Genomic DNA, 557,977 nt, shown 5'->3' with positions numbered 1-557,977 from the left:
CACTTCCTCTTTTCTGAGGGACGGGGGTGGCTGCCTGTAATGTCATCAGCTTCTTTGTTTGATACTTCTCCTTTTTTCTCTGGGCTTCCTCATCTCTCTGATTGTAAGTGGTTTGAGCTATTTCCAACATCTATTCCAGCCCATGGCCGATGCACCCCTCAGGCTTCTGGATTTTTTTCTTTTGGCGAATATCGGACGCTGCCTGAGCTACAAAGGCAGCCTTTATGGCAATATCATCTGGGTTCTCCTCAAAGGTAGGGTTCTAATTTCTCCAATTGCACACATCAGCACTTGAAAAAGGCACATGTTGGACTGTATAAGTGCAAGGTGGTGCTTCCCCACCCTGTCCTGGGGGGCTGATGGATCATACACTCTGCGTAGAGGCATCATTGCAGTCCCACCCTTTTTCTGTGCCTTATGGGACTTATGGAGGGACGCCCTGGTTGCTGCTTCTATCCATTTCTCCTGCCATTTCTTCCCTTGTGTTGGGGAACCTCCTGCTGCTGCCAACAAATGGGAACTAACATCCACTTCTTTCGCATAGGGTTGTACATACTGTTGCAATCTCAATGTCTGATAATGTGTCCACATTTTTCCTTTCTTTGCTAACTCAATTAGTCCCTTCATAAACTCCTCATCATCCTCTTCCTCTTCGCTCTCTAATTCATCAACCTTGGAGGGTTCAGGCTGAGGGCCGGCTCCTCCCTGGTCCTGGGGCCCTGGGCCTGGGGGATTCGCTAGAGGGGCAGCTGGTGGAGCATAGGGTGGCGGCGGTTTAATGACTTCCCCCTCTTCTCCTTTCGGGTCTGGTATCACCGGGGGGGGGCCTTTCTGACTTCCCTGCCGGTCGGACTGCACAAATTGTATTTTGTGGGGCGTCGCCTCGGCAGCCTTTCAGCCACGGTGGATTATTTTCTACATTGATTTTCCAGGTAGAAATATAGGGGATCTGGTCTGGGTGACGTCCAAGATATTTTGATATAGTGGGTTGATTAGTTGCAAATTAAAACTGCCCTCCGATGGCCAATTAGTTCCTTGGGTGGGCCAATCAACCTCACATAATGTCCTCATCCTCTCTCTTCTCAATTTGAACCCCCAATCATCATGCTTCGTAGCTGCTTTCCAATTATTCAAGAAACATTGCAAAGGGGTACATTTGTTGCCCCCGGACCCCATTTTTCAGATACTCCGCTCCTAACCGGGCTTAAGATCCTTTCACACACCAACCACTACAGGCTGTGACTTAGCGAACTCGCGTTGCTAAGAAATGCACAGCCCTGCAATCGCTCGGCCAAGGGGACGCTAAGCCCCGGCCCACACTTGACAATTCAACCACTGGAGTATCTGACATGCAACATACAAAACACACCCCAATATAATTCCAACATGCAACACACAAAACACACCAAAATAATTTTCCCTCTGTTTCCCCTTTCCCCAACCTTACTGGCGGCACTCTACTGCCACCTCTGTTTCCCCTTTTCCCTTTTCCCTGTCTGGCGGGGCGGCACCTTATTGCCACGGCCAGTTCCTTTGTTCCTTTTCTGGCGGCACTCTACTGCTCACAGCCAGACCCTTTCCTGGCGGCACTTTACTGCTCACTGCCAGGCGAAGCTGTCCAGGCTTCGTCCCTTGCCCTTCCCTTAGGGCTTACCTGCTCCGCTGCGGACCTCTCCTTCGGCCGTCCTCTTTTCTCCCTCGACCAGGGGTGTCTCCACTCCGGAGCGGTGTGGCCGGCTCCCCCCACGAACAGGCAGGGGTGCGCACTTGGAGCCGCGAACGCCGGTCCGGGGCTGTTCACCCGGTCGAGTCTGGCCCCTCGGCTGTGGGGTGGGGACCTATCCCGCAACGAGCCCCCAAAATGAAGCCTTAGATTAGCAGTCCAGCGGTCCGCCAACCCCGTTGCTAGAGGGGAAAAACTATTCCAGAGACTTCCTGGTCAGAGAAAAGAGATTTATTGAGATCTGCGCAGAGGCAGCCAGTGGAGTCCTCTCCAAAGACTGGCTACAACGATACAAGTAAACAAGCATTTTTATACCTGAGAGCATGTCCATCTCCCCAATTCCCTCCAATCAGCTGGCAAGGTTAAGCTTATTTCCTTATATGGCATATGGCTATCTGACCAGCTAAGCCCCCCTCCTTCCCTTGTTCGTGTGTTCTTCTCTTGAGTTACTGCAATAGGAAGCTGCAATAGGAAGCTGCAATAGGAAGCGGCCCCCTCGCTCTGTCTGACCACATACGGTAAATAGATGCGGTTTCTGCTTAGCTGGCAAGCACAGGAAATGGGTCTGGCTGCTGTTTGCTAGCAACTGCAAAGCAAGATTAAGAGAGGATTTACTGAATTTATTTCAGGAATTTACTTCAGGTACAGGGTCCAGGGATTACTGATAGCAACCCAACCCCTACACCTCTCCCTTCATTTGTTGTGGGGGAGGAAGGGAAAGGAGAATGTTAGCCACTTTGAGACTCCTTTCGGTAGTGATAAAGCAGGATAACAAATCCAAACTCTTCTTCTTCTTCTTTCCATCTCTGGGCTAGTAACATCCATGCGGCTGTTGTTCCATACATAAAAAGTCTTTTCTGCTCCTTTGGAATGTCGGTACCTGTAATTCCTAATAAAAATGCTTTTGGTTTTTTAACAAAGGTTATTTTAAACATTTTTTTCATTTCATTATATATCATCTCCCAGAAAGCTTTTATTACCTTACAAGTCCGCCACATATGATAATAGGTACCTTCTTTTTCTTTACATTTCCAGCAGATATTTGTACTTGTCTTATACGTTTTTGCCAACTTACTAGGAGTCAAATACCGCTGGTGGGTTCTGTACATCTTACAATCATTTTTCCAAACACAAATATTTCTGATCACAGGTCAAGCAATTGGCAGTTAAATCTTATGCACGTCTCTTCAGAAGTAAGTCCCATTGAGTTCAATAGGGCTTACTCTCAGGTAAGTAGTTTAATTCTCCCCGCACCTTCTCCTATCACTGAAAACAAAAAAAGACAGAGAAGAAGAAGCATCCAGTGTGGATGTTTGCTAGACAAAATCTCTGGTGGCTCCTATGAAAAAGTCATAGGAGAAGAATGTCTACCTTTGCCTTCAAGGACCAACAGAGACAGTTAGTGTCCCATTCAGCACTGTGTGTGGTAAGGATGGAGGATAAATTCAGCCCAAAGCTTCCTCATTTATGCTTCCCAAAACAATACAGTAAACAAAGCCATCCTTTGACATTTGCACTCCTCCGAATTCTGCGGTGCAATTCTCTAGCCGAGCGATGTGTACAAAAATGCACATACTAGGGCAAAATGTGCACACAGATGCATACAATGGTGACAATAGCACACAACATGTGTTGTATTAGGGAAAACTGCTTTGCAAAAACGTGAGTTTTCGGGGAAATTGCATACAAAAGTGTGTGTATATCATGGGAAATTCGCACTAAAATGCTGGTGAATGGTCATGTGAATTTTTAAAAAAACATAAACTGCTATGGAAATGGAGGAAATGGAGAACCCAACATCTGGGTCCTCACTCCTGTGAGTCAAGTGTCTCATGCAAGATCATGAGCCCCCATAAAGCACTTTTTTCAGGCAGAACACCCCAAAACATGTGCTTTTGGGCACCATGCCTGAAAAAAGTGCAGCCTGAAATTGCACGAGATTGCAGCAGCCATTTTGGCCTCTGGCATCTTGTGAGAGAGAGAGAAAAGAATGCCACTTTTTTATGTGAGTTTACTGGGACTTACTCCTTGGTAAGTGGGTACAGGATTGCAGCCTTAGTATTATTACTTGTATCCTAGGCCTCAGAGATACATGGGATTCCTTCCACCCAAGACATCACCCACCTTGGTACTGGCTGGGTCAAAATCTGCAAAACTGCAGAGATGGCACTACATCATTTACCTTCAGACCTTTCTCCAGGCCTCTGTTCATTCTTAAATCTTGGTTCAAGTCAGAACATCCAGTACTGAAACTTTTATGCAACATCGTCTTATAAAGATTCTTTTTATTCCAGCCAGACACTAGATCCCAGGAGAAACTAGAGAGATTCCTATTTTCAGCGTGGCTTACAATTACTTTCCATCATGTTGGGTTCACAACAAAAATGTACCTAGTGTCAACTGGGGTTATTTTGGCAGGAAATGACCTTCCCATCTGGATTTTGGACACAGGTTGCACGCTAGAATCCATTTCTGGTTTGCAGTTCTCCCATGTTTGCATCAGAATGACACGTATTATGCTGTTTCAAATGTAGAACTAGCATGCTTCTCTCAAGTTTGGAATGTGCATAACATGCAAATGTTCGCCAAGGCAATTCCAGTTTAGGAGCTTGTGTCCGTCGCAGATCCCAGCCAACTGCTTCTGCTGGTTGTCCAGCCAAGTGCCAGACCACCAAGGAGCATGTTTTCTGGAAGTTGCCCTGAATGTAGGTGGCCATTTTCCCTCTGAGTCAGCATGGAGTCCCAAGCCTAGAATTGTGTTGGGAGGTCACAACTTCAGAAGGTGGCAGTCTTCAAAGGAACCAAAAAGCATTGCATACATCACTTGTGGCCAGTTGCAGTTCTTCAGGATTAGGGTAGCTGACCCTGGGGTCCTGACCATAATCCAGCTTTAGTGTCTATGCTCTGGCTCAGTAATTTACGACAACACCGTTGTTCCACATATATGAAGTATTTAGCATCTTCAGTCTTCATTGACTGCTTTTAGAGCTGTCTGCAAATGACCTATCAAAAATTTTCCAACTTCTTAATGGGCAGGAAAAAATATGAGGAAACATTTCACCAACTTTCTCCTGGAGAAGGAAAAGTTCTCCAACAGTTTCTCAAAGTTGAGGATTCCAGCATAGCTTCCTTCTTTTTTTCACCTAGGTTGTACTGTTTTCCCCTTGCTGCTGCTGGAACTGTGTTGGCAACCGAGCCACCATTTTGTTTCATCCACAATGCCGCAACCTAGTGTCATTTTGGGCAATGTGGAAATTTGAAGTGCATTTTGGAGTTGGAGAAACATCCAAAGTATTTTGATGGAGGAACTGTTTTGAGGCTACTGAAATTTCTCAGGAGTGGGGGTACTTATCAAAAGGAAGCACCGTATTTTTTGCTCTATAAGACTCACTTTTTCCCTCCTAAAAAGTAAGGGGAAATGTGTGTGCGTCTTATGCGAATGCAGGCTGCACAGCTATCCCAGAAGCCAGAACAGCAAGAGGGATCGCTGCTTTCGTTGCGCAGCGATCCCTCTTGTTGTTCTGGCTTCTGAGATTCAGAATATTTTTTTCTTGTTTTCCTCCTCCAAAAACTAGGTGCGTCTTATGGTCTAGTGCGTCTTATAGAGCGAAAAATACGGTACTTCTTCACAGCCTGCACAATTAATCTACGGATGTCCCCCTGCCAAAGGATTTGGTGATGGCAGCTTGTTCAGATGGACTTAAAGGGGGATTAGACAAATTCACAGAGGAGAAGTCTATCAATAGTTATTATTTGTGACAGCTCTATGCAACCTCAAGGTTCAGAAATAGTTTGCCAATGAATAATATTTACTGGGGAGCAACTCGGGAGGATATTGTTGCCCTTATGTCCTGCTTGTGGGCTTCCCATAGGCATCTGATTGGACAGTGTGGAAAACAGGATGTTCAGTGAGATTGAGGGTGGGGAGCCTATGGCCTTCCAGATGCTGTTGGACACCAATTCCCATCAGCTCCAGCCAATATGGGCAATAGTCAGGGATGATGGAACTTGTAGTCTTGCATCACCAGAAAGGTCTCATATGCAAAGTGCATTGAACACTTTTAAAAGTGCCATCTGAACGCTAAATAAAATATGCTGTTAACTGTTGATTGAGAAAATAGTACAGATGTCTATTTTAATGCAGCGTATGCTTATTTGCAGCAGCTCCATGCAGAAATAACAACACAGGTGAAGTGGCCCTTTTGATGTCAGAGTTATTTCTAATTCACATTCAAATGACTTCACTCTGTTTGTAGAGAGCATTACAGGAGGAAATGGAGAAATTCTCACTCTATCCCTTTGCAATTTCTGCCCCCCCCCCCAAAAGAAAAAGAAAAAAACCCACATTCTTTTTTTAAAAAAAACCACCCAACTAATGTTCCCGATATTTAGTTTAATTTAAACCCAGACCATCATTATGCAGCTCGGCATCCAAACCTATTCATCTCTGGTTCAAACCTTCAATTAAGTGGAATGATCCAAAACTCTGGGCACTAAAATGGCACTGTGTGTTTATAAACGAAATCTGTGACTAGAAAAATGTTGAAGTTTGGAGAATTTCTGGTAAGAGTCCACTCAATGACATCATTCAAGGGAAGCAGTGATTGGCTGGTGAAGGGTAAAAATAGTGCTTATATCCCACTAGGATGGCCGAGAACAAACAGACGAACTGTTAAATCTCTGTCCCCTCACTCCTTTGAGACTAGCCTGTAAACTCTCAGGACTGCAAGCTGGTAAGTGACTAGCAACCGTAATTTTCTCTCCTCTTTAGACCACGGATTTCTGGATTTCTGACTCTAGCTTTGAGGTAACCTATGTTTCGTTTTGTAGGTGCAAATTTCTCTTACTTAAATCATTTTCTTGCTAGCCAGAAATTGCTTAAACAGAATAAGACCTGGGATGTTTTACATTTTACAAGCTAGTAGTATTTTGTAGCTCTTTGGCTTCAAAGTTGCTTGGCTGAACTTTATTTTACATCATTACTAGTGGGTGGAGGGAGGGCAGGAAGTCCAAAATTATTAACAACCACAATAGCAAAAGTTTTCTCTAGCTCTATGTAATGAGCCTGTGCTAATACTTAGCATTTATTTAGCATTTTGTGCACGTTCAGAGTATTCTCCATTCATTTACTCAGCAATCCATACATTACTGAGTAAGTCACTGTCATTCTCTCTGCCGTCTGTAGACAAGCCTGAGCCTAGCAGGTCACTGTCATGCTTAAAGCTACTTGGGTTCCTCAAACATCACATCAGCCACGACCTCATTAGGAGGCCATAAGCAACACACTGTGAGAACTCATCTGCTGTATGAAGTAAAATAAATGATGAGGGACTTCCTGGATCAACCTTTATATCAACCTTCCCTAACCAGGTGCCCTCCCCACCCAATGTTTTAGACGACAGCTCCTATCATCCCCTTCTGGTTGGGGCTGATGGAAGTTGTAGTCTAACAACAGGTGAAAGGCACCAAGTTGTGAAGATTTTATGCTGAGAAAACCAAACTAGGAATGTGGGTGCCATCAATTACTTTAGACCGTTTATTGAGGGGCCTTGGTCTATTTTAATGAAGTGAATGCATATAAAGCTGTAACCATTGTGATTTATTCCAGAATATTCAAAACTCGTTTACCCAGCCCCCGTACTATGATTTCAATCCTTACTGGCAAGGAACTTACCTAACATGGGTGGCTAACTCCCAAATTCAAGGCCTGAAGTTTTCTGGCTCCCCAAGACTCCACCAATTTTTATTGTAGTGGCAAAGGGAGGGGGACGCAGAACTGGGGTAGGCAGTCATCAGTCATCAAATTGATTATTTGAGCGGAGAGGAGGCGTTAATTCACCCTGATCAGTTGAGGAAGAGGAGGAGCTGTGTTCAAGAGAGCATGTGGGTAGCCACACCCATTATTGGCAATGTCTGCCACTGACATGCGGGACATGGGTGGCGCTGTGGGTTAAACCACAGAGCCTAGGACTTGCCGATCAGAAGGTCGGCGGTTCGAATCCCTGCGACGGGGTGAGCTCCTGTTGCTCGGTCCCTGCTCCTGCCAACCTAGCAGTTCAAAAGCACATCAAAGTGCAAGTAGATAAATAGGTACCACTCCGGCGGGAAGGTAAACAGTGTTTCCGTGCGCTGCTCTGTTTCGCCAGAAGCGGCTTAGTCATGCTGGCCACATGACTCAGAAGCTGTATGCCGGCTCCCTCAACAATAAAGCGAGATGAGCGCCACAACCCCAGAGTCGGCCACGACTGGACCTAATGGTCAGGGGTCCCTTTACCTTTACCACTGACATGAGATCTCCAATAATTGGTCAAGGATGACCTTTGGGTCAAAAAATAGCCGCTCCTGCTACCTTATATCAACAGTGAAGTTGTTAAGGAATGGATTGGCATATCAGTCTGTTAACAGGGCTGGATGACTGGAATGAGATAAAGATATCTACTTCTCTCAACCTTCCCCACAGCTGGCCCATGGAATCGGTCCAGAGTTGGTGTTTTGAGGTTTGAGGAGCACCAGCCTCATTCAATTAACTTTGTATTACTTCCTATCCCACTGAGATCCATGGAGCTGTTCCAGGACAGCTGTTCCTCACAATATCACTGCCAAATTCTCAAAAATAATGGGTAGTTGGAGGCAGTGAAATAAGAGATGCCTATTATATCACGTGAGGCTATGATGGTCTACATTACATGATAGGATGATGATAACATAATAGCTGCCTATACTATTACATGTGATTATGATAGGATCAAGAGTTGCTTTTGAGTATAGGACATGTTTGGCAGCCATATTTCAGAAAAAAACCCTTTTTTAAATTCCATCTTGACAGCAAATGTGAGGTCAAGTACAACATTTTTGGTGTCTCTGTTTTGCTTAAGTTTCCTCTGCTGCAAAGAAATAGCAACTTCACGGTGCAAAACAGCCATTCTCACCGCATGTATAAAGACTGGTGGTCTATTGGCAATGCTGAAATGTGATGAAGCGTGTTGGTCACACTGAAACATGACCAAGGGAGAGAGGAGGAGGGGCACCAGATGAAGGGAACAGATCATATATCAATGAAATAGCAGCAGCCCATTTCAAACCTGGCACAAGCAGGCAGCAACCTCAACCAAGGGTCTACCATTGTTGAGGCTGATGGCCTAAGTTCTCTTTACCAGCAGGGTGGCTGCCTCTGAGACTGCTCAAAGTGCCTCAGAGTAACCAGAACTGGTAGCTTTCTTAGCACTGCCCAGAGCACAGCATCCTCCATCTATCTGAAGGCAGCAGGCTAGCTTAGTGGGTTCATGGCAAATCGTGCATGGCCTACATAACATCTTCTGAGGCTCTCCTTCATGTGCCTCCTCCTCGAGAGGTCCAGAGGGTGGCAACACAAAATAGGCTTTCTCTGCAGTGGCTCCCCATCTGTGGAATGCTCCCGCAGGGAAGTTCGCCTGGTGCCTTCATTATACACCTTTAGGCGCCAGGCAAAAATGTACCTTTTTAACCAGGCCTTTGGTTTGGTTGACCTGATTGACATCCTGTACCCTTTTAAAATGTTGCTTTGGGGGGAGGGAGGGGTTTATTGGGTTATTGTTTTTACTTTGATTTTATATATTGTGATCTTTTCTGTGAACCACCCTGAGACCCGGGTATAGGGCGGTATATAAATTCAATTAACAACAACAACAGGGATGCGGGTGGCGCTGTGGGTTAAACCACAGAGCCTAGGACTTGCCGATCAGAAGGTCGGCGGTTCGAATCCCCGCAACGGGGTGAGCTCCCGTTGCTCAGTCCCAGCTCCTGCCCACCTAGCAGTTCGAAAGCACGTCAAAGTGCAAGTAGATAAATAGGTACCACTCCAGCGGGAAGGTAAATGGTGTTTCCGTGCGCTGCTCTGGTTTGCCAGAAGCGGCTTAGTCATGCTGGCCACATGACCCAGAAGCTGTACGCCGGCTCCCTCGGCCAATAAAGCGAGATGAGCACCGCAACCCCAGAGTCGGCCACGACTGGACCTAATGGTCAGGGGTCCCTTTACCTTTACCTCACCTTCTTGGTCTTTGGCTCTCAGTCAAGAGGCTCTGTAAGTTTGCCAAGAAACGGGCCTGTAGGTTCTGTTCAAAACTTAGGAAATTGCTTTATACAGAGTCAGATCATTGGTCCACCTAGCTCTATTCTGTCTACACTGACCAGGATTTCTCAATGGACACATGGAGGTCATTGGTGGGCCCAGTGGACACAGCCTTGTTTCCTTTTCCATGTGTTTACTCAACACACATTTATTGTGTGAATAGGACAGTGAAAATAACACCTGTCATGTATAAATGCCTGGTTTCCCAACCTAGAAGTGTATTTTCTTTTTTTATTTCCAGAAATCAGAAAAATGAAGGCAGCCCTAATCTTCCTCTGCATTTTGGGAATAGCTTGTGCCTTCTCGGTGAGTAAAATCAGCAATTATTTACGTAGCACAGGATGCATTGTGAGCATCTACTTCAATGACACTTATCGCAACTGTTTCTGAAGGGTACTGACCCTTCCATTCTGTGTTTTTGCATCTAGCAATTGGATTCCCTGCCAGCTGGCCCTGCCTGCTGGTGGACCATTGAAATGCTACAAGAAAACTCTGTGTATATTGGCAATATGCCTGTCTCTTGCTCAGGTCACACAGCCATATGCAAACAGAATGGGTGTGTGTGTGGATAAGTTGGCAGGAGGTCCCCAGTGGGGACTGGTCATGGATTGATGTCCGAGTTGCCTAGCCACAGCCACAACCACAAAAGTCATGGTTGAGGAGAAAGACATACCAATATCATTCATGAGACAAAATCAAACAGCTGCCGCTTAGCATCCAAGGAAGATGTGTACAAGGAGCCTTCCCATTCTGTTCCAGCTCCATCTCTTCTCCTTGACTTCTGAAATATACTTGGAGTCACAAGTGGATTTCATGCTCTTTATCCAGCTCATAGTAGTGAGGAATGGAAGTTCCCCCGAAATGTCTCCTTTATATACATTATTTACACAATGGGCCCCACGTGATTGGCTAATTCTGGGATTCTCCTGTAGGCCAATCAGGTTGCAGATTCACTTCCACCTGGAGTTGGATTGGGTGGCTCCTGCGGACCAATCAGACTGCTGCATTCTGGATCCTATTGTTCTAGGACCAATCAGACTGCTGCATTCTGAATCCTATTGTTCTAGGACCAATCAGACTGCTGCATTTTGGATCCTATTCAACTCAGTACATCTCTCTCTCTCTCTCCCTCTCTCTCTCTCTCTCTCTCTCTCTGAGAGAATAAATGGGTGATGGATGAATAGGATGCACTTGTGTGTCAATCTGAATAGATGGATGGGAGCTGCTGCTTTGCACCCCTGTGACAAATAACCCCCAAGGGAATGTGGCCCTTGGGTGGGTGGGTGAAGTTGTATCCCACCTAGAGCTTTGATTATTTGCAGCTAACTCACAGAAATGAAAATATCGCCTCCTTTAGGAATGCAAGATAATTCCATCGGAAATGGAAATGTGACCAGAAATTGCTGCAATTCACATGTTCATCTGAGGTTAGGAACCGAAATCACAAAACAGAATATAAGCGAAATTGGCCCTGTCTTTTTCAGTCTGCAAATGTTTCTGATGTTTCCCTGCCACCGAAATGCATTGAAATTAATTACATAACTGATTTGATTGCTTTTGGCCACAGCAAATAGCAAGGTGAATAATGTAGGTTGCAGAAGAAGCTGAACTGCAGCAAAATGGAAGCAACGCTGGTGGCAACAACAACAACAACACAGGATGGGGTGGAAATCTCTGGCTTCTTATATCCCTGCACATAGTACATTGTACAGTTTGTTGTTGTTTAGTCGTTGTTTAGTCGTTTAGTCGTGTCCGACTCTTCGTGACCCCATGGACCAGAGCACGCCAGGCACTCCTGTCCTCCACTGCCTCCCGCAGTTTGATCAAACTCATGCTGGTAGCTTCGAGAACACTGTCCAGCCATCTCATCCTCTGTCGTCCCCTTCTCCTTGTGCCCTCCATCTTTCCCAACATCAGGGTCTTTTCCAGGGAGTCTTCTCTTCTCATGAAGTGGCCAAAGTACTGGAGCCTCAGCTTCAGGATCTGTCCTTCCAAGGGCTGATTTCCTTCAAAATGGATAGGTTTGATCTTCTTGCAGTCCATGGGACTCTCAAGAGTCTCCACCAGCACCATAATTCAAAAGCATCAATTCTTCGGCGATCAGCCTTCTTTATGGTCCAGCTCTCACTTCCATACATCACTACTGGGAAAACCATAGCTTTAACTATACGGACCTTTGTTGGCAAGGTGATGTCTCTACTTTTTAAGATGCTGTCTAGGTTTGTCATTGCTTTTCTCCCAAGAAGCAGGCGTCTTTTAATTTCGTGACTGCTGTCACCATCTGCAGTGATCATGGAGCCCAAGAAAGTAAAATCTCTTACTGCCTCCATTTCTTCCCCTTCTATTTGTACAGTTTAGAATGATATATTTCTTTCTCTTATCACACTGCTGCTCTTTTCTATATCCCATCCAACTCCATCCTACAGATATAAAGAGAGGTCCATCACACTACAGATAATGAAAGAAAGAAAGGATAACTGTTTTGGTTCTTTGCTCAGCAGAAATAGCTTTGATCTATGAAGGCCAATCCTGCATACATCACTAGGTGTCACTCTAGTCTTGTTGTTTGGTGTGTGTGTCTTTGGTGGTGGGGTGAAGCTAAAGCAGAAGCAAACAGCACTTTAGTGCAACGTATGGACAAAATACAATTACTACAACACAACCCCAGATCAGAAGCCTGAAAGTGGGGAAGGAATAAAGAACACTTTCCTTTCTATTGTGGATATGTGTTTCACCTAGGAATCACTAAGGCCTGCACCCAAACCCAGCTAAGCAAGCAGGAAAAAAAGGAAAATCACCACCGCCTTAAGTAATCTCTTCTTTTCTTGCAGGTAAAAAACTTCAGAAGAAGATTCAAAGCAGAGGATTCTGAAGAAAATGCAGTATGTTGTCAACTAAATTAAATTCTCGGTTCAGAATGAAATGTGTCGATGCTTTCCTTAAATTCAACAGCTGAAATTCTTCTATCTTTTTTTCTGACAGGTATTCAAGAACAGATATAGGTATTTTCTTTATAGGTACCCCTACCTCTACCCACCTGTAAAGAGATATCAGGTAAATGCAATTCCTTTTTAAAATGCCAAACCCGAATCTTTAAAAATGTAAGAACCGTTACTGAGACACAAAATAAAGGCAAATACAGACGCTGAGTTAGAGGCCCTTTTGAGCCTAATTAATTATTATATGATGGCTCTAGTGTTTTGCCTCTGTGTAGTAGCAAGTGGTGTCCATTGGGGTTGGTGTGGCGGAATGTTAGGAGGCCAACAGTAGGAGAAGTCAGAGCCAATAAGAGGTACAGACAGGAAATTATCGTTTTGCTGTCGTTCTCCCTTCTGAGTTCTATAATGGCAATCCCGAAATTAAGGAGAAAGAAGCCACAGCTACTGCCACCTTCTGGATTGGATGTAGGTAAGCAGGCAGACAAGTAAGAGTTGGCTAAGGGCAGAATGAGGTTGCTTGAACAGTGCACCATTCCATACCATTCAACATTTGTCATAATAATAATAATAATAATAATAATAATAATAATAATAATTTTATTATATATACCCCACCCATCTGATTGGATTGCCCCAACGATTCTGGGCTGCTTCCAACACATATGAAAACATAATAAAACATGAAACGTTAAAATCTTCCCTATACAGGGCTAACTTCAGATGTCTTCTAAAGGTTGTATAATTGCTTATCTCCTTGGTTCGGGGGTCACATAACTCCAGTGCTTTTTCTTCTAAAAAAATGTTTAGGAGTACAGTCATACCTCGGGTTACGAACGCTGCAGGTTGCGTGTTTTCAGGTTGCGGACCATGCCAAACCCAGAAGTACCAGAACGGGTTACTTCCAGGTTTCGGCGCTCACGCATGTGCAGAAATACAAAATGACATCACACACATGCGCAGAATCGCGTCACGCACATGCGCAGACGCGGCGCTTCAGGCTGCAAACACTGTGGGTTGCGAACGTGCCTCCCGCATGGATCATGTTCGCAACCAGAGGTATGACTGTACTCTCATTTTGACTCAAGAAAATCACCATTTTATAGTTCAAATCGGGGAAAATAAATACAGTAAATGGACAAAAGTACAAAGACTCACAAAATGTTTAGGGGTATGCGTACCCTCAGGGAAAAATGCACTGCATAACTGTATACCCTCCAACATTTCTCTGATGAAAATAAGGGTGGACATTCCAGGACCAAATCTGAAACCAGGCAGTGGCGTAGAGTGGGGGGTGCAGGGGGGGCCGGCCGCACCGGGCGCAACATCTGGGGGTTAGGGGGCAGAAATCCACGGGTTAGGGGGCACAAATCCACGGGTTAGGGGGTGCAAATTACTTGCCTTGCCCCGGGTGCTGACAACCCACGCTACGCCACTGAAACCAGGACTGTCCCTGGAAAATAAGGTCTGCCATTCACCCTAATAGACCCATCTCCATCTATGTGTAGCCCTCAGAAATGACATACAAGTCACAGAACCATGAAACCCACAACCCCATGTGAAATCCCTTTTGTAATTTCAGGTCCTTGCCACATACACCGCAAAAAAGGTGTGTGTCTGGGGGTGTGTGTTTAGAATTTTGGAATTTTAAGCTGGTCCCGTGAGATCAGTGCTGATGGCCCAGGGAGGCAGTGCATGAGATAACTTGCCTCATGGCTCTGAATACAAGTCACAATATTTCTTATAATAACAACTTCCACTGTAAAGATAAGAAAAGGAAACAAAACCTTTGCCTGCAGCTATTCACACGGCAATTTCATATGTAGGAGTCTTGATCATTGTCTCTTAAATAGGGATTGAAGGATCTGACAATTTTGGTTCTCTTCAGCATCTCATTTCCCCCCAATTTTGTTCAGTTCTCCACATTTCTTTAGCATTTGGGGGGGAGTTGTGTGTGGAAAAAATCCTCAGGAAATTTCCTTAAGAATTTTCCTAATAAACAGATTTTTGTATGTTGTTTTGACCAATGTACACATTTTTTGCAAGCCATTTCTCGTAAGGTAACACATTTTTTGCATGTTATTTTCACAACTGGATTTAATTTATGCATACTTTCACCTAAGTAATATGCATTTTTGTAGACATTAATTTGTTGCAAAATTTGGATTACTGTGGATGTCAAAGGATGGCTGTGTTTCAGGTCTCATATTGTTTAAGTAAGTTCAGGTTCCCTTTGAAACGCAAACAGAATTGACATTGTCCCTCCACCCCTACTCTTGCATGTAAGAGAGAGATTCCAGCTGGGGCAGGGGGATGCTAATTACATGTTTTCAAGGATAGCTCATGCAAGAAGCCTAAAAATGGTCCTGCTTCTGGGAATGTTGTGCCGGCAGAATAGTGGTTTGGCATGTCTCTCGAGTACAGAGATATTTTTGTGCTTCGCTGTGTAGAAGATGAATCCTGTTCATATTTTTCTTGTTTGCCTCCTAAAAAAAAACAGGCATGGCTTTTAGGTTAAGGCCAATATAGACATACAACCCAAACATCTTGGGTGTCTAAGTACACTGTTCAGACCCTTAACGCTTGTAATAGGATAACATTTCCTAATCTAAAACTCAGGATGCTTCTGCAACATTCCAGTTTTTTATATGGGTGATAGGAAGAAACTGACATCCCCCCTTGAGAGCATTGCCAAAGTGTAGAGTGCTATGTGAGCTGAGAAGTGTGGTCCAGCCCATGCAGCTCTATGGCTGAAGTTCAGTGGGCCTGTCGCCGTATAAAAAGCCTGAATGAAAGTCTCTCTGGGAATCAAATATATGATTCTATGATAAGCTGCTCTGAGCTCTTTGGCTGAAGGTCAGATGCTGAGTAGCATCCATTTTTCATAATCCTTGCTCCTTTTTTAAAGTTTGGACACATAATAGTAATAATAAGTGTGTGTGTGTAAAAATATTCTACAACCTTTTAAATAATAATAATAATAATAATAATAATAATAATAATAATAATTTTATTTATACCCCGCCCTTCCCAGTTCAGAAAACCGGGCTCAGGGCGGCTAACAACAAATTTAAAAAAACAGTAATTGATTCAACAAAAAACAGCATAAAACACAGTATAAAACGTGAATAATAATAAATTCAGAATTCAAAAATCAATTTAGGGGGAAATGTGTCTATGGGAAGGTTGGGGTTATTGTTTTACTGTTCTTAATAATTACTTGTTTTTATCCTGTGTTTTATTCTGTGAACCGCCCTGAGATCTTATGATGAAGGGCTGTCTATACAGTGGTACCTCTGGTTACAAACTTAATTCGTTCCAGAGGTGCGTTTATAACCTGAAACCATTCTTAACCTGAGGTACCACTTTAGCTAATGGGGCCTCCCACTGCGGCCGCCACACGATTTCTGTTCTCATCCTGGGGCAAAGTTCTTAACCCGAGGTACTACTTCCGGTTTAGCGGAGTCTGTAACCCGAAGGGTTTGTAACCCGAGGTACCACTGTAAATCTAATTTTAAAAAAAGAAATAACTTTCACAGTATCAGCAGGACACAGAACAAACCAGAGACCTTCTGGTTTTAAACTTTGAATGTGGAGCCCCATATATATATATATATATATATATATATATATGCATAACAAGCATGTGGACTACCAAGCTCCTTCTGCACTATACATGCACCGTATTTTTCGCTCTATAAAACGCACCAGACCATAAGACGCACCTAGTTTTTGAAGGAGGAAAACAAGAAAAAATAATATTCTGAATCTCAGAAGCCAGAACAGCAAGAGGGATCTGGCTTCTGGGATAGCTGCGCAGCCTGTATTCGCTCCATAAGATGCACACGCATTTCCCCTTACTTTTTGGGAGGGAAAAAGTGAGTCTTACAGAGCAAAAAATACAGTAATTCCCAGATTGGTTTAACAATCAATCCCTTTTCCCAAAGACATATGAGAATAGTAGTTCTGTGAGGGGAAAGGGGTGCATGTGTGTCTCCCGACAATTCTCACCACCCTTAACAAATTACAGTTCCCAAGATTCTTTGGGGGAAGACGTGACTATTTAAAGTGGGGTGATACTGCTTTAAATGTATAGTGCAGATGGGATTGTTGCTGTTTGGGGTGTGTGTGTGTGTTTGAAGTTGACCGTTTACATGTGTACAATTCAGCATTCTGTTTTGTGATAGAAATACGGGAAATGCCTCACAATTGTATCTCTTTTTAGTTTAACAGTGACTCATCCGAAGAAGGCTATGGTGGTGATAGTTCAGAAGAGGAGGAGGAAGAAGAAGAAGAAGGGGTAAGAGACATGTTTGGCATTGGTCACAACAAACCAAGGAGCGTAAGAAAACAACCAGGATTGTTTTTATAGACTGTACTCTGCGAGCGTCCATGGTGACGATTACTAACTGCCCACAAGTTTCCATTCTGGTTCCTCGCAATATTTTTCAAGTCTCAAGTCATCTAAACAAGAGCTAACCCTTAAAGACACAGTGAGAGATTGTGAGAGCCAAAGGTTTAGAGACAGATGTGACTTTTGTCCATTTATACCAATGCAGCTGTTATGGTCCTCAGGTGAACCATTCAATAATATTTTGTTCTTCAGTACTTGGGCAGGTCAGCTTTAATTCACCCTCAGGTATTCTTTTATAAGGATAATCACATAACTAAAGAATTATGATTTAAAGAAACACCTTGTGATATATATACGATCGAGATATCATCCAAAACCAATTGGGAGTGCATTTTGTGATATCGGTTTCATAATTTTTGACCTGGCAATATATTGCAAATCATGATGTGTGTGAGGACTGGACGATATATCATCCAAAGCAGGTTTGAAGTCCATATCGTGACATTGGTTTCATAATTTTTGACCTGGCAATATATCATGAATCATGGTGTGTGGGTGTGGGTGGATGTTATGCAAAAATCACAATGTGGGAAAAACCATGAAGCCAGCCAATAGCTCCATCCTTATTTCAGACATTGTGATATACAGTTGTACCTTGGCTGACGAATGCCTTGCAACTCGAACGTTTTGGCTCCTGAATGCCGCAAACCGGAGTGAGTGTTCCGGTTTGCGAACGTTCTTTGGAACCTGAATGTCTGACACGGTTTCCATGGCTTCCGATTTACTGCAGGAAGGTCGTGCAGCCAATCAGAAGCCACGCCTTGGTTGCCAAACATTTTGGAAGTCAAATTGACTTCCTGAATGGATTCCATTCGGCTTCCGAGGTACGACTGTATTGGTATATTAGATGTTTAGTTGGTGATATATTGCGATGTTGAAAACCAGATATCACTTCCTACATCAAGAAAATAGTTATGTTATGGAGGAAGGTTCAGCCTAGCCTTTCCTCTGCTTCTCCGCCTGCTCCCTCAACTGTACAAAGTCCACTCAATCCACAACCTGGTAGAATCTGGGAAGGGCTTTCCCACTACTCCTCAGCCCCACTGTAATCAATAGGACAGGCATAGGCAAACTCGGCCCTCCAGATGTTTTGGGACTACAACTCCCATCATCCCTAGCCAACAGGACCAGTGGTCAAGGATGATGGGAGTTGTAGTCCCAAAACATCTGGAAGGCCAAGTTTGCCTATGCCTGCAGTAGGACTTAGGTCTCCTTAAGCCAGTGGACTTGAGTCTTATTTCCTTTGGATTGTCCCCAAAGAGCCATCCACAACAAGACCCACCTCAGTCAAACAGAAAGCAAGCCCATTGACACAAAAAGGGACAATGTGTCCACAAAGAGCAACGGTCCCTGACACAGGCCCTGGCGTATTTGCAGTGTTGGCTGTTATGCATCTTCTCCATGTTTGTATTTACCTCAGGACCGTGTTAGCTCCCCGAGAGCTGATATAATCTCCTAGGTAAATATGTATCTTGGTATACATGTTATTTGGGGAACACATATTTTACCTGAACAGCCTGGAATAGCTTCTTCATTTCAGTACCGTTATGGTCTCTTGGGTCAATATGTGCTTAGACACAAGAGTATTTATAAAAAATGATTTTTTTTGGCCTGACTTGGATGTCAAAAGCTACAAGAGTGTCCTATTGTACTTTTGGGGCAGATGTTTTCTCCCATGTAAATGAAGTTCCTGCATGAGAATCAGAACTCTACACACATTTGTCTCAAGCCCTGAGCCTTCTGGGTCCACTCTGTTAAGGTGTTGTTTCTATGAACAGTTATTGGGGGGGGGTCTAAGTTAAATGTAGGCTTCACCATCTCACCCAACCTTTTACTATTTCTCTGGTTACTAGAGAAAGCCTTCTTGGCTTTCCCCAAAAAGGCTCTTTCGTAGGTTCTCTGTGGCTTCAACAATGGGGATTTACTTCTGAGTAAGGTTCTCTTTGTCACCATGATAATTAGCCAGCTTTCCTGAGGTGCAGGCCCTGAGATTTAGGGGCAGAATCTGGAAACTAGAGGATGAGACTCAATGGATCACAGTGGAGCCTGGTAGGGTAGGGGCAGAGCAGAGCAGTGCCTGGTGACTGAGGACAAAGGATGGCACCTGGTGGATCAGAAGAAGTGCCAGATTGGGCTTCCAAGTGAAGCAACCTGGTGGCAAGAGTTATAAGAAACAATTATTTTAGGGAGACAAACACCTTGTTTTGCAACCTAACTTCTTGCTGCGTGAACGGAAGGAGCTTCTGGTCATAGAAGGAGAGTTGGACGGGTCCCTAATAAAAAGTTAACCTCCTGTCTTTAATTGGGCAACCCTCCTTTCTCTCTTAAAGCACTTGGCTTCACCTAAAGAATTCTGGGAATTGTAGTTTCTCCCACCAGAGAGCTACAATTCCCAGCACCTTTAACTACAGTTCCCAAGTTTTTTGGGGAAAGGAGTTATCTCTCTTGGCTGTTGGTGGTGCAAAGTCACAAGCAGTCTCTACACACGTACAAGGGTTTGTGTGAAAGAGTGTACACTTGTTGATTTGGACAGGTCAGCTGTTGTGTACACATTCACACAAACTGTACACCCAGTGAAATTTACATGTGAATGACTCCACAAGCATGCAGCTCAACTATCTGTGTACACAGGTATAGACTGTACACTTATTGAATATATTGTGTGAACACCATAAAATGTACCAAAGTGCCTTTAGAAATATGTATTTTAGGATAAAAAATATGTTTATAAATGTGTACAGTGATATAAAGGATACATGTATCTCTTGTGAGAAAATACATTCAGAAATATATATTTAAATACAATTTTTCACACAGATTCATGCAAAACCAGGATGGGATGGACATTCTGATTCTTCTCTTGAAGAAGATGGTTAAAACACTAAAACTTCTCTCATATATATATATATATATATATATAATGTTGTGTTTAATACTTGCTGTAAAATGCCTTGAGTATAGTCTTTAAAATGGAAAGGTGGGGACTGTCTTTCCAAAGAAGCAAACAAACAAATAATCCTCACAGTTGGCAAACACTAATTACAACAGAATAGGGCTTTAGAGGTAAAGATTTATTTATTACCAGCTCTGCTAGGCTGTAATTTGCACACATGAGAGGCAATTATCCTGTGTCAATGCTTTTTGGGGGAGCAGGAGCAGGAGGCCTGAACATCAGGGCCAATGTTTGCACTGTACCCTCTGTCCATAATATATTTTGTTGGGAAGCAATTAGTAATTAGAATGGTATGGAGAAAAGTACTCTAAAACACAATTTACTAAATGTATGTGGAATATACACACACACACACACACACACACACACATATATATATATATATATATATATATATATATATATATATTCAAAGAGGTGGGGAGTGTAAATTAGGGATTTTAAAAGGAACAAAGTGGGGAGGGGAAATTGAAGACATGTGGGGCTGCAAGTGGGAAATAGTAAGTAGTTAGCACAGTCATAGAATCATAGAATTGTAGAGCTGAAAAAGACAACGAGGGTCTCCTCTAGTCCAACCCCCTGCAATGCAGGGATCTTTTGAATTAGGTTGCAAAATCGTACCGATCCTGGTAAGACTTACCTTACAAGCAGCCCTTCAGGGGTGGATGGAAATGGACTAAATGAAAACATTATATTTCCTGATAATTTTTTATTGCGATCTTAAGAAACTTTAAGTCATTTGAAAATATGTTCAAAGGAACAATGGGAACAAAAATCACATAGAAGCCTCCAGTTGACTGTAGTAGCTGACAGCTGCTACAGGGATCTGGGGTGCTTCATTGCATCCCTTCCTCCAGAGCTGTTGCTCACTTATTTACCTATCCTGGCAGCACTTCCTTGTCCCTCCACTCTTCTGCCAGGTGCTGACAAGGATGTAAGTGGTAGAAATGCAATACTGCAGTTGAAAGAGGGCTCTTGGGATTCCAAGCTGCCATGACAGACAGCTGGAGGCTTCTATTCACATGCCTCAGTATGTAGAAAAGCAGAATGTCACTTGCGAATATTCAGAAAGCACCACTGTATTTCTCGGATCCATCTCAATGGTTTTGCTACTGGCTATGTCCAGCCTCGACAAAAGCAGAACCTCAGGAACATTTAAACAAACAAGAACACTATAATTGCTTTTTATAGAGGTTGTAATGCTCTCAGACTGCTATCCAAATAGCCAGCCACACCATGCAATTTTGCAAGTTCTCGCAACAGAGAAGAAAATAACGTAGGTTTTTACTGGCACTGGACGACATCTTATTTTAAGTGTTTTAACTGCCTGATCCTAAGAACTGCTGCCCCGGCACAGAAGTGCTGCCCCGGCTTGCTCTGACCAACAGCAATGCCAGAGCAATGCTGCAAAACATGATGTTATGCCAGTTTGCGGTGAGGTTGTGCCAGCATTGGGGGCACTGGTGCCAGTGCAAATGTTTGATCCAGGACCTGAGGTTCACTTTCCCAGTTTGCCCTTCAAATATCAGGTAGTTGCCTTGATGACAGCTGTAGCAGAAAGTGCCCTAATCCCCCATCTCTCAGTCAAACTAATTTAAATCTTAAAATGTGTGTGCATCCAGCCCAATCGCCTTCTAAATGCGGCCCACGGATGGTCCGGGAATCAGCGTGTTTTTACATGGGTAGAATGTGTGCTTTCATTTAAAATGCATCTCCGGGTTATTTGTGGGGCCTGCCTGGTGTTTTTACATGAGTAGAATGTGCGCTTTTATTTAAAATGCATCTCTGGGTTATTTGTGGGGCATAGGAATTCGTTCATTTCCCCCCAAAAAATACAGTCCCCCCCCCACAACTTCTGAGGGACCGTGGACCGGCCCCCTCCTGAAAAAGTTTGCTGTCCCCTGCTCTAGAATAAATACCAGATGCTAGTTGTGATTCCACAATGCAACATGTGTGCATTTGGATCATCATTCCAATATTAGCCTGGAAACATTTTTTTCAAGCTTCGTCTGTTGTTTTTTTTATAAAATATGGTAAGCAGTGTTTCTATTTCATTTGGTCTGGCATGTGGATCTATCTATCAGCCGTCTCGTTGTCTGTCTGGTGAAATCTGCACACATGTTAAAAACGTTGTGAAAATGCTTTTTTTAAAAAAAATATCATTTTGAAAAATGCTTTGAATTCGTTATAGCTCACAACCGCCATCTTGTGTCAGAATTATATATTGCACTTTACAACACATTCAAAACGTTTTATTTGCAGCTGTATAGCTGAGTCCTCTGTCTCAATCTCTCTTACACACACCATGGACTCTGTTGAGCTGGGACGATTTCAAAGTGGGAGGTAGACAGGTGCTATAATTTATGTCACTGTCTGATGACAATGAAGGCTTTTGAGCATCACAAAGGTCTTCTTCATATAGTGCATAAAGAGCTGTTTAATGTCTTCTCTATGCACCAGTCATAATCTGATGTAATAATAATAATAATAATAATAATAATAATAATAATAATAATTTATTTATACCCTGCCCATCTGGCTGGGTTTCCCCAGCCACTCTGGGCGGCTTCCAACAAAACACTAAAATACAATAACCTATTAAACATTAAAAGCTTCCCTAAACAGGGAAGCTAAACAGATATATGGTTATTGCAAACATAAGAAATGGAAGGAGAGGGGGAGTTGCCCATTCTATAAACGCAGAAGGGCAGTGTTTACTGCATCTACTGAAGTTGAAATTAATCCTGAGATTCCTGGTTTTTGATACATCTCCAGGGACAGTCAAATGAAGAAAACAATGAAGGTGGAAAGGAGAATGAAGAGGCGACAGAGGCTCCTAATGCAGCAGTGACTGCAGATAAAAAGGGCACTAGCAAAGCCACACCTCCTAAGCAGGTAAGATTGGTGGCCCTTTAATACCCCTGCAATAAATGGAAAGCTGTACAGGTTGCTACTACCAGCCTGTTGCCCCAAACCATCCCATATAATGGGGTGCTTTCTTCTCAATAGCATTAAGGCAAGTTCCCCTCCCATTGCAAATAGTGGGGTGGAGGGGAGTTGATTCAGATCAGGACTGCTGTGGGGGGCAAAGGGTTGAAGTTTCCTACCCTCTCCCATGCCATGGTCCTCATCCAACTCAGACAGGGGCATATCTGTCATGGCAGCAGCAAATCTGGTCCTCTACGGACGCAGCAGGGCTTCTACCACATCCTATGGTCCTTCAGCAGGTGGAATGTGGACATGGGTTTGCACCCTAAAACAGTTAACATAAATAGAGTGCAATGGCAAGTGCCGCCCCCTAGACTTCTCCATCTGGCCTAATGGATTTTTTCCAAGCCACGCCTTCTCCTTAGCCACACCCCTCACCCCTCTTGCTTTACCCCTCTTGCTTGGGTGTTTCTTTTTCAGGACAGGTCCTCTTTTTCAGGGGTAATATTTCTGTCCCAGTGGATATTTTTAAATTTGCCAAAATGTCTCTGGGCTATACTTTCTGGATGAGACGTAGACATAATGGGTGGTTGAAGACTTGCTTACCTCTTCTCATCTCCTTCCACCCTCAGCAATATATCACAGCTTCTTATAGCCTACATATAGTAGAAGTATTTAAATGAGAGTCCTCTTTTTTTTGCTGTTCAAGATATGGCAACCCTGGTTCTGATTGCCTGGAATGTGTCCCTTGAACTCTAATAATGGCTCTTGCTTGCTCGCAAGGAGGATAGAGAGAGGTGTGTGTAGAAGCTAACCTCCTGTATAAGAGTAAAATTCATATTCATTTCTCCACCCACTGTAGCTTCTGGCCTCTGGAAGGCTGCCCAGAACATGTGACATTAGCCACAGTCCATATCTATCCTGTAGCTTCTTGAGGAATGCTGCTGCTTTCTGCGTTTTCCTCCAAATCACCTTCCATCCAATATGAAAATGGTAGTTGCACTCACTTGGCAGTGAAGCCAAGAGTACATTTGAGAAGGCTGTGGCACATGCACAGATGACAGTGTATGTGCACACGACAGCTTCATCAATAGATGTCTGGGAGGGGTTGCAGGTACGGGGAAACCAAACAGGTAAAGGGCACCAGGTGAAGGCATCCTCAGCCCCTCTCTAGTGTGTACAGCAATGGGGCAAATGCAACATGAAACACAGTGGTGCGAAAACAACCTCGCTGCATTTTAAGCCGCTAATCCCGGCATAGGCAAACTCGGCCCTCCAGATGTTTTGGGACTACAACTCCCATCATCCCTAGCTAACAGGACCAGTGGTCAGGGATGATGGAAATTGTAGTCTCAAAACATCTGGAGGGCCGAGTTTACCTATGCCTGCACTAATCAGAGTTAGAAACTCAGATATATATGCTAGGCTCCAAATGGCTCCTTAAACCAGGGTTACAGTCACCAAAACGGAATGCCTAGCTACCATTTTGGAGGCAGATAGTTCGAAAGTCGTATTTTTCAGTACGACTTTTTGGTTCCTGTAATTCATTCCGATTGTACAATACAGATGGAATATAGCAGATAGAATTCTACAGGGTGTGTTGCTAGTGTGTGAAAGCAGTCAAGATGCAAGAATTCCCCAGGCATGCACCTCCATATGAAGGAGACGTCAGGCACCATCCTGCCCAGGCATCTTCACTTGGTTGCAAGTGCCCAATAGTAAAAGGTAAAAGGACCCCTGACCATTAGGTCCAGTCGTGACCGACTCTGGGGTTGCAGCGCTCATCTCGCTTTACTGGCCGAGGGAGCCGGCGTACAGCTTCCAGGTCATGTGGCCAGCATGACTAAGCCACTTCTGGCGAACCAGAGCAGCGCACGGAAATGCCGTTTATCTTCCCGCTGGAGTGGTACCTATTTATCTACTTGCACTTTGACGTGCTTTTGAACTCCTAGGTTGGCAGGAGTGGGGACCGAGCAACGGGAGCTCACCCTGTTGCGGGTATTCGAACCGCCGACCTTCTGATCAGCAAGCCCTAGGCTCTGTGGTTTAACCCACAGCGCCACCCGCGTCCCTTAAGTGGCCAATAGCCAGGTGCAAAATGCGCCTGGTGAATTTTGAACGCTGCTGCTAATATATACACGGTCAAAGTTGTATCATGTAGAGGGTTAGACAACTCCTGTTCACTGCTATTTGGGATCACATGCGGACATGGTATGTTGATTAGTGGGAAAAGTTGTTATACTATGTTCCTAGCTTTCATATTTTGGATTGATTGCCTTGGATCACCCTACCTCCTTTCTAACTCTGGGTTTTCTCCCCCTTCCTGCCTCCCCCAATATTTTTGTGTCCATGCAGGGCCCTATAAAGAAAGAGCCCCTGGAGAAACCTGGAAATGGAGGAGCAGCTAAAAAGGGTGAAAAGGACAAAGCTCCCGAAAAAGGAGGGAAGGGAGAGGAAGACAGTGACGAAGAAGAAAACGAAGAGGAGGAAGAGGAAGAAGCAGAAACAGTGGACGAGAACGGAAGCGGCGTCAACGGCACAAGCACCAACAGCACCGCGGAAGAGAACGGAAATGGTGGCAATGGAGAAGAGGAAGAGGAAGAAGGGGAAGAAAACAAAGCGACCACTGCCATTCCCACCACCCTGCTCCCCACAGTCCTCCCCACCACGGAGTATCAGGACCAATACGAAACCACCACGGAGGACCAGTGGCACTATGACACGCCCTCTGAAGAGCCGTGGCCGTACGATACCACCACCACCGGTTATGAGAATGGCTATGAGGTTCAAACAGAATACTACGCGAGTGAGAATGGGCAGCCCCGAGGGGATACTTTCAGAGCCTATGAGGACGAGTATAGCTACTACAAAGGCCATGGGTACGACGTCTATGGCCAAGAATACTACTACAACCAATGAAGAAAAGAAGCCGTCTCTTGGCCTGCTTAATGTTTTGCATGGCAGTTCTTTGCAAATGCCTACTCAGGAAGATGTATCACAATATAACATGGTGCCTTTTAAGTGAGAGTGGAGGTTGCTGTCAGTTTTTATTGCTAACTATGAAAATGTATTCTTTTTGTCTCGTTTTTTTTTTTAAAATAACTGTTTTTGTTGCGCTTTTGACCAGTATTCATGTACCCGTTGTGGACTTTTTATAGGGTTTGCAGTTTTGTTTTTAGAACGGTTCGGAAGTGTGTCAAATGGAGTTATTGTCAAACTGAAGTGTGTCGTATGCTGTACATGCTCTGCCCCTGTGTTTCTGTTAAAGTCAAGATGAGTTTTGAAACATTCTGCAGGCTGGATTTGCTCTAAGTAAAGATAAAGAATGATGAAATTGCCAGGCCATTTTCATTTCTTTCCACATTGCCTTTGGGAAGCGCAGAGCAGTTTTCATGGGGCACCCGGAGGTCATCCTATCCAGCCAGGCTGAAATCTGCTTAGCTTGAACAGTGTAAAACCCAGTACTCAAATTACAGGTGAAGACATAGGATGAGAGAAAGGTAGGGGACTCTGTTATGAAATATACATATCCCATCTACTGAATCCCCTAACTTTAGCCAGACTATGTCCCCAATAGCCTTCTGAAAATAGGAACTATGGGACTTATAATAAAAGGTAACTGAGCCTCCACTACCCCTTATAATTCAAGTACTGGTGTCAACATTATGTGGCACAACCATAAAACATTCACATCCAGATCCTGACTAGGAATGAAAGGACCTGTAAGGTTCAATTCTCCCAGAGTTTCATCTTCCAACCTTAAATACAGTTCTCCACACATCTTGCAGCAATTTGCAATTTTTTTGGGGGGGGGGGAATCCTGATGGAAATTAATCAGAATTTCAGTGCAAATTTCTCCTAATAAACACATTTTTATATGCACTTTTGACTAATGTACACATTTTTGCAAGCAGTTTCCCACAGCAATGCATTTTTCTTGTGTCATCTTCACTAATAGCATCATTTTCATGCACACATTCCCCAAATATATGCATTTTTGTAAACACATTTGGTTGGAGAACAACATTGCAAAATTCAGAGAAGTGCGAATTCTGAAGAAATGCTGTGTTTTGGTTCACATACAGTGTTTCAGAAGGTGCAAATTTGATAATCAGGCTTTAAATGCACACCTGATTGGATTTCTCCTCCACTCCTAATCCTGACAAATATATGGGACCAGAAACCTCTCTTGACACACTTTTTCATGTTTGGACGCAGATAACACTGCAGATAAGTTTTCAAGTTGCAGCCACCAAAACAATGTAGAACTTCCACATTCCCTTGTGCATTTCTAGTCATGTATGTGTAAAAATGTAAACTAGCTTTGATGACTGCTTCCTCTTCCACATTATAACTTCCCTTCAACCGAGTAACAGCACACAAGTCTCACCATCATGCATGCAGTGTTTTCTACCTGACTAACATTACGTATGAGCCGATGCTCACACACCATAATACTTTAGCAGTAAGCAGACAGAGAAGGAATGGGGAACCGGTTGCCTACTAGATGCTATTGGACTCCCATCAGTCCCGGACAGCATGTTCAGTGGTCAGGAATGATGGGAATTGTAGTTCAGCATCATCTGGAGGACCACAGGTTCCCCTTCTCTGAAGAGGAAAGGAAACTCTATCAACAACTACACTCTGGTTATTAGCCCATCTAGGAGAAGGAAAACTCTGAACCTAAACCTCCACTGCCCCATGGGATATCTTCAGGAGAAGAAAAGGCTAAGGAGAAAACACCCACAAATCTGGTGTGGAGTCCCTAAGATAATAATAATGATGATGATGATGATGATGATTTTATTTATTTATTTATACATACCCCAGCCTTCCCAGTTTAAAAACCAGGCTCAGGGGGGCTAATGATTAAAATGTGACTTAGAAACAGCATAAAACAGCATAAAATACAGCATCAATATCAATAAAATTCAAAAATTCAGGGGTCATTTTGAGGAAGAAGAAAAAAACCCAGTCAGTAGACATCAAATGAACACCAGGACTAACTGGCCAAGTTGGTCCTACTAGGGCCAGCAAGGAGACCAGGGAAGAATTTAAATGTGGGGTCCCAGAAAGGGTTTCTTCATAGAAGAGGAAAGGGAAAAGAGAATAGAGGATCAGGCTAATTCAAATTGAAGGTCAGGCGGAATAGCTCTGTCTTACAGGCCCTGCAGAAGGAAATCAAGTCCTGCAGGGGCCTAGTCTCGTGAGACAGAGCATTCCACCAGCTCGGAGCCGTCACCGAAAAAGCCCTGGCCCTGGTGGAGGATAGTCTGGCTTCCTTAGGGCCCGGGACCTTTAAGCTATTATTATTCATGGACCTTAGGGTCCTCTGCAGGACATACCAGGAGAGGCGGTCCCATAAGTACGAGGGTCCTAGGCCGCATAGGGCTTTAAAGATGGTTGGATGGCACCTCCTTCCAGCAAATCCTGCAGCCAAGTTGGTGCCAAACATATCGCTCTGCTTTCCTTTGGACCCACATGAGGGAGGTCCTGTTGTCCAGCCAGCCCAGGACCTCCATACACCTGCTGGGGTTTTCTAACATAGATTAATCCAGAGGAGGTTACTTGAAATTTACTCATCAATCACAACCACAGTATTTCACTCCATAGCTGTTGCCATAGCAATGATTTACGCCAATAAAACAACTGTGCATTATGGCCGTTATTTTAATAAAAGCAGCAGACTGGAAAACCAGAACCTATTAATAAATCTAAATGGGGATTATGAGCAATTAGCTCCCTATTTTATCTACCATTTGCCCATGCTCTGCATTTATTTTAATACCACAGCAAATATTTAAGCTTTCACGGGTACTGACTTGGCACGGTAATGGTCTGGCAATCAAGTTGTGTTTGCTATTTTATTCCCTGCCTCCTCTTTCTTCACCCTGTGAGCTGCCTTACCCTTTAACTTACCTCAGCCCACAGGTATATTTCCTTACCATGCTTCAAATTTGTTTGATGCATCTGGCTAAGGAGACTTGCTGCCTACAGATACTCAAGCAAAATAGACCAATTACTCCCTAAACTTTCCACAGCAACTATTTTTTTTTTTAATACTTAATAGAAGCTGCAATTACAACCAATTAGGCAAAAATGCATTCCCGGTACTCAAAAAAGCAGAACATAATTGCTCTGACTCACTCGATGTAGCCCTCCTTTTTAACTTTATCGCTTTCAGTTCAACACCCATGATGGTAAATAAGATGGAAAGGAACCTACACTGAGTTTGGAACTGTGCCATACAACAGGGACATACACATCCCTCCAGATACTGCTGTACTTTTAACTCCCATCAGCCCCAGCCAGCAGTGGATGATGGGAGTTGAGGTCCAGCAACATCATCTACAAGGCTGCAGATCTCCCATCCTGGCATCACATAGAACAGCTTCCAATAAAAATGGTGGCTCAGTGCCAGGTTCCTCCATCCCCTCTGTAATATCAACTTATCCCATGTGCTGATGTTGCGACAATGTGTCTACTCTGCCCCTGGCCAGAGGCAGTTGGTGTGAAGTAGGAGTTCAGATATGGCAGCTTACATCATAATTATGCAAGGAAAGTTGAACTAGCTGTTATGCAGGGTAGCTAGCCATCGGATGCCAGGTGTGGCATGCGTGTCCTGCAGCTGGGGGCGGGGCGAGCCGCCCATGTGGGTGGGGCAAGCTGCCTATGGGGGCGCACTGCATTGTATACCGGCCAGTGCAGTATAGTGGTTAAGAGTGGTAGACTCGTAATCTGGTGAACTGGGTTCGCGTCTCCGCTCCTCCACATGCAGCTGCTGGGTGACCTTGGGCTAGTCACCCTTCTCTGAAGTCTCTCAGCCCCACTCACCTCACAGAGTGTGGGGGAGGAAGGGAAAGGAGAATGTTGGCTGCTTTGAGACTCCTTTGGGTAGTGATAAAGCGGGATATCAAATCCAAACTCTTCTTCTTCTTCTCTGCCTCCCCCTCAGTTGTAGGGCGACTGAGGGAGAGGCGGAGCGCAGACACAAGTCCCACGCTGCCGTTTCAGGCAGCACGAAGCCTGCAGTCGCCCAAGCCACCACGTCACTCCCAGGAGAGACACGTGGCTCGGGCATGCTGCAGGCCCCACGGTAAGTGCCGGGCCCCACAGTGTGGCACCCAGTGCCAGCCGTGTTTCGTTCCATTCGTTGACTGAACTAAAATGTTTTGTGAGCCCAATTTTATTATTATTATTATTTAAAACTCATATTTTTGTCATTTTGTCATCCTCCTCAGTGATGACACCTGCACCCCCTTCCTCCTCCACTGATACAGGGGAGAGTGGAATTGCCCCACAGGAAGTTCTTTTAAACTAGGGTTGGCTTGGGATGGGGGAAGAATTCCATTCAGTTCACACTTTAAGACAAACCTGTTTAATTCTCACTTTCTGAAATACTTTCTCCAAACCAGAGGGCAGCCATCCTTCGAACTCTGGGTATCTCCAAATTTTGAAATGCAGTTCTTCAGCCAAGCAACAAGTACAAGAATGCATATGATAAGGTAAAGTGTGCCTATAAATGCATATATTGGTGTAAATGGCATACCAAAATATATATATATATGGGGAAATTGCTTTGAGAAATGTGTATATTAAGAAAAATGGCATTCAAAGGTGTGTATATGAGAATGAGGTGTATATATGCAATAAAATGTTCATGAAAACTCTTTTCTGATGTGAAAATATGGAGAAGTACAGTAAATTTAAGATTGAAGAAAAAAATAAGAAAATGAGAGAAATCAAACCATAATGTTCACCCATAGAAGTGGCTAATCTTTTGGGTTTCAAGGGCCAACCATTGGTCAACCCTCCAGGGGTCTCATGCCAGTAATGGTCTCAAGTGGCTGTGGTCATCCCACACTCACTCATGAGCATGCACACAGAACGCAGGTGGCACTGTGGTCTGAACCACTGAGCCTCTTGGGCTTGCCAGTCAGAGGGTTGGAGGTTTGAATCCCCATGACAGGGTGAGCTCCTGCTGCTCTGTCCCAACTCATGCCAACCTAGCAGTTCGAAAGCATACCAGTGCAAATAGATAAATAGGCACTGCTGTGAAGGGAAGGTAAAAGGCGTTTCTGTGCGCTCTGGTTTCTGTCACGGTGTTCTGTTGCGCCAGAAGTGGTTTAGTCATGCTGGCCACATGACCCAGAAAGCTGTCTGTGAACAAGCGCCGGCTCCCTCGGCCTGAAAGCGAGATGATCGCTGCACCCCATAGTCGCCTTTGACTGGACCTAACCATCCAGGGGTCCTTTACCTTTACCTTTACCTGCACACAGGATGCTCACATACAAAGGACACACAGAAGCATATGCACAGGAACATAGGCCTCACCTCCTCAGCTAATCTGCGGAGAGGGGTTATTGCTCCTCTCTGTTCATCAAATGAGCCACCTGTCTCCCTTAAGTTTTAGTTTTTCTTTTTTGCTGCTGCTGTCAAAATCAGTGGGGTCTCGAAGGGTGGCTAGATCAGGCCTCTTGAGACCACCCCTGTTTCATAAGTATAGTTCTACCCATATTACAGTGGTGCCTTGGGTTAAGAACTTAATTCGTTCTGGAGGTCTATTCTTAACCTGAAACTGTTCTTAACCTGAGGTACCACTTTAGCTAATGGGGCCTCCCACTGCTGCTGCCATGCAATTTCTGTTCTCATCCTGAAGCAAAGTTCTTAACCCAAGGTACTATTTCTGGGTTAGTGGAGTCTGTAACCTGAAGCATCTGTAACCTGAGGTACCACTGTATTAACTGAAGAAGTTAGAAGCCCTCATCATGAAATGTCAGTCACTATCAGGCACCTTCGGCCGCACAATAGATATTTATAACCTGCATTTTGTTTATCCACCTCGATGGAACATGAGATGGCTGGCTTCCACCACAAAGACTTTTTTAGATTAAAACCGACCCTCCTCCAGTTATCTGTGGGCAAGGGCTAAAAGCAGCCAGAGCTGATTGGCCATTACTATTATAATAAACTTTAAACTTCAGCAAGGTGGGCAAAAGGCTGCCAACATCGGCTGAAGGTACCCTGTCTTCTTCAGGAAACGTGAGCTATTTCCTTACTATTCTATAACAATGTCCTGCTTCCTCTTGGATCAGCTAAACCTAACACTCTGCCTTCCATTCTCTAGCGCTGCAAAGCTTGAATGCTGACAAATGGAAATTGGATCTCCATCAAAGTCTAATCCCATTTCCTTCAGCCGATATATGTTAGTTAGTTTCAGATGGAAGTTTTCAACCTTTGTATTAAAGAATACTTAGTTTTGTGCATAGTGCATGCCAGGTAAAGATAAGATCTGTACAAATATGGGTAGGGGAGTATTATGTTACTATTTAGATGGCAAGCAAAATTCGCCCCATTTGCTCACATCTGTCAGCCATATATACAATATTTCTTCACAGTGGTCAAATGCTCAATCTAGATTAATATTCAGCTGCTCCTTCCTCTGCTGGGCAATATTTTTCTAGTCTTCGACTCAGGCACCTCCAGTTCCTTCGTTTCTTTCGATGCAAGAAACCCAAGGGGGATTCTCCAATTATTGTTGTATATTATAATCAACAATATTTCTCCTCCAGTACAACATTGCAGCATTATCTTCAATATTATGAAGCGTTCAATTCTTATTCTTTATTTCACACCCAAGTCCGTATCCTGTCAACCATGCATGTCAGTTTAAATGATTGCATTTTTGATCACCTCTTTTTCCAATCTTTTCCCAGAAAAGTTACATTTGCTCAGATATTTGGTAGGTAAACTGATTTGATTTTCTGAATGTGGTCTTTTCTTTTTGTCTAGGGTTGGATCTGCTTGCCACAGGTTTTCTAATTGCTTCCCTTGTTGTTGCTGTTGTTTCTGTACAATGGCATGTATTTTTCTGCACTTTTATATTTTTACTATCCTGATACTTCAAGTAGAAGTGGCCAAATGGACAAATAGACAGGGCTCCTGTACCTTTAATAGTAGCGTAGAAATTTCCTCTTCTACGCCACTATTAAAAGTGCAAGAGCCCTCTTCCCACTGGCCACCTTACCTTCAAAACCTACAATGACAGAGAGACTGCAGCAAACACATTTTTAACAAATAAAGCAAAAGTAAATTAATGTGTTATGCAAAATGTGGTTTAACATGTGGAGGTTTAAGAAGGTGGATTAAATGGTGTTGGGGTCCTCCCTTCTACATAATTGACCTCAGGTATGTTGCATTTCAACATTTGCCAACCTGCTGCCCCTCAGAGGTTTTGGACTGCAAAACACCAGGTTGGCAAAGGCTGTTGTATATCTTCACTGAAGAATTCGAGGATTGGAGGTGCAATGTGCTCAATTTAAGCTAGATGCTTCGAGGCAAACTCTGCTTGTTTGAGGGATAGCGGGAGGAGAGACACGTCAGCATAACTTTTGCCATTGCTGACAGGTGCAAATAGCTCTTGTTTTATTTAATATAATCTGTTATCCACAACTGCCCTAATCCAATGGCTTGGATGTGCATGCAAAGGCTTTGAAATTTACATTAGGTTGGATCCAAACAACCAAGTTTTACTCAGAGTAGACATGTTGAAGTTAATGGACCTAACTTAGTCAGGTTTCAATTAATTTCAGTGGGCTTGAGTAAACCTTAGTTGCGTACCGTCTTCAGTTTAGATGGATCCTACTGAAATCTATAGAAGAATTTAATTATGACTTAAGTCTCACTGAGTAAAATTAACTAAGGGCCTAACTAGATGTCACATTAGTTCTGTATCTGTGCCCTTAAGTGCACACTTGCTGTTGTTGTTCAACACAAATTGCCAGTGCAGGGTCCCAATTCCCATCAGGACCTTAGCTTGGGGAACGTGGGGGAGGGGGGCTGTAATTTTTTGGTCTCTGTTAATTGTCCTAATTTGTACCACCATTACCTAGTACCTGCAGTAGATATGGGGAGGAGGAGGGGAAAGCTCCTATTGAAGCAAATTGCATCGGAAGAAGAGATTGGAAGGATCTGTCAGTTTTGCTTCTGTGTTTCTTATTTTTCCTCTATAAAATTCAGTTCTCCACTATTTCTGCTTTTTTTAAAAAAAAAAATCCTCGTGCAAACGCATCAGCATTTTAGTGCAACTTTGTCCTGATAAACACGGTTTTATATGCAGTTTTGCCTAATGCAAACCTTTTTTTTTTTTTTGCTGCAAAGCAATTCCCCCTAATTTAATGTATTTTTGTACATTATTTCCACCAACAGCTTCATTTTTATGCACACTTTTCCCCAATATATGCTCTACTGGCTGAGTTGACTATGTATCTAGGTTTAAATCCCCACTCAAGCCTGATAGGCTGGGTGTCCTTGGGCCAGACATTTATTATCAGCCTAGCCTACCTCACAAGACTGTTGTAAGAGTAAAAGCTGGAGGGGGTCAATGTATACCACACTGAAGGAACAATGGGCTATAAATGTCATGAATTAATTAAAAAACAAGGATAGGATTGGCCTCCACATTTTGCAAATCAATGCTCCATTCATTCAAATTCAGAAATATGATTGTACTCTTTAATCGTTGATTCTCAGAACGATGAGTGATTTGCTTTCAGGAGCAAGGAGGGGGTATTCTGGATTGTGATCTTAGGCATTAAAGGTGAAATAAAAACATTTCTCAGTTATATTGCTCTGTCCTTAGGAAGCTCTGAAGATGAAGGCTGCTCTTTTGTATTTGACTCTCTGTGGCTTAACCTGGGCTCAGTCGGTGAGTATTCCAAACTTCAGGCTGAAATGATATACAGATTCTCCTGAGAGTAACTTTTGGGGAAGAGCGACATCTGGAGGACAGATGTTTTTAGAAAGTTTCAATAGAGGAACGCATACCTATGAAAAGACACGACGAAAACATACTGTGCAACTTTCAGAGAAGTGCGACATCTGGTGAAAAACTATGGCTAGGACTCCACATTTTGGAATTCAGTGTTGATTCTAATGTTCGGGCAGATTCACATGACAGGGTGTAGTTCATAATGTTCCTCTTTCCCCATATGCCTTTGTATGAAATGCCTCTACATGAATTCAAGTCAAGGAGTGACATTTATTTGCATGGAGAGGCACCATTTCTGCTTTGAGTTAGTAGGAATGGAGCAAAGAGAGCAACGAGATAACAGAATTGTATAGAGACAACTGAAACCATGAGTCATTCCTTCCAACTGCTTCCTTCTTGTAATTTCCTGCCCTTTAGCAGGTTTCTGGAGCCCCACCTCGGTTTCCTGTGCATCAATGAAGCTATTATCCCCAGTAGCAAGTGCTCTTCTGTCATCTGTAAAGTTGTCTCCCTCCCCCTCAAGTTCTAGTTTAAAGCTCTCCTGATCAGGCTCACAAGATTCTTAGCAAACACATCCTTGCCAACAGCTGTGAGGAGCAGCCTATCTCTCTGCCAGATGTCCTTCCTCAAGGAAGCGGAAACTATGATCCAAGAAGCCAAACTCTTCCTGCGTAGCCAGTGGTTTACCTCCAGTATTTTCCTCTCTCCTCCTGGGGGGTGACCTTCAACAGGAAGGAGTGATGAAAAGACCACCTGTGCCCCAAGGCTCTTCAGCTTCCTGCCCAGAGTCTCATAGTCCCTTGCTATACAGTACGTTGAAGGCTGTGTGTTCCAGTGCTGTCACACTGAAGGGATTATTCCTTACAAACACAGAACCAACATTATAGATATGCAGGATGAAGTGATAGGATAGAGACGGATGGGGTAAGATGATCCCTCAAGGAATCATGAATGCTCAGGGTTCCCAGTTGTGTGGAGGGTCCCAACATGCAAAGATGTTTACATCTTTACACCTTCCCACTCACTGCTCAAAGACCTGAGGCTGCAGTCAGTGGAGATGGAGAACATGGAGGTGGGGCCAGCATATGTGGCCTCCCTCACCTTTTCTGAGACCATGCTCAGGTGAGTGTCAGAAAAAGACCAGGAGTTTGCTGCTATAGAGCTAAAACAAAGTTAGATTCTTACCCAGCCTCCCTCTGAAAACCTGTAGACAACCCTTTAGCAGAATACACCAACAATTCAGAAGAGATTTACCTGACATTGTTTATTTTCCTCCCATCTTTCTCCAGGAGCTTCAACCCCATTACAAGAAAGCGAAGCAGAAGTGCCGGGGAGATCACCAGGTAAATGAAATTAAATTTATTATGGTCCCAGACCAGATTCACATACCATACTAAGTGAACGTAAAACACAATAGAATTAAGTTTGAATTAACAATCGAATATGACAATAAACAATACGAATATGACAGCCATTAGAAATGTGGTTTAGGTCTTAGTCTCTAAAATATTTTCTACAGTTTGCATCTGAGGCCTTGGCCTTTGTGATAGCACAGCTTGTTGCCTGAATTTCATGGCAGCCGCACAAAATTTGGCCACCCTTAGCATGATATCTGGATCCTTATCCTCTATCAGTGATTTTAAGCATTGAGGTTCAGACCCACTTGGAATTTTCTGTATAACAGGGGTGATAAAGACCGAGCGTATATACACCAGGCAAATGAGTCAGGTATTTTGATGACAACGTGGCTTCCTTCAGCTTCTGTTAGCAGAAGAAGGCAGGAAAGTGTCGTTTGTTCCACAGAAACATGAGATGAATAGTGTGCTTCAATATACGGATGCTGCACGGAGGCATAATCAATAGGATACTCTTCTGTTTTAATGCACTTTGCTTTCTAATGCTAATTTCCACTGCTGGAACAGGAATGGGAACTTTCTTTTCTCATCCTGAGGCCTTGTGTCTTTAGAACCAGCTCTGTAGCATGGCCAAGGGTGGCACAAAATATTATGCCGCCTGAGGCAAGACAGGCCAACCACTGCCTCCTCCGCTGCCACTGCTGCCAACTCTCTTCCCAGAGGTTCCTTAAGGCCCTTCTTAGGATCTACAACTTGCTCTGAGGAACATAGGGTCCTTCCTCAGAGTGAGGCACTGAGTATTACCGGTAATCTCCTCAGAGTATTGTGAAAGAACTATGTCAATCAACATTTGATTATCTCCTTCTACCGGTCCACAATAGAAAGTGTCCTTTCATACCGCATCACAGTATGGTACGCTGGTTTGACATCAACTGATAGGAAGTGTCTACAGAGGGTGGCGAAAACAGCACAAGATATTATGGGCTGTCCCGTGAATCCACTGGATGAAATAGCGGAAGAACGTTGCCTCAGGAGAGTGAGGAAAATTCTCAGGGATCATTCACACCCTGGCCGGCACTTTCTTGATCTCCTGCCCTCAGGCAGGAGATATAGAAGCACGATTAGTCACACCAACAGGGTAAAGAACAGCTTCTATCTTCTGCTGAATGAAAAGATAACAACAGGGCAACTGACTTTTGGGTTTGGTGGGTGTGGGTGTCAGTAAATGAGGGGAATTAAGACTAAGAGAGCTGAGTGGGGGGGTGCTCGTGTAATCTCACTGTATACAAATTATACAAGTGACAATAAAGTATTTCAGTTGAGGATGAGGTGTCCCTGAAGAGTATCTGCATTTTCAGATGCAGTGGTCAGGGTGACAGGGCCACTGATTCACCGCGTCTCTACCTCCTAGAGGCAAGGGGCCCATCTTGGTTAAAGGGTGGAACCAACCCTAGGCATGATCCAGATTACCACATCATTGGTAGGAAGCAATGTCAGCTCATCCTTTTCTGACAAGCCTTTGCTGATGTGGAGAAGGGCTGCTGGGAGGTTTAATTCCCCCCCCCCCATTTTCATTTGTTTGGATGCAATATTTGAATTGCTGTAGCATTGCCATTTTGTAAATTAATGACAAGCTTTTTGTAAGTGTTAGAAATGAAGGGTATTACACAGTTCAGATAAATTCCACTTTGTTACAGCAATTTTTGTACTTCCACATTATTCTTTAAAGAAAATGTGAGGGGAGAAAATCTAGAACTTCTGGGGACAAATACATGTTCCACAACTGTATTGCCCAAATTCTGAATGCCAGCAACAATGTTTAAGTTGAGTGGAAAGTCCTTTAAAATTACTACCTAGAGATACTCCCACATTTAAGGATAAGCAAACAGGAGTCCTGTGTCATCTTAAAGAATCATAGATATGTTGTGGTGTAAGCTTTAATGGACAGGAAAAAAATGGCTTTGATACAATGCCTAGTTGTTAAGGCAGGGTTTCGTAAACTTGAGTTCATTGATCCCTTGAAGAGCTTATAAAGGTGTTGTTATCCCCAACCCAGATTCTTAAGAATATAAATGAAATAAAGGCAAGAAATATCAATGTATAATCAACATTTATTAACCATTTATCACAATTATTAAGAACCATAACATGTAAAAAATGAGAAATACTATTGAAATGTGAAATCATCTTACAGTCTCCTCATTTGCAAGTGCACTAATTATATTTTTGTGCTATACCTCTTAAACTTATTTTGCACCTCTTTGAACCCCCCTTTTGATCCCTAAGTCTTTACCCACCTCCTGCACAGTCCCCGTGACCCCAAAATCGACGGCTTTGGAAAAGCTTGCTTGCATCTTTCTGGCTTGACTAACAGACTAAAGAGACTGGCCTTCTGGAATATGGAAGGAAGATTAAGCATGCCCTCTGGTGGGGATTGTAATAATTTCCACAGAGGTAGCTGTGTTAATCCTGCGGCTCTTTAAAGTCAAACAGATGTATTATGTGGCATAAGATTTCATGCGGTAGAAATGTGAGCAGAGAGGTCAGAGGGAAATGACTAATAATAATAATGCAGACTGTGCATGAAGTTTAAAAGTACTGTAAAAATAATTATACTGACCATTCAGAAGGCAGTGTTGATTATCACACAAACATCCTGGTGTCCATTGGGTGTTGCTGCTGCTGCTGCTGTTGTTTTCCTATTTCAAGAAGCAGGCATAGCTGAAATGAACAGAAGCGTGGTATTTCCAAGAGTACTGTTAATGCCTTCTTTTCTGCCCCCAGATAATGCTCAAAGGTCGTCACTCCAAGCACGGGTTTTACATATTTAATTACGTGTACTCGTCTGCAGTGACCAACAATCAAACACAGATTCAGGTAGAATAACGTTTTGGCTCATACACCTTTTTAGTTGTCTGCATTTGTTGCAGTATCGCCACACGGTATACAAGGAGCACATCAATTTCACCCACAAACTCTCTTGCAGCTGCTATTTCATTCTCATTTGCAGCACCAAGAAACAGCATCCCAGCAGCTGTTTCCATTTTTTTTTATTTTGAAAAAGGCTCATGGGGAAAGAGGAGATACACCTTTCGACCCCTTGCCTTCAGAATGACAAGCATTTATGCAGCCTGAAGCACAAGTGCTTGGGTTATTAAGCTTGGAAATGTCCCCTGGCCTGTAAACGTATCAAAATCTGCACACTCATCTGTCCTGATGCAATGCCACCAAAGTGACTTTACTCCTCAGCTTTTGCCGAGTAAGTAAACTGTTCTTGAGCAAGATCTGCAGAAACATGGTGCGGTGCTCGTGTCAGAGGAGTGTTTTGCTTTTCCATAAACAGGTGGGATGGGACACGGGTGGTGCTATGGGTTAAACCACAGAGCCTAGGACTTTCCGATCAGAAGGACGGTGGTTTGAATCCCTGCGACAGGGTGAGTTCCCGTTGTTCGGTCCCTGCTCCACCTAGCAGTTCAAAAGCATGAAGTCCAAGTAGATAAATAGGTACCACTCTGGCGGGAAGGTAAACGGCGTTTCCATGTGCTGCTCTGGTTCAGCAGAAGCAGCTTAGTCATGCTGGCCACATGACCCAGAAGCTGTACGCCGGCGCCCTCGGCCAGTAAAGCGAGATGAGTGCCGCAACCCCAGAGTCGTCCATGATTGGATTTAATGGTCAGGGGTCCCTTTTGTTGCTGTTTAGTCGTTTAGTCATGTCCGACTCTTCATGACCCCATGGACCAGAGCATGTCCTTACCTTTACCTTTAAGCAGCTGGGAGCAGAATTAAATGATGGTCCAACACAGATAAGCATGGCCAGCCCAAGATATTTTGGCACTTGAGGAGAACCACAAAATGGTGCCCTCGCAGCAAGGGAAAGAGTGAGTGAAGATTTGCATCAGGAACAAGTGGGGATAATGACCGACATAGGGAAGAAGGGTGGGAAGAGACCAGCAGCACCTCTTCTGCTTGCCAAGAGGCTACTATAGAGGTGGCTTGTGGGGAGAGCTGTCAAAAAGATGACAGATCTAGCCTCCAAGGAGTTTGCAGCAGCTTTCGCTGCTGGAGCAACAGCAGTCAATGCATTCCTTGGAGGCTGGATCTGCTGCCTTTGTAGTTCCTGCTGCCTGAGGCGAACTCCTCACTTTGCCTCATAAGTGGACTGGCTCTGCAGGTCCTGCTGATTTATCCAGCAATGCCCCATCCCAATGGCCAATATTCTTCTGTAAGTAATTCTCATTAAAAAAAACTACCCCACAAATTTAACAGCCTTGCCGAAATGAGCTCCCTGCTTCCCCAAGAACAGTAACTGACATTAAAGGGTAATTAACAGGCAATCCAAGAGGCAATTAACAAGCTATTTATCAGCATTCCCACTGCCACATTCAGCAGAAAATGATAAGAAGGGCCAAAGCTACGAACAGGAAGCATTTAAATTACAAAAAAAAACAAAAAACCACACACAGTGGCCCTGAAATGTTTCATTGGCATTTTGCCAGTTTGCACTGGGCAGGATGGTTCTAAAACTGTTTAAAATCAAAGTAATTCCCACAAATCAGGTCTAAAGAAAACACTGAAAAGGACAACATAGAAAACAGAGAGTGCAACAGTCTGCCAGTGACATGGTCTGGATTCTCTGTAAAAAATAAAAAAGTGAACAAAACATGGAAATTCCAGACTGAATTGTTATTGAAATAGCAAAGGTTGTGGCTCACCTACTCAATGGATAAACACATTAGCCATAAACAAATCAAACGATGAATAAGTTTTACCTTGCTTGTTAAATTAAATACACTCACCTGTCAAGCTCACCATTGTTTTCTTTTGGAATTTAGAAAGAAGAAGAAGAAAACAGAAATAACATTTCCATTATCACTCACGGGTCTGACAGAAAAAATGTACCAAGGAAGGCCGCTGACAATTTCACTGATACAACACCAGAAGCAAGAGAAGAGCAGAAGCACTTTGATGCAACTGGAAATGGCAGGAAGACCGAGGGCAGAAGAACTACTGGAAGCAGCCAAAATTTATATAGACATTATGGAAACACCACAAATCAGGATCTCCACCAGCATCACTTGGAGATAATTGTAAACAAGGAAGGAAATGAAATTGCTATAGGAGATAACACCATTGAGATAGATGGGAGTGGGGACATAGGCTTTCCAGGCCAAGTTGACACCCATCATGGCGTCATTATTGGCAATGAATATCATGACCGAGTCAAAGACCATCAAGACACAAGAGGCACTGATAAACCTCAGGGAAAAGATAAAGATGGCAAATCTGGGTTATCTAGTAATACCAAGTCATCAAAAGATCCCTACATCAAAATAGAGATGAAGGAGAATGATGCCAGTGCAGTCTGGGAAAACAATCCTTTCCATGATATTCCCAAGAAAATTAAAGACCCACCAAGCAAAGATTATTCAAAAGTCCATTTGAAAGTCATAACTGATGCCACCAATAGGAAGCCAGGAAAAGAAGAAGGTGGTCATGTTCATTTGTTAGACAAAAGCAGAAGGGATAACAGTACCACCAAACTATACACAAGTCTCAAAGTAAAAGCCAACATGTCTCGAGAACGTCTAGGGGAAATTGAACTCATGAGAACCAGAGGCAACTACACTAACATGGTAGACACCAGTGAAATTAAAGTGGCTAATGAAAATGGTGCTGGCAATGCTACAGTGCATTCAAAAGGCAAAGATGGGTATACTGTGACAGTTAGGAAGCTGAATGGACAGAAGGATGGATATGGAGTTACTAAACCACGTAAAAAGGGTGATGTAAAAGATGGTGTCACTAGTGGCAGCCATGTGGAAATAGTTGGTGTTACCAACCTACAGAAGAAAGATGAAACCAAAAAGGATGTCACTAATGAGAGGTCCAAGAGCCATCTGGAAGCAGCTGGTGTTACCAACCTGTGGAAAAAAGATGGAACCAAAGAGGATGTCACTAATGAGAGGCCCAACAGCCATCTGGACGCAGCTGGTATTACCAAACTACAAAAAAAAGTTGGTGGTGAAATTGGTACCAAAGAAAGGCTTATCAGTCACGTGGGGGAGCTTGGTGATACCAAGGCAGAGAAAACAAAGCAAAGTAAAGTTATATTGAGCAGGAAACTAAATGGTCATGTGGATGGATCTGGTACTACTAAGTCACATTCAAAAGGTGAACTTACTCTCCTTTCTGGCAAACAAATTTCTGATTCCGGTACAACACAGCACGGTCGAAAAAGTCCCGGTGAAGTTGGTATTATTCATAAAAGGCCTAGTATTGGTGAAGGTGGCAGTTATGAAAAAACAAACAAAAATGCTAATGAGAGCACATTGGGTGACCCAAAGATGACTGAAAGTGGCAAAACAGGATTTGGCGTCACATTTCAAAAAGTCAACAAGGACACTCCAGAAAGAGCTATCAGTTACAATAAAGCTACTGGAGATCTCAAGAGGAGTGATATAGATTCTTCCAACAAAAAGGAGGAGCTCAGTGGTCAAAAATCGATCCAGTTCAAAAGTGCCCTGTCTGAATCTCGTGGGTCTCTCGGCAGTATCCGAGACATCCTTAATATTCCAAAGAATGAGAAGCTTAAAAGTCAGGGGCCCTCGTTGGCCACTGTGAAGAGCAATAAGAAGGTTATGAAGCCAAGCAAAAAGGCATCTAGGGTTAATACTGGAGCGCATGGCAGCAGTGCAGCTAAGCATTACCATGGGTATTCGGGTGTCCTGAGGAGAAAGAGCAGTCAACGTGGTAAGAAGCGTCCATCTGTCCGTAGAAATGACAGCAGCCAATCATCGGAGAGTGAGGAAAACAGCCGCCAGTCGTATGAAGACTATCAGAATGACAGACCCGACAGTCATCAATCACCTGAGAGTACTGAAGAAGACCGATCTGATGAAAGTCATGACCACAGCCAAGGAACCAACTCACAAGAAGATTCCCAGGAGCGGAAAAGTACTGATTGATTTGCTTGCATTTGTTCAGAAGGGAAGAAAAGAGAGCCTCACATGCACTAGGCTAGGTCATACATAGGCCATAATTATGTGGCATTGCTCTGGTGCGCAGAATAAAGCTGAAATCCTATACCCACTTACTTGGAAGCACGATTCATTGAACTCAATGGGATTTACTTTGGAGTAGGCATATATCAGAGCATTGCACTTCAAGAGCCGTTATTAGGGCTGAGTCGAAATAACTCACAAGTGTTTTCAGCTGTACCTCCCTTGCTCAATTTTTTTTGGGGGGGGGGGTAATGGCAAAATGGAGAGCTTATTTGTGTAAATTGGCTTTGCTAGCTTTTATTCTTAGTGATGTCATTATATTGCACAAATCTGCTTGCCACATGACATCCTGAGGTGATCCCATAACCCATCCTTCCTCCACCTGGCGCCCTCCAGCTAATTTGGACTACAATTCCCATCAGCCTTAGCAATCACGGCTGGAAAATTGCAGCTCAGGGGAGGCTGCTGTAACCTGTTCACCTGTTAGGTCAATTCAGGAAGGAAGAAGCAGCACCTAGGTAAAGCACTGCAGCAGCTTGTTAGCATCTCTCTGTACAATGGAAGAGTGTGCCTTTGGGAGTAAAGTCAAATTATTGGAGAGTTACAGTGCCCACTGTAGCTGTAGAGACTGATATGGGAGAGACATGTTTTGTTGCAGCTGGGGCAGCTAAGAAAAAGTATTTCCACTATAATGTCCAAAAATCAGCAATAGATTATACATAGCACAACTCTTGTCATTATAATGTTTTCTAAAGTCTGAAGGCAGGGAAATCTATGGCCCTCCAGATGATGCATAACTACAACTCCATTACCTGTGACCGTTGGCCATGCTGGTTGGGCCGATGGAAATTGGAGTCCATCCAACAACATTTGGAAGGCCATAGGTTCCTTATCCTTGCATTAAAAGCAACTTTGACATTTACGTCTTTCACAATACCTTTGATGTTGTAATCTGAAATTATTAGCTAGAGGACTGAATAGTTGTTTTACTGTATTGATTTTATTTGAGTAAAATATGCTGCAAAACAGTAGAGAGATCTCTCTAACATGTAGGACTTAATAATTACTGATGCTATGATTATGCCGCATGCCAATAAAGTATTGGAAAAGTCCAGCTTTTGTCAGCTTTATTTCAAAAAGGGAAATGTAAATTTAACTCTTTGGCAACTGATCACAATTCTCCCATCGACTTCAATGCAATAATTAAGCATGTGTTCCACCACCCAGTTCAATGGGAATAAAAAATCTACTGTCCAGTTGGATTGTGTAATTAGTCTCCTATACTCTGTATTCAGGCTTTTTTTTTTTTAAGAACACTGGGAAACTAATCCTATTAGGAAAATCTTAGATTCCTTTTGTGCGTTGCTCATGGAATCATCGTTGGAAAAGTTTGCACAGCAGTCAGACAACATGCAAAAGGGTATGCAGTACACTCATGAACTTCCTGCAAGCACATTCTTTCAACCCAACTGCTAAATGTAATTATTGGGAGACAAGTGGCTCTTATGCTCACAACTATCCATGAGTTAGATCTGGACTAAGTTATTGCATGTCTTCTTCTTTGGCGATCACTCGTAGCCGAGTAAGATTGTCTTTCATAAACACAGTTTTAACAATGAGTCCGTAAGTGATTGTGGAGGCCAATTCTGGATCCACACAACCTTCCACAGTGGAGACATTGGTTTCTGGGTGGGAGTTGATCATTGTGTGGATTTGCCAAGCATGCCTTCCTCTTAGCACGTTTCTCCCTTGCGTCCTGAGTTTGAGTGTCTTCAAAATCCATGACACCTTTGGTAAAGGCTGTTCTCCAACTGAAGCGCTCACAGGCAAGTGTTTCCCAATTGTCGGTGTTTATACCACATTTTTAAAAATTTGCCTTGAGACAGTCTTTAAAACTCTTTTGCTGACCACCGGCATTGCGCTTTCCATTTTTAAGTTCGGAATAGAGTAGTTGCTTTGGGACAAATTATGCCGAGCTCGCTAGAATAACGGGAAGAATAAGAGATCAAGATGAACAGAAATTTCATGACAATTGGGTTAAATATTGGATGTATATTGGAACCAAATTATAAAAGACACTGGCGGGACTGGAATAACTCTAACAGTAACGGGTTATTATCTAGAAGAGATAAAATACGTGCCTACAGAGTTTATCTGATACTTACCAAAGGAGTGGAGGGAAGTCCAAGGCTCGGCAGAGCCTAAAACTGTACTTATGATTTATGGAGTGGATATATTATGTGTAATCTATATATTGGATTTTGTATACGTCTATATGTATATATGTATAATATCAATAAAAATTTAACATGCAAAAAAAAAAAAAGAGTAGTTGCTTTGGAAGACGATCACCAGGCATCCGCACAACATAACCAGTCCAATGAAGTTGATGTTGAAGAATCATTGCTTCAAAAACTGGTGATCTTTGCTTCTTCCAGTACACTGGTTTGCTCGCCTGTCTTCCCAAGTGATGCGTAAAATTTTTCGGAGACACCGTTGATGGAATCTTTCGAGGAGTTGGTGTTTATAAGTGGTCCATGTTTCACAAGCGTGGGTCCCACTGAAACCAGCGCGAAAAGTAAACTTAAGTCCCACACATCTCCATGAGAACTGTGTGTGACTAAAGTCCTCTTCAGGTTCTCATAATGAGGCTTAAATAAGGACACAAGGTGACAACATGATCACATGTAGCTCCACCACCCCTTCGCCATCACCCTCCTCAAGTTCAAGGGCAATTGCAGCTGCTTGCACTGGGGGAAGCTTCTTGAGCTTCTGGAGGCTCCTACCCAATTTGGAATGATGAGTTTCTAGGGTTCTAGAATGCATGGGAACCTTCACAACCACAGGAGGCTTTCCCACTGCTGATAATTCTCCTTGAACATGCAGAGGGTAACAATGGGGTTAGAGACCACACACTCAAGCTTGCTCTCCCCTTCTTCACGTGTTCTTGTACGCAGTGCCCCAGCAAAGCAACTGCCTTACACTGAATCAGACCGTTGCCTCTTATTGTCTGCTGTCACAGGGAAGCGGTGTTTTAGCGAGGAAGCTTTTCCAGCCCCACCTCAAGATGCAAGGCATTGAACCTGGGACCTTCTGAGGGCCAGCCCTTGTGGGACCTCCAGTGAGAAAGATAGCTAAATGGGACATCGGCAAAGTGAGCCAAAGGGCACAGTCCCAGGAGAACGCAGGCAGGTATTCATGAACACATGCATAAATAGCAGTAAAGCTTTGAGTGGGAGAAATGAACACACGGCTGCAACTCAAATTCCCACTAGAGGGCAAACCTGTCCTGATTTCAAAATCTTTTTAAGCTTACTGGAAGTGGATACTAGTAAACATTTTAAATCTTCCAGGAGGCAGTCAGTTGTAGTCAATAGATCCTGGTATCATTTTTTCCCCTTGGAAAATTGTTGTGTTTTTTTTTTTTTACATTTATTGATGTATTATATCTTCCTGTAACTTAAAACCCCATTTTTCAATCCAACAGCATTCTTAAAGTAGCTTATAATATAATAAAATAAAACCATAAAAACAAAACCTGATTACTAGATTGTAGGTGGAGTGCACACCTGGTGTGTGTGTGTGTATCAGGCATGGCAACTCTATGGGCCGAGGTGTCTTCGCCCCCTTCAATATCTGCTGGGGGGGCTGGGCCCCCTCAATGTTGGGGTGGGGGGTAGAGTAGGCCTAGCATGGAACCGAGCACTGTGTGGCTTCAATGGCCAGCTCCTCCGGAATGCGAGAGAGGAGGAGCCACTAGTTATCGAAGCTGCGCCATGCTGGGCTCCACAATTGGCTTCCTTCCAACGCTGTGCCATTGCGCTCATGACACGTGTCATGTGCATGACGTCAGTGGCGTAGCGTGGGGGGTGCAGGGGGGCGGGCCGCACCAGGCGCAACATCTGGGGTTAGGGCAAATCCATGGGTTAGGGGGCGCAAATCCACGGGTTAGGGGGCGCAAATCCACGGGTTAGGGGGCGCAAATTACTTGCCTTGCCCCGGGTGCTGACAACCCACGCTACGCCACTGCATGACGTTACACATGCATGTTGTGTGCACACGATGTGCGAAGTGCGCACGATGACACACACACACAGCATGCTGGGCCCCCTCAATCTTGGGCACAAGTCGGCACCTCTGGTGTATATGCACATGTAGGCACCAAGCATCAAGGGCAAATTGCATGCACTCTGCCTTAATTTGAGCACTTTTCAAAGGCAGGAAGCTGGAAACAGAGATACAGAGTGATGATTGAGTTCTGTTTGAATCCACAGCTGCAGCCATGGGAGAAGCGAGACCCTCTTGGGGTGTCAATGCTGTGAACCACCATTGTTGTATATGTGTGTAAATAAAGGCACCACAGCACCTGGAACCCCTGGAATCTCACACTGCTTGGAAATTGGGGTGGCACAAAACAATATTTTACAAACACAAATGAATTCAGCAAAGGAAATTTGAAGATTGAAGGCTAATGCATGTGCAACATAAAATTTACTTCACAGCACTCATCCTTCCCATTAAACTGCCTAGATCAGGCTTCCTCAACCTCAGCCCTCCAGATGTTTTGAGACTACAATTCCCATCATCCCTGACCACTGGTCCTGCTAGCTAGGGATCATGGGAGTTGTAGGCCAAACACATCTGGAGGGCCAAGATTGAAGAAGCCTGGCCTAGATGCATCTTTTGGTGTGGATGGGGGCTTTGTTTACACTACCTGCCTCTGCAAATGCTTTGCTTCAGACAGAAAGACAGACCTGAAATAACCAACGATAACCTTGTTACAAAAACCAAACTGTCTGTGACAGGTTTTGTAGACTTGGCTGTTTCCTAGAACTTAACTGAAAACAACCTCTTGAAGACCACCTGATGTTAAAATAAGCACTTCTTCAGGTCCTTGGAATTGATTGTATTTTTGTAGACTTGTAAAAACTAAATATACATACTGTATATCCTCAGGTTGAATAATGACATCCGGTCTGAATTGCTTTGGGGGGAAGTTTATTAGGTTAAGGAAGGGCTGATGGCGCTGAAGAATTTTTGTCTGCAGAAGGACACTGACAGACCTTCTGTGGGTGAGGTGGGAGTTAGCATTTGTCAGCTTGACAGCAGGGTGTAGAGTTCGAAACTGAGCCCAATTAAAAGGACAAGAACTACAACAACAACACGGTGACTAGTATGTCTAAACAAATATTGCCAGCATGGACTTGGCCAGGGTCCCACCCAAACAAGCTTAGTGTGCTTTCACATGTGATTATCTCACTTTCATTTTTTATTGATTGGTTTGAGTTTACCAACATTCCAATTTTTCCACAATGAGGTGTGTCCAAAACGGCGGACAGCAAACATTCAAAACACCAAAATAAAAATATACAATTCAGAGCATGTCAGTAAATTCAAAGATGGCAAAAAACCAACAATTTAACAAACCAAATGAATGCAATAGTCATAGCTGGAAGGGACCACAAGGGCCATCTAGTCCAACCCCTTGCATGCATGAATTGTGGCTAAATCAGAGTTTTGGGTGCTGCTATCTTGAAAAACGAACGAGGTACAGTAAATAGAATGGCTTTCCTAGTGGAACAAGCAAGACAGGAATCCTAAGCCCACACTGAATCCTCAGGACAGAACTAGATAGAAGATCAACAAGCTAGTACCAGCTATTTTACTGGGGCTGGAGAGACCTGGCCGGACCCAAGGCCAGGCCTGAAGTTGGACAGCAGAAACAGACCCCAACCCCAGAGCACTCCCAACTCAATATTACAAAAAAACAACAACAACAAAATGCCAATCTAGGTTTAAGTACATAAATACAAAGCAAAACAAGAGTTAACTGACGATAAAATTTCTGGTACAGTGGTACCTCGGGTTAAGAACTTAATTCATTCTGCAGGTCCGTTCTTAACCTGAAACTGTTCATAACCTGAGGTACCACTTTAGCTAATGGGGCCTCCCGCTGCTGCCGGAGCACAATTTCTGTTCTCATCCTGAAGCAAAGTTCTTAACCCGAGGTACTATTTCTGGGTTAGCGGAGTCTGTAACCTGAAGTGTTTGTAACCCGAGGTTCCACTGTATTAGTCTTCCTGCACTCCAAGGAGCCTGGTTTAAATACAGTTCAGAGGTGAGGGGTCCTCTCACCAGTGTCCCGAGAATGGTATAGAAGCAAGTCATGTACAACCTGCCAGATAAACTTCTAGGACAGGAGATTTCCAATTTCACATACAATGTACAGGGTCTGCCGAAAGCACAAACAACCTTTATAAGCCTCCCCGGCTATGGTTAAGAAAGTGAAAGCAATTTGGAGGCCGACATCCTGTCTTTGTTTTGAATTCATGGGAAAGAATGTGAAAAATAAAAGAGCAAGTTTGTTTCCATAAACAGCCAACAAGCCCAGCAAGCAGGATTTAAATAAACCTGGCTGTGAAACCTATTTGCAATGCCAGGACTCAGGCCTGGAACCAGATAAAGATAAGAGTGCCTTGAATACAAACACACTGTGGTTCATTGTGCTCTGAGGAACCACATCTACCCCCCCCCCCTCACATTTAGGTTGACAGACCACAGGGGCTGAACTGAAGTCTCCAGGTTTGCCTGCCCTCTCCCCCAGATGGCAGGTGAATCTCCAGGTGAGAGACAGCACCTTCACTACAAAAGCTCCCTAAGCAGGGAGAAGGAATGATCTACTAATTTCAGCAGGACCTGGGAACACCTTATTTAGCAAAGGTTTCTATCTCAGTGTCAAACCAGTGTTATATTTGCTTGTTTGTTAGACTTTGTGAGGGGGGGGTTATCTGAATGACATACTTTCAGCAACTAAGGTTAATGTTTTAATGTGTCATGCTAAATGACATCTCTGGGGCTTGCCCCTTTGACATCCCCAGAGGTCACCCCTAGGCCTCAGGTTAGGGTCCTGAGGGTCTGATAAATCTCCTGACCTGACGATTTAAAGGCAATTTCATAAGTGACAGGGAAAAACCCCCAAATCTCTGACTTTTTGCTATCTGGAAATCACAGCTATACTGAAAGGAGAGGTGCAGATGCAGTTTTCAAACATGCAAAAACATGCTCCACCTGGTACGCAGGCTGAGACCCTACCCGCCTGCGGACTGTCTTGGCAGAGTGGTGCATGCTCTAGTTATCTCCAGCTTGGACTACTGCAATCCACTCTACGTGGGGCTACCTTTGAAGGTGACCCGGAAACTACAACAAATCCAGAATGCGGCAGCTAGACTGGTGACTGGGAGTGGCCACCAAGACCATATAACACTGGTCTTGAAAGACCTACACTGGCTCCCAGTACGTTTCCGTGCACAATTCAAAGTGTTGGTGCTGACCTTTAAAGCCCTAAACAGCCTCGGTCCAGTATACCTGAAGGAGCATCTCCACCCCCATCGTTCAGCCTGGACACTGAGGTCCAGCGCCGAGGGCCTTCTGGCGTTTCCCTCATTGCGAGAAGTGAGGTTACAGAGAACCAGACAGAGGGCCTTCTCGGTAGTGGCACCCGCCCTGTGGAACGCCCTCCCTTCAGATGTGAAGGAAATAAGTAGCTATCTTATCTTTAAAAGACATCTGAAGGCAGCCCTGTTTAGGGATGTTTTTAATATTTAATGCTGTATTGTTTTTAACACTCTATTGGAAGCCATCCAGAGTGGCTGGGGAAACTCAAGCCAGATGGGGCGGGGTATAAATTATAATTATATCCCGGAAATCCTGGAAAGCAGTTGGCGATCAGTGTAAATAATGCTGAATTAGATGGGCCAATGGATTGATTTAGTTTAGGTCAGTTTCCTAGCTTCCACATCTCCCTTTCAACTGTTGTAGAAATATGGTACTCACTGTGGAAATGCTAACACCGTGCCTTTTTCTGCAGCTTTCTGCAGCCTTCGAGTTAGGAGGGACTCTTACCGAAAACAAAACAAAAACAAAACAGATACATGGTTTTCAAACAAGGCTTTCTGATTTATCAGTTTGCCTGCTATTTTGAACGATGGCTAATGCACAATCAGCTGACAGGCTTCACTTAGGGTTAGGTCAGTGGTTCCCAACCTTTTTTTGGCCATGGCCCACCTAGGTAAAGGTAAAGGAACCCCTGACCATTAGGTCCAGTCATGGCCGACTCTGGGGTTGCGGTGCTCATCTCGCTTTATTGGCCGAGGGAGCCGGTGTACAGCTTCCAGGTCATGTGGCCAGCATGACTAAGCCGCTTCTGGCGAACCAGAGCAGCGCACGGAAACGCTGTTTACCTTCCCGCCGGAGCGGTACCTATTTATCTACTTGCACTTTGACGTGCTTTTGAACTGCTAGGTTGGCAGGAGCAGGGACCGAGCAACGGGAGCTCACCCCGTCGCGGGGATTCGAACCACCAACCTTCTGATCGGGAAGTCCTAGGCTCTGTGGTTTAACCCACAGTGCCACCCGCGTCCCTCCACGTCCCCATGCCCCACCTAAGCATCTCTAAATCTTGAATCCCCCCCCCCCCGTGACATATAATTCTTATTATTCAAAAAATTAACTCCTATTCACGTGGAGGAAGCCCCAAAGGCCATTCACTGTTAATAACTCATCCTCAAATTGCCCCACTTAAAAATCAAATTGCCTCCCTGTGAGACATGTGCCCCATGTTAGGAACCACTGCCCATTCAAATAGCTGGTCATCTATGTTCTCCAACAAAATAATTGACTGGCTTCTCAGTGTTTAGTGGGTTAGTTGCCTTTAGTTGCCCATGAAACCAATGGAACTTAAGCTAAATCATGACTGCCTTTGGACCTCAGGGCAAATGGATCCAACCCAAATGGATCCAACCCAGTTATTTCTCATCACAGTTCCCCATTCACAGCTCTGATTTGTCTTGCAATGGTGCTTGTCGTGAAGCCAGGCTATTGGAGAGTCTTTATCCATTTCCCCTAAATAAATAAGAAGTATTCCACCACCACCTTAGGACTGGTGATAACTTTTCAGAAACCTGTTACTTTGTTCATTTATTTATTCCATAAAATCTATATACCACTTAATTAAAACAACAACAACCACCTCAAAGTGGTTTACCAAAAGATAAGACAATAAAATCAAGAAAAGTTTAAAACATACAAAAAGTTAAAATACTAAAAGAGATTAAAATTCACACATGACATGACATATTTAGGACACATAGCCCACAGTTTCAGCTATGTAACTTTTATTCCCCATAAAAGGGATGGAAAAGAAATTCATTATAGCTTGCATTTAAAGATGAACCTCCTAATTTGCAATTTCTGAAACAATGCGTGAACCAAAATAGTCATCCTTCAAAATTCATACTTCTCTGAATTTTGCAATGCAGTTATCCAGTCAAGCAATGTGTACGTAAAGGCATATGCACTAAGCAAAATATGCACAAAATGCATATTTTAGTGAAACAGCATAAAACTGCATTATATTGAGGGAAAGTGCTTTGCAGAATGGGAATAGTAAACAAAACTGCAAACACTTTTTTTAGGAGAAACTCGTACTAAAATGCTGGTGGTTTTTTTTTTTAAAAAAAAAAAGCATTACAAACTGACTTGGAAATGTGGAAAACTAAACCTGAGGTTGCACCCAAACAGGTTCTGTTCAAAGTAGACCAATTGAAATTACGGGCCTAAGTTAGTCATGTCCATTAATGTCAATGGGTCTACACTGAATAGCACTAGCATTGGATACAACCCTTAAGATTGGGAAAATCGCCCATTCCTATGCTACAACAAAAACGATGGATATTTATGGATTGTTTAATTAGCCCAACCATGACCCCTCTCTTTATAAACCAGGAAATTCCCTCTGGGTTCTTGAACGACATCCTGTCTCCTCTTAGCTAGATTACTCAGAAACCCAATGAGAGCCACCTTGACAGCCAAACACCTACTCACATCATGGTCAGTAATTATAACTAAGGAATATTATAACTGGATGCCATGAAAATCTTGCTGACATGATTATCTTAAGAAGGACAAATAGGATCTCACCTAATGTTCTAAAAATAAGACACCATTGTAATTATTTTTCACCATTCAACATTGCCTTGAGGTCTTCCTAAGGTGCAGCTTGTTTAACGAAAAACACACAGGTCAAGTAGGATGGCAACACCTTTTGTCAGACCATAAAGTCTTGGTTTCGAAAATGCTAGAAAGGCAATGCTAGAAGCCAAAGGTCCCCGTTATACAGAATTCTTCTTCAGGTTCAAAACGTGCTCAAAGCAGCTTTCAATACGTGTTTCTTTATGCAATACCCAAATCACTTCCAGCGTTCACAATCACCAGTTAAAGTAAGGCATGCAAGCTTAGATAGCATTTAGAAAGGGACTGGACAACATTTTTGGAGCACACGTGCTACCAATTACTTTCTGGGCTCAATTCAAAGTGCTGGTTTTAACCTACAAAGCCATATGTGGTTCAGGATAAGCAATGCCTCAAGGACCACGTCTCCCCACATGAACCGTCCCTGACCCCGTGGCCTTCGCCAGAAGCCCCTTCCTGTGAAGAGGGACTGGTTGTTAAACCACTCTGTAAACTGTAGATCTGTGAGGTGAATAAGGGCCTCCTAACTACTTTCAGAGGAGTACGACAAGGCTGTATATTGTCTCCCTGCTTATTTAACTTATATGCAGAATTCATCATGCGAAAGGCTGGGCTGGATGAATCCCTAGCCGGAGTTAAGATTGCCGGAAGAAATATCAACAACCTCAGATATGCAGATGACACAACTTTGATGGCAGAAAGTGAGGAGGAATTAAAGAACCTTTTAATGAGGGTGAAAGAGGAGAGCGCAAAATATGGTCTGAAGCTCAACATCAAAAAAACGAAGATCATGGCCACTGGTCCCATCACCTCCTGGCAAATAGAAGGGGCAGAAATAGAGGCAGTGAGAGATTTTACTTTCTTGGGCTCCATGATCACTGCAGATGGTGACAGCAGCCACGAAATTAAAAGACGCCTGCTTCTTGGGAGAAAAGCAATGACCAACCTAGACAGCATCTTAAAAAGCAGAGACATCACCTTGCTAACAAAGGTCCATATAGTAAAAGCTATGGTTTTCCCAGTAGTGATGTATGGAAGTGAGAGCTGGACCATAAAGAAGGCTGATCACCGAAGAATTGATGTTTTTGAATTATGGTGCTGGAGGAGACTCTTGAGAGTCCCATGGACTGCAAGAAGATCAAACCTCTCCATTCTTCAGGAAATCAGCCCTGAGTGCTCACTGGAAGGACAGGTCGTGAAGCTGAGGCTCCAATACTTTGGCCACCTCATGAGAAGAGAAGACTCCCTGGAAAAGACCCTGATGTTGGGAAAGATGGAGGGCACAAGGAGAAGGGGACAACAGAGGACGAGATGGTTGGATAGTGTTCTCGAAGCTACCAGCATGAGTTTGACCAAACTGCAGGAGGCAGTGGAAGACAGGAGTGCCTGGCATGCTCTGGTCCATGGGGTCACGAAGAGTCGGGCAAGACTAAATGACTAAACAACAACTACTACTACTTTCAGAACCCTTAACAGCTCTCAGATTCCACAGGGGAGAGCCATGACTGTTTAAATTGGCATTGTGGTGCTTGTGTACAGTGAATGTCCCTCAAAACAGCCAAGCAGGGTTGACAATCAGCTTGGTCCACCATTTGCTTCTAATTCCTTCTTTTTTCTTCAGAAATCCTGGCCCGCGTCCTCCCCCTGTCCACAGGCTTCTTGTCTTAAGGGGCCCAGTCCCAGGATGAAGTCTAAAGACTGGAGTGACCAAGGCCCCACGTCACAGGCTTCTTCCGCTCCTGGCCCCATTCCAAGCCATCCTGCCCATGTTACTCCCCACATGTTGTTGTTACTTGTGGGCATTCCAAACCAGAAGTCTGTAGGTTTGTTTTCATACCAGAGACTCAGCTTTGCTATACCGTCCAGCCTTGTGTACGTCCAATGTTTAGGCAAGGCCCACGACGAGCCAGACTGTATGAAAACACAAGTTTACAGACTTGTTTGAAAAAACCCAACTGTAGGCAGCAATTTACTGGAAGAGAAGGCTCTCTTTAAACTTACTGAAAAGAGACACTATACAAAAGCCCCAGCAAAAGCCTGTAATGAGCTTTGGCAAAGACAAGGGGATGCTGCCCAGGACAGTGGCTGTGTGGCAATGACCGGATCAAATTTCTCTCAGTTTGTCTTGGGTCAGATCTCCAGACCACATCCTCCCTAGGGGGTTTCGCTTCCTCTTTCTTTCTTCTCCATCCCAAATTGTTGGCAAATTAAAAAATTTCCATGATGCTGCTGCTGTATATTTCTGTTTCCCTCCCCCTTCTATTTTTTTTAATCATTAAAAGGACTTGAGTGGGGGGGGGGGAAGCAGGGTCCCAATAATGCTAATCATTTTGAGGGGAAGCAAAACAGTATTTAAGAACCTGCTAGATTAGGCCAAAAAAGGGACGCGGGTGGCGCTTTGAGTTAAACCACAGAGCCTAGGACTTGCCGATCAGAAGGTTGGTGGTTCGAATCCCCGCAACGGGGTGAGCTCCCGTTGCTCGGTCCCTGCTCCTGCCAACCTAGCAGTTCGAAAGCACGTCAAAGTGCAAGTAGATAAATAGGTAGCGCTCCGGCGGGAAGGTAAACAGCGTTTCCGTGCACTGCTCTGGTTCGCCAGAAGCAGCTCAGTCATGCTGGCCACGTGACCCGGAAGCTGTAGGCCGGCTCCCTCGGCCAATAAAGCGAGATGAGTGCCTCAACCCCAGAGTCGGCCATGACTGGACCTAATGGTCAGGGGTCCCTTGACCTTGACCTTAGATTAGGCCAATGGCCCATCTAGTCTAGCATCCTGTTCTCATAGTGGCCAGCCTTTGGGAAACCCACAAGCAAGACCTGAGCTCAACAGCACTCTCTCCTTATGTGCTATCCAACAACTGGTATCCAGAAGCATTACAACCTTAGGTAAAGCATAGGTTTCATGGCTAGTACCCACTGATAGCCTTACCCTCCATGAATTCGACCAATCCTCTTTTAAAGCCGCCCAAGTTTGATATTCAGGCCCCTCCCTTCCCCCAATCAAAAGGAAGGAAGTCGTGTATAATCAGAAAAAATAAGAATTAAAGGGTGGGAGCATACTCCTAATGAGGCTTACCATCAAATAGCTTAATCGCCTAGGTCAGGGGTTGTGAATTTTTGGCCCTCCAGATGTTGCTGAACTCTGAGTCTCATCAACTCCAGCCAGCTTGGCCATTGGTCAGGAATAACAGGAGGCAGGCACTGTAACCTTCCAACAGTTTGACTTCACTCCCAAAGGTGCACTCCTCCATTGTCTCCCAAGACAGGTGGATGCCAACCAAGCAAGTCCAGCAATACATAGAGAGGGTCAGGTTCCCTATGGGTTTCAGAGGATGCTCTGTATTTCAGTTTGTGAATTGTTAAGGAAAGTGAATTAAACGCAAACTGAATCAGGTATCTCGCCCATTCCTACCTGTGTCTGGGCTGAACCACTTAGTATTGCAGGTGGACGCACACATGATTGGCCTAGAAAACTGCCTTCTTCCACATAAAACTATTTGTCTGTCTTGCTCAGGAATGTCTACTCCAATGTTCTTCAACCTTGGGTCCTTAGAGGTTGTGGACTACAACTCGCAGCAGCCTTAGCCTGCTTAGCCAACCTTTGGGAACGGTCGAAGTCAAAGTCAAACATCTGGAGGAGGGGACCCAAGTTTGAGGAACATTGGTCTATCTGTTCTAGGTGGCAGGCACTCTCTAGCATTTCAGACAGAAGTATTTCCCAGCCATACCTGGAGATGCCCCTTGGAACTGGAATGATGGAAAGAGGAGAGATCAACAGTAAGTGGAGTCAGAGCCAATGACAGGCAAAGCCAGGACATTCTAGGGGTTCCCCTCCCAATTATTTATTTAAAAACTAAATAAACCAAAGAAATAGAGGGATCCCTCCACTGACGCGGGGGTTATTTTCTAGGCTCCCCTACACGTAAGTGAAATTGTGTAAAGTGAGGAGCACCTTCTAAAAAGCCTTTAAATGCCTATTCCATTCTGCTCTCCAGCTCTCTCTCTCTCTCTCTCTCTCTCTCTCTCTCTCTAATCCAGACCAAAATATTGAGAGTTGAAACTCTGGGGCCAAATGGAGGGTGCAGTGAAAAAGGGCTGCAGCAGCTGCTGCGCTGCCCTGCACATCAGCTGTGTGGCAGGGAGGCTGAGCAGTCGAAACAAAGCCCTACTGCACCTCAGGTCTCTTTGGGGCTTGCTCTGCCCTCACTGATGTCCTCTTTGGGCTTCAAGGAGGGTCTTCTCACAAGCCACAGGGACTCACCAGCTCTCTCCCATTTCCTGGTATGCATGCTGGGCCAAGGGGTAACCCGTGAAACGCAGTCCAGGACCAGCCCAGAATCCAAAGGTTTCACTGGGAGTCAGTCCGACAGGGCTGAGGCAGGAAACCAGGCAAGGACAGGTACAGGATCTCAGGCAAGATCTAGCATACAGCAATGTTGCTCTCGCAACCGGGGCAGGGTCTGACAGCCTTTTATCTCTGTCGGGGTAGCGGCCGGTCCTGATCCCCCGGTGACTCACCTCCCTGTTTCGTTGGAAGGCGAGCACTCTTCCTGCAAGTACTCAGGTCTCTCCTTCTCTCAGACCTCAGTCTCTGCAGCTCGGGAGACATCGGTGGGTAACTAGACCCAGGGGCCGCCTCAGCTTCCCCTGACCAAACCGGTAGTGGAGCAGCTGTAAGTGACGGCTCAGCTGAAGGCAACGAGGTAATCCCCACATCTGGAGCCAGGGCAGGCTCAGGCCCCTGACTCAGCCCAGCTGGTGTTTATTGCAGGGGAACCTGTGCAGACTGGGACTCTTCAGGATCAGGCCCTAGACTTGGTTCAGATGATGCCTGAGGCAAAGGATCTGGTGCAGGCTGAGTCTCCTCTGGTTCTGAGTCCGAGCCCAAGTCCCAGGCCATCACAGTATGGTTCTATTTATTTATCTGGAAGATTTATCTCCCGGCACCACACATATATGCAGATGTGCACAAGTGGTGTGTGTGTGTTTGTGCTTGTACTCAGAATATTACAGCAGTTTGATCGGGTTGAAAGCACCATAAGGTTGGACATTATCATTGAATTTGTTCCAAAGCATTGCCCATTTTCCTATAAATCAACACTGAGAGTGAAGAGCAGAGAGTTGACATGCCATGCTGGACTGGATTTAAGTAAATAAGAAGGCAGGCAGGTGAGAGCTGACTTAGTGCCAACTGAGGTTGGTGGGGCAGTGCCCCATTAGCCTTGGTGGGACCAGTTTCTGGGCCATGCCAAGGGCTGAACATTGGCTGTTCTGCATGCAAATAGCAGAGCTGGTTCATGGGCAGCTGTCTGAGGCGATCGGGAGCCGGCAACCATGAGCCATTCTTCTTCTTTTTTCCAAGGTTGGGCAAATGTCAGCAATGTCCCCTGCTCTAAATTTAGGGCAAAGAAAACAACAGGTTTTCCATTTAAGTCATGGTCCCTACTGTTCCAATTCTGGCCCTGAGTAAGAGATGCCCATGTGCTCAGTTCTGAGGTAGGCTTGTGCTATTCTGACAGTTTCCATAGAAAAGGCTTAGCGAACCCAATTTATGATGTATTGTCTATTTTTTAAAAAGAAGAAGTTAAAAGTAGTTTCTTAAGACTCGGCTGAACTATTTTTGCTTCGTCTAAACAAAAATAGAACGGGAGGCGAACGCATTAATAAGGTTAGTGTGAGTGAGAGTTTTGGCGATGCGCTGTGCCATTTGCATGGCATCGCATGAAACAAAGCATATAATAAAGTGGGCACACCTGGAAATGTTGTCTCATTTGTGGTGTCGCAACAGTCATGCCACTCTTAGTTCTTGGGAGGAAACAGGATTGTGCCAGGTAAGTACACAGATGTGAGACAACGTGGAAAGCAAACACGGAAGGTTGCTCAGGAAGTGGTACTGGGAATTCTGGAGGTGTTAACTTCCCCCGAGACAGAAAGTCAATCCAGCTCAGCTCATCACAGCTCAGATCTGTTGCGCAGGCGGAAAACAACTTAGAGCCCGCAGCCCAAAAATGGTGGAGAGAGCTCACTTCACTTGTGAGTTGGCTGAGAATGTAACCTGGAATTGTGAGTGGACCTAGGAGGACAGCTTATCCCAACCTAGGCTGGCTCTCTAGACACATCAAAGAAGGGTTTCAGTTGAACGTGTTGCAAACTTTGTATGAAAAGTCGGGTAAGCAAAAACGGAACTCCACAGCGCCATCTGGTGTCACAGTGTTAGAATGCACAAACAATGAATATAAAGTGCTTTTTCTTTGCCAATGTAGCCGAGTCCCTAGAGTTTCCCCAGAGGTTTTGGACCACATCCCCCTTAACTGGGACTGGTTCTCTAGTCCTGGTATCGACATTATTGAGCCAAATGAGCCAGTGATCTGGCTAAGTATAAGACAGCTTCCTATGAAGCATTTATTAACTAAATTTAGCATAAGAAAGAAAGAAAGAAAGAAAGAAAGAAAGAAAGGGAAGGGGTACATGAAGTAACCTTATAAAACTATGAGCATTGTAGATTTTTTCTCTCCTACTCTCATAACATTAGAATTAAGGGTCAAAGAAACCAATTGTCAGTAAATTCAGGGTAGTCAAAAGAAAGTTTGTTATTTATTTTATCTATTTTTTAATTAAATTTGTATGCCGCCTTTCACCAGTAGATCTCAGGGTGGTTCACAGCATAAAGATACAAGATAAAAACACAAACTACATAATAAAAACAAAACAAAACACCTAAAGGTGTATAAAGAAGACGCCAATCATTATGGAGGGTATGCCTATCAACAGTGAATAGCTGGGAGCTAAATAGGACCCCCAAGTTTAGAGGCACTATACCAGGGGCCCTCAAACTTTTTCAGCAGGGGGCCGGTCCAATGTCCCTCAGACCTTGTGGGGGGCAAACTATATTTGGGGGGGGGAATGAACGAGGGACGATGAGCGGTGCGTGAAAGGGCTCAGGAGAGGTGCTGGCACCAACAAAGCCCTGTCCCCTTCCCTCTCTAGGGGGGGCGGGGAGAAGCCAGGAGGGGGGAGGGAGGAGGCGCCGCCACCGTGTGAGGGAGAGGGAAAGAACATGCATGCTGGTGATCCACGCGCTGGTGATTCCCGGACCGTCCACAGGCAGGATTTAGAAGGCAATTGGGCCTGATTCGGCCCACGGACCTTAGTTTGCCAACCCATGCACTATACCTCTGATTACCAATTGCTTTGTGGAGGGGGTCACAGTTTGTGGGAAGGCAGTTGTCATAATGCCTTGCTTGTGTCTTTATTGGAAGCCTCTGATTCAAATGTATAACTTGCTGCTGAAATGGAATACACAGGATGAAATGGTTAAGTCAGCTATGATTAAATGGGCACAAGATCTTGGACACAACATTATGTTTGCTGACTGGGAACAGTTATGGACCACAGGTATGAAATTTACGGCATGTAATGCCTTAAGAGAGAATATTATGAAAATGATATACAGGTGGTACATGACCCCAGTCAAGCTTGTAAAAATATATCATTTGCCCGATAATAAATGTTGGAAATGTAAGGAGGTTGAAGGTACATTCTTTCACCTTTGGTGGACGTGCCCAAAGATTAAGGCTTTCTGGGAAATGATTTATAATGAAATGAAAAAGGTATTTAAATATACCTTCTTGAAAAAACCAGAGGCTTTTCTCTTGGGCATAGTCGGCCATTTGGTGCCAAAGAAGGACAGAACTTTTTTTATGTATGCTACAAAGGCAGCAAGAATACTTATAGCAAAGCACTGGAAGACGCAAGATCTACCCACTCTGGAAGAATGGCAGATGAAGTTGATTGAATGTATGGGACTGGCAGAAATGACCGGCAGAATCCGCGACCAGGGAGAAGAATCAGCAGAAGAAGATTGGAAGAAATTTAAGGACTATTTACAGAAATACTACAAAATTAATGAACTCTGAAAAGATGTTGGATTGAACTTTTGTGGTCTCTAGCTGTTATGATAAAGATAATAGGGATTAAAATTGTTTAAGTCATTAAATTTAAAAAGTTGAGCGGAAAATAAGGTGTTATTTTAAAAAGAATGTTAAGAGATTAGGATTTGCTGGATTAACAAGTTGAACTAGAAAACAAGAAGGGGAGGTATGAGGAAGTCAAAGAAACATGTTATTGAAAAATTGTTACTGAAATTGACTTGTTTTTAATATTTTTCTTTTTCTTTTTGTGTTTGTATAAAATTGGAAAATCTAATAAATATTTATATATATAAAAAAGGAAGCCTCTGAATCATTGGGAAAGTTACTGGGCAAGACAAACCTTTGGTCTAATCCAGGAGAGAGCTCTCCTTACATTTTCACGTTCCACCTGAAAGCAATGGATTGTGCGTGTGCCCATCCAGCCATAGCCTTTCCCTCCAAGCTATTGTTGCCTCACTGCCTCCTAGTCACCCATTTTAACCCGGAGCGTGTTTAACGGACAGCTTCCTGTCAATGAACAGCTCTCCTTTGTTTTGCACGTTCACCTCCACCTCCTGCTCCCACACACACCAAGCAGGAGTGAACGGATGCTATTTTGTGTGCCTGGGTAATCATTAAATCCTACCCACGCCCAGATGGTGAAAGTGTTGGGGGGGAGGTGAGACAAGGACTCATTATGAGCCATGCAACACGAAGCATTAAATATCTAGGCAGGAATTGGGTATAGCAGTATTACTAATTTGGGCAAGAGCAAAGTAAAGGTAATATTTTACTTTTAGATTCAGGCGGAAATGTTTGGATGTGAGTTTGATAGTGTAAGAGCAGAGACTGCAAACAGTTTGCCTGGTTCTTAATCATTCTACCAAAATAATAATAATAATAATCCCCTACAAGGTATAGAAAACTATTTCCTTGCAATTTCATTCATTGGGAAAAGAAAAAAACAAATCAAAATATACATTCCATACTTTTAGTGTTGTGTCTTTGCTCTTGATTTTGTATGTAGAAAAACAAACGTAGCCATCTAAAGGGGAGCAAACCAGAAGGGGCAGAAGGTGGCAGATGGGCACATTTAGTTTATTAAATTTATTAAGTATTTCCCACAACTGAAGCAACTGAAGAAAGAAATAACACTACAAAAAATACTATGTATAATCAAATATTAACTGAAAACAAAGTGATTCATTGGAATAATGCAATATGGTGTCCAAACAAAAATAATCTAAAAACATAAAATATCCATCCCCGGTGAATATCAGACATCTACCAAAGGATAGACCACTAGCACTGACCAAATGCTTCTCTGGGAAGAGCATTTCGTTGGGTACAACAGAAAAGGCTAGTTCTCTATTTGCCACCTTCTTCCTTGTTTCCTGTTCTGCATTGCTGTTGTTTTAGTCAATGGTAAGGACGTAAACTAAACAATATCAGCTCTGGGGACATGATATCTGTCTCTCTGTGCTGAATCCAAGGCTATGGCTCTGGGAACCCCCTTAGAATCCTAATTTGGGGGCAAGATCTGTTTGAGCGTCACTGCTCTCAGCCTTTATGCTCAGCCTATGTGTTTGTGGAAATAAATCCATCTATCACAAAGGCACCACGGTCTCCAGTGAACGCTAAGGAAGTCAACCTTGGGGGTACGTTCTGAAACCCCTGAAATATTTCACCGAGGTTTTGTTTTACTGGAAAGAGTAAAACCACCATGAAATTGGATTCAGAACTCAGACAGAAACAAATCTCTTATGCAGTAAAAACCATCACTGGTCTCTCCCCTACAAACAGACGTACAATGTTCCCATTGTTATAAATCCCTCCCTTTCCACACCATTCCATCCCTTTGAAGCATTTATGCTCCTTGTCTTTATATGCTTTAATTGCACTGATGACATGTTCAAATGGTGCTCCACAGACAGGGCTTAATACAGCTTGCAGATATTGAGATATATCTCAAGTGAGTCGTGGCCGCAGGGTTCTTTTAACTTGTCAGGTTTCCCACAGAAAGAGTAAATAGGGATTAAATTGGGACTGGAATGGGAGGGGGAGCTGGCATTTTTTAATGCCAATGGAATTCTGTACAGCTTTCATACGTGCACAAATGAGGGTATCCATCACACAATAAACACTCATCTGCCAACACACACACATCCATTTAACAGAGTAAGAATAGCACTGCTGAATCAAGCCAGGGGCCCATCTAGTCCAGTGTCCTGTTCTCACAGTAGCCACCCAGATGGGAACTCTACAAGCAGGACTGAAGCCCAACAGCACTCTCCCCTCCTGCTGTTTCCAGCAACTGGTACATTTAGGGACGCGGGTGGCGCTGTGGTCTAAACCACTGGGCCTCTTGGGCTTGCTGATCAGAAGGTTGGTGGTTCGAATCCCCTTGACTGAGTGAGCTCCCATTGCTCTGTCCCAGCTCCTACCAACTGTGCTGCCAAATACATTGGTACCTCAGGTTACATACGCTTCAGGTTACATACGCTTCAGGTTACCCACTCCACTAACCCAGAAATAGTGCTTCAGGTTAAGAACAGAAATCGGGCTCCGGTGACGCGGCGGCAGCAGGAGGCCCCATTAGCTAAAGTGGTGCTTCAGGTTAAGAACAGTTTCAGGTTAAGAACGGACCTCCGGAACAAATTAAGTACGTAACCAGAGGTACCACTGTACAGCAGTTCTTTCCAAGGATATCAGGAGAAAAGGAATGAGGAGGTAGAAGGGGAACCAAAACGGTTTTATTAACAAATAAACAGCAGGAATGCAAAGCATAAAATAAAACATATCTGACAGGGGCTACCCAATCGCCCCTTCAGCTGCCTGGAGCCCAGGTAGAGCAGCAGGAGAAAGACCCCGACCGTCGGTCTCCCAGCATCAGGTCCTTTGATCTGGGTAGAAGCTTTCCCGGGCCCCTCTCACCTATGGCTTTTATAGCCTGCCTTGATGTAATCAAGTGCACCTGGCATTACTCATAATTAGCCCAGGACCCTGAGATGGAATTAATACAGAGTGGCTGAGTCTCCCACTACCTGCAGCCGGGCATCTAGCCACCACTTGCAACACAGAAGAACCCAAGAAACTCCCGACAGGTGTGTGAAACACAAGAATCCAGCAGACCTCCAACTGGGGATGTTAGAGGGAAAGGGACATGCCACCTAACTCCTCGAAATACAATTGTCTTCCGCATTTCCACTACACCATCCTAGCAGTTCGAAAGCATGCCAGTGCAAGTAGATAAATAGGTACTGCTGCGGTGGAAAGGTAAACGGCGTTTCCGTGCACTCTGGCATTCGTAATGGTCCTCCGTGCACCAGTAGCGGTTTAGTCATGCTGGCCACATGACCCGGAAAACTGTCTGTGGACAAACTCCGGCTCTCTCGGCCTGAAAACAAGATGAGCGCCACAACCCTATAGTCTGGACTTTGACTGGACTTAATCCGTCCAGGGGTCCTTTACTTTTTACATTTAGTTCTTTTTTAAAACATGCATCGAATTCTGTGAGGGCAAGGCCAGCCTAGCCAGAGATCCACTCCGTATCACTCAAAGTCTTTATCTTTATTGAGTACATCTCTCTGTGTTCCTTGTGCAGCACAAGACCCTCTGATTTCATCAGGACTTGCTCCTTAGGCAGCACCTTCAGAGAGGCTGTCTCTACAGCACCAGCAATTTGCTTCTCAGCTAGGCCTGTTGCCTTTGATTGGTTTAATTGGCAGATTAATCAACTGAAGCCTTAGTGGATTAATTGTAGGGACTAATTTCCGTAGTCCTTTATTTTCTGCAGACCATATTTGATGCTTGCATGTCAGGGAATTAAACGTAAAATACTAAAGATGGCCTTTGCATATTGAATTACAGTGCATCACTGACACACATTAGCCAGCTTCATTGATTTCTCTCTCTCTCTTTCTGTCTCTTTCTCTCTCTGTCTCTCTCTCTCTCTCTCACACACACACACACAAACCATTCTTTTCATTTCCTTCAATCCAGTTTAATGAAAATATTCACAAACTTAATTGTTTCTCCAAATAGACATGGGAAGAATGATAATCTAGTGATATATTTGAAGCTGTTGCAGTGAAGAACGAACCAATCTGTCAATTCAAAGTTGTCTCAATTTCTCATCTTAATTTCTATTCTCCCCATTTTAGCATTAGTGTGTGATTACAGTGGTACCTCGGTTTTCGAACGTCTCTGTTGTCGAACATTTTGGAACTCAAATACTGTAAACCCAGAAATAAGTGCCTCGGTTTCTAAATGCACCTCGGAAGCTGAACCAGAAACGTGGCTTCCATTTCGAGTTTTCTGTTTTGAGGCTTCCATTTTGAGTTTTCGGTTTTTGAACGTTTTGGAACTCAAACAGTGTTCCAAGGCATTACATTCAAAAACTGAGGTACCACTTTACTTAAGCTCACCTTAAAATTGGTATGAATTTTTGCACACTTTTATCTAACATAGATATTTTTGCATGAGATTGCCCCTACCATAATGGTACATTATTTTGTACATTATTTTAATAAATACATGCATTTTTTGCCCTCACTTTCCTCTAACATATGCATGTTTGTATGCATTTCCGGGTTGGAGAATTGCATTGCAAAATCTGAAGAAGTACAGATTTCAAAGGACAGCAGTGTTTTGGTTCTCATATTGGTTTGTGAAATCAACTTTGCTAGATTGGCTGACATTTTAACGCCAAACACATATCTTACAGAAGGGTTACATTTGGCAAAAATGTGGGGCAATGCAATCCTTGTAAGCCATTTAAGCTCGACAAACTGCTAGTTTATTTGATGGCTGTGGTTTGTGGATTGCAGAGCAAGAATGGAATGTATTAATAAATCAGCTATGAACTAACTAGAGGAAAGAGGATGACATACTTAATCAACCCCACCTGATGGGAAAGAGTCCCAGCGGGAAAACTTCACAGTTTTGTGCAACACCAGCTGATGCTTAGTCACTGTGGTCTAGTTTCCTTTGTTCAGCCTATAGAAGATGGAAAAAATAACAGCTGGGAACAAAGGGGGGTAAAGGCATTAAAGCAAAACTCAGCAACTTGAGTCAAAAGAGAAGAGAACAATGGAGAGGGCAAGATCCAAATATATGCTCAGCCAAGTGAAATCAAAAGTGAAAGAAATCTGTAGGTGAACAACACAAAAGAATCCCAAAGATTGGAAGCTATACAACCTCTGGGCAGCACTACCACAAGGACGCAGGTGGTGCTGTGGTTTAAACCACTGAGCCTCTTGGGCTTGATGATCAGAAGGTTGGTGGTTCGAATCCCCGCGACGGGGTGAGCTCCTGTTGCTCTGTCCCAGCTCCTGCCAACCTAGCAGTTTAAAAGCACACCAGTGCAAGTAGATAAATAGGTACCACTGTGGCGGGAAGGTAAACAGTGTTTCTGTGCGCTCTGGTTTCCGTCATGGTGTTCCGTTGCACCAGAAGCGGCTTGGTCATGCTGGCCACATGGCCTGGAAAGCTGACTGTAGACAAATGCCGGCTCCCTCGGCCTGAAAGCAAGATGAGTGCCGCAACCCCATAACCATCCCGGGGTCCTTTACCTTTACCCTTTTACCACAAGCCATGGGAAGGTCAGGTGCTCTGGTCTACACATGTGGCAAAAGTGGCTGCACTTAGGCCTAGTTTAGAAGCTGCAGCAGTTGCTGCAGAATGTGGCAGCCAGACTACTGATGGGGACACATGTGACACCCTAGTTAAAACGTCTGCATGGCTTCCCATCTACTACCAAGCCAGGTTCAAGGTTCCTTGTATTAATTTACCCAGCCCTGAACAATCCCTTAGGAATCACCTCAACCTTTATGGTCCAGCTTGATCAGTGCGATCATCAGAGCTTGTAGGGCAGCAGCTGAAGAAGGAACAAAAAGGGTTTTCTTGTGTGAGTTTCTTGTGGCTGATTAGCTGCTCTCTCTGTGCAAAGGTCAGAGGGGGCAGGGCTTCTGTTGAAGTAGGTGATTAGCTGTGGGAGGAGCTTATCAGAGCTTGTAGGGCAGCAGCTGAAGAAGGAGCAAAAAGGGTTTTCTTGTGTGAGTTTCTTGTGGCTGATTAGCTGCTCTCTCTGTGCAAAGGTCAGAGGGGGCAGGGCTTCTGTTGAAGTAGGTGATTAGCTGTGGGAGGAGCTTATCAGAGCTTGTAGGGCAGCAGCTGAAGAAGGAGCAAAAAGGGTTTTCGTGTGTGAGTTTCTTGTGGCTGATTAGCTGCTCTCTCTGTGCAAAGGTCAGAGGGGGCAGGGCTTCTGTTGAAGTAGGTGATTAGCTGTGGGAGGAGCTTATCAGAGCTTGTAGGGCAGCAGCTGAAGAAGGAACAAAAAGGGTTTTCGTGTGTGAGTTTCTTGTGGCTGATTAGCTGCTCTCTCTGTGCAAAGGTCAGAGGGGGCAGGGCTTCTGTTGAGGTAGGTGATTAGCTGTGGGAGGAGCTTATCAGAGCTTGTAGGGCAGTTTGATCCATCTTTTAGATTTAGGGGAGCTAGTCTTAAACGTTTGTTGGGGGAGACCTAGGTTTTTTTGGGGGGGGATTTATTTGTCCTGTCTTCACGCTTTTTATGATGGAGGACCGCTGTAGTCAGCCCCAATGACACGTTCTCAAGATGGAGGGTGAGGGAACAGTTGCAGTCGCCTGTGGTTCCTGCGCAATGTTTGCCATCTTGCCAAAGGTTGCAGGCAGCTTTACCTGCAGCAATTGCATGTTGATTGCCCTCTTAAAAGACAAAGTCCAGCAATTGGAGGAACGTGTAGCTACGCTCCAAAGAATTAGAGAGCTGGAGCTCTTCTTGGAAGCAACAGAGCACACCGTCTCCACCAAGGAGGAGACAGGGGACTCCCCTGAGAAGGAGGCTAGTTCACCAACACAGGAGCCAGATATATGGAGAAATGTGACTCAAAGAAGTAGGAGGCCCAGGGTTCGCTCTGATTGTTTAGAAATACACAGTCACTTTGAGGTCCTCTCCCCTAGCATGGAAGACGAAGAGCAGACTCCATTTGAGGATCTCTCCCTCATTACAGTCGATCAGGTATATGAAGATGAGCAGCAAAGTCAGCCCTCAGGGAATGTGCAGGTGACCTTGGAACGGACAGCTCACAGAAGAACCCCGACCAGACCTAAGAGGAGGCGTGTAGTGGTGATAGGGGATTCCCTACTGAGGGGAACAGAAGCAGTGATCTGTGAGCCTGACAAGATGTCTCGGGAAGTGTGCTGTCTCCCCGGGGCTAAGATCCAAGATGTAACTGAACGACTGCAAGGAATCATAAAACCCACTGACAAATACCCCTTCCTCTTGGTTCATGTGGGAACCAATGACACTGCAAGCAATAGCCTCCAGAAGATCAAAAGAGATTACGAGGCTCTGGGCAGGAAATTGAAGCAATTAAATGCACAAATTGTCATCTCATCTGTCCTCCCAGTTGAACAACGTGGCCCAGGGAGAGAGGGAAAAATAGTGGAAGTGAACAACTGGCTTCGCAAATGGTGTAAACAGGAACAGTTTGGATTCTTAGATCACGGAATGCAGTTTCTTGAAGATGGACTTCTGGCAAGCGATGGGCTGCACCTCACAACGGTTGGGAGGAATGTTTTTGCAAAAAATCTCAGAAACCTCATCAGGAGGGCTTTAAACTGACTAATGTGGGGGAGGGAGACAGTGCTCCTGAAGGTAGGAGTCTATCAATTGATGAAGATGATCATCCAAATGTCATAGACCGAATGGAGCAAACAGCACGCAGACCTAGTGGTGGGAGGAAAAAATCCTTAAATAAGAGACACGGGGGAATGATTAATGGACTTCAATGTCTGTACACTAATGCGCAAAGCATGGGAAATAAACAAGATGAGCTTGAGCTCTTGGTACAGCAAACTAAATATGACATAATAGGCATCACTGAAACCTGGTGGGATAAGTCCCACGATTGGAATGTAATAATGGAGGGATACAATCTATTTCAAAGAAACAGACCAGACAAGAAAGGAGGAGGAGTGGCGTTATATGTCAGGGATGTGTATACCTGTGAAGAGATCCAAGATTTAGAACCTCAAAGCCAAAGTGAGAGCATTTGGGTCAAAATTAAGGGAGAGAAGAATAACAGTGACCTCATTGTGGGAGTTTACTATAGATCCCCAAGCCAAACGGAGGACATAGATGATGCCTTCCTGGAACAGATGGCCAAGCATGCAAAAGGAAGGGAGATAGTAGTAATGGGAGACTTCAATTACCCGGATATTTGTTGGATGTCAAACTCAGCCAAGAGCATAAGGTCAAACAGATTCCTCACTGGCCTTGCAGACAACTTCATTGTCCAGAAAGTGGGAGAAGCAACAAGAGGAACAGCCATTTTAGATCTGGTCCTAACCAATGTTGATGACCTGGTTAGTGGGGTAGAAGTGGAAGGATCATTAGGCGCGAGTGATCATGCTCTTCTGAAGTTTACTATACAGCGGAGAGGAGCAGCCAAGCATACAAGGACTCAATTTCTTGATTTTAAGAAAGCCGACTTCATAAAACTTAGGGAAGTGCTGGGTGAGATCCCATGGACAGTAATACTAAAAGGAAAGGGAGTTCATGATGGCTGGGAGTTTGTTAAGAGGGAGATAGTAAAAGCACAACTTCAGGCAATACCAATGAGACAGAAACATGGAAGGTGCCTAAAGAAGCCAGGGTGGCTATCTAAAGAACTTTTAACTGAGTTAAGATTAAAAAAGGATGTGTACAAAAAATGGAAAAGGGGGGAAACCACCAAAGAGGAATTCAAACAAATAGCCAGCACGTGTAGACACAAAGTCAGAAAAGCTAAAGCACAGAATGAACTCAGGCTTGCTAGAGAGGTTAAAAGCAACAAAAAAGGCTTTTATGGGTATGTTCATAGCAAAAGGAAGAACAAATAAACAGTGGGGTCACTCAGAGGAGAAGATGGTGAAATGCATTGAGGGCTGAACTTCTCAATGCCTTCTTTGCCTCAGTCTTCTCCGATAAAGAAAACAATGCCCGACCTGAAGAATTTGGAGCAAATGATTCAGCAGAGGAAACACAGCCCAGAATAACTAAGGAGATAGTACAAGAATACTTGGCTAGTCTAGATGTATTCAAGTCTCCAGGGCCAGATGAACTGCATCCAAGAGTATTAAAAGAACTGGCAGATGTGATTTCAGAACCACTGGCAGTCATCTTTGAGAATTCCTGGAGAACAGGCGAAGTCCCGGCAGACTGGAGGAGGGCAAATGTTGTCCCTATTTTCAAAAAGGGGAAAAGAGAGGACCCAAATAATTACCGCCCAGTCAGTCTGACATCAATACCAGGGAAGATTCTGGAGCAGATCATTAAGCAAACAGTCTGTGAGCACCTAGAAAGGAATGCTGTGATCACCAATAGTCAGCATGGATTTCTGAAAAATAAGTCATGTCAGACTAACCTGATCTCATTTTTTGACAGAATTACAAGGCTGGTAGATGAAGGGAATGCAGTGGATGTAGCCTACCTTGATTTCAGCAAGGCATTTGACAAGGTGCCCCATGATATTCTTGTAAAGAAGCTGGTAAAATGTGGTCTTGACTATGCTACCACTCAGTGGATTTGTAACTGGCTGACTGACCGAACCCAAAGGGTGCTCATCAATGGTTCCTCTTCATCCTGGAGAAGAGTGACTAGTGGGGTGCCACAGGGTTCTGTCTTGGGCCCGGTCTTATTCAACATCTTTATCAACGTCTTGGATGATGGACTCAAGGGCATCCTGATCAAATTTGCAGATGACACCAAACTGGGAGGGGTGGCTAACACCCCAGAGGACAGGATCACACTTCAAAACGACCTTGACAGATTAGAGAACTGGGCCAAAACAAACAAGATGAATTTTAACAGGGAGAAATGTAAAGTATTGCACTTGGGCAAAAAAAATGAGAGGCACAAATACAAGATGGGTGACACCTGGCTTGAGAGCAGTACATGTGAAAAGGATCTAGGAGTCTTGGTTGACCACAAACTTGACATGAGCCAACAGTGTGACGCGGCAACTAAAAAAGCCAATGCAATTCTGGGCTGCATCAATAGGAGTATAGCATCTAGATCAAGGGAAGTAATAGTGCCACTGTATTCTGCTCTGGTCAGACCTCACCTGGAGTACTGTGTCCAGTTCTGGGCACCACAGTTCAAGAAGGACACTGACAAACTGGAACGTGTCCAGAGGAGGGCAACCAAAATGGTCAAAGGCCTGGAAACGATGCCTTATGAGGAACGGCTAAGGGAGCTGGGCATGTTTAGCCTGCAGAAGAGGAGGTTAAGGGGTGATATGATAGCCATGTTCAAATATATAAAAGGATGTCACATAGAGGAGGGAGAAAGGTTGTTTTCTGCTGCTCCAGAGAAGCGGACACGGAGCAATGGATCCAAACTACAAGAAAGAAGATTCCACCTAAACATTAGGAAGAACTTCCTGACAGTAAGAGCTGTTCGACAGTGGAATTTGCTGCCAAGGAGTGTGGTGGAGTCTCCTTCTTTGGAGGTCTTTAAGCAGAGGCTTGACAACCATATGTCAGGAGTGCTCTGATGGTGTTTCCTGCTTGGCAGGGGGTTGGACTCGATGGCCCTTGTGGTCTCTTCCAACTCTATGATTCTATGATTCTATGATTCTATCTGCCTCAGTGTTGTTGGTCGTCCCCCGAGGTGGTGTGGCTTATCTGAAAACGAGAAACTACACCTTTAATATCATCAGCCCAGTCTTGTGGAATGCTCTGCCAATAAAGATTCAGCAAGCACCTTCTGTTTTAACCTTCACCTGTTGGTGTTGACCTTTAAAACCCAAAGGTGCAGCAAAACAATTTGTTGGAATGGTTTGTGCCATTTCAGACTTTGGGTGGGGTATGTGCTATTTTTTAATGGCCCCCCACACGAAAAGGAGAGGAAAGCACCCTAATATTTAACACCAAGGGCAATCAAGTGTGGATCACTTTATACAGTGAGGGGCTCGTCTTTGGCATTAGCAGCACAGCTATCTCTCTCCCCCCACCTAATGCTTATTTTATTTTTCGTTTTTTGTTGCCCCTACAAGTGGCAATGGCAACAAGTGTGTTAGCAACCTCGTCAACCTTTTGCATATGCCGCAATGCCCTGGAACTTAGCATCGTCCCACAGCATGGGGTGGGAGGGTAGGATGACACCTCCCCATCCAAAATATTGTGCAAAACATTCAGGTAAAATTCTACAAAGTGGTCTTCATTTTCCAAGGGGATTTTTTTTTTAATGTCTCCTGGAAAATTTCAACTTAGCTCTAAAATAAATGGCTGCAATGAGGCAGTAGAACTGTTTATATTTCATTTCCCCCCTAAGGAGCTCGAGTTGTTGTGTGGAATGTTTCCCCTCACACACTTCATTTTATCATCTGCCTTGTGAGGTGGGTTAGACTCAGAGACAGTAACTAGCCTGAAGTCACGCAGTGAAGTTCGTGGCTGTGTGGGAAGTTGAGTGTGGGTCTCTCTCATCCTGGTCCAAACCTCTGTCTAACCACTATACCACCCTCGCTTTAAGAGTGTGTAAGACATGTTTGCCCAAGGCAACAGCCTAGTTGAAAACATGCAGTACACTTCAACTTTTCTGTGCTTCAATTTGAGGTTTTATATTTATGACTTATCCTTTATATTTAATGACTTACCCATACTGCTCCCTTCTTTCTTTCTGTTTCTGTTTGGAAAATGGCAGCCAAAATGATCAAGGAGATGGAGCAACTCCTCTGTGAGGAACGGTAGTAGCATTTGACACTTAGAACCATAGAATTGTAGAGTTGGAAGGGACCCCAAAATTCATCCACTCCAACCCCCTGCAGTGCAGGTATTGCTGTTAGAATTCCTGCTCCATGACTGCAGTCATGGGATTGTTGTCTATCACATGACGGTGTATGTTTTGACCCCGCAGACTGGGAAGTGATGGAGACAGGATGTTTGTGTTACTGTGTTCCGAGAAGTGGGACTATTGTCCTTTGTTCTTTCTCTTTGCTGTCTGATGCTAGAGAGAGAGGGAGCCATGTTGCAGTGCTCTGTGTGTGTTTATATGTAAATAAAGTAGATTAGCCAAAATGCTGAGTTGCTGAGGTCTGTCATGCAAGCTGCGCGAACTCTGCGGATCCCTAAGTGTGCCAATGTCTGTGGGCATCGGTAGTTGTGATGTTCGGGCTGAAGAAAGCTTTTGAAGCTCCCGAACGATCGACCAGGAGGGAGGGAACATGCCAGTCAAGAGTAGGACGAGCTCCTGACAGTTACAACATCCATAACAGATGGCTATCCAACCTCTGCTTTAAAACCTCCAAGGTTTACTTGTGCTGTGATGCAAGGGGGGAAGTAGCTTAAGCTATAACAGAGAGCTATTAGGGCAGCATTTCACACCTGCAATAACAGGTGTCAACTTTGGTAATCTTTTGTAGTATGGCACCCCCTGCAAGGCCAAAATTTGCCGTCATCCTCCCCATGGATCTTCTCAATTTGGCTCCCCCTTGACCCAACACCCTGTGATAGCAATAGTTTAAATGTTCTTTTGGAACTTAGAAAGCTTCCCCATTGAATCAGTCCATGTAGCTCAGTATTGTCCAGACTGACTGGCAGAAGCCCTCTGGAGTTTCAGATGGGAACATTCCCAGTCCAACTGAACCTGGGACATTCTGCATCCAAAGCAGATGCTCTGCGACTGAGTTACAGCCCTTCCTCTAACATGCTTTCCTGATTCGGATGTTTCAAAGCAGCATGCACAGTATACGCCTTCTATCTTAGAGAGATCTGCCCTTAGACTAGAAGGACATGTAATTTCATCTGCTTGTATCCATTTCTGGCTGACCTCTCTTCTGTTCCTCTTCCTCTCTGTACTGGTTGTCCTTGCTTCTCCCAACTTTTTGTTGTCTGCAAAAATTTAGTCTGCAGCTATTCTGCCACTGATTTCCTAAGGTTCAATACATCTCTCTCTCTCTCTCTCTCTCTCTCTCTCTCTCTCACACACACACACACACACACACACACACACACACACAGCAAGCTCTGCTTTTGGATTTCCTTTTCAATATAGAAAATTAAATAAGCTGGGTATATTGTGTAACCAAGAGCTAGAGGACATCTTCAGAAGAAACATGCTTCTTGACTTAAGTATTTCAAAATACAGATGAGAGAATCTCAGGTTTGGTTGTGTACACATTACCACCTCCACAAACGCCTCACAAACATGTACAGTGGTACCTCGGGTTACAGATGCTTCAGGTTACAGACTCCGCTAACCCAGAAATAGTACCTTGGGTTAAGAACTTTGCTTCAGGATGAGAACAGAAATCGCGCAGCAGCAGCAGGAGGCCCCATTAGCTAAAGTGGTACCTCAGGTTAAGAACAGTTTCAGGTTAAGAACGGACCTCCAGAATGAATTAAGTTCTTAACCCAAGGTACAACTGTACTTCCGGAAGAGGCAAGGGAGGAATAGGAAAGCGCGGCCCTGCAAAAAGTGCAACTTTTGGTTCCGTGCTCTTTTGCTTCCCTGGTGAGTGCGGCACTGGCTTCTGGAACATCCGGGATTGGCATCAGAAGCTGGAATGACTTCTGTCAATCCAGGATGTCCCAGTCAAAATAGAGCAGTTGCACTGTTTGCAACACTAGTCACCCATCCCCACAGCTGCTATATAGAAACAGATACATAGTCCATTCAATCCTGCATTTAACATAATCAACGTGCCATTTGAGCATCAGTGAGGTGAAGGCCTGCCCCAGAGTAAGCGGTGGCACCTTAAGCAGTGGAATGAAGCTCCCTTTTAAAATGGCATAATATTAGTGCCAGGTATATACTGTATTGCATGTATAAGACGACCCCTATTTTGGGGGGCTCAAATTTAAGAAAATGGGGGGAGATGACACACAGTTGCTGAGCTTTTTAAAGGGGGAGTTACCCCGGGTTGTTGAGCTTTTTGGGAGGGGGGATTGCCGAAATCACTCTCCCACGCGTGTCGCTAAATCCGCCTCCCATCTGTCCCATCACCCGCCCAACTGCCAGAGCATCATCCAATCAACACCACCCATTGACGCAGCAACCAATAACATGCACAATAGCCACGGACAGGCTCAGCAGCAGCCAATCAAACGTCCACCCTATGCACTACCCATGTATAAGATGATGCCCACTTTTTAGCATGGTTTTTAAAGAGAAAAACCTCGTCTTATACACGGAAAAGTACAGTATATTAAAAAAAAATTCTAAAGAGCCTCTGTGTGCAGTTAGTTGAGCATGTTATAACTATTAACAGGCCCTGGGGTTTCCTGAGTAGAACATCTTGCATGATGGACATCTTTATTGATGTACTCTACTCTAGCAATTTTAGACCCCAGACAGACTGTTTTTATTTTTCTTACTGCCCTGGTGGGACATTAAAAACTATCACTGGAGGTGGAGGGAAGGGTGGAGGTTCTCCTTTCCCGCACAGGCCCCGTTCCAATAAAATACGATCTGTTGACTTGATTACTGGCAGAGGATTCTGTACACATTTACTGAGTTCACTTCACTCCACTCGTCTAGCAGACAAGCTCACGTTGATTTGCCAACTTGTCTGTCTACTAAGTCAAGAGGCTGAGCTGTAAAGGATAAACTGCATGTAGAGACACTTAGAAGAAGAAACATCTGACCGTCCACATGTACAGGGAACGGACTGTTTACTTCTTCTTATATGTTTATTCAGTAGTAAACCAATGTCATTCCAGTCCAGGTTGTAGCTGGTAGCAGGAGACTACCGGGATGGCAGTCATAACAGTCTCTCCCTGTGTGGAGTCTTGACAGAAGTTCAAAGATGTTCCTTCAGTGTTGATCCCCCAACATAGGGCTCGATCCAGGTTTCAGAGGCTCCTCAAAATTATATTCTGGTAGGTTCTGTCCTATGTCAGGGACCCCTCTCCAATGCGGGCATGTCCAGGCACCCAACAGAAGCAGACAGGAGGCTGAGAGCCACCATTTTAATTTCCCACAATGGCCTGGAGCAACATTACATCAGGGCGTCAGGGGAAGTTAAAACAGCAGCTCTAGAGCTATTCCCTCATGAGTAACCTTCTTTGGACGGAAAGCAAGTGTCACATGCTAGTGGTGAATGGGGTCAGAAGAAAGTTGGAAGAGCAAAGGGTATTCTTTTTTACCTTTTGTACAGAAGTCTAAGGTCTCCATACACATGCACACGCCTATATCTCCATCTTTCATCCAGCAAGAGGTATTATCACAGCTCAAAGGACACATTTCACCCGTGCAAAAGCACAATCTAGGTGTGGTGCATGTTGGGGAGGGATGGGGCCTTGGGGTGGGGCATAGCCTAGGGAGAATTCTGAGGGCCAGATAAAAGCCTGGAGGGCCACATTTGAGTTCAAGAGGACTTACTCACAGGTCAAAGAAAACAGGATGACAGCCTTAACTGTGCCTTAAAATATTCTACATTACAGTGAAAGTAAGAACAAGATAAATGGAATGAATCCAAGCAGGCTTTTAGCCTGTAGTTTATTCTGTGAACCACCCTGAGATCTGACAATGCAGGGTGGTATATAAATCTAATAAATGAAATAATTATATTTGAGCTTTAACAAAGCTGTCCTCTTTTTTTGAGAGAGAGAGGCAACGTATCCTTAAGAACATCAACCAAGTTCTAGGAATTCATTGCAGGACAAAAACAATTTCATTTAACGTCTCATTTAATCATTACAAAATCATCTTTAAAATTTGAATGGGAGTTTAAACAAGTGAAGGAACATATGTTGATTTGGGCCCAATATATATTTAGTTGCTTATTAAATTTATATCCCACCCTTCCTTCCAAAGGGGCCCAAGGAAATGGAAATCTATAACATATGCCTGTATGGAAAGACCAACTGAAAAACTGGAAATTGCTGTCCAGTTAATATGGATATAGGAGGAAATGGCTATGAAGTCCACAAAGAGGGTTGCAATGAGGTCTCAAAAACTAACCAATCTATTATGGCACAGGCTTTCATGGACTACAGACTGCTTCATTAGATGCATGAAATGTTTGGCACACACACACAGTGGGAATGGGAGGATTTTAAACAGTAAGGGTAAAAACAAACCGAAATGAAGAATAGTACACCATAGACATCCTGGTTTAACAATGCCTGGATATCTGAGTTATCAACACAATTGTATTATATGAATAGTCGCTGATATCAAAGTAATTAATGCAGTCTGTACCCTCTTGAATTTAATTCCCTTTGGACTTTGCTGTTTATATAATTCCCCTATTCTACCATAACAGTATTAGTTTTTTTGGCATCGGGTAAAGATTTTTTTTTAGTTCATTCAATGGCTGGCTTTCTCTGACTTAGCATTAGGGTCTCCTGTTGCAACGTTCTGTTGTTACTGTATTGACCTTTGTGGAAACTTTACCATTTCAGACATTTGTAAACCACTTTGGAAACTCCTATACTATACCTCAAATCGCTTTAAGGAGATAAATGACTGCCAAATATGTTTAAAAGTTATGGCTTCATATCGTTACTATTGTTTAGTAGAGGATTTTTATCCTGCCTTTCCATTATGCTCAAGGAAAATTATAATTGAACCAACATATTAATACAATAATAAACAATAAAACAAAGAAGAGGCAGCAGAACAGCGTTTAAAAATACTTAAGAATAGCCCAGTTGGAAGAGGCCAATGGACAACCTATGCCAGCACTCTGTTCTTGAGGCATCTGATCAAGACTTGTATTTTAAAATGAGCTTATATATATATATATATATATATATATATATATATATATATATATATATTTGCAGATGCTTGTGTGTTTTTAATGCCAGGCAGAAGACCAGCTGTCTAAAAGACTTTTGGCAGATGTTTATCCTCCTGGACAAGGGCCCCCTGATTTATAGCAGGAGCCAAAATTCTCAAAGTTGTAAAAAGGGAATTACAGGCTGAGAGCAAAGGTTACTAGGTTACTGACCCTACAGAATACAATCAAGCTGCAAAAGCACTAATTAAGAGTTGGTAAATAGTAGGATTCATTGTTTAACAAAATATAATACCATGTGTCTCCCATTAGAGACTTGAGCCACAGGTTAAAGGGCAAGAGCTAATGGGAAAAGCAGCTGGCCAGGAAAGGGGGTGTAAACTGAAGAAGTTTTACTTTGAAAAGGCCTTTGCTTCTAAAAATCTATATATGTTATGTATGAAATATATTGGCTTAAATGTAATTATGCAAAGGATTTAGAAAGTAAGAAATGTTAGATTCTTATGTTAGATTCTTATTTCATAGAATCATAGAATCATAGAGTTGGAAGAGACCACAAGGGCCATCGAGTCCAACCCCCTGCCAAGCAGGAAACACCATCAGAGCACTCCTGACATATGGTTGTCAAGCCTCTGCTTAAAGACCTCCAAAGAAGGAGATCTTTCATTGATGGTGTGTGAGAATGTGAACCCAAGATCTCTGACCTCTGTTTAAGATAAAAATTTAAAACCATTAGCCATCTGTTTTGGAGGGCAATAGGGCAAGGAGGGCAAGAGGTGATCTGGTAATTAAGGTGCCTTGTTGAGGCAAATGTAAGATATATGGCTACTTGTTTGCCATTTATAGATAGAAGGAAATATAGCTCTTTGTCTCCCATAAAAGGTAATAGGAAATGGGTGTATCTTTTATGATTGGTTCTAGCAAACAGCCAATAGAAATTTCAACCAGGCTGATTGGACAGAGGCAGCCAAAGGAGGAGCAAGGGGGCTGGGCTGAGGAAATATAAGTGCTGACCATCAGGGCTGGAGTGGGCAGAGCTTTGGTAACCATATACCACTGTGTCTCTCATTTATTTGTCTGACAAATAAATTATTATTTTAATTTCTCTATTGCTGCGTTGAATATTTCATTCCAGCTAAGCGTTAACCACAAGCAGGGTGCTACATTCTCACTGCGGTAATCTAAATGTCACCTGCAAAGCTCACAAGCAGAGCTTGTGTGCAAAAATACTCTACCCACCTGCGATTCCCAGTAACTGTTATTCAGAAGGATGTAGCCAGTGGAGGAAGAATATAGCCATTGTAACTAGTAGCCACTGACAGCCATTATCCTCTGTGAATAGGTCTAATCTCATTAAAGCCATCCAAGTTGATACCCTTCTCTGTCTCTTATGGGAATGAATCCCACAGTTTAACTATATGGGCTGTGAAGAAGTACTTTATTTTAACTGTCCTGAGTCTTCATTCAGCTTCACCTGATGGCTATGAGTTCAAGCCTTATAAGACAGACAGACAGACAGACAGACAGACAGACACACACACACACACACACACACACACACAGAGTGAGAGAGAGCGAGAGAGAGAGAGAAATCCAGTTTCTTCACAACATGCATACTTCTAAATGCCTCTACCATAGCCTCCAACATTTATCCAATGAAAATGTCCTATTCCATAATAATAATTTTTCTATTTATACCCCACCCACCTGATTGAGTTGCCCCAGCCACTCCGGGCGGCTTCCAACATATATAAAAACATATTAAAGTATTAAACATGTTTTAAAAACCTTCCCTATACAGATGGCTCGTGGGTCAGATAACTCCATACCCTCCAATATTTCTCCAGTGAAAATATGGAGATATTCAGGAAAAGTGGGACATTCGGGATCAAATCAGAAACTGGGATGGCTTCTGAAAATCTGGGACTGTCCCTGGAAAATTGGGATACAGTGGTACCTCAGGTTAAGTACTTAATTCGTTCTGGAGGTCCGTTCTTAACCTGAAACTGTTCTTAACCTGAAGCACCATTTTAGCTAATGGGGCCTCCTGCTGCTGCCGCACTGCCAGAGCACGATTTCTGTTCTCATCCTGAAGCAAAGTTCTTAACCCGAGGTACTATTTCTGGGTTAGTGGAGTCTGGAACCTGAAGCGTATGTAACCCGAGGTACCACTGTACTTGGAGGGTCTGCTCCATCATGTTGGCTCTTGCTCACTTTTTGCCCCAAATGTTGTAATGTTTCTTCCCAGGGGAGTTGTTCCATCCCCTTGATCATCTGGTTGCCCTTTTCTGAAACTGATCTTAACACTGACCATTTTCCAGTCCATGGGTACAGAGACTGATCTTAGAGTCAAGTTGTTAGGATATCAGCAATTCACATTTATCTTCTTTAATAACTTTTGGGAAGATGCCAACTGGACCTGGCCATTTGTCACTTTTTAAAAAAAAAATCAATGAGGCCTAGAACTTCATCTCTTGTCACCACTACTATTTGCCTCAGGCCCTCGGGCTCTCTTCCTATTAATGTTAGTTTGGGCACAGGGATCGGCTAACATCAGGGAGATTTTTTAGAAACTCAAGCTGTTGTGTCAAGCTTCAAGGCTTCAAGGTTGTTTGAAGGCTGCCTTTTTTTCCTGGTAACCTACCTTAAGAACATCAACCAGAGTGGATTTTAGAAAAGGAGCTTTATAAATCATTGTTCAGCTAATGCAATGTTATCTGAAATGCTCTATTCAACAATGTAAGAGTCATGCTGGATCAGATTAAAGGCCTGCACAGCATCCTGTTCTCACAGTGGACAACCAGATGCCTAGAGGAAGCCTACATTGAGTGCAACACCACTTCCCTCACTTGTGATTCCAGCAACTGGTACTGAATACCAGTGTGTTGCCTCCAACAATGGAGGTAGATTATAGCCATCACCTCACCACCACCCCAGCCACAAAGTACCCCCTATAGTCCACACTGATCTCTTGCCTTCATCCATGACAATGGATATGGAATCACGGGTTGCAAATAGGCAATGTGGTCTGAGAGGAGATAGAGTAAAGTTTAATGTCTGAGTAGCCACTGTGATAGGAATTTTGAGGTCTTAGATATATTGTGATGTTCATAAGTGTACCAACCAAGCACGTGCATAGAACAGCACAGGAAGACCGACCTGGAACCATTTTGATTCCTAAACTGAGCAAATGTTTTCTCTGCAAGGTCAAAGTGGGAAACCTCCCCATTGTCTCTTTCCTCACAAATCCTGTCTTAAGGGCATATTTAAGATATGAATAGGGTGTGAGCCTGTGACCTGGTCCAGGAACTAATTATTTATCATTACAAAAGACTGGCCAGGCTCCCCAGGCAATCCAGTCAAGTAACCTGCCAGACAGGAGATAAACAATGACAAGAGAAAAACAACATTCAAATTTCTGTTTTAGACCGCCTTTTCTGTGATGTAGGTATGATATATCTGAGGGGTGGTCTTAGGTTACACCCCTTCTGTGATGTATGTATGATGTTTCTGGGGGGTAGTCTTGATCTAAAGGGTGGCAATTTCAAAAGTCTTTATAAGGCCTTGTGCGCTATTGTTTCCTGCAGGTGAGGGGAGCACCCTGTTGCAAAAGATCAATAAAGATCTAGCTTACTAGCTGCTTTGCTTCTCAATATTCTCTGTTTGGCCTCTGTTATTTTCTCCTACCAATAGGGAACCTATGTAAGGACTCTATATGGGCTCTTGGATACCCCAAAGGGAAAAGGGCAATTTTTGTTTACAACACCACAATTTGTTTTCTTGGGGCTCTGTTTTTTAAAATACAATTTTAATACTTTATTGATTATGGCAAGCTATGATTTGCCAGATGCAACTCAGCAGCTATCACTATGGAAAGCTTGCATAGTATCTTCAGTCACAAGACTTCTCTCAATCTCTCCTTTATTTCCATTAGCAATAAATTTACTTGTGACGTCCACATAACGTCTAGTGTTTAACTGAAAGACTTTGGAACATATGAGTCAAAGCCACTTACAAATTAAGCTAGTTACATGCTGCACTTCACCAGCTGGAGTCTGGAAAAACACGATTTCTCTTATTAAGCTTTTTATTTGCTGCCTCCCAAAGCGAAACCATGCAAGAAACCACGAAACCCATGACTGCTCCGGTGCTTTCAGAGGAGCATAATAAAAAAGAGTCTTAAAAAATATATATCTCCAGGATTTCTGGAGAAAGAACACCATTGGTGTGGTCTACAGAGATGTTTTCTAGAAAATAATTTGCTGACAAACAAGTTGGATGCTTAGAAAGGTTGCAGTCTTCAAAGGTACATCGATTTAGATACTTTAGGGCAAGGCAATATAATCTTCCCAATACAGTGGTACCTCGGGTTACAGATGCTTCAGGTTACAGACGCTTCAGGTTACAGACTCCGCTAACCCAGAAATATTACCTCGGGTTAAGTACTTTGCTTCAGGATGAGAACAGAAATTGTGCTCCCACGGCGCAGCGGCAGCGGAAGGCCCCATTAGCTAAAGTGGTGCTTCAGGTTAAGAACAGTTTCAGGTTAAGAACGGACCTCCAGAACGAATTAAGTACTTAACCCAAGGTACCACTGTATATGCAATTTATGGATACTCATTAAAAGTCACAGATCCAAGAAAAAGAATTTCTGAACATCCTCAGATTCTCCATGTTGTGCAAGACCTAATAGTATTTATTTATTCTTACCTGTCCTTCACAATCAGGTTCTAGTAGAATATCACGTGGTTGTACTGCACTCCTGTGCGTGAACATTAACTCTAAAATATAGCAAAAGTTAATTGTAACCAGCAACTACTTCAGGTATCCTATTAGACCTTGGTTGTTAAGAAAGCTCTATTGGCTGAGGCCCAAATATCACACTAGACAGGGACAGGCCATTTGGTCCTCAGTTCAAACCCCAGCATCCATCTTGCATATCTCTTTGCACAATACTTTGACATGTGTCACAGGCAGCTGATCCTACATTGCCCCTTCCTGCAATTATGCAACTGGCTTTCATTCACCCAACTGCTTTGCTTTTGTCCTAGGGTTTTGTCTTGGGGGGGGGGGATTTCCGGTATGTGTTAAAAGTCTGTATGGCAACATATGATGACTTTTGCAAAAAAAATAGCCCAACAACTCTGACCAAAAAAATAATAATCAACAAGCTTCACTTTTTAAAATATGGCAACTCTGTTTTCTCCCCGTTGCTTGAGCTGACCCAAATCCATAAGCAAAGCAGACTGGTGTGCAATGATTCGAGGATAAAATGCTAGCAAGTTTTTGCTCTGCAGCAGATAGATAAAAGATGGCAGTGTCTTCCCTTTTCCCTTAATCCAAGCCCTCTGCTTCCATTGTCTATTGAAGGAAGGTTTTGTGCTTTTCCTTTCAGTGAACCAGCCAGCACGGGGCTAGTGAAAATCCACATGGCTCCATTGATGTTGGCAGAATGAGGCTGCTACACGCAATAGGGTGATCTCGCTGGCATTTATGGGACTCTGAGATTGCTGAGATAAGGTTAATTAGAGCAGATATGTTTAAGGTTCTGCTTGCTGATCAGATTGGACTGTTCCAACCCAATCCGGGCTATATGTGGGAAGGACTATTTTTCCATTCTTCTTCCCCCTAAACCTGGATCAATGAGAGATCTAAGAAAAGACAAACCAACTGTATCCAGATCAGGTGAGCCAAAGGGGCAGAAAAAAGGGGGGTCTTAGTTGAGAAAGATGTATACTTTCTACAAACTCAGATCAGGTTGAAGAACATATGATACACAGCAATCCTGCAAAGAAGTTAAATCCTTAACTTCTTAGGTCAGTGAACACAAAGTCTTCCTTGCAATCTAAAGCAAACAGGGTTCCCATTATGCAGGTCTCTTTCGGTTTTATTTTAAACAATAGGCATACAGATCCTCATCGAGATTAACTGGCAGAAAACATTTTAAATTCTGAAGAGCTAATCAGTCCCAGGCACGCTCTGTTTTCTCCCTTCCTCCGGTCTCTGACCTCTCTCTCAGCCCTGTGGCATCTCTAGCTGTGTTTTGAATACAGCTGCAGAGAAGTAGGGCCCCGGGTGAGGGTGCAGGTCCTACCTTGCTGTTAGCCAGCTGTTAGCTGCCCACCATGGTTGCTGTCATTGATGCCACATTAAGGCAGCGTCCCCTCAGAATGTGTGGTCTGCAACAGTCATCCCCTTAGAAACACTTTAAATAGAGGGTATCTCCAAGTTTACATACCCTCCAAGTGTCCTGATTTTCCAGGGACAGTCCTGGAATTACAGAAGCCATCCTGGTTTTTTATTTGATCCTGGAATATTCCAATTTTCCTTTTTCCTCCCTACTGCATCTCGCAGAACAATTAAACGTGATGTGTCTATGTGTATGTGCATTTGGCCAATGTGAGACCAGGATGCCAAACTAGATGAGCCTTTGACCCCATCCAGCAAAGCTCATAACTTGAAGCCTAGGGAGGGCTGACTGGCCCTCTCCTTGATGCTTTTTTAAGCCTTGGGAAGATGATATTATTATTATTATTATTATTATTATTATTATTATTATTATTATTATTAATTCCACCAGTCATTTAACCCCTTGAGTTTTTAGGTGTTTGAACGCTTTTAGGTTCTCTTTCTGTGTCCCATTTTAATTTAGCTTTAATAAGTTTCACTGTTTTGTAGTATTTTTTGCATATGACTTAAGATGCAAGCTATCTTGGGTGTCGCTTTTGAGATATACTCAAGAAATAATATTGCATCCTTACAGTACCCATGCACCTGATAAATATATGCAAATAAATGCAATAATGATTAACACCAACATGAGAACGTACATCCCAGATCTGGAAATCAGACCCCAACCTTGCTCTAGTACTAAACATTTGAGAATCAGCTTGCATACACTGAATAACCAAGGCTGGCAGATGTTGTGTAGGGTCATAGGGTTGTTAAGTAGGGTTGTATGAGGGGAGGCCATGTGTGCTGTCTTGTGCTCCTTGGAGGAAAACATGAGAAATCAATACAATAAATAAAAATTAAGCCATGTTTGGAGCAGCGTTCAAATAAAGAGGTCCAGTGTACGGTGGGATTGAGTTCATGATGATGGAGAAGGATTATGTTGACAGACCTCATCTTAAAGGTGCTTAAGTTGAAGGTGGTTTAGTAGTGGTGCATACAGAAACACAAGCTGCAGACACAGGTGAGGAACATTTCACAATGTTGCACAGACGTCTGCTTGTTCTCTGTTTACATGTGGTTAGTCTGGGCCTTGAAAGCTTGGAGGTCATCCAGGTTGACCACCCAAGGCCTCTAGCCCATCCAGGGATTCAGATTACAGCCCTGTCTGCTTCTCATCTCGCTTTCCACCCAGTTAATACATTGCACCATCAGCTGGTCTCGAGTATGGTTTAATAAACCACACCAGCATTGACAGAGACAGCAGCTACCAGCTGAGACTTGTGGCATGCTTCCATTATAAGCTTGTGGACTTTAAAAACCCTGATAGCTCTTAATAGTTTCTTGGCAGCCAATAAATCCACAAGGAACCTCAGGGCTTGCGAAGTACAGTGCTAAACCAGTTATTGACTCTGATGGAACTAATTAGTGTAGTAAGGAAGAAATAGAGATTTGGGAGAGGCATTTTTAATTATGGGTGTGTTTGGGTCCTCAAAAGTGATTTTGTGGTATGGATTAATTGCATTCTTCATTATCTCGATGTTTTGCTATTTGTGGCCAATTGAAACAAGGTTGCATTCATTTTTTATTAGTTGCTGAGTGAAAGTGTGCAACTTGTCCGCCAGCTACATTTTTGGCATTCACTGTTACACGCAAAATATGCTACACAATTGCTATTAAATGTGCAATTGGCTATATCATCTTCTAGCTGGTGTGACGCCTTCAATGCAGTCATTGTGACGGAATATGCAGCAGCTGCCTAGCTGGCAAAATCTAGATCTTAACTATATGGAGTCAAGGAGGTGGGGAGAGAATCGCGATGGTGCCAAGAACTTGGGCTATATAAATCAAAAGCAGGGCACCGACCTTGGCATTTGATTCAATAGCAGGGTGTAGCAACTTGGGAGCCAGAATGCCAAGATGTCTTGGACAATGGTTTTAGAAGGGAAATTCTCATTGGATGCGCGATTCTAGTGTTTCAATCCAAAAAGATGGCAAGGAATGTGTTTACAAAAATGAAATCTGGGCTGCGGTTTGGGTGGAGGGAGGGAGAGGCTACTCATTCCTCTTAGACCTAGAGGATTAAAAAACAACAAAGACATTTGCGGTTTTTTATTAGACCAACTTGGAAGCAGCCAAGTCACATGGAATCTTTTGATCTAATTCACACAATGGGTTTACATAAGAATCAGACCAAAGGCCCATCAATCATCCTGTTTTCACAGTGGCAAGCCTGATGCCCCTTGGGAAGTCTGCTAACACCACCCAAGGCCAACAGCCATCTCTTGCTGTTGTTCCCCAGCAACTCACACTCACAGAGGCACGGTATTCATAGAAGGCGAACCCTGTGGCAAATAGAAAATGTAGACCCACGCTTTTGGAACCCAGTACTAAGAATTTGTCAAGAATGTATAACTTGCTGTTGAAATGGAATACACAGAATGAGACGGTTAAATCAGCTATGATTAAATGGGCACAAGACATTGGTCATGACATTATGTTTGCTGACTGGGAACAGTTATGGACCACCGGTATAAAGTTCACGGCATGTAATGCCTTAAGAGAGAACATTATGAAAATGATATATAGGTGGTACATGACCCCAGTCAAGCTGGCAAAAATTTATCATACGCCCAATAACAAATGTTGGAAATGTAAGGAAACTGAAGGTACCTTTTACCACCTTTGGTGGACGTGTCCTAGGATTAAGGTCTTCTGGGAAATGATTTATAATGAAATGAAAAAGGTGCTTAAATGCACTTTTGTGAAGAAACCAGAAGCTTTTCTCCTGGGCATGGTAGGTCAATTGGTGTCAAGGAAAGATAGGACGTTTTTTATGTATGCTACAACAGCAGCAAGAGTCCTTTTAGCAAAGTATTGGAAGACACAAGAACTACCCACACTGGAAGAATGGCAGACCAAGGTGATCGACTACATGGGACTGGCGGAGATGACTGGCAGAATCCATGACCAAGGGAAAGAGACGGTGGAAGAAGACTGGAAGAAATTTAAAGTTTATCTTAAGAATTGTTGTAAAATTAATGAATGTTAAAATGTCTTGGGTAATGCAAAATAGAATTGCAGTGACAAACAATTGGACATGAGAAAAAAGATTTAAAGAAAGTGCTATAAGAAATTGAAATTAGGGGTTGCTGGAATGATTTAAAACAGGGATGCAGAAAGGGGAGGTATGGGGAAGTCGCTGAAAGAAGGTTTTAGGAAAGAAAGGTCAAGAAATTATATGTGTTTATATGTTTGTTTGTTTATGTATTGTGTTGTATTGTCTTTTAATATGTGTTGAAAAACCAATAAAAAATTTATATAAAAAAAGAAAATGTAGACCCACACACTCCAGTTCCTGACACCATGAATCCAGCAAGAGCCAATAATTAGGCTCGTTAGTAGTGTGGTGGTTGCATAGTTGGCCATTAAAACAAAGCTGTTTGGTCCACAAAGCTCTTTGCCACAAGATGTCGATTTGTCAGTGTGTTCACCTGTGATTGCAGGAGCTTGCAAGAGATGATCCTTGGAGTCCCTTCCAACTCTAGATTTCTAAGATTCTATTGTTCTAAGGCAGCTGCTGTATTTATTAGTCATTTGCATTAGATCGTTGCTAGGCATTGCACACCTTCCTTTCTGTGCTGGACGAGGGCTCTGAGATAGTCTAAGGTAGGTTTAGTACACAAATCTGGAGCCCAGCCTGAAAACTTATGACATTCCTGCCTGAAGAACCTAATACTGGGTACAGTCAGTGAATCCACATAAGTAGTCGGGACTCAGTGACAGAGCTTCATGCTCCGGCACTGGGGGGGGAGAACAGGCAGGGGAGGGGCTGACACGCATCCTGGGGGGGCACCCAGTGTGGGTGGGGTGGCAGCCGCGATGGCACCCCACCAGGATTGTGCTGCCAGGTGCGGTGTGCTCCCCCGCACGCTTCTTCCTCCGCCAGTGTCGGGACTTGCTTCCAGAATAATTACTCTTCACTTCTCCTTTCCTTCAAAAACCCACCTTCTCTTAAAAGCCAACAGCTTAGAACTTTGAAAGATGCTGGATTGAACTTATGTGGTCTCTAGCTGTTATGATAAAAAGAACTGGGATTAGTATTGTTTAAGTTATAAAATTTAAAAAGTTGATTGGAAAAAAAGGTGTTAGTTAAAAGGAATGTTAAGAGATTAGGATTTGCTGGATTAACAATTTGAACTAGAAAACAAGAAGGGGAGGTGTGAGGAAGTCAAAGAAACATGTTATTGAAAAATTGATATTGAAATTGATTTGTTTTTAATATTTTTCTTTTTCTTTTTCTTTTTGTGTTTGTATAAAATTGGAAAATTGAATAAATATTTATAAAAAAAAAAAGCCAACAGCTTAATTCCTCAAAACTCATCATGATCTGAAACAAGTCTTAGGTACCTCTCACTTCATTGACTCACATTTCTGCCCTGGCTCTCTGCACTATATTTTTCTGGAAAAAGAGGTTCTGGAACTCACCACAAACACCCCCCTTGTTCTCTTGTATAGTGGTACCTTGGTTTTCAAACAGAACGCATTCCGGGAGTCCTTTTGACTCCCAGAACTGTTCAAAAACCAAAGCGTGGCTTCTGATTGGCAGCAGGAGTATCCTGCAGCCAATTGGAAGCCACACCAGATGTTCGGATTCCGGTAATCATTCGAAAACTGGAACACCCACTTCCAGGTTTCAATTGTTTGGGAGCCGATTTGTTTGGGAGCCAAGACATTCGGCTTCCAAGGTATGACTGTAATGGCAATGGCACTCATCTGAGAGGTGCTGGAACTGAGTTCTGGTGAGTCCCAGCTGGAAAAAAAATCCTTGAATAATAATACTAAAGTGTTTCTGAATAAATGAAGTTAGTGGTACAAGCATCACAAATTACTCATGATCAGAATCTGAGTTACCCAGTTCATGTCAAGCCAAAGATTGCAGTACAAAAGTCTATGCATGTTGTGATGCCCTGTTTAATCTCCCTAAAATTACATTTATAGATTGTGGAAGAAACCAATTTCTTCCAGTGAACCAACTGTCATTAGAGGCTGTGGCACTCCTCCCCAGACCACGGACTTAAACAGGAAGTGAAAGAGACGTCTGCTGGGCTTTTCCGCACACCCCCTTCTTCATCTACTGCTACAAATCTAACTTTACAAATTATTTGAAATGCATAAACCATGGCTCAGAATAACCTCAATATATATATATATATATATTTGCTTCCAGTTACTCACAGAATTATAGCTCATAGCAGGAAGAAAGCGATGCTAATTACATTCCACCAAAGAGACATATTTCTTAACAACAATTTCCTAAGCAAGCTTAAAACACACAGAGAGAGAATGATTCCACAGTGTGCAAATACAGTAACTCTGTTTTAGAAACCCGGCAGCCTTCGATTTAGGGCACAACAGACATTTTCTGCATAATGGTAATAACCTGAGCACTCATTTGGGGAGGAGGAAAGGCATCCACAACAACATTGTACGCCTCCCAAATTTCCCCCTTTGTCAATGCATGTGTTCCCTTCCTGGGAAACAACATAAGAGGAGCCTGGTGAATCAAGGCAGTGTCCCACCTAGTCCAGCATCTAGTTCTCACAGTGGCCAACCAGATGCTAGTAAGAAACCCTTCAGCAGAACCTGAGCACAACAGCACTCTCCCCTCCTGTGACTTCCAGCAACTAGTATTCAGAAGCATTACCGCCTCGCCTACCATGGAGTTACAGCATAGCCATTGTGGTGCATGGTCTAGGTATCTCCCACTTGGACTTTGGCAATGTGCTCTACGTGGAGCTACCTTTCAAGGTGACCCAGAAACTACAACTAATCCAGAATGCAGCAGCTAGATTGGTAACTGGGAGTTTTCAATGTTTGATGTCGTATTGTGTTTTAATTTGTTGGAAGCTGTCCAGAGTGACTGGGGGAACCCAGTCAGATTGTGGGAGGCATGTAAATAAAAATTTTTGAGGATGAGGATGATGTGTCTTTTCTTGGTTTCATAGCTCAGTGAGGATTTGAACCTTGGTTTACCCAATCCCAGTCCAACATTCGGAAATCTCCAGGTTTTTATATATTCCAATCCCATCAGCCTCATGATGGCCAATGATCAAGCAACATCTTGAGGGTAGCAGATTCCCCTTCCCTGCCCCAACAACTACACTGTAATCAATTTATTTTATATGTTGGAAACCAACGCTGAAGTTTCTGTCATGATGATGAGTAGTCTATAAAACAGAAGAAGAAGAAGAAGAAGAAGAAGAAGAAGAAGAAGAAGAAGAAGAAGAAGAAGAAGAAGAAGAAGAAGAACCCACCTCCAAAATTGTGTGAGGCTGCAAGTGCTTCCAATGGCTCAATGTCTTGAGCCAACTCTCAACTTAGAAAGCCAAGTGTTTTGACTTCTGCCGGGGTTGATAGCAGAGAGCACGACCTTCATAAATGTGCACATGTGGGAAAACAAAGTCCAAGAACAATGAAGCCTTGTGTTACATCATACTTAGGTCTGGGGCTTCATTTTTCTTGTTTTTATTGCAACAATTTACTGTCACAATGAGCACCCCCGCCTCCTCTCCCCAGAGCAAGAAGCCAACACAGACACATCGAATAAATAAAAAGAAGCTAACCGTGTAATTGTATTCGAGACATGTAGGGTTTTTTAATTGCCATTGCCCTTACCGAAAGTCCTGCCTTTGAGGCAGGAGTGGGCAGGCAAGATTAGGGTATGTTTACAAGGGCCTGCACGCAGACATACACACAGGAACCACAGTTTGCATCTGGGAAGCGGTTCCATGCACTTTCTTATCATGGGGGCTAGGAAGCAGACGCTGCAAACAGAAACCGAGGCAAGCCATTGTCATGTGGCTCCTAATCAGTGCCTCACCCACTGGTGGTTTTGCTTGTCTGCTCAGTTTGTGGGCATCTTGGCTTGGCACAGGTAGAAATCGCTTAACCACAATTAGCAGCAGGAAGAGACTGCATGCTTGACTCTGAATTACAGTGGTACCTCGGGTTACAGACGCTTCAGGTTACAGATGCTTCAGGTCACAGACTCCGCTAACCCAGAAACAGTACTTCAGGTTAAGAACTTTGCTTCAGGATGAGAACAGAAATTCCATGGCAGCAGCGTGGCAGCAACAGGAGGCCCCATTAGCTAAAGTGGTACCTCAGGTTAAGAACAGTTTCAGGTTAAGAACGGACCTCCAGAACGAATTAAGTTCTTTTGAAACTGTATCTGGTTTAAAAGGCTGCAGATTTCAAAAGCAGAGTGTGTTCTGGAGGAATGCATCCATTTCTATATTATTATTCTATATTGTTATTACAGTGGTACCTCGCAAGACGAATGCCTCGGAAGACGAAAAACTCGCAAGACGAAAGAGTTTTTCGTTTTTTGAGTTGCTTCGCAAGACGAATTTCCCTATGGGCTTGCTTCGCAAGGCGAAAACGTCTTGCAAGTTTGTTTCCTTTTTCTTAAAACCGCTTGAAGGGGTGCAGTTGCGACTTGACCGTGCTTCGCAAGACGAAAAATTCGCAAGATGAAAAAACTCGCAGAACGAATTAATTTCATCTTGCAAGGCACCACTGTATTGTTGTTCTATGTTGTTGTGCACAGGTATCTTAACTGAGACAGCCTATGAGCACACTTGTCTATGCACACTGTGTAGGCTTTTACAGGAGCTGGAGTCTTGGTTGTGCAGGTCAACTCATGTAGAGATCTGTGCCGTCAGCTGGCATGGTGCAAAGTGAAGCATCACAGCTCCTTCCTCCTCACAAAAATGTGTTACAAAAAAGAATAAAAATAAAATCACAGCAGAGACATATTAGCAACTCTGGCAGAGCAAGGAAATACAGTGGTACCTCGGGTTAAGTACTTAATTCATTCCGGAGGTCCGTTCTTAACCTGAAACTGTTCTTAAGCTGAAGCACCACTTTAGCTAATGGGGCCTCCTGCTGCCGCCATGTCGCCAGAGCATGATTTCTGTTCTCATCCTGAAGCAAAGTTCTTTACCTGAGGTACTATTTCTGGGTTAGTGGAGTCTGTAACCTGAAGCGTATGTAACCTGAGTTACCACTGTACTGGTGTGGTGAAAGGTACATTCTGAGGTTGCTAGAGACAAGAAAAGCACCTCCTTCAAATATTGATTAATAATTACGAATGACCTCACAGCACAAGCATTGCTTGGAGAAATGTCTGTCACACAATGCGGCGTAAAGTGATACAGAACGAACATGCGAAGGGCACTTTCCAGACATAGCTGGGAGGCATTTATCCAAATGTTCCAGTGTAGCCCAGCCTCAGCCTAGGAAAAGACAACAAGCAAGGCTCACCTCAGGGTTGGAAAGCATGGACACACCATGACGTGTTGTTGGGGTTTATTTTCACTTTACTTTTTGAAGGGTGACAGAAGATTCTTTTTAAAAGTTTGTGAAAGTAACCGAGCGATGGCCGAACCCTGAGGCACAAAATGACAAGGATGTCCGTAAAAAATACCTACAGCTTATCCCATAAAAAGGAACCCGCAGCTATAGCTAGAACTGGGCGCTGACACTGCTCACAGGGCTGGCAACCAAAATGGCAGCCCTGTATTTACGCTCTGCTCTTCCTGAATGTGCATGTAAGGAAGCACATGATATAGTGCCCAACCCTCCTCTCCAACAGCAACCAACAGTGTGGCAGAGAAATGCAGAACACGATGGCATTACTTTACATCTAGTTCCAGCCTGCATCAATAACCAAAATATCACGAATACTAGTCTTTCATTTTGTTCTATTGTTATTTTTTAAAAAATTATACGCCACCAACATTTTAATACATCCCAGCTGGGTGGCCAAAACAGTCTGCCGTGGTGTAAAAGCAGGTTCCTATATACAAACAGGCAAATGAAAGAGCCATTTTTGGTTGGTGATTCATGAGTGGTTAACAGCGGCAACAAGAAGTCATGTGGCATTTTAGAGACTAATAGAAAAAAATGTTGCTTTACTTCAACACAGCTTTCATGAACCCATTCCCAGGAGAGCTACATTCTGCCTCCAGGCCCGAGATGTTCCACATGCTTTAAGGTGCTATTTTTGTTGCAGCAGAACAACACAACTATCCGTTAGAAAGTTTCCTTCATTATGGTTTATTGAGAGATATGTAAGCGTGTTTTTCGGACTGCAATGCTAGGCTTGCTTACCAAGGAGTAAGCTCCATTGAACTCGGTCAGGCTTGCTTTATAGGATTGCATTGAAAGTCCCCCAAAAGTTAGCTGGGTCATGTCCAATGAATTGGATCAATGCATTATGAAAGCAGTCTCTTATATGCTTGGACAATAAGGATGTCCTTTTTTATTATTATTGTAAAATCTACTGAAAAAATGTTTTCAATGCCCTGTAACCATAAGTTCCGGTGAGTTTTTGAGACGCAATGTTTACCTTGTGGCCATGGGTCAGTAAGGCTGTCCCAATGAAATCATAGGTTTATTTCTGGGAGGTGTTCAGACTTCCTTTGTATTGTGGTGAGATGCCACTGATGATGTTTCCACTCACAGATAAATTCCAAGAAGACACCCAGGAACGTATTTCCACTAGACTGCTGGAAAGACATCAGGAATGTTCTGTGTCTTCCTCCTCTTGCTGTGGTTATAATGAGTAGATGAAAACATGAAAAACAGTTGGGCAGGATAAGAAGCTTGAATTTCGCATGAGCCCCATAGCTCAGAAATATTTGCACAAGTGAAAAAAAACTCTGACTTTGGGAGCCAACCTTAAGTGGGCCAAGATCCACATGTCCTCCTTTACAGAGGCCCCCATTTGTACTCTTCCTGAGAGAGATCGAACTGGCAAATTCATCAATCCCTATACAGTGGTACTTCTGGTTACATATTTAATTCGTTCTGGAGGTCCATTCTTAACCTGAAACTGTTCTTAACCTGAAGCACCACTTTAGCTAATGGGGCCTCCCACTGCTGCCGCACCACCGGAGCACGATTTCTGTTCTCATCCTGAGGCAAAGTTCTTAACCCGAGGTAATATTTCTGGGTTAGCAGAGTCTGTAACCTGAAGCGTATGTAACCCAAGGCACCACTGTATGCAACACCAAGCTATGTGACAAGCATCTAGTTTTCTATGTGCAGAAAGGTGCTGTTTTTATTATACATATATGCACACTCATACACACACTCTCACACACATTCATGCCTGCATATATACATACAGGAGAGCATTCAGTTCTGCAGCCTCCCACTTGAAGTCTTAATAAACAGAAGGAGTTTAACATGTCATGAACTATTTGTCAATATAGTTTTAAGCGGAGCCGGCCTAAGACATTTCGACACCTGAGGCAAACCGTAAAATGGCACCCGCCTCCCTGCCAGGGTAGAAGGGGTCAGTGAAGACCTACATCAGGAACAAGCGGGGAGTAAATAGCTACATTTAGATCTGCTGCCCCTGTGGACCTGATGCCTGAGGCAGCTGCCTCACCTTGCCTTGCCTGCGGGCCAGCCCTGGATTTAAGAACCAAGCAGTTTCTCAGTAGAATGAAAGCACTGTCTGCCACAGGACACTTTCTTTCTCTAGAATGTAATAATTCTCACAACCTCCTATAGCTGCCATATGCCCCCACCCCAGTTTGAGAACCCAGTCTTCATCTTTCGAGATTGCACAACACGTCATAAGATGTCCACCTGAAGGCCATTTAAAACCACTTTCCACAATAACTGTTTCCATTGAGTATTGCTGTTGTTGGATTTTCCACAGAGAAATAAAAGTCACTTGACTAAAATGGGCTAAATGGCACTCAGTCATCAGGCCATACGAGGAACTTCCGTAATTCACAGACTTGTGTGTGCAATTATATATTATGCTTTCCAGTGTACTTAGGACCTCAACACTTCAGGGATGGGCCTATCTATCTCTATTGCTTCTCAAAATCCTGTCCACCAACTACCTCAAGATGCCTTATCAGGGTTTGGTTGGTGGATGGAGGGGACAGCAAATGTATTTCCTGTGCGGGGGGCAGATTCACATGCCCATCCACTGGATATACAATATCCAAGAATTAAATTGCTTTTAAAAAGTAATTTGTTTTTTAAGAAGAATTGGCTGTGATTTTTTTCAGATACCTCACGACAACAATATCAACCTAGGTCAAGCCAGTATCTATCTATTTTGGTATATTCATGATTGTTGTCACCTTTCCTGCCTACTCCTCTCCTGATACCTGTTTTGCATGCAGAAAGTGTCAGGTTCAATCCCCAGCATCTCCAGGTTAAGACTAGGATTGTCCCCCATGTGAAAACCAGCTAGTCAATGTAAGCAACACTGAACTTGCAAAGTATTTTTTCAGGCTCAAAAGCTGCTGCACCAGAGGGGCACTGGTGGAGGAGGGAGTTAACCCTTTCTCCATGTTGTTCCGCTAGTAGAGGGGGGCAGGAGCACAAGTGGAAAGCCAAAAGTTTCCTTCTCCCAATACCATGATGACCCTGGTTCAATCTGGGTTCTTTGCATCTGTTTTTCTCTTTTTAAAAAAAACTGATGTTGAGTGATCTCCCTCAGCACACAGGTGGGAAGGAGCATATCCAAACCTGTATTGGGGAGTTTCCTCTATCTGCAAAATGAAAACAAGGGAATTGCAGAGAGCATTGGAACCTAACATGACAGATAGCCTATTGTAGCCAATGCATCAACATACTGCAGACGCCAAGTAGGTTGCGTACCACGCATTCATAGGATTTTGCAGTTTTGTTTAGACTTCAGGAATCACTATTCCAAGCGCAGCTATTCCTCTACAGAGCTGGACTGAGATTTTGTTGTTGTTGTTGTTGTTTAGTCGTTTAGTCATGTCCGACTCTTCATGACCCCATGGACCAGAGCACGCCAGGCACTCCTGTCTTCCACTGCCTCCCACAGTTTGGTCAAACTCATGTTCGTAGCTTCGAGAACACTGTCCAACCATCTCATCCCCTGTCGTCCCCTTCTCCTTGTGCCCTCCATCTTTCCCAACATCAGGGTCTTCTCCAGGGAGTCTTCTCTTCTCATGAGGTGGCCAAAGTATTGGAGCCTCAGCTTCAGGATCTGTCCTTCCAGTGAGCACTCAGGGCTGATTTCCTTCAGAATGGATCGGTTTGATCTTCTTGCAGTCCATGGGACTCTCAAGAGTCTCCTCCAGCACCATAATTCAAAATGGACTAAGATAATAGGTGCTGTAGAGGAATAATCACATGCGGGAGAGAGCGGCCCCTGTTACCCTCCCTAAATGGTGCCCCAGACCTCTCCACGTCTCTTGGTTTAGAAATCCAAAGCTTCCCTTTCCTCTCTGTAATGTGTACCTTAAAGCTTAATTTCCTTCTCCACATGTGGGGCCAGCCACAATTTGCCATTGCTCCTGCCAAACTTTCTGCCACGTGTTCAACCAATAATCTTCCTATATGTCTAACATCAAATTATATGCAGGATGTTCTCTCTCCATCTGTTGCCCATTATCGTCATAGTTAACATCTTGTAAACAACTTGTGCGCTGGTATTTTGAAGTTCAGGAGTCCAGAAACGTTCCTTTCTGGCAACATTCTTACTATCTACACAGCGCCTGTTCTGTTTTGGGAGGACAGAGGGTGTGGGGGACTCCCTGGTCCTGAATGGGGTAACTGTGCCCCTGAAGGACCAGGTGCACAGCCTGGGAGTCATTCTGGACTCACAGTTGTCCATGGAGGTGCAGGTCAATTCTGTGTCCAGGGCAGCTGTCTACCAGCTCCATCTGGTACGCAGGCTGAGACCCTACCTGCCTGCGCACTGTCTCACCAGAGTGGTGCATGCTCTGGTTATCTCCCACTTGGAGTGGGGCATTCATTTGGGGAGGAGGAAAGGCACCCACAACAACATTGTGCACCTCCCAAATTCCCCCCTTTGCCAACTCACATGTTCCCTTCCTGGAAAACAACATAAGTGGAGGCTGCTGAATCAGGGCAGTGTCCCACCTAGTCCAGCATCCAGTTCTCACAGTGGCCAACAAGATGGTAGTAAGAAACCCTTCAGCAGAACCTGAGCACAACAGCACTCTCCCCTCCTGTGACTTCCAGCAACTGTGTCAGGTGTCCAGGTTCCCAGCTTGATAATGCAGTGAGTGTAGGTAATTAAAAAGGAGAATTTATTGCAAAAACAAACAGCTAGCTCCGGATGGCTCTAATGCAGCCGCCGGCATAATCACTCAAGATGACCCTTCTGAAGACTTCTTCCAGGTTCTACAGAATATATTGAACTGTCTCCCCTTGGGTCTCTTGTTCTGCTTCCTATCTAAGCAGCCCTCCCATTCACCAACTCTTCGTACTTATTGGATTAGCTCCAGCCTCTTCCTGCTCTGACAGACTGTCTCCGTGTCTGTTCATGCCTGTTTGAGCTTCCTGAGAGCTTTGGCTGTGTTCCAGCCCGCTCTCAGTTGTTCCCTTGGCAACTGGCATTCCAATCTCTGGAGGAGTCACCATTGACTGCTGTGTTCTTTGCTCAGCCTGTGTCAAATGTAAGTCTCTGACCTGCCGCAGGCTGCAAAGTTCCACTAGGATCTGGCTCATTCCTGACAAATTGATATCCAGAGCATTACCGCCTCACCTACCATGGAGGTATAGCATAGCCATTGTGGTGCATGCTCTAGTATCTCCCGCTTGGACTACTGCAATGTGATCTACATGGGGCTGCCTTTCCAGGTGACCCAGAAACTACAACTAATCCAGAATGTGGAAGCTGGCCTCGGCCTAGTATACCCGAAGGAGCGTCTCCACCCCCATTGTTCAGCCTGGACACTGAGGTCCAGCACCGAGGGCCTTCTGGCGGTTCCCTCACTGCGAGAAGTGAGGTTACAGGGAACCAGGCAGAGGGCCTTCTCGGTAGTGGCTCTCGCCCTGTGGAACGCCCTCCCATCAGATGTCAAAGAAATAAACAACTATCTGACTTTTAGAAGACATCTGAAGGCAGCCCTGTTTAGGGAAGTTTTTAATGACTGATATTTTATTGCTTTATTATTAATAATAATAATATTCTTTTGGGAGCCACCCAGAGTTGCTGGGGAAACTCAGCCAGATGGGCGGGGTATGAATGAATGAATGAATGAATGAATGAATTATTGTGGCACCATATTACAATTTCAGTGAGGGGTGTTTGGGGAGTGAATTAGAATTTCCATACAAAATTTTATGGGCTGGAGCCAGAAGTAGTCATGATTAAACCCATGGTTTTGTTAATCCTTTTTTGTAAAATGGTGTGTGTTTTTTCTGCGCTAGTATACCATAAATGTTTAAAGCTATTTCCTGTGTTTTGTCTCTTTGTCACACTGTAGCATGACCAGGGCTGGCACACCCATGAGGCAAGGTGAGTCAGCCACCTCAGGTGCCAGGAGCCACAGGGGGCAGCAGATTCGGCATCCAAGAAATATATTACCTGCCACTGCTGCCGGGACCAATTATGTAGGTGACCAGCTGAGGAACCAGGTTTGAGAGGGTTACGTTTATGGTTAGTACCTTCTCAATTATCCATTCAGTGGAGTTCATACACTTCTTCTTCACTTGGAAAGTTGACAGCATCAGCCTCCCTGGCCAGCATTTTGTTGGTTGTTGTTATTTGGAGGAACTTTTACAATATTTCATACGGCAGGGATGAATCATGCATTTGTAAATTGAGTATTATCAAGTAGGCTGCATAGTACGAGAGCAATTAAAAAATGAGCTATCTAATCAAAAGTTGAACAAATGCAAGTAAAGTCGCTTCTCATTCAGATGTTAGCAATGCATATTTAGCCCTTTTCCATTTCAAACCTTCATTAATACACATACGTTTTTCATTCCTATGTGAATTGGATCTGTTTCACTTAACAGGTTTAGGGATGGGGAGTGGCTTGGGAAGAAACCTGAGGGCCAGGGAGAGAGGCTTGGAGGGCCACATTTGGGCCCCCAGGCCTGAGACTCCCCACCCTTGTCCACGGTGTTCTGGATTATATGCCCCTGAAGAACTTCATCTTTAACATTTGCTGGTTGATGAAGAAATTCTAAACCCCATTTCAAGAAGGTAGTCAAATCCCAATGCTATAGCTGACAATCCTGACTCAGCAATTTGATGGACTGAGACTTGTTTCTGTAACAGGGATCCTTGGCTCTGCTTCTTTCCCAGCATGCCTTGCAGGCCACATTTTCTCCATCCTGTTCTATGTGCAGTTACAGGAGACCAGAGAACGGTCCCTTCCTACCTGAGAACAGTCTGTTCTCGTCTGTCCTCCTTAAAGTGAAAGTGAGAACATGTAATTCAATTGATAAACATGTTTCTTATTCCAGGCTTTCAATATTATTATTATTATTAGATGGGCCATTTGGGTGAGAGGATTTTAAAGGCTGCTTCTCTTTCTCATCTATCCACCCACTCACCCCCCCCCCAAAAAATCTCCATCACCTCCCCACTGCCAGCTAGATAGATTGCCAGCAATAGTGAAGGTTCTTCGTTTGCTTTTCACGTAAACTTCTATTTACTCCACACAGCCTGCTTTGCTTTGGAAAGCTGTGACCACAGAGACCTTATTTACATGTTGGCTGCCAAGTGGCATTTGAAACCCAAATTTTAATTTTCATTTCAAACTGGACTTTATTTTCGTTGCTTTCCTAGAAACTCAGCGACCACGTGTCTTTCAAATCCACCGATGTCTTCCCAACCCTGATTTTGAAGAAACTGGTTCTTCTACCAAACACATGTTCCCAGGCCCCCTCTTATTTTATCTTGTTTATGTCTGCCTAAACAAGGTAACCTCAATAAGGGGGTGGGAGAACTGTTGCAAAAGCAGGGCTGTCAATAAGAGCCCTCTGGTGGCTAGCTAGTCACTCTGCAGCTTCAAAATAAGGTACCAGTGAAATAAATGTCAAGAGGTCATGAAGAATCTTCGGACTGCATGACGCCTTAACCTAAAGTCTGCCGGTTGCATTGCAAATGGCACGGATGCACTGCAGTAGTTTGACACCATTGTGCCTTATGCCATTTCTTTTTTCTCACTCTTCACTAGAGGCAGGTGGACAAATTCAATTAAAAGCACATTTAAGGAGCAACCCACCAAATTCGCACTTTCGAAAACAAAACACAAAGCAAAACGCAGCCACAGTATGAAATTCACACATCTTTGAATTTTGCAATGCAGCTCTCCAGCTGAATAATGGGTACAGAAATGCAATATAACTGGAGTAAAGTGTATATAGGAATGCATTGGTGCAAAAAAAAAGCATGACATTCAGATATTTTGCTTTGCAAAAAAAATGTGTTTATTGCAGAAGCTACATACAAAATGTGTAAAATTCAATATATTCACCTTCTTCTTCTTCTTCTTCTTCTTCTTCTTCTTCTTCTTCTTCTTCTTCTTCTTCTTCTTCTTCTTCACATTTCATGTGCATTGCATGAAAAGGACCCCTAAAGATACTTGGGAGAATTTTTTATATATTTGGGAGTGGGGATTACCATGATATATATGAGGTGGTATATAAACTTTGCCACCTCTTCAAGCAGCAGCAGCAGCCTCCCTATTAGTTTATTAGTTTAGTAAAGTTTATATATTGCTTGATAAACAGAAGGATTTGCGCATCAAGGCCCCGTGACTACCCTGTTCCCTAAGGTGCGAATAACTAGACAACACACAGCATATTGGTTTTCGGGATCAAATAAGCCCACAATATTATTGGTTACAGATGTGGAGTTTGGCCATAGGCATTGTGGTAAGCAACAGCGCCTGTCACTCCTGCCCATCCACTGGGAATGTTTCTAAGGGCGAAGACAGCGGGGGAGCGGAGCACACTATGACCTACGTCAAATTGGGACATCCCCAAAGTGGAGGAGTGGCATGGCCCTAGCCCTCGCCTGGCCATCGGACAGGAGCCATTCCTCCCAGAGCCTTTTAAGAGGATACCCTTACCCAGTGAGAGCCAATGTGGTGTAGTGGTTAAGAGCGGTAGACTCGTAATCTGGTGAACCAGGTTCGCGTCTCCGCTCCTCCACATGCAGCTGCTGGGTGACCTTGGGCCAGTCACACTTCTCTGAAGTCTCTCAGCCCCACTCACCTCACAGAGTGTTTGTTGTGGGGGAGGAAGGGAAAGGAGAATGTTAGCTGCTTTGAGACTCCTTCGGGTAGTGATAAAGTGGGATATCAAATCCAAACTCCTCTTCTTCTTCTTCCATGGAGGTGTAGGCTACAACCTCCCCTCCAACCAAGACTTACCCAATGCCTATCCGCCTTACAAAGTTGTGACAATTGCTATGAGGTAGGCGAAAACCCAAATGGCGGTGCCAGTTAGCCAAGTGGGGAAAATTCCTGCACTTCCCCTGAAAATTAGGCTAATGACATTGTTCATAGCAAGATTGTACCATCCATGAAAAACCCTAATCTGAAGGAGAGAGGATGGGAGAACCAGCAAAGCAAAACAGAAAGACCCCGCAGGCCAGGCATTTAAACTTTTCCTGGACGTGATGCCAAGGGCCGCAATTGGTCCTGCGCCCAGTGGAATGCCCCCTAAGTACTGTCACCATTGGCCCATTTGGCAGCAGGAAGACAATCTGGCCTGTGATAGGCTGGTTTACTAGGGAAGCCCTCCCACAAAGCTGCCCGTCTATCCTGCCTTTTCCAAGTGATGGATCACTAGTAGTTACATAAAGTTATGGATCCCAAAGGAAGAACAGGAATAATGAGGACCAGTTGAATGTATATGAGCATTCTGGCAGATGAGGAAAGAAGGATCTGCTACCTTATAAGCCTGTACTAGTGATAGAGGTCAACCACATTGTAGGACAGGGGGCAAATATTGCAAAAGCTGGCGTTTCGCTTTCTTTCTTCCCCTTTCCAAGCTCCCTAAATATAAAATCTGTAAGAATTTGTTTCCATACAGATTAATTCTGAGCTGCCTCGTCATTTATGTTTCAGAGATGCTATTTGCACCCCACTGTTCCCTGTGGTTTGTGTGCAGCGCATATTCCCCCCACCCTCAGCTTCTAATGATTTGTTTTGAGATGAAGACGTTCCATGAAAAAAAAAACCTACCTCCCAATTTTATTTCTCCTTCCAACAAATGCCATGAAAAGTTCTTTGACCCTAAAGCCCTCTGGCTCAGGACTGAATGCTGGGCGTTGATCTGAAATGTCTGTTAATGGGATTGTACATAAGTAACGCTTTAACCATAGAGTAGTTTCTTGTTTGCTTTGAAAGCCACAAACCCCAGAAGGAAATGTAGGAGAACGGTGGGAGGACAGTGACAAGAAACCTCATGACCTCATCCTTTCCGCCTCGTGGGGATTGGTCGGCTCGTGTCTGGAAGAAGAGTTTAAATTCCAGAGGTCTGCAGACAGAAAAGCAACAGAACAGGAGGAGAACGATCACGCACCATCTGAGTGAATGATCCAAGGATTGCCTTGAGCTTCTCCATACAAACCAGCAGACCTCTGCCTCAGACTACACTTCGGACCCAGACAACGCAAGGTACCTGAGCCTTTTCCTTTTGCTTTACCTATTTTATTCAGTCTTCTTATATTTCCAGAAAGCTGAAAGCAGTGCAGCAGTACTTGATGGAGGCTTTAAGCTCCTCCAGCTTCAGTGGAAGAGAAAGAAAGACTTTTAGTGCACAGCTTTAAAAATAATTTACAACGCCTCTTTTGCCTGCACTAGGGAGAATGTTTAGGGATTCGGGGAGGAAGCGGTTTATGAAAGAGAGAGTATTGCTGAACAGAACCTGCCACTTAAAAACACAGATTTGTGAGTTGTACCCTTGCCAACTCCCAATGCCACACGCTTTTGGCACAAGATGTAGTTTTCATTCCAGCATCCCTGATGCTAAATTTATAATATTTGAAGTCTAGGGGTTTACACGCAGATAGTCAGTGTGAGTCAAAGGTTCGAGTGCTGGACTAGGAGTGTGCAGGATTCGAATCCTCGCTCAACCATGAAGTTCAATGGGTGACTTAGGACCAGTCACTGTTTGTTAGCCTAACCTACCTCACAGGGTTGTTGCGAGAATAACATGGGGGAAGAGGAGGATGAAAATATAACAAATAAGCTTGTCAGAAATTCAGATTCTGTGCTTTGGAAACTAGGGCTGCCAGCCAGCTGCTTTATGTTGGGGGGCAGGGTGGTCCTATGCCTTTTAACAGCCACCTAATGCACAGAACTAGGAGCTGAATATTCAGCCTACCATGCAGCTGTTAAAAGACAGAAGAGCCCTGTCAAGGAAAAACAGTTGGCAACCATAACTAACAATCTGTTTCCTTAGTCCCATATATGCAGGATGTGATTACTTGGTAATAGGGAAAATCACTCTGTATATGCTCAGTTATTATTTCATATGCATTGGGATCAGAGGCCTGGAGGGTCTGGGCTTGACTTTAACTCTGTCCAAGGAAGTTCTTTAACTTCTTGTACCATCAACTCACATGCAATTTCCAGTTAATTATCACTGTGCACCTAGCTAAAAGCCATCATATTACTCTTGCATTTAATCTCTGAAAAAGCACTCCTACTTTGCTCTGCAAGGGTTTTGCTCAAATACAGTTTGGTGCAATGTTCTCCCATCGATTTTCTCTCTTAGCACAAGTGCTCATTAACCTTGTGAGAGGAAGGGCAATGCATAGTGAAGTGTGCCAGCTTTCCCATCAGCCTGGTTGCTAATACCTAGCCTTCCGTCGTGATTCATCAATTTCTGATGTCCCCTGAGCCCTGATTCATCAGTTTTTCCCCCTGCAGTGCCACACTGAGCAATGCGATCCTTCCTGATTTGGAAATTTCAGCTTGTTCTTTCCAAATGCCTTTGAAGGAAGGATCAATTACAAAACCAACTTAGAATTAAAATTCTGCTTCAGGTTCCTATCCATATTAATGTGCAGCAGGGTCAGAGAAAGAGAGAAAATCTGTTGGCTGATGAGTTGGGACCCCCCATGGAAATTCTCTCTTCTAGAATTTTCCCTTTGGCTACGAGGCAGTGTTTTCCTCTTACATTTTTATCCTCCAACAATACTACGGCGCTCTGATGTCTGTGGAAATTTATAGAACTGGTGCATTAATCTGCATGGAGCGAATATCAGTAAATTCTATTGGATTGTAATATTCTTGAGCAAGACAGAGGTTTTTAAAATAAAATAGTGTATGTCCTTTTGCAGTCTGTAAGCTTTAAATCTCACAGAGTGCCTTGTGGGCTACTCTGGAATAAGTTAACTGAGAATTAGAATCATAGACTCACAGAATTGTAGAGTTGGAAGGGACCACAAGGATCATCTAGTCCAACCCCCTACAATCTGGAAATACTTTGCCCAACATGGCACTTGAACCCACAACTCTGAGATTAAGAGTCTCATACTCTACTGACTGAACTATGCTGAGGATGGTAGATCCATAGAAGTGGAAGTTACCAAGAGCCTACAGATTTAATCCCACATCTGACACTATTCAATAGCTATATGCAATCCAAACTGCAGTGTTCCACAGTTGCAAACAGTATTGAAAGGTTCTTCCAAAACAGCTCTTGATGCCTCGGGCAAATGAGTCAAGCCACATGTAAAAGGCAGGGTAGCAGAAGATGTAGTAACAATACAAATCTTTGTCAATATTGTGCTTGCTCTTGGTGTTTATTTCATTCATCGACTCCGGCTGCAATACTAAGCACAGATACTAGGGAGTAAATTCCATTGAATTTGAGTTCTGAGAATATGAATATAGGATCGCCCTGTTGGTTATTATATTATTTGTGAGCACTGTCAGCTCCTTGGTAGAATCTCAAAAAATTACCCTTTGTCAGGCAAATTTGCTAGATCTCAGAACCAGAAAGTGGGGGTTTGTTCCATTTTCTCTAACAATCAACTCCAAGAAACAGCAGCATCTAGGAAGTAAGTTTTGCGGTCTCCAGGGATGTTTGGTTTTTGGTTTGCAGGGAAGGCTTGGCAAAGACGCCCTTCCTAAGTAGTCCCTCTCCTCTGCATCACTGTTGCTCCTGCCCATTTGTTTAGTCCTGCCCCTTTGGACCCATTCTACATCACTGCCCAGAGGGACAGAGGAAGGATGCTCCTTGACTTTGCTCTCATCTCATGGCCCTTGCTTATAGACAATACAAGTAAACTGGTAGCAACAGCAAGAAGAAGTAGGGCCAGGAGGTTCTATGGCACTCTTCTGCAACCTGGTGCCCTCCAGATGTTTTGGACTACAAATCCCATCATCCCAGGCCATTGGACATGCTGGCAGGGGCTGATGGAAAGTGTAGTCCAAACGTTCTGGAGGCCCTCTGGTTAAGGAAGGCTGCGCTAGGGGTTGCTGGAGGGGCCTCTGCTGGGATATGGGCCTCAGCAGATGCCCAGTCATTACAACTCCCAATGTTGACTCGCAGCAATGGGCGTAGCCAGGATTTTTGTGGGGGGGGGGGCAGGACTTTTGCTTGGGGCGCAGAACCAACGTGATTGGTCCGTTAGTTAAGTATTTCTATTGTTTTACTTGATCTAGGGGGTGGGCCTTGCCCAAGTCCATGTTTGCAGCACCACATATACAGTAGATAGAGATTTTTCCCACTGCAGTCATGGCCTGGGATCAGACCATATCAAGAGCATCTTATCTGCAGAGGTCTTACGTTCAGTTCTTTCATCTCTCAGCCCAAACAAAGTGCTGAATTGAGAAGTCAATCTAATTCCCTTTTGTCTGATGTTGGGCAGCAGAAGGTCTCTTCTGTTGCTCGGATTAGCTTTGTCAAGTGATAGCATAAATACAGGGAAACCAATGGGAACTGATTCTGATTTGATACGGTATTTTCCTGGAATAATATTTGGAGGGGAAATATCATATCAGGGTGCAAAACCTAGAAGAAAGTTCTACAGGCAGAATGCTAGCCTCTTTGTTTATATAGCTTTCTGTGGTTACACACACAAAAACACGCAGACTGTGTGTGTGTGTGTGTGTGTGTGTGTGTGCGTGTGTGTGTGTAAAAATGTATTCTTCCATGAGAAAGGGAAATGTGAAAAAGCTGATTCACACATGCAAACTTACAGATGGGGGAGAAATTTAATTCAGTCCACATTTAAAGGTGAATCTACTTGATTCCCACTTTCCAAAACAATATGCAAAGTGAAACACGGAAATCCTTGGAAATTCTCCAGATTTTGCAGTGCAATTCTCTAGCCAAGTAATGCGTGCAAAGAAAACAAAATGCATATGCTTTCAATAAAGTTTGTAATATATTTTTTAAAAGATGCATATTAAAATAATATACAAATACATGAGCGAAAATATAGATAACGGGGAAATGTGTTTTGTAAAAATGAGTATATTGGGCAGAATTGTATTTTAGGCAAACATTCTATCTCCCTCTTGAAGTCTGAGATGGTACTATCCAAGAAGACTTATACCGTGTACTATTTCTGTGCATTTGGACTGGTCCTAAGAGAGAAGTGTTTGTTTTGTTTTTGAACAGTCAACTGCAAATCCATCATGATGAAGATTGCTGTGCTGTGCATGTGTCTCTTCGCCATCGCCTTGGCAGCTCCTGTAAGTACAATACAAATACAACAAATAAGCCATGAGAAGCACGTATTTCTGTAATGCAGAATAAGTGAATCGATACTGACTCTCTATTCCCCCGCATTTCTTTTCAAAGGTTGGCAAACACCATGGTGATTCAAAGAGTTCTGAAGATTATCATGTAAGTTCTTTCCCCCCATCATTTTAGCAGTCCATTCATTTTACTGTTGGATTTATTATATCAGCTCAGGATTAATTCCACGATTCTGAGATCCACACACCTATTACATAAGGCTGAGTCTCTTTTTCATGAATTCATGTGCCCCCTTTGAGAAGACAAGCGAAAACAATGACCTGCTTCCAAGTGGAGCATCTTCCATCCCCATAGCTGCTGTCCTACCCTCTCTTCCTGGGTAGTAAGCCCCACTGAACACAGCGAGAATTACTTCTGTTCTGAGTAAAGATGCAGAAGATTGAACAGTTAGTCACTTTTGTTGACTTTCCCGCACCTTCCTCAGAGCCTTAGCTGCGTTCATACCATATACAGTGGAACCTCGGGTTACATACGCTTCAGGTTACAGACTCCACTAACCTCAGGTTAAGAACTTTACCTCAGGAAATAGTACCTTGGTTAAGAACTTTACCTCAGGATGAGAACAGAAATCGTGCTTCTGCGGCGCGGCAGCAGCAGGAGGCCCCACTAGCTAAAGTGGTGCTTCAGGTTAAGAACAGTTTCAGGTTAAGAACAGACCTCCGGAACGAATTAAGTACTTAACCTGAGATACCACTGTATTTAAAGCACCCCCCAAAGGATCCTGGGAAGTGTAGTTTGTTAAGGATGCTGAGCATTGTACCTTTGTGAGGGGAAACCACAGTTCGGGGAGAGGAAGTGCTTTCAATGTATGGTGTATACAAGTTGAGGTAATCAGAACTGCGCACAGCCCTGATATGGCCAATACTGATTTCAAGATGGCACTAGCTGAATTATTTTCAATCATCCCTAACACTTCTGCAGTAGGATCTGAATTCTGCTAACTATTCCACCTTGTTCTCGCAGTTCTGGGGTGGGTATCCATTGACCAGGCCCTGGTTCCCCTTCTGCGTTAGCCAGTCTCTGTGATGTTGCACGTTGAATGCCAACGTTGTTGTTTTTTGTATTGTTAAAGGTTGCCAAGCATCATCATAAACACCACGCTCATGGGCATCACCACCATCACTCACATAGCCAGGAGCACAGCCAGGAGCATGTGAACAGCCACGAGTCTCAAGAGCATCAGGAGTCCTCCCAGCCGGTACGAAGCCTTTCTTCTCCATCAAGTTAAAGCTATCTCTAAAGAATCAAGATGTGGTTGTACCCAACTAAGTTCCACTCACATTGAAATCAATGGACCAAAATTTGGCCCGCCCATTAATTTCAATGGGTCCATTCTGAGTACGACCAACATATGATATAACCTATACTGTACCGAGCGGGATGCGGGTGGCGCTGTGGTCTAAACCACAGAGCCTAGGGCTTGCCGATCAGAAGGTCAGTGGTTCGAATCCCTGCTCCTGTTGTTTGGTCCCAGCTCCTGCCCACCTTGCAGGTCAAAAGCACATCAAGTGCAAGTAGATAAATAGGTACCACTCCAGCGGGAAGGTAAACGGCGTTTCCGTGTGCTGCTCTGGTTCGCCAGAAGCGACTTAGTCATGCTGGCCACATGACCCAGAAGCTGTCTGCGGACAAATGCTGGCTCCCTCGGACTATAGAGTGAGATGAGCGCACAACCCCAGAGTTGTCCGTGCCTGGACCTAACGGTCAGGGGTACCTTTACCTTTATACTGTACTGTAATGCCAAGAGGGGACAGTGGGGTTGAATCTAGAACCAGTACTCTTCTAATCATGTAGGTAGGCAACCATTCAGATAATTTGCTCTTGTTCTTGGTCCAAGAGAATTTCAGCAGAGATAATTTTCCACAGACCTTGCTGGATAAAATCCCAATCTAGCCGCAATTCTGTGCATACCTGCCTGGAAATAGGTTCAACTGAACTTAGTGGGACTTTATTCCAAGTAAAGATGCATAGGATCAATGTGGAAATCCCACTGGGCGTTAGTCATGACTAACTTTTAGCTTGCCTCGGACCCCATATTGGTTCCTAGATTTAATTTTTGGTCACTTTTCTATTCATTTTGTGTTTCTGGTTTGTCTTTTTTTTTTTACTTTCCAATTGAATCCAAACCCAAACACCTATCAATTGCTTGACCAGAAAGAGATCATAAGGAAATTCTTGCCGCCTCCATCCTCTTCTCAACAGAAGCCAACCAGATAGTTCTGGGAAGCCTCCAGGCAGTGCTTAAAGGCAATAGCTCTCCCTCTGTGCTTGTCCTCTGGCATTCTGAGCTTCCCTGCCTCTAAATCCATAGGTTCCAGTTAGCTGTCAAGGATAAGAGTCCTTTATAGACCTACCCTTCTTGCATTTGTCTAATCTTCTAAAGCTGTCTGAGCCACTGGTCATCACTGCATTGTGTAGCAGCAAATCCCATTAGTCAGTCATGCAATGCGCAGAGACGTTTTGTCTGTCCTAAAACTACTCATTTGACTTTTTTTTAATTCAGTGGGATCATGGTGTTTGTGTGTGTGTGTGTGTGTGTGTGTGTGTGTGTAAAACAAGCCTTCACAAAATAACTGTTTCATTTCCAGGCCTCTCTGTCTTCTGAAGAAAGCGATGAGATCACTGAGCAACAGGTAAATTTTCCTCCAACCATGTGCATCTTAGGTACGAAACCCCTGTGTCAGTGCTCCCACTAGGATTGTACAACAGGGATTAGGAGCCTATGGCTCTCCCCAGCATTGTTGGACTTCAACCCCTATCAAGCCAGCATGACCAATTGTCAGGGCTGATGGGAGCCACAGTCCAACCAAATTTTGGAAGGCTGCAGGCTCCCCATCCCTGCCGTAGAATATTGTTTCATCCATGTGCCTTTCACTTCCAACAGTAGAATATTGTTTCTTACATCCATGTGCCCTTCACTTCCATCCATCGCAGATCACTGTTTCCCCCAGTGCAGGAACCATAGGAGGGAGTTTACATGGCCTGGGGCAGGGGGCAGGAACCTGTATATTAGGAAACAGAGATGGAGTTTGTATTAGTGTTGCTAGACAAGGGCTGGAAAAGCCATCTGCAGAGGACACTCAGCAGACAGCATGGGTGCCTAACTAATTCTCCCCTCCACATACCACATGTTGTTGTTTAGTCGTTTAGTTGTGTCCGACTCTTCATGACCCCATGGACCAGAGCACGCCAGGCACTCCTGTCTTCTACTGCCTCCCGCAGTTTGGTCAAACTCATGCTGGTAGCTTCGAGAACACTGTCCAACCATCTCGTCCTCTGTTGTCCCCTTCTCCTTGTACCCTCAATCTTTCCCAACATCAGGGTCTTTTCCAGGGAGTCTTCTCTTCTCATGAGGTGGCCAAAGTATTGGAGCCTCTGCTTCATGATCTGTCCTTCCAGTGAGCACTCAGGGCTGATTTCCTTAAGAATGGAGAGGTTTGATCGTCTTGCAGTCCATGGGACTCTCAAGAGTCTCCTCCAGCACCATAATTCAAAAGCATCAATTCTTCGGCAATCAGCCTTCTTTATGGTCCAGCTCTCACTTCCATATATCACTACATACCTCCCAATATTTTCACCTCTTTCCCTCCCCCTAGGCTTGTGTTTGTGTTGTGCAGTCATCAGGCGCACCCAGGCCTATAAACATGTTTTGAGTGTTACATCTTCATCCTGTAATACTGAGTTGCTTCTCTTTCCTTGCAGACCCTTCTGGTGCCTCAAAGCGAGAGCAAGGAAGATGACGACGACCACAGTGATGTGGACGATGATGACCATGACGATTCGGATGAGTCGGATGAGTCACACGAAAACGGCGTCACAGATTCCCCTACCGAGGCTCCCTTTTCCTTGCCTGTCACTCCTGAGGTCTTTACTGGCAGAGGAGACGTACCTTACGGAATCAAGGCAAAAGTTGACCTGGTACATTATGAGGATTCCGTAAAGGCACACAAAAGATCTGGAAAGGTAAATGCTACAGGTGTACTGTAAGTAAAAAGAGCTAGGCAGCTGACCTCTTTAGAAATATATAATCCACCTGCCATTGTTACGGTTCACACATTTTTGCCAGCAGAATTCTTACTCTATGGCCGTCATGGTTTAATTCCCCTGGGGCAGCAATGCTATGGTACGTCTGGGTATTCTTTTCTAGAACCCTAAGCAACTCATTCTCCTTCCATTCATCTTCCCTAACCGCATAAGAGGAAGCAAATGTTCAGTTTTAAAAGTCCATCTGTCTCACAGAAGCTTCTGCGAGCCAGAGATATTCAAAACACTGGATATTTGAAAAGCATCGCTTGTGGTTGCTGTGAGGGTGCCAGTTGAAACAGGAAGCAAGATGTTGCAAAGAAGGCTTGGAAGGAAAAGTAGTAATGATCTTTTAGGAAACTCCCTGCCTAAAATAAAAATAATAAAAATCTGGTGGATAGACTTCACAAAAGTCCTAGCAATCCCAGCAAAGAAAAGCAAAATCTCTGGGATTCCCAGTCTTAAAATTTAGTTAACCAAGACATGTTTGTTTTGTTTGGAAGCATGAAAACTCCAGAAGAAAAAGAATTTTTGACGGATTCCCCAATAAAGAGTTCAATTAAAAATAAAACGTAAGGTCACTATAAAGTTTTCTGACCTACCTAGCCCTGTTCTATGCCACTATAACTATCTGGGCATAATAAATTTAGGTGTTGTAGTCTGGTGAAGGTAGTTTGGATTGTTGATTGTGTCTATTTATTTATTTTTAAACACTGATTTTATTTTATAATGTAGTTTATTCTTTATTAGGAAGCCACCCTGGGTACTCCGGGGTAGAAGCAACAAACTGAACTGCTAAGAATGTTCTGCTAGAGATTCCTAGGTGTGTGTTCTCCTAGGGAAGAGGAGCAATTTGTTCAATTTTCACAGCAGATTTTCTGGTGCAGTTTTGGCACACAAAATGTGCGCATACAATATGTATTATAACATAAAACCTGCACACAGAAATGCATATATATTTCAAATGAGAGGACTGAAAAGCACATATTTTATCTTCTTAAAAGTGTGGGGAGGGGGGTTACATAAAAAGCACATACAAAAATATGTACAATTTATATGTGGACCTTTCATGCATTCTTTCAAAAAATGAGAACTGAAAGGGACAGACCTTTGCCTGAGCACCAGAGGCACTGATAACTGTATACACATCATACATCAAATGCATACAGCCCCTTCCACAAAGAATCATGGGAACTTTAATTTATCCCTCACAGAGCTACCAATATTCTTTGCGACTCAGTCGTGGAGGTGATTGAGATTTATTGTCTTCTGTTAGAGGACAAGGATTCAGAGTTCACACTAAGGGTGGCCAAATTTTGCGTAGCTGCCATAAAACTCAGGGAACAAGCTGTGCAACTACAAAGACTAAGACCTCAGATGCAAACTCTAGATAATATTTTAGAGATTACGACCTAAACCACCTTTCCAACGGCTGCCATATTCGTATTGTTTATTATTATATTTGATTGTTAATCCAAATTTAATTCTATGCTTGTCTAGTATGGTATGTAAAACTCGTCTGGGACCATAATAAAATTTGTGTGTGTGTATATATATATATATATATATATATATATATATATATATATATATAATATTCCTTGCGGAGGGGTGCTTTAAAGGCGTGGTGAGTATGCAGCCAGAAACAGGGTGAAATTAGGCTGCATTGTCCATTCCTACAGCTTCCTAAAGAAAGAGGATGACTGCCAAACCTGTTTAAGGCTGCACACATACCTGAGAGTAAAGTCCCTGTGAATGTCATGGGGTTTACTTCCAAGTAGGCATAGCATTGTAGCCAATGTTTGTCCTACTCAGAGTCGTCCCATTGAAATTAATAGACATGGCTAACTTGGGTTCGTTCAGTGGGTCTGCTATGAGTAAAACGTAGTTGGAGACGACAGTTGTTCTGTTAGTCAACACTGTAGCTATCCCTCCTGTTTCTGGGTGGCCATTTATTGTCTTCCATTTGTGGGCCTTGCAGTTTGATTCGCGTGATGTTTCGGATGACGTGGACAGCACCCCAGACGTGGAGAGCCGCGAATCCCATTCCGCCAAGTCACATTCTCTCGAAAGCCACGACACAAGCCTTGAAAGTGATGACGCAAGTCACCTGAGAGACAGCCAAGAGGTCCACGATAAAAGCACGGAGAACGACAGCCGCCAGAAACTTGAGAGCGCTGAGGAACCCCATGATGACAGTGACCACGATGACAGCCATGTATCCATGGAAAACCATGACAGCAGAGAGTATAAGAAGGCCCTCAGTGGGGTACTCCAAGAGGTACATCATGACCATGATGCTGACAGTGTCAGCAACCAAACTTTCGAAAGCGCTGAGGATCACCGCAGTGCTGAGGATCACCGCAGCGCTGAGGACCACCACCACAGTGCTGAGGATCACCACCACAGCACTGAAGATCATGACCTCAGCACTGAAGATCACCACCACAGCACTGAGGATCATCACCACAGCGCTGAGGACCACCACAGCATTGAGGACAATGAGGTCACCCTCTAAGTGGATAAACAGGCAGGCTCCTGTCTCCACACCTATCTAAGAGCACTCCCCAGATTTTTCGCATGTGTGGGTGCAGCTAGGATTGGAGCCCAAATTCATAACAGGTGGCTTTTTCTGGGAATTTTTTTTTAATTTGTTTTGCTGAGTGTGTGAAGGAGAGAAGTGTGAGAAAGGCAATGCAATTTCTACTTGAATGTTTGCTCCCAATTCTATGCATATCACACGTTTGATTTCAGCAATCACAGCAGTTATCGGCAGCAGTATTAACCAGGCAAATGCAGAGCCTGATCCAACACATGTTTACTTGGAAGTAAGTCCCACTGATTTTGGTGCATGCTTACTGCTAGGTAAATATGCTGAGGATGTCAACCTTAAATGTACAGTACTAGCTGTCCTGTCCATTATAGAACTGTAAGCCCTTCTTGCTGCATATTTTTCCTGCTCTGTCTCATAGGGGGTTGTGATGGAGGAGAGAGAGAGAAAGAGAGAGAGAGAGAAATCTAGCTTTACAATCAGAGTGAATGTTGCATCTCATGATACTGTAGTACCAAAGGATTTACTGTTGCAATGTATATTTTGTTGACAATTGTGAATTAAATAAAAAGACAAAACCTTATATGCCTAGGACTCAGCATGTGTTCTTATCATAGGAATACCTTGGTTTTCGAACAGCTTAGTTCTCGAACATTTTGGCTCCCGAACGCCGCAAACCTGGAAGTGACTGTTCCGGTTTGTGAACTATTTTTGGAAGTCAAATGTCCGACGGGGCTTCCACAGCTTCTGATTGGCCGCGCTTTGGTTTCCAAACGTTTTGGAAGTTGAACGGACTTCCGGAACGGATTCCGTTCGACTTCCAAGATATGACTGTATAGGAAGTTGCCTTCTGCCATTGGTTCATCTAGCTCAGTATTGTGTACACTGAGTGTAGATGCTTTCCGGATATCAGACTGAGGTCTCTCCCAGCCCTACCTAGAGATACCAGGGATTGAACCTGAGATCTTCTGCCAGCAAAGCAGATACTCTGACGCTGAGCTATATGCTAAGAGACCAGTGTGGTCTTCTCACCAGACCTCCTGTGTTGGTTCCATCTTTTAAAATTACTTGCAGAACTCTTCTGTACTGCCAACATTAAGTATGTACAAAAACAAGGTATGATGGGAAAGGATAGTGTGTAAATAGAAACATGGAAAATGCATAAATTAAAGCAAAAAACAGTAACGGATCTTCAGTCCCACACCATAACAGAAGCTGCATCTACACTGACTTTTTTACCGTTATTAGAACGATATTAAATATATCTTTCTTAAACATCACAGGGCATACTGTTAAAACAAAAATGTTCCTTACCTGTTTCCTCCGTAACAACGCAGTTTCCCTGGTTGCTCTGCAGCGCCGTCTGGTGTCACATTTTAATAACGTATTATTAATGCTACAGGCAAAACATAGTATGTCCAAATACATTGTGATAACCATTCCTTAACTCTTCCTTAAAGTTATAAACCATGAATGTAGATCCACCCATAGCCTAGTTTTAAAGAAAACACGTTTTGAAATCAACAATTAAATCTCCAAAGACCATTCAGTACACTAATTTCTACTCTAATTGCTTCAGGCAAACAAACATTATTTTCTTACTTTGGCTATGTCATTCATCCAAGGGGGCAAGGGGGCATACATGCATGGATTTCCATTCTGCCCATCATCATAGCAACAACCCTGTAAGGAAGACAAGAGTGAGCAACAGACCTAAGGTCACCAAGTGAGCTTCTCAGCTGAGCTTGGAAATCAAGAGTCTAAAAAACAACAACGAGGGTCTAAAAGGCTATAGACGAATGGCTAACCTGGCTTGGACAGTTCATATTCAATTTATATACTTCTGATATGAACTAAGCATGGACTCTAGAATGCACATAAACACATGAAGCTTCTGTAACTCTGTTGACCAACTCATTTTGGTATGAGGAAATTGGTTATGGATAAATCATTGGTTTAAAGTAGTGTTTGGCTGAAGTTCACACACATACTTTCACCAGGACATTCATGTAGTTGCGAAAGAGGGGCAATTTCTCCAACTTTCAAGTGGAAGGTGAATTCTTTTAACTTTTGAGAGTGGGGACTTACCACTATCACCATTGCATCAATACCCCACCCTTTATCCAAAAAAGGCTTTCAGAGCAGCTTACAAAGCTCAGTATTAAGACGGCCCTCAGGCTTACATTCTAAAAAGGCACAAGGAAAAAAGAAATGGAAGGGAGGAGGACAAGGCAACCTCAGTTGCACGTTCTTAAGTCACAGTTCTAACAGCCAAGTTAAGAGCAGCAACTCCTCACCAATGCCAGTGGTCATTCTGGGTGTCTTGCCAGTGTGGTGTAGTGGTTAAGAGCGGTAGACTCGTAATCTGGTGAACCGGGTTCGCGTCTCCGCTCCTCCACATGCAGCTGCTGGGTGACCTTGGGCCAGTCACACTTCTTTGAAGTCTCTCAGCCCCACTCACCTTACAGAGTGTTTGTTGTGGGGGAGGAAGGGAAAGGAGGATGTTAGCCGCTTTGAGACTCCTTTGGGTAGTGATAAAGTGGGATATCAAATCCAAACTCTTCTTCTTCGATAAAGAGTGGTTCCCACTTGAAAGGTTCCACCCGCCTCCAGAGCAGATCCAGGAGCAACATCCAAGCCCAAGAGGACAGGACAGCTCTTGTCTCACACAACTGACTTGAGGTGGCTTGGAGTGAGCGCAGCACTGCAATTGTCAGCCAGCCTTGTGTCCTGTGCAATGGGGAAATGTCACTTTGCGGCACCATTCCCCTTCGGCTATTGTACAGGGAACAATGTGGTGCTGATTGCAGCTCCACAGCAGTTGTTACCCACCAAACGAAATGAAATCCACCTTCTGCCTCTCAAAATGCCTCTGCAATTCAGCAGCCCTGTGCCAGCCCTGTAGCCTGTGAAATTACAGAACAAAAATCGCTCAAATACTCCAGCTAATTGAACTAATGTCAAACCTGGGAATGCAGCAAGCCCCACCTAGTGGGGAAAGCCAGGAATGGGCTTGAAAGTGATATTCTGCGCTGTTGACTTCAAACTTGTATACAGGTGACTCCCCACTTACGCAGGGGTTATGTTCTGGGCATGAAATCCTGTAAAGCGGGGAGCAGCCTTTAAACGCCCTCTCTGCTGCTTTCTCTTCAATCCATACCAAACGTACTGTATCCAAAAATATCCACAACTAGAATATCTCTATATATATGGTGTGTGTTGCTTTGTCGATTTTGTGGTAAAATGCTCCCTGGCCCATTTTGCAAGTACAATCTGTACTCCTTAAGCTCATCTGAGAGCTAAGCCGACGGGGGAACAAGTTTGGCAAATCAGTCTCTATATTTAGATACATGTGAGGGAGAGACTTAATATAGATGTGAGAGCTTTTTAAAGATTCCTTTACTTCCCCCTCCCTGCCACTGAGTTAAAAATTAAAGTGCGTAAACCCAGATGTTCTTCTGATCAGTTTTCCACCTGCATCAGATGGGGAAATGAGAAGGGACTGTGGCTCAGTGGCCAACTTCAGAAGATGGCTTTTCAGGGCTACAGCAGTGGAGGAAGTGTTTAAATTCAACCTCTCACCTCCTGTAGGCCTAATAATCATTACACACACTACCCAAACTGATGCTATGTCTTTATTTTTTAAAAACCCTGCACTATAGGAACATTGGTCAGTGCAGTTCAGTGCTGTCTATTCTGACTGGCAGAGAATCTCCAGGATTTCAGATGGGGTCTGTCCCAGGTCCAGCCCTACCTAGAGATGATGGGGATTGGAACTAGGACTTTCTGCAGCATGAAAAGCAGATGCTCTACCATGGAGCTATGGACCCTTGCCCTCAGCTAAATGGCCTTCCAAACATTAAAGTCAAAGACACTTTTTTTGCCTTCAGCATCTCACCTAGTATGGAACTCTGTCATTATGCCTCGATCTATATTATATTATGGGACGAAGGTGGCGCTGTGGGTTAAACCACAGAGCCTAGGACTTACCGATCAGAAGGTTGGCGGTTCGAACCCCATAGTCATCGTCATCATCATAATCTCATCATCATTTTATTTGTATACCTTTGACTGGACTTAATCATCCAGGGGTTCTTTACCTTTTACCTTTACCTAGGTATAATAGAGGGACATGGGTGGTGCTGTGGTCTAAACCACAGAGCCTAGGACTTGCCAATTGGAAGGTCGGTGGTTCGAATCCCCGCGGCGGGGTGAGCTCCTGTCTTTCTGTCCCAGCTCCTGCCAACCTAGCAGTTTGAAAGCACGTCAAAGTGCAAGTAGATAAATAGGTACCGCTCTGGCAGGAAGGTAAACGGCATTTCCGTGCGCTGCTCTGGTTCTCCAGAAGCGACTTAGTCATGCTGGCCACATGACCTGGAAGCTGTACACTGGCTCCCTCGGCCAGTAAAGCAAGATGAGCGCCGCAACCCCAGAGTCGGTCACGACTGGACCTAATGGTCAGGGGTCCCTTTACCTTTATATTATATTAGCAGGGAGTGCCTGGCACTGCCCGGGAATTTGTAGAAACCAAAAGCACTTTGTGACTTTTTACATGGATAGTGTAATATCTCAAGAGGCAGCCTCACCTATGGCCAAAAAAGATAGGCGAAGTCAGACCAAAGGCACATTTCAGTCTGCCATCTTGATTTAAAATGGCGGTGGGTTTCCAAATGTTTAAAACGACCACACACACCAACTCAGGAACCCCCATGCTGAGCTTGGCGAGAGGTGGCCAAACCTATGGACAGCAGATGGGCAGATGGACAAACCACTTTTCAATATATATATATTAGATGAGCCATTGTACCAAGTTATATGAGAGCTATAGAGACAACAGGATCAATTGAATCTTTCACTCAGCCATGATGCTTACAAGCGGACCTTAAGACTATTGCCATCTCTCAGTCCCTCCTACCTTACAGGGTTGTTGTGAAAAAATGAGGAAAGAAAAGACTATTGTATGCCACAATGAGATGCCCTGAAGAAGTGTGGGGTTTTTTTTTTTTAATGTAATCAGTACACTGTGAATACATTGCACTACACTGTACAGCCCTCTTATTTCATCCTCCATATGGGATCCAAAATCCGTCCTCCCTTTTCTGCACCGAAACCAAATGCCAATGAATGATTACCTTGTCCTTTTAATGAACCACTCATGCGCACAGAAAGAAGCACACCAAACATATCTTCATCCATGAGAAATCTAAGAGCAATTAATCTCTGAAGAGAGAACTGTTTTTCCTCTTCCACACAGTTTGCAAAAGACAACATGCCCCTCACAATCTCCTACATGGGCTGAATGAAATACTCTGTGCCCCTTAAATCCTCCCACCCGAGACGAAAAAACGAGCACTGAACACAAATGCTTGATCATGATAAGGAACACTTCAACCAGTAGCTTTTGTCTGTTCTGAAAGTCATTGAATGGGGAGGGGGAGAGATGTGGTGATAAGAAAGCTAATGGTCTCCCCCCCTTTCGACTTCATGGGTGACAACTGGTGGGTTGATTTCTTGGGAAGGGTTTAAATGCCAGGGGGCTGTAGCCATCCAGCAGCAGAAGAAGAAAGGAAGAGACTGAGTAAGCCAAGATTGCTCCAAGCTCCACTCTCAGATGTAAGTAAATTTTGGAATGACTGCTCTTAGACGAATCTGTCAGTTTTGGTTTCTCTAAATTTCTCATTTTCCACATCCATTTATAGATATATATTTTCAAAAGTCCTCATGAGAATTCTTCAGCATTTTAGAGTGAATTCCTTCTAATACAGTGGTACCTCTGGTTACAAACTTATTTCGTTCCGGAGGTCCGTTCTTAACCTGAAACCGTTCTTAACCTGAGGTACCACTTTAGCTAATGGGGCCTCCCGCTGCTGCCGCCGTGCAATTTCTGTTCTCATCCTGAGGTAAAGTTCTTAACCTGAGGTACTACTTGCGGGTTAGTGGTGTCTGTAACCCGAAGTGTTTGTAACCTGAGGTGTTTGTAACCCGAGGTACCACTATATACATATTTATATGTCATTTCCCATACATTTTTGCACAGCAATTTTCTCTAACGCAATGCGTTTTTGGAGGCCATTTCCACCAATATCTGTGTTTCTATATGCACACTTTACCAGAGTATATGCATTTTTGTACACATTACTCGTTTGAAGAACTGCATTACAAAATTCAGGGAAAAATGTGGTTTTTCTCAGGATAGATGAGTTTCAGTTCATGTATTGTTTTGGGAAATGCAAATGACGTAAGTTTTCCTTTAAAGGCAAATTGAATTGAATTTCTCTGACATCCTTAGTCTACACAAAAACAAGCATTTCTTTTGTCCTGCTATTATTTCAGATTAATCGAGTTTTGTAGGTTGTTGAAGTGCTACTTACCCACACATCACCTGCAGCAAAACTGATTTACCAGGGGTAATAAAGGAACAAATGTAAATGCCATAGTGGGCAATGCTGTCACACTCACCTGCTTTCAAGGTACCACTCTCAAGAAGCCACCTTGTTCCTCTTTGCTTCAGTCTATCCACTGTTCCCTTGCGTTGATGATGGTTTGGCACTGATGAGCAGTATGCAGTGGGAATGTAGACCACAAAGTAAAAGCGCGTGATCGTGTTGCCACTTAGAAAAGTTCTAGCAAGTTTGCAATCAGCTCTTCAGCTTTTCTTCTTTTATACATGTAACCTATCAACTGACCATTAGAACATCTTCTTCAGCGGATCTTTCACAATGAAGACTGCTGTGATCTGCTGGTGCCTTTTCAGCATTGCCTTGGCTTTGCCAGTAAGTACATTTGCAAAAAAGCAAAAAGCCAAGAATTGTAAATCTGTCTTAATGGCTTGACAGCAGGAGATCCAGCCCCATCACCTCTTTTTTCTACTTTCTCTCCTTCCAAGATTCACCATGAAAAAGATGGCCGTGTTGAGAGGGACCAGGAAATAAAGAAGGTACGTAATGCATCCCCTCATTTGCCTCCTGTGGAAAATAAAGCACAGGCCAGGTGTATGATCACCCTAATCCAGTAGATCCAGCTCAGCAACACTAAGGCAAAGCATTAATAACAATATTAACATCTGAATAGCATTTTTGGGAGTTCAAAGTGCTTCACATACACTTTGTAGTTGTAATCCGTAAAACAACCCTATGAAGAAAATCAGTGTTATTAGATGTGGTGGGAACTGATGCCCACAGACAATAGCCTAAGGCAGCATAGGGAGGTGTTGATGGAGATGTTGTTCAAATCAGGGACTTCCTGATTCATAGCTCGATCTCTTAGACACTATGCTGCACCAGCACACTGTAGTTTTTACTGCTTCTAAAGGAGCCTTTGGCACGCCAGAAAGACTCACATCCCTATGCTACTTCTTGGCAAACCTTTCATTACAGCCTCCATCTTTGATAATCCACTGATCTACAGAATCAGTCCATAAGAACTCAGTGGCACGTAGAGCCCATACAGTGAGGGACACAGGAGTGGCACTCAGGCTCACACATGCCCACCACATGTGCAGAATACTCAACACACGCTAGTACCAGCCCTTTAGATCCATCCCTGTTGTGTGTCACACATAGGCAAATAACACACTGCACCCTGTGTAAAATTTAGCTTTGCCCCTTTGTTCTGTGTGAGGAGACTGTGTAAAGCAGCCATGTTGCAGCTTAAGGAAAGGTGTTTCTTACTTCTTGGTAGACACAATTTCCACATTTTGTGAGTGGCAGTTCCTGTTCTGTTGATTTTGTGAGCAGTTCCACAATCCAAGAAAAAGTTACTGGTAGAACAAAGTAATGCAGCCAGCACTACCTCAGTGGAAACTGCCATTGCTGTGAGGATATTAATCTATTCAAAAGGAACTATGTAAATTAAGAATATCCCATACCCGCTCACGTTCCATGCTGACAAGGTTTCATTTTTTTATTATTACTGGTATTGATTTTATCACATAAGGATTACATTTTAGAAGTATTTTGGAGGTCAGTCTTCTCATTGAAAACCCAGAACTTTAGGCACTTAAGAGGCTGGTGCGAAACATGTCCCATCCACTGATGGAAAACTGAACTTGTGTGTATGTAAACATCACCAAACAATCCACAGGTTTTAGTTATGCTCACTGATAACATGAAGATTACTCACTTCAGGCATATTGTAAGTGTCAAATGGAGTACTCATATTAGTACCTTTTCTGTGTTTTAAGAGTGCTGAGGTTAATTCTGATCACCACGGCAAAGAAGCTGAGGCAGCCAAAGAAAAAACTGAAAAGGTATGTAAAGCTTCCTTCGTGCTGAACAAATATGGGAAAGACAACGTCATATTGTGAGATTTATTTTTATTTGCACATTAATATTTGGTATTTGATTTCAGGAACATTGGTTTCTAGAAGGAAGCGATAAAACTAAGGAAGGAAAGGTAAAACCCTAAAAGGACCCTGTTGCACACATTCTGGTCTCCTTAACAAAGGAACTGCTTTAACAGGTTTTGCTCTACTAGATTCTAAACCTCACAAGCACAGGATCACAGTTTTGGAAGGGATCCACAGGTATAATACAGACTGACACATGCACCCCATCCCCAAACACATTGAGTAGTTATGGGAAAGACAATGTCAGTGTGTGTGTGTGTGTGTGTGTGTGTGTGTGTGTGTCTATATATATCACATTTATATTTGATATTTGTTTTCAGGACCATTCATCTCCAGCAGATAGCGATAAAACCAAGGAAGAAAAGGTAGGAAATCCTGTTGCACACACCCCAGTCTCCAAACACACTGAACAGTTATGGGAAAGATGACATCATAATTTGAGACACAATTTCCCACACACACACACACTACTTGTGTTTGGTATTTATTTTCAGGAGCATTCTTCTGAATCTGAAAGCGACAAAGCCAAGAAAGAAAAGGTAAGAAACCAAAAAGAATTACTCTTTCACAACAGTTGGGAAGAAAAAAGTTAAAAAGAAGTTCGCAAGTGCAAAACTCGCATTGGTCCCTTTCTCTGTGTTTTAAGCCGGCCGAGATTCATAACGATAACCAGGACATAGACACTCAAGCGACGGAAGAGGTATGTAAAATTTCCTCCCCGCTGAACTGAGAAGGGAAAGACAACATCATATAGAAAGGGAGTGAAATGCTTTTCCATGCACTAACATTTGATATTTGTTTGCAGGACGATGTTTCTTCAGATGAAAGTGAAAAGATTGATAAACAAGAGGTAAAAAGGACTTTGCACTAACCAGTTTGTAACTGTATTTTTTTCCAAAAGGCTTTAGCAGGCCCAGTTATACATCCCTGTCTTTGGATCCCTGGTTGTGCAGGTGTGAGGAGGGCCTGAAGTTCAGAGACAGCAGTTTGCCTAAGGTCACAGTCATGGGGAGTCTAGGGCAGAAGGAGGAACCAAAGCAGAGAATTCCTGATTTGTAACTAATGCGTTAACAGCTTTAGTTTCTACTGCAAATAAAGGAGCATATTTTATTTGACACGACAGGAAGTGTCATTCAGTTCTATCCTACTTCTCTGGCAAATTGCTCTTTAAAAACACATGCCCTCAAGATCAGCCATCCATTGATTTGTTATTGAATCATGCCTTAAGGAACTCCCAGTACCAGTTCCCCATGACGGGAGGGGGGGCTGTGTGGCACTGGGGCTGAGATGTGCCTAGTACAAGTGAAAAATGTTACTAATAATAATAATAATAATAATAATTTTATTTATAACCCGCCCTTCCCGGTTCAAAAACCCGGCTCAGGGCAGCTAACAACAAATTTAAATCACTTAATTATATAAGCAGCATAAGATACAGTATAAAAACATGAATAACAATAAAATTCAAAGTTCAGAAATCAATTTAGGGGAAATCCACCTAATAAGCATTAGATAATCACCAGGGCCAGCTGGCTGAATTGGTCCTACTTGGGCCAGCAAGGAGGCCGGGGAAGAATTAGCTGTGGGGTCTCAGAGCGGGTGATCTTCATAAAAGGGGAGGGGGAGGGGAGGGGGAGGGAAATAAAAGATCAGGCTGAATTCAAATTTAAGGCCAGGCAGAATAGCTCTGTCTTACAGGCCCGACGGAAAGAGGTTAAATCCTGAAGGGCCCTAGTCTCATGGGACAGAGCATTCCACCAGGTCGGAGCCATCACTGAAAAGGCCCTGGCCCTGGTGGAGGATAGTCTGATTTCCTTAGCGCCCTTCAGGATTTGGGTTGTGCATACAAATAACACGTAACAGCTTACATAAAAATTTGTTTGTGCTCCACAACCTATGCAGAGTCTATATATTCAAGCCTGTGTAAAACAGCCCTCTGTGTAGTGACTTAAAGAAATACCTCCCTTATTTCTTAGTGCTGCTATTGCCACACCCAGTGTGCAAAAAGTGTGCAAAAATTCCTGCTTTGTTGATTTGGAGAGCAGGTCTGCAATTCAATGATAAGTTCCTGATAGAATGGAGTGGTATAAAACACAATATTCAGTGGAGCCTGTCTTTCCCATGATGACATTAAATCACTCAAAAAGGAATTATGTAATGCAATTAATTAATTACTTGCTGTGCCTCCAGACCTCCTTCTGTTAACCGAGTCCCATCTTTGAACACTGGTGTTGAGTCTGTCTCATAAGAATTCTGTCTTGGGAGGGTTTGGGAAGTCAATCTTCCCACACAGAACTTTATGCACTAAGTAGGTTAGTCCATGATGCATCCACTTCACCAATAAACCCGGAGAAGTCAGCTATGATTATTGGTAATATTGAGGCTTCCAACTTCAGGGATAACTCCCATCTGAAAAGCATGATGTCTGCAGCAAGTGTCAAATGGAATACTCATGTTGGTACTTTTTCTGTGATTTAAGGATACTGAGGTTAAGTCTGTTGAGCAGGACAAAGGAGTTGAAGCGGAAAAAGAAAAAAGTGAAAAGGTATGTAAATCTTGCTTCCCACTGAGCTGCTGCTATCATCATCATCATCATCATCATTATCATATTTATTGAATTTATATACTGCCCTATAGCCAGAAGTCTCAGGGTGGTTCACAGAACAAAATCAAAATATAAAACCACAAAATATATAATCAAAATAAATACACACACACCCCAGTATAGGGAGGGCAGCATCACATTGTGAGATTTGATTTTTTGTTTTCAGGATCATCCTTGTCTAGCTACAAGCGATAGCTCCAAGGTTAAAAAAAAATGGTGGGTGGTTGTTGTTTTGAAAAATAGTTTTGGAGGTCATCATGAAAATTGAGAACTTCAGGCACTAAGGCGCTGGTGCAAAACACATCCATTCCACTGATGGAAAACTGAACCGGTGCGTGTATGTAAACTGTACCGTAAAATAAACATGATTCAGTTATGATCGTGGATCATATGAAAACTTCTCACTTCAGAGAAGTTCCTATCTGACAGTCATGAGGCATGAAGTAAATGCCAAATGAAATACTGATATTGATACTTTTTCTTTGCTTTAAGCATGATGATCTCCAGGAGAAAGAAGCTAAAGCAGACAAAGAAAAAGGGGAACCTGAAAAGGTATGCAAAGCTTCCTTTCTGCTGAATAGATCTGGGAAAGACAACATCCTATTGTGAGATGTGGTTTATGTACAGTGGTACCTTGGTTCTCAAACTTAATCTGTTCCGGAAGTCCGTTCCAAAACCAAAGCGTTCCAAAACCAAGGCACGCTTTCCCATAGCGAGTAATGCAAAATGGATTAATCCGTTCCAGACTTTTTTTAAAAAAACAACAACCCAAAACAGCAATTTAACATGAATTTTCCTATCTAACAAGACCATTGATCCATAAAATGAAAGCAATAAACAATGTACTGCAGTCACACAACCAATCAGTAGCTGAACTGGGTTCCACACAGTCACACACCAAAAAAAAAGCCACAAAATCCAAAATAAATAGCAAAAATAGACAGACCTCAGCATAACGATCCAAACCGAAGTGTGGCACTCAAATTGGAAGCGTAACACTCAAAAAGGAGCACATTCGACTTCCGAAAAAAGTTTGCAAACCAGAACACTTACTTCCAGGTTTGCAGAGTTTGGGTTCCAAGTTGTTTGAGAACCAAGGTACAACTGTGGTGTCCTTAGGGCATATGGCTTCATATACACATGTATACAACCTGAGCGTAAGATGGAAGGGCTCACAGCATGAACACCCCAACAGATCTTCCTTCCCCAGTTGGTTGGCAGGGAAGTCCCAAGACACCATTTTAGGTCCAGCACAGATCAGCCATATTTCTGTCTCTCTGAAAGATGACATCATATTGTGAGATGCATTTTCCCCACACACACTAGTGTTTGATTTTTATTTTCAGGAGCATTCTTCTAAAGCTGAAAGCGACAAACCCAAGGAAGAAAAGGTAAGGAACCAAAAGAGTTATTATTTCACAAAGGAACTGCTTTAACAGGTTTCTTCTACTCAATGCTAAACTCACAAATACAGGGTCACAGGTTAAGAACAGACCCACAGCTATCATTCAGAGTGTCTCCCCCAAATCCATAAGACACTGAACTAATATGGAAAAGAAAACATCATATTGTTTTTCACATACTTTACTAGTTTTTGATATTTGTTTCCAGGACCATCCTTCTAATGTTGGGAGCGGGAAAACCAAGGAAGATAAGGCAAGAAAACGAAAAGGATTCTATTTCACGACAACTGGGACATTCCTCCTCTAAGCGGTTTATAACTGCAATATTTCGGAAAGGTTTCACGGGCTCAGTTACAGATCCTCCTTTCATTGTTAATGTTCTGATAGAGCCCATTTGATTGTTCAGCTTTGGGTTTTAAAGACGTGGATCAGATATAATGCCATACCATTGCTTGGTACTTCATACATGAGTCTTGAGTCGATGTGCTTCTTTCCTCTACATCTCCCTGTACTCTCTCAAGCTCCAAGCTCTCTGCACTTCATAATTAGTCCAAAGCATGCCAACGATAGCTACTGCAACCTATATTTTGCCCAGTTTCCATTTGCATTCAGGATCTCAGGAGCTAATGGGAGAGAAAGGCATATGGTTTGGTCCCCAAGCAGCCAACTATGAATTGGTGTTTGGTATGGGCCACCCCAGCCTTTGAAATTAGCAAACTGAACAGGCCTATTATCAATAAAACAGGCGTTCCAGCCACCAAATCATTTATGTTTCCACCAAAAGGCTTTTTACTAAAACACAGCAGTGTGTTGTGAACAGAGCCGGATTTACGTATAAGCTAAATAAGCTATAGCTTAGGGTCCCACTCTTTTGGGGGGTCCCCCCCAAAATTTCACTATTAATATACTTCTTAATTGTATTTCAGTTCAACAATTACTTTGATAAAATACATATTTTGTTATGTGCAAATGGCTTTAGATACCTATTAGGTCCATAAATTACCATATAGCATATATTCAACACAAAAAACAGTGACAATTTCTTGTTGACAAAGGACAGCAGGACAAATAAAGGGCCCCAATGCATTCAGTAGCTTAGGGCTTCATCAAACCTAAATCTGTCCCTGGTTGTGAATGAAATATTAGGGCATGGCAGTTTCATTTTTAAGTATTGCTGATATTTGTTCTTTTTTCTCTGGTTGAAGGATTCTGAAGATAAGCCTCCTTCCAAGAGCACTCGGTCGCTGAAAACACCGGTGTGTGAAACCTCCCCTCCACTGAAACAGAGACATTTCCCCCTTTCCCTCTCATTCACACAAGTACTGGAAATGCAGGTGGTAGACTCAGGATGGTCAAAACGAAGTTATGTGCACTGCACAGAACAAGCATATGAAATGAGCTATATCAGGTGGGTCGCTGGCTTAGAACAGGGGTGGAAAACCTGTGTCCAGCCATGTGCTGTTGGGAGCTGAGTTCCTACGCAGCACAGCCAAAATGGTCAGTACTCAGGCTTGATAGGAGTTGAAGGGCAACAATATCTGGTAGGCCAGCGCCGAGGACCTTCTGGCGGTTCCCTCACTGCGAGAAGTGAAGTTAAGAGAAGTGTTAAAGTGAAGCTTTAACAGGTTTATTATACTAGATTCTAAACCTCACAAACACAGGATCGCAGGTTTGGAAGGCACCCACAGGTAGAATCCAGACTGACCCCCCCATCCCCTAACACATTGAGTAGTTGTGGGAAAGACAATGTCAGTGTGTGTGTGTGTGTGTGTGTGTGTGTGTGTGTGTGTCTATATATCACATTTATATTTGATATTTGTTTTCAGGACTATTCATCTCCAGCAGAAAGCGATAAAACCAAGGAAGAAAAGGTAGGAGATGCTGTTGTGCACACCCCAGTCTCTAAAAAGTGAAAAAGTATGCAAATCTTGGTCTCCGCTGCTATTATTATTATTATTATTATTATTATTATTATTATTGAATTTATATACTGCCCTATACCCGGAAGTCTCAGGGTGGTTCACAGAACAAAATCAAAATATAAAACCACAAAATATATAATCAAAATAAAACACACACACACCCAATCAAAATAAAACACACACACCCCAATATAAGGAGGACAGCATCACATTGTGAGATTTGATTTTTTGTTTTCAGGATCATCCTTGTCTAGCTACAAGCGATAGCACCAAGGTTAAAAAAAAGGGGTGGGTGGTTGTTGTTTTGAAAAATAGTTTTGGAGGTCAGCAGGAAAATCGAGAACTTCAGGCACTAAGGCACTGGTGCAAAACACATCCAGTCCACTGATGGAAAACTGAACCGGTGCGTGTATGTAAACTGCACGGTAAAATAAACAGGATTCAGCTATGATCAAGGATCATATGAAGACTTCTCACTTCAGAGAAGTTTCTATCTGACAGTCATGAGTCATGAAGTAAGTGCCAAATGAAATACTGATATTGATACTTTTTCTTTGCTTTAAGCATGATGATCTCCAGGAGAAAGAAGCTAAAGCAGACAAAGAAAAGGGGAAAACTGAAAAGGTATGCAAAGCTTCCTTTCTGCTGAATAGATCTGGGAAAGACAACATCCTATTGTGAGATGTGGTTTATTTACAGTGGTACCTTGGTTCTCAAACTTAATCCGTTCCGGAAGTCCGTTCCAAAACCAAAGCGTTCCAAAACCAAGGTACGCTTTCCCATAGCGAGTAATGCAAAATGGATTAATCCGTTCCAGACTTTTTTTAAAAAAACAACAACCCAAAACAGCAATTTAACATGAATTTTCCTGTCTAACAAGACCGTTGATCCATAAAATGAAAGCAATAAACAATGTACTGCAGTCACACAACCAATCAGTAGCTGAACTGGGTTCCACACAGTCACACACCAAAAAAAAAAAGCCACAAAAACGCAAAATAAGTAGCAAAAACAGACAGACCTCAGCGTAACACTCTATTTTTTATTTTTTTTATGATAAATTTTTATTGATATTATACATATAGACATATAGACATATACAAAATCCAATACATAAGTTACACATAATATATCCACTCCATAAATCATAAGTACAGTTATTTTAGGCTCTGCCGAGCCTTGGACTTCCCTCCACTCCTTTGGTAAGTATCAAATAGACTCTATAGTCACGTATTTTATCTCTTTTACATAGTAGCCCTTTACTGTTAGAGTTATTCCAGTCCCGCCAGTGTCTTTTAAAATTTGGTTCCAATATACATCCAGTATTTAACCCAATTGTCATGAAATTTCTGCTCATCTTGGTCTCTTATTCTTCCTGTTATTCTAGCGAGCTCGGCATAGTTTGTCAATTTAACCTGCCAGTCACTTATATTAGGTATAGCCTCCGTTTTCCAATTTTGTGCTAACATGATTCTTGCGGCTGTTGTGGCATATAGGAATAGTACCTTATCTTCTTTTTTAATTTCTTTACCCATCATTCCTAGCAGAAAAGCTTCGGGTTTTTTGGGAAAAGTGTATTTAAAAATTTTTTTAAGTTCGTTGTAGATCGATTCCCAAAAGCCTTTCACTTTGCTGCATAACCACCACATATGGTAGAAATCACCATCTACCTCTCCACATTTCCAACATCTTTTATTCTTTAACCTATAGATCTTAGCCAGTTTCACTGGCGTGTGGTACCACCTATATATCATTTTCCACATGTTTTCCCTTAATGCCGTACACGCCGTGAACTTCATGTTGATATTCCATAATTCCAGCCACCTCTCGAAATCGATGTTATAACCAATGTCTATTGCCCATTTAGTCATGACCTCCTTCACCTCCTCATCTTTTGTGTACCACTCCAATAAAATATCATATATTCTAGACAGTATTTTATTCTAACCTTCAACAACTTCCACATTGAATTTAGATTTTTTATCTTCAAATCCTAATTTCTTTTTATCTTCTTTTAACAAATCATTTACCTGCTGGTATTGCAACCACCCAGTAAATAAGTTTTTAATCTCTTCAGACGGTCTGAGTTTTATGCCTTGATCCGTTTTCCTTGTAAGTTCTTCATAAGTGGCATTCTTCCCTTCCATATTAGTTTTTTTGACCGTTAACACCTCTATTGGTGAAATCCACCAGGGTGTCTTCCTTTCCAATAAATTTTTATTTCTTTCCCATACTTGGAATATTGGTCCTCTAAAAATATGATTTAGAAAGCCTCTATGTATTTTCACCTTTTCATACCACAGGTACGAGTGCCACCCGTACCTGTTATCGAAGCCTTCCAAATCCAAGATGTCTCTATTTTCTAGCCTTATCCAATCTTTCAACCACAATAGACACGCCACCTCATAGTATAAGCTTAAGTCCGCTAGGGAGAAACCCCCTCTTTCTTTTCTATCTACCAATATTTTCATTTTTATTCGTGGTCTTTTTCCCTGCCAGATGTATCTCGCCAAGGCTCTTTGCCATTCTTTACACTGCTTTAGACCTTTAAGTACCGGGATGGTTTGAAATAAAAATAACATTCTAGGCAGAACATTCATTTTAATAACCGCTATCCTCCCCAGAAAAGATAATCTCATTCTCTCCAAAATTTCTAAGTCTTTCTTAATGTTCTTCCAGGTGACCTCATAGTTATCCTTATACAAGTTAATATTTTTAGCCGTAATCCACACTCCGAGGTACTTCACCTTCTTTGCTGTCATAATTCCCGTCTTTTGTTCTAAATCTGCAATATCTTCTTTAGTTAAGTTTTTGGTCAGCATTTTAGTCTTATTCTTATTAACCTTAAGGCCTGACACAGCACCAAACTCTTCAAATTTTTGTAGGGCTTCTTTTACACTATGCTTTGGATTTTCTAATGTTAGTACAATGTCATCTGCAAAAGCTTTAATTTTATATTCCTTAGTTCCTACCTTAACTCCATTAACCTCTGCTGTTTCCCTCAGCCTCTTAGTAAGTACTTCCAATACTGAAATAAATAATAGAGGAGACAAGGGACAACCTTGTCTGGTCCCTTTAGATATATCAAAAAATTCTGATGTGGTATTGTTAATTACAAGTTTTGCCTTTTGCTCATGGTAAATAGCCTCTATACCTTTTCTAAATCTTTCTCCCATCCCCATCCTTTTCAAGTTTTCCATCAGAAAGTGCCATTATCGAATGTGGACGCCTTAGAGGTGAAGAATTATAGGCCGATTTCATTATTAAATAACGACTATAAACTATTTGCGGATATAATGGCAGAAAGATTAAAAAGAGTATTAAACAACAGAATTCATAAAGATCAAACAGGCTTCCTACCAGGGAGACAATTAAAGGATAATGTAAGAAATGTGATAGATATCATTGAATACTTGGAAACTGGGACATTCCTCCTCTAAGCGGTTTATAACTGAAATATTTCAGAATGGTTTCAGTGGCTCAGTTACAGATGTACTCTCTCAAGCTCCAAGCTCTCGGCACTTCATAATTAGTCCAAAGCAGGCCAATGACAACTACTGCAACCTATATTGTGGGTTAAACCAGATAGCCTAGGACTTGCCGATTGGAAGGTCGGCGGTTCAATTCCATGTGAAGGGGATGATCTCCTGTTGCTCGGTCCCAGCTCCTGCCAACCTAGCAGTTCGAAAGCACGTCAAAGTGCAAGTAGATAAATAGGTACCGCTCCGGCGGGAAGGTAAATGGCATTTCCGTGCGCTGTTCTGGTTTGCCAGAAGCGACTTAGTCATGCTGGCCACATGACCCAGAAGCTGTACGCCGGCTCCCTTGGCCAATAAAGCGAGATGAGTGTCGCAACCCCAGAGTCGGTCGCGACTGGACCTAATGGTCAGGGGTCCCTTTACCTTTACCTTATGGGCCACTTCAGCCTTTGAAATTAGCAAACTGAACAGGCCTATAATCAATAAAACAGGTGTTCCAGCCACCAAATCGTTTCTGTATCCACTAAAAAGCTTTTTTTATATAATATTTTTATTCATTTTCCAATACAAATTTATACAGTTCATACATCTTAATTATATCCCCTTTCTCTTTTTTGACTTCCCTCAACTTGGCTGAAACTCCTTCATATTTTAACTTCTTACACATTTCTGAAATCATACTTCTATTATTGTTATATATTAAACCTTATTTTTAATAATATTCTAACGTTTCTTCTCACAGAGCTTCGTTAAAACTTACAAACGTTATCTGATTATCACTTAATTTTTGCATATATTCTGTAATTTTTTCCCAATCTTCTGTGAATCTCTGATCTCGTCGATTTCGGATCCTTCCAGTCAATCTATCAAGTTCTGCGTAATCCATCATTTTCGTTCTCCATTCTCCTAACGTAGTTAGCTCCTCTTGTTTCCACTTCTGGGCCATCAATATTCTTGCGTTTCCACCAAAAAGCTTTTTACTAAAACAGCTGTGTGTTGTGAACAGTGACAGATTTACGTATAAGCTAAACAAGCTATAGCCTAAATCCGTCCCTGGTTGTGAATGAAATATTAGGGCATGGCAGTTTCATTTTTAAGTATTGCTGATATTCTTATTTTTTTTCTGTGTTTGAAGGATTCTGAAGATAAGCCTACTTCCAAGAGCACTCGGGCGCTGAAAACACCGGTGTGTGAAACCTCCCCTCCACTGAAACAGAGACATTTCCCCCTTTCCCTCTCATTCACACAAGTACTGGAAATGCAGGTGGTAGACTCAGGATGGTCAAAACGAAGTTATGTGCACTGCACAGAACAAGCATATGAAATGAGCTATATCAGGTGGGTCGCTGGCTTAGAACAGGGGTGGAGAACCTGTGTCCAGCCACATGCTGTTGGCAGCTGAGTTCCTATCCAGCACAGCCAAAATGGCCAGCAGCCAGGCATGATGGGAGTTGAAGGGCAACAATATCTAGTAGGCCAGCGCTGAGGGCCTTCTGGCGGTTCCCTCACTGCAAGAAGCGAAGTTATAGGGAAACAGGCAGAGGGCCTTCTCGGTAGTGGCGCCCACCCTGTGGAACGCCCTCCCACCAGATGTAAAGGAAATAATCAACTGCCTGACTTTTAGAAGACATCTGAAGGCAGCCCAGTTTGGGGAAGTTTTTAATGACTGATGTTTTAATGTTTTTTTAATATTTTGTCAGAAGCCGCCCAGAGTGGCTGGGGAAACCCAGCCAGATGGGCATGGTATAAATAAATTATTATTATTATTATTATTATTATTATTATTATTATTAAGGCCACAGGTTCCCTACCACTGGCTTAGAAATTGTTAAAGGAGGATAAATCAATGGTGTGTCAGCCATGACAGCTAAATGGCAGCTCTATATTGTGCCAGTTGCTAATGGGTAAACAATCAAGGTGAGCTCTTGCCTTTGAGCCCTGTATGTTGGCCTCCTGGAAGCATCCAAATGGCCAATTTAAGGCTGCATCTACATTGATCTTCTAAACGTTAAACGTTATTAAATGTAACGTTTTATACCGCTTAATGGCAGTTTTCCATCGCCGGTGTCTCACTGCTCTGCAGTACCCTCTGGTGTCACATTTTAATAGCACACTTTTAATGTTATAAAAGGGATGCGGGTGGCGCTGTGGGTTAAACCACAGAGCCTAGGACTTGCCGATCAGAAGGTCGGCAGTTCAAATCCCCGTGACGGGGTGAGCTCCCGTTGCTCGGTCGAAAGCACGTCAAAGTCCAAGTAGATAAATAGGTAGCGCTCCAGTGGGAAGGTAAACGGTGTTTCCGTGCGCTGCTCTGGTTCGCCAGAAGTGGCTTAGTCATGCTGGCCACATGACCCAGAAGCTGTAGGCCAGCTCCCTCAGCCAATAAAGCGAGATGAGCACCACAACCCCAGAGTTGGCCATGACTGGACCTATTGCTCAGGGGCCCCTTTACCTTTACCTTTAACATTAGAAACGACGAGTGTAGAACCGCCCTAAGACTATTGATCCAACTCAGAAGGGCTCAAGGAATTATGAATTATGAATTCTAACTTGATAACAAAACAAATATTATTTGCAACAATCACTTGACCAACAATCTAAGGAATTATGGCTAGACTTTTCCTTGCTATGGATACGATTTTATTGTTGATGTGGGCCATATGTGACAGCTAATAACACTGCAACCCTGACCCCACTTGCTTGAGAGTAAGCCCCATTGAATTCAATAGGACTTACTTCTGAGTGAACATGGTTAGGATTGTGCTGTTTGTTGCTACACTGCATACGGAACAAGAAGTGTGGAATCTTTCACCACCTAAGCAGTGATGCAGAAAACTAAGAGCAATCAGTCCAAACAGGGGCCCATAAATAATGTTCCAATGAGAATATCGTGCTTTCAACAGGAGGTACATGACTTTCCGCATTCTTGATTTTCAGAAGTCATTTGCTTTGGACGTGAGAGAAGAGAACCAGGAGGTGAGATGGCAGAATTCAATAAAGTCAAACGTTTGTGTTTTCTTGTTTAATTATTACAGTAGCAGCTTTCATTATGCTTTCATCAGTTTTAGGTGGGATACCCCTTTCAATATTACCATTTATGTTTCTTGTAAAAAAAAAATCTTTGCATTTTTTGAAGTAAAATAGTTCCTGAGTTGTAAGCATGTTCCCCCCTAGAGCAGGAATAGGAACCTGATGTCCTCCAGATGTTGTTGGATAAATCATGACCCTCTGTTGCTTTTATTAAGTTCCACTCTTATGTGGCGGAGAGAACATTATGAATGGGAAAGTTTCATTCTGAATACAGTTTCTGGTTCTTTTTTTAGGCTCAGGATGCTGAAAACCATCCTGCTGTCAGACAACTGCAAGCTCTATTAGAAGATTTTCAGGTATGTAAAGTATCTTTGCTGTTGAATTCTCCAGAGAAATATAGCGGGAAAGTATCCACAAGGTTCAGGGTCAGGAATTATGACTCCTAACATGATAACAAAAAATATAATAAAATTGGAGCAATAACTTGACCATTAATATGAGGAAATATAGCCAGATTTTTCCTTGCTATAGGTAAAGGTAAAGGTACCCCTACCCGTACGGGCCAGTCTTGCCAGACTCTAGGGTTGTGCGCTCATCTCACTCTATAGGCCGGGAGCCAGCGCTGTCCGCAGACACTTCCGGGTCACGTGGCCAGCGTGACAAGCTGCATCTGGCGAGCCAGCGCAGCACACAGAATGCCGTTTACCGTCCCGCTGGTAAGCGGTCCCTATTTATCTACTTGCACCCGGGGGTGCTTTCGAACTGCTAGGTTGGCAGGCTTCCTTGCTATAGGTAGGATTTAATTGCTGGTGTGGCCCATATGTGACAACTACGAAGGCTCCAATCCTGACACCATTAACCTGGGATTAAGTTACACTGCATTCAGTAGAGCTTACTTCTGAGTGGGCAATCTTAGAATTGTGCTGTTTGTTACTATACTACATTCTGAACTAGAAGTGTAGACACTCCTGCCCTCTCGCACCACCTAAGCACTGATGCAGAAATCTAAAGGTTGTTGTTGTTTAGTCGTTTAGTCATGTCCGACTCTTCATGACCCCATGGACCAGAGCACGCCTGGCACTCCTGTCTTCCACTGCCTCCTGCAGTTTGGTCAAACTCATGCTGGTAGCTTCGAGAACACTGTCCAACCATCTCGTCCTCTGTCGTCCCCTTCTCCTTGTGCCCTCCATCTTTCCCAACATCAGGGTCTTTTCCAGGGAGTCTTCTCTTCTCATGAGGTGGCCAAAGTATTGGAGCCTCAGCTTCAGGATCTGTCCTTCCAGTGAGCACTCAGGGCTGATTTCCTTCAGAATGGATAGGTTTCAGTCCAAATGGAGCCCTTTTCACATAAATCATTTTCAATCAGACCATTGTGCCGTTGTCAGGAGAAATAAGACTTTCCACGCTACAGGTTTTCTCTGTATTTTTGGTTCTTCTTATGTGCTCAGGATGCTGCAAACCGTCCTGCTGTCAAACAACCGCAAGCTCCAACGAAACATTCTCAGGTATGTAAAGTTTCTTTGCTGTTGAACTCTCCGGAGAAATATAGCAAGGAAGTATCCACAAGGTTCAGGGTCGTCACTGGTAGAATTATGACTTCTGACATGAAAACCAGGGCCAGATTTAGACAAAGAGGGGCCCTAGGCTAGTCTACTTGTGATGCCCCTCCCAATCCCCTACCCTCACGACTAGAAGAAAATGGAAGAGTGCTATAAACAAAATTGATTGAAGCCAAGGATGTGAAGGGTATTTCTCCTCTAAAGGACATAAGATACTATTGTTAAATACCATGGTGGTTTTTAAAAATGCATAAATGTTAAAATTAACACTGAAAAACTTTTGCAGTAGCTGAACTTTGTAAACCTTTTATGGAATAAGCATTATTTTTTAGGAAAATGAAGTTGTAATGTTATTCTTAAAAATAAAAAAAATCATTGAGTTTACATATTATATTGCCTGGGAAGTGTAAATACCATATTTTTCCATGTATAACACGTGTATAAGATGACCCCTTCTTTTAAACTTCAAAAATTTAGGAAAAAATATAGTCTTATACACGGAAAAATACAGTAATATGATCATGGTTACCTGACAGTGTGGCACTTTTAGAATCTACTTTATGTTTTCATTAAAAAGTCAGTTTTAAATTACATATTAAGAAGTAAACTACAACCATCAAATACAGTAAGACTGAAAATGTTTTTTTCTAGCCTTCCTCATAGCAAAATTATCCAAAACTTCATCAAAATTTGTTTGTCTAAGTTTGTCACTTTCAATGTACAAAATGCTCAGTGCAGACAACCTCTCTTGAGACATCGTGGCCCTTAATTCATTTTTAATTCTTTTGCATCTTGAAAAACTCCTCTCTCCTGAGCAGTTAGTGACCATAAAGCTAAGAAATAGCCGCAAGATTGTTTCCACATTAGCAAAGGCCAGGTGAATTTTTTCCTTGTATATAATTTGAGAAAGGTCTGTATGAGACAGAGAGTGCTCTGCTGTAAGCCCATGTCTTTGTCTCACGTACAGGTGAAAGTGCAAGAGTTCATCAAGAAGTTTCAGGTCAGTATCTTCTGGGTATGCTTCCATTAACAGTTCAACACCTTGCTCAATTTCTTGCTTAGATGCTGTCAGATTAGCAAGAATGGAAAACAATTGTGCAACATCACTGTACACAGTACTTCTTCTTTTTAAATTGGCTTCAAGCACATCTAATATAGGAATTAAGAATTTTATCCTAAACTTATCTCTTGAAGAAAGTGCATCTAAGGCATCAGGTGCACTTTTTTTTGCCATTTCCTCACTCTTTGTCTCCTTGTTTTGTAGTTAACATTTGGCAAGGTGGCCTTTGCTTGTTTCTCAAGCTCATCAAAATCTTCTCTAATTTTCCTTATAAAATCCAGAATTGAACTGTACAAATTTGCACAAGAACTCATTAGCAGGTCTGATTTCTGAAGAGCTTTGCTGACCTTGTGAAAATGACCTAGCACACGGGCCCAAAAATGCAGCATAAGCACAAATTCCATTTCTTCCATCTTCTGCAAAAGATTATTAGCTTGAAGCCTGGTCTCCCCCTTCCCTTTAACGTCAGAGTACAAATGACTGAGGGCATTAGTGATAGCACTGTAACGTTCCAAAACAGCTTCTGTGGATTTTGCGTGTGCGTCCCACCTAGTGTCTGACAAATATTTAGGCACTTTAGACTCAGGTCTGCCCATCTCTTTGTGGAGGATGAAAAGAAGGTGTAAATTTCATTGATAATGGCAAAACAGTTCACTGCATCAAGGCAGCAATCCACAGCTGAACGGTAAAAATGTGACTTTCCACACTCTTTTGATTTTCAGAACTCACCTGCTTTTGACTTGACAGAGGTGGACCAAGAGGTAGGGTGGCAACATTTAATAAAGTTGGAACTTCCCCCTTTCATAGTTAATTATAAGCAGCTTCCATTATGTTTTGATTGTTTTTAGGTAAGACCCTCTTCCAATAAATTATTTATGTTTCTTCTAAGGGTGGCGCTGTGGGTTAAACCACAGAGCCTAGGATTTGCCAATCAGAAGCTTGGCGGTTCGAATCCCCACGACGGGGTGAGCTCCCGTTGCTCGGTCCCTGCTCCTGCCAACCTAGCAGTTCGAAAGCATGTCAAAGTGCAAGTAGATAAATAGGTACCACTCCGGCAGGAAGGTAAACGGCATTTCCATGGCTGCTTAGTCACCAGAAGCGGCTTAGTCATGCTGGCCACATGATCTGGAAGCTGTACGCCGGCTCCCTCAGCCAATAAAGCGAGATGAGCACCACAACCCTAGAGTCAGTCACGACTGGAGCTAATGGCCAGGGGTCCCTTTACCTTTACGTTTCTTCTGATGGTTTTTTTTAATCACATTTTTGAATTTTAAATGTTTGGTCAGGAGTTGCCAGAATGTTTTCATCTATGGCAGGGATAAGAACCTGTTGCCCTCATGCTTTGGTTGGACTACAATTCCCATCATCCTTCACCACTGGGCCTGATGGGAGTTGAAATCTAACAACTTCTGGAGAGCCACAGGTTCCCCATTCCTTATAGAGTCCAGAATACAGTGGTACCTAGGGTTACATACGCTTCAGGTTACATACGCTTCAGGTTACAGACTCCACTAACCCAGAAATAGTGCTTCAGGTTAAGAACTTTGCTACAGGATGAGAACAGAAATCATGCTCCGGCGGCACGGTGACAGCAGGAGGCCCCATTAGCTAAAGTGGTGCTTCAGGTTAAGAACAGTTTCAGGTTAAGTATGGACCTCTGGAACGAATTAAGTACTTAACCTGAGGTACCATTGTAGTTAATACGCCAGTCTTATGGGACAGTTCACACTTTACATGAGGACAAGTATAAGATAAGACACGTAACGAGTGGGACAGCTCTCTGGTGCTTTTATGAAGGTGCCCATTTGTGTGGTGGGGAGAGCATTACAAATGGAAAACTTTCATTTTGAATATGGATTTTTGTTCCCTCTTTTTCTTCGGCTCAGGATGCTGAAAGTCAACCTGTTTTCAAACAACTGCAATCCCCTGCAGAAGCTTCTCAGGTATGTAAAGTTTCTTTGCCAGTGAACTATCTGGAGAAACGCAGAAGGAAAGTAACCACAAGGTCTTCAGGGTCATCAATGGTGGAGTTATGACTTCTAACATGATAGCAAACAAACAAACAAATATTTGAAGCAATAGCTATGGCAAGACTTTTCCTTGCTGGGATCTTATGACTTGCTGATGTGGGCCATATCTAAGCAGTGATGCAGAAATCTAAGAGAAATAAGAGCAAATGGGGGCCCTTTTCACATAAATCTTTTTTAATCAGAAAATTGTGCACTTGTCAGGAGAAATATGACTTTCCACACTCTTCATTTTCAGAACTCACCTGCTTCGGACTTGACAGAGGTTGACCAAGAGGTATGATGGCAGCATTTAATAAACTTGGAATTTTCCCCTTTCGTAGTTAATTAGAAGCAGCTTCCATTATGCTTTGATAGTCTTTAGGCAAGACACTACTTTCAGTATTTTCATTTACATTTCTTCCAGTACCTTATTAAATAAATATTTTTTGCAGTAAAATAGTTGTAGGAATGTTTCCATCTAGAGCCAGGATGGGGAATCTGTGGCCCTCCTGCTGCTGTTGGACTACAATTCCCATCATCCTTGACCATTGACCTTGCTGTTGGGCCTGATGGGAATTGGAATCCAACAACTTCTGGAAGGCTACAGGTTCCCCCTTATCAAGAATTTACAACATCAGTCTTATAGGATTGTGCTGTTCGTTACTACACTACACACTGAACTAGATGTATGGACACATTTGTCATCTAAGCAGTGATGCAATCAATCAAAATAGGGGCCCTTTCCACATAAATCATTTTTAATCAGAAAATTGTGCTTTTGCGAGGAGAAACTGACTTTCTGCACTCCCGGTTTTCAGAATTCACCTGCTTCGGACACCAGAGAGGATGACCAAGAGGTAAAATGGCAGCATTTAATAAAGTTGAAACTTTCCCTTTCCTTATATATTAGCAGCTTTAATTATGCTTTCATCGGTTTTAGGTTGGATACCCTGTTAAATACTGCCATTTATGTTTCTTCTAATGATGTCCTTTATCACATTTTTTGAAGTAAAAAGGTTCCTAACTGAGTTGTAAGCAGGGGTTTTTTCCAGCCAGAATTCACTGGCACAGAGTTCTCTGGTGGCCACGATTGCCCTTGTAAGATAACAAGGGAAGCATTCATGGTGAATTCCGGCACCCCTTTTTCTAGAAAAATGGCACTGGTTGTAAGAATGGTTCCCCACAGAGCAGGGACAGGAACCTGTGCTCTCACAGCTGTGGTTAGATAAACCATGATCCCCTGTTGCTTTTATTAAGTTCTGCACTGATGTGGTGGAAAAAATACAGGTTTTGGTTCTTTTTCGATGCCCAGGATGCTGAAAACCATCCTGCTGTCAAACAACTGCAAGCTCCAGCAGAAGATTATCAGGTATGTAAAGTTTCTTTGCTGTTGAACTCCCTGGAGAAATATAGCAAGAAAGTATCCACAAGGTTCAGGGCCATCATTGGTAGAATTATGACTTCTAACATGATACAAAGCATTTATATATTGGGAGCAATAACATGACCAGCGATATGAGGAAATATGGCAATACCTTTCTTTGCTATGGATAGGAGTTATTTGCTGATGTGATAGCTAAAAAGGCTGTAGTCCTGACCCCATTGACCTGGGAGTAAGCCATACAAATAATTTTTAACAAGACAATTGTGCTGTTAAAATCCACTCTCTTGATTTTCTGAACTCATCTGCTTTGGACTTGACAGAGGTTGACAAAGAGGTAATACGGCAACATTTAATAAAGTTGGGACTTTCCCTTTTCGTATTTAAATATAAGGCGCTCGCATTATGCTTAGATTGGTTTTAGGCAAGACACTGCTTTCAGTATTATCATTTACATTTTTCCAAACACTTCTTCTCCTTCCATTTTTTGAAGTAAAATAGTAGTAGGAGTGGTTCCATCTAGATCAGGGATGGGGAGTATGACAAGGCCGCCTGAAACATAGTGCAAACAAATTGGTTAAGTTGGAAAAACCCAACTACAGTTGTACCTTAGTTGACTAACACCTGGAGAGTCGAATGTTTTGGCTCCCAAACACCGCAAACCCGGAAGTGACTGTTCTGGTTTGTGAACTATTTTTGGAAGTCAAACATTTGATGGGGCTTCCAATTGGCTGCAGGAGCTTCCGGCAGCCAATCAGAAGGTGCACATTGGTTTTCGAACATTTTGGAAATTGAATGGATTTCCAGAATGGATTCTGTTTGACTTCCTTTGCACTATGTTTCAGGCGGCCTTGTCATAGACATAGCTTTTGACATTATCCATTTTGCTTTTTCAGAGTGCTCCTTCTTCGGATGAAGCTATAGAGAAGATTGAACCACAAGTAAGCTTTCTTATAGAGAATTGTACAGTGAGTGTGTGATGCTAGGAATAACTTATGAAATTCACACTTCTCTGGATTTTGTGACCCCAGTCAACTAAGGTGTATAAAAATGCATATACAGTGTACTTAAAAATGCATATATTCAGTGCTTTTTTCTAAAAAAAAAATGTTTAGGGGTACTCTCATTTTCCTACTCATATTGAAATATTGCCCCTCAATGAGGCCAAACTTAGATTCACAAAATGTTTAGGGGTATGCGTACCCCTGCATCCCCCTATGCAAAATCTACTAATGAACTCCAGTCCTTCCCTGATGGTTTGAAATTAGTTTGCAACTGTGATTACAACGAAAAGCGATTCACACTAACTATAGTGTCCTTGGAACTCTAAACCACCTTTAACCCTCTTTCCTGACAAGAGAAAGGGAGTTGCTTTAAAAGGGGCAGCACCAAAGTTCTGCATCTGGCAGAACTCTACAGATATAACAGTAATATACTGGGTTGTTGTTGTTTTGTTACAGGTATCCTTTTTAACAGAAGAAAACAATAACGTTGCTGAGCAACAGGTAAAAATTACAACATAGAAATCTAACTCTGCTTCAGTTAGTTCATTATATGCATCACTTTGGCATTGGCTGTGAGAATGCCAATAGTCAGTACGGCTAAAGTTTAGCCCTCTGCTGGTTTTAGCTTTTTGAGATAAAGTATTATTACCTATAGAAGCACAAATTTAGGTATCCTAAGATTTTAAATGACTGCTTTAAGCATACACACACACACAGGGTAGCTCAGTGATAACTGCTATAACAAATAAGGCAAATTTAGAAATTCTAGGCAATAGAATATTCTTAGCTTACTTTCCTCCAGAGGTGCACCTTAATGATCACAACTACAGGTAAATTTTAGCCCATCAGGCTTCAACTGGTGGGTCACGGCTTCTAAGTCGTCACGCTCTTCATGTTAACTGTTTAATTTATTAGCAGTAAATGCATTCTAGTAGTTCAACCTTTGGTTTTAGGAGAGATGCTCATTTCTTGCCTTGTGTGCCATCACAGCAGTTTTTATTGATTGCATGATTGTATGTGTAAGTCACTATTTGAGGATTTCATAGAATAATAGAATTCTATAAATTCTTTAACTTTTCACGGTCAGAATTTTTTTGGGGGGGGGGGAGTGCGGTTTATATTCAGGCCAATACCGTAATTTTATTACATTTTTGACAGGTCTTTGATGAAAGTGAACCATCAGCAGATGTCCTCGGGGATTTCCAGGACAGTGAGGAAGCTGAAGTTTGAAGTGTAGAAGTCTAATATGAAACCTGTGCCTCTAAAATAACTACAATCATCAGAGGTCCTTGAAACTGCCTAGCATTGACAATGAAATTTCTGCTTTCAAAGCAAGGAAGATTAACGTTAAAATGTGGACACAAATCAGTAATATTCTTTTTCTCAGCTAGGCAGATGGGAAACATGTTTTCATGTCAACATTTATTTTCAAGAATGAGTTTGATTTCAGTTAGTAAAGATCCAAATACAACAGGCTTTGTTATATAAACAAATTGAAGCCTTTAGTTCTCATTTCCACTAAAGCAATGCAAGCCTTTCTGTGTAGCTCATTCTCATTTTCATCATGAAAAGTAAAAGAAAAACCCAGAGGGTCTTCTATGTGATTCACGTTTAATGATTTTAACACTTGAAATAAATGTTGTCTAAATGAGCAGTGTTGTCTATTTTCCAAAGTACATCAAAACACACTCAGGCATGTTGATCTGTTTAAAAACACAAAAAGCACCAACCAGCAGACCAACAACCATCTATTGAAACTGGGGACCAAAGAATGTGAGACTTGGCACTAACAGAAAACATCGCACATAAGAAACATGAAAGGAAGTTAGTTAAATTGGACCCTTTTTAGTAACAGTCTCTCCCCTGGGAGGTTGTGGACTCTCCTTTGAAGGATTTTAAGCAGAGGTTGGATGGCCATCTGCTATGGATGCTTTAGCTGAGATCCCCGCATTGCAGGGGATTGGACTTGATATAGAAAAAATAGGGGTGGTTGTCTTTGCTGCCCAACTCCCCAAGGGAGTCCCCTAAGTCCATGATCGGTCAGAGATGAATGGATGGAGGCAGGATGCAGGGAAAGCAAGACAGGTCTTTTTTTTCTGTTGTGACAGTTTCCTCCCTCCCTAGGAAGGAGGCAAGAGAGACCCAGAACCAGAAGAAACATCTCTTTTAAGGGTTTGTATTTTGGTGTGGAGAAGAAGAAGGACATGCCCTGTACTGTACAGTCAGAAAATATATCACACGTATATCACTGTGGCTCAGGCGGGCCAAGATGTGATATTCCTGAGGATTTAACAAGCTTTACATAGTTCCAGACACAGTTTACACAAAACATTAGCATTTGATAAGATAATCAGGATGCCTATCAGACATCCCTCAATGCAGAGCACCTGAGCAAACAATGACAATTCATACAAAGGAGCTTCACAGATATAAGAGAGGAATACCCTTCAGGAACTTCCCCAATTGCTATCTGCCTACCTGTTCTCAGGCAAGGGGGATTAAGGAGGCAGAGGAAATATTGAGAGCGTGGTTCCCAACATGGGGTACACACCCCACAGAGGAGCAATTCGATTTTTAAGGGGGCAATTCAAGAATGAATTACAGTCATACCTCGGGTTGAATGTGCTTCGGGATGAGCGTGTTCGAGTTGCGCTCCGCGACAACCCGAAAGCAACGGAGCGCGTTACTTCCGGGTTTCGCTGCTTGCGCTTGTGCAGACGCTCAAAATGATGTCACACACATGTGCAGAAGTGCTGAAACGTGACCCGCGCATGCATAGACGCACGGACATGGGTTACGTTTGCTTCTAAATGCAAACGGGGCTCCAGAATGGATCCCGTTCGCATCTAGAAGTACCACTGTATTAACAGTTAATGGCCTTTTAGGCTTCCTCCACATAAATAGGAGTTCACTTTTTGAATAATAAAAATTATATGCCACAGAGGGGGACATCAGGATTTTAGAGATGCTTAGGTGGGACACAACCAAAGAAAGGTTGGGAACCACTGATTTAGAGTCTTTAGGGAGAGCCAAGATGTCTTTTGAATTGCTCTCCTGTACTGTTTCAGACATGTAGTTTATATACCTATGTGTGTGTGTGTGTTCACCTTGTGCAATTATGAAAACTTAATCTATATCTGAGACCTTAGAATTCCTTTAACAGACTAGAGCAGGGATGTCCAACAGGTGTATCACGATCTACCGGTTGATTGCGGGGCGTCCCTGGTCGACCGTGTGATCCTGATCGGTCACCCCAAAAAACAAAACAAAAACTCAACAACTTACTCTCCCAAAAAAATCTCAACAACTTTGGTCAATACAATGGGTAGATCACTGCTGCCAGTTTTTGTTTTTTTTAGTGGGAGTAGATCGCAGTCTCTTGGATGTTGGACATCCCTGGACTAGAGGAACCCCGGGGGATCCCTTTCCAAGTCTACCATCCTAATCGGAGGCGAGGATGGGGCTGTGTCAGCAGCTCAAGCTGCAAAAAAAAAGACCAAAACAAAACCCTATTAGATTCGGAAGGAGCCGCAGGAGCTCCTGGCTGTCCGGGGAACGCAGCTCTTCCCCTCCCCGCAGCTTCCCGGCCAAGAAACACACGCAGCCCGGCCTGCCCGCTTCCCCCTGCGAGGCGGCGCGCTGTGGGCGGGGATGGGGGGCTGGAAGGCGGGCGGTGGAGAAGGCGAAGGCGCTCCCTTCCCGCGCCGTTACTCGGCCGGCCTGAGAGAAAATTTCTGAGGCGGAGGCGGCGGCCTTCGTCCAGGGTCGGGGGGCCATGGCGGGACTTTGCCCTCCCGGCGGCCTGGAGCACCTGGAGCTGGGGCGGCTGCGGGACCCGCCGGGCAGCGGCGGCGGAGTCGTCGTCGGCGCTTCTTCTCCTTCTCCTCCTCCTTCGTCTTGCTCGCCGTCGCCGCCGCTCTCGTCTTGCTCGAGGCAGGCCTGGAGCCGGGACAACCCGGGCTTCGAGCCCGAGGAGGAGGCGGGCGAAGCGGCCAGGGCGGCTGGCGGGAGCGCGGCGGTGGCGGCGGGGCCCGTGCTGCAGATGGGCGTGGTGGAGTGGGGCCGAGGAGGGGCGCCTTCGCCCTCGGAGCCCGACGCCCGACGCCCGGGAGGGCCCGCCGAGAGCGGGAGGCAGCGGAGGCGCAGGCGGCGCGGAGAAGAGGAGGAGGGCGGAGGGGAAGGCGAAGGCCAGCGGCCTTGCTCTGCCGGAGGCGCCCCGACGCCGACGCCGCGTTTCCCTCACGAGGAGACGGGCGAGGAGGTCGCCGAGCAGCCGCCGCCTCGCCGGCTCGCCTGGGCCAAAGGGATGGCGCACCGCCTGCGAGGTGAGTGGCCGCCCGGCCGGGCCCTTCCTTCGCCCTTCCCGGCTCGCATCTCTCCTGCCTCACCTTATTACTTTTATGTTTCTCGCGAGTCAAATAATCCATTCAGCTCCTCTGCAATCTCCTTGCACACCTTTAGCACACCTTTGATTCCCTTGTTGGCCAAAGGCTCTACCACAGGCATGCAGGCATGTCCAAAGTCCGTTTTGGGGGCCCCTTCGGCAGTTTATGGGGTAAAATCCTTTAAAAACCCCAACAACTTCAATCCTAAATAAAGCACAACAACTTCAACCCTTAAAGAAAGCTCAATAATTTCAATTCTGAAAACAGCGCAACAACTTTGGTTGGCCCTCACGGCCCTTCCCTTCATCAAATCTGGCCCTCCTTGAAAAAAGTTTGGACACCACTGCCCTACCACCTCATTGTCTCCTCTCCTGCTACTAATGCTTTTTTATTAAGAGCCCAGGAAGCTACTTTCTATCCAGTCAGACCTTTCCTTCATCCATCTAGCTAATCTATCTCAAAAAGTTGTAACGCATTGGGCCAAACTAGTTATAATGGGGAAAACCAAGCAAAGCAGTTCACTTTTGTCTGCTTCTGTTTGCATCTGATGTGGGAATACACTGTGTGTATTGTTTTCCAACAAAGTTTTTCACCATTTCATGCAAACCAGTAGGTAATACGTATTTGACTAGAAAAGCACATGGGTTTGGGATGAAAAAGATTTCTCGCCCTGTGCTGAAGACTAGACCAGGCTACTTTAAAAGAAAATATTGAAGTTGTTCAAGTTCCTAAGAGAAAATCCAAAGCTAACAGTAAAGATGTTATATGGGAGCCTCCTCGAAAACTGTAGACACTTTACTTTGGACTCCAAGCTGGCAAACGTACATGCAGAATTGCAGTGGCATAGACTGCATGATTTCCAAATCCTCAGGAATCAGTATCCCTTTAAAAACCACATGCAATATGGTTTATACAATATTGTTAAGTTGTTGTATACAGTATTGTTAAGTTGTTGCTGTTTTGACCAGGGGACTTTTTGGAGGGGGGAAACAGCAGAAAAGCAATGTGTTTGATTATATATATAAAAAAACCTGCACCCTGCCAAGTTTTGCGAATTGCAGCTCCGTCAGAGTACATTTCAAGCTTTCTGTTGCCTAGTCAACCAGTATTTGCTCATTTGTTCCAGTTCAGGATAACCATCTAGCTACAAATTCCAGAAGGAGAGCCATCTTAGCCCATAGCAGCAAAAAAGCAAACAGTGCTGTGACAGATATTTGCTGGTTTGTTGTGACATGAGCTTTGCATAAGCAATTTTTTTCATGTTTCACTCGCTCCCATTTTTGTTTGGGTTAATGTATTCTTTACATAGTCCTCTGTGGACTGGGCGCTTTACAGAGTATGAAAGGGGAAAGGGCCTTGTTCAGAGGAACTTACAAACTAAAATTTGACATTGAGCCACTGGAAGGTAGAGTCAGGGGTAGACAGGTAAACAAGACTTGGTTACAAGCTTAATTATAGCAAGTTGTGGGACATTCAGGTTAAGCTTTTTTTGTGTTGAGTGTTTTCCTGCAAAATATTCCCAACCACTTTGTATAATTTCATCCCCTCCCAAAAAAAGCCCCGGCATTGAGTAGTTTTCTATTACCTTCTTGTGACTAAGTAATATGTTGGCTAATCTTTTTTACAGTCACATACTGAAGCACTTCTTCTTGGTGAAGAGAATGTATAGTATTTACTGACACTTTGTTTTTAGGTCATGTTTTGGCATATGTACTAAATCTGAGAGGTGTTTCTGGCAGCACATGGTGCTAAATTCTTACTTCATTGTTCTTTTTTTTTTTTTTTAACCTTCCATTGTTGCTAAGGTATTGATCTCAAAATCTGTGCCATTCAAAACATCCCAATATTTTAAGTGAATGCAAAATACTTACAGGAGATCCAGCAGTAGTTGCTTAAAAGGATAATGTTACCTAAAACACACAGCAATCAGTTATGTGTATTGTTTAAGTCTCAACAGATCCACCAATTCAGATGTTTTGGAGAAACAGAATAGAGCGTCCTCAGCATATTCATGGCTCCTTGCCCCAGAACGTTAAAGCCCAAAATGTTAAAGCAATATATGGTAGATCTGGTAGTTTGTGTAGGAGGGAAATGGTTGCCAGAGCTTATATATCAAATTAAAATCAAATGCACACTTTGACCTGATTGTATAGGCACAGTTAAACATGTAAGTATGTTACATTTGTTACGGTTTTCTGTTAATGCTTCTTTTTCAAGGTCTGTGGGGTACTAGCCTAATGGAAGAAACCACAACCAGAGAGAGATACCTGAAAAGTGTTTTACGAGAACTGATCACGTACTTGATTTTTCTCCTGGTCTTGTCTTTCTGTAAGTAGACTCTTGCTATCACTTTAACATGATAACTAGTAATGACCACTAGTTATGCTTAACAGGTAATTCAATATAGTTCTACTGGGTTGTTGTTTTAAAAGCATTCCTCTTTCAAGACCACAGACTGGCATTGCTCCTAAAATTAGTTAATCAGCTTTAATGGTTATACATTTTCTCTGATTCAGTGTGTCTCTACATGGTTAATAGTCCTAGAAAAGAAATAGCACATGTGCTAACCCGTCTTGACAATTCATGAATGTCCATCTTTTATGGTCAAAGAGAGCCTTACATTATGCTAACAAAATTCAATTGCAGATGATATTATGATTTTGCAAAAGCAACACTGCCACTCACAAAATTGAAGTTCTGTATTTGGTTCAGTTCCTTACCTGTGCTAAGGTGGTTTTTTTTGGGGGGGGGGGTTAAGGAATAATTTTGAGTGTCAAGAACAATATTTCATAATCCTCTCTTCACTAGTGGAAATCAACAAACAGAGCATATGAGTAAAGTGAAGAAGATGCTACTGACAAGTTATTAGTCTCTTCCCTTTCGGAGCACGGCTGGTGCAAGCTCATTTGTGCTTATGCCAGTAGCGTTGCTTCCTAAAGAAACATAAAATATTCTGAGAGCATTCTGCTGTTCTGCAGTGCAGGCTTTCTGTGAAGTTTATTGCTGTTAGAGGCTATCCATATCAGCAGCTTAGGCAGCTGATTAACCAGATGTAAATTTGTATGAAATGCATTGCTGTCCAAAGCGGTTTCATGGAAATTGCGAAGTTGCCATCATTTTCCCTTTTTAAAAAGATATATATGCAAGAAACATTTTTGGATAGTATGGACCATTTTGTTTGAATTATTAGAGCAATTTTTAGATTTGCTTGTGGTTTAGATATTTGGAGGAATCAAATATGTATTCTTTCAGCCAGCAGTTAGGTGCTCAAAACTTGGTTGTGACATGATCTAAAGTAGGTTACATAAGCAGCAGCGCCACCATTTTCTTTCTTTTGTTTAAATGTTTTAAAGGACAGGAGAAAGAGGAGAGTACTAGAAAGAGAAGGACAAAGATGGACTTGCGCAGAAAAATAGTCAAAGGTAGATTCCATGATGAGGGTTGAGTTCAAAGGTGGGTCAAAAAGGGTGAAAGCTACTGTTAAGATATACAGTATTTGAGGTCTTTCTGTAATGGGGCCACTGATGCTACAGCACATATATTTGGTTCCAACAAGATTGTGGGCATTCCCTCCCCCCTATTCATGAATCAGTACAGGATCAGACCCAGACCCCCATTGGAGTCTGCTACGTAAATCATAGACTGTTTGAATTAAAAGTTTATTTACCTACTGTGATCATAACACAGCCTAAAAAAATATTGTTTGATGCTTGTATGGGTTGTATGTTGTTGTTTTTTTAAAAAATACATTTTGACTCCCCCCCCCTTCCAACTTGCGTTTGCAGTGTCATATGGGATGGTGAGTTCGAATATGTACTACTACACAAGGGTGATGTCACAGCTCTTTCTAGACACACCAGTGTCAAAAATGGAGAAGACCAATTTTAAAACGTTATCTACAATGGAAGACTTCTGGAAGGTACTGTGGCATTTGGTTTTTGAGCAGGAATATGTTCAAATAATATGTACATGGTGTGTTATCAGAAAAAATATTAAGGCAATTTTAGTCTATTGCAGTGTTGAAAAGTATGTATGATTTGGCAGGAGTTAATGGTACGATTTAATCCAGTCTTTCAAAGAAGCCAGTTAATAAAACTACTACTACCTCACCTTCTTATTTCTTGTGGTGCAATGATGACTTAATTGGAAAAAGATTTAGGTAGGTAGCCATGTTGGTCTGATGCAGTAAAAAAGTAAAAAAATAAATTGTCCAGTAGCACCTTAGAGACCAACTAAGTTTGTTCCAGGTATAAACTTTCGTGTGCATGCACACTTCTTCAGATACACTGAAACAGAAGTCACCAGACCCTTACATATAGTGGGAGGGTGGGGTGGGGTTAGTTAGGATAAAACCAACTTCTCTCCAGTACAGTGGTACCTCGGGTTAAGTACTTAATTCGTTCCGGAGGTCCATACTTAACCTGAAACTGTTCTTAACCTGAAGCACCACTTTAGCTAATGGGGTCTCCTGCTGCTGCTGCACCGCCGGAGCACGATTTCTGTTCTCATCCTGAAGCAAAGTTCTTAACCTGAAGCACTATTTCTGGGTTAGTGGAGTCTGTAACCTGAAGCGTATGTAACCCGAGGTACCACTGTATACAAAAGTTTCTCTTTGGATTGCCTGGAAACAGTTCCTGCCATCAACAGGATTAGTTTTCTATAGTATGAACAGATATACACAGAGGATTATGCTGTAATAGTAGAAATTGTTACACCATGCCTATTCTAAAACATTATTCAGTGATAAAATTGTATCTTTAAAAAAAAACAACCTGCAGAATCTTAGCAAGAGTTAATTTCCCTGAAACTGCATTCTGTTTCAGTTCACTGAGGGTCCTTTGCTAGATGGCCTGTACTGGGAGATGTGGTACAACAACAGAACCGTGGCAGAGAACAGGAGTTTTATCTACCATGAGAACCTGCTTTTGGGAGTGCCTCGCATTCGACAGCTGAAAGTGAGGAATGGCACGTGTTCAATACCTGAAGATTTAAAAGATGAAATTAAAGACTGTTACGATGTTTACTCCGTGAGTAATGAGGACACTGCACCGTTCGGGCCTCGCAATGGAACCGCGTATGTATTTTTCTCACATAAATATAGCCAACTCTAGCAATCTGGAGCACATTTGGGGGGAATGCAGAAGGCTGTAGGGGGAATCCATCTCAAATGGGGTCTGTTCTTTTGGTGGAGGGACTTGGTTAGATTTCATTCAATCTGTGCTGTAGTCCGTATAAAAGCACTATTTTACTTGAGATCCCGTAACCACTCATTTGTTTCTGCTAACATATAAAGAGCCTGTGTAAATTTGAAAAAAACAACCACCTGTCTTCTTGAATAGTTCAGATGCATCCATGTCTGTCACAACGGTTTAATTTTGATGGAGAGAGAGAAGGCTGAGAGGGAATTTCCTTCATCTCTGTTAGAATTGTTAACTCTAAGAGTTTACAGTTAGGTTTTCCTGCAAAGTAGTAGATATGCATGAAAAGAATTTCTTCAATGTGTCTCTTCTGGTTGCATTTCAGTTGGATTTATACCAGTGAAAAAGATCTGAATGGAAGCAGCCATTGGGGGTTGCTTGCAACTTACAGCGGAGCTGGCTATTACCAGGATCTGTCCAGAAGCAGAGAGGAGACATCTGCGTTAATTCTTGGCCTTAAGAACAGCTTGTGGCTTGATAGAGGCACACGGGCAACATTTATAGATTTTTCAGTGTACAATGCAAACATCAATCTCTTCTGCATTATCAGGTAAGTCTGGAATTGTTGGATGATGGAACACAGCCTTTATGAAGCAGATGGCAGTGTCTGCTTTCACTGTGTAGATTTAGAGCAGGCTTCCTCAACCTCGGCCCTCCAGATGTTTTGAGACTACAATTCCATCATCCCTGACCACCGGTCCTGCTAGCTAGGGATCATGGGAGCTGTAAGCCAAAAACATCTGGAGGGCCAAGGTTGAGTAAGCTTGATTTAGAGCATCTGTGCGTATTTATTCAGAAGTAATTACCATTGAAATCAATGAAAACTAGAGCCAAACTATATATGCAGTAGTGAATGGCACTTCTGACCTCTCAACAGGTGAATTCGCCGCTGCTCTTTGGGACGGGGAGAGGCCGAAAAGTAGCATAGTGCAAACACACTGCCAGGAACACTGAAAAGTTAATTGTGCCTTGAATTTTATTAAGGGGACATAAAATGAAATGTTATCAGTCATTTTTTAAAAGAAGTTACTTTGACATTTGAAGAACAGTTAAGTCCAGTGAGTTCAAATGCTTCCAGCTTTTTTCACAGGCAAATTGAAGAGGTGCATTTGAGCAACCCTCCCTTATTAAAGTGAGATCTGAGTTCACATCTTTCACCTCCCTCACAGCTGTGTGTATATGTTGTAATTTTATATACAGTAGATATACAGATCCATATGCACAAGAATAAAGAGCATCCGTGTAAAATGAGAGCCTAGACCTTCATTTTAAATTACATTAAAAAGTCATTTACAGAGAGTTTTTTCAATAATTAAAACTCATGAAAACATTAGGACTTCTGTACAATTTCTTATTGGTAACATCCTTGTTAACTTTTAAATGGCACTAACACTCCTTTTAGTTTGTTTGTAAATAATTTCCTGTACAGCATTCTTGTGGGCGGTGAAGAAAAATTCTTTTTAAAAAATACTAAAAGAGTAGAATAAATGATGTTACTCTGCTTTTGCATTAAGTTGTATTTAAATAAAAGGGTATTTTACTGTAGTGTTTTAATGTTTCTTGCTCTGGGATGGGTGAACAGCGAAGAGTGTGTTGTAAATTTTAATAAATAAAAGCATGATCCAGGTGGCGCTGTGGTCTAAACCACTGAGCCTCTTGGGCTTGCCAATCAGAAGGTTGGTGGTTTGAATCCCTGCGACGAAGTGAGCTTCCATTGCTCTGTCCTAGCTCCTGCCAACCTAACAGTTCGAAAGCACACCAGTGGGAGGAGATAAATAGATACTCCTGTGGTGGGAAGGTAAACGGCATTTCCGTGCGCTCTGGTTTCTGTCACGGTGTTTCGTTGCGACACAAGTGATTTAGTCATGTTGGCCCCATGACCCAGAAAGCTGTCTGGACAAATGCCCTCGGCCTGAAAGCGAGGTGAGCACCACAACCCCACAGTCGCCTTTGACTGGACTGAACCATCCAGGGGTCCTTTACCTGTATATATTTTGCTTGCTTGCATATTAGTTTGTTTCCAAGCCTTGTCTTTCAAACATTTATTTATTATAAAATTAATTTCCGTTCAGTATAAAAATACTTCCAGGTGGATTCCTGAGCAATAAAACAACTATTTGCTACTAATAACAAGGTGAATTAATTACACATGTATTTATTTTTGAAATGCAGGTTATTGGTGGAGTTCCCACCAACAGGAGGCCTCCTTACATCTTGGCAATTCCAGCCTGTAAAGTTGATCCACTACATTTCCACTTTTGACTTCTTCCTGGCTGCCTGCGAAATTGTCTTTTGTCTTTTTGTTCTTTATTACGTGGTGGAAGAAATCCTGGAAATTCACATACACAGACTCTTTTATTTCAGGAGTCTTTGGAATTGTCTTGATGTTCTCATTATCGTGGTAAGTGAGATCTAAGGACTACAAATCTTTCAGTAGTGTCACTGCTGTCTTTTGAGAGAAGTGCTTGTGGATTGATGTGAAGAGTAAGCTGACACACTAGTTCTAATGGGCACAAACCTTGGGTAATTTATCTCGTGAGTTCCCTGTGCATGAGGAGGCAGTGTGCCTATCTGCTCTTCCAGTGCACTGGTTCTGTAGCTGCCCTCAGCTGCCTCTTGCTGGGAAAGAAAACCTCTAGGTGAGCTGTCATGATGGTTGAGTTATCAGTTATCCCATAGAAATGGGAGAAGGAGAGATATTGCAAGACTTGGCAGTTCTGTGTCTCACAAGATTTCTGGACAAGAGTTACAGGTTCTTCTTATGCTCTTTTAAGATGCATGTTCCATATTATTTATGTACTCTTTTTCTGCACTCAGCTATCGGTGGCAGCTATAGGAATTAATATATATCGAACATCTGCTGTGGATAGGTTGCTGAAGGAACTGCTGGAAAATCAAAATAACTTCCCAAATTTTGAACCCTTAGCATACTGGCAAACACAGTTCAACAATATTGCAGCTGTCACCATGTTTTTCGTCTGGATTAAGGTAATTCATGCTTAACTGATACTCAGGTGAATGAAGACATTTCATCCCATATATTAATATCTTTTTAAAGGAATTTGTATTTATTATTTCGATAAATCAATTTACATCCAAATCTGTCCATGGTTTTCCTTTAAATATGTGTTGTGCCCTACCCTGCCATAAGACTCATAGCAGGAAAGAGAACATTCCAAACCAAGGGCAAAATCCATCAAATCCAAAGTTTCTTTTGAAACTCTTCATATTTTAAGAGCTAATGTTGATCCAAGAAAGCTGTTGCTAGGCAGGAAGAGAAAACTCACTTGGCTAGACCACCTGCTTTTTGCCTTCAAAGAATGATTAAAATATATGAAAATTAGATTTAAATGTAAATCTCGTTTCCAAGTGACTTCTTACAACACTGTTTTCTGCTACTCGTGTCATCAAGACTCGTGTCTTGTTGCAGAAATCCACTATGTTGAATACCGCAGACTTCTTACAGCGGCTAGATTAAATGTCCTTGACTCTGCGATATTGTGGGGAAGGTACAGGGGAGTACCATACGCCCAGAGAACCTGTCATTGTGCCATGGGTGTGGTTGAGTCCACCGAACACATTCTCTTGACTTGCCCTTCCTATGCAGAGCTTAGACAAAATTTTATAGACCCACACCTATGTCAATTTAGCTTCCTACCCGGAGAAAACCAGGTTTTACACTTGCTGAATAATGTCACTAGAGCTATACCTTCCTTGGTGGCCAAATTTCTTTTTTTAGCTTTTAAGCGTTGCAAGACTATAATTGACTGTATTGATATGGGGCTATCTGTTTAGCCCATTTTAGTGTTGGCTAAGTTCTAAAATCTTCCTGGATGTTTTAACTGTGTATTGACAAATGTACTTTTTTCTGACTGACGGTCGAATAAAAGGTTGATGATGATGACTCGTGTCTTGTGCTACCTAGCAGAGAGTTCCTTTGAACTTTGTTTTACCAGTACTAGCACACCACACTCTGAAATAGTTCAGCTGTAAGGGCCAGATATCATTTTTCATAATTTTGGAACCAATACACTCTAATCCGCTGTGGTTTGTGAGTGTCTGCCAAACCAGGACCTGAATCCACGATTTAAAGGTTCAGCAAACAAGGCTTTGGTATAGCCTCTGCACCACTCCAGTTTGCAAAGTTTGACTTGCTTCTATTGTTTAGAATAGAATCCAGGGAATCACAGAGAAGGCAGGAGAAGAAGAAAACCACAAAAACCGTGGCTTCCATGTGTTTGCCTGGAGCACACATTGTGAATTAGAGTCCGTCTGTGATTAGTACAAACCGTGGCTTGGCAGTATGTCTGAACAAGCCTACAGAATTGTTTAATGTTCCTCCTTTTGTGGTTTACAGTATTTAGCAGCCTAATTCTTCTCCCTGTTTCCTACTCTCACTCAATTACCCAGCTCATGAAATATTTTTCTGTTCTTTGACAGCTCTTTAAATTTATCAGCTTCAACCGAACAATGAGCCAGTTATCTACCACGATGTCGCGATGTGCGAAAGATGTTCTTGGGTTTGCCATTATGTTTTTCATCATTTTCATAGCCTATGCTCAGCTAGCTTACCTTGTGTTTGGTGCACAAGTTGACGATTTCAGTACCTTCCAGGACAGTGTGTAAGTACAACAATAGAATCTTTAAAAGGCTGCCAGTGGCTTAGCAAATGTCCTCATTGGACGCAGAAGATCGCGTCAAATTCATTTTTAAAATTCTGTCCATTTTAGTGAAGTTCTTGTGGATTTTCAAAATTCTAGCATCAAATAAATTTCTCTGACCTTATGCAAAAGTTAGAACCATAGAATTGTAGAGTTGGAAGGGACCTGGGGGTCATGTAGTCCAACCCTCTGCAATGCAGGAATATGCAGCTGCTCCATATGGGGATCAGACCTGCAATCTTGGCATTATCGGCGCCATGCTGTAACCAACTGAACTTTTAGAATCCATAAAATACTTTAATATTTGCAGATATATTTGCATTGCGGCTGGACTTGTTTAGGTAGTTGCTACCAGCCACCTGCCTTCGTGCTGAAAAGAAGGTTGTAGACCACTGCCAGAATACAAAGGGGGTGGGATCAGTTTTGTGAGACTTACTCAACTATTGGCTAAAACTGCGTTGTTCTCTTTAAAGTTTTACTCAGTTCCGCATCCTGTTGGGAGATTTTGACTTTACAGAGATTGAAGAAGCTAACAGAGTTTTGGGACCAGTTTATTTCACTACATTTGTGTTCTTTATGTTCTTCATTCTTTTGGTATGTAACCATTTTATTCATAGCCATTTTTGTATTATTGTTGTCATCCTCCCAAGTTGAATTTTATTTGTTTTGTTTTATTATCTTTCCTGGGCTTCAGTACGACTAATACTCAAAAGGTGTGTGCAGTGTGCAGTTTCTGAGTTGTGTATGTCCACTTGATAATATAATCAATAATCAATAATAATAATAATAATAATAATAATAATAATAATAATAATACTTTATTATTTATACCCCGCACATCTGGCTGGGTTTCCCCAGCCACTCTGGGCGGCTTCCAACAGAATATTAAAATACAAAAACCTATTAAACATTAAAAGCTTCCCTGAACAGGGCTGCTTTCAGATGTCTTCTAAAAGACTGTTAGTTGTTTTTCTCTTCGACATCTGGTGGGAGGGCATTCCACAGGGCGGGTGCCATTACCGAGAAGGCCCTCTGCCTGGTTCCCTGTAACCTCACTTCTCGCAGTGAGGGAACCGCCAGAAGGCCCTCGGTACTGGACCTCAGTGTCTGGGCAGAATGATGGGGGTGGGGAAAAGTCACAGTTGTACAGTTTGACAGTATGTGCATGGGTGCAGTGCAGGCACAAGTATCCAGCCCCAATCTGTTATGAGCTTATTCAGTTTCTGGAATTTGAGACTGAGGCTGCTTTGTGTTCCATCCTTACATTGTGAGATACACTTCGTAGAGATGGCAGCCTCTCTCTATTGTCCATGCCCTTCTTGCATTTTTCAGCTGAGGTGGGTCAAGAGGCATTCATTCTTCCCAAGCTCAGTTTGAACTCTAAATAAACCTAAAACTAAAATCAGTTCATATCCTTATGGAAATGAGTTATGGCCATGAATGCAACTGCCTGTTGTTGTTGTTGTTGTTGTTGTTGTTGTTGTTGCCCCTTGTTGTTGTTGTTATATCCTCTATATTTATACACCATGCTTCATCCAAGGATCAAGGGGCCATTTACAGTACCCATCTAGTGCTCTCGTCAGAGGGGTGATGCTGAAAGGGGGAGGGAGAGCACCAAACCTGGCCTAATTTTATTTTTCTTTTGCATTTGGGTTATATATTATATCCTATTAAGGCATGTTCACCCTTTTTTGAGAGGACAAGATAATGAGCAACTAGTTCTGGTGGAGCTGTTGCAAATTACCCTCATTGTTCTAGGTCCCCCTGCCTCTCACTTGGACAGAGCTTGTCTTTCTCCTTGAAAGTTACAAAACTTAACCTTAGCATATGCTCAGTAACTATATTTTAATGAAGTCAAAGGCTTTGGGTTTGTTTGTTTTTCAAGCTCCATTTTAAAATGCTTTGTCTTAAACAGAACATGTTTTTGGCCATCATCAATGATACATACTCTGAAGTCAAATCGGATATGGCGCAGCAGAAATCTGAAATGGAACTGTCGGATCTTATAAGAAAGGTAAAAGCCTTTTACAGATATTTGTGCTGCCTTGACCTTACGGCACAAGCAAGGGGCTCAGAGCCCCTTCAGAATGGTTAGCAAATGAATTCACAATTCCTGATTGGCAAATTAATTTGCCAGTTCATTTTATTTTTATTATTACTTTTATTAATCATATTTAAACATGGAGCTTCAGCTGGTATTTTAAGAAGGTACCTGAATGCAGCTCCCAGGACATGTCAGGGATAAGGAACTTGTAGGCATTCAGCAGTTGGAACTCGCAACTCCCATCAGCTCCAACCTGTATAGCCATCAAGGATGATGGAAGCTGTCCATCATCTGGAGGGTCCAAGGTTTCCATCCCTGGCAAGGAGAGCTGACAGTCTCTTCCCCATCCAGTGTATCACTCTCTCCTTTACAGTCCTCCACAGGTGGGAGGGCAAGTTTCTGAAGTGGGGAAGCCCTCCCTGTGTGTTAGAACCCTGGAAAGTCATTATCTTCATGTGAGTAAACAGAACAGCTGAAGAAGATTGTCACTGATCTCTTTAGCAGTAGACTAGAAAGGAGCAATGTACAGGTCGCAGGTCAGTTAGAAAGCATTTTGCCACACAAAACGTTCCCAAGTCAATCCCCAGACGTGGATGTAGGAAGCTCAGTGCATTCATACCAAAGGTAATGTGAGAGGAAAGCATCCATAAAAATACACAGTTCTAGCATATGCTGCTAAGTTTTATAGCTTTGACTATATACAGACTGTATTTCCTATTTCAGGGTTACACTAAAGCCATGGTGAAATTAAAACTTAAAAAAACACCAGTTGATGACATTTCGGAGAGTCTGCGACAAAGCGGAGGCAAATTGAACTTTGATGAACTGCGGCAAGACCTGAAGGGGTAAGTTTGACTGTCCTCCTCTGTAATACAGTCGTACCTCTACTTACGTACCCCTCTGGATACGTAAACTTCAGCTTCCGAACATGGCAAACCCGGAAGTGTATACTTCTGGGTTTCGCCTCATGCGCAGAAGCGCTCTATCACGCTGCACATGCACAGATGCGGCGCCTCCAGATATGGACTTTTGAGGTTGCGGACAGACCCCCGGAACAAATTAAGTTCGTATCCGGAGGGCCCACTGTACTTTCCCAGCAAAAGGCTCTTGGTGACCATAGTTCAAGAACAATGGTGATGAGTAGCCTTTTCAATTAATTTCACCAACCTTTTGTTGTGAGATGGGTGGATTTTGATCTTTTTCTAATGGATAGTTTTGTATGGAATGCCAATTTTAGACATAGTAGCGATAGCAAATGACATCATGGATCCAAGGAGCAGTTATATAACTGTATTTGCTGATTTGTGCCTGTTCATGCATAATGTTTAACTTCTCCTACCCTTTGGCAACCTTTTGTTGAAGCTTGTGTGTGTGTGTTTTATTTCCAGAAGGGGACACACTGATGCCGAGATTGAAGCCATCTTTACAAAGTATGACCAAGATGGAGATCAGGAATTGACTGAGCTGGAGCATCAGCAAATGAGAGATGATTTGGAAAAAGAGAGGGTGAGTTATGGTTTAAATACCACGGGACGACTTCTTGAAATGAACAAATGCTGTTTTTAGCTGTATTCGCTATTAGAAGTCTGGATTATATGATCCAAGCTACTGCTTTTGCTTTCAGCGAAGCAGTTTTATCTTATTTTTGCTTGCTCCATTTGTACTGTATTCTGCTTGTGCAGGTCTTGAAACAGTGCAAGGCAGAGCAGAACAGTGCCTTATGTTTGGCCTTGCTGAGCCACAAATGCCATCTTTAGTTTCAGAATAAAGAAGGTAAAAATGGCAAGACACAAAGTACAAGTGGAATAATGCTGCAGGAAGCTGTCTCAAATAATCACTTAGGCAGAATTTTGGATTTCAGTTTGTGGCAAGCATGGTTCCCTGGTTGTAACAAGCTCGGGAGGAAAGAGAGCTTTGTGTATTTCTGATATTGTGCCTGCCCTACGAACCTTATAGCCTTTGTTATTTTCACCAAGGAGGACTTAGAGTTAGACAGAAGCTCTCTGAATCGTCCGCTGAGTGGCCGTAGCTTCCCACGAAGCCTGGATGACTCTGAAGAGGACGACGATGATGACAGCGGACACAGCTCCCGGAGGAGAGGCAGCAGCTCGAGCGGGGTTTCGTATGAAGAATTTCAAGTGTTAGTATTAGGAATTTTGGGGGTTTTAAAACAATGTCATTGTCGAACACAGTTCTGGATACTCCTTTTGAAATGCATCCTAGGAAACAACCTCAATCTGAGCCAGGCCACTGGTCGCCCATCGGGTTCAGTCTTGTCTACACTGATTGGCAGCAGCCTCCAGGATTTCAGGCAGGGGATATTCCCAGCCCTACACAGAGATGCTGGGAACTGAATCCTGGGACCTTTGAATGCAAAACAGATGCTTTAACATTGAACTGTGGTCCTCCATCACTTACAAGCAGAGCCCTACAACATGTTGCTTGTATCCCGCGTGTGGGTGTGTGACAGAGAGACTTGAATCTGTTACTTGGGGGTGGGCATTAGCATCAAAGGCAAGTAAAAGCTAAAGGGACCCCTGACCATTAGGTCCAGTCATGGCTGACTCTGGGGTTGTGGCGCACATATCGCTTTACTGGCCAAGGGAGCTGGCGTACAGTTTCCAGGTCATGTGGCCAGCATGACTAAGCCGCTTCTGGCGAACCAGAGTAGCGCACAGAAATGCCGTTTACCTTCCCGCTGGAGCGGTACCTATTTATCTACTTGCACTTTGACGTGCTTTCGAACTGCTAGGTTGGCAGGAGCAGGGACCGAGGAACGGGAGCTCACCCCGTCGGGGGGATTCGAATCAAATAACCATGTATTTATGCTTCATTGCAGATTTATTTATCAAGGTGCTTCACATGCATTAAACTGCTGAAATCCATATAACAGCCCTGCAAGGTTGGCTACTATTATTATCAGGGAGGTTGAATGGGAGTGGCATTCCCAAGGCCACTTCATAGGTCCATGTCAGAGGCAGAATTCAAAGTGAGGCTTCCCTGATTCAGATGCTGCTTCAGTACTGACCACTTTGCTTGGCCGCGGCTCCTCTCCCTGTTCTTGTACTACTTTTTCATTGGAGATGCAAGAGACTGATCTATGCAAAAGTACATGATAATAGACCACTAGGGCAGAGGGGCCTTCTCCTAACAAGTATTACATGAATTGCTTGATCATTAAATCCCTAGTCAAAATAAAATACACATTATTTAAATAAAAAACATATATTATAAAAGAATATGTTTGGCTCTAGGTTGGTGCGGCGAGTGGATCGCATGGAGCATTCCATAGGCAGCATTGTTTCTAAGATTGACGCTGTCATCGTGAAGCTGGAAGCCATGGAGAGAGCAAAACTGAAAAGGAAAGAGGTGCTGGGGAGGCTGCTTGATGGGGTCACAGAGGTAACTCACATGTGCTGGAAAAATGCAAACAGTTCTTGCAAATTTGCTGTTTCATTCTATTCCTGTTTTCTTAAGACAAAGTATTGTTTCTTTTAGCTGTGTTAGTAATTTTTAACCATTTAACCCACATAAGTGTTTCTTCCCAATTTAAGAATTCATACACTGCAGTGTATATTTTTTTGCAATCTTTGTATGATCAGACACTATGATATTTGTGCCTAGGATGACAGGCTGGGCCGTGATAATGAAGTCCACAGGGATCAGATGGAGAGACTTGTACGAGAAGAGCTGGAGCGATGGGAATCGGATGATACGGCATCCCAAGTGAGCCACAGACTGGGAACTCCAATGGGGCTCAACGGCCAGTCCCGGGCTAGGAGTTCCCGCCCTTCTTCCTCACAGTCCACAGAAGGCATTGATGCCGGAGGAGGTGGGAACAGTGGGAACAATGTCCACGTCTAGTAGACTTTTTCCTTTGCCTACAAAATTATGAGTATTGCGCACAGTTAGTGATTTGGCTAAGTCACAGGAAGCTCTAAGATATGCAGAGGCAGATTCAGTAAGCAGAGAAACAGCCGAGCTGTTGATGCTTTTTTAAATATAAAATTGGGAGACTAAAAAGTGATTTAAAAAGAAAAGTTAATTTGGGGTTGTCTCTAATGTAGCACTCAGTTAAAATCACCTAGCGATATACTTTTGTTGGCAAAAGGCTGTTTCACAGAGTGATGTAAAAGTAGGTTGCAGGTAACTTTGCCGCACGATAGATTGTACAGTAGGTTGCGCACCAAGTTTCCACCAGCACAGCTGCTGTATTGGATTTCTCTGTTGTGAAATAGCAAAACCTTGCACTACCAGACACAGAACTGATTTAGCTTTGGACTTGGTTCCAGCTACTTAAGAATCTACAGAAATGGCACAAATTTCTCTGCTTTCCATAGAAAATGAGTAAGCTCATATAGTGAACTATCAGCTAATAACTAAGGCTGCAATCCTATACACACTTACCTGAAAGTCAGCACAATTTAACACATTAGTAAATATGTATAGGATTGCACTGTTAGTAGTTTTACATGTTTTCATACAGATGCATTGAGGCTCCCCCCCCCACCCCCGCCCGGACTCTGTTCCCTTCAAAAATGTAATTAGCCCTCTAGAGTGGGGGACGACGACCCCTAAACTATCAAGTTTCAATTTGCTATATAAAGTATAAAACACACCAATTTTTATAGCAAATCTTATCTGTATGTTATTAAAGATAGCAGGATTCTGGAAATCCTGTACTCTTAATAGTATTTTAAAGAAACTGTCCAAATCAAAGGATAAATAGCTGTTGCCTGCTTTCAAGAGAAATAGGTATTACAGTAGTTTATCCTACTTGCCAAAAAAGTAACCTCTGCATTTCATTCACCAGAGAGAAATGAAATCACACAATGACCAGAATTATGTGGCTGGGATGGTACGCTCTTTTTTTCCTTTTCTTTTTCTACATGGAATGGCACAGGAATTTCCTGTTATTCAAACAAGCAGTTCTCAAATGGCAAGTGAAGGCAAAGTCACCTCTGGTTCTTAAAATGCTGCTATCTTCACACAGTGTGCCTCTAAACATGGGTGATTTAATAGCAGTGCTTTTCTTCTAGAAAAAAAGGTGCTGGTACTCGCCATGAAGTTGTTACAGTAAGTGCCACATTTTTAACCAGTGCTTTTCTTCTAAGAAAATAAGGTGTCAGTACTGCATGCCTTTGAGTACCCCCAGAAAAAGTACTGTTTAATAACACCCTGTTTAATAGCTCTGCTTCAAGCTATAAGCAGAATAGCAGCTCTGTTTCCAGACCTCTGAAATTCAAATGACATTCTTTTAGCCTGGTAGGCAGTGTCCCCAGCCCCAAACGTTGAGAGGGTGAAGCAATTTCAATTAGAGCTGCATCATGAGGGTGAAAGGGTTAACTACATCCTCCCACACCTCTGGGTTGCATCCCAGATAATAAGTGTTCCCCCCATCTTGTTTCCAGAGTTTTGGGATGGGGTAAGAAACTGATTAATGAAATTTGGGAAGGGAAGGGCTAAAATGATAAAGAGTTGATTCCTAGAGAGGAGTATTAACCATAGAGAAGGAAATGGCTGGATGAATCTATGCAGGTCATAACTGGCAAAAATGGGGGGAGTGAACAGCTAGATGGCAGGTCACCTACACCTGAGGAAATTGCCCCAAAGCTGAAGGAGGGATACTTGCAGGGGGAGGATGTTTTGCTCAGAACATAATGCAGAAAGTATGTCTATCCTACAGTAAAATTCCACTGTGGAAGCAGCTTTTGTGACGTGCCAGACTGGCAGCTCATGCCTTTCAATTGAACAGTATTAGCAATTTCGCCTTGCATTAATTGAAAATTAAAGGGACCACAAGAGGGACTCAGAGTTCTTTTCACTGAATTTTTTGGTAGGAAATTTACAACATTCTATTCTTAGGCAGTGATTGTGGTTGGGTTGTGGCTTAAATTAGACATGAAATTTAAAAAAAACAACAACCATGAAAGGTCATTTAGTGATGTAGCAAGAGCACAAAAGGGAGCAAGTCAGAGCCTTTTAGATTTCTGAAAGATTTTATGTGGTGCATTTCCAAAACAACAACCTGTGTGACAGTATGACTCATAGGGACACATTGAGTTGGCTTTGTTGCTGGGGGCTTCAAGAGGGTCTTCAAGAGGGTGCTTCAGTCCACAGGGATTTCTCACAGTAGTGCTAATGGCATCCCAGATCTTTCGTGCCATGCTGTCGCAGATGCCAGGCCGCAGAGTGGGAAGCTGCCATTGCAACACGTGCCTTGGCGTGCTTGTTTCAAAAGTTGTGTCTTCCTGTTTGTATTTACAGCCATCACAATCATTATATCTTACATTTGCAGCGTTGCTATAAAAACCAAAATGTTTGCATTCATAATCATATTTGTTTATATATATATATTAATATATATGTTTATATATATTGTTGTAACATGTTGTTACTTAATAACAAACTTCATTTTGAAGTGCAATAAGATTTCATGGGTTATCCATGCATACTGACAACGTACATACATTTAGTGTATGACAGCGAAGCTACCTGTTTTTGTATCCCTTTTGTTTCACACAATGGAAGCGTGAGTTACCCCCTGTTTTTAGGTTAATGTCTTAATAGCAAAGGTGTGTTGGAAAGTTATTAGTTATCCAAGTCTTCCATAGTGGTCAAAGATGTATTGGTTTAATAGTGACCACCTCCCCACTTTAAATAAAGACTTTATATGGTTTGCAGTAGTTTGTGTGTGTTATTAGGTGGGGGGAAACAGGCTGGGTTTCAATTTAGTTCTGTGGGCCGGTTGTAGGAATAGGTGGTCTCTTGACCCAGTTCAACTCAATCCATGGATCTTGAACTAAAGCAAACGTCTCTGTTTGCGTAAGGAACAGATTTATATCCCACCATGTGAGCTCCCACCTCTGGTTTGATTTTGTATGGGTAAGACATTGACCACCTTAACCACTGTTTGGAAGGACAAGGCCAATCTAAATGTGACATTGTAGATGATAAATACATATAGTTTTATACGTAGATGGCACTGGTGGGGGAGGTCACAGGCCAGGTTAGGACCATGGGGGGGCACTTTGCCACACCCACGGTCCCATTCGGAATCCCCGGCTATTTGCTAATTGCTAATGGGAGGAATGTTCCAATTGGCACAATGGCCACTTTCCTTCCACTCTCTCTCTCTTGAAAGAAAGAAAAGAAAGAAAGAAAAGTTTTATAAATCAGCTGTATACTTTACATATATTACATGTTTACCATAAAAATACACTGTAGTGTTCAGTAGGCATGTGTGCCCTGCTCGATTAAGTATACTTCTTAATAAATCTCAATTTCAGATACGCAATAGAGAGGAAAATGATTGTCATGCATATAAGAGCCACGTAATTCTTCACCATGCCCAAGAAAGTCATGTCAATGCCTTGCATCTTCAGATATTCTTCTCCAGTGCATCTAGAAAATACAGGTTAAAGGCAGACATTTTGTTAGAAATGCATTATCCCTAATTTTACCTAGTTTTCTTGTTTTGCTCTCAATGCTGTTTCTTAATATAAGTCAGAAGAATGACAACAAAAGATGGAATACAAAGAAGACACTGCTATTAGTTGATCAAGAATGACACAGACACTCCACACACACACACATACACACACCACACACCCTACTAAGACTGTAATGCAGTGAAGCCTTCCTCTCCACTCCACCGCAGCCCCCGGTTAATTCTAATGTCCAAGAAACCAGCTCTGAATAACTGTTTTTTTAGCTTACTGTATAGCGCAACTGTTTGCAACATGCCAAGTACTTACATGGTAAATGGACTAGGAGCGATGCAGGTTACGTTGACCCCTTGTTCAAGTTCTGAGCAAAACTTAAGCCCGGTAAATTCATTTACTTGCAAAGCCTTTAAAGACAAACAAAACTGAATTACTTGCTTGTTTACGCTGCTGTTACCTGAGAAGGTTTCCATATTTTCATATCTCTGGGAAGAGGCAAAACGACAAGAAGAATTTCAGTCTTGTTAAGGATATGAAAACATTACACATTATATTTACTTCTCCAGGATTGGTGGAGATCCCAAAAGTAGCTGAGATTTCTCAGTTTGGCTGTCAATCACTGTGCGCATTAAGAGGCAACCTGTCTGAACAGCCTCACATGCTTTCAAGCACTATTTTTTGCCACAAGTTAATATACCAAGGATCTATTGGTGCTTTTAAGAACATAACTGGAAAATGTTGCATAAGAAATCCTGCAATTCACACACACCCTTTGTAGCAGAAATACCTATTTCACCTAAAGTTTTATATGCATTTAATTTCATTTATTAGATTTATTGAAGTTCTCCAAGTGATTTACAGCAAAAAAAGGAAGATATACAGTATATATTACCATGGGGGGAAGTGGGGGGAATCAAATAATAATATTTCGTATAAAATCCTTTTATAAAAAAGCCATGCTCAAAGAATAAAGCAATACTCAGACCCACTAATTAACAAATGAACAAAAATGAACAAAATCTCAATCCCCCCCAGTCCAAAAATCATTCACATCAAACTAACAATGTGGGCGGGGGAGAGGGATATTTGATTCTAATTAATGTACGCCAATACATAAGAGAGTTAACAGGCAGCACTGTGCAGTTCACAGCCTATATCACTAGATGTCACTGTGAGATCACTTTTCCACACTTTCGTTTTGTCTTGTGATCTCAAGTCACAGGTCCAAAATGGGTGGGGTGTTTTTTGTTTTCACCGCTCATCATGTAGTGGTGTCCAATTCACATAATTCACCCTCTCATTTAAAAGAAAAGGACGTGGAAAGTGTGCTTGTGCCCAGTTCACACATTCAGTATCCAGTGTACGGCAAATGCTTAATATCTGGGGTCTTCTTTGTAGTAAATGAGAAAGGGGGCAGGCCTGCACTTCCACCATCAGAAACAGCCTTCGTCCATTCCCAAACCAGGTATAACAGAGCCATCATCCAGGCAGTTGCTTGATGAAACGAGAAGTGACTCTTAATATTTCTCCAAGAGCAGAAATCACTGGAGGTACATCAATGCCATTGTTGTTGTTTTAAAAAAAAAACCCACCTGCCACGTTAATCCAGATTGGTCCCACACAATGGCATTTTAATGCCTACATTTAAAATTAGCGAAAGTAACATGCGGCGTTTAATTAAAATGTGTTTGCCAAATGAGCAAACACGTTTTTATTAAACACCTGCACATATGGTGCAGCCTTAAGAGACCTTATCATACCGTATTTTATGTAAACTGCTTAGAAGTTTGGGTGTTTAAGAAGTATTTAAAATTAAAAAAAAACCAGAGTCAATGTTGAGGGGAAAGATAGCATTCTCTGGTCAGTTATATGAATTTGCAGCCAGGTGGCGAGTTCTGAACTTCCAGAACCATTTCTAAAGAAGAAAGGGGGAATGGCTAATACCTACATTCAGGCCATAGCGCGGGATACTGAAATACTTCAGCCACAGCAACCAAGGTGAAATGGTTGTGATGTTCACCAGCAAGCCAGAGAAAACCTACAAATGGTAATAGTAGTTTTAAAAGACAGGGGAAAGTCAAACTGACAGAAAAAAATTCACCCAGAGCTCTTAAAGGATTTCAGCCATTTCCAGAATTAATTCTCATCGCCGTGAAATATACATAAGTGGTTTTGTGGATTTACCGAGACGTTAGTCCTCTGGAGCACCCATCATCAGTAAGCATGTACTTTTTGAAGTTCAGCAAACTGTGTATGTGTTTTTTATTCACCACCCCCATTTCAGGGGTGCATCGTAAGTTAGTTTAATGGCAGTAAACAGTTTTCCTGAGGGAATGAATGGCTATTCGTTTTCTATGGGATAAAGAGTCTTAGATAGGGCACCATCTGCAATTCCCATTATGTCTGTAAACATGGCATGAAGGCTGGCAACATCAACCCCACTGTGTGGGAATCCCTTGCAGACGACCACAAAGCCTGGAGACAGACAGACAGACAGGTTGCACATCCATAGCAGTGGCCAGAACAGGAATGACCACTGGGAGGATAGCAGAGATAAGAAACCCTGTGGTGCATCTGCAGCAGCACAGCTGGATGCCTTCATCTGCCACAGCTGCAAAAAACCATGTCTCTCATACCTGTCTCAACAGCCACAGCAAGTGCTCTAACTTTTCACAGTTTGACTTCACCCCAAACGGGCACTATCTAGGAGTCTTACAGCCATTGAAGGCAAACTTAAAAAGGTAAAGGTAAAAGACTCCTGACAGTTAAGTCCAGTCACGAACAACTGGGGTTGCGGCACTCATCTCGCTTTACTGGCCGAGAGAGCCGACATTTGTCCGCAGACAGTTTTTCCGGGTCATGTGGCCAGCATGACTAAGCCGCTTCTGGCGAAACCAGAGCAGCACACAGAAATGCCGTTTACCTTCCTGCCGGAGCAGTACCTATTTATCTACTTGCACTTTGACGTGCTTTCGAACTGCTAGGTTGGCAAGAGCTGGAACCGAGCAACAGGAGCTCACTCCGTCGCAGGGATCTGAACCACCAACCTTCTGATCGGCAAGCCCTAGGCTCAGTGGTTTAGACCACAGCACCACCCGCGTCCCTGAAGGCAAACTTGCTCCCCTATGAATCATCCCGTTCATGTGATAGAACTTTGGGCGGTGGCTGAAATGTGGCAATGTGGCCTTTTTGCATAATATCTGTCTAAACATTCCCACCCCCACCCACCAAAGGAGGAGGGGAAAGAGAAGAATCAACCAAAACTCACAATCATAAAAACAAAGCAAATATTTATGATGAGGTTTGCAACCGACGTGACGTTTTGCCCTGTTGCTATTGCCAGAGACATGGAACTGGCTGCGTAGGCAACTAATATAACAGTAATCATCATGGTAAAGAAGGCTACCACAGTTGGCTTGAAACCTGAAACAAATTAAAAATGTTAACACAGTGGTACCTTGGTAGTCGAACGGCTTGGCTCCCAAACAAATTGGCTCCCAAACACTGCAAATCCGGAAATGAGTGTTCCAATTTGCAAACGTTTTTTGGAAGCCGAATGTCCAATGTGGATTCCGCAGTTTCTGATTGAGTGCAGGAAGCTCCTGCAACCAATCAGAAGCCACGCCTTGGTTTTCAAAGTGTTTCAGGAGTCAAACAGACTCCCAGAATGGATTAAATTTGAGAACCAAGGTACCACTGTAGATGTACATACTCGGCATCAAAATTTTGCAATGCAGGCTTCCCCATGAGCAAAACTGTACACATATGCAGCTTTGCACTAGCATGTCAGCCTTAATATCAGAGCTGGTTTTATTTGTCAATGAAGAGCATTGTTGACTGTGATGCTTTTGGTCCTTACATGTATTGTAAACAGAACACAGAATACAATGTTCTATGATCTTGTTACCTGAAAAGCCAAGAATTTGCCTTTTTTGCAGCAGCTGCACTTTGGGTCAACATTTTCATCCAGCTCTCCACCACAACCCCAAGACTGATAGCCTGATCAATCACTGTCCACTCAGATCACATCTATGTATATGTGACATTTGTATTTGGAGTCCAGTGTGCATCACTTTCATAAATGCATAAGAGCAATACTCAGTCCCCTAGCTCAGGAGAACTTTTTGGAGCTTTTTGCTATCCCTTTCTGCTTTAACCACCCTAATTCTGGGGTGAGTGGGTCTTAATGAAATCCACAAGCCCATACACAGTGCTTGAGGGGGCTGCCTAGATATAGGAGTTAGCAGGTCTCTCCTACCCCACCTCAAGCATTGGGTATGTGTTTTATATTATTGCTAATTTAGAATCAACCTATTATATATTTTACATCAAAAGTGAGATTTGGTCGACAAAAGGAAAACAATAACTTTACTATTTATTTCCAGAGGAACATACATGTTACGGCAAAACAACCAATGCATTTGTGGCACCTTAAAGACTAACTAAATTTTTTTTATGGCATAAACATTTCTAGTATCAAGTCCACTTCCCCAGTTGCTGGTACGGGAGGGTGTGTCTGAATACACACATGGTTTTAAGTGGCGAAATAAGCATATTGTGCTTTCCAACAACAGTGATATGCAACAAGCAATCTGCCTGCCAGCATCTAATATCTAAATTAAGGAAAAAAGAAACATGACTTTTGTAGTATACTTGCCTATCAAGAAATAATTTAAGGAAGTGAGGATGATGCCAGGTAAAGTCCTCATGGGCACCATATCAGCTAATATCTTTGAGAAGAAATATGCAGAAACTCTATAGTAGCCACTTATATATTCATGTCTGCAACACAAAATACACACATTCAGGACTTGCACAACCAACAAATGGATTCATAAATGGCAGCAGTTTTCAATCCAGTTTTCAAACTAGTACCAGACATTTCCCAGAAGCTTATTTAAAACAGTTATGTCCTGCTTTATAGACTTGTGAGGGTGTCAAAAGTGCTTTATGAAAGATTTACACAATATAATCACATTCAGCTTTACTGTCAAGAACAGAAAGAGCATGGTGTCCAGATGGTGCCAGGATTATTTCAGGCAACATGTCCTGTCCTTGGTCTTCCCTGTGGCACAATGGATCAGTGTGTCTGGCTGTTAACCAGGAGGTTGATGGTTCTAGCCCACCAAGGGCAAGATTCTATCATTGCAGGGGATTGGACTAGATGATCCTCGGGATCCCTTCCAACTCTACAGCTCTATGATTATATGAGGTAACTACTCTGCAACATGCAAAGCACATATTCTGCCACTTAGCTAGGGCCCCTGAAGCTTTAATGAAAGTGTGCTTGCTCTACCCAGGTCCACAATGCATCCAGCATGCAACTGCTGAGCTAGTATTCGCTGAAATGGAATATGGGCTCAACATTCACATATTCCTTAGGTGCCAAAACTGATGCTATAGAGCAGGGCTGGATGTGGTGGCCCTCAAGGCTCCTTTTTCTGGCCCTTAATACTTTCTCCAGGTCACACACCCTCTTCTCAGGCAATATCTGGTTCTTCCTGGCTGAAATGTGTCTTTGAATTGTGATGATGCCTCTTGCTTGTCTGGTTGGAGGACAGAGAAAGGTGTGTAGAAACTAGTCTATGTTTACAATAGTCAAATTCTTGCTCCTCCCACTTTTGCCCAGGCCCTACTCACCATGGACATGTGACACTTGCATGGTTGCCCAGAAGAGAATGTGGTCCTTGGATTGGAAAAAGCTTCTCACCCTTATTTTAAAGAATTCTTTCTCCCTAAACCCGGAGCCCATACAGACAGCCAAACTTTAATTCAGACTGAGCGCTCTCAGCCAGGACAGCTTGGCCATCTGTATCTCCTTACCAAATGAAGAGAAGGCTTTTATCATAACCAGGGGCTGATATGTGTGGCAAAATGGCCGTGAGCATGGGCTCCATAGGTGGAACTGACTGATGAGTTACTCAACCAAAGAACAGGTAAGCAAATAAGGCTACTAGCAGAAGAGTAAGCTTGGTTTTCCAATACACACAGTTTTACCTACATAAATATCCTTTTTTCTGTGATAAAAAGTTCAACAGTCGTAATACTATTCAAACACTGATTGGTCGTCAAGAAGAACAAAGCACCAACTCTACAAGGGAACCCAAAAAAGACAGAATTAGAGATACCAAGGCACAGATTAATTTCTGCATCAATCTACAATTTTTTTAAAAAAAATTGTGCAAAAAGCCTTACGTATTTTTGTGTGGATTTCTTCTAAAATATGCATCTCTGCAAGCAATTTCCTGATATAATTTAGTTTTGTACGTTATTTCTTCTAATATATTATTGTGCACACTGTTTAGTCGGAGCAAAACTGAACTGCAGCTTTAGAACTGCACTGCAAAATTTGGAGAAGTGCAAATTTTGAAAGACAACCGTCCTTCAGTTGGCTTTCTGGTTTAGGTGCAGATTAGGTAGTTTCACAAGAAAATGCATAAAAAAACAAATTTCTCCCTCATCCTTAGATGGGAGAAACAAATTCTTTGAATTGGGTGACTCAGCTTTGCTAAAGATTTGTGAACTCTAGGAAGCCCTTCTCAGATAGAATCAGACAACACCAGACTTTTTCTAAAAGGGAAAAAAGCCTTGGGTAGAGCTTGGGGAAATTACCTTCCCCTGTCCCATGGTTAAATAAAACTTTAAGCAAATATACTGGAGACTGCTGCATAAAATATGTCCTAAAGTAATTTGTTACCTAAACTTTTCTGCACATAAATACTAGCTGAAGATGATGCTACATTGCATTCTCTTTTTTTGAAGCGTTTACTCACCTATTTTGAATGCCAGTGGCATCATTTTTAACTCCAGCGAATACGGATCCTACTATTAGTCCCAGAAAAGTGGCAATACATATCTAGTGCGGGGAAAGAATATTTCATATTGAAAACATGCTGTCTTGGGCAGGGAGGAGTGAGGAGCAGAAGGAAACTTTTGAAAAATAGTGGACTTCGTGAAAGTATAATAACTGTTATCTATTAAGTTGCTCTCCTGCTGTGATGATGAGCACTGCACTTTGTTAGGGAAGGATGTGTGTTGATATACCACACTGGTCATGCCTGGCAATACTAGTCCTAGAACATAGGGTTGTATCCAACTAAGTATCCAGCTGAGCAGATCCACAGAAATCAGACCCAAGTTAATAATTCCCATTCGTTTCAATCAGTCTTTTCTAAGGACCGGTAAATGGTGGATACAAATCATACTTTGGCATAGGAGAAACCACAAAAGAAGTAACCATATCACTGTAGGTAACTTATAAAAATGGGCTTTGGACCTTCACTGTAACATAGAACAGGGTTCCCAGACTGTGGTCTGTAGACCACCAGTGGCCCACATTTCATTCACATGGCCCACAGCATGTCTATGGATTTGGGATTGAAAACAAGAGAAAGCACATCCACTGCATTAAATATTAATACTGGTTCTTTAACTGAATTTTATTCTTTCTTTTATTTCTTGAATTCTATGCAATCCCCCCCCTTTTCTAAAATAATATTTGCTTTAAAATGCTATTAGAAATAATAACAACTTGAATGACTCAACTTGAATTTGAAAAGAAAACATTCTACTAAATGTTTACAAGGTAAAATCCAACAGAGATGTGTTTAAACTCTGCCAGTTTTTGGAACAAACCAGGTATTGTTACACACATTTATAAAGGTAAAGGACCCCTGACAGTTAAGTCCAGTCGCAGACGCCTCTGGGGTTGCGGCACTCATTTCGCTTTACAGGCTGAGGGAGCTGGCGTTTGTCCGCAGGCAGTTTTTCCAGGTCATGTGGCCAGCATGACTAAGCCACTTCTGGCACAACGGAACACCAAAACCAGAGCAGCGAGCGGAAACGCCATTGACCTTCCCACCGGAGCGGTACCTATTTATCTACTTGCACTTTTTTGGCGTGCTTTCAGACTGCTAGGTTGGCAGGAGCTGGGACCAAGCAACAGGAGCTCAACCCGTCACGGGGATTCGAACTGCCAACCTTCTGATCGGCAAACCCAAGAAGCTCAGTGGTTTGGACCACAGCGCCACCCATGTCCCTTTAAACACATTTATACAGAGCAATAAAATTGCCCAGCCAATTTACACACATACACATGCACACATATATTTATTTGTATCTCTCTCTATATGAAATATACAGAGAGAATGAGGGAGAGGACAATGATCAAACTGATTAAAAACTATGCTTTGCTTTCTTAAGAACAAGCAAAAGTGATGAAAATCTCAGCCAAGATGACGGTAACAGCCTGTTCAGTCGTGTTTAAGCAGGAGGGATTGCCTGAGCCTTAACACTAAAAGTGCACTTGATACATGGTACCGTAGTGCTAAGGACTTGTTGAAAGGACCAAATGTCAGGGATAATTCTACTGCTAAGCCAGTTGAAGTGGGAAACAAAGATCATATCAAGACCAATTTAAGAAGATTACCAAAAAAGAAAAAAAAAGGCTTAATGAAATGTGGAGTCTTTTTAAGAATGCATTCAAAATCCATCCCTAATGAGGTTAGGGAGATAGAAATGATTGTGAGAAAAAAGTCAGGCCCATTAACCCTGGAAGATTATAGGTTCTTAAAATCCTAATTCTTGTCACAAGGTCAAGCTTTTACAAAGCAATTAATAGAGATCCCCATAATATCAACATACACACACAAAGCTTTTAACTTCACGGCCTCTGAACAGATGATTAGCAATCACTACATATCTTTGAAAACTGCTGCAGAATTCTTGACAAATTTGCAGCAGAAGTGGAGGTCATAGCGAAAGGAATGGACACATTGTGTGAGAGGGAAACTCAAAGAGCCCTTCGGATAGAATACCTGCTGGAACAGCAATACATTGTTGTTTGCTGTTTTCTACGGCTCTCTTCAGACATTATGACCCAGTGTTCAGAAAATCAATGAGGAGGACAGTAGGGACGACAATGTTAGCTCTGCCCATGCCTGTCCCTCATCGTTTCTGTCACATTCAACTTGTGGATGTTTCTAGTACAGGCGTGTGCTTGAAATGTGCTTCCCAGGGGAAGACGAGGACACATACAGTTCAGGTATGATGGAGTGGTTGGACGCAGAGGAGCGGCGGGAGCCACCAGCTGGGGAACCCCCAAGGGAAGAAGGCTCGGAGCCTGGGCATTGGTGGTGGGACAACAATGAGTGGTCAGAGGGAGAAAAGGGAGCTGACTGGGAGGAGGAGTCGGAGTCAGAAGCCGAAGAGGTAACAGGGTTTAGTGAGCAGGAAGGGGCTGTGGCAGAGAGCAGTCCAGAACCAGAGGCAGAAGCAGAGGATGGAGGCCAAGAGACAGAGATGAGGCAGGCTGCTGAAGAAGCTAGGGAGTCTCCCCCTCCGCTCTGACCAGCTCCCTTCCCCACTGGTCTCCCAGAACCCAAAGAGGTATGGAGAGGGCGGAGCAAAGACAGCCAAGACAAAGGAGTCTCAGAGTGCTTGGGAAGGAGCCAAGGGAGAAGGAGACTTAGGAGACTGCCTGCTTGGGGCAAGATCTGCTGGGAAGTATTGCTGTGCTCACTAGGCCTGAGCTATTTTGTTTCTTTGAATAGTTCACTTCACTGACACCATGCAAGTTATGTCTGTCCTGCTCCCAACACCCACCCACAGTATATCAAACGTAACGATTCCTATAGCTCTTTGTTATTTAAATTAAATTCATTTTTAAATAGCCCACATAGCTTCCTAGTAACATTGATCTCCCCCGCCAAAAAAAAAGGTTAATTTGGGATACCTGGGCAGTGGAATTTTGTGGATTTCCAATCAGATTTTTGAATGTGCGTTTGGACACCCATTTGAGCTGATGAAGAAAGGGTGTGGTGTACGGAATTCCTTTATAAGCTGTCGTCTTCTTTTTATCGTCCGAAGACAGTGCATCGAGGTCTGCCATCATTTGTTTGTAGTAAGCACTTCTGGTAAAGCGTATGGCTAATCCTAATGCAATGCTGTCAGTGTCTTCCATGTCATTGTCTTCATCAATGGCTGTTTTGGATGATAATGAAAACTGAGGTTACTCCTTTGCAAATGAGCAACAGGTGCAAATTAAATCACAGTTTGTGTACTCTGAACTATCTTAGGTTGTGTACAGACTGACCATCTTGCAACAGATCCAAGGCTACTTCTGGGTGAACACTGAAATGCTACGTTTCACAATCTACAGCTAGCAAAAATACTGCTGGTAGTTCTATGCCCACAGATCTTTCTATGGGCATAATTGTTTCCCCAGTCCCCCTGTTGCTAGCAGAGCTGCTCTACACAGGTGGAGAAGCAACTCTGCCCCAAACTCTGCCCCAAAGCACTCCAGCCAGAGGATCTGGACAGTTAGGAATATTCTCTAAGGCTGCATACATACCATACTTTTAAGGCACATTTAACATACATGACTTCCCCCAAAGAATCCTGGGAACTTCAGTTTGCTAAGGGAGATGAGAATCATAGCTCTGTGAGAGGTAAACTGTATGACCCACAATTTGTTGGGGGAAGTGATGTGCTTAAAATGTAATATAAATGAACAGTGTGCATGCAGCCCAATATTGTCTTAGGGTTGTGATTGATTAGACCAGAAGCTACTTAAATCTGGTCTAGTAACTCTGCCAATTCTATGGGTGGGGATGGGTGGGATTTTGACAAAAAAGTAGAACCTCCTATCACATTTTAGGGCCAAATGGATAAGTACTTTTAAAAAACACAGAAAGAAGTGGTTTGGTGCTGATACACACAGATTCATCAAGGTAACTGTGAAGACTTTCAGAATACATACGTATAGTAATGATGGTCATTTTACTCATTCCAACAGCAGTTGAATCTTCATTAATGATGTCCAGGAAAAAATCAGCAGGGTTGTTATAGGGTTCGCACAAATAACCTGTGAATAAAAGATGGTTTATTTTTACATAGCCGGCAGCTGAGGCAGCTTTAATGAAAACACATTTACAGGTACATTTACGAACATTACAGGTACAATTACGAACTGTCACTTTCGGTTCTCTCAGTTTCTCATGTTTTCAGTCTTAAATTCAGTTCTCCACATTCTGCACTCTTCCATTGTCTCCCAAGACAGATGGATGCCAACAAAGCTAATGACCCATACTTAGGGGCCACTGCGGTCCCACTAGCCGGACATAATGAACTGCAACCGCTGCCCACCCCTGGACTGGGTAAGCAGCCATTATGGCCCCTGCTTGGCTAATTCAACATGGGACCCTCCATTAGATTTTAACTCTTGCTGGATCCAGGAATTTGAAAAGACTCATGCTCAATTCTGGGTCTAAATTTAACATACCACATGAAAACTCACCAAGACCTTTGAAGTATGGAAGAGCATTTTCACACGGGCCATGATAAAGAAGTCTTCCAGCAGCAAGTAGCGTCAGGCTGTCAAACAATTTGTAAATAGAGTACCGGGGCTGATGGATTGAGAAAATTATTGTTCTCCCTTGTACCGCCATCCTGAATGCAACACAGGAAAGACCGTCAGCTACTGTAATTACCTGTTGTTTTAATGTTCCAAACCATTCACAACACAAATGGACATAATTTTAGATAACAACACTGGGCTCTTGCATTAAGCAGCACTGTAAGCAAAATTCTTACCAAAACTGATAGTGTTCTAACTCAACCCCTCTTCATTTACCCATATCCACTTAGCATGTCACACAACTCACAACATAACCATAACATAAGTGCTGTCTTGTGGGATCGCACCAGAGTTGAGGCATGGGGGAAACTATTGCATAAGAAAGTGAATATAAAAGCTGTGACGAAAAACCAAAAAAAGGAATGCTGTCTTTAAAAACAATTGCCTTGTTGAAAAACAAACCAAGCCAAGGAACATCAGACTGTCAATATTCCAGCCATGGCACAGGTTTTCACCCACCCACCCCCATCTGTCTGTCTCTTGCTTCAATCTAGAGAGTACATCATTAGCCATAAGGTGCAGTCTCCAAGAGTCTAGCACAATTTACTTTTTTAAGAGAAGCAGGACGGCATTGGCTGTGCTGGCATCCAGTCCAGTTGTCGGCTCATCTAAGAACAATACTGTAGGGTGTGTAATGAGCTCTAGTCCAATGCTGGTTCTTTTCCTCTCTCCCCCGGAAACTCCACGAATAAAATGGGTGCCAATCTAGGTACAGGAAGTGAAGTTTCAAAATGAGGATCCTCAAAACTATGAAAATGTTTCAGTTAGCACACAGGAAAAATCTCTGGACCTCTCTCCCCCCACCCCCACTCCATAAGATGTCATCTCCCCTATCTTTCAGGTACCTCTCTTACAACCAGCAGCGGTTTTAGGGCAGCTCCTCTCTTGGGGCTCTGAGCTGAGGGGGTGCAAAATATGCCACAACTATGACATAGTGCGCTTGAGAGTATGTGCAGAACAGAAGGCAAGAGGGAGGTGGCGTGAAAATAAGAGATGTTCAAGGGGGGTGTCAAATTTTGTCCTTACTCAGAGCACCATTTTACCAAAGTCCACCCCTGCTTATAACACTTCCATTTCCCAAGCCAAAGGTCTCTCTGGAACTCAACCCATAACCCATAACCCTTTCTTTCTTTCTTTCTTTCTTTCTTTCTTTCTTTCTTTATCTCTCTCCCCACTGCTGTTCAAACTTTGGTCAGAGGGAGGGTAGAGAAACTAGTTGCTGTTATAGACCAGCCAACCTTGGTATTATGTGTTTGATTTCAATGTAACCCACCCTGGGTCTTTTATCTTTGTACTCTATGCTACCTTCCAGCAAAACCTAAGGTTTTCTATACACACTCATCCTCTCTATCTTCCATCCATCCATCCAGGCAGGCAAGCCAGAGGCATGAATATAGTTCAAGACACATTCTAGCACTTGAGGAGGGCATGGTGCAGGACTGGTGAGAGTGTGTGGTCCAAAGAGGAGGTGTGACCTGGGAGGGCCAAAAAGACCAGACAGAGCGGTCTGCAGGGCTGCATTTGGTCACCAGGGCTGTGGCTTCCCATCTCCACAATGGGACAATGCCAGAGTGGTGAGGCTTCTCTCCCCAGCCCAGGGCTTCTCAGCTTACTCCAGTGGCATAGAAGGGAGATGTGCTGCAGTAGCTCCCGTGCTACCAGCATCCCATAAGAAAGGGGCTGAGATAGTTTCATGATCAAGTAGCAAACAATGGGCACTTAGACTCCCTGCAGAGGTAGGCAGGGAGAATCATAGAATTGTAGAGTTGGGTCCCAAAAGTCATCTAGTCCAGCCCCCTGCAATGCAGGAATCTCTATTAAAGCCTCTGTGGCAGATGGCCAGAGGGGCTGCATAATCTGCCAGTATTTATAACACGAATTCTGACATTAACAATTAATGTTTGGCAGTATTAAATGCCACTACACAGATACCTTGGAGTCTGCAACTTTAGACAAATCCAGTTCCTTGAGAACAGTTTCAACTCTCTCTTGCTTTTCCTTTTTACTCATAGACAATGGTAGCCGAAGGGCCGCTGAGAACTCTAAATTTTCTCTGACTGTCAATGTTCCCATCACTATGTCATCCTTATTGATTAAAAAAAAATGTATTCAGTTGAACATTATACTAGGTTTTATCACTACTGCACAATTGTTAGTACAGTGGTACCTCGGTTTACGAACTTAAACCAAATCCGTTCTTAAAATGAGGCGCACTTTCGCTAATGAGGCCTCCCACCACCGGTGCCCTTCCAGCATTCGGCTTCCGTTCGTAGACCGAGGTAAAGTTCACAAAGCGGAACACTACTTCCGGTTTTGCAGAGTTCGTAAACTGAATAGTTTGTTAACAGGGCTGTTCGTAAAACGAGGTACCACTATATGCATTAACATAGTAAAGAAAGTGCTACTGTGCTGTGTCAAGAGAAGAGGCTGCTATTTTTTGTTTTATGTATTGATTGATCGCTAAAGGGCACTGAAGGTCAGTTGACATTACCAGAGCTGGCTGAAGTTGCCTGCTCAGAAGATGATTATTTAATGAGCATTGATGACAGGTGGCTAACAGCTATGGCCCTCTCCATATTTCCAGGTACAAGCTAGAATGAAATCAGTTGGGAAACAGCCAGTGCAAGAGAAAACTATAGCTTTGCAGCCTCCACTATATGCCAGGGGCAGCTGAGCCTGCCGCATGGTGGCTCGCCCCCATGCCCACTCACGATTCTCTGATTGAGCAAGTGGGTGGGATCCATTTCCCAGGTGACAAGCACAGCCCGTAGGCTTTCTTTGCTGCCTAGGAAATTGTCCCCAGGGCCTCCCTGTTGGATCTCAGCAGGCGGGGTGGGTAGGGAATGCTGGCACACAATAGTGCCCACCATAGAAGGTGAGGGGATTTACATGATTAACAGTAATCATGCACAGAAAAGGAGACACTGATAGCACTGGCATCCTGTTATCGCACTGGCAGACAATCAACACATAAAGTATCATAAAAATCCTTTGTCTAAACAGAATAAAAACTATCACACATGTACCACGACAAAAGATCCACTACAGACTTTATTTACCTGTACTACATATCCGGAAATGCATTTAAAATTTGAAGGCAAAGGGAAGCCATTGATCAAAATGTCTCCTGTCAGGCCTTTAGGATTTTTCCTTGTAGCTAAAATGTCCAGGAGCCTATAAGGAAAACCAAAAGGACTCAAGAAAAGTTACTTGTGCCAACATCTGAAGATCATACTGTTGCAAACTTAAGACGAGCCCTGCTGGATCACACCAAAAACATGTCTAGCCAGGTACACTAACTCTAGGAGGCCAAGGTGTCTTCTGCCCCCTCAATACTTGTTGGGAGGGAGTCGGCCCCCCTTAATGTTGAGGGGGCGGAGGAGGCTGACTGTGGAGCTGAGAGCAGCACAGCTTCAGTGGCCAGCTCCTCCAGAGTGCTCAGCATCCTCCGGACAATGTGATGTCGCACATGTGATGTCACACATGCGAGTCATGCATCAGGCCCCCTCAGTCTTGGGGACAATTTGGTGCCTCTTCACATGCTAGCCCACCAGATTTGCTCAAGCAAGACATGAGCACAACCACACTCCCTACTCATGTCCCCCTGCAACTGATATTCAAAGTCCTGCCATCTCTATTATTAGTCTAGCATTATCTTTTTATGAATTTGCTTAATCCCCCTTTAAAGCTATCCAAGTTGGGTTACCATCAATGCATCCTGTGGCTGAAAATTCCAGAGTTGAACTATGTGCTGCGTGCAGCAGATCTTCCTTTTGTCTGCCCTGCATTTTCCAATATCCAGCCATGTTGGATAACCCAAGTTACGGTATTATAAGAGGAGGAAAAAACACTTCTTTTTACCCATTTTCTGCACACCATACTGAATCTTTTTACCTTGCACTTTTCTGGTTTTGATTGGTGCCATTTTGTTCTGATCAAATATGCACTCAAATATGCACGTTCATTGCAGCACCTCACTTACTGGTTGTGAATGTAAAAAAAAACCTGTAACAATGTTACATTTAATATTATCAGAAAATAGATCTTTACCCATAGGTTAACACTTACGAAGATTTGCCGCAGCCTGTAGGTCCTAAGATTGCGTTGAGACCAGGTTTCATGACACCACTGTAAACGAAAAGCAATTTGTCAGTAGTCAGTTGTTTAATGTGTAAAACCATTCCAATAAAATTACACCTTTGGTAAAATTGTTCACTTTTGCACAAAAATAAACTAGTTCTTTCTTCATAGTTTGAAAACGAGTACTTTCTTCATAATTTGAAAACTAAGCATCTTTCCCCCCCACCCCTTTAAATATCAGTGTACAAGACGCAGAACATGTTCTACAACAGGAAGTATCCTGCAACTTTCATCAGCCTTAGCCAGCATGACCAACTGTCAGGGATGATGGGAGTTGTAATTTAGCAACATCTGGTAGGCTACAGGTTCCTTACTCCTTTCCTACAAGATTATGGGTTATATGCCGTAAATATTCATCTTACATTTGGGTTTAGTTTCTCTATATGGGTTAGATCCAGATTGTCCCTCTTCTTAATGGATGGGATCCTTTTGTTCATGGAGGAACCTAAGAGGTTCCTACCCAGGGATGATGGGCGTTGTAGTCCAAAAGCAGCTGCAGACCCGAGTTTGGGAAACCCTCTAGGCAGTGCTTTTTTTCCTGGGGGTATGCAGGGGTACACATATCCTAAACATTTTGTGAATCTAAGTTTGGCCCAATTGAGGGGCAGTATTTCAATATGAGCAGCAAAATGAGAGTACCCCTAAACATTTTTTAAGAAGAAGAAAAAAAGCACTGCCTCTAGGTGAAACAAGCTTGGCCTCTGTAACACAGAGAGATGGGTTCAGGAGGGCATCTCTTGACAATGAGTATTCCAGCTGCAGAGTAGAACGCACGTAAAACAATACCAGGAGCAGGAAAGGACTGGTAAGGAACATAGAATGCTGCCTCATACCACATGATACTGTGGATCCATTTGCTCAGTACAGTGATACCTCGGGTTAAGAACTTAATTCGTTCTGGAGGTCCATTCTTAACCTGAAACTGTTCTTAACCTGAAGCACCACTTTAGCTAATGGGGCCTCCCGCTACCACCGCACCACCAGAGCACGATTTCTGTTCTCATCCTGAAGCAAAGTTCTTAACCCAAGGTAATATTTCTGGGTTAGCGGAGTCTGTAACCTGAAGTATCTGTAACCTGAAGCGTCTGTAACCCGAGGTACCACTGTATTGTCTATGTCAACTGGTATTAGTAGCTCACTAGGGTTTCAGGTGGGGAATCTTTCCCAACCTAGCTGGAGATGCCAGGGATTGAATCTGAAACCTTCTGCATGCAAAGCAGCTGCTCTACCAATGAGCTGCAGCAACTTCCCCTCCAGTGAAGCCACTCCACACCTTGCTCTCCGTACATGGAACAAGCAGGAATTGCACCCCAAAATAAGTAAGCAATGGTAATTAAGCATACCTGACATCCGTCAAGATATCTTTTTTAACCACTTTTCGAAAGCCGTAGTGGCCAGTCTTCAAATGCACTCTGTAGCTGATGTGATGAAAGGTCATTGTGCTTCCTTCAGCAAACCCGGGTCCTAGAAAATTGATTTTCTTCTTCCGTAGGAAACCTGCATCTTCGTCATCACATATGCTTACATGCTTTTCAATTTGTCTGATTTTTGATGCAAATGCTGGTGGTGGCAATAAACAAATGAATGATCAGAAAAGTCACTGTAGGCTTGTAACAAACGAGGAACCAGTAGCAACAGGTAGCAAAAGTATATCGTGAGCCCAATTCTAATCTAACACCACCAGCAATACAATTTTTACGAAGGCAATTTAAAGGAAACAGAATGAGGGCAGGGCATCCAAGTTTTCTAAATTAATTTTCTGTTACACTCTCTCTATTTGCGTGGGCCGTGGGGATTTCCAAGGGCACTGGTTATCAGGGTTTGGCTTCCTTTGATAGAGAGGGCTTATGGTGTTTCTGTAATATTTGTTTAACTTAAGAAACACTGCCCCAGCAGATCCTCAGAGAGGCGTTCCATCATCTTATGCGTTTCAGCCTTCTGGTAGCTGTCTGCCTCTCTATCTTGGCCTATGTTCACACCATACATTTAAAGCACCTGACTTTCCCCAAATAATCCTGGCAACTGCAGGTTGTTAAGCATGCTGGGAACTGTAGCTATGTGAGGTGGTAAACTACAGCTCCCATAATTATTTGGGGGCAGTCATGTGCTTTAAATGTATGGTGTATATGCAGACTCTGTCTCAAAAATGAAGTTGTCTCTTACAAACAACTTAAGATCCAGCTGTGCTTGGGGAGTGGGTGGGAGTGTGTCAATGTCCCTGAGCTCTGTTGGATTTCTCCATTCAGAATATTCTAGGGAATCTTCCAGTTATTTATAAGTGTCCAACTGATGCACAAGTGTACACACAAACATCATGCCAAACCAGAAGTGAATTTAATAATTGCAAAAACAGCTCTAGAAGAGCCCAGAAATGGAAAAAAGGAGTGAAAACAGCGCCTATCTATCCCGGGAGCCTTGTAAGAGGAATCCTAGGAGGCCTTGCGCTGACCATTGAGGCCTGTGGAGTTTGAGAAGGTTTGTAGGGAACAACTGTGGTGGAGTTTGGCATTGGGTAAGCACTGCCAGCTTTTTAAAGGGTTTTTTAAGGGTTTACAGAGGTTTCAAGGGTGTGTTTGCAGGTTTTTCCAATGGTGCTTCAAATATAGACAGTTTCACTGATGCGTACAGTGCCTCGAAACATAACCCCTGTGTAAATTAGTTTTGTATTTGGGAAAATATAGTTCTTCCTACAGGCACAGAATTCTTTGCTATTATCATTGCTCTGTGGACTATGGCTGCATAGATATCATGAGCACCTGCTGAATCTTGTCGGCAATTTCTGCCCTCTGTACAATCCTTTAATTTTATTCTTTTAAATTCTTTAGGGAGCTATGTACTTCCCACTTCACAACGCCCACACAGGAATGCACATTTACCCAGATCTTTAAAACAATGGCTAAAGGAAATAACTAGGTTGCCCATTTATCCCACAGCAAAGCTGGCACCAGTGTGCAAAACACCCATTTCCATTTTGCAACTGTGTTCCCCTCATGCATTTAGCAGAGAGAGAATGACAGAGATTTGGAGTAACAAATGCAACTTAAATTGTTTGTGTTTTGTTAGCCAACTTATGTACTCTGAAATAGAAACATTTTGACAAAATAAACAACCCGAGCCAGTTGTAGCTACTAAAAATGCAAAGTAAGAACCGAAAAAGACCTGTGCAACCAGTCACCACAGAGCACCTACTAAAGGCACACCCTTGACAGCATCACCCAAGGTGCACAATTATTTGGGGCGTAGTTATGAGAAAATACATACGTATATAATTGTCTCTCCCTCTGAGGTGAGCATCTATGCACACTGTGTATGTGTTTTTAGGAAACATTTTACATGCAAATGATCTTATTGCACACTGCCACTATAGTTTTAATGCATCGGCAGTTTATAAATGGTCTTGTTTTTATTTTTATTTTCCAGCACCAAGGGGGGGGGTGGAGAGCAGGCGGGGGTGGGGCTGGCCGCCCATAGGGGTGTGGCGCGCGTCCTGGGGGTGTGGCACGCCACCTGCAGGGGCATGGCACCCAGTGTGGGCGGGGGGGGGGCAGCTGCAATGGCACCCTGCCAGGATCGTGCTGCCAGGAGCGGTGCACTCCTCTTCCTCCACCAGTGACCCCAAGTTCTGAATTCAGGGTGCATGTAGCATCCCAAAACCAAAACATCTGAATGTTTTATTCAGTGCTTTTAGTCCTTTAAAAAATGTTTATGGGTACTCTCATTTTCCTACTCATACTGCCCCTCAATGAGGCCAAACAAAACATTCACAAAATGTTTAGGGGTATGTGTCACCACCAGAAAAAAAGCACGGGTTTTTTGGTTTTTTATGTGTTGGAAAGCTGCCTAGAGTGGCTGGGGCAACCCAGCGGGATGGGCAGGGTATAATCATCATCATCATCATCAGGCCTAGAGGAATTTCAGAGCTACTGAACCTGCCTTGCCCCACCGTCCAGTCTCTGCTTCTCAATTTGTATTGTATTATTTTATGTACTGTGGCTTGCCATTGTTTTATTGATTGTAGTTTAGAAACTATTGTACTTGTTAAGTGGATTTCTGTTACTTTTTATACGCTGATATTTAATGTTATTCTTTACTATTCTAATGAATGTTGGATGTTACTTTATTTGATGTAGGTTGCGTATTTTAAAGTTATGTTTTATTGTCACATTTTTGTATTGCATTAGATTGTTACAAGGCGTACGTTCTTTGGTTCTTCAGCTTGTAAACCGCCTAGGATATTGTAAGATAGAAAGACGGTATACAAAATAAAAGTGGTGGTGGTGATGATGATGATGAACGAGATTTGGAAATTCAACCCATTTTGAAGAGCGCCCTTTTGCTGTTTTCCTGAGGGATTCCACCGTACCCCAATCCCACCCCTCATGAAGATTCACTTTTTCCCCTCAAAACCACGGGATTACTAGAGGGCAGCCTGCCCTCAACTCACACACTTCCCCTCTTTTTCAAAACCTTTTCCAGCCACACCCTCCGTCCCTTTTGGTTTCGTTTTGTTACCCATTCATGAAGGCGCCGGGGCGGGCGAAGTGCCGCGCATGCGCTAGCAGCAGTCCCTCCACTCCGACGGGCCGAAGCGGGCCCAGGTGAGCGCCTCGGCAGGTGAAGGCGGCAGAAAGAGAGAGCGCGCGCGCTGAGGTCCCGCTCCGGCTTCTTCTCCCTTCCCCATCTCACCGCAAGCCAGGAAATAACGGCTCCGCCGGGGACGTTCCATCGCGGCCCATTCGCCCTCCCTCCACCGCGCGGCGGCGGTGGCGGCGTGTGTGGCCCGAGCGCGGGAGGCGGCAAAATGGGGGGGGGGCACAAAAATAGACATAATGGACGGGGCTAAGCTAGGATTTATGTTAGGTGGGGGGGCAGAATCTCAATTTTTTTTAATTGATTTACTTGATTGGGAGGGAGCCCCTCCCCCTTTACTACACTAGTGGGAGGGGGGGGGCTCCTGTCTCTGGGTTATATGGGCTGCCCCCGCCCCCATGGGACAAGGTGAGGCGACAAGGTCAGCAGGATCTTTTATTTTCTGCATTTACATCCCCACCATTTTTCTCCATGCAGCTCCAAGGGGACTTGCCTAGTTGTCCTGCCCCTCATTTAATCCTCACAACAACCCTGTGAGGCAGGTTAGGCTGAGAGGTAGTTGCTGGCCCAAGGTCAGTGTCATGGCCGAGTGGGGAATCGAACCTTCGTCTCCCAGGTCCAAGTCCAATGTACCACCACTGGCTCTCCCTCCTTTGTTTCTGGTTTCGATCTTCACTCACCCCTTCTTCTCCCCTGAAGTGGGAACCAGTGCAGGGGGTGAGTATTCTGTGGTTTGCCTCAGGTGCCAAAATGGCTTGTGCCAGCCCTGCCCCCCCATGCATTGTTCTTTTTCACAATTAACACCATTACAGTGGTGTACCTCAGTACATACGCTTCAGGTTACAGACTCCGCTAACCCAGAAATAGTCCCTCGAGTTAAGAACTTTGCTTCAGGCTGAGAACAGAAATCGTGCTCTGGCGGCACGGCAGCAGCAGGAGGCCCCATTAGCTAAAGTGGTGCTTCAGGTTAAGAACAGTTTCAGGTTAAGTACGAACGAATTAAGTATTTAACCCGAGGTACCACTGTACTTAACCCGAAGTACCGCTGTAGTTATTATTTATTGAGTTTGTTTATTTTATCCGGAAGGAGGAAAGATCAAAAGAATATGATATCCAGCAGTGTGGATTAGGTATGTTACTGCAGTGTTAATTAAAATGTGTTCCATTTGCTCTTACGGTACATAAAGAGAGAGTTTAGCTACAGGGAACCAGGCAGAGGGGCTTATCGGTAGTGGCACCCACCCTGTGGAACGCCCTCTCATCAGATGTCAAAGAGATAAAACAACTACAGTAGTACCTCTGGATACGAACGTGATCCGTTCCAGAGCCCCATTCACATCCAGAAGCAAACGTAACTAGCGACTGTACGTCTGCGCCCACACGTGTTGCTTTTCGCCGCGTCTGTGCATGCGCGTGGCGTCATTTTGAGCGTCTCCGCATGCACGAGCGGCAAAACCCACAAGTAATGCGCTCCGTTACTTCCAGGTTGCCGCAGAGCACAACTCAAACGCGCTCAGCATGAAGCATGTTCAACCCGAGGTATGACTACCTGACATTTAGAATACATCTGAAGGCAGCCCTGTTTAGAGAAGTTTTTAACGTGTGACATTTTAATGTATTTTTATCTTTATTGGAAGCTGCCCAGAGTGGTTGGGGAAACCCAGCCAGATGGGCAGGGTACAAATAATAAATTTGTTTGTTTGTTTGTTTGTTTGTTTGTTTATTATTATTATTATTATTATTATTATTATTATTATTATTATTATTATTATTTCTAGATCTCTATCTATGCTAAACCAAGGACAAAATCAGTCAGCACCTAGAAGCCAACACTACAGCAAGACCTCCAATGATGCTTATATGGTGTTGACTGCTCTTTAAATGGTACTTTAAAATGTGGTAAACCCAACCTGGTGCTTTTTGGTAGTACTCTTGCTCATTTTGATGAGTGGGAAACCCTGAACTTCCACCGAAGTGGCCAGAGCTTGCAGCATCACTGTTTTAGGGAGCAGCAGTTTGCACTCATCCACTGGTCCTCAACTGGTGAGTCAGGACCAGCTACTGGGTCATACATAGCCTGATCCAAGGTGGGTCGCAACAGGAGCACTTACCACTATATATGGTTTAAGATTAAAAAATGGGTCCTCAAAGGCATGTATGTGTAAAAGGTGGGTCCTGTGTCTGAAAATGCTGAAGCCAAAACACATTCACTGCATCTGATATTATTTGTTTGTTTATTTTCAAGGTACCTACAGAAACAAAATGCTGTACAAGTGTAAGATGACGGTCTGCCCTTGTTCCCTAAGGCCCACACGTATCATTAAGAATATCAGCACACAGCGGAGATGGAAGTAGATTGAGGGTGAGTTGAAGTGATAAAGCTGTAAGCCATTCAGGGTCCAACTCAGCTCATGAGGTTCTGCCGCCTAACCTAAACTCAGAATGGGGCAAAGAGGCTACATAACAGAAAGGAAATATTTAACATTTTTTAAAAAAATCATTAACCATAATACTGGGTTATCTGTAACCGATTGCACTTCAAGAAACACGATCCTTTTCATAAAGTGTATAATAAGCAGTTATTGTTCAACTATTTAGTTACAATTCATATGCAAAACTTTCCCATTCATAGGATGCCCTAAATAAAAGCATTTCTAAATTAAATTTGAGATACGCTAATTCCTTGACTAGCTCCTATTTGGGGCAGGGGGGGGAGAGAAAGAAGATATTTCACAAACTACATGCAATGAAATAATAGCTTGAATTCTGATTTAAATGAAAGTGGGCAAACTGATTCCAAACACTGGATGAGAAGCCATGGCGGGGGGGGGGGGGGCGTAACCTGCAGTGAAGAAAATAATCCTTTCTCCCAGCTCTCTGCCCCTCTTAATCTCTACACACATTCACCCTATCTTCCAAAGCTGCTTTTCTTAAAAATAAAATGAAGCAAACCTTGTTGAGATCCTAGTATATGCTGCTTTGCATATCTGATACACTGGCTTAACGGGTTTTCACATGACACTCTAGCTCACGTTCAGTAAACACATGAAGTCCTCCACCCCGAAGTCAATGTTTTGTGCAGTGTCTGAAAAGGAAGGTCTCTCTCTCTGTGTTTGTGTGTGTGTGTGTCTGTGTCCATGTGCAACAGTATGCATGACAGCCTCTACTTTCCAAACACCATGCTAACTGCATGGACACCAGGGGGACAGGGCCAGAAAGGGGATTTGGGGGGTGAAATTTCAGTCATGTTCTTTCCTCCTTCCATTCATGCACCGAACATAAGGGAAGGTTCATGGGTGTAATGCTAATCTGTGTGACATGCTCCAAACACACCAAAAGTGCTATCAAAGCAGTAGCAGAAGTTGTATTCCAAAGCCCTGTGAATGAAAAGGGCTTCATTTTAAAAACCCAAGTTTCTTCCCAAGTTGAATCTGTTTGCCTTTACACACTTCAAAATGTGAGGGCAAACCTCTCAAAAACTATTCTGAGTTCTAATAAATATTCATCCTTCCAAACTTAAAACACTTTATACCCTATTGGTTTCTGTTGGAGAATTAAACACATGATGAACTCTCTTCCACTGAAATTTACAGAGCTTACAAGTGGTCAGTCTTGATTGGATCATGTTAGTTGCAAATAACTGTTCAGGCATTTGCCTGCTTGCAGTTGGAGGTGCCACTAAATAAGTATAGCAATATTGAAAGAGAATATTTTGGTGTGCTACAAATGCAGACGTTTGGCAATGTTTTTCTCCATTATGTGTTCTAAGAAAGAAATAAGACTGCCAGTAGAAGAGAATAGTCATGCCTTTAGCTCTGCTACTTATGACACCTCCAGGGCAGCCTGGATCATAGATCTGTTTTCCAAGCTGTTGCTTTTTAAGAGAACTTTTTCATGAAACGCAGCTTCATGTATGAAATCGTAAGGAAAGTTACGGTCATGCAAGCAAGTGCAACATGGTTCTGCCACAGGCCCCATGCAGTTGGTTCAATGCCTTGGCTTTTGAGATACTGTTCTCCAGTGCACCTACAAAGAAGTAAAAGTAGACATTTTGAGAATTAGTCCTAGAATTGCAACGTATTATAAGTGTTCCCCTCCCCTCCAGAAGTAGCCAGCGACTTTGCAGCTTAGCACAGAAAAAGCACATAGCCCTTTGCCAATGGTAAAATAAGGTAAAGGGGCCCCTGACCATTAGGTCCAGTCATGACCGACTCCGGGGTTGTAGCGCTCATCTCACTTTATTGGTCGAGGGAGCTGGCGTACAGCTTCCGGGTCATGTGGCCAGCATGACTAAGCCGCTTCTGGTGAACCAGAGCAGCGCATGGAAACACCGTTTACCTTCCCGCCGGAGCGGTACCTATTTATCTACTTGCACTTGATGTGCTTTCGAACTGCTAGGTTTGCAGGAGCAGGGACTGAGCAACGGGAGCTCACCCCGTCGCGGGGATTCGAACTGCCAACCTTCTGATCGACAAGTCCTAGGCTCTGTGGTTTAACCCACAGCGCCACCCTAGAAGGTCCCAGTTTCAGTCCTGGGCATCTACTATAGTGGAGCAGGAAAAGATTCCCTATCTTAAACTGAAGAGCCACTGCCATCAGTGTAGACAGCACTGAGCTACATGGACCACTGCTCTGATTCATTAGGATAGCTAAGCTTTTTGGCCTAAGGGTGCACCTATCCTTAGTCAACGCTCTGGGGACCACATGGCAACAGTAGGTTGGGCTAAGAATGAAGGTAGACACCACACAGAATACAACCTCCATCCTCATCTGGTCAGCTGAAGAGGAGGGATACTGACCCCTCTGCACTCCACGGCTGATCGGTCTGATACCCAAGGAATAGGCAATTTGCCTTCCCATCAGGGTACAATGGTACCTCGGATTAAGTACTTAATTCATTCCGGAGGTCCGTTCTTAATCTGAAACTGTTCTTAACCTGAAGCACCACTTTAGCTAATGGTGCCTCCTGCTGCTGCCATGCTGCTGGAGCACGATTTCTGTTCTCATCCTGAAGCAAAGTTCTTAACCTGAGGTACTATTTCTGGGTTAGCGGAGTCTGTAATCTGAAGCGTATGTAACCTGAAGCGTATGTAACCCAAAGTACCACTGTACTGGGTTTGGCAGATTTAAAAACTTCTCCACCTAACCCCAGTGATGTATAATTTTAACTTCTTTTTTGACATTACTGCAAAATTAGTAGGATCATTTGGGGGAAGGGATCTGCTTGGGCAGTGGTGGTGAGACCACATCAGCCCCACCCACCCCCCAGGTATAAATCAACTTCCTATGTTCCATTGGGCCACCCAGCATGACCGAGATTAAATTCAGCACAGAAAAGCTTACAGACTATGCATGGATTTTCCATATGCCTATGAGTGGGCAGTAAGCATGATCCTGGTTTCATGGTTATGAATTAACTTGCAATTAAGACAGCTGTTTTTTGTATGTACTTAATGAAATAAGATGTATACAGTGTAGTGAAATGTCCCTCTGACCTGATTTGGCTCAGGGGTTTCCAGAATTCCTCATTTAAAGGGATTAGGCTAAAACCATTCATAGTACCACTGCTTTAATAAATAGTGTAGTGTCAAAACAGTAACATAGCAATTTCTTTCTAATGCCTTTCTTCCTCTAGGAGGCATCCAAAACAGTGACCATTTTTTGAGGGGACAGGGAAGCAAATGAAACCCAGGGCTCACCTAGGTCCATTCACATTGCATTAAACTATGATTCAGTATGTCTGAATGCAGTCGTCATATTAATGTGAACAGCACTCTTGTGGGGGTTTGTAGATGCCTCCCGCTAATTGGGTTAGATCTAGTTAGAATGAAAATATATTTTACTTACATCTGTAATTTGCTGAGATCTGTACAGTTAGAATTGCTCCAATTTTCATTCATGCTCACATTGCAGAAATTGAGATCAGCAAGTTCATTAACCTGCAGTGCCTTTGAAAGCAAGAAGAAAAAATGATATAAAGGCATAGTAGCAGCAAGAGAGTTGTTGCAGTGTAGTTTCATGTAAAAATGTTGTAGTGTGCAGACTACTCTTTTCTAGCTAGTATAGGATAGAAAATGAGCTGCGAGTTTGTTTTGCTGATTTAGTCCTCACTTCAGCTATGACATTTGTTGGGTGATATCAGACAAGCCACTGTCATTCAACATTCCCTCTTCCATTTGCAATATGGGATTAATATTGTTGTAAGGAACACAAAGGTTGTATGTGAAATGCTCTGAGCATTTGGGGAGAGTGTCATATATATTTGCACGTTTATTCTTATTTACAACCATATAATGGGGGTAAGGTTTATTTGAAATTGGTGGCTCCCAGACTGTAGACTTTTTTGTGGTGGTGAGTATAAAGGAAGCTATTCTTCAGCCCAGATTACTACAGCTGGAACAGCTCAATCGGTAGATCATGGGGCTCTTAATCCCAGGGTCGTGGGTTCAAACCCCACATTGGGCAAAAGATTCTTGCATTGCAGAGGGTTGGAGCAGATGACCCTTACAGTCCCTTTCAACTCTCTTGATTCTATGATTCTAAGTGACTTAGTATGCAAATGTTCCAGCAATCCATGAAGTGCTTCAGCCCAGGTCGACTTTAGGGGCAGCTGTTAACCGAGGCATTGCAGACGGCTTCAGGATTACGTTGAAAGTGATATGTCCTTTTGCTTTCAGTGGATCTTACAACACAATTCTATGCATGTTTATTCAGGAGTATGACCTAGATTCAGTGGATAGACTCTCCAGCAAGTATGCTTACGGCTGTAACCTTAGTCACAACTCACTTTAGCTGGATTGGGGGCAAAGCCTATAAAACTCAAAAAGCAACAAATATATATGTCTAATTATGGGGCAGAATTTCCAAGGGCTTGAGCTGATTAGTTTGTCTTTCACCATTATAGGTAGAATAGTTACTTTTTGGGAGGAAATGATTCTTCGCATGAAGCACTTACTGTCATCCCATATCGAGGTATACTGAAGTATTGGAGCCAGGCAAGCCAAGGCAGTATACTGGTGAGATTTACCAACAACCCAGAGAAAATCTGCAGACAAAACCATAATTAAAAATTTAATCCAATGATGCTTTGTAGTCAACGATCTGGATTTACATAATAAAGAATAAGCCGTTTTGTTACAAGGAGTGAGATGCAACATAACCAGACAATGGAAAGAAATTGGTACAAAACTGTTTGGGAATCAGCCCTTCTTGAAAGATTTAACAAATAAACTGCGGTTGACACACGGACAGATCAAGAAAGATGGCTTTACTCCAGTGTGGTTTAATTTCATAACATATGCAAGTACAGTGGTACCTCGGTTTACGAACTTAATCCGTTCTGGAAGTCCATTCTTAAACCGAAAGTTCTTAAACTGAGGCGCGCTTTCCCTAATGAGGCCTTGTATTCCATTCTTGGACCGAGGTAAAGTTCGCGAACCGGGACACTACTTCCGGTTTTGCGGAGTTCGTAAACCAAATGGTTCGTAAACAGGACTGTTCTTAAACCGAGGTATCACTGTATTCCAGGAAACGAATCATCCCAGCCCCCATCAGCATTTGGTTCAATCTGATTGATCTAAATTTAAACATAAGTATTAGCTTCACTTTGAAACCCCTTCCCACGTCCATCAATTTACCAATACTTTATATTGCTTCATAAGAGGAAAAATGACCATTTCTCATACTTAATCTAAGCACAACCACAAGGGCGTTTAGTTATGTGATGTTGAATGTTATCTGTTAACTCTGTTCTATCTTGTTTCCCCGTTGTTTTTGTTTAAACCAATTCAGGAACCAGGAACTTACACACTGACCACTAATAATGAACCCTATGTTGTAGATCGTACTGCAAATTTATTATGCTAATTTTGCGGTAGACAAATGACATGAGAATACTTGGTCTATTTATTTGTATTGTTTACTATTCCTGTGGTCCTTGTTTATAAAACTCAATAAAAAGTGATTCCGGCAATAAAGTTTTAGTTATTAAAAAAAGGGGGCACCCACCTGATTCAGTTTCCTAGCTGCTGCAATGCCAGCAACTTCCTAGCAACCATTTAAGGATACTCACAATCATAAAAACAAAGGCGATGGTCATGAGTAGATTTGCTACAGCCACAACACTCTGTCCTGCGGCAATTGCTAGCGCCATAGAAGTCGCTGTGTAAGATACCATCATCAGAGTAAACATCATGATAAAGAAGGCCTCTGCTGTTGGCTTTAGACCTTAGAGATCGAAAAGAAAAAGCGTGTTGTTGACGAAGAATATACAGTCAAATATTGTACCATGTTACTAGTTTATTACACATCATAAACCTTGCATACACTTTATTTTCATGATGTTGCATCCTTATATTTAATAACGTCTGCATGGGCGAAATGCTTTCTACTCCTTGTGCAGCTTTACAACAAATAATATGAGGATGCTCATATTATTTTAGTTTTAGGTGGAAAGCTGAAAGAGCGTGACTTGCCAATGGCCCATTCAGACATTACTTGGCCTTTGGAACAAGCCTGGGCGATATATCGCCCTGGACCGATATAAGGGGCAGACAGCTTCACTCAGCGGTATATTGCGGGTGAAACCACTGCCTCCAGAATCCCTCTGCAACCAGCGCCTAGCGCACCAAGAGAGCAACAAGCTGCCGATGGGCACTGGAAGCAGAGCGGCCGCGGTTTCACCAGCGATAAACCGCTGGGTGAAACCACCATCCCACTCTGCCCTCGTACATCTCAGGTTTGCGGAAGTATGGAAAAAGTAGGAGAGTGGGAGAAACGAAAAGGACTGAATTCAAAACAAAGCTCCAAAACACTTCAGTGAGGACAAAGCATGGCAGCGGTCATGAAATAATGCCTATCTGATTTGGGTGCCAGAGAGTGCTATTTTTCTTGAAAAAGAGGTGCCGGAACTCACCATGAACTCCTCCCTTGTTCTCTTATAATGGCAATAGCGCCCACCTGAGAGGTGCGAGTTCTGGCAAGTTCCAGCTGGAAAAAAGCCCTGGTGACAGAGGGATGGAATATCCTAGTGCGTAGGGTTGACGGGCTGGAAAGCTGAACAGGAGCATTTGCACACGACAAAATTTTGTTGCAGGATCCACTTGGCAAGCTCTGTTGTATAGCTTCAAGGACACCATACTTACCTAACATGAAATACACAATGCTGGTGAAGATAATGCTTGGTAAAGTCCTCATGGGTATTAAATCAGCCATTAGCTTTGAGAAGAAATATGCAGAAATTCTGTAGTATCCGCTGATGTACTCATGTCTATGAATATAAACAGTACAAAAGTACTCAAATAATTTCACACAATAAACAACCAAGATACATTGTATGCAGTTTGGCAAAACTTTGATGTTGCCATAATAAAATCATCCAAAAAATAAAAAAGTACATCTGTTCAGTCTTATTTATCAGTCTTTCAAGAAAATGTTATGCTAGGATTAAATCGTTTTTTTAAAAAAAATTACCATAAAAATATACATTGGGGTCATGCAGACCAGAGATGTAAAACAGTTACTTCCTCTTCTCAGGGGAGGCTGGAAATTGTAGTTTGGGTTAGACTGTAAGACTGTCTCCTTCCCTTTAGAACTTCTTGGGTGTTAAGATCAGCATAGGGTAGAAGTCTTGGTAGTTCGCTACCCTCAGAATTTGGGGGGGGGAGCGGCCTGGAAGAGGGTGGACCCTATGCTGTAATAATAATTTTATTATTTGTACCCCACCCACCAGCCAGGGTTGCTCCAGCCACTCTGCGACTTCCAACAGATATAAAAACATAGTAAGACATCAAACATTAAAAAACCCTATACTCTAAAATTACCTCTCCACAGAGGTGTGTCTGGGACCTTTCTTTCTCATGCTGAAGATGCACCCTCTTTTCCTGGCCTTATATATTAGGACCCACCCTATTCCTGTGACTCTTTAATATGTTTTGAACTCGTTTTAATAATTACGTTTTTAAATTGCAACCTGCCTTGGGACCTTATGGTGAAGGGTGGGTAAGAAAGATGATTCTTGAAATAAATAAATAAAATAAACAAATAAATAAGGTAAATAATAATAATAATAATATACAGTGTTGCCTGTTCAGCAGTGTTCTACTTACATAAATATCTTCTTCTCCACAACAAAAAGTTCAATAGCAGAAATGCTGCTGAAACACTGGTTGGTGGTCATAAAGAACATAGCACCAATTCTATGGGGGGGAAATACGGGTTGTCACTGTAAAGCCTTTGAAAAAATATTTGATATTCACAAAAAGGATCCTCTTTCCTCCCAGAAACCCACTTTCTTAGCAAGCTCATCCTTGGACGACCCCATGTTCTCATCTTCACCACTGCCTCACCCACCGGGAAAAGAGCTGTAACCTCCATTTCTGGTAGAAAACAGGCATTTACAGTGTATGCCCTTGGGTAGCTGCCAATTTATGTTAAAGATACTATCCCCTTGGGAGGTAAGTTGAGGCAGAATGGGAGGGGCCAGTACCCTGCAAATAAATAATAATAATAATAATAATAATAATAATAATAATAATAATTTATACCCCGCCCATCTGGCTGAGTTTCTCCAGCCACTCTGGGCGGCTTCCAATGGAATATTAAAATACAATAACCTATTAAACATTAAAAGCTTCCCTAAACAGGGCTGCATTCAGATGTCTTCTAAAAATCTGGTAGTTGTTTTTCTCTTTGACATCTGGTGGAAGTCAGAAATTTAAAGGAGGAGCTGCCATCGCCTGCTTTTACAAGACGGAGCGCTAAGATACTGGCTGGTTAGCAGTCCTATCCAGTTAAAGAATAAAAGAGATGTATAAAGTCCAAGCAGAAGCTAGTATTTGTTTTACAGGCTGTGTTTTCCAATTGACAAGAGCTAAATTTCAAGCTTCAAAATGGGAGGCATCAATGCTTCTGCATGCTTCCAGTTGCAGGAAACCACAGGAGGGGAGAATGGGCTCTTGGGCTCAGATCCTGCTTGCTGGATTCCCACAGGCAAACTGTGATGCTGGTATGAGATGGGCCATGGGCCTGATCCAGCCTGATCTTCGTATCTTCTTAGAAGAAGAGTTTGGATTTGATATCCCGCCTTTCACTCCCTTTAGGGAGTCTCAAAGCGGCTAACATCCTCCTTTCCCTTCCTCCCCCACAACAAACACTCTGTGAGGTGAGTGGGGCTGAGAGACTTCAGAGAAGTATGACTAGCCCAAGGTCACCCAGCAGCTGCATGTGGAGGAGCGGAGACACGAACCCGGTTCACCAGATTACGAGTCTACTGCTCTTATCCACTACACCACACTGGCTTAAGAAGTCTGAAGATTTCTCTAGAATCAAAAACTGCCGCCATTTTCTCCTCACACAACCCCCAGATTGCTCACCTGTTCTGCAAACCAGTAGTGTCATTCGTTACCCCAAAGAATATGGCACCTACGACTGCTGCCAGGAAAATGGTAACACAGATCTGAAACATAAACGAAATATACAGCAGTGTTATATCACATACAGTCGAGTGCAAAAATCACTAGCTGTCAACTACAAAATTGAAGACAAATACAAATCAAATTCCTTCTGAAAATTGGACTTGTCGTTAGCAACGAAACACCCTCCAGCAGCTAAAAACCACCACAAGCACCATATTAAGTTATCATGGTTTCATATAGAACTTTGGAATTTAGCAGGTTAAACCTGCTGCAGCCTGAGAAACTGCATACCAGACACGTGCCTTTTTCTTTAAGGAGGCATTTGAAATCAGCTCAAGCTGTTTATATTTTGCAATTGACTTTTATTTTTCGGATTATGGCTGTTTTACTGAGGTCTCATCTGCTGCTATGTATTTTGTGGGTGCACGATTGTTTTGGTGTTTTTTTTTTTTTGTATTCTTTTTTTTTACAGTGCAATAGAATTCTATTCATATCTACTCGGAAGTAAGTTCCTGGAATGCAAAGGGGCTTCCTCCCAAGCCTGGGACATAGAATTGCAGCCCCAGTGTGTTTTTATTATTTGGTTTCTTAGCATGATCTACATTTGAAATAAAATAATATTGATATCATTAATAAAATAATATTAATGATAAAATAAGTAGCATAACTGGCAGTGGCCTGTGATGATGTATGCAGCAAACTTTGAAGAAGGGTGTTGATTCAAGGCAGCCCAAATAGGTTCAGAATAGGGTTTCCCAAACTTGAGTCTCCAGCCTTTTTTTGGACTACAATTCCCTTCATCCTTGACCACTGGCCCTGCTAGCTAGGGATGATGGGAGTTGTAGTCCAAGTTTGGGAAACCCTGGTTGAGAAGGGTTTTTTATTATTAAAGTGGTACCTCTGATTACGAACTTAATTAGTTCTGGAGGTCTGTTCTTAACCTAAAACCATTCTTAACCTGAGGTACCACTTTAGCTAATGGGGCCTCCCGCTGCCGCCACACCGCTACTGCACGATTTCTGTTCTCATCCTGAGATAAAGTTCTTAACCCGAGGTACTATTTCCGGGCTAGCAGAGTCTATAACCCGAAGTGTTTGCAACCCAAGGTGTTTGTAATAAGGTTACCAGATTTTTTTCAATGAATCCGGGGAAACTTTTCAACTTCAGTAGGAATGAGAGGATTTTATCAGGGGACTGATTTATAAATCCGAGAACTGTCCCCGGGAAATGGGGATGTCTGGTAACCTTAGTTTGTAACACAAGGTACTCCTGTATTATAAAGTGTGATATATGGTAAACATTTTTTCTCTTTTTAGCTGATGAAGTATCTATTGGTATACTAATGTACTTGGAGCACACAAGGCTATATCAGCGGTGGCGGGGACTGCTGAAGGCAAGGATAAGTGTTTGAATGACTGAATGACTACATGAAGGCTTCTCTAACCCGCCATCCTGATGTTGTTGGACTACAACTCCCATCATTCCTGGCCATTGGTCATGCTGGCTAGGGCTGATGGGAGATTGGAGGTGCACCAGATTGATGAAGGATGCTTTAAAGTGTTGGCCATTGTGGGTAGGGCACCGTTTGGACTCAGAATGTATTGGGCTGGTACTGCCAGAATGGTTAAGACCGCATATCTTATGAATGATTAAAACCGCGGCCAATGTGATGGTATCAGGCAGTTTGGCAAGAGCAGCCCTCAAACGTAACAGAGGGCCCTCCATACATGGTACCGTGATGTTAAGAACCTGCCGAAAGGACCAAATGTCAGGGATAATCCAAGCACTAAGCCAATTGTAGTAGAAAACAAAGATCATAGCAAGGCCCAATTGAGAAGATTAAAAAAGAACTGTAGGGCATTTGGAGACCGCATTTCAAATCCATTCCTAATGAGGTTAGGGAGATCAAAACGATTGGAGGGGCTGGGGAGTCAGGACCGTTAACCCTGGAAGATTAAAAAGCTCTAAAAGGGCATTATTCTTGTCACAAGGTCAAGCTTTTACAAAGCAATTAAGAGAGATCTCCATAATATCAACATACACATGGAATCAAAGGCCATAATTCTAGGATTCTGAGGAGATTTTTGGCTTGTGGACAGCAAAAGTTTAAGAAGGAATCAAATGGATCTAATTAGATGTTTTATAGAGCCCCAACGTCTAAGGGCCAAATAGGTTTGCTGAACTTCTGAAGTGCAAAGGTGGGAGAAACTTAAGCCTTCTCGTGGCCTTCCTCTTCTTCCCTGTGCTCCCCTCCCCAAGATAATCTTCCTCTTTCAGGACACCCAGATGCATATTTGTTGGGGCTCAGAATAAATGCAGCTGGGGGAAAGACAGGCCTAAAGCTGATTTGGCATAAGCAACATTCCCTTGTTCACCACTTCAAATCATATCCCGCCTCAGCCACTCTTTTGACCAGGAGAGAGGAACCTTTTTATTTTCTTCTTTTTTATGCATAGCTTTATACAGTGGTACCTCGGGTTAAGTACTTAATTCGTTCTGGAGGTCCGTTCTTAACCTGAAACTGTTCTTAACCTGAAGCACCACTTTAGCTAATGGGGCCTCCCGCTGCTGCCGTGCCGCCGGAGCACGATTTCTGTTCTTATCCTGAAGCAAAGTTCTTATCCTGAAGCACTATTTCTGGGTTAGCGGAGTCTGTAACCTGAAGCGTATGTAACCCGAGGTACCACTGTATAAACAATGAAGGGAAAAGAGAAGTGGCAGTAAAGCATGTCAATTCATCGTACCAGTTTAAAAGGTCGGGCCTATGTGGTTAAAACCAAGTGGGGAACTTTTTTTTCAGCCTGAGGGATGCTTTCTCTTCAGAGCACCCTTCCAGGGTGGAGTGATGGGCGAGAGCTACAGTCAGCTGAGTCAACTGCAGGTGCAGAGATCACATGCTCTTTGCTTCCAGCCCCATCTTAGCCTGGGCCAGGCACAGCTGTGAACATTACCTCAGGCGTTCTCCACCTAGGTTCAGCTGTAACTCTCCCTGGCATTCCCTCAGACGTTCCTCACCTGTGTTTAGCTGTCATTCTCTTCAAGCTGCTATGTGCACGCAGCCGAACAATGCCCTTCTTCTTCCCTCCTTGCCTGCCTACGGGCTGAGGTGACAGTAGTGGTGGGGAGGGGGGCATTTGGGCAACCTTTCTTGCTTTGATCAATTCTTCCACCGGTCCCATATTCATTCCACCGAGTCCCTGCTGCTGCTTTCTGCAAGGTCCCTCCCAACTCCTGCAGTCTTCGTCCTCCCTGTCACTTTCCCCCGAGCAAGCCTCTTCCAGGTGATCCTCACCCTCAGAGCCAGTCTCCTCTTCCCCTAAGGCAGCGGTTCTCAACCTGTGGGTCCCTAGATGTTGTTGGACTACAACTCCCATCATCCCTGAGCTCTGGCCTTGCTAGCTAGGGGTGATGGGAGTTGTAGTTCAACAACATCTGGGGACCCACAGGTTGAGAACCACTGCCCTAAGGCATCCTCGTATCCCCTGCTTTTGCCAACGCCCTCTTTCCCTGCCCTCTGTGTAGGCGCCAATCATGGGACACAGCATGTATTTTTGGCCCAATACGCAGGTCTCTTCAGTGAAATGCATGTTGCTTCCCAATATGGAGCTGGAGACCAGGATAGCTACTACAGTGGTACCTCAGGTTACATACGCTTCAGGTTACATACGCTTCAGGTTACAGACTCCGCTAACCCAGAAATAGTGCTTCAGGTTAAGAACTTTGCTTCAGGATGAGAACAGAAATCGTGCTCCGGCGGCACAGCAGCAGTGGGAGGCCCCATTAGCTAAAGTGGTGCTTCAGGTTAAGAACAATTTCAGGTTAAGAACGGACCTCCAGAACGAATTAAGTACTTAACCTGAGGTACCACTGTATTTAGTAATTAATTTATTATTATTATTCTAAAGTCTATGAACAGAAAACCTTGTGGCAAGGTGGAAGGAGACAGAAAACAAGAAACTTAAGAGAGAGACTTCTGGTTATTCAAAACAACACAGACAAAGGTAAAACAAGATAGGGCCTTCTCTGTGTTTGCCCCCCAGACTTCGGCATGCTCTTCCCCCAGAGGTATGGATGACACCTACACAGGGCTTTTTTCCACCGGAACTCAATTCTGGCTCCACTCAGGTAGGCCCCATTGCCATTATAAGAGAACAAGTGAGGCATTTGTGGTGAGTTCTGCCGCCTCTTTTTCTAGAAAAATAGCACTGCGCCTACACTACTGTTGTTTCAGCGGCAATTCAAAACATACCCGTTCCCCTAGGAATTTTAGTGGCTTGTGTGAATGTCATGGAACCTCTTGTTTCTGCTGCTGGTTTTTACTGGTTTAGATGCTGGTTATTTTAACCGCTTCATTTTATTGGTTCTGTTTTTTAATTCCATTGCAATATTTAATGGAAAGAGAGGGAAACAAATTTCATAAATAAAGAAATGGTTTAGGTGAGCATCTTCCAAAATAGTCATGCAAACTACCATCCCCAAAACAAATGTGGGTGGTCATCATGGCTCCGGGTGAAATATTCCAGCATCTATGGAAAAACACTGGTGCATTCTGGTATCCATTTGTTATTTCTGCCATTCTCTACACCTCGAAGCCCCCAACAGCTTAAGGTTATTTCTTGTGCAATCAACATGTGCACAGCAGTAACTCACTAGCTGCACAGGTCAATGCAAGTATTGTATCACTGGGGTGTAGATTAATGAAGAAAGCATTTTAAATGACCAGTATTACCTGTGCTATGGAGGCTTGAGGGTTGCCTAGCAGATTTTTGAACGTGCGTTTAGAGACCCACTTGAGCTGGTGAAAGAAGGGAGTGGAGTAGGTGATTTCTCGGAAAGAGATCTCCCTCTGGCTCCCCAAAGACAGCCTCTCTAATTCTGCTTTGGTTTCTTGGTAGAAAGTGGAACTGGAATACTTCTCTGCCAATTTCTCCGCCAGTGTCTGATCACGACTGATGTGTTCGTCAATGTTATCTTTGGAGACATGGAGAAATACATTTAACATGGTCTTCTGGATCTATGGGAGTTGAGCTAGAGCACAAAACACAAAATGTAGCATAACATAATGGCCGAGTACTTTATATGACTCAGATAGTGCTGTGGTCTAAACCACAGAGCCTAGGGCTTGCTGATCAGAAGGTCAGCAGTTTGAATTCCCGCAACAGGGTGAGCTCCCGTTGTTCGGTCCCAGCTCCTGCCAACCTAGCAGTTCGAAAGTACAAGTAGATAAATAGGTACCGCTCCGGCGGAAAGGTAAACGGCGTTTCTGTGCACTGCTCTGGTTCACCAGAAGCAGCTTAGTCATTCTGGCCACATGACCCGGAAGCTGTACGCCAGCTCCCTCAGCCAGTAAAGCAAGATGAGTGCCCCAACCCCAGAGTCGTCTGCGACTGGACCTAATGGTCAGGGGTCCCTTTACCTTTACCTTTACCTTTACTTTATATGACATAAAAAGAAGAAGAAGAAGAGTTTGGATTTGATATCCCGCTTTATCACTACCCGAAGGAGTCTCAAAGCGGCTAACATTCTCCTTTCCCTTCCTCCCCCACAACAAACACTCTGTGAGGTGAGTGGGGCTGAGAGACTTCAGAGAAGTGTGACTAGCCCAAGGTCACCCAGCAGCTGCATGTGGAGGAGCAGGGAATCGAACCCGGTTCACCAGATTACAAGTCCACTCTTAACAACTACACCACACTGGCTCTCTTTATGTGCTTTCTTCGGCAAAGTCACCATCAGCTCCTACCTGAGACTCGTCAGAAGCCTGCAGAGAGCCCTCCGATTGTGCTCCCATATATGTGGGTGTACTGTACTTTACAAGGATAGATTTAAACTGCACCGGGGGGGCTTTTGTGGACTAGAGTTCATACCATCCAAAGAGGCGCTTTGCTCTTCGCTTTCAGTTTGGTCCACTGTTTGAATGAAACGGACACAGGAAGAGCCTCAATTGCCCACCTAGTCCAACATCCTGTTCTCAGCAGATACCCGTGCGAAACCCACAAGTAGGACTCAAGCACAAGAGCACTCTTCCCTCCTGCAGTTTCCAGCAACTGGCATTCAGAAACATTACTGTGGAAGCAGAGCATGGCCATCATGCCTAGTAGCTGTTGATAAGTAGATCTTCCATGAATTTGTCTGCTAATGCAGCCTAAGACTTGAATAGCTTCTTCTTTTTGCAGCCATGTTGCATTGGTGGCCCATGGTCATTTTGTGGTCAGCTAAGACACCTAGATACTTTTCACATGTACTTGATCTCTCAGGTGACATTCCGAAGTTGGGATATGGTGACAGAGGAGAAGACCCTGTCCCATGTTCAGACTGACCCTAAAACTGTGGTGGCCAAACTCGGCCCTCCAGATGTTTTGGGACTACAACTCCCATCATCCCTAGCTAACAGAACCAGTGGTCAGGGATGATGGGAATTGTAGTCCGAGGGCCGAGTTTGGCCACCACTGCCCTAAAGGAATGACCAGAGTTGTATGATAGGAGCCAGTCCTCCAGGTATCCTGGTCCTAAGCCATTCAATTTCAATCCCAACCCTCTTTGTGCCAGGATGAGGTGGTTTTGGATTGAGTGGAGGCCTTTGGTGTCTTCCAACCACAAAGTAACACCAGAGTCACTCTACAAGGGCAGTTTCCCCTTTCCAAGCATGTGAGTGGGCAGAAGAACTATTAGCAGGTCCACATCACCAGCAGCAGCATACAGAAAGCACCAAAATGAGGCAGGGACCAGCTAAGCAGGCCCAGGATGTGCTACCTCCCCAGCCAACCCAACTGCCATCATTTGACAGCATCAGGTCCAATTGCTGCACCAACTCCAGGCTCGCACAGGGATTTATGCCCCTGCTAGTGTGAGTGACAGGGGTCTGGATGCAGTGGTAGCTTGGCAACACTTCACTGCTGCCTGGACAGGGTTTGAGCTTCCTTGTCAGGCTGGTTTGAAACCAGCTCTTTGTTGCTCTGATCTATAAATAATAACAGTTATTTATAGAATCATGGAACTGCAGAGCTGGAAGCGACCACGAGGGTCTAGTCCAACGCCCTGTGATGCAGGAATCTTTCATCCAGTGTGGGGCTCTAACCCAGGACCCTGAGATTAAGGGTCTTATGCTCTGTCGGATTGTAGGTGCTAAGACTTCACCGTGTGTCAGTACCAGTGGGGGGTAGGTGGTACGTTGAATGCACACGGATGCACAGCTGAATGCCTTAATCTGCACAACAGATGGGTATGATCTCTGAATAGATTGTTGTGCTGGCACCGGCACTATACAAACCAGTGGTCTCTGTATGGTATCGTACAGGCGCGATTTCTCTATGGCAAAGCAAATCAGCGCAGAATGCATCTCTTCATACAGCACACCAGGCAGTAACTCTAACAAAGAAACTGTGTTTTGCATACCTATTTCAATTTCACCAGTCTTGTTTGAAGCCACAGCCGTCGAGTCTCCATTAATGACATCCAGAAAGAAGTCAGCAGGGTTGTTGTACGGTTCACACTCATAACCTACAAAGAAATAAAATGCTTGCAGGTCTTTCAATAAGCAGGTGGTGAAAATGTATTGCAAAGTACTTGGGATCGTGTATTCAAAATCTTCAGATCTGTTCCACCGCACCCCGCCCCCAAAAATGTCTCCAGATTATCAAACAGACTGCAGCTGTCCATGCTTTGGTAACTTCAAGACTAGGCTATTGTAATAAATACATCAACCCGCTCCCCTGTGGCAAAGCCAAATTGAGCTGACTTTAACAAAACAACAACAGGGAGATATGCTCACATATAGCAGTCCCCACTATGTTCAGTAGAGAGTCTTCTGAAACCTTACCACTGGATTTGAAAAATTCTATGGCGTTCTGAGCTGGTCCATGATAAAGCATCCTTCCTGCTGCCAGCAAGGTCAATTTATCAAACAGTCGGAATATGGAGTAGCGAGGTTGGTGGATGGAAAAGATGATTGTTTTCCCTTGCCTGGCCATCCTGAACAGAGTAGGCAGTAAGAAAGGTGTCAAGCGGCTTAAGGTTTTGTAAAACATAGTGTTACTCATTCAAAATCAGCAAGCTAAAAAAACCCCTGCAATTCATCTTAGGTCGAAATTCTCAACATACAGCTGTTCAAAGTGAAGAGACCACCTCTCTCTGTGCTGCCCCACCTCTTCTCTTCCCCATAGCCCAGTAGCTATGACTACTTGCATAATGGGCACTGAAATGATGTTCTAGCTACCTGAGAAGCTGATTTCACTCCCCCATTTGGCCCAGCAGATAGCTTCTGCCTTTTTTCCAGCTCTGCTCAGTGTTCGAAACTCCCATTGTTCTAGGCACATTTTGTGACAGGGAATTTCATGAGCACGAGCGGTTTTTGAGCTCTGGGTGCAGTACTGAGCCTAAGATTTCAGATTAAAACTGCAGAGTGGAAAGAAAAGAAGACCTTTTCCTGCCTCCCCACTTCCAGCCACTCTTTGAAGACTGGAGAAGAGGCCCTCTTAAGAATATTAGGGGGGTTAGCAGGGGAAGGACTTGTTGTTGTTGTTGTTGTTTAGTCGTTTAGTCGTGTCCGACTCTTCGTGACCCCATGGACCAGAGCATGCCAGGCACTTCTGTCTTCCACTGCCTCCCGCAGTTTGGTCAGACTCATGTTTGTAGCTTCGAAGACACTATCCAACCATCTCGTCCTCTGTCGTCCCCTTCTCCTTGTGCCCTCCATCCTTCCCAACATCAGGGTCTTTTCCAGGGAGTCTTCTCTTCTCATGAGGTGGCCAAAGTATTGGAGCCTCAGCTTCACGATCTGTCCTTCCAGTGAGCACTCAGGGCTGATTTCCTTAAGAATGGATAGGTTTGATCTTCTTGCAGTCCATGGGACTCTCAAGAGTCTCCTCCAGCACCATAATTCAAAAGCATCAATTCTTCGACGATCAGCCTTCTTTATGGTCCAGCTCTCACTTCCATACATCACTACTGGGAAAACCATAGCTTTTACTATACGGACCTTTGTTGGCAAGGTGATGTCTCTACTTTTTAAGATGCTGTCTAGGTTGGTCATTGCTTTCCTCCCAAGAAGCAGGCGTCTCTTAATTTCGTGGCTGCTGTCACCATCTGCAGTGAACATGGAGCCCAAGAAAGTAAAATCTCTCACTGCCTCCATTTCTTCTCCTTCTATTTGCCAGGAGGTGATGGGACCAGTGGCCATGATCTTCGTTTTTTTGATGTTGAGCTTCAGACCATATTTTGCGCTCTCCTCTTTTACCCTCAATAAAAGGTTCTTTAATTCCTCCTCACTTTCTGCCATCAAGGTTGTGTCATCTGCATATCTGAGGTTGTTGATATTTCTTCCAGCAATCTTAATTCCGGCTAGGGATTCATCCAGCCCAGCCTTTCGCATGATGAATTCTGCATATAAGTTAAATAACCAGGGAGACAATATACAGCCTTGTCGTACTCCTTTCCCAATTTTGAACCAATCAGTTGTTCCATATCCAGTTCTAACTGTAGCTTCTTGTCCCACATAGAGATTTCTCAGGAGACAGATGAGGTGATCAGGCACTCCCATTTCTTTAAGAACTTGCCATAGTTTGCTGTGGTCGACACAGTCAAAGGCTTTTGCATAGTCAATGAAGCAGAAGTAGATGTCTTTCTGGAACTCTCTGGCTTTCTCCATAATCCAGCGCATGTTTGCAATTTGGTCTCTGGTTCCTCTGCCTCTTCTAAATCCAGCTTGCACTTCTGGAAGTTCTTGGTCCACATACTGCTTGAGCCTTCCTTGTAGAATTTTAAGCATAACCTTGCTAGCTTTTCACATGGGGAAGGACTAGACCATGTGAAAAATGGACATAATATTTTAGCTGCAGTTCATTCATTTTCAGCTTTGTATTCTTGTTATTAAAAAAGCGCACCTAGACATTCCGTTGTTGCACCCATAACCTAGGTTAAGGTGCCATTTAGCTCCTAGCTTTCATATCTCAGTTTCTAACACTGGCTCTGCTGTGTGGCAAGCTAAACCAGGGATTAGGCTGTCAGAAACGGCTTGGGAGTGGGGTTAGGGTTTTTTATATTGTTAGGTTACTAGTACTTCTTGAAGTGTGCCTGCTTCTGCACTTCCATAATACCTGCTCAACTGCATACCTGTGAAGGAAGAAATTATGAATGCATTGCACACCTCCAGGAAAAGGAGGCTTGTTAAAAGCTGGCTACAATTCCCCAATGTCCGGTGAGCCACAGAAAAAAAAGGGACCTAGTCCACGAGGCCTAGTCCACTCTTTCAGCAGCTACATAGTTTGCATTTATTATCACAGTACTTTCCCCATTTGTCTTGTTATGAGGCTGGGAGCATCGTAAGCCCCATCAAAGAACTATAACACTAAAAAAAAAAAAAATTCAAGTGCTGTTACTGTATCCAAGATTCATTCTCTGAAAAACACTAAACCTATTTAACAAAACCTCGTTTATTTAGTGTACGGTATATGACTTTTCCCCAAAGTACAGTACTTCTGGAAAGCACAGATGGGTTCCCCTAGCTCAACAAAACCCTGTAAGTTGGGGCAGGCTCAGAGGGAGTGACTGACCCAAACTCACCATGTAAGTCTAACCAGTTTGGGTCTCAATTATCTAGGGGGAATGACTCCTTCCATATAAAACTTTCCGGATCTTCCGATGATGCCCTGCTCAGGATTCCATCTCACGGGTAAGCTAGGTTCGGCCCTCGTTTTTCTAATTGTACCTTCCAAGAGAAGTTCTTGCCACTTTCCGCAGTAAACTATTTGTGCCTTCTGGCCTTTTAAAGCTGAAGTTGACTACCACATCCTCTGTTTTCTGGCTGTTTTGCTATATTGTTTTTACTTTTTTGACTGGTTTTAGAGAAGTATTGGTTTACTGTTATGTTTTAATATTTTGGACTATTGTATTTTAATATTTTGTTGGAAGCCGCCCAGAGTGGCTGCAGAAACCCAGTCAGATGGACAGGGTATTAATAATAATTATTATTATTATTATTATTATTATTATTATTATTATTATTACATTTGGAAATCCCTGCAATACATTGTATGTACAGTGGCATATAAATAATTTTAAATAAATTGTGGTGTCTGGTATATACTGCAGTGAAGTGCAGAATTTAATAGTCTAGTAAGACTGATGGCTGGTTGAAAGACGAAAGCAAGGTTTATTACTTATGGCAAACAAAGCCACATGTCAGCTCAAGCTTACATGTGGCCAACATGGAATCAAGAAGTTAACAATAACTGATTTGGAGAAGCAGGAAAGAAGTAAAGCATGAGAAACAACCTACATATCAACAAGCAGTTCGTCAAGAAGGAATCAGGAAGGGAAGAATAGGTTGCCTTTCCGTCTACTTCCCCCACCCCCCCACCCCGGTTCAGGTAACTTATTGCAAGCATTGTTGTTTCCTAGCATAAATAATATGGCTAAGTAAATCTCTGGACAGAGGTGGTCTCTCCATCCCAATTACAGCCCTAACAACTAAATCCCAGTGGCTCACACAAGAATCATACTTTGGGCACCACAGTTCGTTGCATCGATGCTGAAGAAAGCGCTATTGTTTCATACCATGCACGGCCAAAGACACACAGTACCTTTTCTAGCAATTACCTTTTCAGGAGTAGCAGGACAGCATTGGCTGTGCTGGCATCCAGTCCAGTGGTTGGCTCATCTAAGAACAAGATTGCAGGATCAGTAATCAGCTCCATGCCAATATTGGTCCGTTTCCTTTCTCCACCAGATATGCCACGAATGAACTGGGTTCCAACCTAATGCAAAACAAGAACTTGAACGATATTGTGTACGTCGATGGTTTCATATAAATAAACGTTTAAAATAATAAAGATTAATATTTCATTAGAAGAATTTCATTTATAATGAAAGAGAAGGGGAAAAGAAAGTGAGAATGGGGAAAAAACGCTTACATTACCGTACATTAATATACAAATGTGTATATTCTTATTATCCTAATGCACATATAATTGTCAATAATCTAATATCTTCTGTGTAAACTCATTTCAAATATCATTGTATTCAAAGATAGTCTGCGTCTATAAGCTGTCCATATTTTGCAAATGTTGCCATGTTGTCAAGCCATTGATTAAGAGGAATCGTATCTCTATTCTTCCAATCCATCAGTATCAATCTCTTGGCCACCATTAGGTCATGTAGAATCCATTTTCACTGTCCTGTTGTCAATTTCAATGCAATGAGTATATTGTTCAAAAGAATATTCACCTCTGAAAATCTTAATCTTTTTCTGTAGTGTCTTGTTTAATTAGTTTTTCTCCCAGAATTTAGTAAGTGTGGGACATAGTTTTGGAGAGGCAATGATGATATTGTCTGGCTGTTTTGGAAGTGCTTAAAAAAGAGCCTGCAGGATCAGGCCAATAGCCCATCTAGTCCAGTACCCTGTTCACAAACACTGAACCATTACCTTTGAATCCGCCACTTTCGTCAAGCCCAACTCCTTGAGGATCTGGTTGATCCTATCCTCCTTTTCCTGCTCCCTCACAGTCTTCGGTAATCGGAGGGCAGCTGAGAACTGGAAGTTCTCCCTCACGGTCAAGGTCCCCATGACCACATCATCCTGGACAAATCCAAAGGAAACAGATAGATACGCAACTCAAATCAGGAGCTCCAGTTCACAAACCAAAATGACAAATCACGTACGCAGCTCCAGGCAAACCTTCTCTATTCCATGCTCTGCAACATTTGCATAAAGCAAACTGGGACTATGCATCGCACTGACCAATCCTGATTTTGACACTGGATTTTGTAAAGGGTAAAATAAACAGAGTCAGAGACTATCGGTGGCTTACCTGCACAACATACCCAGAGATACATTTAAAATTGGCAGGTTGAGGGGCTCCATTGATTAGAACGTCTCCACTCAAGCCATGGGGATCTTTCCTTGCGGCTAAAATATCCAGTAGTCTAGAAGAAAAAGGCAGAATTACATCACACAGGACTCCCCCCACCCACCCACCCACTGTTTTTCTTTTGTTTGTTTGTTAAAACACACTGGGAGTCAAACTTGATTTGATTGTGCACAATTTTAATGGAAATAAGTCATCCCAACCCTTTCCAAAAGCAACTATGTGGATAAGAGGAAAGCTTCTCTCCAATGCAAAAGAGTAGCTGGGGAGGATTTTCATCAGGCCCAAGGGATGGAGGGAAAGGAGTTACACACACACACACCCCGGTTCTGATCTGATTCCGCTTTTCCCTGGCGTGGCTGCTATTTAAGATTTTTATTTTAAAAAGCACAGATCACCAAATTCGTAGAACCATAGAATTGTAGACTTAGAAGAGACTACGAGGGTCATCTAGTCCAGCCTGGTGTATCGCAGGAATCTTTCGCCCAACATGAGGCTCAGTCCCACAAACTTGAGATTAAGAGCCTGATGCTCTGCCAACGGTGTTGGCTCCTGAAACCTATCATTTTACTTTCCAAGAAAAAACTAATTTCTATTCATTTAATCAACATATATTTTGAATTCCCAAGCCACGTTACAACTTTTTAGCACCCCTCGTTTGGGGAAATTGAAAGCTGAAAATTTCAACACACCCTATTACCCGATGGGATGATCTCCCCTCCCTCCAGTGCTGTTCTGGGCGGTCTCCCAGTCCTCCATAATGAATTGTGTGTGTGTGTGTGTGTGTGTGTGTGTGTGTGTGTGTACAGGAGGCATACGGAGAAGAAAGCAATCCCCATTATTTTAGCCGGAGTCCTTCTGCCGCTTTCTGCTAGCAGAAAAGGGTAGATGAATCCAGCCCTGTGTGTTGGACATAACTTGCACTTTGTTTACAGAGATGTCTTGACTCAGTTTATAGAATGCTCTGCTCCTCTGTCTGGCTCTGTCAATACCATAATAGCATATTCAGCATCATTTAGCTAGTCCCACTGAGAAACATAACTGAGGATATGCTCACAACATTATACCAGAATTGTAGGAACAGACTGATCCTCCAGCAAAATTATTTCAGACCAGACTATGAACCCCTTCTGGGCTTCAATATATGAAGCCATGTTTTCTGCCTGAAGGGCTTTCTTTTAGTCAAGAGTATGAATTAGAGCCAAGTTAACATGTAGCTGCTTTTGCTCACTGCCACGAGACTTACGAAGACTTGCCACAGCCGGTTGGCCCCAGGATTGCGTTCAGTCCAGGCCGCATTATCCCACTGCAACACAAAACCAGCACATTTCTTGTGAGTTGTTTCGCCTTCGGTACATTGCATCTATTGGTCAGACTTAATCAAGCTGCAGATTGATTCAAAGCCTGGCTTTGAAAAGGCTGAAGGCCTTAAAAAGTGCATCCATACAATATTCTCAAAAATGCCCCTGCGAGTGAACATTGCAGCAGCAATGCTAGACAAGCTGTCCTTCAAGATAGCATACATACATACTTTATTATTATTACAGTTGTATTGCACCATTACTTGAAGGAGCTCAATTTGGTATAATTAAGTTCTCTCCCTCCAGCTGTGCCTCCAGTCTTTTCAAGGCTTCCTCTGCCCTCACTGAAGTACTCTTCGGGCTCCACAAGGACTCTCCAGCACTCTGCTGCCAATTCCAAGTCTGAATTGATTGATTTATTCCCAGCACTGCATCCATATGTGCTCATGCACGAGTTGATCACACGCATGTTGTGGAGGAGGGGTGCCTAGAGTTAATCCAGCACTGATCGCAGATCCATGGGGCATCCCTGAAACTTACAAATCAACCCTATGGGTCCCTAGGGTTAATAACGACTGCTTTCATAACACATTATTTCAGTTTATCTAAGGGCAAGCTACCAAATATTCCGTAGGGTGTGGCCCCCTGTTACCTTTCACACAGGGAACAATATAATTCGGTTAATTATTCATAGTCATATTACTGTCTGTTCTCGTGTAGCATTGAACTCCATAGTCAATTACGCACCATTTGCAACCACAGCCGTGTTTGCTTGATCAATTTTTGTTCCTGATATAGGTCAATAACCGAGCACTGGCAGATTTCCACAGTGGTGGCTGCCATTTTAGATCCAGCAATTCCCACAGAAGGGACGTGGGTGGCGCTGTGGGTTAAAGCCTCAGCGCCTAGGACTTGCCGATCGAAAGGTCGGCGGTTCGAATCCCCACGGCGGGGTGCGCTCCCGTCACTCGGTCCCAGCGCCTGCCAACCTAGCAGTTCGAAAGCACCCTCGGGTGCAAGTAGATAAATAGGGACCGCTTACTAGCGGGAAGGTAAACGGCGTTCCGTGTGCTGCGCTGGCTCGCCAGATGCAGCTTGTCACGCTGGCCACGTGACCTGGAAGTGTCTGCGGACAGCGCTGGCTCCCGGCCTATAGAGTGAGATGAGCGCACAACCCTAGAGTCTGGCAAGACTGGCCCGTACGGGCAGGGGTACCTTTACCTTTACTTTTTAATTCCCACAGAAAGTTCGCCATGCCATCTTAGGCAGAAGATCTGTTAGCACCGCCATCACGTAGCTGCCAGAAGGCCACCATTCCTCCACCTATGCTTTTTAAGGCAAAAATTGTCCACTGAAAGGGCTTTGGATAGTGCAATGAACTCTGAAACCAACCCTTTCACCTCTTCCTCACCTATATCACCCTAGTTCCCAGTGGATTTCGCATGGTCTGGTCTTCACCAACAGTTAGGCCAGCAGATAAGGAACTTAGTTGTGGCTGGTTTATCAGAATATTTGGCACCGATCCTACATGAACTCACTCAGTGACCTTAGGCACTGCCCTTGATCTGTATTATGGGGATAATAATACTGGCCTACATAACAGGGCTGTTGTAAGGATTACTAAGATAATGTATTAGAAACACAGGGGACACACTCAAAGTATACACACACATACATATGGAAAGTGAGTGCACATTCTGGCTGAGAAATACGTACTTGATGTCTCTCAGAATGTCCTTCTCAACTGTTTTTCGGCAACCTATGAAGCCAGACTTTGTCTTCACTCTGTACCAGATGTTGTGAAAAGTGACTGTGCTGGCTTTTATCTGCTTCTTGCCTGGGATGCCGTTTGTACTGGTCTCGGACATGGGGATGCCAACTTGTGGGTTCTGAGCCATCTTTCCGGAGGTGCTTTATCCCTGTGAACCACAAAATGAACACAGACAATATAAGCAACAAAATTAAGGTGGCTCCAAGCTGCCCCTCACTAACAGACTTTTAAATTCTTTATTCAGGAGAATGTTGTTCTGCTTCTGTTGTTTTACTGGAAATAATGAATCCTAAAGAGAAGCTATATTTGCTGCATGGTAACAGAATACAGCAGGCTTCCTCAACCTCAGCCCTCCAGATGTTTTGAGACTACAATTCCCATCATCCCTGACCACTGGTCCTGCTAGCTAGGGATCATGGGAGTTGTAGCCAAAAACGTCTGGAGGGCCGAGGTTTAGGAAGCCTGGAATACAGTATTAGGCACTCCCACTCCTCTTTCTGCTTTTTTAAGAAAAATAACTTTTGCTGCTATTCTATGTGGGTTCTTTGACTATATAAAGTTCAATAAGAGTTTTGCTATTTATCTAAAATTAATAAAGAAAACGATAACGGGAATATGTTTTCACTTTTATCTATTTTTATCTGCAAATTTTAGAAAATAAAAGAAGGGGAGATACTGGTTTTACTTATAAATATTCCTTGAATAGAGGAATATTTATGGGCAAAAACAGGGTTTAGGGATGCATATTCATTTTAATTACTGATATCCTATCAATCCAGGATATACAGAGAGATTTCCAACATTCCAAATATTTCTCAGTTTTTAAATATATAATAGCTCTTGGTTGATTTTGAGAATTTCTATTGAATCATTTGTGCCATATCCCTAGACATTTTACTGATTTGGTTCCTCTGTCTTTGATATTTGTGTTAGTTTGCATGGATGTGTGTGCTATCCTAGAGGTTTATCCCATCCATTCTGACTTGCTATAGCTTTTGTAACCAGAGATTTTGTCATATTGAGGCAGTGAATGTTATTTCTCCATAGGAATTCTAGGAAAGAAATAACACCGTTTGCAGGGAGGTTATATGGCAGCGAGCATTCATCCCAATTTGCTTGCACAAAGCTTATATGAGTTTTTGCAAGTCAGTGCATATCCCACACTTCTTAGTGTATTTCCCCATCACTCTCCTCCTTGCAAAAAGGTCATTTTTAAAACATGGATTTGTTTCATCAGGGCACTTAAATCCATTTTAGTTGCAGAAGCATAGATTTCCAGTATGAACGCAATCGAATCCCACAAAATAGTGATAATCAGTCCCATTAAGTTCATTGAGAGATGTTAGTCATCAATCCTACCCTGCTGCTTTCATTGACTAATGTTTGCTGGATAGTGCCAATACTGAGAAAATACGCTGTACCCTAGTATTATTCATTTATTGTAGTGAAGGCACTGAAGCGCTTTATGTAAGCTATGAAATATAGACACTGCCTGCAAGTTTGCTGCCTAAAGGAGACTGAAATTAGGGTGAATGAAATAAATGCGTATGGAAATGGGAGTGGCGGATCAGTGAGAAAATGCCCAGTTATTTCAATACACTCTATGTAGGGCTACTCATGAAGATGACAAGCAAAACACAGCTATCCAACCAAAACAATTTTTCGAAATTTGCACTTGTCCAAATTTGCTATGCAGCGCTCCAACCAAACATTTTTTTAAGGGAAAAGTGAGTATTATTAGGAGAAAGTGTGCATAACAATGATGAAATGTGTACGTTAGTGAAAACTGCTGTTAAAGGAGAAATTTGCACTAAAATGCAGGTGAATTTCCATAAGGATTTTTCCGATCACAAATTGTTGCAAAATGTGGAGAACTGAATTTAATAACGGGACAAAAATACGGAACTCAGAGAACCGAGATTGACAGTCCCTTCTATCCTTCAGTCATCAGCAGCTGCCCATTTGTTTTTAGTCTGAATTCAAGGCTTAGTCAATGACATATAAAGCCCTGAAAACCTTGGGAAATGATGGTTCCACAGAAAAGACCTTCACTGTCGCCACTATAAGTCAACAGCAGAACCTCAACAGAGGATATCAGAGACCAGAATCAGCATATTGGAGAAGGCACTGCTTTGGTTGCCCTGGGACAAAACCGTAAAAGACTGCAGCCTACATAACTAAGGACCACATACTTCGTTGCATTAATCGTAATGCAAGTATCCAGAACACTGATGTGCGCATGTAGCCCATCATATTTCAATAGCATATAGCACTTCTCCCTTTAAAAATATACAGAAGCAGCAGGCAGAACAGGTCCTGCTCTCAGCTATTTTAAATGGCCTATTAAAAACTGCTACACCTGCCCAAACTACAGATACATTTTGGGTGTAATATTAGGGATGTGAGGAGCAATGCTAAACGGAGTTTTCTCAAATAATACTAAGAATGCTTTTCAGGCTGAAATCTTGTGCACACTTTCCCAGGAGAAAGCCCCGTTGAAAACAGTGGGACTTTCATGTGCATAGGATATAAGGAAGCTGTTCTCAAATGGTGCAGCAGGACCAAACAAAGAAACATTTAAACATTTCAGTGTAGCGCAGTTCAAAAATAATCGTTTTATGCTTTCTGGGTGTCCCACGATCATATTAGAAAGTAATTGTGTTCTATGTTATGAATCAAGAACTGCTAAGAGCTGTTTGTTTTTGTTTCCCCGTGTATTTCTTATCAATAAAAAAATTTGGTGTGGCGAGCAAATTTTTATTCTGAAAGCATGACCCAGAAAAAAAAGTTCAAGAACCACTGGGTGAGCCCAAAGGCCCATCCAATCTATTATTGTCTTCTCACAGCACCCAAACAGTTTCCTTTGGGAAACCTACAAGCAGCTCATGAGCACTGCTGTTGGTTTTGTGTGTGTTACTTTTGAATGTTGTTTACAGGGAATTGAAAACAGAAGGGTCGTTTTCAAATTCAATATACATTTAAAGTCCCTGAAATGTTTATGTTTGAATTACCAACTTTTTAAAAAAATGCAAAAGCTCATTTAAATGACACTCCCTGTAGCTAGTTAAATCTACACTTTAGTGTCCACATTACTTAAGCAACAAGAAATATATATAAATATTAAGAAAGCAGCCTGCGTGTCCAAGAAAATTAAAGTTGTTTCCTTTGCAATATACCAGATATAATTTAGCCAAAAAATTCTTAAACTAATTCAGGGGAGCAGGGGGAATAATATCTCTTATGCTGCTTAGCTGCCCTCCCATTGATTTTATTTTTAAGATATGTTATATAAGTGCTGGTCGTCTCCCAGGGAAGTTGCTTAATTCTTTCTGACTTTAAAGAAATTGGAATCAGTCCATTAAAAAGAAAAATACTAATGCTTCCTATTCTTAAAAGGATAGGTAAATCCTGTCGATTTCTGTTTCTCTGATTTCCCCACTCTTTGTCATATTTCTCATGTGAAAAGTCCTCACCAAAAAATAATCAGCGTTTTAGTGTCCATTTCTCTTAAAGTAAATTTTAAAGCAATTTTGCCTACAATGCACATTTTGCAAGGAATTTACAGCAACATAATCCATCTCTCTTTGCCGTTGTCAGCAGCATATGCATTTCTATGCACATTTTACCCTACATGTAATATGTTCTTTGTTGGTTGAACAAGTGCACCATAAAATTCACAGTACTGCAGATTTTGAAGGACGGCTGTTGTTTGGCTCACATATTTTTTTGAAGAACTGTGAATCAACAATTCAAGAGTTACTGTTACGATTCTATTTGTTAGTCCCCTAACAGAGGGGCATTTGCATTCAAGATTTTAAAAATCCAAAATCCATCTAATGCTCATATTAGTTCTGAATGGGTTTCAATCACCAAGACTTCTGTTTCTGCCCAGATTACACTCATTTGCACCCAATTATATATTCCCGTCATTCTGAGTAACGTAGTGGATCCCTCCTGTGTTAGCCACTTTCCACCTTAGAGGCTGGTTTTAAGTCTCGGTTTCCTTTTAACCTCAATCTGTGAATCCCATTCTCAGATTAAACGCTACCTTTGAGTCGGAATAATCGGCAAAGGCAATAGGCAACAGGTCCAAATCGCCCCAATTTCTACCTTGCTATCAGCTTGAAGCAGCTGTGAAACACACCAGTTTTATTTCAGTCGTGTAACTATAGCGCATAGTTAATATTCTCCCTTCTTCACCCATGGTGTGCTTGAGGGGGAAAAGCCCCACATTTAAAATAAAATTTAAAAAAGCAAGAAAGCTGGAGAACAGTTCTCAGAAGTCAACATTGGACTTACCTTTTGTGCGTAAGAGGCAGCAGCAGATAAGGATATTAAAAGCTAGAGCAGGTTGAAGAAACGCTGTCCGGTGAAGCTTCAATTCTAGTCTTTTGAACAGCTTGCAAGAAGGCAAAGTCTTCCCCCTGACTGGGGCACCCAAGGGACCACTTTCTGTGGCATAAAGCGCTAATCCACAAAGCCAGCTAGGTTCTCCCACTTCCTCTCTCTCTCTCTCTCCCGGGCAAGTCCTATTGTAAGGCCTTGTAAAGGAGGCCGCTCACCCCTCCCCTTTCCAGCTACAATTAAGGGAGGGGTGAAAGGTCTGCTTAGGGAAGGGCGAGCCCAGAGGCACACTTTCTCTTGTCTGAGAGCTGACAGTGCCGCAGGAGTAGCCCAGGATGCATGGAAGAACTTACTGGTATTCAATCACACACCCAATTTCATCCTGTTGCTAAGCCAGGAGGACCCCAGCAGGACATGGCCTGAAGGTCCTCAGGCTGGAAGGCAGCAACTGTGAAGGGGAAATTAAGGCTGAATGTATAACCATCCTCCTTGAGGATGCTTATGCAGACTTCTTTCCCTGCATCTCTGTGCCCAGATCCCATGTGATTGGGCTAGAGCCCAAAAGAAGCAGGTGAGAATAAGCAATGCTTTGAACAGTGAGCTGGTGTTCCCCAGATACTACAAAGGAGCTTTTGCAAGATAGAGTTTGTAGTTTGAGAGACAAGAGAGAAGAGTGACATGCTCTCTCAAAAACAACAGACCCCAGCATTCCTCCATGCATGTGCATAAGCAGGAGAAGGACCTAGCAAGGTGTCCCAGAGCAGGTAAGAGGACCAGGACCATATGAATAAGGAATTTTGAAATCCCAAGGAGTCTGTGCCAATTATAGGATTGACAGAACCCGGAGCGTATGGAAGTAAATGAACTAGGCCTCTGGCCTCCAGAATGCGCAAAACAACCTGGGCTCCTCAAAATGTTTTGGACTACAACTCTCGGCCAGCATGGATGATGGGAATTGTAGTCCCACATCAGAGGCAATTTTCTCCTAATGTCACAGATTTGTGCAAGCAATTTCTCCCGGCATCATGCTTTTTTGCATGTTAGCTTCACTATCATCATTTTAATGCACATTTACGCCCTGACATACGCCGTTCTGCAAACATTGGTTGGAGAACTAGATTGCAAAATTCAGAGAAGTGTGAATTTTGAAGAATGAATGCATTTTGGTTCTCATATTGTTTTGAACATAATCAAATCCCCTCCTCAGTTATGAGTACTTCATGGAATAGTTATTCCGGTTTCATTTATGTGTCACAAAGAGGCACGGTTTTCTGTAAAAGAACTGAAGATATTCTTCTCCCTGTTAATAAAGCAGCGTTCTTTTCTGCTAGATATGCATGACGGCCACTTGTATAACCATAACTATACAGCCATGTAATAAAAATGGATTGTGCCCATCAATAGCTAGTTATATAAGTTTGACCTTTTGCATCAGGCATTTATGATGATTTGAACGTTGTGTAACAGCTTTTTCCCTCGAAAGGCATGACTGAGCTATGAAAACTATTCTGAGTGCCAACTAATTGGCATTATATGAAATGCTAATTTCATATAATGCCTAAGATTTGAAGCCAAGATACTGCTCTTAAAAGTCGGCCAGCCTAACATAGGAGGTATAGAATCATATCAGGGTACACTATTTAGTATAAAGTTCTTTTAAGAGATTAGTGACTCCTTACAGTGCAATACTATACAGTGGAACCTCGGGTTATGTACCATCTTCCTTACGAATGCTTTGGGTAACGGGCTCCGCTAACCCGGAAGTAGATGCTCCTTGTTGTGAACTTTGCCCCAGGATGTGAGTGGAAATCGTGTGGCAGCAGCGGGAGACCCTATTAGCGAAAGCGCTCCTCTTGTTAAGAATGGTTTTGGGTTAAGACCTCCGGAACGAATTAAGTTCATAACCAGAGGTACCACTGTATTACACATGTCTACTCAGAAGTAAACTCCAATGTTGGAACTGGTCCCAGGACTGCAGCTTTAATCCATTACACTCACTGGGGGCAAAATCCTGAGTATCTTATGAAAGTGAACATTGGGTGTTAGCAATGAGTAAGAAAAACAATATGAGAGTCGTGAGGAAGATGGAGTGCCTATGTACCTGCTAGCCTGAGGCATGCCGAAGCCACTTCTGATTTAGATTACCACAATGTGTTCTGTGTGGGGCTGCCCTTGAAGAGTGTTCGGAAGCTGCAGCTGGTCTAAAATGTTTTATAGACTTAGGGCTTATCCACACTTCCTTTCCTCAACTCTTTCCAAGCACAGTCCACACTTTAAAGCTCCATGTCCGAGAGCCCCTTCTCCTTTTCACTCCGGAGCTTTCCCCCACAAAAATCCACTCTCTAAAGCTCAGTCAGAGCAAATGGCAATCTGCAGAAACCCCGAATTGCTGCTTGCTACAATTGAGCGCTAAATAGGGGCTGGGGGTGGGAAAGCTCGGAGGCAAAAAACACAGACACGGAATTTTTATACAGGAGCCTATGCCTGGAAAGGGACACGGGTGGCGCTGTGGGTTAAACCACAGAGCCTAGGACTTGCCGATCAGAAGGTCGATGGTTCAAATCCACACAATGGGGTGAGCTCCCGTTGCTCAGTTGCTGCTCCTGCCAACCTAGCAGTTTGAAAGCACGTCAAAGTGCAAGTAGATAAATAGGTACCGCTCCGGCGGGAAGGTAAACGGCGTTTCCGTGTGCTGTTCTGGTTCGCCAGAATCAGCTTAGTTATGCTGGCCACATGACCCAAAACCTGTACGCCGGCTCCCTCAGCCAATAAAGCAAGATGAGCGCCGCAACCCCAGAGTCGGCCACGACTGGACCTAATGTTCAGGGGTCCCTTTACCTTTACCTATGCCTGAAAAGAGCAGGGCAATAGGTTAAGTGATAAGGGTAAGCCCTTAGGTTGGCAGGACAATGAGACTTGTATCCAAAACATCTGGAAGGCATCAGGCAGGGGAAGATTGCTCTAGGGAATAAAGCCTCTTGATCACAGTGAGACATAGAATCAGAAGGGTCACAAGGGTCATCTAGTCCAACCCCCTGCAATGCAGAGATCTTTTGCCCCATGTTAGGCTGAAACCCATGACTCTCATGCTCTACCAGCTGAGCTATCCCAGACTTGCTTCCAAATATACACACAGAAGCTCAGGCTGGAAGTTTTTCTCACCACTGATGTGACAGCGGTCAGAAACAGTGTCCAGGTGGAAATCACTAAAATGCCCCAATCGGCTACCTTCATCATTCACACCATGAGCTCCAGTGGGGACTAGCCATCAAGGTCCACCATGTCTGTGAGAGGAATACCTACAGCAGATGCAGCTACAACATGTTGAGTTGCAGAAGGTAACAGGGAAGATTTGCAGGAAGCTATGAGGATGTGGGTGGCGCTGTGGGTTAAACCACAGAGCCTAGGACTTACTGATCAGAAGGTCGGTGGTTTGAATCCCCACGACGGGGTGAGCTCCCGTTGCTCGGTCCCTGCTGCCAACCTAGCAGTTCAAAAGCACGTGCAAGTGCAAGTAGATAAATAGGTACCACTCTGGCGGGAAGGTAAACGGCATTTCTGTGCACTGCTCTGGTTCCCCAGAAGCAGCTTAGTCATGCTGGCCACATTACCTGGAAGCTGTACGCCGGCTCCCACGGCCAATAAAGCGAGATGAGCGCCGCAACCCCAGAGTTGGCCACGACTGGACCTAATGGTCAGGGGTCCCTTTACCTTTACCTTTTATGAGGTGTAAACTACAGCGCCCAGAATGCTTTGCGGGAAATAATGTGCTTTAAATGTACTTCAGAGGCATTGTGTGGACAAGGCCTGAGTACCTTTGGGGCACATAACGACCCATTACTTTCCAAGGTATAGTGGCTGGTATTCAACTGAGTTTACTCAGAGCAGACACACAGAAATTAGGTGTTATAGGAATTCCAAGGTCTCATGTATAAAAATCTTATGTTCATAAATCTACAAAGCAAACACATACATAGGTATACGAACCGCGTGTCTGAAATAGTACAGGAGAGTAATCCTGAAACCATTTTGGCTCTCCCAAACTGACTTCAAATATTTCTCTGCAAGGAGGAAGGAAATGGGAAAGACTTTCCATTGTCTTTTGCTTACCTGTCTTAAGGGTATATGAATAGGGTGAGCTATTTAGCATCTCAAGAGGAATGGCCAGGCTGCCCAGGTGAAGCAATCAAGTGACCATTATCAGTATCCTGCCAGACAGGATTTGTATTGTAGACGGCCCCTTGTGATGTATTTCTACTGTAGCCCGCCTCCTTCTGTGATGTATGTGTGATGTTTTGGGGGTGGGCAACTTCAAAAGTCTATATTAGGGTTTGCGCACCATTGTTCTGGGTCCCTCCTGCCTCCTGCATGTGGTTGTGAACACCCTGTTGCAACAGTTAATAAAGATCAGGCTTACTAGCTGCCTTGCTTCTCAATTTTCCCTGGTTGGCCTCTGTTCTTTTCTCCTACCAATAGAGAAACTACTCAAGGACTCTATACGGGCTCTTGTTGTTGTTGTTTAGTCGTTTAGTCGTGTCCGACTTCGTGACACCATGGACCTTCTGGTGGTTCCCACACTACGAGAAGTTCTTCTTCTTTGGCAATCACTCGTAGCTGAGCAAGATTGTCTTCCATAAACAAGGTTTTAAAAGTGAGCCCCTAAGTGATTGTGGAGGCTAACTCTGGATCCACACGTCCTTCAACAGTGGGGACATAGCTACAGGAAACCAGGCAGAGGGCCTTCTTGGTAGTGGCACCCACCCTGTGGAATGCCCTTCCATTGGATGTTTACGAGATGAGTAATTATATAACATTTAGGAAACATCTGAAGGCAGCCCTGCATGTTTAGTCGCTTAGTCGTGTCCGACTCTTCGTGACCCCGTGGACCAGAGCACGCCAGGCACTCCTGTCTTCCACTGCCTCCCGCAGTTTGGTCAGACTCATGTTTGTAGCTTCGAGAACACCGTCCAACCATCTTGTCCTCTGCCGTCCCCTTCTCCTTGTGCCCTCCATCTTTCCCAACATCAGGGTCTTTTCCAGGGAGTCTTATCTTCTCATGAGGTGGCCAAAGTATTGGAGCCTCAGCTTCAGGATCTGTCCTTCCAGTGAGCACTCAGGGCTGATTTCCTTAAGAATGGATAGGTTTGATCTTCTTGCAGTCCATGGGACTCTCAAGAGTGTCCTCCAGCACCATAATTCAAAAGCATCAATTCTTTGGCAATCAGCCTTCTTTACGGGCTCTTAGATACCCCATAAGGGAAAGGCAGCAGTATTTTTCTTATAATATATGTTTTTGGGAATTATAGGGACAAAACTACCTAAATTGTATAGAATTTTAGTTAGGTATGCTACTACGTACAGCAGCAAGAATGCTACTCGCCCCAAAATGGAAAGAAGCAGAAGTCCCAGCAAAGGAAGAATGTATACGAAAACTTATGGAACATGCAGAAATGGCGAAACTCACCAGAAGAATGAGAAATCAAGATAACAAAACCTTTTATAATATGATGAAAATGGTTTATTGAAAATTTTCAGATAAAGTACAATCAGATAAAAAAACATTGGCAGGATTATTGTAATAACCTGCATAACAGTTTGTATTTAAATTAGATAATTAAATCAATTTGGATATGCAGAAGATATTAAAAAATAAATTTAAGGAACTACAGAAAGAGGGGGAAAGATGTCAAGCTTTGAAATGTTAAAATGATTGTAAAATTAATGAAATGTATAAATTTGAAAAATATAAAAACTTTTTTTTAAAAAAAGAAGAAGAAATTTATGTGCATGGCTAAGTTAGGCCCTTTCATTTCATTGGTCGGTCTACTCTGAGTAACACTGAGTTGAATACCACCCAGTGTATACACAGGGATTATGACCCTCACCAGTCGGAAAGCCTGATGTTATCATCACCTGCTGCTGCTGAAGGCTGAAACTCAAAACTCCCAGTTCCCATTATAGCCGCTAGATGGAAGCATCTATTCTTATATTGCTGAGCGTTGAAAGATTACTGTGCTGTATCATGAGAATTATGAACAAGGGATGGGTTTTCCCCTCCCTTCTACACTATTGCTTAGTACAGATCCCTAGCACAAGAGAAGGTATGTTTCCTATCGAAAGGAGCTATATCCATGTGAATGAAAAGCTAACTCTCCCTTGGTCCCAATGAAATTAAAAGACTTAAAGGTGGTTATAAAATGTGTATGAGACGCGGGTAGTGCTGTGATCTAAACCACAGAGCCTAGGGCTTGCCGATCAGAAGGTTGGTGGTTCGAATCCCCACGACGGGGTGAGCTCCCGTTGCTCAGTCCCTGCTCCTGCCAACCTAGCAGTTTGAAAGCACAAAGTGCAAGTAGATAAATAGGTAACACTCCGTCGGGAAGGTAAACGGCGTTTCCATGTGCTGCTCTGGTTCGCCATGCTGGCCACATGACCCGGAAGCTGTCTGTGGACAAACGCCGGCTCCCTCGGCCTATAGAGCGAGATGAGTGCGCAACCCCAGAGTCGTCCGCGACTGGACCTAATGGTCAGGGGTACCTTTACCTTTATAAAATGCGTAGGAATTTGACTGCTTTCTGTGCTACATATCTGTGACTTAACTTTCTCTGGATAACCCACATTTCCACTACATGCAGGCTTTATCTCCCGTTGGAACAGTGTGCTGTTGCTACTCGTGTTTTATTTTTATGTTGTGAACCACCCTGAGATCTATGAATGAAGGGCAGTATTCAAATTTTAATTAATAATCTTCTTCTTCTTCTTTGGCGATCACTCGTAGCCAAGTAAGATTGTCTTCCATAAACACAGTTTTAACAATGAGTCCGTAAGTGACTGTGGAGGCCAATTCTGGATCCACACGTGGGGACATTGGTTTCCGGTTGGGAGTTGATCATGGTGTGGATTTGGCCTTTTCAATGGTGTTTCAGCTATACACAATTTCACTTAAACACACGGTGCCTTGGAACGTAACCCCTGTATAAATTGGGAGTTGCCTGTAATAAATAATAATTATTAGATGAATTACCAAATACATCCCTTTCCCTTTACTCTCCTAATAGATAAAAAGGAATGCCATGAATTTCTTTTTTTTTTAAAGAAAGAATAAAGGCCCATGGGTGCTAATGTGGAGACAACGTGTTCTCCATCATTCCTCCTCACAAGTATATTTTGGCTTGAGGCAGCTGTATTTGCTTGGCACATGAAGCTTGGGATGGAGGAAAGAGGCAAGGCAGGCGGCAAAAGCTCTGACTGGCTGAGCATAGTGTTGACAGTCAGATAAGTATACTTAAGAGTCTCCACTGTTGAAGCACTGGTCTGGTTGCATTTGGCTCTGTTCCACCTCAGCTGCTGTGTAGGAACAAGATAGAAAGAGTATTCTGAGAGGAATGCTTGTCAATGCCCAGAGGCAAGGGCCATCTGTTCCAGCTCTCCAGTGCTTAGAAAACAGTTATCTGTCCTCCAACTTTTCCCTGCCGGCTCACATGACCCAGGCCAGTGCGCTTATAAGCATGGAGTGTGCGCAGAGCAGATGCTTCTACCACAGAGCCACAGTCCCTTTCCCCTAAAGTGCACACAACAATACAAGCTCTTGTTTGCAAACAAATAAAAATATTCTTACATTCGAGACTTCTCTTTTTCTTCTCACTTCTGTCGTGCTCTGAATATATGGGTTGTTTAAGGATTTGGTATTTTACTAAGCAGTCTGTTTACCCAAAATAAAGCCCTTGTGGGCTATTATTTATATGGAAACAAGGGTGCTTGCTGCAATATTTTTGTTCCTCACATGGCACGATGCAGTTTAAAGGAAGCCTAGGAGCTGTTTTCGTCAGAAAAAAGTCCTGTATTTTTTAAAAGTGAGAGCTTTTTAAAAGTGTATTTTAAAAATGTGAGAGCCTTCCTGCAGTCCAGAGGTGTAGCCCAAATACAGGTTGACCATATTACCTCAGTAAAGTGAGGCCCATGAAGCCTTGCCCAAATCATAGGAACATAGGAAACCGCCTCATACCAATGGGCCATGCTATTTAACATTATTGTTGTCAATAACATCAAGAACCATGGGTGTTTCTGTGAAAATGGAAATGCTTAAAAATTTAAGCAAAGGTTTAAAGCCCACCTGTGTTAAGAGTTTTGATTCTGATCAGGCCCTCTGCACCTGCAGTTTGCATGTGGAAAAACCTCCCACTGGAATGAATGGGAGGTTTTTTGTTTTGTTTTAACTCCAGTGGAAATTGTGTATCTACATATACTTATTAATGGGCAGTGTGTGCAAAAAGACAATGAATGGACAAGTGTGGTGTGCGAGGATGAACCTGATCTTTGGATCACCCAAGCTGCTCTTCTACTGAACTACAAATGTCTCATTGTGAAACTTTGCAAACACCTTCGGAAAAGCTAACTTTATAAATAGGGAAGTGGAACAACTTCTCGTTTTCCCCATGCCTAGTACCTGTAATATAAATAATCCAAAAACATAACCCAAACAGGATGGCATTGAAAAACCAATTCTCGCCAGTGTGTTGCAAGAAAGTTAAGTGGATTAAACATTAAGACAATCACTCCCTCCCCAGTGTGTCTTTGAGCGTCCAGAACTTTGTCGCAAGTTTCATCAGTTTTCCTTTTCAGTCAAAAAGTATATCAAGGAGATGAGTAGACAACGTATTATATTTCCTGTGCTTCAATATTTTGCACTTCCAGAGCAGAAACGACATATCCCTTTTGCACTCATGGCACATACAGTAAGACCCCTTATTCAAGTTCAGTCAATAAATCCACATTGAAATAAATGATTGCTTTCAGCCTTGCCTGGAAAAACCACCTTACTAAAGTACGTGTGACAAGATGGGGCAGGTGCTTTTCCAAGTGTGTCATAGCCAGTGGTGTCTTCTGACAGGAGCATTTTGGAAAGGATACAGATCCATTTATGGGTCACTGCACCTGCCACGAGAGCAAGAGCAATTTGGCTTCCGTGCCAATGTCGTTGGTCTGAACTTTTCACTGCAACTCCTGAAACCCACGTTGCATAAACTTGAGTTCATTCCGAAAGCAATGACGTGCAGCCCATTTCTCTGGCTGTGTCCCATGGGTGATACAGGTCACCATGACATGCTTTTGAAGACTGTTGGCTTCAATTACAGGCCCATTTGGCTGACGCTTCTGGCTGCTGCAGAAAAAAAGATCCTGGCAAGGGATTTGTGGTTAAACATCCAGTATAACATTTACTGCAGACTCGCAATGGACTCTGCTATTTGCCTCAGCTGTTCAACCTACCACCCCTCTAGATAATGGATCCTCTTGCTGAAAAGACTGTGAGCATATTCTGTCTTCTCTTCTCCTGCAGGCTGAAACTTGGACAGTTCTGCCAGACTTTCCCAAAAGGATTTAACTGAAGACACATGATTTACTCAAAAGGTATCCAATGTCATCGGAACCAGACTTGAGCCAATCGTTTGACTTGGTCCACCTAGCCTGAAGGACTGCCTCTCCCCATATAAATTGTCCCAGACTGTGCGTTCATCCTCTGAGGCCCTTCCTTGTGTGTCTCCTCTATGTGAAGTCCAGAGGGTGGCAACTCGATAACAGGCCGTTTTCCTGTAGTGGCTCCCTTTTTGTGGAATGCTCTCCCCAGAGAGGTTCACCTGGTGCCTTCATTATATATTTTTAGGAGCCAGGCGAAAATGTTCCTCTTCAGCCAGGACTTGGGCTGATTAATATTCTACAGCATTTTAAATGTGTCTGTGGGAAGGGTGAGGGGTTACTGTTTTGCTGTTTTGTTCTACTCATTTACTTGTTTTTATTCTGTATTTAATTCCATGAACCATCCTGAGATCTTACGATTATAAATCTAATAAACAAAAGTCCAGAATTTTCTATAAATCTCCCAAGCAGATCACGAAGACTTCAGGCAAGGGGCAGATTCCACCGATCTTTTTTAACTGGAGATTTCTGCATGCTCCACAACTAAGATATGGCACCCTCCCTATAAATAATAATAATAATAATAATAATAATAATAATAATAATAATAATAATTTTTATTTATACCCCACCCTTCCCGGTTCAAAAACCAGGCTCAGGGTGGCTAACAAAAATTTTAAAACACTTAATTGTAAAAGCAGCATAAAATACAGTATAAAAACATGAATAACAATAAAATTGAAAGTTCATTAATCAATTTAGGGGAAATCCATCTAATAAGCATTACATAATCCCAAGGGCTAGCTGGCTGAATTAGTCCTACTTGGGCCAGTGAGGCCAGGGGAGAATTAGCTGTGGGGTCTCAGAGTGGGTAATCTTCATAAAAGGGGAGAGGGGAGGGAAGAGAAGAGAAGGGAAATAAAAGATCAGGCTAAATATTTGGGAAATCTTCCACTCAGCATCGCAATGAGGCCCTCAAGAGCTTTATTCCAAGCACACAAGTACCCTGGGAATGAAACTGGCTCATACTGGCCTACACGACATTATTAAAGGTAAAGGTACCCCTGCCCGTACGGGCCAGTCGTGTCCGACTCTAGGGTTGTGCGCCCATCTCACTTAAGAGGCCGGGGGCCAGCGCTGTCCGGAGACACTTCCGGGTCACGTGGCCAGCGTGACGAAGCTGCTCTGGCAAGCCAGCACCAGTGCAGCACACGGAAACGCCGTTTACCTTCCCGCTAGTAAGCGGTCCCTATTTATCTACTTGCACTTAGGGGTGCTTTCGAACTGCTAGGTGGGCAGGAGCTGGGACCGAAAGACGGGAGCTCACCCCGCCGTGGGGATTCGAACCGCCAACCATGCGATCGGCAAGTCCTAGGCACTGAGGTTTTACCCACAGCACCACCCGTGTCGCTACACAATAATGTCCCTACACGACATTATTAGCTTCCATTAAATGTCTTCCATTCTGACAGCTAGAAGGGAAAGTAGCCCAAGGTCTACAAGAACCCACAACCAACTGTGCCTTCCACCCATCGCTTGGCACCCTAAAAAGACATGTGAATAAATTCTCCGGGAACTTGCGTAGGCTGTTTTGTCTTTCCCTGAAAGGCCCAATGGACACACCAGCCCAACTCCCAGATGGCAAAGCCCCAGAAAAATCCTACCATTCCTCACAACGCTTTGATGATTATATGACAAAACATTGCTCTAAAAAAGACATGCTAATATGCTTAGATTAATAATGTAAATGCATCAAAACAATAAATTATCAATGACATATGTATGTATATAGACAAAATAAAAACAATCAGAATGCAATGATAAGGGTAAAATTGATTTTCGAGAAGACGAGTAGCAATGGAGGGAAGTTAAAGAGGGTGGTGGGTTTATTTTATTTTGTTTATGTTTTTTCCTTTTTGGATATTGTATAATGATTTAATGTATAATGATTTAATGTTTCTTTTCTGTTGTGTATTATTTCTCTTCTTTTAATTAAATTGTATGATGGAAAATCAAAAAAATACAAAAAAATAATAATCCTACCATTCCTTGTAATTCGAATCAAAGGACATGCAAGTGAAAAAAACGAAAGGAGACAAATCCCCTTAGGAGCAAGCTGTTTATTAAAATACTCTTCCATCTCCAACCTGCTTCCACATAATTTTTTTTAAACAAAGCAACTGTTTAAAATGATGCAGCAGCTGGGCCACAGAATCCACAATAGAAATGTCCACATCCAATCACAGCGACCATTAAGAAACTTTAATAATCGTACACACTGCTGTTGTTGTTTTAAACATACGTGCTAGCAGACCGTGGTGTTGCCTTCGGCAGACATTTGGACCACCCAACAAGTCTGCATGCCCACCCCCAGAACCTGAACAATCAACATTCAAATATCTACATTCTCACCAAGGCAAAAAGTACGCAACACAATTTACACAAGTGCACTTCAGTCCTTCCAACAAGTCAGTTATGGTGCATGAAGCTGCCAAGTCACACTCTACATATCCAGGAATTTCCTTACATTGTCATCTCGCTTTTGGGGAGGCACTGCAACCTCCCAACTTTGACACCCCAGGAGAGGGTCTCCCTCTCTCCAGTACATTCAGCAACGTGATAAAAGGATCTATGGTTTAGTAATATCAAAAGCAACTGAACTTCCCCCATCCCCAGTCTCAGAAACCCACTCACCCACCCTAAAAACTAGCACCTATTAATTCAGTTTGGTTGAATACTTTAAGTTTGCTCCCCACTGCCAACATTTAGTTTGATCAAATCCCTTGTAACCAAATCAACCACCCATTCGCATACCAAAGCTCCAGGTTCTGTGCAAAATACAGGCAAAGTTCTCCCGGCACACAATGAAAGAAAAGGCATTTTCAGCCAACAAAAACAAGGCCTGGGGCGCGGTTTGCATACAGCATGGTCAATGCCTCTCTGCAGGTAGCCACTGGTGGTTATTTCTGCGCAAGCAGTTTGGGAAATGAGACTGTTGCATTTATTCCATGACATGCCGGTACACATTAGTGAATCATCAATAAACACACAAGACGTAACCGGCTGTGTTCTTTATTTGTATTACTTAGAGCTTTAACTATTGATGAAGCCCAGGACGGCGAAACCAGGTCAATATTCTGGAAATCCTTGTCTATAGACTCTGCGAAAGGATTCTGTGGAACTCTAACAACCTTTCATGTGGATTGTTTGCACCTTATGAACAGACAGGTGGAATAGACACTATTACACAGATGGACCTTATGCAAAAACTGATTAGAGAATGATCTGATCTACTGGGTCTTCTGCTTTGTTCATTTGTTGAATTTTATGATTTGTCCCAACAATCTGGGAAGTAGCAAAGAGGGAAACCGTTTTCATATGTGCCGTTGCAGGGACTAAGCGAAACAGCACTGGATGCAAATATTTTTAAACATATTCTTTTACTTATAAAGTAGATATATCATTTCTCTCTATATATCATATATACAAACATGTAGAATACACACAAGATAACACCAGAACAGGACCCGGGGCACCGTTTCCAAAGTACTTTGTGGTTTTCAACAGGTACATGGCCAAAGCTGTGCAGAAGTGAAACTGGAATGATTTATGCAAAAGGTGTGGCTCTAATTATAGTACTGGCATCAAGCAGCAAGTCCACGGGTTCACATTGCGATCAGGGTTCAGCTAAAAGAGCTCAGCACTGCTACACCTCAGTGCCAGGTTAACTTTATAGCGGCTTAATTCTGGGTTTTCATAGAATCACAGAATTGTAGAGTTGGAAGGGGCCTTGTGGGTCATCTATAGTCCAAACCCCTGCAGTGCAGGAATCTCAACTAAAGCACCCATGTCTGAAGGCCCATACAACCTCTGCTTGAAAACCTTCAATGAAGGAGAATCCACCACCTTTCCGGGGAGAACATCCCGCTGTGAAACAACTCTTACTGCTTTGGGGTGGTCATTTTCAATTCCAAGTATTTATGTTCAAAGTATCTACGTCAGAAATGAAGAACTATTGTGGACAGCCTCTAGTACCGACAATATATAGCAGTATATACCAGGTGTTCTGGGGCTCCATCTTCCAGCAGTCCCAGCCAGCATGGCCAATTTTCAGGACTATGGGATCTGCAGTCCACAATACCTGCAGCTGCCATGTTGGCTACCCATGATCTAGAGGTGTGAATGGTCTCTGTGGCACAACACTCTGGATCATATCCTTGGCCTCGATTACATGAAACCTATTGAAGTCCTGCCAAGGAATGCTGATTGTTCCCTTGGTCCCTCCCCCCCCCCCCCCGTGTTACATTTGAAGTGGGGGAGTGTAGAATTTCCTGGAGAAACTCTACTTACCTCATTTAAACCTTTTGCTTCTAAAGTGAAATTCTGATTAAGACGAGCAGCAAGTCCAAATATAACCCTACCCGTTCCCTTACAAAAATCTCCCTTCCAAAGCGTACCCTCAACTTCTTGCTAACTTGGGAGGAAGAGAAATCCCTTAGGAACTTCAACCGTTGTGCAATTGAACACTGAATACCCACTGGGCAACATGTCCCCATCCAAGTTAACTCTGTGCGTCTCAGACAGCATTTTTCAGTGGCTCTGAAAGAGAAGCAACATCTAAAAAGGAACTGAAGAACAAGATGTTCTTTGAAAGAGTTTAGCTCCTGAAAAGCAGTATTTTTTAAAAAGGGGGGGGGGAGTTTCTTAGTATTGGTATATTTAAAGAAAAAACAAATAAATACAGAAAACCTACATTGCTTCCGCCTTTCGGAAGAAATGTGACGATTGCCACAATCCCTGTTAGTGTTGTGTCCACTTCTGCCTTGAGGGACATGGCGTGGTTCTCCAATTATAAACCCACAGACAGAGGAATAGACATGGGCTTCAGCCCAAGTGTAAAAGCCACATTCTGCTTATGAGAAATTGGACTTAAGGACAGGACATTACACACATACACACAGCTGATATTTGCTGTTTGACTTCCACTGCACGGAGTCTTAGCCCCGAGACCAAGATCCCTTTCTCTCCAGAACTGGACTAACCAAAACCAGTCAGCTTTGGTGGTTAACCTGGTGCCAGCAGGCTGAGCAAAGCCAAGCACAGCCAGCCACACTGCCTCCGAATCTCCTGGCTTTCTCTTACTTCTGTTCAAATAGGGAAGGAAAGACTTGTGAGAGATGAAATACCAACCTTTTCTCTCCTTGTGCGCTTGCTCCCTTTCGCACTGTGCAAATTAAGAGAGCCCCTTTGGCCTCTTCGCTCTCTCTCTCTCATCCTCTAAAAACATACGCTGTGCATAAGAAACACTTGGTTAAAAACCCCTTGAGAGGGTGTGTCACCCAGGTGCAAAGAGCCAGCATCTTGTCTGTGCCAAAGAACCAGACAGAAGTATCTACGTTGGACGGAGGGGGCAAAAATCGCTAGCTCTGAGATTAAGCAGTAGCAGACGTGTTTGTTAAAGAGGCAACATCAAGTTAACGATGGTTTTCTACCCAGGCAGAAAGCACAAGGTGCTGGGAGAGAGAGAGATGGGCGCAACTATCTACAGATCTGCTCTCTGCCTTGCGAGGCCTCCTACAGGACAGTCCAGTCCACATCTCCTCGTAGCAGCAGCAACTCAGGCCCATCTCCCGCTCGAGGCAAAGCTCCGGCTGAATGAGAAGTTGACCTCAGAGTTCTTGTATTTGCCCCAGGCTCCAAACGGCACGACAATGGCAGTGCTGTTATCTTCCGTTCCATACTGTATGGCCTGAAGGAGAGATTGCAAAAGGCACAAAGCTTTAGCCCTTCACCCTGTTTGGCTGTATTCTTTCAACTACAAGATTGATGTAGGTAATCTGGAGTTTTGAAATCCTACCATCCTACCCTATCAGGGATGGGGGGAAACTGTGATTTGCCCAATGTTGCTGGAATACAATTCCCATCACCCCAATCGTGGGCCATGTTGCCTGAGGCTGATGGGAACTGGTGTCAACAAGCATCTAATGTATTCCCCAGATAATTCAAATTCAAGGGAAGTCCCACCCCCAAAATTGTGGCTACATTATAGCCTCCCATTCCAAGCACCTCCCAAAGGCGCAAAAGCAATTGGACATCATTGCCTGTGATTTGGCAGACTTTGCCTACACTGGAGGGCTTACCCCGCCTTCAAATTTTATCCACTTCTGTCAAAAGAGGAAATGTATGCATATATACACACATTTCCCAATTGTGAATGACGAGCAGGAGAGAAATAAAAGGGACTTAGATGGATCAGTCAAACTGGGCAATCCATAAAGTACCTTGCGCTGAGGTGGTCTGTTTTACAAACTACTAAAATCAGGATCTGAACCTAATCTTGTTATCAGTACATACTTTCTGGAAACTGAAGTCTGTGACTATTAATAAACAGGAACGGATTGATAAAGCTACCCACAAATTTCACCCACTGCACATTTCTGCATGTTGGACCTTTTTAGAAGTCTGTGAATTTCAACATGGGGCAATAGCCTCACAGGGTGGTGTGGGAGGAGAGAGAATAGCCCACAGAAGTTTTAACATGGGGTGGATACTGTTTAATAACAATCATCATAATGGTAAAAAATAATAATACAATTTTGTTCATCATCATCTGGATGCCACTAGGTTGACACAGCTGCAGTTCCTACAACTTCTGACCATTGGCAATGCTGGCTAGGGCTGATGGGCCCTGGAGTCCAACAGCATCCAAGGTAGCCCCACATCAGTTACTCCTAAGTTACGCTATCAATAAATGTGGGGAACAGTGATCTTCAGATTTTGGGGGGAAATAAAACAACGAGGACAGTCGTGTATGGATTTATTTTTTGGATTCCAGCTGACTAGATATGGTAGAAAATACATCCATTGACTGCCTGCATTGTTCTAAATTAGTATCTTCTCGGTTTGAGAACAGTTCCCAGCAGGTAAACAGTTGCAGCAGCAGTTCTGTTGACTTTTTCAGCATTTGCTTTCCAAAAGCAACTCTTTATATCTGACAGTGAAACAAGAATATGGGTTCCTGCTGTCCTTGAGCAAGGGCACAACAGAAAGGAAAGTGATGTATCTGAGCTACACCAGCAACTTCCAATTAGCTGTTGAGGACAATAAAATCTAATGGGAAAATTTTCCTTGCAGGAACACAACCGCCATATACTTTTAACAAACTGTGCTTGTCTCATCACTGGTTTGTAGGAGGTTGTTCCACCCCAAAACAATCAAGCGGACTTAACTGGCTTTGCTCAAAACTGGATGGTGGTGGTGGTTTTCTGTGTTGGAAAGGCAGAAACGCCTACCTGCTCAGTTACAAGGTGAGCCGCTTCCGTGGGATCGTGACACTGGCTAACAAAGTCACAGATTTCTTGGCTGTTCACCATGAAGTTGATGCCGTCTGTGGTAAGGACCAGGAAGCTGTCGCTCGCATGGTGCAACTGAAATGACACACCACACAAACAAAAGTATACCAAATGCCCAGATTTCAGTAGTGATACAAATGTAAACATACCTATTCCACAAGTGAGAGCTGCAACAAAGTGTTGCAGTGCAGCATGGTCCTTTTCAGGGTTCCATCAGCCCCCTCTTTCCATGAACCTCAATTTCATTACCCTTCCCTCTAGTTTTATATTACCCCTCCCCCCAAAAAAATAACACTTTGCATTCTGTGGCCAACCATGTTCAGTCTTCATGGGGCTATTTTGTTTTGGGATGGGGTATCTAGTATATTTTTTATACAGTGGTACCTTGGGTTAAGAACTTAATTTGTTCTGGAGGTCCGTTCTTAACCTGAAGTTGTTCTGAACCTGAGGTACCACTTTAGCTAATGGGGCCTCCTGCTGCCACCACGCGATTTCTGTTCTCATCCTGAAGCAAAGTTCTTAACCCGAGGTACTATTTCTGGGTTAGCGGAGTCTGTAACCTGAAGCGTCTGTAACCTGAGGTACCACTGTACTACTGCAAAATTTTGAGTTTCCTTCTCAGCGGCCCCAGTTACGCTACAATCCTGCTGGCCCTCACCTGCCAAGTTAACCATTAGAGGGAGGGCAAATATTTTTAACATAGGTAGCATTCCAATCTTTTTCTCTCTCTCTCTGGCTCACCCTCATTAACCCTATAAGGGAAAGTGAGTAATACTGGCCAGGAACAGACATCAGTAGTGGCTCTCCCACATCCCTCTCAAGGCCAGCTAGGCCTCAAGGGAAGAAAAGATTCCGTGATGCATAGCTAAATATCCAAAAATGCATCTCCCTGGCACTTGGCAACTCTGCAAAAGTGGCTTTATTGACACACACATTCTGTATGCTATCCAATGCACAAATGCTTTGTTGAAAAAAATAAATTAGGCAGGAAACCACCACGCCCCCCTCCAGTTCCAAATACTGTATAGACCAGGCCATAGCAGGGTCTGCCTGGGTACCACAGTCTGAAAGAGCAGTGATAGTGGGAAACACTTCTAAGGAATGGTAGCAGTGCCAGCTATTTAGTGCTGTGCCATCTTTACAAGAAAATGAGGTCAGCGTGTAGAAAAGGAAGATGCTCAGCCTCTTACCTGAACCCGTTTTGTCTCTGGTTCCGCTATGACACCGTATTTCTTAAGGTCCAAATCTCCTATGCTGCGGGTCATTGCAAGCCTGCCATTTACGTGGGGCTGTCCCAGGCTGTTCCAGACTATGAAACCACCGGTTTTCTTGATTCTTCGCATGCGCAAACACACAAAGTAGGAAAGGAAGAGAGGATGGAACGTTCATTATGGTCGTACATATCCAAGCAATTAGCACGACCAATTTTTGCAAGCGACGCCAACCACAGCTTTGCTGTGAAAGAGCTTAGTGTATTTTTGGTCTTTGTGGATGCCGCCCAGAGTGGCTGGGGAAACCCAGCCAGATGGGCGGGGTACAAATAATAAATTATTATTATTATTATTTGCCCACAGCCGCTCGTGTTCATTCCTTAGCAGTCTTTGCAAGGGATACAAATTTTACATCCCCCCCCAAAAAAAACAACAACTCCAGCCCAAGGTTTCCGGCGAAGTACCTTTCCTTCTCATCCTTCCTTTCCGGAGTGTGGTCGATGGTCAGTTTCATGGCTTTCCCCTTGCGACACAGAAGGGCACGGCTGTCTCCAACACTGGCCACAACCAACTCGATCCCATCGCGCAACAAGGCCACTGTCGCTGTGGTCCCGGCGTTCAGCAAGGTGGCTACAAAACGTCATGCAAGGAGAGGCGGTCAAGGCCTGAGCACCACGCACGAAGCTGCCACTCAACTTAAAAAACTTTAACCACCCGTAAAGAGTCACTGCTGTATAGCTAAAGCTACAAAGACAGGAAACAAGCAACGTGGGGGCATGCAAACAATGCAGTAATGTTTTGACAACAAGACTCCATGCAGTGGGGAGAAAATGTGGCATGTTGGTGCTTGGGCTGGGTGAAGTCTGTGGTGAGTTCTCATCTATTCTCGAACTGGTAAAACAGAGCCTTAAAAGGGACGTGGGTGGCGCTGTGGGTTAAACCACAGAGACTAGGGCTTGCCAATCAGAAGGTTGGCGCTTCGAATCCCTGTGACGGGGTGAGTTCCCGTTGCTCGGTCCCTGCTCCTGCCAACCTAGCAGTTCGAAAGCACGAAGTGCAAGTAGATAAATAGGTACCGCTCCGGTGGGAAGGTAAACGGCGTTTCCGTGTGCTGCTCTGGTTCGCCAGAAGCGGCTTAGTCATGCTGGCCGCATGACCCGGAAGCTGTACGCCGGCTCCCTCGGCCAATAAAGCGAGATGAGAGCCGCAACCCCAGAGTCGGTCACGACTGGACCTAATGGCCAGGGGTCCCTTTACCTTTACACAGCCTTAAACAAATGCCCTTACACAGTAGCTTTCTGAAGTAGTTTAATTAAACTGGCATGTGCTTTACGGGTGCTGCAGGAGTGGGAAAGTCTTCTTCCTTACTCCTGGGTGCTCAGTAGCAAAGCTGCTTGGTGCTGGATCAGCTTCATTTTTGGGTACAGATGCAGGAGAACTAAGCCAGTTATGAAAGGTATGAGAAGCCTTTCAGGGAAGGTGAGGGAAGGGGATCAGGCATTCAAAATTTCGCACCTGGCTATCTGCCACTATCTGTTCTGTTTTATCAGAATGAATTTCAGCAACCAAAAAGTCGTACTGAAAAATAGGGCTTTCAAGCCTCCTGGTCCCAAAATGGCAGCCATTCATTCCGCTGGGTGCGTGTGACCCTGGTTTATGGACCCATATGGTGCCCAACTTATAGACCTGAATTCCTAACACTGGTGCCAGGTCCTGAGTTATGCCTATTTTTGCCCCTGAACTGAAATGCCAAGAGAATCTACGGCAATCTTTTAATAAGGGGGAGAGGAGAGCTACCAGTTTGTGTATTTTTGTTCTTGTTTTTATCACAAACTTAAAGTGTTTCTATACTGTATTTCTTTGTTGTGAACCACCCTGAGATCTACGGATGAAAGGGCGGCATGCATTATAAAGTAAAATAAAAAATAATAAAGGCGAACTGAACACCTGAGGGGCGGGGGGGAAACAAATGCATCAAGCCTTGTTGTGAAGTGGAAGCAACACAGAATAGAGACGTTATAGATAGGAAAACAAAAGGACAGCAACAGAAGAGGAATCTAAACTAGGCAATACTGTCATGAATTAAAACAGGTATTCTTACTGCAAAGAGCTCGCTGACCGGCTGTTGAAAACTGCCTTTGTAAGGTTGCCCAACAATTTTTGATGGAATAATTTCCCCCCTTCCTCCCATCTCTTCTTGGATGTTTTGTATCATTAGGAAATGTATTTGTTTTCTTGCACTCATATCCCACCTTTCCTCTAAAGAGTTCAAGGTGATATACGTGGCTTCTCTTCCTCCCCACAAGAACCCTGTGAGGTAAGTCAGGCTGAAAGTGAGTGACTGGCCTGAGGTCACCCAGGGAGCTTAATAGATGAGTGGGGATTTGAGCCCTGGGCAGAATCTAGACACATATAAAAATGCTTTTTTAAAAAATTTGAAAAATATATTGAATTTGCCATAAGCTCACCATCACCATGTAGTGTAAAATTTGTATAATGCAAGTAAAATGCACTTAAAATGTTGCATTTGCAGCTGTATAGCCAAGTCCCTGGTCTCACGCCTTAAGTCCAACCCTCCAACCCCAGAAAGCTGAATGTGGCCATGACATTACAGCACATTCAGCCTGGTATTATTTGTGTTTTGGAAGTACACCTCATGGACTTGGGTGTGCGTCTTACTTCTAGGTCCACCTGCATAATATTCCTGCACACCTGGTGCTTAAATAAGGAGAAGCACTACACATGAAATGGAGAGGGGCAAACCACACTTTTTAGCATTGCTCGTAAGATACCTGTTTTAAGTAGCAATATGAATAAAGCACAGCAAGGCGTAAAAGGTTGAGCTAGTTTTTGCCTTCTTTCTCAACTCCCCTCTAAATTTTGAAGGCCACCTCTAGTTCCCCCACCTCCCTCGTCCCAATTCAATTCCTTGCTTTTCGAACTGCAGCGCCACTTCAGGAAGAGACTATTATGGGTGCTTCTAGATGGGGGTTTAATATGACAAATGGGTCACCGAGTTCAGGGGGGATGTTTGCAATAGGCCTTTTTTCTTTAACTTGTTGGATTTCCTTGAAAAAGGCCGAATCCAGATTAAAGGTTTTTTTGGGGAGGGGGATGCAGGCTGGGCTGGCAGCTGTCTGATGGCAATGACGTCAGGTGAAAAACCTCATGAATGAGAGCACCCATCCCATAATGAACCCTGAGACATCAGATACAAATGTACAGTGGCAGGACATATTGAATCAATGGGTTTGTTTTTCCGCCCTTGGAAAGCACAAACGCCAGGGTAGTTTCGGACTTCGTTTGGGATGGGAATTATCAGACATTGCTATTTTATTTTATTTTATTTTATTTTTACGCCCATAAAATTAAGGAAAGGTAAGTTGCACATTTTGGGATGTGCATCTGTAACCAAACATTACGTTAGCATCACTGCTCTAAAAGGCAATGCATTCTCTGAAACCCCGTAGTAAGAGGCTGGCGTGATCTTGCCACCCAAAACCAGAAAAGAGGCACAGCTTTGCTCCTCTTGCACAGTGTTAAGAGCCTGACAACATGGCTTTTTGGGGTGAGCAATCTACAGCCCTTCTCCAAATACCACACTGAGATTTGTGTGTATGCACACACCCAATGTCTGAGGGTGTTGCAGCGAATCCCAGGGTCATAACTGAAAGCACTCAGGAGTGAGCGCACAGTAATTCCTAGATAGCCTCTGCAAAAGGAGTTAAAGTAATTGACCTCTTATCCTGTTGGATAGGTAGATCCTAAAAGCCTGAGCTACTCAGCACTAAGAAATAACACAGCCCTCAGTTTAACGTTCTCTTCCACTTCCTAAATGAATAGTAAAACTTTGTGGGAAGCCCTATGTTTTTTTGTTCCTAAGCTTTGCTTCCAGGAGTACCATGCCCAGTTGTGGGTACCACATTTTAAGGCGGATGTTGACGAACTGCCCAGAGGACAGTGATCAAAACAATGAGTGGACTAAGCTGTGTACACACCATACTTTCAAAGCATATTCGTTCCCTCAAAGAATTCTGGGCACTGTGGTTTGTCAAGGGTTGCTGGGAACTAACTCTGCGCGTGGAAAACTACAGTACCCAGAATTCTTTGAGGGAAAGAACCTGTTTTGAATGTGCTTTAAAAGTATAATGTATATAATGGGAAGGACCATTAGGATCAGATGATGCCAGACCACAACTCCCATCATGCCTGACCATTAGCCATTTTTCCTGGGATGAACAAGAATTTGAGTCCGACATCACTGACAGCCACAGGTTGCCCACCTCTGCCTAAATTGCCACAAGCTGGGCAATGCATTCATATCAACTGAAGTTTGTACAGGAGTCCTTTCCAAGTTTCACTGGAATGATGAGAGAATGTAAAAAGGGAAAAAATGCAAATAGGGGGATTTGTTCCACAAGCGGTATTGCAGTTCCAAAATCAAGGAATCACACTATTCATAAAGTCACTAGCAGTTTGCCACCATTTATTCCAAAGGTATCTAGCAGCATAAAAACACATTGGCTCAGAACACAAGTTAATTAACTTATTTTAAAACAAAACAAAAATTTGTTTGCTTCCTAGAAAGCTACAGAAATTATATTACTACAGAAATATTATCATCTAAAATCTTTCAAGAGGTATCTTAACACTCACTGGGCACCTTTTAGAGCATGTCGTCACAACTAATGTGACAAAGTGGTTGTGGGAACTTTCCGTTGGTCCCGGCTAGGAACCCGCCAGACTCCTTCACCTGGGACCACAGATCTCTCTTTCCACTGAAGCCCAGCATAGAGTCCCGGGCCTCCAATTCTAGAGCTGTTGGTCAGGTACAGTGTCTGCCATAAATAACATGTACACAGAGGCAAATAGGAAATTCACCCAGGAATTTTGCTCAAAGTAAAGAGAGGAAACCTGCAACACTTGGGATGATCAGAGCTGCAAAAGAGAGCGAAGCATTCCCTCTTAACTCAAGGGCTCTCCTTAGAAATGTTATGGGGGTATATTATTGCACCCAATTTTATTACGCATCCGTCTCTGATAGCAACCATGGCTTGGTTATTAAGCCAATCCATCTGCACACCTCCTGCTGTTCAAACACTCGGCTAGGGATTATGAAGTTTGGAATTGCACAGTTCTAAAAAGGCATTTTAAAGGAACATTTTATAAAATCCCCAAAGGAGCCTAGCCAAATAAGCAGTTTTATTAGTTGCACTGTGCACATCTGTCCTGGGCAAATATAATCAATCTCCGGGGAGGGGGGAAATACTGGGGTGGGTTGTTTTTTGGGAAGTTTTTTGGCTTCTAGTTTTTAACTGAGTAAAACCCACTTATACATTTGCCTAGCTGTTATTTGTCCAAAAGTCCCAACCATTTGCATTAGGCAAAGATGTATACTTTAAAGGGCACTGTGGCTACTGTGCTCCAACCAATTTTAACATTAAAAGACCATCTCCAGTAGACTATAAGTACAATTCCCTGGGAATTTAGTTGCACAGCCACACTAGGGTGAGCAGGACACATACAAGGCATAATTCCTGTTCACTTCAGAGCAACGGCCTGGTATATAAATGTAGCAAATGCATCCAAGTTTGGTGTCACAATTACAAATCTGAACATAAAAACAGGCATGTTTCTGCAGCTCTTTCACTTCTTCAGTGTTGCAGGTTAACATGTTAATGAATTTAAAAATCATGGTTTTGATTGGCAACTTCTTAAGACGAGGAAACAAAAATTACACCACACCTTTTTTTTTTTTATTAGTAACTATACTGTCATTACTAAATCAACATTATAAAACAAGACTCTGAGACTACCCAAATAGTGCATTAACTACAAGTCTAATAAAGCATCTGTAAATTCACGGCCCAGGAACATATTTTAAATTTCTGATTGTGTGGGGCAGGTAGGCATAGTTTGAACAAAACTGCTTGCGAGGTGTAATTAGGCCCCGTGGGCCAGAGGTTCACCATCACTGATGTATAGGCAGCAATAAAACTGCTAGTACATTTGCAAAGCTAAGCAGGGTCCGGTATGGTTTCAAACTGGATGAGAGACCACGTGTTGAGATTCCTGCATTGCAAGGGGTTGGCCTCAGTATCCCTTCCAACTCTACAATTCTATGATCGTAACCATGCGGCCCAATCCCAAGCATACTTTCTCATAAGCAAGTCACATTGGGTTCAAAGGGCTTAGTCTCAACAGAATATGGGCAGAATTGTAGGCTAGATCTGTAGAAGTGTCCTTGCTGGCTATGCAATATGTCCTCCATCCAAGAAGGATACTAAGCTAAACAAATGCTTTCATTAAGATTGCTTATAGTGATATACATGAGACAAAAATTGCTGTCATTTAATATATTTTTGCATCAAGAAGTATCTATTTAATTTGGTGAGCAATAATAATTAATCCACGTAAAACTAAACAATACATTAGCAAGAGAACGAGATTAGGCATTGGGCTGGCAGGCATGTTATATTTTATAAGAAAGCAAGATGCAAAGAGCCACCAAGGATGAACTTATGAAGCTGTATTGGAACATCAGACCTAAGGTTGATCTTAATATTTTCTTATAAGCCGGCAGTCTCTCTCCAGGGTATCAGACAGGAGTCTTCCCCATCCTAATGGGAAGAGCCAGGGTCTGCTTCATGTAAAAATGTGTTCTACCATCAAGCTAGATGTTGTGTTTGGGACAGTTATCAAAAGGTGATAGAAAAGCGCATTGGCGTGTGTGCTTCTTTTCATCAAGTTATCTACAGCCTGAGCCATAACATGAGGCCAACAACATTGCAGGCCTGTCTCCACTTAATTTAAAAACCTGAGTAAGTTGGATAGCACCTTGCATTTAACACAGAATTGGCACCCCATCAGTCCAACCGCTTTTATGTGAAGGTACTGGAGATCAATGGCCCTTGCTTTTAAGTAAGACTATAGCCTAGCCTTAAATTGCTTAGTCCATGCCAATGACATTAGCCAACATTACCTCTGTTAAGTGGAGGTCAGTGCATCAACACAGAGATTTTTTATCCAGTGGCAACGAATGGAAAGACTTTTTTGTACATTGCAACCTTCCAGACCCCCATCATTTTAGCTCAACAGCTCAATGTACCTTTTCAAAACTTAAAATCAGCTGTGTACAAATCTGCTTGACGGTAACATTTCAAATTATTTCTTTTAACATTATTTTAAGCAGCACAGGCTTATGAAGCCATGCTAACCTTGTAAAAACAGGATTTTAGCAAGTCCTCCTATATTTCACTTGGCGTTTTCTCTCTACAACTGCTAGCCTTAACTTTCAATAGAAAAAAAACAGTGGTTTCCACATGAATTTCTTTTTCTCCTGTCTTTCTTTTACGGCTGAACGGAAACAAGCTTCTTACTTACCATCCGCGGACAACTGAGCATGCCTGGCGTACGCTTTGTCTATTTCTAAAAACGCTTTCATCAATACCAACTCCATGTTCTGCTCCTCAGTGAGAAAGCCTCTGGAAAAAAACAAGGAAGGGAGAGTCTTGAAATTATCCCCAAGGAAGGCAGTGCAAAAGCTCCAACCCAAGAAACCCTCTAACATCAGCTACTGAGATAAAAGTGGCGGGAGTTGCAAAAGCACCAATATCATCCCCCTGGCCTTCTCATGGGTAGGCGATTGGTGTCGTCATATACAACTGGAGGGAATCTCGCACACCAGCTTTCACCAATCAGCTGTCCTTCAGACGTTTGGGACAGCTTCCTTCAGCAGAGCTGGAAGGCCTATGGGGGCAGGTCCCAGGATGAATCGCTGGCATCACCAGGTAGGGCTGGGAGAGACAGGTATACCTGAAACCCTGGAGGGCCACTGCTAGCCAGTGGAATGATGCAGAGCTACACAGACCAATGTATAAGGCAGCTTCCTCTGTTTATATGAGGACAGCAGATTGGTGAAGGCTGTCATAGGCCATCTAGCCTATGACTTCGTTTGCTTTTATGTTGTGTATATTTTTGTGTTTTTATGCTGTTAACTGCCCTGTGACCCTTGGATGAAGGGGAGAGTATATGTTTAATCAATATATATAAATAAATAGCTCTACTGTCTGCTCACTGGAGGAAATCCAGAGCTAGACCACCCTAGTAGATAGCTGTCCAGCCTTTGTCTAAAGACCTCCTACAAGGTTTTAACCCAGCGGTTCTCAACCTGTGGGTCCCCAGATGTTGTTGGACTACAACTCCCATCATCCCTGAGCTCTGGCCTTGCTAGCGAGGGGTGATGGGAGTTGTAGTCCAACAACATCTGGGGACCCACAGGTTGAGAACCATTCTTTTAACCTTTAAAGCCCTATATGGCCCAGGACCCTCGTACTTACAGGACTACCTCTCCTGGTATGCCCCACGGAGGACCTTATGGTCCTCAAATAATAATATCTTGGAGGTCCCATGCCTCAAGGAGGTTAAACTGGCCTCAACAAGGGCCAAGACCTTTTTGGCTTTGGACCCAGCCTGGTGGAACACTCTATTGCAGGAGACCAGGGCCCTGCGGGACTTGACATCCTTCCGCAGGGCCTGCAAGACGGAGCTGTTCTGCCTGGTCTTTGACCCCCCCCCCCCATCTATGGGACCCTGTAAGTTACTTCTTTGGCTCTCTTATCGGCTCATGTGGGACCAACATGGATAGCTGGCCCTGATGAATACTTGAGGTTCCCAACCCCTATGGTTGTAATTCATGGGCAGTCATTTAATTTTATCCTGATTCTAATTTTTAAGCTGCATTTTAATCAATTGTTTGATTTTGTTTTAATGCATTTGATATTTGATGTTAGCCGCCCTGAGCCCGGTCTTAGCCAGGGAGGGTGGGGTATACATATATTTTTTTTACTTACTTAATTTACTTACTTACTACAAAAACTCACACACCCTCAGACCCCAGATAACCGATCCCACCAGAATCAGATTTGGAAGGAACTCTGAGTGTCATCTCATCCAACCTGCCTGGTGAAGACATTCTGTTGTGGAGACTATAACCGTGGTTCATTATTATTATTTTTTATTATTTGAATTTATATACTGCCCTATACCCGGGGGGTCTCAGGGCGATTCACAGAATAAAATCAAGATATAAAACCACAAAATACATAATCAAAAGAAAAATAACCCAATAACACCCCCCCCAAAAAGAGCCATATTTTAAAAGGGCCTATGATGTAAATCAGATCAACCAAAGGCCTGGTTAAAAAGGAACGGTTTTGCCTGGCGCCTAAAGGTGTATAATGAAGGCGCCAGGCGAACTTCCCTGGGGAGAGCATTCCACAGACGGGGAGCCACTACAGAGAAGGCCCCGTTCTCGGTTTAAGGTGCCCTTGGGTGCCTAGCTTATACACATCAAGATGTTTCTCCTACTCAACTGTGCAATATCCTCCACCCCACTATAATTAAAAAAAAACCCAAGGATAATTCATGTACTCACTGGATGAATCCCTGCATGTGCTTATGGCAGAAGTCCGCCACTGCCACCCCACCGTGCCCATCGTAGACGGCAAAATACAGGACCTCGTCGGTCAGCTGGGCGTAATCAAAGCGGTCTTCGTTTTCCTTCCGCTTCCCAATGTGGCTGGCGCAGCCCACCTTGGACAGGCTGACTTTGGGGATGGGCTTCCCATATTTTATGCTTGGTGGGAGGAGGATGGGCTCATCGATGCGGTTGTCCCAGATCCCGAAGGAGTCCCACGTGGCCGGGCGGCCGCTGCCGTCCAAGTCAAAGCGAGACGTTCGGCGTATGCTGGTGGAGCTGGGGCAGATAGCAGACGCCCGCTTGTCGTCTTGCAACAGGCGCGATGTCAGCAGCGCTCTCCTCCTCACCTGGTGGCCTCCGTTTCTAACCAGATTAATTAGAGCAGTGGACATAACTTGGGATCCGCGGGTGTTGGGGCGGAGAAGAGAACCGTGGGAAGCGGGTCTCGGAATATCACCAAAATAAAGAGATCTGGTCTAGGGAGGGGAAACAAAAAAGAAAGCTTGCGTTGATGTTTTCTATGGAGTTGGGACATATTAGCAGCCGGGGGAATGTGCATTGCCTGGGGGTCATTAGTACGATCCCAATCTCAACACACAGCCCCCTATCCAACTTGAAACAGCACTGGACCCTACTTGGTTTCGCAAATGTGCTAGCAGTTTTCTTGCTGGACCAGGTGGGTCCCGTGACTCAGCAACCCAGTTTTAAGACTCCTGCGTGCCAGACATGTCTTTCCTTTCTTTTCAATCAAAGCTGAATGAAAGCAAAGGGAACTCATTTCCGTGTACCCTATCAAATGTCAACTCCCAGCTAATGAAATGCATGTTTGCTCTTTTGAGTTTTGATAGTCAAATGCATGAACCGGTCACAGCTGAGCACTTTTCCTTCTCATTGATGTTTAACTCGCATTCACCCAAAAGAAATCAGACTGCAAACGCCCAGAATTTACACTGAAATAAGGCTCCGTCCGCGTCAACAACATTGAACCTATAGTTAGAATAAGACAGGTCGATGTTATGTTTATTTACTTAATTTTCTAATTAAATGTATATCCTGCCTTTCCTTCGCAAAGGAGCCCAGGGCAGCAAACACATCTGTGATTTAAAAAAATACAATCAAGAATACACTTACAACTTGTTTAAAATGTCTAAAGACTACAGTCATACCTTGGGTTACAGACGCTTCAGGTTGCGTTTTTTCGGGTTACGAACCCACCAAAACCCGGAAGTACCAGAACGGGTTCCTTCCAGGTTTTGGCGGTCGCGCATGCGCAGAAGGCCAAATCGCAACCTGCGCAGACGCGCCACTGTGGGTTGCGAATGCTGCGGGTTGCGAACGTGCATCCCGCACGGATCACGTTCGCAAACCGAGCGTCCACTGTATTAAACTCATTTAAAAACAACAAAACCATATTGACTGCTGGAATTGCTCAGCTGGTAGACTTGAGGTCATGGGTTCAAGCCCCACACTGGGTAAAAGATTCCTGCATTGCAGGGGGCTGGTCGAGATGACCCTAGTGGTCACTTCCATATGATTCTTTGAACCAGATTATGTTTCTGGATAGGCCAGCTGAAACAGAATATTTTCAGCAGGCATCTAGTAAAATGCAGAGATGGAGCTTGCTTCATGTCAATAGGCAGGAGTTTCAAAAGTACAGTGCTGCCAGGCAAAGAGAATGACTCCTTACCACTTCAAAATTAACACTTGTAGAATTCAAAGTTCCACAGAATGAGCTCAAGTTGGTAAAGGCTTTATATACTAACGACAACACCTTGAACTCTACCGCTTCACTGGCTACTAGCGGCAGTCAGTCAAGACTTCCAATTTCAGATAGCCGGTATGGTTCAGAGAATATAATTTCACACAGGGATCCGAGTTCAGAACTCAACGTTATACCACCCTCAGCCCCAACACACACCTTTTCTTAAATAAATAAATAAAAAGGTGTCCTGTGTTTTCTAGTTCAGGAATGCTACAACCCACTGTGTCATCTCCTCAGGAAGACCCGGATTCAAATCCTCCCCCCAGAAATTTGATAAGTAGTCCTGGGGCTGGTCACTTTCTAAATTACAGCGTTAGTAAGTGAAAGGATAAAATGGGGTGAGGAAAAGAACAGCTACTCTGAACAAGGGCGGAATGAAAAGGTAATAGAAACCTCAACCTCCCCACTCATAATGATTGCAGGTGTAAGTATGGAGATCTGTTCTCCATTGGATACAGGGCAAGAGGTAACTGAGCCAGCGCTGTTGCTGTGCCAACATTTATTTATATAAAGGTCTGGACCTGTAATGGCACCAGGTCACCAGACTAGAGTTCCCAAGGAGAAGCCAAGAGTTGCAACTGCACCTTTCTTCTTCCCCAAGTCCTGCCTCTTCAGGTAGTGCACCCATCTGGGCTGGTCTCACAGGTAGTTTTCCAGTTGGAGAAAATTCTAAAGATGAACTCAGTCATTCATCCACTGCCCCCGCCCCCAGCCACTATAATTCCCAATACAGACACTAGGGCGCCTTCAACGTTGGGATAAACAACCTGCCACCCCTCCAGATGTTGTGGAACACCAACAACAAGAATCGGCTCCCTGGAAGAAAAAGTGGCCTATATAAACATATTAATTTTAAAATGAAGTTGCTCCATCTTAGGAACTTTCATTGGGGGGGGGGGCTATGCCTTCCTAGAGGAGCACATTTGCCTATCTGCTGTTCGAAGGTAAAGGGACCCCTGACCATTAGGTCCAGTCGTGACCGACTCTGGGGTTGCGGCACTCATCTCGCTCTATGGGCCGAGGGAGCCGGCGTTTGTCCGCAGACAGCTTCCGGGTCATGTGGCCAGCATGACTAAGCCGCTTCTGGCGAACCAGAGCAGCACACAGAAACACGGTTTACCTTCCCACTGGAGTCGTACCTATTTATCTACTTGCACTTTGACATGCTTTCGAACTGCTAGGTTGGCAGGAGCAGGGACCGAGCAACGGGAGCTCACCCCATCGCGGGGATTCAAACCTCCAACCTTCTGATCAGCAAGTCCTAGGCTCTGTGGTTTAACCCACAGAGCTACCCGCGTCTGCTGCTTAGGAACAAGCAAAAGGAAGGGAAGACACAAGGAACAGGAATCAGTAGCAGAGGGGAAATAAGTCAAACAACCATACAGCTGCAGAAAGTGAGTATTACTGGGGGGAGGGGGAGGTTTTACTGAGTCCCAGAAGCCCACCAATGTGATCAGAGTCAATACAGAAAAATCACAATTATACCTTTAAGTATCCTGACCTATTTCAAGAGGAAGCTGATCCTACCTCTGGGGATTTTGGCTCGCTGCTGGTGGCGGAATTTTCCACCGACTGTTCAGAAGAATGTTTCAGCAAAGGTGTGCAAACACCCAGCAGTGCCTGAAGGGTTAAAACAGGTTCAGCGGAAGTTTTTCCCCCACACAAGCTGAGGTGGGAAGATTATAGAGGAATGACCTTGCTTCAGAGTGCAGCCAAAGGCTACAAGGCATTGCTTATGTAAATTCTTTGAAACCAGGAAGGTTTCTAAAGTGCGGAAATTTGAATCACTCCCTCCAAGCTTCAAAAACCTCTCACAGTGACTAGGAGCAGGCTTTTCTCAATCCTGGGCCCCCAAATGTTGGGAGGACTGCAACTCCCATCATCCCTGACTGCCTGTCCTGCTAGCTAGGGATGAGGAGGAGGAGGAGGAGGAGGAGGAGGAGGAGGAGGAGGAGGAGGAGGAGGAGGAGAAGAAGAAGAAGAAGAAGAAGAAGAAGAAGAAGAAGAAGAAGAAGAAGAAGAAGAAGAAGTAGTTATTGCTTGTACCCTGCCCATCTGGCTGGGCTTCCCCAGCCACTCTGGGCGGCTTCCAACCAAGATTAAAAACACACTATGACTAAAACATCAAACATTAAAAACTTCCCTAAACAAAGCTGCCTTCAGATGTCTTCTAAACGTCAGGCAGTTGTTTATCTCTTTGACATCTGATGGGAGGGCATTCCACAGGGCAGGTGCCACTACCGAGAAGGCCCTCTGCCTGGTTCCCTGTAACCTCACTTCTTGCAGTGAGGGAACTGCCAGAAGGCCCTCGGAGCTGGACCTCAGTGTCTGGGCTGGATGATGGGGGTGGAGACGCTCCTTCATGTATACTGGGCTAGGGCCATTTAGGCTTTAAAGGTCAGCACCAACACTTTGAACTGTGCTCGGAAACGTACTGGGAGCCAATGCAGGTCTTTCTCGGCGGCTGCTCCCAGTCACCATGATGGGATGATGGGAGTTGTAGTCCAACAACATCTGGGGGACTCAAGGCTGAGAAAAGGCTGGACTACAGGGTGTATAAATGTGTGGATTACTGCTCTAAGAAAAACTGCACTCCTGGGAAGGGGGAGGTGCAAAATAACTTCCCTTTGAAGTCCCTTGCCCCATCACCTGTTTAAAGACATAGCTGACTGCACAAACACAGGTTTCTTTTTTTTCACATAATCTGCATAGTTACCCAATACAGAGAGGCTACAAAGGCTTTCGGACTCTCTCTATAATTTGAATCCTGCAAGCTATTTACAGCTTTAAGCCCCAAGTTAAGAACATAACTCGCATGTAAAGCTGAGCAACTCATGCACTTCTAAGGATTTACCTGGCTGTCACTGCTGCAGGGTCTTGATTCAATAGGATGCCTTGCACAGGGTTTATGGGCTGGGCAAGTCACAATCGCCTATGTGATGCTTGCATGGGTGTATGTGTTCAAAGTCAAACCTGTACGAACCAGTCACTAACACATCTAATGCTGGCTCGTGGGTACTTTATTTTCTCAGCCCTGCAATAGGACCAGTAGGATCGGTGCATTCCATGCCAACTGGCAACAAGAGATTACAATCCGCTTAAGAAGGCGGGAGGAATTTGCTTCAGTTTGCATTTAAAGGCAAATCTACCTTATTGACACTTTATGAAATATGCCAACTGAAACCCAGAATGTCCTGGGTTCAAATTCCCATTCCAGCTCACTCAGTGACTTTTGATTGGTTCCTCTCTTGCAGCCTAACCTACCTTCCAGTTGTTGGCAAGGATCAAATGGGGCAGGGTGGAGAGAAGAGACCTCTGAGCAGGCTTTCTCCAATTTGGCCCTCCAGATGTTCTGTGACTACAATTCCCATCATCCCTGACCACTAGGTCCTGCTAGCTAGGGATTGTGGGAGTTGTAGGCCAAAAACATCTGGAGGGCCGAGTTTGAGGAAGCCTGCCTTTGAGCATTTGGACATAAACTTTAATTTGTTTAGATTCTTATACAAGCCACTTTTCGGGATTAACCAAAGTGACTCGCAGGATATAAAAACACAAAACTTACCCGCAGGGCAATTCGCAAGCCATAAAAGTGCAATTTGAAAAAAACACACTAAGACATCTAAGCAGGTTATAGCAGCAATAAAACATTAAATCAGCACAGGAAAGTATGCAGCAAAACAAAGAATTTAAAAAGTAGCAGTTAAATACCAAACAACTAAAATAAATACCAACTAAAAATAATGTGGGGGGGGGGAGAGAAGCAGGGAATCCTCAAGGTCTTCTTAAATGGCAAAAAGATAACAACCATACCTGTTATGGAGCCAACATAGAAGAAAAAACCTCCCTAATACTACTTTCAAAGGGATGCGGGTGGTGCTGTGGGTTAAACCACAGAGCCTAGGACTTGCTGTTCAGAAGGTCGGTGGTTCGAATCCCCGCAACGGGGTGAGCTCCTGTTGCTCAGTCCCTGCTCCTGCCAACCTAGCAGTTCAAAAGCATGTCAAAGTGCAAGTAGATAAATAGGTACCGCTCTGGCGGGAAGGTAAACAGCGTTTCTGTGCACTGCTCTGGTTTGCCAGAAGTGGCTTAGTCATGCTGGCCACATGACCCAGAAGCTGTACGCCGGCTCCCTCGGCCAATAAAGCAAGATGAGCGCCGCAACCCCAGAGTCGGTCACGACTGGACCTAATGGTCAGGGGTCCCTTTACCCGTACCTTAATACTACTTTCAAGCAGGGTCTCAAAGGTCAATCTAGAACACTTTGGAATGGCAATGGACAAAGGGAGAAATCCACTTTCCCGCCCACAGCAAATTACTTTGAGTGCTTGGATCCCCTACACAAAAGGTCTCAACCAAAGATTCAGAGCTCGTTCCAGATTTTGGTGGGCCCTTAAATAAAATGTAATGGGGGGGCAGGCAATACATTCCCTTAGAGGGATGGCTTCACTACTATCATCCCTCCCAGGCCATTTATCTGCCCTCTTCCTTTGAGCAGGGTCCACAAAGCTGCCCAGGGCTTGGCATATGGAAGCAACTTCTCCTTCGCACTACTGAGATTTAGGAGAAAGCAGGTTAATAGGCTACAAGGAGGAGCAACTCCAGAGGTCTCCGGGGAGAGATATTGGAGAGGGGGTCCTAACTGAGGCGGGCACAACTCCTGACGTCAGCGCAGGGGGGTGTCTCTGTTTTCACGAATAGGAAAAGGAATCAGACTCGGAAGAAACCCCCGAGGGTCATCGAGGCCAATGCAGGCATCTCAAACGCGGTCGGTCCCCCATTCAATTTGAACGCATCCCCTGGATCATGGTTAGTTTTGCAAATGTGCTAGCAATTATTATTATTTTGCTGCACCACTAGGAGGGCACCATGGGCGTATCGGTTGCGTCACGCAAGTTGGAAAATTTTCTCTTCCACCAGAGCGAAGACACCGCCTCCTTGCGTGTAAAGAGAGAAGGCGAGAGAGAGAGAAAGCCGAGCCACGCCTCTCCTCCCTTCCCCCCGCGGGATGAACAGCAGGCGTTCGTCCAGCGGCTTCAGCTGCGTTCCAAATTTGAATCCACGTTCCAAATTGGAATTCCCCGGGCTCGCGTTCTAGAACCCGGCGGTTTCCAACATTCGCCGCCGCTGTTGCGCAGCTCCGTCTGCACCAGCCCGCCTTCCTGTTCGAGTTCCTGGCAAGCAAGCGCCATTTGCACCGCAGCCAGCCGAGATCGCTGGAGGAAGCTGCTGCTGCCGCCGCCACCGGCTTCCTTCCATGCGATTCTTCTAGAAACAGGCACCCTCGTGTGCACCAAACATCGCCTTAAGGAGAAACGCGACTGTGAGCGAGACCCGGAGGGAAGGGCCGCCGCGAGTTCCACCTCGTGCGATTCTACTACAGGCGGAGCGGGGGTGGGGGATACTTGTTAAAAAATATATATGCAAAATAAAGGGGGGGAACCACCCACATATGTTTCCCCTGGAGAGAAGCCAGCAAGAAACACGAGCCCGTTTTCTTGCTTTAAGGCAAGCGCAACGGAGCGGCCTGCGGGTTTAAAGGCGCAACAAACGAACTGGAAATGATGTGTCTTTACAAAATAATAATCAGGAAGGAGGAATGCAAGGTGAGGGGCTGGATCACATGTCTCTAATGGGAAGCTACCCGCTACAGTTAAGAACTTAAACTAGTGGCCAGGTGAGAGGGCGGCGGCGGAATGAGCAGATAAAATTTATGGGGATCTATAAACAGTTATTACTCGTGACAACTAAAATGGAACGTCCAGGTTCAAAGGCAATGTATCTCTCTGCCTATCGGCTGCCATGGAAACCAGCAGCCGGAGTCGCTGAATCATAGTAGCTAAAGAGGTACCCGGTTCAACTTTTGCCCCTGCCATGTATTTACGGCGTGAATTTAGGCAAAGGCACTCTCTCGACCTCAGCTCTCCATCTATGGGTAATAAGAATGCTGACTTACCTCGCAGGGTTGTTGTGGAAACTGCATTGAAAGGGGGCTGGACTGGATGACCCTGGGTGTCCCTTACAGCTCTGTGCTTCAAAAGGGCCCTGAACACTTGAAAACGCTAATTAAAAATAATTGTATTTTTTGCAACTGAAGGATACAGAATATTAGTCTTGGGTCGGCCCTCAGTCAGATCTTGACAGGGTCGTCCAAGGTACTTTAAACTGGACCGTCGAGGAACGCTCCACGTTTTCAGGCGGCAGCATCTGTAGCCGTCGAGCGATACAGTCCTAATCACATTTGCCTGTGATATACTGTGTTGTTCAGCCAGACTCTTTTCCACAAGCAAGTACTGTATTCAAATTCGGCCTGCAAGCAGGGTGAGTAATCTGCATACATGCAATTTGGGACAACCCTGGAGAAAATGGGTCGAGGCTTGCAAGCCAAACCTGTCAACCGAGCGCGCAACAAAACCCAGAAATTAAGGGAAGTGGGGAAACCCATCCTCTTCCTTAGCAGGGCATGTCCACACCAAAAACTGAGCACCAAGAGGACGCCTCGGCGGGAGGCCCTGGAAAGATGCATAGAATAGGGGACGAACGGCGGCTTGGAAATGTTCCTTCTGCGCGCCAACGCGAGGAGGCGGCGGCGGCAGAGGAGAATTGCAATCTTCCAGCCGCCTCCCGTAGCTTCCTGGGAAGCGCAAGCAACGCAAGAAAGCTGAATGGGAAGCAAGCGAGCGACTGGCGAAGGCGCGAGCTTTCTCTTGTTACCTGGCAAGGCTTGCCCTCGAGGAGATGCGTAGCAAGGCGGCCGGTCCTGCCTCTCCCGCTGGACCAGAGCACTCCACCCGTGCAAAGAGGAGGAGGAAAAGCAGTGGCAACCAGCAGTCGACACGCTTCTCCCCGGCGAATTCTCCAAATATTTCCCTGCGCGCAATGGCCGTGCGTAAAAGGCGAGAAACTCGATCCGGCGAGGAGTGTGACAGCTCTCCTGCCCTATCGAGGCAGGGCCCAGCCCGCTTCCCGGAGCCAATCGAAGCCGCGGAGCCGAGCGAGCCTCCTTCCTTCTCTCCCTTTGCCGGCCAAATTTGCCTCGGAGGGGGCGGGCTCCTTTGCTCGAGGCCCGGGGGCGCGTGATGCAACGCGGCGAAATGACACCGGTCCTCCCCGCCCTCTGCACGGGCCAATAGTAGCAGCGCTTACATTTGCGCGCTGGGCGGTTTTCTCCCTCTCTTCCCTGATATTTATTTGCATGCCACTTAGGAGGGGTGCGAGGTGGGGTGGAGGGTTAAAGCGCTCGCTTGCAAATCCTGGCCAGAAGCCGGCTGTGCAAACGGCTTGCTTTCGGCTAGAAACGTTCCCCCGTGTGACCATCGCAGAAGCGGCGAGCATGCTGCGCTTGCCAACTGAGCAGCAGGACAGGGGGAAATAGCAACCCAGTTTTGATCCGCAGGATGGATAATTAGCAAGCTTTCCCTTTACGGCTCTGTGGCGTGGGTTGCAACTATTTGACATAAGGTTGCTGTGTGATCCTTCGGTGAAATGAAATGACGCGTTTGGAAGTGTATAAAAAACATGGCTTTGGATGTGGTTCTTAGCAGCCTCCTTATTTTTGAGCCTGTTCACATTTGTATTTCAGTAAAGGCCTATCTTTTCACTTGAAGCCTGCTTCCTTTCCTTTTGGGTTTCTGTGTCGGTAACCTCAAGTCTAGGAACGTCCTTTTAAATTTCTCCAACAGCATGAACACACTTGGAATAATACTGTGTGTACAGTTCTGATGGCAGCACCCCAAGAGGGATACTGTAGAACTTTTAAAAGGTTCAGAAAAGAGCAACCACAATGATCAACCCAGCCAGATGGGCGGTGTTATGTACTGAGTTGAATAGGATCCAAACTGCAGCAGTTTGATTGGTCCTAGAACAATAGGATCCAAAAGGCAGCAGTCTGATTGGTCCTAGAACAATAGGATTCAGAATGCAGCAGTATGATTGGTTGGCAGGAACCACCCAATCATGCTCCAGATAGAAGTGAATCCACAACCTGATTGCCTTACAGTAGAATTCCGGAATTAGCCAATCATGTGCAGCCCATTGTGTAAATAATGTATATAAAGCAGATACTTTGAGGGGACATTCATTCATTCCTCCTCACCACTATGAGCTGAATAAAGAGCATGCAATCACTTTGCGACTGAGTATATTTCACTGGTGATGAGGGTGGTTTCAGGCAGGGTATAAATAGTCGTTATTGTTATTATTAGGCGGCTGGAACAATTCCTTTTCAGTCTAGAAAGAAAGCAAATAAGGAGAGGGGGTGTGTAATATTGGGCATGAGGTTGAGAAAAAATACAGCACTTGTTTTTTCTCCTTTAGGGATAATGCTAGAAGCCCAGGCATCATCCAGATAACCTGAATGTTGGAAGAATTAAGGATGGATGAAAAAAAGTATTTCTTCACACAGCACTTAATTAAACTTTGGACTTCAGTAGCACAAGATGTAGTCATGGCCACCAACTTGGACTTTAAAAGGAGATTAGATAAATTTATAGGGGATTAGATAAAGTGATGAGGCTATATCAATGGCTATGAGTCATTATGGCTGCATCCTATCTCCAGTATTGGAGTCAGTAGCCCTTTGAATATCAGTTGCCAGGGGGCATAAGTATGGGGAGTGCAGTTATACTGTGCACTGTATGAAGTACAGTCGTACCTCAGAAGTCGAACGCCTTGCGACTCGAACGTTTTGGCTCCTGAACGCTGCAAACCCAGGAATGAGTGTTCCGGTTTGTGAACATTCTTTGGAACCTGAACGTCCGATGTGGGTTCTGCGGGTTCCGATTGGCTGCAGGAGCTTCCTGCAGCCAGTCAGAAGCCGTGCCTTGGTTGTGAAACGTTTTGGAAGTCAAACAGATGTCCGGAATGGATTCCGTTCAACTTCTGAGGTACAACTGTACTTTCTTTGTCCTGAATCTTCCAGCATTCAGCCCATGAGCTCTAGTGTTATAAGAGAGGAAGAAAACCTTTTATCTATTCCCCCCCCCCATGTTGTTTATAATTTTATACATGTCTATCATGTCTCCCCTCCCCACCTTTTCTCCAAAAAAAGTGCCAAATGCAAACCTTTTCCTCATATGGGAGTTCTCCCGCCCTTGGTCATTTTGGTTTTCCTTTTCTGAAACTTTTCAAACTGCACACTATCCTTTTTAAGAGGTGAAGCAACCACAACTGTATAGTATTCCAAATGGGGTCGCACTTAAAAGTCATTATGATATCAGCAGTTTTCAGTTACTTTCTTAATGATCCCTGGCAAGGAATTTGCTTTTTCCGCAGCTGGGTCTTCCCTGACACATTTCAGGCACTCCTTATACCCCCTGGGAAAATGGAGATTTTCTACATTCAGGTTCCAGTCTCCACAAGGTGCGACTTATGTGTCATTTTAGACAGGGCCTGATGCAATAGTGCTCTGATCTTGCCACTGAAATGCAAGCAAGTAGCAACACATTGGTATGTTTGCTGTCCTGGTTACTGAGAGCTGGTCTATCACAATGGTTATGTTTAAACTTTTGTGACCCTGGAGGCAGAAATTAAGTGTTCCTTAAGCTTCATGGCCGTGGATGTTTCCTGCAAATACAGAAGGTTGTGACTAGTGCTCAGCAGATTGTGCAGGCAGTTTTGAAGACAGGTGTAAATTGACAAAGTTAAAGCAAATAGCAGATTGGCTGCCGTGGAGGAGTGTCATTTGCTTCTACTTACAGCCTCCTTGTATATATATATATATATTAAAAAAGCAAATATTACCTAGGCACTTAAATCTCCAGTCCACTGTCAGCCAAAGCAAACCTCTCTTTGCTTGTGAAAGTGAGGAGTGCATAGCAATGTTCTAGGGGTTAATCTCTTAAACTACCGTAGAAACGGTACTGCTCTGTTTTCCATTCATTTTGTTCCTTATTTGCTTGGCTCTCCCAGTTCTGTAACATGTTTCCATGGGATTCTTTTCTCTGATCTTGAAGCAGAAATGCAAAGAGGTGTTCAAGCTGCAGTAATGATCTGTAAGAAAAGAAGAGGTTGATGTTACTCCAAAAGGCTACATGTATGTATCTCTGCTTCCCCAGAATTTAGGACAGTACATATAGGGTTTATGGGAAATTGGCCATGTGTATTGGCCACATACACTCAGGCACAGTGAAATACTGTGCACCGTTCCCAAATAACTCTAACTCCTCTTTCACAGTCTTCCCAGGGCCTATCTCAATGTTTCCCATACTTTTTGTTCCATGGCACACTGGAAAATGGCTCAGGTTCTTGGCAGACCGCTTAATGTTGTTTCCACCTGACCTGCTGTAACAATTGTATTGTCCTTTCCGAGATCCGTATGATTTTTAACTGTACCTTTTTGCTTCGTTTGTTTCTTATGCATTTTATTTTATTGCATTACAATTTAAATTGCATAGATTTCAAACTGTGATGTAATAAAATATAACATAAGAAATGAAAGATGCAATAAAAAATACAGTTTAAAATCAATAAGGATGTTTAATGCAGTGGATGCATCGCCTCCCACCTTCAACCCCAAATCCATACAACATGCCCTGGACCAGCTGCATGAAGCTCACAGACCACAGGTGGTCCATGGACCAGAGTTTGGGAACCTCTGACCTAGGAGAAAAGCTGTGGCAGGCATATATTAAAGAGTCCTGCCCTGGAATGGAATAAAAACCTGTTAATAAACCAGTTAAGTTACCAACACCTGTGAGAAGGCTGAATTCAACCCAGATTCAGCAAACCAACACCTTCTTAGCTTTAAGCTAGGGCTGGCCCAAGACACTCTGGTGCGTGATGACAAAATGGGGCCTCCTCCCCACCAGGGAAGAAGGGTTGAGTGAAAATCTACATCAGGAATAAGGGGGTGGGGTAAAGATCTACATTGGGATCTGCTGTCCCTGCAAATCCTGCCGCCTAAGGCAGTCCCCTCACCTTGCCTCATGGTTGGGCCGGGCCTGGAAGAAACCTGCACCAGTTATCCTTTAGCGTTTGCACTTTGATTTCCCATGGGCTATGGGAGGGTGGGAAACCTCTGGTTGTTTTCCAGACTACAACTCCCATCATCCTTCACCATTGGTCGGGCTGGCTGCAGCTGATGGGAATTAGAGTCCAACAACATGCCAAAGGCAACAAGTTCCCAATGTTTGACTATCAGGCAGGACCGGTAAAGTAATAGGTTTCTGTGCAGTAAGCAATTTAATGATTGAGGACACTGGATTTATTTTCTAAGCCAAAGAATGCTGCCCAAGAAGAATTTTTTTTTTAAATGAATTTTTAAAAAGCAATAGCAGAGAACGCTAAGCTCTTCTGGTTATCTCTTACTTAACATGCATGTCTCCTTAGCAAATTCCTTTAGAAAGCTGTTTGGCGCAAGTTCTCAGCCTTAGAGAAGGAAGCTGAACTCCAGGCTCCTGTCCAATATGCAGTTAACACTTACATCCCTCTTTGATACTGCATGGTTTCAGCCCAGATTGTGATGTTTATTATACTCCGGGCAAAGGAAGGCAAATAGGTGTCCTTGTTTGTCTGTTTTTTAAATACCCATCAGTACCTACTGGACTCTGCTTCACACAGATAATTGCCTCCTTTCTTCTGAAAATAGAATATTAGAGCACAGAATGGGTGTAGCAACTGGCATGGATTGCTATTGGCCAGCTCTTTACCCAATGGCAAAGTCTTTCCTCTCTCCTTGACCGTTGCTGAAAATTGCATCAACAAGGCAGATAATACAGTTTGCCGTCTTCTAGAAATGTGTGCTTATTTCCCTTAATTCCATACAGAATGTCTTTTCTATAGAGAGTTGTTTAGCATGCATAATAAGAAGGTTGTTTTGGTTTTGCACAGATTCAAAGCATTCCCGTTTACTGAAAATCAGAGCATAGAAGGTTGTGTCTCCTGCTGTTCCCCACACCTCTTACAATAGAGCAACAGTAAATATATGATTTAAAGGCTAAACATTAGCAACTGAGGAGGAAAGGAGAGTTTACATTCCTCATGTCTTGCTGTCAGTGAAAGCTTAAATTGCTTGTAATCTCTAGCAACCGTGGATGACTCACTGACATGTCATGTTGAACCCGCCTCATTCTTTGCTAATAAAGATAAGGCAGTGTTTATGTAAAGACTCTGGGTTGGAAATTTTAAGCTAATCCGAAATGCAGCACTTGAGATTACAGACTGAGGTTAAATTCAGAACTCCACACAGCTTCTCTTTTAAAACAGCTGTTGCTGGCTGCCACTTCATTTCCAGGCCCAATTCAAGGTACTTACATTAGTGTTTTGGGGATGCGGGTGGCGCTGTGGGTTAAACCACAGAGCCTAGGGCTTGCCGATCAGAAGGTCGGCGGTTCGAATCCCTGCGACGGGGTGAGATCCCATTGCTCAGTCCCTGCTCCTGCCAACCTAGCAGTTCAAAAGCACGCCAGAGTGCAAGTAGATAAATAGGTACCGCTCTGGCGGGAAGGTAAACGGTGTTTCCGTGCGCTGCTCTGGTTCGCCAGAAGCAGCTTAGTCATGCTGGCCACATGACCCGGAAGCTGTACGCCGGCTCCCTCAGCCAATAAAGCGAGATTGTAGCACCCTGCTTGTGGTTAATGCTTAGCTGGAATGAAATATTCAACGCAGCAATAGCGAAATTAAAATAATAATTTATTTGTCAGACAAATAAATGAGAGACACAGTGGTATATGGTTACCAAAGCTCTGCCCACTCCAGCCCTGATGGTCAGCACTTATATTTCCTCAGCTCAGCCCCCTTGCTCCTCCTTTGGCTGCCTCTGTCCAATCAGCCTGGTTGAAATTCCTGTTGGCTGTTTGCTAGAACCAATCATAAAAGATACACCCATTTCCTATTGCCTTTTATGGGAGACAAAGAGCTATATTTCCTTCTATCTATAAATGGCAAATAAGTAGTCATATATCTTACATTTGCCTCTACAAGGCACCTTAATTAACATTTCACCTTTTGCCCTATTGCCCTATTCACTGCAAAACAGATGGCTAAAACAGATGGTGCATGGTTTTTTAATTTTTATCTTAAAGAGATCTTGGGTTCACCTTCTCACACACCATCTATGAAATAAGAATCTAACATAAGAATCTAATATTTCTTACTTTCTAAATCCTTTGCATAATTACATTTAAGCCAATATATTTCATACATAACATATATAGATTTTTAGAAGCAAAGGCCTTTTCAAAGTAAAAAGGAACTTAGTAAAAGCTAAGTTCTCTAAGTTCTCTGAAGCTTCAAAGCAGCTTCAGAGAGAAGCCTCTTTCCCTAGCCAGCTGCTGTTTCTATTAGCTCTTGCCCTTTTAACCTTATGAAAATGTGGCTCAAGTTTAATGGGAGGCACAATAATTCTTACTATTTACCAACTCTTAATTGTGTTTTTGCAGCTTGATTGTATTCTGTAATTTGTATGGTCAGTGTGACCTTTTGCTCCCAGCCTGTAATTTCCTTTTACAACCCTGAAATACTGCTATAGATCAGTGGGGCCCTTGAACAGGAAGATAAACATCTGCCAGTCTTTTAGACAGCTGGTCTTCTGCCTGGCATTAAAACACACAAGCATCTGCAAATATATATATATATATATTTTAAGCTCATTTTAAAATACAAGTCTTGATCAGATGCCTCAAGATGAGTGCCACAACCCCAGAGTCGGCCACAACTGGACCTAATGGTCAGGGGTTCCTTTACCTTTACATTAGTGTTTAAAGCCCCTAAACAGCTTGTTGGCATACACCTGTCTCAAGAGACAATGCAGTGTGCATAAGCAGCAGCGAAGTAACCTTCCCAGGGTGCAAGCCCAGGCAGTGTTTATGGAGGTCCTGGGTTTCCCAGACGAAAAGCCCCCATCTTGGTTCTTGCCAATGTGGACTGTTAAAACGGAGAAATCTGAGGGCTCCCTTGGACAAAAAAATAAGGACACCAGCCAGGAATACCAGAGCAAAACAGCAGCCAGTAGGCTTGGCCTTTATTGAAGACTGTCGCAACAGGACTCCCACCTGCCACAAGGTGGAACAAGATGGAAGCCCCGAACAAAAAAGAACCCAAACTTTTATTAGCTGCTAATCCCCATGTTACACCCCCCCAAACGACATCGCTAATACATCATGGTTACATCATGAAAGGGGAGGTCTGGTGGCAGTAATCTGAGCATCCTGGACCCTGCCCCATGGTTCCCCTTGCCCTCCACCAAACCAGTGGCGTAGCGTGGGTTGTCAGCACCCGGGGCAAGGCAAGTAATTTGCGCCCCCTAACCCATGGATTTGCGCCCCCTAACCCGTGGATTTGCCCTAACCCCAGATGTTGCGCCCGGTGCAGCCGGCCCCCCCTGCACCCCCCATGCTACGCCACTGCACCAAACACCCATCAAGTGTAACAAAAGAGATATTTACATTTCCCTGTTTCCCAGCCAAGTTAATCACACCCTTTTGTCTTCATCTGGGTTTGTTATTTCTGGAATGGCTACCTGTCTGGCACTCAGGTATCAGGATGCCAGGAATTATCCACTCAGGCAGAGGGGCTGCTGAGTAGCTGAGCTCACATGTCTGTATCAATTTCTGAAGTTTTCCAAGTGAGCCAGTACATTTATCAGTGAATTGTTACATTTGGTATTGTGCAGCAGAAGCCCTTTGAATAGATAGGAAGAAATTGTGAGGAAGTGTTTTGTGGGGACAAATCACAAAAGTGATTGTGCTGATTGTGGTAGTGGGCTGCATGTGCACGATATCTGCTGGAGGGGCAACCCCCCCCAACCTATACATACATTCCTGCAACAGGTCCAAAGGAAAGCAGAGCTATATGTTTGGCACCAGCTTGGCTGCAGCAGTTCCCATAAGGAGGTGTACAAGGCACTGTCCAAACACCTTAGCAACTTGGGGGCTCCCTGGCTGGTGCTTGCCACCCCATCTCCTCATCCAGCCAGACCCTGACAACCCAAGTCCCTCGCTGGTCCTGTCTGTGGAGATCACACATTGATTTTACATACAGAGAGGGAGAGGTAAAGGTAAAGGGACCCCCGACCGTTAGGTCCAGTCATGGACGACTCTGGGGCTGTGCGCTCATCTCTATAGGCCAAGGGAGCTGGCATTTGTCCGCAGACAGCTTCCGGGTCATGTGGCCAGCATGACTAAGCCGCTTCTGGTGAACCAGAGCAGCGCACGGAAACACCGTTTACCTTCCCGCCGGAGCGGTACCTATTTATCTACTTGCACTTTGACGTGCTTTTGAACTGCTAGGTTGGCAGGAGCAGGGACCGAGCAACGGGAGCTCACCCCGTCGTGGGGATTCAAACCGCTGACCTTCTGATTGGCAAGCCCTAGGCTCTATGGTTTAACCCACAGCACCACTGCGTCCCGAGAGGGAGGGAGAGAAGGTCTATTGCAACAGGGAGCTTTCCTGACTACCAGCACACCACACTCCTTCCCCCTTAATTAAATCTCTGGTCATATATGAATTGAAAGCAGAGAATTATTATTTTTCCTGCTTCTCTGTAACATAATACAGCTACAGGTCTTTCCATGAAGCTGAATGCCGCTAGGCTCAGGAGAGAGAAAGTTCTTCACACAATGCAGAGTTAAACTATGGAATCTGCTGTCCCTGTGGAATCTTCAGCTCCATGTTCCTTGCTGTCACAGTGCCTCATGAGTGAAGCGTAGCCTGAAGCTGAAATTACATCGCCACAGAGGAGGACCCAGTCCACATATAACCCTCCATATAACTGACTGCAGCCAACAAGCACGAGACAGGGAGGGAATACGCAATAAATTTGCAAGTGGCGTCAGTAACAGGTGCTGCACATGCTACAAACGGCAAGAGGGTGAGATGTTGGTAGTGGCATGCATAGATGAGGGTCTTGGTGTGCTGTAAACTGGGGAAGGGGAGCTTTTTCTTTTAACTCTTCTGAGTGACCTTCTGAGGCCCATGTGCCTAGGGTGAGTGGCACAGAAGCAAAGGTGGCTAGAGGAACAAATATACATTTCACTTTTGTGTGGTAGTGTAGTTTCTACATGGAGTCACCCCCTCCCATCTATTCTCTATTCTCCAACAAGGCAAGTGTTATAATAATTTTATGGTCATATATGTTGTTGTTGTTTAGTCATTTAGTCGTCTCCGACTCTTCTTGACCTCATGGACCAGAGCACGCCAGGCACTCCTGTCTTCCACTGCCTCCCGCAGTTTGGTCAAACTCATGTTGGTAGCTTCGAGAATACTGTCCAAACATCTTGTCCTCTGTCGTCCCCTTCTCCTTGTGCCCTCAATCTTTCCCAACCTCATGGTCTTTTCCAGGGAGTCTTCTCTTCTCATAAGGTGGCCAAAGTATTGGAGCCTCAGCTTCAGGATCTGTCCTTCCAGTGAGCACTCAGGGCTGATTTCCTTCAGAATGGATAGGTTTGAACTTCTTGTAGTCCATGGGACTCTCAAGAGTCTCCTCCAGCACCATAATTCAAAAGCATCAATTCTTCAGCGATCAGCCTTCTTTATGGTCCAGCTTTTTTATGGTCCATATATATTAGATGTTCATAAATGTACCAATCAAACACATACAAATATATAAACCGCATGTCTGAAACCCACAGAAAACTCCTGAAACCATTTTCTCTCTCCCAAAATGACCTCAAATATTTCTCTGCAACGTCGAAGGAAATGGGAAATCTCCCCATTGTCTCTTCGCTCACAAATCCTGTCTTAAGGGCACTTTTAAGATACGAATAGGATGTGAGCCCAGTAGTTATCATAACAAAATAATGGCCAGTCTCTCCAGATAATCCAGTCAAATGGCCATTAACAGGTAACCTGTCAGACATGATATAAACAATGCACTCAGATTTCTGTTGTAGACCGCCTTTTATGTGATGTAGGTATGATGTATCGAGGAGGTGGTTTAGGGCTACACCCCTTCTGTGATGTATGTATGATGTTTCTGGGGGTGGTCTTGTTCTCCAGGGTGGGCAATTTCAAATGTTTATATAAGGGCTTGCACGCCTGTGCTTGGGGTCCTTCCCCCCCTCCTGTGTGTGAAGGGATCACCCTGTTGCAACAGCTTTAATAAAGATCAGACTTACTAGCTGCTTTGCTTCTCAATATTCTCTGGTTTGCCTCTGTTATTTTCTCCTAGCGATAGAGAACCTAAAAAAGGACTTTGTATGGGAAAAGGAGCAGTTTTTATTCTTATAACACTAGCAAGAGCTGAAGGACACATGTCAACCACATAAATATATTAGGGGTGCGAAACATGATGCCATCAATCCCCCTCTCACAAACCTTCTAGGATTCTTTCTAGGTGGTTATTTGGAAGTTTATTTTTACCAGCTGCGTATTTGAAGGGATGTTTCATCAGTAATGCAATAGTGTCCCTGGGAGAGAGAGTAACACTCCCCTGCAAAACAAAAAAAATTAAGCAAACAAGCAAAAATTAAACCAGCAGCTCAAATGACGTAAGCTTTTAGCCCACCAAGTCAATGGTATGAAAGTTCAGGGCTGTACACACTGACAAAAATAAAGCCTGCCTCGATTTCAAAATACACATAAGTGGCTGCATTCCCAGGCATACTTGCCTGGAAGTAAAGAGAATTATATTTGGTGGTTACTTCTGAGTTACCTTATTCAGGATGGGGTTACAGGAAATAAATTACCTGACAGTGCAATCTTAAAAAAAAAGTCTCCTCAAAAGTAAATCCTATGGAGTTTAATTGGGGCTTCCCCCCCCCCAGCCAGAACTCACTGGAACTCAGTTCTGGCACCTCTCAAGCGGGCATTATTGCCATGATAAGAGAACAAGGAAGGCGTTTGTGGAGAGTTCTACCACCTCTTTTTCTAAAAAAATAGCACCGAGGGTGGAACCTACCCACCAACTGTCCAGGACATCTCATTTTAGGGGGCTGTGTTCTAGCGTGAGAGCATGGTGTCCAAAAATTCATGGACCACATGACTTGCACGGCAGTACATCTCAGTTTTGTGCTAGGACATATTGGAGGGTACGGTGGCACCATTTGCATAACAAAAACTACCACAGATAACTCGTAACAACATTTTCATAAGTAGGGGGCTTTTGAGAAACAGGTGGTCTTACGTTTTCTAGTCGGACTGAAGCTGGTTTGAGGATAAAAGATATCAGATAGCAATGTTTCTCAAGAAAGTACAGGATCAATGTGGATCGTGGCTAACGTCATGCGTATGCAGCTTTTAAAAAACCAGCAGTGTGAGAGCATCAGGTGTAGAGTTGGTGGTGGCCTATGCGTCTCTGTGTGTGATAGGTGCTGTTCACACAATGCAGGAATCTCAGCTAAAGCATCCATGACTTCATCAGTCAAGATTCCCTTCTCACCTGCTAACACAAGAACTCTCTCAGCCCAGTTTCCCTTCTGCAAGATGGAAACAAGTGATGATGCACATCTTAAGTTACGTGAGGATGAAGATGTGCAGCCCACTAGCAGGCACGTTTACTCAGAAGTAAATTCCACTGAGTTCAGTTGGCTTAACTCTTTTTTTAGTGCTCCAGGATTATAGCCACAATTCAGTATGCATTTGCATTCAACTTGAACTCAGTGGAACCATTCTGACTCAATGACTTGCATTACAATGTGCAAATATTGTAGCTGAATTTGTTGTAAGACTTCCACCACGTTGAAATATTTTGGGTGTGCACTGCCCTCTGCTGGAGCAATGCACCATTAAATACTGTGCAGTGACAAAAACAACCCTGCCTGAGTCTAAGGCTAGAATCAGGACTTTCCTTTCCATTAGGCAGGCCCTGATTCTGCTTCAGCTTGTGGCTTCTAGTGTTATAAGAATTTTAAGGTCTTATATATATATATATATATATATTAGATGTTCATAAATGTACCAATCAAACACATACAGATATGTAAACCACATGTCTGAAACCCACAGAAAAGTCCTGAAACCATTTTCTCTCTCCCAAAATGACCTCAAATATTTCTCTGCAAGGTCGAAGGAAATAGGAAATCTCCCCATTGTCTCTGTGCTCACAAATCCTGCCTTAAGGTAAGGGCACATTTAAGGTGTGAATAGGCTGAGCCTGTGACCTGGATTCAGGAATTAAGTAGTTATAATGACAAAAGATTTTGAATTATGGTGCTGGAGGAGACTCTTGAGAGTCCCATGGACTGCAAGAAGATCAAACCTATCCATTCTGAAGGAAATCAGCCCTGAGTGCTCACTGGAAGGACAGATCCTGAAGCTGAGGCTCCATTACTTTGGCCACCTCATGAGAAGAGAAGATTCCCTGGAAAAGACCCTGATGTTGGGAAAGATGGAGGGCACAAGGAGAAGGGGACGACAGAGGACGAGATGGTTGGACAGTGTTCTTGAAGCTACCAACATGAGTTTGACCAAACTGCAGGAGACAGTGGAAGACAGGAGTGCCAGGCGTGCTCTGGTCCATGGGGTCATGAAGAGTCGGACATGACTAAACGACTAAACACCTAAACAATGACAAAAGAGTGGCCAAAACCCAGATAATGCAATCAGGTAAATGGCAGACAGGAGATAAACAACACACTCAGGATGCTGTTTTAGACTGCCCCCTGTGATGTATGTATGATGTATTGGGGGGAGGTGGTCCTGGGATACACCCCTTCTGTGATGTATATATGATGTTTCTGGGGATGGTCTGGAGTGTGAGGATGGGCAATTTAAAAAGTCTATATAAGGGCGGGCACACCTTTGTTCTGGGTTCCTCCTCCCTCCTGCGTGTGAGGGGAGCACCCTATTGCAACAGCTTTAATAAAGATCAGGCTTACTAGCTGCTTTGCTTCTCAATATTCTCTGGTTTGCCTCTGTTATTTTCTCCTACCAATAGAGAGCCAAAAAAGAGGACTCTATATGGGCTCTTGGGTACCCCATAAGGAAAAAGGAACGCTTTTTTCTCATAACACTAGGCAGCTGAATCTGCTAGGCATTTCACTTTGTTGGGTGACAGAGCCACAAATCTGCCATGCTGCCAGCCCTCAGCACCCTGAACTAGCCTGCTGCCATTGGATGGGATGGAGGATCCAGCCCCATCTCAAATGTTGAAGAAGGTTCAGCGGCTGGTTTGGTTGGCATCTGAATTGGCGTGAGGGGTTGTAACCTAGTTTTTTGCCTCAGCCAGAATAGAATAGAGGCTCTCTCATGTTGCGTCTCACCTGCTCTACACGCCAAAAGTCCCTGCTTTAGTCCATGGCATCTTCAGGAGAATAATATTTATTTATTTATTTATTCATTCATTCATTCATTCATTCATTCATTCATACCCCGCCAATCTGACTTGGCTGCCCCAGCCACTCTGGGCTGCTTCCAGCATATATAAAACCATAGCAGAACATGAAACCTTAAAAAGCTTCCCTATGCAGGGACAGATCGTGAAGCTGAGGCTCCAATACTTTGGCCACCTCCTGAGAAGAGAAGACTCCCTGGAAAAGACCCTGATGTTGGGAAAGATTGAGGGCACAAGAAGAAGGGGACGACAGAGGACGAGATGGTTGGACGGTGTTCTTGAAGCTACAAACATGAGTCTGACCAAACTGCGGGAGGCAGTGGAAGACAGGAGTGCCTGGCGTGCTCTGGTCCATGGGGTCACGAAGAGTCGGACACGACTAAATGACTAAACATGCAGGGCTGCCTTCAGATGTTTCCTAAATGTTATATAATTACTCATCTCGTAAACATCCAATGGAAGGGCATTCCACAGGGTGGGTGCCACTACCAAGAAGGCCCTCTGCCTGGTTCCCTGTAGCTATGTCCCCACTGTTGAAGGACGTGTGGATCCAGAGTTAGCCTCCACAGTCACTTAGGGGCTCACTTTTAAAACCTTGTTTATGGAAGACAATCTTACTCAGCTACGAGTGATTGCCAAAGAAGAAGAACTTCTCGTAGTGTGGGAACCACCAGAAGGCCCTTGGTGTTGCTCAGTGTCCTGGCTGAATGATGAGGATGGACATACTCCTTCAGATATACTGGACCAAGGCCATTTAGGGCTCTAAAAGTTAGCACCAACACTTTGAATTGTGCTTGGAAACGTACTGGGAGTCAATGGTTTGATGCTGCCTTGTACACCTCCTTCCAGAACTCCTGCAGCCAAGCTGGTGCTAAACACATTGCTTTGCTTTGCTTTGGACTACCTCAGTGAGGCCAAGAGGGGGGTCTTGTCATCTGGGCAGCCCAGGACCTCCATACATATCACCTAGTTTTGTGCCAGCACTTTGGTGCTGCTAACACAGCGGTTTGACTTCACCCCCAGAGGTGCACTCCATTGTCTCTTGAGACAGACAGATGCCAAGGACCTCATCGCCCACTGCAGTTCTGCCCTTCCCTCCTGAAACTCTGTCCTTTTGTCTCTGCTAACTCTGGGAGGGGTTTTCCCCATTTGCTTTCTGGCCCAGAGAGTCTCTGCTTATGGCCTTCTTAATGGGTCACCAGCCATTTCTTTGTGCTTTTTCAATGGTCTGTCCCTCCAGGTGATGACTTCATCAGCCAGCCTTATTTTTAAACACGCCTTATATTTTAACATGCTAAATCCAATGTCTGGCACCCCAGAATTAGAAAGGGAGTACAGGCACCCACAAACTTATGACACTATCGCCACTGTTTCTTCTCTGTCTCCAGGCAGTAATGTTGGCATACTGCCATGGGCATAGCCAGGATTTTGGGGGCGGGCAGGCCTTTTGTTGGGGGGGGGCAGAACCTCAGTTTGTTATATATTTTTATTTATTTTTATTTAGGGGGGCAGCTGCCCCCCCCAGCTACACCCTTCTTTCTTCTTCTTTGGCGATCACTCAAAGCCAAGATTGTCTTCCATGAACATGGTCTTATGAGTGAGTCTGCAAGTGACTGTGGAGGCCAATTCTGGATCCACACGTCCTTCCATGGTGGGGACATAGGTACAGTGGTACCTCGGGTTAAGAACTTAATTCGATCTGGAGGTCCGTTCTTAACCTGAAACTGTTCTTAACCTGAAGCACCACTTTAGCTAATGGGGCCTCCCGCTGCTGCCGTGCCGCTGCTGCACGATTTCTGTTCTCATCTTGAAGCAAAGTTCTTAACCCGAGGTACTATTTCTGGGTTAGCGGAGTCTGTAACCTGAAGCGTATGTAACCCGAGGTACCACTGTATCTGGAAGGGAGTTGATCACGGTGAGGGTTTGCGAAACCTGACTTCCTCTTAGCACGTTTCTCCCTTTCGTCCTGAGTTTGAGCGTTTTCAAAGTCCATGACACCTTTGGTAAAGGCTGTTCTCCAACTGGAGCACATCTGCAGCCAGATGGAAAATTAAAGACATCTCCTGCACCTCTGATAGGAGTGTGGAAGAGGGAATTTCATCAAGTGTCTTTTGCATGACAAACTGCTCCTGCTGAATTCCTTCTGCGCAACCATTCAAGTTTGCAAGACAAACTGCCCTGCCCTTTTCCCAACCATATCTGGCCACCCTAAAGTGGCATTCATTTTCCAGCCAGGTGCAGCCAGCCAGGCAAGATGCGAAAGCTAGCTATGCTGCAGGATCCACCCGCAGCTAAGACTCCCTCACTGTGTGAATTCCAGTGGGAGTGCAAGCTTAGTGTGCTATTTGCAGCCAAATCCAGCAAAGAGTAAAATAAGGCAAGAGGATGATGACTGAAACATGGCCAAAACAAAGACTGTGGGAAGAACAGGGGAAATTAAGAGATGTGGGGAAAGGGGACTAATAGATATGAGGTGGGAAATGAGGAGGAAAGGGGAGTGTAACAGGGAACGGAATACAGTGGTACCTTGGTTTGCAACCGCTTTGGAATACAACCGTTTTGGATTACAACTACGTCAAACCCAGAAGTGTGTGTCCCTTTTTTTGGATTACAATCCATTTGGAGGGGATTACCCCCCCTTTTTTGAAGCCCCATTGGCGAAAGCGCACCTTGGGTTACAACCTGTTTTGGTTTACAACCAGACCTCCAGAACGGATTATGGTTGTAAACCAAGGTGCCACTGTAATGGAATTGTAGAACTGGAATGGAGCCGGGGTCATCGTCCAACCCCCTGCAATGTAGGGATCTTTTGCCTAACACGGGGCAAAGTTGGTGCAGAGAGCACAGTGGGGTTATAGTTTGAAAACACCACTTTGCTCATTGTTTTAAAATAATAATTTTTATTAGTTTTCAATTACAACTGCTTTGCTTCTTAAAACAACAAGGCTCCTGTGCATTTAACAGCCACCTAACAGGCTGAAAATCAGTGAGTATGACTTCTTGCAGCAACGAGTGTTACAGTGCACTGGCAGGGGGCTGACGCACTGCAACCTAAGGTGTGCAGCGCTTTAAAAATACAGCATGCAGCATCTTCAGTAATAGTTGCAAAGTAGATATAAGATTTAAGATATATTAAGAAAAAGTTTAATTATGATAAAAGTGTGTATGGACAGTAAGTAATATGAAATCGAAATATGAAATAGACGGGAAGTTGGGTCTTTAGTGTTAAGACCAATTTATGTTTTATCGTTTGTTAAGAAAATTATGTGTCTGTGGTTATTCCTGTGCGTAATTTGGTATTTGTGTTTTCTCTTTCTTCTTATCTTGCTGTATCAATAATAATAAAAATATGGAAGAGATAAAAATACAGTATGCTTGCCAACAGGGGGAAGAAACACACAACAACAATACCTGCATTTATTTATTTTTAAGGTCTTCTTATCCGTCCTCCTGAGGTTTTAAGAGCTGTGTGACAAGCAAAAAGGAAACTCCCTACTCCTCCAGCAAGGAGAGGGATGCAACGCAGGGGGTTGGAATAGATGACCCTGGAGGTCTCTTTGCAACTCCACGATGCTGTGATTCTAGTCTTCACTCCCCGATTCCGATCCTCCGAATATTTTTGTGGGCGGGGCCCTTTGGGAGAGGCGGCGCGGTTTGGCCACCGTTCAGGCCCAGAGCTCAGTTGCGCGCAAGAGGTGCTCAGCCAGCCGGAGGAAAGTTGAACCGAAGTTGGGCAGGGAGGGAGCAAGGATGCCGACGATGCTGTGCTGCTGGGGGAACGGCTCCTTCGGGCAGCTGGGGCTGGGCGAGGAGGGGGTCTCGGAGCCGCTGCCTTTCCGTCGGGCCCCCGAAGCCCCCGGCGGGCCGGAGGTGGTGCTGGTGGCCTGCGGGGAGCGGCACTCGCTGCTGCTTCGGGCCGATGGCAGCGTGGCTTCTTGCGGGGACAACGCCCAGGGGCAGCTGGGCAGGAGGCTCCCCCCGGGGCAGCGGCGCGCCCACGTGCCAGGTAGGGACACTACACGAAGGGTCGGGGGGGGGGCGCGCCTGTCTTTTTCTACCATCTCTAACCCTCTTCTCACTTCGCAGTTTCTAAACTTGGGAAATCTCTTTCCATCACAAAGGGGAGAGAAGGAGGGGAGGCCCCGATCTTAAGAGATCACACGCCCCGTCGAGTGAACGGAGCATCTTCCTCCTTGCACTTAATTCCTAAGGAAGCCAGAAAGAATATTTTAAATGCTGCTTTTTTGGGGGGGGGGTGTATTGGTTTGTTTTGCTTTTGTTTTATTGTCTTGTTTTGCGTTTTCATGTTGTCACTTTATGTTGCGAACGGCCCTGTGATCCTCGGGTGAAGGCGGTTTACAAATAATAATAATAATAATAATAATAATAATAATAATAATACATGCATTGATGTGAGCTGCCCGTACATTCCTGGCCGGGCATGCAAATACTGTTGGTGAAAATGAAAAAAATGAAGTAGACGTCCTCTGGCAAAGGCAAAAACTTCGCTTCCCCCTCTCTCCCTTTGCTGAGCTGGGATATTCGTCCCTCTTTGTGTATAATACTGTATCCCAAGGATCCTTCCTTCCAACTTTTCCTGCTTGTAGACTGGAAACACACACACACACCTGCGAGGGGGGCAAACATCTAAAGGATGTTGTGGGGAAACGCAAGCCATTCCCTTCCCACCAGGGGACACCCCCGGGGTTGGGGGCTTGAAATTAAATAGAATCCTAGAATGGTAGCGTCGGAAGGGATTCCTAAGGACCATCTATTCCAACCCCTGGTCCACCCCATCCAATTTGAACCCATACCGGACCTTGCTTAGCAAATGTGCTAGCAGTTTTACCGCTGCACCACTCGGCTGCTTCTAAACTGGTTTGGGGCGGGGGGCTCTTCTTCTCGCCCACCGAGAGAAAATATTTCAGCCCTTTCCCCGCCACGTAGGGATGAGCCACCGCTGTACCTGAGAGCGCCTTTTAAGTTTCAGTTTCCGCTTCTCAGCCTTGACTCGCATCCTTTTATAAGAGCCTCTGGTGAGGAGGCGCGCTTTGCAAAGACACTTTCGGTTTCCTTTCCTCTCTTCTGCGCGCTCTTGCCACCAGCTGGCCTCCCTGTTATTTGAGATAATGAGGTTTTTTTGTCTGCTCCGGGCACTTGTCCAAGCTGAAATTAGGCTCCCAGAAAAAAACAAAAAAACTAGACGGCTCTGCAAGTGGAGGCTTGATGACCCTTTGCCATTTCGCATCACGCTCTTTTCAGCAAATAAGTTTCCTGGAAAATACTGCTTTCATAAGGAGCGCGGAAGCAGTAATTAATCCAAGACTGCCTTTAGAAAAGGGATGGAACAAATGCAACTACTTGTTTTTGGTCACTGCCTTTCTTTTGTTACACCCTCGTCCCTTAGGAAGAGGAAGAGTTCCCTTTCTCTTGTGGGGCTACCTTTGAAAGTGACCCGGAAACTACAATTAATCCAGAATGCGGCAGCTAGACTGGTGACTGGGAGCGGCCGCATATAAAACCGGTCTTGAAAGACCTACACTGGCTCCCAGCACGTTTCCGAGCACAATTCAAAGTGTTGGTGTTGACCTTTAAAGCCCTAAACGGCCTCGGTCCTGTATACCTGAAGGAGCGTCTCCACCTCCATCGTTCTGCCCGGACACTGAAGTCCAGCGCCGAGGGCCTTCTGGTGGTTCCCTCGCTGCAAGAAGCCAAGTTACAGGGAACCAGGCAGAGGGCCTTCTCGGTAGTGGCGCCCGCTCTGTGGAACGCCCTCCTACCAGATGTCAAAGAAAAAAACAACTACCAAACTTTTAGAAGACATCTAAAGGGAAGCTTTTAATGTTTAATAGGTTGTTGTATTTTAGTGTTTTGTTGGAAGCTGCCCAGAGTGACTGGGGGGACCCAGCCAGATGGGCGGGGTATAAATAAATTTTTGTTGTTGTTGTTGTTGTTGTTGTTGTTGTTGTTGTTGTTCTCACCAGATCTGCACAGCAAGGTTGTTTTCCTCTTCTGTGTTTCAAGTTTGCTTTCTTACCTTCCTGACACACGCATTACAGAAGCGGATGGGGTCTCTTTAACCCCATACTCCATGGGCCATTACCTGATATGTTTCCCTGCACCAAACTGCAGTCTCACTGAACCTGCCAACTTGTAAGATCACTGAAAGGAATAATGTTTTTAACTGCTTTTAGATGCTTTACACGGGCATTGTTTTTTAAGAACGTTTTTAGAATGCTTTTTTTTTGCTTTGTTTCCGTTTTCAAATTGTGTATCTGCCTGGCGAAAAGAGTGTGCAGATGTCCTGCTTTCTCATCCCCCAAAAGTTGGGTGGTATGTGCTTGGGATAGTTGACCCATCATATCTATTCTTTGCAACAACAAAAATGCCCTTTATATAGATTGTGCAATAAATAATAGATTTATATATTTTGGAAAGTTGTTTATTCATCTGTTTGCTATTCATTTGGACACCTGCTAATTCATTACTTCAAGCTTTGCGTGATGGTTTCTGAAGTCAAGGAGCAGGATTTTGTCTATATTTGGATGCAAGTGGACGCCATTTTGATTGAAGATGGCAGACTGAACCTTTGAAGACTGCTCTGATTTTAACCACTTGTTTCAAAACTGCACTGGTGTGGGGTTTTTTTTGGGGTGGTGGTTTGAGGCTGCTAGTCATTTTTTAAAAATCACATTAAGTGGCATGTTCAGATGTTAAACCATGGTTTAGCATTAATAGAAACAAGCCTGGGGTGCATGCCCTCCCCCTTTTTGAGATCAAAATCCTCCACTCTTGCTGTAACTTATGGCCTTCAAACTTGAGGGCCTATGGTTTGCTCTAACTATAATCACCCAAAATAAACCAAGATCAAACCGTGGGTATCTTGACTCACAAATGGGGGAGTTCACGAACCCAAGTAATCACCATTTACCTTTCTAGACGATTTAACTATGTCAATGACCCCTCTGGCTACACAAATGAATATTCTTTTTTATGTGTCCATCTCTGAAAGAGCAAATCCAAGCGCTGGAAACACAAACCATTGTCCACGTAAGCTGTGGGAAGGAGCACTCACTGGCCGTTTGCAACAATGGAAGAGTTTTCTCATGGGGAGCTGGAGCTTTTGGACAGCTGGGCACCGGAGAATTAAAAGAGCGTCTGATTCCAAAGTAAGCAGCTAAGTGGCTCAACTAGAGCCAGGGCTTTTTCGGCTGTGGCTCCAACCTGGTGGAACGCTCTGTCACAAGAGACAAGGGCCCTGCAGGACTTGACATCTTTCCGCAGGGCCTGCAAGACAGAGCTGTTCCACCAGGCCTTTGGTCAGGGCGCAGCCTGACTCCCTCCTTGGCAATCTTTACAAAACTTTAGTTTATGGTTGCCATCAATTTAGATTTTAATTAATTTTTATAATGTTTTTATAATGTTGCACTGTTTTAGTGTTGTTAGCCGCCCTGAGCCCGGCTTCGGCCGGGGAGGGCGGGATATAAATAAAATTTATTATTATTATTATTATTATTATTATTAATAATAATAATACTCTCGGCACTTGCCAAAACAGAGTTGTGTTGTAAATGTGGGAATACAGCCGTACCTCGGTTGACAAATGCCTTGCGAGTCAAATGTTTTGGTTCCCAAATGCCGCTAACCAGGAAGTGAGTATTCTGGTTTGCAAACATTCTTTGGAACCCGAACGTCCGGCTCGGAAGCCGCGCCTTGGTTTCCGAACGTTTTGGAAGTCGAACGGACTTCTGGAACAGATTCCATTCGACTTCCAAGGTCCAACTGTACTGACTTCATCCAGGGAAAGGGGAGTTCGAATCCCCTTTCAGCTATGCTTTTTCCTGACAGCCTTGGGAGGTTTTCTCTCTTCTGCCTCAGATCTGGGCTGTACTTGCCTCTTCAAAACCTGCTCACCTTTCCTTACCTGGAAATGCTAGGAATTGTGAACCTGGGACCTTCTGCATGCAAACCATGGGTGCTGCTATCGAACTATATGGCTTTCCTTTCTTGCAGATAAGAAAAAACTGAGAAAGTTGTTTGTAGTCAAAATCCTGGGGAAGGAAATGCTTCTCCCTGGCTGATTGCTTGCTTAGCACAGCTGCCTTTAAACTTTGTTTCAGTTTTGTAATAGTCGCTGTTACTTCTCCCTCTTGCCTTTTGCTTGTTATTTTCTTTAAGAATACATATTACTGCTGTAGGCTGACCCTGGTGTTCTGGTTAAAAGCTAAAGAGAACGACTGCTTCAATGAGTCATCTGCATTTCTGGAAATTTAGCATAACATTCAGTTATAATCATTGATTTAAAATAGCAATGATTTATTTTGTCATCGGCACATTAGCAATTTGCTGGTTGTCTTTTTTTTTAATGATTTAAAAATAGTTTACCATTATTTGCCAGGCCAATTGGCCAACCTTTTTCTTTTTAAAAAAGAAAACAGCATCAACCTGTTTAAATGCCTAAACCCCCATTCTAAAAGTGTCAATCAAAATAAAACTGCTTCCCCTAAACATGTTTAATAAATAACCCTAATTAATATATAAGCCTAAGGATGTTGACTTAAAATTTATTCTGTCCCAATACTTTTTTCTGAATTGTAAAATCTAAACTTTTATTTTCATAACTTTTACAGGAAGGTGGATGGTTTGTCTAAATACAAAATAATACAAGTTGCTTGTGGCAACTATCACTCAATAGCCCTGGCGAAAGGTAACCATTCACTTCAAACTTTGCCCCATTTCTATGATTTGCTTCAAATGCTTGGTTGTAATAATAGAGTCTCAAAATGTCATAGAATCATAGAATTGTAGAGTTGGAAGGGACCCTGAGGATCATCCAGTCCACCCTCCTGTCCCATATGGGGATTCGAACCTGCAACCTTGGAGTTATCAGCACCATGCTCTAACCAATAGAGCTATGGCTTCAATGGAATCTTAGGCAGGCCTTAATCCCGGAGTATGGAACTGGCCCTGACTAGTGGGCAAAAGGGTTACCTCCCCGACCCTTTGTGGGTGGAGCTTGATAGGTGGGTGGAGCCTCCCACCTATCAATCACCTGACACCACAATGATGTCAGGTGACCTTTTCCTCCTCTTTCATATTTCTGTCTTGCTCAGTGCTTTGCATAGGGCATTGCAGGCACCTATTTTCACCTGCCCCAAACCTGATGTAGTATAGGTAGGGTTGGCATGGCTGAAATGGCCTTTTGTGGGGCCAAGTGGGGAGGCTTGATGGGACTAGTAGGCCCACAGACCAGAGATATCTCAGCTCCAGCTTTAGCCCAAAGGGAGGTGAAGGATTGTCAAGGTTGGGAAAAGCTGCTCTGGAATAGACCCTGAAATCCTCTGGTGTTTCCAGGGGTTCTTCAGCAGGCAGCTTGGTGTGAAAATGATACCCGCAATGAAGAAAGGTTTGCCAGTCTTCCTGGCTTGTGAGGAGGCTGTCGTGTAAATACGTGATCTGTTTTCTTCCTCCCCTTCTTCCTCAAATGAAGATGGCAGAGTTTTCTCATGGGGGCAAAACACTCACGGCCAGCTTGGTATTGGAAAAGAAGTCACGTACCAGGCTGGGCCGCAGCAAATTTCTGCTCTTGACGGCATCCCGTTGGCTCAAGTGTCTGCCGGTGGGTCACAGAGTTTTGCCCTGTCCCTTTCCGGAGTTGTGTACGGATGGGGAAAGAACAATGCACACCAGCTGGGATTGAGTCAGGCCGACCCCAAAGGTAAGCATGGTCTTTAAAATCATGTTTCCTTGATGACCAGCTCTTGGTTGCTTCCACTTGCGGGTTGTGTAATGGTTTGGGAAATGGTTGCCCAAGGAAGCAAGGACTATTGAGGTGGAAAACTGAAGTGGAAGCGGTTTTGATGATTCCACAACATCCTGGAGAGCATAAACAAGTTAGGGTGCTTCAAGATGGTTGTGGAATAGGTGCTCCTCATGCATGCAAGGCTCCACTTTCTCCAGTGTCCACACAATGTTGTTGGCATCACAAGATAAGCCATATTTTTCCTCAATTAATCTAGATTCTCCCAATTCTGGTTGAGAGAACCTGTTAGCAACAACTCCCTTGGGATATTAAGCCCCTATACGGAAGCTTCTTTTAAAATTAGTGTTCAGACCACTTCACCAGACCTTTAAATATTACATATGTCCTATTTATTTCTCTGTTTGAGGCCCTGTTTTCTCACTTAATATGCTTTTGTTTTGTTTTGTTTTGCTTTGCTTTAAGTTTTTAAAATAAAAAGTCTTCCAAAATTATGGTTGCCTTGATAGGAAGTGAATTTGAAATCTGACCAGAAAGTAGCATAATGACATTTTAAAAAAAATATTGGACATAACAATGCATTTCATTATGATAAGCAAATATGCCTCTCCAACAGAGCAAATCTTCAAACCGCACTCAATAGCTGCTCTGAGGAAACTTGATGTGATTTACGTCAGCTGTGGAGATGAACATACTGCTGTGCTCACTCAGGTTGGTACACCCCAAACCTTTTGATGTCGACTAGCACCAGATTGTGCCTGAAAGTGAGGAAACAGCCCTTACCTAGAGATACCTGGGGTTGACTCTTAAACCTTCTGCATGCTGTACTGCTGAGCTATAGTCCCTTCATAACAGATAAGAAACATGGCAGATAATTTACAAAAGCAGTGTGTTGGGGTTGCAAGAGGAATGAGAAATTTGAACCGTTTTATTTTCTTGGAACTGGAAACACGCAATAGGCATTATTAACAAGAGTAATAATAGTTTAATGCTAGAACTCTGTTTTGCCAAAACTCTGAATAGAACGGCAGTGTGTTCACATTTGGAGATGACAGCGCTGGACAACTGGGGCGTAGTTCTTCAGCCCTAAAGACTGGCCCCGAGAAACTTGAGTCAGTTGATGGTCCAGTTTCTCATCTGGCGTGTGGAAGGTATGTACCATAGCCTTACTCATATGTAACGTTGGTCTTACAGGGGACGCGGGTGGTGCTGTGGTCTAAACCACTGAGCCTCTTGGGCTTGCTGATCAGGTTGGCGGTTCGAATCCCCGCGATGGGGTGAGCTCTTTTTGCTCGGTCCCAGCTCCTGCCAACCTAGCAGTTCGAAAGCACACCAAAAAGTGCAAGTAGATAAATAGGTACCACTCTGACGGGAAGGTAAACAGCGTTTCTGTGTGCTGCTCTGGTTCCGGTGTCCTCTTGCGCCAGAAGCGGCTTAGTCATGCTGATCACATGACCCGGAAAAACTGTCTGTGGACAAATGCCGGCTCCCTCGGCCTGTAAAGCAAGATGAGTGCCGCAACCCCAGAGTCGTCTGTGACTGGACTTAATTGTCAGGGGTCCTTTACCTTTACCTTTTTTAACGTTGGTCTTGGTCCTGATGTCATGCAATACCTGCTTGCTGTTTATTGGCACTTCTCCTGTGTCTGAATGTGTTTCAGGAAGTGGGGCAAGCTAGTAGGCTGTCATAAGGGTGTCAGAGCTGGTCGACACACCTCATTCCCTGCTTACACCGATTCACAGAATTTCATCTGGATGGGGCTGTTTTGTGAAAGTGAAGTGGCACATCAGTGAAATTGTAAAGCACAGATCATGGGGAATCTGTGGCTCTGCAGATGCTGTTAGATTATAGTTCTCGTCATTCCTGAACATTAACATGCTGGCTAAGGATGACGGGGGCGGGGGGTCCAACCAGCTCTGGAAGGCTGCAGGTTCCCCATCCCTGCTGTAATGGGACATGGAAATCCTGGCAAGCAAAAAAACCACAACACTTGTCAAAATCCATTGGTATGATGGAAAACGAGTGAGGTCCCAACTAAAGAAAAATGGCAACTTAAGCTGACGGAATATGCACAGCTTGCAGAGCTAACATACAGAATAAGAGAACAAGAAGAACATAAACATTTAGAGAGGGGTGGAAAACATTTATTAAATATATGGGGGGAAATTGTGTACACTTGAAAACGTTGGCAGCATTAAGTTAAATTCAACAGTGTAAATAAGTTTTGAATAACAGAATACTGAATGGTTTAGTTTTTGTAAAAAAATTCAGGGATTTATGATATGCAAAATGAACCATGGAATGAGAAGAAGGGTAGTCATTGATATTTTAAGGATGTTTAAATGAGTACCGGTATTCTAAATTGTAAAACAGAAAATTATATCCATTGCTATGAGCTGACATTGCATTTTACAATTGCCTTTCTGTACACTTTATTTTTTATGTACGCTGCTTAGAAATGCTAATGACTGAGCAGTACATTAATGTCTTAAATAATACGAAGAGTCATTTAACTGATACAACAGAAACAAAGAGTTTCACTGCTGGACCTCTAGTTATATTCTGTAAGGTGCATATAGATAAAAGTACCCTTTTTTTCTCCCCTCAAACAGCTATCACACTGTTTGTATCTCTGCTTCTGGCCAACTGATATCTTTTGGACGTGGACCCCAGCAGCAGCACAATGGAAGCGGACCATCTTCTAGCAAAAGCGACGGGAGACAATGTTTTAACATCAGCGCTCTGGTTTCTCCTAATGGTACATCTTTTCTCTTTCAAAAATTAAATTAATTGATTCACCTGCGTTTCTGAAAAGTGTACAAAAGACTTGTACACCATAGAAAATAAAAACAGCAACAATGTTTGGAAAAGAAACTGGCTCTGTGAAGACTACGAACATACTCTTCATTATTATAATGTATATTTAATACTGAATCTCCTGTGGTCTGTATCCTGTATCAGGGATGTGGAATCTGTGTGCTTGTGGATGTCGTTGGACTCCATTTCCCATCAGCCCCAGCCAGCCTGGCCAATTGGCAGGGAGCTGTAGTCCAGCAGTATCTGCAGGGCCATAGGTTCCCATTCCCTTTCTTTCTGACCCAGGAGCCACAGAACTGTCTTCCCCAGATTCAAACTCAGTTTATTGGTCGTCCGCCGCTGCATTAAGGTACTGACTCAGGGCTTGCACAGCTTCTCCTGATTAAATAGTCTTCTATGGACACCCCAAAATGGTTCCTGTAGAATTTGCTTTGATGATCCCAGGAGAAGAGGGAAGGGAATGTACCAGGAAAAGAAGCCCAGTTAACATGGGTTGAGCACTTAGGGCTGATCCGCTTTCATGTTCATTGCAGAATTGCTGGGTGTCCGAGTAAAACAGATTTTTGCTGGACCATACGTCACCTTTGCCACAGTGCTTCGGACGCAGGTAGATGGCTCACCTTTTCTGTATATTCTGTTGACTTTGGGATGTTTTCTACAGGATGGGGGCACAGCTTTCATGTCAGCTTTCAACAAGCCTTCTCAATGGAGGTTTTTTATCCCAGTGGATATCTGCATTGGATCCGATTTGATTTTATGTATGTACAGTAGAACCTTGGTTTTCGAGTGTCTTGGAAGCCGAATGATTTGGAACCTGAATGCCGAAAACCTGGAAGTTGAATGCTTCCGTTTGTGAACGCGCCTCAGAACGGCTTCTGAGGCGCATTCCTCCATTTTCTCCCATCAAAATTGCTGTCCGCCTATTGTGCCTTGGTTGTCGAACGTTTCGGAAGTCAAACGATCTTCTGGAATGGATTACGTTCGACAGCTGAGGCTCCACTGTACTGTTGTTCTCTTGAGCTCTCTTTCTGTGTGTGTTTTGAGTTTTTAAATATATTTATAGAGCTGTTTATATATGTTTTTATTCTATTGCAAAGCACTTCAGGATGGCTTATAGGAAGCAATGCATAGAAAAATAAAATAATGCAGCAGCATACTTCTAGCTTTGGCAAACTGCTAATAATAACTTTAGTAATAACTAAAGATAATGAGGCTGAAACTCTTGAGTTCAAACCACATCTTGGGCCTGAACTCACTACATTGTGGCTTGCCTAAGGTGTTCAGCCTTTTCCTCTTTCTCTGCTTCTACATTCCTCCCCCTGACCCCAGGTGCAGTATGGAAAGAATAATTCTGGGCTTCCTAACCAGGCTGTTTATAAGGATTGCTGAGATAATTCTATCTGGAGTATATTGAAACCTATAGATACACTTGCACATTCTGCATGGCATTTTGTGAATTGTCCCAGTATTCAGCTGTAACCGTGAACTGTAGCTGTAGCTATTTCTTAACTATAGATAAGTTTTCACCAGCTGATTTTTTAAACCAGGCTTCCTCAAACTCGGCCCTCCAGATGTTTTGAGACTACAATTCCCATCATCCCTGACCATTGGTCCTGCTAGCTAGGGATCATGGGAGTTGTAGGCCAAAAACATCTGGAGGGCCAAGTTTGAGGAAGCCTGTTTTAAACTATTTGGACCAAATTTGAGCGGCCCGTACCTCATCCCAAACCTATGCACCGCTTCTGGACTAAACATCAGGAAGAACTTTCTGATGGTGGGAGCTATTCAACAGTGGAACAGACTCCCTCGGAAAGTGGGAGGGGGATTATCCTTCATTGGGGGGTTATGGGCAGAGGTTGAAGGGCCATCTGCCTTGTTGAGATTCCTGCATTGTAGGGGGTTGCTCTAAATCAGTGTTCCCCAACCTTGGGCCTCCAGCTGTTTTTGGACTACAACTCCCATCATCCCTCGCTAGCAAGACCAGTGGTCAAGGATGATGGGAATTGTAGTCCAAAAACAGCTGGAGGCCCAAGGTTGGGGAACACTGCTCTAAATGACTCTTGTGGTGGTGGGGGTAGGGGTGTCCCTTCCAACTCTACAATTCTGTGATGATGATCTCTGTCCTTGGTGGCTTTCTATTATCAATGATTAGCCATGTGACACCGAGGGATACTCTTTGACATGACATTTTGTATTGCATGTGGCGTGTTTTTGTTTCGAAGGATTCTGCGTATGCAAATACACCCACCTCTATGGAAACCTTGCCAAAGATTAGCCTGATGGACAGGGCACTGATGGAGAAGTGGTTGTTGGCAACAGCGGAAAGTGTGACGCGGCAGATGGCCAAAAGGTTGCAGTCTATATTTTCTTTTCCTTTAACAGGAGGAAAAACAGAGCATAAAGCTTCAATCCTGTTTTTATCAGGCTTTACAACTAAAACATCATAGGAGAGCCACTGTAGACAGTTCTGTTCTCTGTCAATATGGCACTCTTAATTCTATTATTGCAATGATCCTTCCCAAAATGCTGGACAGATTTACAATTTATTGCACAAGCCTAATAATAATAATAATAATAATAATAATAATAATAATAATTTTATTATTCATACCCTGCCCATCTGGCTGGGGCTCCCCGGCCAATTTCAAAGAGGGTTCTTTAGTAAACCAGTTGCCATGTTTACTGCAGTTCTGTGGTTCCCCAACTTTCCCCGTCATGGACCACTTGAAGATTGCTGAGGGTCTCAGGAGACTACTTAAATATTTTTCTGCCTGTTGTCGCAGTGCACCGTGCTCAATGCTGTCTTATTTTTTATTTCTTACAGCAATTATATCTTGTTGCATTACAACTTGGAATGCCATAGGCTGTGAATCAGTAAGATACAATACAGAAAGTAAAAGAAGCAATTAAAAATGCAATTAAAAATCAATGTGAATATATATAATGCAATGGAATCCACATGAATCCACAGACACACCTGAATGACACTCATGGACCCCTGGTGGTCTATAGTCCACAGTGTGGGAACCCCTGCTGCAGACAATTAATTTTATGATGAGTCTTACTTGGGTGCTGGCAACTGGGTGTTCCATTGCTTCTGTTTATGACAGCAGTCCTGTGGCCCTCCAAATGTTTCTAGACTACAACTCCCATCAAAACCAACCATTGACCATGATGTTTGAGACTAATGTAATTTGGGAGGCCAACAACCTATGGAGAACTGCAGGTTCCCCATCCCAGATTTAAGCTCTATTTAGAATGCAATCCTAAACATACTTCCTGGGACCTGCTTCCAAAAACATAGGATTAATATGTTAATATGGAACTCTTCATAATCCAAAAGTATTAACATTGCAGTTACTAGGGCTCCTGTAAGCTGGATTTTTTATATATATATATAAATATTTATTAAGTTTTCCAATTTTATGCAAACACAAAAAGAAAAAGAAAAAGAAAAATATTAAAAACAAATCAATTTCAATAACAATTTTTCAGTAACATGTTTCTTTGACTTCCTCATACCTCCCCTTCTTGTTTTCTAATTCAAATTGTTAATCCAGCAAATCCTAGTCTCTTAACATTCCTTTTAACTAACACCTTATTTTCCAATCAGCTTTTTAAATTTTATGACTTAAAGAATTTTAATCCCAGTTATCTTTATCGTAACAGCTAGAGACCACATATGTTCAATCCAGCATCTTTTCAAAGTTCATTAATTTTATAGTATTTCTGTAAATAGTCCTTGAATTTCTTCCAATCTTCTTCTGCCGACTCTTCTCCCTGGTCGCGGATTCTGCCGGTCATTTCTGCCCTGTAAGCTGGATTTTAAACTATTTCTAAATGATCCACCGGTACCCCCAGACAGAGTGTTTACAGCAGTATGAAATCCAACACGCCTGTAACCAGGCTGACTTGTTGCTGGTTTTTAAAATTGGTTTTCTTCTCCTTTTCCTGCAGAGAAATCGAAGCAATATTTTCTTCCTCTCCTTGTTTAGCAGCAAGTTTTTTGAAACCACGGTAAGTAGCCTTCACCGCATGGGACAAAACATGCAGAAGACGCCGTGGAAGTTTCGTTAGGAAATTATTTTGATTTTCTTATACAGTCATACCTCGGGTTACAGATGCTTCGGGTTGTGCATTTTCGGGTTGCGCACCGCGCCGAACCCGGAAGTATCGGAACAGGTTACTTCTGGGTTTTGACGCATACACAGAAGCACTAAATCGTGCTTTGTGCATACGCAGAATCGCAACCCATTTGTGCACAGACTGCGGGTTACGAACGTCTCTCGCACCTCTCGCACGAATCAAGTTCGCAACCCGAGCATCCACTTAACCTCGGGTTAAGAACTTAATTCGTTCTGGAGGTCCGTTCTTAACCTAAAACTGTTCTTAACCTGAGGTACCACTTTAGCTAATGGGGCCTTGCACTGCCGCCATGCGATTTCCGTTCTCATCCTGAAGCAAAGTTCTTAACCCGAGGTACTATTTCTGGGTTAGCGGAGTCTGTAACCGGAAGCATCTGTAACCTGAATCACCACTGTATAAGGTGTTAAAATGGTAACTTTCCCCCCAGATCTGCCATGGAGACTGGCTGCTGCATAGCAGTGGATCTTCAGAAAGCAAGAGAAATGCTCGAGGAACTTGCTACAAGGGACTGGATTGCTGGCAGGGTAAGGGAGGAAAGACCCCTTTTTCCTAGTGTCAACATTTGGGTGTGAGTGGTTCCCCCCCCCCCCCCGGTGGCGAGACTTTTTCCCACCATGGAGACTTGTAGGGCCAACCATTTCAAGGTTTGTCTCCATCCTTCTTCTCCCTCTTTGAGTTCTATAAGGAGCAACACTGGGAACGAGGAGCAAACTGACCGGCAGTGCCTCCCCTGGACTGATTTTCCTTAGGCTTGTAATCTCTGATGGATTTCGAAGAGCATGTGCACAACGGGTGATAACATGCGCTCTCTTCTGGATGCAAGCGCCTTTTGGGGGGTGGGCGCGCTGTTCATATGATATCATCCCCCTGTCCCTCTTGTCAGTCTAAAGCAGCTGGAACGGTTATGCTCCAGTTTGTGCTGAGAATGCACTTCTCAATGGCTTGCTGCATACGTGTGTACACTGAGAGTGCTTTCTCAAGTATACTGACATTGCAGGGCTGTGCTAGTGCCCCTCATGTTTGACTCGCCTACGAATGAAATAGGAAGCAGCGCAGTGACTTAGTTGCCTCTGAATATCAGTAAATCAACACAACAGTTTCAAACCCTTCTCATTCGAAAGAGAGATAGTATTAAAAACATCTGTGGAAACACTGAGGACTCGGCTACATTAGTAAAGAAACAGCGATTTGAATGCGCTATAAACATTCAACACCAGATGGTGCCGGAGAGCAGGAAATTTCAAAATGTGGTTTTCCGTAGAGATTTTTTTCCTTTTGTTATAACGAGCTAATTTCTTACTTACTTATAGCGTGTCCTCTGGCCCCGTGTCTAGATCCACCTTAAGTGAGGGGAGGGGAACAGAGATCACTGTTGCACACTAGTTTGAAAACATGCCCGCCTCTGTGTACAGACATCAAGGGTGTTAGTGCACGATGGTGTGTACAGTTACAAACAGCTACGTGCAAAAGCACCGTGTGCATTACAATTGTACACAGCCTTGGCTTCTGTTGGGTTGTTTTGCTGCTGCCCTTTGAACTGCCTAGCCCTACAGATGTCAGAGCCGATAGGAAGGCCTTAGCAGTGTGCTCCAATTCCTACATTAACTTTACAAAAGTAAAGCTAAAAAGAAGCTAACTGTAAGGGGGTAGGAGCGGGTGTTTGCAATCCATACTCAGTTAAACACACTATTTTTCTTTCTTTTTTGCAAAATCGGTTGTAGATCTTTTCTTCTTTGCTGGACAACCTGATTCCTGCCCTTCCACTGAATTCTCCTCACCAGGAGGCTCTCTCCAGCTTCCTCCTGCTGCCTGAGTGCTGTGCAGCGCTGGAAGCCCAGAAGATGCAGCATTTGGCTATTCCCTTTGCAAAGGCTGTCAATGGCCTGAGCAAACGCTCTTTGGATATTCTAGGTAATTGGAGGGTTGGTTTCCTCTCCCCCCGGTCACATGAAACCTCAGTTTAGTGTGATATCAGTATGTGGTCACGATGTGAGCCTGGATTTCCAAAATGTGACGTCCCATAGGTTTGGAACAGGCTAGAGGTAAAAATAGGCTCCCAGGAAGTCCTTAGTGCAGCAGTTCTTCTTGCTTAGGTAGTGTCAGGGTACTGCCATCGGAACAGGGTAGGGAAGCAGAGGGGCAGTTGGGTTACAGGGAACCTCCGAAAATCTTGCGAAGCAGTTCCTCTCCCTGTGGTGAGGAAAGCCACACCTCCAGTGGGGAAGAGGGGAAGGGACCAGAGGATGCTGCTGGGAGCCTCAGCACCGCTCCTGGCCAAGCCGGCCAGGAGGGAAGCATGCCGCTTCCATCGCCCACCCTGCGCAGAGGTGTAAAACGCAAAGAAGGAAGGAAAAGGCTGGGGGTGACGAAGCTCTTATGCTGGGGGAGGACCTGGAAATGACCACTCCTGGATTCTGCTAGCGATGGAGGCAGACATGACCTTGTGGTTCTGCACTGTAAATAGTTTTACACCAAAATAAAACCTGTGAAAGACAGGTCGGAGTCCTGACTGGCTACCATTGCCATCTGACAGGTAGATATGACAACTGTTGGAAGTATGCTCACGAAAGGCTAGATTCTTGAAGGGACACAAACCTAAGCAGTTCTTTTCATGGGGTATGCATGTGTCCTAAGAGGTAACATATATTTGAAGCCCCTGCAATTAGCAATTCTGCAAAGAAATTCTGGACTCTTGTGACCTGTCTAAATCTTGCAGATTTGCTCAGGGTACATTTGCTCCCATTTTGCATTGATCAGCTTAACTCTATTTTGCAATTCATCCTTGGTTTGCTTGCCACGGGGCAGTTCAGATAGTTTTGCTGAGAGCTGAACTCCCATGTCCAGCTGCTGCAAGTCTTGCTTGGCCAACTCCTAGCTTCTGAGATTTTGGTTGGCGTTGCTGCCTGCACAACGCCACTCGTTAAAACTTGCAGCATCTTTACAATGAAAGCGCTGGTTCCCAGGAACCATGAATCTGTCTTCTCTTGGGCTTCCATAGAATGATAGCAAACACAGTCCTGTCTGTCTTGGAAGCCAAGTTGACATCGTTCCACTGTCCTTGCACAGAACTTGGTGTGGATAATGGAATTCTATAAGATTAGTGCTTTATTTGAGGAATGGAGATGGGAGTTTCTAGGTTCATAACGGTCGGAAGTGAAACTTGCACGTGAGTTGTTGTGCCTGATGAAATGGGGTCAGCTTCAGTTTTGAGGCAAAATGCCCTCGAGGAGACCCCAGTGTTGCCCCACCCCCAAATATTTCTAGATATTTTGATGAGAAGCAGAATGCCAATTGTGGTGCAGTGATTAGTGTGTCAGTCTTGGACCTGGGAGGCCAGGGTTCAAATGCCCACTCAAACATGAAGCTCACAAGGTGACCTTGGGCCTGTCGGCATGCAGAGGGCCGAGAGGCCAGCTGGTTAGCCCCGGCTGGGCCGTCTCCTTCCAGCCATCCCACTGCGAAGACCATCACCTCTGCTCCGATGTAAATCAGCGACCCGGGCTTCTGAGCCAGGGCACACTATCAGCAGATCGAACTGCACACACAGAATAGGCATGAGGCTTGTGGAAGCATACAAAACTAAAGATTTATTAATCATAAATCAGGACAAAGAAACATGTCGTCTCTCATGTCATCTCAGAGAGAACAGCAAAAGCAAAAACTATACACACAACGGAAGTTCCCAGCATACTGTGCTGGAATGTAAAGAGACATGTGACACGTAACAATCCCATGTCTGTTCCTTAAGGTGGAATGGAAATGTCGACTGCCTCTCAGCCTAACCAACCTCAGGTAATCTGATGCACTTTAAATAAGAAGTTTGTTGCAGCAGGGCAACAAGCAGAAGAAAACAGGACTGCTAGCGTGGGGAAATATTCCTATCTGAATAGTGAGCTGTGGGGAAGTAGAATAAGATTTGCATGTTCTTTTTCTTCTTTCAGAAAAATGTTGGTCCTTCTTGCCAGGCTCGCATTTAGACCGAATAGTTCAGATGCTAAAGAAAGTGGTGCTCTCTCAGCTGCCCTGTTACCCGTACTACCCTGCCTGCCAGGAGTTGTTACCTCTCCTGGAAGTCCTGAAAAAGCTCTACAAGGTAGGCAACACTGAAAGATTGGCAAAATAATTTTTTTGAAATGATTGAATTAGCAAAAATGACAGCAACAATTAGAATGCAATCGAATCAAAATCTCAAACAGGAATGGAAATGTGTAGAAGAATACATGGCCAAAAGATGCTCCAACAAGAATTTATTGATATGTATAGACTGATTTCACAAACAAACAAATCTCAAACAGGAATGGAAATATGTAGAAGAATACATGGCCAAAAGATGCTCCAACAAGAATTTATTGATATGTATAGACTGATTTCACAATCAATTACTACAAAGGAATTTCAGAAATAGACTGGAAAGAGAAGCTGCTGAATTGCAACTCATTACCAAACTTAAAACCATGGAGAGACCTGGTCTGAACAAAGACATTGGATTCTTATCTCATTATACATGACAAAGCCATTTTTCACCTTCTCACCCCTTGCTTTTTCCTGTAAGACCTATTGCAGTCGTTAAGAGTCGTCAATAGGCTCATCACAGCTATCTGCCAATCACCCATTCCCACCACCCTTCTGAGTAATACCCCTCCCCACCTTCTCACTATATAGAAGGATCTGGCAACTTCTGTTTCAGTGTATCTGAAGAAGTGTGCATGCACACAAAAGCTCATACCAAGAACTAACTTAGTTGGTCTTTAAGGTGCTACTGGAAGGAAAAAATTTTTTTGTTTTGATTTCACAAAGTTAAGCTAAGCTAAGCAGATATATAAGATTGAATGTTTAATTATTAAGATACAAAATTGCAATCTCAACAATAAAGTTACAAAATAAGAACAAGGAAGTCACGCACGGGTGGAAGGAAGACACAGGGCAAGAAATAAGAAATGGATAAATGTTGGTACATAATGAAACGTGAAAATGTGAATTTACGAACATAATGTATATGTATCAATATGTAAAGATTTCATATATGTATTACAACATTAATAATAAATAAATTAAGTGCAAATGATAATAATAGTAGTAGTAGTAGTAGTAGTAGTAGCAGCTCTACAAGGTAGGCAACATCTTGTAAATGCGGGCCGATGACCTGGTAGCTATTTCTAGGTATAAAAGCCTATGGACCTCAACCTTCTTCTGCTTGTCCTTCAAGGTCAACAAGAGGGCTAACTGCAAGCTCCCGTTAAGCAACTTCTACATTGATGAAATCCGTCAAATAATTAGTCCCTTTGCAGATTTGGCAAGGTGGCATGTATGGGTGGAAGCCATGGTAAGTATGATTGCTTTGTGTCAAAAAGCTAAGAAATGCCGAACTCGTGTATCTTGCACAAATTTGATAAGAGAGAAATGCTTCTGCATATCTTAAACGGGAGCATGTGCTTAGCCCTTTGTTTCTGGTTGAAGATTGTATGTGGCAGGACTTGGGACAAGATTTCTGCATGTCTTTCAGAGAGGCTGCCAGTCAGAATATATTATGGTAGATTTAGATAGCCAGTGTGGTACCCCTTCAACTTCTATGTGCCCTGGCCAGCATAGTCAATAGGCTGCACTAACCTCTGACTAAGAGGAACCCAAATTGACTCATCCTTTCTCCAGTTTAAGACAGTGCTTGGAATGCAGTAGTTTGGTTTAGTAAAGTTTGCTGAATTAGTTCAAAACTGTTTGAACTACACCCGAAATTAGTTCCCCTAGTTGCCGGATAAACCTAATGTGAATTTATTTCATTTTGGGTTAGAACTTTGCATTATTTCTAGTTCACCTTCAAGTGCAATCGCTTACATGTGTTTTTTGCTCTTAAAATCTTGGGGTCTAAGCTTAAAGATCATTGGGAAAACTAAGCAATTCTCATTCCAGTGTGCATGTTTTGATGTTTTATTAGTCTGAACTTTATTTTACATAGCAGTATATGTGAAATAGCATGTACAGCAGCTTGTCACATTCTGAGGCTCCTTTGGATGAGTTGAACTGAACGTGAGCTGAACTAGTTTGTTTTATAAAGGGCAGAACATAAACTGAAGTTAGCTCCTATTTGGATATTTGTTCCTTATTCAAAGTGAACTTTCCAAAGTGAAGAAGTTACCTTGTTTGAGTTAGCTGTTCACACGTTAATAAACAGCATCCATTGTGGAAGGGTAGCCATTTTGTATGAGCGAAATCAACGTTTGAATCACACAGGGATGAAAGCATTTGAGAATTGTGGTAATGGCTGCCATATGGCAAGCAACACCATCTGTATTCTTGCCACAGAAAAGTGTATGTGAGAGAGTCAAAGTTGGGTGGAGACCAAAGACTGCTGGAAAAGGGAGTATGTTTGTTTGTATGAACCCATTCTTTTAAACATCATTCTTTCTTTGCAAGAAATTGAACAAAGAGGACAACTGTCCCATCTCTTTGTGCTGCTTTCCTTTTGTCTACAATCCGCTGACGAAGATGGAAATATTTGATTACGAGTCTTATAACCTGCAAGAGGTAAGGGTGATACCTAAATGATTGTTAACCCAGCTTTGCTATTCTACTATTTCTTGCGAGATGAAAGGCTACGGTGAATTTGGTTCTTATTTTTCCACTCTACTTAGTGTGCAGGAGTCTCTGCATGCAGAGACGGGTGCACAATGGAGGAGCAGAATTGTGTTTGCTCCTCCAGGCCATTAGCTATGTGGAAGTGACTCTTGCAGAGGACAGGGATGGGGAACCCTGTCCAAGGGAGGGCAGTATATAAATTTAATAAATAAAAAAATGTATGTCTGCCTCTTCCCTCATCCCTCCAGCTCATCATTTAAGCGTTTTGTGCAGCCGCAACTGGATTTTAAAAGTATAACCTCCCACTCTTCTCTCTCATTGGAATTATTTCTCATTATGCCTTTCATTCCTTCAGGGAGACTCCTGCCTACCTTGAGTTCCTTTCCCCATTAGTGTACTTAGCAATTTGTTATGTACTGAAGTTCTCACCCTGGGCCAGCAGGGGGATACTGTAGATAGTTATGCAAATAAGGGATCGAAAGTGACGTTCAGTGATTGGATAGTTTTAGAAACATGTTACAGCAGTGGCGTAGCGTGGGTTGTCAGCACCCGGGGCAAGGCAAATAATTTGCACCCCCTAACCCGGGGCAAGGCAAGTAATTTGCGCCCCCTAGCCCCTAACCTGCCACCGCTGCCAGCTTCTTCTTGCTGCTGCCTGGTCTGGTCTGGTGTGGTTCTCTCCCGCGCTCAGCGCTGCGCTGGGCGACCGCTGCACTGTCCCTCCCCCAGATAGTCCCTCGCTCTCTCTCCGCACCGCACGCCTGGCACCCACCCCCTCCACAGTGGGCGGCGACCCGGCGGCTCGGATCGGATTCGCACAGCTAGCACTGCAGTGAGAGAGAGTGAGTGAGCCAGGTAGGGGCAGAGAGCTGCGAGTGCGAGCGCGCCCCCCCAGATGTTGCACCCGGTGCGGCCGGCCCCCCCCTGCACCCCCACGCTACGCCACTGTGTTACAGTAACGTTGTACTGGAGCTCTATATAAGCAGGCTGACTGAACCCTTCAGTTCAGTTCTGTTCTGGCCTCTGAATAAACAAGAGCTGTTTGAAGAATCGGTATGTCGTCTGATATGTTCATCCACAACTTAACACAATGAATGCCTACCTAGCGCCTCTGAAGCACTTATTAAATATGTGCCGCTTTCCGCAGATTGTAAAGGCCAATGCTTGTGATACATTGGTACGCAATCGGCTCCTGAGAAAAGGCGAACTCCCTAAACTGCCTGTCTTCCCTTTGAGGGTACGACGCAAGAACCTTGTGGAAGATACGTTGCGCAAACTGAGTCAAGTAGAGGACATTAGCCTGAAAATGCAACTCTTGGTAAGCTGCCTAAGGCCTGCGAAAGTACTGCATAGTCGTGTTGTTCAGGGCTAAACTCTGGAACTAGGTGAAACGACCTCAATGACTAGGTCTGGATTGGGCCAGCTGGGGATATTCCGATAAGGAAAGACAATCTCAATATAAAATAGCATGTTACTCAGCTCTGGACAAATTGGAAGCAAATTATTTGGTGAGGTTTGTTTGTTTTGTTTGCTTTTTTTTTTAATAAATTTTTATTGATTTTCCAACATATATTAAAACATATATTAAAACACAATACAACTAACAACTAACAACACATAAACAAACAAACATATAAACACGTATAATTTCTTAACCTCTTTTTTCTTAGACCTTGTTTCAACGACTTCCCCATACCTCCCTTTTCTGCATCCCTGTTTTAAACTTTTCCACAACACTTTTTTTTTTTTACATGTGTGACGTCATTTTCCTGGGTGCTGCCTATTTCCATTTCCACCACTCTGGGCAGCTTTTAACAGAATATTAAAATACAATAGTCAATTAAACATTAAAAGTTTCCCTAAAGAGGGCTGCCTTCAGAAGTCTTCTAAAAGTCTGGTGGTAGTTGTTCTCTTTGACATCTGGTGGGAGGGCGTTCCACAGGGCGGGTGCCACTACCGAGAAGGCCCTCTGCCTGGTTCCCTGTAACTTGGCTTCTCGCAGCGAGGGAACCGCCAGAAGGCTCTCGACGCTGGACTTCAGTGTCCGGGTAGAACGATGGGGGTGGAGACGCTCCTTCAGGTATACTGGACCGAGGCCGTTTAGGGCTTTAAAGGTCAGCATCAACACTTTGAATTGTGCTCAGAAATGTACTGGGAGTCAATGTAGGTCTTTCAAGACCGGTGTTACGTGGTCTCGGCAGCTGCTCCCAGTCACCAGTCTAGCTGCCGCATTCTGGATTAGTTGTAGCTTCTGGGTCACCTTCAAAGTTAGCCCCACATAGAACACATTGCAGTAGTCCAAGCGAGAGATAACTAGAGCATGCACCACTCCAAGACAGTCCGTGGGCAGATAGGGTCTCAACCTGCATACCAGATGGAGCTGGTAAACAGCTGCCCTGGCCGCAGAATTGACCTGCGCCTCCATGGACAGCTGTGAGTCCAGAATGACTCCCAGGCTGCGCACCTGGTACTTCAGGGGCACAGTTACCCCATTCAGGACCAGGGAGCCTCCACACCTGCCCACCTCCTGTCCCCCCAAAACAGTGCTTCTGTCTTGTCAGGATTCAACCTCAATCTGTTTCCTACAGCCCCAAATATATCCCATCTTATATCTCTTCCATGTACAGACTCCTGAACAGGGCCTCAAAAAAAGGGGCCCCTAACAATTAAAGATTGGGTGGCCTAGTAAATGTGCTTTTCCTATTTTCTGTTCTCTCCTTTTGTGAGGTTAATATGGTTGGTTTTTATTTTTGGCTTGTAGATTGAATTTGAAGGCGAGATTCCTGGCCACGAAACCGGAGGGGTCTTGTTTGAGTTCTTTTCCTATGTGTTTGAGGAGATGGTGCAGCCAGACTATGGGATGTTTATGTGCTGTGAGCAAAACTCCCCCATATGGTTTCCTTCTAGGGTAAGTATTTCAGACAGAGGACCTGGTCCAAACAAACATCTAGGTCAGACGTAGGTGACACCCCCCCCCGACCCCTTTTTTAAGCCAGTGGGCACATTCCCTTCTGATGTCCACATGCCACAGGTGTGTGGGGCCAGAGGTGAAAGTAGACAGAGCCCAAATGAAATTTTTATTGCTTTTCTACAGTAGGGCTGTGTACATACAGTGGTACATTGGCTCTCAAATGGCTTAGTTGCTGAACAAATCGGAACACAAACTCTGCAAACCCGGACGTAAGTGTTCTGGTTTGTGAACATTTTTTGGAAGCTGAACGTCCGACGCGGCTTCCGCTTGAGTGCAGGAAGCTCCTGCAGCCAATCGGAAGCCGTGCCTTGGGTTTCGAACGGTTTCAGGAGTCGAACAGACTCCCGGAACGGATTAAGTTCGAGAACCAAGGTACCACTGTCCTATTCCTCTGAAGCATACTCAAAACACATTCTTTCCCTCAAAGAATTCTGGGCACTGTAGTTTGCCCTCACAGAATTCCAGTGCCCAACAACCCTTAACAAACTACAGTGCCCAGAATTCTTTGAGGGAAAGAATGTGCTTTAAAAGTATGGTGTGTAGTCAGCCCCAAGCTACACTCACATCCCCCTCTGTATCCCCCCATACAGAGAAACAAGAGTTCTAGGACACATTCCAGCCAGGTAAAAAAAACACTCCCAGGATGTCGCTCTGCCGCTGGCCTTGGTTTGTCCATAACAGACCAGTTTCCTTCTTAAGGTGCATCTGCCTTAGAACATCCAACCCATTTCTGTGATCTTGTGTCCTTGCAGCCCTCGGTGGAGAAGAATAAATATCTTTTCTTTGGGATCCTCCTCGGGCTCTCCATGTTCAACAGAGTCACTGCCTACGTGCCTTTCCCGCTTGCTGCCTTTAAAAAACTGCTGGGCAAGAGACCTACCCTTGATGATCTGAAGGAGCTAAGCCCTGTCTTAGGGAGGTAAGTGTCTTGAACTCTTCCCACCTATTCCCCTAATTTCCAGTTTCTTGTTTCACTTGGTAGGACCAGGCTGAGTCTCCTAACTCTAGGATATTCTGTCCATTTAAACTTACAAAGGCCATGTCACATTCAGCCCCAAGATTCAGCCTCCACAAGTAAAGGGAACCTCAGTACTGTGAGATGATTTTAGGCAAGAGTAAGGAAGTTCTGGCAGCCTAGATGTTGCTACATGGCAGGCCCTGACCATTGGACATGCTGACCACCAGGAGTTTTGGGAGTCTAGCAAAATCTGTAGGGATGCCGCCACCCCTGATTTGAAACAAAATGATGCAAGACATGGAAGTCACCAATCAGATCTTCTGATATTTGTCTTGTTTTGGTTCCCTGCCCCCACTGAGTTCTTACAGTACCTTGGGAAACAGTTTAGGTAGGAGGAAACTGTGTGTGGAAAGGGTTAAATCCATCGCCCCACTTGGAGGCACTGCTGCAATCAAAACAGGGCTTTCCTCCCCACCTAAACCTGGCATCAGGCTGTTAGAAACCACATAAGCCACTTAGTTGTCTAACAGGTGCTCAGTTGAGCATCTTGCCTATAGACAAGAACTTGCTGCTTCAAAGGAAGGGTTTTCAGGAACAATTGTACTAGGGCCTCCTAGGAAGATTGGGACCGCACCATTTCAGTAAGGAATTTACCACCTCCTGGAGCCAGACAGCCATCTCTTCCCTGCCAGATGCAGTGAGGCCAGGAGCAATGATAGATTGATTGACATGTGCTTGATGAGGTATGTCCAAACACATGGACATACACTTGGGGCCCTAAATTGAGAATCAAAGAAGAAAATAAGACCAGATAGATGGGGAATTTCTGAAACAACAATGGGATATTAGCTCTGTCCAAGGCATGATGGAGAACAGCAATAACCGGGAAAAGATAGACATAATATTTTACAAAGACAGGAAGAAACATCACAGACAGAATCATTGCCACACACAGGAAGAACAAGGATATAGTTTGAGTGCCTCACCTGTAGTTTTATAAATCATTTAATGTGTCAATATGAATGGAAGTTGTTAATATTGCAATTGTTGTATAAGGGATTGTTATTGTGACCGGAGTGTAATTGAAATTAATAAGATTTTGGAACGCAGAAATAAAGTAAATGATCAAGCCATCAATTCTAGCACACAGAGTACCACTAAACTATATAATTTGGTATCTGAATGATTGGTACAGTATTATATTAATTGTAATATAATTTGGCATTGTTACAATGAGTCTATTATTGGATTATTGTAATTGAAAGCTAATAAAAATGATTATAAAAAGAAAGAAAATAAGACCAGATGGGTTGGCCTTTCCCACTCTTTTAACTGTTTGAGTAAAGCTTCTAAATTTATGCTGTAAACATTTTAGGGGTAAAAATATATCCATTTCTATTTCCTTTTGTTTTGTTAACAAGGAGTTTGCAGGCAGTTCTTGATTACGAGCATGATGACTTCGAAACAAGCCATGAACTGACTTACAATGTGAGTACCTCAAATATATATATATATTCTTTTCTTTTTACATGGTCACTGTGTCTCTTTCACCTGGTAATGTCTAGGAATTGCTTGTCTTTTAAGTTAACAGCAAGCAAGCAACTCCTGAAATGTGCTTTGTCTCATTGGCTAATTTTCTTCTTCTTCACCCTTCTCCATTCTGGTAAATTCTGGAGTGCTTCTTCCTGCAAGTGATGGTGGCTCTTTTAACATTTGGGAATGTGGCTAAAATATGATATAAAAGCAACAGTCATGGGAATTTATTTAAAAAAATCAAATGGTTCTCCCTAGAAATATAGCTGTTTCAACAGAAATACAGTGGTACCTCGGGCTAAGAACTTAATTTGTTCTAGAGGTCTGTTCTTAACCTGAAACTGTTCTTAACCTGAGGTACCACTTTAGCTAATGGGGCCTCCCATTTGCGTAAATAAAACCCCTGCGTCCAGTCACGCTTCCCTTGTGCAGCTCTGTTCAGAAGCTGACCTGGCAGGAGAGCAGAGTAGCAGCGGTCCTGTCCGTGTGAGATGAGGGATAAATCAAGTCCAGAGACAGTTCGGTTCTTATCTCTAGAAGCGTTTATTTACAAGCCATAAAACAGTCACACTCCATCGGAACTCGGTGACATTCTCAGCCGTGCTCCAAAAGCACACACGCAGCCTCTGTGCCGAGCGGCTGCTCAGTGAGAAGTGAAAGCAAGTCTGAAAGCAGTCACGCGCTGTGACTCACTGCTCTGCGACAAGCTCCTCCTCCTCCTCCTCCCAGATACAGGACACCACGGAGTTCTGACCCTGTCAGTTCCAAACTCCACATCCCACTGCCACTGCGCCGCCACTGTGCGATTTCTGTTCCCATCCTGAAGCAAAGCTCTTAACCCGAGGTACTATTTCTGGGTTAGTGGAGTCTGTAGCCTGAAGCGTCTGTAACACTGTATAGCTATTTCAGCAGGCATAGTTGGGGATCACGATTGTTGTAGGGTCACAGCTTGCTTGTACTTGGTCCATGAACCCCTAAAATAACTTTTAATGACTGCATCATTAGCCAAAACCTGTTCATAGAATTCCCTGTAACTTAAAGGTATTGTATGAAGCTTATCAAGTTTTAAGTGACAAAATTACAGTGTGTGTGTGACTTTGTTTTCAGTACCTTTCCTTAAACATATATTTCCAGATATCTTGGGACAACATGGATGTCGACTTAATTCCAAATGGCAGTTCTGTCGCTGTGAACAATTCAAACAAGTATGTAATGATGCCTGAGGATGTTGGCAGGAAATGTGTCAGGGCGGGTCTGAGGGTGATTGGTGGGTGAGGGATGGGACCACAGCTGGACTTTGTTTATTTTGTTAGGACTTTTAAAGACATTCTTCTGTTTTAGATTCATAAAACTTCAAAATGACATGATTTTATTAGTGAGTTTTAACCTTTTGACCGTGAACTGCTTTGAAGAGGACCTTTGAAAAGCAATATGCAGGTTGGACTGTTATATTGGTGACAACTTACATTTCAGATTTTCAGCTCGCCCTGTCCCCAAGGGCTCCACGTGTGGATAACAACAGTTGTTTGTCGATATCTTCAAGGGTTCCTTTCCCCAAAAATCCAAGTCAAATAAGTGGAATATAGAAAAGGAAAGCAGTAGCTAGGCTAAAGGAAGAGACACAAGTGTTTCAAGCTGCAGTTAAAATAGCCCTAACCATTTTGAATCGCATCCCCTGGTCTGCTGCCATCTTGATATGCATATGCAAACATAGTATGATTGAATAGAGTGCTGGATTTGGACCAGGAAGACCTAGATTCAAATCAGAGTTTGCCTGTAGATGGGTCTGCGGCCTCCTGGTGGCTGCTAAAGTTTATATCTATCATCTATCTATCATCTATCTACCTACCTACCTACCTACCTATCTATCTATCTATCTATCTATCTACCTATCTAGTCAGTCAAATTACCTGCCCACTTATTAAATGTTTTACCCTCATTTCTTCCAAAGGAAGGAGTTTGTCAACAAGTATGTGGATTACATCTTCAACAAATCAGTGGAGGGAATTTTCCAAGAGTTCAAGAGAGGGTTTTACAAAGTCCTCGATGAACGGATGGTAGCCTTCTTTGAGCCTCAGGAACTGATGGATGTGGCGATTGGGAACGCAAATTATGACTGGGAGTTATATGAGAAGGTTAGTGGAAAGGGGTGGGGCGTGTGGAACTACTTGCTAGACCATCATTATATTGGGTTTATTTTATTTTTTTCAAGCTTCACTTGTTTATCTTTCTCTTTGTCTGATTTCATTTTCCTTCCCCTTTTCTGTGAAGAACACTGTGTACTGGGGGATATACAGTGAAGCACACCCTACCGTAAGGATGTTCTGGAAGGTTTTCCATGAACTCACTTTGGTGGACAAAAAAGGCTTTCTGTGTAAGTATCCCATTCGCAAGGCCCAACCTTCAAGCGGTCATTGATTGAAAGCCCCTCTTTTTCTGGAAATGAACTGGTGTGAGCCTGTCTTTCAAGCAGTGCGCTTGAAATCCTGCACGGAAACCTCAAATGATTCTCTCAATTTGTATATAGAAACAGCATTGATATTTTCCTTCATAATGCAATGAGCTTTTTGTTATGTACTGAAGTTCTCACCCTGGGCCAGCAGGGGGATACTGTAGGTAGTTTTCACTCAGGTCCACATATGCAAATAAGGGATTGAAAGTGACGTTCAGTGATTGGATAGTTACAGAAAGTTGTTACAGTTGCTTTGTAGCGGAGCTCTATATAAGCAGGCTGGCTGAACCCTTCAGTTCAGTTCTGTTCTGGCCTGTGAATAAACAAGAGCGGTTTGAAGAATCGCTGTGTCGTCTGATATGTTCACCCACAACTTAACACTTTTGATCAAAACTGTACTGGGGAGGAAAGACAACCGTGCAAAGCTAGATTGTACCGTTAAAACATGTTTGGAATGGTCTGAATATTTTCTATTTGTGCCCTTGCATTGTCTAATCCTCCTCCTTGTCGATTTAGTGTTTGTTTTAGGAAGTGACCGGGTCCCTGTGACAGGAATGGACTCCTTGAAGCTAACAATCCACTCGCATAAGTCGCTCTCAGAAGAACATATCCCTGAGGCCCAGATCTGCTTTCACCTCCTCCTTTTGCCACCTTATTCAAACACAGGAAAACTGAAGGAGAAACTTCTCCAGGCTATTGAGAACAATCGTGGCTTTGGCAAGCAACTCTAATACAGGGACTTGCAAGATGTGTAGATTTTGGCTTCAAATGAAGGGAAGTTCGTCTTATCAGGCAGTCTGCTCACTGGCCTTTTAACTGGACTTTGGTCACTTGATTGACTGATTTCTCTCTCCCCACACCCACAATTTAAGAAAAAATATTTTAGACCTTAGTATAGCCTGCTTTTATGTGTAATCACGTCCACATTGGCCTCATTACTCCAGGGCTAATTCATTCACCCAGTTATTTCCTAAATTGTTATATTCCTGTAGTTTTCCTATTATCCCACTTTCAAGGTGCATTTTAATGATTACTTTTAAAGGTACCATTGCAACAACAGCATGGACATTTTAATGTGTGAACAGACAGGCTGATGCCTCACTCCATTTGGAGATGCAGAATGTTATTTTTTATTGTTCTTATTTATTTATATGTACCAAAATGTAAGCGAGAACACAGAATAGATTCAAATCAGCACACATTATTCTGGAAAGAGTACTAAAAGCAAAGTAAAATGAAATTATAGACTTTCAGGCAAAACAGACTGTTCTAAACTGTATGTTTAATATTTTACGGTAAAAACCCTGCTAAATAAATTCTTAGCTGATTATTGTCTCCTTTCTTTCCAAAGTGTCACTGTGTTAACTTTACCCATAGGTAACTAGTTCTATTGAAGCAATCCTCAAAGGACCACATGGGAATTTCTGTTTACAAGACAATTGAGGAACAGTTGAGGGAGCTCGGGTATGTTTAGCCTGGTCAAGAGGAGACTGAGAGGAGATATGATAGCCATCTTCAAATATCTAAAGGGCTGTCACATGGAGGATGGAGCAAGCTTGTTTTCTCCTGGTCTGGAGGCTAAGACACCTACCCATGGGTAGGCAAACTAAGGCCAGGGGGCCGGATCTGGCCCAATTGCCTTCTGGATCCAGCCTGCGGACGGTCCCGGAATCAGCACATGGATCGGAATGGGGATTCTGTGCCATTCCCCCCACACACACACACCACGGTGGCAGCGCCTCCTCCCTCCCTCCCTCCTGGTTTCTCCTCGCCCTGCCTAGAGGATGAGGGGTATCCAAACAAACCCCTGTGTTGCAAAGAGAACGTCAACAATGTCTAGGCAATGTCTTGGTCATCGTGTTGCCTAGAGGAGGAAAGGGGTTTGGGGATTCACAGAATGCCGTGTAAGATAGTAAGTCTGCAGGCTTGAGTTTGCTAGTTGATGCAACAGGCTGATGGAATACTTTCTAAGGGGGTGCTGGGTCAGAATGACTCAGCAGTAATGTGCTGACAGTTGATTGGCTGTCATCGGTTTAAAAGGGAAACCTGTCCAGCAGTAAAAGTGGTGGTGTAGAGGAGTGAGGTCAGAGAGAAAGAGTCTTCCTATTTGCTTTAAGGTGCAGCCAGGTACTCTGTCTGACTGTATGAGCTGCTTCTGTAGATATTTGTATATATAGGTAAAGGTAAAGGGACCCCTGATCATAAGGTCCAGTCGTGACCGACTCTGGGGTTGCAGCGCTCGTCTCACTTTATTGGCCGAGGGAGCCAGCGTACAGCTTCCGGGTCATGTGGCCAGCATGACTAAGCTGCTTCTGGTGAACCAGAGCAGCACACAGAAATGCTGTTTACCTTCCCGCTAGAGTGGTACCTATTTATCTACTTGCACTTTGACGTACTTTCAAACTGCTAGGTTGGCAGGAGCAGGGACCGAACAACTGCCGACCTTCTGATTGGCAAGTCCTAGGCTCTGTGGTTTAACCCACAGCGCCATCCGCGTCCCATTTGTATATATAGCTCACAATCAATAATACTGTACTGAAGAACCTGGAACTCTGAGCATTTCTGCTAAAGCGCTGCGAAGAATTCGCAACAAGGGGCTGGGCTTTGTTGAGCCGCAGTTGACTGGGCGCCATTTTAAGCAACGCCGCTCATCGTCCCTCCACCGCCGCCAGCCCCTGCCGCTCGCAAGGCACAGGTAAGCAGCCACTGGGGCTTGTCCAGTGCTGTGGAGAAGGGAAGGGAGATTCGGTAGGGGGGATTATCCCCCCCAAATATAGTCCTGCCCCCCACAAGGTCTGAGGGACAGTGGACCGGCCCCCTGCAAAAAAGGTTTGCTGACCCCTGCACTAACCAATGGATTCAAGTTCCAAGAAAGGAGATTCCGACTAAACATCAGGAAGAACGTTCTGACAGTAAGAGTGGAACGGACTCACTCTGAAGGTGGTGGACTCTCCGTCCTTGGAGGTTTTTAAGCAGAGGCTGGATGGCCTTCTTACATGGATGCTTTGGTTGAGATTGCTGGCATTGCAAGGAGTTGGGCTACATGACCCTTGGCATCCCTTCTGATTTTGATTCTTGCATGTAAAATCAGGTTGGTGACTCTTGAATGGAGATTACATGATGGGACACAAAGCTCAAGTTGGTAGAGCATGAGACTTTTAATCTCAGCGTCAAGGGTTCCAGACCCATGTTGGGCAAAAGATTCCTAGATGACCCATGTGGTCCCTTTCCAACTGTACAATTCTATGAATTCGACCACTGCTAAACTAGCAGACCACTTGCAACTCTGCCACTGCCTTTAGCAACCCCTCTCTCGTATAGGAGGAAAAAAACACCTTGTTCATTTTTATGTCTCTACTTGAAGGGGCAGGAACCACCAACTTGGGGTGCTCAAGATGTTCTTGAGCTACCATTCTCGGCCCCAGCCATTAGGGCTAGTGATCATGGAAGTTGTAGTTCAGCAACAGCTGGAGACACCTCATTGGTTATCCCAACTTGGCAAAAACCCTTGTCATATTTTCTGCGGTAGTGTTGCAGCAGCACACCTGCCCTGCATACAGATGATCCCAATTCTATTTCTGTCTGACTCAGTTAACTGGGTTGGGTAGCAGTTGTTAAAGAGAGTTGTCTGAGAGTCACTGCAAGTCAAAGTAGGCAGGATGAGGCTACATGGGACTAAGGCAGCTTCCTGGGGACAGAAAGAGGGACAGGTGAACCATTCTGAAGAGAATAAGAGCTGGCTGGGTCAGGCCTGCTTTCACAGTGGTCAACCAGATTCCCATTGAAAGCAGGACCAGAATGCAACAGTACTGCCCTTATTTGTGATTCCCAGCTGCTGGTGTTCAGAGACCTTGCCTCTGACAGTGGAGGGGAGAACATACCCATTTATTTATTTCATGAGAGTTGTATACTGCTTGGTTGTCATGAAACCTCAAATCAGTTTACAGAAAGAATGAAACAAATGATCAGAAAACGCTTAAAAACAGCCACCTAAAGCATTATAAATAATTAAAATCAACGATAAAAAAAACCAAAGTTCATGTCAACATTCTACATGTCTGTGTCAAAAAGAGTATTTATGAACAGCGGTCCCCTTCTCAGATGCATGAACCTTGAGTTGCCATATACAAATGATTGAAAGTGGGTAGAGAGAATGTAAACAATGAGGTCAGAGAGAAATTAAAAAAGTATAGAGACAGATAATTAGGAACTGGCAGTGGTCATTCACAAAACTGATTTTTGTTGATAACACAGACAACCTGGCATAAGTTGACCTGATTAACACGCATGGCATGAATTTATAACAACCTTTGTCCCTGTTCGATTGACAAGGTGACAGCACTGAACCTCTTAATAAATCAAACTGTTGTTGTCTCCCTTTGAAGTTCAGCTGTATTGAAACAGGGCATATATTTCTTAAAAGGGCAAGGCATAACCTCAGTGACAATGGCACAGCAAGCAATGTTCATTTTTCTTATGGCATGCTTTTGAAAAGAGAGCAGCAAGAGCCTGTTGGCACAGCCTTTACACATTCATTATACGACATAAGCTTTTGTGAACTGCAATCCATAGATACATCTGACTGGGTGAACTGTTGTCCACAAAGTTTTTGCCTTAATAAATGTGCCTAGTCTTTAAGCTGGTGACACCAGACTCTTGCTTGTTCTGTTGCGACACGTTAACAGGGCTTCACTTCTGGGATTTGCAGAGAGAGAATCTTTCTCACTGTCAGCAGCAGCAGCAGCAGCAGCAGCGACGGTTTCTGTTTCCTAGGAAGACCCGCCTCCTACTCTGTTTCGAAAGCAAATGAGTAAACAGAAACTAGAGAGAAACAGCTCTCTCTTTTTTTGGCTCCTTCCCCCAAGAAGTCTCACTCTTTGGCATTCCTTAGAGCAGAACTCGGGTGACAACTCAGAGAGGAGCATCAGCCATCCATCCAGATTGCTGGCATCCTGGAACGCTTGTTCTCCTTTTGCATCTTTCAATTCTGGCCAAAGTCAGAAACATTTCTCTCTCCGGCAGAGACACAACAATGGTTTGTGTCCCAGAATAAAGGGCTGGTGGTCCTAGTTCTGAGAGTGGACTGCCCGTGAGGAAAACTGGGAGAGAAGATGACAAGGAGGTCCAGAAGTCGCAAGCCCAGGACTGAGGTGGGCACCCGGTCGGACTTGCCTCATCCCTCACCATTGCGATCCAAAGCCTTGCTGCTATTCCCAAAGGCTGTCGGCTACCATCCCAGCCTTTGCAAGGAGGACCCTGGAACCATCCGCCAGATCACCTGCAAACAAGGCTGCTTGGCTATAGTGAAGACGGACAGGACCGTCATCGTTTATGACAGGGCAGAGGACGGAGGATGCCAGGGGAGTCTCAGTAAGTAGCTCATGACATTTGGGAAAGTTGCTTTTCACATAATAATAGTAATAGTAATAGTAATTTATTTGTACACCACCCATCTGACTGGGCTTCCCCAGCCACTCTGGGTGGCTTCCAACAAAGATTAGGTAAAAGTAAAGGGACTCCTGACCATTAGGTCCAGTCGTGACCGACTCTGGGGTTGCGGCGCTCATCTCGCTTTACTGGCCGAGGGAGACGGCGTTTGTCCGCAGACAGCTTCCAGGTCATGTGGGCAGCATGACTAAGCCGCTTCTGGTGAACCAGAGCAGTGCACAGAAATGCCGTTTACCTTCCCGCCGGAGCGGTACCTATTTATCTACTTGCACTTGACGTGCTTTTGAACTGTTAGTTTGGCAAGAGCAGGGACTGAGCAACGGGAGCTCACCCCGTCGCAGGGATTCGAACCGCCGACCTTCTGATCAGCAAGTCCTAGGCCCTGTGGTTTAACCCACAGCGTCACTCGCGTCCCTTCCAACAAAGATTAAAAATACATTTTAAAAATGTGTGCGTTAGGCGGAATTGCATACAAGCGTGTCCATTTCACACTAAAATGCTGGTGAATTTTCTTGAGGATTTTTAAAATAAGAAATCGCAGACTTATGTGGAGATTTAAGACCTGAAAAGTGGGGGGGGGGGGGAGATGATAAACTGGCAGACTCTCTAATCACTAAGGTGCTCTCTGCACTATGCATTTAAAAGCACATTTCTACCACAACTTTCCCCCAAACAATGCTGAGGACTGTAGTTTAAGACCACTGCAAGTTGATAGGAGACACCCCCCCCACTTGGAGCTATAATTCCCAGCACAGTTAACAAACTATGGTTCCCAGGATTCTATGGGGGAAAGCTATGACCCTTAAAGTGATATAAAAGTGTTTAAAATGTATGATGAGGGATGTGACATCTCTTGGTTTCTTTTGAAAGGAAACTCTCCAGTGATTTGCAGGCATCTGATGTACGTAGCCCTTCTCGGGTTTCTTTTTTTCCCTCAACATCCTATCAACTCATTCCTGTCTTCTGCAATATGAGGTTCACATCAGCACCGGTTTCACTTTCTATTCTGGAGTCACAGCAAATGTCCAGCTCATGTCATCATCCGCTGGCTTGTGCAAATAACGGTTGTTGTTTTTTACAAAAAGAGAAGGAAAGAAAGAAAGAAAGAGAGAGAGAGAGAGGGGGGGGGGGACAGACTAGGCCTTTAGCTAGAACAGCCACAATGGAAATATAGGAAGCTTAAATTGTTTAAAGCTAATTGTATTGAATGTTAACAAAATAAAATTTAAGTTTTGTTTTTGTTTTTTAAATAAGGGCTTAATACTTATCAATTATCCTGGTGTCTTTCAGTTCATTTTCCATATTGGAAGACAGGGTCAAATTCATGTCTGAATGGACAATAGAGAAAAAGTACTGGGAGCTGCAACATAATGTTGTTGTATGGAGTGCTTCTGTTCAGGTTTCCAGCCTCCTCGTTCTTTTTCTCTGCCCACACCTCAATGTTAGTCAGTTTTTAATTTTAATTTTTTTTAATGGTACTTCTTCATACTGTACATACTTCCCCACCTAATGCATAGATTATGCCATTTGTTTTGAGGGGAAAAGCACCAGACATCAAGCAGTATTTGTCAAGGAACTGCAGGGTCAATATGGATTGAGGCTGACGTCTTGTGAATGCTGTTTCCAAAAAAATTAATTAAAAAAATAGCAATGGGAGATTCCTGGATGTGGAGCAAGTGGTAATGTGAACATATCCTTCGCCTTAGTGTTACCCATGTGGAACTAAGCAAGCACTCCCTGCATAGTTAGAAGATGGAATGATGGCAAAGACTATGAACACCCAGTTCAACTGTGGAACTCACTGCCACAAGAGGCAGGGATGGCCACCCACGTGGATGGCTTTAAAAGAGGATTGGACAAATTCACAGGGGACAAGGCTGTCAGGAGCTTGTCCGACACTCAAGTCGGACCCTGGCAGAGACACATGCCCGACTGGCATGTTCCCTCCCTCCTGGTCTATTGTTTGGGAGCTTCAAAAGCTTTCTTCAGCCCGAACATCACAGCGACTGATGCCAACAGACATCGGCACACTTAGGGATCCGCAGAGTGTTCGCAGCTTGCGTGACAGACCTCAGCAACTTAGCATTTTGGCTAATCTACTTTATTTACATATAGACACACACGGAGCACTGCAACATGGCTCCATCTCTCTCTAGCATCAAACAGCAAAGAGAAAAAGAACAAAGGACAATAGTCCCACTTCACGGAACGCAGTAACACAAACATCCGTCACTTCCCACTTTGTGGAGTCAAAATATATACCATCATGTAACAGACAACAATCCCATGACTGCAAACACGGAGCAGGAATTCTAACAAAAGCTGCCCATGGCTACTAGCCAGGATGGCTATACTCTGACTCCACAATTGGAGGCAGTACTTCTTCTGAATATCATGTTCCTGGAAACTGCAGGAAGGGAGGAGTGTTCTACTTGAGGGTTTCCCACAGGCATCTGGGAGGTCACTGTGAGAAAAGGATGCTGGACAGGCCATTTGCTCTTCTTATGTTCTTACGTTTCCACATTGTCAGTCCTGCTGAACACCAGCCACCACTAGCACTCCTTTAAGAAGAAGAAGAGTTTGGATTTGATATCCCGCCTTTCACTCCCTTTAAGGAGTCTCAAAGCGGCTAACATTCTCCTTTCCCTTCCTCCCCCACAACAAACACTCTGTGAAGTGAGTGAGGCTGAGAGACTTCAGAGAAGCGTGACTGGCCCAAGGTCACCCAGCAGCTGCATGTGGAGGAGCGGAGATGCGAACCCGGTTCCCCAGATTACGAGACTACCGCTCTTAACCACTACACCACACTTATGCTTAAAACCATTTCCGTCTTTATCTTGTTCAATCTTCCAGAGCGTATCAAGTTAAGCAAGGGGGCCAAGGTGGATTTGCTAGATGGTGAAGCATCTCACCTGCTCATTCTCTCATCAGAAGGAAAACTTTCTGAGCACAGTATTGTATCCAGAGGTGTTCATTCAAAGCCCAGGTAGGAAACCTGATCTTGACTGACTGGAGTGTTGTTGGTTTTTTTGAAAGCAGCAGAATTATATTGAAAAATAATAATAATTCCTTTGTGATCCACACATCTCAATAATGCATGTTTACACCTGAAAAACTTGCTTGGATTATACATGAGAAATGTCATTATTTGATTGGCACTGTTTCTACTTGCTTTTTGAAAACAGGTTATTGAAAGAATTGGGAGACAAACGCATCATCCAAATCGCATGTGGCGACCATCATTCCCTGGCATTATCAAAAGGTACTGAACAATTCTCACACAGCTTCCTTGGGGTTTTTTTGAACATATATACCCTGCCTTTCCGTTCCAGCTGACGTACCCCAGGTAGCTCACATCAACTTTTGCAAAGCCATCAGCTAAAAGAAATTAAATCCTTGAAACAGACGAGGGATGTGGCTAAAGACGAAAATCAGTTGCAAGCGCAGGAAGCACAGGCATCTGGTTGGCCACTGTGAGAACAGGATGCTGGACCAGATGGGCCTGATCCTGCAGGCTGTTCTTGTGTTCCAGGAGCCCAGACATCAACAAATCATACCCTGATCAGGCCAAAGGGCTGCTGGAGATTTTGATGTGGGAAATCATTAATCCCAACTATTCTTTGTGAGCTGCATTCTGAATGGTACACAGTTTCAATAAAATTCTGTGTAGTGGGGGCACATCGTGACCTCTCAGTTTCACCTACCTCAGGGGGGGGGGGAAACATATTTCCCAGAGCTCCTTGGAGGAAGGGGTGAGATAGACATAGGAGGGGGCAAGTGGGTGGGCTTGTATCTCCCCCTAGCAACTAGCTGTTCCTCTGTTCCTCTCTGCCCCATACCCAGGGCCAAACCAGATATTACATTAGCACATATAAGTGCAGGGGTCCTATTCGGATTGGTAAGAAAGTGTAAAGTCAGTGGGTCATTAACCCATTGTCCCTCTCCCTCCTAGGCTTCTTCTGATTTGGATTGAGGGCCCGGCCCCTAAAATTTCCATAGGGAACCCCCCCCCCCAGTTTTATTTTTCTAGAAAAAGAGGTGCTGGAACTCACCATGAACATCTCCAACATTCTCTTATAATGGCACCCACCTGAGAGGTGCTGGAACTGAGTTCTGGCTGTGGGGGGGAGAAAAGCCATGGTTTCCCTACCCCACACAAATTGCAGGTACAGAGCCCCCGATCTGGATCAGGACCACAGAGGGTGGGTATGTTAAAGGGTTAAAGCCAGGTGAAACTCTCCCATCCTGGGGTCCATACTGACAATTTGCGTGAATTCTCCCTGCTGCCGCCACCCAGCATTTAAAGGCATAGATCCATAACTAAAATGATGTGCAATTTGACCCTGAGATCAACTGGTGTGGACCTTAGTCACTAGGTAGGGTTTAGTGGGTGTATATATGCCCAGTGTTTTTTTCCGGGGGGGGGGGCGCAGGGGTATGCATACCCCTAAACATTTTGTGAATCTAAGTTTGGCCTCATTAAGGGGCAGTATTTCAATACGAGTGGGAAAATGAGAGTACCCCTATATGTTTTTTTAGAAGAAAAAAAAGCTCTGTATATGCCATCTCAGAGATCTAGAGTGGCTCAGACCACTTCTAGATTTTGAGGCCCTAGCTATAGTAAAAACTGAAAATGATGACCCAAAAAACCAAAGAGTGAGTGTGTGTCAAATGATTAATGATTTTTCCAGTCTCATTCTGCGCAAATGCATTACTATGCAACTCTAAGGTGAGAGTGTTTTGCCCTGGTGCTCATACAAGAACATTGCAAAGCTTACTGAATGCCAAAAAATTGATGCCCCTTTGAGCCTGACAAATGGTGCTCCTCCACCTCCCCGCCCCAATTGTCCCATTATGTATATAACGGCTAATACATCTGTTGTACTTCCTTTTGTATGTTGGGTTAAGGAGGAGAGCTCTTTGCCTGGGGTCAGAACGACTACGGCCAGGTTGCAGCGAGAAGGGAGATCAATGCTGTTAAGGAACCACGACTTGTGTGGGAGCTCAAAGGCATCCCTTTGGCCAAGATTGCAGCTGGATCTGCTCACAGCGTGGCCCTCTCTGTGTTTGGAACTGTCTATTCTTGGGGAAAGAATGCTTTTGGACAGCTGGGCCTTGGAGACACAGAAGGTAAGGAAAAGTGCTATCCATGTGGTGGAATCTGAGGAATATTTATGAAATGCTGGGCCTATATGGCTAGGGCCCAGGTACCTGGAAGACCCTACCAGTGTTTCTCAAACTTGGGCTCCCCAGCTGTTGTTGGACTACAATTCCCATCATCCCAGTGGTCAGGGATAATGGGAGTTGTAGTCCAACAACAGCTGGGGACCCAAGTTTGAGAAACACTGCTACAAACCTACCTGGATGTTAAGATCTTTGGATGAGCCCCTTCTCCCGGTCCCATCAACATCAGAAGCCCAATTGGTGGTGACACAAGAAGGAGACTTCACTGTGGCTGCTCCCAGATTGTGGAATTCTCTCCTCCGAGCAGCTCGACTGGCTCCCTCTTTGTTGTCTGATTAGCTGCAAGAAGCTCCATGGATGTTCGGCTAAAAAAATAGTTTGCAAACCGGAACAGTCACTTCCAGGTTTGCGGCGTTTGGGGGCGAAAACATTCAAGAGCTAAGCTGTTTGAAAACCAAGGTACGACTGTATATGCATATAGCTATTTATTTGTTTAATGCATTCGTATCTCACTTTTCTCCCAAGACAGCTTGCAATGTTTAAAAACATCTTTATGAATACAAAGTAATGGAACATTTTTCTCTAAAAGCAGGGAGGGGAGTTTTTTCAGCTCAAGGGCCACATTTCATTTTGGGAACCTCCTGGGGGCCGCTTGCCAGTGGTAGGTGGGTGGAGCAATGTACAGGACTTAACATTTGTGCAGTCGGCCACATTCCATGCATGCAAAAGTCAAGAGGTTTCTACACACAGACCCACACAGACCGTTCCATCCCACATTCACTCAGACTGCATTATCACAGTCCAAGGCCACATTCCCACTAAGCAAAAGCATCTGAGGGAGTAGAGCCCAAGCTACCAGACTTGAGCGAAGGGGTGGCCTGAAGAGAAGCAGGTGTGGTCTGAGGAACATCCCAAAGGCTGGACAAGAGAGGCCTGAGGGAACCTGAGGTTCTCCAGCCCTCTTTGAAAGGATCTCTTTATGCCCTCTCAAACTGGTTCCATTTCACTTTTCGTTCCTATTTCAGACAGATGCTCCCCTACAATCGTGAAGGCCTTAGAGCACGAGAAGACAGTGTTTGTTTCGTGTGGCGGGGAGCATACCGCCGTTCTCTCGAAGGTTTGCCTAGTTGCGGTTGTTTTAATTTAATAATAATAATATAATAATAATTTATTATTTATACCCCGCCCATCTGGCTGGGTCCCCCTACGGCGTCCAACAAAACACTAAAATACAATAACCTATTAAACATTAAAAGCTTCCCTAAGCAGGGCTGCCTTCAGATGTCTTCTAAAAGTTTGGTAGTTATTTTTCTCTTTGACATCTGGTGGGAGGGCGTTCCACAGGGCGGGCGCCAATACCAAGAAGGCCCTCTGCCTGGTCCCCTGTAACTTGGCTTCTCGCAGCGAGGGAACCTCCAGAAGGCCCTCGGAGCTGGACCTCAGTTTAGTTTTGCTATCTCCTTTACACTCGCTCTCTGATTCATCTCGGAGAGGTTACCTTACAAAATAAAAAACAAAAAAAAAGATGATGTTTGTGGCACATCTTTGGGAGAAGAAAGGGCTAAGGAATAAACCTTACACAAATCTGGATTGGAGTCCCTAAGATAGTTGGATGGTGCCTTGCACATCTCCTTGTGGCAACTCCTGCAGCCAAGCTAGTGCCAAACATATTGCTGTGCTTTCCTTTGGACCACATCAACCTGTCATCTGGGCAGCCCAGAACCTCCATAGACATTGCCCAGACTTGTGCCCTAGTGCTGCTAACACAGCAACTGGACTACACCAGGAGTGGTGTAGTGGTTAAGAGCGGTAGACTCGTAATCTGGTGAACTGTGTTTGCGTCCCCACTCCTCCACATGCAGCTGCTGGGTGACCTTGGGCTAGTCACACTTCTTTGAAGTCTCTCAGCCTCACTCACCTCACAGAGTGTTTGTTGTGGGGGAGGAAGGGAAAGGAGAATGTTAGCCGCTTTGAGACTCCTTCGGGTAGTGATAAGTAAAGGGTAAAGGGACTCCTGACCATTAGGTCCAGTTGTGACCGACTCCGGGGTTGCGGCGCTCATCTCGCTTTATTGGCCGAGGGAGCCGGCGTACAGCTATAGTCATGTGGCCAGCATGACTAAGCCACTTCTGGCGAACCAGAGCAGCGCACGGAAATGCCGTTTACCTTCCCGCTGGAGTGGTACCTGTTTATCTACTTGCACTTTGACGTGCTTTTGAACTGCTATGTTGGCAGGAGCAGGGACCGAGCAATGGGAGCTCACCCTGTTGCGGGGATTCGAACCGCCGACCTTCTGATCGGCAAGTCCTAGGCTCTGTGGTTTAACCCACAGCGCCACCCGCGTCCCAGGGTAGTGGTAAAGCGGGATATCAAATCCAAACTCTTCTTCTTCATTATCCAACTGCCTTGCCCACCTTCATACAAAACTTTCTTATCCCCAGCTTTGTAAACAAGATATGTTTATGCTGATGCATCTCTCCCCTCTCTCTCTCTCTCTCTCTCTCTCTCTCTCTCTCTCCCACCAAGGATGGATTAGTCTGCACCTTTGGAGATGGCAGCTGTGGACAGCTTGGCCACAACTCTAGGCGCAACGAGCTGCTACCACGACTTGTAGCTGAGCTGTTTGGTGCTCGGGTGTCTCAGGTGGCCTGTGGAAGGTATGGCACGTTTTATGGAGATAATGTTCTATCAGCTGCGGTCAGGCAAAGGCCTCTCTGCCTTCCAATTTCGTAGAGTGTCGGACCCGGAAGACCTGAGTTCGAATTCCTAGTCCATCATGAAGATCACTGGGTGAACCCAGGCCAACCACCTTCTTTCAGCCCAACCTACCTCTCAGGGTTGTTGTGATGAAGAGGGAGAAAAAGGGAGGCACAGAGAACTATGTATGCCACCTTTGAGCTCCTTTCTGGAAACATAGGATATAAACGTAATGATAAATAATATGAATGACAAGTATGCCAGTTTCTAAAAAGGCACACCCCAGGATCCCTAGGGATCTACAAGCACCGATTCCCTGCGTACTGGGTCCACAACCAGAGGAATAAATTCTGGGCAATTCCAGGTGGGGTATTCACAAAACAGCCTATAATCCTTCTGGCCTAGGAAATCAGGTGGCACCAGAGAGCCTATCTGATGCCACTGACTGATATAAATCTGTCAGGCTGTGCATATGTCACTGGCTTAAAATGCAGCTAGGACGTTATTTTTCTCAATTCAGACTGAAGGTAGTTTGGGTTAGAAATGCATCAAAACACAGTATTTCATTTTTTAAAAACTACCTAAAGAGTAGATATGAATTGTGGCGAACATCATATGTATATCACTTCTCAAACCAGTGGTGGGAGCACATTGGATGCAGAGGAAACAGGAGTGTCCACACAGCCCTAGTCTGGGTCAGTGCCGGATTTACGTATAAGCAAAACAAGCTATAGCTTAGGGCCCCAGTCTCTTGGAGGCCCCCCCAAAAAATGAAAGGGAAAAAACCCTGGATGTACATTTTCCAAAATATGAGATAAACAGCAACAGTGTTTTGTGTTGTGTAGGCTCCTATGATGTAAGTAATGGGCCCTGCCTCCTAGCCTGCTCCCTAAAATATCACTGGTTTGCTCATTTCTCTATATAGGGTGCCTTCATTCTGCATGGACTGGTTGCATGGCAACATGAAGCATGCAGCTGCAGACTGCAGTGTAGCCCAGTTGAATGTAGGTCAAGCTGTTGTACCTGTTATCTAATATTAAAGAGTGCTTGTAGACTGAGGATCAGGAAGCATAGACTAAGGGTATGAGTCTTATGCCTACTGCTTGATTTCATGTAATACATAATTTATTTATTTTGATCTCTTTATAATATTACTTTAGGGGGGGAAATCATCTTTATTATTTAGTAGGCCTATATTATTACTTACTAGTACAGTTCCCTGTTACCTCCACTTGCTACTATAATACTATAGATAAATATTATAATTATAGTAAATATTTTACTTTCACTATTAATATTCTTCTTCTTAATTGTATTTCAGTTCAACCATTACGTTGATAAAATACGTATTTTGTTATGTGCAAATGGCTTTAGATACCTGTTAGGTCCAAAAATTAGCATATAGCATATATTCAAAACAAAAAAAACAGCAACAATTTGTTGTTAACAAGGGACAGCTGGACATATAAAGGGCCCCATTACCTTCAGTAGCTTAGGGGCTCATCAAACCTAAATCCAGCCCTGGTCTGGGAAACATGTTGCTGAGGTCAGAGTTTCTCTCTGTACCACCACACCACTGGCCTTCAGCTTGCTTGACTTCACCCTTAATCAGTATCATAATAATAATAATAAATGATAATGATGATAATAATAATAATTTATTTATGCCCCACCCATCTGGCTGGGCTTCCCCAGCCACTCTGGGCAGCTTCCAACAAAATATTAAAATACAGTAATGCATCAAACATTAAAAGCTTCCCTAAACAGGGCTGCCTTCAGATGTCTTCTAAAAGTCTGGTAGTTATTTTTCTCTTTGACATCTGATGGGAGGGTGTTCCACAGGGCGGGTGCCACTACCGAGAAGGCCCTCTGCCTGGTTCCCTGTAACTTGGCTTCTCGCAGCGAGGGAACCGCCAGAAGGCCCTCGGTGCTGGACCTCAGTGTCTGGGTAGAACGATGGGGGTGGAGACGCTCCTTCAGATATACTGGACCGAGGCCGTTTAGGGCTTTAAAGGTCAGCACCAACACTTTGAATTGTGCTCAGATACGTACTGGGAGCCAATGTAGGTCTTTCAAGACTGGTGTTATGTGGTCCCGGCGGCCACTCCCAGTCACCAGTCTAACTGCCGCATTCTGGATTAGTTGTAGTTTCCGGGTCACATTCAAAGGTAGCCCCACATAGAGCGCATTGCAGTAGTCCAAGTGGGAGATAAGTAGAGCATGCACCACTCTGGCGAGACAGTCTGCAGGCAGGTAGGGTCTTAGCCTGCGTACCAGATGGAGCTGATAAACAGCTGCCCTGGACACAGAATTGACCTGCGCCTCCATGGACAGCTGTGAGTCCAAAATGACTCCCAGGCTGCGCACCTGGTCCTTCAGGGGCACAGTTACCCCATTCAGGACCAGGGAGTCCTCCACACCAGCCCGCCCCCTGTCCCCCAAAAACAGTACTTCTGTCTTGTCAGGATTCAACCTCAATCTGTTAGCCGCCATCCATCCTCCAACCGCCTCCAGGCACTCACACAGGACCTTCACCGCCTTCACTGGTTCTGATTTGAAAGAGAGGCAGAGCTACCTCAAAGGCTCACCCAAACTGCAGAGCTCACCCTTACAGATGCCAATTTGGGTTTGGCAAATTTTAAAAACAAGATACCTCTGTGGGGTTTTTGAAATAGCTGGGTGGTTATTGAGGAGTGGTGGAGGAACATGAGCCATTAATTCAGGGTGGAGGAAACTCAGCCCCAAGTTTGGAGGCAGTATTCAGGGCTTGGCCCCCAATCAGGAATTGCTACCAATCTAAAATGACTGCCCCAAAGCAAAGGTAGTGGGAAAATTAAAAGCAATCGCTGGGTTCAGGTTGAGTCAGTGGCACTTCTGCACCTAATCGACTTTAATTCTGTGAACAGGTGGCATACTCTTGTCTACATCGCGGACCTGGGGGAAATCTACTCATTTGGATCTGGAGCAGAAGGGCAGCTTGGACAGGGGGCGGAATGTGACCGACTGATACCTCTTCCTATTGGCAGAGAATTCAACAAGGGTAAATCACGCTTATTGTTTCCATAAGCAGAACTTTGTGTCCTTGTGCAAATTAAGGAAATTCCAAATTTAAGAACCATCTGTAAGGTAAAGGCAAAGGAACCCCTGATCATTAGGTCCAGTCGTGGCCGACTCTGGGGTTGCGGCGCTCATCTCGCTTTATTGGCCAAGGGAGCCGGCGTACAGCTTCCAGGTCATGTGGCCAGCATGACTAAGCTGCTTCTGGCGAACCAGAGCAGTGCATGGAAACACAGTTTACCTTGCCATAGCTCACTGTCGCCATCTAGTGTTACATTTGTATACTGCACTTTACAACACATTTAAAACGTTTTATTTGCAGCTGTATGGCTGAGTCCCTAGTGGTTAACTATATGCCCATGATGTTGTACGGATACTGCAAGAAACTTGCATGCATACAGAGCACTGATCCCACAATAAACAGCCACCTAGATGCTCCTCCATCTCTTTGACTTGCATCTATAATGGTCAGTTTTAATGGGCAAGCTTTTCCTTTCTGTCAAAATGTGTTATAAATAGCTGTTTATGGTGGTTCATGGTTTATATAACTAAATTGAGATGACACAGTGTGAGGTCTCTCCTCACTGTACTTAGCTATGCTAGATTTCCTAGCCAAACTTCTATATACCAAGTTGCAGATGGAAGAGTTCTTAACAATAATGGATGGTTACTTGAATGGATGGCTTCTTTATGATCTGTCACAGTAGGGGACATGTCAGAGGAGCTGGTTAAAATCATCGCTGGAGAGAACCAAAGTATTGTACTTCTTTTAAAGGAAAAGGTAAGCAAAAATTTGAGGATCTCCCCTCCGAAAAAAGAAAAGAATGTTGTGCGTAATTGCAAATGCCAGAATTATGGTTGTGGTTGCTTGTGTGTAGTTACCAGAAAAATACAAACCATCCTTTAATCTAGGGATGGGGAAGCTTTGGGTCTGCAGTTGTTGTTGGGCCTCAACTCCCATTAGTCCCATTCAGCACGGGACCAGGGAATGATGGGAGTTGTGGTCCAACAACATCTGAAGAGCTGCATGTTTCTCTCCTCTGCTTTGATCCCATCCAGTGCCAGCCTTGCCATTAGAAAAGGGGAACATTTGTCCAAGACTCCGGGCTCTGTAGGAAACGCTGCTTTGCCAGCTGTTCGCATCTGGACCCAGAGTTGTATCCAGGGTTCCAAAACATCTTATTGGTTATCCAGACAACTGGCAAACTTCTGTCTCACCACGTCTTGTCCTTCATATGACAGCCCCTATTTTAATAATAGCAATAAAAGATAAAGGGACCCTTGACAGTTAGGTCCAGTCGCGGACAACTCTGGGGTTGCACGCTCATTTCGCTTTATTGGCCGAGGGAGCCAGCGTACAGCTTCCAGGTCATGTGGCCAGCATGACTAAGCCGCTTCTGGCGAACCAGAGCAGTGCACGGAAATGGCGTTTATCTTCCCGCCGGAGTGGTACCTATTTATCTACTTGCACTGGTGTGCTTTTGAACTGCTAGGTTGGCAGGAGCAGGGACTGAGCAATGGGAGCTCACCCTGTCATGGGGATTCGAACTGCCAACCTTCTGATCGGCAAGTCCTAGGCTCTGTGGTTTAACCCACAGCGCCACCCACATCCCAATATAACATAATATTCATTCATATATATATATAATATTATAATAGCAATAATAATGTATTCTGTACAGTCAATGGTTCTATAACGTTGTTGTTGTTGTTGTTAAAGACTAACTTACTGCTTTACAGTTGATGTGAGACGGTGGGGGAACACTCAGGCACAGAAATAAACTTCTCACACACAGATGTGAGCGTGGAGAGGAGCTAAAGTTGCGTTGCTTGTCCCTGATCACACAGTTGGCAGCATCCATTACCCAAGAATGTCTTTGGCATTGATCCAACCACATTCCATATACAAAAATTCTGCAAATGCAGTATCGGAGGGAAGAATCACATTTTCCATCTGAAGCAACAATCGCATTTTCCCAGCTACTGAATATACCATAGTACACCCAGTATGAGGGAATGTAGGAAGCTCCTTTCTACAAAGCCAGGCTGTTGTTCCATCTAACTCCGCATTGTCGACAGACAGAGCCACTGACAGTCGATCAGGCAATAACCTTTTCCAGTCTTACCAGGAGTCACTAGGGATTGAACCAGGAACCTTTTGCATACAAAAAACGAAACAAGAACTTGCTCTGTCACTGAGTTACTGTCCTTCCTCAAAGGAGGACAACTGCCCTAACTTTCTACAGTGCAGTTTAAATGCTAGCTTTTCACTTTGTTAGAAAGCCATGATTTTTACATTATCCCGGTTGCATCGCCTACATGCAGGGAGAGACACAGACTGTCACACGTTCACCCAGCCACTATTTCCTGTGGGACTCTGGCCCAATGGCAGATCACCAGAGAAGACCTCTTACTAGGCTTCTGAGAGAATTTCATGTTTTTTTGTCTTATTTCGCACAGAAGTCATACGCAAATTTAAACCGAACAATTGCCAGAGTGGAGGAGGAAAAGACAGATAAGTGGGTTTCTAATTCAGATCCCAATTGCTGGCAGACTATGAAACAGTAAGTAAATACACACACACACACACACACCCCACTATGCAGCAAGTGCAGGAATCTAGCCATCGTTAACTTTTAAAAGATTCGTTCGAAGTGTGCCTCGGTCTCATTTTAAACTTTGTGGGGTTAGCCTTAGAAATCCCAATTTAAAAGGCAGGTTTTATGCACTATATCATCATTGCACAATGCACTGGGGTGAAGGATGTAGTCTTTCGGGGCAGCTTCCAGACAGTTGCTGTTTTGTGGGTGGGCTTTGATCACAATGAAAGTGGACTCAGCGCTCCTGCACAACAAACCCATTTTCTCAAAAAGCAAACAGACCTTTGGCAGTAAAGAAAGTGATGGGAAATGCCCTGGGAAGTGTGGTGTAACAGTTGTCAAATAATCTCCCTGCATGTTCATGCTGTTGTGGTGCCTCTCCCACCATTTTGAAAATTTCAGCATTGTATTTCAGGCTTGATTATTGTAACTCGCTCTACGCGGGGCTGCCCTTGAAGTTGACCCAGAAACTCCAGCGGGTGCAGAATGCCGTGGTGAGGCTCCTTACGGGGTCCTTGCTGCGGGATCACATTCATCCAGTGCTTTAGCAACTGCACTGGCTCCCGGTGGAGTACAGGGTCAGGTTTAAGGTGCTGGTTTTGACCTTTAAAGCCCTATGCAGCCTAGGACCCATGTACCTACGGGACCACCTCTTCTGGTATGCCCCACAGAGGACCTTAAGGTCGCAACATTTTGGAGGTCCCAGGTCGCAAGGTGGTTAGATTGGTCTTTACTAGGGCCAGGGCCTTTTCATTATTGGCCCCGACTTGGTGGAACACTCTGTCACAAGAGACTAGGGCCCTGCGGGACTTGACATCTTTCCGTAGGGCCTGCAAGACAGAGCTGTTCCGCCTGGCCTTTGGTTTGGACTCAGTCTGACCCTTATGTTTCCCTCCCCTTATGGTTTTGATCTATGGGCTACTTTTAAAATGAGGCTGCATTTTAAATTGCATTTTAACCTGTATTTTAAATTGGTTTCCCCCCCCCCCTCTATTTTTACTGTAATTTTACTGGTGTTAGTCTCCCTGAGCCCAGCTCTGGCCAGGGAGTGCGGGGTATAAATAAATTTTTTTTTATCATCATCATCATCCTCACTATAGCTGGGGGAGAGAGGGTGAATCCTTGTCCTGCAAAGAGGGACTCATCAGGAAGTTTAAAACTTAAATCAGATGTCTTTTGTCCAGTTGTACCTCTGTTGCGAGTCAGTTTCTCAAAGCAAAGTCTGAAAGATCGCTTTCTTCCTTTCCAACAAACAGGGATGTAAAGTTGATCTTCTCCTCAGCAGCTTGCATCAACGGAAGCTTTGTGGAAAAGAGGTAAATGGCAGTCATTTGAGGACCAGTCGTAAGGACACAAGAAGAGCTTGCTGGATGAAGCCAGTAGTCCATCTAGTCTAGCATTTCATTCTCACCGTGGCTACCCAGATTCCTGTGGGAGGCCTGAAACCAGGACCCAAGGGCAACAGCACTTCCCCCGCTTGTGATTCCTGTTGGTGGCGAGGAAAAATAAAATAGGTCTAAAAGTAAAATTTCTGGATGCCAAGATTCATGTTTGGGGCAAGTACTCTGGTGAGAGAACCCCAGCAGAGATTTAAAAATCGCAAAATATGCAGCCAAGTAAAGTTTGGAAATATACGCTGTTAGACATTTAAAAGATGCTCTTGTGAGTTCCAAAATGTCCCTCTTCCCTTAGCATAGAAAAAGACCACACATTTGGTAAGCTTAAAATGGTGTACTTACAAACTCCCCAAAGGTCAGATTCATGTGATTTTCCATACAGCATTCAGAAAAGGTTGCACAGGCAGGAAAACTGAGCTTAGTTACACTGGTGAAAGTTCCTAATTTATTGGTATAGGAATTGGAAAAATAGCTTGTGAGAGCCGTGGAGTCTGAGCTTCGGGCAACCAGCTCAACTTTCTTTACATGCTGAGCTTCTTTGGTAGACTGAAGGGGAACAATAGGTTTGATTACCTTCCTCCCAAGGAGAGGGGGAGTGACCTAACTAAGCCTGGTAGGACAGCTTACTCTATGGCATTAACCCCTTCATGCATTAATTTGACTTAAGCATGTTGGTTAACTGGCATTCAGAGGCATACTGCCTTCAGCAGTGAAGGTAGAACATAGAAATTATAGCTAGTAGCCATCAATATTCCTCTCCTCCATGAATTGTGTCTAATCCGCTTTTAAAGCCACCTACATCCAAACTTATAAACTAGGGAGAATGTGCTAAACACAAAGCTAACTAGAGCCCCTTTCAGATATTCACACCCACATATAGCTGAAAGTTTATGCAGTTTGCACATTTCCACAAACAAGGGAAGGGATTGTGATTGTGATCTGCCTGTTTCTTTCTAGCAGAACAAAACATTTCAGGACACCTCAGGAGGTTGTGGCTGTGGACATGTCCGCTGTGTTACTTTTCCATGAGAAGATTTCTACTAAGCCTAAAGTCTTCACAGCGGTAAGATACGGAATGCAGAGGCAAACAGTGTTTCTTGATTTTTATCCAAAGGCAGTAGTTTCCAAATTAGTAATGTAAGAGCAGACAAGCCTACTTATGACTGTTACAAGGAAACCACTATTACCAAGGTTTTCACAATTTCAGGATGTAGGATAGTATTGGTTTAGTTCTAGGACAGCCTTCTCCAGGCTGGTGCTTCCAGATATTTTAGAATATGGGCCTAGCCAGCATGGCCAGTGGTCTGGGATGATGGGAATTGCAGCCTGGCAACATCCTGAGGGCACCATGTTGGGGAAGCTTGTCTAGGACTGGGATAGCCAACATGGAGAAAAATAATGGTAAGAGCTGAGGCCAAATATCCATTAAATACAAAAAGTACTCTCTCCAACAATTTTGTGTAAGCTTACATTTATAGAAGGTACACACAGTGATAATTCACAGCAGCCAGCAGACTCATCCTAGCTTTGCTGTGTTAATACACCTGCATTGGGACAAGAAACCATTGTCTCAATCCAACCCTAAACTAATAGAATTGAACTTCTTGATGGGTTCTGGGTCTCCCTTTGAAATCCCTTTGGTGAAGAATGTCATCTTTCAGGCTGGCTGCAGAATGACCTGAGAAAGCAAAATATCCCTTTGCTGGTTTCTGAGTTTTGCTGGTTTATTGGGCTAAAGTGACTGAAGACTATGACATGGAACCATAGATTTGTAGAGTTGGATCCCATGCAATGCAGGAATATGCAGTTGTCCCATACGGGGATCAAACCTGCAACCTTGGCATTATCAGCACCACGCTCTAACCAACTGAGCTATCCAGCTGGAATGGTGCACCAAAGACTCTTGGGTCTACCTCTGGTAGTTTATGCTGAAGCAAAATGAAGTTTGTTTCCTTCGTTCTGTTGAATTAAACTTACTACAAAAAAGTAAGCGTTTAACTTTTATATTCTTCCTTCATCTCTTCAAGGTGATAAATGCCCTAAAGATACTCCTGCAGTCTGTCCTTGACTTCCCTGGCTCTCCTGAAGCGCTCAGAGTCTTCCTCATTGTGCCCGTACTCTTACGGAGGGAGGACAGCCAGTCAGATCATCTCCTCCTTGAACTGGCACAAGCCATATGGTTTCGCCCACTGAAAGACAAGCAATTGCTTGGTGAGGCGGGTTCACTAAGCTTGGTAACTTCGCTTCATTCCAGAGGTGGGGAGCATGTTGATGGGCCACACCTTCCATCAGCCCCAGTCAGGCCAGGGCTCAAGGATGCTTGGGGCTACAATTCAACAACATCTGGAGGCTACAGGTTCTCCATCCCTGTTCTAAACGCATTCTGAAAGGGTCTTGAGGAAGTGGGCTTCTGGAAGTTGAGGACTGAGCAGCGCCCAATCTTAAGCTTCAGCATTGCCCTTGTAGAACTCGGCTGGGATGCAGACAGAACCAAAAGAAGTTGGTTCTGGCTCCAACTACTGTTTGGGCTCCCTGCCTTTCACCCTGCCAGTCCCAATGGGCACCAGCCTCCAGTACGTACCTCTCCAGAGCCCTGAGATCTTTTGCGGAGGTCTTGCTTGTGGCCCCACCAATGGGCATGGCCTATTGCGTAGGCAGGGCCTTCTCTGTGGCATCACCCCGTTTGTGGAATTCCCTCCCTATGGAACTACATGCCCTCCAGATGCCCTTTGTATTGTGCATTCGTGATGCTGTCAGGGAGGTCATACGCAGGCCTACTTTCAATACCGTTTGCGCCTGTGAAAGTTTCAGAATGGCCATGTGGCTTCATTTCCCATCAGTGCACATACCCCCTAACTTTCTGTTAAAATCCTTTAACTTTTTCAAACCACAAGTGGTTTATTTTTTCTACTGCTTTTGCTGTTCTGTAACCTCTCCAGAGATGGGACGCGGGTGGCGCTGTGGGTTAAACCACAGAGCCTAGGACTTGCCGATCAGAAGGTCGGCAGTTCGAATCCCCGTGATGGGGTGAGCTCCCGTTGCTCGGTCCCTGCTCCTGCCCACCTAGCAGTTTGAAAGCACATCAAAGTGCAAGTAGATAAATAGGTACCGCTCTGGCGGGAAGGTAAACAGCGTTTCTGTGCGCTGCTCTGGGTCACCAGAAGCAGTTTAGTCATGCTGGCCACATGACCCGGAAGCTGTACACCAGCTCCCTCAGCCAGTAAAGCAAGATGAGCGCCGCAACCCCAGAGTCGGTTACAACTGGATCTAATGGTCACGGGTCCCTTTACCTTTACCTTTTAACCTCTCCAGAGAGCAGTAATGCGCTAGCATTGTGGGAACACCTCAGAAGATAAATCAGAATAAATTTACCACTAATGTGTTATCATCATGCATTGGTCTGGGGAGGCCCAATACTTGTCCCTTTCCATGGTTTGGCATCATCTAAAGACACACCTGTTCTGTCTTTTGGCGTCTGAAAGAAATTCTGTGCCTTTTTATAGTTTTGGGGTTTTTGTCTGCTGCATCATGGAAGTGATTCGGTTGTTGTTTTAAGCAGGTGGTTTTTTAATTTTTTTAGATTTATTGTTGTATTTAGGTATTTAGCTGTGCTGTAAACCACGCTGGGAGGGTGGTCTAGGAATAAAATAAGACAACAAAAGTTTGTTTCTTTACAGAATCTTTGTGGGCCAACCTAGAAATTGCCTTCTTCAAGGATCTGGTGAGCATTTATCAGAGGCTTGCCACTGCCAAGCTGTCTTCTCTCACTGAACATAGAAGATATCCTGAGGAAACACTCCAAGTTGTTTTGCTTCTCCATGTCCTCCGAATGCTTTATGAGGTAGGGAAGCGCTTGAAATGAAGGCGTGAGGCATCACATGCGAGATCTAACTGGTGAAGGGACCAGCTGTAAATGTAAACCAGGGAACCAGGCAGAGGGCCTTCTCGGTAGTGGCACCCACCCATCAGATGCCAAAGAAATAAACAACTATCTGACTTTTAGAAGACATCTGAAGGCAGCCCTGTTTAGGGAAGCTTTTTAATATTTGATGAATTACTGTATTTTAATGTTTCACTGGAAGCCGCCCAGAGTGGCTGGGGAAACCCAGCCAGATGGGCGGGGTATAAATAATAAATTATTATTATTACATTATATTATTATAAACCATGTAAATGGTCCCAGTGTCAGTCCCCAGCATCTCTAGGTGGAGTTGGGGAGATCCTGTCTGGAATTGTGGATGCTGCCTGCTGGGAAATGTTGAAGCAAACAGAGCTAGTCTTGAGTATACACACTGCTGTCTAAACACTGTAAATTGATGAACCATTCACTTGGCACCTCACGGTTCTTTCTCTTCCCCGTGGTGGAAGCAGAGGAGGCTGAGGACCACATCCTGAATCTCTATGGCATACCCCTCCATTAGGAAGTATAGCAGTAAAGTCTTTTAACTTTCCTACTAATAGACACCCTGTGGCATGTCTAGAACAGTCTATGTCTTTAAAAAGCCAGAGGATCTTGCTCAGAATAGCTTCTGCATGGTGGCTACTCCATTTGGTAACCAGCTGCTACCAGGAAATCTTGAGGTGGGGCAGAAACTTCATCCACCACCTTGGAAATGTGAAATCTGAGTTCAGCAGGGGAATCCCTGCTCACGGTGTGAGAATCTACTGCTTTTGGGGGGGTACATTGGTTGGACTTGGAACTAATGTCTTCCCAATAGCTGCACCAACTCTTTGAAACTCCCTACAAAGCTCACCTTACTACAGTGGTACCTCGGGTTGCAGACGCTTCAGGTTACGGACGCTTCAGGTTACAGACTCCGCTAACCCAGAAATAGTACCTCGGGTTAAGAATTTTGCTTCAGGACGAGAACAGAAATTGCGCTGCAGCGGCGGGAGGCCCCATTAGCTAAAGTGGTGCTTCAGGTTAAGAACAGTTTCAGGTTAAAAACTGACCTCCAGAACGAATTAAGTTCTTAACCCAAGGTACCACTGTACATCCATATATTTCCTATATTCTTATGAGTTGGTTAGCTGGTTTTATTTTTGTATTAGTTGAAGCTACTAAGTTATGGTGTCTTTCTTTTGTAATTGGCTAATTTTGGATTTTAACCCTACACTTACAAATGCAGGTAAATTGTAGAAGAAGCTTCAGAATCCAGGAAAGCAACTTCCACATCCCTGAAGTGATAAAAATGCTGGCTCTTCCAGATATTCTTAAAAGAGCTGAGGTAGTTTAACATTCAAGTGTTATGTTACTCTTGCCATCTCGAAGTTGTTTTCCAGTGTATAGAAAAAAGAAAAGTCTCTCTCTCTCTCTCTGGATAAACCAAACTTCCTTTACATCCTCACTAGGAAGTTATATTTTTAAAAAATCAGTAATTGGCAGATGCTTTTTTTGAGAAGGGCAAAAATGAAAGTGCTAATTTTACATTTGGAACAAAATGTATTTAATCTTCACAGAGCATCTGAATGGAGCCATGTTTCCATATTCCCCCTTTCTTCATATTGATTTTTAAATACTTTTATCTCATGTTGTAAATTACTTCTCTGTGTCATTTCAGTTGCTCAGAGAACTCTTCGAGTTCCCTTTTATCTTTGAGATGGAAGTTAAGGTTTTCCTGCATCAAGCAGCATGCAACTCTCTAAAGATGATGGTATGTATACCCCAAAAATATTACATAGCATGTAGGGACGCAAAACACTTAACTACTAGTAACACCAACGTTTGTATCCTCATAGGCAAATTTTGGCATGACCAGTGAACTACTTGTAAGGAGACAACATCTGGTACAGGATACCTGGCAGAGTTTAAGAAATGAATACAGAAATCACCAAGCCCTTAGGGTAAGAAACCAAATTTCATACCTATACTCATGACTGTGGAACATTCATTTAGGTGCACTGTATTTATGATCAAAAGACTGCATACATATTCCTAAATTTTTAGAGGTGAGATCCATGTGGACAATACACTCGCACCTTGTTGGGTCACTAAGCTACTTCTATGGGAACAGAACAGTGGACTTTAGCCAACAGGTATAAAGAAGCATTGCAATTTCATCATAGAATATGCACAAGTGATCACTAAGAAAACTGAGTTGTTAGTCAGGGGTATTGTATACATGAATCCAACTCCTCGAAGGATTCCATCAGTGGTGTCTCCGAAAATTTTTACACATCACTTGGGAAGACAGGTGAACTAATATCAGTGTACTGGAAGAAGCAAAGATCACCAGTGTTGAAGCAATGATTCTTCAACATCAACTTCGTTGGACTGGTCATGTTGTGCGGATGCCTGATGATCGTTTTCCAAAGCAACTACTCTATTCCAAACTTAAAAATGGAAAGTGTAATGCTGGTGGTCAACAAAAGAGGTTTAAAGACTGTCTCAAGGCAAATCTAAAAAAATGTAGTATAAACACTGACAACTGGAAAACACTGGCCTGCGAGCGCTCCAATGGGAGAGCAGCCTTTACCAAAGGTGTCATGGGCTTTGAAGACATTCAAACTCAGGACGAAAGGGAGAAACGTGCTAAGAAGAAGGCACGCTTGGCAAATCCACACCGTGATCAACTCCCGCCCAGAAACCAATGTCCCCACTGTGGAAGGATGTGTGGATCCAGAATTGGCCTCCACAGTCACTTACAGCCTCACTTTTAAAACCGTGTTTATAGAAGACAATCTTACTTGGCTATGAGTGATCACCAGAGAAGAAGATACATGAATAGAATAAAAAGACAGGCAGCCTTCTTTAAAGCAAACTCAAATTACAATACTAAGCAGTGCATTTGTTTTCATGGGTACTTTACCTGCTATTCAATGTCATTTTAATCTACACTAGCTCAGGTGTCAGAATCTCAATTCTGCTGCATGCATGAATCCAAAGATGTACATGTGACAACAGCGCAGCTTTTAAGAGTGAGAGAAACCCCGAGCCTTAGCCATTATCACTATGTTTACTATTAGACAGACAATAACCTGAGAATTCAAGAGTCAGCACACCTGGAGCCATATCTTACAGTATCTAATTCCCGTATGCAAGACTTCTGCCACAGAAATATTTTGCATCTAGAGCACACTCTAGGCCAGGCTTCCTCAAACTCGAACTCGGCCCTCCAGATGTTTTGAGACTACAATTCCCATCACCCCTTACCACTGGTCCTGCTAGCTGGGGATCATGGGAGTTGTAGGCCTAAAAACATCTGGAGGGCCAAATTTGAGGAAGCCTGCTGTAGGCAATGCACTGCTTGTCAGCATTAGGTAACATGTGAACATTATACAGTGGTACCTGGGGTTAGGTACTTAATTCATTCCGGAGGTCCATTCTTAACCTGAAACTGTTTTTAACCTGAAACTGTTTTTAACCTGAAGCACCACTTTAGCTAATGGGGCCTCCTGCTGCTGCCACGCCGCTGGAGCACGATTTCTGTTCTAATCCTGAAGCAAAGTTCTTAACCTGAGGCACTATTTCTGGGTTAGCGGAGTCTGTAACCTGAAGCGTATGTAACCTGAAGCGTATGTAACCCGAGGTACCACTGTACAGCTCTGCAAAGACCTTCCCCCCCCCCCACCCAGGGACCAGAAAGGATGCATGACTGCATCTCCTGTCGCCCCATTCACACAAGCCGACCCCTACAGCAGCTGTCCTCTTCTGAATGTCAGTAAGGAAATGAAGAATGCATGAGATGCTGCAGACACAAGGCTCGCCTGCATCGCTCCCTTAACTGCTTCATCGGTGCAATGTTCTAACAGGCATTTAAACCTTATCCAAGCAAGCTTAGCGCAAACTGCTCCTTGCTGATCATTTCAGAGCCTTGGGACAAAACATTAGCCGTGGATAAAGAAAGCCAAAACTACATTCTTTATTTGACACCCGCTCCCAAAAGAGGCCCGACACACTTCCGAGCCTAACCTAGTTGTGGCGGAAGAGTTTAAGGCCCATCCAGGTCCAAAGGTGGAAGAACACGTAAACTGGGATCGTAACCGGAAGGAGCAGGCTGTAGAAACACAAGCTGCTTGTGCTAGTGCAGCCCTGGGGAAAGTTTTCGTCCACGCTGGCTGAGTAAAACAGACCCGCCAAAGACAAGAGTGGGACGAGCACGGTCATCGTAGGGAGCGACAGGAACATTCTTCCTCCGCTTGCGCTCGTCTTTACGTCCAAAGATGATCGTCTAGGTCTGCCCGGGCTCCTCTTCCTGCTTCTCTTTGCCAATCATCCTTGCAGCCTGGGGTATCATATTAGGAATGCCATCAGTGATGGGGTAGGCAATACCCAGATCTTCGTTAATTAGTTCATTGGTGGATTCTTCATACCTAGTAAATATAAGCAAATACTGCATAGGTCAGACTTACTGCTTTCACTGATGTAAAGTATATTATTATTATTTACAGAAAGGCAAACTCAAAACCAAAACTAAAAATGAGTAAAAACAACCTAAAATGCTCACCAATTATATATCTATATCTGTATCTATCTATCTATCTAGATAGATAAGACAGACATATATATATAGATATAGACGTGAGAATGATCCAACACAACTCCAACACAACTCCATCCCACTAAAATATAACCAGAAAATTAAGGTCCCTAAGCTTGGGTGAATAAAAACATTTTTGCCTGGTGCCTAAAAACAAATAAAGGTAAAGGTAAAGGGACCCCTGACCATTAGGTCCAGTCGCGGATGACTCTGGGCTTGCAGTGCTCATCTCGCTTTATTGGCCGAGGGAGCCGGCGTACAGCTTCCGGGTCATGTGGCCAGCATGACTGGCGAACCAGAGCAGCGCATGGAAACTCCGTTTACCTTCCCGCCAGAGCGGTACCTATTTATCTACTTGCACTTCGTGTTTTTGAACTGCTAGGTTGGCAGGAGCAGGGACCGAGCAACGGGAGCTCACCCCTTCGTGGGGATTCAAACCGCCAACCTTCTGATCGGCAAGTCCTAGACTTTGTGGTGTAGACCACAGCGCCACCTGCGTCCCTCCTAAAAACAGATAATAATGGCAAATGCTAATACTATAGAAAGAACGCATAATGGGCAACTTATTATTCCGATATGTTATGGTCATCATGTTTGGTAAGCCAGCGGCTTACAATTTCACATCTTATAAGAACATTTTCTGCATTTGCTGAAGGCTCCTCCCCCAACAATATGGGGGGTGGGGGAGGTTTGCTGCACTTTCAGAAAGATGCACGTCAGATCAGTTGGGCCTGCCTGTTGCCATGCGCCAACCGAATGTTCTAGAATAGGCATGTCACTGTCGCCTGATTTTACACTGCAGAGAATTAAGTTACCTCTCAGGAAACCTTACCCTTCCCTTTACTGATCTTGTCCTACAGGAGTTCCCAAGAAGCTCCTGACCTTAGCAAAACTATTCTCTTTTGGCCTCAGTTCTCCACCTGCAACATGGAGATGATAACACTGGCCTACCCTGCAGAGCTGTTGTAAGAACTTGCAGCAAGACGGCGCCTGTGAAACGCTACGTCCTTTCTAAAGTGCCATATCCTAACCGCGCATTGCATTGCAGTGCGCGCGCGCGCGCACGTTAACATTTAAGCCAAAGGCGCTCGAGAAATTTATACCAAGAAACAGGACTTTTTGCAGAAATCGATGAAGGGCGGCCTATTAAATCTAATAAATAAGAAAGCAGTAAAAAGGAGGCGAGGGCAAGGTGGAAGGCGCATTGGGAAAGGGAAGGACGCAAGCGGAGAAAGCTATAGGCGACACGGGTTTTAAATTTAAGCGTGGGACCCGGGTTGCAAGAACGTCTGGAAGCAGAATGACAAAGGCCTTTGCAGAGGTGTAGAAATCAACGCAAAGACAGCCGGCTAACCTGAGCGGTTTCTTGGACAAGGGGCACGCGAGGATCTCCAGCAGGCCAGGGTCGAAGGGCGGGCGCTGCTGTCCTTGGGCGCCGCCCGCCTTGTCCTCGCTCTCGGCCGCGGAGCACCACGCGCGCCGGGCCGCTGCTCTCGCCGGTGCCGCTCGCGCCGCCTGCCCCCAGCGCGGAAGGCGAGTCAGGAGCCGGAGCCCGGGCAGGGCTTGCATGATCTGCAGCTGCGCCCTAACGCTGCGCTTCCGTCTCTGCAGCGCCGAGGCCAGCCAGGAAAGGAATCCGGCTTGGGCTGGATCGTTTCCTGGGTCAGGCGATCGCTGCTGCTGTTGTCACATAGGGAGAGAGAGGGAGTCTGCGTAGTAGGTTCCTCGTAGTCGATCGCTGGACTGCTAGGTGGTGCTGAAGGACTGCATACGCTGCATAAGCTGTGGAAACGTTTGTAGAGGACGCGCTTCGGAGGAAAGCGCTGGGCATTTGTGCATTTACTTGCAAGGAAGCTTCGTTGACTTGGAGTAAGATGCACGCAGAAGATCGCGGCTTCTGCATTTGTGAGTTTACTTGCAAGAAAGCTTCGTTGACCTGGAGTAAGACGCGCGCAAGGGATCGTGGCTGCAAATCCCAACGTGGGCTTGCTTTTCAGGAAGCGTCTGGGAACCCCCTGGAACTTCTGAGTAAACGTGCATGCGTTCGACTGGGGCTCTGCCGCCGCCATCCTGTGCATAAACGTGGCAGATCCTAGACGTGTTCCTTCCAAAGTTTGCCCCACTGATTTAAATGGGACTTTCTCCCAGATGTGCAGGGCATTGCAACCATACTTCAAAATGAATGAAGAGAGGGGGACTTACTATTTCTGGGTAAACAAACCTAGAACTGGGTTGCGTGGTCGTTTCAGAGGCTGGGATCCTCAATACGCGAGTAGCTAGAGCCAAGGATTGCAGCTTTGCATGGGAGCAAGTCCTTCTGATATGAGTGGGGCTTATTCTGAGTAAACCTTTGTACGATCAGATAGCACAATTTATGCAAAATCGATTTAATCCATGAATGGGGAAGTAGTGTCCCTCCAGATGTGGTTGGATCCCAATTCACATCAGCCATAGCTTGCAAGGTCATTGGTTTGGATTATGGGAATTTTTGGAGCCATGCTTTCCGCATCCCTGAAATCAGTCAAGCCTCTTCCGATTTCAGCTAGCTTAAGGGGAGTTGCGACAATTCAGACACAGTTTTACTTCTGTGCAGTAGTCCTGCACCCCACTCTGTCACAGGAGGTGCAGCTAATTGGTAAAAAAGTTTTTTTACCAAGTTATTTTGCTAAGATGGCTGCAGCCATTCCTGGATTGAGAAAGCTGGACCACCTTTGTCCATGCATTGGTCACCTCAAAGTTTGGTTACTCTGCAAGACACTCTGTGCAGCTGCCCTTGAGGTTGGTTTGGAGGCCACAGCTGCTGCAGAACAGGGTAGCTACAGATGGCTGTGCAAGCAAACGACTGCCAACGTATAACACCTTGCTCACGGGATTTGTTCAGGCTGCCAGGTGAAGTTCAGGGATGTTCACCCAAACGCAGAAGGCCCTTTACAGGTCAGGACCAGATTATTTACGCAAACCTTATCCCTTGCATACCCAGTAGGTCACTGCAGTCTGTGGGGGAGCTTCTTTTGCAATTCCAAAGCTTTCAGTAGCTCAGGCTTCCAGTGTTTCTGCCCTGAGATACAACAGGTGCCCACTTTCTGCACTTCCTAGAATTGTAGAGTTGGAAGAAGAAATTGAATAATTTTTGCCCTGGTGAGCTTTCACAGCTGGATTTCTGCAATGGATGTCTACTATGTATTTTTTTTAAAAAAAATACTGTTTTCTGTGTTTTTAGTGGGGGTTTTTTTTACTGGTTTATTACATCTTGTACATTGCCTTGAGAGGTATATGTGTGAGTGTAAGATGATAAATTAAAGAGGCTCTAATTGTGATGGACCACATAAAGCTGTTAGTAACACTTGAATTCGACAAAGAAATACTGCCCACATTCAGTCTTTGTAAGAGAACCACTCCTACAAATTGCATATAAATAATTTTCTGGCTCCGCCCTCCTCCAGGTGCATTTTGTAGGTGAACCAGGGATTGATGAGGGTGGGCCATCCCAGGAGTTCTTCACCATCATCAGTAGGGACCTTTGTGCTCCAGAAGAACAGATATTCAGGCACTTCGAAGAATCACATCTGATTTGGTTCTCCCACCAGGTAGGTATGGTTGCATTTCCATGATGTGCTTAATTTATGTTGCGTCCCCAACGTAGAGTTTTTCTGCAGGGTCAGATCTCAAGGCCCATCTGTTCCAGAACTGTGTTTCCAACCACGGCTATGCAGATGCCTCTGGGGCCTCAGGAGCAGGGCTTGAAGGCAATAGCCATTCCTTGTTATTTCTTCCTACATCTGGTACTTACAGATATACTGCCCCTGTCAGCGGAGCTTCCATTTAGCTAAGATAGATAATAGCCTTTGAGAGGTGTAAATTTATCTACTTGCACTTTGACGTGCTTCCGAACTGCTAGGTTGGCAGGAGCAGGGACCGAGCAACGAGCGCTCACCCCGTCACAGGGATTCGAACTGCCAACCTTCTGATCGGCAAGCCCTAGGCTCTGTGGTTTAACCCACAGCGCCACCCACGTGCCTTGAGAGATGTATCCCTCCTGAATTTGCTACCACTTTTCAGGTCATCACATGGCGGAAAGAATAATGCTTCTCTTATACTGCAATTGGCTTCCTAAGTCTATTTTTCTTTTCTTTTCTGAACTGCAGTTTATCACCTAGCCCAGGGGCCAGCAAACTTTTTCAGTAGAGGGCCAGTCCACTGTCACTCAGAACTTTGGGGGGACGAACGGACTATATTTTGGAGGGGGGAAATGAACAAATTCCTATGCCCCACAAATAACCCAGAGATGCAATTTAAATAAAATCACACATTCTACTCCTGTAAATACATGCTGATTCCTGGACCATCCGCGGGCCAGATTTAGAAGGCAATTGGGCCGGATCCAGCCCCCGGCCCCTAGTTTGCCTACTCATGACCTAGCCTGTATTACCATATGTCATTGTCAAATGAGGGCATATGCGAAGGGATTGTGTCTGCACAGGATCCAGATTTCAGAGCACCAGTGTTGCGCACAAATCCAGACTAGGCATGATATTATGAGCCCAGCTGCTTCCATAGCTACTTCTCAGTGGCATCTAGTTCCAGGGATGCAAGCCAAGTTTCATCATCCTCAACCATTGGCCAGGTTAGATGGGGCAGGTGGGATTTGGAACCCCCACACCATCTGGGGGGGATATAGGTTCCACATCTTTGACCTAATCTGCATTTTCCAATACATGCATATTTATTTTTTTTTCAAATTAGGTACCAGCGCAGGAAGACATATATTTTCTAATCGGGAAGCTGTTTGGGATGGCTCTCTATAATATGAAGATAGCTGCTTTCCCTTTTCCCCTTGCTCTGTTCAAGAAGATGGCAAACATTCAGCCAACCCTGGAAGATTTAAAAGAGCTGTCTCCTGTAGTAGGAAGGTATGGAATATTCTGCATGTCCATGTGAAATCGCATTGTGAAGAAGTACCCTTCCTTGTTTCATTATCAGAATTGCAGGGTTTACTCGAGGGGTGACTAACCTGTGTTTCTTCAGAGGCAGTTGGACTCCAGCCCAGCCAGTATGACCAGTGGCCAGGACTGACCAATTCGCATTAGGAGGAACACGGGTTATTCACTCTTGGGTTAGATAGACCTTATACAGTGGTACCTCGGGATGCGAACGGGATCCATTCCGGAGCCCCATTCACATCCTGAACATAACGTAAGACGTGACAGTGTGTCTGCGCGTGCGCGGGTCTCATTTAGTCACTTCCATGCATGCGCATGACGTCATTTTGACTGCGCATGCGCGAGCGGCGAAACCCGGAAGTAACACGCTCCGTTACTTCCGGGTCGCCGTGGAGCGCAACCTGAACGTGCTCAACCTGAAGCGTATTTATCCCGAGGTATGACAGTATGTTGAAATCCTTTTTTTGCATAGTGGGGCATAGACTACAACTACAGTTTTAAACTCGCTTATTTGGAGGGCTGCAATCTGAACCCCATTTCCTTGGGAGGGTAAATTCAGTAGGACGTTTGGTTAGGACTGTGCTAAAAATTCCCTTCAAATCAGTCGGAGTATATGTCAGCAAATACATTTAGGATTGGAGCCATTGTATTTCCCCTTTTCTCTTTTACCCATTAGTAATCTTCAGGCAGTCTTGGATGAAGATTATGAAGATGTCATTGAAAACATGATGTTGGATTTCACAGTAAGAGATGCTGATAATCTTCTAACAATCCCTATGTTTCTCCCATGCACATGCGGGCAAAGCACATTTCCTTTTTTTGTGGCTGAACGGATAGTTTTTTCATTCATTAACAACAACAAAAAAATTGACCCTACTTTCCCGCTCTGAAACATACAAACCATGCAATAAACATTACAAATCATAACAGTAAAAGTACCTGTAATCTAACGGTACTAAAACAGAACGGTAGAACACTTTTTATGAAACCCAACTTTACAGGATAAAGGTTGCGGGTGTCAATTAAAAGCTCAGATCACTAGAATATTGGGAGTCTAAAGTGGGGTGAAGGAGCATTTTGCTATTGAGTGTCATAATCTCGTAATCTATTCGGGGTTGTACCTGAGCCAAAAGTTGGATGGCTACCCCATTTTCTCTATTTTTCCTACCCCCTTTTCTATCTCTGTCACCCCCTTTCCCATTACGAGATTAGCCCAAGGGTTGCATGCTGCCACATCTTCTGCCTAAAAGACAATAACAATGGTCCTGAGATGGGCATGGAATTCCAAAATGAGGGTGCCACCACAAACAAAGCCCTCCTTTCATTTGCCCCCTCTCAGAAGGTGACCTGCATTCCCAGGCAACCCAGTGGAGGAGAAGGCAGTCCTACAAACTGCTTACGTGCCTTTACACAGCACCCAGCTTTCAAAATAAAAGAACGGAATGGCTTAACGACACACGTTTGTTTGTTGTATCCCTTTTTAGATAACAGAAGAACATGATGGATCCATAGTTGACGTTGAACTGAAAGAAAATGGTGCGAACGTTCCGGTTACCAAGTGCAACAGGCAAGATTTGTTAAGCCCTCTCCACCCCACCCTGTTTTTAATCAGTTATGTTTGAACAGAACTATGTGTTGCAATGAAAGCTCTGGGTTCTTAGTCCTGTATTTCCCTTTTAATGCTAATGGAGGGTTATCTGGAGGTGGCCAGAATGAATCTGGGTATGTGTGTTGCTCAGCCCTTCCCTTCTTCGTTGATCCCCCCCCCCCCGAAAATGCTCCTGCTGGAATGTTTCCTTCCACCCCTCCAAAATCACTAGGGAGACTGGCTGCCAGCTGTCTTGGGGGATTTGCAGAAGAGAATTGGCGAGCTCGGGACTGGTTAAGCACCCCTCTTTCCTTTCCACCAGTGCTCCCCCGTAACTGGAAACCAGACATTTGTCGATACCAAATCACAATACAACAACATAAATGCTCTTAGATACCTTTCAGGGGTCAAAGCTTTGTTTCAGCAAAGTCAGTGGCTAACTCGGATCTTTGGTTGGGAGAGGGGGGAAAGCAACCATGTTTAGTCCCGGGGTTTAAATCACCTTTCTGCTAAATATGCTAGGTAATGTTGTCGTGAGATTTTGCTATCCTCTGTGGCTCCTTTGAGCTTGAAAAGCTCCAGAGATGGTACCTGGTACCTTTGCCAGAGGGGGAAAAGCATAGGTCAAGGTCCTAGGGTCATACATATGGAAAAACATAATAATCACGGATGTTGGACCATATGGCTGATACTCATGCATGCTTATCGTAACCCACTGTTACAAATTGTCCATGGTTTCACTGGCTCCAGGATGGCTGCTAGAGGAGAAAAGGCTGAGGAAGCCATGAGCAAATCTTAAATGGAAATTTTTCAAGACTTTCAAACTTCACACTCTTTTTAGGGGAAGGGGGCATGGAGACCTGGAATGCCCCCATCTGACATTCCAACAAACAGGTGACATGGTTGTAGCAATAATAATACTTAGCAGTTATAGAATTTTTTCAGGTGCCTACCCCAACTCACATAAATTGCCTTCTGTATTCTTGGCAACAACCCTCTAAACTTGTGTCAGTATTATCTCCTCTGATTTATGGGAAGCTGAGAGAGTGGTTTTCCCAAGGATACCCAGTAATTTAACAGCAAGGGCACAATTCAAACCAGGGACTTTCCAATTCCCAGCTCAGCCTCTTCGGCTGCTGTTCTGTGCCAACTTATCTGAAGTTGGCACCATTGAATTCAGTGGGACTTAGTTCTGAGTAGACATGCTTAGGTTTGAGCCGAGAGCTGATCTCACCAGATAGTATGGGCACTGCTGCTTTCTGCAGACTCCCTAAAAGTACTTTCTTCAAAAGTTAAGAACTCAAGTTACACTGCTTATCTGTTTCATGATCTGGCGAGAGTTTATTTCGATACTTTTACATCTGTATGTATAGACCACTTTGGGTCCTTCACAGAAAATCAGGCTATAAATATAGTAAATAAATGAACCGCATTAATCTATTTCCAGGAAAGAATACGTTGATGCTTACGTGAACTACATGTTCAGTACTTCAGTAGAAAAGCAGTTTGGGGACTTTGTGCGTGGATTTAAAACAGGCTGCCCAAATGAAATTTGGAAAATATTTCTTCCTGCTGAGCTCCGTGTTGTTCTCCTTGGACATACAGAATACGACTGGGAACAGCTAGAAAAGGTAAAACATAAATTTACCCAGGGCTCAATTGACTACTGGGTGAAATATGCCAAAGGAAAGGGGTGGGGATACCCTGACACTGTTATGATTTGTTTTTGTGGTTCTGCATAATTTTACTTATGTACATTGTTTAGAGGTATTAATTATTTTACTGAAATTGTGGGATTTGTTATTCTTAGTAGTTGTAGTAGTTTTGTCCAATTGTGAATGTAGAATTTGTATTATATTGTATTGTATTTTTTAAATCAATTCATTTGGCTGGGATTTAGTAACAGCTTTAGAGATTTCGGGTGAAATATGAAGAGATATATAAAGTAGCTAAATATTTAAAAAAGGCAAAATAAAGCGAATGTGTGGAGCAGCCCTCAGATTCCCTGCACAAAGTCATAAGGGGGACTGAAATATCTCATGGAATTATGTTGGGCAACGAATGTTGATTTATGTAAAGAGATACTGAAGGATTAACAGCAGGGCTATTTTTATTTCCTATGACAGAATGCGAAGTACCATGGTTATGAAAGGTCGGATGAAACAATTGAGGATTTTTGGGCTGTGTTTCATGCTCTTCCTGAAGAAAAGAAGAAGAATTTCCTCTGTAATAACGTATTTCTTTTAAAAAGTCAAAATGAATCATTTGTTTGATATTAGAATAGGAGAAAATGATGCCAATATATTTCACATCTGGCAAGTACTGCGCCAGATTTGGTTTCATATAGTACATGGGTCTAAAAAAAAGCCTGGGACACAATTTTTCACGGCCCATTAGTGGCTGTGGTGGCTTATTTGCCAGATGTAATAATGTATTTAGCGTTAACTCTGGAAGTGTGTACTCGATTCTGTCCAAACTAAGTCTCCTGATGTATATTTTGCACTAGAAGGCTTAGTTTGGTCAGAATCAAATACAGGCAACTCCTCATTTACGTGGAGGTTACATTGCAAGGCACAGCGTGTCCGTGAAATCACGTATACTGTATTTGAAACACCCTTGAAAAAGCCTGCAAATGCCCCATTCTGCCCTCATTCCACCCCTTTTTTTGTGTGACTTTTGGGATCACTTTCAGGTTTGGCGCGATGCATGTGTGTGCAGTCGCGCACATATTGAACATGCCTAAATGGGGGTGGTGGTTTGTCTGTATACACTTCGTTGTTGTTGTTTTTTTAAATCCAAATAATTTTTATTGTTTTTCATTTAAATACAATAACAATGTATAAATACAGTAACTTGTCCCCACCCTCTCATTATATATAAAGGTCTGGTGACTTCCATTTCAGTGTATCTGAAGAAGTGTGCATGCACACGAAAGCTCATACCAAGAACAAACTTAGTTGGTCTCTAAGGTGCCACTGGACAATTTTTTTAAAAAAAATTATATACAGTGGTACCTCGGGTTACAGACGCTTCAGGTTACATACGCTTCAGGTTACAGACTCCGCTAACCCAGAAATAGTACCTCGGGTTAAGAACTTTGCTTCAGGATGAGAACAGAAATCGCGCTCCAGCGGCGCAGCAGCAGCAGGAGGCCCCATTAGCTAAAGTGGTGCTTCAGGTTAAGAAGGGTTTCAGGTTAAGAATGGACCTCCAGAACGAATTAAGTTCTTAACCCAAGGTACCACTGTATTTCCACAGGGTTGGGTCGTCATCATCATTATTTGCTAAGATACGTTCTGGCTACGTGTTGTTTAATTTCTACCATCTCTTCCAGCGTTTCTCACAGGGACCAACTGCTTCCCAGCTCAAGGAATGGAACGATTCACAGTCACTATTGCGCATTTGAGAAAAGAAGATCCAGACCTGTGGTACCCTGAGGCCTCCACTTGCTACCGAGTCTTGCATCTTCCTAGATACAGCAGCAGGGATGTTCTCCAGAATATGCTCCTCATCGCTGTAGAGAACTATGAAAAATTTGGCCTCTCTTAAAAAGCCTGGATGTAATTTTGCTGTCCTCTGCACCCCACCTCGAAACTGCTGTCGTTCCCCACAATTTGCTTAAGCAGCTCTTTCCATCCAAGAGATAGAGGTCACTGAAACAGTCCAGCAGAGTGCAGGGTTTAGTTTTTATTAAGTTTATGAATCGCTTCCCACAGCCAATGGAAGTCTGTGTTGAAAATGTATTGGCACCAGGGAGAGCATTCCATAATTTTTGGGGGGTGGGGTGTCAGCACATAAAAGGCCTATTTCCTTGTTGTCACCCCCTGAACGTCTCTTGTAGGGAGCATCTAGACAAGGGCATCAAAAGTTGACGGGTCCAATATGGGGAGAGGTGGTCATAGAAGTATTGGGCTCTTCAGCCACAGAAGGGCTTGGAAGTCAGAACCCGCCCTTTGAATTGGGCTTGGAGACAAATTGGTAGGCATTGGAGATGAACCAGAACCCAAGTTACATTTCCACCTAGCTCACTGGGTGACCTTGAGCCAGTCACTCTGTTTGCCGCCTGACCTACCTCACAGGGTTGTTGTAAGGACAGAAGCTGAAGGGGGGGCCATGTTCACTACCCTGTGATCCTTGAAAAAGTTATAAATAAATTATATTTTCATACAAGTCGAAGACGCACTCAGAGTCTGCTTTTATCTGGAACGCAATGGAATGTATTGGCTTTGCTCTACCTCTGCTTCAGATCCTAGTTGCTGGCAGGAGGGAAGAGGGCATTTGGGCTCATCTTAGGCTTGCTGGTTTCCCTCAGGCATCTGGTTGGCCATGAGAGAGCAGGATGTTGGATTAGGTGGGCCATTGGTCTGGCTCAGCAGACTAGTCTTATGTGTGCTTGGTGAAGACTGGAATACAGTGGTACCTCGGGTTACATACGCTTCAGGTTACAGACTCCACTAACCCAGAAATAGTGCTTCAGGTTAAGAACTTTGCTTCAGGATAAGAACAGAAATCGTGCTCCGGCGGCGCGGCGGCAGCCGGAGGCCCCATTAGCTAAAGTGGTGCTTCGGGTTAAGAACAGTTTCAGCTTAAGAACGGACCTCCAGAACGAATTAAATACTTAACCTGAGGTACCACTGTATAGTGGTACCTTGGTTTACAACCGCTTTGGAATACAACTGTTTTGGATTACAACCACGTCAAACAACCCATTTTTTTATTATTACAACCCATTTTTTTGGGGAGGCCCCACTGGCGAAAGCACGCCTTGGGTTACAACCTGTTTTGGTTTACAACCGGACCTCTGGAACGGAGTATGGTTGTAAACCAAGGTACCACTGTATTGTGTCCAGTTCTGGACACTACTATCATCTCTAGCTAGCAGGACCAGTGGTCAAGGATGATTGGTAATTACAGTCTAAAAACAGCTTGGAGACCCATGGCTGGGAAACCCTGATGTAGAGGACTGAGAATTAAATTCCAGATGTACCGTGAGGGCAACAGGTTAGCTACCCTGGGTGTAGACAGGCACTGCCCCTGTTGCTGAGTCAAAGGCAGAGATCTATGAGGTCACTAAATCGGCAACAGCTGCTACAAGCCTTTGTGAACTCATTGGCTTAGCCTTCCTTTGCCTGCAAGCGGCAGAATGAAACACTGGCCTCTGTGAGGCTGGTGGCTTGGCTGGAATTCGAGGGAAACACCTGATTGAGAAATCACCATGTCATCTTGAGCATGGCCATCATGCATCATCTTGTGTTCAGGTATGGGGCAGCACAGGTTTTAAGAAAACAGAAGGGCAAGGGCATTTAATAGGTGATTTCTACGTCACCTGGTATTTCTCCAGCAAACAAACTGATATGTTGGGAAAAAGGCATACCGCACAGCTTGGGAACCTGTGACACTCCAGATGTTTAATTTTTATTTTATTTATTTATTCAATGTAAACGCCACCATTTATCAAAAGTTTGCCAGGCGCTGTACAACATTAAGAACACATTTTATGGAGCATAATAAAAATACCAGTAATAAACAGAATAATAAAATAGTCATAATAATAGGGCTCCTCCACCCAGCTTTAACAGCCATATATTATTTACTGGCCAAAGGCCTGGGGTAAAGAGGGATGTTTTCACCTGCCGCCTAAAGAGATGTAATTATGGCATCAGGCATGCCTCTGGGGAGAGCATTCTGCAGACGGGGAGCCGCCAAAGAAATTGCCTTTGATGTGATGGACTCAGCACCCATCAGTCCCAGCCAGGATGGCCAATTGTCAGGGAAAACTAGATTTGTAGTCCAACAACATCTGGAAAACCACAGATTTTGCATCCTTGGTGAACAGCACAATGAAGGAATAACTTGGTGTGTGTCTACAAAGGATACATTTAGGGGTAGCAGAAGAAGTGGTCTCCACCCTCTGTTCGAAATCTTAGGTGGTTATATATGACCTGTACCTGAGACTAATGTACTGTTTCTACATACCATGTAGGTATCTTTTGTCAACAACTCTGCAGTCCTATATTTAGGAACAAGCCCCACTGAACCTGGTGGGTTTTCCTTCCAAGTATCTATACCTAGTATTGGGCTGCAGGGATGCAGCTTTATAGAGACTCTGTACAATTATAGCCCTATTTCCCTGGGAGCAAGCCCCAATGAAATCAACAGGACTTCTGAGTAGACATGGTTAGGATTGCACAGTTATATAGGAAGGAGCACCACCGAACTCAGTGGGAGACACTTTGTTCAGCTTCTCTTCCATTCCATCGCCCTCCGGAAAACCTTCCCAAGGGTCCTCTACTCCAACCCCTTGAAATGCAGGAATCACGGCTAAATAATCCCTGAGAGATGGCTATCTAAGCTCTTGTTTGAAACCCACCACTGAAGGAGAGCCCACCACCTTCTGAGGGAGTCTGCTCCACTGTCAAACAGCTCTTACTTTAAGAAAGTTCTTCCTGGTGCTTCGTCAAAATCTCTTTTCTTGTCACTTGAAGCCATTGCCTCGAGTCCTACCCTCCAGAGCAGGAGAAAACAAGCTTGCTCCATCCTCCATGTGACAGCCCTTCAGATGACTATCATATCACCTCTACGACTTTTCTTGGTCATCTGAAGGTCTGGGTCACCCCCCTTGGCAAATTAGCTGCTTCTGATGCATGTTTTGAAATACTGTTGGTTTAGTCCTAGCGTGCGTTCATTTTACAGTACAGTGGTACCTCAGGTAACATACGCTTCAGGTTACATACGCTTCAGGTTACAGACTCCGCTAACCCAGAAATAGTGCTTCAGGTTAAGAACTTTGCTTCAGGATGAGAACAGAAATCATGCTCCGACGGTGCGGCGGCAGCAGGAGGCCCCATTAGCTAAAGTGGTGCTTCAGGTTTAGAACTGTTTCAGGTTAAGAACGGACCTCCGGAACGAATTAAGTACTTAACCTGAGGTACCACTGTATGTACTTTATTTTTTTTGGGGGGGGGGTTGGCTTGTTTTCTGCATCTTATCATCAGACATGGTTTCAAGTACTGCCAGACTATAGCTGTCGGCAACTAGGATGAAACTGATGTTGCTCCCCGAATGTTAAAATGGGAATCTCTGATGTGTTCTGATGGAATGTTTATCTTTCATGACAACCTGTCCACATTATGTCGGGACGTTACGAGCATTTTCCTTTCCTCAGTGTGCTTTGTCTGGTTCAAAATGGAAAGGAAGTTATCCCGCGCATGCTTATGAGCACTCAAGCAGTGCCGATCTGGCTTGAAGATCAATAAAAGAAAGTGGGGAAAATGAGAAAAAAAGCTGCATAAAAGTCAGCAGTAATTTCAAGCTAATTCTTGCTCAGATACCAAAGGCTCCTCTATAGACAACCTGTTTATTGAGCATGCATTTGGATTTGTTTTGCATAAAGCAACACTTTTCTTGTCCCTTTCAGCCCAGGTGCCACAGTCTCATACCGAATATCACTTCAGCTTCCACAGAGCTGACTTCTCCATTATTTTAACCCATCGTGGCTGCTCTGATGTCAGCTGTATTCAGTGGCCGAGAGCCAGTTGTGCTGTGACACAACTGGCCACATTTTTGCTTTTTGTTAATGCGAGCTTGCCCACTCCACAGTTCCATTAAAAGCTGATTGACAGTGCAATCCTATCATATGCGTAGCAACTCAGAAGTTCAATGGGGCTTATTCCCTTTTCTCACTCAAATTCTGTTCCGTATTGGTAAACTCTGCCAGGGCATATACCTGTAAAACAGGTGTTTTGTTTTATTTTCAATAGTTTGGGGGGATTGACACATGGATGTAGCCAGGATTATTATTTGGGGGGGGGGAAGGCTTTTGTTGAGGGGACAGAACCTCAGTTAGTTCTTCTGATTGATTTTTATTTATTTTGCAGGGAGCAGCTGCCCCCTCCCTCCCCGCTACCTCCATGGATTAACACAGTCTTGATCCTTATCAGCATACAAGGAGACTTGCAAAGGTCTAATGAGCCATAGGGCAGGGGTCAGCAAACTTTTTCAGCAGGGGGCCGGTCCACTGTCCCTCAGACCTTGTGGGGGGCTGGACTATACAGTGGTACCTCTGGATGCGAACGGGATCCATTCCAGAGCCCCGTTCGCATCCTGAAGCGAACGCAACCCACGTCTGCGCATCTGTGGGTCGCGATTTGCCACATTCGCGCATGCGCGTGACGTCATTTTGAGTGTCTGCACATGTGCGAGCGGCAAAACCCAGAAGTAACACGTTCCATTACTTCCGGGTCGCTGCGGAGCGCAACCCAAAAATGCTCAACCTGAAGCTACTTTAACCCGAGGTATGACTGTATTTTGAAAAAAATAAAAATGAACGAATTCCTATGCCCCACAAATAACCCAGAGATGCATTTTAAATAAAAGCACACATTCTACTCATGTAAAAACACAAGGCAGGCCCCACAAATAACCCAGAGATGAATTTTAAATAAAAGGACACATTCTACTCGTGTTAAAACACGCGGATTCCTGGACCGTCCATGGGCCAGATTTAGAAGGTGATTGGGCTGGATCCGGCCCCCCGGCCTTAGTTTGCCTACCCATGCTGTAGGGAATATCATCCCCTTGTATCTTTCTCATGAACCAGCAGGGTCCAGGCCCTGCCTGAACCAAGAGCCTCTCCCAGCTCTACCTGCCAGGGATTGAACTGGGAACTGCCTGCATTCAAAGCAGATGTGCTGCTGTTGAGCCATGCCCCTGACAACTTAGCAAAACCAGGATGCTTGTCGGTGTGTGTTCGTGTTCAGACACATCCTCCCCCCTCCAAATGAATGAATGAATGAGCTACTTCTGCCCACCTTCTGCCAACAGTGTACATGTGAAAGGGCTCTCCATACATGCACCAGCAGGCATATACATCTCCTTCATGAAAGTTGTTCAATGGGACTTGCACTCAGGACCCTGCGCAACGGGGCATCCTGAGTGGCCGAGCTTTCCCCATATGAATAAGAGATCCAGGTGCACAGAGTAGTAGAGACCTTTCACACGCTAGGCAAACATACTGATGGCAAGGGTGCATGACTGCCGAGACGGTCTTGCAATCCCTTAAATCTTCCGTTACAGTGGTACCTCGGGTTAAGAACTTAATTTGTTCTGGAGGTCCGTTCTTAACCTGAAACTGTTCTTAACCTGAAGCACCACTTTAGCTAATGGGGCCTCCCACTGTGCCGCCGGAGCACAATTTCTGTTCTCATCCTGAAGCAAAGTTCTTAACCCGAGGTACTATTTCTGGGTTAGCGGAGTCTGTAACCTGAAGCATATGTAAGCTGAGGTACCACTGTACTTCTGTTGCAAACAGTCACAACGCTCCGTTTGCCTGCATCTAGCTTTAAGCGAATTGCCTTTCGCATCCCCTGCCACACACACACACACACACGCAAGTGCCAACTGAGGAAAACACTTCCTACATCTGGCAGAGTGGACTCTATCGTCCTCCAAAAGCTTATGCCATAATAAACCTGCTGGTCTGCAAGGAGCCAGGAGGCTCTTTGAAGTTTTTGCTATCAGAGCTTAAATGATTATAGGTCTATTTACAGGTTAAGATCGCTTCCTTCTCCTAGTCTGTTGCAATGCAACTGGCCTATAGGAGATAAAGCTGATGGGTGGGTGGGGGTGGGGGGAGAGACTTTATAGGCCATTAAAACCTTCCCTCGATAATCCCTGTTCCTGTAAGAACTGCCTCTTTGCAAGCAAATTGAAAAGCCTGCGACTCTTTTCTTCTTAAATGGTTTTGGAACGGCTTAATCTCTGCCTTCGCTAATACATTCTGCGCAGTGCAAAACAAGTGAACGGTAAATATTACACTATAGGAGAATCAATGCATAGGAAAGCTTCTGTGCGTTTCAGGTGCAAACTACTCTACAGCTGTTGCTATTTACCAGAGACAAGCCCTCTTTTCTGGATCCCGTCCCAGAAAAATCACTGGCCCCATTTTTGCATTTTTGCTCGGGTGAGCTACTTCCAGAGAGGCATTCAAGTCCCACCTTTTTGGAACGGTTAGCCAGGCAGGGGGGCACAGTCTTTGTATCGTACTGTACAGCACTTTCAGCACCTCCTTCAGTTCCCTGACTTGGAAACAGGAAGAACTCTGGAGCAATGGGATTTGCTGAGCAAGTGAAGAGTTACCAAATCATCACAAGTTAAGTAGCACGGAATCAAAATGGCTAGGCACGCAAACGCCACAGCGCCTGTGGCTTAGCAAAAGTACACTCCACGGTTCAATTAAAAGTTGATTTAACAGTGTAATCCCGCGCATATCTACTCAGATGTTCAATGGGGCTTAGTTCCAGGAACATGTGGGTACAGGATTGCTGTCTTTAAGATCAATAAAAGCGAGAAATAAGAAAATTTCACGAAAGAACACAGTAATTTCTAGATAATCCTGGCTCAGAAAAGCTCCTCCAGGTTAATAGACTATGCATCCTGATTTGTTTGCACAAAAAGGTGTTTTTCTAATCCTTTACAGCCCAGTCTCACAACCGCTATCACAGGGGCCAGCAAACTTTTTCAGCAGGGGGCCGGTCCACTGTCCCTCAGACCTTGTGGGGGGCCGGACTATAGTTTGGAAAATAAAAATAAAAATGAACAAATTCCTATGCCCCACAAATAACCCAGAGATGCATTTTAAATAAAAGCACACATTCTACTCATGTAAAAACACACTGATTCCCGGACCGTCCACGGGCCAGATTTTGAAGGCGATTGGGCTGGATCCGGCCCCCAAGCCTTAGTTTGCCTAGCCATGCGCTATCATTTCAGCTTGGAGATGGGTGTTTCTAAGCCCTACCTGGAGATGCCAATGATATTTCTGCATGCAAAGCTCTGACCTTTCCCTAAGAAATGGACTTTGTACCATACATTTAAAGTACATTTAAAAATAAGTGCAGCCATGTATTCATGCCCTTCCTTGAGCCAGTGAGTCATGCCTGGTATTCCCCTCCAATTAACTCAAGAGCGCTTGCCTCCAGCTCTTCCCCTGCGCCTGAAGGGCTCTCTTCTGATTCATTTGTTTGTTGTCAAGCTGAACCCCTGGGCTCAAAACGACATTCACATCTGCCACATCATTGTACATCAGAACAATAAGTGCATTTTGCAATCATTTTGTGTTGTGCAGCCCAAACCTGTAACTTTTGTCCTCAGAATTAAATTCTACTGCGTTAAGCATATGCACAGGATTACAGCTTTCTAGCAGGCATCTATGCATGTTTACTCAAAAGTATGCCCCACTTTGTTCAATGGGGCTTTACTTCCTAGTAAGCATACTAAGGATGTCAGCCTAAACACCCCAGGTCTTTATATTTTCCTTCAAATGCAAAGCTAAAATTTTCATCCATGCTTCTGTACAGAATACCCAGCAACCGAAGGGCCCTGCAAGAAATCATTAGCAGAGGAATCCTATACATGTCTACTCAGAAGTAACTACCAGAGAAGTGGGCATAGGTTTGCTACCCAAGTATCCAGTGCAGCATTTCTGAGTGTTGCTAATGCAATATAAAAATGCAAGAGCCATTTAAGAACAGACTGTTCCTTCTAATCAATGCATCTCTCTTATTCAGTTAACAAGCACAGTGAATTCAAAATATAGGTGGTTGGTTTATTAAAGCATCCCTTGCCAAAATATTTAGCTGGAATGTGGCCTGGGGGTAGATTTAACGTTACTGGGATTTCAAACTCACCTGGAAATTAATTCTCATCAGAAGTTAGTCTTTGTGGCACTGCTTATACAGTATAGCAAAGTAACTTGCAGGAACATAAAGGTGTTCATTGTCTACTTCAATTTATCAACCTCCTTGGAGCTTATATGCAATTAGGCTCCCTGCTGCCTGTCTCTGTTAGGGGTTTTGTTAGAGGGCTGGGCCGTGGATGACCTGCCCTCATTCCAAAAATGATTTTTAACTTTGCTTCCAGGGCTGGTACACATACTGTGCTGGCCACTCACTTATCCTCTTAATTTGCTCTGGGACCAACATATGCAGCTAGACATATGCAGTGTCGTGCTGAGCATAGCTGCCAATGTTTCCCTTTTTAAAAGGGAAATTCCCTTACTCTGAATAAGATTCCTCGCAAGAAAAGGGAAAAGTTGACAGCTATGGTGATGAGTGTGTTGGACTAGGACCTGGGATAACAACGTTCAAATCCCCACTCAGCCCAGAAGTTCACTTGAGCCAATCACAGACTCTCAGCTTAACCTACCCCACAGGGTTATTGTTAGGATAAAATTGGGGAGGGTGGGGAGAGCCACATTGAGCTTCTGGGAGGAAAAATGTGCTATAAATGTAAAAATCATTAACAAAATTAGCATATGCAAATTGGTGCCACAGGCCCCTGAGTCTTTTGAGTGCTTAGCAGTGCCTCTGTACACTAAATAGTTATGACTGGTCTCTGAGAGAATTGCCCTCTGACCTGTCAAATATTTCCATCTAAATATAAAATTTGCACACTTTTAAGTAACCTCCTGCTGCCTAGTTTAGCTTGGTGCCAGTGTGGTGTGGTTAAGAGTGTTGGACTAGGACCTGGGTTCGAATTCCCTACTTGGCCATGAAGCTCACTGAGTGACCCTGGGCTGGCCTCTCAGCCTAGCCTATCGTACAGGGGTGTTGTGGGGAATTAAATGAGGGGGAGAACAAACAAAAAAAGTGGGATATAAATGCAAACAAATATCTCAGTTGGTTAGAACATGGTGCTGATAACACCAAGGTTGCAGGTTCGATCCCCATAGGATACAGCTGCATATTTCTGCATTGCAGGGAGTTGGACTGGATGATCGTCAGGGTCCCTTCCAACTCTACAATTCTATGGTTCTGTGAAATAAATACACAGTGTAGCTGCACCAGCACAATATGGACTTCACATTTTCCTCCAGCGCCTCTAGGGTTAACTGTCAGGCCGCCTCTCTCCCCCCCCCCCCTCAAACTAGAACTTTGGGCCCAACCTACCCCTCCTTCCCCATGTCAGCCTCTGGTGGAAGCAGCGATTGGTTCAGCCCGGGAGCCTCCGCGGCTTCCCATTGGGTGCGGCTCAAGACGTCAATCACGTAAAGGCGGGGCTGGCGCTTGGCTCTCTCTGCGGGAGGAAGGAAGCAAAACTTCGTTGTTATTGTAGCGCGCAGCAGGAAGCAGAGCGCAGAGGTGCCTCCTCCGTCTCCGCACCTGGGACTCCCGGGGCGCAGCAGCAGCCAAGAGCCGGTGAGCGTTCTAAAGGCGTTGCTTTGCGTTCCGCGGGCGCTGCGGCTCGTGCGATCCTGTTGTGCTGTCGCCTCCTTTTATTTTTGTTGCAGGCTTTTTTATAGAAGGGGGAAGGGGGGTAGCTCCCTTTCGCTCGGCTTGGATAGCGGAGGCTTTGCAAGCTTCCCGATCTCTCTGCGTCGTGCAATTCAGGCTCTCCCATTAGATCAATGGGATCTTTTGCCTCCCGGGTATAAACGGGGGTGATAGGATTGCAGTTGGGGGGCGACGAATAGAGAGATCCACAGCAGCCTCCTAGCAAACCCAACTCCTTTCCGATTCCTGTTGATAATGGCCTCGCTGCCTTCATTCTCTTTTTCTCCAGACGGGGCGGGTAGAACGAATAATAATTTCATTTAGCACGCCACAGCCCTGGAGTGACAGAGCCTGACTTTGAGCCCAAGATCCAATACGCACACTTAACCTGAAGGGGTCAGTCGTATTAAGAAGAGTCCACCCCACCCCGCTACTGGATCAGGCCAAAGGCCCAACTCGTCCAACATCCGTCCAGGTAGCACTAAGACGCCCATAAAGCAAGGCACGGGCGCAGCCTGTGGGTCTTGCTGCCGAGTTAGGCGTGATTGGGTTGTTTGGAAGACTGGAAGATGAGGATACCCCCCCCCCACTGTATTGTCACACGAGACCCCCAACAATCTCTTTCTGCGCTTGATCCTCCCATGCAATGGGGCGAAGAAAGATTGCTGGCTGCGTATTGTGCATCTGTGCAATATTATTTCTTCCCCCTTTCCAGCAAGACATTTTATTCTACGCGGCCACTGGCACCGATGGATGGGAGGCAGGTACTAGATCTAGTAACAACAGTAGCCGGGGGAAACCCGGAAAATCCTGCGCAAGCCATAGACTGTCTCCTTGCATCTCGGCTGCTGCTGCGCAGGAGAACATCCCGCTGGGTTATGCCCGCAGGTTGGCTGTAGAAAGAGCTTTTGGGAAAGCAGTTATTACCCTCGGACTTTTTTTATTTTAAAAAAATGGCTTAAATTATTTGCTGGCCTTTAAATAATTTTATTTAGGTTGCTAAAGATTCCCTCTGCCTGTGACGTGTTGTGTGTGTGTGTATCGAGGGTGGGTGGGAATGACAGTCAAACCGCTATTTCAGTAACGCTTGCACCGCGATGCAAGTCATTGCAAACACCGGGCGTATGTGCAGTTGCGTGCACTGGAAAGCAGAAATCCTAGAAACCCGGGCAGCAGGAATCGGGGCTTTCCACGTCACCCAGGGGCAGATATTTGGACCGGGTGGCGGCTAGTTTCCGGGACTTTGCGCGCGCGGCGAGTGGAGGGGATGACGGTGATAACAATCCCCATCCCCCGTCGTGGACCCGCGCCTGTTTCCCGGTTACCCTCCGCGCCGTAGGACCGAGGAGGTCTGCTCGCTTGTTCCCTCCCACCAGCCGCTTTCCAGTAGCTCCGGATTCCGGTGCCTCTTCGGAGCATGCAAAAGAGAATACAGCAAAGCACTTTTGCAAATCATCTCCCCCAGGCTCAAAACCTTTAAAAAAAGAGGAGGCATTTCCGGGGGGGTGGGAGATGTTCAGACATGGTGGGCGCGGCGTATTTTTGTCGGGGTTGCATGGGGAAGAAGCGACGATGGCGATTGCTTTAAACTCCATCCTGAACGTCTCGAATCCAAAGGAGGAGAAAGAAGGGTGGCGTCGCTTTTATCTGTTTGCTTTTCGTGATGGGTACTTTGAGGGATCCTGCAGCCGGCGGAGAGGCACCCGGCGACCGGCTGGCTGAAACGTAAGCAGGAAGAGACACGTGCCCGCGTGCGCACGTGCCCCTTCCCTGGGCTTGCAAAGCTAGCTGGGGTGTGTGTGTGTGGCTGGCTGCGCGTGCCCGCTCGTGTTGGCTGTACGTGCTTCTGCTGGCGTCTCCATGCATAGACAGGCATTCTCTGACCCCTCTTCATCCCCCCCCCTCCCATGCCTCATTCTTTAGCAGAGGCTAGTTTATGGGATGCATTTGAGCAGGCTATCAGCAGAAGAGAGGAGCTCTCCAAATCTTCAAGAGTTTGGCAAATCTCAACATGTTCGTGGCATTGCTGTTTGCATATAGATGCCCTGTCAGCTTCAGCTGGCAGATGCACACAGAGGTTTATTAGAAATAGCTGAGAGACAGGGATAGGAGTTGCTCATTTATTGAGCATTCATCCCAGGGAGATTTATAGATTGCCTGCTTAGTTTAGTAATAAGGGGCAATATTTATTTATTGGTTGAGATTGTTTTTCAATAAATACATAGAACTGGGGGAGAACATTTCAGAGTTCCTGAGTTATTGAATATTTGGGGGCGAGGTGGGGTTATTGGTTGGTTGGTTTGTTTTTGTTCCTGTTTTTATTGTGTATTTTGTGGTTTTACATTGTATTTTTATGTTGTGAACCACTCTGAGATTTGCAGTTGAAGGGTGGTATACAAATTTATAATAATACGTCTCCAAGGCTGCAAAAGGATAAATAAATATTTCACTTGCACCTGGTGATGTATTTATTTTTTTACATCCCTGCAATTACCAAGCATTGGTTCATCAAGATGGTTCTCCTTAAAGTGTTAGGTATGGCAGCTAGTTTTGCCTGAGCACAGGCTGACCTTTTAAGGAAATCACTTGCTTCCAAGTAATCCACACTGTTTTCCCTCTGGGGCTAAGCAGCATCACACTCATGGCCTGATTTGGCCTAGGGGTTGCCAGTTGCCGACTTTGCTGCTAGTGTTTGGATATTGAATTAATACTGCAAGGAAATGACTCATATCTTAAGGACATCTCAGTATTTGCTTTGCTTTTTAAAGAAATAACTTACCAAGAGCCTACGGTTGTGCTGCCCATAGAACAGAGGCTCAGGGATGTTGCTGTTGGCACAAGAGGAACCTCAATACAGTGAGCTAGAGTCCTGAAACAAAAGTGAATGCTTCTTCTGTTTCAGCATCTGCGTAGGAAAGGAGCCGTTACATGATGTAGGGCAGCCTCCTTCAACCTATTGCGCTCCTGATGTTTGGGACTACAACTCCCATCAGCCCCAGTCCAAAGCATAGGAAGGCCACCAGGTTGCTGAAGGCTAATGTAGGAGGAGTATAGTGTAGATTGGGTGCAAAACTATGGTTTAGCTCTACAGAAATCATCTATGGGCCTGTGTAAAGGTAAAGGGACCCCTGACCATTGGGTCCAGTCGTGACCAACTCTGGGGTTGTGGTGCTCACCTTGATTTACTGGCCAAGGGAGCCGGCGTACAGCTTCCGGGTCATGTGGCCAGCATGACTAAGTCGCTTCTGGCGAACCAGAGCAGCTCATGGAAACACCGTTTACCTTCCCGCCTATTTATCTACTTGCACTTTGACGTGCTTTCGAACTGCTAGGTTGGCAGGAGCAGGGACCAAGCAACAGGAGCTCACCCTGTCGCAGGGATTCGAACCGTCGACCTTCTGATCGGCAAGTCCTAGGCTGTGTGGTTTAACCCACAGCACCACCTGCGTCCCTATGTACCCGCCTGTGTACTCCCTCCTTTATTGTGGTTGCAAGGAAGAAATCAGAAGAACCTGCCTACGTTTGCAACTAACCACAGTTTGTTTGGTCCCAATGGGATAAACTGTGGTTGATCTTAGCTAACAAACATACACATCGTGGCTCCTGATTTTGGCTTTTTGGAATCAGTGGTAGTTAAAGCAATCCATAGTTTCCTAGTCTGGACAAAACAACAAACTGGCTATTTGAAAATGGAGGCAGGTGCTCCTGGTCTCCACAATGCAGAAGTGGAATGGGGTTCTCATGAGCCTGAACCTTGTTCACTTAGTATGGCAAACCGTACTCTTTCCAGATCAGCTCAAAGTGTCCAGCCCTACTTACCTTGCCCTATGCAGGCTGTCGCTGCCCATGTCACAGCCTCTACTTATACCACAGCAGCTGTCGTTGCAGATTTTGATAGCTTGCCCAGCCTTCCTCTTCTTCCCGTTAAATAACTATTATCAGTGGCCATTACTTCCCCATCAGCATATAAATTGCTAGACAGCATTCTGCATGGGAGCCATCCTTGAATGCATAAGACTGGAATCTGGATGCTGACAGTGTCTCCCACCCCACCTGTTCCAGGTTCCTTGGCTATACCATGGCGGACAGCTTCCCATGGAATAGCCCAGTTGGTCTGGGGTGATGTGCAGTGGTTATGAGGAGCATCTGCCTTAAGTTCAGATGCTGACCTGCAGTGGAACATGAACACCGACGAGGACATGAAGTGCTTTCCATGTAGAGCGAGAGTTGTGGAAGGAACAAGCCGTCAATTTACATAACGAAGGCACTGTCAACAGAAACAAATTTGTTCTGGCATTAATGTCCCAGTGAACAAGAGCGTTGAAGTTTTATTTGCTGCTGTGGCTGCTCTGCCAGCTGGCAAGCTGCATTCAGAGAACGCTCGCCACTGAACATGGTGGTATTTGTGTGTGTTGTGTTTTTGACTTCCGGGAAAGGGGTGTGTGTGTATTAGCAACACATGATCCATCACACCAAGTTCTGAAGGTGCAGCGTGGAGGATATTATTATTATTATTATTATTATTATTATTATTATTATTATTATTGCACTTGGTTTTCATGTGTAATGCTTACCATGGTGCTCTTTGGGTTGCTAATTTGGTTTTTGATTGTGGATTATTAAAAATTATTTGATTTTTAATATGTATTTTAAGATACTTTGTATACTGCCCAGAGGCCCGCTCCCCCATCCCAAATATTAGCAGTATATAAATTGCTTAAATAAATGAAATTGAAACTGTTAGAAAAATAGTTTGCCGCTGGGCATCTTTTAGGAAAGTTATTCCAAGGAATGGAAGCTGCAGAAAAGAACTACCGCTCCTTTGTTTGCATGATGGGACAGGAAATGGCTCCTTTTGCCGGCATCACTTCCTGTGGTCCTGTTTCCCTGGTCTGTAGATGATTCCTGATTGGTTTCCCCTCTTCTCCTCCCTCAGGAAAAAACCAAGATACATGACTTGCTAGAAGAAGAGAAGATGTTATGTTGGGGATATTGGTCTTTGGGACACCCTGGGGAAGGTAACGTGCTGCAAGCGATAATCACCGAGCCCCGGAGCAGCGGGTTCATTCATGAGAAGAGTGTCAAGGAAGTGGCTTGTGGCGAGAACCATTCTATCTTCCTGCTGGAGGATGGTGAAGTGTATACATGTGGCTTGAACAGGAAAGGGCAACTCGGCCACGAGAGGGAAGGAAGCAAGCCAGGTAAGGTGGTGTCACCGCACCTGCAGCCAGGTGCTTGTTCGCATTTAATGAAATGGCTCTGCTGGTAGCTGGTTCTGGGGTTCAGGTTTGGCTTGTCTATGCTACTCCTTCCATTTTGTTATTAATTGCACCCCATCGTGGGAGGTTTATACTGAAGGGTGACCTAGAAATTATATTGAAATAGGAGTACAGTCTGGCAATGACGCCAGCCTGGAGGTATATAGGGCAGGGCCATGTTCCATTCTGGGTAACCTCCTGGGGGGCCACATGCTGGTGCTGAGCAGTAGGTCCGGGTGATAATACCGACATACCATCCGAAACCAGTTTGAAGTCCATATTGTGATCATCGGTTTTCATTATTTTTGACCTGGCAATATATTGTGAATCATGGTGTGTGTGTGTGTGTGTGTGTGTGTGTGCGTGCGTGCGTGCGTGCGCGCTATGCATAAATCACAGCATGGGGAAAAACGTGATGTCACCCAATGCCTCTTCATAGCTCCATCCTTATTTCAGACGTCATAGAAGCATGGAATCAAAAGAGTTGGAAGGGACCACGAGGTATTTAGTCCAACCCCCTTGCAATGCAGGAATCTTTTGCCCAATGTAGGGCTCAAACCTACAACTCTTGAGATTGAGTCTCATGCTCTACTGACTGAGCTATCCCAGGATATATCAGTATATTTGTGATGTTTTCCTGGTGATACATCGCGATGCTGAAAACCAAATATTGCCCAGCCCTGCTGTTCGCCTCTACATAGTTCCATCCTTATTTCAGACATCATCATATATTGATACATCACAATGTTTAGCTGGTGATGTATCACAGTGTTGAAAACCAAATATCGCCCAGTCCTGCTGAGCAGGCAAAAGAGCAAGAATCATAAATGTCACACTCGTGTAGTAGGCTAGTTTCTCCTCCCTCTCTGTCCTGCATCCGAACAAGCAGGAAGCATGGTCATAGTTCAAGGGCACTTTCCCACCATGGATCAGGGCCTGTGAAGGGAGAGGTTTCTGAAGGCCAGGTAGACAGGCCCCAGAGGCTTTCCTGACAGTGTTCCATTAGTTCTTGCGGCTGATGCTGGGAGTTTCCATTTCAGCCACTGGCTCCTGTTTGGCTCACATTTCATTCTGGCTGATCCCAAAGTAACCTTTGACGGGAGATAGTAGGCTAGTGTGTCAGGAGAGTGTCGTGTTCAGGTGATGCTCCCAGTCCCTTTACTCTTGAACGAAGAGATGCGTATGAGTTTAGTTTGGTCCATACTGCTGCCCAGATGCTTAATAGAAGGCTAGCAGTCCCCCCCCCCCGTCCCGTCTGTGGCCATGTCTGCACTATATATATTTCAAGTGGAATCGTACCACTTTAAACAGCCGGGCTTCCTCCAAAGAATCCAGACAACTTCAGATTAAGGCAGCTGAGAGCTGTTACCTTCATAGAGCTACAGTTTTCAGAGTTCCCTGGCAATAGGAACTGGTGGATAAACCACTCTGACCACTCTTAACTGGAGGGCCACAGCCTACAGATTCCTGCCTTTGAGGGTCGTGGTTCAGGGATTGGGTCTTGGGGGGAGACTTTTCAGTCTTGATACCCCCACCATGGATAGGGGATTGCCAGTTTGGCAAATATGCCTGAGATCCCTAAGTGTTATGTAAAAATAAATGGGTGGGAGGTAGAGGAAACTTAGGTCGGTATTACCAGTGAAAGTATACTCTTGGCTAAATTTAGCTTGTGCTTTTGAGTTGCGACCCAAAAAAGCTCTTTTCACAAACTTCCTCTTGCAGATTTTCATTCCTGAGAAGTTTGCTCTCGAAATCCTGCTATTCCATTTCTGTTCCATCTTCTTGTAGGGATTATTTAATCTGCCCCAGGCACCATGTTTTTGAAACTGTTTGTCCTTAATGTGTTTGCAGGGTGGATTTGGGGAGGCTTTGCCAGCTGGCTGTAACATACTGTGCTTTTTTCCGAACAAGGATGCAGAAAGTTTTCTGGCTTGGTACTGATACGCAAAGCATTTGCACTAACTAGCTGGCAATCTGGTCAAGCTCCCAGGTTTGAACTGTGTGCTTCCGAGATCATGATGGTGACAATTCATTTCTCGCTTTCTGCACCAAATTGTCTCGTAGTGACTTGTGTAATAAAAATAGCAGGAAACTTTAAAATCACATACAAAAACACATAAGACTTAAACACTTATCCATAAATATGGATCATCCAAGGAGTACCCCAGTTACAGGCATGAATACTAAAAGAGGTCACAGGCATTGCTAGTTATTCTCCCAATTAAGGAACAAAGCCCAGGGTAAATAAAAATGTTTTTGCCTGGCACATAGAAGAAGAAAAAAGAGAATGATATCACCAGGTGTACTTCGCTGGGGAAGAGTGTACCACAAGCAGGGAGACACGACTGAAGAGACCCACACCTGCCTCAGAAAATGCACGGGCCTCAGATGAGGAACGCATGGTCCAGGTTTGTGCTGCTTGAGGCACTGAAGTCTTGAGCTGCATAAGGCTTTATAGGCCAAAGCCAGCACCTTGAATTGAGCTGGGGATCGTGAGCAAGAGAGCACAGTAGCACTCAGATCCTGCATGTGAGTTTCCTGTAATCATCTGGTCGCAGTGTTAGAAACTCAGATATATGAGCTAATCGCTGAATGGCACCTTAAACCCAGGTTACGGTTGCCACAACAGAATATTTAGGCGCCATTTCCTCCCTGTTTCTATGCTGCTTTTTATTTTAAAGAAAGTATCTTGAGAGTGGTTTACAAAACATGAAAACGTCAAACAAAACAATCCAGAATAAAACATATTCAAGCTTCAAGGAAAGAATTTCAGATTCTTCTCTAACTGACATTCTGCTTTCTCCGTATTTATTTACCGACTTTATATAGCTGTCCTGTAGCAGAAGTAGCCTCTAGGAAGCCAGTGTGGTGTAGTGGTTAGAGTGTTGGACTAGGACCTGGGAGATCAGGGTTCAAATCCCCACTCAGATATGACCTTGGGCCAGTCACAGCCTCTTGATCTACCTCACAGGGTCACTGTAGGGATTAACTGAGGAAGGCGTGAACTATATACTCCTTGGTGAGATATAAAGGCAGTAATTAAGCTCTTCTGCTTAGCTGCTTAAGAAAGCTGGAGGGGCCAGCCAGATGGAGTTGCCAGTTGCCAACCTGTCATCCAGAGATATCTGCATGGTCGCAGGTGGACCTGCCCCATTTGCAAAAAGTCCCTGGGAAATTTCTAACACTGTCTGGTTGGCCACTGGGGGAACAGAATGCTGGGCTGGACAGTCCTTTGGTCTGATGCAGCGGGACTCTTCCTATGTGATAGGATCTGACCATCAAAAAAAAACCCCAACTGTAACAGGCTATCTGATGCCAGTCATTTGTCAGCTAGAAGAAGCTCATGGCTGAGGATGCCTCAGGTTTCTATGCCCTCAAGTATCTTGGAGGGCTGCAGGATGGAAGTTTGGAGGGTCTGTGAATGCTGCTGTAGATATTCCTCCCCATTGAAATGTCCACATCCGAAGATTTATCCTAGCAGCTGCAATTAAGGTTAATTAATGGGTGTTGTAGTGCAGCAGCTAGGAAGAAAATAAAGTAAATGATTTATGAATCGGAGACGTGTCCTCGTTTTGCACCCTTCTGCTCTTCTTGCAGGGCTGAAATCTTTTCCACCCTGGGATTTTTGTTTGGCGGTTTCAGGGACCCTGCGGCAATTAATTGTGCCTCCTTTTCTCCAGATCCCAAACGGCATTAAAGGGACAAGTTGATAGACCAAAAAGCACATTCCATCTGGGAAGGAACTGTTCCATCTGCTTGTGAATCACTGCGATGCGCATAGCAGCTGAAAGTGGGGAAGGGAGACTGTTCTCCTGGACAGCTATTTTCAGTTTTAGCAAGCTCTTAACAGCGCTGCCAGCCTCTTAGCGGGGCACCATCTGTACAAAAGCCTTTATGTTCTGCCTGGTGTGCTCCAGCAAGCTGAGCACCACCTCTGCTACTCAGGACAGCTAAATGGTAGTACGTGTCCCTTTCATGCAGAATACACTTCTCTCCATTTAAAACATGTTTACAAGCAAGAGACGGGGAAATCCTTTAGTCCCGAGACCTTAGCTGCCACCAGTCATTATAGATGGCATTCCCCCCCATTTTTTTATTCATTTTATAGCACAACTAAACAACACAAACAGAAAAACAATACAAACAAATTCTTGTCTTATCCTTATTTTTTCTAAACATTGTTAGGCGAGCTTCCCCAAGTCCCCCCATCTGATTTTCATTTTACCTCATCCTTAGCAGTTTACATATATCATAATTTCTAGCCCTTTTTTTTATCACACTTGCTTTTACCATAAAAATCTTTTTATCACTTACAAATAAAACTTCTTTAAAATACACTATCTTCTACTTCTAACCCTACAGCCTATATCCACTTCCAGAGCTATTCTAAGATTTAAATATTAACATATTTTTTCAAGTATTCTTTAAACTTCTTCCAATCTTCCACCACCATCTCTTCTCTCTGGTCTCGGAGTTTCCCATTCAGTTCGGCAAGCTCCATATAATCCATCATCTTCATCTGCCATTCTATCATAGTTGGTAAATCTTGTTTCTTCCAATTCTTCGCTAGTAATATTCTTGCAGCTGTTGTGGCATACAGAAAAAAAGTAACATATTTTTTGGGGATTTCACCCCCCATTGTAGACGGCATTGGTTAAACAATCACTGCCCACGTTAGATTGGAGTTACTCTGCAGATGAAAGTGGTCAGAGGCTTGTTTTGTTCTGTTGTCTCAGGAGGCAGGTACTGGACTTAAGTTATGGGTGACTATTTCTTAACGGTAGTTGAGCTTCTTGACAGTCAGCTCCTACTGCTTGTTTATTTGCTGCTTACTTGCTAGGGGAAAGGGCCATAGCTTAGTTGAAGAGCACCTGTCTTGCATGCAGAAGGTCGCAGGTTCAATCCTTGGCATCTCCCGGTAGAGATGGGAGAGTCTCCTTCCTGAAACCCAAGCAGTTTGTGGCGAGGGATGGGACTCCTGAGGAAAAATTATTGCTCTAAGTTGATGGGCTGTGAAGTAGCTCTCTGGATCCTGGCTGTGTGGCTGCACAGAGTTATAGGGCGCACACATAAACACCGCACATGTCTTCTGCATCTATGTTTCTCATCAGCCTCTCTATCATTTCAAAAAGGGTGAAAGCGAAATGACTTTATTTTCATACACCTCGTACCTGGCATTCCTTGTGAAGTCTTAAAAACCAAAAATCAGTGCAGTTTTTAGTTCAGTGACTAAAGTTTGTGCCTTTGTGAAAAGGCTCAGTCTGCCATCTTGATTCAAAATGGCGTCCAGTGGTATCCAAATCCATACAGAAAATCTGATCCTGAACCATCACACAGAATTTGGTTGTGATATATTAAGACCCTGTCCAAATGCGTAGCTGGCAAATGATTAGATGAGTTTTTTTTAAGGTGTGTATATCTCTTTCTGCACACATACACCCAAACTTTGCTTTGAACAATAATCACATGTGTTTTGTCGCTTAGCATGTTCCACCAGCATTATTCTTCTCTTTTCCCCTCAGAGCAAATTGACGCTTTAGCTGATCAGCGCATAGTCCACGTTGCCTGTGGGGAATCTCACAGCGTGGCCCTCAGTGACCAAGGCCAACTCTTTTCCTGGGGGGCAGGTAGTGATGGACAGCTGGGCCTCACAACAGCAGAAGACTCGGTGGCTGTACCAAGGTAATCGGAGCGGTTACCAAACGCCGTGCTTTGCTATGTAGCTTGATATCAGCGGTGTTCAGACTAAATAATCCCTTGTTGCTTTTTAGGGTGTGTGTGTGGAATGGAATTCTATTCACTGGCTGGGCACGTACCCACACCCTGCTGAACTTTATAGTACTACAAGGGAGGCTATATGTGCATATTAGCACACCAGTGCACATGTGAGGGGGAGGGGATTGCACATTTCACCTCCTGTCATGTGGAAGAACTGTGTGCCTGTACATTGGTGCATGTGTGGAGCTTTCTTGCGCATGCTGGACATGCGAGTGGTGGGAGGGTAGCTGTGCAATCCTGCAACCCCTTCTCACTTTATTTTAATGTGTGCTTGAGTTTGTGGATGCACCTCCCCTCTCAGTCTCTCGTATTTGCCTTCTCTACTGTTGCCCAGACCTTGGACCAACATTTTGGACCAATGGGCAACGCTGTGGGCATTGGACACAAAATGGCTGCCGTGGAGGTGTGACATTATGCAGCAAATTAGACAGCACATGCAGGGTGCAGCTTTCCCCATAATTTTCTTTTTGTACTTGAAGAGGCTTCACCTGTTGAATTTCTTCAAGCTGCTGTTCAGCCTGCAGTAGAAATCTTCTTCACTCTCCAGTAGTTTTATGTGTTAATTTGCACTGTGCGCTCTGGTACAATCTAAAAGTGCACCAGAGACCTTAATTTAAGAATCTCATCCCTAAGGTGATGCAAGAGCCAGGCATAGTTAGAACACCAAATGAGAGGATACTATAAAAAGGTTATTTTTATCTAAAGCTCCTCTTGTTGTCTGAACTGAACTGCAGTGTTTTAAAAAGCAAAGCCATTTTTGTTTAAGCTTCCAGAAGATGCCTTCTAAACTGTTTAACATAAGTTCCCTTCATAATGACACAGTTGTTAAAACTAGAGGTGGTATTTTAGTGTGTGCTTCTGCTGCTGTGTTGTTGTTTTAAAAAATAAAATAAAAGAATTGTTTTGCTCTTTTAGGTTGATAAAAAAACTGAACCAAGAGATGATACTTCAGGTCTCCTGTGGCAATTGGCATTGTCTTGCTCTTGCAGCTGGTATGGTAATATTAACTTCTAATAGCTAAGCTTTCTTTCTTTTTTATTTTTATTTTATTAACGTTCTTAAGTCACATATGTGTACATTATCATATTACAGTACAGGGCATATTATAATATAATTTCCAACATGTCTGTAAAGTTTATATACCAAATTTATGTACCTAAAGAAAGAAAAAATAAAATAAAATACAAAGATATAAAGCCATTTCAAAATAATATTTGTACCAACACTACGGAATTCCTGTCAATCTCGTATATTCTTTTTTTACAAATGAATGTACTCTTATTATTGTATATTTCTTTACATTTTATCTAGTACATTCCTATATCAATATGAACCCTTAATGTTGTTTCTCAACTAAATTTCTCTCCAATGTCAATCGAATGCTAGCATAGATAGCGAACCTTTATTATATTTTTGAACATATATCTTATACCTATCCCATTTTTCCATAAATTTTTGTTTTTAATTGTCTCTCAGGCTATTTGTCAACTGCGCCATTTCAGCAAATTCTTGTAGTTTATTATGCCAGTCCATTATTGTCGGGGCTTTTTCCTTCCACCCTTTTGCCACCTCTAATAGCTAAGCTTTCTTACTAGTTCTGCAACATTACTATTAATAGTATTAGTAGTAACAATTATGTTTTAGATTCTGCCTTTCCTCCCAAATGAAGTACAGTTGTACCTTGGATTCCGAACATCTTGGTACTTGGACTTTTTGGCTCCTAAACGATTGAAACTCAGAAGTGAGCGTTCCAGTTTGTGAACGTTCTTTGCAACCCAAACGTCTGATGGGGCTTCTGCGGCTTCTGATTGGCTGCAGGAGCTTCCAAACTTGAACCTCCAGCTGGTTTTTTTGGACTACAGTTCCCATCATCCCTGACCGCTAGTCCTGCTAGCTAGGGATGATGGGAGTTGTAGTCCAACAACAGCTGGGTTTACTCCTTAGCTGTTTCTTCTCCCAAAGAAGGCAAGGCAGTGAAAGCTTAGAATCAGAGTTTCCCTTCTCCTAAATGGGCTCCCTTCTCAAGGTGATGAGCCCCATCTGCTCCTCACCTCCCTCTACAACATGGGCAGAAACCACCTTCTTGACCATTGACCTACTATTGGTCTCATCTGTTCAGTCCACCACATCCTGTCTTTGCATGCAAGGGAAGTCCCTTACTCACTGAGGGTTTGAGACCCATTGGCTACCCTCACCTGGTTTAGCTGGCCAATTGAAGCTGTTCCCGGGGTGTGGCATGCTGACAGCTCCTAGGAGCTACAGGTGAGCTCTGAGTGCAGGGTGGGGGACCAAAGGTGGGTGGAGCACGACGTGTCCCTCACCAGAGGTACTACCTCCTCCCTTAACACATCATACACTCATTCTGTCAATATGCTGCTGTAATATAACAGGGGGGTTATTTTTCTGACCGCTGTTGCCTGTGTCTTGGTTTCTTTTTTCCAGATGGACAGTTCTTCTCTTGGGGACAGAACAACCACGGGCAACTTGGGCTGGGCAAAGAGTTCCCCTCCCAAACCAGTCCTCAGCGCGTCAGATCGCTTGAAGGGATCCCTTTGGCCCAGGTGGATGCAGGAGGGGCGCATAGCTTTGCCTTGTCTCTCTCCGGAGCCGTGTTTGGTTGGGGGAAGAACGCCTCAGGACAACTGGGGCTGAGTGACGAGAGAGGTAATTCAAGCAGTCGTCCGTAGACGACGACAATTATTGTTTTTGGAATTATTCTTGTGCTGCTCACCCAACGTGAAAGGAGACCTGCGCTTATTAGTTTTAAGACGTGAAGACTACTTTTCGTTCCTTGGTCCCACGGGGCAGCTAATTTGATTCTAGCCCAACTTGGTTGCAGAATTAAATCATTCTGTGATGCATACAACAACAACAGTAACAATTAATTATTGTATTTTTAACTCTATAGGACGCACTTTTTCCCTTCCAAAAATGAAGGGGAAATGTGTGTGCGTCCTATGGAGCGAATGCAGGCTCCTTGGCTTCAGCAATAGCAACACGAAGCCTCCAAAGTGCAGAGTGAGAGCTCCTCCCGCACTCCAGAGGCTTTGCATTGCTTTCACTGAAGCTGCCTGAAGCGCTCCGGGGGCTTCAGGCAGCTATCCGCAAGCCTTCGGAGCGCAGCAGGAGTTCCCGCCGTACTCCAAAGGCTTGTGGATGGCCGCCTGAAGCCTGGAGAGCGAGAGGGGTCGGTGCACACCAATCCCTCTTGCTCTCCAGGCTTCGCTTCGCTGGAGAGGCGCTGCACAGTTTTCCCTCTCTGTGCAGCACCCCTTCAGCGAAGTGGGAGGAGAAATGGAAGGGGCTCCATTTCTCCTGCCGCTTCGCTGAAGGGGCGCTGAGCAGAGAGGGGGAGAATTCCCCCCCCCCCGTTCTCCCCCTCCTGTGCGTCCTATAGAGCGAAAAATACGGTAATTAATATGCTTCCCATCTGTGTGGCTTCCAACAAATGAAACACATTAAGCACAGTAAAACATCAAACATTAAAAAAGAAATTCCTATACAGGGCTGCCTTCAGATGTCTTCTAAAATGTGAAGAAAGCTTGGCTGTATCTTGTGTGACCTCACTGCTTGGCTTTGGGAATAGTATACGTAACAGAGCTGATGGCAGCAGGTTGTTTTGTTAGTCCACTTCTGTAGCATCTTACTTTAATTATTATTATTATATATATAATCTATATAATAATCTTATAGGCTGAGAAACTGAGTTTAAGAGACCAAGACTTGCCCAGAGCTGCCCTGTGAGTATTGCAATATTTCACAACCTCGTTCTTTGTTTTCTCCAACTGCAGACCGGGAGTCTCCCTGCCACGTGAAGCTCTTGAGGACTCAAAAGGTTGTCTATATCAGCTGTGGGAATGACCACACAGCAGTCCTGACAAAGGTAAAGGGAAAATCCTTATTAAGCATCCTCAGGAGTACAGGTGGAGGAGACAGGAGGATTACTTGCAGGTTTTGAGTTTCCACACTTCCATCTGTGACTAGGCTTCTTTAATGAAAGCCGTGTTCTTCTATAATGAAGAGAAATATTCCAGAATGCTTCTCCCTCACCACTGAGAAACTGTATGTACTGTCCCTTGGGTGTACACCATCTGTCTGCTTTGACTTGTTTTTAATTTGTCTGCTAGATCTAAAACATCCTCCTTTGTCACTTCTGTCTGACTTAGTTTTTATGACCTCCACAGAGACATTGGTTTGGGTGTGGGCATCTTACTGTAATGCTTCTGTCCATTAAAAAAACCAAAACTAAATCAACAGCTGCCTGAGGATAAAGACAAAACAAGCACACCACAGAGGTAGAATAGGTCTCCCCTTCTTCTTAGATTTATGTATATTAATAATACTTCCTTTTCTTCTACTACTACTATTCATTATTATTACAATGGTACCTTGGTTCTCAAATGCCTTGGTACTCAAACAACTTGGAACCCAAACACCACAAACCCGGAAGTAATCGGTTTGTGAACTTTTTTTGGAAGCCAAATGTGCTCTGTTTTGAGTGTCTGCTTTTGTATTTATTTTGTGTTTTGGTTTTTACGGCTTTTTCGTTTCATTTTTGTGACTGTGTGGAATCCAGTTCAGCAACTGATTGATTGATTGTGTGACTGCAGTACGTTGTTTATTGCTTTCGTTTTATGGCTCAGTGGTCTCGTTAGACAGTAAAATTAATGTTGAATTGCTGTTTTCGGGGTTGTTTTTAAAAGTCTGGAACAGATTAATCCATTTTGCATTACTTTCTATGGGAAAGCGTGCCTTAGTTTTGGGACGCTTTGGTTTTGGAATGGACTTATGGAACGGGTTAAGTTTGAGAACCAATATACCACTGTAATATTATTAGTACCTCACCCATTTGACTGATTGCCCCAGCCACTCTGGGCCACTTCCAAAAAATATAAGAGCATAATAAAACATCAAACATTAAAAACTTTCCCACATAGATAGTTGTTTATTTCCTTGACATCTGATGGGAGGGCATTCCACAGGATGGGCACCACCACCAAGAAGGCCCTTTCCCTGGTTCCCTGTAGCTTCATATGAGGGAACCACCAGAAGACCCTCGGAGCTGAACCCAGAGGCGAAGCAACCTGCTCCGGTACCCTGAGCGGTGCTCATGCCAGAGGGCGTGGTGTGCGTCCCGGGGGCGTGGCGCATCGCTTGCAGGGTGTGGTGTGCCGCTGGGGGCTGCTGCTGATTGGGGGGTCTGTACAGCAGTACCTCTGGTTCCGAACAGGATCTGTTCCGGAGCCCCGTTCGCAACATGAGCAGAACGCAACCTGCGTCTGTGCATGCGCGGGTCGCGATGTTCCGCTTTTGCACATGCGCATGACGTCATTTTGAACGTTGGCGCATGTGCGAGCGGCGAAACCCGGAAGTAACCCTTTCCGGTACTTCCGGGTCGCCGTGGGACGCAACCTGAAAATATTTAACCTGAAGCAAACGTATGACTGTAATTTGTCCCCACCCCCTTTTTTGGAATGGCACCCCCTCGGAACGCCCCTGGCTAGACCTCAGTGTCCAGGCTGAAGCACGGGGGTGGAGATGCTCCTTTGGGTATACAGGGCCAAGCCCCTTTAGGGCTTTGAAGGTCAGACCAACACTTTGAATTGTGCTTGGAAACGTCTTTGGTGCCAGCAAATAACCTCATTTGCTACTGGAGATGATCTTTGAAATTCCTATGGCTGCCTGTGGTTTGTCTGCAGGCCTTGAGCACCGCTTTCCTGTTCAGCTGGGCAAGTGGCCGGTGCTGTTGTGAGAGCCTGCTCTTCTCTAAGTGGAACTATTATTGTCTGCCCTTTCTTTGCCAGAGTGGAGGGGTGTTTACTTTCGGCTCGGGCTCCTGTGGGCAGCTTGGCCACGATTCCTTGAACGATGAAGTCAACCCCAGAAGGGTCCTGGAGCTGATGGGCAGTGAGGTGTCCCAAATCGCTTGTGGTAGGTGAGTGAGCGCTTTGGTTCTTCCTTCGCAAGTGTGTGGCGCTGGGACAGGGGAATGGTCAGCCTTGCTCGCCCCCTAGCACAGTAGAAGCCGCAGCAGCTGGAATCTGCGGGGCTCAGAGTAGGATAATAGCACAACACATTCTTTCATATATCTTACATGTTCTCTGTACAGTGGTACCTCGGGTTACAAACACCTCAGGTTTACAGACGCCGCTAACCCGGAAGCAGTACCTCGGGTTAAGAACTTTGCCCCAGGATGAGATCAGAAATCTCATGGCGGCAGCGGGAGGCCCCATTAGCTAAAGTGGTACCTCAGGTTAAGAACGGTTTCAGGTTAAGAACGGACCTCCAGAACGAATTAAGTTCGTAACCAGAGGTACCACTGTATATAAATCCGTTCTTAAATTGCGTGGCCGTTGCTGTTTTATTCTTAAGAGCTGTTGCAGCGAGAGGTTAGGATGAGCAATGGAATCCCTGAAAGCTGCAGGTTCGTATCTGGACTTTTGAAGACACCTCAGTGCATTTCTTTACATCCGTTACGGCCAGATACATATGAAGGTGGAGGGTGGGAAAAGTTGTATACTGAATAAATGTTTAAATTGTAATATGGTTGGGGGGGGAATAGTATTTATTGTTTATTCAGTTTATATCCCACCCTTCCTCCAGGAGGAAACCAGGGTGGCAAACTGATCCACAGCTTTAAGCAAAGCATTTTGTTTATTCCAAAACGTTTATTTTATTCCTGCCTTGCAGGGGGTTGGACTAGATGACCCTTGGGTCCCTTCTAATAGTTCTATGATTTAAAACAATCCAAAAACAAGAGTTAAAAGCTTTCCACCCTTTGATCCCGGGGCTGGCAGGAACCGTATTTTCCAGCCACCGAATGTATGCATAAAGATGAATGTTTTCCAATTCCTCTTGACAGTTAATAATGAAAGAACAAAACACTTTCTCTACTCCATTTTTTTTTATTCCTGCAATTTAAAAAAAGCAACTGTAAGCAGATATATCTGTGCAGACTCTTATGAACTTTGCAATATTTTTGTTCTGTTGTTGTTTGCAGGCAGCACACTCTCGCCTTTGTGCCTTCTTCAGGAATTATCTATGCATTCGGCTGCGGAACCAGAGGCCAGCTGGGAACTGGGCACACCTGCAGTCTTAAATGTCCTTCCCCAGTCAAAGGCCCCTGGGCAGCTCACAATGAACAAATCTCTGGTAGATCAGGTAAGTTGTGACTCGAAGAGAAGCAAAGCTGAGATTCTGACACGTGCTCAGTGGGTGTAGGCGAAACCAGTGGGTGTAGGTGAGACCAGTTGAGACCAGTCAGAGTGCAAGTAAGCCTGAATATGCTGCTCTACCTTAGATATCGATCAAGCCATCACATTGCTTAATACTGACGTGTGTCATGCCCTTCTAGATTGTCAGCCTGAGAGCAGGGGCTGTCTTAGTGCTGATTTTTGTAAGCTGCTATGGAAAGGGTTTTTTGTTTCGTTTTTTGCTAAAGGGTGGGTTATAGCTGCCATAAATAAATAAATCACACATTTGTTTCTGAAGCAGCAAATTTATAATGCCCCAGCTTTACCATCTGTTAGGAATGTTGAAGAGTGACAGCTACTGTGCTGTCACTTTTTCTCTCTCTGTGCTGACAAAAAAGAGTCTATTATGGATGAGAACTTAAGGCCTCCATCTGCATTATGCATTTAAAGCAGTGTTACACCACTTTTTAAAATAATTTTTTAATTTGATTTTCGAAGAAAAGAAAGAAAAAGAATAAAGTTACATCAGAATGTCACACACATTCATGTATCGAGATTACTCTGAATCTCCTGACTCCCCCTGCCCCCAATCCCATCCGTGGGTCCTCTTAATTCTGTTTGCATCTGCATATCAATACTTCTCTAAATTTTTCATCTTCCTAAATTATCTGTAGTTTCTATTACATTACAAGTGTATTTAAAATCCTGCTAATGTTTCGACCTGTTTGCAGTGATTTTGTACATACGTTATAAACATTTCCCATTCTTTTTTAAAATTTCCTATCTTCTTGGTCCCTGAGCTTCCCAGTTAATTTTGCCATTTCGGCATAGTTCATCAACTTGATCTGCCATAGTGTTACATCACTTTATGCAGCCATGACTTCCCCCAAGGAATCCTGGGAACTGTAGTTTATTAAGGGTCCTGAGAGTTGTTAGGAGACTCTTCACATTAAGAAAAGCCCAAGTTTGATCCTCCGTGTCTCCAGTTAGGAATGGGAGTGAGACTGGCCTGAAACCCTAGAGAGCTGCAGGTGAGCAACGTAGACAGCACTGAACCATACAGATCATGGGACTCCCTTGGTGTAAGCCAGCTTTCTGCGCTCCTGCTCTGCGCTGTGTCACAATATGCCAAATAAAATTGAGTCTTCAGCTAAGCCTCAGAAGAGCATGCTGCTTAGAGGAGACAGTCCACCATTTCACAGTTTCTGAGACAACAGTTAATGCAGCAAAGAGAAAGCAGTGGCATAAGTTCTAAATAATGCAAATTAAGAACATGGTCTTAAAAAATAGCGAATGCCTTTGGTCTCTTGTCTTCTGAGTTGTACCAGGCAGACAGCCACCCCAAAGAGGCATTATGATCTATAGCATGGGTAGGCAAACTAAGGCCCAGGAGCTGGATGCGGCCCAATTGCCTTCTAAATCCGGCCCGCGGACGGTCTGGGAATCAGTGTGTTTTTACATGAGTAGAATGTGTGCTTTTATTTAAAATGCATCTCTGGGTTATTTGTGGGGCATAGGCATTCGTTCATATTTTTTTTCAAAATATAGTCTGGCCCCCCACAAGGTCTGAGGGACAGTGGACCGGCCCCCTGCTGAAAACATTTTCTGGCTCCTGAATAGCTTTTGTAATCCTGGTTTGCAAGGGGAAAGGAAGTACGTAAGGTGTTTGTGAGTACTGAGCCGTAACTAATTTGCTTCGTTCTTCTCCCAACAGATGCTTGTAAATATTACATTGTTAAACATATCTTCTCTGGAGGAGACCAGACGTTCGTGCTTTGCTCTGAAACAGAGGTAAATAGGGGAAGGCATGGGTTCCTACCCACGGCTGGTAGGGATGTTATTTGGCTGCTTCTCCTTTCTTCCCCGATTGGGCCTCAAACTCGTGCACTTCTGATAAGAGGGCAAACTTTATATGCGAAGGAAAGGCAGGTCCCATATACGACACAACTGTAACATCACTTGGCCTGGACGAACACTCGAGCATTCAGTGACAGGACCAGAAATGGGCAGGGCAGGAGAAATGAGATGCTGTCCATAATGAGGTTGGAGAGGACATCCAAACAGTCCCTGGGGAGTATGGTTCCTGGAACTGATAGATATCATCTCTGTGTAAGTTATCTAGTGGTAGGCGTGGCCTGTTCTGGGGTGGGGGTGGCGCATAGTAGGAAACCCCAGTCAAAAGGGCCTCCCTAGAGGGAAGCTACCCTAGCATGTTAACGAAAGCTGCAGTGAAGCCCCTCCAATCCCACTTGGCGAAATCCGCGTTGAGACCTACCTCCTTTTCCAGAATTCTCAGCCAGCGGATGATTTCCGGGCCATAAATCAAAGTGACTACACCTGTTTGATTAATGACGATACAATAGACATGTGGAGACAAAAGCTTTCGGAAAAGAACAATCCTAATTCAGTGAAGTATGTTCCTTTTTTGCTTTTCTGACGCACTGTTCAGTATTTCTTCCTTGTGGCTTCGTATGAAATCTTCATAGGTGTTCAAGGGTTGGGACGTAACCTCTGGAAACAATATGGCTGCCCTTTGATGGGTTGGCATGGGATGTGTTTGAGCTGCTCCTTCTGTTCTGAAATGACCCTGTAAGCTCATCCGTGGCCTATAGACTCCTATAGACCTCATTCCGTCGTCGTCTCCACCCCTGAGATGTGTGTGCCATAATGTCTGCCTTCCAGAGTGGAACTGAAAATCAGAATCCTTTTCTCGCATCATGCACCAGTGAATGTTCTGTTCTCTGTTGGCTGCTGGAGCAGCGGCCTTGCAGCTCAGGGTAGACAGAGGGCCTGCTCAGATTGTTGCTTCCACTGAGTGGTGTGATGGCTTACATTGCAGAACTGCAACTCCCATCAGCCCCAGCAGGCACGGCCAATGGCCAGGGATGATGGGTATTGTAGTTCAGCAACATCTGCCTGGCCAACATCCTTGGCTTACAGCAGTCTGTCGATGGAGACTCTGCAGCTCTCTGCTGTAGGTGCGTTCTAGTGTTGAGTCAGAGTTTGTTTCCAAGTATCACTTTCCAAATTTCCCAGCTACTTGTTAAGTCGTCTTCTGCCAGGCTACAGTACTTTTTGGCTTTTCTAAAATAGATGTGGGTGGTAGACCACATGTGTGTAAAAGCCAGAGGCTATCTAAGGAGATGTAGACAGTCACCTAGGCAACCATTGCCATTGTTTTTATTCTTTTTATTGCCGGTTTTTTTTCCTACTCTGAAATCCCTTTGTGATATTTTATGGGAAGTGATTCATAAATGGAATCAAATAATTTGCTGATGGGTTTCTGAAAGCAAGGAAATTCTAGGCACTTGTTTTTTGGGGGCGCCAGAGGAAGCGACTTAACTTTTAGAAATACTTCATGATCTTCAAGTGAGGGCTAGTCAACTAGTTCCCCAAACTTGGTGAAAAAAGCTTAGTGGGTAGAGGAGCTGCTGCTGTCTGGATTTCTGTTATGGACTCCTCTGCATCACATGGATAATTTTCATCCTGTCTTCAGAGGTCCCCAGGAACATTTGGCAGTGGCCCTGAAGATACCCGTCCAGGGTTGGGCAGGTGGAATCCATGCTTTGAGTTGTTTGATTCAGTACTCCTGAGGCATGACACAATTGTCCCATGCTGAAGCTGCCTCAGTCAGCCTCCACAAGGCTGACAGTATTGAGGCTGGGTTTGGAATTCCCTTTCTCGCGCAACTCCAAAGGGAGAACGGGCCACCTGGTGTCATAGTGACATCACGAGACTGACAGCTGGGTAGCCAATCTCCACAGATGTAACTTAGGCTACCCCAGCTGGTTCCATGATGATTTCACCTCAGAGCAAGGGCAACGAAACTCAAAAAGTAAATATACTGTGTGAAAAACAACAGCGAGGCCATATAACCCATATTCCTCTCTCTTCTTGTTCCTCCACTCTAAGCAGTGAGGTTGTGCAGATCCTGTCCTCGGCTGCCTGCTGGAATGGGAGCTTCTTAGAAAAGAAGTAAGTGCCTTAAACTTACATAGGGCAGGAGGAAACACCCTCTGATGTCTTCCAGGCTTAGTTCCTGCAGTGGTGACTCTTGATCAAGCAGATGTAAAGTGGGTGGCCAATGAGGTTTCAGTCTGTGAGGGCCAGTGTGGTCTAGTGGTCAGGGTGTTGGACTAAGACCTTGGAGACCCGGGTTCAAATCCAGGGAGCTCACTGTGTGACCTTGGGCCCAACCATCACCTCTTAGCCATTAACCTATGTCACAGGGTTGTTGTGAAAATAATATGGAGATGGGGGGAGCCATGTTTTTGCCACAAGGGGGTGGGGAAGGTGAGAATTATTATTTTTTAAGCAATAAGAAGTAGTTGGTGGCTTCCTGACCAAGGAGGGTGGAGGCATAGAAGAGGGGAAAATACTTGGACCCCCAAGACTAGCTGTTCTGCGAATCCTAGTGATGGTTACATAAGAGGCCTCACAGCCCAGGGCCAAACATGTGGAGGGGAGGAGGGACACTGCCTGACCCAGCAGCTTTATGTAAGATTTTTGACGGCTGATGCAGGCATAGAAAAAGCTCCCTGGCTGAACTTACATCCTGTCAGAACCAATTCTGTGTGCTGGCTCTGTACCGTTAGGATAACATGATCCTCCAGGCGCCTTGGAAGGAACCTTCTCGGGTCCGTTGTCTGTGTTGTTATGGCAATGGTAGCTAAGCTATCAGGGGCTACGTTTAGTGCTCTGTGCATCCTATGGGCTTTTAGCAGTCAACTGGCAAATACGGTATGTGATTTATCGTATTTTTCGCTCTATAACACGCACCCGACCATAACACGCACATAGTTTTTAGAGGAGGAAAATCCGTAGGCATGCCACCCGTAGGCATTCCCTCCATAACACGCACAGACATTTCCCCTTACTTTTTAGGAGGAAAAAAGTGAGTGTTATGGTGCAAAAAATACGGTAAATGGAGCTTCTTCCCCAAGAGGGCACCTGCTGTTGCAGCCTCAGCAGCTAACTTAGCAGCATGTTTGTGCCGGGGGAGGAATTTGTGGTTGGCGTTTGGAGCACTGATGTGCTCACGGAACACCTGTAAAATGCTACAGACGTTGCTTGTGATGTAACATCTCAAGAGCGTGTTAAGCTGCAGGTTTTTTGGTTTTACTAGAAGGATTGCAGGTCTTTTGCCTGCTGCCGTTTATTCGATTACTGGGTGTCATCTTTCCTTGCTTCATGGCAGCTAGAGAACCTCCAGCTGGATCTAGCAAATACTCACCTAATCTATCATCCTTTTCCCCACCATCAGGTGCTTCCAGAAAGCCAATAAGCTGGGCATGAAAGCAATTCCCATTCTTTGCAGTTGGTATTCCTTTACAACTGGCATTCAGTTGGCAAATTGCCGCTGAACCTAGAATCTGCACATGGTTGCTAAACAAGCTGTGGTTTTATACAGCTCCCACAGTTAATAAGGGGCAGTCAGATTCCGTGGAAAGAGTGCTAAAATTCTACTGAGTGACAGAATTCTACTGAGAGAAGTGCAAGCTCCTTGCGTGGTTGTAAGTTGCTCATTGGTCTTGCTGATACTCCTGATAAGGACTCATCTTCGACATAATAGGAAGTTTGTATGAGCAACTATTAATTACAGAGTCTGAAGCTGCGTATAGGTTAAGTAGCTCAAACGTTAATAATTACTGTTTGTAAATACATTGCACGCCAGGAATATTTCTATCTCTCAATTTTCATTTTCATTTTGTAGAATAGATGAACATTTTAAAACGAGTCCCAAAATTCCAGGGGTCGACTTGAATTCTACCAGACTGATGTTTGATAAGCTGATGACGTCCCAGCATTCCATCTTGCTCGACCAGGTGCAGACTTCAAAGGCGTTAAAGTTTTTAAGCTTTCTGCTTTGTACAGAGCTTTTGGGAGGAGCTCATGAGGAAACTCGTAAGAGAGCAAAGCCACAACCTGTTCATTAGTATGACTCAAAACTGTCCTAAGGACATGCCTTGGCAAACATCTCGCAGGTCTTACCCCCCTTCATGTGCAAAATACAAAACATTTTGCCTCAATTGCATGTTTGAAACCTGGATGCTGGTTCTCCTGATGAAGCCAAGCTTTCCCAGTTTAGAATACAGTGGTACCTCGGGTTAAGTACTTAATTCGTTCCAGAGGTCCGTTTTTAACCTGAAATTGTTCTTAACCTGAAGCACCACTTTAGCTAATGGGGCCTCCAGCTGCCGCCGCGCTGCCAGAGCACGATTTCTGTTCTCATCCTGAAGCAAAGTTATTAACCCGAGGTACTATTTCTGGGTTAGCGGAGTCTGTAACCTGAAGCGTAGGTAGCCTGAAGTGTATGTAATCCGAGGTACCACTGTACGGTGTGCAATCGCAAGCCAGATCTAAACGCTCCCAAATCTGAGCACGGTTTGTTGTACAGTGGTAGCTCGGGTTACATGCGCTTCAGGTTACAGACTCCGCTAACCCAGAAAAAGTACCTCGGGTTAAGAACTTTGCTTCAGGATGAGAACAGAAATCGTGCTCCGGTGGCGCGGCAGCAGCAGCAGCGGGAGGCCCCATTAGCTGAAGTGGTGCTTCAGGTTAAGAACAATTTCAGGTTAAGAATGGATCTCCGGAACGAATTAAGTACTTAACCTGAGGTACCACTGTAGTTGTTTGCTATGACACCACAGCCCTTCCTGTCACTTTCCCTCCTCTCTTCCCAAAACCAAACTCCAGCACCTACTTTGGAGATCACTGTTTCACCATGACTTTGTAGAATTCCAAATACACTGGTTGAGTCTCCACTTCTGGAGGCCTGTCGAAATTGCTCCTGTTGTGACTGGTTCATAAACTTGGGTTGGCTCCATAGTGCCAGAGTTGAGCTGGAACAAGCCTTTGTGGCTGCAGTAGAGCTGTGTTTTGAGTCTCATTTCTTTCCTCCCTTTTTGCAGATCCTGAAGAGCTTTGAAAGCTTTTTGATTCCAGGGCTGCCCAGTTCCCCACCGGACGTTGAAGCCATGAGAATCTACCTGATTCTCCCAGAGTTCCCGCCGTTTCAAGACTCAAAGTACTACGTCACCTTAACGCTTCCCTTGGCGATGGCGATTCTGCGTCTGGACAGGAACCCCAGTAAAGTCTTAGGTAGGAGATGCACACCAAGTTTCCCCCCTTCCCTGTTTTCACACCACTTTTGCTCTCCTAAATTGCTGTGGCCATTAACTATGCTTGTAGGGTTGATGGGAATTTTAACATCCAGAGGTCCAGTTTTCCCCCATACCTGGTATAAAGCGACTACCTTTGGTGTTCAAGGCATATTCAGCCACACTACCATAAACTAGGGATGGGGAACCTGCGGTCCTCCAGATAATTGCCTAGCTGCAACTCTCGGCACCCCTGCCATCAGCCGTCTTTTTGTCAAGTGTGATGCTTGACAAAGACCGAAGACCTTTTTGCACTACTTACTTGGGAATATAAGGCCCACGCAGTTCAGTGGGACTTGCTCCTAAGTGAACATGCTTAAGATTGGACCGCATCTGTAGGAATGCATTTATCAAACTGCAAATCTGACCCCATTCATATGCCGGGATTTTAGTGTTTACAAATGGTATAGGCGTCATATGTTGGTGGTTCTTCCCTCCCCCCCCCCAAGCAAATATGTCTGTTAATAGGAATATAATTCTCCTGAAGCCTTGTAGGTTTTTAAGCAGAGGTTGGATGGCCATTTGTCATGTATGATCTAGTTGAGATCTGTCATGTTTATCTAGATGACGCTCTCTTTCCAACTACAATTCTATGATTAAGCTAATAGCTACATGTTTTGCCTTGTGTAACCCTGTTTAGATAACTGGTGGTCTCAGGTATGTCCAGGGTACTTCTTGAGGCTGGTGGATCTCTATAAAGGTGCCGTGGTTTACCTCTTGAACGGAAGAAAAACATTATTGATCCCTGTCTTGTATGGCAGTTACATCACAGCTGCACTCAAACTTCTGGAGAAACTTCATAAAGTAAGGAAACTGCGGTGGTTGTGTCCCTGTGCAGAGTGGCCGTTTTCGCACGTCATGCCAAACCACCATTTAACTTTACACGAATCGAGCCTCTGTGAGCCCGAACAAGACTCACAAACACCCCATCCCCTCTCCTGCTTATTTCCCGGAGGAGAAATAAACCAGGGTTCCGTTTCACTTCTCCTGTCTTGTCAGCAGCACACATGAACCAGGAACTGTGGTTTAGCAAGCAAGCCCACTTCAAAACCCAAGTTGGTTTTGTTTGAAATTGGCTAGGATGTAATTTGAGCCGTGTTTCATGGCTTGCACGTAATGATCGGCCAAGAATCTATGAAAGCAAAACGGAATCCTGCTTTGTTCCTCTTCCTACCAACCCAGGAAGAGGGAGGGGAAGGAGAAGTGGGTGTGCAAGGCAAACCCTTTGCATGGGCTCCTTAGAAAACGGAGCCAATCATTGGTTCATCTGGCTCCACTGATTGGCAGTGGCTCTCCAGAATTTCAGACAGAGCCCTCTCTAGAAGTGCCATGGATTGAACTTGGGATCTTCTGCATGCAAAACATGTTAATAATAACATGCGTTAACCTACCCTTCACTATCAATTCCCAGAGTTTGGGGCCGGGGGTGTCGCAGCAATTTAAAACCACAGCATTAAAAACAGTTCAAAACAAGTTACAGTCACAGGAATAGGGTGGGCTCTAAAATCACCTATCTCAGATGTCAAAAGTCAAGGTAAAGAGGTGTTTCTTCCACTATTGCATGCTCTACCACTGAGGCTCAGCCCTTCCCTTTTCCTGCTAGTGTTAACAGTGTTAAACAATGGTGTTGCCTTTGATGCAAATGCTGTCAACATGTGCACTGGAAGTTTGTCCTTGTGCTGGGCCCTTTTGGTGTCTAGGCTCAGACCACACCTTGTTTTGATGTACAGTGGTACCTCTAGATACGAACGGGATCCGTTCCAGAGCCCTGTTCGCATCTAGAAGCAAACGTAACTAGCAACGGCACGTCTGCACACACGCACGTCGCTTTTCGCCGCTTCTGCGCATGCGCGTGACATCATTTTGAGCGTCTGCGCATGCCAAGCTGCAAAACCCGGAAGTAACACGCTCTGTTACTTCCGGGTTGCTGTGGAGCGCAACTTGAACGCGCTCAACTCGAAGCGTATTCAACCCTTTGTACAACTGTACAAAGGTTGTGGTTTGTTTTGCCCGTGTGTGCCCGTGTAGGCTCTTCTGCAAATGTTAAATCTCCCTTGCTTTCATTATGCACCTAGTTCTGTGCACTGGGTTTGTGTTGACCACTCATTCCTCTGTTTTCTGTTCTCGATGTGCCTTCTATTCCTAAACTTGTTCAGCATGTGTCTGTACTAGTTTTGCTTGTAACTGACTTAAGTGTTGGGTTTTCATCCCGTTTTGTTTGAGGGAGCTGGTTATTATTCTCTGCTTCTTCAAAGAAGTGCTTTCCTTCTACTTTCCCAAAACAGGTAAATCAGAAAGTAAAACACGTAGAATATGACAAGTTTTATATCCCAGAGATTTCCAGTCTGGTGGATATCCAGGAAGACTACCTGATGTGGTTTTTGCATCAAGCTGGAATGGTAAGAGGTGTCATGCAATGGGTTGTGAGGGGAGGGAACAACTCAGGGTTTGCAGCTGTAAAGCTGTGAGCGTTGTCAAAATGGATCACGGTACAAATGCAAATTCCGCAGTCATTACAGGCTTTTAATGTAAATGGTCAGCGTGCATATTTAGCTTGTTTTCAAGATTTGGATGTCTGGGAAACGTGGAAAGTTTAGGGATTATGTGGTCTCCTAGTAGGATCCAAGAGAAACGGGTTGATGTGGACATTAGAGACAAAGTGCTAGATGGCAAATAGGAAAGAATGGTTGTTCAGGATATTGAAATCCCATGTGGAACCTTAAACTTGAGTTCCAAGTCTGTTTTCAGATCATTCTCCCCACAAGGGCTAGAAGTGGGGTTTTTTTTCCATTTTTTCCATTTTTTTAAAGAAAAAAACCAGCAATATTCTCAAAATAGCAAGCGTTTGTGTGTATAAGATATCTATACATGCATGCATGTAAAATATCTCCAGTGTATGTAGTATAGAAAGCAGGTGGGCTGCTAGGCTGTTGGGGGCAAACCATGACCATCTTCCCCATGTTTGGCATCCCGTGTGGTCTCAGGTGTGGGAAACTTCAAGATGCAGCTAAAAATACAGCTAATGGCCAAGATCCAAAGAACTGCAAGATTAGTTGTGTGTCCCATGGACCTTTTCGAAGTGTGTTTCTTGAGTAGCAGCTTCCTCCCCCACCCCAGTGTTGCATGACAAACTTTCCTTTGAAACGGGGGAGGGTGAGGCACTGGGAACTGAAGGAGAGACACCCTCCTGTTGGAGTAGAGGCCAGAGGAGAAGCGTAGGGCATTGGGTAGGAGAGAGACCCTAACCAGCAGGTGAGGTGAGGTGATGGTGGAACTCTGAGTCTTAAGACAAGAGCCCTGAGCCAAAAGCAGGGTGGGGAGCGAACAAAAAGATGTGGGAGAAATGGAAACACAGAAGGATTTGTCTGTGAAAGGAACACTGGACCCTAAATAAAGTATATCCGGCACTTCTCTAGCAGGTTCATTCTTGGTTCGGGGGGCATGAACCAACCTTCTCTACCAAATGGGGTAGGGTGGGGCCTAGAGCCACTATTCCACAGAGAGGCAGCTTGTGTGTGTAGTTCACAAACCACGAAAAGACCCATGAAATGGGCCAGCCTTTGCTTTAAGTGCATGGGTAGGCAAACTAAGGCCCTGGGGGCCGGATCCGGACCAATCGCCTTCTAAATCCGGCCTGCAGACGGTCCGGGAATCAGTGTGTTTTTACATGAGTAGAATGTGTGCTTTTATTTAAAATGCATCTCTGGGTTATTTGTGGGGCATAGGAATTCGTTAATTCCCCCTCCCCCCAAAATAGTCCGGCCCCTCACAAGGTCTGAGGGACAGTGGACCGGCCCCCTGCTGAATAAGTTTGCTGACCCCTGATCTAGTGCTTATGGTGTCAGACTTGGACAGAGAAGCCACCTATCTTATTGGGGGTGGGGTCAGCCACCCACATTATCCGCTCCTAAGCCTACCTCATATTATTGTTGTGAGAACATAGGCTACCCTTTAGGGGAAGGGTAGGATTACAACGTAACTGATGGCACTGCTCTAAGTAAAAGCTCACACATTATTCATTTTCTTTCTCTCTCTCTTTGTCTTGCCTCGCCCTTCTCTCCCCCTCCCCAGAAAGTCAGACCATCAATTATGCAGGTAACCATTCCAATTACTCTTGCCAAAGTAGTTCTCAGCAGAGGCCCAGGCTGCCACCGCTAAATTGAACTGCTCCTACTTTCCAGGATGCCGTGACTCTGTGCTCTTACCCTTTCATCTTTGACGCGCAAGCCAAGACCAAGATGCTGCAGACGGATGCTGAGCTGCAGATGCAGGTAAGGCGGCCAGGTCTCCTCTTTCTGCCAATCCCAGTCATTTTAATCCATGCATTTATTTATTAACATATTTTCTGCACTGATCTTTGCTCCCCCAAAAAACGGTCACAAGGGTTTTCCGTATTATGAAAAGCATTAATCAAACCCTTGCAACAACAAGGAAAACGTCACAGCAGAATGAAAGTAGTATCAATTTTGGGGGGGACTTTTTTCCTTTTTTTGGGGGGGGGATTAAAAAATGGGATGCCAGATTTCCTACTGGCTCTTGATCTTTAATAACTTTTGCAAAATCTGTGCGGGAGGCACACGGCACACCCTTCCCCAGTCCTCCTACGTGGATATTTTTGGGAGGGAAATAGGCGCTCTTTGTGGCCCAGTCAAGATATTTCCAAACACTAGGAAGGGGCAAAGCGAGTTAGGAGGGCATCCTTGCAAAGCAGCTGGTTTTACAGGAATGTTGTTTTCAGGAGGCAACGCAGCGTCACTTCTACCCCCTGCTCAAAGCGAATTGCCAGTAAACCCTGTTTCCACAGGTATCACTTCCTCTACGCCGGGAATGAAGAACCAAGGGGCTCAGTGCATTTGTTGTTGTTGTTGCTGCTCTTGACTTTTGTATGTGGTTTTTATAGGTGGCCATCAGTGGGGCGAATCTGCAGAACGTTTTCATGCTCCTCACCCTGGAGCCCCTCTTGGCTCGAAGCCCCTTCCTGGTCCTCCATGTTCGTAGGACCAACTTGGTTGGCGACGCCTTGAGGGAGTTGAGCATCCATTCGGATATTGACTTGAAAAAGCCTCTGAAGGTAAGGCCCTGCGGCAGTTCCTCGCTGCAATAGTTTGTTTGGTGTTTGGGCCTAGTCCTCCTCAGTGAGGCACTAAATCTGTGTCTGGCCTTTATCACTTGAGGCTGAAAGTGGCCGCTCACGCAATGGAGTGCATTTGTTGTTTAGTTGTTTAGTCGTGTCCGACTCTTTGTGACCCCATGGACCAGAGCACGCCAGGCACTCCTGTCTTCCACTGCCTCCCGCAGTTTGGTCAGACTCATGTTTGCAGCTTCGAGAACACTGTCCAACCATCTCATCCTCTGTCGTCCCCTTCTCCTTGTGCCCTCCATCTTTCCCAACATCAGGGTCTTTTCCAGGGAGTCTTCTCATGAGGTGGCCAAAGTATTGGAGCCTCAGCTTCAGGATCTGTCCTTCCAGTGAGCACTCAGGGCTGATTTCCTTAAGAATGGATACGTTTGATCTTCTTGCAGTCCATGGGACTCTCAAGAGTCTCCTCCAGCACCATAATTCAAAAGCATCAATTCTTCGGCGATCAGCCTTCTTTATGGTCCAGCTCTCACTTCCATACATCACTACTGGGAAAACCATAGCTTTGACTATATGGACCTTTGTTGGCAATAAGTCTCTCCACATAGAGAAATTGCCTAATCTACTGAGGCCTTGCTCCAAGTTTCCCACAGCAAAGCATACTGAGGTTTGTTCATAATTCTCTGGGTGCTGCTCCAAAAAGAAGAATCACATTAAGACAATAGGCAACAATAGCCATACATTTAAAGTAGTATCATACCGCTTTAAACACCCAAAGGATTCTGGGAACTGTAGTTAAGGATGCTGAGAGTTGTTAAGAGACACCCCTGTTTCCCCTCAGAGCCACAATTCCCAGAGCGGTTTAACAATCAGTCTCTCTTCCCAGGGAACTCTGGGAATTGTAGTTCTGTGCTTGGGGAATAGGGGGTCTCCTAACAACTCCCAGTACCCTGGGCAAACTTCAGCTCCCAGAATTCTCTGAGGGAATCCTCTTCTGCTTAAAATGGTATCATAGTGACTCATTGAAATTGGTGGGCGTAAGTCTATTGGATCTGCTTGGAGTATGGCTCAGTTGGCTGTTGCAATTGCTGAAGCTCCATTTTGGGCATTGTGGTAGGTGATCTTTGACGGCGAGGAGGCGGTTGATGCTGGCGGCGTCACAAAGGAGTTCTTCCTCCTGCTGCTGAAAGAGCTCCTGAATCCCATCTATGGGATGTTCACCTCCTACCCTGAATCGAACCTGCTGTGGTTTTCGGATACCGTAAGTGTGCTTGGTTTATGCACTCACAAACTGTTTGCCAGGGATCCCGCTTAGCTTGGTGCAGGGTGGATTTGATTTAAATCAAATCAATTTAAATCAGTAGTCAGTAAGACTTGATTTAAATCACTAGTCAATAAGACTTGATTTAAATCTTTTTTTTTTTTTTTACAGAAAGACTCATTCTTTCTGGTATAATCTTAATATTTACAACCAGATGAAGGTTTCATTTTTGGAATAAAAAATTTTCAGAGTAGTTTTTACAGTTATATAAAAAAAAATACTGATTTGCTTATACTATTAGAAATACATGGACAAATAATTAGGAAATTATTGTGAGGTTTAATAAGTTAACTATATTTGGACAACGTTTCTGCTGTACTGTATTGGAAGGAGAAAAAAAAATCATTTCCTTAATAACAATTTAAACAATTTATTTAACTAAAACAATAACATTATAGCATATGTATCCATTTTTGCTAACTGATGTGGTTAATGGTTTGTTTGTTTTTTAAAAAAACAGACTTGAGTTTTAGCACACATGAAAAACTTAAAACAAATCCTTATTTCCTGATGAATAGCCTTTGGACTATAATGTAACTTAAATATAAAGCTATCTTTAGAAAGATTTTCCCTCCAAAAGCATTTATTTTAAAAATCCAATTTATTATTTTTTAAAAAAACCATCACTGATTTTTATTCACCCTGGCTTTGTTGTAGTTTGGAGACTCACAGCCCGGGGGAGGGATTGTTAGCCGCTTTCCAGATCTAAACCTTTCCAGCTCCTCGCTGACGCTTTCCTCCTGCTAACTAGTCCTTCTTTTTGTGTGTCCGAAGTGTTTTGTAGAGCACAATTGGTTCCACCTGATTGGCATCGTCTGCGGTCTGGCCATATACAACTTCACTGTTGTGGATCTTCACTTTCCATTGGCTCTCTACAAGAAACTCTTGAATGTGAAGCCGTGCTTGGAAGACTTGAAGGAGCTTTCGCCTACAGAAGGAAGGTAGAAAGTATTGGAATTATGTCTTCCTGTCCGCTTCGTAATTGGCCTAGATTGAATTTGGCAATGGCACTTTCATAAAATTGGGGCAGTGCTGGGGGTTGGGGAAGGAAGGCAGGATGTGTCCCTGTTATGAGGAGGGAAAAGCAAACCATTGGAAGAAGGAATACAGTGGTACCTCAGGTTAAGTACTTAATTCGTTCTGGAGGTCTGTTCTTAACCTGAAACTGTTCTTAACCTGAAGCACCACTTTAGCTAATGGGGCCTCCTGCTGCCGCTGCTCCGCCAGAGCATGATTTCTGTTCTGATCCTGAAGCAAAGTTCTTAACCTGAAGCACTATTTCTTGGTTAGCGGAGTCTGTAACCTGAAGCGTATGTAACCTGAGGTACCACTGTATACCTATGTTTCCATCCTTCTCCAATGAGAATATTTCGTGTTGGAGTTCTGTTGCCCGAAACTGATATTAGTGTTCCTTTTGGGGATGAGAATTTTTATTTTTCATTATGCCCATTGAAATAAAAAGAAAATCAAAGTCATACAAAGCATGATATTTACAAAACAGAAAATAATGTGTGAGGTTGAACGCCTTCCTGAAACCTACCATTTTTACGTGCTATAAATAATCTATATACTTAAATAACGTGACACTGTTTGGGTGCGGCTCTTTGAGTTCTTATCATTGATCCATCGGTTAAGAATTCTGCATTTGACATACCGTATTTTTCGCTCTATAGGAAGCACTTTTTCCCCTTCAAAAATCAAGGGGAAATGTGTGTGCGTCCTATGGAGCGAAGACGCCATAGCCCTGCGACCCTCTCCCGGCTGGAGAGGTGACGCGCGCCTATGGCAGGAGCCTCCATAGGCGCGCGTCACCTCTCCACCCGGGAGAGCGCGCGCGGGGCTAAAGCAGCCCCCCGCGACCCTCTCCCGGCTGGAGAGGTGACGCGCGCCTATGGCAGGAGCCTCCATAGGCGCGCGTCACCTCTCCACCCGGGAGAGCGCGCACGGGGCTAAAGCAGCCCCCCGCGACCCTCTCCCGGCTGGAGAGGTGACGCGCGCCTATGGCAGGAGCCTCCATAGGCGCGCGTCACCTCTCCACCCGGGAGAGCGCGCGCGGGGCTAAAGAAGCCATAGCCCCGCGACCCTCTCCCAGCTGGAGAAGTGACGCATGACTATGGCAGCAGCCTCTCCGCTGCGCCTTTCCGCTGCTCCCTGACCTGCTCTTTGGGGCTGGTGGTGGGCTTCCCCCCGCCAGCCCCAAAGAGCAGGTCGAAAGGAACCTGAAGCCTGGAGAGCGAGAGGGGTCGGTGCGCACCGACCCCTCTCGCTCTCCAGGCTTCCAAGGTAGTCGCCTGAACGCACCTTAAACGGCACCTTGTTTTATAGCGGGAAAACAAGAGGGGGAAAATTCCCCCACTCTCTGCGCAGCGCCTCCTGCCACTTCGCTGAAGGGGCGCTGGGCAGAGAGCGGAATAATTTTTTTCCCTTGTTCTCCCCCCTCTAAAACAAGGTGCGTCCTATTGTCCGGTGCGTCCTATGGTGCGAAAAATACGGTACTCTTTCTTTTACACTATTTTAACGTAACTGTGGAAGATTCCAGTATGCAGCAGTGTTTTGTTTTATTTTTTGCAACTGTTAATGAACAAATAATTCAAATTGAAAGTCTCTCCTGTAACTTTTTTTTGGATCAGATTGTATTTTTTGGCCCGCTTTCCTCAATTTCGTCCTAAAATATGATACCATAAATCCTTAATAGCAGGGCAAGGAAGAGGGTGTATCTCAGATTCAGACTTCTTCTAATGTCTTTCTGCGTTTACGTTTCCTTTACCTTATTTCTAGGAGTCTTCAACAGCTCTTAGATTACCCTGGGGATGATGTTGAAGAGACATTCTGCCTATATTTCACGGTAAGACCATCTATCTGTCTGTCTCTTGCGTTTACCTTATTTTCCTGTGTATAACATGACCCCATGTATAAGACGAGCCCTATTCTGGGGAGCACCAAAATAAGAAATCAGTATTTTAAAGTGAGCTGAAAAAGTTGATTGAGCTTTTTTTTATAAGGTCGACCAAAAGGTTTTTACCTTTTTTGGGGGAAAATAGGCTAGGTTGGTTAGGCTGAGGGACAGCAACTGGCCCAAGGTCACCCAGTGAGCTTGATGGCCGAGTGAGGATTTGAACCACGGTCTCTCATGCCCTCTTCCGACACTCTAACCGCTACACCATGCTGTCAGAGGAACACCCATTTTTGAGGGTGTACGTCTTTGCTCAGATCCATGTTCATGAAATGGACACCACAGAGAAGGTTTAGCTGCATTTTGATGTCGATGGAAGTTGAGCTCATTTGATTTTAATCTGGATTGTGCCTCATTGGCTACAATCCAGCAGTATGCCAAGGGCGTGGAAACGTGGTCAGATATAAACTGTACATTGCTCTCAGATTGGTAGAGCGTGCGACTCTTAATCTCAAGGTCATGAGTTCGAGTCCTGAATTGGGCAAAAGGTTCTTGCATTGCAGGGGATTGGACTAGATCAGCCTTTCTCAACCTGTGGGTCCCCAGATGTTGTTGAGCTACAACTCCCATCACCCCTAGCTAGCAAGGCCAGAGCTCAGGGATGATGGGAGTTGTAGTCCAACAACATCTGGGGACCCACAGGTTGAGAACCGCTGGACTAGATGATTCCCCCATGGGTCCCTTCCCACTCTACAGTTATAGGATTTTATGTCCTTTTTTAATTGTTTTAAGCTGTGTTGATGAGATACAGAATGAAGCAGTTTTGTTGTCTTTTTCTGGGTTGGGAAAACAAACAAACAGATGTGCAGAGAAAGCTATGGAGTGGCGGAGCAGAAGAACCTCATCCCTGACGGAGACAAAATTCCAGTGCAGAAAGATAACAGGTGCCTACCGTCTGATGCCTAAAGATGCTCTCTGTGGTAATTTCACAAGTGACACAACAGGGTCCTTCGTAGCGGCTGTTTTGGGATGAGCCCAGCAAGAGGGCTCTTTATTGGGCTCTTCAGATTGGGAGGATAGAAATCTTAAGAAAATAAAAGATGGAGGGGGTGGGGGTGGGGAGAGGTACTGTTGCGCAGGAGCCTCGAGGGACCATGCTTGAAAAAAATACCAGACTGTGTTGGGGGGAAACAAGAAATGCAATAAGGTAGAAAAAGGTTCTGCCATCTGCTCTTCATCCTTCCTCGTTTCCTGACATTTGGTTTGGTCCAGGGGGGGAACGCGAAACAATAAAATGGATCCAAAGTCTTTTAGATTAACACCGCACATTTTGTTCGGTAATATTTGCCGTAGATTTGCATAGGCAAACATCGCCCAGAGCTTGGTTTGAGGTTTCTTTTTTTCTGGAGTCTGAAAATATGATGGAAGGAGAAGGGGAAGTCCCCCCCCCCCCAGCTGGTTCATGCAATTGACCACTATGGGAAGAGGATGCTGGACTAGATGGGCCTAGGTAGCCTGATCCTGCAGGCATTTGTTATGTTTTTAATTTTAAAAATCCTGTGCTGAAGTAGTGCAGATTGTAAATGTGCTTTTGCAATCTAAATGCATTTTATGAAATGCGCGTGATCTTCCAAACAACGTTTGGAAGAGGTATCCCTTGCTGTCTGGGTGGACAGTGGCTTCAGCCGACAGCACCCTTATCTGCCCCTGTTTGCTTCTTCGTAACGACCAGTGCCGTTTCTTTGAATCCCCCAGGGAGGAATTCGTCGACGCGTACGTTAATTACGTCTTTAACCTTTCGGTAGACGAGTGGTACATGGCTTTCTCCACGGGCTTCCTGAAGGTGTGTGGGGGTAAAGTTCTAGAAATGTTCCAGCCCACCGAGCTCAGAGCCATGATCGTAGGGAGCAGCAACTACAACTGGAAGGAACTGGAAGAGGTAAGCAGGCACACCTTTCTGTATATTTTGCCCTTTGTGAATCTAGAACTGCTACTTGTTGTGTTCCGAAGGCAAAGGAAGGATTGGACCCTGATTAATAAAATAGACACGAGGCTTGGCCAGCAGTGGCGTAGCGTGGGTTGTCAGCACCCAGGGCAAGGCAAGTAATTTGCGCCCCCTAACCCGTGGATTTGCGCCCCTAACCCTAACCCCCAGATGTTGCGCCCGGTGCGGCCGGCCCCCCCTGCACCCCCCACGCCACGCCACTGTTGGCCAGCAAGACTCTGGGAGGAAGTGTCAATAGCCACTCTCTCGTCCAGGCCATTTTATTAACAAAAGAACTCTTACACAGCGTTTGTAAGAACCAATCAGGTTTCCCATGAGCATTTCAAAAAATCGCCACGTGGGGACAAAGTTAGATCAGAGAAATCCTTTTAACTACAAATAACTACTTTGAGCATGCATACACGTTTTAGGCTAAATAAACAGGAATCAAGGAGGAATGCATTTAGCAAACCCGGAGATCATAAACAGGCAGTAAACAGGAAAGGAAGGACGGCAAGGAAAGTCAGGCATTTACCGCCTTCTTGTAAACTCTCTTCCTGGCCCTTAAAATCTACGTAAAGATTCACAAAAGCTACATCAAAGCTACCTCCTTATCTTACGTACTGAGGATGCCTGGTGAAGCAGCCGGTCTGTGTACGTGACTTGTCAGGCAAGAGAAATGGGGCAGAGATGCAGGGGCTTGGATTGATCAGAAATCATGTCAATTGGCTCAAGCCCAGTCAAAGCAATGCTTTCATTGCTGACACAATGGCTTGCTTCATTTTTCATAATTCCTCATAGCAATCCCACCTGACCACCACACTACTGTCCTGAGCAAAACCTTAATCCTTACCTTCCGAGAATCTGTCTGGCTAGGATGTGAGACCTAAGAACGCCCCCATCTTTCTCTTTATTATTTACTGTTTTTTCCATTCCACCCCCCCCCTCACCTGCCCTCCAAAGTGTGCATGGTTCTCCTCCTCTCTATTTTATCCTCACACCCACCCTGAGATGGTAGGAGAGGTTGAAATATCAACCTGTTAGCTTCCTGACTTAAGTAGGCAATATGAACCTGCACCTTCTTGTTCCTAGTCTGACACTCAGGAGAATTTCGCCGAATGGTTCAGTTCGTTGGAGAAACCACCAAACAGTAAACAAAACATGAAAGCAAAGCCCTCGCTCAAATGATTCTTGAAGTAAAATAATAACGAGGTTTGGTTTTGGTTGGGGTTTTTTTTTTTTGCAATATGCTGTGCTCAGTGCATTTCAGTGTGATTCTTCCTTTTCCAACTCCAGCCCAGTCCTGTGTGTGTTTACTTGGAAGTAAGTCCCACTGTGTCCAATAGGGCCGACTTCCTAGCAGGTATGTTTGGGATTACAGCCTTACTGGAGCATCTGGAAAGCTGCAGAGGTCCTGTTCCTAAAAGAGCACGTTGGTTCAAAATGGTTCAACATCCTCTCTCAGTGAACAGCTGTATCAGGGGAATCAGCATCCAACAGCTTTGGAATTCAATCTGCTGCATCACTAAATTATGAAGATATTTAGAACCCTCCTGGACCAAGCTAGAGAATGCGGGTTGAGCATTTGCAACCTTCCGGGTCATTTTACAAAGTTCAAAATATATATGCCTTTGAAAGTTATTACATTGTTTATTTGAAATAATCTTTAAACTTCTTAATATTTTAAAAATCTCCACATAAAAACACAACATCCATTAAAACAAGAATACAGCCTAAAACCAATAAAATGATATAACATCAAGTTAAACAGAAATTCAAGGGACTAGTACACATAAATCAGGGTTCTATATTAATGGGTCAGGGAAAGACTGGACAGAAAGTTAAAAGTCCTTACAAGACGTCTGAAGCAATTGGTAGTTGCTGCTTTACACGTGGCAGAGGGAAGGACATTCCATAGAAGGGGCAGCAGCATAAAATGCCCATTTGGGAGTTATCGCCCTATGATGTAAGCGTTCTTTCAGGTCCATACAGGGGCAGGCGGTCTTTCAGGTTTACCATGAGTTCTTAAAACGAACCCTTTTTTACAGAGCGCAGTTTACAAAGGGGACTACTCGGCTACCCATCCAACTGTGCAAATGTTCTGGGAGATCTTTCACGAGTTTCCTCTGGAAAAGAAGAAAAGGTTTCTCTGTAAGTAATTAGTTTTGGTTTTTTAGTGCGATGGCAGTTTCCCCTTGGATTTCAGAGCGGTGATTCCGACAGTCGAAGCCAATAACTTGTTAATGCTAGCTTAATATATACAGTGGTACCTCGGGTTAAGAACTTAATTCGTTCTGGAAGTCCATTCTTAATCGGAAACTGTTCTTAACCTGAGGTACCACTTTAGCTAATGGGGCCTCCCGCTGCCACCGGCACATGATTTCTATTCTCATCCTGAAGCAAATTTCTTAACCCGAGGTACTATTTCTGGGTTAGTGGAGCCTGTTACGTACCATCCCCCTTATGAATGCTGCGGGTTATGCGCTCCGCTAACCCGGAAGTAGATGCCCCTTGCTGCGACCTTTGCCCTGGGATACGAGTGGAAGTCGCGCTCCGGCGGTGCAGCGGGAGGTGCCATTAGGGAAAGCGCGCCTCATGTTATGAGCGGTTTCGTGTTATGAACGGACCTCTGGAAAGGATTAAGTTTGCAACCGGAGGTACCACTGTATGAAACGCACCTGAAGGTCTTCCACCAGGTGGCAGGCTTCTCTTTACCTGTTCCCTGGCACGGTGGTGAAGGGAGTGAGCTGTTGAGATTGGAACCTGTCCAGATCTCACTTCTGCATTGTGGTGAAGCTTTTGATACTAGCCCTCTCTGCTTGCGGGGAATCTTCCCTTGTGTATGGAATTTTCTCTGCAATCGGCAGTCCAAAGTGGCCAAGGAGGAGACTCAACATGTGGTTTTTGTTGAATGTGGAAAACAAGGGTGGGGAGCTGCCTGTATTGTTGTTGTCACACTTAAATCTATATCCCGCTGCTTCTCCCAAAGGAGCCCAGGGCAGCAAACACTTCGATTATATATATATATATATATATATATATATATATATATATATATATACGCAGTAAAAACTCCACATATTTCAAATTTCTAAAAAGAGTAAAGCACAAAACATTAGAAACAATTTTAAGGACAGATAACATCAAATATGGGACGTGGGTGGCGCTGTGGGACTTGCCGATCAGAAGGCCGGCGGTTTGAATCCCCGCGACGGGGTGAGCTCCCGTTGCTCGGTCCCTGCTCCTGCCAACCTAGCAGTTCGAAAGCACATCAAAGTGCAAGTAGATAAATAGGTACCACTCCGGCGGGAAGGAAGGTAAATAGCGTTTCTGTGCGCTGCTCTGGTTCGCCAGAAGCAGCTTAGACATGCTGGCCATATGACCCGGAAGCTGTACGCTGCCTCCCTCGGCCAGTAAAGCGAGATAAGCTCCACAACCCCAGAGTCGGTCACGACTGGACCTAATGGTCAGGGGTCCCTTTACCTTTACCTTAACACCAAATATTGTGCCTGAACAGGCCCACCGAAACAGAATAGTTTTCATCTATTTCTTAACTTGTTCAGGAAGCAGAAAGAATGAGATGAGGGAGGAGTGTTGGTATTTTTAAAAGGGAATTGTTATAAGAAAAAATGCTCCTTTTCCCTTATGGGGTACCCAAGAGCTCATATAGAGTACTTATGTAGGTTCTCTATCGGTAGGAAAAAACAACAGAGGCCAACCAGAGAATATCGAGAAGCAAAACGGCTAGTAAGCCTGATCTTTATTAAACTGTTGCAACAGGGTGCTCACCCCACACACAGGAGGGAGGAGGAACCCAGAACAATGGTGCGCAAGCCCTTATACTGTATAAACTTTTGAATTTGCACCCTGTAGCTCAAGACCCCCCCCCAATACATCATACATACATCACAGAAGGGGGCAGTCTACTCATTCCTGAGTCCAGGTCACAGGCTCACCCTATTCATACCCAAATGTGCCCTTAAGGCAGGGTTTGTGAGCACAGAGACAATGCGGAGGCTTTCCCCATTTCCAGCCAAACTGCAGAGGAATATTTGAGGTCACTGCAAGAGTCAAAATGGCTTTAGGACTGTTTTACTGTATTGTTTTAGACATGTGGTTTATATATTTACGTAGGTGTTTGCCCGATACATTTATGAACATTTATTTTATATCTTAGGCCTTATCTCATACCAATAACTAACTTAGTTGGTCTCTAAGGTGCTACTGGAAGGAATTTTTTATTTTTATTTTATTTTGTTTCGACTACGGTAGACCAATATCTACCTGTAACTAGAATAATACGTGCTTGGGATGGGTGAGCTTCCACTGCCTGATCTAGGATGCCTTCGAAGGCTGGGGCCCTCAAAAGCTATTGTCCTCAGGTTCCATATCATCTGTTTGGCCACTTGGGAGAACAGGATGGCCTCTTCAGGGCTCCGCTGATGCGTTTATGTTCCCCCTTCCAGTGTTTCTGACCGGCAGCGACCGGATCCCCATCTACGGCATGTCGAGTTTGCGCATCGTGATCCAGTCCACCTCCAGCGGGGAGCAGTACTTGCCGGTGGCGCACACCTGCTACAACCTTCTCGACCTCCCCAAGTATAGCAGCAAAGAAATCCTGAGCACGAGACTCACTCAAGCCATCGACCACTATGAGGGCTTCAGCTTGGCCTAAGGGGAAGCCGCCCCCAACACAGACAATTCTTGTATAGAAAGGAAATACTGTCTTGTTTTTATTTTTGTAAGGGAAATGGGATAAAGATACTCCTTGAGATAGGGAGGGTGGGTTGGTGCGGGGAGGAGAGAAGGGAAGAGCATAGGATCAAGGACACCCGCCCCCCCCCCCCCCCCGTGAAGTCTGGTCAACGTTCCTCAGGATTTTTACTTTACTACTTTTCAAAAACAAAAATCTGTTGACACGTCGTCTTTCGTCCTACTGGCTGTTAGATGCCTTTTTCTTCCCTTCCTTGCCCGTCCTCTTGTTTAAAATACCTTCAATATTTTGAGATGTCTCTTCACAGTTTGGAAATATAAAGCTGTGTGAAAGCTTTCCTTGTCTCCACACATACGGGTTCCCTAACACCTTTCCAATCACAGGTAATTTCTGTGGTAAAACAAGCGTGCTCCTTGGGTATTCAGCAGTACCAGGGAGCTAAGAAATGGATAATTTAACACACAGATGATTAGTTTGTGAATGTTTGGGCAGGAATGAAGGGTTTATGAGTTGAATTTCCTAACGTATTCTACTCCCTGTTTCCCATTGTCTACAAAAAAATGGGAGGAGGGGTAATTTTACTGCCTTCTGTGTTACCAGAAGAATTTCAGGGCCCTGCATGTATGAGCAATGCTTATGAAGACCTAGGTGGCCTACCTGAATTATTTGATATTTTATGCTGTTGGGTGTTTTTTAACAGCTGTGTGTGTGTGTTGAAATACAGTGATGATTCCCTGCCCCCCACCCTTTCAGTGATGGGATTCTCACAGCAATTCCTCCGCAAAACACACCCCATGTCTCCCTTCCCACCCCCCACTGTCTCTGCACTTGGGGGTCTTTTGCAAGGTAGTACAGAAGCCCTTTCCCACCTTCAGCCCAAGGGTGGGCAGCAGCCACCATCCTGCCCCATCAGGGATGGGATTTCCATGGCTCTCCAGATATTGGATGGACTCCAACTCCCATCAGCCCCAGCCAGCCTGGCCCAGTGGTCAGGGATGATGGGACAGTGAGTCCGGCAACATCTGGAGGTCCACAGGTCCCCTATTTCTGAACTGGATGTTACTATCTCTTGTCTTCTATGGAGAAATGCAGGGCCCTGTCATACATTTACACAGAGAAGCTGATGAAGCAGTTTCTAGCCCCCTACCTCTTGACCCCCTACCCCAGAAGAACCCATACCCACCATAGATGTCATGATGAGCACTCTCCTCTCTTCCAAGGTCCATTGTTAATCTGAACTTGTGATCCTGGAGAATGGATTTATTTATATAACAAGGTGGCCTGGGTCCTGCTAAAGCTGGTTGTTTATGACCTTTCAAGTTCTGCGAGGAGTGGTGGTCACAACTTGGCTGTTATCGTGGGGACTCTGTGCCAAACTTGATTTGACCTTTGACTTTGCTCGGCTGACATGGGCCAAGCCAGCTGGACCACAGGGGATGGGGGGATTCGACCCTCCACTCTCTGTTGGCAGTCCCAAGTGGCATTGTGCCCCATAGGATGCCATGTCGAATTTGGCGTTGAATCACAGTCTTCTTGGGTTGGATTGGGGCCTCGGTATTTGTCTATCCTTCGCTTAATCGTAGCATCGAAACCGTATTTTGCACCTTCTGATGAAAAAGCTGTGAAGGTATCAGGGGATTTTTATTTTATTTTAAGAAAAGGAATTAACACTCTGATTTGCTACTTGGGTAGCCAGTCAGCCTCTTTCTACTACAGCGTTAAATACAGCTCTATCAGATGTTTATTTTCTATGTGTGTACATAGCCCAGTATTATGCAATAAATGTAATGTTTCCTTCAAGCGTGTTTTCACCTAAGAACAAAGGAAATTCTTGACCCTGCTTCAGAATGAGTTCTATAACTGGGTGGTTATAGAACTATGCTCTATAATGATGTGCTTGAACCAGAAAGTCTCAGGATTGGACAAGGCTTGGACGTATGGAGAAACATCACAGCCAACCAGTGCTTGCAGCTATTCCTGCGCACCTACCATAGATCCATGTTACAACACTTGCCTGTGCAGGTAAAGGTCATTCATGGCACATAGGCCCAAGCCACATGGACATAAACATCCCAGAAACATCCAGCTTTTTTGGGGGCGGGGGAAGTCCTGGAAACAACAAAATGGTTCAGGCCTATAGCTATTTCGATTTATGAAATCATGAAATCCACCGAACTATTCACAACCTATGGCAAATTCAGATGGCTTTATTCCCCGCTCTGTTCAAACTTTCGATAACAGAAGCAATGGGACTTGTTAATGTCCTCTCTCCTAATCATTCTTCCATCCTGTTTGCTAGTATAAGGGGAAGATAAATAATACAGTGGTACCTCAGGTTACAGATGCTTCAGGTTACAGACTCCACTAACCCAGAAATAGTACCTCGGGTTAAGAACTTTGCTTCAGGATGAGAAAATCACGGGGCGGTGGCAGTGGGAGTCCCCATTAGCTAAAGTGGTACCTCAGGTTAAGAACAGTTTCAGGTTAAGAACGGACCTCCAGAATGAATTAAGTTCTTAACACGAGTGTCAGGGAACTGTCATCTGAGACGAAGGAGGTGAAAGGGCTCATGGAGGGTGAGAGAGACCACTCAGCGGAGGAGGGGACCAGCAGGGGGAGAAGTGGAGTTCCAAGGGAAAGTGAGTCGGAGGGAGGGCTCAGAGACACTTCAAGCGAGAACAGTGGGGAGGTTTCAGGACCTCCCGTAGGGACACCCACTCCTCGGCGGAAACTGTCACGCCGAGAGTCCAGAAGACGCGTTTCCGTTAAGGAGCTTTTATGCTGGAAGAAGTTCCGTAAACGCCCACTGTCCGATTCTACGAGCGATTGATGGAGCCATGCTTAAGGAGCTCCATCACAGACAGAGGTTTGGGAACTTAGCCGAACTCTGAGGGATCAGGATTTTACGCACAAGCAGCTCATCATCCCATCACAGCAATCGGACAGTCTCTGAAAGCAGCTTGTGCAGAGAGGCATCATGAGCAACCCAGCCGGAGCCGGAGGAGCAGCAGGAGCTGGAGAAAGTCCAAGTCTGGAAGAAAGGTACAGAGTGTTGGAACTCCAGCTAGCAATGCAAACGGCGAGGCTAGAAGAAAGGAGGGCGCAGGATGCAGAAAAGGCAAGAGGCGCTACACTAGCAAGAAAGATGCCAGGAATGGTGCAGAAGTTTGGGGGGGACCCCAGGAACTACCAAGCCTTTAGGACAGAGATGCAGTATGCTCTCGAACTGCAGTTTAACGACTTTCCCGATGAGGCATCGCGAGTGGCGTTTGTGATTGGCCATCTCGAAGGAGGGGCGAGAGACTGGGTCCGGCCCCTGATGGCAGGGAATAGTGACATGCTGAAGGACGCGAGGAAGTTTTTTCGCGCCATGGATTTGATGTTTTCCAGCGAGATTGAACAGGGACTGGTGCGCAGACAATTGATGGCTTGCAAACAGGGGAGCCGATCGGTTCGTGAGTACTGGACTGAGTTTACAATGTTGATACATAAATTGGGGTGGGACCTATCGGCGGAACCCATTCAAATGCTCTTTGAAGAGGGGCTTTCTTCGGCGGTGAAAGACGAACTTTCCCGGGCGCCCAGGGCGGAGTCTATGGACCAGCTGACCAAATCAGCGCTGACCATTGGAGCGCGCCAGGAGGCAAGAGCCTTGGAGAAGCGGGAGGGGAAAGGAGAGCGTTGGAGGGATTTCCGCATTCCAGAGATTCCAGAACCAAGTTTCCCGCCCGGAGAGCCGATGGAGGTTGGAACAGCGCGCGCGCGCGCAGTTTCAAATCCCAGTGAAGGGAGGAAGAAGGAGGGAAAGAGCGCCAAGAAATGTTATCTCTGCCAACAGCCAGGTCACTTTGCCAGAGTCTGCCCGCAAAGAGAGGAATGGCAAGGGATGGCGGGAGCTGTTGGGGGGAAGGAGGAGGAAGTCCGGGAGCCAGTAAAAGCCAACGCCTGTCTGCCACTGTCAGGGCACTGCAGACAGGCCAAGGAGCAGTAAAAGTGCCCACTCCGGAACCTCCAAGACCAGCCCTAGTAATAGAGGTGTGGCTAGAGCTGGCAAACGGATACCCACTGAAGACCAAGGCGCTGTTGGACTCAGGCAGCTCCTGTAATTTTATGAGCAAGGAGTTTGCAGCTGAACACCAGATACAGACACTCCCTTTAAGCAACCCCCTGCAGGTCACCACGATCGATGGGAGGGAGCTGTTGGGGGGAGAAGTTAGCCTACAGACCGTCCCAATGGTTATGAGGGTGGCAAAGCACACCGAAAGGATAGCGTTCAATGTAGCCACCCTGGGAGGGGCGCCAGTCATTTTGGGAATGAGCTGGCTAGCGTTGCATGACCCGTTGGTGGGCTGGCATCAGAGAGTGGTCTCCTTTGGGTCAGCACATTGCCTGGAACACTGCAAAGAGGGGAAGGTGCCAGAAGGGGCAAAAGCCTCCCTAGCAGGGATGGAAGTGGCGGACAAAGGGAAGGTGCCCAAACAATACGCTGACCTGAGCAAGGTCTTCAGCGAAAGGGAAGCAGATAAACTACCACCGCATAGAGACTTTGACTGCCAAATTAACCTGGTCCCTGGGGCCCAGCTCCCCGTGGGCAAGCTGTACGCCATGTCAGACAGGGAAATGCAGGAGTTGAGGGAGTTTATTGACAAAAACCTGAAGAGAGGTTTCATCAGAGAGTCCAGAGCGGTGGGGGGCAGCCCAGTGTTTTTTGTGGACAAAAAACACACGGATAAACCGAGATTGATCGTGGACTACCGGCGGCTGAATGCCGTGTCAGAACCAGTGACTTTCCCCATGCCCAGAATTGATGACATTTTGACCAGGGTGAGGAAGGGAAAGATATTCACGAAACTGGACCTGAGAGGAGCTTACAACCTGATACGAATAAAGAAGGGGGATGAATGGAAGACAACGATGTTCACCCCCCTAGGGGCTTTCGAATATCTCGTTATGCCCTTTGGATTACAAGCAGGCTCCGCCTGTTTTCAATCGCTCATGAACCATGTACTGGGACCTTTGCTCTACAAGAATTGCGTGGCCTTCCTCGATGACGTGCTGATATATTCAGAGAATGAGGAGCAGCATGTAAAGGATGTCAGGGAAGTGCTGAGCCAGCTGCAAGCAAACCAGTTGTGGGTGAAATTGGAGAAGTGTCAGTTCCACACCAAGGAGGTGGAATTCCTGGGGTACCGCTTATCAGACAAGGGATTAGCCATGGATCCAGGCAAGGTCCAGGCGGTGCTGGAATGGAAGACACCGAAAACGAAAAAAGATGTGCAAAGGTTCTTAGGGTTTGGGAACTTTTACCGTAAATTCATCAAGAACTTTGCCCACTTAACGGCTCCCATCACGGACTGTCTAAGCAGCAAGAAGAAATTCGTTTGGACGGCGGAGGCGGAGCACGCTTTTGAGGAATTGAAAAAGGCATTCGCTTCGGAAGAACAGCTCCTGCAGGTGGATTTACAAAAACCCATGAGAGTGGAAACTGATGCCTCAGACCGGGCGGTGGGGGCGGTGCTGCTTCAGCCAGGGAGCAATAAGTCGGAATGGAGACCGTGTGCCTTCTTTTCGCGTAAGCTGAACAAATCCGAGAGGAACTACACGGTATATGACCGAGAACTACTCGCCATTCACGAAGCGTTCCGGAGATGGAGACACTTACTAATTGGCGCACAGCATAAGGTGCAAGTGTGTACGGACCACAAGAATTTGGAGTATTGGAGAACGGCACGAGTGCTCAACCAACGACAAGTGAGATGGGCCCAGGAGTTCTCCAAATTCCATTTTGAAATCTGCTATGTGCCAGGTCCAGAAAACATCAGAGCGGACGCTCTCTCTCGCAAACCTGAATATTTGGAGGGGGAGGGAGCGCCAGAAGAGAGACATATTATCCCAGAGGACCACTGGGTGTGTGGTGCGGCCTGGGTGGGGCAAAGAGAACTGGTAGAGGGAACGGTAAATGATGAGTACGCCCAGGATAAGCTCAGAGGTTTAAGGAGAGAGGGAGAAGACCCCGGAGGTTTTGAAGAAAGAAACGGGGCATTGTATTACAAAGGGGCGCTATATATACCCGAAGGGGAATTGAGGGGGAGAGTACTCAAACAGCTGCACGACAATCCCACAGCGGGGCATTTTGGGCAACACAAGACCATGTGGTTGGTGACCAGGGAGTTTTGGTGGCCCAAGGTGAGGGAGGATGTGCGGGAGTATGTGAGAAGGTGTGACCAATGCCAGAGAGCCAAAGGAGAAAGGCGGGCACCAGCGGGGTTATTAGAACCGTTACCCACACCAGAACGACCGTGGGAGGCGGTGTCGATAGATTTTATGACTGATCTGCCCAAATCCCAGGGGAAAACCGCCATACTAGTCGTAGTAGACCTGTTAACTAAGATGGGTCACTTTGTAGCTTGCTCACATGCAGTCACGGCGGAAGAGACAGCGAAATTGTTTGTAGAACATATTTTTAGGCTGCATGGCGCCCCCTTGAGGCTGGTTTCCGACAGAGGGAAACAGTTCACGTCCAGATTCTGGAGGAAGCTTATGAGCTTGTTGCACGTAGAGGTCAACTTTTCGACTGCCAGGCACCCTGAGACCAATGGGCAGGCGGAGAGGGCAAACGGTATCCTTCAACAATACCTGAGGTGTTATGTCAATGACAGAGAAAACGATTGGGTCGAAAAGTTGGCACTAGCGGAATTTGCTTACAATAATGCAGAGAATGTGTCCACCGGGATGAGCCCCTTTTTGGCTAATTATGGGTGCCACCCCAGGGCGTTTCCAGGGGAAGGAGGAGAGAGATGGAGTGTTCCGGCCGCTGAACTTTTTGTAGAAGAAATGGAAGCAATCCATCGTCAACTCCAACACAACTTAGAAAGGGCCAAAGAAGAATATAAGAGGCAGGCAGACAAGAGCAGAAGGGAAGGCGAAACAATTAGGGTGGGGAGTCGGGTCTGGCTATCAACCCAAGGATTGCCGTTCAAGGGGGGTTGCAAGAAATTGAGACCCAAAAGATTGGGACCATTTGAGGTCATCCAACAGGTCAACCCAGTGGTTTTCAGACTCCGGTTACCGAACCACATGAAACTGCACCCGGTATTCCACAGGTCATTACTGTCACCATACAGGGGGGAAGGTGAAGGGGTATCCACACGGGGGCCAGCCATAGAAGAAAGGGAAAGCCGCAACTATGTGGCGGAAATCATCGACTCCAGGTGGAAGGGTAATCAGGTGGAGTATTTGGTCGCGTGGGAAGGGGAACCGGAGTCGGAAAACACCTGGGTGAAGGCAGAGGAGGTCCATGACGAGATCTTGATCGAAACGTTCCACCAAAGGTTCCCCAGGAAACCTCAGCCAGTAGCGAGGTTCCGGAGGGAGTACTTTGGCACCACCGACGATGAGGAGGAACTGGAGGGATTCAGGGAATCGGAGTTGGAAGGAGGTACAGACTCCGAGGAGGAGGAGTACTTGGAAACCGGAAACAGCAAAAGGTGGAGGGAAGTGTTCGAAACTTCGGAAGATGAGGGAGGTTCCTTCAGGGGTTTTGCTCCCTCGCCTCCCGCAGAGGAGGGGAGGGAAGGGGGTGAAGGGGGCCCTGGAGGGGAGGTGGATGTCAGGGAACTGTCATCTGAGATGAAGGAGGTGAAAGGGCTCATGGAGGGTGAGAGAGACCACTCAGCGGAGGAGGGGACCAGCAGGGGGAGAAGTGGAGTTCCAAGGGAAAGTGAGTCGGAGGGAGGGCTCAGAGACACTTCAAGCGAGAACAGTGGGGAGGTTTCAGGACCTCCCGTAGGGACACCCACTCCTCGGCGGAAACTGTCACGCCGAGAGTCCAGAAGACGCGTTTCCGTTAAGGAGCTTTTATGCTGGAAGAAGTTCCGTAAACGCCCACTGTCCGATTCTACGAGCGATTGATGGAGCCATGCTTAAGGAGCTCCATCACAGACAGAGGTTTGGGAACTTAGCCGAACTCTGAGGGATCAGGATTTTACGCACAAGCAGCTCACCATCCCATCACAACGAGGTACCACTGTATTACTATTTTTGTTATCAGGGCTCCCCGCCCCCCAGCCAGAACTCACCGGCACTCAGTTACGGCACCTCAGGGTGGGCGCCATTGCCATTCTAAGAGAACAAGGGAGGCATTTGTGAGTTCAGGCACCTCTTTTTCTAGAAAAATAGCACTGATTGTTCTTTATGAAATTTGTATACCCACCCTTCATCTGAAGATTACAGGCTGGTTCACAACATAAAAATACAAAATGAGAACACAAAATACGTAACAAAAACAATCCACAATTAAAGTTTGTGTGAGGACCACGGACTGGATAGCTGGGGAGATTCATGTTTGTCATGAAAGGCCCTCATGTTTCTAGCTTGATGAACGGTTGGGCGTGTGTTTGAAAATGGGTAAACAACCAGAAAGTGACTTCTCACATGGTTTCTGGCCATTTCCCAAAGCTGGTTTTAGTGCGACTAATCCCAGAGCTAGCGTGCAATTTGCTGGCATTAAGGGAAGTTCCAGTGTAGGTTGAACTCTGTTCCTGCTTACATTCCAGTGCTGGGAAGCAACACAATATCAGCGAAAGCAACGCCTTCTCCTGTTCCTCATAATACCCCCTCCTGATATGATTTGTAGAGCAGGGCAGGGGACTCGCTTTAGAAAGCATTAGTGGCGTTTGCTGTGTTATTCCAGGAAAGTTTCAGTCGCACCTGAAACACAGATGTTAGTTCTAAAGCATGCATATATATATATTGTCAGGGAACTGTCATCTGAGACGAAGGAGGTGAAAGGGCTCATGGAGGGTGAGAGAGACCACTCAGCGGAGGAGGGGACCAGCAGGGGGAGAAGTGGAGTTACAAGGGAAAGTGAGTCGGAGGGAGAGCTCAGAGATACTTCAAGCGGGAACAGTGGAGAGGTTTCAGGACCTCCCGTAGGCACACCCACTCCTCGGCGGAAACTGTCACGCCGAGAGTCCAGAAGACGCGTTTCCGTCAAGGAGCTTTTATGCTGGAAGAAATTCCGTAAACGCCCACTGTCCGATTCAACGAGCGATTGATGGAGCCATGCTTAAGGAGCTCCATCACAGACAGAGGTTTGGGAACTTAGCCAAGCTCTGAGGGATCAGGATTTTACGCACAAGCAGCTCACCATCCCATCACAGCAATCGGACAGTCCCTGAAAGCAGCTTGTGCAGAGAGGCATCATGAGCAACCCAGCTGGAGCCGGAGGAGCAGCAGGAGCTGGAGAAGGTCCAACTCTGGAAGAAAGGTGCAGAGTTTTGGAACTCCAGCTAGCAATGCAAACGGCGAGGCTAGAAGAAAGGAGGGCGCAGGATGCAGAAAAGGCAAAAGGCGCTACACTAGCAAGAAAGATGCCAGGAATGGTGCAGAAGTTTGGGGGGGACCCCAGGAACTACCAAGCCTTTAGGACAGAGATGCAGTATGCTCTTGAACTGCAGTTTAACGACTTTCCCGATGAGGCATCGCGAGTGGCATTTGTGATTGGCCATCTCGAAGGAGGGGCGAGAGACTGGGTCCGGCCCCTGATGGCAGGGAATAGTGACATGCTGAAGGACGCGAGGAAGTTTTTTCGCGCCATGGATTTGATGTTTTCCAGCGAGATTGAACAGGGACTGGTGCGCAGACAATTGATGGCTTGCAAACAGGGGAGCCGATCGGTTCGTGAGTACTGGACTGAGTTTACAATGTTGATACATAAATTGGGGTGGGACCTATCGGCGGAACCCATTCAAATGCTCTTTGAAGAGGGGCTTTCTTCGGCGGTGAAAGACGAACTTTCCCGGGCGCCCAGGGCGGAGTCTATGGACCAGCTGACCAAATCAGCGTTGACCATTGGAGCGCGCCAGGAGGCAAGAGCCTTGGAGAAGCGGGAGGGGAAAGGAGAGCGTTGGAGGGATTTCCGCATTCCAGAGATTCCAGAACCCAGTTTCCCGCCCGGAGAGCCGATGGAAGTTGGAACAGCGCGCGCGCGCGCAGTTTCAAATCCCAGTGAAGGGAGGAAGAAGGAGGGAAAGAGCGCCAAGAAATGTTACCTCTGCCAGCAGCCAGGTCACTTTGCCAGAGTCTGCCCACAAAGAAAGGAATGGCAAGGGATGGCGGGAGCTGTTGGGGGGAAGGAGGAGGAAGTCCAGGAGCCAGTAAAAGCCAGCGCCTGTCTGCCGCTGTCAGGGCACTGCAGACAGGCCAAGGAGCAGTAAAAGTGCCCACTCCGGAACCTCCAAGACCAGCTCTAGTAATAGAGGTGCTGCTAGAGCTGGCAAACGGATACCCACTAAAGACCAAGGCGCTGTTGGACTCAGGCAGCTCCTGTAATTTTATGAGCAAGGAGTTTGCAGCTGAACACCAGATACAGACACTCCCTTTAAGCAACCCCCTGCAGGTCACCACGATCGATGGGAGGGAGCTGTTGGGGGGAGAAGTTAGCCTACAGACCGTCCCAATGGTTATGAGGGTGGCAAGGCACACTGAAAGGATAGCATTCAATGTAGCCACCCTGGGAGGGGCGCCAGTCATTTTGGGAATGAGCTGGCTAGCGTTGCATGACCCGCTAGTGGGCTGGCATCAGAGAGTGGTCTCCTTTGGGTCAGCACATTGCCTGGAACACTGCAAAGAGGGAAAGGTGCCAGAAGGGGCAAAAGCCTCTCCAGCAGGGATGGAAGTGGCGGACAAAGGGAAGGTGCCCAAACAATACGCTGACCTGAGCAAGGTCTTCAGCGAAAGGGAAGCAGATAAACTACCACCGCATAGAGACTTTGACTGCCAAATTAACCTGGTCCCTGGGGCCCAGCTCCCCGTGGGCAAGCTGTACGCCATGTCAGACAGGGAAATGCAGGAGTTGAGGGAGTTTATTGACAAAAACCTGAAGAGAGGTTTCATCAGAGAGTCCAGAGCGGTGGGGGGCAGCCCAGTGTTTTTTGTGGACAAAAAAAACACGGATAAACCGAGATTGATCGTGGACTACCGGCGGCTGAATGCCGTGTCAGAACCAGTGACTTTCCCCATGCCCAGAATTGATGACATTTTGACCAGGGTGAGGAAGGGAAAGATATTCACGAAACTGGACCTGAGAGGAGCGTACAACCTGATACGAATAAAGAAGGGGGATGAATGGAAGACAACGATGTTCACCCCCCTAGGGGCTTTCGAATATCTCGTTATGCCCTTTGGATTACAAGCAGGCTCCGCCTGTTTTCAATCGTTCATGAACCATGTACTGGGACCTTTGCTCTACAAGAATTGCGTGGCCTTTCTCGATGACGTGCTGATATATTCAGAGAATGAGGAGCAGCATGTAAAGGATGTCAGGGAAGTGCTGAGCCAGCTGCAAGCAAACCAGTTGTGGGTGAAATTGGAGAAGTGTCAGTTCCACGCCAAGGAGGTGGAATTCCTGGGGTACCGCCTATCAGACAAGGGATTAGCCATGGATCCAAGCAAGGTACAGGCGGTGCTGGAATGGAAGACACCAAAAACGAAAAAAGATGTGCAAAGGTTCTTAGGGTTTGGGAACTTTTACCGTAAATTCATCAAGAACTTTGCCCACTTAACGGCTCCCATCACGGACTGTCTGAGCAGCAAGAAGAAATTCGTTTGGACGGCGGAGGCGGAGCACGCTTTTGAGGAATTGAAAAAGGCATTCGCTTCGGAAGAACAGCTCCTGCATGTGGATTTACAAAAACCCATGAGAGTGGAAACTGATGCCTCAGACCGGGCGGTGGGGGCGGTGTTGCTTCAGCCAGGGAGCAATAAGTCGGAATGGAGACCGTGTGCCTTCTTTTCGCGTAAGCTGAACAAATCCGAGAGGAACTACACGGTATATGACCGAGAACTACTCGCCATTCACGAAGCGTTCCGGAGATGGAGACACTTACTAATTGGTGCACAGCATAAGGTACAAGTATGTACGGACCACAAGAATTTGGAGTATTGGAGAACGGCACGAGTGCTCAACCAACGACAAGTGAGATGGGCCCAGGAGTTCTCCAAATTCCATTTTGAAATCCGCTATGTGCCAGGTCCAGAAAACATCAGAGCGGACGCTCTCTCTCGCAAACCTGAATATTTGGAGGGGGAGGGAGCGCCAGAAGAGAGACATATTATCCCAGAGGACCACTGGGTGTGTGGTGCGGCCTGGGTGGGGCAAAGAGAACTGGTAGAGGGAACGGTAAATGATGAGTACGCCCAGGATAAGCTCAGAGGTTTAAGGGGAGAGGGAGAAGACCCCGGAGGTTTTGAAGAAAGAAACGGGGCATTGTATTACAAAGGGGCGCTATATATACCTGAAGGGGAATTGAGGGGGAGAGTACTCAAACAGCTGCACGACAATCCCACAGCGGGGCATTTTGGGCAACACAAGACCATGTGGTTGGTGACCAGGGAGTTTTGGTGGCCCAAGGTGAGGGAGGATGTACGGGAGTATGTGAGAAGGTGTGACCAATGCCAGAGAGCCAAAGGAGAAAGGCGGGCGCCAGCGGGGTATTTAGAACCGTTACCCACACCAGAACGACCGTGGGAGGCGGTGTCGATAGATTTTATGACTGATCTGCCCAAATCCCAGGGGAAAACCCCCATACTAGTCGTAGTAGACCAGTTAACTAAGATGGGTCACTTTGTAGCTTGCTCACATGCAGTCACGGCGGAAGAGACAGCAAAATTGTTTGTAGAACATATTTTTAGGCTGCATGGCGCCCCCTTGAGGCTGGTTTCCGACAGAGGGAAACAGTTCACGTCCAGATTCTGGAGGAAGCTTATGAGCTTGTTGCACGTAGAGGTCAACTTTACGACTGCCAGGCACCCTGAGACCAATGGGCAGGCGGAGAGGGCAAACGGTATCCTTCAACAATACCTGAGGTGTTATGTCAATGACAGAGAAAACGATTGGGTCGAAAAGTTGGCACTAGCGGAATTTGCTTACAATAATGCAGAGAATGTGTCCACCGGGATGAGCCCCTTTATGGCTAATTATGGGTGCCACCCCAGGGCGTTTCCAGGGGAAGGAGGAGAGAGATGGAGTGTTCCGGCCGCTGAACTTTTTGTAGAAGAAATGGAAGCGATCCATCGTCAACTCCAACACAACTTAGAAAGGGCCAAAGAAGAATATAAGAGGCAGGCAGACAAGAGCAGAAGGGAAGGTGAAACAATTAGGGTGGGGAGTCGGGTCTGGCTATCAACCCAAGGGTTGCCGTTCAAGGGTAGTTGCAAGAAATTGAGACCCAAAAGATTGGGACCATTTGAGGTCATCCAACAGGTCAACCCAGTGGCTTTCAGACTCCGGTTACCGAACCACATGAAACTGCACCCAGTATTCCACAGGTCATTACTGTCACCATACAGGGGGGAAGGTGAAGGGGTATCCACACGGGGGCCAGCCATAGAAGAAAGGGAAAGCCGCAACTATGTGGCAGAAATCATCGACTCCAGGTGGAAGGGTAATCAGGTGGAGTATTTGGTCGCGTGGGAAGGGGAACCGGAGTCGGAAAACACCTGGGTGAAGGCAGAGGAGGTCCATGACGAGGTCTTGATCGAAACGTTCCACCAAAGGTTCCCCAGGAAACCTCAACCAGTAGCGAGGTTCCGGAGGGAGTACTTTGGCACCACCGACGATGAGGAGGAACTGGAGGGATTCAGGGAATCGGAGTTGGAAGAGGGTACAGACTCCGAGGAGGAGGAGTACTTGGAAACCGGGAACAGCAAAAGGTGGAGGGAAGTGTTCGAAACTTCGGAAGATGAGGGAGGTTCCTTCAGGGGTTTTGCTCCCTCGCCTCCCGCAGAGGAGGGGAGGGAAGGGGGTGAAGGGGGCCCTAGAGGGGAGGTGGATGTCAGGGAACTGTCATCTGAGACGAAGGAGGTGAAAGGGCTCATGGAGGGTGAGAGAGACCACTCAGCGGAGGAGGGGACCAGCAGGGGGAGAAGTGGAGTTACAAGGGAAAGTGAGTCGGAGGGAGAGCTCAGAGATACTTCAAGCGGGAACAGTGGAGAGGTTTCAGGACCTCCCGTAGGCACACCCACTCCTCGGCGGAAACTGTCACGCCGAGAGTCCAGAAGACGCGTTTCCGTCAAGGAGCTTTTATGCTGGAAGAAATTCCGTAAACGCCCACTGTCCGATTCAACGAGCGATTGATGGAGCCATGCTTAAGGAGCTCCATCACAGACAGAGGTTTGGGAACTTAGCCAAGCTCTGAGGGATCAGGATTTTACGCACAAGCAGCTCACCATCCCATCACATATATATATATATATACACACACACCTCTACAAAAAACATGCCAAAATGAACAGCTGAGGCTTCTAACCCACCAAGACAAAAGCTCGTGAGGTTTGCCCACAAATGATATTGCTACCGTCTAGTAAATGATGTGGGACTGAAAACTACCCAAATTATGTTTATCCAAATCCTTACCAGCTGAGAATAGGATCCCCTCACCCATGATCATGGCTTCAAAATATGGGCTGGAAAACACACTCCTTTTTTGCAGCTGTAATGAGCGAGGATTTGATAGTGGTGGTCAGTTAAGTGTTTTTATATACATTAGGTCTTGTAAGGTAAAGGTAAAGGGACCCGTGACCATTAGGTCCTGTCGTGACTGACTCTGGGGTTGTGGCGCGCATCTCGCTTTATTGGCTGAGGGAGCTGGCGTACAGCTTCCAAGTCATGTGGCCAGCATGACTAAGCCACTTCTGGTGAACCAGAGCAGTGCACGGAAACGCCATTTACCTTTCTGCCGGAGTGGTACCTATTTATCTACTTGCACTTTGACGTGCTTTCGAACTGCTAGGTTGGCAGGAGTAGGGACCGAGCAACGGGAGCTCACCCTGTCGCAGGGATTCAAACTGCCGACCTTCTGATCGACAAGTCCTAGGCTATGTGGTTTAACCCACAGCGCCACCCGCGTCCACTTGTACCAATCCACTATTTTTTGTTTGCCTTTAGAAGCAGGGAGTGAGGAGAGGCAGAACTTCCAAAATGTTCAGGGAGGGACCATAGCTTGTTGGAAGAGAATCTCCTTTTCATGTAGAAACTCTCAGGATCCGCAACATTCCAATTAAAAAGGGCCAGGGAGCAGTTTCTGGGATCTGTGGAGAGCTACTGCTGAGAGAAGGTAGAGAATTCTGAGCTGGACAAATTATTTGACCTATTATAAAGCAGCTTTTTTATGTTGTTCATACCCACCTATACCAAAAGAGACATCCATCGTTTCAGCAAAGGGGGTTCTCAAAGGGCCATACTTCTCCTCTGTCAATTTTAAGTTCTTGACAGAAAATTTAATCCGGATGCCAATGTGCTACTTTCCTGCGGGGGGGGGGGGGCACAGGAATGTCACAGAGATCTGGCACCACTTGTTTGTTCTAGGATTAAGAAAACTTTGGGATTAATTAGAAGCTGCCAGAGGTTTTTAAATCAAAGGCAACCATCTGCATGATGAAATACTTCTCATCAGATACAGCTTTGCAGACTTAATTTTGCAGCTTGTCTTCAACGGCCTGGTTCTAGGAGGTTGTCTCTGGAGCAGGAAAAGGGTATTTTTCAAATGTGTGGGGCTTTAATAAACCCAGCTGTTTTCAAGGATTTGTTCCCTTGCCTTCTTTTGTTACTTGGCATTAACTGGTCCATTTGGCACAATATGGACTTTGGTTACTGGTGGTTCTCCGGTGACTCGGCAGAGATTCCCCGCTCCAATACAGTTGGCTTCAATCCATTTAATTGGAGATGTACAGAACTGGAACCTTCTGTCTGCAAAGCAGGGGCCACTTTTTCTCTCGCAGAGGTTGAGAACCAACAAAAGAACATGCCTCAACATGTGAAACCTATTGGCAGCAGTAACACAAACTGCATGCTTGCACCATTTGTGCTAATTAGAACAGCTGAAGGACGTCTTGAATAAGTTGCTGCCATCTCATGTTAAATCTGGATGACTGCAATCCAGATCTAGGCAGTCCTAGGCTGCCTTTTAAGTCTTCTTTAAAACTTGCAAGCACAAACAAGGCTAAGAAAAATGAATAGGATGATTGGGTGGCTAGACTTAGCCAAGTGTCATGTTTCTGACTTGACAAAGTACCTTTACCAATAGCTTCTGATAAGTAACTAGTTGATGGTGTTACACAATATTGCTTCTCTTTTATTAACACCATCTTCTGCAACATAGCCCTCTCCAGATGTTGTGGTCTACAACTCCCACCAGGCCGAGTCAGGGAAGGCAAGAATTGTAGTGTAACGCCTGGTGGGCTCTCTGTTGGCTACCCCTGGAATGGAAACGGGTTGGGGGCTTTGCTTCATTATAGAGGCCTAAGCCATAAAGCAACATGGGTGTAGTTAGGAGCAAAGATTAGTCACACAACTAGTTGCTTTCAGTGGGATTGCCACTGTTAAAGGTAAAGGTAAAGGGACCCCTGACCATTAGGTCCAGTTGTGACCGACTCTGGGGTTGCAGTGCTCATCTCGCTTTATAGGCCGAGGGAGCTGGCGTACAGCTTCCAGGTCATGTGGCCAGCATGACTAAGCCGCTTCTGGCAAGCCAGAGCAGCACACAGAAACGCCGTTTACCTTCCCACCGGAGTGGTACCTATTTATCTACTTGCACTTTGATGTGCTTTCGAACTGCTAGGTTGGCAGGAGCAGGGACTGAGCAACGGGAGCTCACCCCGTCATGGGAATTCGAACCGGCGACCTTCTGATCAGCAAGTCCTAGGCCCTGTGGTTTAACCCACAGCGCCACCCGTGTCCCACTGTTACCTACTGTTAAACTTCAAGAGAAAAACTGGGAGCATTGCCACCCTGTTAGCAAGAGTGATGGAGGCTGTTGCAGTCAAAAATAGGTTTTATTTTTTCTGTTTCATACAAAATACAACCCTGTATGAAAAATGTACATATATATATATTATATGTCTACAGGTTTACATTTTAAAAAAACAAAACAAAAAAAACAAAAACAAACCACCAGTGTTTTGATTGAATTTTGCTGACTTTAAGTAATGATTGTAAACACAGAACAGAGCGCACAAGATTTCCTCAGGTGCATCAAGCAGATCATGAACAGGATTAAGTTGGTGGTTGTTCTTGAAACCTAGACTGAAGTCTGACAAAGGCATTTATTACAGCTGCATTATATGATTGGCTTTGTTTTCAGCTTTCCAACTGTAATCAGTACATGAAACTCAAAAAACGTTTGAAGTCATCTGTGTGTGCTGTCCTCCTATTTCAATGACGCTCATGCAGAGAGGACGTCCCTGGGATTGTGCCTGACACCTATATCATAACTAGATCCTTCACTACATAGAGACACAAAATAAGAACATGGGATTGTCAGTGCATGCAAATGTCCACAGAGGGCTGAGAACAGGCACAGATAATACTTGGGAATATATGCTTTTAAGCAACCTTGACACCCAGCAGTGCTGCAGAGTTGTTAGAGAGGTGGAACACAATTTTCTTGCCACTGTAAAAGGTTTGGCTATACCCCTCTCCACAGGAGATTCAAAGAAGTTTGCAAGTCTCCTCTGTTCAGTTTCTTTTGGCATCAGAGATGTTTCAGAGAATCCATAGTACCTGCAGGACAGCTGTTAGCAAAGTTGCCTTGAGAGGAGCTGTACAAAGGATATAAAGCATTCATCAATTTCAAGTACGGAGGGAATCAAATTTTCTCAAAAGTGTTGTGTAGGAGAAAAAGCAGCAGCAGAATTTCTCTTTGTGGTATTTTTGTTCCCAACTCTCATGATTTCCGTTTGATTTGGGGCAGAATCAATTTGTTAAAACTCACATGGGAAACAGCAAGGATGATTTTTTTCCACTGCAATTTGTGACAAGGGTGTGGACAGATTTTAGGTTTTGTCAGGTCTACTTTATCTTTTGCTAGAGCTCAAAAGATCTGCTAGCGAGATCCAGGTGCAAAATACATATCATTCGAATGAAAGACAAGAGTGCCTCTGAGCACATCCTAAGCACAGGAATTTGTAATCGGTATTATAAATGAACTGAGCTCACAATCCTTTATTTCAACAGTCCAATTAGCTGGGGGAAAGCTGTTTTCGGTATTGTTAAAACAACGGAGGCAGAAACCCTTACCCATCGATGGCAAATCACCTAGAAATCGACCACTCAATCATGGAACTACCTTCTGCTCAGCCCTAGTAGAGACTGGAGGTAGGATTTCGAGACTACAACAATTTTATACCAGTTTAGCTGTTCCTCCAAGAAACTTGGGAAGTAATTTGGAGAAGGCACCTGTGAATTCATATGGGAAAAACTTTGAAAGCTTAAGCCTCAGAAAGAAGGCAGGGAGATGATGCTCTGTGTGCAGGTCCTCCATTCAAATATGCGGTCACTCAGGTTCATTCATTTTGAGGAGGCCCAGGTGCGTGGAGGACTGGTGTACACACCTGCCTGCCTGTTTGAATCTGCTCTCTTAAGTGAAATAATACACAGCTAACTACAGGAGGAATTAAAATGGTAAGAGTGGGGAAAGGTTGCTTAAAAGTAATACTAATGGAGATTAAAACAGCGTCTAAATGAGCAAATAATACCCTATTGTATGGCAAAGTCCTCACGAGAGCCAACCCTGAATTAAGATTCCCTCGGTACCCTGCTGCATTGATCGCAGTCACATCACCAGCAGTTTCACCCCCTCTTCCTTCCCTTCCACTGTATCCACAGGCAAATCAAATGGCTAAAGCCCAAGAGGGCAACTCAGCATGCTGCAAATTTCCCCCAGCAAAACCCCACATACAGGATAAATTGCTAGGCTGGAAGTATCCAAAGGCTTGATGGACAGCTGCAAAGAAAGTGATCCAGGAATTCCTGTACTAGGAGTAGGAAAGCTCTGTCCGCTCACAGCTGAGATCCTGGTATTTCTTCTACCCCCACAGCCTCTAATGGCTAGTCCCAAGGAAAGATCAGGATCAGGCCTCCACCATTTCTACCTGCTCCTCTCACCACAGGCAGTTTTGATTACAAGATCCTGCTGGTTCTCCCCAACCCTGGGAACCTCTTTGGAAAAGGTGTATTCTTCAATTGTTGGGGAGGATCCTGTTTCATATAAGCATCTGGTTCTCTTCTAAAGGCAAGGAGATGGCGGGAGGGAGTGTGAGAGCTTCAGGAATCTGTGGCAAGTTCTTGCTCTCAAACCACTAGGTGATCTGACCCCAGGACGCCTCCTCACAGCAAGCTGGCTTCTATGCCAGGCCTGAATTGCCATCTTGTGCCAGCGAGTTGGGATGAGAAGAAACCACTAATCCACACAGTATTTGCTCTCTTGAGTCCACGAGTGCTTTCATTTTGGTGACGGGGAAAAGCAATTTGGGGCCACAAATAGATGCACATATATAACACACACAAACCTGGAAGCCTAACAAAATGATTAGGAGAAGATGTGTTCATTGCTCCACATTTATTTCAATGTATAAAAAAGCTAAACGATTCGACTGTTCAAGTGTAAACCCATGAACAAATTACAAGTTTTCCTTCTTTTTTTATAAAAAAAAATTCTAGGCATTTATATTTGTTAAGTGATTCATTTAACGTGTCATTCTCATTTTGCTTTTAAAATAAACATCTCGACCTCATTTATATTAGCATTTTGTAATATATAAACATGCGCCTTGCTTCACTCTCATTCATTTGTACAATGTCAGTCGGTCGTCCCCATCCCCCCCTAAAAGATCTTAATATAGACACATCACACTTATTTTTTTGTTTTTAAAAAATCTAGCAAGCAGCAATTTTGGTAAGAAAAGTCACGTTCAAACGTTAGGTCTCATGAAAGCAGTTCGCTCTTGGCTTAATGTAATTTTTGGCTGCTTTTGAGCCTCTGCCCAGCTGCACAAACCATAGTAGTACAAACTGTTTTGGGGGTGTCCCTCAATTTCAAAAGCAGTTTTCCGCACGGCATAAATGGGTGACTCTTTTAAAAACGAGTCTAAAGCCCTCCACTCCCATAAGGTTCACAGAGTTAAGTTGCTCAGTTTTCTCTGGAACCACATTTATGTTTGCATCAGTTTTGATTATGATAATCTTAGTAATTGCTATTCACTTCAGAGGGGCATTTATTTAATAGGGCTTTAGTATGCTTCTCACCAGGTTTTTGATTCAACAGAGCAGAGGAAGCATTTCTATGAACTCTGATCAGACATTGCTCGTTATATCAAGTGCTCATTAAAAAAAAAAAAAAAGGCTCCAGGGCTGCTGCTTAGAAAGGTTTCTGCTGATTCCTGTTAGCTGCTTGCTTCTCTAGACGAATCTTAAAGCTGAGTTTTAGACATTATTTTTCCTTACTAAAAGAACGGCATAAAAAACACACACACACACACACACAAGTCAGGTAGACAAAAGATTTGTTCTTTCTTTAAAGTACTGTTTTGGTTACGCTTTCTTACGATTGGTTTTCGATTTTCTTAAAAAATATAAAACTCTTCTCTGTCTCTCTAAAGTGCATCATTGTACCTATGATTTTTAACACAAGCTATTTGAAAGTACAGCAACAAGACAGTCGCGTTCAACAAGGTGCGGCTACAAACATCAACAGAAAATGTTGCCGCCTCATTATCATTGGATCCCATTAAGATTTCGGGAGGGCAGGGGGAACAAACAGTTGTAAGGGCTCCTTGGCATAAGCCGATACTGTCCTTAAAAAGCAGCAGCAAGGAAAGGCTGCTCAGAGGTTTCCCACACTTTCTAACCCTGGGAAACCCTTTCTGCATCCAATTTGTCTGCTGAGAAACCTCTGCACAACAGCAATGAACCACTGCAGAAACTTGGTGCGTCTCACCGGGACTCCACGTGAACAAATAGTGCATTATAGAGTGACACCACCACTGCAGGAGAAAATGAATGATGTGGGACACGATTCTTTCAGGGTAGCGTGCCTGTCTGCCTGCTACGGACCTTCATATTGAGGAATCTCTATTAAGGTCCCAAGGATTTTCAGGACACAGTTTCGAATCCACAGCCCAGATTCAAACGCCTCTGCATGGGAGAGATTAGAGCTGCAATCTGTGCCTCAACTCTGAGGGCTCCCTCTAACTTGCTAAACCAGATTTTACCAAGTTTCCCATTTCCCTCAGCTCTTCTTCTTCTCTGCGTCTTTTCGAAGAGAAGCGCCAGTGTGAAATATTATTTTTGGGACGGGGAGGGGAAGCTGGAGAATAAGAAAATGTCTCTCTCCACTCACTAAAAAAAAGGCCAAGGGTGGCACACAGTGCTTTCCCACCAATTCGAAACATTCAACTGAGGGCGACCTTAAAAAGAAAGAAAAGCCGCAGCCCCAACAAGCTGAGGTTGCATTCGAGCGCGAGATCCCGAGGAGGAGGTGTCGCCTCTTCTTTCAAAGCCACAGAATCACCCCAGGATGCAAGCTCCTCCGCATTAGAACAGACCTGGGTGCTTTATTGGTCTGACAATTACAGACAATTATTTGGCGATTCATGATAACTCAAACTAGTTCACCTCTCTCTTGTTGACACGCAGGAGAAGGCATAAAATCAGGCTCTCGTTAGTCTAAGCGTTTCACAAGTCGCAGGCTGATCAAAGTAGAAGGACCCTTCCTTGTGGGGTGGGTGGCGAGTCTTTTGAGTGTATCACCCACCTCAGCCCCCTCCTGCTGGCTTGGGTGAACCAGCTTGGAGGCAGGAGAGGCCCCCCAAGTCTGAGGAAAAGATGCAGGGGCCTCCTCCTTGTCAGACACAGCCCCGGGATTGCTGCTAAGAAGGCCCTCGCAGCGCCAGGGCCTCACTGAGTTCTTCAAGCAATCCTTCCTTTGGCTCGGCCAACTTCTTAACTCTACCGGCAAGGTCAAGCGCGCCTTCGTTACATGATCTTGGAGCCAATGTCTCTCTTGCTGATGAGGACCTCCAGCAGCCTCAGCTTGGCCTTAACCTGCTTGTATTCGTTGTATTCTTCCGCCATAGGAGTGCGGTCCTCTTTCTGGACGTTCCTGCAAGAAAGCAGAAGGGAAGGCTTTTTCAGAAGACGTTTCTCCTTCAGACAAAGGGCCCATCCAGGATGCTGCTCTCATGGTCGCTGAACAGGTGTCCACGGGGAGCCTGCAAGCAGGACGTGAGCACAACAGCACCCTGCAGTTCCCAGCACCTGGAATTCAGAGGCATAACGCCTCTAGCAGCGGAGGCAGAAAATAGCCATTGCGGCTAAGGAGCCGCTGATAGCCTTGGCCTACATGAATTTGCCCGGTTCTCTTTTAAAGCCTTCCCAAGTCGGCAGCCTCTTGCTGCCTCCTGTGGGAGGGAGTTCCATAGTTTATGTGCTGCATGAGGTACCCAAATCCTGACACAAATTGAGGTGCCTCAAAAAGAAAAAGGAAAAAAAAAGTGTGCCTTGCCAATCCAGATTGGTGGGGTGGAAATGCTTCAGACAAGCATCTGCTAAAACCAAAAGTTAACATGTAAGGAAAATGCCAGGGTGAGGTGATGAACGAAAGTCATACCTCGGGTTGAAGTAGCTTTGGGATAAATATTTTCGGGCTGCACACTGTGGTGACCCGGAAGTAACGGAGTGCGTTACTTCCGGGTTTCACTGCTCGCGCATGCGCAGACGGTCAAAATGACATCACACGCATGCTCAGAAGCAGTGAATTGCGTAGACGCAGGTTGCGTTCGCTTTTGGATGTGAACGGGGCTCCGGAACGGATCCCATTCACATCCAGAGGTACCACTGTACCAGGATGAGTAAAAGGTGGAGGGAAAGCTCTGCTTTGACCAACAGGCCAATGTTGTAATCGGAGGGATTGATTTACTGGGGGAGAGGGGTTATAGGCTTGTGGCCCCACCTCTCTTTGTTTTAATCATGCATTTTGGTTTTTTATATTGTATTTTTATGTTGTGAACCACCCTGAGATCTATGGATGAAGGGTGGCATACAAATTAAACAAACCAAACAAACGAACAACTTTCTACAGGAAGGAAAGAAAGCGGACAGGACATATTCCTTACATGAATGGTGTTGGTTCCCTGTAGGAAAACAGAGAAGCTTGGCTACTATTTTTAAAAAGAAAATTTCTAGACTTCACAGTGGGCTCTTGTGAACCACAATGCCTGTCGTGACATGAAAATGCAATGGCAGAGCTTGTTTTCATTCCAGGGCCGGAATAGAAACTTCACGTTGCCTCTGGAAACAATTCTCAGATTCACACACGTTCTCTCAGAAACAAGACTTGTGCACTTACATTAAATCTGCACATACGTTTCGATAGTCTTGTGACATTTGTGAAGGATAAGAGTTTTCAAAGGGTGAACATGAGAAGGTGGGGTTGGCGGTGCCACCAATGCTGTTCTCGGTTTCCTTTTATGCTCAGCAGTCTAGAAAGGAATGCTGCTGTCTCAACCCATATCAGGAAGTAAATTCTGAATGAGGCAGCTTGTGCCTCTTTGGCTTCCAAGGCAGTTTTGACAATAGAGATTCCCTGGGGGTACCACATGAATAAAATAAATACCACTATTATAAATTGGGGACAGAGAACCTGTGGCCTTTCAGATGATGCTGGATTCAAACTCTCGTCAGTGCCAGCCGGCACAGCCAATGGCCAGGGAAGACGGGAAGTTAAACCAGCAACATCTTGAAGGTCATGGGTTGCCCACCTCTGTGGTAAAGATGCAAGCAAAGTGCCTTGCATTGTAGAGGATAAGTAAATGCTCACTTCCTGAATATGGTGGTAAATAAAACAAAGGTCCTGATGCGGCAAAGTGAAGGATTGGGGATAAGAAAGAGAAATAAAGTTACCTTCCGTTTTGCCGGAAGAAATTGTCCTCAAAATCTCTCAGTTTTTTCCTGATTCTCTTCTTCTCCTCCCTGACTTCCTGGAGCTGTTCTACAAGTTCTGGCCTATGTAATTTAAGAAAAAAGAAAATCAAAACAAAAGCGGACACCCAAACAGAGACACAAAAATACTGCAGAAAGCTAAACAAAACAAAACAACCTTAAAGTGATAACCGCCACGCGACAGATAGTGATTATCACAGTTCAGCTCCCATTGCTAAGAAAGTATAAGTAACAATTATATATTATAGATCCCTTTCCTATTTTTAGTTATCACCTTAGCCCAAACACACAGTATAAAGAACATGAATCTGACATCCAGAAACCTGACATACATGGAGGCAGCATGAAGATTTGACAGCCCCATATCTTGGCTGCTTTTTGAAGAGATTCTATCATCCACCGGAGAAACAAAGCCGTCGCCATCATCTTCTAGATGGTCCAAGAAACTTCTCACGTTGAAGTCCGGCTTTATGGTGACCGTGAAATCTGGTTTCGTGTTGCTGTCTTCTTCAGAACCGTCGTCTTCCTCCTGCAGAGACATTTCGGCACCAATGATTACCATTGCCTGCGCTACCTTTACATACCGCATTCCCAGAAGCAATGCGGTCACATTCCAAACACACAAAGAAGCGGTCTGTAGCACCAGATTGCGAGAAGATCCCTGCCAGATCAGGCCCAAGGCCCCTTGCAAGCGTTAATACGCAGCTGGTGGATGTGTTAATGGCTGCTGCATGGAGACCACTTCTAAGACATCTGTATATTCTAAGGCAGGCAAAGCTTAAGTAATGGAAGCATTAGCTTGTTAAAGAGCTCCTAGAATGATGTCAGGGCAAGGTAAATGCAGGAGAAGTAAGGAATCAAAAGGACGTTAACTTTCCCCCCTTGGTTTAGAACAGGGTTAGGGAACTGGTGACCTTCCCAAGTATTGTTTGACTCCCATCATTCCTGGGACTGATGGGGGAGGTATTCTAACAACAATTGGATAACACCTGCCATATAATGACTTAGAGCAGGCATAGGCAAACTCCGGCCCTCCAGATGTTTGGGATTACAATTCCCATCATCCCTGATTACTGGTCCTGTTAACTAAGGATGATGGGTATTGTAGTCCCAAACATCTGGAGGGCCGGAGTTTGTGCCTATGCCTGACTTAGAGGTTCTCCTAGCACGATTCACAGGCTTCCTTCAAGTTCTGCCTCTGGAGTGAGGTGTGGGTGGGGCCTCTCTCCCCACACATGGTCAAGGGATGATGGAGAATGGGAAGAACCTCAGGAGTTGCTGGGTTGTGTTGTGGTAGAGCTGCCAAAATCCATTCCTATCCCTGCATTGCAGCAAGGAAACAGAACACCTGGTTATTCTGCCTTGTTAAGTTGAACAGCTTAACTAATTTTTTTTTTGGGGGGGGGGTTGCTGTGGAAGTTCACGTTTCTAACTTTGGACAGGTTATCGCTTCATCTTGAGTGACTTGAACGCTTGAAGCCAGCGACGGAGGCCGCCGCTGTGAGCTGGCTCCAAGGGCTGGTGGGTGAGATTCTCCTCTAATTGCAGCGCTCCCAGAGCAAACGCTGCCAAGGGCTTTGCTCTCATCCAAGGAACGTGCAAAGGGGGCTTTGCCAACTGGGATTTGGCAGAACCAAAAAAGCCACCATGACTCCGAGCCATGGATGTGTAGCCAAGATTTATGTTAGTGGAGAAGGCTTTACGTTGAAGGGGCAGAACCTCAGTTAGTTAAGTCTTTTTATTGATTTACTTGACTTAGGGGCGCAGGTAGCTGCCCATACTTTGAGTCAATAGAACCTGGTATCAAACATTGATGTTAAATCTTCAAATATTTCATATCTGGGAATTGAAAAAGAAGGGGTAGGGGCTGGTGGTCCTGGAAGAAGCAATGCAGACAAACACCTTTAGTGCGTTCCTGAAGGATTCCTCCAGCCCACGTTAAGCGCTTAGGATTTGGGGGATTCCCTGGTCCTGAATCGGGTAACTGTGCCCCTGAAGGTGTGCAGCCTGGGACTCGCAGCTGTCCATGGAGGCGCAGGTTAATTCTGTGTCCAGGGCGACTGTCTACCAGCTCCACCTGGTACGCAGGCTAAGACTCTACCTGCCCGTAGACTGTCTCGCCAGAGTGGTGCATGCTCTAGTTATCTCCCGCTTGGATTACTGCAATGCGCTCTATGTGGGGCTACCTTTGAAGGTGACCCAGAAACTGCAATTAATCCAGAATGCGGTAGTTAGACTGGTGACCGGGAGTGGCCGTCGGGACTGCATAACACCGGTCCTGAGAGATCTGCATTGGCTCCCAGTACGTTTCTGAGCACAATTCAAAGTGTTGGTGCTGACCTTTAAAGCCCTAAACGGCCTCAGCCCTGTATACCTGAAGGAGCGTCTCCACCCCCATTGTTCTGCCCAGACACTGAGATCCAGCACCAAGGGCCTTCTGGCGGTTCCCTCATTGCGAGAAGTGAGGTTACAGGGAACCAGACAGAGGGCCTTCTCGGTAGTGGCACCCACCCTGTGGGACACCCTCCCTTCAGATGTGAAGGAAATAAGCAGCTATCCTATCTTCAAAAGACATTTGAAGGCGGCCCTGTTCAGGGAAGTTTTTAATATTTAATGCTGTATTGTTTTTACCACTTGATTGGGAGCTGCCCAGAGTGGCTGGTGAAACTCAGCCAGATGGGCGGGGTATAAATAATAAATTATTATTATTATTATTATTATTATTATTATTATTATTATTATTATCCCAGTAAGATCAGGCTCTGCGTCTAAAGAGTATACAAATGCTGGCTATTTGGACCACAGCTCCCATCAGTGCTAGCTAGGGGAAGGCTGCTCTCTGTAACAAAGGTATGAAACCATTACTGAGAACATCATGGGGGGCGAGTGTCACATGAGGAGACACAATTCCCGTAAGTATGAAGCATGGCAGATAAGTCTTAAGTTTGCTCAAGCCCAACCTAGGGCAGATTTGGGCAAAATGTGGTGGCAGAATGGATTGTATCAGTCCAGACTACAGGATGTGTGTGTGGCAGGGGAGGCGATCACATTTTCAAAAACATTTTCCGAAGTAAAAAGGAAGCAACCCTCTCTGGAGTAGAAAGCTCGCAGAAGTGGAGACATGAGAGAGATCCCTCAACCTGTAGCCTGAAGTGGTACGGTCTATTCTTGCCCCCTCAGAACTCTACCACCTTATTCTGCCGCAGCTGCAGATCTGGGCCAAGGCCCAGCATACGAGCCAAAGAAAGCTAAGCAGTAATAATTGCAAAAACAGCATCTTAGGAAGGAGAAGGCGGCAAGGGTGCAAGGAATAAATTGTGCATTTTGCAAATCAAAAGGGAGGCAAAAGAGGAGGAAGGAGGAGGCACTGAAGAGTCAGTTGTAACAGAGGCAGGCAGAACGTGGACAAAGGAAGCCAGACAAAAGCAGCTACTGATTTTGTTTCCTGGAGACATGACAGAAGAACCAGCAATTATGTACCAAGAGAGAGAGAGAGAGAGAGAGAGAGAGAGAGAGAAAGAGAGAAAGAGAGAAAGAAAGAAAGAAAGAAAGAAAGAAAGAAAGAAAGAAAGAAAGAAAGAGAAAGAAAGGGAGGAGGGGTGTTTATCACTTTCATTGTGGGAGAAGGGAAGTGATGCAGGCTGAGCAAATGAGTTAGCAGTGGGAGGTTTTTTTCACCTTTATCTCCTTGAAGAAGGAAGCAGTTTCACCCTCGATAATTGGCTGCAGCAAAGGGCTTCTCCGCTTGCTGGAGGGGGAACCCTGTGACAGGCGTTAACAAGCAGGTTACATAATGACCCCTTCCTCCACCATCTCTCCTAACTCCCATTCCTCATTCATTTCCGGATTAAAACCTTTAAAAGTCTCCCCAAGAATGCATTTAATCAAGAAGTGTCAGGGTCGAATCTAACAACAACAACTATTATTATTATTATTGTCATCATCCTTCCATGCAATATGGAAACGCTGTCTAGTGTCTGCCTTACCCATTATACTTTTAGATGCAGAAAGATGGCTAAGCAAATGAGCCTCAACAAAAAGGCTCTGGTGCAAGAGGCAGTTTTGATGCACCATCAGGGGCTGCCTTATTCAGACATGCTCAAATGGAACTGTATGGTTGTGAGCGAGATGGAGATCCAGACTGCAGAGGAGTGGCTACTCAGATGCTTGTCATAGATCATATGAAATATGACATTGATTCCATGCATATGGAATCAAAACAACCCCTCAGAGAGCTTTCCCTTGCTTAAGTGCTTGCTGAAATTAATGGGACTGAAGACTGCATATGTGCAATTCCTCTTGCTTTCAAGGGGACCTGCAGGAGAGAAATCTTTTGCTGGGTGGTGTCCTGGGCCCAGAAGAAGCATGTGCTTATCAGGGTAAATGTGACAACCCCCAATAACCCAAATGGCATCCCATCCATTCATCTGAATAGAAAACTTTTATTTCCCTGCAAAGGCTTGGGGGGGCAGCAGCAAACTAGTAAAAATAAACTCTCATTCATGAAAATAAAGAGGCAGAAAGTAAGAGGAAAGTATCTCTTGTTTGCACTGGCTGAATGGCCAGAAGGCCTGGTAAGCAGCACTCACAGTGCACTCAAGAGATGCAATAACCCACTGTGGAAACTGGCACATTTTCTCCCTTTTTCTTGCTCTGAAATCAGGTGTCTGGCTGGTCCTCACGGTCACAAAGGCAAACTTCAAATGTATTCCTCAACAATTAAGCCCTGCAGTCAGGAGAATGTGGCAGCTCCCCCTCCTACAACTACTGCCCACCCCCCGCTTGACAAAACATGGAACAAATAATCTCAAACTGTGCCAACTTCCTCTTTCAAATAAATAAATAAATAAATAAAATTTTAAAAATCAAAGCTTGGGTCAGAGGCATGCTAACTTAAAGAAGTTTACAAAAAAACAAGTTTCCTGTCTGGTCGTCTCTGCTGCCCCATTCCCATCCCAGATGACCCCTGACTCTCTCAGAGAGGCTTTTTGGGAGGAACAGGCCATTGCAGTGGGAAGAAGGCGATGGGAAACTTCTCGCCTGTTAATTTCCTTAAGTTATCTTAGGATTCAAGTCAATGCTGCAACCCAGAAAAAATGCTATTCCCCAGAATGTCCCTGAGGCATCAATTTTCTTCCCCTAATCATAGAATTTTGGGTTCCATTTCTCTTTTTTTAATGTGGAATTTGTATCAGCTGAAAAGTCAATTTGCAATCTACCTTTTGTACTATGGTATTTTTTTAAAAGTGCCAAAGCGGTTGACTCTCTGGAAGTCTGTACAGATTGTAATGCAAAATTAAAATATGTGTCTTTGAGTTGGGGTGGGGGTGGGGAGAAAGAGAGATGCCCCAACCTCTATTCAAGTGGGATCTTTCTCTCTTCCTCTGCTAGCACAATTGTGTTTGTGGAGGAAACTGTAGCTGTCTGCTGTACTTTCTCCTCCACAGGTCAGAAGAAACAGGATGTCTAATTGCTCCCTCCCTTCAGCCAAAGGAGTCTCAAGGACGGCCAACTGGGCAGGGATACTGGTTCCCTCAAAGAAACATAAGCCAAGTCCCTGGCCCAGTCTCCCTTGTGAACTGCCAGAAGTCTTAAGTCTACAGTTGCTGATCGCAAATCGAGGGGGTAAATGTGTGGTGTGAACTGCCTGCTTCTTTATGGACATGGAATTCCACTGATATTGGGGCCTGAGATTTTAGACCCCAGGGGTCATGCTCATTCAGCACACCCAAATCTCAGGTGTCTGCATCCTGAGAAGAGCTTGAACTGCTCTTTTTACTACTCACTGGCATGGCGCAAGAAACCCACACCAGAGAGGGGTTTAGTGCAGACTGTAGCATCCCATGTGGTCCACAGGTGCAATGCTAGTAGTGTTAAGATCTCTTTGTGAAACGCTGCCTCCATCTTGAGGACCTTCTCCCCAAGGCCTCTGAGACTGATTCAGCAGCAACAGCTCTCCCCATGCAGAAGTACTTTACTCCCAAGGCTGGCACAAGAGACTGTGCTGCCTGAATGGTCTCCTCCCCCGCCTTTACTTTCTTCTTGTTGTTTTGCTGCTGTTTTAGTGCCAGCAGTGCTGGCATGGCTTTCCACCTCCTTCCTCCGTCTAGGACAGCCCAAGGTCCTTCATCAGAATGAAGCATTCTGGCTGTGGCATTGCTGCAACTCTTAACTGGTGCCCAAAATTGGGGATTGGCCGGGGGGGGGGGGAGGGAGTTTAAACCTACAGCAACTTCGAAAATTGCCCCCTAATTCTCAGCACTGTTTTTAGCCTCTTCAAAGCTGCGCCATCCGGAATGAGGCAAGGGCAGAGGAGCATAGCTGTCAATGTTTCCCCTTTTAAAAGGGAAATTCCCTTATTCCGAATAGGATTCCTTGCAAGAAAAGGGAAAAGTTGACAGCTATGAGGAGATGGAAAGCCTTGCTGAATGGCCAGAAAAGGCACAGCAGGCCAGTGGAGGCAAGTGGCCAGGCAGGAAGGGGGACTCCAATTCTGCCTCTCTGGTTCCACCACCTGAAGCAGTTAACTCAGTTTACCTAATGCTAGGGCCGGCCCTCTTTACTCTTCCTATGCACATGCTCATCCAGCAGTTTACCATACAGGGAAAAATGGCTGCAACTGAGACATTATGTCCAATGGGGTGCACAAAGATAGGAGTTTCCCTCTCTCGCTGCCAGCAATGAGACAAGGTCCACTCAAGCTATCCATGCAGAAAAGGTTTATACTCACGATGATAGGGATGCTGTTGGCTCTCGAGAGGATCTGCTTGACTAAGCGGTATCTGTCATACAGGGGCTTCATCATCTGCCGCTCATGTTTTGTTACCTGAAATGACGAAGACACAGTTGGCTGCTTGAGAGGCGTGGTGATGGAGTTTGCAGGAAGCAACAGACTGTGACTATTGCGCCAACTATTTCACTGCCCTCTGCCAAACCTCCTGCAAGAAGGCAGAACTATCGCTTCCTCAGCAGGTGCTGAAACTAAAACGGAGGCCAACCCCTCTCTCTCATCCACCAAGAAGCCTGGTGAAAACTTGGGTTCTATGTCATCAGTTCTCCAACCTTCAACCCGCTTGGCAGATTGCCCTGTCCAGATCTATAGTTCTGTTTCTGCAGTTCTAAATTAGGCTTCATTTTTATTGCCAACTTGGCAATATGCCTCTGAATACCAGTTGCTGGAGACACTGCACTCCTGTTCTGTTTGGGAGCTTCCTGTAAGCATCTGGTTGTCTGATCAGCAGGGCTTTTTCTTATTCTAAAACCAATAATGCCTAGTTCCTTTCAATAGTCTAAGTCGGGCATCCCCAACCTGCGGCCCTCCAGATGTCTTGGCCTACAACTCCCATGATCCCTAGCTAACAGGACCAGTGGTCAAGGATGATGGGAACTGTGGTCCAAAACACCTGGAGAGCCGAAGGTTGGGGATGCCTGGTCTAAGTTGAAGGTCTGTTCTTGCCTCCATGTTATCTAAAAAGCCTTTGCCCATTTTCTGCTTTTTTTTATCAGCAACTTTAGCAAAACAAGCAGCTTTGTCAACCACAAGATAAATGTTGCAAAGAGAGAAGCATAATAAGCTGTGAGATGTCATGAAAAGAGGGCTTCTGGAAGTAGTTTAGTGTATTTCTTTGCATTTATATTACTGCACCAGATTTAACTTCTGCATGGATTTATACCCCCCAGTGTCCGGCTTTTCAGAGGAGGCAGACAAGTTAAATTACTTATTGGAAACTGTTTTCTTTGCATTGCCCCTGTAACCCTCCTTTGAAATCTATAATGGCAGTAATAACCCTGTTGTTAGATGGGGCCATGAAGCACTGCTTCCAAGGAGGAAAAATAAAAACAAGGCAATTGCAATGCTTAAACAATGGCCTGAGTAGCACACATTTCAAGAATAACAAAAACAAAAAAACAGACAAGAAGAAAACGTTATCAGAACAGCAAATGGGGGGAAACAACACCCAGCTGTTGGCCATAAATAACCCATATGATGGCTCTCTCCATGCCTCCAAAATGTTTTCCTTACTTGTTGAATCATCAACATAGTTTTGTAAGGGTCAACACTGGAGGAAATGTATTTTGTGTTTTTATATTGTAATTTTTTTATGTTGTGAACTGCCCCGAGATCTATGGATAAAGGGTGGTATACAAATTTAATAAACAACAACAACACAAAGTTTTAAGAAATCAGAACTTTTTCCTAAGAGAAAATAACAACTCCAGAAAAAGGGCGGGGTGGGGACGGACTTTTTAAAAACATCGCTACCAGTCACGTTCAAAAGGACATTTTGACTAATTATCTGTTTCCCTGAACAAAGGACCATAAGTAGTGACAAAATGTTGCTGTGATGTATGCAGGGGAAAGCCTTTACTCCATACTATAGAGCTAAGTCATCGGTTGCTGCACTTTTGCACAGGTTCGAGAAACTGGCAAACTTCCCTACAATTTGCCATTTCGTAGTTTGTAGCGACCCAATACGGAACACATTTTACACCGATGCTGATGTACTTACTGGTCTTCCGTGGATGCTCTCGTAATACAAGAGGGCTTTTTGGAGAGCCACCTTCTCTGCTGCTATCTGATCTCTGGTCATATCCTGTATACAAAGCAAGCAAGGGCAGGGCGGAAGGGAAACAATTGCATTACTGCGGTTCCTACAAATTTATCCCTAATATTTCCCTGTCCCATTCCCAGTCTCTCAAAAAGGAGCTATACAGAGCACAAGATCCTGATTCACAATACCATTTATTTCATCTTATTTGCCGCACCTCATACAAACCATTGTTCAGGAAATAACAATAATAACCAATTGAATGATAAGCAATACATAACAGCAAATGGAAGAGAAAACATCTAAAAAATCAGCATGTTATTTTAGGGCTGTCAATCCTCATCTTTAGCAAGGCAGCTCCCTTCAGGCAAAAGGCCAATCACGTGCTGGCTGGGGAGCATGCCCAGTACGTACATCTAGGGTAAAGGTAAAGTAAAGGTAAAGGGACCCCTGACCATTAGGTCCAGTCGTGACCGACTCTGGGGGTGCGGCGCTCATCTCGTTTTATTGGCCAAGGGAGCCAGCGTACAGCTTCCGGGTCATGTGGCCAGCATGACTAAGCCGCTTCTGGAGAACCAGAGCAGTGCACAGAAACGCTGTTTACCTTCCCGCCAGAGCGGTTCCTATTTATCTACTTGTACTTTGACGTGCTTTCGAACTGCTAGGTTGGCAGGAGCTGGGACACAGCAATGGGAGCTCACCCTGTCACGGGGATTCAAACTGCCGACCTTCTGATTGGCAAGTCCTAGGCTCTGTGGTTTAACCCACAGCGCTGCCCGCATCCCTACACATCTAGGGTATGTGTACCTTAATGTCTTCGGGGCGGTTTGCCTCGGTCCTTTTCTCTTGGAGCTTCTTCTGGATGGTGTCCAGGGTTGCCTCCACTGCTGGTTTAGCCAATTTATCAGACACATCCTGCTTCTTCTCTTCCTCCTTTTCTAGCTGGGAACCAAAACTTTTGGGGAGTGTATTGCTACGTTGACGCATCACAGGAGCCAGGTCTTCCTCTGACATCTTCAGCTTTGACTCTAGTTTTGGAAGAGGAAAAAAGAAATAAAAGGAGAGTGTGTATTTTCAGGATAGGCACCAGATGGAACCACTGCAGGACAATTACGTTGAGTTTGAAGGTCACGTGCCAGGATATCTCACCTTTCAGCTGCTTCCGAAACTTTGCAAGGTCATTTGTCCACTTCAGCACCTCCAGGTTGGCTGCTTTGTCACTGTGTGATGGCTATAAGGGGGAGGACAAACAGATGGGGATGTTTTTTTAATGACTGGAGATGACAGATATTGAAAGCAAGGGTTGCATTCAAGAGCTTATTTGCACTGATGAAAGCTGGATAACAGCTAAGGACCTTCTGGCTACCAGGAACCACTTTGCATGCATCACAGAAGTTGTGGCTGGTGGTTGCACAAAAGACTTGGGTAGCCTCTCTACATGCTCCTGGCATCTTACTTACTCTACGAGTGCTGCTTAGCACAGGTAATATTCTAGAGGAAATAACAGTGTATGCTTTGTTATTGGACTTGCTTCTAAAAAAGCAAACCTTCTCTCTGCAAATGTCAAAGGCTCTTCAAAGTGTCCCAGGTAGGAGGGCAACAGACATCATCACAGAGAAATGCAAGCTCGAAAAACCCCAACACGCAAATCTGTAGCATTCCTTAGCCAGCTGAAAAGGGTGAATAGCTCGATCCTGTGCATGTTTACTCAGAAGTTTGTGATTTCACCTGAGTTCAATGGGACTTGCTGCCAACTTAAGTGGGCACAGGACTGCAGCCTAGGAATGAAAGGTCTTAAAAGGCTGTCAATCATTCCCTTTGCTGTGCTACCCACAGAAAAAAATTGCCGCTTAGCAATATGATCCCTCAGGACAACTGACAGTGAACAGCTTACTCTGTATTTCCTCTCCTCTTCAAATTTGTCTTCAAACCTCCTGATCTTTTTCTTCAGTCCTTGAATCCTGCGGGTCAGCTGCGCTGGTGTCAGATCTTCTCGGTCATCTTCGTAAGACCCCAAAGAAGAACTTCTTCTCCTGTGATGAAGGCGAGGAAATGACTGAATTAATTGGTGTTAACAGGAAAGAAGGCTCTATACGATACAGAGAACACCAGATTCCCCAAGAAGCCAGTAAGATCCTTATACAGGAGCAAAGGAAACTTGCCTAATAATATCAGGTCAGATTATTTGTCCATCTAGCCCAGAACTTGTATATTCTGACTGGCAGCATCTCTCCAGGCAAAAGTCAAGACCTTAAAAGATGCTCCCTGCCCCACCACAGTCTCAAGTCAATAATAGCGAACTCAGACAGAAATGAAATCAAAACAGGGTCTACAAGAGGCAGGTACTGACATTCTCAGGAAAACCCTGAAGTTGGTAGTAGTAGGGAAAATATTTTAAAACAAAACAAAGAAGGCAACTAACACCAAAAGCAGCCCAATGAGGACCAAGCATGTTCAGAAGACACAAAATGCTGAACATCAGTTGGAAAAGGAAATGAGAAAACAAGAGTGAGATGCCTCACTTGAAAAGAACCACACCATGCTTTCAAAAGCACATAGCTTCCCCCAAAGGATTCTGGGAACAGTAGTCCACCCCTCACAGAGATAACATTCCCATCACCCTTAGCAAATTACGGTTTCCAGGATTCTCCGGGGAGGGGGGAAGCCACATTCCTCATTCCACTGCACCCATGTTTTCCGCTAAAAGCAGAAGTACTTATTCTGGCCTGTTCTGGGGTCTTTATGGAGTGACCGCTTAGCCACCTACCTCATGAATGAATGTGAGTTGGGAGGAGAAGGAGGTACTTCTGTGTCATCCAGGTACAGCTGACTTTGCCCGTAGGCATAGAAACGAGGGGATAGCATTGGGTCGCTGTCTTCATCCAGCAGCTGGCGAATGAGGCGGCCAGCCTGAGGAGAGAGGCGAGCTTCGTTGGAATCTAAGCCATCACGTTGCCAGGAGGAGAAGGCAGGGGCGGGCTCTGGAAATCAATTGGAAGGAAGCAACAATGGATTATTGACTCTTTTTTCAGTTGAATAGGTCTGATTTTCTAGCATGGTCAATAAGGATTGTTTCCCAGTTCCCCTAGACAAATGCTCCTCAATCTCTAAGTTCCTCAGAGCTTATTAAGACTACAACTCCCACCATCCCCAGTCAGCTCAACCAGTAGTCATGATGATGGGAGTTGTAGTCCCATCAACCTCTGGAGACTGAAGAGGCTGCCCTAGATCAATGCTAATTATCATGCCATTTCTGTTTGTCCTTGAACCTTGCTAGAACTCGCAACACACTGGTGTGAAGAAGAAATCCGTGCCAGGAAATTGCCATTAAGGAGAAAGGCTGACACATGAAACGATAACACACATTTTAAAGGGAGGGTGGTGAAGAATATACAAACAAGGCTAGAATGTGCCTAACCTTATTTTGGGTTGTGGCAAATCAAGGATAGGGGCCTTCACTCATTATTTTGAGTGTAAGCTTAGTACTAGCAGAGGTTTTCATTTTACAGCAACTTTCCTCAGCCTGGTGCCATCAAGATATTTTAGACAGGCCCATGACCAAGGATGATAGACCTTGTAGTTCAAAATACATGGGGAGAACCAAGTTGGGGAAGGCTGCTCTACAGTCAGGTTTGTTTCAGTCAGTCTCTGGGAAGATGAATGGATTGCTGCTCCACTTAAGAGTGGGATGTATCAATATTTTCAACATGCACAAAGCTAATTTACGCTGATCACAGACACAAGTCAACAGCACATACCCTGAGATCCAGAGAGGTATCTTCAGATACCTTAACTCTACACATCATATTAGTTGGTGCCTCTTGAATTGGCTCATACTGCATAAAAACAATACACAATCCCACCAAAAACTACAACAGCCTGATACATTTCATGATGTTCAACAACAGGGCTGGGCAATGTGCTCTGGCATCTATTTTGCGATATCCTGTACTGTTATCCAACTAGAAGAAGCTATTACTAAAGTGGTAACTATAGATTGAAAGGGGTGATGGCTGTTGCATCTGCATGCTTTTATCATGTTTTAATTCAGCACTGAAGTGACCATCCCTTGCTTTCTCAACTGATACAGGGAACCAGGCCATAGCTCAGCGGTGCTACAGAGCTTTTGCACATTTAAGGCATCAGGTTCCATCTATGGAAACCACAGAAAAGAAACCCAGGAATCAAAACTTGGAAAGGACATAGGATCTTGGAGAGTCCAAGCATTCCATGCCTGGCAAACCTCAGTAAAGACACCGCTATATAACAGCTGTTGGAAGACTACAGTAATATAGCAAGGGTCCCCAAACAAATTTCTGTTAAGAACAAATTTCAGGTCCAATGTCAATCCTCCTGTATTCTCAAAGATGGAGACCGTCTACCTGACCAAGGTTGGCCACTCGTGCCTTCCCAGCATGCTCTGCTGAAGCCTTCCTCTTTTCCTTTGTGACATCATCAAACCTTATGCTACCTTGCATTTGCAGCCAAGCTTCTGTTATTTTGAATGATCAGGCAACAGGCATTTACCCCTATCCTTTCTCAACCCTTCTGTGAAATATTGAATAGGCTATAATATTTAGATTCAACCAATCCCATTTTCGCATCTCAGACTAGCACCACAAAGTACAAATCAGCTTTTATCTGGTGGCCGGCCTTCATTGACCAGTTTTAAGTATAACATGCAATGCATTTTGTGTGAGAGATTGAGAAAGGGAATAAATCAAGACAGGAAACCAGGATGATCAAGTGTATTGGAACACACTGTAAAATAATGCTTTGTCTTGTGACTAGTCTCACCAGATCCCACGAGGACTCTTAATATTCTGTATTTGGATAGTTTACTAAGCTGGTTTGCATGCTCCTACTTAGCTTCTCGGGATTAGGTGGTTTAAGATTTGTGGCTTTGAACTTGTAATTCTGAAAGGGAACTCTGGAGTCAAAACACAGCAACTGCCCCCCAAGTGGTACAACTTTTAGGAAAAAGTGGAACAGCTACAAAAGGTCTTATCGAGCTTTAAAAATAATGCTTTTCCTGCTTCTAAAGTGCTTAGTTCTGATCTTGTACTAGTCAGTCACCAGGTCTTTGGCTTTAGTAACTTGGAACTCTTTTGTTGTGTCCAGCTAAATCACCCCACCCCACAGTCATTCACTGCCAACTTTCCTGCATCAATGTCCAGCTTATACATTCAGCATAATCAAGGGGTTGATACTCCTGATCCACACTGCTGAAGCATGTTTGAACACTTCCCCCCAGAAAAGGCCTCCCTGTATGAGAAAACTGAAAATATAAGGGAGAAGGATTAGGCCTAGCCTTCTTCCAGGTGAGCCACTTTTCAACATGCAGTGAGATATGCTTCACCCCCCATCCCCACAAAAAAATTAATAAATAGAAGACCATTCATGCTTCCAACCTTCACCTTCACCCCCCAAGCATAATGGGAAAGCTTTATCATTTGATGTTGATGAACAGATAAACTGGCAGGGCTTGCCCTACAATTAAACCCGCTCCCCATCTCTGCTCTTGTCTGTGCCCCCTAAGTTGGCCTACTGCCCTCGAGTACAGTGGAGGATGCTGCCCCACCATCAGTGTTGAGGTAAAATCCAACTGGCAGTCCAGTTGAATTTTTGTACATGGAATGAGGGGGCGCCATTTTGTCCTTTGCCTTAGGCAGTGAAATGACTCCTGAAAATACCCACTGCCCAAAATCTCCTCATAAATAGCTCCAAGTCAAATGGTTATCTAACGGGGATACTGTTGACATTTGGGAAATCCCGTATTATCTATCCTCCACTCTGTCCTAGCACGCCAACTGTAAACGCTTCTTCCCAGTTTTCGAGTTGCTATTCTTTAAGCAAGGAAGGGAGGGAATGGGAGGGTCATACGGCAAAGGCTGACAACATAAGCAGAGAGGAATTTGGCCTGGATGAACCATTTTTGAAAAGCATGTTGTAGAGGGCTTGTGGAATTTCCAGCAGATGTAGGCAGTGGGAAGTAGCTTATGGCTGGAAAGAACGCTAGGACAAATTTTGGCAAGGGAAAGTCTATTAATGGCTAGTTATAAATACAGCCTCCATGATTAAAGCAGTAGTCCTGTGGTAGATGCTGGGGGTAAAGATAACAGGGAATGGTTGTCTTCATGAACAACTATGCTTCTGAGCTTCCCAGAGACATCTGATTGGCCACTGTTGTCAACAGCAAGGTCATTTCTACATACTTAGTACCTAGTTCTTACAAATATGCCAGCAAAAAGGAAAGGTAAGAAATAACTACTGAATTTGCCCCACTGAAAATTAACCACATGCTTCCAAGCAGTTATATGCTTCTTTCTGTTTCACCACCTGGGGTGCACTTACAGAAACCAAGCAACTGGAGGAAAACGACAGGGATTTCGCACCATAAAGCTGTAAAAACTGGTTGTTCCAAAAGTTAGATGGAAGCTTTATCACATGATTCTGCCATCAGCTCTACAGGCTTCCCTGCAACTGCGTAGGTGCCTATGAAAGTGCTAACTCTCTTAATACCTCCGTAGTGACAAATGATAGTAGCACAGAAGGCGTTAAAAGCATCCGAGGCAATACGGCATGCCTCTAAACTCAACAGGTCAGTATGGTCAATTTCAAGACTGGAAACATTTACTTATTTCACACCCACAAAGGAAAACCAAACAACAACAACAAGACCATACCCTCCTTTAGGACTTAGCTATCTTAAATATTTTGTCTATTCTAAACAGTTAACATATTCAACATATTTAAGGATTAAGTGTATACATGTTGTAAAAACTACTATACAGATACCATCAGTGTCACAAAAATTCTAGTCTCAAAACAGTACAAATTGTACATGGTGTAAATTACAAGCAACTATAGAGGGCAAAACCACAAAAAGGACAGAAAAATTAGTCACTGTCAGCACTTAATTCAATAACTACTAGCTCGTTTCCCAAAATATCTGAAGCAGTGCCAAACTGCTACAATCAGGCAAGGCCATCTCATGCCTTTTGAAAATGTTCCCTTCTTTGTTTGAACTTCCGTTCGGTGGCGTCGCCTCACAGACAAGTAGGATTGACTACAGAGCACTGTGACATTATCCCATGCCCTATGTGATCCTTGAGTGGTTGGGAACATCAAAAGTAGTTCTTCCTTGGTTACATTTGAAGAAGAAGACTATTACCTGCAAATGCTCAAGCTACAATATGAAGTTGCCCCAGTAAGAAAGGCCAAGAGGACTAATGGGTTTTGGGGTGAGCAAAAAGGGTTCCAACAGAAATGTAGCAACGAGCATGGGTTGTCTAGTGTGGGATTAAGTGTGGTGGGGGCACCTGGTGATGGGTAGCCAAGAGGAGAGTGGAGTAATAGTTGTGAGATTGTGGCCCTGAAGGAAACAGAAAGGCACCATGCTAAAAAGGAGAGGGAACTGGGAGGTGGTCAGTTGAAATGATTTTTTTTGGGGGGGGGGACTGTAGGAATAAATAGCTCTCTTCCCTGCCCCCTCTGCAAATATATGTGTGTTTGTAGGAGTAAAATATATTGGACAATATTGCTGTAAGGGGCAGATGAAGTGCAACTATGTATGGATTCAAAAGTACCACTTATTGGTTCTTACTGGGTAAAAACTTTCTCCAATAAAAACGCGAGTGGCAAACTGCGCCACAAGGGATGCTCAGTGTAAGTGCCCTTACATACTTTGGCTCGTTGGTGTGAGATTGGTGGTTGAGTTTAATATTCCTACATTATTATTTTTTAAAGTCAGCATAGGTGGATGCCAGACAATCACCCCCCATTGCAGAACCTAGTCAACACAATTTTTGGCTTGGCCAGCAAGGCCAGCCCAAAATGGTGGTGCTTTGCTTGGCATTTCCCTATAGCATTTATCTCAGCTGAATCTGTGAATTTCCTGCCATGAAATATAGTTGCTCCCAAGTGCTGAGCTCAGTAGAAACAGTTCTAGTGAACTATCGCAAGTTACACGTGCAGAACAATCCTATGTACATTACTCAAAGCATATGTCCCACTGAGTTTAACGGAGTTCACTGAATTGGTGTAAGCGATTAGTGTCAGAATGCAGATGGCAGCCTCTAAGAAACAGGCTTACCCAATAAAATGTGTTAGAAGTTATCCTTTGCATTACAAAGTTTGAGAATGTACTTGGGAGCCAACCACTGTCCTTTGCTTTTCCAGATTCTTACAAAGTGTTTTACTCCTTTATTAGTGTGCTCCTGAAATACATCCCTGCAAATAAAACCACCATCACTATGTATAAAATCACACAGGTGGAGTGATAAAGAATCAGTGATACCTGCTACACTTATAACTGCATGTTAGCTTCTTGATATGGTTCCACACACATCCAATCAACTCTTTCAAGCAATCCTGGGTTATGCTGAAGGAGTCTTTTGCTTCAAGGCCAATTTCTGCTCAGTGAACCCTAACTGAAAAAACAACAACTTTTTGGAAGATCTTCTGCAACGTGATGAGTTGCAAACAGTGATAACATTTCCAGATATGAACTCTACGGAAAATCACCACACGTTAAAATGGCATGTGGCGAGTGAGGGTGCTCATATAACATGGACGCCACACCTCCCTCGGCCCACCAATTATGGTACGGTAAAGAAGGGGGCAATGTGGGACTAAGTGAAATGCTCCTGGGTTTCTTTGTTTACCAAATGGGTGGCAGCAACACCATTTCACAGCCCTTGTTTTGGGGCTTCAAAAACGGTAAGATGAGATTTCAACTGACACCACCTCTTTTAGCCCTTACATAACCCTCATATTTTCCCATGTTATCACGCAGGAGGGTGGGTGACACAGAAGCACCCTTGTGGAAATAAGTGTTGCTTACAGCTTTCGCTTTTAAAATGTCCCTGTCATAGAGAGGAACTTCTGCCTCAAAGGACGTGAGAATCTCAAGGTAAGACTCAACTGCCCTCTTGCCTCTCTCCCCCTGCCACAGCCCTATTGGTATTTAATATCTAGACTTCAAAGCAGGGAAGCAAATACTTTGGTTCAACCAACGACAGCTGAATCCACAGGGGGCTGACAGAGGAACTCTCATCCAGGTCACCTTTGAAAAGATGAAAAGCAACTGTCCCTTTCCAGGGCATGGCTCATTCGAATATTCAGGAAACGTAATGAAAGATGAGAAGCACTTCAGACCCAAGGGGGGCACATCTAGGAAATTATCAGCTTGCAAAACTAAAATCGTGTCACCTGGTGTCTTCCATCAGCAACACCCACAACTGCTGGTACTGCAAATCTGCGTTTAGCTGCCTTAATCAACCCTGCTTTAAAATTCTGAACTGATAATATAAGTAGCATGCATGTATAAATTGACATAAACTCCAAAAGGTGTCTATCTAAAAAAGACAATTTCCCCACACAGTTTGCTTCACTTTTGTAGAGGCAAGAGGGTATCTGCTCTTGCCCTCAAACTTACAAATATGCGAACTCGGTAATAAGCTACCATTAATTACATGCATAGTAAGAGGAAGGTTCAAAATTCACAGGGTATTAGAAACCCCAAACTCTGCATTCCAAAGAACAAGACCAAATACTAGCCTTTCAGCACCATTACTGAAAATTTCCCTTGCAATTTCAGCTTTAGAAAACTCTGGGAATGAGGACACAAAAACAGCCATTTCACAGAAAAGAAAAATGCCACTCCTAGCTTCCCTTTCTTGGAAAGATAAAAATGTCCCATTCAAAACCGCAGTTTTCATGAATGTAAACAAACGAAAGTGATTTCCCCCCCTCCCACCTTCGCTCCTCTCCCAGTGGATATTCCAGTGGAAGTGTGCCTGTGTGTGTCCAGACATATGAAAACCATTAAAAGGGCTAATGCAAAACATCTCTGCCCTGTCAAGCTGAGAAAGAGCAACCAGATCATTTGAAGCACAATCAATTTAAGATATTTAAAGCAAGGGAAAACCCTACCAAACACTGTAGTTTTTTTTATATTGTAATTTTATGGTGTGAACCGCCCTGAGATCTATGGGTATAAGATGGTGTACAACTTCTTATTATTATTATTATTATTATTATTATTATTATTATTATTATTTGTTGTTGTTGTTGTTGTTGTTGTTGTTATCATCATCATCATCAACAACAACAACGTAATTTTACATACAGGGAAAAACACATAAACACACAAATGATTTTCATATAAGTTCCATAGGACTAGTGGAGTGGGAAAGTAAGCAAGTTTTGTCCAATGCTCATATTTGTTATCTGAACTTGGAAAAGCAGAAGGAAATCCCCTCCAGATAAGCTAAATAATGCTGATGCTCTGGGTTTTGCCTGGTGACACCGCTAGGAATACCAGAGCGTTATTCTTTCAGCTGCTCCGTGATTAAGCAAGTAAAAAGGGCAATTAAAGAGACATGGACATTCACTTTCTTCTTCTCCAAGCCATGTGTCCCCACATCCTTTCCTGCTGCTGCAGGTCAGTCACCAAAGTGGAGGGGGAAGGCAAGACACATAACCATACCGCTGAGAGAGTTCTCTCACTCGTGCAAGCCTACCTTCCCAGTTGTTGTTGTCACTGCACAAGGCTGTCAGGTCCAGTCGAGGCACTTCGGACACAAAGCTCTCTTCTTGGCCATCGGCATCTTGGTTCCTCTGTAATTTGGCTTCAGGAATGCTCGGATGCTCTTGGATCTTCATGCTTGAATTCTGCAACAATCCCCCAGAACAAGAAAGAAATTCACAGAGTTGTTTTTTGCAATGTTCAGTGCAAGAGAGGGGGAAGAAAAAACCAAAACAGAGGCAGATGCAGGTTCTCGCAAAAATAATAATCAAGTATGCTTCTTTCTCTTTTATAGATAAACACAAAACAACAGTCTTTGGTGCTTTTCCAGCTTAGTATCCAAATGATCTCCGCTCAGCCCCGCCCCCCTTTCAGTTTTAATTGGTCACTAGTATCAGAAAAATAATAAAATCCTTTTCTCCAAAAACTTTATCCTTGGCTTAAAATGTCACAACAAGCAGTCCAGAGGGGGCTTTTCTCTCCATAACTGAAAGCAGCAGCTGATATAAAGTCTCTGGTTGCTGAATGAGATACAGAAGGAGGCAGAACAACCGATGGCGTCTTCTTCTAAAGCACAAGGCTTTTGAGGCAGTCAAAAAACCCCACCACCCGTTGCTAGGGCTGCTGTAGCAACGAAACGTGTCTTTTGGAAACAGACACCACCATCTCCCTGCTCTCTCTCTGGAGGAAGCCAAGCCGCCTGACAAGGAGCGCCACCAGCGACGACAACGTCCGCGAAGGCTCTCCGGGCAAGCTCTGCTGGTGTAGATCAATTAGTGCCCGTTAAGCTGCGCTGGCTGCGGCTTGGCTTCCTGTGGTTGTTCTCTAGCTGGGTGTGGGGGGAGAGCAGGACTATTTATGGAGGAGCTCTGGGACACGGTTGCGCAAGCCCAAGTTCTAAGGGGGTTTGGGCATTGAACAACTGGAGGCTGCAGAGCTGCGGGACAGAAGCCAGAGGACTGGGAACGCTTCCTGCTCATCTTCTCTCTGGCCCCCACCCACAATTCCTAAACTGCCAAGGAGGTGATCTATAATTTATATAGGAGGGCGGGGGAAAACAGCAGCTCTTTTGCTGTGCTAGCACTCACTCAAACGACATCGGAGATGTATTTTGCCTCTGGGAACACAGAACTCGTTGCTCTCGGTCCCCTCTGTTATTTGCTTTTACGCGCTTACCTTGTCTGACTTCACCTTCTGAGTTCTTAGCCCTTCCTGCCCCCCTCCTCAGTACAAAAATGGCCTTGGGCCCACTTAACTTGCAGGATCGCCTTATCCCCTATGTACCCACTCGACTACAGTGGTACCTCGGTTACAGACTTTTGGTTACAGATGCTTCAGGTTACAGACTCCGCTAACCCAGAAATAGTACCTCGGGTTAAGAACTTTGCTTCAGGATGAGGACAGAAATTGTGCAGCGGCAGCGGGAGGCCCCATTAGCTGAAGTGGCACCTCAGGTTAAGAACAGTTTCAGGTTAAGACCGGACCTCCGGAACGAATTAAGTTCTTAACCCGAGGTACCACTGTACTTAAGATCTTCAGAACAGGGACTGTTGCAGGTACCATGTAATATTCATTCTGTAGTTGCAAGAAACTTATCTCTCAGTGTGGCAGCACCTACAACTTTGGAACTCCCTGTTGATTGACCTAGGCAGGTGCCTTCACTTTTTTCTTTTTGGTACCAACTTAAAACATGGGATGTAGCTGTTGCTGCATTTTAATCTTTTTAATTGTTGGTTTTGATTGCCTTTTCTTAAAAATTTTTTTTTAAACTATTTTCATTGAAAATTTTAGTATTTCCTGCAAACCACTTAGAGGTTTTATTACAATCGAGTGGTATATAAAGTTAAAACAAAAACAAAAACAAAAAAAGGTTGAGAGGCTCGGCCCATAGGGCAGTTATCAATACAAAAAAATAATCTTTACCATTCAAAAAAAAAAAAAAAAAAAAAAGGAAGAAGGGAGTGACGTTGGGATGTCCATTTCGATTTGCATTTTAATAAAATATGGAAAATAGCAACTATCAAAGACAGACAATGCTATAAGAAACCTAATTTAAACAAACAAACTTCTGTCCTGTGGGAAATAACAATATATATGATTAAACTGAGCTACACATTCAAATAGGGTCTAGTGCACATCTTGAGCATATTGGCTTGGAAGTCAACCCCACTTATTTTGGTTGAACCTACTTCCAAAAAAGTGTGCTTGGGATTTACAGTCAGGAATCGTAGGCATGTTTGCTGAGAAGTCTGTCTGACTTGCTCACTTTCCAGTTAAGCTCACAGGGTTGAAGTTTATGGGTGCAATCCTACTCCTAGAGGAACCAACAGGAATACCTCCGTTTTTGTGTTATCGCAGCCAATTTCAGAGTTGCTCTTTTTAAAAATGACGGTTACATTCATTCTGAGGCAAATGCACTTCCTCTAGAGCCTGAGTTAAATGGATAGCGTCCTGATTAGGATTCCAATTAATCAGGACTGTCTCCAGGCATGCATGTAACAGGAGCAACAACAAATTGTAACAGCGCAATCCTATGCGTACTTACTTAGAATTCCACTGTATCCAGTGAGGCTTATTCCACAGTAAGTGCATATAGGACTGCAGACTTAAGTAGGGGATATGGGTCCACTGACAGGGAGTCAAGGATGCTGCATTAAGAATCTAGAATCCAGAAGCTCCACAAGTTAAGCAGATTGCCTGAGCAAGGAGGACAATGACGTATAAAATGTAAACAACCGCCCCACGGAAGTGCTAGAGAATCTAAAGGGTAATAATCTGCTCGTACGGCACATTTCTGCTTGGCATACCAGATACAAGACGAGAGACAGAGACAGAGACAGAAAGAGAGAGAGAGAAAAAACTCTGTTCAAAACAGGCACATGTCCTTGGCTGAATTCATTCTGAGTTTTAAAGCGACAGTGATGTGGCAACAAAATCAACTGTTCCTCACAACTACAGATAGATTTGCTTTCCCAAATGCTGTGCCTGGCATGTCTCTTGCTTTGGATTTCATGAAGGAATAAAGATAGGCAGCTGGAGGGTTATGATGGAACAAAAGTTAATGGCAACAGCTAAAATGACCCGATGAAGTCCGGGTTGGAGAATGGTCTGTGGGGGGCAGAGAGAGAATATGCTGCCCTCGAGTAGCCATGGGTTGGAGGGAATAAAAACAACCCCAACGTATTATTTAACGCAAACTGGCTGGTGGATATCTCCCATATGAAAAGGAAGGATGGATACAACCCAATTTAATTTGTTAGTTGGTTAAATAGGTAAGTAAATAAGCACGTGCAGAAAAACTAAGCAGCTCTAGAATAATATGAAAGCTCAATGAAGGAAATATTTTGCTTGAAAGGAGAAACATACATCTTTTATGTCGAAAGCTCTGGCGTTTCAACTGTTTTGACCCCAATCAATTGCACAACTCTTCTATTTCCTTTTCTTCTGTTTTAACGTATATTGCAATTGTTTTAAGAAAGACAAAGATAGAAACATTGTGAAGTATGTTTTTTTTTAAAAAAATAAGGAAAACACACATGCTTGACCGGCATGTTATTAAGCCAAACCAATTAACGTCAAAATGACAATTCTAGGTATTTATCCACAATTCGCAAGAACATGTCCTGTTGCCTAACGAACGGAGTATTTGAAGGCTAAAATAATACTTCAGGAACAGGGTTTGTCACAGGGTGGGAATGAACATTCTTAATGCTCTTTCCCTATAAAACAAGCTGTACCACGGCACTGTAACTTAAGACTCCCAATGATCTTTCCAAGTAACTTAATAAAACCATGTCACTCCTTCTCTCCACATAGTGAGTGAGACGTATCAACTGAGAGTGTACATCCAGAACATTTTTCTGCCAGTAACCAGAAGTAAACAGAACCAGAACGTTCATAAGGAGGAAGAACAAGCCATAATGTTACAGGTTGAAGTGCATTTCTGCACCAACCTATTCCTCCTTTAAAGCAGATGTTAAAACACACACATCAGCTTGGGACATTTTTTTAAAAAAATGTAGTCAACATTGCCATGTTTTGCCTCTCACACTGCATAGCAGGCTGCACGGCTTTGGGATGAAAGTGGATTTCTGTGCTTTCTCCGCTAAGTGTTGGTTACACTCGGTGAGCTACTTGCTCATTCATGCGGCTCGTAATGCAATGAATAATCCATAAGCCCTTCTGCAAAATAATGGCAGCTCAGAACCCAAGGGAGAAGCAGGGAATTTGCAGACACATTCCGAATGCACATGGACGGCTCGCTGTTGCCGCAAATGTTATTTTTACTTTTGCTTCTTCTGACGGCTGCTTATATCCAAGCACTGTCATGTACCTATTTGCAGCATTGGCGGGGAGGATTGTCAGGAAAGTCAAATATCTCTGCTGATGGGGAAATAGGCTCAAGCTCTGGTAGAAATAAGAGATGAGATTGGCCACTCCCTGACAGTTAACTAGCTCGCTCATTCTAGCTTGGGACTTCAAGGACTACAGTGGTACCTTGGTACTCAAACAACTTGGAACCCAAACACTGCAAACCCGAAAGTGTTCCAGTTTGTGAACTTTTTTCGGAAGCTGAACATGCTCTGTTTTGAGTGTTACGCTTCCAATTTGAGTGCCACACTTGTGTTTTGAGTGTTACACTGAGGTCTGCCTGTTTTTGCTATTTATTTTGCATTTTTGTGGCTCTTTGTTTTTGTGACTGCGTGGAACCCAGTTCAGCTACCGATTGATGGATTGTGTGACTGCAGTACACTTTCTATTGCTTTCATTTTATGGATCAATGGTCTCAATAGATAGTAAAATTCATGTTAAATTGCTGTTTTAGGGGTTGTTTTAAAAAGTCTGGAATGGATTAATCCATTTTGCATTACTTTCTATGGGAAAGCGCGCCCTAGTTTTGGAACGCTTTGTTTTTGGAACGGACTTCTGGAACGGATTAAGTTTGAGAACCAAGGTAGCACTCTACATGCAAATCAAACCTAGAATGCATCTGGTCCCAGGGCATGGTCTGGATGCAAATGAAGCCACTTAGCTGAAGGTTCATACCTAGCTGGTGGCTGGATGGGAGAGTGCCTTAGGAATCCCATGCATGACATCTTGGGATCCATCATGGAAGAAAGACTGGCTATATGGATAGGATTGGAACAAGCTACAGGGAAGAATAAGGCAGAAGCCTTGAATAGTTGGAAATAAGGTGCAGCCAGCCTGCTCCTGACTAATCTTGCATAGATGAAACCACCTAAGAAGACAAGTGAAGGCTAGTAGGGGGAAGGAAGGGAAGTCTCATTCTCCCTCTTGCCCTCCTACCATGTCCTACCTATAAGGGCCTGGCAGAGATGATCAGGGAGGAGGCAGAGGAAGTATGGTGGGAAGGGATTCAGCCTTTTGCAATTCATGGATTGCAATATTACATGGATAATGAGATAATTCTACGCCTTTTCCTGCGATGAAAATACTTAACAAATTGTAAATTCTGTATAAGCAGATTTCCCCACATTTACTGCAGTGCTTCAAAGGGTCTGAAGTAAAGGAAACTAAATAAGTAAGGGTCTGAAGTAAAGGAAATAATGCAGATTAAGAAAAATGGTGCCCATACAGTCATACCTCAGGCTGAAGTAGCTTTGGGTTGAGCATTTTCGGGTTGTGCTCAGCAGCGACCCGGAAGTAACGGAACGCATTACTTCCGGGTTTCGCTGCTCGCGCATGCGCAGACGCTCAAAATGACGTCACACGCATGCGCGGAAGCGGCGAATTGCAACCCGTGCATGCGCAGATGTATTCGCTTCAGGATGCGAACGGGGCTCTGGAACAGATCCTGTTCGCATCCAAAGGTACCACTGTATTAGGCATTCTGCTTCCAAGATTTACATCAGAAACAGTCAACAAGGACTCCAACCTCCCACCCCGATGTTTCTGGAGTTCCATCAGTATGGCCAATGGTGAGAGATGTTTGGAGCTGGAGTCCAGTAACACCTGCAGAGCAGCACACTGATAATCTCAATCATGGACAGCCAAATAAGCTCAGAATTTTCAGTAATGGCAGACAGAATGCAGGTGAGTGGAAACGGCCCTATCCCAGATGAAAACAAACATTAAGGAGAGGCACGGTGGATCAGACCAAAGGTCCACCTAGCCAACATCCTGTTTGTAACTACAAACATCCTGTTTGTAACTTCCAGCTGCTTCCTGGAAGCTGTGCACAAAGGCAACAGCAAACCCCCACACTGGCTAACAGCTGCAATTCAGAGGTACACTGGCAAGTTCTAGTGTTATGGGAGAGAGGGAGAAATAATACATCTCTTGCTTTTCTCTATACCAGGTATCCTACAAGCAAACTAAACTCTCCTTCAAGTGTGGGTCCTTCCATAGCAAAATAGCACCATCCACACACAGAAGGGGGTGGTGGTTAGCAGGTTAGGGGAAACCCCAAGGTTATACAACTACAAAGAATTTAGAGCAGCCGACTTGGGGGGGGGGCACCTAAAAGGAAGTGACTGAGTCCAGCGAGAGCTGAGCATGCTCAGTGGCCATGGAATGTTGACTGGATTGTAGGGGTAGGAAACAGGAACCTAATGGCTGGGAAGAGGGGGAATAGAAGGGAAGGGAAGGAAATGGAGTATCTTGGAAGAGACCATCCTGGAATGGAGTAGCTTGTGGTGGGCTTGCAACCTGACAAGGATCACTCTGCATTGGAACTCCCCCCTCAAATCCCACTTATAACTTTATAAACCTTTATTGTACTCTCCACAATCCTATTTATTTTCTAAAGTAAAATCCCCAAACTCTTTGATCATATGGAAGGTATTACTTCCTGATTCCCCCCCTCCTTTTGCTGTTTTCTTCACCCTTTCTTGGTCTACAGTATTCTTTTATTGCAATGGGAGGCGAGAATTGTATACAGTATTCCATATACAGGCACAGCACAGATTTATATAAAGGCATCACAATACTGGGAAATATCTATTTTGATTCCTTTTCTGATATAAAGAGCCTAGGGTGTGGGGCTCAGTGGCCAATAGGGCAGAGAGGACACAATCATCAGCACCTTTAGACACAAGTAAGGAGTGTAGAGGTTACATCCTGTGACCAGCAGCAGACCGGCAGCCCAGACTCCAAGGTCCAACTATGGAAATTTACAAGTCCTGGCTGCCCATTGCCCTCTGCCCTCATCTGAAGGTAGGGTGGGCAGAGAAAAGGAAAGGGAGCCTGTTCTGCTCTGAATAACGTTGTTTGTTATCAGAGGTATGTTCCTAAGCCCCCCTAAGCAACAGGCTTAGAAGGGCTGTGGAATGCAAAAACTACTCTGAAAGAATGCAAACATTTTCTTGACCCTGTAATACCTGGATAATGCGATCTCTGGGCAAATGCTATGCCTTTTCCTGTGATGAAAATACTTACTGAATTTTAGATTCTGTATAAGCCAATTTTTAAAAACAAGTTCAGCGCCCCATTTTTTAAGGAAACAAAAATGTTTTGTTTTGAGAATTCTGTGTCGAAGTCCTTGAATTCAGGTGCGCTAACGTCAAAGTTCTGGTGGGAACTTTCATATTGTAGTTTTAGGTTGTGAGGATAAGGTAGGAGGAGGGAACTTTCTACACTGCGCTGAGATCTCAGTCCAAGAAATAGTGACTTCTGAAAGGTCATCCAGTGAACTTTATGGACGAATTAGGTGTTATTCCCAGCCTTAGCCCAACAGATGAGCCACACTGGATTAGTAGCTAGTTTCCCAATAACCCTGAAAATAAACGCCAATATCTGTTGCTCTCTGCTGCTAGTCCAGTACTCTTGGGAAGCCCTTCCACTGGACTGTTTGAAAAGCAGAGTGGTTACAAAAGTAGTGCCATGGTTGGGCCCCTCATCTAGAACTGCACTGCATGGCTGCTGATGATCCTGAAAAACATACACGCAAATGTGCTTACTCATTTAGCAATGTACTTTCTCAGGGTTGTTAAAGCAAAGGTGACCCCTGGGCAGCCATTGACATTTATATCTGTGAAACTGTTCACTTGGGGTCATGGATCGTCCAAGAACACGGAGCTGAGCTGCATTTGCTTTGCCCTCTTTGCCTGGTATGAGACACGATGGCATAACCCCCTCCTGATTGCACCACGGCAGCAGCTGGACTTGGGAAATTACACACAGGCACTCTGTGGCAGAGGCCGTATTTAGGGGAAGGGATGGGGAGAACGAGCAGCAAGGCATCAGGTACCAGTTTTACTTCTCGTGTTGCACAACCTGGTGAAGGACAGACAGTCCCTGGCACTCTGTGAGCTTATCCTCATACTGGGTGGGTAGACAGAGAAGCTGAACAACACTAGCTAGTGCTGTTCCTATCATAATGAAGCAGAAGGACCACTGTGCTCTTGCCCTGGTTGTGGACTTCACAGAAGCATCCGGGTTGCCGCAGTGAGAACAGAGTGCTGGGCTAAGCAAGCCCCTTGTTCTGATCTAGTGAAGTTCTTACGCTCTGACTTTCAGGGTTCTACAGGAAAACAGAATAATTGATGCTTTTGAATCATGGTGTTGGAGGAGACTCTTGAGAGTCCCATGGACTGCAAGAAGATCAAACCTATCCATTCTGAAGGAAATCAGCCCTGAGTGCTCACTGGAAGGACAGATCCTGAAGCTGAGGCTCCAATACTTTGGCCACCTCATGAGAAAAGAAGACTCCCTGGAAAAGACCCTGATGTTGGGAAAGATTGATGGCACAAGGAGAAGGGGATGACAGAGGACGAGCTGGTTGGACAGTGTTCTCGAAGCTACCAGCATGAGTTTGACCAAACTGTGGGAGGCAGTGGAAGACAGGAGTGCCTTGCGTGCTCTGGTCCATGGGGTCACGAAGAGTCGGACACGACTAAACGACTAAACAACAACAATGATGGGAAAACCACAATTCTGCTGAAGCACACACTGGTATTCAATCCTACTCCTTCTTAGAGTAGGGCCACTGAAGCGAACAGACATTTCAGTGGGTCTACTCTAGGTAGAGCTTAGTTGAATACAAGCCAGGGGGCCAGATTCAACTAATGGTGTTCTGCTAGTGGAAGTCAGTGCAGACACTTTTGCTAAAAAAAAACCAACAACCCTCCTTGAATAGTTAGAGCATGGTGCCAAGAACGCCAAGGTTGCAGCCCCAGCCAGAAAGACTAGTGGTCACAAAGGATGGGAGCTGTCGTCCACAATAACTAGAGGCCGCCATATTGGCTGCTCTTCTTCTTAACCATGGTTTAGCATTGCATGTGACTGTGGCCACTAGGTCATGTTGCCCATGGTCACAGATTATGTTGAACCTGGATAGAGGCAGCATGGGAAAACTGGACAAGAACAGAAGGGATAATGTGAGCCTGCATCTTTCAGCTCAGTTGGTTAGAGTGTGGTGCTGATAATGCCAAGGTTGCAGGTTTGATCCCCGAAGGGACAGCTGCATATTCCCGCATTGTAGAGGGCTGGACTAGATTATGACTCTTTGATTCCAAGCCATTCCAGAGGATTGGGAGAATAAATAGAATTCAGCATGGCAGTGAAACGGGTGACAATCTCCTTAGAATGGTTCTGAATTCCACCCAGAGAATCTAGCTTTCTGAAAATATCAGCATATCCCCCCCCCCCTTTTTAAAGTGAAGCATCTAATCCTTAGACTACAAAAGTGAGCCTGGCAAAATGACTAAACCCAGAGAAGATCCTGCAGGGACTAGAGGGCAGATCTGTAGAACTCTGCTTGATTCCCTGCCCCTCTCCATGGGCTTGTAAAGTTATGTAGAACAATTCAAGCTAATTTGCATAATTTATGCCAGGCACAGAATATGGGTTATGTCGGCACCGAACCCTTTTTCATTCTCTTTAAGCGCTGGGGACATCCAGCTGTTATTATCTTCCTCCTTACACTGAACCGAACGTGCAATTTTCCTTGAACAAGGATGAAACTTTACTAACCCTATTCAAAAACCACCCATGTCCCCTTGCTTTCTAGGCAGAAATACAAGCCTACAAGAAAGCAGCGATCACAATAAGAAAGGCGAAACGGAACCGACAGGGAACAAAGAGTTCTCGTGAACGTGTAGCTGCCCTCTCTTAATCCCTAAACCCCAAAGGGAAGGAACAGATTTTCAATTCTGGGGAAGAAAGTATTAAGGAGGGGAGGGCAAAATCCTCCAGGATTAGGGGAGGGGGAACATATAGGAAAAAACATCCACTTCATAGAAGCGAAGCAAGGAACACAAATTGCTCTCACACCACCGTGAGCTAATGGGTCACATGGAGCTTCTGACAAGGTGCTTTATGAAACTCCACAACAAACCAGGATGCTAACTTTCCTAACCGAGTAGAGTGGCAAAGAAATGAAGCATTTGTAAAGCACCAAGTCCGTGTTACAAACCTCAACACTGCCAATAGCTGACTTAAGGACCTAACAACACATTACGTCTACTTAAGCATATATATTCTGCCCTTCTGGTGCAAGAGCACCACTCTCAGGGCAGCTTACAACATTTTAAGCTGCAATTTTACAAAAACAGCAATATGTAAAGTAGTGAGCCAAGGAGACAGGATAATTAATTTCATACAGAAGTTTCATCAGCAAGTAATCCAAACTGGGATTCATGGTTAAAGCTCCTTCTTCACTAACCAAGAGCTGCGTTTTGGTTTTTTTGGCCAAAGGATCAAATACGTCACAACAAATAAATACACTAACCTGAGAATGCCTTAACAAGTCGCTGTCACTTTCATTTTCTTTGCTGCAAAAGAGAAGAAATAGTTCGGCTCAAAAGTGTATCATAATGAAAGCTAGCAACAAGCTCAGCATTTTAAACAATGGCCTGGTTCACATTTCACATTAAACTATGATTAAAAACAAACCATAGTTTAAATGTGGATGAGCAGCATGATCACTTTGCTTTTCTCCAATTCCCGTTGTGCTGTGGACAAAACTGGCCAGAGACTCATTTGATGTGTTGTCCAAGCCTGGGCTTGTGCCTTGCTGTACTCCTAAAAATCCCCACGGTTGGTAATGAAGGTTTGTTCCTGGCTTATTGCTCAAGGTTTGCTTGGGAAAAACAAACCACGAGCCTAGATTTGGATAACTAAAGAAGTTAAGACTCTAGTTTGTTTCCTGGCTACTCATGAGCAGCAAGATCAGAGAAGGAGCAGAGCAAGTACTTCACAGCGGTATGCGCCAGCACGCTGTTCATTCACATTAAACCATAGTTTGTTTTTAACTATGGTTTTGTGCAATGTGTGAATGAGTCCAATGACCATTACCACTATTGCTACACTTTTAAAAGGATGACTGAAAATATTTTGAGGTTCGGTACTTTAAAAACTAACTCATCCTCTTTAAAACTTACAAAACCAAGTCATCTACTCTTTAGAGACCTGAATGGAAAATATGAATAATCAACCAGCAAGGTAATGATTAATAAAGGCAAGTTCAAATCCATAAAATGCTGCAGAATTCTGCAGGCAATTTTAAAATCTCTATGTTCAAGAAAAGATGAACTACAGGGCTCTCAAAGTGGTTGTGTGCAACTAGTTTCAAAGTATAAGGAGATTCTCTAGTGTTGGGATTCACTGAAATCTTGGGCCAGAGTAATTTCCAAGTTACCTGTCTTCAGAAAACACTTCCATGTCATCTGGTCCTGTTTTGTCCGCTGGTCTCAAGGAACCAAAAGTTTCCATTGCCTGTAAAACATCAAATATTAAGAAAACTGCTATGGATCATCCATTTTTAAAGTGGTAGCTGAAAGCATCTTTCATGCAATAATGAGCTTAGCATACACAACTCTTTGATATAAGTAGCAAAACGCCAATTACTATGAAGGTTCTTCCATGGGAAGGTTTGGGAGATGCAATTAATGGGAAAGCAAAAGATGAAATCAGATATAAATAGCTACTTATGACTTCAAAGCCACAGTCTTCACTCACGATACTTCACCTTTCCAAACAGTCCCTTCTGCACAGGTCTCACTACAACAAACAGGCCACATTCAAACCATCACATCTCAACCTGTTAAGGTGAGATACACAGAGAACTTTTGCTTCCATATGCAGCCCATTGGCTCCTCCCTTTGCTGTGAGCCTCAATTAAGTCAGGAAATCTCCTAATTAACCCCCAGTTTCCTGTTTCATTTGAACTGGGCGCAAAGGCTTCTTGTTGTGTGTTGTCTTAATAAACCAAGCTGTCATCTTTCAAACTGGACTACTGTCTCCCCACAGGGCCCCCATTTCTGGGTCATTCTCACTCCACTTTTTTTCTTCCTTGCAAGAACTAGCCACTCATTCCATACCTCTCACAAGCACCCTGACTTGGTTGTCTCTTTGACTGTATAAGTACTATTGCATCCCCCTCTTTTTCCTTCCCATGTCCCTTTCTGGGGACACCTCCAGACACCCTTTTCTGTTAATTTGTCCTCATGATGCTATCGGGTTAGTCACACATGTTCTTGCTTTTAACACTCTTTGCACCTGCAGATGTTTTGGGGTGATCACACACCTGCTTGATTCCAATCCGTGCATACCCTGTAACTTGCTGCTGAAATCCCATTCTGGTTTATTTCTCCCCGCAACCCACTCTTTCATTGTGCTATTCCCCCTCTGGACAGCAATAATGTGGTAGCATCAGGGAAGAATCTCATAACAAACTAAAACAGAATAAACCCAGCACCGATGCAATATTATTATGCAAAGAACATGTTGCAGAAGATACCTGCAATACAACACCAGTCTGGGAAGACCCTAGGCCTTTGCACCAGGTGAGTAAACAAGTCTTTCCTTTGAAATAATCAGGGGTCGCATCTGAAATAGTTGCAAGCTACATGATTTTAGGGCATGGATCAAAGGCACATGCCTTAACTTGCTGAAGCTAAGCATTTTTGGGTCTGGTTGGCGCCTGAATGAGTGACCACCTGGGAACCACATGAATGCCATCACAGGTTTCATGGCAGAAGCTACAAATGTAAGAAAACAATTTATTTTTAAGCTCTCCAATTCCACTTTGGCAGCCCTAAAACCACTCATTGCCTTGCCTTTGTTTGCTCATTTATCCAAAGGCATAAGAAAGGCAACTGGAATGTATGTATACATTTGCTTAAAAAGTAAGAAGGATTTCAAGATCTGAACAGTCGCAGAACACCTTGTGCAAATCCCTGCTGTTTAAGTGAGGGTTTTGGCAATGTAGCCGAAGAGAACCAGAGGAAAAAGTTTGCCATAACTCCAAAACTACAACGTATCAAGCATTCAAAAATCAGTGGGCTTCCACACATTACACTGCCTATTTGTACATCCACTGATGGAAAAGTTTGGTTTCTATAGGATACAGGGCATAGCCGATGCCTGAATCTGCAGACAAGAGGAGCCAGTCTTGGATTGGCAATGTTCACACCTTGTCACTATGGACAGCCACCTTCCACTGCAAAGGTCAAAGAGGGATTTTCTAGCAAGCCGTGGCAGAGAAGCAACAAGCCGCAAAGAGCTTAATAACCCTGCCTTGCGATCACCCTCCAGCCTCTTCTCCGACGCCTGCTATTTGCCAACGTATGCCGAGGCAATCAATAGTATTCTTGAATCAAATGTCACAGATACCTATATTTATCATGTTTCCAACTTAAAAGGATCTGACATTATGGTGTCTGGGGTAGTCAAAACAACGGACTCATTCACATGCCAAGATAAAAAACCTCTTTGTGAGTGGTATGGCCTTATGAATAGAAGCTCAAGAATCTGCCTTATGCTGGACCACTTGTCCATCTAGCTATGTATCTTCTACAGTGACTGGCAACAGCTCTCTGGGATTTCAGACAGGAGCCCTGCTTGGGGAGGGGCCAGGGATAAACCTGGGACTTCATGAATGCAAAGCAGATGCTTTAGCACTGTGGCCTTCCCCTAACATTTCAGGGGCTGGTCGGCCACACCTGGGAAACCCAGCCAGATGGGGAGGGTACAAATAATGAAATTATTATTATTATTATTATTATTATTATTATTATTATTATCTTCAACCATGCACCCAAGTTGCTTCCTCAGCTGTCTGCACTCCTCCTTTCCTCTTCCTCCACCCAGAATAGCAAGGGCTCAATAATAATTCAAAGTTTGCAGCCATTTCATAAGAAAGAGGGAAACAGCAGGAGTGACGTTAACAGCTCTGCTTACCAGAGGACTGTCCTGGTTGTCATTAAGCTCAGAAAGTTTGGTGCTGGATTTCTGTCGCTTTGGTTTACTCCTTTCTCCGATATATCCGGAGCTGGCCTCTTGCAGTTTTTCTACTTCTTGAGCAATCAGCTTACACTCTTCAATGCTGCCAAATCCAGAAGGAATATTCTCCTTATTGATCACCTCCCTGCAGAAAGACATTGCAGGGTTACCAATCTGCTTCAGATTTTCTAAAAAATTTTAGGTATTACAGGAAAATTTAAAGACCCAAGGAAGGGGAAGGAGGAAAGTCAATGAATATGTATGACTACAATGGTGGATATTTAATGATGGAAATGTATACTTGGAAATTATCAATAAAAATCATTTTTTAAAAGACCAATCTGACTCAGAGTGTTCATGAAAGCACACCAAGGTGTTGCCCTGAATTTGCACAGCTCTGGAAAAATCTCTGCACTCTAGGCTTGTTTATAGGTTTCCCAAGTCTTCACTAAATGACATTTACCCGTAGGTAGTGACAAGTCTACATCTAGTGGCCCCAGAGGATGGGTTTGAAGGGACATGGCATAGTAACCCACCTGAAGCTAAGCAGATCTGACCCTGGGAAACCTACTTGAGCTCCAGAGAGTAAGATATACACGAAAATACGAACAGTAAAAATAAATAATAATAAATTAATAGTAAAATTTGTAAACTTCCCTGGGGTAGATCAATGAGAAGGGCAAACAAGTCTGCCCTATAATTGCCAATGAAAGTGAAATCCATTGCAACAAACACAGTACATGCTGGCCCGTATTAATTTCTTTAATGTTCTGGTACAGACCACCTTGACTAAGAGGAATGGATGGAAAATAAAACTTCAGAATTTGGAGAAGCTCCCATCTCCCCCACTTTTTTAAAAAAATTACTCTATTCAAATAACTGTACACCTGGTACCCAGATTTGCATTATTTTACCATAATGATCTGCAAAGCAAAAAACAAGGGATTTGTTTTATTGGAATTTCCTTCACAAGCCTGTTTCCAATTTGTACGGATTATTACTTTGAAACATAATCTATTACATAATCAGATGCAATATATATCCACACATTAAACATGCAATTCAACTACAATATTCATTAAAAACTTAGCCGCAAATCCTCTTGGTTTTTAATTGCTGGGACCTCCGCCCTCCAATAAAAAAGAGGTAGGTAAACTGGACCAATTCTATGCCTGTCAGTTATTTCATAGGACAAAATGTTTCGTGCCTATTAGCAATTAAAAGTGCATTAGTTTTCCGTAAATGGGAAAGCAGACTTGGAACACAGACAGCCCAGCAGGTGTTTCTGCCAAACTGTATGCATGTTCAAGAAGTGAGTATAACAACGTTGCTTCAGTCTCATGTCTGACCAGGAGAAACAGCAGAAGAAAGACCAAAGAAAGCACCCTACCGTAGACTTCTTCTCTTAGGTAGGGATGAGAGAAGAATCGGAAAACTGTAGAGTTGGAAGGGACCCTGAGGATCATCTAGTCCAACCCCTTGCAATGCAGGGATAAGCAGCTGTCCCATACAGGAATCAAACCTGCAACCTTGGCATTATCAGCACCCCGCTCTTAACCAACTGAGCTGAAAGATGCAGGTTCACATTTTCCCCTTCTGTCCAGTTTTCCCACCAGGTTTAACATTATCTGCGATCACTGGCAATGTGACCTAGTGGCCAGAGTCACATGCAATGCTAAACCATGGTTAAGAAGAAGAGCAGCCAATATCGCAGCCTCTAGTTATTGTGGACGACAGCTCCCATCATCTGTGACCACTAGACTTGCTGGCTGGGGCTGACAGGAGTCCATCCCCCTCTGGAGGACATCATGATGGTTTTCCTAGTGGTTTAACATTACATGTGAACTGGACCAATGTCTACATAGGGCCTCATGTAGCAGACGCAACTATCCCCACAGCTAAGGGATTAGGAGAACTCTATAGGGCTTTTTTTTCTCCCTGCCTTCCTCCGTTCCTTTTTGGGGCTCACCAGAACGCAGCATGCTGTCTGCAGTGTTAGCACATCAGCCTAGGCTGAACGATGGCTGGCTCTGAAGAAGCGAGCAAGGAGTTCAATCAATCTATCTATCCTTCTCTCTGGGAGCCTGCATATTCACATGGTCTTGGCTTACGGAGTTGTGTGAACTAGGTTGGTATGTTGTTGCTGAACAGAAAGGATAAAAGTTTATCTGGGAATCTATCATGCCCAATTTGTACAGAGGTTTTTCATCAATGTATTTCTTGATACTGATTCCAGGTACCCCAAAGCAGGGCTTCTAGTTTACTACCCGACATTCTAAACCTGAAAATCTCAACGTGGTACCACTTCACACGTTCTGCTTAAGGTCTGTGGTCAATCTTGCAGAGAGTTCACAAAACCAAAAGAATAAGGTCTGCAGAAATTCTGGCTTTTTACAGTTCACCACAATGGATTTTTTTTTTTTAAAAAAAGGCCATGCTATAAACGGATCAGTTTTCAGATGCCGCTCAGCTAAGGTTTCCTTCATAAGTTTATAGTCGGTTGGTGTGCCGGGGCTCTTGTCTGCAAATGAAAGGACTTGAGAGGCTGGAAGACACGCAAAAAGGCAGATCTGCAATTCAATAGGAAGGCTGCACAGAGGTTGTGGGGGGACGACACCCAACCGCAGTGCTATATGCCGCTAAACACGTACGCCTGTACACTAGCCCATCTTTGACCTACTTACTTGAGAAGCATCTCAGCAGGGCTACTAGTACAGGGAGAATCATTGAGACACTCTTGGGATTGGGAAACACTCCTGTTTTGCAAGAGGGCTTACATTTTGTGTTCACCTTTATAAAAGGAAACATTTTGGTGGTGGTGGTTTTCCATTAATTTTTTACTTGCGGAAATTGATGCTACATTTCTCCCAAAAACGTAAAGGGAGGGGGGTGGAAATGTTTCCATCAGCTGTGCACTGTGACAGCAACAAGGCAGAGCATCACTTTTAATGCTCTTTGAAGCTGCTCTCTATCACGGCAGTTCCCTGACCCATCTAAACCAATACTGTGTACTAGTACACACTACAGATTTCAGGCTGAACACATAGAGGCAGAAATTGCAATCGTACATATCTCTGTTCCTTCGGGCTTCATCCTGTTCTTTATGATGCCTCCGTCGCTGCCGGGCAGACACGTTTGACGATGTGGATGATGTTCCCGACTCGGATTCTTCAGAGCTTTGACCGCCGGATCCATGAACGTCAAAAAGATGTTGCTCGACTGCTGACCGGATTGTCTTTTCTAAGTATCTGTAAAACCAAGAAACAAATATGCAAGAAAGCAAAGGAATGTTAAGAATGATGGAGCTACAAAAATGAGGGTAAAATCTCACATGTAGATTTATCAAGAAGAACCTCTTCTAGCAGAACTTAGAAGGAAAAATTCTGCTACTGCAATCCAGGGCATAGCCTGAAGGCATATGAGGCAGCAAACTCCGTTGAAGTAGCAAACACTACAAACACTATGTACAAGCAAGGGTGCATATTTGAGATTTCTGTAACAGCTAAGGCATATATACATTGTTTTAAGTGATCCTAAGAATGCAGCCTTGATCAAGAACACAAGCAGCATCCTGCTGGACTGATTTTACCCTAAACTGAGGGATAGGAATACATTACATTTGGTCTAGAATTCTTTACCAGAAACCTTGCAACCCAGCAACCACTAGGTAGTCCACCAGAAATTTATTAGTGGTCCATCAGTAGACCACACTGCCCAACCTTGCACAAAATTCTTCCAAAGACCCACAAAATGTTTTAATCAAAGTGTCTCAAATGACATTACTACATAGAATCACAGAATCGTAGCGTTGGAAGAGACCCTGAGGATTATCCAGTCCGGCCCCCTCCAATGTAAGAATGTCAACTAAAGCATCTATGACAGATGGCCATATCTACAGGACAACAGCCTTGTTCTGAGCTAGCAAACTTTATCAAGGATACTTTCCTTGAGCGTTTGCAGAGTCAACAAAACACACGCACACACATATAACAAGAACAATTCAAAACCAAAGAAGACATAAAAGCAGACACTTACTCTCCAGTAGGAGGGAGGCTGCTGTTGCTGGTGCTGCTGCTGACTTGCGACACGTGACCACTGCATGGAAGGAATTCAAAAGTTATATGCAAGTCTCAAAGAACATTAAGAAAAGCTGCTTAGAGAACCCCAGAGCTTTGCTTGAATTCTGAATGATCTGTTTAATGAATTAAAAAGGCCTCCCAAAATATAAACACACCTCGGGCTAGTTTCATGCATGTGTACGTATAACTTCACTTGATGTCAGATGAATGAGTGACCTGACTTCAGTGAAAGGCATCATAATTTTCTTTTCAACAAATTGTGGACCAGTAACATTTGGCAAATTATTTGCAAAGATGTCTTATTATTGTGTGAAGAAAGAGAAGTGTATGCTTAGTTGCCAGGTTCTTCCAGTTTTATAAGACTATCCTTACGGGAAGCCACACATTATGCAAGAAATAAGGCGAGAATCGTCTGTTATTGTCAGCTGTGCATTTGAACTTACACTGTTTTATTTAAAGTAAGTTCCCCCCCCAAGAACGTTGTTCTTTTTTAAAAAAACTAATGCATTATATGAATAACCTGAACAATAATATAAAATTGATAAAACAAAACAAAATCAGTTATTTAAAATTCAGAGCATCTCAAGTACACATTATATCTGGGAGAATAAAGTTCTTTTGACAAAAGGAATCCTGTTATCTACAAAACCATTTCATCTTTGTCCTGGTTCTTTTCACTTCAAAAAGATGTGTCATCTTAGATACTTAATTCCCACCCCCCAATTTTATCTGTCAATTCATTAATCCTAGGTATTACTAGAGACATCATACACCTGTGGTGACAATTCACACGTGTGAGTTACCACTTGGAATTTCATTAATCAAATGATGGAACATGTAAATGCAAATCAACTCTCAGACTGCAAACTCCTAAGCAGCAATGATTCAGCCACTATTTCTGACCAATCTGCCGTGATAAGAGTAGGTTAGAAACAACACGCAAACAAATTTCAGAGCCTCTCACAAATTTAACACACAGCTTATAACACAATATGCACCTCTCAAGAATGATCAGCACAAAAAAAGCAGACTGGCTTTTTAAAAAGAACATGCATTTAACTTTAAGCAGCTAAGCAGATTTGCGATGGCAGATGCATCTGCTGCATGTTCTTCGTGTGAATACAGCCATACCTTAGTTTCCAAACAGCTTAGTTCTCAAACGTTTTGGCTACCGAATGCTGCAAACCCGGAAGTGAGTGTTCTGGTTTGCGAACGTTCTTTGGAACCCGAACGTCCAATGGGGCTTCCGATTGAGTGCAGGAACTGGAAGCCGTGCCTTGGTTTTTGAATGTTTTCGGAAGTTGAACGGACTTCCGGAACGGATTCCAGTTTTTTTTCTTTCCCCGGAATGGATTCCGTTTGAGAACCAAGGTAAGACTGAATTGCACAGTGCATAATGGGGAGATCAATTGGCAAACTATGTAATTGGGATGAAACACGCGCCCACCATTTGTTTACAGGCACGGCCTCCCTTGCCTTCCTGCTTTGCACAGAAGGCACCTGTGATTGTGTGATCAATGCACCTGTTGACCTGTGGCTTCAAGCAGCTGAGAGACCCTCCATGTATGGAAGCAGTATACCAGGCGCTAGGGGTAAACAGCAGGAGAGAGCTGCTGCCATTATGCTTGCCTTGCAAGTTTCACAGAAATGCCTTTCTGCCCATGAAGGCTGAACTCGGTGAATGGCAACTCTTTCGTTCCTAACACAGATTCAGTCTCCTTGCACAGCTTCTTATCATGTGCCAATGTGGCAGGAGCACTGGTGTGTTTTCTGGTAAGTCTTCCTATACACCCTATTTGCTTAGGGTGATTTGTATTGGAAGAAACTTCAGTCTGCACTGGGAAATTTTCTGCAGCAATACTACTACTACTACTACTACTACTACTACTACTACTACTACTACCACCACCATCATTAATTCACTGCCTCCTAAACAACAGCACATTTTTAATAATGTGTGTAAATACCTTGAGACAAAGGCATTTGCATACATTATTAAAAATGCTTAAAAGCACAAAAACATTTAAGACAAGACTAAAACCGTAACTGGTAGACACACATTGTAAAAAAATATGCACCTGTTCTACCTCGACAGGAATGCTACTCCACCCCACAATAAAATCCCTACTGTGAATTACTGCAGACCTGGCTTCTGAGATTTTTGGGGCTTGCAGGAGAAACTCTCGGGCAAACTTCAGTAATCTACTGTGTAGATCTACTAGATAAGGCAGTCTCTCAGGTAACCTGGTCCTGAGCTGTACAGGGCTTTCTATATTAGCATCAACACCCTGAACGTGGCCCAGCAGTACAAGAGCAGCCGACACAAATCCCACAAGCAGGGTGCTATGTGCTGTCTGTCCATAGTTTGTCTCCACAAGTTTGTCCCCACAACCTAGCTGCTGGGTTCTGCATGAGCTGCAGCCTCTGGCGAAGGGTCGCCTTGCATGGAGCACACTGCAGTAATACGACTGTGAGGTTATGACTGCATGGGCAACTGTGCCCTAGAGAGGGGTCTAATTTAGCAAGTTTATATTAACAGACATCACTAAACGGAGCTAAAAACTGTGAAACTGCGTAGCCTACCCAATACAGTGGTACCTCAGGTTACATACGCTTCAGGTTACATACGCTTCAGGGTACAGACTCCGCTAACCCAGAAATAGTGCTTCAGGTTAAGAACTTTGCTTCAGGATGAGGACAGAAATTGCGCAGTGGCAGCGGGAGGCCCCATTAGCTAAAGTGGTGCTTCAGGTTAAGAACAGTTTCAGGTTAAGAATGGACCTCCGGAACGAATTAAGTACTTAACCCGAGGTACCACTGTACTTATTTGCAATTGGCATCCGTTCATTGTTCCTAATGGACTTAGAACGTTGGACGTTTTCTGTGGAAAAATAAGGCACTGGGGAAATTTTCTGCTTTGTGTCACTGGCCTGAAAGCAGCCACATGCCCAATTTACCAGACACAACAATGCACATGATTTCTCTAGGCGTAAGTGATGCCACATAGGACAATACTGAATGGGGCAACTGTGTCCCTGAAGGACCAGCTGTGCAGCCTGGGAGTCATTTTGGACTCACAGCTGTCCATGGAGGCGCAGGTCAATTCTGTGTCCAGGGTAGCTGTCTACCAGCTCCATCTGGTATGCAGGCTGAGACCCTACCTGCCCGCCGACTTGTCTCGCCAGAGTGGTGCATGCTCTAGTTATCTCTTGCTTGGACTACTGCAATGACCTCTCCATGGGGCTACCTATCATCGTCAAAGTTTTGTCTTCCCAGGAAGCGAGAATACAGCCTGATGCAGGGCCTTGTCTTCGGAGAAGCTCTCTGAACTGGGAAGCAAGGTCAGGTCTGAGACGTGCCGGAGTCCTGTCTCTCCGCCTCCTCCATCCCGCTGACTCAGCTTTGCAGATAAGAGGGGCCATGTGACATGTTACTGAGGTTCAGAGCCTGACTACAGTATTCATAAACCAAGTTGTTATGAGCTTAAAACATTTCGTTGGGCTTGATCCTCTTATCGGCAAGAGAATTAGTTCGCCCAGCTGGCTGGCCTGCATGTGTGCAAACAAGAACGACATGGTGCCGCTGAGGGAGGCAGAAACGCTGCGAAATGCAAGGCTCAGCACAACACCCTAACGGACGCTTGCTGAACAAGAAAACGCTTCAAGCGTCCTGCTTCTCAAACTGTTTGTCTCCGGTGTGCTTCTTCGGAGTTACCGCTAAGCAATCCTGCTAGTACTTTCTAGTACAGTCATACCTCGGGTTGAAGTCCCTTCAAGTTAAGCCTTTTCGGGTTGCGCTCTGCGGTGACCCGGAAGTAACAGAGTGCATTACTTCCGGGTTTCGCCGCTCGCGCATATGCTCAAAATGACGTCACGTGCATGCGCGGAAGCGGCAAATCGCGACCTGTGGATGTGGGCTGCATTCACTTCAGGATGCGAACGGGGATCCGGAATGGATCCCGTTGGCATCCAGAGGTACCACTGTAATGTGTGAACCCCTCGCTGCTACCCAGAACGCGTTGGGTTAGTGTAGAAAGAAGGAGACTATTCATCAGCAAAAGGAGAGACTGGCGGCATTCTTCTAACGCAAAGCTTGCTAGGTGACCCTGAGCCGATCACATGCTCTCAGCCTGACCTACCTCACAGGGTTGTTGTGAGGATCAGAAGGGGATGAGAACTATCTAAGTCACCTTGATCTCCTTGAAGGAAAGGTGGGGTACAAATGTAACAGAGAAGAACTGCTGGGATAGCTCACTTGGTACAGTGTGAGAATCTGAATCTCAGGGTTGCGGGTTCGAGTCCCATGTTGAGCAAAAGAGTCCTGCATCGCAGGGGGTTGGACTAAATGACCTTCGTGGTCCCTTCCATCTCTCTTACAATTCTATGATTCTAAGAAGAAGAAGGACACCAGGGCTTCAACTTAGGACAGACCTCCAGGTCTTGCCAAAGAAAGGCCTAAAAACGAGTTAAGGCGCTAGTCCTTAGGGAGCGTCTCCACCCCCATCGTTCTACCCGGACATTGAGGTCCAGCACTGAGGGCCTTCTGGTGGTTCCCTCACTGTGAGAAGCCAAGTTACAGGGAACCAGGCAGAGGGCCTTCTCGGTAGTGGCGCCCGCCCTGTGGAACGCCCTCCCACCAGATGTCAAAGAGAACAACAACTACCAGACTTTTAGAAGACATCTGAAGGCAGCCCTGTTTAGGGAGGCTTTTAATGTTTGATGTATTACAGTATTTTAATATTTTTTGGGAAGCTGCCCAGAGTGGCTGGGGAAGCCCAGCCAGATGGGCGGGGTATGTATAAACAAACAAACAAACAAACAAACAAACAAACAAACATTATTATTTTCTTTATTTGTGGTCCAGTCTTACAGGGTCAGGTGTACAAGGACACACTTTACCCAGAGGAAAACCCGGGTTTGCCACTAAATATTTATTTATTTATCAGATTTATATACCGCCCTTCATCAAAAGATCTCAAGATAAAAATACACGATAAAAGCACAAGAGAGATAGTCAAAACAGAAGAAATGAAACAATAACGCCCCCCTCCCACAAACGCATTTAAAAGGCCATAGAGTATTAATCAGCCAAAGGCCTGGCGCCTAAAGATATATAATGAAGGTGCCAGCCTTGCTGGGGAGAGCATTCCACAAATGGGAAGCCACTGCAGAAAAGGCCCCGTTCTCGTGTTGCCACTCTTCCGGCCCCGTGTGGAAGAGGCACACAAAGAAGGGTCTCAGAGGATGAACACAGAGTCATCAGGGAGCCGCTACACGACGACAACATCTGTATGGTACTCATGTTGGCCATATGTATCTGCAGAGATACCAACTGACCAGGAACCACAGCAAACATGGCCTGACCTTGTGTCTTTTAGCAGCAGCAGCAGCTTCGATGCAAGGAAATGAGAAGGTGAGGCCTTTTCTGTTTACAGCACAGAGACAAGTGCCTGCAGATCAATCAGCTTTTAAAAGGGGACCAGGCAAGGCTGAAGTCTAGCTTTCCTGGAGCATTTTCACACATCTGTCATCGTGTGCCCTGGTGTGTTTGCAAGGCGGCTGCTTCTCTTATCGAGGAAGCTAGTCCAGGCAGAAAGCAATTATTTACTCTTGCACTTTCCTCCCCCTTTCCTCTAATCAAATCATCGCTGGGGATTTGTGAGCAGCGACACCTGCAGCTGAAAGCTTAGCTGTGCTCCGGGAGGGCGTGCAAAGATTTTCGCTGAGGCTAGCCACAGGGACCTCTCCTGTATTATTCACTTTGGCAAGTCTAGGCTGTCTCCACCCAAGGCATGGACTCTCCTATATTAGATTTTTTTTGGGGGGGGGGGAGGTGTTTCTCAGGCACAAAATCATGCCTGTTAAACGCACTCAGTGTGACATCATTCTCATTTATCTGCCAGCATTTATATACCACCTTTTTCCTCCAAGGAGCTTAAAGTGAACACACATGGTTCTCTTTCTCCTCATTTAATCCCAACAACCTTGTGCGGTACATGAGGCTGATAAGCAGTGACTGGCTGAAGGTCACTCAGTGAGCTTCACGGCCGAGCGGGGATTCGAACTCCAACCACAACGCCACTCTGCTAAAGTAAAAAAAGCAACGTCTAACACACAGCCTGAGCTTATTGGTAGTAAGCCCTGCTGAGATCTGGGTGCCAGTTCAAATTAACCTTTTTAAAAAACAAAAACAAATTAAATTAGCTCACTTTGAAAACAGAGCATTTCAGAGTTAAGGGGCAGCCAAGGGTGGGTGGATAATTTTTGAAATTAAATTCCACCTTTATGCCCAAAGGAGTGGCAGTTAACCCCTGATTTTTAACCCTTCCCCATTTGTCAGCTCCTTACTGTTCTCCAAAATGGCTGCTTCTGCCCCATAGAAAATGCTTAGACTCACAGTGTTGTGAGGAGGCAGGTTAATCATCCTGCCCCTTCAGTCCTTTACAATCCCCCACTTTTATTTAAAAAAAGGAGGGCTTTAGTTTCAAAACATGGCACCACAGATTACTTAAATGCATTTGCTTGCAACATGCAGTTAACTGAGATGGCGCTAGAGAGCTTTCCTAATAAACGACGACAGTTGTTGGAGCCCAGAGTCACGAAAGCAAACCAAAAGACAGACTTCTTCTGAGGGACCACCACCACCACCACCACCCTGTTTCCCACTCTAGAACAGGGATCGCCAACCCTTTTGGACTGCAAGGACATATTTGGAATTCTGAGAAGGAAGTTTCTGTGGGCGCCAGTTCCAAAATGGCTGCCGGGGTGGCGTGGCATAACAAAAAATGGCTGCCGTGGGGTTATGTAGGAGATGCTGAGCTAGAGCAAACAGGAACTGCTGGTGCAGGAACAGCATAGAGTCCCTCATGCATTTTGTATTTTTGATGGGATGTTGAATGAGAACTTTCTCAGACACCAAAGGCAATTAACTGGCAGATATATTAGCAGATATATTTTCACAGTACTGGCAAATCCTGCTCTAGAAGAGACTTGGTGCCTCCTTCAGGAGACAAGCCTGATATTTTCAATACGAAAAGGAAAGGGGCCTACGTCTTAGATGTCCCTTTTCTATACATTGTACCCACTAGCATAATAGGAATTAAGTCTTTCTCTGGCTCATGGACAGAAGCCATTCATGATGTCAAATTTTGTTTTGCTGCCTCTGCCAAGCATCTCTAAAGTCTAACACAGAACATGGTTTTCTCCTGGACAACTGATCATTTCTACTTGGCTGACCCAAACATCCAGAGACCCAGGCCCTGCTTGCATTACCTGAAAGTTTCTTATCTACCCCTGTTGACATTCACCACCTGTTGTTTTCAGTTTTCTGAAGTACGCCCTGCTTATCTAAGAATCTCAGTGCTAATATAAACCCAGGATTACCAAGCAAAAGACAAGGCACAGAAAGTTTCTGTGTACAAATATTTAGAAAACCAAACAATGAACCTCTTGGCTTTTAACCTATTATAACATGGCAGCTTCATGTTTTAAGCTACAACTGACACCTCCTAAAACGGATGACAATACTCCTGTTGATCTGAATGGAATTGCATTACATGTTTGATAATATAATATAGTTTTTGTTGCTCTTACTAAAACAATGGAGGGAAGGCAATCACGGTTCCAAGTGCTATTTGCTTTGAGTCATATAAACACTATTTTTGGCGTGCAAGATTCTTGTGTCAATTTAGCACCACCACAAAATTGAGAAATAGCATATTGTTTTATGTTGTTAAAAAAACCTATATTACAGTGCGCTAAGCAGTGGTCATGGTGGTGATGAACTCCAGCTGTGATTGGCTCAGCTACCTGCCTGTCTGTCACAGTGGGGCTGGTCAAGCCACTGGTTACCATTGGCTTAGGTGCTCTCTTGCTTAGAGTCTCAATCTGCCATAGGGACGGGAGGTCAGGTGCACAGCTGGGCTGGCTGAGAGTTGTAGTCCAAAACATCTGGAAGGCGCCAGATTGGCGGAGGCTGTGCTAAGGGAAACAGAGACAGGGGAATCTAGGAAAGGAGGGCTGGAACAATGCAGCGGACAAGGCAAGGAAGAGGAGTCACAGGGGAAAGAAGACAGACACACAACAGGTAGGGAGAAGATGTGCAGAGCAAATAACAGGCCAAATCTTTGACTGAAAGCCTCCGGTTATTTGTCTACTTTTACAGATAGGGCTGTAGAAACTGGCTCAAGGTTAAGCAGATGTCTGCACTTGGATTTACAAAGGGCTGCACCCACATGGAGGGGGATTTAAGAGTGCACCAAGTCTAAAAGGAATTTCAGACAATTAAGATTCTAACGTTACAGATGTTTGTTTAATCATTCCGCTGTGCTCTTTAGGTTACGTCCCTTGACTGAAACGGGAGAGAGGAGATCGTTAAGGAACACAAGCCGCTGCGCTCATCAGAAACTCTGCAACATTTGCAGCGCCGATGATAAGAAGAATAAAAAAAGGCATATACATAGCGTTCCTGCCAGCTGGCAAGAGAAAAAGCACCCTGCAGTCCTTGGAATATGGACAGCTCTTGTTTGCACCCACCCAGCATGTTACATAACCGTCTCTCCTCTCGACCATTGTACTCTGTGTACTGTATAAAAGCTGCAGCCCACATCCTCCATGTGTTTACGTTAATTGTTCAGTTGTTCTATCGCATAAATATGTCTACATCAAGGCAAGCGCGGCGGGGCAGGAAGTCAGCAAAACGGCAGGGTGGGAAAAGAAAAGAGATGTCTTGCAAAGCAGCTTCTGGCATGGAATCATTGCAGGGCAATTACCCCCCCCCCCCGGTTTCTGCAGCAAGGCAGGGAAGATAAATGGCAGGAGTTGTTGAAGCAGCAAGAGCTGCCTCTTGCCACAAGAGCTCTCAGGCAGCGAAGCACCCGCCGTTGGCCAGCTTGTGGCCATCTTCCCTGCCAAATTAACTCCTCTTGGCAAACCACGCATTTCTGGTGTGTGACACTGAGCAGCCATTCTTTCTTCCTTCCTTTCTTTTTAAAGAAACAAGCTGCCAAATGTAATCAGGGGTGCATTATGATGCTAAGCGAAGTCACAAAAAGAAACAAGCTGTGCAACAGGGAATTATGTCGCAAAGCTAGATTATTGCTTTGCTTTAATTAACAAGATACTGATTTAAATGGGGCACACCACCAATGCGCTTCCAAGACCTGCTCACCGAGTAGTCCCATCAGGAGATTATGCCCTAGATGCTTTTCCTGTATTCCAATATTCCAGGAATGATAAAAGCAAGCCTGGAAAACAACTTTCAAAACCCGAAGACCTCCAGAACTCCATTTGTTTGTATGTGTGATATGAAGCATTTGCACAGGCATATCCTTATACAATCACAGAAATGTGGGAAACTAAGTCAAACCAGGAGTGCATTATTGTCTACAATGACTGCAAGAGGCTTTCCAAAGTTTTGGACAGGGGTCTCTCCTACTTGGAGATGCCAGAGATCTTGTGCAAAGCAGATGCCATTTCACTTTGCCACAGCCCTTCCCAAACGATATCCACTACAGTGGTGCCTCGCAAGACGAAATTAATTCGTTCCGCAAGTTTTTTCTTCTTGCGAGTTTTTCGTCTTGCGAAGCACGGTTTCCATAGGAATGCATTGAAAATCAATTAATGCGTTCCTATGGAGACCGCTTGCCAGGCTGGCGGTGCGGAGAAGGGCTTTTCTCCCCACCTTCAGGACAGGTACGGGAACAGAGCCTTCAGGACAGGTACGGGAACAGAGGGGAAGGCGCGCAGCGCTTCTCCTCTGTTCCCGGGGCTTGCGGTGGGAGGAGGGTTTTTCCTCCCCACCGCCAACATTCAGAACAGCATTCTGAATGTTGGCGGTGGGAAGGAAAACCCTCCTCCCACCACAAGTCTTCAGGACAGCCATCCGAAGGCTGGCACGGGGAGAAGGTCTCTCCGCCCCACCGCCAGCCTTCGGAGCAGCCTTCCAAAGGCTGGCGGCGGGAGGAGGTCTCTCCGCCCCACCGCCAGCCTTCGGAGCAGCCTTCCGAAGGCTGCCGGTGGGGCGGAGAGACCTCCTCCCGCCGCCAGCCTTCGGAGCAGCCTTCCGAAGGCTGCCGGTGGGGCGGAGAGACCTCCTCCCGCTGCCAGCCTTCGGAGCAGCCTTATGAAGGCTGGCGGCGGGAGGAGGTCTCTCCGCCCCACCGCCCCCCTTCGGAGGAGCCTTCCAAAGGCTGGCGGCGGGAGGAGGTCTCTCCGCCCCACCGCCAGCCTTCGGAGGAGGTCCGAGGACAGTGGGGAAGACGCGCTGCGCTTCCCCGCTGTCCTGGAGATTTCCCTATGGGCTTTCGTCTTGCGAAGGAAGCCCATAGGGAAATTTGTTTTGCGAAGCGCCTCCAAAACGGAAAACCCTTTCGTCTAGCGGGTTTTTCGTCTTGCGAGGCGTTCGTCTTGCGGGGCACCACTGTATAATATTTAAAAGAAGAAGAAAAATCCCTAAACATCTCCTGGCTAAAATAAGCAACAAATCCCTGGCATTCTGAGATTGAGAAACTGATGTCCAGAAATCAGGAAAAGTCATAGAGACTTTTGTTATTAGCTCTGGCTCCCCCTGCTGTTGGTCTCCCAGCCTACTGGCCTACCAGTCTGACTGGGCCCCAGTCACCGCTGTCGCAATGTTTATTTGTCTGTCTGACCATGCTGCTTTCAGTGGGTGGGGTCAATATGTATGAAACCACTTCTCCCTCCATGTTTTCACTGAATACATGCAGACTGCGGCACTTCTTTGTGGCAGTGATTTCCACGATTAATTATGTGTTGTGTGAAAAAGAGCTTTGTTGCACCTGGCCAGGATGCAGAACAGCTGATTCCTCTCGTTGGCTAAGGAAGGACGTGTCCGTTTGAGCACACTGTAAAAATACTGCAGAAAATACTAATAACTGTCTCCCGATCCGCAGCATTTTCTTACAAAGCTGAAACATAGTGGAGACAAGCAAATAGAAGTACGTAAATACCTTAGGTAGAACGGTGACATGGGCCTTTCATCCTCTTGAGAGCTGAAAAAGAAGACAACATATTTGTCATTAGCATGCAAGTTTCTGCCCTTCATTTGCAAGCTAATTCATACTGAACCACTGAGATCTGAGTAGCAGAGGCTGGAAAAGAAGCTGTGCTGATAGGCATGTTTTGCTGCATGGCCAGAGACAGAGGCTTGCAGGGGAGGGTGAGGGGAGTGTTAAATTACATTCTTCAAGGTTACAAAACCCCAAGTCGTTTTGCTAGTGCTCACCAAGGCAGAACTAGATAAAACTGCTGAGCTTTCGGGAGCCTGAGCAGCTGTGCAAGACTTCAAGGGCTATTTCTATAGCAACGTTGCAAAGATCTGCTATAAGCATAACCAAGACTGGGAGGTGGCGGGGAGGACCAGGGGCTTTCTGTGGTTCCACAAATGAACAATTGGCTTCTAAAGAAGGTTACAATTTCTCTTACTAAAAAAAAAGGGGGAGGGGGGATGGAGGGAGAGAAAAACCAATGTAAAATGCTGGTTTCAAAACCATGCCATCAAAATTAAATGCATACAAGTGGTAAAGTACAGTGGTACCTCGGGTTACATATGCTTCAGGTTACATACGCTTCAGGTTACAGACTCCGCTAACCCAGAAATAGTACCTCGGGTTAAGAACTTTGCTTCAGGATGAGAACAGAAATTGTGCTCCGGCGGCACGGCGGCAGCAGCAGGCCCCATTAGCTAAAGTGGTGCTTCAGGTTAAGCACAGTTTTAGGTTAAGAATGGACCTCCGGAATGAATTAAGTACTTAACCCGAGGTACCACTGTAAGCTTCTACATGGTGTGACCACACTTGGAATACTGTGTCTCCAAGACCACACCTAAAAAATGATATTGCAAAGCTGGAAAAGATGCGGGAGAAAGAAACCAAAATGAACATGGTGCTAGAGCAACTGCCATATGACAATAGAGACACCGTTTCTCTGTTATGTAACGGAAGGGAGTTTCAACGTGTAGGTGTTGCCACACTAAAGGCATGAATCCTGCACCATACAGAATGGACCTTGTGGTGGTGAAATGGTTATCTGCAAGAGTGCATCTCCTGCACAGCATAGCGACCAACTGGTTATGTAAGAGGCTGGGAAATCTTTTAGGTATCCCGGTCCCAAGTTGCGTAGGAGTCTTGACAATATCTTGGACTCTTTGATAACCCAGAGTTTGAAAGCCAATAAATGGGTTCACCAATGCTAATTTATAGAAAGAAAAAGCCAGCTTTGATAATGAAATAACCGTGGTCTCCAATTATGAATGTCGTTTGTAAAAACAAACACCCACACATTAAATGGTTATGGGGTGGGGAGTAAGGAGAAGAGATTTCTCTTCAACCTTCCCTCACACCTTTCCATCATTTCCCAAAAGTATTGTACTAGATAATGGGGATGCAACAACGATTGCCTTTTGCCCTTTTGTTTTGAATCATTACACATCTGTTACTTAAAGTGTGGTTCGACAACTTTTCTTCTTGTGGGCCTGTCAGAAACAAACACTGTGGAAGAGCCACAAGGCACACACACACACACACACACACACACACACAATCCAGTACACCTTGCATCATCAATATCCCTCTACCGGTTTCTCTTAGTGAACCCAGGTCAATGATAGACTCCTTGTCTCAAGCCCTTACCTATTTTGCCTCTATATGGTGTTCAGTTCCCCACTGCTACAACCCAACTGACAATGACTCCCTCCTGCCCTAAACAAGAAACACTCTTCTTAAGTTTGGAGAAGTTAAACATGGACTTTCCCTCCGCGATGAATTAATCTAGCCAATCTACAAAGACCTTTGGAGGGTCAGAGCAAATGTTTGCAAAGGGACTTGCCAGGGAAGTGACATGTGCCTGTTCAGAAGTTGAAAGGCCATGTCACCCTCGCCAAATATTTGGGTACTTAAAATATAATCAAGCTGTTTTGGTTGCTGAACTATTCTGCTTTGACCTCAGATAGAAGAACCCTGAGGAAAAACAACTTCCAGAGCAATTTGAACTAAAGTAAAAAAATCAAAGTTGCATGCTAAGTCCATGCATGCAGAAGAACAAGTTTCGGATGGGGTGGCAAAAGGGACTGCAGCACACCAGGCCGCAAAAATCTGGGGAAATCCGAGTTCGGGATATTCCTCCAGATTAAAAATATAAAAGTCTCTATGCAACAGGGGACAAGCATATCAAGAGAGAAACGTCCCAATCACAGTCTGATTGCCAGGCATGCTGCTTTTCTGTTTGTGCTCAATTTTTATTTTTTATATTTACCGTACTTTTCCATGTATAAACCGACGTTTTCTTACTGCAAAATAATGTTCAAAATTGGGGGTCGTCTTATACATGGATAGTGCATAGGGGGGATGGGTGATTGGTTGCACCCGTGATTCCCCCCCCAAAAAAGCTCAACAACTCTGGGCCATCTCCCCCCATTTTCTTAAATTGGAGTCCCCCAAAATAGGGCTTGTCTTATACATGGGGGTGTGTTATACAGGGGGAAATACGGTATATGTTTTTAAACCACTTACATACCACTTAGTTGCAACTGTCCCCAAGCAGTGTGCAAGCAACACAACAATGTAATAAGTTTAAAAATCAGTTGAAATTTTAAAATGAAAAGCGAGGACATTTCAGAATGTGATCATTCTCCTGCAGCCTGAAGTAACAGCAGCATCAGTCTACTGTCTCGGCGCTTCAACATTCATTCTGCGGCATGTATAAACCAAGCCTAGATGTAACCTGACAACTCAAGAAGTCCCAACAGTGGAGGAACGGCAGATGAAGATGATGGACTTTTCGGAGCCAGCCGACCTTGCTGGAAGAATCCGCGAACAGAAGGAGGAGGAGTACCAGGAAGAATGGATGAAATTTAAAGACTATTTAGTTAAATATGCTAAGATAACTTAATTGGAAAAACTTGCAAATAACAGATAGGCTTAGGATTTAAATATGTGATGTTATAGAATAATATGTTTAAAGTTAAAATGAAAAGAAAGAAAGATGTGAAGTGATTAAGTTAATTTTATGAGAAATCTGTTTTGGAAAACTGTTACAATGATATACACTGAAACTCAGCCGGGGGATTTGAGGAAGTCACTTAACAATGTTACTAAGATTGGGTTAAGTACAGTTAAGATCTATGTTTGTTTGTTTGTTTAAAATTTTTGGAAAATCAATTTTAAAATTTTGGGGGGGGAAAATAGATGTAACCTGACAACTGAGGATTGCACTTCGGCATTTGATGAAGTGGACTCAAGTCCACAAGAGGCAAACAATAAACCTGTTCACCTTTTAAGGTGAAGCAGGATTATGCAATCCCTTCCAGGCAACTACTTATTAAGCATTTGTTCTGATTTGTTTGCAGGAAGACCGAAGGATGCTGCGTCAAGCAAGGGATTTTCCCATCACGTTCCTTATCCTCAAAAGTCACATTGGGGGTGGGATAGGTTTGTAGCTCAAGAGCAGCAAATCAACTTTAACTGTGGAACCTGAATCTGCCAGCAGGTGCATGAATCCTGCCAGAAACCCTAGGTTGTTTTTGCTTCAGAAAGGAGGAGTGGGGAAAACCCAAAACAGGTGTGTGTTTTTTAGCTGTACAGCCATCTCAGGTTATGTACAGGCATCTCAGGTTAACGGAGAGGTTTGTTGATTTTGGCTTAACCCCACTGCAAACTACATAGTGTCGGATCTGTTTTCCTCATCATTCAGGTTCAGCTTGGCAAGCCAATCTCTTTTGTAAATAGATAGCAAGGACTTGGCCTCTGCAGGATGTCGTGGGGAGCATTTTTTCCAAACAAGTCCAGGATATCACGAGGATTTGAGCAAAAGTGACAATTTTAAAGCAGTGGTGCTTTAATTTGACTGTGTGAGGAGAAGATGCATTATCAGACGTCAGCAATTATGCATTTTACATGACACAGCATTCTTGCTTCATAAAGAGGGCATTGGTGACCTGTGAAGTTCTTTCCAACTACATGTTTCTAAGGCAGGGATAAACAACTGGCCTATTGAAGAGTAGCACTGACTTCCTTACACTTTCCTTCCTTCTCAACCCAAGGGCAAAAGAAGTCTGGGGCTGTGTGGTGCAGAACATTGGGGAATTGGTTGTTTAGCAATATCTGGAAATCACAGGTTCCCCATCTCTTGGGTGGACAGTACTGAGTTAGATAGACCATTGGGTCTATTAATGAGTTCCCTGTGTTTCTAAAATGGTGTTTGCAATAACTGAACTTCTGGGAGTGGCAATAGGGTGGGGAGAAGGCCCACCACCTCACTTCCTTCTCAAAGCGACCCCCCAGGAAAACAACTTGCTGCCCTTGCAATCTCAACTTCCTTTCCTGGCTGCTCCCCTTGCTTATTTTGCCAACCTATCAGATGTCAGGCACAATTCAAAGGTGAGGCTTTAACCTTACATGGCTTGGGTCACAGGCACCAAAAGGACAATCTGATCCTACTTTGGGAGCCCTTGCCACCATAGGTTAGGCAAGAGGCAACAAGGAAGTGGGTCTTTTTGGTGGTGGCTCCCAACTCAGGAATATTCTGCAGAGGGGTGCTTGCCTAGCACCTGTTGAGTGAGTTTCAGGCACTATTTGACGCTATTTTAAGCCTTGATGTTCCTGCATTGCAGGGAGTTAGATTAAATGACCCTCAGGGTCAAAAGGGTGGGATATAATGTTTTTAAAATATGGAAACAAGCAAGCCAATCAGCCTTACCTTGCATGCAGAAATACTACCAGTCACTTCGGAAGACGTTACAAGCTAGGGACCCTATGTTTTTACCTGCTGCCATACAGCTCAGTCAGTAGAGCACAAGACTCTTAATCGGAGGGTCGTGGGTTCGACTCTCATACTGGGCGACAGACCTTGCAGGGGGGTTGGACTAGATGACCCTCGTGGTCCCTTCCAGCTCTATGATTCTATGATTATTTGGCTTGTCCGGCACTAGATCAGCTGGTTGTGTTCCTGTGATAACTAGCGGTATCAGTTGCATAGGATATCCAAAAACTGAAGGTTCAATGGAATGCCTGCTGATCTCCATTTAATATCTAAAAGATGCCGTAAAGCATTCTGCTTAAGATAAACACTGCATCTGGGGAGACCTGCAAACTGCCTCCTTTTCACCCTAATGTTACATTCTTAATAACATGTTTACATGGACAGAGCCGCCCAGCTTCTGCTGCTTTATTTCTTGAAGATTAAAAATGAGAGGACAGGATGGCAGACAACTGGGAAGAGGCACATCTGTTTATTATCTGCAGTCTGGCAAGACTCCCTGGATGGGTAAGACAGAAAATGGGTCAAGAAGAGGTGGAGAGAATGACTGATGCTGTACTCCAGCCAAGGCTGCACCCTTCCTTTGAAGTCAACAGTAGCATGTTAATACAGACCAAACACAAGTTAAGTTGCATAACAAGGAGTGTAAGAATGAGGTTACTAAGCAACCCCAATAGAATGCATGGAGGAACTGTTATGGAAAACGTGGTCGAGTGCGAAGAGGCTACGGAGCCATTTTTGCAGTCGGAAAAGCAAAGGTTCTGCATCTGCAAAAGACATCCAAGCATTCTGCCTCGAGAACTATATATCCCAGCACCAGGCACAAGGCGAATGTTTCCATGATACAGGGTAGCACTGGGGAACCTGTGAGCCACAGCGGTCCTAATCTGGCCTGGGAGGGGGCTGGTTCCCCACCTGCCCCCCACCTGATGCCGTATGGGATACGGGCTGAGGGCAGGTGATGCTGCAGCTGCAAAGCAGTAACTGGGAGCCTCGAGCGGTGTTCTGGTTGCTCCTTGTATTTGGTGACTTTTAAATTGGGCATGAAATGAAGTTCCACTCAGGGGCTCCCAAGTGGAGCTGAGCCAAGCTAGGCTGGCCAGGAAACCTCACTTGGGATTGGCTGCAACTGATCCCTAACAAAACAGGATGCTGCAGCCACTGTCTGAAAACCCCGCTTTGGGAGGGCTCTCCCTTTGACTTCAAGCCAGCCTTGTTGCTGTTGGTTGTTTAGTCGTTCAGTCGTGTCCGACTCTTTGTGACCCCATGGACCAGAGCACGCCAGGCACTCCTGTCTTCCACTGCCTCCCGCAGTTTGGTCAGACTCATGTTTGTAGCTTTGAGAACACTGTCCAACCATCTCGTCCTCTGTCGTCCCCTTCTCCTTGTGCCCTCCATCTTTCCCAACATCAGGGTCTTTTCCAGGGAGTCTTCTCTTCTCATGAGGTGGCCAAAGTATTGGAGCCTCAGCTTCAGGATCTGTCCTTCCAGTGAGCACTCGGAGCTGATTTCCTTCAGAATGCATAGGCTTGATCTTCTTGCAGTCCATGGGACTCTCAAGAGCCTCCTCCCGCACCATAATTCAAAAGCATCAATTCTTTGGCAATCAGCCTTCTTTATGGTCCAGCTCTCACTTCCATACATCACTACTGGCCAGCCTAGCAAGGACAAAAAGCTGGGACACTTGATACCGTGCCCAAACTACCCCAACTCTCAAGTAATCTGAATCTTTTGCAACGTGTCCCTGTTTATGCCCTCTGGTCAACGTGACCCCATGTTAAAAACAAACCACTCTCCCAATAAAAGGATTTGTGGCTGTACTACATGTTTGAATGTGTTGTCGTGTGCAGGCAAAGTGACTCTCCCTGAAGCCAATGGAATTTAAGCTACCAGCCGGATAGCAGAGCCGGAATCTCCTCTGGGATCTACACAGTTTGTACAAATCAAGTAGCAGTACCTGAACAAGAGTCTCTCAGAGCAGTTGACTGATGAAAGGAAGGCTTTCCACATGCCCAGTTTTCCTTATCACTCCCTCCCTCTGAACAAGTCAACTGAAACAAGCAAATAAATTTCATTTAGCGTTTCTGTCTTACGAATGGTGTATTTGTGGGAGATTTTCCATTGCTCTTACATTTGCTCTGACCACACACAGTTGTATGCTTCAAGTTTGCATTGTTTCTTTTTATTTGATAAGGAAAAGTCTTATCGAACTGTTTTTTAAAACAAGAAAAAAGAAACTTCCCATTGTTTTCAGCAAAGTGACCTACTAAACTAGGCTTGGGATGAATGGTATTTTAAAAATTAGGGCATCAATCCTGCCATTTCTTTTTTGTGAGTAGTGACACTTTAATTAAAATAATATAATGTAATATAATTTAGTTATTTAGTTATTTACGTCTGTTTCCAAAGTTTCACTTATTTTACCTGTATTTTATTGAATATGAAGTTATGTATACTCGTGCTTTGAACCAGTTTATGGATTGTAACAATAATCTTATTATGTATACCATTTAGAGAGTTTTGTAATTAAGCAGTCTCTATTTTGTTCCCTAAATAGTGAATAAAGTGTACTATTCACAAATTATTTATTGAATTATGGCCTGTCTATCACCCTCATACATAAACACTTTTGCCCTTTGACAACTGTGTGGTACAGCTTAAATCATGAATCCTGACCCACAAGGCATGTTAAGAGGTACCCGGATGGGTGGTGAGGTCCAAAGTACCAACCTTATCTCATTGGGCTTACCTATGTTATGAATATAAACAGCCAAGCTGTTAAGAGTGGCCCCACAATACCCAATACAGATAACATTCCACAAACAGGGAGGGCAATTAAAATGCTGGTAGGCGGATTATACATCAGCTAGTGTCTTCAATGGCAGGAGCATAGGTCAGAGACTGAGCTCCATGATCAATATGTTGGAAGTAAAATGAGCCTGAAGGTTTTCCGTTTATCTCTCAACTTAATAATTTGCAGGTACCCATAAAGAGGCCACCTGGTCACGTACGCAGTCTAAGCACATCTGTCAGTTTGGCCTCTGCTACCAAGAAGCGTATTTCTGGATGGTGCTACTGGAGATTTCAGCCCCAGGCCATCTCAAGCTTGGAGTGCAATACAAAGGACTTCAGTTTGCCTTCTCGAAACCATATTTTTATTACAATGTGAGTTTCTTACAATACATACGAAGAGCAACCACATAAGCAATTTGAGGGGATAGGCTATCGCTCAGTGGGAGATGAAATGCTTTGCATGAGAACTGTTCCAGGATCAAACCCCTGGCAGCTCCAATCAGGGATAGGGATGGCCAATATATTGATATATTGTTGAAAACTGGTTTGAAGTCCACATCATGATATCCATTTTGTCCTGGCAATATATTGCAAATCATGATGTGTACATGCTATGCAAAAAATCACAATGTGCGAAAAACCATGAAGCCAGCCAATGCCTCTACATAGCTCCATCCTTATCTCAGACATTGTAATACATCAGTATATTGTGATGTTTACCTGGGGATATATATCACAAAGTTGAAAACCAGATATTGCCCAGACCTAGTCAGGGCTAGGAAAGGCTCCAGCCTGGTTCTAGGCCTTCATAAATACCACCCACTCACAATATTATGGTACATTTATTATGATGTATCTGAGAGCTTAGTGCTTATTGCCACAATAAATTTGTTAATGAGCAATAAAAAGTCAGATATGGCCCTACTGAAGAGTTATTTATTTACTATGTTCATATCTCACCTTTTCTCTGGGTGGTGTACGTGGTCTCCCCCCTTCCCATTTTATCCTCACAACAACCCTATGAGGGAAGGTAGACTGGGGGACAGAGACTGGACCAAGGTCACTGAGTCATGGCTACTGAGTGGGGATTTGAGCCTTGGTCTCCCAGGCCATAGCCCGACGCACAAACCATTACACCACACTCAACGCTCGCAGTCTGAAGCAGTAGCGGTCCTGCGCTACCCCACCCTCTGAATCCTGAACGTTGAATATGGCAGTCTGCAAAATAACCCTTAACACACAAGCAGCTGCAAAGGAATCTTGCTTGTGTGTGGAGCCTCTATGAGTCTGCATCTGCTCATTGGTTGGGGTTTTATTTAGCAGAGGGATGCAGTGTCCAGTCAAAGAAGTGCAGTCTAGCTTGTGCTTTAAACTGGGATTGTTCTGCATGTGAGTAACAGGTGAACAGAATGGGGAAGGCAACTCCAGGCCACTCCCTGCCTGGCCCTCAAAAGTCTTCCCAGGACTTGTTCTGCTTTGCACCCCGAATGTTTCTGCATGGCTGGAATGTGCGTTTGAACTCCGATCATGATTTTCCTTGCTCAGATGCAGGATAGAGGGTTGTGTCTGAGTGTGCATAGTAACTACCCTACTGTAGGAGGGCAGCAGTTCTGTTTACTGCTCTCTCTACCCTGTGTGGGTGTGAAAAGGATCCCACATCCCTGGACTAGGGTACCTGTCAGGGGACTGACATCGGAACAGGGAAGGGAGGCAGAGGGGCAGTTGGGATACAGGGAACCTCTGAAAATCTTGAAAAGCAGTTCCTCTTCCTGCGGTGGGGAAAGCCACACCTCCAGTGGGGAAGGGACCAGAGGATGCTGCTGGGAGCCCCAGCACCATACCTCGTCAGCCCCAGCACCATACCTCCCGGGTAAAGGAGGGGAACGGGTTAGAGGATGCTGCTGGGAGCCTCAGCACCGCTCCTGGCCAAGCCAGCCAGGAGGGAAGCATGCCACTTCCATCGCCCACCTTGCACAGAGGTGTAAAACGCAAAGAAGGAAGGAAAAGGCTGGGGGTGACTAAGCTCTTATGCTGGGGGAGGACCCGGAAACGACCACTCCCCGATTCTGCTAGCAATTGAGGCAGACATGAACTTGTGATTCTGCACTGTAAATAGTTTTTGCGCCTAAATAAAACCTGTAAAAGACACGTCAGTGTCCTGACTGGCTACTCACGAGCAACCACCATTGCCATCTGACAGTACCCTTTGCAGAACTGTATGCCAACATGTTCACAGATTAATGCATTACTATGCAATCTGCTAATAATCCACCAAGCATTGGGTCGTCGTCGTCGTTCCCCCCCCCCCCCCGCTTTTCCTTTCTGCCTCAAACAGAGTCCCTTGCCACCAACCAAGCCACCATCTTTAGAAGAGACTTTCACAAAAGCAACCCAGCAGAAGCAGAACTTAAGCGGCGAGGGGCCCGTGCTAAGGGTTTCAGGGTCAGTTCTGGATATCACCACGCAGAGCTGGTGAACGCCACACACTTGGCACATAAAGGGTGCCAGGTTCAACCTTCAACATTGGGGAAGTCTCCCTGTCTGCGGCCCTCAACTTGAGAGCTGTTGCCAGCCAGTTCAACACTGAGTTAGAAGACCAAGAAGACCAACCACTTACACTTCAACTCCTTCCGCACTTGCCATTAACAGTTGCATTGCCTTTTGAACCTCATTCTCACTACCTCTCCATTGAAAACCGCTTTCTGTCCATCAGCTGCTATTGCAAGTTATCTCACAAGTGCCTCTGAACAGGCACCAACTTCTCACTCGTGGTTTTGCACAGTGCTGGCATTTTCCAGAAGAGCTTTGCGCCAAGGCAAGAGACCACCCCACCAATGTGTGAAAAGTCCATGATAATGCCTCTTCCGTGTCAGGTGGACTCAACACACAGCCGGCAGAGTGAGAAAAAAGTATTCGGTTTCAAGATCTGAGCAAACAATGGGAGGGAGGAGCTACATCTTGACCATGAAGGGTCTATGGGGACAATTGCATCCTGAAATGCTAAAACAATGGGAGCATTATATTCCATCCTGGATCTACTGCAGCTTCCACATTCAAGACCATCCTTCATCTAGCTCAGTATAAAACAAAGACCCTGGATGGCTGCAGCCCCTACCTGGAGATTAAATCTGGTACATTTTGCAATCTTTGAGCTATGGCCCTTCCTCCAGTTCTTTATTGACACATTAGTTAACAATAGGCCCCACTGTTTAACGATGATGATGATGGCAATAGAATTCAGCTTTAGGAGCTGACACAGTAGTCTGTTGGCATCATAAAAGCGACTGCTTATGTTTACAGCCCCCAGGCCCATGCATGTGGTTCAGAGTGCATGACTAATGGAATAATTAGTCAAGGTCGGTGAGAACTAGAATGGTACTTTCTTTCGGGGTGGGGTAAGAGTCAAGATCACACTCCGAAGAGCTTTTCATCTCATGGCCCATAGCAACTTCACTTGTTTCTTTGCCTGTGCCCAAAGGAGAGATATGAGAGGGAAAGCATGTGTCTGTGTACCATCTCCAACTCTCTGGCTTTTTTTTAATGCTCCTCCACACGAAGAAAAGCCCTGAACATGAGAGGAAAATACTAGGATCAAAACCTTTTAAGGGGAGGGGAATTTTGTTATGGAGAGAAGCATTAAGGGATGTGAATTTCCACCCATAGCCTGGAATGGTACAGTCCACTTGCGAGAAGGCTTGAGTCAAGGGAGCAAAGTCTGTGCCTAAAACAAGTTTAGTTCTGCCAGGATAGCTTAGTTGGTTGAGCAGGAGACTCTTAATCTCAGGGTCGTGGGTTTGAGGCACATGGTGGGCAAAATATTCCTACACTGCAGGGGATTGGACTTGGTGACTCTGGGGGTCCCTTCCAACTTTACAATTCTAAGTTCTGAACAGCTTACGGACCCACCAAGCCCTTACTCAGTTTAAATAGGGTGCTTGCTGAAAATCAGCTGCAAAAATAAAATTATAAGGAAAAATAGAAATATTGGTTAGAATTATTTTTATGAATCAGTACAGCAAACCGAACTTCTCCAACACATAGCCCCTAAGCTAAATATTTAACTGACAAAATTATGAAGTACCATCAAGATCTCTCCGTACATAAATGCTATTTTCCTAGAAAACGCATTCCCAGTCGAGTGTTCCAATGGAGAGATATGAACTGCTACACTGCTCAGGATCCCCAAGAGGCAGATGTTTCTCATGAGCCAAAGCTCTTCAGTTACAAGAGTGGAGCAGCAATTCTTGGAATCAAAGACGGAGCTCTCTTGAGAGCAACTGTGGTGCAAAGCAGAGTTGGTATACTTGACAGGGGCAGAATTGTCAAAGTTTACTCAAGTCAGCATTAATGAAAGATGTTTGGGCAGCAGGTTTTGATGCTTTTTATTCTAAGTGTAAGGACAAAAATTCCTGTAGGCTCAGAAAATATATGTAAGCAAGCAGTATTATTAATATCGCAATGGAGTTCCTTTTATTTTCTAGATGAAGTCAGCACGCTAGATTAAACCACACTATTTATGGCACTATTTTATAGGCAGCCATAAGAGGACTCAGAAACTATTACGATCTTGTTAATGCTTGAAATGGTATTTATACTTTTCCCTCTTCACAGACCTGGCAGCTCATCTATAAAAACCCAGCTTCAAAATAGTTTTATCGTATTCTATTTTGACATGAGCAAGCATGCCCTGTCACTCACTCGCCATACACACACACACACAGAGGGGGAAAAGCTGCTGGCCTGTGTTAAATCATCAAAAGCAACGGTTTGACTGTCCTCGAGGCAACTTTGAAATAAAACCATTGCCCTGAAAATTCTGCACATTTCAAATATTTCAAAAAGCAAGGCAGCATTCCTAACCCATTGCTCTCCTTTCACTGCATCACAATAAGTACTGTTTAGGGCACTTCAGTCCTGGACAAGCCTACTCAAGAGAGAGAACTCACTTACAAATTACATGTGTCTAAGACTGAAGTACAAAAGACATGTAAAGGCACCTCAGCAAGTCAGAAATAGAGAAGCAAATACATTAAAATACCCATTTACTAGCAGACGACAACACTCCTTCTCCAGCTTTTATCGAAAACACGTTTCTGCCCTAAAACAGGGGTCCTCAAAGCGGTTGATATTGACCCATGGGGTCAGTGGGACTGTGCAAAAAATAAATAAATAAAAATAAATCTTTTGTAACCAGGAGTCTTGGGGGGAAATGGCATGAGCATGTACAGAGTGCACCTCTCATGCCAGTGAGGAACCTCTGCATTTATACCACAATATAACAGTATTCTTTATTTATTTTTACATTTCATAAACCTAGCAATGGTGGCTGATTAATAAATGTTGATTATATATTGATATTTCTTGACTTTGCTTCATTGACATTCCTAAGAATTTGGGCTGGGTTCAAAGACAACTTCACAAGCTTATCATGGACTCAACAAATTTTGGACTCAGAATTTTGGGGAACCTTCCTCTGTACAACATAATATCTCAACTTCCTATGCAGGTTGACTCAGGAGCAGTGCTCACTGTGTTCAGTAGGATCTGATCCCAGGTAAGTTAAGACGTGGTAGAGAAAATCTGCGCTGTTATTAACATTTAGGCTGCAAGTCAGTGAGGCTTAATGGCTCTTACTTCTAAGTAGACATGCCTACGGTATTGCATGATTAAAAATCATCGAATAAGCGCAATATGTAACCATAACATAAGCAACCTTTCGGGAAAATGAAAAGCATATAAACCAGGGTATATTTGCAGTGAGTTATTATTCTACAACCTCCCTAGACATGCACATGGTGTCTATTTTGGGTGGCGGGGGAGGTTTGATATAAAGCATGCAGAATTCAAAGACGCAGTATTTCTGCATTATTGCAAATGTATCCCAGCAAGATCAGAGAAAAAGAAACTGTTTAGCAAACAGCCTGAGCAGATTAACAGGCAGCTGGGCAGAAAATTGCCCCGATCAGATCCCTCCATTTGAAACATGATTACAAACTTGATTACAAACAAACAAACGACGACGAAACACGAGGTTTTTTTTACCTTTGCAGAGACATGATTTCACAAGCCATTCCTGAAAGTTTTCTCTGAAGGGGAAACTGGGAGCTGACCTCCTTCACTTCTTCCTCTCTGCACTGCACCGTAGTCTCGGGCTAGCCTAACATAAATCTTTTATTTTTTAAACCAAAAATAAAAATAAAATAAAATCCCTGCCCGCAGCCAGCAGCGCTGAAGGCTCCAACCCGTCGCTTCCTTCCTGCCTGGCTCCGGATTCAGTGCTCTAAAGCTACCGGACACATTCAGAGAGACACGCTCTCCCTTGCAAGCTGCCGGTTATTTACCGTGCGCGAAGGGAGAGGCTTCAGGTTTCCAGCCCGCTCGAGGTCTTCCCCCTTTTTTGTGCGCCCGTGCAAAGAAAAATATAAAGCCACCCTCCGAGTCCACTTTGACCTTTTGTTCCCGAGGAAGCAGCTGAAGCATCCAGCCAATCAGAAATAGCAGCGGGTGACAACCAGTTCAGGCTGCTCGCTTGCCTCCTCCTCTCCTCCTCGTAGGCGCGTCGCCATCCCGGGTAACTTGAAACTTTCCCCAACAATTCCGCCCCGCCTGTCAATCAACTGCGCCCAACGGAGCTTGAGAAGCCAGAGAGGGAGGCGATAAAAAAGGGACTTTCAGCACAGCATGGGAGGAAAAAAGAAGATATTTGGGGACCTCTGCAGCCCCGCAAGTCAAAAATAAAAAAATAGGGGGCTTGTTATTGACTGATGGGAAAGTGGGGTTGGGGGAGAGGAGTGGAAAACCCAAATCAGGACGCCGGAATAAAGCTGCAACGACCGGTTTCCTCCTGCAAAAGCATCCTACGTGCTCAAAGCCCCATCGCCACGGTCTGGGCGATGGGACTTCGCGCGCCGCATGCAGCGCTTTTGCTGTGCAAGCCTCTCCAGACATCACGTTAAGCACGTCGCTGTCACTTATTCATTTTCGGGAGGGGAAGGAGCAAGCAAACCAGAGCATCTTTCCAGTGCACTGGCACAAGCCCCTCGGGAGCTTTTTAGGTAACAAGCAAAAGTGTCTTGGAGAACGCCTTGTTAAAGACCAGCAAAAGAATTTATTGTGGAAGGCAGAAATGAGGGCAAGCGATACTTGCCTTCTTGATGGTAAGGTAAAGGTAAAGGGACCCCTGACCATTAGGTCCAGTCGTGGCCGACTCTGGGGTTGTGGCGCTCATCTCACTTTATTGGCCGAGGGAGCCGGTGTACAGCTTCCGGGTCATGTGGCCAGCATGACTAAGCCGCTTCTGGCGAACCAGAGCAGCGCACGGAAACGCCACGTACCTTCCCGCTGGAGCGGTACCTATTTATCTACTTGCACTTTGACGTGCTTTCGAACTGCTAGGTTGGCAGGAGCAGGGACCGAGCAACAGGAGCTCACCCTGTCACGGGGGTTCAAACCGTCGACCTTCTGATCGGCAAGTCCTAGGCTCTGTAGTTTAACCCACAGCATGGTAGTCATGGGCAAAGCCAGGGGCTGGGGGCAGGGGTGGGGAGCTGGCCCCCAAATCAAGTAAATAAAAAAAAGTAGAAATTGTAGAAAGATTTTAACAGATTTTTCTGAGCACTCGGGGTCCAAAGAAATTAATGAAAAAAAGAACAACAACAACTGTTGTTGAGACATTTCATTCTGAATCTGCAAGAGAAAGCCGGACAGAGGATGTTGTCAGGTGGGTCTCCTGCCCCTCCCAACATAAAATCCTGGCTACGCCCATGATTCGCAAAATCCACAAACACATAAGCCTATCCAATGGTGCTGCTGTTTTAGGTTGGGATTCAATCATGGGCACATTTGGGATGCTCAAGTAAAGTTTATTTTGTGACAAACCCACTTCCCCTCAAAATATTTTTTCTTTTTGCAGGAAGGGAAGTGATGGGTAATGCGCTGGAAGGTGTGGGTTGGCTGCTGCTTGATGCAACATGGTGTGATCTCCGCAGAAACAAATAAGAATTAACGTACGATAAACAGCCCACGTCATCTAACCTCCCTGCAAACTTTGCGCAAACAAATAAGGACAAATGCTCAATAAACACTGTCGTCGTCATTTATGAATCACTTCCAAGGAAGCATCTTGAAGCAATTTCACAATGCAATGGAAACACATATAGAACAATTGCATGTATCAACACAATTTTGAATGAACAGACTGCTGTTTTTGTGGCAACAGGCTAACAGTTGCCTCTCTGAGAAGTATTTATTTAAGGCTTTTATACATAGCCCTTCACAATATATCCCCAGGGCGGGATAACTAAAACTTTCTCCCCTTGCAAATGAAAATGCATAGTTAGGCAGCAATCCTATGCATATTTACATAAAGTCCAGTCACAAAAGGTGTGCGCAGTACCAGCTTCTTATCAAATTTTGTTTTGTGTTTTTGGGGCACTGGTTATTTCATAACCATTTTTGTTCTAGTTTCCTTGCACGTGTTTGTAACAGGGTAAAAGTAGTTTATTGTTCTCATTATTGTTATTATTGTTGTTTGACGGTGTTGGGTAAATTTTATTATATATTTTGCAATGACGGTGGTTTGTTTGATTTTTAAATTCATTGCTAAAATAACCATGTTTTGTCCAACAAAGCCATCCTGTCCGCGTAAGGACTTCTGCTTGCACAGAAGAATTCTCCCCTTTCCTCTCCCCATGATCCTCCAAAATCTGTTCCTGGAGGGTTGGGGGAATCCTCAGAGCAGATTTTAAGGAGTGGTGCGAGGAGGGGGGGAATGGAGGGCAAGTTCTGCTGCACAAATGGAAGTCTTTGCACGAACAGGATGACTTCATTGGATACAATCCTTTTATAAACAAAGTGTGGAAGAATAAAAAGAAGACAGCATTCAAAGGAAAAAGCAGGCAATTAAAGGAGCAAGGTTTCAAGTATATGTATAAATATTAAAAACGAACTGTTGAAATTCAGATAGCACATTCTCCCTCTCCTTCTCTCACACACAGTGGTCATGCACCCAGCTGGAGACGTGCACATCTGTAAGTGATTAATAAAACCTAGAAACTTCTGCTCCTTTTAAGTAGATACTGGAAATCACGTGATTTACTTGACCAGCCAAATATTTAATAACAGCTATTTTGTTTTGTGAACTGGCCTGAATAATTCGTTACTCCTTAGTTCTGGACTTGTCAGCGACATAATAAATAAGGCATGTGTGCCTGTATACATCACTGACGCAACCCAGGAGCATGGGACATGCAGAGGGAGGTTTCCCATTGACAATCCTTCATATATTTCCAAAACAATAATGCCAATTTACAGCTATTGACACTACTGTATCATTCTTACAACCAGGTATTGCATCCCTTGGTCACACTGCGTACCTTATGCATGCTTTCTTTAATGTCTTTAAAATATTCCGATACAGAGTATTTCTTAATATTTACAGATTTGTTTGGTTTTTTTAAAAAAGTCTCAAGGTCTGATTTTCATTTTCAAAAATGAAACAAAATTTGTGTGTGTGTGTATATAGGTAAAGGTAAAAGGACCCCTGACCATTAGGTCCAGTCATGACCGACTCTGGGGTTGCGGCGCTCATCTCGCTTTATTGGCCGAGGGAGCCGGCGTACAGCTTCCGGGTCATGTGGCCAGCATGACTAAGCAGCTTCTGGTGAACCAGAGCAGTGCACGGAAACGCCGTTTACCTTCCCGCCAGAGCGGTACCTATTTATCTACTTGCACTTTGACATGCTTTCGAACTGCTAGGTTGGCAGGAGCTGGGACCGAGCAACGGGAGCTCACCCCGTTGTGGGGATTCGAACCGCCGACCTTCTGATCGGCAAGTCCTAAGCTCTGTGGTTTAACCCACAGCACCACCTGGGTTATATATATAACCTTGCGTGTATATGTTAATGGAATATGGAAAAGCTTTGTCTTTTGACATCTCTGTAAGAAATTTGTTTCAGAATTAGTTTGGGGCAAACTTTCTGTCAAACCCTGGAGGGGTGCAACTCAACTGATATTTCTGCCATTTCCCCTCAGATTCCTGGCAGTTTCTAAATTTGCACAGCCTATCTGGCTATTCTTCCCCTTATGTGCCTGTAACGTTATGAAGACCAACCTTCCACAGCCTGGTACTCTCTCCAGATGTTTTTGGATAGCTCCCATCAGTCCTAGCCGGAGTGGCCATTGGCGTGCTGGCTGGAGATGATGAGAGTTGTAGTCAAAAACATCTGGAGGGTGCCAGTTTGCGGGAGACTGAAGCAGGCCTATATGAAGGGCCCCCAACCAATAGATCCATGGTGCCAATCAATTATTGGAGAAGGGGGGTGGGTAGAAGGGATTGCTTAGGATCAACAATCGAGTGGCACAGTCAGAGATTTGTTGGTTGATACACGCACCTGTGAATCACTGGCTGCAGAGGTACTTGTCCCATTAGACATTTTTTGGGGTTAGGTTAAAATTCTTCTCTCTCTGTTCTGAATGCAGCCTGATGGAGAGTTCTGTGAAACTGCAAACCTTGTGCCATTTAAAAACTATTAGCTGTGGCTGGTCCTCTGAAATATATCATCTTGCGACTTCTGTGCCAAGGAACTATGTTTGGCAGGGATCAGTAAATGATCCCAGGCACTAGTTTAGGGGGTAATCTACAGCCAGGACCTTCTAAAGTATGTGTTTAGAGCGGTGAGTTTGAACACAGGCCATGTGAATTAAGTGGAGTTTTTGAGGACCAAATGACCCCATCAAACATCAGATACAGAAGCTTACGGCTTCTTCCTCTTGAGTTTGCCTTGCAGGCAAGGGAAACGCTCCATTCAAAACATAAACAGTGACCTAGCATGCATGCTGCTGTGGCCTTGGGAAGACAGAGCACAGAATAATAGTAGCACATAAACAGATGCTGACAAACTGTGAAGTGTCTCGGTTTTAATGTGCCGTTAAGCTGTTTGTTTAATGATTCTAAATATTAACAGTCCAGCTGAGAAGTAGATACCAACATAACGATGCTTTGGCAGTAATACACAATGTGGCGAAGCGGAAAGGTTCTTCTGGGGAGAGTTATGAACCTAAAAAGAGCCCCTTGGGATCAGGCGAAAGGCCCATCTAGTCCTGCATCCTCTCCACACATTGGCCAACCAGATGCTCATGCGATTCCTCTTCTACTAGGCCTTTGGCTGATTATATACGCTTTTAAATGCGCTTGTGGGAGGAGGTGGCAGAAGGGGGTTATTGTTTTGTTTGGGTCTTGTTTTCATTGTGTATTTTGTGTTTTTATCTTGTATGTTTATGCTGTGAACCGCCCTGAAATCTGCGGGTGAAGAGCAGAATAAAACAAAACAAAACAAAACAAAACAAAATAAAATAAATTTCCCATGGGGTGTATAGGGTGTTAGGGGAGGAGGAGTAACTTTGGTGGGGGACACGTCATAACAATAATTAACAATAGTAACATTTATTTATTTATACATACATACATACATACATACATACATACCCTGCCCATCTGTCTAGGTTTCCCCAGCCACTCGGGATAGCTTCCAATAAAATATTAAAAATACGATAAAACATCAAACATTAACAACTTCCCTAAACAGGGCTGCCTTCAGATGTCTTCTGAAAGTCAGATAGTTGCTTATTTCCTTGACATCTGACGGGAGGGCGTTCCACAGGGCGGGTGCCACTACCAAAAAGGCCCTCTGCCTGGTTCCCTGTAACCTCACCTCTTTCAGGGAGGGAACTGCCAGAAGGCCCTCGGAGCTGGACCTCAGTGTCCAGGCTGAACAATGGGGGTGGAAACGCTCCTTCAGGTATACTGTTCCTTATAGGGTAGTTTGTCCACCTTTGGTCCCCACCCTGAACTCAGCTCTCACCTGTGGCTCCTAGAAGCTGTCAGCATGTGCCAATAGCTACACCCCAGGAAGGGCTTTGACTGGCCAGCTAAACCAGGTGAGGGTAGCTGATGGGTCTCAAACCCTTGGTGAGTTAACCTTTGGTGGACGTGCCCAAGAATCAAGGCTTTCTGGGAGATGATATATAATGAAATGAAAAAGGTATTTAAATATACCTTCCTGAAGAAACCAGAGGCCTTCCTTCTGGGCATTGTCGGCCAATTGGTGCCAAAGAAGGACAGAACTTTCTTTATGTATGCAACAACAGCAGCAAGAATACTTATTGCAAAGTATTGGAAGACATAAGATCTACCCACCCTGGAAGAGTGGCAGATGAAGATGATGGACTATATGGAATTGGCGGAAATGACTGGCAGAATCCGAGACTTGGGAGAAGAGGTGGTGGAGGAAGACTGGAAGAAATTTAAAGACTATCTTCAGAAATATTGTAAAATTAATGAATGTTAAAATTATGTTTGGATTGGCAATAAGTGGTATTCAGCAACAAAAGTTAATAAGAATATGCAAAAATGAATTGATAAATGGATGAAAATATAGAGTTATAATATGCTATGATATAGAGTTAAGATAAATGAAAGAGGGTAAGGATTTGCTGAATTGATTATGTAAATGGGAATACAAAAAGGGGAGGTGTGAGGAGGTCAAGGAAACAAGCAAATGAGCTTAAAGATATCAAAAAATGGATTTGTTTTTTGTATTTTGTATTTTCTCTTTCTCTTCTCTATGTATTTTTGTATTTTTTGTATTTCTCTTTTTCTTTGTTCTCTTTTTATTCTGTAAATTTCTGTTTTTTGTAAAACCCTAATAAATATCTTTTAAAAAAAAAACAAACCCTTGGTGAGTTAGGGACTTCTTCTGCATGAAAAGACAGGCTGCAACGGATTAAGTGGACAAGACTAATGGTGGATCCAGTGGTCAAGAAGGCGGTTTCTGCAAGTGCTGTAGAGGGAAGTGAGGGGCAGATGGGGCTTGTCAAACTCACAAGGCAGCCCATCGAGGAGAAGGAAAACTCTGAACCTACACCTCTGCTGCCTTACAGGATATATTTCATGAGGATGGGAAGATGGAGTCAGCTTTGTGCTGTGCAGGCCAAAATCTTGCAGAGGCTTTCTAAGAACTGACGCAGAAAGAGCACAGGGGAGCCTGGAAAGGACATTTCTGATGTCCAGGCATGAGTACAGTTGCAAATGTAGCCAAAAGAGCACCACCGATCCACAAAAATCTATGGATCCCAAATACAGCCCTTCCATGCTAATTAGTCTTCTCATGCATCTGTAACAATAATAGCTATTGCCCCAAATTAAACGCAGACAGGGCTGATCAGGATTGGACAGAAAGGGGTGTATGTCAGAAAGCTGCCTAGCTTCATTAGCCTAGCAGCCAATACTATTATTACGTAAGACATTAATTACAGAGGAAACCAGAGACACGACTTCACTTTTTAAAAATTATTATTTCTAACCTTGATAAGCTAGTGAAGTGCATACATTCTTACCAAGCGGGCATCCCCAGTGCCAGACTGCAAACCCTGGCACACTTACATCTTTCCAAAATTGGGAATCTGCTCTACGTGGCAATATTTTAAGGCAGAACATGAACATTTACTTTTCTTTTATTGCACAAGCCCCTGTGTATCTAGAGAAAGCCAGTCACCGGGTTTTGCAGAAAAGAGAGAGCACGAAATGGAATTTTTCCATTTAATCAAAAACAGAGCACTGAAATTTCATCTGCAGACTCCTCCTGAGTCTTCCATCGCTTCCTAAAGCAAACAAGCCTGAGGGTGATAGGATATTAAACACCACGTATTTACTTTGAAATCAAATTGCCTTCGTATTTCCTCTGTTCTATTAATTTTAATGTTATAATCTGGAAATGCTACAAGCGTTTCCCCTCTGTTCTTCTTAATGCCAGTTTTTACAAAAACGCACAAGCCAGGTTCAGGCATAATAGTTTCCTGCTATGAGGATGTGTCAAATTGAGCCTCAGGTTTCCACATTCTCCTTTGTGCATGGAAAGAAAGAAATTCAAAGCTTCCTTTTGCAATTTGGAGCAAACTGCAGATTCCAATGATGTCTGAATATGGGAAACTGCGATTTGGACAGATCAGTTACGTAGGCAACAAGCCAAGACCTGAAACAACAACTTGATCCTGGTTTGACCTTCACTGCCAGATTGTAATATTTGGTATCCGTTTCCCAATGCCTCCCTTTACTGATCCATAACAGACTGGACACCTACGAACCAATAATAAAACCAATAATAAAAGAAGAACTAAGGATTTCAGAAAGTTAAACGCTAGGCTGATACCGTCCAAAAGTTCGCCGTCTTCCCAGTATGCCACCAAAACTGTCTAAATAAATTATGTAGCAGTTTCCTTTCTTCAGAAACATGAGACACCAAGCAGAGACAGAAAAGCAATTTCTAATTAGGATACGGGGGAAATCTGATTTAGCTGTGCCCGTGTGGTTTGAAATAAAACTTGCTGATTGACAATACCTGCAAATCCCCCTTTTGCCCCAGCCAAGGCTGTACCTGCCCCACACCTGATGTCATACATGTAGACCAGGGGAAGTGTGGCTTGGCAAAACATCTTGGGAGCGGGGGCTCGTTAGGCTTGCGGGATGGAGTTACCCATTGCTGCCTTAAGGCATGTAAATTAGTAAATAATTATAATTGGCCTGAAGAGTGTGAGTGGAATGGTTAAGTCTAAATGACTTTAGCAAAACTGTATTTAAACTAAATGATCCAAGCATGAAGAAGAGTTTGGATTTGATATCCCGCTTTATCACTACCCGAAGGAGTCTCAAAGCGGCTAACATTCTCCTTTCCCTTCCTCCCCCACAAGAAACACTCTGTGAGGTGAGTGGGGCTGAGAGACTTCAGAGAAGGGTGACTAGCCCAAGGTCACCCAGCAGCTGCATGTGGAGGAGCGGAGACGCGAACCTGGTTCACCAGATTACGAGTCTACCGCTCTTAACCACTACACCACACTGGCTCTTGATGGCAATGGACCATAATGGCTCTCAATGGCATGGACTATAGAGGCCGGCTCAGATGGGACACTAACATCTCAGGGAATCTGGAGTATTGGCTTCACCCCAGGAAGCCCCTTCACGCCTTCTCTATGAACTAGAGCTGGGAGATATATCAACACATTATCTAAAACTGGTCTGAAGTCCATATCGTGATACTGGTTTCATAATTTTTGACCTGGCAATAATCACGATGTGTGTGTGTGTGTGTGTGTGATGCAAGAATCACAATGTGGGGGAAACCATGAGACCAGCCAATGCCTCTACATACTGTAGCTCCATCCTTATGTCAGACATCTTAATATATCAGTGTATCACCGATGTTTAGCTAGTGGTAATACCATGATGTTGTAAACCAGATATCACCCAGCCCTACTATGAATGCGACTTTGGTGGTTTCTGAGCAATTTGCAGCTATTATAATTCAAAGCTTTTCCTTCCACCAAGAGCCTATGAGACAAGCTGAAAAGCTGTTGCTTCGTTTCACTGACTCATTCTCTGCACTCATGTGTAAAGACGAGATACCTACAATTATGTGAGCATCTCAGTTCTCCAGATTATGTAATTCTGCCGTCAGCCATCTGAAGAAGGGCAACGCGTACGACTAGCCAGCTGCAGCTCAAGTTTTAAGGAGCACAGCCAATAAATAGCTGTTTGCATAGGCTCCCCTTGAACTTGTGTGTGTCTTGGGTGGAGCTGGACGAGAATACATTGCTGGTCAGCAACTGGCCTTTACGGGAGATGACACACCCAGCATCAAAACGTGTTAATTTTGCCACACGCTGGCCTATCTGACTATTTCTTGGCTCCCTCGGAGGAGGCCTGGCAGCAAGTTTCTCAAAGGGCTTTCTGGGAACCTATCAAGTTATTAAAAACTGTCATTCAATCTGTCGGGAACAGCGTATGTAACAGTTTGCTGGGCCCTTTCTGGGACTGCCTCAAGACACAAGGACACTTCAGATTCCATTTCCTCTTGTACTGTCACATCCAGCCTTGGGGTGATATATATAGATACAGCACAAAAAAGGACAGAATGCAGACACACACACACACACACACACACACACACACACATATATATATATATATATTGTGCCAATACTCATCAGCATGGGTTTTTCTGGGGGCGGGGCATACTCCCCACCCTGGGGTCCTAAATGTATTTATTATTAAGGACCCAGACATATACTACTACTACTACTACTACTACTACTACTACTACTACTAATAATAATAATAATTTATAGCCCAGCCACTCCAGGTGGCTCCCAACAGAATATCCAAAGGCAACTATGTGGTGTGGCGCTCACCTCGCTTTTCAGGCTGAGGGAGCCGATGTTTGTCCACAAACAGCTTTCCTGAGTCATGTGGCCAGCATGACTAAACCACTACTGGCGCAGCGGAACACCATGATGAAAGCCAGAGTGCACAGAAACGCCATTTATCTTCCCGCCGCCGCAGCAACAATTTAAGTACTTGCAGTGATGTGCTTTCAAACTGCTATGTTGGCAGAAGCTGGGACAAAGCAACAGGAGCTCACCCAGTTGTGTGGATTCAAACCACCAACCTTCTGATCGGCAAGCCCAAGAGGCTCAGTGGTTTAGACCACAGCTCCACCAGCGTCCCTTCTCCCAACAGAATATAATAATAATAAAAATGATGAAACATTAAAAACTTCCCTGAACAGGGCTGCCTTCAGGTGTCTTCTAAAAGTCATCAATAATTGTTTATTTCCTTGACATCTGATGGGAGGGCGTTCCACAGGGCGGGCACCACCACCGAGAAGGCCCTCTGCCTGGTTCCCTGTAGCTTCACTTCTCGCTGTGAGGGAACCGCCAGAAGGCCCTCAGAGCTGGACCTATGACTGGACAAGTCATAGACCTTCCCCTACCTGGTCTCAAATTATTTATGTGGACACACATGGTCACTGGTACAGAGTACTGTCACCTCTTTGTTTTTTGCTGCCCAGGGCAGCCAAGACATGAAGCTTTAGCTCAGCCACACGCCCCCTCCCCATCTGCAAAATGGAGCTGTAAGGATGGCTGTAAGGATGGCTGAAATAATCTATGGCCTAGTTCTGACGATATGTTAAGCCAAGCCAAACCTTGGCTTGGCCCAGAACACTGTGGATCAGGGAGGAGCAAAGCTGCTGAGAGAGCGAGCCAAGGTTTAGCTTAGCGTGCCAGGGGAACCGGGCCTATGTGAGGCACTCTGTAAACCTGAAACGGGCTATAAATACTGTTTTCTTGGAACTGGAAGTTGCTTGACCCTGCCTGGCTTTTGGCCACAGAGAAGCTGCTGCTATGAGCAATAAATGGTGCTATGGCATTTCTACACAGAGGTGGCTGCTTTTCTAGCCTGCATTTAAAAGGGTACAGGGGAGCGCACCACAGGCTTTGGCGGTGCTCCAGTTGATTTAGTCAGACTTCAAATAAACCTAGCCTAGAAAGTGTCTTTGAAGCCTTAAGCCGGTGTTTTCAACATGGCGCTTTCAACAAGGGGTCGTCACAGCTGGGAAGGGAATAACTGACCCCTCCAATTTTCCCCGTTCACTCTGTAACAAAGCTTGAAAAATCTTTCTATTTGCCGCAACAGAGCGCTTCCTTCAAGTGTAATTTCAGCAGGGAGAATAGCATGGGGTGGATGGGGCCCCTTTGGGTGCTGTGGACGGCTTCTGCGGGTGCATATCCACCCATGGGTGCCACATGGGCAACCAATGGATTGGACTCCCTTCGGAGAGATTTTAAGATGTGTTTCAGTGAGGGCCAATGGTGAACATGGCCTCCATCGCTCACCTTTCAATCTCCAAGTCTCTTAGAAACCAATAAAAGGAAAAGCTGCTTTGCCCCAGGCCCTGAGGCACACTGATGGAATTGTTCAAATTGTAGACACAAGTACAATCTCTCTAACTCGGTCTCTGCCTTGATTAAAAAATATTTCTGCCATGTCATGGGAATTCTCCGGTGAACTCCTTCGGCAAAGGCGGAAGGTGGGCTGCGCATAGCACTCAAAATCATTTGTAGCTGTGGCAATACCAAGACTGAGATCGCATAGATAATGATGCCTATTCAGAGCTGGTGACCTTGACTCTTTTGAGTCTCTTTCCCACCCACTCCATAATGGGAGATGTCCGAGAAACTGTATCTGGAACGTAAGCAGTGAATCAGAAAATCAGAGAATTATAGAGGGACCACGAGGGTCATCTAGTCCAACCCCCTGCAATGCAGGAATATTTTGCCCAATGTAGGTCTCGAACCCACAACCCTGACATTAAAGAAAGAAATGTTTCTGCAAAGCCCTGCAACACCAATTCACTTATTTCCGATCGCTTCTATTCCACTTTCCCATCTAAAAGATAGCCAGAGGGGCTGGTTGTTGTTTTTTTTTTTTTTAAGGGGCGATAAAAAATACAGTGGTACCTCAGGTTAAGTACTTAATTTGTTCCGGAGGTCCGTTCTTAACCTGAAACTGTTCTTAACCTGAAGCACCACTTTAGCTAATGGGGCCTCCCGCTGCCGCAGGAGCACGATTTCTGCTCTTATCCTGAAGCAAAGTTCTTAACCCGAGGTACTATTTCTAGGTTGGCGGAGTCTGTAACCTGAGGCGTATGTAACCCGAGGCACCACTGTATTTATAAAACAAGAGGGCAACAACAACAACAAAATCTATCAGCCAACAGAAGATCAACTACAGTTCAAAAAGTTTAATTTTCTATTTAAACTCCCATGGAATAATTAAAATAGAAATAGAGGAGATGGGGCCAGGTGGACCTTCTCAGGGAAGGCGTTCCACAGTTTTGGGGCCAGGACAGAGAAGGCCCTGTGTCTCACATCTACCCGCCATGTCTCTGTGGGGGAGCAAGCAACCGTGTCTCCAGTGTATATCTCCATGTTCAGGTAGGTTCATAGAGGATGGAATCAAAGAACTGTAGACTTGGAAGGGAACCCAGAGGATCATCTAGTCCAGCCTCCTGCAATGCAGGAATATGCAGCTGTCCCATACGGGAATCGAACCTGCAAGCCAGACATTATCGGCACCACGCTCATATGATATCCCGGATTACAGACCCCTGACTGTAAAATTAAGCCCATAAACAAAGTGTTAGCCAATGAAGATGGCTTAATACAGGAGTATTTTGACCCAACTGAAACTTCTAAGCTGCCATTAATACCCACTTCCAGATAAAAACAAAAGCCATTTATTTGCTTGATCAATAATAACACCACACGTTGGGACAAATACTATGAACTTCCCAAACAGTTTTTGATGACACCAAAACTGGTTGTGACACAATACCCAACACGGAAGATTGGCAAATCCTAATGGTAGAATATCTGCAGCTAGCGAAAGCGACAGGAAGACTAAGAGGCCAATCAAAACAAAAAGTCTATAAGGATTGGGGAATCTTTAAAGACTATTTAGAAAACTATGGAATAAAAGGAAATATCTTGGCAGAATTAGACTGATCCCTGTATTGTATAAATATAAGTCCGTAGGGAGGTAAAAAGAAATTATATAAGAAATATGTAACTGTGCGGTATAAAGTAATGGATAGATAAAGTATAGTGAGATTAAGTCAGTTTTAAATTTCTTCTCTATAAGTTTTATAATTGTGTTGAGTATCAGGAGTATATATTACGATAATTATATTAATCTTCTTGTATCTTATAGTGTGGTGGTTTGTTTGATTTTTCTGTTATTTGATTGTATGTTTGTTTACTTGTATGTACATTGTATGTATGTACAAATATATAAAGATATATATTTTCCTCTCCACAGGGAAGAGAGAGATGAAGAATAGAAAGCATGGCATGTGTTGTAGCAAGGTGGGGACCAAAACTGTTATCCAGAAATTATAAAGAAAGGGACAGGAAACAAAACAATGAGTCTGATTGTGCCATTATATAAAGTTATGGTGTGCTCACAGATAAAAATTATAGCTTTCCAATGTAATAAAGGCTACTGTGCGGCAGAATAAGAAAAGGACAAATAAAATGATTCGACCACTTTCCTTAAGAGACAAGTCTAGGGTGGGGGTTGAACCCTTGAATGACAAGGGAGTCAAAGGTGTGGTAAAGGACGAAAAGGAGCTTGCAGAGAAGCAGAATCCTTTAATCTGTCTTCAGAACGGAAGATACAGAGCAGTTCCCAGTGCCTGAACTAACTTTTGCATGGAGTCGGAGAAACAGTTCTCTGCACAGAGCTGGAAATGGTCCAAAATGATCAAAAGTCTGGAGCAACTCCCCTAAGAGAAAAGGTTGCGGCATTTGAGAAAATTCAGAGAAAAGACAAGTAAGATTATGGAGAAAGCAGACGGAGAAAAGAGTTTTTCTCCCTCTCTCATAACACTAGTGGACATCCAAGAAAGCTGAATGTTGGAAGATTCAGGGCAGGTAAAAGGAAGCATTTCTTCACAAAGTGCGTAGTTCAAACTATGGAAGTTCAAACTATGCCACAGGAAGCTAGCAGCTTGGATAGCTTTCAAAGAGGACTGGGCAAATCAGGGAGGCCAAGACATTCTGTGGCTACTAGCCATGACAACTAGGTTCTACCTCCACAATTGCCAAGAATCACAGTGGGCAGAGAGCCATTGTGCTCAGGTCCGGCTTCCAGGTTTCTGTGGGAACAGGGTCCATTGGGTCTGATCCAGCATGCAAGATCCTGTGTTCTTATGCAAGGCATTCTTAAACAGGTGTCCCAACGACCTTGGTAAGCCTGCATTCAAATAAACACATACGACGTCTGGTGTGAGTTAGTCACTGATGCCCAGGAACGATCAGTAGCCTTGCGATGTTCTCCTGGTTGCTGACTTGGATTCAGTGCCTTTTAAATTTGCAAATGCAAGACCTGCAGGGATTGTTTCCACTCAGGAGCTGCTCCCAAGCAAAGTCAATCGAGGCTGAAAGAAGAGCTTGTCGCCCATCAACCTGTGGCCCTCCATAAAGTTTGGGGGCTCCATCTCCTATCAGTCCCAGCCAGCGTAGTCAATAGTCAGAGGTGATGGGAGTTGTGGTCGAACCGGATCTGGAGGGCTTCAGGTTCCCTGAAGTACCTTCCCCTGAGAAGCTGCCAGTTAATAAGGAACCATCATGTGACCCGAACCAATCTAATTGAGGAGATAGCTTCTCTTGCTGTCTCTCCCTATGCTTTAGGCCCTTGTTGTGTTAGTTTTTCCAAGCTGACTCACTTCATTTTTTAAAAGCACATTTGTCTCCACCCTCCTATGCAATCAGCCCCATTCTGTATCCCATTGTGGGATGTTGGCACTGCGAAGGGTGTTGCATAACCAAACTTTGAGAAATACATTCTTCGAGGGAACAGGCAACAAAGGCTCTTGTGATATAGGCTTTGAGGTTGCTGTTTTTCTGCTCTGGGTGTCTGACTGCTGCAGTACTGGAGAGACACAGCTGGTAGTGTTATTTCCCGTCCCTCCACCCTGAAAGTTCCCCCCCCCCCATAGTGCAAAACCGAGTCCACAAAACATACAAAATGGTTCAGATGATCCGAAATTTGCTAATTACAAAATAAGGGCATGAGCTACGGGAGCAAGACTGTTCACCAGAAACAGAAGATGCCTTTGCATTGCATTTTACCTATGGCTGATGGCTGCCACTGCTTCTGTTTATGCCCCTACTGCTGTGCCCTATGCTGTGTTAGAAATCCCCCAGGCGCCAGGTGCGTTTTGCGACTGGCGCAGGCCCAACTGCGACCACACAGAGATCTCTGGGTGCCAGGCTAGTGACTGACCTCTTCATCTGGCCGGCCCCTCCAGCTTTCTTAAGTAGAGTTCATTTATTGTATTTATATCCCAAGGAGTACATGGTTCACAACCCTCCTCAGTTAATCCCTACAATGACCCTGCAAGGTGGGTTAAGAGGTTGCAACTGGCCCAAGGTCACCCAGATCCTAGGCAGACACCCTAATCACTGCACCACACTGGCTTCCTTGCATACTTCTGCTACGGGGGCAAATTAAGTAGGTAATTAAAGAAGGAGAAAGCAAAGTGTCATTTAGAGAAGGGTCTGAAATAATTTCCTTGAAACTTTGTTTTATTCAGGATGGTTTTATTTGATGTTTTAGTGTGCTGTAAACTGCTTTGAGGTTTTTAAAAATATAAAATGGTATAGAAATGAAAATAATAATAATAATAATAATAATAATAATAATAATAATACTACTACAAAGGAAAAGAAGCCCCACTGCAAAAACAAAAAAAAAGGGGGGGGGCTAGACATTTCACTGTGGTAACTGCAGCCTAGGTTTAACTTATACACCTGATTTTCAAACACTGCACCTATTGGCCTGTCCTGTGAAAAGGGCAGGACTGTTTGAGTGTTGCAGTATCCCTAGGAATTAAGATACACCCACAAAAGCACATTCCCACCTTGTTTATGACGTTGCTAGAGGACTGAGAACCCAATAAACCCTTTACCATTGGAACAGGAAGCCATATAAGCGAGGCTGAGAAGTACAGCATTGGCATAAAAGCAAAGCTTCACTCTGGAAACATCCAAGCATACCCGCAAGGTGACACAGTGTACTTCCCCTGGCAAATACCCATGGCAGCGTGTACTGCAATCGCAAAATCTCTGGCAGAATACCCCGAAAGAACATAAGAGCCTGCTTGCTTTCTCACCCTTAACCACTTAACTCTGTTCCAGCAGAACTCCAAATGCTACACAACAGCTCTGAGGTTGGATTATTATTAACTGGACTTGTTCATCGCTTGTTACACAGACGTCTCCAAGTGACTTGCAATGTATTTGAAAGCATAAACATAAATGCACTTTAATGTTGAGGCGTTCATGCAAAACCACAAACAATACATGTATAAAATAACCCCCACATCCTCATCAACCACTTGGCAGCAATGACCTGGAAGCTAGTTCCTAAGAGTGTTGTGGCACTTTAAAGGCTAACATGAAGGCTTAAGACAGTGCGGTCCAACTTTTCATACCAGATGGGCCGCAAGAGTACTTTGATTCCTCCCTTCTCCTTCCCAAAGCTCTAACTACACTTTGGGAAGAAGGACCCTGTCAGAGCCCTTATGCCTCCTTCACAAAGCCAACGCCTCGCTTACCTGTCTTTGGGAAGGTAGCATGAGGGCTGAGAGGGGTATCAAATGTTGCTGTAAAGGTAAAGAGACCCCTGACCGTTAGGTCCAGTCATGGACGATTCTGGGGTTGCACACTCATCTTGCTTTAGTGGCCGAGGGAGTCGGCGTCCAGCTTCCAGGTCATCTGCCCAGCATGACTAAGCAGCTTCTGGCGAACCAGAGCAGCGCATGGAAACACAGTTTACCTTCCCGCTGGAGCGGTACCTATTTATCTACTTGCACTTTTTGGCGTGCTTTCGAACTGCTAGGTTGGCAGGAGCAGGGACCGAGCATCGGGAGCTCACCCTGCTGCAGGGATTCGAACCGCAAACCTTCTGATCAGCAAGCCCTAGGCTCAGTGGTTTAACCCACAGGGCTGCCAAAAAGGTCTTGATGGCCACATGAGGCTCTCGGGCCATGTGTTGGACCACCCTGGCATAAGCTTTCATGAAACAACAGTCCACTTCATCAGATATCTGAATTGTTACAGGTATGCATATCCATGGTTTGGGTGTGTGTGTGGTGGACTGTAAGCAGTGAGGTCAGAGGGAAACTAAGTGCAGAAAAGTACAGACAGTGACAACTGAGTCTTTGTCTTATAAAGAATGCACAATATACTTGCTAATAGCAGTGAAACTCTGCATTGCACAGAACTGGAAAAACAAACAACAGCAGCCCAAAAGCTGGGCTTTTGATTTTATAAAGAAAACTTGCAAAGCAGATGCATGTGAGTAAAGGATTTGGTGTGGTGGAAGACTGGTGATCAGTAGGAAGAGAGGAGACCTCCATTGTGATCCTGAGGAAAAACCATCTTCTGAAGCTAGTATTTGCTGGTATACTACTTTCCATTTTCGTATTTTTTTCTTGATGTCGTGCAAAGGCTAAACCAGCAGTTAGGGAATCCTTCCTGCCCACTGCAGAGGGTTGCATTTGTTTGGGGATAATATCAGCAATGCACCTGCAATAGGGGAGGCTAGAGCAGCCCAAAGTGGACAGGATGCATCTCCCCTCTCTCCCTATACTTCACTACCTGTCCAGCGATCGACAGTTCAGTCCTGCTACAGCTCTGAATTGATCACTTAAGGGGAAAAGTCCGGAATCCCAGTCTCACAGCAGCCAAGCAGATGCCTGGGGGAAGCCTGAAACAGGACCTGAGTGCATCAGCACTCTCCCTCCTTGCAGTTGCCATGAACTAGTATTCAGAGGAATACTGCCCTTGAAAGTGGAGGCAGAACACAGACCTTGTGGCCACTTGCATGGGGACACAGGGAGGTGCCATACACAGAATCAGGCCACTGGTCCATCTAGCTTAGTACTGTCTCCACTGGCTGGAAGAATAGAGCGTGTTGAAATTTTCAGCTTTCAAATTCCCAAAATGATGGGTGCTAAAAATGACACTGAGAATTCAAAATATATTTTGGCTAAATTGATATGATTTAGTCTTGCTGGGTAAGCAAAACGTGCGTAAAATTGCACAGAAATCATTAAAACAATTGCCAAGTACTTGCAGTTATATCATATATTATTATTATTATTATTATTATTATTATTATTATTATTATTATTATTATTATTTAGCATTGCCTAACATTTTCAGAGAGAAAATAAAAATTCTTTGGTTTTCCAAAAACAGTTCGCATGCTTCTTTATCAAACATAGACTTACCAGCTACAAAAACTAAAATTCCTCACACCCAAAAACATATTTTTCAGACTCCTCATGGAAAATACAGTCATACCTCATGTTACGTTTGCTTCATGTTACATTCTTTCAGGTTACGTCCCGCAGCAACCCGGAAGTACCAGAAAGGGTTACTTCCGGGTTTCGCCGCTCGCGCAGAAGCGCAAAATGACATCACGCGCATGCGCAGAAGCGTTGACTCACAACCCGCACATGCGCATATGAGCTGCTGCGGGTTGCGCTCTTTTCATGTTGTGAACGGGCCTCCGGAACGGATCCCGTTCGCAACCAGAGGTACTACTGTATTTGTAAACATTAAGTTTCACTCCTTAAAATGACATGCCCTACTGGCAGAAGCTGTTTTGGACAGTGAGTTCTCCCAGCCAATCTGGAGATACTGGGGACTGAACTTGGGATCTTCTGCACACAAAACAGATGCTCTACCACTGAACTATGGCCCTTTCCTTTCCCTGTCAAGGGCTTCTCTTGCTCCTTTCTCCACGCCATCAACTTTACCCAGTTTCCCAGCACCTTTCCCCACCCTCACCTTCCTTCTCTCCTTCCAGGCTCCCCCACGGAGCATATTAGGTCCTCAAGCTGCGGATTCCCCATGCTTGGGCGAAACAAGAAAATGGATTACTCCAAATAAGTAAATACATATGTTTGCCAATGGCACCTGAGAGTCCCATGACAGCCACGGACAAGTAAAAAAGTGGAAGGTGTTCACATTCCTCTCGTAATGCACACACAAGGTGCCTTCACCTCAGCTTCACCTGGGACAAAGTGCCTAGTCTAGCCAAGAGACAACAAACGAAACAAGCAGCAGCAATGAGGGCAGAAGAGTTGATGGTTAGCTGGGGGGTGGATAGGAAAACAGACCAAGGGGAATGCTAAAGACCTCTGGGATAGCAAGGCTTTGCCTTTCTCAGCAAATTCATAAATACTGTAAATCCTTTCTTAACAAGTGTAAAAAACAAAAAACCCAGCCAATTACACAGGAAAAACTCTTATTTGGAGGATGACAGGTGCAGAGGCTGGTATTAAAGAACATGGAGTGGGCAGGGGAAGGGAGCTGTCCACTGGGAGTTTGCAATTCATGGTGCTGAACCCTGTCAACAGTCTTGGGTTCTCTACAATGCTTTGCCTGGGGCATCGCAGCACAGAACGAGGGTGGAAGGCGGAAGCAATGTCACAACAGATGGACTGATCTGGATAGTACAAAGGGCTGACACTTTAGGCATTCAACACATCCATTTCCCTGTTTCCAGACTTTCCCCTCTAGCCTCACAGAAGTCAAATAAGCAAAGGGAGTAGCTTCTGGCCTAGTCAAGTTTTACTCACAGGGCAATGTCTTTAAAAATAATAAAAATAAGGAAAATAGTCTGTTCAAAGCAAAACAAAATTGTTCAAAGCAAACACAGTTCAAAGCAAAACAAAACTGAGAAGTCAAGGAAACTGCTCCTGGAATTGCTATAGGGGATTTTTTCATGGCTTTGAGATCTTCTGAAAGGGATTCCCGTAAAGCTGAGGAGGGACCATTGCGATATATTTATTTCAAGGTGGCAGCCACTTTGAACCGGCTGAGGGGGCGGCTTAAAAACAGATTCCTACTTATTCCTGTCCTGAGATTCCTGAATTGCATCTCTGCGTTAGCCCAAACACAAATGAAGAAGTTGCCATATCCACACCAGACATATACAAGAATGATTTAACAATAATTCTCCCTTCCCAGGGAACTCTGGGAAATGTAGCTCTGTGAGGGGAATAGGAGTCTCTCAACAACTCTCAACACCCTTAACAAACTACAGTTCCCAGGATTTTTTGAGGGACGCCATGACTTTAAAACTGTATGATAAAGAGTGCTGATGAGGCCACACCTCCAACAGCCTGCTGTTCTGCCCCAGCGCCCATCTCATTCTACCTCAGGGGTGGAAAAAACTTTTCTAAAACAAAACAATAACAACTGTGGGCTGCATTCCCCTCTGACCAACATTCCAGGGCAACATGCTTAGTGCCTGGTCAGAGGCAAAAGAGAACATTGCCTGTCTCTTTAGCTTCTTGCATCTACTAACTCTTCGCACACCCAGGGCAGGGCACTTTGCATTATGGGTTTTATAGGGCTATCGGGATAGGCCTCTATGGTACTGCCCCTCTTGGAGGACATAGGATGCCGCTTCCAAGAGAGGCACAGGACATTGTCTGCGCTACTGAATCCAAGGCTGGCCAGCAGTGGCTAGAGAACAGCAACATTTTCAAGCTAGCGTTAAAAAGTACCGTAACAAATCCGGAAAACAAGTGAGCTCCAACCCAGTTTTGTTTCGTGAGAATGACGTCTAAGAAACAGAAGCATTCTTTTAAGCTAGTCTTGCTTCTTTGCAAACAGAAGCCCTGAAAAGGGCTGCCTTTTATTTTAAACACACACACACACTTAAATCTAATTAGTCGCAGAAATGGCTTTAGAGTGCATCTCACTCTCCTACCAAACCTATTAACTTTGATGACAGTCATATTTAAGGCATCTTTCTCCCAGGCTCCCGTTACCATTCCAGAGTTTTTGGCATGCATGTAAGCACAGCATCCTTTTTTCAATAGGATAATACACAGCAGAGGCCTGATTTAATGCGGACGAAGCTAGCTGCTCCATGCTTAAAAATTTCCCCAGCGTTCACAGGCTCTGCTGCAATGCTGTAAATCTGCTTTGTGCAACCAGCTAGCACACCAACGGTCTGAAACATTGAATTTGCAAGCTACACATTGTATATGGAGGAGAAAAAAGGAACACTAACCTGGTGAAGAATGCAGCACTGCTTATAAAGGAGATTTCGTCAGCTAAATCCATCTCCTCCGAGCGCAAACTGTCCGTTAAATGGACCCTAACGCAGGGAATTCCATCTGACAGTCTTGGCTGCGGCACCAAGCATGCTGGAGAAGATCCTTCTTGCTTGCACTTTGCAACCTAGAGAAACAAAGTAAAAGGGGGAAAAAACATGGGTAAGGGGCAGAGAAATCTTCCCAGCTCATTTGCAGCAGGCAGGCTGGGGTTGGTTTTTTAAAAAATAAAATAAAATGATACAGTGCCATGAATTCACAGCAAATAGTGAGTCAGCATTTCCACCCCCCGTACCCAATGGATGAAAAACCCAACCTCCTGCTGTAAGGCAATGGTTAAAAAAAAAGCAAGCACAAATCTGTAGTGATGAGAGTCCAACAGGAACCTCACAGCACATTGAAGCAAAGTGTAAAAAAATAAAATAAAGCTGGGAATGTGCACAAGAACCATGATGTCACAGCAGGCGCAATTAAGGCTTTTTGTGTGTTCCCTTTCTATTACTGCCTCACAATAATCTTACCCAAATCATGAGGTGGTTTTAAAAAATACGATAATGATTGTGTAGCTCATAAGCTACACAGAGCTCAGACTGCCAAAGCAGAAATAATGCCATACAATTAGTGGTTTAAGCAATTATGTACATTATGTCGGCAGGGGCGCTGAACAGCTTAATAACAGCAACTCAGCTATATTTATGGCACTGTAACAAGTAAAACCATCAAAACCATTTGATGTATGTGACTTTCTTATTTAATTTGCACATTTAGGCCATTATCTTTATGTAACTCGTACGTTTACATCTCCTTCTTTTGCTTATGTAACACCTACCGTTACGCAAGAGGAAGTGTTAGAACAGCTTCACCAGCAATAAAACAAATATGCAGGACATGGGAGGATCATAGAAGTTGGCACAGGGAAATTACGGGACACGCACCCATGGCAAACACCCCAAAACTTTTGCAGGCACAAACGGTGTTCAAAGCAGGACTGCATTTAACCACCCCGAGAACATCATGAACACAAGCCATCACAAATACCCAATAAAAAAAGAACGTCTGGAGGGGCCATCACACTTTCCCACTGTCATGGGGGGAAAGTAATCAACTCTTTTGGCAGATGCTAACAGCAAAGTGAGAGATTTCTCTAAGCTGCTGTTGCTTCTTGATGGAGCAATGCCTGCTCAAGTTACCCCCTCTGTCTCCATAAAGGTTTATGTAAGTCGAGTGGCTGTCCAAGCTTGAACTGCTCCCTGGGTGACCCTTTAGAGATGAGATCTTTATCAAGACCTATCTATCCACCAGAGAAGGCCACAGAGGCAAAAACACACAACCTTATTCCATTCATCCACCAAGCTTTCAGACCCTTGGTTCATCTAGCTCATGGGTAGGCAAACTAAGGCCCGGGGGCCAGATCCAGCCCAATCGCCTTGTAAATCCGGGCCGCGGACAGTCCAGGAATCAGCGTGTTTTTACATGAGTAGAATATGTCCTTTGATTTAAAATGCACCACTGGGTTATTTGTGGGGCATAGGAATTCGTTCATTTTTTTTCAAAATTACAAAATATAGCCTGGCCCCCACAAGGTCTGAGGGACAGTGGACCGGCCCCCTGCTGAAAAAGTTTGCTGACCCCTGATCTAGCTCAGGATCCACACGCTAAATCCTTATCAGGATCTGAATCGCAGGATGAATTTGACAGGTGGGCGGGAGCACCCACGTGTCCATACTGCCATAAGGATGTTGCATGACTGAAAGGTGGGTGGGGTAAGCCCAGCTGTCAAAATGCCCTCCCCAGCTTCACCAAGTGTCCTTTCAAGCAGGCTCTCAGCCAGCGGCATAGGAAGGGGGTGGCGGCATTCGCCCTCCTAGGTGTGTAACATCATACTGGGTTCATAAGGAAAGGGTTAACTAATTGTAAAATGACTAACCAATGGGAACCCAAGGGGCAGAGTTAACTGTGTATAAGGCTTAAGCACAGAGGGTTTTTTGGAGGAGTTAGGGTGGTTGAGAAGACAGTCTGGAGTTAGGAGAGAGAGGGAAGATAGGTCTGTGGGTTGGGCTAGTCTGGTGTGAGAGAATTTGTTAACAGGAATCAAACAGTTGAGATAATCAGTCAGAAGGTATTAGGAAGGTATAGGCCAGTAAAGAAACTAAAGTTAAGATACTGACAGGAATATTATCTGAGAAACCATAAACTTGTTAATGCTTGTAAAATAAACTTGTTTTTTTTTTGGTTCACTTTTAACAACTGACTGGACTCAGTGTTTTACCAGAGAGTAACTGGTTGGTGGCAGCGGGAAGCACAGTGGTGGCACAGGGATCAATAAACCGTTAAATGTCCGAGGGCCCTGTGTGATCGCCCCAGGGAGGCGGTGAAGGCGGACCATCCTGGGTGCCCTCACTGAGGGGGTGACATTTGGTGCACTGCCTGCCCATGACTCTCAAGCCTACCCTGAGCCTTCGGGGTAAGGGGGGAGCTGCGCCGCTTTGCTGACGCCATTCCCCCTTCCCCCTTTGTTTTGACAGCTTGGGGGAGGCTTGGGAGTCACGGGTGTGTGGTGTGCCGAATGTCCGCCATGGGTGGCTGCCTCTGCCCCCGGCTGCAGGGCGTGCGCACTGCTCCAGGCACCTGAGCAGCTATCCCACGCCTGGAAGGGCACCCTCAGGAGCTAGCCTGCTCTGGGCAGCGCAGGCATATGTTCTGCTCTCAGCTCCTCTGAAGAGAGTGGGGAGGCTGTTTCAAACCATGCAAAGCGATTGAAGCCAGGACTTTCCTCATACAAAGCAAATGCTCTACTGCTGGATCTGTGGTCCTTTCCTACATCTGCCAGTCTACCAAGATGGCAATCCCACGCTACATAAAACTCATTGCGATGGTGCCAAGTGAGTTAAAAGCTCTGCCTCTCCGGTTTTCCCCCCTTGGCACAGCTGACGTTTTAAACGATCCAGGGTTTATCATCCAACGCTGCATTATGAAGTTCCCCCAAGCTTTTAGGCATCGCTCCAGCCAAGGTGTTAATTTATAGACCGTTTTGGGAAGAACAGGGAAATTCAACGAATTGAACCTAAGTAATCCCTTACCCATTAAGCAGGCCTCCAAGGAGATATTTTGGGCAGCAGCTAAGATATATGAGAGCCCAAACCCACCACACCCGTTACTGCCCCAGTTGCTGGGTGGCCTCCAGGAAATTCTCACTGTCTCGCCTGCTTTCACAAGAGCTCTGCAAACACAAATAGGAGCCAAAAGACATTGGAGGCTGTGCAAGTTCACTGAATATATATATATATATATATATAGAGAGAGAGAGAGAGAGAGAGAGAGAGAAAGTGGTCCATCCTAGATAATGGAACATTATTCCACTGTTGTCCATCAGTGAAAGGGCTGCACAGGAACCTGAAAGGAAGCAACAGAAGGCCGAATAAATAGAGCAAGATGCTTCTGAAAACAGGCAGGAGAAACTTCTGGAACCAGACGGAAAAGTGGGCCACTTGGAGATACTGTCAAGATAAAGGAAGTTATCAGCCGACTACAAAGATCATCATCAGCATAAGTGGGAAAATGTGTTTGGGGCTTTAAAGATTGAAGTCGGCATCTAATTCTAACGCTCCTTCACCAAAATGTATGCCAACAGCCACAGAATTTGCCTAAGAGTTAGTAACAGAGGTGAAGTGATGGTTCTCTCTCTTACTTTTTCTCAGCAGTATGTTTCTTGGGTATAAATATGGGTAAAAAGTCCAGTTGGAGTTTACTTTACTCACCAAACTAATGCCAGTGTCCTGATAAAAGAGGACTTTTCTGAAGTCCATGTATGTCCACCCAAATGGGCCAGAAGGCTTCACGGAGAAGCTTGTCCTTCTCCATTTATGGTATTCTGAAACCTAACAGCCACAACACAGAATTACAGCCTAATGAAAGAATTTGGGTGCCTAGTTGACGTTGTTGGCATTGTTACGCAGTGCACGATAAATCATGCAGGAGTGAACAGGTCTTTCGAGGGCAGAAGACAGCTCACATAAACACCATTGACTTCTGCTTCCCTTCATTGAAGTGAAAGGACTGGAAATTAGAAAGTTGGGGGCAGGGCACAGCACTCAACCATGGCGATCTTTTTCAGTCTGCCACCCTTCTTCAGAACCAGCCCAGTGCCACTGGATATGCAAATGTTTCTCGTTAGTGTATTTATTTTAAATATTTGCATTCTGCCCCATGCCCAACAGATTCCTGGGTAAACAGCATAAAACACTAACGTATACAATAAAAGGAAATTATATGGGGCCACAGGTAAAAACATGCAGCAGATCAACGCTTCGCACAAATTAAAATGCATGGCAAAAGAGAAATATCCACACCTGTTCTTGGGGGGGGGGGTGTAACAAAGGTGGATGTATACCTCTTTCGAGAAGGCCTTCCATGACTTCCTGAAATCTGGAAGAAGCTCAGAAGATCAGGGATGAGAAACCTCAGGCTGGGGTAGATGAGGGTGAGAGATGCAGTCTCTCAATCTGGCCCTCCAAACTCTCCACAGCCCACACCCCTTCCCACCCCTGCTTTGCACTGTCCTTGAGCGTTTATCCCTGACTAGACTGTGTCCTTCAACTCTGATAATATAATCCTTGCCTGGATGTAGGATAAAAGCATGAGTCTGTGTAGAAACAAGCCTACTGTAGCCGGGTAAATTTAATATTTGGTGCTCTGCCCACTTTTGTTTCTGATATCACTCACTCCTGGTGGGATGCGGCCCCAGGCAGATCACCTAGAAGGAAATGTGGCCCTCCGGCTGGAAAAGTTTTCCAACCCCTGAAGTAGATAGTCTAGTCCAGGGACAGGGAACAGATGTTGTTGAACTGCAACTCCCATCATCCTTGATTATTGGCCATTGACTCAGATGAATGGGAGTCCAGCATCATCTGCAAGTTCACAGGTTCCTCTTAACCTACCCAACTGACCTGCCTTGAAATCTATCACTGCTTCTGGCTTAATTCTGGCTTAATTCTCATGATGGTATACCTCCGCCAGGGTTCTCATGGGTCTTCCATTTCCTACACATTCTCAACCGGCAGTGTGTATGGAGGTCTTGGGCTGCCCAGATGACAGGACCCCCTTCTAGGCTATGCTGATGTAGTCCAAATGAAAGCAGAGCAATACCTTTGGCACCAGCTTGGCTGCTGGAAGGTGCCACCCAAATGCCTTAGGGACTCTACTCCAGATTTACTCCTTAGCCTTTAGACAGCATCTTAAAAAGCAGAGACATCACCTTGCCAACAAAGGTCCGTATAGTTAAAGCTATGGTTTCTCCAGTAGCAATGTATGGAAGTGAGAGCTGGACCATAAAGAAGGATGATCGCCGAAGAATTGATGCTTTTGAATTATGGTGCTGGAGGAGACTCTTGAGAGTCCCATGGACTGCAAGAAGATCAAACCACTCCATTCTTAAGGAAATCAGCCCTGAGTGCTCACTGGAAGGACAGATCCTGAAGCTGAGGCTCCAATACTTTGGCCACCTCAAGAGAAGAGAAGACTCTTTGGAAAAGACCCTGATGTTGGGAAAATTGAGGGTACAAGGAGAAGGGGATGACAGAGGACGAGATGGTTGGACAGTGTTCTCAAAGCTACCAGCATGAGTTTGACCAAACTGTGGGAGGCAGTGGAAGATAGGAGTGCTTGGCGTGCTCTGGTCCATGGGGTCACGAAGAGCCGGACACGACTAAACGACTAAACAACAACTTTACTTCTCCTGAAGATATCTGGCAAGGCAATGGAGGTTTAGGATCAGAGTTTTCATTCTCCAAAAGGGCTCCCTTCCCAGCTTGATGAGCCCCATCTGCCCCTCATTTCCCTTTACAGCATGTGAAGTAATCACCTTCTTGACCTTTGGACCCACTATTGGCCTGATCCGCTCAATCCACCAGTCTGTCTTTGCATACAGGGGAAAATCCAAGCTCAAAACTACTGGTGTAACTCATTGAACCACCTTTTGCCAAGTCTCCCTCCCTCACCGCCCTCGTCTCTCCAACCAGGAAAAATCAACGAATAACGTCATTGGAATGACTGCAATCCGAGCTTAAGCAAAGAACGGGAATTGTTACAAAATAAGGGGAATCATGAGGAAGATGAAATTCGAAGAATTAAAGAGATTAAATAATTGCTTTCTTTTCTGCAGAGCTGAGATGAAAGGAGAAAGCCATATATTTTGACAGTATGCTATTAAAGTATTTGGAAACAAAACAGTCACACAACTGTAGCCAGCATATTAAAACGCCTCCCCTTTATACATTGTAATAAAAGCTTAAAAGTATACAGGACTCATCTGAGAACATAAAAGGCGGCATTACGCACACTATTTGACAGTAACCTTTATGCGATTTGCTCCATTATTGATAATGGCAGATTCATGTTTGCACAGGACTTTGGTAGTCAAATACTTTTGTGTGTGTTGCGCGGGAGTCCAGACTGACAGCCCATTCCACTTCTGTGAATCTGTCGCTCTCACCCTGTCCACTCCTACTCCCTGCTGGTTTCCAAAACGGCAACGATTAGTCAGGGTTTTGTTACTTGGCAAAAACCCTTGCCGTTTCTAAGCTGGTTTTACCTTACAGTATTTCTAAGAGCCCTCCTGGGAGAGCAAAAGGGGTTCCATGCTGTTAAAGTGCCGATTCTCACAATGTCCAAAGAGAAGAGTACAAAGGAAAAATCTCAATGTGACGGAGCAGCTTTGAGAGCAGTGCTTTTCAAGATATTTTGGTGCAGCCACTGTGCACATGCAAGGCACACATGTGCACACACCAGGACTACATACAGAAGACACGTGATGCACAAGCCTTGCTGAAGCCAAGCAGGTCTGGGGTCTGGTTTTAGAGCACAGGACACACGGGTTCAGGTATGGGAAGATAATTTGACATTCTAAGATTTATGGCTTTACTTTTCACATTTTGCTTCAAAAAATTAAAATATCGGCAAGATTCCAGCCTTTATGGTTGTGAATTTAAACCTGAGGCAGTGTGGGCAATTCATGTTGAAATCTTGGGGGCCAGAGAGCAGGCAGGTTAAGATTTCCTGTGATCCTTGCCCTTCCTTACACAGCATAACATTGTACAAATGAGGCATAATTTATACTGGTATGATAACTAAACTGTTATTGGAGTGGATTTGAGATTCCACTGCCCCTCTCAGTCCCATTCACTGTTGCACAATATCAGCAGCAACCCTGAACTTCCATGTATCTCTTGCTGTGCTGGGAAAAATTATGAAAGACTCATCAGAAAAGCTGGAGATTGGCAGAGTCCATTTCCTTTATTGACATTGACTCTAGCCTAAACAAAAAGAAGCACGGTAGAAAGTGATAACCAAAGGTTTTTTTTATTACAGGCAATGAAGCTTACAGAAGAGTGTGTGTGTGTGTGTGTGCGCGCGCGTGCACACACCCCTACCTCAATCTCAGCAGGTCACCGAACGTTCACACATGAACAATTCTGGGACAGGTGGGGGTTTGTGTTCCTAAATATTATTGCCAGGCAATCTATTTCAAATACAAACAAGCAATCTTTAATGGTTAGCAATGGTAACCCTGATTTAAAAAATATAGGTCTTTGGTTGCTTATCCATCATGGCCCTTCTCTAGGTTAATGGAAATGTTTTCTTCGTCTCTGTGTCATTTTAGCTAAATAGCTCGATGATGAGCAACTTCCAAGACAGTAAGAGCAAGTATAAAGGGGAACCTTGATGAGCGTGATTTACTCGTGCCCAAGGTCACGATCTCCCCCACAGGCATGTGTGCGCACTTTCGCACAAGCATATCCAAATGAGGCTGCCCTTTTGAAAGTACCCTAAAAAGAAGGGAAATGTCTGTAATAGGAGAATTCTCATATCCAAGAAATGACTTAACTAGGACTGTGTGCCAGTTAAATAAATCTTGGTCAGTTCATTGGCCAACACTAAGCCAAATTAGGCTTAGTATAAGTGATCAAGCATGCTGGTGCAGTTAGAAAATTATGGCAGCTCAGCTGTTTCCAACTCCTGCTGCTGCCTTAACACCCAGAGCCAAGACGTGTTTGGTTGACTGTAATCCACAGACCCAGGCTTGCAGTTTTACTCACTACAGATAACCATTAACTGACACTAAGGTTTGGTTTTCCCCTGATCCTAGCTCAGTGTAGGGAACTTGGTGCCCTCTAGACTACCACTCAAAGGACGTGGGTGGCGCTGTGGGTTAAACCACAGAGCCCAGGACTTGCAAATCAGAAGGTCAGCAGTTCGAATCCCCACGACGGGGTGAGCTCCCATTGCTCAGTCCCTGCTCCTGCCATCCTAGCAGTTCGAAAGCACGTCAAAGTGCAAGTAGATAAATAGGTACCGCTCCGGCGGGAAGGTAAACGGCATTTCCGTGCGCTGCTCTGGTTCGCCAGAAGCGGCTTAGCCATGCTGGCCACATGACCCGGAAGCTGTACGCCGGCTCCCTCGGCCAATAAAGCGAGATGAGCGCCGCAACCCCAGAGTCGGTCACGACTGGACCCAATGGTGAGGGGTCGCTTTACCTTTAGACTACCACTCATCACTGACTATTGGCCACACTCAATGGGAAGAATAGAAATTGCAATCTGCTAACAATGGAGGGCCACAGGTTCTTCACCCGTTTCAGCAGATGATGCCAGGAACTGAAACTGGGACCATGCAAAGCATGTGCTCTCCCAGAGCATTTATTGAGTAGTCATCATAGAATCATAGCGTTGGAGAGGACCCTGGGGGTCATCAAGTCCAACCCCTTGCAATGCATGAACCTCAACTAAAGCATCCATGACAGATGGCCATCCAACCTCTGCTTAAAAACCTCCAAGGAAGGAGAGTCCACAACCTCCCAAGGGAGACTGTTCCACTGTTGAAAAGCTCTGACTGTTGAAATGTTCTTCCTGAAGTTTAGTCAGAATCTCCTTGTTTGTAACTTGAAGCCATTGGTTTGAGTCCTACTCTCTGGAGCAGCAGAAAACAAGCTTGTTTCCTCTTCCATGTAACAGCCCTTGAGATTTGAAGATGGCTATCATATCTCTCCTCTCAGTGTCCTTTTTTCAAGGCTAAACGTACCCTGCTCCTTCAACCGTTCCTCATAAGGCTTGGTTTCCAGACCCCTGATCATCTTGTTCATTTTTCTCTGCTCTTGTTCACATCCTTCTAAAACTGTGGCACCCAGAACTGGACGCAGTAGTCCAGGTGTGGTCTGACCAAGGCAGAATAGAGTGCTTATTTGCTTGCACAAAGCTTACGCTGAGGCTAGATTATATCCAGTCTTTACTGAGCGTTTGCTTGGGATTGTTTACAGGGTGGTCATATGATAATGAGCATCCATCCTTGAAAGATGTTTATACATCTTTCCGTTTATTCACCCCACACTTTGCAATGCATTTCCCCTTCACTTCCCAAACCATAAAAAGTCCAATTTGGTCCAGTTTAATTCTGCAAACCTAACATTCTGGCACGCACAAAGCAGTGACAGTCTGGAGACCCCCTTAGAAGAGACATTTGTTGTTCGGTCTTACATAAGATACAATGCCTATTTCTGGTGCTTTCCATCTGAAGTTGTACTCCTTTCAAAGATCTGCTGCCTAATTAAATTACAGGTAGCATATTGAGTTGATCAAAATGCGTTTCAACTCATCCATCAAAGAAACGATTGAACTCTAGTTTGCTGTTTTTAACAGCTCCAAGAATGGTCAATGAGGACAAACTCCTTACAGTTCATGCAGTGCATCACAACTTGGCAGTTACCGGTAAGTCCCTAAACATTTATTTTTATATTGTGTTATATGCTCACGTTGCATCATAAACTAAAACGCAACTCAGTGTGCATTTGTTGTTCTTAGACATGCAATGAGTCTGTTGTCACAATGAACCTTCACAGTAGAGTTCTCCAGTCAAATGCTCTAAGTGCTTTGTGGGGTATTTTCAGCGTGCCTCCGCACTGCCTCCAAAAAGAGTCAAACAGAGGAAGCTGGAAGGTTCAAGGTCAAGGTCAAGATCTGGGGGGAAAGGTCAACTACCTTTTGCCCTGCTAAAAATCTTCTTCACAGTTCTGCCCATGTGTGTAGCTAAGCAAACAACAGAAAACCTTTTCTACCACTGACAGTCTCCTTTCACTTCCTTCAGCATGACCCAATCAAATGGGTGAATTGCCTTCTACAGATTGCCCAAAGAAAGAAGTAAACATTCTCACTGAAAGAGGAAATGAACTATTTAGATAAACTAAAGAATGGCTACCTGGTGTGTGTGTGTGTGTGTGTGTGTGTGTATTGGGTGTGGCAAGCTGCTTTTTGCCAATGCTGTGAAATCTCTAAGGCAGAAAGTCTGGCTATGCACCAGGGTTGCAAATGAACCAAAGGGCTAACTGCCCTTATAAGACCACAATCCCCAAATGGCACGTTGCATGCAAGAAAGCCAGAGTCACACCTCTCCGACTGCATACATGTCAAACATTTAAAACACATTGCTTTCCCCAAAGATTTGTAGATCTCACAGATCTACAAATTCCCAGCACCCTTAATAAATCAGTTTCCCAGGATTCTTTGGGTGAAGTCATGTACATTAAATTTATGGTGCATCTCTTCCAGGTGAATGCAATGTCTTATTGTGCTCCCCACCCCATCCTGCTAACTCCCCGTTAAATCCCAGAGCTGCTACTGGGCACGAGGTGGGTAGCATAAAGATGCGTCAATTTAGCCATTTTTCTCCAATGACAGTTCCTTTCGTTACACAAGGCTGCCAAAAGGTCCAAAAAGCACTTTGAGACAGGGGTCATCTGCCTTCTACAAAAACCCCCGGAACTAAACAGTGAATTTTACTCTGCTCTTGGGAGTATAAAATACACTTAAATTTGTTGAAACAACTGAAGGGAAACATGTACAAAGGGCAGATTTATCTCCCCACATTTTAAAAAAATATATAAAAGAAGCCACTGGTCCTGATGTTTCCAAGGAAACAGGATATATGAAAAAACCTTTTCCCGAAAGGTCTGGTGGAAGGGTGGAAAAGCCTGAGGCTTCTACTAACTTTTGCCAATCTTCTCCTATTCACAACTATTCTTCTTAGCAAGGTCTCAACAGAGGGCTCTGGTTCCTTTCAACTCTGGGACCTCCTTTGTGCATGGTAAGTCTCTGTGCATTCCCACATTTCGCCCGGTTCTTCTATACGGCACAATGAAAGCTGCTTGAGTTCCAGAGTTACACACAAGGATGGGGGAAGTGATGAATAACTAGCGAATTGTTTCTATATCTGACAATCAGACCCGAGTTGACTCAGGTTTCATGTACTGGGAAATGTTAAGTCTCTTGCTCAACTCAGATGACTGGAATATACAAGTGGAGAAATGGGACTTTGTCACTCCTTCCCGCATTCTAAAAACGGTTTCCTGAAAATGGCATTAATCCATAGAATTAAACTGGCACGTAGCTTGTGTAGAGAAATGGGTGTTGCTGAATGAACTTGGTCAAGGAGGTCAACCTTCCAGGATTTTTGGTCAGATTACAAAACGAAACGTAAACTTGGTTTATACGTAAAACCAGGGGCAGCCTAAGTGGTTACCCTCCAGATATTGTTGGACTTCAACTAACAACATTCTAGATCATTGGACCTGCAGGCCAGGGAAGATGGAAGATGGAGTCCAACAAAATCTGGAGGGCACCACGTTCCTTATCCTAGCAAGGCATAATAATAATAATAATAATAATAATAATAATAATAATAGTTTCTTCCCGGTTCAGAAAACCGGGCTCAGGGAGGCTAACAACAAATTTAAAACACTTAATTGATGCAACAAATACGGCATAAAATACAGTACAAAACGTGAATAACCATAAATTCAGAATTCAAAAATCAATTTAGTGGAAAAAACCATCCAATAAACATTAGACGATCACCAGGGCTAGATGGCTAAATTAGTCCTATTTTGGCCAGCAAGGAGACCAGGGGAGAATTAGCTATGGGATCCCAGAGCGGGTAATCTTCATAAAAAGTGGAGGGGGCCATCCAATGAATTTTGGGAGGTTCAAGACATGCAATAGAATGTACTTTTTCACACTATGAGAATCGCCATCACATGATGGTGTGATGGGCAATTAGTCGCTGGCTTAAAAAGGGAATTACGGACTGATTTGTGGAGGACAAGGCTGTCAACACCTATTAGTCATGGTGCCTTCTTCCTCCTTCCCCTGCCAGAGGTAACACAGTGGTACTCTGGTTCTCAAACACCTTGGTACTCAATGCCTTGGTTCTCAAACTACAAAAACCTGGAAGTGTTCCAGTTTTCGAACGTTTTTCGGAAGCCAAACGTCCAATGCGGTTGTCGGCTATTGTTTCTGGGGCGCCTGCACCAATCAGAAGCTGCGCCTTGGTTTTCAAACATTTCGGAACAAAATAAGTTTGAGAACCAAGGTACCACTGTATTTGGCGCTTTTGTTTTTGAGGCTTTTGGGGTTAATTTATTTTTGTGACTGTGTGGAACCCAGTTCAGCTACTGATTGATTGATTGAGTGAGTGACTGCGGAAATGGATAAAAGCCTCCCATTGAAACAATAGCTATCCTCAGGGCAGGTAAGGAAAAAAAATGTAATTTTTATTTTTATCATCTACAATACTGTCTTATTTATTTTATAGTACGGTACATTGATTATTGCTTTCTTTTTATGGATCAGTGGTCTTGTTGGATAATAAAATTGCTATTTTAGGGGTTGTTTTCAAAAGTCTGGAATGGATTAATCCATTTTCCATTACTTTCTTTGGGAAAGCACGCCTTGGTTTTGGAACGCTTTGGTTTTGGAACGCACTTCTGGAATGGATTAAGTTTGTGAATCAAGGTACCACTTTATACCAGTGGCTGAGAATCACACGTGGGGAAGAGTGTTGCCGCGCTCGTGTCTTGCTTTCCGGCTCCCCATAGCCATCCAGTTGGTGTCTGTGAGAACAGGATACTAGATTAGGTGGGCCTTTGGCCTGATCCAGCAGGGCTCTTTTTACATTATGTTCTTACGCAAAATCACGCCAAGATGCATAAGAAAAGGCATTGAACACTGATGTGGAATGAAGGAAAGAACCAGACAATATACCCAATGAGAAGCGAGACGGCACAGCCATCGTGGTTCTCCTGCAGGTGCAAACTGGGCTGCTGGCCAATTTAACAAATGGTTAAAACATCACTGCTACAAGCACACGGTGAACCTGTCAATCCCCAGTCTGCAAAGGGTGCATCAACAATATTTCAAGGCTGGCTCACTTTCCCGGATCAGCTCTTGAGCCGTCAATACAAACATTAGAGGCAGACGCTCTCTTCAGTCTGGGACGGTAAAAGCATAGCTTGCTTTAATATGCAAGTTCACCAGGTCCAAGGATCTATATGTAGCAGATCCCCCTTTCAGCAGGCCCGCCCTTATACATTCGTGTGTCGAGGTATCAAGTGCCCCTGGGAGCAGGCACCAAAGATAGCATAAATACAACTCTATGAGTACATAACTTGCGAGTACTTGAGCTCCGGGTGCACTGCAGTGGGCGGGGTGATAAGGCACCAGTGTCAAAACTGAACCAATATCCAAAACAAACATTGATATATGGCAGGGGAATGGCTAAATATCTCCTGTCAATTTGCCAAAGAGCTGGGCATACGTGCTGGAACAGGCCAAGTGTGGAGTACAGCTAGGGTCATATCTAAGGAACCTTCGTTGTTTATCTGGTTCTTCCAAAATAAGTGCCTGATTTATCTACTGACTGAAAAGCAATCCTTAATTAGAGCACGCCCCAGTTATGGAAGAAAGCAAAGCTCTCTTGGAGAACATTTGCTGTGGAGGGCAAGGACACCACAAACAAGACAATGGTGCCTCTCAAAAGCAGCAATAACTCTCTGCTGAACAACAGTCCACATTTTAAACCAGTTGGTGAGGTTGGGAGGGAGACATATCTGGCAACCCAACATATCAAAAAATGTTTACTTTCAAAAGCTCTGCAGAATTTGCAGAGAAGTTGAGGGATTCAGGCCGCCCGTGAGTTTCTGTGCCCTAAAGTGTCCAAAATTTGCACAGCTGATCAAGCGTTGCTTGTGCCAGATATTCTGTGCAAACTCCCCCTTCAAACAAAACACACCTTAAGCCTGCATTTAAATTTAGGGCTCTGGCTTATGTCTCAGAGATGAACTCCACGTGATGCTTTGCCTCGCACACATTTCCCCTGCGTATTTTATGCTTTTACAATACACAGCCACAAAGGTCACAAGAGAAGCCTGGAGTATGGGGGAGAGGGGTTTTTTAACACCTTTCCTCTGGGGAGGGGTATTTGTTGCAGCTTGAATTTTCTGTTTTTCCTCTACACACTATCTTTCCCCCCATGATATGGGGAACAACTGGAAGGCGTTTTTTCTTTTTCTTTTTGCAGGAAAACCACTGCAGGGAAATGGTTAAGACGTCCTTCCACCCCAGTTAATCTTCCACTGCGAAACATCAGAGGAAAATTGACATATGATTAAGCATCACATGGAGGTGGGGAAAACGTGTCTGAGCTGGACCACAGGCAGCCTGCAGATGGGAGGCCACATGACTGAATGTGTCCAGCAAATAATATTCCACACTGCATTTCCCCATCATGGTCCATAATGCAACAAAAGTCTGATTTTGGGGGGGAAGTAGTTCTGATGCGCAAGAGCTCCAGATCAGCTTTCATGACGCTGCCTGAATTTGTTGCGATCCCATCTGAAAATAGTGACAGTCTGGAAATGCCCAATGCCTTTAAAAGTTGCGAATGCAGAAGAAACGCCCGCAAATTTCAGGTTCATCATCTTCTCAGTTTTCATTTTTTAAAAACAATGCAAGTTCCTCCTAGTCCTTGTGATATCCGAGACAATTACTGCTAAGTAAGATGAATTATAAAAAATCTGGCTTGATTCACATTGTTTATACAAATCATAGAATTCAGGTTCCCTTGGATATTATTTTATTTTCAGACACAAGACTACACATAGTCTTGGTTACGGCGTAGCATTTCAGAATGCTGAGCAGCTGTGCTATGTTGACTGTTCTCTCCCTTTGGCCAGGGCTTAGCTGTAGCTCACCAGGCTGAACCCTGGCCCGAAATCTCTCAGGTTCCGAGTTCAAGACCTGCCACAAGTCCAAGCCCTGACAACCAGCGTTTGAAATTCGCCAGGCGCATTTTGCACCTGGGCGCTGTGGGCTAAACCACAGAGCCTAGGACTTGCCAATCAGGTCAGCGGTTCGAATCCCCGCGAAGGGGTGAGCTCCCGTTGCTCGGTCCATACTCCTGCCAACCTAGCAGTTCGAAAGCACGTCAAAGTGCAAGTAGATCAATAGGTACCGCTCCGGCAGGAAGGTAAATGGCGTTTCCGTGTGCTGTTCTGGTTTGCCAGAAGTGGCTTAGTCATGCTGGCCATATGACCCGGAAGCTGTATGCCGGCTCCCTCGGCCTATAGAGCGCGATGAGCGCCACAACCCCAGAGTCGGTCACGACTGGACCTAACGGTCAGGGGTCCCTTTACCTTTACCTATCAACCACTTGTGAATAAGTGAGATTGCCCAGGGTGTCAGGATAGCACCTGACGTCTCCACCATTTGGAGGTGCATGCCTGGGGATCCTTGGATTTTGACTGTTTTCACACAATAGCAACACATCCTGTGGAATTCTATGCGTTGTATTTTATCTGCACAATCAGAATGAATTTGAGGAACCAAAACATGACTTCCGAGCCATCTGGCCCCAAAATGGCAACAAGGCATTCTGTTTTGGTGACTGTAACCCTGGTTTAAGGAGTCATATGTTGCCCAGCTTATATGTCTGAGTTTCTAACACTACTGACAACAGCCCATTCCAGAGGCTCTCAATTCCATGAGGGGAGAGAATAGGGCTATGCTCATTGGCCCAACCCCCTCCATCGTGGTCCAATCAGCCCTGCCCCAACATCTTCCATAAGCTCTGATTGGAATTCTGCTGCAAGGAGGCTGTTCTACCCTCCACACAATTTAGCATCCTTCCCAGTGCAGATGTTCAGTCCCAGCACATGGAAGGCTGGGCAGCTAGGAATGTGACAGAAGGGGCAGGGCCATGAAAGGTACCCCATTCTCCTTCTTGACACAATGGAGGGAAGGGCTGTAGCTTAGTTGCAGGGCACCTGCTTTGCATGCAGAAGGTCACGGGTTTGATCCCCAGCATCTCCAGGTAGGGCTGGGAAATACTGCTGTCCGAAATTCTGGAGAGATGCTGCCAGTCAGAGAAGACAATACTGGGCTAAATGGACCACTGGTCCAACTCAATACAGTGGTACCTCGGGTTACAGACACTTCAGGTTACAGACTCTGCTAACCCAGAAATAGTACCTCGGGTTAATAACTTTGCTTTAGGATGAGAACAGAAATTGTATAGTGGCGGCGCAGCGGCAGCAGGAGGCCCCATTAGCTAAAGTGTTGCTTCAGGTTAAGAACAGTTTCAGGTTAAGAATGGACCTCCGGAATGAATTAAGTTCTTAACCCGAGGTACCACTGTATAAAACAGAAAAACCTCAATAGGGCTAGTGCCACTATTCCCAGCGGCCCCAATCACCTTGGAATTAGTTCAAACGCACAGCTCCCAATCCTGAAAGATGGAAACAAGCATAAAGAAGAAATGCAGTTCAAAGCAAATGCAGCAATAGGAAAGTATGATGGTGAACACACCAATTTTTCTGTACCTTGTGCCTTGGACTCAGCTTTGGCAGTTCTCTGTCAACACTTGTCCGAATGAGTGACGGTGTCTGCTTGCAGCCAGCCTCCTAGAATGAGACATTACACGCAGTTAACAAAAAAAGGGGGGTGTCAGTGGGGGGGGGAGTGTGAAATTAGGAACGGCATGCTATTTCTAAGCACGGCTTTGTTCATACAATCTGAAAAACAACTTTGTTTTGTATCACATGTTTTGAATCTAAGTGCTTACATCTTCTCTTTTATGTTATCATTTAAAACAAAAACAAAAACCTGGATTTGCTAAAAGTGCAAGCGTAACGAAAGGGGGGATGGTGCTAAAAAAAATCAAAAAGTGTATTGTTCTATTCTTTCTGCCTTGGTTCAGACCACACCTGGAGTACTGTGTCCAGTTCTGGGCACCACAATTTAAGAAGGATGTGGACAAGCTGGAATGTGTGCTGAGGAGGGCAACCAAGATGACCAAGGGTCTAGAAACCAAGCCTTATGAGGAACGATTGAGGGAGTTGTGTATGTTTAGCCTGGAAAAGAGGGAGATGGAGAGGAGATATGACAGCCATCTTCAAATATCTGTCAAATAGAAGCCTTTTTTCTCCTGCTCTGGAGGCTAGGGCCTGAACCATGGGTTCAAGTTACAAGAAAGGAGATTCTGACTAAACATCAGGAAGAACTTTCAGACAGCAAGAGCTGTTCGACAGTGGAACAGACTCCCATGAGAAGTGGTGGACTCTCCTTCCTTGGAGGTTTTTAAGCAGAGGTCAGATGGCCATCTATTCTGAATGCCTTAGTTGAGATTCCTGTATTGGACTAGATGACCCTTGAGGTCCCTTCCAACTCTCCAATTCTATGATTCCATGGAAGGGCAAAAGTACAAAGATACAGCGCAGGTCCAAAGTGATAATTACCTCATCCAAAGATTCCCTTTGCAAATAATAAAGATTTATAAAAATGAAAGTATTCTCAAGTTGTGAACTCCATAATTTTTGAGACTATGGTTTCTATATAGTCTTAAAAGAGTCAGATATCTGCACATACTGTTGACACTGAGTGATCGTGTACCTCAATAGTTGTATGAGAAATAAAATCATGCCATTACATTGAAAAAACAGCCATTCGAGCTCTACTTTTAATTTATGAGATATCTTCCATAGACTGTCGCACCACATTGCTGGGAGCAAAGTTATGAAGCTAAGAGCTCAAAGGACTGAAAAACAAAAACACATAAGCAGAGCCAAACCAAGGTTTGTTTTCTATACAGTGGTACCTCGGGTTAAGAACGTAATTCGTTCTGGAGGTCTGTTCTTAACCTGAAACTATTCTTAACCTGAAGCACCACTTTAGCTAATGGGGCCTCCTGCTGCTGTTGCGCTGCCGCTGCACGATTTCTGTTCTCATCCTGAAGCAAAGTTCTTAACCCGAGGTAATATTTTTGGATTAGCGGAGTCCGTAACCTGAAGCATATGTAACCTGAAGCCTATGGAACCCGAGGTACCACTGTACATGTAGAAGCTCAGGCTACAGTGGAACCTCAGTTGTCGAATGCTTTGGAAGTCGAACGTTTTGGTTTTTGAACACCGACAACCCGGAAGTGAATGCTTCCGTTTTCGAACGCGCCTCAGAAGTCGAACGCCTTCTGAAGCGCATTTCTCCATTTTTCCAACAGGCAATTGCGCCTCGGTTGTCGAATGTTTTGGAAGTCAAACGGTCTTCCGGAACAGATTACATTCAACAACTGAGGTTCCACTGTATAGTTCTAACCTATGGTTAAGTCTTAGCCACTTCACAGCTTGGGCAGTGATGTTAGAACTGAGCAGGAGTATCAAAGTAAACTCTGTTGACTCATACAGACAGAGAAAGATATTATGCACTTGTTGTGGGAAGGGCTATTTAAAGATTCGTCATCCTTCGAAAGAGATGCCCAAGTGATGACTCTGGTTGACTCATGCACGATAGATGTGGCAGACGATTCCGCCCCTTCCCTGGCAGCTAAAAAGATATCAAAGGTAAAGGACGAAGACGTTGGTAAACTTTCACCTGCAAGGGATTGGACAGCTCTCCCCATCACTCCTTATTTAACAATGTTTTGTTGTCTTATCCTATTTCCACCCCAGTGATCCCTTGGTAAAAATACCCATCTGCTCCATGAAGTATAAACAGATATAGGCCCTATGGGAAGAAAATGTTCTTTTGGAGAGGAAACAGTAATCAAGGAAAACAATTAAGATTTTGTTGGCAGAGCCTTCACATGCTTTTCTTCCAAGTATACTGGCCACATTTATGGCTTTACTGCTGGCATGAACTCTGGTATAGCAGAGGATAATTACTTTACATTGACAGTGCAACAGCAGAGGTGCTTGACACAAAGAGTGGATCACAGGATCACAGAGTTAAGGAAGTTACCCTAGAGATCATGCAGTTCAATTCCCTGCTCAGTTGTCAGGGCTGGAGCCAGACGCAGGTCAGCACGCAAGAAGCAGAGTTTGTTGGTGTGGTTAACCCTTTGTTCAAGGAAACGGCAACACTTCCCAGCAGGCCTTGCCCCTATAGGTAAAAAAGGTAAAGGACCCCTGGACAGTTAAGTCCAGTCAAAGGCGACTATGCGGTTGCGGCGCTCATCTTGCTTTCAGGCCAAGAGAGCCAGCGTTTGTCTGCTTTCCTGGTCATGTAGCCAGCATGACTAAACCACATCTGGCACAACAGGACACCGTGACGAGTGCCAGAGTGCACAGAAACGCCGTTTACCTTCCCACCACAGTGGTACCTATTTATCTACTTGCACTGGTATGCTCTCGTACTGCTAGGTTGGCAGGAGCTGGGACAGAGCAATGGGAGCTCACCCCGTTGCGGGGATTTGAACCGCCGACCTTCTGATTGGCAAGCCCAAGATACTCAGTGGTTTAGACCACAGTGCCACCCATGTCCCTATAGGGACACCCCCATACAGCAGTTGCCAGGCCTGAGGGTTCCCCCTCCCTCTGCACTGCTCTAAGACTCCACCTCTGGATGTTGCCCAAGCAGTCTCAAACTACACCTGTGCACCTTTGAATGTGCGTTCTTCAGAGAACGGGGCTAGGGGAGTTTGTTGCAGCAGGAGAGGGAGACGCCCGGAATTTTTCAGCAGTCTCTCGACTCCTCCTCCTCTGCATCAGACTCTGAGTCTGAACTGCTCCTTGCCACCGGCTCTTCCCGCTCATTAAACCCTGTTGTCCCTTCAGTATCAAGCCCCTTCTCCCTCTGTCCTCTCCTCAGTGTCCCACCACCAATCGCCTGGCTCTGAGACTTCCTCCTCTGGGGTTTGTTCCCCGGCTGGTGCTTCCCACCATTCCTCTTCATCCAGCCAGTCCCCGACACCAGTGCAAAATTTGCAGTGGAGGCCTGCCTGGCAGATGTTCATCCAACCTCTGCTTAAATGCTTCCAGAGGAGAAGCCACCATCCCCCCCCCGGCAGTCTGTTCAACTGCTGAACACTTAGAGGAGCATCTCCAAATGCAGGGATGAGGCACCTGTGAGACCCCAGCTGCCCTCTCCCCAAGCCAGCATGGCCAGCAGTCATAGATAACAGGGGAAGGCCACAGGTCCCCCATCTCTCTCAAAACTTTTCAGCTCAGTATGAATGTTACAGAGTTTCGTTCAGAAATAAGCAGTCAGTAAGTATTAGCATTTTGCTGGATTAGCACCACACCCAAGCCAGTATTTAAAAGGTAAAGGGACCCTTGACCGTTAGGCCCACTCGCGGATGACTCTGGGGTTGCGGCGCTCATCTCGTTTTATTGGCCAAGGGAGTCGGCGTACAACTTCCAGGTCATGTGGCCAGCATGACTAAGCCGCTTCTGGCAAACCAGAGCAGCGCACGGAAACACGGTTTACCTTCCCGCCAGAGCAGTACCTATTTATCTACTTGCACTTTGACGTGCTTTTGAACTGCTACATGAGCAGGGGCTGAGACCGTACAACGGGAGCTCACTCCGTCGCGGGGATTCAAACCACCGACCTTCCGATCAGCAAGCCCTAGGCTCTGTGGTTTAGACCACAGTGCCACCCACGTCCCTAAGCCAGTATTTAGAGAGTGTTAAAGGAGAAAAGGAATTTAACATTGTATGAAAATCTTAAGATGCCTAAAGCAAAAGGCTTCGAGAGTCTTGCAAGCTCAAGGAGGAGACGCAGAGTTCCAGGGGTTGTGAGCTGGGATGGCAAAGGTCACAGAAGCGGTAATCTTCTCCTATCGGGTTTTCCCGGTTAACGGGGCTGGGGCTTGCTGCCAAAGGACGGCATTGCGTTACAGGATGTAATGACAGCTGGCAGCAAAAGGTCTAAACAGTATGTCTCGAAGGATTGGAAGAGAAGAGGTATGATGAAAATTTAACAGGATCCATTATACACACTCTGGCTTTGGCGTTCTCAACAGACAACTGAAGCATATTAAAATCAAAACTACAGTATTAAAACTGGGGGTGGGGAAATCTAAACCACATGTCACACTTTGAGCACAACATTCCTTTTCCTAATGGAAAAAAAACTACCACGGGACACCGCTATCTTTTACCTCCAGGCTGCTTTCCTGCTCAGAATTTCACCCTTGTTTGCTTTTCTTCCCACAGAGGGGGAAACTATACAGAGACTATACTGAAGGGAGAGACTCCATCAGGCAAGGCCTCCTTCCACCTGTCTTGCTCTACCCTCTGCTTCTCAATGTGCATTGTATTGTTTTATGTACTGTGGATTGCCATTGTTTTATTGATTATAGTTTAGATATTATTGTAACTGTTGAGTGGATTTCTGTTTAACTTTTATGTGTTAATATTGTTATTTTATACTATTCTAATGATTGTTGAACGTTACTTCTTTTTTGATGGAGGTTGCCTATTTTAAGGTTGTGTTTTATTGTCACATTTTTGTATTGCATTAGATTGTTGTGAGATGTACATTTTTTGTTTCTTCAGCTTGCAAACCGCCTTGAGTATTGTAAGATAGAAAGGCGGTAAACAAATTAAAAATGATGATGATGATTGGTATTATTTTCTCCTTGCAAGGAGAAAAGAAGGCGGAGCCAAGAAGTGGGTGATGTGAGTGGGTAAATATTTCTAGCAGGTATGGGGTTGAGGCCCTCCTCTCCACTGCCCACCCTTCCACTGTTGACCATAGCCTCCCCCATGGCAGCATCTGGATGAATCCAAACCACAGTGGAGGAAAGTTACCTGCAGCCTGGACCAAAGTCATGGAAGTTGGAGGTGGGGGGAGGAGAGAACACACCAAGTTCAAATGGTAGCACAAAGTCTGACGAACAGCCTCGCATCACAAGAGAAACTCCTACAGAGCTCATCGCAAACTTCACCATGTCACCTGCCAATATACTACCGGTAATTGTTATGTTCTGTCTTACGTTCTGCCTTAAGAGCAGATTCTATCCTTAAAAGGTAAAGGGACTCCTGACCATTAGGTCCAGTCGTGGCTGACTCTGGGGTTGCGGCGCTCATCTCACTTTACTGGCCAAGGGAGCCGGCGTACAGCTTCCGGGTCATGTGGCCAGCATGACTAAGCCGCTTCTGGTGAACCAGAGCAGTACACGGAAACGCCGTTTACCTTCCCACCGGAGCGGTACCTATTTATCTACTTGCACTTTGTCAAGCTTTCTAACTGCTAGGTTGGCAGGAGCAGGGACAGAGCAATGGGAGCTCACCCTGTTGCCGGGATTCGAACCGCCAACTTTCTGATCGGCAAGTCCTAGGCTCTGTGGTTTAACCCACAATGCCACCCGCATCCCACCCCCCAAAAGGAGAGGGGGATGCAAACCAATCTTAATACAGGCACTCACTTTCACTAGTATAATTTTTGCCAGATCTTCACACGGGCGCTTTTCGTTCTCCTTTTGCGGGTGTTCCCATTCAAACAAGGTGGTGTAGTTCTCCAGCATCTGGGCCATGATTTTGTTGCAGATTTCCTGCTCCTTCATCCCTTCAAATCCAGAAGACACGCTGCAAAAACATGAAACAAGGTTGGGGACATTATAAACAAATGTGACGTGCCAAACGGCCTGTATTGAGATAGCTGAATGCCAGCCAAATTGGGCACCAGGGAACAGAAGCTTCCAGGAAGAACATCGCCATGGGGTAGTTGTGGTGAACTTGTGGCTATCCAGGGGTTATTGAATGACAACCCCCACCAGCCCCAGCCAGCATGGCAAATGGCCAGGGACGATGCCAGCTGTAGTCTGGCAAAATCTGGACCGCCACAATAAGGGTTGGTCTGATGTAACTTCTTGAACTTAGCATGAAAGGAGAGAGAGACAGGAGGTTCAGGGAGATTTCGAGACACAGCCCAAACACGATGGATTAGATCAGTGTTTCTCAACCTGTGGGTCCTCAGATGTTGTTGGACTACAACTCCCATCATTACTAGCCAGCATGACCAGTGGTCAGGGATGATGGATGTTGTAGTCCAACAACATCTGAGGACCCACAGGTTGAAAACTGCTGAAGATGCACCAAGCTGCTGCCAGACTACAACTCCAACCATCCTTGCCCATTGGCTGGGCCTGCTGGAAGTTGTCCCTCAATAACATCGGGAGGGCACCAAACTGGGGAAGGCAAGGTTAAATCTTATTTTACACTTTATTTTGTAAATATTGCATACAAACTGGGTTGGATCCAGAAGCAGCCCCTAAGCAGGAGACTCCCATCGGCTGAGAAAGAGAGGCTTTTTTTTTTTTGGCTGTTTTCCCCTGTTATCTGCAGTTCCCAGCTGGAGTCCTATAACATAGAACCGTACGTAGAGTGGGAAGGGTCTAAAGCAGGCTTTCTCAAACTGTGGGTCCCCAGATGTTGTTGGACTACAACTCCCATCACCCCTAGCTAGCAAGGCCAGAGCTCAGGGATGATGGGAGTTGTAGTCCAACAACATCTGGGGACCCACAGGTTGAGAACCGCTGGTCTAGAGGGCCAACTAGTCCAACCCCCTTCAATGCAGGAATATCAGCTAAAGCATCCATGACAGATGGCCATTCAACCTCTGTTTAAAAACCTCAAAGGAATGGATGAAATTTAAAGACTATTTAGCTAAATATGTTAAGATAATTTAAATAGAAACACTTGCAAGTACCAGATTGGCTTAGGATTTAAATATGTGATGTTATAGAATAATTTATCTAAAGTTAAAATGAAAAGCAAGAAAGTTGTTAATTGATTAAGTGAATTTTATGAGAAATGAGTTTTGGAAAACTTTTACAATGATATGCATAGAAACTCAGCTAGGGGAATTTGAGGAAGTCACCAAAAAATGTTAACAAAAGTGGAATTATTACAGTTAGGATTTATGTTTGTTTGTTTTTTGATGTTTGTTATAAAATTTGGAAAATCAGTAAAAAATTTTGGGGGGAAAACAAAAAACCTTGAAGGAAGGAGAGTCCACCACATTCTGAGGGAGTCTGCTCCACTGTCAAATAGCTCTTACTTTAAGAAAGTTCTTCCTGGTGCTTTGTCAGAATCTCTTTTCTTGTCACTTGAATTCAATGATTTGAGTCCTACTCTCCAGAGCAGGAGAAAACAAGCTTGCTCCATCCTCCATGTGACAGCCCTTTAGATATTTGAAGATGGCTATCATCTCTCCTCTCGGTCTCCTCTTTTCCAGGTTATAGACCTGCAGGCTCTTCCTCCCTGCCCTACACAATGGTCTTCTAGAACTTTCCTCGCCTCAACCTAAACTGGTCATCGTTCTCCAAGAACTGCAACTGATCCAAATGGGACAGGATAGCCCAGAGGAGGCCTTGTTAGTGCTGTGATACAATTCTCCAAAGCTTGAGAAATGATGCTTCAATCAGCAATGCATTTTTAAAATGGCTCGGCAAGGCATGAGATTCTCAGTCCTCATGAGAGCCAATTATTTCCCACCCTTCTAAAAGCCAGTTCTCCAGGGGTATTGTGTGTTTGCCAGCCAAACAGCAGTAATATAGTGGCTAAGTACTTTTGGTATCGTAGGAAGAGTGCCAACAGAACAGTAAAAAATGCTTGCAAAGAAACAAAAGTATAGAATACCTTAAAAGTCCCTTAGGGATCAGTCTGGAGCTATAATTAGAGAGGAGCGGATCCCTGTCACTTTTAATTAAAAAAAATGCACTATGGCTGAGCCTTCTATTTACTCTTCAGTGGCATCTTCACAAATATCAAATGAGACAGCTGAATTATGAAGTTGAAGGACATTGCTCTGAACCTGAAACAACAACTTTCCCTCTTCCTCTGCTGTGAATGAAGTGAAGGAATGAGATGAGAAGTGAGCCTAAGGGATGTTCCTGATCTCAGAAGCAAAATCCAGACATTGTGGCAAACTGTAGTTCAGGGAAACTGAACTACGGCTTGTCGTTACATCCAACTGGACAAACCATGATTGAGAAATGGCTGGCTGAACACATGGTTTGGGGTGAGTTTTCAGAATGCTAGCCTTACGATTTGGTGAGGTTTGAATTGATGCATGAATTTGAATTTGTAGACCGCACCAATTTTTTTGCAATTTTTTCCAGCTGGACTTACCCATTTTATCTGCTGCCATTTATAATGCTTGTTAATTTGTTACAGGTATAAGTCGTTCATCATCTACACCTGCTGTACGTCACCCTGAAATCTGATCTGATGAGATGGTGGTATAGCAATGTTTACAATAAATGCCTCTACAAATGCTGGGCCGCCACCAACACATTTGAATAAACAGGGCCACCTTAGTTCCATAACATGTTTGCTAACTTTATGCTACAGGAAAAAAAATCTCTCAACTCATTTTAGATCACAGCAGAAGCAGAGTTGAGCTTTCCCAGCTAAGATCAGCTGCCAGAACCCTTGCTATCTCTTAATCTCCATTTTAAAAATGATTAACCTTTTGTAGTTTTTGACTCCCTGCAGCTCCTGTTGCTTTAAAAAAAACCCGTCTGGAACTCATTTGTATTTTCATAACGACCTTTTCTATTACATGACCTTGGACTTCTCTTTAGATTTTATAATGGCCTTGTTATTCTCCTTATCGTTTACCCAGTACTTTGGAAGCTCGATTCAGTCCATTAGACCAAACCATGGCTAAGAAAAATGACACCTGATTTGATTGTGACTGACTGGCAAAGCTGAATCAGAAACCATGGACTGAAGGACTGCAAAATGGATTACGCTAACTATGGTTTCTGTGATATCTGAATGTACAAACCATAGAGAAAGCTGCTGATCACCTAGACTGCTGAGCAAGACAGAAAAAGAAAACAGATCAGCAGCACTAAGCCATAGTTTGCCTGTGTGTTTGGATGCTCCAGCCATGGGCTGGATTCTCAACTATGGTTGGTGCAATGTCTGAATTGGGTTGAAAAGATTCAGAGCACCATACTACACATGTATTCTCATAAGTAAGTACCACGGAATTTAACTGGGGTTACTCCTAGGTAAATGTGTACAGGATTACAGCATTAAATTGAGTTTCCTTGAGTTCTATCTCAGGAAGTAACAGGAGTGAGTCAGAGACTAATCAGATAATTTAGGTGTATGGGGGATGGGAGAATGGTACTAGTCCAGCCTGACTCCCTTCTCCCTTGCCTGATGCCATGCTGAAAACTGATTTTACAAACTTCCTTTGTTTGCAGACATCACTTGAAAAAATGTCCAAACCCACTGGGCGGGGGGGCAGCATGGGATTGGTTCCATGGTCCTTTGATTCCCAGCCCATCTGTTCAATTACATTTTCCAACCAGATTCTGTCTAGCAATCCTCTTCCAATGACTTAGAGGTTTCTTGCTATCTGCATACTTTATCCCTTTCAGCTTATTAGTGAACAGAACTAACCTGAAACCTAATCTCCAACAGACTTAATTGACAGTCTGAGGATTTCCTTGGTCACAACCGCAATTTCCCTAATTAGCTCTATTTCAGTGATAATTTGCACCTCATTGAGATAAGGAGCGGTTGCTTCTGGTAGGTGCTCAAGTAGAAAAATGCACCTGACCTACATGGCCCTTTGATTCAAAAACAGGGAGAAGGCAGGGGGTCTCACCGACTTTTAAATATTTGGCAGTCTTATTTATTTCCAAATTTTATATCCTGTTATACCTTGTCCATCAGTACCTTATCATCGGTAAAGACAAGCAAGATCAATAAAAACAAAAAAGTGGGAGGAAGAGGCAAAACAAATTAAAGAAATCCAGGAAACTAATGAACAGGAGAATCAAAATCTAACCATAGAAACAACATCGGCTCAGCTTTAAGCACTTCTCTAAAAAATAAAAGAAAGCAAGGTTTTTCCTCCCATCCTGAAGTATCTGTGTCTGGTGGGTTTCCCTAAGCAATGACAACTATTTCGCAATGCTGGCACCACAACTGAAAAGGCCCTTCTTCTAGTAGACATGTGCCAGACCTCACAGGGTGGAAGAACTTGGAGCAGTGTCTCCAATGCTGAATGGAGTGTGTGGGGAGGCACTTTCCATTGTACTATTTTCACTCACTGAAGCATCTCCTTCTAACAAGTGGGAGATGGCTACTGCTTACAAGTTTCCTGCAGGCATCTGATGGGGCACCAAGAAAACAAAATGGTGGACCAGATACCCCTCTGGTCTGATCCAGCAGGGCTCCTCTTGTGTTCTGACATCACTTCTGATGAAAATAGGTACACTTGCTTTGGCTGCAACAGTTCTTTGTGAGTGAAAGAAAAGGGGAAGAGTTCGCTAGCTGGATAAGATTAAAAATATTTACTACCACGTAGGTCCCACTGAAATCTATTATTTAATAAATGTCTGTACCACCTTCCAGAAATAAAATTCTTCCCCAAGGCCTTTCACACAAAATACCATTAATAAAATACAATAGGTGACGGGGGGGGGGGGCTTCTCAGTAAAGCAACCGCGTATTATTAAAACTAGTCATCCAGCATAAAAAATTACAGCATAATATATTCTTCCAAGACCACGTCGCATTCTCAGATTCTCTGTCACAACTAGAAGCCAAGGCCCAAGGGAATCTGTGGCCCTTCAAATATTAACAGACTACAAATCCCATCAACACGCTGGCGGGGCCTGATGGGAGTTGAAGTCCAACAGATTCTGGGAACCCAGAGAGTTCTCTACACCTGCTGTACAATTTTCTTTTTAAAAAAATAATTTTTATTAACTGGCCAATCACATCAAATTAAATCACATCACATAAATTCCAAATTACAAAGCCAAATTTTTAAATTTTGTTGGGGGAACCCATACTTCAAGATCCAAAGGGGGATTCAGATCATCTTCTTATTACTGCGTTAATGTCCAAATCAGTCCCAATCAGTCCAAAGAAAATTCATAATTCTATTCAGTCTTATCTTGGTGTTTCCACATCATATCTTGTTCATATAATTTCTATTTTTCCTTTACGATCTCTTCTGTTAGTCTCTTAAGCCGATAAGCACACCTGCTGTACAATTTTCAATGCCCGTTTGAAAATATCCAGGAGTGGGAGTGAGGTGGGGTGTTACTGCTGAGTAAACAGGTTTCGGTTTTGCACTGAGAGTTGTTCTCCATCTTTTACATTATCAACCACTGGGGCAGGTAGTTTCCCCCCTACTACATGTGAACTCTTGTCAATGGCCAGCAAACTAATGAAACTCTTTCACACTCTAGGCAAGGCGTACGGTTGGGTAAGCCACCACTTTGCAAAAGTGTGCAGGCAGAAAATGCTGCTGTGCCTAGTTAGCAACAAATAGTCTCTAAGGTCCTCACCTTCACCAAAGGGGACTCTGCTAAAAAAATAGGCAGCATAAATATTACTGATGATAAATGTTACCGATGATGCCCTTGTGAAGTTTATTCTTAGCTCAGCGGTTCACATAATTTCCCAAGAAATGAAAGGATCTGAAAGAACAGCCTCTTGTTCTTGGTTATATTTCAGATGTGGGAGAGCAGGTGGAGGAACGAAGAAGTGAACCTCTTTGTGGCTTTCAAATGTCAGGGACAAATTGCTGTTTTGTGAACTCCTGATAACAGTCAAGCTATTCCACATCAGATGAAAGGCAGCTGGGCCAACAGCATCTGCATTCTGCATTTAAAATGGACACAAAATGTCGGATTGGCCGTTGTTCTATTTGTGTCGAGGTGACCTAGGCCAGGAGGAGCGTGACCGAAAAAGGACATCATTTCAGGAAATGGTCAGGGCAACAGATATTTGCAAACCTGAGAGCTGGGCTCAAGGACAGAAAAAGCGTCATGGTGGCACAAAGAACACCGCATTTTTAACCTTATGTTAAACAGATATCTGAACACATCAAAATTAGAAGTCCTCCATGTTGCCAGACTCCCAACTCCCATCAGACCTAGCCATTAGGGCCGACAGTCAGGGATGATGGGAGTTCTAGCCTAACATCAGAAGGCTACAGGTTCCTCACTCCTGATGTCAATAAAAACAAGGTGTCTTCTTCCTTGATCTACAAACCTGTGGTTGTGCTACAATGACTGTGCCTTGTTTTCCAGAAAAATGCTAAAGAGGCATTCAGCGTGGCTGGTGTAATTGGCCCTAACTGGCTCTCTGCTGGTCCTTTGCTTATACTAGCTACTTCAACCAATCCCCTTCTTCTGACTAGGTCATGGTCATAAGTAAGAGGTGACCCAATAACAAGATCAACTCTCATTGGCTCCCAATGGCTTTTCAATCAATGCCACAATCCATCCATTTTTATTTTATCCTAACCCTCCTGCAAGGGACGCAGGTGGCGCTGTGGGTTAAACCACAGAGCCTAGCACTTGCCGATCAGAAGGTTGGTGGTTCGAATCCCCACGACGGGGTGAGCTCCCGTTGCTCGGTCCCTGCTCCTGCCCACCCAGCAGTTCGAAAGCACGTCAAAGTGCAAGAAGATAAATAGGTACCGCTCCGGCGGGAAGGTAAACGGCGTTTCCGTGTGCTGCTCTGGTTCACCAGAAGCGGCTTAGTCATGCTGGCCACATGACCCGGAAGCTGTACTGGCTCCCTTGGCCAATAAAGCGAGATGAGCACCGTAACCCCAGAGTCGGCCACGACCGGACCTAATGGTCAGGGGTCCCTTTACCTTTACCTCTCCTGCAAACACCTCAGGATGACACAAATGTTTCTTCTCCCATTTATCCTCCTAGCCCAGGTTTGTGGCTGGGGCGGGTTTCGAATCCAGCTCTTCCTAGTCAAAGTTCAACACTCTGCATCACACGGGCTCTTTCCCAGTGTAGAAAAGAGCCTGGTACAAAGTTGAACGAGCAACCTATGCCTGAAAGGGTTTTATATCACATTACCAATCCCTGAATCACCCAGCCTGACACAAATCTGATTAGAGCAGATCAGCACTGCATTAAAAAAATAAAATAAAGACTTCGAGGAATTTGATTACGTGGAAGTGAAAACACCAGAACGACAAGTGAATCAGGCCCAGTTAACATCTGCTTTTAGGAGCACGGAGTCTCATGCCACTGAGGTCTTGTCGCATCTCACCAGGGAAGCAATAAAACCCATTTGCCCAAGCTTAGTTTGGGTTTTTAGATGGACACTAGCTCTTACTGAAGAGTGTGAGGTCGTGAGAAATCTTATAAGCATTTCCCAAGACTAAACCAATCCAATTAATTAATTCACTTTTTAATGATGCAACTGCCTCTCCCCCAGTAGAAGCACCAAAGGCTATTAACAGGAGATGAAGAAAACATCATGTACCAAACTGGGCACTATTATAAGGTCAAGGTAGCACTTTGTAGTTAAACATTCTCTAGAGCCGTATCTTTAAAAAAAAAAGGAAGTGTAACTAAAATCATTATTCAGGGTTAAGTGGTAGGAGAAGGTAATCAAAACAAGCCTGCAGTTCACCAGCCATTTATCTTGCGCTGGCAGACTTGAAATTAGACTTGTGAAAAAATAGGATTGTCAAGAGCAAGCAGTGGGCGGCAGGCTGTGAGGGCAAAGTGCATACAAACAGGTATACAAACACACATTTCCCCTGGTAACAGTTGTCCGGATGTGAGCTGTTGAAAACAGGTGGAAATATGACTAAGTCAGAAAACACAAGGGTGCCGGGACTGATCAGATCTTCCAATATTCTGTCTTTGGGAATTACTAAATCCTATGTGATTAACTGAAGTTGCAAAACGTCTGCTGATGGCAGCAATGGAACAACCTTTCCCTAAGGTTCGTCAGAAGGGTGAGGCATAAGCAGGTCTTTCATCTGGGATTATTCCACACCATGGAAAATGCCTGAAGTTCTGGTGTTGCAATTGCTTTTTCAAAGAGCTACCAAAACACACACACACACTTGTAAATCAAATAGCAATCTGCTCCTTGCTATGGACAACAGGGGTGAGGATCCTGTCGACAGTGCAGACAAGGCGTATATAAGTATGTACACGCATTCATGCTTGCATGGGGCTTGAGGTCAATTCCACAGCTTCATTCTCTGAGTGAGGAAGAGATTCTTCGCAACTCTTGTCTGCAAAAGGTGTGAACATTAGTAGTGCATGTCTATCTGTTTAACTCAGCTGTAAGTCCCACTGATATAATGCTTACTCGGGGGTAAGTGTAACAGCCAAACCCTGTGCATGTTTATAGGAATGTTGCCTGGCAGCATATTTCTATGCACGCTTACTCAGATGCGAGCCTGATAAGTTCAATTGGATTCACCCCAGATTAAATATATATGGGATTGAAACCCCAACCCTCTATTTTGTGCTACTTTATGCAATGAAAGTTGGCTAGATTTTTTGGTTTTAAGTCGCTTTGAGTTGCCTTGAGCAAGATAAAGTGGCTAAACAACAACAATATACTGTAAATGTCAACGCAACCATCCCACCCAAATGCAACTTCTAAAATACAGTGGTACCTTGGTTCCCAAACTTAATCCGTTCTGGAAGTACGTTCCTAAACCAAAGCGTTGCAAAATCAAGGCGTGCTCTCCCACAGAAAGCAATGCAAAATGAATTAATCTGTTCCAGACTTTTAAAAACAACCCCTAAAACGACAATTTGACATGAATTTTACTATCTAATGAGACAACTGATCCGTAAAATGAAAGCAATAAACAATGTGGTTCCACACAGTCAAAACAAAAACAGAAAGAGCCGCAAAAACAAAAAGGCAAAATAAATAGCAAAAACAGACAGACCTCTGCATAACACTCAAAACAGAAGTGTGGCACTCAAAACAGAAGCGTAAAACTCAAAAGTGAGCACGTTCGGCTTCTGAAAAACAGTTTGCAAACCGGAAAACTTACTTCCGGGTTTGCAGTGTTTGGGTTCCAAGTTGTTTGAGTACCAAAGCGTTTGATAACCACTGTACTGCCAACACCCTCCTTGCCTCAGGTTTCTCTGCCTCCATTCTCCTTTTTCATCATGTTAGAAATACATAGCTGGTGCCTACCAATATCAAAACAAGAGGCTGCCTACAGCACTCTTTGCATATTGCACAAATAAAGTCCATCAGAGATCCTTTCATTGCTGCCCACTGATCAGCGCTCTTGAGATTCCACAGCATCATAAACAAGCCAGTCACAAGAGGCAGGAAAAAAGGCACAAACATCGGCTTACAAAGATCAACAGCAAAAACATCCTCAAAGGGTTGTGGGAGGGCATCCTTGTCTTACATAACAAGTTTTAACATCACAAAAACAGCACGTATTTGGGTGACAGGCAAGGGAGGTGGGAAATCAGCAGAGAGAAAGATAACAGTAGCTCCCTCGCCAACCTGGTAGTCCAAAACATCTGGTGGGCATCACTGCCATCATCTCTGACTGTGTTGGCTGGGGCTGATGGAAGATGCAGTCCAGAACATCTGGAGAGGACTAGGTTGGGGAAGGGTGTATTTACAGTATCTTTATTGTTGAGGTGCTCATCTTAAAAGAAAATACTGTAATTTGAATATGGTTCAAAATACAAAAACAACTTATCAATATCACCTACATTTTGAAATGCACACACCACCAGCTCAATAGGTCACTGTGTGCCAAACCACAGCAGGAGGACCAATGTAACATATGAACCAGTTAGTCAACCACCAGTTTATTAGTCAATGAAAAAAACACCTGCCTGGGTCATCCTAGCCTACGTTGGCTGCTTATCACACTGTGATGATCTGCCATTGCAGTTACTTCCAGGTAGACTTAACTGCTTACCCAACACAGCAAATCTGAGTCAGGTACGTCAGGTACAAGGACAAGGAAATGGAGGTGTTAGAAATGTCTCCAATGTCTAATTCCGCGTCGTGGCTTAATTTTTGCTCCAAACCAGGAGCTTCTTTCAGGCAAGGAACTTACTGGAAACAGTTTGGTCCGAATACTGTGGCAAGGTTGGAAACAGTCATCTTGTTCTCTGAGTGATGATCGGCAACTGTCCTCAGGAATCGGCAGAGGAACTTAAGCAGGGAATAGTGGGGCTCAGGTAGCTGCCTCAGGAGTTCTCTCAAAGTGTTCACATTTGGGCTAAAATTCTGGATGTCTGTCAGGAAGGGAAGAAGAAGACAGACAAGGTTATGGACACTCTGTGCTGAAAATCAAATACAAAACAGCACTAGTAAGGTGGCATTAGACTCGGGGACTGAACAAGCATATTGAGGAAGTACGTTGAGCAAAAGGTATATAAAAAGATATGTCACCACTTTAAAACAGCCATGGCTTTCCCCAAAGAATCCCAGAAAACGTAGTTTTTTAAGGGTGCTTAGAGGAGACTCATTTTCTCCTCCCAAAGATACAATTCCCTGGCTAGTTTAACAATCAATCCCTCTTCACAGAGAACTCTGGGAATTGCAGCTCTGCGAGGGGAACAGTGGTCTGGAAGTTAATCCTCAAAATACTTGCTTCACCAGGACAAAGCCTGCTCCTCAGCTTCCACACAACTTGACTGGAATCAGCCACCACCTGTCACAACTGCTGGAAGATGGGAATTAAACAATCCCAAGTTGAAAAGATATCTCCTGAAAACAAATTCTATCCTTATCGCGTCTCGTACTAGCTGCGTAACCGGACTGTGGCGTTCCTATATTTAATCTTTGGACGGAGACTAACAGCACCATGCCAACTACAGGAAGCCAATGTAATTTACACTGGGGTAAATTATCCTAGTGTAACCTATAGCGGATTTCTCTTGTCTTTAGACCCAAGCCCACTGCACCTATGGAAGAAATAAGAGACCCTCTGTTTGAGGTGTACTGCTGGGGTTCTCCTCCACCTAAAAGGTAAAAGGTAAAGGACACCTGGACAGTTAAGTCCAGTCAAAGGCGACTATGGGGATGCAGTGCTCATCTCGCTTTCAGGCCGAGAGAGCCAGCGTTTGCCCACAGACAGCTTTCTGGGTCACGGGGCCAGCATGACTAAACCGCTTCAGGCACAACAGGACACTGTGACGAGTGCCAGAGTGCACGGAAACGCCGTTTGCCTTCCCGCTGCAGCGGTACCTATTTATCTACTTGCACTGGTGTGCTTTCGAACTGCTAGGTTGGCAGGAGCTGGGACAGAGCAACGGGAGCTTACTCTGCTGTGGGGATTCGAACCGCTGACCTTCTGATCAGCAAGCCCAAGACGCTCAGTGGTTTAGACTGCAGCGCCACCCGCTCTCACCTAGACTCAGGATGTATATATGTGTAAATAAACCATATACTGCAAAGATGCCACAGTCTCCGCTGAGCCTCTTTGTCCAAAAGGAAACACAAGACCCTGGTGCCTTGGAATCACGCACCACTCAGAGACTGGGGTGGGGTGCAATACTGTGTTCCCAAATCAAACAAGCTGGAGAATCTGAGACAGGGACATGTGCCAAAGGGCGACCCGTCCTGACACGGGCCTGTGTCCTGCATGCTACGAGTGCCTATCAGATGACACGGCAGGATGTTCTTTTACGATGTTGCTCGCCTGTGGCTGGAGACTTGTGGCTATCTGGCTCCTGCACACCCTGTTTCACTCACTGAACTGAACAGCTGTGACATGGATATAATATCCTCCCTTTTAAAATAGAAGGGATGTACAAGTCAAAACTAACAGGACAGGCCTTTTTATGGGCAGGCAGATACTAGCATTTATGCAAGTTCAACCCCCCAATATGGGACAGATGCATTGCAGGGGGGGGGTGGACTAGATGATCCTCAGGGTTTCTTCCAGCTCTACAAATTCTATGATTCTGATGACAACGTGGAAATGTCAGCTTTTGGCAGGATGATACACTCAACCAGCTTAGAATCATAGAATCATAGAGTTGGAAGAGACCACAAGGGCCATCGAGTCCAACCCCCTGCCAAGCAGGAAACACCATCAGAGCACTCCTGACATATGGTTGTCAAGCCTCTGCTTAAAGACCTCCAAAGAAGGAGACTCCACCACACTCCTTGGCAGCAAATTCCACTGTCAAACAGCTCTTACTGTCAGGAAGTTCTTCCTAATGTTTAGGTGGAATCTTCTTTCTTGTAGTTTGGAACCATTGCTCCGTGTCCGCTTCTCTGGAGCAGCAGAAAACAACCTTTCTCCCTCCTCTATGTGACATCCTTTTATATATTTGAACATGGCTATCATATCACCCCTTAACCTCCTCTTCTCCAGGCTAAACATGCCCAGCTCCCTTAGCCGTTCCTCATAAGGCATCGTTTCCAGGCCTTTGACCATTTTGGTTGCCCTCCTCTGGACACGTTCCAGTTTGTCAGTGTCCTTCTTGAACTGTGGTGCCCAGAACTGGACACAGTACTCCAGGTGAGGTCTGACCAGAGCAGAATACAGTGGCACTATTACTTCCCTTGATCTAGATGCTATACTCCTATTGATGCAGCCCAGAATTGCATTGGCTTTTTAGCTGCCGTGTCACACTGTGGGCTCATGTCAAGGTCAACCAAGACCTTACAAAGCACTTACATGCGCATCGCACTGAAATCTTAATCAGTGGTGGGGAACATCTGGGTCTTGTGGGGTGGGTCTAACTGAGCCCAGCAGAAGCCCCAGTTTGCCCCACAAGCCAAATGGAGCTGAACGCAACCCCTATTCGTATCAAGCGTCAATCAGGATTTCCAGAGTGCAGCTGATCCAGTTAGGGCTTGCATTTGATGTCAAATTTAAAGGGAGTCAAATGCATGCCCTGCTTGCAGAAGGAGTATCCCTCCAATGTTCCAGCTTGTCCCTTTAAAGCTGCTGTGTTCCTTGCCCCGTATCTGATGTCAGGAGCTATGTCAGGTGTAGGACAGGTGAGTGTGATTGGGGGAAATCTATTTTAACAAAGGTCCTTTTCATCCCTTGAAAAACCAGCAATACAGTGGTACCTCAGGTTACATACGCTTCAGGTTACATACGCTTCAGGTTACAGACTCCGCTAACCCAGAAATGGTACCTCAGGATACTATTGCTTCAGGATAACTTTGCTTCAGGATGAGAACAGAAATTGTGCGGCAGCAGCGGGAGGCCCCATTAGCTAAAGTGGTGTCTCAGGTTAAAAACAGTTTCAGGTTAAGAGCGGACCTCCGGAACAAATTAAGTTCTTAACCCGAGGTACCACTGTATGTTAATCTTGTCCAGGATAAAATACTCTGTAGCCAAGGCAGCTGTAATCTTTAGTCAGTTGGCCCCAGAGAAGTCCAATTAAATAAATGTGGCTTTCCAATTTCTTTAAGTGTATCACCCTGGACAATACCATTCTCCTCCAAAACTCAACTCCATCTTCCCAACTGTTACCTGGAAGTTGGGAACATGCTAAGGACTTCATTTATTGAGGTTTCCTCATCTACTGTCTGGAACGTCCCCCCAACAGAGCCTCTAACCACAATTTGCCATCAGATCTGGATTGGCAGGCTACAATTATCTCCTTGCCTCTTGTGCAAAGAGTTCATCCATGTTGACCATGTTGACCAGTGGGGAAGTCTCTAAATTAACCATAGTTTTCCAGAATATGTAAGCTCTGGATGATAAAGGAGCTCACACGACCTCCCTGTGCAACTTCCTTTTCACATCTTAGGCACACAAGAGAGCTCAGCGCCGCATCTTTTCATAATGTTTAAAGTTGCTCCAATACCTTCAAACCACCTGATTCTGCAATGTGAGGGAGTTCAGCCAAGCCCTCTAACCTTGTTCCTAAATTACAACTTGTTTTATCTGTAAACAGTGCAGAAACGCATTATTACTCCTTGGCTGAACATTATTTCCAACACAGGAGCACTCTGTGCTTTGCTGAGTGGTAAGTATCTGGGATTTTTATGGCTACAAACAAGAAAGCATTCTTCTTCACAGCTAACCTTGATCTTATCACAACACAAGTTCAAGAGCGTGTGGCAAGCTGTGCTGGAAAAAGGATGACCCCGCCACCAAAAAACCAAAAACAGCTGACTGGCAAGCCATTTTTAGTGCAGAGCTATGCTCAAACGAAGGGCAGACGTCAGCAGTCGAACCCACTCATACTGGAAACTCTCTAGCATTTTACAAAAAGAGGAGTTTAAATATGTTCTGCCCATTAACCAAGAGGAATACAGCAAAGAGAGAGAAAGTGGAGTGTTTGGCTCAAAAACCACGACCTAGTTCTCACCGAGATGGTAAACCTGTTGCTGGACGGTAGCATGTTAACCCAGGGCTTCCCAAATCTTTTGAGCCCCTTGATGAGCTTATAAAGTTGCCATCAACCCAAATTCTTGGGAACGCAACTGAAACAAAGTCAACACTTCTTAATCAGAAATTACCATTATTCCAAAGCCTTTTTTTTAAAAAAAGGCCTTCTTCAAGTTTCTCCAAGGCAGCCTGCTTTTGTATCTTTGGGGAAGGAAAAGAGGAGCGATAGAACTATTGTTTTGACATTTCAAAGAAATCTTTAGAAAGTGAACGTCTGCACCGTTACACATTTTGTAAAGCAATGAAGCTGCATGGTCTGAGGATACTGTGGAATCATCTTATTAAACACAATAGTTTTCACAGTCGCAAGGGAGGTACACTCTGCCCATGCTCTTTATTTCTGAGGCTCACAGTCCTTTGAAAGCTTCATCCCCTCTGAACAGGACACCTGAGGGAAGGGATTCCACTGCCTTGCGATGGTGGTAGCTTTGGGGTGCTTCTCGCTGGCAGAGGGCTAACTCTGCCTTATCCAAACCCCTCCACCCCAGCAGATTCACTGATTCATCTATGTCAGTATTGTGTACACCTGCCTTACCCCTGCCAGATGTGGATTACAGCTCCACTAGCTCCAGCTGGCATGGTCAGTCTAAACTAATTGGGAGTGGCTCTCCAGATTTCAGATGTGAGTCTTTCCCAGTCTTACCTGGAGATGCCAAGGACCAGACAAGAGACCTTTCTGCATGCAAAGCACACTCTTTACTGCTGAGCAACACACCTTACACCTCGGGTTAAGAGCTTAATTCGTTCTGGAGGTCCATTCTTAACCTGAAACTGTTCTTAACCTGAGTTACCACTTTAGCTAATAGGGCCTCCCGCTACCACTGCACCTCCGCGGCATGATTTCTGTTCTCATCCTGAAGCAAAGTTCTTAACCCAAGGTACTATTTCTGGGTTAGCAGAGTCTGTAACCTGAAGCGCCTGTAACCTGAGGTACCACTGTACTCATTTAGTGAAATTTGCTTCAGGAGTGGGGAAAGTACAGGAATTGACCCTCTTGTAATACAGACTGGCCAAGTGTTCAGAGAAGCAAAGCAACCCAACTCAGTCACATAAATTTTATCCACTGACTAGCACAAGTTGTTTTTGCAGGACAACATTTTTTCCTTCTTCTGCGACTCGGAGTACAGTTGTACCTTGGGTCCCGAGTGCCTTGCGAGTCGAACGCTTTGGCTCCCGAACACCGCAAACCTGGAAGTGAGTGTTCCAGTTTGCGAACGTTCTTTGGAATCCTAATGTCCGACGGGGCTTCCGTTGCTATTGATTGGCTGCAGGAGCTTCCTGCAGCCAATCGTAAGCCGCGCCTTGGTTTCCGAACGTTTTGGAAGTCGAATGAATTTCCGGAACGGATTCCGTTCGACTTCCGAGGTACCACTATATACATGTTGCCATTTCCCATGGCAACTGCCCTGTTTAGGGGAAATGGTTAAAATAATAACACCAGCACCAACAGCTATAGATCTAGTGAACTCCACCAGAGATGTATGCTTGATGAAAAGATTGTCACCTTGATACAGGTGTATGAATTTGGGATGTGCTGCAGAAGTGATCACCCGATCAGGCAGTTCCCTCAAAAACAATTTCAGCAAACTGGCCGCTGAGCTGACGTCGCCTTCCACAGGCAGCTTCACTTCCTTTCCGCTCTCGTACTTCCCTCGAAGCCGCTCCATGGTTTTCAGGTTGCCGTTCACCCTGAAAAGACCTTCCTGTTTCAGCCCTGTAATTACACATTAAAAAGGAGGAAGATAAATAAATAACTGGCACACCCGCTGCCCTGCTTTAAAAATAACACGGCCAGAGCAACCAATGGCAAATGCTAAACGTAACAAAAAAAGCCTAAGTCGCCTTTTAACTGTCTAGCAGTGAAAACGAGGGCCAAAAAATTGTAGGCCTGGCCTAGACATACATGCACAACAAGGTGGTAAAGATCCAAGGTGGGAGAATGGAACTGCCTCATTTCGAACTGTGAAGGGGAAAATATCACAATTCTGAATGCTCCCTTGTGTGGAAAAAGCCACACACCCAACAAATAGGAAATCAGTGCAGTGGAGAACAAGCTGGGTTTGCCTGGTGACATATATATATATATATATATATATATGTGTGTGTGTGTGTGTGTGTGTGTGTGTATGTATATATATGTGTATATATATATGTGTGTATATATATATATATATATATATATATATATATATATATATATATATATATGTAATGGTTATAGGGGTTGCTCGTGCGTAAGTTGCCGCCACTCCTGGCTAGGTTACCGGGTTGAACCCTTTCTGTCTGGACAGCCCTTCACTTCGTGGCTGTTTCAGTCGCTAGCAGAATCCGTCAGTGGCCGTTTCTTGAACTTCTTCCAGCAAAGAAGTTCTTTGATGCCAAGTCTCCTCCTACTCTCCCTGCGTGGAAGTCTTCTGTGCAGGGAGGGTGTGGGCAGCGGAGCACTCGTGCTCTCTCCGCTGGTCTCCGGTGAAGAGTCCTGGAGCCTCCTCTCCGATTCCCCCATCTGCCCCCCTTCTCCACTGGTGTTACGCTGATTTCCTTCCCCAGCAGATGGGCTGCCTCTCTGCCTGCTGGGACCCTCTCCAGCATCCCTCTGGAGCCTTCCCTCCGCCTCTGGCTCCGATGGCAGTTCCCTGACAATATATATAGTGCTTTTCCCCCCAAAAAAAGTGTTTAGGGGTACTCTCATTTTGACGCAAGAAAATCACAGTTTTATAGTTCAAATCAGGAAAAATAAATACAGTAAATGGACAAAAGTGCAAAGTCACAAAATGTTAGGGGTATGCATACCCCTGCGTGCCCCTGGAAAAAAGCTTGAGTGCTCTCTCTCGCTATATATATAGGTGCCAGGGAAAAACATTCCTCTTCAACCAGGCCTTTGGCTGTTTAATATTCTACTGCCTTTTAAATGTGTCTGTGGGAAGGGGGGCTTATTGTTTTGCTGTTTTGCTTGTTTTCATCCTGTATATTATTCTGTGAGCCATCCTGAGATCTTACGATGAAGGGCAGCAGATAAATCTAATAAAGAAAGAAAGAAAGTAAAGAAAAAAACCCTTTGGTTGTTGTTTGGCCCTGACAAGAGCTACGAGTTTAGCCCACAGGAGTTTGCACCAAATGCCTCAAAAGGTCCTCAGCAGAAACCCGCCTCCACTAAAGCCTAGCAATCCTACTCTGACATCTGCTGGAAAACAGGGCACATTGCAGAAAAACAAGATCCCTTTAAATCAGAAAGTTGAGAATTATTCACACACCATCAAACTTAAGACTACTTGCTTAGTTCTTTAACTTGCATGCACAAAAATATAAGCATTACGGAGCATTTAAGATTAGATTTATTTAATAATTATGTGAAATTTGAACCTGAACCTACTTAGTATGTTGGTGCTCTTAGATCTCCACTTTCTTCCATTTTAATTTTCTTTCACTATTATTATTATTATTATTATTATTATTATTATTATTATTATTATTCCCCCTTTTCCTTCCAAGGAGCTTAAAGTGGTATACACAATTCTCCACCTCTCCATTTCATCTTTACAACAGCCCTGTGAGGTAGGTTAGGCTAAGAGATGGTGACTAGCCCAGCGTCAGCCAGTGAGCTTCATGGCTGAGTGGGGATTCGAACCCTGCTCTCCCAGGTCCTGGTCCAACACTCTAACAACGTTACAGCACACTGGCACCCTTAGATCTAACCATGACACCACACTGGCTTCAGGAAGTCTGCATTAGAGCATGACAGTCAGGGGGCTTTGAAAATCACCGCAGAGATCAAGACCCTGGCTTGGTGTGAAGACACATGAGGCAGCCCCCTTGCACACGATAAGCAAGTCTGGGTGTTGACAGTGTCTGTCCAGACTATCTTGAGTACCAGGATGGAAGAAAATCAGAATAGAACTGTTCCACGTAAAATGAAATAAAATATACACATGCATCTACACCACAGACTTGAGCTTTCAGATCAGCTATTATAGTCGTACCTTGGCTCCTGAATGCCTTGGGAGTCAAACGTTTCAGCTCCCGAATGATCGAAAACCAGAAGTGAGTGTTCTGATTTTTGAACGTTCTTTTCGAAGCTGAACGTCCGGCGGGGATTCCAATTGGCTGCAGGAGCTTCCTGCAGCCAATCAGAAGCTGAGCTTTGGAAGCGGAACGTTTTGGAAGTCGAACGGACTTCCGGAACGGATTCGTGCCAATACGTTCACACAAAACATGTACAGAGGTTATACAATGTCCCCTGTTTATTGAGCATTTCTCTTGAAATGTTCTCACAAAGTTATACAACAATACCAGATAGTGGCTGTTATTCCACACTTCCCGGGGTCAATTTCCCACCACTTTTTTTTATTTGACTTTTTGCAGCGACAAGATAATTGTTCAAGAAAGTGTGTGGTGATGACGGCCAAATCTTATGCAAACAGACAAACGGTGTCCCTGGGAGAGCCCTGAACTTAGTTTAGGAGTTTTCTTTTAAGGGGAAACGCAGTCCTAGGAGGGCGCCTGGGGTGTCTAATAGACACTTCCCAGAATCACCAAACTACAATTCCCAGCATTTTCTGGAAGTAGGTGGGGAGAGAGAGCCAATAGAAGTTACAGACCGAGATAAAATGCATTTACGCATTGAGAGTACAGACAACCCCTTAAAGCAAGAGCGAGGAACCTGCAACTTTCCAGAATTTGTGGGACTCCAAGTGCCACCTGGAAGCAGAAATCCCAACAGCAGGAGAGACAGGAAGCTGAGTTCTTGTTCTGATTTATTGCATGTAAGCTGCTCTGGGGGCCCTTTTGGCTGGAGAGTTGGTATATAAATAATAATTATAATAAGCCCCCACCAGTCCCAGTCAACATGGCCTATGGTCAGGGATGATGATGATGATGATAATAATAATTTTTATTTATACCCTGCCTTCCCAGCCAGAGCCAGGCTCAGGGTGGCTAACACCAATAAAATTTCAGTAAAAACGTAATAAGAAAAAAACAACCACAATTTAAAATATAGGTTAAAATGCAATTTAAAATGCAGCCTCATTTTAAAAGTCAAAACCATAAGGTGAGGGAAACATAAGGGTCAGACTGAGTCCAAACCAAAGGTCAGGTGGAACAGCTCTATCTTGCAGGCCCTGTGGAAAGATGTCAAGTCCCGCAGGGCCCTAGTCTCTTGTGACAGAGCGTTCCACTAAGTCGGGGCCAGTACTGAAAAGGCCCTGGCCCTAGTTGAGACCAACCTAACCACCTTGCGGCTTGGAACCTCCAAAATGTTGTCATCTGTGGACCTTAAGGTCCTCCGCGGGGCATACCAGGAGAGGCGGTCCCGTAGGTACATGGGTCCTAGGCCGCATAGAGATATGTAAGCTCTGCAACATCTGGTGGGCCACATATTTGCTACCTGTACCTTAAAGATGGGACTATCTATCTATATCTATCTATCTATCGAAGGACACGGGTGGTGCTGTGGGTTAAGCCTAGGACTTGCTGATCAGAAGGTCGGCAGTTTGAATCCCCACAATGGGGTGAGCTCCCGTTGCTCGGTCCCAGCTCCTGCCAACCTAGCAGTTTGAAAGCACGTCAAAGTGCAAGTAGATAAACAGGTACCACTCCAGCGGGAAGGTAAACGGCGTTTCCGTGTGCTGCTCTGGTTCGCCAGAAGCGGCTTAGTCATGCTGGCCACATGACCCGGAAGCTGTACGCCAGCTTCCTCAGCCAATAAAGCAAGATGAGCGTCGCAACGCCAGAGTCGGTCACGACTGGACCTAATGGTCAGGGGTCCCTTTACCTTTTTTTACCTTAAAGATAAACCTTTCTTTCCCCCTTTTCTCAACAAGGAGGGTTCCGCTAGCAGCTTACCATGCCAAGTCAGGTATTCAACAATCTCCCACACGACGGCCGGGACTCCGTTCTTGCTCAGTCCCTGCTGCTGAAGTTCATGCAGGCTTACGCCAAACACCTTCTGGCAGGCAGCTCCCCTCTGGCCACTCAGTGGGGCTGCCGCAATCTTCTTCATGTCTTCTTTCAGCCTGACAGCCGATTTGCTTTGCTTGAAAGAGCACAGAAAGAGGGAGCAGTCGGTCATCGTGACTATAGGGGGCTGCATGGTGGCTCTACGAAAGGAAAGCCGAGCATTCAAAGCCAGGCCTTTCGGGTTTTAAATTCTCAACATAAACAAACGAAACCCGGCGGAGAGGAATTCTTCCGAAAAGATCTGGGAGGGAAACATGCACACACAGGGAGAGACTGAAAAGGGAAAAAGAAAGTCAGAGGAGGAGGAGGAGCCTGGAATACGTAGCCGAGCAACAGAGTGGATAACTTGGAAGTCTCCAAGCTTCATTGCCAGAGCAACTGTGGGTGGAGTGGAAATGAGAGACACGCTCTGTGAATGGAAGCCGTTCTTCTCTGAAACATCAGGGTAAACATAGAGGTAAATAGCCGAATGGCCTGGCACCAGACACTGAGAAATGGATTTCTGCCACAGCAGAAAAGCAGCAGCACTGTTTACAAGCTAGATTTTTCCTAACACCCTTGCTGGTTCAGGCCAATAGCCCATCCAGTCCAGAATCATCTTCTCACATTGGCCAAACAGATGCCTATATATATATATATATATATATATATATATATATATATATATCCCGTATTTTCCGGAGTATAAGACGACTGAGCATATGAGACGACCGACGACCCCCCCCAACTTTTCCAGTTAAAATATAGAGTTTGGGATATACTCGCTGTATAAGACTACCCCTCTTCCAATGCACACCAAATAAAAATTAAAAAACCAATCTCCAGTCCGGCTCAGAAATCCGCTCCACTACCCAGGGGCCGGGGGCTTCTGGGGCCAATTTTCAAGCGTATTTCTGCTTCATCTAGAGAGCTCGGTGTCCTCTGATTTAATTTGCTGTTGTTTATTCTTTGGTGGGGAGTTGCTGCAGGAGCTGCTGCTGTAGCCGGCGTATAAGACGGCCCCCAACTTTTGAGTAGATTTCCCTGGGTTAAAAAGTAGTCTTATACGCCAGAAAATACAGTATCTATCTATCTATCTATCTATCTATCTATCTATCTATCATCATCATCATCTATCTCTCTCTCTCCTTGGGCTGGTTAGTCTATAAAATTTTATCTGTTTGTTTTCTGGAAGATGGAGCAAGCTTGTTTTCTCCTGCTCCGGAGGGCAGGACTCAAACCAATGGCTTCAAGTCACAAGAAAGGAGATTCCGACTAAACATTCAGAAAAACCTTCTGACAGCAAGAGCTGTTCGACAGTGGAACAGACTCCAACAAGAGGTGGCAGATTCTCCTTCCTTGGAGGTTTTTAAGGAGAGGCTGGATGGCCACCTGTCATGGATGCTTCAGTTGATATTCCTGCATCACAAGGGGGTTGGGCTAGATGACCCTTGGGGTCCCTTCCAACGATTCTGAGAGTCAAAGCTAAAATGTGGGTGTTTAACAGAAAAATGGCAGTGTGCGTTATTTTTAACGCTGCTGGCTGGCATGTATCAAAAACAGCTTCCTCCATCACTACCTGTTGCGATATATCCTCCATTCACACATCTCCCAAGGATGTCCCAGTGGTAACTCAATGAAGCGCTATATGGCATTCATTTTAAAACTGGGCTGCATAGCGCAAACGTTCCAGCAAACATTATGCCTGGTGAAAGGCCTCTTGCAGATCTTGGAGCCGTGCTATGAGGCCACCTGGTAATCGTATTCATCCTAGCATAAGGTTCTGCCACTTTTACTGCATTCCTTCTTAAAGGGCTTGCTGAGGAAAGGGGTTCTGCTTGGTGAGCTGTGTGGTCCTGCTCTAAACCACTATATAAACATAACTTTACCAGCTTTCTACTCCTGAAATGATTCGGGGGGGGGGGCAACTATTTAAGCCAGCCAAGATTCCCACTCCTAATAAAACTTGTTTTAAGAATGAAGCTGGCCATCCTGTTAATCACTTACCTTGGGAGTAAGCCCCACTGAACTCAAAAGCAGCTGGCTTCTGCACAGACTTACAGAGAACTACACTGCTAACCTGTCCTTTCAAACATGAAAAATGGGAAAGGTTCAAAAGGGAAACATGCAAGACTCAAGAGATGGAAAGGGCAGACAGTGCGTACTAACTCTTTTAATGTTATTTATTTATGTGCATTCAGAAAAAAGCAGAGAGGGGAGTGCATAGTCTTTTGCCTACCCAGCTGCTAAATCCACTAAATCTCTAGTGCCTACAAAACAGGCAAAATATATGCATGGAACAGCAAATCCTTCCCTCTGAAACATCCATCTTGAAATGTTAGTTAAGAAGAATAAAATACTGTACACATTATCAATCCTGCCTCACAGTGCTGCAGGAGCAAGTTGAATCTCGCTTGTCTCTTCATTGTTTAAAAAATGCCTTTAAATCTGCACATTTATCTGAGCGGCTCCAATTTTTAAACACAGCTTCAAACTTACCCATATTGGCGGCAAACATGCACGTACTTACTTAGGAGCAAAACCTTTTTTTGAGGGAAGACTGCAGGCATGATCACTAACAGAGAAGGCATAACACAACAGAAAGCCCTACTCTGGAAATAAAATGGGTTTGTTTATTTTACATACAAACCTGGCACTTATACGACAACTTTAATTGAAAAATAAACCAAGAGCTGCAAAGTGCTTAACTACAAGCTACTGAAACAATTTTGGGAAATAGTTATAAACAAAATAGAAGTTGTGGTGCAGAAATAATTTAAAAAACAACTACTGGAACTGCAGTTCTATACATTGGGTGGGCGGACCGGACTGAGGCCCAATGAATTCAGTGACATTTACTTTTGAGTCTATGCATAATTGTGCTGCTGATCAAACCCCCAGAATCTAAACAACATCAACCACCCCAAAGCCTCTTCATCAAAACAAAGGAGGCAAGCTACATCTCCTAGGTGGAATTGTTGTACAATTATTTTCGAATCACGTATATTACAAAATCAGAGAGGCAGAGAAGGGCTGACGTTGAGGCTGAGAAATAAGAGCAGAAACGGAATGAACTGAACGTAAGCTTAACACTGTAAGAACAAAATGCTTTTTATACATGTCTAAAACAATGTTTGGTTTTTCATCTCTTCTCTATATGCCCCCCCTCACACCCAATCCATGGCTCCGATGTTATTTATTCTGTTTTGCACCTATTAAAAAATACCCCCAAAATTACACACACACACAACCTGGAAGTCTCCCACATTGTAAGACAACAGATCTAGACACACTGACTGACTTTATTGTGCACTTTATTGCACCATTCAAGATGTTAGACTGCGCTCAATATTTCCCCCCGCCCCCTGTCGTGGGTGCGCGCAGTTGCGCACCCATTTGCAAGAGAGAGCCTCCCTCGTTTTCCCCGCGCAGCCCGCCGCCTCGTACTCACACAGATGGCTAATGCGCCTGCCCCCATTCTCTCCGGAGTGTCTGGAAGAAGTAATGAAGATAGGATGAAGGCATTAAGCAGACTGCTGGAGACTCAAGGCAAAGCCTCCCTCCCGAGACACGGAAAGCTTTCTTCCAACTTTGCCTTCTGCTGCGTCTCCGCGGGAGAAAACAAAAAAACAAAAACGTCCAGCAGCCCTCAAGCGTTTCCCCCAAAACTTTTCGAGCTATCCTTCCTGCTTTGCATGCACATGGCAGGAATCAAGACCCTGGAACTGAAATCTGAGCCAGCGACTCTTGTATTGGTAGACTCGGAAGGGTCATGTGACCCGGGACTTAAGAGTCGCCGACGTCTTGCTACTTCCAAGGATTTCGTGCAAGGAAGGAAGCTGGTCTGAAGGCGCCTCCCTGCAAAGCCACCCCACTCCCGGCTGCTTTCTTTGCAGGGCTCTGAGATATCCTGATTTCGGGCCACAAGATGCTGATTTTCTCTATCTCCACCACCTTTTGTTGTTGTGGTTGTAGTCGTTTAGTCTTGTCTGGCTCTTCGTGACCCCATGGACCAGAGCATGCCAGGCACTCCTGTCTTCCACTGCCTCCCGCAGTTTGGTCTAACTCATGTTGGTAGCTTCGAGAACACTGTCCAACCATCTCGTCCTCTGTCGTCCCCTTCTCCTTCTGCCCTCCATCTTTCCCAGCTTCAGGGTCTTTTCCAGGGAGTCTTCTCTTCTCATGAGGTGGCCAAAGTCTTGGAGCCTCAGCTTCAGAATCTGTCCTTCCAGTGAGCACTTAAGGGCTGATTTCCTTCAGAATTGATCGGTTTGATCTTCTTGCAGTCCATGGGACTCTCAAGAGTCCACCTTTTGGACTGATCCAATTCCTGTGTGAAGATTTCATTTTTTATGTCAACTCACCCAAGCCTATTCATTTTCTAAAGGGTGTAAGAAAAGCTCTATTGGATTTACCCGGGCCACACTTATCAGCGGTGCTGCTCCACGGTGCTTCTGCCTGGATATGTCTTCTTCAAAATACCGATTGCATGCCTTGGACTAGGACCAGGGGGACCAGGGTTCAAATCTCTACTCAGCCACAAAACTCATGGGACCACCTTGGGCCAGGCAATGTCTCTCAGCCTAACCCACTCCACTGGGTTCTTCTGGACAGGGGGCGGAATGAGGAACGGGAGAAGCACATTTGCTGCCTTGAGCTCCCTGAAGGAAAGGTGTGAAATAAATTTAAGAGTGAATAAAGTCCTGAACCCCCGGCAAACCTGGAGACAAGTCCCCACGGGCATATACAGTCACACAGAACTCCTGGAAAATCCAAGGCAAGGTCCATCAACGTGAGAAGTTAAGCAGAGGAACTCAGCTCTGCTTCACTTTTATACCTTGAATCTTGATTGCAGCATTTGGGCTTGATGAGGCATGTGACCCTCACCTGTCCTGAGCCTGAGGAATCGCACACCTCCTCCCAGAGTTAGCAAGCTTCACCTGGCCAGCTAGGGAGCTGGGCTGGGAGCCCTTGCCTGCCTCGGCCTCCTAGAGCAGGAACGTCCAACTTCCAAGAGGTTGTGATCTACTCCCACTAAAAGAAAAACTGGCAGTGATCTACCCATTGGATTGACCAGAGTTGTTGTTTTTCTTTGGGAGGGGGGAGGTTATCAGGGTACCATGATCAACCACGATCAACCAAGGACACTACGCAATTGACCAATAGATCACAATCAACCTGTCGGACATCCCTGTAGCCAAACAATTATAAATAGTTCAGTAGCCATCTTCAGTTATACATAACATAGCAGTTGTCATTATACAATTCCATTTACCATATCAATGGGTTTATGAAGCATTTCTGTATCCTTCTGCTGTGTTGAAGAGTTCCACGAAACAGTGGGTATACCCGGAATTACTGTTCACTATGTCTGTTTACTTCGGCAGCGTTCAACGTCACAAAACAAAGTTTTTTGGCTTGTTTTTACCAGATAAGAATCTGACCCATTGCTTCTTTCAGAGACTTGCATAGTCTACAAAGACTTTCAGAGACTTATAAGACTTATGTTTATTTGGTTCTATGTTTTCTAGAGAATCCATCAAGAGTGCATACCATATTTTTCGCCCTATAGGACGCACCGGCCCATAGGACGCACCTAGTTTTCAGGGGGGGAAATCAAGGGAAAAAATATTATCCCCCCCCCCCCGCAGCTCTGGGAGCAGCGGACAGGCTGCACACAGCCTGTGCGCTACTCCAATACCTTCTTCCTGCTTTTGCGGGAGGTGGCAGAATTCCCCCACCTCCCGCAAAAGCCCACTCCTGCGGGCTTTTCGACCAGGAGGGAGAAGGGACTGGAACGGCCAGTCAGTCCCTTCTCCCTCCCTGGGGAAAAGCCCCCAAGAGCGGTGCGCTCTTTAAAGGCTGCGCGGCTCCTACGGGCTTTTCTACAAGGTGGGGGAATTCCCCCACCTCCTAGAAAAGCCAGCAGAAGCAGCGCAGCCCCTTTAAAGAGCGCATGGCTTTTGCCTGCTTTTGCGGGAGGTGGGGGAATTCCCCCATCTCCCGAAAATCCCACAGGAGCAAGAAGGGACGGACTCCGCCAGTCAGTCCCTTCTCCCTCCTTGGGGAGAAGCCTGCTTTCCCTCACCTCCAGCCTCAAAGCCGGGTTGCCCCCCATCCTCTGGGGCTGGCGATGGGGGAAGCGCTGCTTTCCCCCACCGCCAGCCTCAAAGAGCAGACTCTCTCGGCTTCAGCGGAAGCAACGCGAAGCCTCCGGAGCGCAAGCTTCGGAGGCTTCGCTTTGCTATCGCTGAAGCCAAGGAGCCTGCATTCGCCCCATAAGACACACACACATTTCCCCTTCATTTTTGGAGGGGGAAAAGTGTGTTTTATAGGGCGAAAAATATGGTATTTTGTGACTTTCAGAGATTTATAAGATTTTGGATTATTTGGTTTTGCAGAGAGTGCATATTTCATATATTTCATACTGTCCATGTTCTGTATAGATTATATAAAGAGTTCATATTGACATCACATTGTTGTACTTGGTCACCGTGTTGCCTTACTGGACATCCCTGTAGAGCATACCTCACACTGCTCCCTATGCCTCAGAGCCCATCGTGTTTGTGGAGAGAGGGGCCCCTCTGGCTCTCTTCTGGTTCCTGTGCACTGACTACCATCCCCTTGCCACCCTCTGTCTCCCCATGAATATTTTCTATGCCCCCAACCTCTCCTTCTCCACCCACAGCTTGCCCCCTCACCAGGATCCTCTTCCTCCTCCTCTCCATTGTCCTGCCAGTTCATGACATAAATAAAATGTGTGTCGAAGCTTCTGTCTTTTGTGTGACTGGAATTGTTATGAATTATTCTTCATCCTCTTCATTTATCTACTGCTTATATGCCCAAATAGCTACTGAACTATTTATAACTATAAAACCAATATATAATTAAAATGTGCCGTAATTCCACTGGGCATTAAAATATACAATAAAGCAAGCAATTAAAAATATGATTCAGAACTGCTTTTTAACCAAATAAAGCTTATAACAGTCAAATAAAACTCAAACCCTAGTTCAGGGAAATGCTTGCTTTAACAGGTGTGCCTTCAGGAGCTGTCAGAATGCCAGTGTTGATAGGTCCTGTTACACTGGTGGAATTAGCCTCTGTGCAACAGTAAGAGTTACATCCCTTTGCTCCAACCACTTTTTTGCCTCTGGCCCTGCCCATCACTGGTATGTGGCCCTCACCCCAAAGTTGCTGAGGTACGGATGCAGCCTATTGGCTGGAAAAGGTTCCTCACTCCATTGCAGGGGGGAGGGTGATAATTGTATGAAGCCACCCTCTGCCTAATCCTCTCTAACGTACTTTCCCCTTAGTTTTCCACCCAGCGCCTTCATTTGCTCTTACACAAATGAAACCAGACTGCGTGTTTGCGTTGGGTCTGCCTAGCAGTTAAGAAGCAGCGCAGAAGCTGACACTTCAGTCTAGAAACAACAAAGAGGTTGTTTTTTTTAATGAAATATTTATTAGGGTTTTACAAAAAACAGAGATTTACAGAATAAAAAGAAAACAAAAAAGAAGGAAAAAAAAAGAAAAATACAGAAAATACAAAAATACATAGAAAAAAAGAAAATACAAAATACAAAAAAACAGATAGATAGGAAAAAAATTAAAAACAAATCCATTTTTTTGATATCTTTAAGCTCATTTGCTTGTTTCCTTGACCTCCTCACACCTCCCGTTTTTGTATTCCCGTTTACATAATCAATTCAGCAAATCCTTACCCTCTTTCATTTATCTTAACTCTATATCTTAACATATTATAGCTATATGTTTTCATCCATTATCAGTCCATTTTTGCATATTCTTATTGACCTTATTGCTAATGCCACTTGATTTCAATCCAGCATCATTTTAACATTCATTAATTTTACAATATTTCTGCAGATAGTCTTTAAATTTCTTCCAATCTTCTTCCACCGACTCTTCTCCCTGGTCTCGGATTCTGCCAGTCATTTCCACCAATTCCATATAGTCCATCACCTTCATCTGGCACTCTTCCAGGGTGGGTAAATCTTGTGTCTTCCAATACTTTGCAATAAGTATTCTTGCTGCTGTTGTTGCATACATAAAGAAAGTTCTATCCTTCTTTGGCACCAATTGGCCGACTATGCCCAGGAGAAAGGCCTCTGGTTTCTTCAAGAAGGTATATTTAAATATCTTTTTCATTTCATTATAGATCATCTCCCAGAAAGCCTTAATCCTTGGGCACGTCCACCAAAGGTGAAAGAATGTACCTTCAGTCTCTTTACATTTCCAGCATTTATTATCGGGCAAATGATATATTTTTGCAAGCTTGACTGGTGTCATGTACCACCTATATATCATTTTCATAATATTCTCTCTTAAGGCATTACATGCTGTAGATTTCATACCTGTGGTCCACAACTGTTCCCAGTCAGCAAACATAATGTTATGTCCAACATCTTGTGCCCATTTAATCATAGCAGATTTGACCGTTTCATCCTGCGTATTCCATTTCAACAGCAAGTTATACATTCTTGAAAGTATCTTAGTTTTGGGATCTAGCAGTTCTGTTTCCAATTTTGATTTTTCCACCTGGAAGCCAATTTTTTTGTCCAAATTATAAGCCTCTCTTATTTGATAATAGCGAAGCCAGTCTCGCACTTTATCTTTTAATTTCTCAAAACTCTGCAATTTCAATTTGTCTCCTTCTTGCTCCAAAATTTCCCAATATTTCGGCCACTTGGCCTCCATATTGAGCTTTTTCTGAGCCTTTGCTTCCATCGGTGACAACCACCTTGGGGTTTTATTTTCAAGTAAGTCTTTATATCTTATCCAGACATTAAACAATGCTTTCCTGACAATATGGTTTTTAAATGCTTTATGTGCTTTAACATTGTCGTACCACAAATATGCATGCCACCCAAAAACATTATTAAAACCTTCTAGATCCAAAATGTCTGTGTTCTCAAGAAGCAGCCATTCTTTCAACCAGCAGAATGCTGCTGATTCATAATAAAGTTTAAGGTCTGGCAGGGCAAATCCACCTCTTTCCTTTGCATCAGTTAGTATTTTAAATTTTATTCTGGGCTTCTTGCCCTGCCAGACAAATCTAGAAATGTCTCTCTGCCACTTCTTGAAACAGTCCATTTTGTCCAAAATTTGCAATGATTGAAACAAAAATAACATTCTTGGCAATACATTCATCTTTATAACAGCAATTCGACCCAACAAGGAAGGCTTCAAATTTGACCATATTTCTAAGTCCTTTTTCACTTCTAACCAACATTTCTCATAGTTGTCTTTAAATAAGTTTAAGTTCTTAGCGGTCATATTAACCCCCAGGTATTTTACTTTCTTGACCAGTGTTAAACCTGTCTCCTTCTGAAACCTCTCTTTCTCTATCGGTGTTAAATTTTTCTCAAGAACTTTAGTTTTTAACTTGTTCAACTTAAATCCTGCCACATGACCAAATTCTTGAATCAATTCTAATACTCTTTTAGTACTAGATTCTGGCTCCTCTAACGTCAATACTAAGTCATCTGCGAAGGCTTTCAGTTTGTATTGTTTGGCTCCGACCTGTATATCTTTAATCAGACGGTCCCTTCTAATCATATTTAGCAAAACCTCCAGGACCGAAATAAAGAGCAATGGGGAAATTGGGCAGCCTTGTCGTGTACCTTTCTCTATCTTGAATTCCTCTGTCACCACATTATTAACTATTAGTTTAGCCTTTTGTTCTGAGTAAGTTGCACTTATACCATTTTCAAATCCTTGACCAACCCCCATCCCCTGAAGATTTTTCATCATAAAACTCCAAGAAATATTATCAAAGGCTTTCTCCGCATCTACGAATATTAAGACTGCTTTAGTGTTGATATTCACTTGCAGTTTCTCCAAAATGTTAATTATATTTCTCGTGTTGTCAGACAAGTCTGCCATCTTTTGTAACTACCTGTCTCTGCGACTTATCCATATTTGTAGATACCACTCCATTCATATCTCCCATCATGATAATGTTGTAGTCCATATAGTCTAACAATGTCTCGTGCAACTTCTTAAAAAATTCAGATTTCCCCTCATTCGGTGCATATACTCCTACTATCAAAAAATTTTCTCCTTGTGTTTGAATTTCGATTGCCACAAATCTTCCTTGGTCATCTTTAAAAACAAATTTCGGTGATAGGCTCTCTTTTGCATAAATAACTACTCCTCTCTTTTTAACCTTGTCCGATGAAATAAACTCTTGGCCCAATCTTTTATTAATCAATACTTTCCTATGTAGCCTTATCACATGTGTTTCCTGTAAGCAAATCAAGTCCAGTTGTTCCTTTTTCAGTAAATGAAAGACTTTCTTCCTTTTCTCCGGGGAGTTAAAACCATGAATGTTCCAACTTAATAGTTGCAGAGACATGGTGTATTTATTTTGCTTTTCCTCCAACTGCTCCCAATAATTGCTCTTGTTCTGACGGTGGTATCACTTTCTCTAGCTTGTCCAATCCCAAAGATGGTGGTACTATGTCTAATATTCCTGGTTTTAAAACTCTTGGCTCTTCTTCTGCTTCTTTTTGCAGGTCTTCTTCGTGTTCTCTCAGAAATTTTTCTTTATCTTCCACTGATCTTATTTTAAACTTTTTCCCTTTAAAGGTAAAAGATAGGCCTTGGGGGAATTCCCACCTAAAAATGGTTCTGTTTCCTCTCAGCAGGGCCACCAAGTCTCCGTAGTTAGACCTAAGGTCCAAAAGATGTTTCAGAATGTCCTTAAATATCTCCACTCTTGATTCGTTTATTTCCAAGGTCTTCTGGAAGTGCAGACTCAATATTTTGTCTCTCTCCTCTTTTGAGCGGAGGGTAATCAAACAGTCTCTCACCCTGTTCTTTCTCCCTCCTCTTCCAAGTCTAAAAGCACTTACTATCTTAAAATCTTGCTTATCATCCAGGTTCCAAAAGTCTGCAAATTCCTGTGTTAGAAAATCACTTAGGCTTAGGCTGTCTTTTTCAAGTTCAGGTACTGCCCTGATCCTCAGATTAGTCTGTTTCTCCTTCAGTTCAATCATAGACAAAAGCGACTGATGGTCCCCAAGCTGTTTACATATCGGTGTTATCTTTTCCTCTACAGCCGCTGCTTTTTCCTTTGCTTCCTCAGCTGTCTTTCGATTTGAAGTAGATTCTTGCAGCAGTTTTTCAATGGATTCTGTATTTGAATTCACCTTCTGCCCCAAGTTGTTGATGCTAGTAGTATTTTGGTCAATTTTAGTTGTTGCTTCAGTAACTTGTTTGCTTAGTTTTTCCAAGGTTTCATAAATTTTACTTAATACTGAAGTAAATCCCTCTTCAGAAGTCATTCCTTTTGACCCAGCTTGTACAGGATCTTCCCCTTGTGGTGCAGGAGGGCCGGGTGCAGGTGCTCTACGCTGCTGCAATGCTGCACTGGCCTGCTGCAGTCTAACCTTGCCCGATCTTGTTGTTTTTCCCTCCATAACACTATCTGAGAATCAAGGTCAGTCCCACAGCCAAGGCTTGTTTTGCAGTGGAAATTTCCCTGGCTAGTTAGAAGTGGAAAATTCCCCAACTAGTTGTAGCAATTTCAGTGTTCCTCTAGGGGGACAGAGTAACAGTCAATGATATTGCAATAGAGTATCTTTTCCAACTTTTCCAAAGCCCCCCCTTCAACAAAATAAGCAACAGTTTCAAGTCCAAAGAAGCCCTCCACAAAGTATCTCACTTGCAGAGTTAACTGTCAAACAGTTACATTGTCCATAAATAGTGCGGCTCTCAATACTACAGTTCTAATAGTCCTGGCAATCCATTCCCAAGGATTTAGTGGTGGTCTTTATTCCCTTTTCTCTCCTTTTCTTTTTTTTTTTTTGCAGGCAAAAAATACTTTCCCCTCTTCCCTCCCCTCTCTTGCAATTCAGGGAGGGAATTCTTTTGATTTGACGTTAGGATTTAAGTCTTTTTAACGCAACTCTCCAGGTCTTAGCTTAGACAGTCTTTGCTTTGATCTGTATACAGAAAGCAGAAGGCGGACTTCCTGTTTACACCTTCCCGCTTCAGTGCCAAATTAATCCTTTTTTTTTCTTAATCCCCGATCTTTAAACTTGACCTACTCACGGGTAGTTGTTTAATAGCCGAATTGTCACAGGAAAAAGGTCAGCACTCTCCAGCAACAGCTGTGCGGCTTCACTCCACGGAAGAAGCAATTGACTCTCAGCACCACGCCAGACTCCCCGTTTCGCTCCGGAGACCCTCGCAGGGTTCCCTCGCAGATTGGGGGGGGCGCTAAAGGTGCCCGCCGAGTCCCACGGTCACAGGCTTCACCCGCCTGTGATTTTCGAAGGGGTCCCCGCTTCGCCGTAGCGGCAAGACCCGATTTCTGCGGAGCTACTCCCTCAAGACTAGAGGGAATCCGCCATTGCCGATGGCGCCGCCTCCGGAAGTACAACAACGAGTTCTTGGGGAACCTTAAAAGATTGACAGATTCATTGTGGCATCATATGATTTGTGGACTTCATCAGATGCATTTCGCCGTGTTGAAGGTACCAAAGGCACTTCCCTTTAGAAAACCCCACAGAAGGACAGTTTTTCCTTTCAAAGTTCAGCCATTGCCACAGAGCCTAGGGCTTGCCGATCAGAAGGTCGGCGGTTTGAATCCCCACGATGGGGTGATGTAATGGGAATTGGGGTTGCTTGTGCGTAAATTCCAAACTGCTCCCAGCTGTTGGGGTAGCTAAACCTTTCCCTGATTTGACAGCCCTTACAAGACGACTGTCTCAGTCACTGGCAGAATCTGTCAGTGGGCGTTCCCTGAACTTCTTCCAACATAAAAGCTGTTTGACGCCAAGTCTCCGCCTAGCCTCCCTGCACGGAAGTCTCCTGCGCAGAGTGGGCATGGCCAGCGGAGGTCCTGGGCTCTCCCCGCTGGACCCTGTGGAAGGGTCTTGGAGCCCTCTCTCCGAAGACCTTCCCTCCTCCCCTTTCCTGGTGTCACGCCGATTTCCTTCCCCAAGGGAAGTGTTCTCCCTCTCCCTGCTGGTCCCTTCTCCTGCATCGTTGGAGAGCCCTACCTCCACTCTGGGCTCCGATGTCAGTTCCCTGACAGGTGAGCTCCTGTTGCTCGGTCCCTCCTCCTGTCAACCTAGCAGTTCAGAAGCACGTCAAAGTGCAAGGACAGTGGTAGCTCAGGTTAAGTACTTAATTTGTTCCGGAGGTCTGTTCTTAACCTGAAACTGTTCTTAACCTGAAGCACCACTTTAGCTAATGGGGCCTCCCGCTGCCGCCACGCGATTTCTGTTCTCATCCTGAAGCAAAGTTGTTAACCCGAGGTACTATTTCTGGGATAGCGGAGTCTGTAACCTGAAGCGTATGTAACCTGAGGTACCACTGTAGATAAATAGGTACTGCTACGGTGGGAAGGTAAACGGTGTTTCTGTGCGCTGCTCTGCTTCGCCAGAAGCAGCTTAGTCATGCTAGCCACATGACCCGGAAGCTGTACTCCGGCTCCCTCGGCCAATAAAGCGAGATGAGTGCCCCAACCCCAGAGTCGTCCACGACTGGACCTAACGGTCAGGGGTCCCTTTACCTAACACCAACCCAGGAAACAAGCTGGGAGACAGCTGGAAGGTGAGTGGAGGAAAACTCTAGTTGAGAGCAGTTGAACACTGGTGAGGGCTTATTATCAAGCCTACCGATAGCTGTGAAGACAGCAAAGAAGGCATACTTTGCTACCTCAGTTGCATCGTCACTGTGCGGTCCAGCATAGCTTTTTTGTGTAGTTCAGGGTCTTTCACAGTCTGGCCCAAAGGAGGTGACTAATGGTAGCTCACAGTAACTTGTTTGCAAAGCGTTTTGAGGATAAAATCGCTTGCATCCATCAAGATCTTGACTCCGCTGTCATAGCAGATGATTCCAATGGGATGTCCAAAGCACAGTCAAGTACCATAGTGTTGGATGAGTTTCAGTTGTTAAGGCTTGAGGCTGAAGCTATTTTTTGAGGAAATCAAAGTTAGGAAATCATGGGTATAAATACCCCGTGAAGAGGACATTACAGGGGGCAGGCTTCTGCTGGGGCTGGTGGTGGGGAAGAACCTCAATTAATTAAGTACATTCAATGCTTTTTGATAATGTTTCTGGATCTAGGCCCCCCCCTCGCTGCCCCCCTTGGCTACCCCCATGGCTTGATGTGGACAAGGTCCTTGGATCTGTCAGGTTACAGACTCCGCTAACCCAAAAATAGTACCTCAGGTTAAGAACTTTGCCTCAGGATGAGAACAGAAATCGTGCTCCGGCGGTGTGGCGGCAGCAGGAGGCCCCATTAGCTAAAGTGGTGCTTCAGGTTAAGAACAGTTTCAGGTTAAGAATGGACCTCCAAAATGAATTAAGTACTTAACCCGAGGTACCACTGTATATGAAGAAGCATGAATTAAACTGTATGTTCTGTATTAGTGAAAATATGGTTCTCATAAAATACGATAGACAAAACTGTCATTAAATATATAATCTATTCTCTTTCGCCCAGCATTTGACGGCGCTTTGTTCCTCCAGCAGCCTTTCATTAATAGGTAGCAATGCTGTCAGCCCTTCTCACCGATCTCTGCTCATAATATAGTTCCTCTTCAGTCATTTAATAATAATGAAAGTCAGGCTCCGCTGAGATGAACACTTGTGTCTGACTATTTGTACAGCTCATAATTATTCCCACCGGGAGTTTGCCATGGCTGAACTATTTCACAGGATATTTGTTAAAAGCTTTTTATATTCTTTTAATTCATCCTGTCACTGTTTCTATACTTGCGCCTGCCAAATGTCACAAGCCCATACCACTTCTTGGTTACTGTCACCGTGCCCAGCCATCTCAGAGCCAATTCATACATGCAGAGGTAACATGTCATACAGGCCTGCTTGGGCTGCATCAATTCAGAGAATAGCAAAACAAAAAAAGTCCCTGCAGGTGGAAGGGTGCCTCACAGCAGGGAGGTGGTTAGGTTCAAATCCACCTTCCTGAATTGCTAGCAGTCCGTGTGCAGGGAGATGGCAGGTTTATCAAAAACCAGGATGGGGCCACATTTTTCCTTATTTATTATATTAATACTGGATAGCTCAGTGGCTTAGAGTGTGGTGCTGATAGTGCCAAGGTTGCAGACCCAATCACAGTATGGGACAGCTGCATATTCCTGCATTGCAAGGGATTAGATGATCATAGAATCATAGAATCATAAAATCATAGAATCATAGAGTTGGAAGAGACCACAAGGGCCATCGAGTCCAACCCCCTGCCAAGCAGGAAACACCATCAGAGCACTCCTGACATATGGTTGTCAAGCCTCTGCTTAAAGACCTCCAAAGAAGGAGACTCCACCACACTCCTTGGCAGCAAATTCCACTGTCAAACAGCTCTTACTGTCAGGAAGTTCTTCCTAATGTTTAGGTGGAATCTTCTTTCTTGAAGTTTGGAACCATTGCTCCGTGTCTGCTTCTCTGGAGCAGCAGAAAACAACCTTTCTCCCTCCTCTATGTGACATCCTTTTATATATTTGAACATGGCTATCATATCACCCCTTAACCTCCTCTTCTCCAGGCTAAACATGCCCAGCTCCCTTAGCCGTTCCTCATAAGGCATCGTTTCTAGGCCTTTGACCATTTTGATTGCCCTCCTCTGGACACGTTCCACTTTGTCAGTGATCCTCAGGTTCCCATTCAGCTAGCTCTACACTAGCTCTTAACGTATGTGCAGAACTTCACCAGTCTTGAATTTCCACTATCTTGCTGCTTCTTCACCAAATTTTGCAAAAAACAAACAAACACACACCCCCAAACCATTTGCAGTAGCTTGGAAGCTCAGAGCAACAGTTCTCCCTCCACCCTCTTTTAAATTATTGCTTTTACAGGACCCAGAGCTGAGTCCTCGGAAGCGAAAACAAATCCGGATCTGAGCTCTGGCTCATAGTAAGCTATGTGATCGAAAAGTAAGCCTTAGAACATTCCGATTCCATTGAAGTAAATGGCAGCGTTCTGGAGCAGGTTGCTTTCAGTATGATGCTTTGACTTGCTAGAGTAACTAGCTCTTTACTGATCCTTTCTTCTGACTTCACAAATCCATCCAAGAAGCTGGGTGCTCAATGCACAAACTGAGGCGGGAAGGTGTGTGCATGTGCGTCGAGTCCCTCTGTTCCCCCTACACATACTCTGCACTGTTTCAGCGCTAGGTGATGAATTGTTGTGCTCTGGCTATTACATTGTTTCTGGAAATGCAAATTGCATAAGTCTCCCATAAAATGCAAACAAAACTTTATTTCTCCACCATCCCTACTCTAGACCTGCTTATGCGTATCTTTTCTTTTTAGTGGCTCTATGCCACTTCGGTGGTGATGAGAGACTCTGGATTCAGGCTGTATGGGTATTGAATTTGGTTAGGTATCCTTGCAATAGGGACCGGAAGGTGGGTTACCCATAGACTGGCCCTATTCTGTGTGGATAACCATCACCCACCTTCAGAAGTAAAGTCTCCCCACCCCTTACCCCACATCCTGCAGCTAGACTGGTGACTGGGAGTGGCCGCTGAGACCACATAACACCGGTCTTGAAAGACCTACATTGGCTCCCAGTACGTTTCCGAGCACAATTCAAAGTGTTGGTGCTGACCCTTAAAGCCCTAAATGGCTTCAGCCCAGTATACCTGAAGCAGTATACCTGCAGTATACCTTCACCCCCATCGTTCAGCCCGGACACTGAGGTCCAGCTCTGAGGGTCTTCTGGCGGTTCCCTCACTGCAACAACTGAGGTTACAGGGAACCAGGCAGAGGGCTTCTTAGTAGTGGCGTCCGCCCTGTGGAACGCCCTCCCATCAGATGTCAAAGAAACAAACAACTATCTGACATTTAGAAGATATCTGAAGGCAGCCCTGTTTAGGAAAGTTTTTAAAGACTGATGTTTTAATGTATTTTTAATCTTTTGCTGGAAGCTGCCCAGAGTGGGAAACCCAGCCAGATGGCCAGGGTATTAATAATAATAATAATAATAATAATAATAATAATAATAATAGCCATTCCCACCCCAAAGAGAGAAAAGGCATGTCCACTGATAGGATAGGAAAAAGAACATTTTTTAAAAGGTTGTTTTGTCTCTGTTGCAGGCAAAATCTAGACTGCAGACAGGGAAGTATTTTTAACCCATAGCTCATCTGTCTCACAGTCAACAGAAGATGGCAGTATTTATTTCTAACACAAGTGCTGATTTCTACCTCTTTGCCTGATCAGGTTGTTCCTAACTACAGCAGCATGCACAGCCAGAGCTGGGGATCAGGGCTGTATTCGGGAAGAACCGTGTGATCAGTGGAGACCCTTCCTTCAGCCTTCTTTCATCTCTGCTTGCATGGTGTTTTCCTGCAAATAAGTGCTTCCATACAGATTGCCACAGTCTCCTTTTATCCAATGCCAGCTGACCCAAGAACATTAGAAACTGCGTTTAGAGCTGCTTTACCCAAACCTGGCGCCCTCAAGGTGCTTTGAACTACAACTCCCATCAGCCCATAGCTGTCAACTTACAGATTTGAAAATAAGGGACCAGCAGCCTCGAAAATAAGGGATCAGCAGCCAAAATAAGGGATTTTCCCAGCACAGGTATGTTCAACTTCTGAGCCCCTCCGAGCAAAAGGCAGAAAGCCCAGCGAGGAGCCAAACAAAGCCTCAAGCGGTGGTTCCCACAGCGCAGCAACCCGGCAAAGGGGATGCAGCAAGGAAAACCACCGTCACCTCTCCACTGGGAAGCACTGAGCAAAGGCGAGTCTTCAGGCAATGCGGCCGATTTGATCGGCACAAGGCATGCAAGCTCCACCCCCCCAGTCGTTCTTAGACTCCTGATTGGGTGAGCAACGCAGCCAAGCAACACAGTTGGATCCTCCCTCCCCCCTGGCCTCCCTTCCTTTGAAACCTGGGAAATTTACGGGATATCATCAATCCAGGACAGCAGCGGGACATGGCGCTGGGATAAGGGAGTTTCCCGCCAAATAAGGGACGGTTGACAGCTATGCATCATCACCAGCTGTGCAGATGCGAGTTGTAGTCCAAAACACTTGGGAGAGTGTCAGGTTGGAGAAGCCTGCTTTAGTGTTGCTTGTGAGTGTAGCCATTTAGGGGAGGGGAAAAGAGAGCAGACTGAGGCCGTGCTCAGGACACGCAGAGACCAAGAAACATTTGACTTCTGCCAGCGGTCTTTTATTTAATTGCCATTTTGGAATCCTCAATGATTAGCTTCCATCAAATCAAAGCTGAATTTCTTTTCTTCTTAGGGCTAAGCAGTTTATGGATTTTATCCTTTGGTCGCTCTCACGGGTAAAGGTTAGCCATGTCAGTTGGAAGGCAGGATATAGGTCAAATGAGCCGAGAGAACATTTAGACCATTTTGATGTATTTCTAGCTGTTATCCTGGGAGTCATTTGGCATCAGCCATAACACCAACGCAGGGAGGAGCCTAGTCTATTTCTCCCTCTTTTTTCTCTCCTGTCTTCACTGCAGGCAATATTGATTATTTGTATATTAAACTTGTTTGTGCGATTATTATTATTATTATTTTAATTGTATCCATCAACATGAACTCCAGCTAAAATTTGTTTTTATTTACTGCTTGATGGTAATAAAGCCTCTAAGCGGGATGCAAAATAAATCAATCAATGTTAAAATGGTCAGGCCGTTAAAAACAGGGTTTGAAAATATTCAAAAGATCATTAGAATCAACAGGAAGCTGAAAAGAAATTAAAATGCATGCTTATTTTTACATGTCTAGATAAACTAAACAAGAATGTTTTAAGCAGGTGTCCAAAAGAGGGCAATATCATATTCATGGGAAGTCCAAATGGGCAGGGAGTTCCAAAGCGTAGCTGCTGTCACACTAAAAGATTGATTTCTTCATTGTGCATCACCTGTAACAGTAACAGTTCTACAGATCAAAGCCGTTGAGTTGCTCTCAAGACCTTAGGGACATTGGGTGGCATTCAATGCAAGTTCTACTCAAGAGTAAACCCACTGAAGTTTTTTTTTATTGACTTGAAGTTAATTGATGCACCTTAATTTTGATAGGACTACTCTGAGTAGAACTTGCTTGAACAATACAACTTGCATTGTTCCATGCAGTAGAAAATCTATCTTGACTGTGAGTCCTGGAAGGACTGCTCCTTGCCTTTTTTTCAACTGGTCTGAGAGGGCAGGGCCCGGACTGACTCCAGCTACAAAAACAGTCTCTTGCTCTGGGATATTGTTTAGGCAGCTTCGTTGCGGGTGGGGGTTGTTGCTGTTATTGATATTATTATTATTATTATTATTATTATTATTATTATTATTATTGGATCTTTACTTTAGATCTTACTTTGATTTATGTGGAAATTGTTCAGTTTGGCTGTGTACTTTTTAATGTTTTATTCATTATTAATTTTGCTATGTTTGCAAAAAATAAAATAAAAAATCCATGCAAACTGAGCATGGTTTGAACTATGGAAAGGCAGCATGGAAATAAAAGGATGCATGCATGTATCTTGATCTCTTCCACTGCTGACTGTTTCTCTAACCTCCTTGGGGAACATCACCCATGCAGGAGCTGGCAACCTGTGATATGATGGGTACATGTGGCTCTCAGCTGTATTTCATGAAAGTGGCAAGGAGGGGGGCAAATGGGGAGAAAGGGGTGGCAGAAGAAGAAGGCAAGAAGATAAGGGTGGCCCATCCACATTCTTATTCTGTTTCCAGCACCCATTGGTCTCCTACCGAGCCAGTGACAACTGGTGCCCATTGGGATTGGTAGGGCAGAAGGTTGGGAGACGAACAGCAGGTGGCGCCAGAGCCAAGGACAGGCAGAGCCACCCACTTGATTGGTCAAACAGTAAGAAAGCGGGCAGGCAGGGATTGGCTGAGAGCAGACTGGGGTGAGTGGAGCAGTTTCTTATTTACCCTAATGGACCTGCCTCCACTGTCTGAGCCCAGCTTATCACTGGCCCTGTCCAATGCAGGCATGCAGGCCCTGACAAGGGTGGTGGTGGGGGAAAGCTTCTCTGTCCTTCAATGCCTATTTCAAACAAAATTTTATATTAGTGTTAGATTTTGAACATGAGGTGAAGTCGTGGCACTGAGTCACGGCTCTCAAGGCAATAAAATGGATCAGCGCTGATGTACTTCAGTTGCATTTTTGAAGTGGATTCAACTTCCTTGGCCAGGGGAGCCAGTTGGAGCGAGCCAGAATTCCCCTGGGAACAAAACCATACAAGGTGAAAGCTCCTCTGGCTGGCTATCATGCTGAGGAGAGAGCGAGAGAAAACAAAAAGAGGATGTTGTGACAAATTCGGCAATAAACCATCCTGTGGAGTAGTCGAGAGGCTGGTTT

General features: G+C 44.4%; 14 protein-coding genes and 5 long non-coding RNA genes across 39 annotated transcripts; 11 read left to right on the top strand and 8 right to left on the bottom strand.

Annotated features, from left to right (window-relative positions):
* Nucleotides 1–10,082: 10,082 nt before the first annotated feature.
* On the top strand, nt 10,083–26,401 carry IBSP (integrin binding sialoprotein; the record flags this gene model as incomplete). Its single annotated transcript, XM_083571795.1, has 6 exons — nt 10,083–10,136; nt 12,662–12,712; nt 12,813–12,884; nt 16,992–17,066; nt 22,909–23,028; nt 25,417–26,401. The coding sequence occupies 6 exons, from the start codon at nt 10,083–10,085 to the stop codon at nt 25,978–25,980; spliced, it is 936 nt and encodes a 311-aa protein (XP_083427921.1). The 3' UTR covers nt 25,981–26,401.
* Nucleotides 26,402–30,552: 4,151 nt separating this feature from the next.
* Nucleotides 30,553–43,650, top strand: MEPE (matrix extracellular phosphoglycoprotein). The gene is made up of 5 exons (XM_083572103.1): nt 30,553–30,566; nt 34,703–34,768; nt 36,121–36,174; nt 38,971–39,063; nt 41,019–43,650. Exons 2-5 carry the CDS (start codon nt 34,715–34,717, stop codon nt 43,149–43,151), a joined length of 2,334 nt encoding a protein of 777 aa, XP_083428229.1. The 5' UTR covers nt 30,553–30,566; nt 34,703–34,714; the 3' UTR covers nt 43,152–43,650.
* A 45,083-nt stretch (nt 43,651–88,733) lies between these two features.
* Nucleotides 88,734–97,308, bottom strand: LOC310742643. Its single transcript, XR_014538634.1, has 3 exons — nt 97,077–97,308; nt 93,458–93,652; nt 88,734–88,855 (listed from the first exon to the last, which is right to left on the bottom strand). It is a non-coding gene; the product is annotated as an uncharacterized lncRNA (long non-coding RNA).
* A 233-nt stretch (nt 97,309–97,541) lies between these two features.
* On the top strand, nt 97,542–113,762 carry LOC310742339 (uncharacterized protein). Its single transcript, XM_083571674.1, has 9 exons — nt 97,542–97,635; nt 98,349–98,380; nt 102,234–102,503; nt 106,465–106,538; nt 106,648–106,692; nt 107,678–107,803; nt 109,194–109,238; nt 110,308–110,568; nt 112,610–113,762. The coding sequence occupies exons 4-9, from the start codon at nt 106,482–106,484 to the stop codon at nt 113,144–113,146; spliced, it is 1,071 nt and encodes a 356-aa protein (XP_083427800.1). The 5' UTR covers nt 97,542–97,635; nt 98,349–98,380; nt 102,234–102,503; nt 106,465–106,481; the 3' UTR covers nt 113,147–113,762.
* Nucleotides 113,763–118,690: 4,928 nt separating this feature from the next.
* Nucleotides 118,691–142,629, top strand: SPP1 (secreted phosphoprotein 1). The gene is made up of 20 exons (XM_083572167.1): nt 118,691–118,792; nt 119,872–119,952; nt 120,066–120,116; nt 121,362–121,427; nt 121,529–121,573; nt 121,847–121,891; nt 122,021–122,065; nt 122,173–122,226; nt 122,332–122,376; nt 133,873–133,911; nt 134,259–134,321; nt 135,414–135,470; nt 137,307–137,345; nt 138,471–138,527; nt 138,850–138,888; nt 139,412–139,450; nt 139,906–139,962; nt 140,871–140,915; nt 141,435–141,479; nt 142,137–142,629. Exons 1-20 carry the CDS (start codon nt 118,706–118,708, stop codon nt 142,206–142,208), a joined length of 1,071 nt encoding a protein of 356 aa, XP_083428293.1. The 5' UTR covers nt 118,691–118,705; the 3' UTR covers nt 142,209–142,629.
* Nucleotides 142,630–144,481: 1,852 nt separating this feature from the next.
* Nucleotides 144,482–163,945, top strand: PKD2 (polycystin 2, transient receptor potential cation channel). Of its 3 annotated transcripts, XM_083571129.1 has the most exons (16): nt 144,498–144,666; nt 145,166–145,303; nt 147,581–147,691; nt 149,149–149,282; nt 150,187–150,437; nt 150,887–151,111; nt 152,734–152,962; nt 153,379–153,549; nt 155,002–155,183; nt 155,696–155,816; nt 157,138–157,236; nt 157,990–158,111; nt 158,655–158,772; nt 159,243–159,406; nt 160,521–160,668; nt 160,891–163,945. In XM_083571129.1, exons 1-16 carry the CDS (start codon nt 144,630–144,632, stop codon nt 161,128–161,130), a joined length of 2,490 nt encoding a protein of 829 aa, XP_083427255.1. In that variant the 5' UTR covers nt 144,498–144,629; the 3' UTR covers nt 161,131–163,945. The 3 variants fall into 3 exon arrangements, with proteins under 3 accessions (XP_083427254.1, XP_083427253.1, XP_083427255.1); XM_083571128.1 differs by having other exon boundaries at nt 144,482–145,303; nt 159,246–159,406; XM_083571127.1 differs by having other exon boundaries at nt 144,483–145,303.
* On the bottom strand, nt 163,247–185,036 carry LOC310742208 (broad substrate specificity ATP-binding cassette transporter ABCG2-like). 4 transcript variants are annotated; one of them, XM_083571273.1, is made up of 17 exons: nt 184,954–185,036; nt 181,611–181,827; nt 180,196–180,255; nt 179,187–179,301; nt 178,060–178,212; nt 176,675–176,832; nt 176,008–176,159; nt 175,471–175,575; nt 174,445–174,692; nt 171,485–171,567; nt 170,713–170,802; nt 169,369–169,493; nt 167,980–168,134; nt 166,660–166,749; nt 165,024–165,118; nt 164,476–164,670; nt 163,247–163,569 (listed from the first exon to the last, which is right to left on the bottom strand). In XM_083571273.1, the coding sequence occupies exons 1-16, from the start codon at nt 184,991–184,993 to the stop codon at nt 164,523–164,525; spliced, it is 2,034 nt and encodes a 677-aa protein (XP_083427399.1). In that variant the 5' UTR covers nt 184,994–185,036; the 3' UTR covers nt 163,247–163,569; nt 164,476–164,522. The 4 variants fall into 4 exon arrangements, with proteins under 4 accessions (XP_083427399.1, XP_083427400.1, XP_083427401.1 ...); XM_083571274.1 differs by having other exon boundaries at nt 164,487–164,670; XM_083571275.1 differs by having other exon boundaries at nt 184,780–184,958.
* Nucleotides 185,037–186,660: 1,624 nt separating this feature from the next.
* Nucleotides 186,661–192,833, top strand: LOC310742521. The gene is made up of 2 exons (XR_014538499.1): nt 186,661–187,219; nt 191,762–192,833. It is a non-coding gene; the product is annotated as an uncharacterized lncRNA (long non-coding RNA).
* LOC310742224 (broad substrate specificity ATP-binding cassette transporter ABCG2-like) lies at nt 188,468–220,791 on the bottom strand. Of its 2 annotated transcripts, none has more exons than XM_083571321.1 (16): nt 220,658–220,791; nt 212,149–212,351; nt 210,378–210,437; nt 209,075–209,189; nt 208,690–208,842; nt 207,864–208,021; nt 204,088–204,239; nt 203,664–203,768; nt 201,001–201,242; nt 196,230–196,312; nt 194,964–195,053; nt 194,001–194,125; nt 192,929–193,083; nt 191,813–191,902; nt 190,705–190,805; nt 188,468–188,883 (listed from the first exon to the last, which is right to left on the bottom strand). In XM_083571321.1, the coding sequence occupies exons 2-16, from the start codon at nt 212,328–212,330 to the stop codon at nt 188,736–188,738; spliced, it is 1,959 nt and encodes a 652-aa protein (XP_083427447.1). In that variant the 5' UTR covers nt 212,331–212,351; nt 220,658–220,791; the 3' UTR covers nt 188,468–188,735. The 2 variants fall into 2 exon arrangements, with proteins under 2 accessions (XP_083427447.1, XP_083427448.1); XM_083571322.1 differs by lacking the exon at nt 220,658–220,791 and adding an exon at nt 216,503–216,716.
* An 8,593-nt stretch (nt 220,792–229,384) lies between these two features.
* On the bottom strand, nt 229,385–252,920 carry PPM1K (protein phosphatase, Mg2+/Mn2+ dependent 1K). Of its 4 annotated transcripts, XM_083571615.1 has the most exons (8): nt 248,622–248,639; nt 247,253–247,387; nt 243,961–244,481; nt 241,908–242,008; nt 234,989–235,154; nt 234,504–234,648; nt 233,254–233,388; nt 229,385–231,710 (listed from the first exon to the last, which is right to left on the bottom strand). In XM_083571615.1, exons 3-8 carry the CDS (start codon nt 244,395–244,397, stop codon nt 231,579–231,581), a joined length of 1,116 nt encoding a protein of 371 aa, XP_083427741.1. In that variant the 5' UTR covers nt 244,398–244,481; nt 247,253–247,387; nt 248,622–248,639; the 3' UTR covers nt 229,385–231,578. The 4 variants fall into 4 exon arrangements, with proteins under 4 accessions (XP_083427741.1, XP_083427739.1, XP_083427740.1 ...); XM_083571613.1 differs by lacking the exons at nt 247,253–247,387; nt 248,622–248,639 and adding an exon at nt 252,479–252,920; XM_083571614.1 differs by lacking the exon at nt 247,253–247,387 and having other exon boundaries at nt 248,622–248,698.
* Nucleotides 252,921–269,601: 16,681 nt separating this feature from the next.
* On the top strand, nt 269,602–298,509 carry LOC310742150 (putative E3 ubiquitin-protein ligase HERC6). Its single transcript, XM_083571106.1, has 23 exons — nt 269,602–269,979; nt 272,986–273,142; nt 274,604–274,680; nt 275,464–275,691; nt 276,350–276,444; nt 276,757–276,884; nt 278,346–278,491; nt 279,084–279,157; nt 280,773–280,900; nt 282,508–282,567; nt 283,124–283,220; nt 284,418–284,607; nt 286,638–286,789; nt 287,903–288,019; nt 289,108–289,218; nt 290,417–290,587; nt 292,031–292,177; nt 292,993–293,159; nt 294,620–294,686; nt 295,866–295,936; nt 296,683–296,866; nt 297,003–297,105; nt 297,700–298,509. Exons 1-23 carry the CDS (start codon nt 269,724–269,726, stop codon nt 297,912–297,914), a joined length of 3,141 nt encoding a protein of 1,046 aa, XP_083427232.1. The 5' UTR covers nt 269,602–269,723; the 3' UTR covers nt 297,915–298,509.
* A 2,763-nt stretch (nt 298,510–301,272) lies between these two features.
* Nucleotides 301,273–336,750, top strand: LOC310742155 (E3 ISG15--protein ligase HERC5-like). 3 transcript variants are annotated; one of them, XM_083571120.1, is made up of 23 exons: nt 301,273–302,553; nt 305,485–305,617; nt 305,817–305,893; nt 307,540–307,761; nt 308,841–308,932; nt 310,342–310,472; nt 313,419–313,552; nt 314,277–314,350; nt 316,030–316,133; nt 317,426–317,485; nt 318,524–318,629; nt 319,594–319,777; nt 321,244–321,407; nt 322,696–322,794; nt 323,128–323,220; nt 323,306–323,410; nt 329,490–329,633; nt 330,790–330,956; nt 331,663–331,729; nt 332,471–332,553; nt 334,022–334,205; nt 334,701–334,800; nt 335,909–336,750. In XM_083571120.1, exons 1-23 carry the CDS (start codon nt 302,295–302,297, stop codon nt 336,121–336,123), a joined length of 2,997 nt encoding a protein of 998 aa, XP_083427246.1. In that variant the 5' UTR covers nt 301,273–302,294; the 3' UTR covers nt 336,124–336,750. The 3 variants fall into 3 exon arrangements, with proteins under 3 accessions (XP_083427246.1, XP_083427247.1, XP_083427245.1); XM_083571121.1 differs by having other exon boundaries at nt 314,274–314,350; nt 318,527–318,629; XM_083571119.1 differs by having other exon boundaries at nt 314,274–314,350.
* On the bottom strand, nt 325,405–325,694 carry PIGY (phosphatidylinositol glycan anchor biosynthesis class Y; the record flags this gene model as incomplete). The annotated part of the gene is made up of 1 exon (XM_083572044.1): nt 325,405–325,694. The coding sequence occupies one exon, from the start codon at nt 325,692–325,694 to the stop codon at nt 325,479–325,481; it is 216 nt and encodes a 71-aa protein (XP_083428170.1). The 3' UTR covers nt 325,405–325,478.
* PYURF (PIGY upstream open reading frame) lies at nt 325,405–327,715 on the bottom strand. Its single transcript, XM_083572030.1, has 2 exons — nt 327,401–327,715; nt 325,405–325,879 (listed from the first exon to the last, which is right to left on the bottom strand). The coding sequence occupies exons 1-2, from the start codon at nt 327,613–327,615 to the stop codon at nt 325,738–325,740; spliced, it is 357 nt and encodes a 118-aa protein (XP_083428156.1). The 5' UTR covers nt 327,616–327,715; the 3' UTR covers nt 325,405–325,737.
* Nucleotides 336,751–337,674: 924 nt separating the features above from the next.
* Nucleotides 337,675–389,026, top strand: LOC310742147 (putative E3 ubiquitin-protein ligase HERC3). 5 transcript variants are annotated; one of them, XM_083571097.1, is made up of 25 exons: nt 337,675–337,832; nt 350,782–351,046; nt 356,626–356,785; nt 357,797–357,873; nt 359,324–359,545; nt 360,673–360,764; nt 362,686–362,816; nt 363,882–364,042; nt 365,789–365,865; nt 366,362–366,486; nt 367,990–368,049; nt 369,788–369,899; nt 370,986–371,175; nt 371,875–372,038; nt 373,520–373,633; nt 375,306–375,329; nt 375,416–375,505; nt 376,135–376,305; nt 377,432–377,575; nt 378,410–378,576; nt 380,414–380,480; nt 381,390–381,472; nt 382,284–382,467; nt 384,561–384,663; nt 386,979–389,026. In XM_083571097.1, exons 2-25 carry the CDS (start codon nt 350,821–350,823, stop codon nt 387,185–387,187), a joined length of 3,153 nt encoding a protein of 1,050 aa, XP_083427223.1. In that variant the 5' UTR covers nt 337,675–337,832; nt 350,782–350,820; the 3' UTR covers nt 387,188–389,026. The 5 variants fall into 5 exon arrangements, 4 of the variants coding, with proteins under 4 accessions (XP_083427223.1, XP_083427221.1, XP_083427224.1 ...); XM_083571095.1 differs by having other exon boundaries at nt 367,987–368,049; XM_083571098.1 differs by lacking the exon at nt 337,675–337,832 and adding an exon at nt 345,624–345,770.
* Nucleotides 367,249–368,820, bottom strand: LOC310742560. Its single transcript, XR_014538555.1, has 2 exons — nt 368,627–368,820; nt 367,249–367,880 (listed from the first exon to the last, which is right to left on the bottom strand). It is a non-coding gene; the product is annotated as an uncharacterized lncRNA (long non-coding RNA).
* Nucleotides 389,027–406,608: 17,582 nt separating the features above from the next.
* On the bottom strand, nt 406,609–541,365 carry FAM13A (family with sequence similarity 13 member A). Of its 3 annotated transcripts, XM_083571108.1 has the most exons (24): nt 541,098–541,365; nt 537,554–537,743; nt 533,214–533,423; nt 527,399–527,579; nt 516,969–517,128; nt 511,147–511,227; nt 494,405–494,574; nt 459,315–459,356; nt 448,302–448,361; nt 447,335–447,514; nt 444,225–444,411; nt 441,682–441,758; nt 440,773–440,815; nt 430,078–430,228; nt 422,319–422,532; nt 421,446–421,584; nt 420,701–420,782; nt 420,359–420,579; nt 419,513–419,596; nt 417,733–417,828; nt 414,681–414,764; nt 411,335–411,531; nt 410,964–411,065; nt 406,609–409,164 (listed from the first exon to the last, which is right to left on the bottom strand). In XM_083571108.1, exons 1-24 carry the CDS (start codon nt 541,122–541,124, stop codon nt 409,038–409,040), a joined length of 3,105 nt encoding a protein of 1,034 aa, XP_083427234.1. In that variant the 5' UTR covers nt 541,125–541,365; the 3' UTR covers nt 406,609–409,037. The 3 variants fall into 3 exon arrangements, with proteins under 3 accessions (XP_083427234.1, XP_083427233.1, XP_083427235.1); XM_083571107.1 differs by lacking the exon at nt 541,098–541,365 and having other exon boundaries at nt 537,554–538,174; XM_083571109.1 differs by lacking the exons at nt 494,405–494,574; nt 511,147–511,227; nt 516,969–517,128; ... (2 more) ...; nt 537,554–537,743; nt 541,098–541,365 and adding an exon at nt 472,954–473,451.
* LOC310742535 lies at nt 423,945–440,765 on the top strand. 4 transcript variants are annotated; one of them, XR_014538521.1, is made up of 3 exons: nt 423,945–426,795; nt 428,428–428,465; nt 430,378–440,765. It is a non-coding gene; the product is annotated as an uncharacterized lncRNA (long non-coding RNA). The 4 variants fall into 4 exon arrangements; XR_014538522.1 differs by lacking the exon at nt 430,378–440,765 and adding an exon at nt 429,965–430,085; XR_014538523.1 differs by lacking the exons at nt 428,428–428,465; nt 430,378–440,765 and adding an exon at nt 427,764–427,922.
* On the top strand, nt 455,040–456,951 carry LOC310742530. Its single transcript, XR_014538516.1, has 2 exons — nt 455,040–456,430; nt 456,681–456,951. It is a non-coding gene; the product is annotated as an uncharacterized lncRNA (long non-coding RNA).
* Nucleotides 541,366–557,977: the final 16,612 nt, after the last annotated feature.

The sequence above is a fragment of the Podarcis filfolensis genome, assembly GCF_964270895.1.
Source record: "Podarcis filfolensis genome assembly, chromosome: 9".
In the NCBI taxonomy this organism is placed as follows: Eukaryota; Metazoa; Chordata; class Lepidosauria; order Squamata; family Lacertidae; genus Podarcis; species Podarcis filfolensis.
The sequence above is the reverse complement of the archived record's forward strand: the minus strand, read 5'-3'. Positions and strand labels throughout refer to the sequence as shown.

Excerpts from the sequence above, each read along its gene's own strand:
- MEPE (XM_083572103.1), top strand. The coding sequence starts at position 34,715 with ATGAAGGCTGCTCTTTTGTATTTGACTCTCTGTGGCTTAACCTGGGCT. Across the intron at positions 34,769-36,120 it reads GCTTAACCTGGGCTCAGTCG|GAGCTTCAACCCCATTACAA; the intron begins GTGAGTATTCCA and ends ATCTTTCTCCAG. Across the intron at positions 36,175-38,970 it reads AGTGCCGGGGAGATCACCAG|ATAATGCTCAAAGGTCGTCA; the intron begins GTAAATGAAATT and ends TTCTGCCCCCAG.
- LOC310742339 (XM_083571674.1), top strand. The coding sequence starts at position 106,482 with ATGATGAAGATTGCTGTGCTGTGCATGTGTCTCTTCGCCATCGCCTTG. Across the intron at positions 106,539-106,647 it reads CCATCGCCTTGGCAGCTCCT|GTTGGCAAACACCATGGTGA; the intron begins GTAAGTACAATA and ends TTCTTTTCAAAG. Across the intron at positions 106,693-107,677 it reads AGAGTTCTGAAGATTATCAT|GTTGCCAAGCATCATCATAA; the intron begins GTAAGTTCTTTC and ends GTATTGTTAAAG.
- SPP1 (XM_083572167.1), top strand. The coding sequence starts at position 118,706 with ATGCCAGGGGGCTGTAGCCATCCAGCAGCAGAAGAAGAAAGGAAGAGA. Across the intron at positions 134,322-135,413 it reads CTCTATTAGAAGATTTTCAG|GATGCTGCAAACCGTCCTGC; the intron begins GTATGTAAAGTA and ends TTATGTGCTCAG. Across the intron at positions 137,346-138,470 it reads TGACAGAGGTGGACCAAGAG|GATGCTGAAAGTCAACCTGT; the intron begins GTAGGGTGGCAA and ends TCTTCGGCTCAG.
- PKD2 (XM_083571127.1), top strand. The coding sequence starts at position 144,754 with ATGGCGGGACTTTGCCCTCCCGGCGGCCTGGAGCACCTGGAGCTGGGG. Across the intron at positions 145,304-147,580 it reads GATGGCGCACCGCCTGCGAG|GTCTGTGGGGTACTAGCCTA; the intron begins GTGAGTGGCCGC and ends TTCTTTTTCAAG. Across the intron at positions 155,817-157,137 it reads TTATGTTCTTCATTCTTTTG|AACATGTTTTTGGCCATCAT; the intron begins GTATGTAACCAT and ends TGTCTTAAACAG.
- LOC310742208 (XM_083571273.1), bottom strand. The coding sequence starts at position 184,993 with ATGGAACGTCCCCGGCGGAGCCGTTATTTCCTGGCTTGCG. Across the intron at positions 181,828-184,953 it reads CCGTTATTTCCTGGCTTGCG|CATTTGCATCAAAAATCAGA; the intron begins GTGAGATGGGGA and ends TGCCACCACCAG. Across the intron at positions 166,750-167,979 it reads TTTGCTTTGTTTTTATGATT|GTTTTCTCTGGCTTGCTGGT; the intron begins GTGAGTTTTGGT and ends TACCATTTGTAG.
- LOC310742224 (XM_083571321.1), bottom strand. The coding sequence starts at position 212,330 with ATGGCTCAGAACCCACAAGTTGGCATCCCCATGTCCGAGACCAGTACA. Across the intron at positions 208,843-209,074 it reads TCTCTGGGTATGTTGTGCAG|GATGATGTGGTCATGGGGAC; the intron begins GTAAGCCACCGA and ends GGATTTGTCCAG. Across the intron at positions 193,084-194,000 it reads CATTGTGTATTTCATGTTAG|GTCTAAAGCCAACAGCAGAG; the intron begins GTAAGTATGGTG and ends TCGATCTCTAAG.
- PPM1K (XM_083571612.1), bottom strand. Across the intron at positions 242,009-243,960 it reads CACATGCAGGGATTCATCCA|AGGCTTTCTCACTGAGGAGC; the intron begins GTGAGTACATGA and ends GTTTTTTTCCAG. Across the intron at positions 235,155-241,907 it reads TGCTCAGTTGTCCGCGGATG|CCACCTTGCTGAACGCCGGG; the intron begins GTAAGTAAGAAG and ends GACGTTTTGTAG.
- LOC310742150 (XM_083571106.1), top strand. The coding sequence starts at position 269,724 with ATGCCGACGATGCTGTGCTGCTGGGGGAACGGCTCCTTCGGGCAGCTG. Across the intron at positions 288,020-289,107 it reads ATGTATGGGTGGAAGCCATG|AAATTGAACAAAGAGGACAA; the intron begins GTAAGTATGATT and ends TTTCTTTGCAAG. Across the intron at positions 293,160-294,619 it reads CTAAGCCCTGTCTTAGGGAG|GAGTTTGCAGGCAGTTCTTG; the intron begins GTAAGTGTCTTG and ends TTTGTTAACAAG.
- LOC310742155 (XM_083571119.1), top strand. The coding sequence starts at position 302,295 with ATGACAAGGAGGTCCAGAAGTCGCAAGCCCAGGACTGAGGTGGGCACC. Across the intron at positions 302,554-305,484 it reads AGGATGCCAGGGGAGTCTCA|AGCGTATCAAGTTAAGCAAG; the intron begins GTAAGTAGCTCA and ends TCAATCTTCCAG. Across the intron at positions 314,351-316,029 it reads TACTTCTTTTAAAGGAAAAG|AAGTCATACGCAAATTTAAA; the intron begins GTAAGCAAAAAT and ends TATTTCGCACAG.
- PYURF (XM_083572030.1), bottom strand. The coding sequence starts at position 327,615 with ATGCAAGCCCTGCCCGGGCTCCGGCTCCTGACTCGCCTTCCGCGCTGG. Across the intron at positions 325,880-327,400 it reads TTGTCCAAGAAACCGCTCAG|GTATGAAGAATCCACCAATG; the intron begins GTTAGCCGGCTG and ends TATATTTACTAG.
- LOC310742147 (XM_083571095.1), top strand. The coding sequence starts at position 350,821 with ATGTTATGTTGGGGATATTGGTCTTTGGGACACCCTGGGGAAGGTAAC. Across the intron at positions 380,481-381,389 it reads CATTCTGCCTATATTTCACG|ATGTGCAGAGAAAGCTATGG; the intron begins GTAAGACCATCT and ends ACAAACAAACAG. Across the intron at positions 382,468-384,560 it reads ACTGGAAGGAACTGGAAGAG|AGCGCAGTTTACAAAGGGGA; the intron begins GTAAGCAGGCAC and ends CCTTTTTTACAG.
- FAM13A (XM_083571107.1), bottom strand. The coding sequence starts at position 537,800 with ATGCAGCCCCCTATAGTCACGATGACCGACTGCTCCCTCTTTCTGTGC. Across the intron at positions 421,585-422,318 it reads AACTCACATTCATTCATGAG|GAGAAGAAGTTCTTCTTTGG; the intron begins GTAGGTGGCTAA and ends CCTTCATCACAG. Across the intron at positions 411,532-414,680 it reads CCTTCTTCAAGGAGATAAAG|GAGGAAGACGACGGTTCTGA; the intron begins GTGAAAAAAACC and ends ATGTCTCTGCAG.